Below are 535,178 nucleotides of genomic sequence, written 5' to 3' on the forward strand. Positions count from 1 at the left end.
GTTTCACAGCTACCCAGCTAATCCAGATAACCTCAGAAAGGGAACAAGGCCAGCTTTAAATACTGCCCTATCCAGTCAGGTTTTACATTAAAAGAAATAAGACCACTGAGCTGTTTAGAAATAAAAGCACACATTATTTTTGTCAGAAGTGAGATCAAAATTTTAGTTTTGGTACGGGAAGAATTGGGCTTCCTCATTAAAAAGGAAGACTTGATAAATTCCACAGCACCACACAGAGAAATCAAAAGAAATCTACTTTTCTTTTTTTTTTTTTTTTTTTTTTTTAGCTAGGCTTTTATATGCTAAAATATAACACTGTTTTATAAAGTAGAAGGCTGTAAACATATTCACCTCAAGGTCTGAGTTCTAGGAATATGCTTGAACAAGGTGAGGCTAATCAAGCTAATTGCAGTGAACTGTAAAAATTTTCTCTTTGTTTTAGGGCAAGCAAAACCAAAAAATAAGCTATGTGGATTTCACAGCAGAGATTTATGATTAAGAAGCTTGTTTTGAAGTGATTAATTTTTATTTGTTGATAAATATTTTAATTCACAGATGTTTTTATTTATCAACAAACCTGCTAAAATGAAGTTGCTTAAAAGGCATCTGAATGTACAAAGACTGGACAAAGGACTTTTAAAAGGTTTTAGATTTACTTTTTTATTATTTTTAACAGTTGGTATCACAAGCCAACTAAAAGGTACCTTTCTTAAGAAAGCAACTTGTTTTTAAAAATAAAACTACTCCAAAGAATATATACTGATGAAAGCTTATGTATTCATTTATTCTCTGTGCCATAAAACCAGCTAACTCAATTATCTTGACACAGAAAACTGCTTAGGTGTGACAATCAATAAAATGGTAGTGGGAGCCAAAAGGCATGGTTTTGTGGGAACTGATGTTAGGAATCCTAAATTTTGCAAGTGCAAGGTCCTGCACCTGGGTCAGGGCAAGCCCCAGCATCAACACAATCAGATGGGAGGATGAAGAGATTGGGAGCAGCCCTGCTGAGGAGGACTGAGCTGTACTCGTGGGTGACAAGCTGGGTATGAGCCAGTAATGGGCACTTGTAGCTCACAGGGCCAGTTGTACCCTGGGCTTCATCAAGGAGGGGTGGGCAGCAGATCCAAGGGAGTGACCCTGCCCCTCTACTCTGACCTGCTGAGAACCCACCTGCAGAGCTGCATCCAGCTCTGGGGTCCCAGCACAGGAAAGACATGGACCCATTGCAGTGAGCCCAGAGAGAGCCGTGAATTCAGCCAGGGGGTTGGGACACCTCTCCTGAGACGGCTGAGAGAGCTGAGGCTGCTTAGCCTGGAGAAGAAAAGGCTTGGAGAAGACCTTACAGCAGCCTCCCAGCAGCTAAAAGGGGCCTACAAGAAAGATAGGAGAAATCAAGTAGGGCCTATAGCAGTAGGACTAGGACCGATGGTTTTAACTAACAGGTAGACTCAGACTAGGTTTAAGTAAGAATTTTTTAAAGTGAGGAGGATGAAACACAAGAATGGATTGCCCAAAGAGGCAGTGGGTGCTGCATCCCTGAATACATTCAAGGCCACGTTGGACAGGGCTCTGAGAAACCTGGTCTGGTGCAAGGTGTCCCTGCTCATGGCAGAGGGCTTGGACTAGATAACCTCTAATAGTTCCTCCCAGCCCAAATTATTCCTTGATTCTATGAAATTTTGTCTAGTGATGCATAGGACGCTATAAGCTTAGAAAAGTGATTAATGTATGCACATTTTAATATATGTATTTCTGCTCCTAAATTGTCTCTTATTACAAGGGGATGTAAGTTCCAGATGTTGATTTCCCTGTTTTTCAAATGCCATCCCAAAACTGGCCATTAGGCTCACACAAGGTCAGCAGCATTAGGCAGGAGGATGCTCTGAGATCAGTCGTGTCTCACAGTGCCTCTGCCCTGCCATCTGTCTGGATCCATCTGCTGCCTCTAAATTGCAAACTTGTTAGAATGGGAATGTGACTCTTGTTCTGTGGTTGCAAATTCCTCTTCCTCAGCCTTGCCTGGTCTGCAAGGACAAAAGTAATATTAATGACAATAATAAAAAGTGAAATGTTGCTCCTGTGTGTCTGAGAGCATTCACGGATTTTTGTATCTTCCTAAGGGGAGAAAGAGCACATATTTTAGCAAGTGAAGTCAACTAATCTTCTGTTTTCACAGAACAGTTATTCTTCTTTTGATGCACCTGGAAACTAGCCCATGGCTCCCACTGATGAGGGGAGCCACTTATCTAATTCCCCAGTGAAATGGGTTGTTGGAGTGCTTCATGCTTTATCAAAACCACAAATTTTGACTTCAGTGTCCCCTCCATAACAAACAATGGCTGTCTGCTGGGAGAGGTGCAGCCCCTCCTGTTCCAGTGGGCAGGGACAAGTCAGGGAGCAGAAGAGATAGAGGAGAAAGGAGGTGAGCTCCAGTGTGAGTGGTGGATGTGGCAGAGGCTCTAAAAATGAGAGCTGTAAATTAATTTCACTCGAGGCCATAAAATGATGACTGTTGGTATCCACAGGTATTTCTCTTTTTGGCTTCATTTTGGTCTCAAATAAAGGATAATGCAGAACAGTGATAGAATTGTGATGTGTGTAACTAAGGAAGAATTTTCTTTCCCTGCAAGATCTATGCAGGGTCAGAGACTTTGCATCATTTTACAGTTATGCCTTAATACCTCTAAACTTTACTATAAATTTATTTGTATATGTTTTATACTATACATACATAAGCATAATTGTGTCTGCAAAAATGCAAAAATGAAGATTTTGGTACACATGCTTTGATAATTAGAGCACTTTTATTCTAATTTTGCCTTTGCTTTTCCTAACTGATCAATGTGGGTAGCAAAGGCAGGTCACTAGAGGGGAAGATCACACTGCAAATCAACAAGCCTTGTCCTCCCTTCATTCTGTAGTTTTCCCCAGTAATGATGCTTTCAATCCCATCCAGCCATATACAATTCTTGGCAGGTCTGTGCCTGTTTCCCATGGAAATTTGCAGCCTAAATACAGCTGGGAGGAGACTTTACCATGAGACATGAGCACCATGTTAGGAAGAAATCAAGGGCTAAGTTTCTCTTTGATTTTCAAATGTATTTTACACCAGGAGAAGCATCAGTTACTCTCCAGTCTGAGACAGAGAAGACTGCAAATGCATTTCCTTGCCTGAGAAATTATCATGCCAATCCATTTAGGGGAAAGAGTTATACATTCTATATCTCTTAAAATTAACTGCTACGATTTCAGTTTTTGGCTGTGGATATGTTCAAAGTGTTTAGAAGGTTATGGAATGAATTTGTTGTTAAAAGCTAGCAAATAATTCCAAGTAATGCTGGGTGAAAGAAGCTGTCAAGTACCACCAGCAGAAGAAAAGATTGAGATTAGTTAATTAATTTCTAGTGCAGATTATATGCCAGTCCAGGTACAGTTCTAAAAGTGTAAAACCATTCAGTTTGTAACTCTGCCAAATACAGATAGATAAGTGAAAATAAAATAAACTGTTTAAGCAGAAAATCTCACAGAGCACAAAGTACAGCCTTAGTCTTGGGAGAAGAGAAGCACCCTATTCTTTCATAACTTGTATTATTTTTTTTTTAACAGGTAATTTTTTTCATACTGATTTTACTGTTCTCAAATGTACTGACATGCACAACTGGAAGCTAAACTGAAGGCAAGGAGAATGACTATGTAACTAAAAATAGAAGCCCACCTATTAACTCATCCCTGCTGGGCTGCTAGATTGGGAATGAAATCTCCACAGCAAGAGCTGTCTCATTAAATCCAACTGGCCACAGGAGAGATTGCTGAATCCCTTTCCCTCCACATAAATCCATCTTTGCCTTAAATGTTGATGTTTAACTGAAATCCATGCATTCCCTGCTGCAAGTCCAGGTTTGTCTGGCTCCCTGGGGAAGTTCCTAGATTGTTTCCAGCTCCTGAAGCAAAATGATTTACCTACTGCAGAATGGGAGCTTGAGAGCCCTGAAGCTGTCTGAGACCAGGAGAGGGATTTGAGGTTCTGTGTGCTGTGCGAGCCAGAGTGGGGATGGAGAATGCCATCAGTAACTGGTGCTGCCCAGAGCTTCTGCCCCTCTGTGCTAATGAGCAGCACTGGGTCACCCCAGCGACTCCCGAGCTGCAGGTGTGGAAACCTGTTGTGGTTGGTTCTGCAAACTGGCAGTGCAGGTACAAAGAGAAATGAGAGGAAAAACTGTCCACAGAAGAAAAAAAGAGAGTGGTATTGTTCCTGGAGGGTTCTGGTTATTGATCTGCTAAATTTATTTGTTTAAATCAGATTTATTTGTTTAAATAAACTCCTGTATAATTTTAATTAACTCTTTTTGAATCTTTACAAGCAGTGAAAATTAAATTGCATTAGTGAATGCACCTTCAGGCTGGGAGGCTTCGTCTCATTTGCAGCCTGGTTCACAGAACCTTGGAAAGGAATGTTGACTTCCTCATTCACTTTTTTCCCCCCAGTATTTATGGAAATAAGTATTTTACTTTTCTTAGGGAAGGGAGAAATAATGATAAGTGACATTCCTCATCCTTAACATATCTATCTTTAGGGCTGGTATGGTCCAAATCATTATAGAGAAGCTACCAGGTAGTTTTGGTTTCTAAATACACAAAACCGGCATAGGAGGCAGGAAAGAAAGGTCTGCTACTAACAAGACCTTACAGATATAAAGTAGTTTTAAAAAGCATGTGCTAATTTTATTCCAACTTTAATTGGATTTGGAGTTCTAGAGCAAATTCATTGTACGCATTTCAATTTTACAAAAAAGTTGTCTTATGAACATTCATACATTCCAAAACAATATCTACTGTAAAATGTCTCAAGGTGATATGTTAAGGCTTCACACATCTACTCAGTATGTATCAAAGTTCACATCTTATTTTACAATTTTATGAGGCACAGATCTGTTTTCTACACTGGATGTAGTGTCAAACATGGAAGTAAAAATTTACAGCCACTGGATGTCATTGTTGTTCTTTTAAACTACAAAAAAAAAAATTAAAACAAATTTTAAGAAACATAGAAGTTAAAAGTTTAAAGATTGGGACTTGAGAATAAATATTTTCTGACCATTTCCACATTTCCATATTTTTATTTTAAATGGCATTAAAAATATTCACCTAAAATAGTAAATTGTGTTAATATCAATGCATTTCATGAGGCCAAATGAACTACATGGGCACTTCTTCACAGCAGCTTCACTTCTGTTCTCTCTAGAAGTTCAATCAGTCACTGCAAATTTCAATGTAGCTAGTTAACAGAAAGTGATGATCTGCACTATATAATGAACATGGAAAAGTAGGTGTAGTCTTAATTCTTCAATATTTTTTACGTGACTCATATTAAATCTCACTTGTGAAAGTTTATGTATTGACTGCCAACAACCAAATGCAGATTCAGATCGTTCTTTTCCTACCATTGTCTGAAAACGAAGTACTAATAAAAGTCAGTAACAGCTACCGGGAGACAAATCTATCCCCTTGCTGCTTCTGAGAGTCATTCTGCAAAGAAGTGTCAGAGCCTGACTCAGAGGAAGAGATACACTTGTAGTGGGTAGCTCTGTGCAGGAGAACAAAGGAGCAATGGAATGAGCCCTGGATGGAGACGGGTGTGGAAGGGCTGAGCAGAATTCTCCCATCTCCCATTTTCTGCTGTGGGCTCCCAGGTAAGGCTCAGGGCTCAGTGAGGCTTCTCTGCAGGGGCTCTGCAGCTTCACGGTGGTCTATGAGTAAAGATTTGGTCTCAGTGCTTCCCTACAATCCCTTCACCCCCTCCCTGTACATCTGCCCAGCACCTGGCCCGGAACTTGGAAGGGTTCTTAATTTCATCCTATGTGCACACTTATTACCCCCATAAGAAAGTAAGGCTGAGCGAGACTCTGTGTGCAGCGGGTGGGTTTGAGCACAGCTGTGCAGCAGACCACTTGTTCTCTTTTTGCTTTGTGAGAACGATGCTGTTTAAAATATCCAGTCATCTTTCGGCATCAAGGGGTTTGGGAATGAAATGATATCAAACGAAAAAGGAGGGCAAACATTTGTCTTTGCCTCTCCGGATGTCACCCCTTTTACCTGCAGCACCAGGATTGCTCTGAACTGCTGCCGAGGCCAGCGCCCTCTGCTGCGGCCGTGAACTGAGCACGACTTGTTAGCAGAAATCCAGAGACATGAAACAGTGATGTCACCGGAAAAGAAGCAGCAGGGATCGAGTTTATCAGCTGCGGTCAGGCTTGCTATCAATGGATGGGCTGCCTTCCTCAGCTCGGCGCTGGAGCGGCTGAAGTTGCAGGCTGAGGTGCGGGGAGGACAGACGAAATGCTGCTAATCTCTGTTAATACAGCTCCAGGGTAACATTTGGATTTGAATATCAAGGTGCCATAACTGGAAGCTTCATTGTGCAGCTATAGCAGCTCTGTTGCCAGAGGGTTTTGTTGTTGTGCTTATTCTGTTTTCAGAGTTAGCTGAGGTGCTGTTTGTGCTCCACGCTGTGCTGTGGATGCTTCGGTTGCACTAGAAGTTCAGAAGAAATGCACTGGTGTCACTCTTCTGAAATATTAATAGGAGTGCAGATATGGCAGCATGGACAGACTTGGGCCAGCTCTTGTCACGCAGTACTGTTGTATAGCATAGACAACCCTTCTGAAGCCGCAAGAAGCTCTGAAATGATTGCTCAGGACAGGATGGTTCTCCATCATCCCCAGCACATGACTGATCTCTGATAGCACAAGCCCCCCAAGTCAGTCCAGTGTACACCCATGCTTCAGACACAGTGGGAGAAAGAGTCCATCTGGATCCTATTGCAGGTCCCATATGTCTGCCAGCTTGCAGTGGCAATACCCAAATTGCACTTTTCTTTTTGTCTGGTCTTTGTCTCTCAGTGGGACTTAGGTGCATGGATGCCTTTGAGGATTTGGGGGGGCAAGATCTTATCTCTGTGTATGTGCAGACACTAGAACACTGTCCTCTGGTGTGGACAATGGGAGTAAAATTAAGTCTATAAGAACTGAAAAAGGGCAGTGATTTCCCAGAATTAAAAACCTCTCTGTTGAAAAGTGCAGCATACCACTAAAATTTGGTGGGCAAAAAAAAAAGATATCTGCAATAAAATAATTGACACTCCAGTAACTGATTGTGCTGCCAATCCAATGTGCAGTTGACATGACCTGAACATCCTCAGTCACCCACAGGGAGGTTCAGGACCCAAGCTGGGGTCAGAACAGGAGCCAAACCTTGGTGCTCCTTGTCCCAGGGAAGTGCCCTACCAACCAGCCACTTGAATAAGGATGCTGTGGGCTTGCCTCTTCAGCCTGGTGGGCTTTATCTCTCATCTTCAATAGGTCTTGGGTTCATTCTGAGGCATAATGGGAGAAACGAGATCTCGAAAACTTTCGCGGGACAGGAAAACCACTTCCTACCCAGTTCTATTTCTGCTTCCAAAATTCTGTTTGGCAGTAGTTTCAGTGAACTCATTCTTCCTTTGAGTGCCATATGATCCACAGTTGTTTTCTAAATCACCAAAAGCCATTGACAGGCTGTGTGGTTTTGATTTAGGACAAAGATGTTCTTTTAAAAAAATCATTAGCTCAAAATATAGGGGGGAAAAATCCATGTTTACCTTAGTCTTTGCTTACAAAAAATTTATGAGAGTGAAACCCAATTATATCTGCACTATTTATAGATGTAAAAGAAGACTAAATGGAATTGTGCTTATCTCAAATTAGAAAACCAGCATGGAAGTGAAATGAGATGCATATATACATATATATTAATGAAAAAGTAAAATGCACATCTGAATCATGTGGAAATATTTCAGCAGTGTTCATACATAAACAGGCCTGCAGGTATGTGTAGAAAACAAATACAAACATGTACATATAACTTTTTAATTAAAAGTATTTCTTAGTTCAAATGTTCTGTGAAAAGAACATACAACTCCACTATTGTGTTTTGTAATAACATTGAACTTTCCAAGATTTGGCTCCTCTTTCAATATTTAACCAATTATTTTCCCCCAGAAACTTCTTTTCTCAAGGACTCAAGATACTATATTGCTGAAATACCTGCAACTTCACAGGGCAAAATAAGGAGGAGGATGACATGCTGCAAGCCCTTACTAAAAGATAGTATTTACCCCTGGGTCAAATGACATTACCCAAACATGTGAGGCAGGCAAAAATACAGATCACATCTTCAAACTGATCTCTGCTTTCTTCTGGTAGGAAAAAAAAAAAAAAAAAAAAAAAAAAAAAAAAAAAAAAAAAAAAGAGGCAATTTTGCAGTTGTCTCAAGTGATGACTGGAATTTAGGCAACCTCAAGATGCTGTGTGTTCTCTGACTTGAAAGATCATTCATAAATATCCCGGTGTGAATTCCTGGATATTTAAATGCCACTGGTTGCTAATGGGGAATTCACCATATGTCACTGTCTCTTTAGACAGTAACTTGGGGACAGATACAAAAGATTGCTGTCTGCTTCATCAAGAAAGCAAAAAGGAAGTGAAAACATGGCATGAGATGGCCTGAAAGAGCCTCCTGTGCTCTGGTCACCTGCTGGCAATTGTTCCTGTGGCATTAGTGACAGTTCCTGACCATGGACACTTGGAGGAATTTTTGTTTCCTATAGTAGTAATCACTGTACCCAATTACAATTTGGACTCTCCCAGTAAAGAAAATTGAGATTGTTGCTGCATTTTCAAATAATATAATAGGAAAATAGATTAGGGAAAGATACCATGTATGAAATGCAAAGACATTTATACATCCTGAGAGACATTTGTTCAGATTGTTCTTTGAAGCTCCAGTGGAGTAAGTGCCTCAGCTCCCTCAGGGCTTTCTTCAGTGGTCATGTGGTTGATACAGGCACAGGGAACAGTTGATCTCTCTCCTCTTTGTACCTAGATTTTATGTTTCTACAAGTCTAGCTTAAGTATCTCAAGACTTTCAGTAAATTTCTCTGAGTCTGTTTTCTAAATTAAATGACTCTGACTCCACCAGGAGCAGTTTCTCACAGGCTGCAGTTTTCATATCTCTGACTTTTCCTGTCCCTCAACATTTTCATCAACTGTTCTACACATACAGAGAAGACACTTTTGGTGAATGGGACCTTAGGTACAGATGGGACCCTTGCTGAGATAGAAGGAGCCAAAGAGGACAAAGCAGCAGCACCAGAAATTGTGCAGCTTCTTGCAAATGGCACTCTGTACACATAAATATGATACTTAACTTTTTCTCAGCATCACAAGTTTGGTGACTTGCGTTTGGCTGGTTATCTGCAGTAACCACAAGGTGCTTTTCAGCAGAGCTGTTGCACAGCCAGTCATTCCTCAGTTAGTTTATGGAGCTAATTATTCCTGCATGTGTGAAAAAGCTGGCATTCAAGTTGAATCTGTTTTTTCCCAAATAATTTCCTCAGTTTGCTATATTTAGGTTTAAATCCTATCTTTTTTTTTAACTCGCCCTGTATAAACTGTAATAAGTTTGTTTTTATCATCCACAATGTTGGCCAATATACCTCTAAAACATCCTCCCAGTATAATAGTAAAACGTTGATAAATTAACTTCTAATACCATTTTCCAATTTATTAAAGGAATCTGTAGTGCCTTCCATGTTTCCAAAGTGTTCTCACATGGAATCACTGAGGTGAATGAGTTGTCTGAAAAGTGAAAGTGTGGTGAGGATGTTGGTGATGAGTACATTCATGTATTTCTATTTTAACTAGATCGAAGTGGTTCGATGATGAGCTTGGGTTTTGAACCAGGAGATTTTATTAACATCTCTCATTTTGTTACCAATTTGGGACAAGTTCCTACTAAGCCTTTTTTGGATCAATATCTCAGATTTTATTGGATCCTTCCCTTCCTCCTCTCATATCCTCTAGCAGAAGAAGGTTATATGAGAACTGTCAGTCTTAAATTCAGTCAGTTTTCAGTGGAGGACTCTACTTTCTGTTAGCTGATAGCCCCTTCAAACCACTTAAAATATTACATGAATATATAAATAAAAATAAATAAATAACTATATGCATATATATATATATGTATGATTACCTGAATGCTCAAAGCACTGAATTCAATTTTTTTTCTTTACATTTAAGAATAAAAATAAGAAACTGTCTTGTTGCTGTTTATGTAGAGCAACTAAAATTGAATTTTTCCAGGTTTGAGAGGTTTCAGATGGAGAGATCTTTGATTCTGCAGGATTTGTGTGACTTTATGAGAGATTTTTAGTTACTCATTCAATCCAGGAGTTCTTCCCATCCTTCAGCTCTGATCAAGTGACCACATAATATACAGGCAAGCAATCAGCTTAAAGCAGAGTCAGCATAAAAATATATATATGGAATATATCTGTGCACACAAACCAGACTAGTTGTTTTCCCCATAGATACACCAATACAAAGTGCTGCAATATAATTCTGCATTCCTCACCACATTATAGCCAGTTATTTTGAAGTGAGAAATGGATACAAATATAAACAATTTCCCTCCATACATGTGGAAAAGAATCCAGACTGTCCAGGAAGACATTATTTCCTGGTAAAATACTCTGTGTGGTTTGGTAACATATTGGAAAAAGACTTCAAAAAGCCAGATGGTTCTCCCTGCTATTTTAATGTTATTGTTTAATGAGTGGCCCAAGAAATGCATTTAAGTAAGTGAATAAAATCCAGTTGTTTCATCATTGTGTTATCTCAAGCAAAAACAAATAAATAAAAGCATGCCAGTAATGAAATGTTTTCCCTTAAGAACTTGGTAGAGTAGTAGTGCCAAATTCTGCTGTGATGTAAAATGGATGGATGCAAAGCAGATGTAACTTCATCTGCTGATTGCAATTGAAAGCTTTTAAAATTTGCTTGGAACATATTTATGCCTTGGGATGCATGGAGAAATGAAGTTCAACTGGAGTTTAAGAAGTATTATCATTTCCCTCCACAAAATCTTTTTTTGTGTCACTGAGCTCCTCAGACAAAGGTAGGGGTATGGTGCCAAGTTTCTTTAGAGCTCTATTCTCTTTTTGGACCCAAAGCCTATATGCAGTATAACCAGGTATTTAATACCTTTAACTATCAGTAAATCATTCAGAATACCTCACAGTACTCATAATCTGGAAGAGGAGCGTTTATCTACTCATGCCCTTATCAGCAATGTTCCACTCCTGATAAACATCCTGTAGATCTGTTGCTGTAGGATAATGATGAACTCCTTTTTGAGCCAAGTTAAAGATAAATTTAAGCTAATTATGGTCTCTGTTAATGAAATGTCTGTCTAGGGTGATGAACCTCACCATCCTTGAGAACAAGAAATATGAAATCAGTATATGTGGTTGATCTTATTAATGGGTTTAGACACCAAAGTGGGACTTGATGAGAATTTGAATGCTGAAGTTGAAGAGTGATGCTCCAGCTCCACCAAGTCTCTTCAGCTTCAGGGAGACTGTAGATGCTAACTTTCCATCACTGAAATTTTCTCATCTCTTGAAATGTTCTTCTGCAAGTGTTCCAATCTACTGTCCTTGAGGTCAGAGCAGTTCCTGCCTACTGGTAGCTGAGACAGCAATCTCCAGGCATGAAGCTTCCCTTCACCTTCTTCCCTCTTCACCTTTTCCTCAATCTGGCTTTATCATTGCTCTTAAACCATACCAGACATGGTAACTATTCAATTTCACTCATCACTGCAGTAGGTGCTCTAACAAAAGAGCATTCCCTCTGAAGTAAAACATCTCATTTTTCTAATCAAGTTCAAATTTTTGTCTTTCAGTTATGCAATTAAGCATAGAGAGGGAAGGACCACTCTTCATCTTTGCTGTTGAAATTAACAGGTAAGCTTTCTCATTTCATAATGCCAGAAAAAAAGAGGTGCAAGAGGAACCATTCTCTATCATTCACTCAGGGAAAAGTCCCAGTAGCAAGGCACAAGATGGGTGGCAAGCAGGAAACACTGCATTGGTCCAAATCAAGATAAGGAGGAACCAAAGGTCTTTCTGTTTCCTGAGTGACTGTGGGTGACACTGGGCAACAATATGAAGAGGGTAGTGTCAGCACCATCTCCTCCTTTATCCAAAGGCCTGATCTATCTTCTGTTCTCTAAATGGCAGATGCAGATGCCAAACACAAGAAGTTCCAGACAGAATTCAGGTGTCTCAAAGTAGACTCAGCTCTCAAGAAGGACAGTGTTCCTGATGCCTTTTTTTTTTTTTTTTTTTTTTTTTTTTTAGTAATGACATGTATTTCTTTCTTTCATCAGTACTTTGTGTTATGGATTCCATTCCAAACCTTCTCTTTCCATAGGCACTTAACATCAACCTATGAATTTTTACTGCTGGACAAAGCAAAAAAAAAAATTGGTTGTGGTGAAAATCAGCATTATAGTGACAAAGTTCTGGGAAAAAACACCCTAAACCCTGCAGTTAGATATATCTTGATAAATCTCACAGAACTGTGGATCTGCATTAGTGACTAATGTTGTTTTCTGATTCAGGACTATAGTCTGGGGATTCCTTTGCAGGATATAGTTCCTGTCTCAGCTGGGAACAAACAAAAATATCTTAGACTGAATATTCTAAATCATAGACATTTCATAATTAGAGTGAATTTACTTAAATCCCAGGTCATGTAAATGAGTTTAGTCTTGTCTTGTAACCATGCAAGGTTTCCTTTGAGCTCGTAAGTCCGTCTGTATTTCACATACAGATCTGTTGCTTCTATGTGCCAGTGATACCTAGCATTGCATAGAAAAGCATTCCCACCTTGATTGGTGGATAATGAGAAGTAAAGTTATTTTAAAATCTGTATATAAAAACCTAATCATTAATTTTTCTAAGCTTAAGTTTATAGGTGTTCGTCACAGCATTACTATATTTTCTGGGAAATTTTCTATGAAATAAATATTTTCAATATGCCATTGTTACTTAGTATGTCTTATACATATACAAATGAGAGCACAAACTGTGCCACTAGTATGTGCAATTAATTTTCACTTCTGCTGAGGGACATTCTTCAAGAAAATCCTCGAGGTGGCAGCACTGGCTCAGTGTTTAAGTTCACACACCAGGCTGAAACTACCGGAAAAAAGCCTCCAAAAAACCCCAGCAACCTGAAAATAGTGCATTGCTGAGGTGGGCCTTATTTTAAAATACTTTTTACCCAGTGGTGTACACATGCCTTATTAATCAACCCAGTGATCTTCCCTTTTTGCCTGAAAAATGTCAACTTTAAAGTGTAGGTGCATTCAGACAGCCTTAAAAAAGACAAAAAAATATGATGGTGTAACAAAACACAACTGGTTCTTGCTCTTCTACATAGACATGAGACAAATGGGATTTATAGAATTTTAGCTGGGAACGTGCACCTAAGCTAGTCTTTCAAACCCTTGGAAATATGCTTTTCTTAATCCTGCACTCTCACTGTTATTATCAGTTGCTGCTATTTCTCATATCTCAGGAAAATGGTCTGGTTTGCAAAGTGCAACAGAAAAACCATTGCACTAAACTACACCACACTCCATGTTATTTTATAAATCCATTTTATGCAGTAGCTCTTCATTAATCTAAGTTGTCTGCTACAGTTAATATTGTTTAAATATAATCCTAGCTAATTCAGTTTCAGCCATAATGAATACAGGGACTGAAAGTGTGCAGTATCCTGTATAGAACTAATCCTACAAATTGCTTTGAGTGTTTCAAGAGAGTATTTTTTCATGAATGGTTTTTATTATCACTAACATGACTTCATTTGCAAATAAGAAAAGCTTCTTACAGTACCTGCAGGCACCAGCAATGATGCAAACATTTGGAATCTTTGTTTTACTTTTAACAATATAGCCTTTTATTTTCAAATAATCCAAAGTTATAACTGTATAGTTCTAAATTTCATCTGGCTAACTATAAATGTGGAAGTGATGTGTATGCTAAAAATAATATTATGGTATATATTCTTCTGGATGCTCTACTTTCTCTAGAAACAACTAGGTTACACATTTGGTTACTTTTATGCTAGTAGCAAAATTGTTATTATATTTAATTCTTTTAAACACCAAACAGGTATAATGTTTAGTAGATACTAGTTTTTCATGGCCATATGTGAATAATCTGTCTGAAAACTTGTTTGGCCCAACCATTTTTAGGAAAGCATCATACATATTTCTCATCTCCATATACCTTAAAGAAAATGAAGATGGGAATTCATGCACTTTTAAACTAATCTTTTAATCAGAGAATTCAATTTCAAAAGGGCTTGAAAGTAGCAGATAACATTTAACACTAAAGGCTTCAGTTGGAAACCAATCAGTTTGGTGTGGTAATAATAAAATTTTTATATTTTCCAGTCTTGGCATTCATAAGGGTTGTCTTGAGCAAAGTAGCCACAAATGCAAATTCAGAGCCAGCCTCGTTTGCTACCTTAGAGTTTGTATTTTAACAGAGTTTGTCTCTAGAAACTATCTTAAAGATGGGCAGCAGCTGGGAAGACACAGCTTGATTAAAGATGGGAAGCATAAAATCAGGCAAGGGATCTCATGTTTGAAGACATTACTAACATGGTAGATAAGGAGAAATCAGTAGATGTTAATGCACAGTTTGGTTTCTGAGACACATTTGGCAACCTCACACATGACTTTCCACTTGTTAGTCTTAGAATAATGTGATAGTCTGTGGGGGAAGTTCTAGGTATCAGCAAAATTTTACTGTCCAAATCCAATTTGTTAGCCCATTTATTTTGTGCAAACAAGTGGAAAGGTCCTGCAAACTCTCTGTTTTATGTGCATCTACAATTATTTAGGCTAGAGAAATTTGTTATTTGCTAGTTCATTATGGGGCGTAATTGTGAATTTCTCTTTTTTTCTCCCAGTTCTCTAATGGGTGCTCTGAAAATCACAGTAAATGCTTTCTGTACTTCCTAATACCTGAGTCATACCTTTGCTTTTAAGAAAGGATGCATAATTTTTCAGGTTTATATGGGCTGGGACTATAAGGTCTCTCACCATAGGAAGAGAAAGAACATTTGTAAGTGCAGAACACCAGATCTAGGTAAGGGAAGAACCAAACCAGAAGCAGATGTAGCTTTGTGCCACCCTGGCCCTGAGCACCCAGAGAGGCCCAAAGCAGAGTTGCTTCATCTTTTATTGATTATTTTAGCTGCCAAGGATGATGATGACATGAACATAACTCAGAAATGTGTCTTTGTATGAAAATTCCCTTCATACAACACAGATTGCTTACCTTTCTTAGCATAGTCATGACTGATCAAAAAATGTTTGAGAAAGTATTTGTCTATCTGGAAACACTAATTAATTCAAACTATAAAGCTAATGGACTAATTTCTGAGAAAAAGAATCACCCTTTAAGACAGGCTCAAAAATAGGTTTCTCATATCTGAGACAAATGACCTACCATTGAACCAGCTGGTTTTCTTTTATAGTTTCATTTTGGTAAAGAAACAAATGAAATTCCAACACCTAGAATTCATGATACATTTTATTTTTGCATGGTAAATGGCACCACTCTTTAGTTTCATGCCATTTGACTTAAAATTCCAATTTCTACTGCACAGTACGTTAGAAAAGTCTTGTTTTTCCATACATTACAAGTCTTGATTTTTCCACAAGTGACTGAGGCTGTTTCTTTGTCTACTCTGCTCTGCTGTCCTGATTAGTCTTCCCAGGCATGGTTTCCATGCTTCTCCCCAGACATGCCAACACACCAGAAGAGACAAAATAATCTATACATGGCAGCAATATGGGGTTTTCAGAATCATGCAAATAACTTTTAGTGCATCAATGTACAAACTTTTAAAAAATGCATGTTTAATATCAAATAAAGTTAGCTTTTATTCACAAAATAAGGAACATATGCCCAGCTTCTTATGAAATGTCATCCTGCTTATTCCCCCAGCAGGATTTTCCTGTAACACTTTTTAAAATAGAAATAATTATGGATTTCATCTACTTGTTCTGCGGTGACATTTTTATTTTTCATTTCTCAGCTTTGCCTCCTGTGCAACAGGCGCTTCACCTTCAGCTCCAGAGGATTGCTTAAAGGCTTTTTCATTTAACTGCTGCTACATGCCAGTGCACAAATTACCTGGCAGGGATGATGTGCAGTGTTAAGGCCCACATCCTACAGCAAGAGATTTACCAGCTCCCTGGGTTCTTAGAGCACAGAGAGCCTACTTCCACACTGGATGTGGATCCAGGTGTTTTTGCAGCATGATGTGCTGCTTCAGAGCAGTGGAATTAGTTTAAGATGTCAATAACAACAAATAAGCGATGACGAAAGAAAGAAAGAAAGAAAGAAAGAAAGAAAGAAAGAAAGAAAGAAAGAAAGAAAGAAAGAAAAGAAAGAAAGAAAGAAAGGAAAGAAAGAAAGAAAGGAAAGAAAGAAAGAAAGAAAGAAAGAAAGAAAGAAAGAAAGAAAGAAAGAAAGAAAGAAAGAAAGAAAGAAAGAAAGAAAAAGAAAGAAAGAAAAAGAAAGAAAGAAAGAAAGAAAGAAAGAAAGAAAGAAAGAAAGAAAGAAAGAAAGAAAGAAAGAAAGAAAAAGAAAAGAAAGAAAGATCAAATTACACTGTCTGCTATTTGTGTTTCTATGATCTGGACCCTCCAAAATAATTTATAAAAATAAACCACTATTCTGATGATACAAAGTTTTATCCAGAAAGTTTTCAAATATCACTGTGGCATCCCAAACACAACACTGAGACAATTTGCATGAAATCAGAGAATGCAGCACCACAAAGTCCACTTGCAATCTTGATGATCAAAGATTTCTTTGGATGTAAAAGCTGTGCTACTATGAATGCCCAGAAAACATTTCAGTTGTCTTTCAGTTTGGAATGTTCACAAACAAAACATCTCCACTGCTTGATACCTATGCTGAAGCTCTTGGTTCTGCACAGAACATAGCAAGGTGTGCATTGTGTGGTTCTGCACTCGACCCAGCTTTGGCTACAGCAAACTCTCAGTCTGCAGGCTTCAGGGGTAGGAGAAATCTGACTTCATACTTTGCCCCATAATTAAGAGAGCAATTTTTGGAAACACTGCCACAGTGTCTGAACTTGCATGGTTTCAGACTCACCCACTGCTTATTTTACACTATTTTCTCCTGAACTAATAAAAGCTTGAGCATCTAGTTGTTTTTTTCCCCATTTCCCAGAATAGTATTTTTGCATTGCCACCAAGTCACTCTGCAACTTTTCTTTCAGCATTAATAATGGAGTCTGGTTTGCAGCCAGTAAAATATATCCTAATAACTCTTCTATGTAAGTTCTCCAATAATCCTTAAAACCAGAATTCTATACCAGTTTTCAATAGCATGCCAAACATGGTACTAGTATGTGACAATTTTAATCAAATTAATTTCTAGGTTTTCTTTTGTAAGAGATGAGCAGGCAGGGAAGGGTTTCTGTGCTGATCTCACCTCCAGGAAGTGTTCTTAAATACTCACGTGCAACATTCAGCTCCTTAGAAAGCAGAGGAAGCCTGATTTCTGGCAGACAGTGCTCAAACTTGCAATCCTACAACTGCTTAATTTAAAAATAAAAATGAAGAATCAAACAACAACAACAACAAAACAAAAAAAAGCCACACAACAACCCCAAATAACAAAAAACCACAAAACAAACCAAAACAAAAAAACCCCAAACCAAACAAAAAACCAAACCAACCAACCAACCAAAACCAACAAAATACAAAACAAAATAAAAAAATCCCTAACAACAGCAGCATGTAAACCTGGGATCAGTTTATAGGAATACTTTTTTTACCTTATCTAACAAGCCTCTAGTCAATATGCCATGAAGTAAAGGCATAAATAATCCACTCATGTCCAACCCTGGCCTTCATTTTAGTGTGCCAATGTGGAGGAGAGTTTCTCCTGCACTGAGGAGTTGTGGCAACATCCTGTAACAGAGAATTTTCTGAGCCCATTAACCTAGAGGACACTTGCCTTGACCAAGTCATATTTAGTGTCACTCTTGTATTTGTTAAAGACTCTGGAGGAATGAGCTCCTCCTCACTGTTTATCTTAAGACATTACGTTAATTTTGGGATGGATAGAATTGCCTAATAAATAACAAAAAACAGTTGTGGGAATTCAGGGGAAAAATGAGGGTTCAGGCATTCCTCCTGCCTTCAGCCTGATAGAGGCAGTTGTCTGCATACCATGCCAACTTCCCAAACTTTTGTTTAATAATTCTTCCCAGCTGATAGATTGGGAATTTTCGTCTTTGAATCTATGTCTTCTCTTTGAGGCACTTTCTAATGGAAAGGTATCTTTTGCATATACTGAAATGACATTTCATGCCTTCTTGTATCTTATTCTTAGTTTATATAAGGTAATTTTCTTGTTTTGCCTCAGTATAATGATTTCAAGATTACTGGTCCTTCAAGCAACCACAGATATCTAGTAAATGAATCTGTGATATCTATGTAATGAAATCCAGAGTAGAGTTACTTTAGATGTAGTTATCTGTCTTGTTACATTAGGAAAATACCAGCTCAAACTGACATCCCCCAGACAGATATTTCTAGGTAGTGCAGACAGGTGCTGAAGGAATAAATGGTCCTTTTCTCTGACTTGATTCCATGTCCTCCACCAATGAATGACATTAGTTAATACATGAAGCCACAGGAACACATGAAATGTGTGACAGCATTCTCACAATAAAAGGCCAGCTCAGCACCTCCTTTTATGCATGCTAAACTTCCTGAACAGATTAACTTTTAACTATCCAGGTATGTGAATTGTCCAGTTAGGTTTCAGAAAATGGCAATTGCATCAAAATTCCTTTAATCTGTCAGACCATTTTTTCTTCTTTTCATTTCTCAGATGTCTAGGAGTAATACCAGTCATTACAAAGCTTCTTCATTTTATGCTCTTTTCCAACTCGTGCTCAATTTGTTCACCACATGCTGAGTTAGACTCATGACGGTGTTAGCCTTGTTTTAATGGTTAGTCTGATGCTCTCATGGCTGCTTCTGATAATGTTCCAGTGTGATTAACTATCATTGTGATCACATGCAATCCACACTCTTTGCCTCACCTACTCTTTCCCTGGACTGTGGTTCTGTGGTCCTTTACTGCCATCACAATTGATGCTCATAACTGTCTGGTTTTTTCCTGTCTTTGTACTCATGCAAATCATTGGTTTCTCGATTTCTTTCTCATTATTCTTCAAAAATTCCCACAGTCATCTTTTAACCTTGCAGTTCTTAGTGACAGTAAGGTTCTTAGCCTTTGGTATCAGTGTGTACTGTCATCTGTAGTGGATGACAGCATAACCCCCTCCAGTCCTGCAGTTGCTGTCCATATTTCCATTCCAGTAGATAACATTATGTGGTTACCCTGATTTACACTGCTGATTTTGTGGCTCACTCTTACTATCCTGATAACTAAAGCCAAAGCAAACAATTTTGAGAAGAAGTCAATGTGTTAAAATTTTTCATTTATTTCTTAGTTGTCTACAAATAAAAGTCAAATTTATTGAATAATTTAGTGAGAATGAAGAATATAAATTAAGCCAAAATATGAGTGCCAAAGAAGAAGGAAGGGAGAGACTTCATTCATTGAACTGTGCCTCAGCTGTAAGCACTCTGAACATTTCACTTCCCTTTTACCTGAAGAGATTAGAATTCACATCATGATGCCAAGCATCATCATGCTGTTTAGCATTTTGAATTAAGGTTCCAACAAGAGAGCAACCTCAGAATATCATGCAGCCTGTAGTGGTTACAGCCCTCAGCTGGCTGACGAAAACAGAACTCCAGATTTCCCTCAGAGGCATTTGAATGTCAGTGTCTGACTTCCCACTCATGTGCTCTAACTGCACAGAATTGCAAGATACATTCCTGCCTTATATACTTGTGTGAGTTGTTTATTTCTTATTATAAAGCATTTTTCAACTCATGTTGGAGTTCTGAACTGCTTCAGTTAGCTACTTCCAGGTCTTCTTTACTAGAGCCTCTCCATTGTGTATATATCTTTTTGCTTGAAGTTGTCTCTTCCAAAGATAGAAATGATAACACCTTTTCCTTTAGGTTCAAAAATTTTACACAGAGGAAGCATGCACTTTACAGCATGGAATACATACTATTTTCCTCTTTTCAGACTTGTGCTGGTTGTGCCTTCATAATGGGTAGACAGTAAACTTGAACAGTGCTGTTTTATGTTACCTTGTCATCTGCAGTGAAGTTGTTTGAGTTTTTCTCTTTCCTTGAGCTTCTCCTTTCCTAATTTGAAATTATAAGAATCTTACTTGTTCCCTACAAGCATCTAAAATGTTTTTACAGGACTTGGGATCTGTTTCTCAAGGTCTTTACGCTGCTTTCCGAATACTGAGCCACTGGTTGTCACCATGAGCTTAATCAGGGCAATGTGGATTTCCTACTGCAAGAATACAAGTTTCCACTGCTCAGTGGCCATTTTTTAGCAATGCAGAGAGAGAACGGTGTCAGAGAAGGATGTCAGTAGCTTACTCACATAATAAGCCCTCTCACAAGATGCTGATTTACATATTTTAATTTCTTCACATTTCTTTCTACAGAATCTGGTTGGTTTCATTCCAGCAGAGGAAAGTGCAGGAGAAGAAGGATTGCTTTACCCTGGCAAACACAAACTACTGACAGGTACACAGCAGCTGTTCAATCTTAGCATCAAGATTACAGACACACACACACACGAGGCTCAAGCAGGCACACTTATTTCAATGCTGGTCACAATGCTCTGACAACAATATGTTATAAATCCCTTCACAGTCAGCCCAGATAAGGTGAAGGCACTTTTGCTGTTGATTTCAATTTTTGCTCTGAAAAAAGCAGTGGGAAACCAAGATTTCTAGGTTATTATACTCCTATGTTTAGGTATTTATAAGCCAACACCCCTCCCTCATCATCATCAAATTTTTCCTGTCATTAGAATATTCAAAAACTCATGATTATTATAACAATGTATGCAGCCTTCACATATGACTTCCACATTCCAATGTATTAGGCAAACAGTAATTTAACAATATCACACTTTGACAAATAATATCGTGACCACCAGAGTTGGTGCCTGCTTTTCTGTGCCTTTCTGTCTTGTCACTGACTTCAGTATCTAAGCCATGCAAACACCAAGTTCAACATTTCCCTGCCTGGGGTAATTGGAAGAGCTTTCTCCCATGTGAGCTGTCTTGGCCTTCAATATCACTGGATATGGAGTTCTGGAACTGAAATTCACCCACCAGCCCATTCCTCCATTCTCACTCCCATTCCAGTCCCCTTAATCTAAAAGCCATATTTCCATAAGAAATTTTTAATATTATTTAATCATATTTTGATTGTATTTATCCTTGAATATGTGTAAAAAACCAAAACTACACTTACCATTACCTTCTTGTGGTTAATATTGTGAGAGATCAGTTCTTTGGATCAAGCCAAAATCAAGGTGTTCATGGCATTTGGGAGCCACAGCCAAAGATGTCATTAGCTCCTGTCAAGGCACTGGTTTTGAGAAGCCTTCTGGCCTATCTGTACAGCAAATTCTGTGAACTCTTAACTCATCAATGCCCAGAGAGTCAGAGTGCAGCAGTGAGAGCTAAGAGAGCTATGATGGAAGATACTGAATGAGCAGGGGGTGAAATGGTAGATTAAATTCAGTGTCAGCTCAATGCAGAATAATTACCACTAATGGTAAACTAGCTGTAAACAATCAGCCAGAGAGGAGACAATGGACTATAAATCAGAAGATTTCACTTGTGAAAGGGACCTCATAGTCAGTATAGGTTTCTGACTTTATCACCTCAGTATTCATCAGTGGCCAAAAAGAAAGCAGGGTACTAAGACTTCAAGTTATGAAGACAGAACAGTCAACTAAGCAAAAAAATATCTTGGAGTTGAGGCAGCACCATATCAAACAGGATACTGTAAAAACAGTACAGAGGAGGATGAAAGGGATGACAAGGAGATAAAAAGAAATTAAATAGAGCAGAACAGATCAGTCTGGAAATGAGTCAACTGAACAGGCAATAGATACAAAAGAAGGATATAACATCCTGAATGCCAGAGAGAAGATGAACGGAAAACAATTATTCCATGTTTCACATAGCTCAGGATGTGGAAGACACCAAATGAAATTATAAGATAGCATGTATAAAAAAAAAACCAAAGGAAGTTCTTGTTACTAAGTAAAAATCACAGGCAAAAAGTATAAGTGAGATCAAAAAGATAGACAATATCAAAGAATAAAGCTCTGTTGAGGGCTGTTAAATGACATGAGCCTGATACACTTATGGTTCCAGATATCTTCCAGGTTGGGAACTCGGAGAGACTATCAGGGAAAGGTTGTTTTCTACTTCTGCCTTTCTCTGGTGTGCCCCTTGCTGATCTCTGTCACAAAGCTGCTTGGATTTCTGCTCTTACCCATCAAGTTCATTCCTATGTTCTTCTATACTGCAATAAATGCTTGACTTGAAACAAGAGAGTTTTGCAAGTAGAGAGACAGTGAAATATTTACAAGTCCAATACCTGACTCGATCTCCTTTGGTACAGGAAACCTTCTTCAGACCAGTCCCTATGTCAGGTAGAGAAGGAATTCAGGCAGGGCTATCTCCTACCCAAGGCATGCATATTTTGGGTGTTACAGTGTTTTCCACAGATTGTTTTAAGAAGAAACAGGTTATAGTTTTGTTTTAAAAAGAAACAGGTTATAGCTTTGTCACCCATGTAATAAATGAAAATTTTAACAAGTTCTGTTACAGACTTTGCTGGAAACAATGCATTGCTGACTTAAAAACATAATATTTTGCATTTCAAAGTTAATTGAAAAAATTGCAATATTTTTATTCTATGTTATTGCTTTTTAAAAGCAAATAAAAATGAGTAAAAACAGAAAACCACCTGATATTTTTATGCATTCAAAATTCAAAGATGAGTAACTTTTCTGTTATTTCTTTCTCTCAGTCCCCAATATAATCAAAGTTTTCAAGTTAAAATATGAGAGAAATCATAGAAATAAGAATCTCATTCACCTGACCATGTTATTGAAAATAGGGCTGTACTTATAAACTCAAGAAAAAAAATTATTGGTAGTATGCTTCTGTTCTGAGTTAATTGGGCTACTGTAATTTCTGAGCCAATGGTGTGTGGTTATTTTCTGTCTCTTCATTGCTGGGCTAGAGTGCTGCAAATCATAAAGCTCATATTTAATCCCAATATATTGCTCAACAAAAAGCTCATAAAAGAAATATATTGGAATATGTGTTACTTTTGAACTCCCTCAATAAACAGATATTAATAGAAAAATGCAGTTAAAACTATACATCAGAAACAATTTTATGTATCTGAAGTGATCAGTCATATAAGACTTGAAAGGACTTTAGCACTATGGAAAACAAATTTGAAAAAATTTCCGAAATTATCAACCGAAATTATTTTGGCAAATACTGGAGGAAGTTTGTTTCCAGAGAGCATGGCTGGTATGGAAATTATTCGATAGCCAAATGTTGCTAAGCAAATAATTCAACCAGCTTTGTTTCACCAGTTAATGGCTTCCTTTGAATGTTTTGACAAAGAGTGTTCACAAAGTGTATATTGAATTAAAAGTCCAAAAGATACTTTCCCACAAGAATAAATATTAGTAATAAATTGATCATGCATCAAATTATTTTCATTTTAGCCTAGACATATTACCCATATTTCTAACAATTTCCCTTTTCATAGCTGTGAAAACAATCCATGCAAGCTGAAACACTATCAAAGAATGTGTCATGTTTCTTAATGTGGGTGAAAACTTCTTCCAAAAGTATAGTGGAAAATGTGTGGGCTTTGTTGTTAATTTTGCTAATGCCAATACTAGTTTCCAGTGATGGACAAAAACTTATAAAGAAGAATCTAACTTAATTTTACTTAAATAACCAGGGTGCCTCTGAAAGGTAAACAAATACTCTTCTGTGGCATTGCTTTCACCACAGTATTTCCTAAATTTAGAATGAATGTGTGCCACAGGACTGTATTTATATCAAGTAATGGTAAATTTTTGCTTTAATCTAGTATGTTCACCATGTATTTATAAAAAAGAACTGAAACGTAGAATTAAATATGGATAAATATGTGGGGAGAAACTGAATATGAAAGGAAAATCAAATATACTAGAGAGCAAAAATACAATGTGAATTTAGCTGCAAAAATAGCACAAGTGCCACATGAATATCACCACATGCAAATTATTCCACGGTGGAAGGTAGCACAGTGACTTCCTCTATGAAGCAAGGTAGGTCCCTGCAGAAATAATTCAGATTATAAGTGGGCTTAAGTGAGGGAGAAAGTGTCAAGGAGAGAAACCAGAGCAACTTTACCCTATTTTGAGTATGTATATTTAGCACATGTCAAAACGTCTCCACTGAGTTTTGCAGTCTTGAATATTAGAAGAAAGCAGTCACATGGTGGAAAATATATCACAAAGTCAGTCAGCTGTATCATAAAGACTAATTTAAAATTTAGGGACTGGAAAAATCATAGTTTTTCTTCCTCAAAGCCATCTTTCAGAATGTAACAACTATCTCAACATCTTGGAATTCTTCTGCTCATGCCTTGGAACCAGCTTTTGCAGGCCCTGATCAGAAATCAGACATCATATTCAGTAGAAAATTAAAGGCAAAAAGTAACACTCATCCCCCTAAATCTGGATATAGAAACTCCGTGGTAATTTTCCATTGAGAGAAAAATCCAGACTTACCTAACATTTACATAATCAAAATACTTTGTTATGAAAATGCAGTCTCAGTTATAGTTTTCAGCCCTCCTAGGACAAAGAGGAATTGGCTTCACAGGATGTGAACTAGGATGCTTGGGTACCCAAACACTCAGCTCTTTGATGGAGAGACAAAAATCCCAAATGTCTCAACTAACACTTCAGGTAAGCTGGCTGGACTTCGGGCTCACCTGGTGTTATTTCCATACAACAGCAAGAACAGGAAGAATTTAGTTGTATTAACTTCAGAGGTTTTTAGAGTTACTAAGACTAAGATTTGGGTGCAGGACAGAAGCTGTAACCCTGAAGAATCTTGTGCTAAACATCCCTCTGATCCTGAGAAAGTGAGGACGTGATGTAGGACTTGTAGGACTCTAGTCCTATCCCCCTGCTTCCATAAGAAATAATTATGAAAGACATTGAACTGGGTAAGAGGCAATAACCTGTGTAGGTTTAAATGTTATGTCAGGGCCTGAAAAGCCCATCAGGGTCTTTACTTCATTACTTCATGGTATTCCATTAGAACAAAATGCTCAGGTGGCAAAAATTGATGGCATCCCACTGAAGTCCTGGGAGGTGCTCTCTGCCACATGGCCAGGCCACGTCGCTATTCCTTTCTCCGTCTCAGGAGGAAGGTGTTCAAAGGATGCTTCCCAAGAGTGGAAAGCTGTCTTTTGGGCACATGGCTGTGGCTGGACAGGACAACAGCGGGGCATGTGTTGGGTTTGTGTGGCCCCATTGCCCTGCCTTGGCTGATGGTGACCGTGGCCTCAGCTGGCCCAGGCAGCAGGTGCCACAGCGCTGCTTTTGTTCCTGCCGTGGCAGTCGCTATTTCTGCTGGCTGTGAGAGTGGCATCTGCTCAGCTCGCTGCAGCAGAGGCAGGGGCACAGCTTTGTAGCTTGTCTAGCCTTGCTGACAGCACACAAATCACTGTTAGCAGTAGAGTGCTGCCTCTTTCCTTCTTAGCGCCGTACTAGGTAAAAGGACTCAGAGGCAAAAGTCAAGATGGATCTTTTGCCTATTATTGATCACATCAAATACAAAATTAAGCTGAATGCTCAAATGTCCCATGATATCATTTTTGTTAATTTGTTCTTCTATTTACATGGACTAATGACCTAATGTTCTGTCTTAGTTAGCAAATGGTGTAAATGATATAATATTTGGTAATGATTTATTTTCTCAATCTGGAGTCCTTCTTTAATACACAGATTTTCCCAAGAGGCCATTTACAACCATGATTCAATGGGCTATAATAACAGCTCTAGGAATGCTAACATGAAGTCTTCTCTACTTTATACTGAATATTCACCAGCATCTGCTATGAGATTAAAACAAAAAGATTTTGCCACACATGGCAGACAATTAACAAACAATATGCTGATATAGTTTAGGGCTATCCCTTTATCTTCCCTGCAGGATCTGTTGTGGAGATATCTCCAGGGGTTTAAATTGCAGTCTTCAGCTTCTGAATTTACATATGGCCTTTCATTGACTCTTTCTGCCTTAATAGTATACTTTTTCATTTGTATACAAATATTATATGGAGGTTAACCAGGATTTCCTCTTGTGCTCTTTGAATGTCTAAGTCTACAAGAATGATGGATTGTTTTTTCCAAGTGGGTGTCTTTAAATTGAAATTGTTCTGTTTAGTAAGGTAGCACACAGAGGAATGAGCACTTGGTTATTGGTTATTTTTGGTTTTGAGTTGATTTTTCTTTCTTCCCCATTTATAGTAGAAATAATTTTATATTGTGTTTCAAAGCTCAGTAATGCTGCTGCTTATTTAGATTTCATTTCACACAAATGAAATACCATTATTCTCCACTTCTGAGTTAGTTTGCCTGAAATGTATTTTTTACTATGCCAGTTTTAAGGTTTATTTTAAAATTCCCTATTCTTTACTACCAATAAAAGTAGATTGCTACACAGATGTATTTTTAAACATTGAGGTCAGTATAATTTTCAATTGCCTCCCACTACAACATTGACTGCATCATTTATTCCAGTTTTCAAGACTTTTGATTCCCCATTGGCTTGCCCCCACTTTCCCTCACACACAGTTGGCCTTTTGACTTGTGCAAAAATACAAATATGCAACATATTTTTGTACAGCCAAGATTTAATTTCTCTTATTGCCTCTATCAGGAGTTGAAAATGCCAAGGTTTAGGAGTATCAGATTATTATTTTTAAAAAAAGAGCTAGCTATATTTGATTTAAATGTAAGATTTAAATGTAATCTGTACTCATGGTAATAATGAAAACATTTTTGCTTCCTTTTCAAAAACTGCAAGGTTGGGAATTGTTTATTTGCTATTTAGCTACTTAAAATTTAGGTAATCAATATATTCTATATCTTTAATTAACAACAAAATTAAATTTTTCCATTATAAATGAGTAGTTGAATTTAAAAATTAATCTGGGCTCAATTTAGACATTTTAAAATTTGATATCGGGAAAGAACTCAGTTTTGAAATTCTATTGAGAGCAAAAAGTTGAGAGGCTTTGCTGGAAAGAATTTGAAAAAGTTTATTACCCGAATGGCTCAGCTGACTTGTGCTCTTTTTCCATTGCAAATGGTAGGCAAGAGTAAAGGGAGGAGAAGAAAACATGAAACAAATGGAAGGAGATTAAAAGCAAAAGCTAGCATAAGTAAAAATAAGTAAGTTCCCAAAGGGAAAGACTCAGAATGCATGTGATCTGGATCCAGTTATCAACCTCCAATGAAAATAATGAGGTGTTATTATTTTTATTATACTGGAATGAGTAAAATGAACATCTTTAATACTGTTTATTTATCTCAAAGCTAGGTCTGAGGGGAAATTCTCTATGAAAACAGAGAACCAGAGTAATCTAAAAGCAAAATGTAAAGGCACTCATTGTTGCATGTGACTTTGTTTATGTTTATAGGGACATGGGCTTGGTTATATCAGTTGCTAAACTAAGCAGAATTCAGGAACACACATGAAATGGAAATCTAGACACTAAATATGAACCTTTGAAGAGTTCAGGGAACTTTCATTTTGAAAAACAAAAGTAAAAATAAAGCTCTGTTGCCTTTGGGCAGTTTCATTGCCTTCCTAGATACTCAGTTTTCCTCACTAACCTTTTCCTTTGCAAGCTTTGAAAATGAGGAATTACCAAAGAAATGTTTCCAGCACAGCTTGGGCATTTGCTCAGGAGTCACCTGAAGCCTTACATTCACATTTTTAGAGAGTACAGTGAATTTTGAGCAGCTGTTCTCAAACCCATCTCTGACCAGGTCTGCTCTCACTCTGGAAGGACAGCACACAACATTCAGCATTTCCGCTGAGCTAGGGCCAAAGTCAAGTGAAATTTGTTCCATTTGTTCCAAGGTGTTCCTTTTCTTGTTAAATGTAAAAGGTTGTGCAAAACCATAGTTTTCCTGTGCTGTGAAGCAATGCAGAAAATACTCAGCTGCAACTTCTAATGGAATGTGACAGCAGATGATGAGTGAAATTATACTTCAGTCTCAGGGGAGAAGTCTGTTTGAAAAGGGGGGAAAAAAAAAGCCCTCATATAATTTGTTCAAGACTCTTGAGGAAAAACTGCACATAGAATTATCAACATTGTCTGACAACAGAGAAGAATAAGGAGAATAGTCTAGGTCAGACAGAAGAGCTGAGTAGAAGCCAAGATCCCATTTTAACTTCTTCAGGTTTAAGAACTGAGGGGTGTCAGGGAAGTTTACATGTATCTGTTGCCTATTGTTTTCATTATGCTCAGTAAAACTTAGCTGTGATGGGATTTCCATTTGACCATGTAGGGAATTTAAACTGCAACTTAATATTTACTGTTATAATTCAACATGTCAGATCAATGATGTCAATGAATGCTGACTTGTCCCAGTAGCATTTGTTAATATTACTACAATAATGAAGACAGGTGGAATCATTTGATGATGTCTGTGGGGAAGGAGAGCCTTTGCCAAAGGCTGAGGTGACTTAGAAGAGGATGGCGCACTCAGTTATTCTTATGGTAGTGACAAAAAAGTTTTCAAAATGCTCTCCAGTTAGATAATTTAATTAAAAAAAAAAACAAACCTTAAAATTGTGGGCCAACGACTGTGAATGTTGATAAAACATCTTTACTTTTACTAGGAGCAAGGATGTTACACTATGTTTCCTGAGCTGTAAAATTTAAAGCTTAAAAAAATTTAAATGCTATTTTGTTCTACCTTTGCTAATATAACTCTGCATTTGGCCCTAATTCTTCTGTTAAATTACTATATTTTTCTCAGTGGAAGTTTTTGAGTCTAGACTTATTTCATCCCCTGTTTCTCAGTAAACTTTGAATAAACCTAATATTTAATTTATTTTTGTGATGTTCCTTGTTCAAAGAATCAATATACTCACGCACACACACAAAAAGAGGCATAAATCTATATATAATAATTTAGTATATCAAATAATCATAGACTGAATACAATTTTCTAATTTAAATTTTGATCCCTCACTGTTTTAAATGCAGTCCTATCCCAAATCTTGTAAGCATTTGAAAAATGTTTTCCAAGTGAGGAAACTATTAATTTATTTAATACCCACAGATTATAAAATATTACTTGAAACTGTACACTTTGGCAAAGGTGAAGAGAAATCACACCTTTTATATTATATCCTACTACACTATGACTGACATGGTTTCAAGACTGAAAAATTCTATCCTATTGTAAAAAGGAAAGCTGATGCACCTTTTTTTTTCCAACCCTGTTTTTTCACTTTATTTTTACTTATCCTTCCTTCATTTGATGCCTCCATGATACCTTGTCAGAGAGCACAGGCCCCAGAGGATTTCAAAGATTTCCTGAAACTTCAGAATACAGGAAGAGCCTTGAGGGGTTTTAGTAATGGCAAAAAAAAAAAAAAAAAAAAGAAAAAAAAAAAGAAAAAACCAAAAATTATGGGATCACTAATACAAAATGAAGGATGTGGTTGTATAGTCCTAGACCTTTAGAATTAGTGAAAAAGTAAACATCTGGTTGGAGCTAAACACTGCAGCAAGCTGATGATTTGAACCTAGAAGAGACTTTTTTTACATCTATTTCGCTTCAGGACTCTTCTATAAGAGCTGCTTTGGAGGTTCCTCTTTCCTTCACATCTTGCCTTTCCTGTGTCAGTTTGATGCTGAAAGAATTGAGGCTTCTAAATAACTGATTAATTGTTTTCTCAGCCACAGAATAAACATTAAAGATGAACTGTGTTTTGTTCTATAAATTATAGGTTTGTGTAGAGTGGGTAGGGAAATTTACACTGGTGGGTTCTTCCAATGCTGATACATAGGCATGCATGTGTTCAAAACTTGTTAGGTAGAATAGTACAGATTTTTTCCCAATGTTTGGATGAGCCCCCTAGAGTTTCCAGCACAAACTGCTTCTGCATGTGGATTTAAAGGATTGTTTCTGCCTGGAATTATGCATATCTTTTTGAAATTGGTTTTCCATTTGTGACATTCAAATTCAATTTTTGCAATGTTTGCAGTAAATTAGCATACACACAAAGCATATTCATTCTCATGTAAAATAAATTTTAGACCAAATATTAATGGAAAAGTTTTGTCTCATTTGTCAAGCTCTCCTTATTTTTATTGTTCTAGAAATGCCTTTTCATTTTATTCAGGCTTCTGTTTGCTGGAAGTTAAAAATTTGACTATGTAGCTGATAACCAGCCATTTTCAAACATAACTTTACCTTTTCACCCTGTGAGATAAAGCATCTGTGTATGAAGGCTGAACTAACTTCAAATTAAAGGTTTTCTACACAAAAAAGTATGTTTAAAAAACAAAGAGGAAAAACTTAAAATCTTGCCCTGGGCTTATTAATCAAATTGCTGCAGATTTTCATGTATTTTTTAAACTCTAAAACAAAAACTGTGAACCAAGAAGCTATAGGCAATTTTGTATGGTTACTGCTCCATAAAGAAAGCATTGACTGCAATGCCCAAATCCCCCTACAGCTTTATGAGATAAATTGATGGAAATATTGGTGCAAATATATAGATAAAAAAGGTGTATAGATGTTGAAGACGTGGATGAGTATCTTCAAGTCAAATGAACGCTACTTTATTGAGACTTTAGATTAAGACAGTTCCCATTCTAACAGCAGTTCCTTCTACATGGTGAGCTTCAACCAATCATTTGATCTCAGACTCCACACTGTACATTCTTATCAGCAGCCCTGCCAAACAAACACTGGACATTCTCTGGGTTCTACAGCTGTCCTAGCCATGAGTGTCGGGTACAGTCAAGGGATGAATGGTGCATAAGACCACTGTGACAAGATCCCAGCACTCCATATGCTGTATTGATTCTAGTAGAGTTGCTTGGATCAAACTGAGGTGGGAGCTGTGGCTTTAAAACACGAGTTCTCATATTAGTTGGGAGCAGCTGTAATTTGCTCCACCCTAAACAGTCTATATGTGGTCTTCCGGTTTGCAGCAAAACCCCAGCACATTCCCCAGCTGGAAAAAATATGTGGATACCTCTATCCAAGACAATTTTGAAAGTGTTGCCTCCTAGGTGAAGCAGTAGAGAAAATAAATAGTGATAAGAAAAGCAGAGCATGCTGCTATAGGACACCTCACCGGCTCCCTAAAGCTGCACACAGCTATGGTTACATACTTCAGTGCAATTTTATCTGCATGAAATGACTTGTGTTGGAGCAGCGCAGTGGGCTGCCAGTGCGTAAACAGTCTCTTAACATTTTGCAGCCCATTATATTTTGCTGCCCAAGGCAACCTCCTGCTCTGTGTGGTTATACAGCTCTGTTTTTATTTTCTGTTGTTGTCAGATATGAGCCTATATATCACTCCCTTCAGCAGAGGCTGGGCTCAGCCTCTCCCTGCATAGCTCAGCAGCGACAGCTCTGATGGCAGGCAGCTACTCAAGGATCCTGCTCCACAGTGTAAAGTTACTTTGTGAGAAACAAGAGCAAAATAGCACTAATAAATAGACAAAACAAGTGAATAGTATGCTTTACTAATTATTTTCATTTCTATAAATAAGATGTGTGGGTAATAAAAGCCTATTTCCCATGCCCTGTGCCTGAAGTGCCATTTGCAAAGGACCAGCCCAGAGTTGGCAGTGATTCCAAATATGTTGTTTTCATGTCAGCAAGTCCATCTTGGGGATTAAAATGACCTTCCCAGATGGAGAAGCATTTGGTACTTCCTAAACCTGCAGTCAAAAGGATTCTGAATGCAAACATGAAATCCAAAATGGGCAAGCATTGGTTTGGACAGTAAAATAAGCAGAATAGTCAAAGGACACAGTCCTTGTGCTGAGAAATATTGAAGCCTTTACAGAGAAGCTGCTACTAAAATGAATCATCTGCTAATTGTTAACACATGCTGTGACACCACTGCTATCTACTGTTCTAAATGTGACAAAAACATGGTGTCTGAAGATATATGGGCAAATATTTCATCCTTTTCATCTTGAACCATGCACCAGGAGTATCAAAGCATCCTATGAGTAGCTATTGACATATAAAAAAAAGCAATAGAAAGATTAAAAAAATAAATATTTTAAGGGAGAAATGTTTAATTGCACATTAGGGAAGACATCTAATATATGTGAATAAAAAGCTGAATGGGGCATATTATCATCAAAAAATGTGAATATTAATTAGTTTAAATAGTTTCAGCTAAGCATTTAGCCAATAGTCAGGACTCTGTGGCCTGTATATTGGAAGGAAAAAATGCATCAGCAGTGTCCCAGAAGACATCCTGTTTATTTCCAAAGGATCCCAGACCTATTTCCTCAAGACAGCAAGAATCAAGCAACAGAAAGGAGTTTTCTATTTGCAATTGCAGGCTCCTTTCAAGGCAGTACATGGCATTCAGTGCTCTGTGTTTGTAACTGTGTCTCCACTGCTCTTAGTTTTTCCACATTATTTCTCCTGCTTCTCTCTGGCATGCACAGGCACATCTGTTTCAGTGCAATCAGTTCCCAGCCTGTGGATCAAATGACACAGGCCTGAATCACTGGAGGAGATGCTGTGGGTTACTAGTCCCTGTTTTTACACAGTGTATTCAGTAACAGAACTCAATGTCTTCTTTCACCTAATTAAAGATGCTAAGAGTTACAGTTATGGATAATTCTGTTAACTTAGACTAAAAATCCTCTTTAACAATTGTTTTTCTGGTGAACTTAGGATTTTTGATGTATCTGTTTTCATGTGCCCAAATGGTAATATTTTGAGGTCTATTGCTTGGATGATGCATATTGTTCCATAAAAATCATGGCCACCTTAGACATTAACAAGTTTCATGTTGGCCACACAGGAATTTTAGCACCAATTTTTGGTTTGGAAAGTATTTGTTGTTGTTTTCTAAACTGTTATATTTACACGAAGGACAAGGAAAAATATTTCTTCTAAAGCTGGAAATGTTTTTGAGTTACCAACCTCTACAGAACCATTTAATTTGAGTCTTTTAACTTTTGTCTAATATTTTTAGATTAATAATTACGTGTTAGTCACCTCAAGTCTTCCAGATGGTGAAGCACCCTGAATGATTTTTTATTTGAGTAAAGGATTTTGAAACAATTTCTTAACAATTAAATTCCTACAGATATTTCCAAATCAAATTCTTTCTTCCCTAGAATCAACGTACATTTTTCTGCCACTGACTTCAATGTAAAGAGGACTTGACTGTCTCCTGTAAAGTATGTGTAGGTACATGGAAAAGGAAGGAAGTGGCAGAAGGAAGTCGCGGAAGGAAGGAAGTGGCGGAAGGAAGGAAGTGGCGGAAGGAAGTGGCGGAAGGAAGGAAGTGGCAGAAGGAAGTGGCGGAAGGAAGTGGCGGAAGGAAGTAAGGAAGGAAGGAAGGAAGGAAGGAAGGAAGGACCTCTTTTATGTGAATACTTCCAGTTCCTCAGTGAAACCATACAAACAACTGTTATTAGAATACATACTTAACAGTTATTTTCTTGGTAATTCTCAGAATAAGATGCCACAGAACAGTTGGAAGCACTTCAACTAAAATCTCAAAAGTATTCAGGCATCTAACTCCTTTGGAAATATATTATTTTAAATCCCTGAAAACTCTTAAGGTCTCTTCAACTCCACACCAGGTAAGTTCATGTCAGTGGTGTGCAATTCAGGACAGAAATGTACATCCTCTGAGTTTTCTGACTTTTATCCTTAAAAAGTTTACCTTGAATAAAATCTTCATACCTCCAATAGAGGATTGCACATGCATCTGAGTGTGCATGTCTGTTTTGTTCCATTTTGCTATTCTTGGTATGAATATTCAAGACAGCTTGTGTAAATTTACACTCCTCATCGTAATAGCTGCATTTCTCATTGGAGCACTGGCTTTGGCTTTAAGTACTATAAAAACACAAGTCTACCTATTCAGAGTTAGTGGGGCTGGTTCCAGTAAGGACAAGATTAAGACACTTGTAAGTGTTCTGTCCCTTCTTTATCTCCATGATAATTTTCTTGCTATCCCCATACATTTTCTGCATTCCTTGAAACTAAGCAATATCCAGGAGGTGTGGGTCAAGGCATGGCTGAGAGCTAAGGCTGATGGATCGGTTGTCTGCTGGAGAGATGCTGCAGAACACTTTCCACATGCCTGTGTTTACACACAAGTGATTGAGCTCTTCAAAAGGGACATAGTGAAAACTAGTTTCTCCACATTAATACTTTTCATTGTAAGTAAATTTCAACCTTCAAGATATGATGCAGAGAAGAAAAATGTATAGCATGGGGAAAAAAATCCTTAATTACTATTAATAGCAAATTGAACACTTGTCACTCCATGGGATTTTGTAATGCTGAAGCTGAAGTTAAAGGATAATGCTACATTAACAGACATATGAGGTTAAACTTTATTACAAAGTGAAGAACTCAAGGCACAATCACCTGATCGAAACCCTTTGTTGACACTAATGATGACATCCACAAGTTCTGAAACACAGTTTCTAGACATCCCAAATTAATCTCTTTCTAAACTGCTCACAGTATTTAGTGAAAATACAGACATTGTGAAATGAACAGAGGAGAAAAAATTGTTCCTCAGAATGGCCCTAAAGTTTTTCCTTCACGCATACATTGCCCTTCTACAGAGCTGTCTATACCTTAAATTAGCTGGGGACCAGTGGTACCTTTGTACCTTGCTGTTGGAGGTGAATGCACTCTGGCAAATTTAAGACTTAGGAGGAAAGTGCTTTTTTTATTCTTCAGTCAGTTCTCTCTTTAGAGATGTGTCTAGCATGAATTTTATCACCCTTGTAGCTCTTCTTTTTATTATGCTGAGAAACAGCCAGGCCACAGAGCAAGAGAATGGTTCTCTGATGTGCATTTTCTATCACTTCCTCACTGCCCTTTGTTCATATAACATTATTTTCCTATGACAGTGCTCTGTATCTCTATCATTTCCACACTCACAATTCCACATCTCCTCCATACTACACTTTTCAATTCCCATGTGCTTTTTATAAATGTTATGCTTGAGGCTTTATTACTCATTAACACTATAGGCTGTTATTAATTTCTGTGTTTATAGGATTGAACATAAGTCTTCAACAGGGTACTTAGGAAACCAAATGAGAAATGTCAGAAAGGGCAGCATGGTTACCAAAAACTAATTAATCAATGCACAGAATACTTGCGCAGAGATGAGAGGAAAGATGTTGGGTATGCAGTGCTATCTTCAACATCAAACTCTTTCTGTTTAGAGAAAAACATTCAGCATTAAAATGTGCTGAATTTCTTCTCTCTCTCTTGCCTTTCTTACCACACTGCATTCCTGCCTCTTGAGCCTCCTCACTGCTGGATCCACCTCAAATAGACAGTGTGTAATAACTTTAGCAATAATCCCTGTGATGTTTAGAGCTACATTTCATCCTTCCCTATGAAGGAAAAACAGCCGAAGGTTTTCTTTCATCTCTCCAAATAAGAAGCAAGGCATCCTAGAGCTGACCATTGCACCTGAATCCAGTTTGAAGGAGATTACTAGATTGATGCTCTATGGTTGTTCTTTTCCATTTATTCAATTTCCTTTGTGGGAATAAATGCCAAAATTAAGACTTCTATTTTTAGGGCTCTTCCTTACTAGAGAGAGGGAAAGGCATCTTCAAAAGCAATTCAGCTTCCCTGAGACCTGATCTGTACTTAGTGGTACCCTCAGATCAGACTCCTAATCAGGCAAATGTCCTGAGAGGCATGGGATGAAGAGAGTGTCCAGCTTTGGAAGAGTCCAAAAGAGAAAACAAAAGGTGCTTTCACCAATGTTTTCCATATTGCCTAATATTATAATTTTTTTACGTTACTTTATTGTAGGGACTCAAAATTCTAGGTGTAATTTTGTCTTTCACCTTGTTTTTCTTGTCTCACAGATTTTCTAGGTAAGGACTTTTTTGGTTTAAAGCTTACACAACTCCTAATTTTCAGTATTTCTTTTCAACAATATGAAAAATATGTTACATTTTGTTCCTTTTACTGACCAATATTTGACAAGCCATCTCACCCTCAGGGAAGGCATGTCATGCAGGTACATGAAGCCCCCTGATGTATGTATAAGTATTATTGGCAATTCATCTTGTGTATCACACATTTTCACTGCCACAAAAGTCACTTCAGCTTATTGTCTAAATGAATGGATTAGAAGAAAGGAGAGGAATTCCTGTGAAGCAGTGTAACAATTGTTGGAGTCTTATCTCTTTCACTGAGTGTAGTCTTGAGGACAGCTCTTTTGTGAAGGTATTTCACATCTCCTTTTCTTTGTTCAAGTGCCACTGATAGAGGTGGGTAAGTGGCTCATAATATATCAGGCAAAAATATTTTCGGGTATTAACGTTGCTATTCTGGGAGAGTCTTAGAATTCTTAGAAAGCCTACACCTAGCATAAGAACTGATGTAAAACATACAAATTGATTGTAGTTAATTTCAGATATGTTCTAAGTTACCCACCACATGCCACTTGGAGCAGAATATTCCTCCATTGACTCCTTGAGATTTACCAATTGAAGGGCATTCCAATGTTTCTCATTAATTTCTCATGTTTTCTGTGAATATAGCAACAAATTAAGTGTAATGCCAGGAATATCCTCCAGAAAATAGTTTGGTATTTGGTAGGTTTTTTTTTTTTTTTTTTTTTTCTTTTGTGAGCTCTTTGTTGCACTACTGTAACACCAAGAATCTCCTACTGGCACTAGAGCCCTGCTGGGGAGTGGAAGATGTGAACCCTCGAAAAAGCAGCAAAATATTTAAAACAAACCAGAAAAGTAAAATCTAAAGTTATGTTAATGAGCATACAGATCAGAATTCAACCCTCATATGTTTGCTCACCACTTTAAATTTACATCACAAAAAGAATCTTTTTGGATTTTGACTGTATTAATTCTGTTTATTCAGCAGGTTATGGATTATGCCCAGAACTAATGAATAATTTTGCCAAAGAAGATGTGAAAGTAAAGTTTTTGTTCAAATAACTAGGGGGAGGGGGGCAGGGAACTACAGTTATTTAAATTAATTATTAATTAATTCACTGATTTTCATTCACTGATCTCCATTTTCTATTGAAATGAAATATTCTATTCTATTCTATTCTATTCTATTCTATTCTACTCTATTCCATTCTATCCTATCCTATCCTATTCTATTCCTCTCATTTTTCTGTTTAAGTTTGGCAGCCTTGGGAAAGGGGAGCTGCTGTTAGGTGTCATTTAACATCACAGATGTGGATAGCTGGGCTGTAGGTGTGTATTTAGCACTGTCTCTGCCAGAGCCATTAGGACAGTTGTAAGGAAGGCAGAGAAGAGCTTCGGCACAGCCACAGGAGTGAGCACCAAGCACGCAGGGTCTTTTGCTGATACAGACTTGCACAGCACAGCCTCTGTCATGCTGTCTGGCTATGGATGAAGGAGATCAAGGAAGTGTATCTTTTTTCCTGAATATTCTCCAGGATGCCATGCACACTACAGCTCCTCACATATGAAGCACGTTCCTGTGTGTTTCACATCAGTGGATTAGGGGAAAAATTAGTTTTGTGGTAAAAGACATTTTTCACACGAGCCTCCACTTCTCTGCCTAACTTCCATGCTGAGCAACCACTTCCAAAATAAGCTGTGTTTTACCACCTTTACTGCCTTTACCCAATCCATCTTGTTGTCTATCAGGGATTGTCATAAATGTTGTTAAATATGTGGCAGGTATAGATCCCCTAGAAATATCCAGGAGATCACAAATACTTTTATTATTAATATTATTATATACTAACAATCTGTTATAGCTTAGAGATCTTGTGCCACTGATTAAATGAATAGTCTAGGTTCTGATGCAACTTTCCCAAATATCCATGATAGCAATCAAGAGTTTTAGTAAAATAAAACTAGGCGGATATTAAGGTATCGTATGGAAAAATACAAGCACACTGGCTTATGAAATAAAATAAAATACAAACAACATTTTCAGAATACATTTTCAACATTCAAAAATGTTTTTAAAGTTACTCTGTTGAATGCATCTGTATTTATTATATTCCAGTGGAGAAACAGCAAGAATGATCTATATTCAGGGCAAATGCATGCTTACCTAGGGATCTAGAGGTAGAGCTGAAGTAGTTCCCATCAGGAAACAAGCTCCAATCATACAGGTCAATCATTTCCTGTTTTAAAGTTTTAAATCTCTAGAAAGCACCATGGTCACTGGAGAAATGCAGGCACATGGTCCCCATGAGACTAACTGAATGCAGACTTTGAAGAAAATAAATAGATCTTTATGACAACAGTGAAATTCAACAAGTCATCACTGCTCTGAAAGATCTTTTATTTTATTTTAAAAATACATTGACTATCAGGAAAAAAAAGTCAATAATCATATTATGGTGACAACAGTTTAAAAGTAATGTAAATAATGTCTTTTATACTAAAGAAAAAGCTAAGCTAGGGAAGACTGTTTCAATAAAAACTAGTTTTCAAAAAAATTCTGTGTAGTCACTGAACTGGAAAAACTTTTAAGCAAAGTTGTACTGATCAGGAAAAAATAAATCAACTGGTAGGTTATATGCACTAATAAACAGTCAGCACAATAGCTCACACTCCCTAAAATTGCATGAAAGCACAGTTTAATGACAAACCACAAGCTACTTCAGAATTGAAGAATGGATGGTTTTTCATAATCCTCCCAACTTTCTAATGCACTGTGAAGCTGAAGAATATAGGTCTTTCTCTGAACTGTAGCCAGCCATTACTCATTAATAAACAAATTGTCCTTTATCACTTGTGCTCAGTGAGAGAAATATATAAATCTATATAGTGAGATAAAAAATAATCAAAGTACACCTGGTTATTATTTGTAAAGACTTAACTGTAAGTTTTTAATGATTAATTTATCTGGCATCTAATACCTTAATAGATCATGAGAAACATCAAGGGAGGAATGTGGTACTGCATTTTTAAAGTCTCTTTCACTCTCACTGAATGATAATAGGCATGGAAGCTATCATTAGTCTTGTTAGATGATGGTTCCTTTAGGAATCTCTTATATGTTACCTTTTAGAGGGAAGGTCAGAGAAAATCCCCCTGGGAGTCCCCCTGCAGGATACAGCTAACACAAGCGTAAACTGTATGGAAATGGCTAAATTATCTTTAGAGAGACCTTGGTCTTTCACATCAATCAGACCTTTCTGAACTAGTAAAACAGATAAGCATCCTGCTTGTAAGACTGTTTTTCTCCATATGTTTGTCGTGACTGTCACAACAAATTTGGAATAAAAAGACCATTGTCTTACTTTTCTTGTCTGTTGATAAATACTAAAGGTAAACTGCAATTTATGTTAGTGGGAGCTACATGAACTGTTAGTACAAAACTGTAATATTTTGGGCTATAGTTAAATCCAGAGAGTCAGGAAACATAAAAGTTAATGCTACAAGAGCAACCTTGATGCTACCTCTGCGCATATCTTGTATATTTTATGGTCTAGGTTTTACAGCAAAATCAATTATCTATTAGGCTCCACATTTAACAAGGAAACAGGATTAGGAATGGAGTATTTATGATTGGTAATTTTTGAAAACTTAGTGGATTTCTTGACTTTTCTTGACTTTGGTTATATAAACTTGATGTTCTGCACTCAAGTTTATTTCAGTTTTGAAGATTTTTTTGAGAATAGGCTACTTGCAGTGTTTGGGGATTTTTTAAAATTTTTTTTTTGTTTCTTTGTTTTTAAAATTCTTTGTTTGTTTGTTTGCTTCTTTTTTCTTTTGTCAAATAAAATATTTAACTTCCTGTACCATCAGAAAAAAGGACAGATGAAAGAGGCAAAGCAAACTTTATGATCATTCACTCTTTTTGCCCTACCAGAATAACTTAAGTGGTCTACAAAATAAAAGTAGCAATAGGTCATTTGTATTTGGCCCACAGTGACTGTAAATCTGCTTTGGTGAAGGAATTTCAAGTGATGTTTTAAAATTTTTGCTGTCACAAAATCCAGATGAAACTTCCGAGAGATTCTACCAAATGATTGAAAATGCAATGATAAGTTGTATTTTCAAAGCAATACACTAAAACTGATGGAACAAAGAATAGTTTTCCTATAAATATGACCATTTTGGCAAAGAGAAATTTTCTCTGTAGGGGAATTCTGATTTTGTATTAAAATTTTGTTTTTAAGATTTAAATTTCTCCATTATAGTGTTTTTCAAACAGCAATTTAAAAATTTCACTTGTCTTTTCACTCAATATGTGAGATGCTACCAATCCTTATAATTTGGGCATTCAAGCATTACAGAAGAAATAATGATTAATTTCTTAACCAGATACCTAAGGGCCATACTTGCATCCCATTATGGCTTGCAAGGGGAACCTAGCCATGTGCAACTGAGGGGATGAATATTTTGAGCCAATAAATAACCAGGGCTCCTTGTTGCCTTCTGGGCAATGATGAGGAATGCTGGACAGGCTGCACAGGTTTGTATGAGGAATTCTGCATATGGGGCATAAAGGGCTGCTCTTATGAAATCTTTACTATTAACCCATCTCTTACTTCTAAGAGTAACTTTCATTTACTTCTATTTCAGAAGGAAGCTATCCCTTCTTAAGGGAATTGTGAATTTTTTATGGTGTACCCTACTTCTCTCTGATGACTTTGGTCCTGTGAACTTATTGAGTACCCTCATATTTATTAGGTATTAAGGTTATGTTAGTAATATTGCCAGAATAATTTTATGGCTGGTGCTACTCCAAAAGTATTATGTGAGTAAGGTAATGGCTAATATTATATGCAGGCTATGTTGGAATACATCAGAGAACTGTTATTCTGAGAATCCTACCAACATTTAAACATTAAATGCCCCTGACATGTCTTGCTGTTAGAGCTCAGGAAGTCTTTGTTTGCCTCCAGATACCCTTTCCTCTTACATTTTTATCATTTTTGCAATAAATGAGGTATTTGTAAAAAATATTGGTGTTTCCCAGGAAAGATGAATTTTGAGGGATTTGATTTATTTCTCAGCTGAAGCAGAAGAAAAATTCTAAAACCACATTTTCTGAAATTCTGTGTTTAAAATAGTATAATCTGTGTATGAGTGGCAGTAATAAGCTTTACCAAATCCACTGAACTCAATCCATCTTCCATAATTCTCCATGTCTGTGATTCATTTTAGATTCCTTAATTTAATTCTCACCATGTCCAGATATATTCTCTTTCCCCTTTTCTCATTCAACATTTTAAAGGTATCTGTTCTCTACCACTCCATGAGGTAATGGCTGTTATAAAGCTTTTTTCAATGAACTAGCAAGGCTCACAAAAACATTTAAAAAAATCTCTCATTGCATCCTGTGAGATATGTTATAAGCAAGCTAAAGGACTTCTTCTGCTTTTAGAAGTCTAAAAGCAAACTTAAGCCCAGCACAGTGTTTTACCCAATATTTAAATAAAATTAACTTAATAAATATCCTTCACAACAGTTCTCTGGAATGGAAATATATCCAGGTGTCGAAATGGAAATGAGGATGATAATCTCTTTTTTAGCTTTTTTTCCATTAAGTTTTCTGTCTTCTAGCTGTATGTGATCTGAGAGGGAATTATCATTTATTCTCAGGGTCTTGGCCATTGACTATTTTACCTCTTTCTCCAGCTAAGTAATATGCCATAGCTTAAAAATCAGGAACCAAAGAGACAACAAAAGGAAACATTTTTCCCCATTTCCAGGATACTATTATAATCACCTTAACCAAATGTGGATTAGGTTCCTTTGAATCAGGAGATCATCTCTGGGACATGAGAGTGAAATTACCATCAATGACTAGACCTTGCCCTAACCTAGCACAAACATGGATAAACTCCTGGAGCCAGCAGCTCTCCTTCAGTTTATGGCTCTGGAATAAATTCTGCTGCTTCTTCTTTTCTTCTTTTTTTTCTTCTTTTTTCTTTCTCTCTCTCTTTATTTTTTTTTTTCCTTTGGATAAATCCACACTTTCTCATCTCTTTCCACCTCTTTTCCTTTTTAGGCAATTGCATGACACACTGGGCATGCTCCAGTCACAAAGGACAGTTCTCCACTTCTAGGAAGAAGAGGAGACTTGTTTCTTGCTTTCGTCATAGGAATCTTCATATGACATCAAAAGGAGCACTCTGTCAGAAAATGTTACTGATGATGTGGCAAAGAAAACTAGAAAAAAGAGGAAAAGAGAAGGGAACAAACAGGAAAAAAGAAGGAAATGGAATAAAGGAGGATAGAGAAGGGAAAATGAAGGGAGAAAAGAAGGCAAAAAGGAGGTGAAAGAAAAGAGAGAGGGTGGAAAGAACAGTGAAAAATCACTTGCCATTAAGATCCTAAAAAAAAAAATCTTTCTTAAAAGAACTCCGATACAAAAATTATTTCCTTGTAACTCTGCTTACTTGTCAGTGAACTCAGTGAAAATATTTCTCCATGTCCTTCACTTCAGCTTAAGAGAACACAAACCTGAGACTGAAATAGGATCTCAGGTAGTAATTGGGTATCCTTGGACTCCAATATTGCTATTCAGGGGATATTCCTCAAACTCGATTTCTGTCTCAAGGTACAATAAATGCCATTTATTTGTTGGGTTTGGAGTTCAGTCTGCTCCTGACAATGGCATCTTTCTCCCTGAAGCTTTTTCAGGGGGCTGCATATGGAAACTGAAATAAAGATAAATGTCCTCCAGCAAGACTGGGCTGGAATATTTTGGTTCCAGCACAGATGCCCAGACGTTGCCTCAAGTCAAAATAGGCTACCATCAAGACTGTATTTGTTCAAATAAGGCTCAAGATCTAAAGTAAATACTGCTCCATGAGAAAAAAAAGAGGAAGTCTTTCAATTTTCCTTGTCATTTCATACTGTTGTGTAACAGTAGCTGTTTTGTATATAGTAACAAACATTATTTTTCTGAAAATAACAATTAAAAAAATATTTAGAATGCCATTACCATCTGCTTTGACAACTTAAATTGGGACTGTATTTAATGTAAGAAAAAAAATATTTTCCTTTAATGATGGCAGCCTCTACATTACATTTACATTGTTTTCACTAAGGTTTCATGTTAAAATATTCTCATTTTTTCAATGACAAAATTTAATATCAAACAATAGCTTTCTCACCCGTCATGTAAAAGGCCAGTTATATTTTACTTCTGGATTATTGCATATATAATTGAATTAGAATTGTATCCACATATAACTTAATTGGGAATTATGTTAAATAATCAAATAACCATACTTCCATTAAAGCCCCATTTTTATTAAAATTTTATAGTGAAAATCCTTTTATATATTTGCAAATAACACATAAAAGCTCTTCTTCCTCTAATATTTATAGCATCTTTATATGTCCTACTACAATTTCCCTAAAACTATTTTTAAACGAATGTGTGAAATGCAACCAGAAACTGCAATTTAGCTTCAAGTAAATCAGAATATTCAGTGTAAAGATTTAAGGTGCAGCTGTTTCTGCCACTCATTTGGGTAATCACTGTAAATAAATTTATACACCATGAAAAGCTTTATTCATGTTCATATGGTGTGAAAATTGAAAGGAAAACTCTAAATTAATTACCTTTTTAAGCAAAGCAATTTAGATTTATCACACTCAGCAAGGGAATTTGTTCACATATTATAAAGCTGCTGTGAAATAGTGAAACGAAATAGGAGTTAGGAAAAAAGGTTTACGCTCTGTAGAGACTTTAAGATGTGAAAAGCAAATTAGCTGCCCCTGACTTCAATCAGCATGCTCTTATGAGTTTGGGCAAAGCCTCCCTTCCGCAGCAGCCTGGTGCCGTGTGGAGGCTCCAGAGAAACGCGGAGCAGCACAAGTATTTGTCTAGAACTGCCTGAGGCTTCTCCATCCCCAGCAGCAACTTGGAGAATATGAACTTCAGCTTCTGAGGCACCACATTATTATTTTTCCTTCACACCTTACTAATAAATGTCAGTCTAAAGACATTAGATAGCAATAAGTCTGCCTGAATACAATAAAAAGAACTTTCTTCTGCTAGGAAGTGTCATTTTCTTCCACATGAAATAAGTCGGTGAGTATGTAGAAAGCATTGCTTCTTTAATTTCTGCGAATCATCCATTATTTCTCACTATGGCCCTCAAGTTCCTCATTCTATATGCTTGATTATATCCCAATGTACTACCAGTTATTTATTCAGATGGTGTTTGTCAACATGTATCCACCTTTAATTTACTTGGAAAAGGAAACATCAGTTGGTGAAATAATTTGCAGCCTGAAATTGATCTCCAAGAAAATAAAGTACACTCAAGGTCTTTTGCCATAGGAAAACTATGTCATAAACAGTCACCAAAATGTGGAGAGTGAAAAAATTAGTTTTCCATTTCTTTCAAACACAGCCATGTTTGCTTCATAGAGAATATAAAATTATCAGTGCATATCATTCAGGGAAGGAAAATATTTTAAGACTTAATTCTTCAGCACTGTTGTTCCAACATGCTGACAAAATCAATGCTAACAAAAATAATCTCCTTTTAATCTGTTATTCTTTTGTTCCACTGAAGTAACTCAAGATCAATATGTATTGATTTGCTCCCTAATTATATTAATTTTACTTTAGAAATTAGGAAGGCCATAATGAGAATGTGAAGTTACTTGAAGACAGTACATTATAGGTAGTCTAATTTAGCAGGAGTCTGTGCATGAGATTAATTCATTAAAAGGAGCCAATTACCATACAAACAGGGGAGATAAATAAGATTTTCTCCTTTAATTTGCATTTTATATATTCCTTTGTAATTTTTAAAAACTTAAATGAATTTACAACCTAACTATACTTTTAATGTATATCCATTTTATTCCTGGGGAATATAATTGCATTTAATTTTAACCTTTAGCTTTGTCTTTTAGACAGAGCATTTTAGAAAACGAGATCGTGGCATCTAGGTATAAGACATTTTATGTGACATTTTTATTAAGAAAAATAATGAAACGTTAATGCTTTTACCAGGCCAACTTTTCTTTCCACTAAACTTTTCTCCACTTACAGATGGTAAGATGTTCAGTTGATTGATAATCATACAGAAGATGAAGGTAATTTGGCCTGTTTTGGCTGAGGATTTGGCTCATTAATGTGTCTCTGCCATGAATGACTATCTATAAATGTTATAGAAATCATTATGTCAGTTGGAAAGTCATATATTTTATCAATGCAAATTATTGCTTGATGATATGGTTTTTTTGAAGAACTTTATTTGTTCTTTGATGAGGTTAAAATGGAATTGCTTATTTTTAGAATGACTCTCTCCTTGCCGATTTTGCATTATATACCAACATAACCCAGAGAACTGACATATTTGGTTCTTTGTTGCCTTACAGCTGAAGGACTGGGAGTATCTCCAGTGAAATATCACAAAAGTAATCACACTTGTGTAATTTAGTGTCTGTAAAGACAGAATCAGACCCAAGGGATCTTTAAAAGAAACTTACTCTGATATTAAGACATTTGTAATTCCCTGAAAAACTTTAAAAAAGTCCTTTAGCTAACTGCTAAAGGACTGCTTTTTTCCAAAGAAGATAAGTGGTGTCATTCATTTTTTCGGAGCTAGAAAGCTTACAAAAAGAAAGGAAGAGAAGAGAAGAGAAGAGAAGAGAAGAGAAGAGAAGAGAAGAGAAGAGAAGAAAGAAAAAATAAAGTGTCATTAAACACGAAACAATAATTGAAAGTGTGTACATCTTGAAATCCATCAATTATTGTTTGTGTAATACTGTTTGTTGATACTGGTTGTTGCCATAGACCATACACTCATGCATAGTTTCCGTCCAGTTGGTTTTCTTCCTTATCTCCCTTTTCAACTCCATTGTGTTAAACCTGTAAGGAAATTATGTTTGAAGGCCTCTCTACTCAGGAGCATTTGAGGAATTACTTGCCTCTACATGATGTGGACCTTGGGTTAAATCCATGGAAATCCATGGAAAATACAAGCCTTGGACAAGTGGCAGCAGTCTCTTAAGTGGGAAACTGAAGCTCATATTTGGTTTCAAACATGTATATTCTTGAAAAGATGACATTGAAATGGACACTCAGTGAAACCTCTGACTCTATGCTGCTAAAACTCAATGCAAAATATTTTTCTAAAAGAAAAGACATTTGGTTTTCAAATTTTCCAACTCCTTACCTCAAGCTGAGGTATCCTTTGGTATTTGTCCCACTCAAGGTCGTTCTTAATAATGTAGATACTGGCTGCCATGAATATTTTTAATTGATACCAGTGGACCACAGGGAAGACCTGTATGAAATTTACTGTGTTCCTTGGATATCCATGACATAGACATCAGTGCTAAAACATAACAGAAACATCTGAAGAGATTAGGCTACCAAATTGCTGCAATTTCTCTGTATGCTGCAAGCTCCAGGAAGCAACAAAGAGGAATTTAAAAGCAGTTTTACCAACATCTGGTGCCTTCTTAAATCCAAGCTGCCTTTCTCTGCCATCAGTAATTAGATGCTTCATGGAAAAACACGACCAATATGAAGAATTGTAATTCATATTGCAAGCAGATTGCCAGATAGATAACAAATCATGATAATAATGATGATGATAATGACATATAAATGTTATGCATGCTGCATTGCTATTACATTCCTGCACTGAATGCTGCATGCAGAGCATAAAGGAATCTCCTTATAGAAATGTTCAGCTAAAAACAAGGCTGAGATTTTCAAAAGTAATCACCATCTATTTTTCACAGGCTTTTCTACTGTTGCCCATGAGTGTAACCACTGAACACACGCTCCAGCAGTGGAATGATTCCACTGTATCTGGGTGCAATTTGAGAACAATTAAAAATGTCATCCTATTAAGCTTTTCTTCCTTTTTTGCTCCTGACAGTCTCAATAAGAGACTGGGGGTATATCTTTGCTTGACAGGCCTCAGTTGCAATGTCATAATTATTGTTAAATAAGATACAGGGTAAAATAGCTTGTGCAAACCCTTGGATTAGGACCTCAGCAGTGAGTTAGATAATGCAGAGTTTCAACATTATTCCTTGTTCCATGTCAGGACTCATCTTTATCACAGCCATTTTGTATAAAATTTTCTGTTCCTATGTGCATACTCCAGGGTCGTCACAATACAGGTGACAGCAGCAGTGCATTTCATCCTACTTTAGCCTATTCATCCAAATTTCCAATCCAGTCAGATCATAGACGTTTTTCAAACACGCACTGACCTGGTCCCTTCTTCCAAGTTCTGCTCCTATAAACCAAACAAGACTTGATAAGACATCCATCCATTCAGAAGGAAGGAGTTAGACCCTGCTCAGGGCTTTCAGATTAACTTCCAGGAGTAGCTTCTCCTAAAAGTGAATACAGTTCCCGTAATGTAGCTGTGACTTGCTCACAGTCAAAGATAACTTGAAATTTACAATAACATTGCAGTTTCTTACAAAGTACTGAGGAAAGAAATATAGAAAGCCTATTATTCCAATTTTATATCTTCTGTCTTTACTTATTACCTTCTGAACCATAAACTAATTCTGGCTAGAAGGGGCCCATAAGATGTCATCCAGTCCAAACTTCTACAGAAGTGCACCTTGCTAAGTTTTCTGTAATTTTCATATCAAACAATGGAAAAAAAGTGTGTCAGTCTGGATGGCAGTTCTGAGCAGCCATACTTTGGATCTGTTCTTTCAGCCATCTACATAATTTGAAACCTTTAATAATGCAAGAAACTCATTACAATGCCCTTCATGCTTTTTTTTTCCCAGACAAAACCAAATTAATTTCAAATAACTCAAAATGTATAGGGATTTTTTCATCATATCTAATTTAAGGTATTTAATTAGTCAGTTGGCTAATCAAAATTAGCCGCCATTATTCACTAGTCATATGACTATGTTCTTAGCCATGTCTCAAAAGATATTTGACTTATATGTGGCTATAATGAGTTAGACATGAGTTAGACACTGGCTTATTATCAACTTTGGAAATTTAGAATAGCTAGAGTTTTACTACGCAAATCATAACTTTTTGCCTGGGAAGAAACCAGCAACAGAAAGTTCAGTCCACAAATGTTTTCAAGGCATTCATTTACAAGACAGTGTGAAAGTTACCTATTACATGTTTGGCAAATATTGCTTCTCCTCGAAAACCATACTGAAACAGGAATGTTTGGAAGACCCACCTACAACTGAGTGTGAACAAGCCAAGTAAACCATGGCACAATCCATTATTTTATGGCAATTTGAGCACTCAAGCACTCATGTGACCAGCCTTAACCTCTTTTCTTTTCCAGCAGAACTAGCTCTGGCTTAAACACATCTTAAAAAAAAAAACAAAACCTTTTCCTTGAGATAAGAATTTAAGAGCTCTCCATCTTCCCCAATAGTCAAGGGTTTTTTACAGCAGAACACTGCAGCTCTGGAACTCTGGTGGGCCATGGATGGCTTGCCCTCTGAATGAGACACATTTTCAGTATTTAATGCAGCTGGCTTCATTTGCTGATTTCATCACTGAAGCCCAATATATGCCAATGAATCAGAGAGGTCTTTTTGCAGTATGAAGCACAAAACTGTCTGGGGTTTGAATCTCTAGCTGGCAGTGTAACATATATGCACTGGATTTTGAGGTTCAGCTCTCAGACTGTTTTAAGATTGCTATTGAGGGGTATTTCTTAGTGAGGTGGAAACCTAGCTATCTATGGAACCAAGTTTTTAAGCTATCAGCTAAATTAATGTATGAAACTCAACAGCTACCTCTCAAAATTAGCTTTGTCTGGCCGCTTGTCTACTTGGGTGCCAGACTGGAAACCTCTTGGTCTCTTAAGCAAGGGCCTGATTCTCAGCAGTCTGCTAATTTGTTTAATCTCTACCCAAAAGCAGCAAAAGCAATTTCAGCAAACAAAGGGAAAAAAAATCAGGCTTTCATAGACTGACAAGAGTTAGAAAGGCTGCTTTTAAGCTTTAACATGTAGATACTATGCACAGTTCTTGGATGAAGATCTGTTGCTGGAAATCCTGCTCTTTTACCTCCTGATTCATAGCCCATTCTCTTTATTCAGAACCATCAGGGCACATTTGGGTCTTGGTATAGGAGAAGTGTTTCCATTTTTGTGAGTTCATAACTTGCAAAATTATAGTTCTGAATCCCTCTTCCTCCATGTACTGCCCTGAGTGAGATAAGTCTGACGTATTTTGAATGATCATTCTCTTCCTTTGTGTTCAGACTGCTGTAACCAGAAGATCCCTGATTGCGGAACTTGTACAACTGAAACCTAAAACAAAATGCAATTTAACTCCCACTTGTTCAGCTCCTGGGGCAACAACATTTAAAAGTGCCTAAGATAAAATACACAGGTGCTTCAGGAAAAAGGAACATAAATGCAGTCTGACACCTCTAGCTCTAGCAAATAGGCTACAGAGGCATGGGGCTTGTTTGTTTCCTCCTCTTCTGGCCTTAAGATCCTTGCACTCTTGGCTCTGCTGATGTTCATCTTGAACATCTAATAAAGTAATAGTGAAGCATCTGCCAGTGCAGACTACCCTTTTACCTTGGTAGAAGGTGAAGCATTCCCATGTGAGATGTGGCTTTAAAGCCATTTGGACTGAGGCTGGAGTGGTTAACACAGGTGGAGCTGTCTCTCCAGCTGCATGGATCCTTCATGGAAGCTGCTATGCCAACCACATTTTCTACTGCCTTCCCAATAAAACAGCAATCAAGTTATACACAGGTCTGCAATGCTTGTGCTTCTGTCCAGGGTGTACCCCGAGCTGCTGCCAAACCTTCCTGGTTTTGTGTATAGAGTCTCCATCCCCAGTGCAGTCACAGGGGGCTTTCTAAATCTGTGCCTCATGTGCATGGAATGTGCTTGTGTGATTATGGATAGCAGGGTCTGGGTAAGAGCAAGTAAATGAAAGTGGAGAGTTTTTAAAGGATGTATGGCTTCCTCCATCACTGGACTTTGTGAGTGATCATTTGTTTGGACAATCCCATCATGAAGAATGAAACCAGAGTAGTCTAAGTCACTGCTGGGGGTTGTTTGAAATAACCAGAATAACCTGCTTGACTTTGCTGTGACACATGCTGGAAGAGTTCCTCAGGCTGCTACAGCTGACAGGCAATTAGGAAATTGTTCCTTGCCATTTCACAAGCTGTCAGTTAATGACTCCCAGCTGAAGCACAGACACTGCTGAGGGGAGTGCTAACCCCATCTTGCCAAAGACCACTAAAGGAGCAGAGCTGGAGACAAGGACTCACTTGGAGAGTTGCAGGAAAGCAGGAATGTCACTGTTAAAAACAGTGGCTCCTGGCCCTGACACCTCAGACAGATTGGGCTTGTGTCCATCACCTGCAGCAGCTTGCAGGGGACAGGTTGGGGGAGGAGCATGGATGCAGTTGGTTCAGCTGGAAGCCATTAGTGTGCAGCTGAGAGGCAGCAAGGAGCAGCTTCCAAAACTGCTTCCCAGCAATACCTCTAGGAGCATTTCCTTTTCAAGGCAGAGTCAGGATGATAACATAAGACTAAAACTGAAGTTGAACTTGCCTTGTGCCAGAATCAAACAAGCAGGTTGGAAGTGCTCATGTGTTTGGGAATAAGTGAGAAGGGGATTGTGGACCTGTTTTCTATCATCTCTCAGCTGTTTGATCCTGGCTCCCAGCTAAGACCTCATAACTGACTGTGAGGATGCATGCATTCCCTTTGAAAGCAAAAATCAAACAGGTGAAGACTAAATTGAATGATTTTCAGTGGTTTAAACTTGCATCTTTAACTTTGCTCTGAAATAGAGCAGAATAGATTTTTCAGAAACCAATAATGTAAACTTAAGAAGTAACAAAGACCAACCTGTTATACGTTACTCTCAAAGATGGCACAGAAGTTCCCTCCGGCTGCACTCTAAAGGAAAAATACTGAAGTCCAGTTTCAGAGTGTGAGCACTTGTATTTTTTTCTCCAGATTCTCCTCTGTGCTCCATCCCTGAATAATTTTTTTTGTGTGTGTGGTAAAGATGGTGAACTAATAGAGTAAGCTCAGTGATTTACTGATGTGGTCAGTTAGACAGAACAGACTGCCAGGTGCCTTTTCTTCAAGACTATTTCTAGGGATTCTCAGTGTAGGTGGTTTTGTTTCTGAGCACATTCCCTGTTGTAGTACACATCCTTCTGTTTTACCTTTTCTAATTTTTCTAATTCATAATAATAGAAGGCACTTAATTAGGGCCTTGGGTAACCCACCCCTAATAGCAAAAGCTGTTATAATTGCAACTGATGGCTTTTGAAAGCTGGGCAGAAATCACTCAGCTGGATTTTCAGAATATTTAATTTTTCTGAATGATATCTGACATGCTTGGTACTGCTGTTTAATTTTATCTTTTAAGTACACTGTAAATCAGACACTGTGAGTTTTAGTCTTGCAAAATATCTGTGAATATGAGTGAGAAGTTTTAGGCTCCATATTGATTGGTCTTGACAGTTACATATTTATGACAATTTTAATATATCATGCTCTCTTCCATTTTCAACCATATTAGAAAACTATTTCTCCTATTAGAATGAATGTGTATAGTACTTTGTTCAAACATTCCCAAGCCATAAGACCAAAAACTTCATATTTATTTTACTAAATATTTTAGTACAGTTCATCTGTCACAGAGCATTTCAATTATAGCCCAGGTATACTTTCCAGCAAACTGTAATGTAACAAATTTTTATTTCTTTCTTTTGTGGTAGAAGCTGCATGCATAGAACACTGCATACATATATAAAGAGTGCATATTAGTGTTTAATTAATTGTCTAAACCAGTCAACAAAAGGATTTTCAGGTCTGTTTCTGATTTTTGTAATGACAGTACAACAGTATGAGTAGAAGATTTTATCTACTCACTAGCAAATTTAAGGCTTGTTGTGTGAATCTTAACACTGAATAAATATGAATCCTAACACACTAAACTTTCTTCAATCTTAATTATTTTCTCCAAAAATTTCTTTTTTCTGAAGTGCTATGTAAATTCCCAAAAAGATTTATACAGTAAAACTTATTCCAAACTGGCTTTGATCTGACATATCAGCTTCAAGACATAAGTTTTATAATAAGCAAGTAAAGTTTCCCTACTCTTGTTATGAAAAAAGACAATTCAGCTATAGTTTTGTGCTCTACTGTGATTTCTTAGGAGCTAAGTGCACTATTCTATTTATCTACACTTCCCATATGAACCTAAATTTTTTTTTGAAATGCATTATACCAAGTTTAATAGCTTTTCAGCTTACTTAGCATTTTACACTTTAGCATTTTATACTCAGTCAATGTTTCTGTCAGTAATTCTTGAGACAGAAGTTCTGTTAGACCAAACTACTCTTTGTATATTGAAAGGTCTCCTACTGGTTGGTTCTACAGAATTCCTCCTTCAACCAGACTCACATATCCTATTAAAGAGTTTGGTTAAAATTAGGAAGGTAGTTATACTTAGAGGCTGCTATAAGCAGTATAAACATTAATTAAAAGTACCATTCATTCTTGGTGTCTTGATTATAGTCTCATACATAAAATTATGTTACAGTCTTATAATTATTAATTTAATTTTGCCAAATAATACCTCTGTGGAAATACACTGAATTTCAGTGTGAATGAATTGATATTTGTTGGGCATTTTTCCACACTCAAATGAAGAAGTACTCTTAAGAAATCCAAACTTGGGAATTTAAGGCATGGCTTAAAAACAGTTTTAATCAAAAGGAACATTTGAGAGTGTCAAATAATTTTTAGCTGTTTTGGAATGAAATCTTTTTGGCTTTGAGTCTCAAAATTGTCACTATAAATAATGGTAAAGGAAGAGGCAGTTTTCCTACATATGCAGATGAGATAGCTCCTGAATAGGGGCTCAGGAAAAAGACTGAAGACCAATCTCTCCTTCCCTTTTTAAGATTGTGAATCTCAGCTCAGGACATTGAGGCTGAAAGGCTTTTTCACAGTAAATCCACAGTATTTGAATTCTTCTTTTTTAAAATATTTAAATAAAATCTTAATATTAAAAAACCTTGTTTCAAAATTCTCTTTACAAACATTTGTACAAATATGTCAGTCTTCAAAGATAAGCAATAAAAACTGAGTTCAGAGTATTTCTTTCTCATTCACATGCAATGACAAATTCAGAAGAAGGAATAAACTTCTTTGTCTGTATCTGGAGTGTTTCTAGGTCATAAGAAATCAGCTCATAACCTCTGGCTTCCATTTTGTGAAAACAAATAACAGGGTTGGAAATAACCTCAGAGAGATATGAATCTTCCAAGGTAGAATATCAATAGCAGTACTCAATCGATATTTCAATTATCACCAGAATTTTCTCAGTATTTCTAAGCCATTTTTCAATCAAGTATTGTGAAAATAAATAAAGTAGCTCAGGGATTATGGAATATTGAGGGAGGTAGGTGGAAATGAACACTCCAGTCCTACTGCAACTTTGCTGTGTGAAATCACACACCAGTTAAATCAGTGCCCAAAGCACAGCAATCCCTGACCATAGCAATCCCTGGCTCTGGGCTGTAGCTCAGTGATACCAAACACGGCACCAGCCAGCACCTCTGGATGGCCTGGGCTTTCTTTGGTGAGCCAGAACAACACTGAGACATAGAGAAACCAGGTTGGAAAGTGGAGGCTAAAAGCTGAGAGAAAGGGTTGGGTTTTTGAATTTCCCCACCACCTCCATTGACTTGAGGGAAAGGGGGAGCACTGGACCAAGCAAGGAGCTCTCAGCCAGGTGCCCTCAGGACAGAAGCGAGCAAGCTGAAATAATGCTTAGCTGTTTTCAGCAGTTAGTTTCTGTCCTCTTTAGGGCTTCATGAGATGACTGCTTGAACACAACTGCAGAAGGCCACTAGAAGCCCAGGCTAAGGGTCATCTTGATTAACCAGGAGGATATCAATCAGGCACTGGCACATGCAGGGACCATATTTATTGCAGGCAAAGCCTTAGTAATTCTGAAGAGGGACATAAGAAACCTGTGTGACGTCAGGACTAGATCTTAGTGTCATTCTTACTTGCTGCATCAAGGGCAGAAATTTTACATTGATGCAACAGTAGGGCAACATGATTCTGTCTGAGGAAATGGCAAAAAAAGATCACCAATTAAACATTTTCCAAATTTCCCCAAATGTTAATTAAAACAAGGAGATGAAGGTCTTATCTTCAAAACTATACACAACCAAGATATAAACTGAAAAGTATGAAAAAAACACAACCCTGTATGATATAGCATTGTTAAACTCCACAGAAGGGAAGAGCTTGTCCTTTTGAGTATTGTCTAAGGACTAGGCAGCAATGGGGTCAGGGAAGATGTATTTTATTTGGTAGTACTGATAAATGAAACCAAATGCAGCTTCTTACCACACTCACTGGGATGAGTCATTCTGAAACACAATATCTTAACAACTTCAAGTCAAACCTTAAGCAATCCAACAATGCTATAAAACAATGGCCTGTTTATATCCCCATTCAGTCATTCTGTTCTGACTTACTCATGGGTAGCATGGTACACGAAATTTGGATGGAGTCCTATGAAAACATTATATTTTTACTAAAATAGTAAAATAGGAAATAGAAGAATGCATTAATAAGGTCATCCCTGGGAATATTGTGATTCTCTCAAGTGGTTCTATGCTAGCACCTATTAGCTGTGAGGACTAAAATACTGTTACTGGAGTCAAGTGCTTGTGTTTGAATATACTGAAGGGAGAATATAATTGTGCACTAAAGTCATGCACAATAACCAGCATGTTACATAATCCCCCTCTTCTCCACTTTTATTCTTTAAAAAAATAATTAAAAAGTATAATAGGACAATGTGGAAATGTTTTTCCCATAATAAATTTGGTATAACATGATTCTCTCAAATGAAAACAAGATGATTTCACAAAAAGTAGAGAGGCCATTTGTTGCTCATAGATTTTTCCAAATTAATCTCTTCCGCATCCTCTACAGTTTTGACTTTTTCCATTGTCTGAACACTACTGATCACATCAGATGGATTATTCCTTCAAGAATAAGGCTGACATTTTGCCAAAATTTTGTTCATATTCTTATGAAGGTGACAAGATTTGGTTTGTGTTTATTCATACAGAGTCTACTCATCAAGTTCCAATCCGTTAGTGATACTGGTTCTTCAAGGAATAACAACTTTTCCTGAGATTATATACCTTCCTTTCTGGAAGGATTGTATACCTTCTAACTTCTTATAGTTTGTAACAAATTGTTAGGCAAACAAAAACACAACAGCAAAATAATCTGTCTCATTGGATAAAGGATTTACATCTTCATAATGTAACCACCATATAGCTCTTTAAAAGTACAAACCAATACATTTTTGTCAGTCTTTCACTTGGCAATTTTAAAACAATGTAGAGATTGATAAATCTACAGTTCTCAAGGATTTTGTTGATTTTACCTGATATTTTCCTGGAGTGCAACCACTGTTTATTAATAAAGCAGACTAATGATATGGTTTAGGAAATAATAGTAGCGTTTGGTGTCAAAATCTCAATAACAAAAGGAGCAATGTTGGGTTTCCTCTAAGCACTGTTAAATTAGGTACAAGTTACAGCGAAGCAGCACATATTCTTCCTGGTTTGGTCAATTATTAAAGACTTAATTTAAAATGTGGAACCTGCAGATGGCAGAAATTATTTGCAAAAGTTATTTTCATTACCAGACAGCAAGGGATTGCAGCTGCTGATGTTGTATCTGACCTTCTCTATGGACATTCCTGGATGCTTACTTGTACTTATAGTGAAGAATCAGTGGCTTATCTTTTGCTTTTAGTCTAAGATAATGCATTTGTAACAGGTAAAGACAATAGATTTAGGCAGAGATTGTACAATATAATGGAATTATTTTAGTTTACAGGAAAATTTTAAACAAATATACCCTTGCTGAAAAAGAGGACATAATATGCTGCATTTCATTTTAGTTAAAGAAAGAAGAGATCTCTGAAATCTCCCTCTGTGCTTACTCTACCACCTTCTTAGTCTATTTAATCTATTTCTTTTTATGGCACAGCAAAGAGCATATTTTTTATCCAAAGGAAAAATTAATTTCTGCAAGTTCTGGGTTATATGCATTTACTGTAGTCCATTATCAAATTCACACCCCACAACACTGCAAACAATCAATCACCAAATATCACCAACTCTTCAACTAGTAGAATCTTAGATACATGTGATGGATATGTTCTCATCAAGGCACTCATCTCAATAATAGTAATAATACATGACATGACAGGGAAAGCAGTGGGAATGAAAAGACAGATGCTGATGAGGAGCTTTTGCCACACACTCTGTCATATTATAATTCTAACTATTCGGTACAAAACAGACAACAGGGATGATTGCTATTGTTTTACTGATTAGCCATTCTCTCCCTTTTTTCCCAGAGGGCATCCTGCCCAGCTCTACTTAGTAAATATTGACACCTGTAAACCAAGCTGGCTGATGCCTTTGGCTCTTCAGCTCTCTTCCCATCTGTTGCCTGGGAATTTTAAGTGAAGTATTTTGGGACACTTGCTCTCTTTGCATTGAAAACTGTAAAAAAAAAAAAAAAAATCACTACCCAAAAGCTAATCCTAGAGCCACATGGCTCTAGAGCAGCCTGTAGGAACTGAAGGGAAAACATAGCATATGTAAAATGCATATCCCACTGGCCTCTTCTGACTACTCTTCTTTAGTTAACAGCATGCCAGGGTAATCTGCTTAGTTACCAAGTGGAGCTTTCTTCCCTTTTCCCCATGAGATCACCCTGACCACGATCAAAGTCCAAACACATTCTCGGCTAACTCTATTGTTCCCAAGAGTGGGATTAATGACTAATTATGTCAGGTCACTCATCCAGATGGCCTCTCAGATGTTCCTTTGTCATTGCCTGACCTTCCATATGCCCCTTTGACCTTGAGGTTTATTTCCATGGCAACATGAAGCCTCAGTTTCCTTGCTGAGATTGCCAAGAAATGGCCAAAAGGGGGAATATGGGATAATCTACCCACACTTTGTATTCTGCTTCCATCTCATGCCTTGTTAAATCCAATGAATAGATAAAAAATGCTATCTGATCCCAGCTGAGTGATGACCATGGTCATGATTCTATGTTACATGCTATGTTTTTTAAATTAGCAGACAGCTTTGTACATGGAAACGTGCATTTAATTTGAAGAACATCAATCGCCATAATGTGATCTTTTTATCTCATTAATGTTAAGCAAGGGTAATAGAATGGAATTACAAAATATCACTGTGAAAGGAATACAATTCAGAGAATTATAGATATCCCCCATTAAAGCCCTAGAGATGTTTAGATAAGTCTACTTGTTCAGTTTCATAAATTAAAGATTCTTTTACCTTTCCTGAGATTTAAATTTAGCCTTGGGTGCTGATCTTATTCTAAAGAAGGATTTTAATGTGGTTAATGCAGTGAAGAAATTTTCTAAAACAACCAAATAAGTAAGTAAAAATACAAAAGGCTAGTGGCTGATGAACTCATATAAAAAGGCTGAATGGTAGTTCTATGACTAGAACTGTACTTTCTTCTAGCATTTAAAAATTAATATTCAACAAGATATGAATTTACTACTCTGTGATGTCAAATGGAGCAAAACTGGTTAACCCTCTTACTAGTTGTCCATAAAATGAAATTATATTCTGCTCCTTTATTTTAATCTACTTAAATATTATTCATTAATTGGTTAAAAACAATGTTGCATGTGGAAGGGTGAATATCAGGTTTACTACTCACTGTTCTAAAGCAGCATCTCAGTGGAACACTGTCTTTACTTATGCCACATCCCTAATTGTTGTCACTGATTATGTTTTGGTTTTGCTGTTTTTTTCCTAAAGTACCACTTATGTGAAATAAATGGGACGTGGAATATAGCAGTCAATCTGCAGGGTCATATGAACCCCATTTCTTCCTATTTTTAAGGAGTATCAATGCATACTGTTTCATAAATTGCTTTGCAAATGCACTCCAAAGATATTGATTGATCTTAGTACAAATTATTTTAAGACTCAGAAACATCTACAAAGCTAAACATAATACAGTGCCCTCAAACTGCTTATTTGCTGTTCATTTCTAGTCTTCATTACTGAAAGTATGTAATGCAAAGTTATCTCTATGTATGCATGTCTGCATGAAATTCTATAAAAACTAGACTGAAATAATAGTATGGCTTTTAAAGAAGAATGAAGACATGTTCAGAAACAAAGGTGGCACTTTAATGCTTCCAGCTCTGGCCTCTATATATGTGTGTGTTATCAGCCAGCCTTCATCCAGGTTATAATTTCAGTTTTATAGTGGTATAACTCCATTGTAGAGTCATGATGTTTAACTGAAAAAGATTATTTACATAAAACCGTGGACATTATTCTTCTCGCATGCCCTCATATTCTGTAAGGAGAAGCATGGAACAGTATTCTATCACTAAATTTTTCATTGTTCCATTTAAGAAATCTCATATTTTGTCCCCTGCACATGACCAGCCCCTGATGAAGGGAAATAAAGGATCTCTGAGCTACAACACTCTTGCATAATTTCCCCTGAATTGCAGGGCTGGACAAAACCAAGGACCTGAACAGAGGCTGATACATCATCACAGCTTCAAAGACTTTACCATAATATTTCTGTACAGAGGATAAAGTTAACATTTTATTCAATACCTGCAGTTTGGTCTTTACAAATTTTAAATTCTCCACTTTCCAATCTTTGCACTCTAACTGCTTTTACCTGGGATTATAAATGTTTCTAAGGAGAAATATGGAAATATTTCCATGGAGGAAATTCCATTATATGCTACAATTCTCCAAGTATCAGCAGCATTTCCTGTTCAAGGAAAAAACAACCTTACTGAAGCACAGATGTATAGTTCATTCAGTAGGCAAGAAGCCCATTCTCAAAATTCATAATACTGTGAATAATCTTGTGCCCTGGGGTAATGTACAACAAATACAGATTAGAAATGAAAAATTACTTCATTCTTGTATTCACAAATACACAGACCCTCCACAATCACTACAGCTTTTTCACTGACATGCTTATGCATAAATAAGGGAGGTAGCACAATGGCAGTACATTGTACAATACAAAGAACGAGTTAAAGTTTTCAGAAAATAAAATAACATTTTAAAATACTACAAACAGTACCAAACTGATGCACATATTTGCATACATTTAAAAGCATTGTAAAAACAAACAAATAAATACTGACATACATTGTAAAAAGAGTAACATGGAACAATGGGAATATTTTGGAGGTACTTCATAGTCCTGACTACATGTCTCAGAAGCCAAGTTTGAATTGAGAAAGAAGAAAACCCTATATTTTCCAAAATGGCCTCTAATCATGGGTATGAAAGCTCTTTTGACATCGAAATGAGTTTGAATGTGTGCACATTCTATTGATTTTTCAGGAAGTGACAGGGTGCTGAAAGACCCATAAAAATGATTAGTGTGTAAAACTTTTGTTCATACAAATGCAGGCTCCATCAAGGACCACTGGAAAGTTTGCAGGATGACTAACAGGCTCAGAACAAATTACTTAATCAATTCATCTACTGGCAATAATGAGAATAGTTTGATGATTTACCGTAAGCATTAAGCCAATATATAATGGCATCCAATCTTTTAAAACAAAGAAGTTAACATGAACAAAATGTCTGAAATATAGCAACTAGTTGTTTAGTATTCAGAATATCAAATTCTTTAGAAGTAACTCTCACGCAGAATTGCCTTAGCAAAGAAATTCAGGAATGATACATAGAGAAATCCATATAGCAGATGGGAGAAACAATTCCATCTTTATAACATAATTAGTTACTTACAAAGTAATGGTAGTGGCCAATCATTAATACTTTAAAAGTGTCTGTTTCATCAAAGTTTAATGGTGAGTGTTTTATCACACTCCAAGAAGTAATTACGTAGAATTCAGTATGTCTTTTTCAGGTCTGGCAGGATTATCATGTGTTTTAGGATAGATGTAGGTGTTGTTCATTGCTTTTCCATTTAGCTGAGGTAAGTCTGAACAAATTGCACAGATGTTCAACGTCTGTTTTCCTGCATAAGAAATAGAGCTGATAATTATAATTGCTGATATTATCTAGATATGCAGTGAGATTACATTAAGTAGTTATTATAAAGTACAGTAAAAAATAAAGTTTTATTGCAATTATAGAGTTGTAATTTTCCTATGACATTGTAATCTTCCCATGAAGTAAGGACAGTTTGGGGTGTGCAAGGACTGTAGGACTTTGCTTTCCATTATTACATAACTACATCTTTTACAATCCAACTAGGTTTTGTAGGATACTCTGTGCCATGTAGAAAGAGAGAAAGGAAGGAAGAAATAGAGGTGTGAATGAAAGGCATATGCAGTTGCACATCTAGCTTCACCAAGAAAACCTTGATGTAATGCTGACCAAAATGGAGGGTTCTCATAACACCAGCAAAATAATTTCTGAATGTTAAGTAGGAAAACACTTTCTACAAATTTGCAAAGCTATCAAACTTTTGCCTTAGCAAAATACAATGCCAACAGAAAAAAACAGAGGGAAGTTGTTTTATCTCAGAAATCTGTATGTGATTTTGAACATTAACTGTGCATCAGAATGACCAAGGCATGCTTATTCCAGACTGCCAATGCATTAAGGCATATTTTCCAGGTATTTGATCAAAGGGATACAGGAGTTTAAGTGAGCTGTTTTGAAGTGTATAGAGTTGGTAAATCTCTGCAACGTTTTTTCTGCAGTTAACAACATTGGAAAGCTGTTTGGTATGTTGATATATGCACAAGGATATTCTGTACACTTTGATGTTTACTAATTCCATTAAATTTCTCTTTAATGAAGTACTAATAAGAGTAAGAAATACCACTGACTCTCAGAAATACCCATGCTACAGTACTTGTATTTTTGCAGATGTACACCCCTTAAACTATGTGTATAGAATCATAGAATCATTTAGATCAGAAAAGACTTAACATCAGTAAGTCTGTTAACCCAGAACTGCCATGTCCACAGTGAACCATGTCTCTAAGTGCCCCACCTACACATCTTTTGAAAATTTCCAGGAATGGTGCTTCCTGCACTTCCCTGGGCAGTCTGTTCCAATGCCTGCACACACTTTCAGTGAAGGAATGCTTTCTGATGTTTAATCTAAAGCTCCCCTGGTACAAATCAAGGCCATTTCCTCTCATCCTATTGCTTGCTGCTTGGAAGAAGTGGCCAACCACCACTGCACTACAACCTCTTTTAGTGTATTTGTGGAGTGGTAGGTTCCCTGGACTCTCCTTTTCTGGGCTAAACCCTAAATTGCTCCTCATACAACTTGTGTTCCTTCATAAGGCCCTTCACTAGTGCTGTTGCCCTTCTCTGCCCACTCCAGTGCCTCAACTAAAGTGGGGGGCCTAAAACTGAGGGGAGGATTTAAGGTGCAGCCTTATGCAGCCAAGGATGGAGTGACAATCACTTCCTTGATCCTGTTGGACATGATATTTCTTTTAAAAGTAGGATGCTTTTGGCATTCTTGGCCACCTGGGTATACTGGTGGCTCATGTTCAGCTGGCTGTCAACCAACACACCAGGCACTTTTATTCTAAAACCAGAATACCAACAGCTATGTTGCCCCAGCCCTGTAGTGCTGCATGAGGATGTTGGTACCCAAGGGCAGGACCTGGCATTTTGACTATTTGAGCCTCAAACCATTGACACTGGCCCATTGATCCAGCCTGTCCAGATCCCTCTGCAATGCCTTTCTTCCCTCCAGCTGATCAAGACTCCCACCCAACTTGGTCTCATCTCTACATTGACTGAGGGAGCACTCGACCTACTCGTCACAGTCATTCATAAAGATATTAAATAGAAGCAGCCCCAGTACCAAGCCCACTTGTGACCAGCTGCCAACTGGATGTAACTCCATTTCTCTGGGGTCATCCATCCAGCCAGTTTTTCACCCAGCGAGCAGTGCACTCATCCAAACAACCAGTTTCTCTGTAAGATTGCTGTAGGAAACAACGTTGAAGGTTTTGCTAAAGTCCAGGTAGGCAATACCCAAAGCATTCCCTCATCCACTAATCAGGTCACCTTGCAATGGAAGGAGAGCTGGTCAGTCAAGCAGAACCTACCTTTCATAATAAACCCAAGCTGGCTGGGCACAGATACTTTCACTGAACTGTTTTGTGATGAGCAAGGGAGAAAAGAAAGACACACAGGATACTTGTTTCTCTAATTTTTAGTATGTGTATAGTCAGTTTTCCAAGAATTTTTGAAGTCGCACACATAATCTTACAGACAATAAAGAATAAAACTCATTCTTATGCTAACAGCTATTTATTCTTCTCCTTTTCCTACCCACAACATGTGCAAAATGTTTTTCTAGAAATATTTTTAACATTGTTTACCTATAACTAATTATATGGACAATATAACAACAACACAATATTATCTTCATCACTTTACAACTCAGGGTTCAGATCCAAAAAGATGCCGTAGTGTAGAGGAAAATATTGGAAATCAATTCACTTGGATTGAAAAACTAAAAAACTAAAAAACTAGGAGGACCTATGCTTTAATCTGGGACTGAGAACAACAATATTCCAGATCCTACAGCAATGAAATCATGTTTTTATTCAGAATGAAAGAAAACAGAATGTATCTTGACAACAATAGCACCCCGAGTACTCATCTGGGATGTGGGAGACTTCATTCCTGTGAGCTGGATCACTGGCAAGCTAGAAATTCCTGAGCAAAGGCTCCAACCAGAGCTACAGGAAAGGCAATACAAAAAAGATTGTCTTAGTAACTCAAAGGACTTACAAGATGGTCAATCACATAAGAAAGGTATTGGGGTTTGTTGCCAAAACCCATTTGGATTTGTTGCTAAAATAAACAAACAAACAAAGCACATGGAGAAATCAAATCCCAGTTGCCCATACAAATCTCTTAGCCAGAAGCTCGGTTAGAAGCTAACCTTCTCTTTTTAAAGGAATTTCCTCTGTTCTGGGGGTCCTCTGTGGGGAAGGAGCCAAGAAACAGAAGTGCCTCTCCTGCTGAGGTAGCTGGTTAGGGAAAATTGGATACTGGTGTTGAAGATGTTCCTCTAAACCTGCTTGTTTGAACTAAGCTGTTTGGTAACCAAGGGTCTCAAAGCATCAGAATTACCTTACTGCCAGATCATCAAAGCAGCAGAATTACCATACTGCCAGATCATCAATCTGTCTTGTCTGCAGAGAAACCTGTGTTGCTCTCATGTGGGAAGAAAAGGGTGTTGGAAAAGTGGCCTCTCTCCTGTCCCCTTTACAGGAAGCAAATCTATCAACTGCACAAGTAAGGTACAAACGTCTAAATGTACTGCACATTCTTGTTCAGTCTCAGCATTACTGATTCTCAGTGCCAACAGTTAACTTTTCTAAACATAAATCAACCCTTAATGTGAATGAAACACTGAAATGGTCTCACCAAATGGATAAAATGGTCATAAAGCTAGGCTTAAGGATAGGCCTGATTAAAGCATAGGTACTTTATGCCTAGCCTACAGACTAAATTCCTGACGTCATATCTCAATCTCAGTTTTCATTTCAAAAGAAATTTCATCTTTTCACTCCCTACAGTTTTTAAGGAAGAGTTGAAATTTGAGCCATCTATAACCAACTCAGCAGTGACTATCTGGGTTTTGAAGCAATCCTAGAAAGAAATTCTATGAGAGGCAAGTTATGTTCTGCAGCTTAGTAGGATTTTACTCTCAAGACTGCTTTCTTCTGTATCCCAAAAAGTAATACCCTTGCAGTGAGGAATGACATGGTATCAGGTGGAGAAAAGAAGGCTCTGAACATTCTCATCTAAGGTGTTGAGGTGAACATCAATCTTTGCTTTCCCATCAGAAGAGGACAGAACTACTTCTACAATTTCTCAGGGCACAATGGCTGTTTCTGCTTTTAGAAGGAAGAATATATGCCAATCTTGAGACAAATATTTATTATCACTCTAGATACACACCAAAGCCATGATGCTAGAGTGGACTTATGGGTTTGAAAAGTATATGATTGTAACAACTCTTTTATCTATCCAATTGTCTGAAGCATAATACTTTGTGCTTCAAAGGCTGTCACTGTGTCATTAAATGTATAAACCAGTCAGAAGGTTTCAATGCAATTTCTCTTTTATCTTAGTGGCATTGCTGAAATGGCCTGGCAGTATACTGCTAATCTTCCCCGCCTCCCACATATTATTCTCAGCTTGGCCTATAGTTAAGAAATTGTCAAGCTATTTATTTTCTCTCTGCCTCTCTTTGTCCCATTACAGTTACTCCCTCTTCTCTCTCCCAGCCCAGACTCACCAACCACCAGCCACTGCCAGGCATGAAATAGGGAGCAATACTTTTTCACTGAAGATTTCACCAGATGACCCTCACTAGAGAAGTCAGGGTTCTTCCAGGAAGAAGCATCTCCAGCAGTTTTTCCTAGCACTATTAACTTACAGCTTCACAGGAGGAGCTAATAGCTTTATGGAACTTTGCTAAGATGTAGAATTTTCTGTAACGGCTCATTTTAAGCATTTGATAAACCTGTGGATGAGTTATGGAAGCTTAAGAATTAAATGGGATTTGACTGTTTAGTAAAAAACATTTTTTCTCTACTGAAGACATAATGATTAACTCTACTTTATGGCTTTGTTTTATATTGCAGTTTGTGACATAATTGTTTGGGTTTACAGTTGGCAATGATTTATATGTTGTTGTTGAAAATGCTTTTGATCCGCTCTTGATAAAATTTGTCTCAGGAGCTAAAATCTTCATTTCCACTGTTATTATTGGAAGAGAATCTGTTTGTGAAAACTGGGAGAGAGAATTTTCTAGAGGGGAAAAAAGGTTAATATTTCTTTTAAGATGCTAGAATATGTTTCCAGCTGCATAAAGCAAACAAATATCAGAATTCTTTGTAATAACCTGTGGAAAACCCAGAATACAAGAAGTAAATTATTTTATCAAGTGTAGCAATTAGAATGACTGTGAGAAAATACACGTGCACACACACAAAAACACAAGTAATTCAAATACCCCCCAAGCAAAAAAAGAGAAATACATGTGTGTGTGTGTGTGTGTGTGTGATATATATATATATATATATCTCAAAGGAGTTTAAAACCCCAAGTGTGGGTGAGAGGATAGAGAGGGATTAGCTAAACTACCAGCTAGATGCAAGTATTTTCCTTTCCTAATACCGCAGGTGATAGGATTAATAAAAAATTAATGTTAAAATGGCAGCTTGTTCACTCTCTCAACAGTGTTTGGAAATCGTGGCCATACTTTAACTTCTTTGCTACCCTCAGCTTCAAACTGAGGTCCAAAATTATAAAATGAGGTTTTGGATGTACTTGGTTAGGGATGTGGGTGACAAAATATTCCTTTGAATAATTTGTTCATGGAGAAAAAATATAAAAGACAACTCAAAGACCCATTAACTGAGCTGCTCTGTCACAGACAATTTTACTGAATTCTCTTGGGCCTATATATTTTTGAGGTAAATAAGTTAGAAGTGTAGCTGAAAATAGAAGATATCTAATTTTTAATTCCTCCACCCAAGCTTTAAAATAATGACTGCATATACTTTTTCAAGCCCTAACACGTGTCTTTGAAAAAGAAAGGGATTACTTTGAAGTTGTTTGCAAGGTCGTTGGTTGCTGTGAAAACATTACCTTTCAGATGCTAACTTTGGAATTTTAAAGTGAGAGAGAAAAGAAAGAATTGAAATGGATTTTTGGAGTCAGAGAGACCTGTTTCATCACCTAGCATCTGTGAGGATCTCCGTCTGTAAAATAATAATAATAATAATAATAATAATAATAATAATAATAATAATGGTAGCAGTAGTAGTAGTAGTAAAGACACAGAATGAAGCAAAATAGGCAGACACCTTCATTTTATCTGCATGCACACAAAGAGAACCAGCCCAAGCTGATGCTGCAGGTAACTGCCTGGCCTTCCACGAGCCCAGAAGTCAGAAACAAGTGACAAGCACCCATCAAACGCCTTTGCTGCTCCGTGGGTGATCGAATTTCCCCCTGCAGAGTGCATGTGCATTGATTGACAGCGTTTCCTCTCCCCACAGGCCGGGCCCCGGGGTGCAGCGTGTTTTGTCAGCTGTGGCTGGCTGCTGTCGGCCCGGGCAGGGCCCTGCGCCCCGCGGGGAGCCGGGGCCTGGGCCAGGGCGTCCCTCAGGCCCTGAACCCTATCACAGCACCGACACCCCACAATAACCTCAGAGGGCACGAAAGGCACAGGAGAGAGGGAGGGCAACAGCAAAGCCTTGGGTATCTCAATTTGCAGCTAAAATGACTGTCCAGACAAAGTGAAGCTCAGAACTCCATCCCTGCCTATTGCTTTGAATACTTGTTCAAGGCTTGTGCTTACCTGGCTTACACCTCCTGTGCATCAGGGATAATGCCTATAAAGAACAGATATTAACCCCCTTGGCATTTTGCACTATAAAATAGAAAGAGGAGAACAAACTAAAAACTCAATACAAACATTTGGGGGGGGGGTTATAATTGTTTTTTCTAGTTTTCCATTTAACTCAGAAAATAAGACTGGTCTCCTTTTCTTAAGACCCACAGTGATCTTATCTTTAAATATGCTTATCTACTCTTTACAGAAATCTAAAAGGTACAGCTGGTTTGCTAAAAACCTAGGTAATGGAACTTCAAGAAACAGATGCTTTTTTTCCAATCTCATGGAAGATAAATGAAATCAACATAGATTCTTCAAAAAGTGTAAGAGCTCTGTTTTTGCAATACCTTCTGTATTATTTCTAAATTCAATGCACAGTTTTCAGATATATGTATTTGCACAGAGCTATCTGCAGCTTAGATGCCTTGAAGCAATTCCTTCAGCAGCAGGGCACTGCTTGGCAAAGCTCTCCTGCCCCCCAAGGAGCCACATCCTTCCCCACTCTCCTCTCCAGTTATTTCCCAGCTCTCATGAAAATGTTGCCACTCTAAATTGCCCATGACATGCTGTCACTCATTCTCCTGCTTCCATCTCAGAGGTAGGGATAAAACTGCTCTGAAAATTTTGGAAGAATGCAAAAATACCTGAGCCTCTTTTAAGCACGATTGGGTGCTGGCTAATGGAGGGAAAGGTTTGCTTTCTGAAATAATGCAGCATCACTCAACCTACTTTTAAGCCTTTTACTGTATAAATAACCTTTTGCACTTCAAGGGTCATTAGATCACGATAGTTTGTAATGCAATTATAGTCAGCACTCTGCTCTTATGGGCTGCCTGGTAATTTGCTTGTTAATATATTAGCACAAAGCATTGATCAAGTAGCTAATCCAATCACACGCTTTTTATTGATCTCTTATTGACCATCCTGCCAGTGATCACTTTTTGCTCAGGCCTGGTCAATAGCAAATGCCAAATAGGCTCTCCCACACCTAATGAGCTTACGAAATAAACCAAACATTTTCCTTTGCCCTCAAGGCTAGGATCAATTGAGAGCTTTTAGAGCAGAATTCAGATGATTTTTTCATCAGCTTTCTCCCTTTCTTTCTGCGAGCATTCAGGTTTGCATTAAGATCTCTATCTGAGACTTTCATTCTAATTTGAGGACATCTGAAAAGCAGCTGCCATGTCTGAAATACTCGAACAGCTGTAAACAATAAATCACACGGGTGAGGAATTCTGGGCTGCACGTTGGCATGCGGTCTGTCAAGCCAAAAAAATAGAGACATACAAAAGATCAAGAGGTTAGGGGTACCTGAAGTCTACAAAAAAATGTATTTTTCCCATATTTCATCCCAGAGAGTTGTACTTTGGTGGAAGGCCTACCCAGCATTCTTTAACAGGAGCATCATGCCTCCATACATCAGGGAGGGGGAGGCTTGGGGGTCCTGCAATGAATTAGATGTGAGCCTTTTCATGCTGCTGCTATTGCATTAGGCCATTCCAGTATCAACTAATGGAATTTCACACTACAAACACAGATTCTTGCTGATGAAAAGCACACTCAAATTATGCACGAAGAAACAGTATTTCAGTTACATGCATAATTGCCAAATACTAGTTCTTTAACTTATAGCAGTTCCCAATTTCTTACCATGCAGTACGCAAATGTGACTGTAATGGATTTACAGTCACTCAGGAAAGAAAAGAGAGAGAATAGAGGAGAGAGATTTTTTTGGAAGAGGTAACTTTGACTTATCGCAAGAATTCTGTAACTTTTATCAGATGTCTTTTCAGCTAAAACAGCTTATTAAGTCTCTGTGGAAAGTTCTTTGGAAAGAACATTTTCCATTTACTCAGAGGCCTTATAGCAAAACAATAGTCCTGTAATAGTAGATTCTATTAGATCATAAAAAAAGAATGCAAGATCCTTAGATCTTAAATACCCTTGCTTCAGCTATTACTATTAGCACTATTTTATATAGCTAGGTTGCATTTTCACTTTAATCACTTTTATTCCATGATCTTGTTTTCATTATTTGGCTTAATATTTTCCTCATTACTGTACCACATTTAAATTACAGAGAGGCACAATCTGAATATAAACCAGGTACAGATTTAAAATATTTAAAAGCATTTGTAGCATGTAAGCATGAAATTTAAAGCCATTATAAAAGTCTGATTACTTGCCTGGGGGAAAAAACAGGTCAGTTAGAAACATTGGTGATGATATCTTTTCAGAATTTTTCCTTGAAATTACTCATAATTATGCATTCCAAAAATATTTGTGCGGCAGATCTCTTTGATGTCAAATGAAAAGGAGTGCATCTCATGACTCTGTATTTTGTGAGTTTCCATTATTTTTTCCTGTGCAATCCTCTTAATAACCAGTTGTACAAACCTCCACTGATGAGGCTGGACCCTAGGTAAGAAAATGGATTTTCCTTTATGTGTTGAGACCTCACTCATGCTGTTAGTATGTCCTATGTGGTCAGTCTCCACATAGGACATACTAACAGCATGAGTGGTCTGTGGTTGGCTTCTATTTCTCACCCTCTTCTTGTGTCACTGCCTAAACTTATTCTCAAGCTTTCTTTTGGAGTGACCCAGGTAATTCCCCCAGGATCAAGCTGTACATGGTTCCTGGGATGATTCAACCCTGACATCATTCTTAAAAAGACTGAGAACATAGGCAGCATCCACCTTCAGCCTGGACAGGGTTTACCTCCTCAGACATGTACCTGCAACTTAATGCTGCAAAAACCCCCACTGGTCTTTTTTAAGGTATTTTTGTTGAAAGAAACACATGTCTCCAGAATAACCATGGGAGGACTACAGCAGACCTAGGGGACAGAGTAGGCCATGTGCTTAGTATGTTATCCATTCTGCTCAAGAAAAGAGTAGCTGAGCACAGTCAGGAGTGATTTTGCATCTCCTGGTTTGGAGCGATATCCTTGACTGCACAGGCAGTGCTATCCAAATGATTTGCACCTTTCTTATGCAGCCTTAAACCATGTAAGCCAATTGATTTAGAGCAGTGTAAATGCTTTTTGAACTCAGCCCAAATGAGTAAGAACTATTTGGATTAATTGAGTCAAGTTAGTAGCCTGCAAAATTCAGGGTTTAAGTCTTTATGACAAAGTTCCTGAAAATACCGCATTTGTGAATGAACAGTAATCTAGTGTTGCAACTCTTCTTTCAGCTAAATCTCTTCAGGATCAGCTGTCTGTGTCAGGGATTGTGTTTATATAAATACTGTCATTTTGCAAGCAGCTAAAGGTAGCTGTCAAAGTTAGACAGGTATGACACAAAATGTGAGCACACACCTTATTATCATACTCAAATGAATCCAGAGGAGGGCTCCAAAGCTGGTGACAGAGGCAGAAGATGTGTGTGAAAAGCAGTCCTTGTCTGGTTTGGAGAAAAGAAGGTTGAGGGGCCACCATTTTGCACACTACAGCTTCCTAAGGAGAGGAAGTGGAGAGGGCAGTGCTGAGCTCTTCTCCCTGGAATTCAGTGATAGGATGTCTAGGAACAGTTTAAAGTTTTGCCAGGGAAGGTTTAGATTGGACATTAGGAAGCATTTCTTTACCATGAGGGTGGTAAAACGCTGGAACAGGCTCCCTAGAGAGGTGATCAATGTTCCAAGCCTGTCATTATTTAAGAAGCATTTGGACAATGACCTTTAAAAACACACTTTGACTTGTTCAATCCTCAGACAGTTGGACTGGATGATTGCTGTAGGTCCCTTCCAATTGAAACAGTCCTATTCTATTCTATTCTATTCTGTTCTATTTTATTCAAAATTTAATTGAAAAAATGGCCTCTGATGTACAGCTGGACTACTCAGCTTGGTTTGCTATTTAAACGTTATTTCAAAATTTTTTTGGAAATGCAAACTTTCACCTTTTTTTTTTTTTAATCTTTAGACACATCTCCAAGAAAAAAGTCAGTGCCCAAATACTGTATGATATCATGTGCTTGCATTTTTTTACTCTCAGGTCTGTAAACATTTAGATTTTCAGAGCTACATATTTATGCTTTAGATAACTCTGCTGGTGTAATCAGGCCTTTTGGCCTGCAAAAAGAGATTGCATTTCCCTTGAACTTATATTATTTATTGCTTAAAATGCAGAACATTGTCTACATGGTAGGGGCTGTCATGGTTTAGGAAGGGTGCTCTGCAAGGTAGCACTCCCATTTTAAAACCATGTCACTGCTCACTTCCTCCTGCTCCCAGCTGGAGGCACAAAAGGCAAAGATCCTGTCTGAGAAAAGAACAATTTAGTGGAAACAGCAATGAGATAAGAAGTCAACAAGTAACAGCAACAGTATTAATAACAAAAGGTGTAAGACAAAGAAAATATTTTTGCAGAGAAAACCTGAAACAGTAAACAATACCCTTCCCCCGGCCACATTTTCTCAACCTCCTCCAATGAGGAGGAACCTCTTCTCCTCACTGGAAGAGAGGGACGTCCTTTTCCTTGCTGCCAGGAATGGAGGGAGCTGGTATAGAATAACACTGGAGCTTTAGCCATGCCCCCTCTGTAAAAAGGGAACCCTGTCCTGGATGAAACCAGGGTAGAGGAAAATGGGAGGAATTTCATAGTCTGGAGAGAGAGAGAGTTTGTAAGTCCTAATTCCATGTTTTTATCAAAATCTATAAAGAAAAACTTCCTCTTTTTTTTTTTTCCCCAGAACTTTCCTCATTGATCACTAGAATTTCTTTATCATCAGATAACCAATTTCCTACAATTTTTATAATGCACATTTTCCTGCTTTACAGCTCTCTGAAACAATGATTAAAAAATGGGAAGTGACTATTAATATTTTCCATTTTGAGCTTAAGCTCTTGCAGGCATCTGGCCAAAATACTGTGAATTAATCATAAGTGTATTTATGGCAGCAGTAGCACTCTATCTTTTTCTCTTTACTCAAACTATCATGTTCTAAAGAGGTATTGGAACTAGTCCTATGAAATCATTACTAAGACACTGGGAAAGACAAGTTTCATTGTTCTTTCTTTTCCAAATTATGTTTTGTAACTCCATATTTGTAATTCCAGCTTTGTTTGGATTGCCTTTTATGCTCTCTTGAGCACTTCTGTGCCTTTTGAGGAAAGAAATTTTTAGATACATACTTTTCATACTGCATCTCTTTATCTCTTTTTAAAAAAGCATGTAAATAGTCATTTTCCTGTAACCAGGGAAAGACATATAAGTTTGATTTTGTCTTCTTTTGATCTGTAGTGAAAGACTGTTTTATTCTCCAGCAAGGTCTTTACTTTCAGGTGCACTTCACTAGGCTAAATACAATATATAATTAAGCATTTTAAATTAGAGATGAAAAACAAGCATTAGATGTGCCTTCTACCATAACAATTTCGAAGAAAGGGGCTGAATTGACAAAATTAAAAATGCAACATCTAAAGATGGTGCTTTTCATATGTATTCATTCATTCTTTAACATCTTTAATGTCTGTCTTTAAAGTAGTGAAAGCTTTCTGGTGAAAATGAGAGCCATTCTAAGACAGCTGAAATAAGATTTTGGCATACTATATATGCAGTTATATATTTTAACATTATTTGAACTGGCATTGCTCTCAATTATTTCTTCAGCATTGATGCAGGCTATTCTGAAGTTCTATAGTGGCAGTAAGTAGTTTATTTCTAGGAACACAAAGGCTTATTGGTTACACATTGCAAGGCAAAGTGTTGAAAGTAGTGAAAAATGCAGAAAATCAGTATATTGGCATTTTCATGGTGGAATGGCACAGGCAATGAAACTGGAAGGACAAATTTAATTACATAATATAAATATTTTGTTAGAAGCATAAGCATAAGTGGAAATATTTATTTTTCCTCATTCACCTATGAAAACTGACAACAGTGTTAAGCTTGGTCAATACAGAAAGGTGTGCATGTGTAGGAAGATGCTATGAAAATGCCCTTTTTCCACAAATCACTTAGATGGGTATTTTTCTAAAGCAGTGGAAAAGAAAGAAATTCTTGGTTTTGATTTGAGTAACCACCAACATTTGTTATAGAACACTGCATGTGATCATTATCTATTTCTTTATAGTGTTTCAAGCAGAAAAAAAAATATTACAAAGCCATACTCAGCTTGGTTCCCTTGTGAAACAAAGACATTAGACAATCAGAATTGTACTCCAGGGAAAGCTGATGTCTGTAGAATATCAAGGAGTTTCAGAGAAGCAATGATTTCAAACACAAAGCCTTCCCTTCATGTGATCTGACAGTGGCAAAAATTAGAGGCAAATATGTTTTACACGTGCTGCTTTTGAAGTACATATTTGAAAACATTTTGTGTAAGAAGGAACTGCCTAAAATATTCTGTGTGCTATTTAAATAGCTAGAAATTTAAATAGCTACAAAAATCCCTATCCTTTCCCTATTAATTTCACTAATATTTTGAAAAAATGAGTAAAACATGTAAAATTAGTCTCTACTGTGCTTCTTATCCACTATATTTTAAAAGCATTTATGTCCTTTAAAATATATTTTGAATTTCTCTTTTAATTATAAATAGCAGCAAATTTACAGAATAGAACACTCTTTAAAAACTCTTTTTCAAACACACTACAGCAGATACCAGAACTCTAATTAATGGAGGAAGATTGCAAAGAATGAACGGGATACCTTCAGAAAACAGTGTACTAAATGTCACTAAATAATCCAAAATTTCCACACTGGAATCTGAATTTATATTTTAGGACATTGAAAAATATAGGATTCAGACTTGCTAGGCTGAGTTGGCTGCTACTGTGGTGTCTACTCCAAGGAAAAGTGCTCAAGAAAGCCTGAAGGTATTTTATACAAAGCAATTTCACCACCAGCTTAGTAGTTGTGACACACAAGACATCTTAAAGGATTTCTGATGTGCCTTCCTTCACCTTTGCTTCTGGACCTATGCAGAAATACTCTGCTTTCAAAATTTAGACCTTTATTTGCTATATGGAACTAATTTGAGCTTAATGGAAATTTATTTTTTGTTTAATTACTCCCCATAGAAACAGTACTCAGAGCACAAGCCAGGACTAAGATGTCTTCTGGCTATTCTAAATATCCTAGACATCACACCACCAACAGCTATAGTTCTTGTCCCTCCTTGTTTGTTCTTCTGCCTGTATGACTGATGCATTCCAGGGTGGCCAGTGTCAATCAGATGAGAAGATCTCCCTTGAACTACTGTCTGGGTTGAATGCCAGTATGTAGAACTTTTTTTTATATTGTCAGGCTATGAAAGAAATTGTTACTCATTTTCTGCCTTCCTAGGCAGTCACTAAAATCACTAGGTCAGTGTATAAAAACAAAGTCACACTCTAACCCTCTTCTTTTCCTTTTTAGCTGTGTTCCCTTTGCTGTTAGTCTTTTCTAACCAGTGGGGTTTATTCTCTCTCTGCTAGGCTCAGCATTAATAGTGCAGAGTTTAGCATTTCTCAGAGGTAATATACTCATGATTTTCTGCTTTCCAGGTGGATGAAGTTGAGGAGAATCTAGTCACCCAATTGTTCAAGTCAAAGAATTTATGCATACGTATAAGATAAGATACCTAGCAAAGTTTTGAGACTACCAGACAGATATCTAGAAAGCAGCAGGTGCCTGTGCAGGTGTATAATTCTGGGCATCTCTCTAAGTCCCTTCAATGGGTTAGGTGCTGCATTTCCCTGTCTCAGCTCTGTGGTCATATACAGGGCAATCCCATGGGTTTTCTTCTTTTTATGTGTCCACAATTGCTCTGCCTTGGGAGGGTATGCAATATATAAAATAAATCACGGTTCCAGTATAAAAAAAATATACCTTTCTCCCCACAGCATAGCAAGAAAACAATCATTCCTGCAAAAAAAAAAAAAAAAAAAAGATGCAGGGGGAATCCCCAGTCAGACTCTTTGGTCATTAGCCTTATTTACAAATGACTAATCAGAAACCCTAGATTCTTTGGATCAGGTCCATTTTATGCACTGAATAGAAATTCCAGAGTCAAACCTTCAACTGAAACTGCCTTGCATTATTATTCCCTGCCAAGATCCACCAACACATCACCTGAAGAAAAATCTGTCAGAACATGGAAATACAGAGAGCAAAATGCATATTTTCCAAAGTAAATTCATGAATGATAAAGAACACAAATCACTGCTATAAAATGCTCACTGAAAGAAGTTCTGTTTAGTGAATTCTCACCACATTCTGCTACACCTGAATGTCTGGTCATCTGTGGAGCAGAAACTCCAGAATGGCACATGAGAGTAGGCTTGTCTCACAGAGTTCTCTGTAGGAAGATTAATATCTAATATTTTCAAATATGTCTTGGGAAGAATACATCTGCATTAAGATACCAACAACATTTTCTGAATGTGGTTCCAGAAGGCAGAAAAGCAGAACTTTTTCTGCACACTCATGTGTTAGCAGCTCCACAGATAACATCCACCTTTGACACAGTCACAGTGAATCTTTTATTTAAGAAGGAGATATTCATTAGTGGATCCCTGAAATAAGCAATAACAAATACTGCATGTTCTTGGTTTCCTGCTGGAGTGGTAATGGGCAGCAACTCAGAGAGTTATTGTTGCCATATGTATCAACAGTCATATTGATTTAATTGGTTGTCATAAAAAATCTGACAAGAGGGAAGCCATTTCATAGCTGGGTATGGGCCAGAATTTACTAGTGAATGGACTACTGAGATCTCTCAAGAGTCTCTTTGTCTTTTCCCAATGTCATTGAACTGCTTGTCTTGTTCATAATCTAGAAAGAATCCATTTTATGGATGGAAATGTAGGCCATTTGATTTTGGATCCAGTTTATATTACAGAATTGCAGAAAGCCTTATACTGTGAGGAAACAATCTGTATAAAAATAAACTCCCAGAAACAAAAAGTGTTTTCACTGAGGGCAGCAGATGGGATGCCTCACCATTTGTCTCTGTATCATCCATCCTTAATTCTGTGCTGTATTTAAACTAGTTCAATCTTTGCTTAACATCAAAAGACAACCACAAGCAATAACATCTATATTACATAACAGAATATTTAGCACTTGCATGAGAACTGTCACACAGGAATCTTAATGCACTCTTGCATATCTGTGGTTTATTGTAGGATAGCATTGCTACCCACATTTTATGGAAAGCGAAGGAAAGCAGAGATGCTTGAGAAATGATGTGGCTTGATTTCAGTGTGAAGTAAAACCAGGAGTGGAGCACAGAGCTTCAGTTTCAGGCTATGGGCTTTGCTAAGAAAACAGCCTCTCAATGTTTTTCCTGGCACCCTTGGTCTGAAGTGCTATAAAAACATTCCCCGTTTGGAAGAAGAAAACGAAACTACATTTACCTTCCTCCTTGTTTAAACAGCAAGTACTTTTTTCTGGTGTGTAGCTTGTTGTTTGTATCTTTTAGGTTCATCCATGAGGAATTTGTGCCGAGCCTGTAGGAACCTCCTGGTCTGCCTCTGTGCTCAGTGTCTTCTGGCAGCTCTTTTCCCTGTAAGATAAATATATCTACAAAGAAACACAAATATATTTATGTGTTGAGAGCAACAAAAGATCATGTAAGAATAGAGTTTGAACAAGTTTGAAGCAGTCAGCTGTATTAGTCTAATACTCTACATCTTTATGAATGCTTTCTGATGCACCAGAACTGCTGAAGATTCAATGCAATCTTGTTTCAGTGAAAATGCGACTTTCAATATTCAATGGGCAATATTCTATTCAATAGATTACATTAACCTATGAAAAGGAGGGACATGCACTTAAAGAAAAAGTTCCCCTTTATTTTTATTATGAAATTTTCCTAATGATTATTACTTATTTTGAAACTGAACAAAAAAAGGATGTAAAAATGCTACACTAAAGAGTATGTTGTGGTATTGGTGTTTTCCTGTAGTAAAAGATTCGCCAGACAATATCCCTCAAAACTCACTATCCAAAACATTAACTGAATTTTTGTGGGAGGGCTCAGAGGTTTATGAATATAGAAAATTAAATCTAGGTATTTTTCTCAATAAAATTATACAATGCAATAATCAGATTTGGCAAAGTCATCAGAAAAAATAAAGTGAAATTCTTGACTTTCATGGCCTAGTAGACAGTCATCTAGTTAGGAATGAATTTAAATATGAAAACGAGCATCAACCTGCTCTTGAGAGATGATTACAGAAAACAACATACCACCATGGCAAGAACTGTACAGCAGTGGAAACTTTCCATGCAGCAATTAAGTTGATACCCATTATTAAGGGCAGAGCATCCAAGCCGTGATATTGGTTTGACACAGATTCTGCACAGTAGCTCACTCCTATTTCAAAATACTCAAGTGAACAATCATCTGATCAAATACATTAATAATTTGAAGGGACTGGCTGATTTTGGCTACTATGGCACAAACCTTGAGAAGAACCTGTGCCTTCTATCAGTTTTACTCTGTTTCCACCACAAAACCAGAGACTGAGTGACTTTCCTTAAGGAGAGTGTTTGATGCAGTAGGAAAAGAAAGCTGGTGGTTTCATAATCTTTGGTGAATTGCACCTGTGCAATCCTACTTACTGCTGTTGGCTTGTTTCAGATGGTACAAAGCTGTGTGTTCAACATTTGTATGTTACGTGCCTGATGGGTTTTAAATTCCTAAGACCTTACCACACTCTAGCACAAATATCAACTGCATTAAAGCAATACTAAGCAGCTCATTGAAGAACCTGATTTGCCCCTGTGGAAGGCTTATCTGAAATTGTTTTAGGAGGTGACAACAAAATATTTTCCATGAATGCAGATAAAGAACTTCAGATCCCAGCTATTTTATCCAATAGGCAAGGTAATGCATTTTTTGGCATCTGTGAAAACAGAAAAATCTTTATATTTGTTAAAGCTAAAACAGAAGTTGATGATATTCAAGCAGGAAAAATTTTAAATGTCCCACCTTGCAGATAATGCATAAAATGCTACGTTTGGACACACACAAATAAGTACAGAGCACCTCCGAAGAAGAACTTTTTTACTTTCAATCAAGTGCATAACAGCAGATTTTGATGTTTTCCTCTTCTCTGCAGATGTTATATGATCTCTATGCATTCAAGCGTACATTTCTGATTTGTCTGTTTTTAGATTAAACACATGAAGTTGAGGACCTACACAAAACTTCAGGGATTCAAGTCTATTTCTAAATAGCAGTGAGATGATAAAAGCCAGCAAATAGCCACTTCCTAAAACACCACATGCTTAAAGTACCTACATTTTCCGTTTTCAAATTTAGCTGGTCAGAATTTTTGTTTTGAAACCCAGTAAGCAATCAGTATCTCCCAGGCACTTTGGGTATTTAGCCTCATAAAAGCCCACATGTATCAGAAGTGAATTCAAAGCTGACTGTGTCCAGTGCTTAGTGCTAGAGAATAGTACAAGAACAAGGTCCCAAAATTCATGGGAGCTAGGCAACCTTGTAGGATACCACTGGCTACAATATGTCCCAGGCACTGTCTGCCAGTGATTGCATAAGATTAGTGTCAGCAATTTCCAGACTCATGAATGACCTCAGTTTCTGCTGAGTTCCTCTAAGACCTGGGATATCCCATGCAAGGCAGGAGCTGCCCCATTAGAGAATTTTCTGTTTTCCCTGTAGGTCCAGTTGCCCTGTTTCCCCACCTATATCCATTGCTGAGCTGAAGAGCTGTGAAGCTCAAAGCTGGCCAGTCGCAGTTAAAACTTTTCCATATTGAAAAAAGCCAAGTCAGTTAATGCATTTCATGAACCCAGCTGGAAGATGAACCAAAGTTAATTAGTTAACCAGGTATGACCAAATAAAATATTGCCTTTTCTCATATCACCACACTTTTTCTGCTTTATTTTATCCTTTCCATAAACAAAGGAAATTCATATGATGAGGGGAAAAAAAAAAATCCCACATTATTATTCAGAGTATTATCAATTAACCTTCTGCAGAACTTAATCTCATCCCATGGAGTAACCTTTCAATTGCATTCACTCTATTTTTCCTTCTCAATAGCATGCTTTGTGCTGGTCAGGCTGACAGTGCCGCTCATCTGCACTGCTTTTTGCATTGCTATTCTGAAAAATAACATCAGAAACTGTGCTCTTTCAAAGCATTTTATGCATTTTTAAATTCTTAATGTATTTTGACTCTCTTGGGTTTTACTCCTGCCCCTTTATTTTGTTCACTTTGCTACTTTTAAAAAGGTTAAATCATGGCAGCAATCAAATAAAATGCCCAAAAGCCACATTTTGCAATGTTGAAGCAAATATAAAAGCACACAATAAAGAATTTTTGTGGTGTCTGGATTGGTTTCGAACCAATCTTTATAAAAGGGCAAAATCCCTGAAAACTGTCTAGGGCCTTTGCAATTTATCAGGACTCATTATTTGATTTTGATTGCTACTCCACAATTTTTCCAGCATTTTGTCAACAACAAATTCTATAAAATTAGGTAAGTGCTACTTACCTAAGTCTAGCTCAAAAATACATATAGTAAATGAAAGTTCACAGCAAGAAAGCATTTGACTCTAAGAGAAAAAGCTAAGCAGGGCAGCATTACACTTTATCAGAAGCAATCATCACTCCTCCTGGTCTCCCACCAATGCACTCATGCTGCCAGCTGCCACCCAGATCGGAGAGCTAAGGAAAAAGTTTGGAAAGTAGTCCAGAAGCAAAAGACCACAGCTGGTTTCCAAAGATTTCTTTGTGTCTCTGCCTGCAGGGGGTTGGGTTGTGGGGTAGCAGAACAAAGCAAATGCCTCCACAGGCTTTTTTACCCACATTACCAGAGCCCAGAGTATATGGTGTCCATCTTCCGTTCTACAGGTAGCATGAAGTCTGGAAGCTACACTTTAACAGAGCAACAGATACATCTGATTAAAAACCATGAAAAGTTCAGCCCTGTCTCCTATGGTATAACCATTTTGAGAATTTTATTTGGAAAAAATACAATTCATACCAAACCAACATGAATTATTCTTTCAGATGTGCATGAAGTGTTAGAGGCTCTATAATTATCATCAGTGGTTAGTTCTTTATTTCAGCTGGAACATGTCACCTCCAACAGGAAACAGCTTACTGATTTCATGATAAACCATTGATTCAATGAGATTTTAAAAAAAGATAGAAAATAGAGATAAAAAAAAGCTTAAGTACCACCTACTGAATGTCCAGAACCACTTCCTGAATCCTTCCCTTGGGCCTAGCATCCAGGTATGGATCCTGCTTGCTGCTAATTTGGAATCAAATTCAGGAGCCAAAAATTACATCGGTCCAGAGGTTAAAAAAACCTTAGAATTAAGTGTTAAGCAAAAGAAAATGAAATTTATTTGATTTGGTTTGTTGTTTTATTGGGATTTTTTCCCAATATTCATGCATTTCTTCTCAATATCACCAATACATTTTTCAAATCCTTCTACAGTTATGAAATTATATTTCTGGTACAAAAAAATATTTCTGTTTTACCTCTTTGTTCCAATGAGAATCTGCAAGTACACTGAAATTTAGGTCTCTTGTCTGCAATTATCAAATTTAGAAGTAATTAGCAAACAGCTCAAGTATTTTGACAAATGAGTCAGTCATGTAAGTAAAAGGCAACACTGGAAAAAGAAAATAGGAGTTGCGTTGTCAGCATGAGGGATTTCACTGCAGGAGAGTTGCTGTGGCTTTCATTATTTCAATGGTCAATGGAGGTTGCTATAGAAACTACATAGTTAGCAAGCCATGCAAGCCAAAGAAATATGATAAAACCAAAACTAAAATAGTGGAAGGGTAAAAACCCCAAGGATTTCTCCAACAGCTTAATATAATTTGTTGGTTTTATCTTTCAATCACATCACTGATTGACAAGATTCCTAGTAACAATATCATAAACTCAAATATCACTTTTATGTAAGTCCCGTCAGGTGTCATAACATTTACTAATAAAAATCAGCATCAAACAAAAACCCTTTATATATCAGTTAGAAAATGAAATAACATCAAGTTATTTCAATATGTAAAAATAGTATTTGGCTCCACAAAACCTTCCATAATACTAATAGGTAACAATAGTATCTCTTGTATGACATATTTTCTTTGCTTAGAGGAGAAATAACATTTTAATATCTAAACCAGCTTTTTTGTGTGTGTCAGAAAGTACTTACAAGTAGTTACCTGCCTGAAGGACGTGTGCACTGATGATCACCTGCATAACAGGTTGACTTTGTTCAGTTCATGTCACAGTTTACATTGATTTGAATATTTGCACTTAATGCATGAAGTTCAAGACTCTTCCATTTTGGATAACCAAGTAAATAACCAAACCAAGATTTAAAAACAAGTGGTATTGAATACACTTAGAAATCTAATAATTCTAGAAAAAAGGATGCATATGACAGGTGATTATATATCATTCTGAGTGTGTACAGAATCCCTGGGGTCTATTCTGCAAACATATGGGTTTTTTTATTTCTCCATAGCCACTCTGCTGTCTAAATTAATTTCTGTTGTGTACCCTTCCAATAATAACACAACATGATTTTTTACTTCTAGAAATGACTGCAATAAATATATACAGAAAAACTGGTACACACCAGAAACAGAAAATCCTCTTTTTTAATTTTCTGATTCTGATCAAGGTTGAGTGGCAGAACCTTGAGCTTTTCATTCCAGCTACAGCCTGGCTGAGTTGGTTGTTTTTGCTTTTGTTTTTGGTGTTTTGGGTTTTTGTTTTTAATATAGGAGTCCACAGCATTAATCACCAAAAGAGATGCACTGAGTAGGCAGAAGCCAAGAGAATGAAAAATCTGATAAATCAAGTTTCGAATTGTGCCAAGTAACCAAAACCAACACCACTGTCTTCAGGACAAAGAAAAGTGACTTGACGAACATAGCAAACCCACAAAACATTTACCCTCTATTCAATTGCAGCCTGTTCCTCTAGCTATCACAAATAAATCTTTTACCATCACATTGCTTTCCAGATCTATGAAGAACAAAAAAAGCTAACATACAGAAATTATTGCTTGCATGTCCATTGAAAGCTTTGGCACTTTTAACTCCAAAATCTCTTGAGAAATGTTGATAAGCTCTTGCCATTAGGTCACATTAGGAAAAAGACTACCGAGTGTTTCATAAATGTTTGCACAGGCATTATAGGAAAGTAAGCAAGGATGATTAAACTGAAAGATGTTTTAAAACTTTTTTTTTTCTAATAGAGAAAGCAAAATCCGAAGAATAACAATTTAAATAGGACACTTCTGGCTTGCACTGTTCCATGATTTGGTCAGTTTTGTCATTTTAGCTGGGCTATTAAAAACAATTCTCAGAAAAGGCAATGAGACTTCAAGTGCCTCATTCCCTTATCATCCCAGAGGGCTGAGACTAATGTCTGCTATGGGACTGTGCCAGGAACATGGTCTTTTCTTGTTAGTGCTGCTCCTGGAAAAAGAGAACTATTGTACACCTCTTAAAGCACTTTCCTCTCGCCGTGTCTCTCAAACCTGTCACACAATTTGAAAGAATATTAGAACAGACAGAGAGTGCAGAGTTGAAATCAAACATAAGTCCTTATTTCATGAAACCTTTGCATATCACAGGTTCTGTGTTATGAAATGGTCAACAGTTTGCCCCTGAGTCCTCATCCATTACATCCGCATAAAAAAGACCATCCCGCAGTCAGAGCTGGGCAAACTGTTGGATGCTGCCTCAATCTGGCAGGAGGGAAGAAGTTCACTGCCAAAGCCCACTAGCTCAATACATGCCAGGGGACTCAAGCTGAGCCAAGGCAGCTGAGGGACAAATATAAAATAAATCTTTCCTTTGCAGAAGAAAATGGAGAACTGAGAAACTTAAATCCGAGGCTGTATTTGGTTGTGCTTAAACTTTGGATTAGGGGTTTGTCAGGCAGAGAGAGCTCTGAGATGTACCTGTGAGTGGGGCAGAGGATACTGACATGGCTGGTGATGAAGATCACTTGCCAAGGGACAAATTCCTTAGAAGTAGAGCAACTATGACATACTACTGGAAAAGGAAATGATGTTGTTTAAGAACCTTTGCTTGGTGTAAAAACTTTTTTACAAATAAACAACCCAAGGAACAAATGTCTGGATCTGTGTTACTCAGTTCCTGTTCTTCAGTGAGGAGCCTCACCCCGGACTGCAGCGTAGCCCCTAGAGAAAAGGGATCATCCTGGAGAGAGTTGGCACACTTCACATCCAGGTCAGGTGGGCAGATTCTGGCCCCAGAAAACAGATTAATTTGGTTGCCCAAAGCCACCCACCAGGTTAATGTCAAACCTCAGAGCAGAACACTGTTCTTAGCTCTTTTCCTGGTGCTGTCAGTCAGACAAGAGGACAAGTGGATTCAAAATATAGGGCATTCAAAAGTGGAAAGGGAAAAAAAAAAAGATTTTTTATGTGACTATATTGTCTATCTTTGTCCCAGTAGACTTAGGGTCAGAATATTCCACGTTTAATTTTGACTGTGCTCATTGGCACAGCTTTGCCAGGGCCCCATAGGTGCAAGCAGTCCATTGGCACATTCAGGAAGGGGCACAGGCTGTGATCTGCACCCAATAAGCTTCACAAGGGTTTCTGGGCAGGCTGGTATAGATGAGGTTGTTGTTATGGATGTAACTATCCTGTGCAGCTTGCTGTTGGGGCCAGGAATTAGTCCTGGCCATGTCTGAACTCCAGGTGAAGTTGTATGTCACTATTTCAAAGCTACATTTCAAGTAATTTGAATGGATTTTCAGCTTTGCTGTGTATGGGAGAATGTGAGATATTGAAAAAAAGATTGTGTTAGATTGAATATCAATCCAAGGCCAGAAAGTTTTCCTCTGGTAATTTAATATGTTTTATTTATCCAAGGAAAGGTTAAAAAATGGCTGAGTCAATAATTCTGGTGACTGTTCTAAAATTTCAGTAGCTTTTAAGTTTGTTTTTTGTACAGTGGACTATACAACTTTCAGTAATGCTGCCTGTTGAGCTCTCTTCTAACACTCAGGTGATATTTCTCATTCATTCTTGTGCTGATTCCTTACTGTGGTTCTGGGCTCTTTTTCATGTCACCTAAGTCCAGATCAATGTCTCTCATCTGGTGTGCAAGGCCTACTTTGGGGTCCTATATTAGCAAAATTAATTGGACAAAAAATGATGGCTGATGTTCCTTCTGAATGTGCACTTCCATCATAATAAGGATTTTCCTGTAATTATATTCTGGAAGAGAGATGTTAGAGGTAATGATGAAAATTGCAGCTTGAGAAAAAGATAATTGTTTTTTGGTTTTGGGGGGATTAAAAAAGCCAGCTTGTATTAAAATTAGATATTAAATTAAAGTAAATGTAATTAAATAAATATTTTTTAGGGTTTTTTTGGGTTTTTTTATTGCAGGATAGGTAAGTTCATAGTATAAGTTCTTCAAGCAGATTCTCAGATCTTAGTTAAATCCACATTCCATGCAAAAGAGGTTCATTGTTAGGCGATTTTTCCTCATAGTTTTATTGTTACTCAATTTTTTATCATAATTTCCTAAGCCATAATCTTGCCTTTTAGATTTTCTACTAGATCATGATAGAAAGTGAGCATATGTCAATCATGAATACAACCTGTCAGGACCTAAATAGAATTTTTGCCCCGTTTGGATGCAGACTAGTTTAATTTCTTTCATATGAACTCCATGATATTTTTAATGAAATTATTTTTAATCATAACATGATGTGGTAGTGAGCCTTTACATTGTATAAGATAATACATTTAACTGCATTATCTGACATTGGTTATGTAAATGTACTTTAATTTGTTGTTTGACTACGCACCATATGAGCTTTTCCATGGCTTTGATCAGAATAGTAGTCAGCTCGAACACTCAAAGTACCCTATCTCTTTTCATATCGGGGCTGTGTATGTTTCTTACAACAAAAATTGTGACCGAGAAATTCATGAGTTAACTTTGATTTATGGTAGATGTGGGCTTTTTCAGTTTTGTGCTGATTCAAATTGCCTTTTTACACTAGATTTTGGCTAACATTCTTGTGAATTGATAGTTGTTTTTGTATTGTATTTGATAGCTGTTCTACCCTTGATCTTTCTGAACTATATGAACAGCAGGATTTTCTTTTTTTTTTTGTTATTTTATAAGCATTAATTCTTAAATATCTGATAGTTTCCCTTGCCTGTTATCAGTCACTGGTGACATTTATTGTGGATAAAGCATTTATATATACTTATATGCATAAACACGTTTCTATGTATTTCTATGTCTACATATACTTGATGCACGGCATTCCTATATCTTTTCTGAAATGGAATGACTTTCTAGTCACAGAAAATATTTTGGCTTAGTTCAGAATTACAATTAATTTCTCTAGAAAGCACTGGTCAACAGTTCTCAGTTAACAAGTTTAAACCAGTCCTGACATAATGGATATATAAAGCAAAACAATGAAAACACGAGCAGAGAGTCAGGATTTTGCAGATCAGTTTTCAGTGCCTAACTCACAATATGAGGGCCTTGATTTTCAGTGGTACTTCTTGCTGGCAAATTTACAGTGATTCCAAGAACTAGTAAGATATTCACAAGGGCAGCCTAATATGTTGCATGTTTATCAAATATTAAACCTTAAATGTTTGCATTATAAGGAATGGAACCACAGAAATATGTTTAGATGTCTCCACTTCTAGCAAGGCGGGCTCACAATAGTGTGGAGTTATGTCCAGGTTACTCGTGGGTTAGTGACACTGCACCATGGTTCCTAGATGAAAAAACAGATCCTAACAGAATGAACACAGCTTGAAGGGCAAAAATCTCTTCAGACATCACCCACTTAAAGGGTTGCCACAAAGGCAAGCTGTGTTAAGCACAGACAAGTGTCTGCCAGAGCCGTTGTGTGAAAATATCAGGCTGTCCATCTTTTTCCAAGGCTCAGTGACTGAACCCTACATGCCAGTCAGTCCAAAAGACCCCTGTGAAACAGACATTTGCATGGACTTCTGACTCCATCAATACATTACACACTCAAATCTTATTATTTTAACAAGGTTTCTTGCTGTGCCTATTCCAAATGGGCGCTAAGGCTCAACACCAGAATAAACAGCTGGGGCAATGAACTTCATCACTGCAAACACCTGATGATTACTTCCACCAGCCCTTTCTTTTTCTCTTACACACTGCCCATTATTTTTGTCCTCCTGGCAACAATTAGCTATCATCAGGCTCTCTCTCTCAGCCACCCTTGCTGCTGGAGACTAATCCCCTCAACACAGTCCATTCTTCTGGCTGTTGAAATTCTTTGTTGGTTACACCGTGTGCACAAATTAATTAGGGCTTGGTTTAAGGGCTGACTCAGCCAGTTCACAGCTCAAATGAGAGCATCTGTTTATCTGCCTGAAATTTTCAGCTTCTTTTGGGGGGCTTTTTATTCCCCCCCTTCTTGGTTTAAAAAAATATTATGTGTGCATGTGTGTGTATATGTGTGTATGTGCATACAAATGAAACGTGGTTTTTGGCAGATGCAATTGTCTAGGGAAGTTGACAACATGGATCTGTTTAGCCCATCTGCCCCTGAGGATCCAGCTGAATTTCTTGCAGAGCTGTAGGGTTAGGACTATTGAGTTTCCAGTGTCATAGGGTGCATTCTCTACCTCAGACATGCTGGCATTCTGATCCTGGGAGGTCCCCTGCCACACCTCCCCCTCTCCCCCCAAAATAAAAAGAGAAACATCTGGAATCACAGGGGCAGCTTGTCTGTGAGCTCAGCACTAAGGATCTACATAGGATAGCTACAGCTCCACCCCACTGTTAGGGGACCTAGAAGGCACTTAACAATTACTGTCTTTACTATAGTATTACAAGTGCATTTGATATCATATGTATAGTATGGTCCTTTAGATTTTGCACATAAATATTTTTGGGGTATAGTTCAGAATGAACATATCCACAGAGAGATAAGCATCATGATGTTTTAATTTAATTTAGTGACTAGTCCTGATGTTAAAGGATATTTTACTTAAGTAATCATGTTATGTTTAGATCCTCTTATATTTGTTTGAGCTTTAGAATTCTGAGTGGTGATTCAACACCAGAGCAACAATGCACCTCAGGTGATTGGGAAAAGTACATTCTGAACATGCAGGTATTATTCTTCACTGTTCATTTCAACTGGAAGAATTTAGTGTTTGATCATGAAACTGGAGTATTTGATTTTGCTCTCACTGAAGTCAAATAACAGCATCACTGTTGGATAGATGTCTGTAAAATGTAAGGATATATGTGTTGATGAGACTGCAGCTGAAATAGTTTGCTGCTTTGGGTTTTCTTTCACTGTTACTGGGCTTTAAAGGCAACAACAATATATAAGTGCTGCTATCACTGCCTAGTGTTGGAACAAAAAACACTCTTATTGACTTCTTGGAGTTTGGCATTCCCTGAAGTCAAATGAGGTCTTATTTTACTGAGAGATGTAATTATTTTAGAATCCCATTGTGTAAACACTGCTGAAAAACAATCAAGTACAGGTGTAAACCTTAGACCCTCTGGAATTTTCCACAAGCTAGAACAATTACTTTATATTTTATATCTCTCTCTCTCTCTCTCTGTGTGTGTGTGTGTGTGTATACATGTAGATGTGCACACCTGTTTCTTTTACTTTCAGATTTGTGTACTCATGGGGATAAGCACTGACCAAAGTGTACCCAACATTCAACAGGGACCTAAGGGTGGGCACAGCCCCTCCATACTACCACAATCCAAATAGCAATAAAGGCAACTTGGTGTTTGAAACCAGAGGATTTATATACTTAGAATTAAACAGCTTCTGAAGGTCTTTATTACAGCAGGTTAATCAGCTCCTCACCAGAACATACCATCATTTCAATAATAAAGTTCTGTGCTCACATTCACTGAAGCAGAACTCGTCACTTTCTTCCAATTTTTAACAAAAAGGAAATAAATATATGTTATTTAGTCTGTTCTATCTTTCTTTCATTTTTTTTTTTGGTAAAAAATTAGATACTCAGTTGCCATCAGTTCAGATGTAAACTAGTACCTTCAATGTCGAATACAAATATTACATAAATTATATTTTTGAGTCACTTGTGGAATAGATATGAAATTATTAGACATGCAGAATGTAAACAGTAGGGCAAAAGTCTCTGAATTGACCTTTGAAAGAAAGTTATTTAAATAAGTGGAGTGAAAACAAGAGGTAAAAAGGGTGCAATTCAGAAGAGAAATGTGATTCATAATTTCCTAGAACAAACATGTACATTTAAATTCAGCTGTGCTAAAAAAAAGGGCAAATATTTACGTGATCAGAATCTCACCCAGCCCAGTCCCCACACTTGTACACATGAATAACTTTACACACTTTAGCAGCAAGAGTTTCTTGAATGGCATTGCTCAGGTAAGAAATGTATTGTATCTGTCCATCACCATGTAATTGCTCCACTCTGTGAGAAAAGCTTTACAGTCTAAAGAAAATAATATCACAATCTGAAATAAACATTTTTAGAAATAAAAATAAAAAATAAATAAAAGAAAAATTTTAAAAATTACCTTTATCTGTAGATTGTGCTATTAATAGCCACTGATTTTTAGGTCATACCTCATCAAGCATCTGTACCAACGAAACCTCTTTCTAGATTGACAGGTGGCTGCTTTAACAAAAAAAAATACAAAAAAAATCTTATTTTGAAGGCTTTTTATCATGAAAAAACGTCTCAAGCAGCCCAGTGCATTGTGATTTCCCTGGTTCTTTTCCTTCTGAGCCGTTCAATTAGTTGGAAATCTCTCTCTGATGGACTGAAGCAGCTTGAGTGAACGCCTGAGCGCACAACCAATTAGGCTCATTTGAAGTTGCAGAATTGCCTTCTTTGGTGTTAAAACCCCATGTCAAACACTGGGTCTAAGATCATTTGTAGTACAAAATGAGATTGACAGAGCAGCTGTACCAGGGGGCATGCCTGCTGGACGACTTAATTGTGGGGACTGAAGGGCCATCATGAACTGGCGTGTGGAGATTGTATCACCGCTGCTGCATTACAAACGCTCTTTATTAACAGTGATCTGTAATCAATGAGCTCAGGCTTTTTGCCAGAGCTCCAAAATCAGATAGGCAGCTCTCCTGACAAGGCAGAGGAGGAGTCACCGGGGCAGGAGAGCGGAGCAGGGATGCGCTGGGCGGTGCGGGGAGGGATGCGGACACCCGATGGCGCTGAGCCCGCCGCTGTCCCCATCACTGCCCGCGTCACCTGGGCTGCGCATGGGGCACCGCACCGGCAACCCAGCTCACACCGGCATGAATGAAACACGGCTGCTTCAGCAGAATGGTGTTTTAGGAGTCAAAGAGACTACACCAACTCACGCTGGTGGGTGTGAACAAGTAGTCTTGATGGTGGAATGATGTCTCTAATTTAATGTTAATCCCGTGATGAAATGACACAAAGGAAACACAGTGGGTTTAGTGTCAGCAAATTAACAAACAAACCCCCAGTATACTTTATTGTCTTGATAGAAAACCTTTAGTATTTTAATAAGGCATATTGCTGTTGAAAACAATAATCGCTTTCCACTAATGCTTCCAAGTCAACAGTTTTGTTTATTCCTCCATTATTACAACCAACATCCTCTTAGTGTGACAAAGTGGGTTGTTCTTCTGGGAACAAATAGATGTGTCTGAAAAAATATTCAAAGATTGCTTTATGATGAGACAGATATAAACCCAACCCCTCTAAGCCAACCTTAAAGCCAAAATCAGCAATAGCTGATAGTAATTACCTACCCACTGCCTTTGCTATGAGGACAACTTCCCTTGTTTTTTTCAAAGGTGTTTTACTCTTCTCTCGATCACTTTCTGAAAGAATCCCAGAAAGTAAGAAATTTGAGTGAACAATACAGGAACAGTTCAATTAGTGTGGCAAATCACATGCAGATGAGCTCTAGTATAGTCAAATAGTTTGTGACCCTTCACTATATAGGCTGTTAATTTTTAAGTGCATAATCTAAACTTCTGGCTTCCCATATGAGTCACTGACAGATTTCATGTTTCATTACAAGCATTTTTTTCCTTTGGCTTATTTATTTATTTATTTATTTTATTACAATATATGATTATCTGTTCAGGTGTTTATTACAATTTTTTTTTTCTGAAGGCTTTATTTTGCTATTACCAGTAATTAACTCCCACTTATTTCTAAAGACTGATTTGCTTTGTGTCATTCTGCATCTGTTGTAGCATAAGCAACAGGCAGCTGAAGTCAAATAATTTTAAGAAGTGATTCTGAAGTAAATAGCTGCGCATGCAATCATATCTTAAGTTATGCTTAGGAACTCTCTTTTACCATAATACATACAGGAAACTGAACAGTAAACTTGACATTGTTTAGACTGCAGATTGTATCACTTCTACCTCATGGTTCTCATATGATTCTATCCATCTGCTCACTCTTTTCTTACAACTAGAGAGTGAGCTCTGAGGTGGGAATTGTATTTCTGTTCTCTGTACATTGTCCAGATCAACACCAACATTGCCTATGGCTAGTGCCCCAGGAAACTACAGTGAAATCACTTACTGCTACTGTCACCAGAAATTATAAGAAAAATGCAAGCATCACACTTGTTTAATGTTAGAAACAAAATGTCATTTTATTCTATTATTTATGCAGTGCTTATTTACCTGTTGCTGGATCTCGTTAAATGATCCTTCTGTGTCAGCAATTTCTGAGGAAGGTGGTGAAAGGTACAGAACATGGATATATAGCTGAGAAAAGTTTTAGTATACCAAGATAATAAAAAAATATAAAGAGCTCAATCCTTTTTAAGTAACAGAGTGTTTATTCATTGTATCCGTCAGTACACTTGACCACCACATTTCATATTTGCTAGTATTTTTGCCTTGCTGCTAAGACAAGTTCAGCAAAACCAAGTTCCTAAAGTGATATTCTCTTGTAGCATAAGGAAATAAGTGATCATTAAAAATGTGTCTGAAATTAACTGCCTATATGTTTGCTCATACTAATGTTGTTGCAACTAAACTAATGCTCACCCAGTCATTAAACATATGAAATGTGAGTTTCTTTTTTCCTCTCACAGTTTCTGCGTATTCACCTATCATCTTTACCACATATCTCAGAGTATGGCCTTACATAAACTGGTTGCTGAGCCACTGACATCTGGTTCTATTGTCTTGCTGTAACTTTTCCAGTTCCACAATCTCTTTTTTCTTCTTTTATCTTGTTCACTATATCTTACAAAACTTTACTGCCAGCAAAGATCAGAATATAACACACATTGACTGTGGAAAGGACTGGATGATTACACCCAGGCACAATTATTCTGAAAATTTGCAAGCTATCAGCAGCCTGAGAAAGTTTTTTCCAGCTATGCTGGTGAATAGTTATGTGGCATGCTGTCAGCATCAAGCAGAACTCTGGTTTCAAATACCAGAATGGAGATTGCAGAACTCTGGGAGAAGACTACAGCCTCCTTGAACAAGTGCCTGTCCTACCTCTTGAAGGATGATCTAATAATAAAGAAAAGTTGTGTTTCCTTTCTATATCCCAGGTATTCTGGGGAAAAAGAGAGAAAGTGAGTAGTGTGGAAAGTTGTATGAAACTCCTTGCTACATTTTGAAAGTAAGAACTAGAGTTTCATTAAAAGCATATATGGAAGATTTTTTGTCAGGCTTTGTTTAAGTGAAAGTATTTTCGCCTTCTCCTAGTTACTGCTGTGAAAGATGAGACCATGAATTTATTAAAAACATACCTTACTTCTTTAAATCTCTTAAAATTCTTCCATGCTTATTGTCTTTAAATGATTTCACAGATATAAAAGCAATAAGTGTTGATGCTTTTAAGTTTTCATGCTCATTTGTATGCTAAATGTTTTTGTATAGAGAAATCAAATTGTTCACACCTGTGGAAATGCCACATACTATACTTACCTGTATTTCTTTTTAGGGAAATCAAGGATTTTTCTGCATCCACATTTTCTTAAGAAACAGAAAGAAAATTAAAACAGAATATTTAAATGTATTGGCATTGCTGATCAATAATCTGTGACTTTATATCTGTCTATCAAAAGGAAGTTTCCTGCAGCTGAAAGTGAAGGAGGGAATAGTATCACTGGTATTCTCAAGAAGAATCTTTTGAAGAGGAGTCAAACATTACAAGGTATATTCACCACAGCAAGAACAGATAATACCAATGTACCAGCAATTGTGTCTGTATATAGAAACATATTTTTGAGACTAAAAAACCATTGCCAATCATTAGGTGGATTCAAGACTTCCTAGAAGACGACTTGTTGTTTAACTAGCAGGGATTGGTGTTTTGTACCTTTCTCTGTGGTGACACTGTTAAGCAATCTTTAACTAAACAGACTGCACTTAATTTTATTTTCCAGAGAATGACAAATAATGACAAGTTTCAATCTAGTTTTGAAAGTTTTTTTTGCATTTCTTATCTTTTTTACCTTTTGTTAGTTACCACAATATAAGAGATGTCTTGAATAAAAATATTCAGCTACTGAAGTTACATACAAAAATTCTAAAAATGCAGTATGAAAATAATGCTATTATTTGCAAGGCTCTTTTTTCCCTAATAAAGCTGACAGACTCAAATACCAATTGATTTGTAGCAATACACACAGACTGAGATTCATCTTCCATAATGTAAGGTTCCTCTTTTTAGTAGTCCAAGTCACTGTGGTCTGCTTTAAGATCTTTTTTAAGAAGAAAACAGCTAACTTCAGAAAACAATTCATGTGGCCTATCTTAATACAACCACTTTAAGATTAAACAAATTGTTTCTTTCTTTGACTAGATATGGCCTCTAGAGAGTCTAACCTGAATTTAAGCAACTTTTAACATCTAAATTAGGGAAGATGAATCTTCACCCAATCTATAAATCTGCCTAATGTATAACCAAGCCAGAAAATCTGCTGCTATAGCTGCATGAGACAGCATCAAGGCTACTATGGTGACTTTGAAAGATTTTACCTTCTCAGTTCTGCTCCAGTAGCTGTGAGTGATTAATACACCCCTGATTCTCCACTATCAATTTCTTTTTTCATTGATTACCCTTTTCCATATGTGAGGATATGTTGACGTGCTTCTCTGAATAACATTTAACGTTAGCAACAGCTATTGTGACCAAGCAGAATTTAAAACATAAGGAAGTCTTTGCTCATTTATGGTTTAGTAGTTCTTTTTTTCAGGAGCCAACCTGCTAATCATATAAAAAAATATAAAATGAAGAATGACATCCAGGAGAAACTAATATCCTAAAAGCAGTAGAATGTCCAGAAAGAAAATGTGTAGAACATGAACAGACTATGGATTACTTCAAAGTACCATATTCTGAGCCTATTTTGTTCATTTTATGGTTCTATTATCAATCCTATTTATAGATATTTGCAATGATAAAAGACCCAAAAATAGGAAGTCAAACCAACTTAATGAAAAAACATGAAAGAACAGTAATAGTATATTTCATGAGTAGTCCAAATTAAGTTATCTTCAACTTTGATGTGGGTTTTTGTAAATAATTGCCCATTTGCATTAAATGTGAGGCATTTTAAAACATTTCTTTAGTATTGTTTCTTGAGTGAAAACTGTTGTTACTTCCATTTATATAGAAGTAGAACCTTTCCTACAATAGGAAAGATACCTAAAGAAGCAATGATTTGGTTTATTGCTCCTATTAGGTGCTGTAATCATTTAAGCTGTTAAAACTTTTTACTTATTTACCCAAGTGGAAGCCTGATCTGTCAATATTGTGTATCATCCACCTATGTTGTGTAACATAGTACGAAAAACTTCTATAACACTTTTATTGCACGTACTCATCTTTTGTTTCTTGCCAAACTTCTAGTCACATATAAATGCTGTTTCAAATTTCAGATGCTTCAAGTAGATTTTTCAATGTTAGTGCACAAATTATCATAAGATATAATGGTAGCATGTAATTTGCTGCTGTAGTTTGGAAGCATCCAAACGATTATTCTGTAGTGAAAATAGTTCTCCCTTGTTTCTAATATCAGTGAATGTTTCCACTGTTCTTCCCCACAGTCTTAAGCAGTAACACACTAAATGATTCACATTTAAGGCACTTCTCCATAGACCTTTTAGAAATAGAATGGAAACATCAGGAATCAGAGAATGCAGCTGGGTCTTTTCAGAACCTGAAACTGTAGACATTTGCACTTAATATGCAGAGATATCAGCTAAGTTTTTTTCCTCTTGTTTTTCACATGGCTAATTATTACATTTTTTTCATATTGTCTTCATCCTTTGCTAACCTCTTGTACTTCTTCCTCCTGGCTTGTGTTCATTTGTTTATGTTTGTTTGACTTCGGATCACCTTCCTCCACCCTACGTTCTTTCCTCCTCGTCTACTTTTTTTTATCTTGTCAATATCTCTCTTCCTTTCAAATTTTGCTCATCATACTGAGTAGATTTGTCTCACCATAGAAATGTTAGGTATTTTGTCTTAGGCTATTATCGCAACTTTCTTTATGTTTAGTAGAGAATAAGTAAGTTGACCAAGGTTATTTATAATGCGCACTTTATATATCAGCCTCTGATAGGGTCATGTAACACCTCATAGCAACCTCCACAACTTAAAGACAAAAACAGGCACTAAGAAACTCATTCTTATTACTGTTGTTTTCCTTTATCGTTTTTTTTATTTTAACTTTCTTCATGCATGGTTTCAGCGTGGCAGATTAGACTGTGAATGTTGCAAATATGTTTTTGTCCTGTAAGTCAGCTGGAACATTTTAGATACTCTCTCTTTTTCCTAATGCTCTCCCAGGTGGTGATGGGATGTAGTGTGGACTAGAGACACGGGATTTCACCTGAAACAGAAGACAAACAGCTTTTCCTGGGATGGCTGAGCAGCAATTTGTAGGTTGCTTACCAAGGTAGGCATTCATTCTGATGATGAAAACACAGAACAGCCTTCTAAAGAAATGCCACAGACATATCTTTTCCCCTAGATTCTTTTAGAGTTCTTTTCCCCCCAAGAAAGAAAAATATCAATTTCATCAAATATGCTGCATTTAACCAGAAAAAGGAAAAAAAAGGAAAAAAAAATCTCTGTGACAGTTTTATCTTTCATATGTTTTAATAAATTTCCTACGCAGATGACTGGTAAGTTAAATTCAATTTAGTCAACTGCAAAATGATCAATGATTTAGAGAAATGCTTTTTTAGCAGCAGCACAATTTCTGGCAAGTCATACAGCTTTTCTAGGCAATTAAAATTGACATGCACCCTTGGTTATCCTTTACATCACTTAAAATATAGCCTAACTCCTTCCAGGAAAGTTGCAATTACTTTTTCTGAGACAAAATAGATAAAATAGATAAAACCCCTTAATGCATATTAAGCACCCTTATTTTATTATTTTGCAGTAACTGCAAAACACTGAGGTTCCAAAAGTCTAGTAAGTGGAACACTTCACTCACTAGTAAATACCTCAGAAATGACCATTAAGCATCACATAGTCATGCATGAAACAATCATTGTTCAACTAAGTCTCCTTCGCCGAAATCAGATCAAGAATCTAAAAACTGGATAGAAAAGTTCAAGAACCATTTCATGTGCAGAAGCAGATTAAAAGAAAAGCAGAACATGCAAGCTAGGAGAATGAGGGAAGACAGCAGGTAAGCAGAAAACCCTCCTCACTTGAAATAGCTGGGACACCCCAACTTCAAGACTTGCAGCTGTAAAAAGGCTCTTGGAGCTTTACTGATCTTAAGAGCTCAGTCTCAGTTTTGAAGGAGAAATATATTTCCACTGTTTTCTGCCTTGAATTATACTGTCACAGCTGCACTGATGGTGCTGTAGTATATTTTTTTCCAAAAAGAATATTCATAAGAGAGATCTTGTTTGTTATGTTTGAAGCACTTTCTCTGAATCTTCCTCCAGCCAGGCAAAAGTTATTTCAGAATTTTACATTATTGTGCAATGCAAGTATTAAAGTGTATAAGAGCACCCCTCCTGACTTCTCTAAACTGTCCCACTTCCTCCAAAAAATCAAACCAGATGACAGTTCGATTTCTTTTTTATTAGGAGGAGTGGGAAGAGTCTAGTGTTGTATACATCCTCAGACCATTATTTCTCTGCCAGCTTGAGTTTCATAATTTAATTCAATTCCAGTAGGGCAGAGCACAGCAATACATTTCATAAAAGAGTAAACTATGCAAACATGACATCGACGTTATAATGCAGTATTCATATGCATGCTGAGTTGTCATTTTTATAACACAGCATTTTCACCAGAGGGACACTTAATTAAAAACAGATTCTTTGTATCTGGTATCGAACTAGTACCAACAATTAATTCATTCTAATGCTATTTTTCTATCAGGAGCTAGTCTTTAATTGTGTTGAAAAAAGCAGCATGCACATTTGATTTAAATTAAAGAAACCATACTAAGGCTCAGCTGGAAGCAAAAAGTGGATAACCATTTTGTAACAGTGAAAAAAAATCCCAACCATATACAAACTCCAGGAGACCATTGCTGAAGAGAAATGAGGCTGTCAACATTATACAATGTAGAGGATGGACAGGTGTAAAAGTAATCTCTTAGCATTATTGCCTCTAAGTTATTTAATACTAACAGTATCCTTCATAAGACAATACCCAAATAGAGGTGTTCCCTGCCTCTAATCTCTGATTCAGATACACAGGGGATTGGAGCCAGTGGAAAATGCTAAGGCTAGAAATTTTGGGTTTGAAGATTTTCTTTTCTCACTCTTAAATTCACTTCTGTGCTTTTAAGAGAAGAAGTGCTTTAGCAGGCTTTTGAATAAGGAGAGGGTGATGGATTCTTAAATAAAGGGGTTAAAAATGATCCCTGTATTGTAAGAAATATGAGATACTACAGAGAAAAATATATATGGCTGCTGCTGGTGAAAACACTGGAATGAGTTAAGTAGGGATTGGATGTTTTTAGGAAAGAAGTTACATTCAGAAAATCTTTTCACAGAAAATCTCAGTAAGATTTGGACAAACACTTTTTTGCAGGAGATTTTTGGGAAGATCTGCTGCCAGACATGCCAGCATTCCACAAGCAGATGACTGCCCAGACATGAGCCAGAGCTTTTTACCTGAGAAAGACCCTTTCTTTGTGCCAGTGCCTCCTGCCTCAGGGCCTTATATCACATCCCTGGGGCAACACACGGTGCAAAAAATGTTGGCCTCGGTTTTGGGGAGACTTTCTCTTCCACCCATGTTATGTTTCATTATGAAGGTTCTTAAGATGTTTGTGCCCCCTTTGTGCATAGCTCTCACTGAAGTCAAAAGACTAACAACCAAGTTGGCCTCATTAGCTTTTCCCTCAATCATATTATGGTAAGTTCTCACCTGTCTGTGGCAGTGTCTGTTTATTTCTACACAGCTCTCTTCTGTGAACTGCTACTTTCTTCCACAATTTCTGCTTAGGATTTACTTGCTTTATGACGTTATTCTTAATGCTTCTCAAATATGTTGTCCTTGTGTTCCTACTTTGAACTCTGTGGAAAACTACTTCATCTTTTTCTGGCAAAATGCTGAATAGATTCATGAGTCCAGTGATTTTGCTTTATCTAAACTCTCAACTCATGCTTTAATCTTCACATCTCAGCTTTCAGTTGTGCTTTTGACCAAAACCATAGAGAATATCAAGCTAAAAGTCTGATAGAAAAGTCTGTAGCAGAGACTGCACATCCTATGCATCACTGTTTGTATTAGTCGGCCCTTGGTCAGTAAGTGACATCTTCATCTCAAGAGTTGGCAGGAGTGCAATCAAGATAAAAACCATAATGTTAATTTATTGGGAGAAACAAGGTGTGGCGGATTTATGCTGGCTGGATGCCAGGTACCCACCAAGCCACTCTGTCACTCCCCTCTGCAGCTGGACAGAGGAGAGGAGGTATAAAAATGCATTGAAATAAAGAGAGGGAGAGATCACTCCCCAAATACCATCATGGACAAGACAGACTTGGGTAATTCTTTCCAGATTTGACTTCATCAATGGGTCTCCACCTCCTCCTGCCAGTGGCTCAGGTGGATGGAGAGTGAGGGTTGTGGACAGTTCATCACACACTATCTCTACTGCTCCTTCCTTCTCAGGAGGAGCACTCCTCACACTCTTCCCCTGCTCCAATGCTGTTCCTACTGGAAACAGTTCTCCATGAACTCCTCCAACATAAATCCTTCCTACAGGTTCTTCATGAACTACTGGAATGTGGGTCCCCTCCATGGAGTGCAGCCCTCCAGGAGCAGCTGCTCCACTGGTTCCCCTCACAGGGCTACGGGTCCTGCCAGCAAACCGGCTCCAGTGTGGGCTCCTCTCTCCATGGGAACATGGATCCTGCCAGGAGCTGCTCCAGCACAGGCTTCCCCCAGGGTCACAGTGTCCTTTGGGCATCCAGCTGCTCTGACACAGGCTCCTACACAGGCTGCAGGTGGAATCTGCTCTCCCTGAGCCTCCAGGGCAGCAGGGACACGGCTGCCACACCATGGGCTGCACCAGGGCCTGCAGGGCAATCTCTGCTTCAGCACCTGGAGCACCTCCTCCCCCATCTCTTAGCTTTCTTCTTCTTTTCTTCTCCCCCCTTTCACTCCTCTCTTCTCTGGCTGAAATTGGTCCTGCCCAATAACACTTTTTGTGTCATCCCAGAGATACCACACCATCGCTGATGGATCTGCCATGGCCATGATGGGTCCCTGTAGGAGCCAGCTGGCATTGGCTATATTGGACATGGGGGAAGCTTCTGGCAGCTTCTCACAGAAACCACTCCTGTAATAGCCCCACTACAAAATCAATGCCACACAAACCCAATACACTTCACACATAAAGTGAAGGCAGAATTTAGGTACCTGTATAAAAAAATATGGAGTGAATCTACTCACTCCTTTCTCTGCCATCTTGCTGTTTGTCACCCAGGTTTTTGACAAGAAAGATATTTTGCTAAACAGAAGACATTCCCATTTGGCTGACTTGATGTAAATATGGTTGTGTGACCATAAACCTGAGTGTATTTTGTGTTTCCAAGGTCTGTTCTGAGCATGTCAAAAAATAACAAGTTTTTGGTGCTACCGCATTCTTTAGTTACTGGTACTTTAAATGCTACAGGCATGAGTGCAGCCCATTGCAAGAGCTACCACTGACCCTCAAACAGGTGTCACTTTTGGTCATTATGAATCTGCAATTTTTGAAGGCTCTAAAGACAATGTATCCACCATTCCACACCACACAGTGAGAATTTTCTTTCCATGTTAGAAGTGGCATCTCTCTATCCAAAAGTGAACATCACCGTATGTATCAACTTCCACCTGAAGAAATAAAATATTATGTACTTTAAGCCAGAAAATGAGTCATTTTCTAATACAGACTGAAAGACTTATTGATGCCTCAATTTTTATTTTTATCTATTTTATTTAAGAGGGGAATAAGCAGTCACAGCCTCTCCCTCTGCTGATTATACAGAGAGCCGTGGGGTGCACATCCAATCTCCCCAAAGATGGGTGAGATTAATCTGACTCTTGATTTCTGAAACTCAGGCATAGCAGCAGTAATAGTTGTCACATGCAAGTTCTGGCTATTAGTTGGAACTTATTAAAAAGTTAGTATTTTTCGGACCTAAAAAAAGAAAATAAAGGTAGAGCTACACCAATGTTTTTGAGGGTTTTTTTTGTCATCATAAACCTTTTGGACAACCTGGCATGAAATCACTTTGTAGATGAAATATGAAGAAGATTTGTAACACCAATAATTGTAATTTTTATAGATGTGGTTACACAGAGCAGTATTTTAGTTTCAGTTTCATTTTAATATATTTTTGGATGCCCATACCAGTATATTTGTGCCTGTGGTAAGTTCTGGCCAACACCTCTGGGCAAAGAGACATCTTAGAATAGCATTTGTTAAATAGTCAAAGGAAGCATTGCTCCTCACAGTGCTCTAATAAACACAGGTTGCTAACCAAGCAGGAAACAGCTGTGCAGAGGATCCAGGGACCTGGTTCTGGCCTCCTTGGTACAAGTCCGTCATGACCTTGCTGGAGGCCAACAAAGATGAAGAAATGGATCAAATGCCTATGAGAAAAGGCTGAGAGAGATGGGATTGTACAGCCTGGAGAATGGAAGGCTCTGGGGGATCTGATCAATGTGTTGAAATACCTGATGGGACGTGAGAGATGAGAAGGACAGAGCCAGACTCTTCCCAGTGCAGCCCAGTGCCAGCGGAAGAGACTGTGAGCATAAACTGGAGTTACATGTAAGCACAAATAAGATTTTCTGCAGAGGAGGTGACACAAATTGAACAGAGGGGTTGTAGGGTCTCCATACTTAGAGATACTCAAAATCCAACTGGACACAGCTCAGAGCAACCTGCTGCAATTGAGCTCACTTTGAGCAAGGAACTCAGACTAGAGATCTGTATAGGTACCTTCCAACCTCAGTCCTTCTGTTATTCTGTGATTCTGTTATTTACTTTTCCCATGAGAAACAAACATTGTTATAATAGCCAAAATTTTCATTAAAAATAGGAATACAAATAAACAACTTCACATAAAAATTCTGATAGAAATTTCTGTTTCTGGTGTTCAGGATGATGGCATTTTTAGAAATTTTTTGTTGCTTTGCAGAGGGAATAGATACAAATCTAATCTATTTTTCTTACCCAGGGAACTTAATACAACAAGGTTGAATTTATTATAAGGGAAGGCAAAGAAAATTTACTGTCTGTGTAGGCAAACATGCACAAAAGAGCATAAGAAAGTAATTATGTAATGCTCTGATTTGACATGCAAGTAAGTATAAACTAATACTGACTTGAGCCTCCTAATCATGTTCACACTGATTCAAATGAAAATGTATGTTTTCTATTACAATGATTTTACCACTGATTTAATGGAATTTCTCTCCAGCTAAGAGTGATTATTAGTCACAGAAGTGCTGTAATGTTCTGACCCTTTCAAACTTTTGCTATGAAACAGTTGTTATTGCATTTCTAATGCCCAAATAGTTGCAGTTGGATTCACATAATTTGACAATTACCTTGCAACAGAATGTCCATATGTAATTTAGGGTTTTCTTATGATGTCCATTTTCAGAAATACAGCAGAAAGTACTTAGTCTATTGATTGGAGTAAGCAGTTAACTGGTTTAGAAACATTCCTCTCTGCGGATCTGACAGGATCATTTACAATAGCATTCAGCAAGACAAAACAAACAAAGATAAATCATTTAAAGACTGACTGCTATTCTTAAATATTTTTATACCTTTCATCCAGCTGTAACTCTGATAATATATTTTTCAAACAGATGACATGGTATAACTGTTTCTTGACATTGCATTCCTATTAGGCAGGTAAAGGATTTCCTATTCTCTAATTTTTACAATAGTCTTGTTAGTTTAGGTTGTTTTGTGCTATGCTTTTTTCACAGGGAAAGCCATAGGGCAAACTTGTGATAGCAGACCTACATAGGATGTAATTATTATATATCTTTTTTATAGATATTGGTGCTAAAATACAGAATTGTAGAATCACAGAATATCCTGAATTGGAAGTGGCATATAAAGATCACTGAAGATCATATAAAGATCACTCCTGACCCTGCACAGGACACCCCAAGAGTCACACCAGGTGCCTGAGAACACTGTCCCAACTTTTGTACTCTGTCAGGCTGGTGCTGTGAGCCCTTCCCTGGGGAGCCTGTTCCAGTGCCCAGCCACCCTCCAGGGGAAGAACCTTTTTGTAAAATCCAACCTAAACATCCCTGACACAGCTTCAGGCCATTCCCTTGGGTCCTGCCACTGATCATAAGAGTGAAGACATCAGTGTCTGTCCCTTCACTTCCCCTCATGAGGAAGTTGTCACTGCAGTGTGGTCTGCCCTCAGTCTCCTCTCCAGACTGAACACACCAAGTGTGAGGCACCAAGTGGCTCAAGTGGCTTCCTCACCATCTTTATAGCCTTCCTTCAACCTTTTCTAATAATTTAATATCACTCTTATATTGTGATGGCCAAAACTGCACTCAAGGTGAGCCTGCCCCAGAGCAGAGCAGGACGATCCCCTCCTGCCCGGCTGGTGATGCTGCGCCTGATGCCCCCCAGGACAGGGCTGGCCCTCCTGGCTGCCAGGGCACTGCTGGCTCATGGTCAGCTTGCCCCTGACCAGGACCCCACATCCCTTTCCATGGAGCTGCTTTTCAGCATGACATGTAAGTAGGTTGGAGATGTAAGAGGGTTGGAGATGTAGGTGGGTTGGAGAAACTGGCCCATGGGTTATTGTGTTGCTTTGCATTCACTGGAGCCTTTATACCAGCAGTGAAGAAACTGCAGCTGCAGCACTGCCACAGCAAGTCCCTGTGTTCACAGTGAGAAGAGATTTCACATATTCCTGTAGACTTACGTATGCTGTTAGCAAAATTTTCATGGACAACTTTGTGATGTTCAGCACAACAATGAAATGTGGAGGTACAGTGGTGCTCTGAAGTGACTTAAATGCATTATTATTGTATGTCCAGCAGCAGCTGCTCAGGCATTAGGGCTGTTCATAGATCTTCAGCTTGTTTTAACACTTAGCAAAATAATAATATTTTAGTTTCTTGGACATAATGAAGATAAGTCATATTTTCCTTTATTTTATTTTTTTTTTGGTACAAAGACGTGTTTATGGAACTTGGTCAACTGCCAGTTCAAGAGAAATACTAAATGTGAGAAGTGCTTTAGACATACATTAACTAGATAAATTAGATAGCTTGAAAGCTCCTTTCCTCACTGTAGGATAATCAAGGAACTTGGTCAACCTCCAATTCAAGATATTTATTTGACTTGCTGCAAGCTGCAAAGGGATATAAAATACCCCATAGCATTTGAAAATACAGAATGTAAACAGCCAAGCCTGAAGAAAAAATATGCTTGTGAATACCAGCAGCCAGGGGTAATCCATCACTGATGCAGAACCCCTCAACCCTGACAGCCTGCATTGATTTGGTTTGATATTTGCAGTCAGATCTTGCTCCTGAAAGCAGTGGAACCATCCTCTGTGACACTACAGTTATGACAGCACACCAAATTACTTCATCTTCCAGAGGTGAGACCCTAATTTGGCATGCCAAAGCCTGGAAATACCCTCAAATATTTATTTCTTTTAACCATGGAAAGGATTTAAAATTCACTTAGTCAAATATGTTCAGGACTATACTTTCTGAGTTTTGAGTACTTCATCATAAGGCTTCCCATAATCATTTCCTCAGTTCTACACTGAAATATTTGAGAGTAGGCAACTAAAGAACTGCAAACAACCTGGTATTCACACACAGGGCTGTAAAAAATGAGCCTGAAAGAGTAGTTGGTGCTAGTCTTTAGTTTTCCCACTTGTGTTTTGTGTCTGTTGTCCTTGCCAAGCTTTACTTTCTGTGTCACAACACATAAAATGCCTAGGAAGACTTTCAAGTTCTAAGTCATGTTTGTTTGTGGACTTTATTATCTTGATTCTAGATTAAATTTTATAAGATACAATGAATGACATATGTCTAGTTTTAGGTTCACTAAGCAATATTTTGTCTCTTTCAGTATTATTATATGGTCTCAGAGGATCAGGAGAATATCCTGTCCCTTTTCCCAGTGATTCTCCTCTTGCCGAGAGGGGCATCAAACCCTCTTCTCTGGGAGGGAGCCACAATGCACAGCACCACCTTCTTGGACCTGAACATGAGAGCACCTGAGTGGGCAATCCACACTGCTGAATCCACCTGCTCCTCATTCCAGACATGCACAGACAGCCTTCCCCTGGAAGCATCTTTGGCTGAAGGGAAATCTCAAGGATGGCACTAGACTCAGTCCAATTGTCACAGGATTTGCTGCACATAATGTTTAATTTTGGCTTTTGGTCAGACAGAGTCAGAATATTTCATGGTACCTTCATAAGAACTTTTCATGCTCTCTAAATAGATATTTTCTGCTTTTAAATCTCAGCTGAATTATGTGGATATGGGTTTTGTAACTCAAAAAGGGCCTGTCATGTGGGTGAATAAGGAGGCTAATCATTTTTGCTGTAAAGAAGAAAAATATGGATATTTTCTCATGCTTAGCAGAGTGTAATAGATATCCTAGATGATAAAGGCTCACAATTGTAGAGTAGTTAAAGCAGGGCTGGTCAGTTTAAATGAATTAAAACCCCTTTAATTCCTCGGAGGCCTCTCAATTTCTTTTCAGATTTAAACTGTAGTCACAGCCTCCTGTTAACTAATATGCATGCTGTGGATTTTCCATCCTATTCATCACAAATTCCTGCAGTAGTGGGAATGGGGGAGAGGAAGGACTTCAGTTCAGTTATAAATCACCAAGAAGTGACTGACAAATACCAAGGCAGACCTTTGCACAGCCCTGTGCTGGAGATGGCACATTGCCAGGCAGGCTGCAGATACACATGCTGTTATCTCTGAGCAATTTTAGGGAAATGATATGTTTATTCTAAAGTAAGGGGGGTGGGGGGAAGGGAGGGATGGTTTTTGATGGACCTCTTTCCATTTCAGCTTTAAGACAATGGAAAAACTATTAGAACTGCTGTTTCCTGTTTTATTTCATATGCAAAAAATAAAAATTTTAAAAAAGTCAATATCATACACAGTGAAAGATAAAAGACACAATAAAATTTATTTAGTTTGTTCTAAATATGTTGTGCATTTAATGTTTCATCTCCAAGCTTTGGTCATATTTCCATGTTTTTTCATATTTCTTTGTTATTTCACATGTAATATCTTTGACTTCCAGCATATTTTATGTTTCTCAAGAAAGCATTTTTACTTGAAGTAAAAATCTGATTTCCAAACCACTTTCATCTAATTAATTACATATGTTATATATATACTTAATAATGTCTCTGTAAATATGATCATTTATATGATTTATTCACACATCTGTCTGATCACAGTTTGGTACTTGACTTAAAGCTACAACTATACAACATGAGACTTAAATCATAATTCTTCAAGTCTGTGCCATTTTTTGTTGATTGTTACAAGAGGACAGGTTGATCATACTTCAACATAGACACTAATATATGCAGTCAGTGTGTCTACTTTGCATTGATTTACTTAATGGCCCACAATGATATATAAAACTGCATAGAAGAGGGAAGAATTCAAGAAAAATCCAACAAGAAATAGACTCTGCACATTTTTCTCCTAAGGTGTAATATTATTACTTGTAGGATATGCAACTCACATTTATACCCTACCAAAAGATATCAGGCATATCACACCCCTAGAAAAATTATTTATTGTTTTTTTTCCTCTGATTCAGTATAACTTTTTTGAAATCACTTTCTTTTTGGAAGAAAAATGTAATTTTTTTCAATCAGTTTCATTTATGCTAATAGCAGGAAAATAAGTGAATGAAAATGAATACAGAACTATTTTCAGGGTTCAAAAAAAAATACAGAAAGGAAGCATTCAAATCACAATCCCTTTCATCTTTTGCAGCTTACTGATCACAGGCAGAAGGGAAAAATGTGGAACATATTCCAGATTTCCTACTTGACTGTTGTTTCAGTGCCAAGAGGAAAATAAGTAAAATATTATGTAAAATATTAAACATTATGAGCCAAATATTCTTCAGGGGGTCTGGAGGAAAGACAGCCAAAATAAAATGTTTTTCAATATGGCTAATGATATTGACTTTCTTTCTCAAAGACTTTGGAATACATTGCTCAAAAGTGATGAGTATCTCTAGCAATTAATAAAAAAATAATCCATTCAGCATTCTTACAAAATTGACTACTCAGCACAAATCACAAACATTAACGAAATCACCTTCAGGCAAATTTCCAAAAAATTAAAACCATTGTGTTTCAGAGGTGATGAAAGTGAAGTGTTAATTACTAAGCAGATTGTTCCTTCTCTTCATATCATAAACATGGTTCTTGAAGTTACACGAGCAGACGTTTGCTCTCACTGGGGCTCAGAACAAGCCAAGCACAGGGACCTTGGCTGGCAGGTTTAGTTATGCCAATGCCTAGTTTCCATTGACCCTGCGAATAGGAATTGGACAAGGATAGAAAGCTATCACTGGGATGGAAACAGCTTGCTTGTTCACAGCAAAAAGCAAATATAAGGACTGAAATTTAAGAAGTCAGCAAGCAAAGCAAACTTTAATATTACTTACACAGTTGGTTAAGGCAATTGTTTGTTGTTGTAGTTATATCATATAAATCAAATTGAAAATAGGCATTGTGAGCCCATCTTACTTGATGCCAGGAAAATCTACACGTTCAAGGAAAGAGACAAAGAGAACATAGCAGGGTGTTTGTTTTCGAAAAGAAATGAAAAATCCACAACTGCAGTTCTGCCTGTCTGTCATCCGTGGCCGATTACTTGTAGCGTCCAGCAGAGATGATCAGAAAGGGATTTGAATGAAAGCAGCTTAGCAACTTTGCAGTTTTGTTTAAGGAGAAAAACCTGTCTGAGCAGAGGCATAAGATAAGCCATGAAAGCAATCAAGAACAGAAGTGGACACCTTGACCTTCAGTGTTAGGAAAACTGAAAGTAGATGCATTAAACCCCAAGACTGGGTAAGTGACTTTGAAGAAGGATACAGAAGAGCTGGACTTGCATACTATGGAAATCTTTACAAAGTTTCCAAGGCAGTCATGGTCTCTTCAGGAGAAGGAACAAGGAAAATCACCTTACATGCTCAGATTGGCATGTATTATTTGGACCTGAGAGGAGAAGTGGCAGAAGAAAAGATTTACATCTCTGCAAGACAGGTCAGAAGAAGGCAGTGGTCAAGGAATCACACACCATCCTCCAATATCATTCAAGAGAAAGTGGCTTTGCCACCTCCATGAATAGCCAAACAGACCCTTTTTTGTTTGCTCCTTTTACTCATGAGCAGGCATGGGCAGATACATCAGACTTTGGAACTGTGTTGTGCTTTAAACCATACGCATAGTCCAATACACATGTATCACACAGAGCTGCTGAAGAGTTCGACTAGTCTGGAAGGAGTCAGTGTTTTAATACACATTGCCATAATCTTGGCAGGCCAAGTCCACTCTTTCTAAGAAAGAACAAATTGGATATTTGGACTGTGTATATGCAAATCAACAACTTGCTGAAAGGAGAGCAGCGAGTCTGTAGCCGTGCCACAGCAGAGGCAGACAGAATTCACGAGGCAATGTGAGAGCTCCCTGAGTGCCTGCAGAGTGTTCCCAGGCTGAGCAGGGCAGGCCAAGCTGCAGGAGGTTTTGTGAAGTGGAAAATCCCTCTGTGTTCAAGATCAGGTCAACTGTGTGTCGTCGCTTGTTGACAAACAATGAGCTCTCATTTTGAATCAGGGCTCTTGCAAATGAAATTTGTGCAACACACGACATCTTTATTCACCCAGAAAGCAGAGTCTTGAAGATTCATTTCATTTTACTTTTAATTTACATTCCAAAAAATTGGATCACAGACTGTTGCTATTTGTCTATGCATCAGTGCAGGGACCCAAATGAGCAGAATTTTCTTAATAATTTACTATTATTTAAGCTTGTTTGGGAACAGAAAAAACTGTACCTCAATAATTTTTCAAGTGAATGATTTCTACTTAGGATAGTAAATATGTCTGAAAAAGCAACCTGATCATCTCGGTGATCTATTGACTGTTTATAAGAGATGAGAGAAACTTAAAAGAAGGTTGACTAACATAAGTCAGTTTCATTATTCACACTGAAAAAAGTGAATTCAGAGACATCATTTTATCAAGATGTTTCCAGATAAAAAATGTTTGAAATCACTCTTCTGAATTAATCTGTAATCATATTTCTGTTTGCATTCTTTCCAAAATAAATGATAAAAATCTCACACATTTAGCATGGTACTCATTTAACACAGAGGACTCATCACTTTATGGAATTTTCATTCTTTTTTTTCTTTTGAGTTACAAAAATGGCATTATAATTCAGCATAGAAAAAATGTATTCATGTGAAAAAAGAATTGGGCAAAGAACTAGGAGGTGATACTTTTTTACTTCATTTTATCTTTTTTTTTTTTCCTGGAAAAAGTAGATTTTAAATGGTATTTTAAAAATAATTGTATTCATTATTAGACTTTTTTTATTTAATGTAGTGAATCTGATGGTTTTAAAAGAGTTTTTCTCAGCAAAGTGGCATGGTAGGTAGGTACTGGGAAAATTTATAAATGATAGAAGACAGACAGACAGACAGACAGACAGATAGACAGATAGATAGTTTTCTGCTTCAGTTTGACTAGATCTTTTTTGAAAGAACCACAAAAATATTTTTGAGGTGAAAGACATCTACTTCAGCAAAGGAAGGACAGTGAGGGTGTGTGCAAAACCAGTATGACCCAGCAAAGCAGGGTATCATTATTCATTTTCTTCAGAGCACCTACAGAAAGCATATGTCAACATATGACTTACTGATCTTCAGGATTCGTGGTTCTAACCTGTGCTTTTAGCTTCAGAAAGGCTGACTAATTGCATGTTTGCTATCATGCCAGTTCAGTCTCATTTAATGAGATAAGCAGCACGATTTCACATGCAATGTCTTAGGATGCTTCAAACCCAACCAAATTTTTTGATGTGGTGGTAAGATTTTTTCCCTTTGAGTTCCACTTGTTTGAACCATAATTGCATGCTCAAAACCCTAAAATATCTGTACAAATAATAAAAAAAAGCATCTACCTTTATTTTTGATTCAATTATGTGGAACAGAGCACAGCACCAGAAATGGAGCAAGATTTAGAAATACCTGGAGACTTGCAAGAAAAATGCACACAGCAACAAAAAGGGCCACCATGACACCACACCATGGCTGCACTTGAGCTGGTGCTCATAAAGGACATACGCTTATGTATTTCCTACTGGTCCAACGAAGAATTCAGTTTTGTATGTTAGCAGCTGATAAACGTTTCCATAATGGAAAACACAACAGTCCAGCCTTGGTAATGCAGCAAAACTAAGCAGGCCAACCAATTTCCACCCAATGGCATCTCACCACAGAGGCACAAAGCAGCTACAGAGGAGCACAGTGGAAAAGTGAGATTTCTAGACTGTAGATAATGATCATGGTTGCTGGACTTCAGGATCTTTTCCAAAAAAAAAAATCTCTATGATTCTATAATCTATTTGCAATTAAGAGCTAGCATCCTTCCAAAAATGTGGTTAATCTCTGGAACTTTTTACTAATTTTGGAGTGACACAGTAGGGAGTCTTTATACGAAATCCTATTGCAGAGTGTGACAATGTAAATATATGCAAAATTAATAGATGTTTCCAAAATTAATAGGTGTTTCCAGTGTTTCTACTTCCTTTCCTTACTTTCATGTTGCCCTGGTGAAACATGGAATATTTTCTTATAAAGTTTCATAAATATGAAGAGAGAAAAAAGAAAACATACAGGTAACCCTACAGACTTAACTGGTTGCTTTTTTTGACACCTAGTTCATGTTTATGTAACTAATGTTTCTGTCCTGTATTTGCACAGGGACAATTATGGTTGTTTTTTTTCCTTCAGCAAATAAAAAGCTTTTGTTTTAATCAGAAGAATAGCAATGTGTCACACAGCAGGTAATAATTTACCATGAGAAGAAATCAGATATATACAATTATGTGGGCAGCATTAAATATTTGCTCTAAATTAAGATGGGAATTTTTTTAATTTTTTTTTTTTTTACATTTTATCCCTGTTTTTCATTAGTTTTGTTCTCATCTTCTGTTGAACTTCCAGAAAAAAAAGCCAGAAGAGACTGATGTACTGAAGAAGGGGCAATAGCTCACTCTGGTTTCTTGTTCCTAGACTTCATGTAGAAATTTGAGAGAACTTTTGAGCCAGCTTTGCTCAAATGATAGAAAGACTGACAGCAGCTCCTTTCCCTTGTAAAAACCCTCAGTCAGCATGAAGCCTACTTAGTACAATAAACAACACAGTGTGAACTATTTTTGCAGGTGAGATGTCCTGCTGGTGGCCCACCCATAAATCAAGGACACTGCCTAGCAGCAAGGGAAGCAGCCAGAGCAAAAAGAAGGGGAAATGAAGTGTTGCACATAACCCCCTACTGATTGAAGGTCACAGACCCATTGAGACTGACAATTTATTATAATTTATTGGTCTTGCATTTCTTCTCTAAACCAGCAGGAGCATCAGAATCCAAGCATACGAATTCTGAAAAACTGCAGAAGAATAAAAGGTCTTTTGACAAGGTACAGTGTGTGTGTATGAAGTGAAGGGAAATAAGGCAAATGCAGGTAATTCAATTTGATTTTGACAAATGCAAAGCTTGAATGACTGGTGAAAAGCAGTGTTTGTAAATATTTTGAGATGGGGATAAAATATGTCAGAAATTGTTAATTGAGTGGCCATTGATAGAAATGTGCCAAAATTTTACTTTCCCCAAGGCCTGGTACTTATTAGTTAGACCTGATATGAAAGACCTCCTGGAACTGTTACTGTAAAAAGTAATTAAAACAACCAAGTCTTTTGTTTTTATTAGGAAAGAGATTAATGCCATGTGAAGGCAGTAAAAAACCACGGTTTTGAAAGCCCATATTTGGACCAGTTTTTGTAGTCCTTCATCTAGAAAGAACATGAAGCCCACAGAAATCTGAACTTCTTTGATCACATATTTGCATATTTCAGCTGATGCCAGGTTGCACAGTCCCACAGAAACCGTTCATCTGCCACACAAAGAGACAATCCATGACCTACAGAACATCTGCATTGTTTCTTTAACATTACAGTGGGGAATAATGCACTAGCTTATATCTTTTGTAAAATGTTCCTAACAAATGGAAACCTATTTTCCTACTTTTCTTAGATTTTTCCCAAATTTAGATACTACATTACCTTGTACATACTGCTGCTTTTGAAGTATTTAATATAGGAATTTCCACATTTCTGACCCCAAAATTATAATTTTAGGAGTTATGGTAGACTCTCTGTAGTTACAGAAACATCCAGAATGAAATAACAAACCTAGCCAAGTGAAAATTCACTAGCTTCGCATGGCTGGATTGATGAATCCTAAAGATTTCCTGGGAATGAAACATGAATATCAAAGTCATGTGTTGGGGAACATTTTTTTAATCAGTCATACCATTTAAAAAACTCCTAAACCAGAACAATACAATGCCCCTCAGGAAGAGGAATGATCAAAAGAACAAACCCCTCTGGCAGATATAAATCACCCCACTTAATGCATTACTGGAGGATTCTTATTTTTGGGCAATGAGGGCAGTTTAAAAATAGAGTTTGACCATCTGATCCAATCTCTCATGATTTGGAGGGTGAGATTCCAGCTTCTCTTTCACTACAGATCCCAAATTCAGCATGCTCCCCCTTCCATCAAAGTTCAAATAACCTGTTGTTGTAACTTAAATTGCTTTATAGTGAGCTACCACTTTCTGTCTCTGATCTGTGTTACTGAAATTTGAATATAACAGCTATTTCCCTGCTACAATTTTACTTAACAATGCTCTCTTACCCTACTTGTTTTCCCACTTGAAATGATCAGTTCTGAACTTGGAAATGCTGTTTCCTGCAGCACATGGGTGAAAGCATGCTCCTTTAAGAAGCAGGTACAGATGGCAAGTCCATCAGCTAAGTTCAAACTGGAGGTCAAGAGAGAAAAAGGAAATTACCCCTGGTACTCATCTAAGACTCTGCCCTCTTTTACTGTCTCCTTTGACTGCTGGTAAATTTAGCTCATCCTTTCTCCAACCAGCACCCAGCTTAGCCAGCGACAGTGGGAAATCAATATATCCACCACATTTGACCTTATCACCTTTAAAGCAGTATTTTACAAATCACTCAGGATAAACAGTCATGACCACAGAGTTAGCTAAAGGTAGAATCAACTGCACCTAAACCATCACTGGCAGATATTTGTCTAATTTTTCCTAAAACTTCCAGCAATTGAGACTTCATAACTACCCTCAGAAATCTCTTCCACTGTGTAATTATCCTTACTAATAGAAAATCTTTTCTCTTGTCAAACTTAAATCTTCCTAGCTGCATTTTAACATGCTGTTTCTTGCCCTAAAATTCAATGATCAAAATCCTAAACAATGCCTGCAGAGCATCTTGTCAATCTCACGTTAGCAGCAGCCATTTGGATATTCAAAGATTTACACTGACCCCTCTGTTTTCTATTCCTTGTACCCCACCACCCCAACCCTTTCTTCAAGGCCACATATTCTAGATTTCTGATCAGCTCTTTTGTTCTGCTTTGCTCTCCCCTTCTTTTGGTCACAAACTTCTGGAAATATGGTGCCTCTAATTGGATGCAGTAATGCTCCAGCTGAGGCCAGCATTCAGCAGAGCAGCTGTTTTACATATAATACTCATGTTTATACATCCTGATACAGTGTTCCCTTTTTTAAAAATATTTTTGACAGAAGTTAAACATTGAGAATACATGCTCAGTTTGCTCATTTCTAGCTCTTCTTTCTGTAGAACTACCAGCCAGGTGGAGATCCATCTTCATATTGCAACAGAAAACCAGTGAATCCTTCCCTTCTGTGTTGGAGGACTCTGATATGAGGAAAAACTGGGCTGGTTTGACAATTTATGTTACCTGTTATGTAACAAGTTTTTATCTTTCCATGTGTGTGCATGCAACTTGTTTGATTATTTTTCTCTTGTTTCTCTGGGATTCTATTTATTCCAGCTCTTCAGTAGCTATTTCCTGCCGCAAAATGAAGAAAAAAATTATCTGTCTTTCCAATCTTAGGCCAAGGTTGATGTGTGCATTGTATGGGCATGACTCTTAAGAAAAAAAGTAATTCAGATAGGATGGGTACCTCTCTCCCTCTCATAACTAAAGACAAAGGGAGGTCTTTTCTAAAAGAGGTGTAGGTGGCCTAGGAACTCAAGTTCTTCTAATTATATCTCTGGGCTCAGCAGTAAGTCCTTGTTCAAGTAACTCCATTAATTTAAACCAGTTGTGGTGTAGAACTAAAGGAAGAGGCCCAGAGCTGCTTTATGTGCAAATAATACAGTCTGCAGTAGTAGCTCAAAACCAAAATAATTTACTCAGAGATGCTCCCAAACAGAAACATTAAAGTGTTTCCAATGAATCATGGAGAGTTTTAACCTTCAGATATCCAAAAGGATGCTGTTTGATTAATTTTAATTTTTAGGCTATGTTACCTTTCAGTGCTAGCCAGCACCCAGGAAAAAATATCAAACCCCACATGCAGCACACAGACCCTAGCAAACAAAGAAAAATTTTTTCATGGCTCAGCTAAGAAGCACCTGCAGTCACAGAGCACACTGATTTCAAAGGCTTCACAGTCCATGTATGTGAACCTGTGTTCTTCCTGCTCAGCTTTAATTCATTTTAATTGATACCTTCAGAGTAGGCATGAGCACTCTCAACTTTCTTCTGGAGTCAATAAAGAAAGGGCAAAATATTGTTCAAAGTCCCTAAGATCTGAATCATATCCCAGAGGTGTTAATCTTTATTAATTATGCATCTGCTTAAGAAATTACTAGTCTTTGTGTTATGAATCCCCTGTGTCAGATGATACTGGATTTTCCACATTTTTGTCACCTAACTGTAGAGAGAATGGTAAGCATCAAAATTATGTAGATAATAGTGTGAAAAACTTAATGTGAATGGGAATTTTTTATCTCCCTCAAAATTTGACCCTATCAGCTAAATTTGTATCTTCACCAGAAATGTGCTTCATAGCAGAAAAGACAAGGCTGTCTTGACTAACACATTATTTTAGGGGATTAAAAAGCAGTAATGAAACTCTTCTGATTAGAGCCATAATGTTTTTGAACTAGATTGCTTGCAAAAAGATGCGTATGGGGTTTCTTTTTACAAAAATCACAATAAAAGCTTTGCTCTTTGAATGAAAATCTTCATGCTGAAATATCAAGGTATCTTATAAGACTAAAATAATTAGATTGATTGCATTTGGTTTCTCTTTTTTTTTAATAGGTTTACAGAGATTCTACAGGTTGATCTCTTATCAAGAGTCAAAGTCAGGAAGGTTTTACTTTTGCTGTAAGGATTAGAAAAATTCCATGTTGAACCCAAAACTTTTTTGTGGTCCTTCTGCTTACTTTATTTTACATTCTTTTCCTGATGCTGACTTTTTTTTTCTTTTCCCCAGGACTTATTTCTGTTATTTCATGTGCATTTGTTATTTAAATAGCTATAAATATCTTCACTCCCCTCATCCCTAACTGCTACTTTGAAGGTGCCATTGTCATGAATGTGGCATAATTTGGAATAAGGGAGATAATTCTTTGTGAAGACCAGAGCACTCACCAGAATTTAATACCTAGTGAACTCTAAGGATAAACTTTTGAAGTATTACATATTGGTCTGATTTTTTTACCTTAATTTCAAAGATGAGCATAGTCAGCACAGTGCTGAGTGATTTTGAGAATAACCAGAAATTTTTCCAGTAAAATATATCAGACACGAAAGACTTGTACAGCCATAGGAAATGGAAATGTTTGCATTTTTTGCGGGGTTTTTGCTCAGGAAAAGGCAGTTATGATTAAATTACCCACGTTCATTACTGTATTGGTGAAGAGCTAAATTTACAAACCCACAACTATGGGGATATATCCAAACAAATTCTGCCTCTCTGGAAATGTCACTCAGAAATATGAACAAGCCTGTTCAATTCTCTGTGTGAAAATCCAGCCGCCAAACATTCTGCACAGTAAACTTGGTTTTCACTCATACAAAAGCAAACAAAGCCTGTACTGTAATGGCTTTTGATCCTATAATCCACACCAGAGCTCAGAGGTGAGCCAGCAATTTGCAGAGCTTTTTCCCTGAGCCTTGCTGGCACTTTTCTGCTATTCAAGTACACACTGTCCTGGTGTCTGATCCAAATTACAGATATGGCAGAGAGCAAAGGAGCTTACAGAGCGTACTCTGAAAACTTTAATTGCCAACATTTTTTACGAATTTTTTTACACTATTCTTTTCTTGCTAAGGAAAACTCTTACTCCTAAAATTGTCATGTGATTCAGTTCACCACAACATTATGCCTGCCAACAAGTTAGCATAAATGTGGAACAATGAAAAAATATCTTTTTCACATGTTTTTTTCTTTTTTAATTTCACACACACAAAAAGTTTATTTTCTTCTGTTATAGTTTCCAGTTTCCAAAATCTCAGCATCTACATTATAAGCCAAAACAAACTCATAAATTGCATCCAACTTCTGAGCTACTGTGCAAATCTATTTTCACTGCAATATTCATTTTAAAAAGGAGCATTGTTTGATTTTCATATCTTTGAGACTAAGTTCTCTATAAGCAGAAAGTACTTCTTATGGAAACTTTGGTTATATAAAAGGACATCTTGCACTGGTTGATTTCCTGCTTGTATTACCAAAGAAATGCCAAAAAAGTTATACTAGATATGGAGCAAAAAGAATGTCTTGTTAACCAAAAAATTGTTTAATGCCAGAGGGGAAATATGATCAGTCAGACAGGATTAGAAAAACTTTTTATTTGGCTTATCTGGAATTATTGGTGGAAAAAAAATTAAAAATCCGCAGGAGTAAGGAAAAAAAAGAACTGAAACAATCCAGATTAGCTACTAATCAATTACATTGCATTACAGAGCTACCTGCAGAGCAGGCTAAACCTACTCAGGACCGGGCAGCAGAGAATGCAGATCTCTGCTCAGTTACAGGGTTCTCACATAAAGCAAGTATTTTTTCTACTTTTGGTCTTGGTTCCTCATTAGTGAAAGAGAGAGAGAGCAGCCACTGCTGTCTGGGCCATATATGTTAGCAAATATTTTTTCTGTGCTGCATATTTGTTATTTCCCATAAGAAGGTAGGCCCTAATCAGGCATACACAGAGACTCCTCAAAATATATCAAGGTTTGACAATAACCACAAGGAGTATAATCCTCATTCAGAAATACAGAGAAATACAGAAATTTGGACTGAGTTGCATCCTCAGTTCTGCATCCTGTTCCAGCTGTGGCCAGCGCCAGATATTCCACAAAAGTGCACAAGATCCCCAGAAGTGTGCAAAAGCGGATTAATGGGAGAAAACATCTCATGGGTTCTGAGGAAGCAATCTTTTGGTCTGATACAGAATCTTCAGATTTGATTTTAGTTTCTTTTATTTAATTCTTTTTCTTATTGCTCAAATAAATAAAACATTTTAAATATTATATGGGTATTTTGCAAGTAGCACTATTTTGCAGCAGTTGATTTCAGAAAGAGATTGCACATTGTATAATGGTTTGGGTCACACTTATTACACCTTAAACATTCGTAGCACCTTAGTTTTGCCCTGGATATAACAATGCATGGTACAGTGTTCCCAGTAGGGTGGATGTTGCACCTTTCAGGGTTCACTGAGAAGCTCTTTTCCCAGTGTTCCCAACAACCTTATCCTTCTTCAGTCTGGACCCCAGTGAGCTCTGCTATGTGCAAATCCACAAGTGGGAGAGAAGAACATAGAAAAGCAACAAGTATTCAGCATGGTAGGGGCCACCAAAATGAATAGACCATTGGGGAAAAGCAGAATGATGAACTTGAGTTTCTATCCCCAGAAAACATAATTGACTTGCTACAACAATGCTCACTGCCCTGAACTAGTTCAAGATGTGCACTCCCAGACTAAACCACATGAGTCCTGGGCATCTCTGATATCAAGGCAGTTTTTTCCTTCTGCCACATGCCTGCATTCCCACTGCAGAACTTGGGCTGGGAAAATGGGAAAGCTGAAATAGAAAAAGAGCATTGAGGCAAACAAAGCTTGTATGTTTTACAACCTAACTGCACATTTTGGAGGTAGGAGATGCTGAGACCTGATGAAAATAGCTCTTCTGGTTGTAGGGAGTGTGCAGAGGGCAATCAAACAGCAACCAGGATGGTGTTCAGTAAGTGGCCAAGGCATATAATTGCCATTTAATTGTGATTAGCTCATGTCATCCAGATACAGAAGATAGTACAAAGAACTGAAAGGTGCAAACTATGTAGATCAACTCTTCAGCTGGGGGGATGACCAGAACAGTGGAGATTTCTGGAAGACCTGACAACATTCAAGTGGTCCTTGAGTGTGCTCAGTGATGAGCCCAGAGTCCTCATTCCTCTAGTAGGAAACTGGGGGGAGAGGAGGATTTCCTGAGGCAGATGAAACCACACATAGGAGGCTGCTGCAAAGCCAGATCTGAGGTTCCCACCTCTGCAGGGTTCCCAGCACCCCACTCACAATAAACATGGATCAAGGCCACAACAGAAATCTAGGGAACCTACCCTTGGGGGAACCATGAGGGGCTCATTAATAAGACAATATGATGTCATTTAGAGGAAAAGAGCAAGAGACATCACCATTGCAATATTTTTGAGTGCTAACAGCCAGTGTACACAGCATATTAATCCCTTATGGGGACAGCTGAGGAAGCACCTCAGGAATGAATCTGGTAAATCACAGAGGGGTTTGTCTAGGAATTGAACTCAAGTTTCTCAGTGCTGCTGAGACTAAGATAATCCCAGGTCCACAGAGACTATAAAACTCAGAAATTGTAGTCTCTTCTCATCTTTACACTGCCTCCCACATTAGGCAGTGGCTGAATGGGGCCTTTGCAGCTTTACACAGCTATAAGTAAGCACCTAAAACTTTCATCGTCTTGCAGTATTTTTAAAGTCATTTGGATAGTACAATCTGGTTCTGGTAGTTGCTCCTCCATGAAGCACCCAAATGTTGTAGTACCCTATTTATGTTTCTGTCTATGAAAAAGTCTCTACCTTTCTTTTATTATTATAAAAAGAATCCTCTGATGTTCCTTGCCCTCTGACACAATTAAAAGATAAAAGGACATGTGAGAGTCCTCTTGGTGGTAGTTATGAGTTATGTCTACTCCTGACTTCAATGGGAGAGACCAATAATGAGAGGAATTTGCAAGAAAGAATGGGGCCTTAAAACAAGTTGCTGAACACTGGTATAAAAAGCTAGTATCTCTCTGGATTAAGTTCTAATTTTGAGCACTAAATATTTCCTCATACTGCTTAAAAATCCTTAGAACTTGAAAAAGAAATTTGCAGGCTCTACAAGCATGCTCCATGAAGTCAGTCCTCTCCACCCAAAAGTTATAACACTGTATTTGGGTGAAATATTGTTCTGTTGGCTAGAAATGTTGATTCTGCTCATCAGACATAGTGCTGTCTCATCAATAATCACCAGGCTTATTTTGCCAGATATAGTATCTTCACAGAGGTAAAGGGGTATTTTTAGAAAAAAAAAAAATTTTATCTGAATTTCTGGATTTTTAATGTTCCCTCTTATTGTTACGTTTTGCATTGCCGATTTGTGCTGCTACTGAAGGATTTCATTACTAATCATAATTACTTACTACTTTATTTAAAATATTATATTAAACAACCTTTTCATGTTTTCAATGAAATTTTCCTAGTACTTCCATTGTGTTTGGGATTTAGCTGAAATTTCCCTAATCGTTAGTTTAGTCTACGATCCTAGCAGTTCATAAACCAAGCCTCTTTATTTTCCTTATTTTATTGAAGACACAGGATAAGTAGTGGTTTTAGCCCCTAGAGAATTTGTATGTTGTAGATGCATCATATTTCCTTTCTTAAGAATGTCAGATGAAACATTATAAAACTGATCCCAGCAAAAAACAATTCACTAATATGTTGCTTTTATAACAAGAAGGTGTAAATGAAGCAATATGGTGAATGCTCTGTAATCAATTGACAAAATATAAAAATACGTAACTAATTTTGCAGACAAGATTTGCACTATACATATTGCAAATGGCAGCAACACACACCAATTGTTATTCCAGATGGGTCTTTTGTAATATTAATTGGTTACTTTTGTACAGCTATGAATCTATACACTAATTCAAGTCAGCTGCCTTAACTCTCAAACTCTTATTTATCTATTAACTTCTACTCAGCCATATCAGAGCTGGTAGAGACAAGCCCCAACTACAGAATGCCACAGAAGCTTGGACATGAATATTACAACTGGACTCTGTTAATAAGAGCCTGCCTTAAAAGAATTAACATAATTTTTAACCCACACTGCTGACAATTTTGTTTCTTCAGAGCTTGAGGCATATCAAGCTAATTCTCACTTATTGCTAATACATCATAGGAAGGTTTGGGTTGGAAGGGCCTGTAAAGATCATCTCATTCCAAGCTGCCTGCCACGGGCAGGGACACCTTTCACCAGACCAGGCTGCTCAGAGCCCCACCCAGCCTGGCACTGAACACTTCAGGGATGGGGCAGCCACAACTTCTCTGGGCTAACGATAGAATGAAAATCTTTAAGCAGGAATGAGAGTTGGATCCTTAGCTTTTTCTTTGTTTGATCTCTTACAGCTGTAGTTGCCTTAAAACAGGGTGAAATACAAATTCAAGTAGCTGTTTTCTACTATGAGGTTTTTCCCAATACCAAAATTTTTATATGCACACAGTAAGAATCATTAGCACAAATCCAGTTATAGTTTCAGCTAAATTTTGCTAGGGAGATTTTTTTCTCAGGTCACCATATCTCTCTCTGGAGAAATTGCTGTTCTACACCAATAGCTCAGTCACTGGTTCCTAATGGGACAAAGTTGAAAAGCCATAAAAGGCTTCCCCTTATAAACACTCGTGTGTGGGGATATGAGTATGTGCAGGGAAGGGAGGGTCATTCTGATTCTTACATACCCACATCTGTCTGCAAGGTGTGCAATTCCTCAGGGCGGAAGACCTGAGCCTGACAACTGGTAAAAGCCAAAGAAGCCACCCCAACTGCAAGGGAAAAATAGCTAGCAAGAAAACAGATGGTTATACATTTGAGGTTTCTTCCAGAACTTCTGCTTAAGCCTTATTTGTTTTGTTTTCATAGCGAAATGGAAAAATGTGAATGCATACAGAAAAAGCCGCGGATTTATTTTCTGATTTTGGTCACAGTATTCTTAAAAAAATGAAAACCTTACAGATCTGGAAACAATCTTACTGTCACATAGCTAATTTCAAAAAAGGAGTGTAGACTGTAAAATCAGCGTGCAGTTTCCCACAAATGTTTCCGTGTGCACAAATGGTAAGATTTTATGGGAACTCTATTTACACGTGTGAAATTATGTGGTTACCTAGTGATGCAAATTTGCAGGTGTAAAATAAAATATTGCTACTTCACACAGGCAGCACTCACATGTACCCTGAAGCTACAGCCTAGCATAGAACTTCTAAACCTGCTCAGAAATAAAAATAACTGCAATTTTAAAATTTCTTTTAAAATCAAGTTAGTGGAAAAAATGGCTCAGTCTTCATTCACTGACATGGTTACTGACCATGAGCCATACAGGGTGTGGGGTTCAGGTGAATTACTTAAATAGTATATTACCTCTGTATTCATTCCAATATCCTTGTGCTGACATAAGGCAAACACAGCATGTGACAACTGAACTGAGTGGGGGGAAGGTAGCAAGAAGGAAGCATAAAACTGACATGATTAATAGAGCTGCCACAGTTTGTTTACCAGAATGACTTTGATGAACATGTACTTTTTCCAAGACTGTTAGTTCACTGCCATTTGTCTGTTGATTCACATTAAGAGTAAAATCAGGCCATCAAACTGTCTGGAAAAAGAAAGTCCCACCCTAGCAAGCTGGCTGAAGCAGCCAAAGGTATCACAGGAATGTTTAAATGCTCAGTGATCACTGAATGGTGTATTTGTCTCATCTTTGTATGAAATAATAAAAGCTAAGGACAATATGGGACAATTCTCAGTTTCCTGAACATTCACAAATAATATTCCTCACTGAAAAAAATAACATGGAGCAAAATGAATTGTTTGAATTTAGCAGAAAATGCCTTGTTCTGGTAATTAAAAAGGTTGACAGTAAAGTAACTTTAGATCAAGCATTTAATTCTGTGTACTCTAATCTTATGTAGAGATGAAAAAAAACTGTCTAAATTAAGATGTTCTTCCACTTAAAGCCATTCTCCTGTCTTCCTTTGATGTGAACAACTAGCCAAATTTAACAGCTTCACAACTTGCTGTGATCAGAGAGACTGATTCTGTCAAGGTGATCTTAGATCAAATCCTGTTTACTTATAGAGCACAACTGAAGTCCTAAAAGAGCTCAGATAGGAGACAGTTGATTTGCCCACATATACAAGCTGGCTTTTCAGACAACACTTGACCCAAAGTTACATCTCAGATTTTCTCAAGGTCGTACTTCCCAAAGCTCTTTGCTCTTTCCAGCCATCCTGTTTCTGGCACTTCTTTGCAAACCCTGATCTGTCCATAACCTCTGAAGACATCCAGTTTATCTTACTGAGAAGTTTTACACTTAGAGCATTTTTCAGATGAAACTACAGACCAACCAGCTAACTCCACTGAGAGATTTTTTTTTCCACCAAAATATTCCTCCAAGAACGTTTCTTCCATTTCTTTGCACAGCAATGCATTATGTGAACTTTTGTAATCATTTAAAACCTCCCACATAACTAGTTGTAATCCATGGCCTCAGGTATAAAAAAATGGGAAGGGGGGATTTTTTACTGGTAAGGGCTCAGTAAAGCTGAATTTGTAACTCCCACAGTCTCCCAAGAGGCAGATGTCTGGACTTTTCATGAAATCATTGATTAGGAGAAATGCAGCTAAATGACTACACTTTTTCAATTTTCTCCTGTTGTTTTTTCTTCAGCATGTCTTATAAAATCTGTGAAATTCATTGTGAATGAGTGGTCCTTGTGTGGCCTATGGGTGTTGTCTCTCAAGTATGAATTCAAGTGTGCAGAATAAAGCAATTCTCTTGTGACAGTTCTGGTCAGACTTTTGAAATGTGAGACTTCTGTTTCTCTTGATAGATGACATTATTTCCATGCTCTCAATATCTGTAAATTTGCTAGTGAAAGAAAAAAAAATTAAAGTCCGTTAGCTGTTAAAATGAAAAGAGAGAGAAAATCTTAATCAGTTGTGTTAAAAAACATAGTCACTGTAATCACTTAAAGAGTTTAGAGGCTGAAGTTCATAGCTGATGGCTTCAGTCTCACAAATTTCTCGAGGGTTGTATCACTTGGACCCGTGGATCTTTACTGAGACTTTCAGTCCCTGGACATTTTCCTCCAGAGAAGAACAAATAAATAAGCAGTTCAGTAGAGTAAGTCTTTGTAAATAATACTCTGAGAGCATACTAATTACTTAAATATGGGTCATTGAATGTTTTTATTTTTTGTTGTCATTCAGTTATCAAAATTTAGTTCCAGATTCACATAGTATTTGAAAGATTTTTTCGATTCAATCTAGTTTTCCAGTTTTAGGAGCTAATTTACTCACATATGGCTCTTTTGTACTCTGGAAAAAAATAAAGCTGAGAAATGCAAATGCAAAAATTCAAGTCATTTTAGAATCATTAGAAATAGCAGAAATAATTAAATGCATTTGGTTTGTTTGAAATTATTTAATCGAGATTATTGAAATTCATCACATAATAAAGGACAGAGATTATTGTATGCAACATGCTACTCCTTCTTATTGTACAAGTCCAGAAGCTCAAGGCAATATCTTTTCCTAACAGAAAGGCAGGGTTCCATTTATAATAGTTAATGCTTCATTAAATAGGAAAATTGCTCATAATTTATAGAGAATTGCTTCTAAAATTGTATGATATCATAATTCATCAGGTTAGAATCTCTCTCCCTTTGTAAGCCTTGAAATTCAATCAACACTAAAAAGTTTCTTATACATTATGGTTGAACTGAAGCAGCCCCTAATCTCCTTTTACACACAGTTAACATGGATGAATACAAAACTAAGTAGTCCAGTTCAAAATTTACAGGGTATCATTAGCATTAAACAGAATTTTAGAGTTTTTGAAGATTAGGTGGGGAGGTTGGACAATGGCTTTTCACCTTCAAGAAAAAAGAATTTTGATATAATATTGATTTGCCCTCTTTTAGCCAAGTGTTCTTGGTTATGGGAATATAAATGCACATTTGAAAAGAGAAAAAATAGAAGCCTGTTCTCCAACTGTAGTATCAGAATGTCAGATTGCCATATCCCAGTGATATTCATGGTTAGTCAGCTTTTTCTACTATGCAATGATGGGCAGTGGAATATTAAACTTTCTCCTGCAGAATTTTCACAAAAAATCTGTGAAAGCAAAATGTCTAGATATGTTGACAGTCAATATTTGGGATACATAAAAAATTTGATAGTCATGGATGAAATCTCACACTACAAGCCAATAGTTTTGAATGAGAAACCTATACATAAAATACCCTTTCAGAGAAATTTCAAAGTCCTCAAGCACCATCATACTTTCACAAGAAATTAAAGACTTAAAAATGAAGGAAAAAAATCGTCATTGGTCTCCCTTCACCCAGTTCTTCTTTTCTTCATTGTCTAAGATACAATCCTTACAAGCAACTGAATATCTTATATGTGCAGAAACAGAACAAACTGTGCTTTAAATACAGCAGTGTAAAAATCCAGAAATCGAATATTCTAAAATCCAGTCCAACCAATACATATTTCAAAACAGGACAGAGAAAAGGAAACTATCAAAATATAATTTGAGTGAAATTAGATAATACATAATATTACAGCTCAAAATAATTGTGCATGGACACTTTTTTAAAATACTGTCTAAAAAAACCTACCATGGTCTGCTAAGAGAACTGCTTTTCATTATTTCTTTGCTTTTTAAAGTAAATCATAATGAGCCTCTAAAAATAAGTTTTAAAGCCATATATAGTGACCCCACAGACATATCACAAAAAGTAAATTTGGCAGTGGAGCATTTGGACTCCCCTCTTCTCAAGCCGTTTATGAAATGCAGTACCTTCCCTCATTTAGCCCAAGACACATTTTCTAACTGTAAATGGTAATTCATATTATATCACATTCACTCTAGATCTGAAAAAAAATCTCCTCATCATTTTTTGTAATGAATTTTAATAAGATTTAACATGATAGCTAAGCTAAAACCAGATTTTTTGGGTCATAGAGGATGCAAGTGTAGATACTGGTGGTACTTCATTTGCAATTGTCTTTCTGAGAGTTTCATATATTGTTTAGTTTGGACAGCTGGGGTTGAGATATGTTTTGTGACAGTGTATGCTGATCCCACATGGAGTAAAGATCTGTTACTAGTGAGCAACGAATGAATAAGGCATTCTTACTTGAAAAAGAACTTTTAAAACTCCTTAAAAAACCCCAATAAAAACTGTTTCAACTTTTCAGTAATACAATCTGTAAAAGATACAGTAAATAACAAGATAATATCAAACTGAGGAGATGGGGGGAAGCAACCAAGCTCCTTGTTGTAGCTAATGATCTAATTGTTCTAATATTCCATGTCTGTCAAAAACTCTTGCAGCCAATGTTGGAGAAGCCCAAATGAAACACATCTGCAGAACAGAGACACTGTTACCCACATCCTTCTTCTGTAGGCAGCAGAACTGTAGTAATTTTATTGCTTACAAAGCCTTCCAGAAACAGTAAGTCTGAATAACTTCTCCATTTCAATATTTTGTTTCAGAAAAGAGGGCTGGGGGTGAAATCAGGAATCATTTTCAAGACACAGTACTTAAAGATCTTAGAGGTGGGTGAGGAACACAACAAACCTCTTACAGAATATTTTTTTAAAGTAGTCACTCTAATTTTGTTTTAGTTTTCACTTGTCCATCAGCATACATCTCAAGGAAAATCCTGTTTAAATAATTTCAGGCAACAAGAAGAAATCTGTTTAATAGTCTTTTGGGCTGGTTCTTGTAACAAACAAGGAACATAATCTGAGAATCAGGCATACAGACCATATAGAGTGATTCAGTTAACTCTATGTATCAAATTACTTAAGTAATACTCAATTTTTACATTAAAAATACAATTAAATGTGTACAAATGAAGCAGTCTTTCACCAAAATATTATTAAACTCTTTTGCATTGGAGACTACTTTACCCAGAAACTAAAAAAGATAACCAAGGAAAATCGCTTGCACTGAAAAGATAAATTGCCTCACACTGTATTAATTAGCAAGGTATTGTCTTTGAACTGACTTCCCTACACCTGAGAAACAGCATTAAGAACTCAGATTTTATTTCAAAAACTCTGGTTTGAAAAAGATGTAAGTGCCAAGAGGCAAATTTGTTCCAGAAGATCTTTTGCAGGTAATCGACATACGAAATCCTTCACATGCAATTGCATTGCAGAAAGTGTCCAGGACAAAATAAAAATATTTTGTTTTAAACATTTATGAATAGCACCTTTAACTCAGAATGTCTGAGACAAACGGGACAAGATCAGTTTTTCATTACCTGGAATTACTGTGGAAACTTTCTGCTATTACAAGGTGAGTTATCAAAAGCTATTTATGTCTAACGTAACAGATAAACAAATTGAAAAAAAAGGACAATTCTTTCCCCTCAAATCTACCTTTAGTTGAGTCCAGCTGCAGTTTCAAGAAAGAGCATAATTTTATTTCCAAAGTAAGAAAGAGAAAAAAAACCACTTATGTCTGCCTGATGGATGAGACCTGAGTACTGCCGCAGCATATTCCTTGGCAAGTTCCTGATCACCAACTTTTCACAAACTGATTTTTCTCTGGTCAGCTGCCAGTACTATGTTCATTTCAGTTCTTCTGAGTGTTTTTAATGTGTTTGTATCTAACTTGAGAAGTTCATTCATTAGTGAAAGACCCCACTTTGCTTCAGCAATGTTTCCGACAAAAATATTCCTATTTTTATTCATCAGGAGATATGAAATTTTTTTTAATGCTTCTGTAATGCCACATCCTAAAATTTTCAATTTCTGTTTGTTAGTGTCATTGCTTTCCCATGATTTTCACATATCCCTGAATTGATCCCAGCCCTTTAAAGCACAGCAGAAAGAGAAGTTTATGAATACGTGGAAATTTTAATATATAATATTTTCTCCTTCTCAATAAACTGTTGTATTTGTATAATGTATTGTCATTTTTTTTAAATTACAAAAACTTTCATTGAGGATAATGTAGCACAGAGTGCCTCTGGTTTTCCCCATGCATTTTGTATTTCCATTTTTAAAGTCTCACATGCAATATTCAAACTAGCAAAGAATCTTTTATTCATCTTTACGTTAATGCTTATGCTGTATCCAAATTGTAAGTCATGCTGCTTTTAGGAATTCTAATAGTATGATGCATACTTCATACATTACCTCTATTTTCCTCTTGCTCTTTCAATTTTGTTTATAGTTTTGCATAATTTGTAATCTGTTCAGGAGGGTGAGATAATTGCCTGGTGAAAGTGGAGAATATTGAAGCAGGGCTTGAGCCTGAAAATCCTTTCTTGGGTAAGCAGCCCTTACTCAAATAAGTATTAGCCAATGAATTCAAGAGGGTTTACATAAATGCAGTGTAAGTGTTTAGTGTTTGTAAGTGTCTAGTCTAGGAGGATATTGAATGCCATGTCTGTAGATTCCCTACAAAAATGAGCAATGCCTGTGCTTTCATTTTCAGTACAACTGAAAGAGAATTAGGCCATGATGGATCATACTGCTCTTAGTGTTCTAAGTTACTACAAATTTTTAAGGACAGATAAAACCAGTACATCTCCTGAGACCAGCAGCACTGTAATGCCACTCATGAAAAAACTCCCTTTCCCATTTTACAATAAATCTTATTATAATTTCCATGAAATGTTGTATTCCACAGAAAGAAAAGAAGAGAAAGAAGCATAACACAGTTGAATGAATCATTGCAAAGGCCCAAGAGTACAAAAAGAATGTAAAGAATAGTAAACCATAATAATACGTCACAATTTTTATGTATTATGTATATGTATAATTAGGAAAATTGAAGTTTTTAGAGAAAAATATCTCTTTGATTATGTTTGTTGTTATGCAGTCTTGAAAACGAAAGCAGGCAAGAGACGATAATGTCTAGCAAGTTTTGTTGTGAATAATATAAATCAGCTCCATGCCATTTATTTTTCTTAAAGTCAATGGAAGTGTTTCCATTTAATTTCCAAAGGAAAAGGGGTAGAAAGGCTTTAGTTGGTATTCCACAAACAACTCCAACACTTTCATTAGAGGACAACAAACAAACGACAAAGAATGCAGATCTTCAAAAGTAGCGAAGTGTTTGGAGAAAGTCTGTGGAAGCAGTGGGAACAAAACTAAAAAAGATCCTAATAGATGAGGTATAATCTCTGTAAGAAGAACAAGATGCACAGAGGATAGGCTAGAGCATAGGTTAGTTGGGGTTGTTGGAACTGACACATCTAATCCAAAAAGTAAACTAAACACAGAACATTTGTATTTTGAAACCATTTTAGGTAGCAGACTTTTGTGTGCCTTCCACCTTTTGAGTTTAGAAAGGAAAGTTAAAAAAACCCCACAAACCTTTTGATGGAGAGTAAATGGCATACTTTAGAATCTCACTAAATCACGATTGCTTCGCTGTTTGATTAGAAATGCATTTGAGAGTCTGGACATATTCTTTGAAACTTGTTTGCTTTTCTTCCTCTCTGCTTCTTTTTACTTGACATTGTCTGTCTGTGGTGCCAAGATTTTAGAACTCTCTTTACCCTTTAAACTGTTGCTGTCAAAGACAACAATAAAAGGGAGATTCATACTATGGAGCTCATTCTGCCAAGATGCTTCTCCAATATATATTGCCATTATATATCCTGACAGGCCATCGTGGTTAATACTGTCATGCTAAGCCAATGAAATTGATCCTGTCATCACCTTAGATTAGAAGACAACCAAAAGAAAATATTCTTTTCTAGGATTTACTCAGGAGATGAAAAAAACCCCCAAACTTTTGAATTGTCATCATGCAAAAGGCGAATTCATTCGTTGTAGGTGTTCACCACGGAGCATAGCTGACCCTGCCATACACTCAAAAACACTGTGGACCTTGTCACTCTAAACTGGTGTCCCTGAAACACTTTCGTTAGTTGCGTTTCCAGCAGCACAGGTTTTTTTCACACTGCTTGGAACAAACCAGATATTGCTAGCAATTTATCATTCTTGTCTTAAATCCTTCTGCTCCTATAGACACACAGTAAAATTCTCAGGCCAAGTAGAAAGTGTTGGAGAGCAACACAAATCAATCTAACAAACAGGCAAAGGAACAATTTAATTGATCAAAATGTATTAATAAGAGAACTGATAAAGACATAAATACTAGACCTTTATTAAATTCCTTTCTTCTTTGTCTAGCTCATCTTTTTTTCATTCCTCCTGCTCACAGTACATAAATGTCCAGAGAAACTATATCTTCTTTGTGTGTAGGCAATCTTTTTGATAATAACTTGCTGCTTCCTTCCTTTTCCTTCATTGTTTCTTGAATGAAAAATACCTCAACAAAATTGCATTTTTGGCTGAATCGATTGTCTGAACCTTTAATTCTAATGTTTCAATACATTGGCTCCTGGAGATTATATATGTGTCTTGTATTTCACAGACTTAACTTGTGATAGTCTTAGATTGCTGATAATGCTAGACCGTTAGAGAGTATATATAGTCTGACAGCAGTCATAAAACAGGCATTTGTTACTGCATTGTGTTTTATGTTGGTTAATGGCGTGTCCACAAATGTTTGTGAAACATAAAAGATATCAATATTTTAATGATGCAATACGATGGAATCAAATAAAAAGCCATATCTTTGTGCCAAGAAAATTTATTCCAAAACAATGGCACTAGAATTTAAATGAAAAGTTTTATAGAAAAGAATAGTATGCTTGTCTGAGGTTTATATATGTATGTATTTATTGGTGTGCTAAATTGATTATATACAGTAAATGGCATTGCTGCTATTACACCATATTCTGATCATTTCCATATGCTCTAGGCTTTTATTTTGACTTTGCAATTATGAATGTATAATCATTGTTATTTGAGTAGGTTACATGCTTCAGGGAGAAAAAGTGATTGATTGAATAGCAAAATAACACATGAACACTGCAAAGTTTAGGAAACAATCTGGTCAGAGGGAAAACCAAAGTGCTGACTGTTTGCAGGCTTTGAAATACATGCTGCAAGTTTTTAAACTTGAATTTTACCAGCAGTCAAGGCCAAATAAACAGCCTAGAATAACAAAAGGTCAAGCTATTGAGGTTTGAAAGAATAGCTATATTGACAGCACACTTTCTTTTTTGTTATATTGATGTTTCTCAGGTAAGAAATTGAGATAGGCAAGGGATTTAGCCACTTTCCCCAGATCAAAATTTCATATTCGTAATGACAGGAAAGCAAAGAAGCAAAGAACGGCTGAGTGCTGCCATAGGAGCATTTGCCAGTCTGTGCTGGATAAAGCAATTTCCTTCATCTCTTTGTGGTTTTTCCCCTTGTGTGACTCTGGGGCTGTAGCTCTGGAGCAGGGAACTCTCTAACCTCGCCACAAGGTGCCCCTAAGCAGCAGAGCCCCAAACCAAGAGTGAAGATGGAGACGTGGAGCATGAAAGAAAGCAAAGGAAATTACTCTGACTCATATACACTACACAGCTGGGCATCGTGCTGGTGGGACTGCAGCCATGCAGGGTAATGGGATCCCCAGCTAAGGCAGAAATGCCCGAATTGAAGCACAGATCTCACCATTTTTTACACGTTTTCAAGCTCAGAAATAAACTAAGCGATAGCACAGGGAGGGGAAACAGCAGAGAAACCAACCACATGAGTGCCAAAGTGCAGGGAAACCCCTCTATTTTCACTCAGCCTGCAGTGGGACAGGCATCAGCTGCCATTCCTCACTCAGGAAAGATTGCCTAGAGAATGTGAACGAGTGAACTCTCCTACACAGATCCCATGGGAGCTGGTAGCAATCTTCTGCAAGCAGAGAAGGGCTGAAGGATTTCTTGGTGAAGAAGGCAGTGCAGTGAGAAACAAGTGGCACTAAAGGCCCAGGATAAAAGAAGAAAGATTTTTGGAAATGCACAAGGCATATTAATGTGCATGACAGCATAAGATAAAATGGCATGAGAGACAGGGTTGTTTATTTTCTACCTGAACCGCATTCTCCAAATACTTCTTCCTACATTGGCCTCCTTTTGCTTCATGCTTCTGCAGAGTACTGACATTTACCATTTATGCCAGTACTTTAATAAGTGATAATTTCAGCCTTGCAGTTTATAGAATTATGACAAGACTTTTGGAACAATAATTCCCCTGGTATTTAACTATCTTTTTAAAAAATCTTTTGCATAATCAGTTGCAAAAATCTTAATTTTTGATGCATAATTTCTTGAGGATTTTGCTTACAAGATGTAGAAGCACATTCTGTTTTTCACACTGAAGAGTCGGGGACATATAAATCTATACTGCTTTCAAAGAATAGAAACACTTCTCATGGGATCTTAAAAAAGTACAAAGACCTTAATGGTCCTGTAAGTTTTCTTTTCCTGTGAGTTTTTCATTTACTTATAATTTCAATGGAAAATCTGGATATTTTCTAAGTAAGATTTATCTATTTTGCAGTCTATTTTCTCAAAAATGCATTTGGTTTCTGTGCTGATTGTGTCCTGGTTGTAGCAGGTAAGCAAAGAGGAATTTGGTTGATGGGAAAACCGTAATGGGAGCATAGTTCCCTGAGGGACTTGGACAGACTTTGGACACTTTGGTGATTGATATTTCCCTGAGTCCAAAGTATGTAACTGTGAGAGCAAGGCACATAACATGTAGGCATCAACCATTAAAATCTATAAAAGGGGCTATTATGTGCATTAAAACAGTAAGCAACCAATTTTATTCTTCCAGTTGTATATCCTTAAAGCTAAAAAACATTTCTCTAACCAGACTTTCCTACAGGGCAATAATACTTGACATTAGGCAAAAGGAAAAACACTTTATAAATTCATAGCATGCAAAAATTAAAATTATAATGTAATTAGCATGCAAAATCCTGGTTGTACCAGGAAGTGTTGTTAATCCAATTTTTATAAAGTGAAGAAAATTCTTCTAAATTTCTCTAAGTACAGTAAAGTTGCCCATATTTCATGGGGAGGATACAGCACATCTCTGGTTTATAGGTGAGCTCAAAGAACTATCAGGGTTGAGAGGGAATGTCTGAGTCTCTATATTATGTGCCTCTTAACTAATGGAAGTCAGACAGAGAAACACAAGAAATTCCAAACTTGTATTTTGTGTTACAAGTCTGATCCTATAATTTTAAAGAAATGGAAATTTTTGTGGGACTGGGCCCTGGCAGAGTTATGGTGCATTCAAAAATTGGCATGGTCTACAGCACACCTTCAAGAAAACTTTTGAGAGGAACAGGGGCCTATTTTGCCTCCTTCAGAAACCCAAGAAGCTGACAGAAAATTACCTTTGCTTTTAACACTACTATCCCTCAGAACCACAGCTCTGCAGCTAGTGAAAAGAGATGTAAAGTTTATTTTTAAGGTAATCTTTATTCAACAGTGGTACTCCCCTCCCCAGTTCAGAAAAGCAGCTGTGGTGTCAACAGGCACATTATGTAAAAATAAAACATTTGATAAGTGGATGGAGAAGAGTAGTCTTTGATCAGCAGAATCTACAGACATCCACAAGTGCAGGGGGCACTGGAGGAATGCCTAAGAAGTAATTTCCAGCACGGGTGAATTTTCTGGAAGGGTAATTGCGTGAGAATCTGTCTGGCAGCAAGAAACAACTCCAAGCTTCTGAACCATATGATCCAAACCAAGGAAGGAGAAAAAAACAAAAACGTTTTTCTTTCAAAAGTCTCCCAAAAGGCTAAAAATAGATGATGAAGAGATGAATCAAAATAATAATTTATTCAGAAAACTAACTTGCAGACAGAATACACAATCCTTTGATGCTTGAAAACTATTCAAGAAGGTCAGTCCATTTCAAAATAGCACAATTTGGATGTTTTCTTTCTTCCATCTTATTTCCAAAGTTTGCGATGTGGGTAAACTATGCTGCTGCTGCTGCTACTGTATTTTCAGGCATCAAAAAAAGAGAAACCCATAGTTCTGGGTAGATAATAGATTTCTGTCAGCTGCAAATCCAGCAGAATACACCCACAGCTAAACAATCACCTCTAAGATTCTCAAAGATTACATTTTGTTCAGGCTCTAAGTAAAGGTCAGCTCCTGTAAGTAGCTAATTTTTTCTTTTTCCTGAGGCTGTCAACTTACAAGTTTTCATGTACACTTCAGGAAAAAAATCACATAAGGTTTTATTCTGTAAGATGTCCTACTTGTAATGAAAAGCAAAGGCTTTTAAATGCCTTCCCCTGTATAAACCCTTCACTTTGAGAAGTCAGACTGTGCTTTTAAAAATATGAAATCTGATTGTCCATATTTTCTACAGTAATTTGAAGACAAAATCTTAAGCAGATGAATTGTACTCACTGACAAATATCCAGCAACTGAAATGGTGAAGTTCCATGTTGTTATATTGATTATCTCATCTTGCATTGCAGGATTTGAAATGTGCAATTGAGTTAGCCAATCAAGTGGCAAAAATTTAGTAAGCAATTTTCCCCCCTCTCACTTTTTGGGTATACTTTCATTCTGTCACAATAATTCAGTTTATCAGGAGATAAACTTTCAGGGAAGATAATGGATTGCTGGTTTTAAAGGCTGTCAGCTATTACTGAGGATACCAAACTTCACTGAGAGAGGCAAATCCAACACCTGCAGAAAGATAACAGAGGAACCCAGTGTCTTTTCAGAAACACCAGCAGTATCAGAGCCACAGCTAGATAAATATCACATGACACAAAGAGATAACAAACACACTGCCATAACCTCAAGAAGACCTAAGTTTACAAAGATTAAGGGAAAAAACATGAGGAAATGCAGTTAAACAAAGTGCCTAAAAGATACTTCTATTTCACATCAGTTGTGGAAAAATCAATAGAAAAATACAAAGAATGAACTCAGTATGTTGAGATCCTTATAAAAATAACTCAGAGCAAATGCAAGCAAGCTGGAAAATCAGACCCACATGAGCGATGGCTAAAGTGCTACCAGGAGGATTTAAGCCCTGCACTGTCTTGGCTTTCAGCTGCACAGCTTGCTTTACAAAGGGGTGGATCTGTTGCAGCTCAGTGCATCAGCTTCTGTTAACTGGTGACAAAGTGAGAGGCACACAAGGAACTGCTCAGGTCAGCCTGAAGGACTCCATCCCATATGACAGAAAATGACATCACCCACCCTCCTGTGCATTCCCAGCAATGCTGAGATAAATTATGCTTCCTTTGCTGAAAAGTGCTGCCTTGGCTGCTCAGGAACCTTACCAGACTCCATATTAATACTGACACCTCCACTTCCAGCCAACCTCTATGTAATCTGTAAATTCAGAAAGAGAATTCAAGGGGAAATGTGTCATATTTTTTTGAAATGACTTGCTCCATATTTTGTGTTCTCACTATATTAAAGTTATACTAACCTCTTGCTGCCTGTGTGAAGCAGATATGAAACTAAATCATCTTTCCTAAGTTGTTGAGTGTATGACAAAAAAGAATAACAGTAAAAAAGTTAGTCTCTGAAACAATTAATATAATTTACTTCACATTTTCACCCAAAACTTCTGAGTTGGACTTTTATGTTATGTCTGAATATATTTTTATAGATTTTTATAGATATATTTTTTTCCATAAAAAATTATTCCAGCTTAGCTATCACAGTCCTTGCTATTGTTATTGGATGAAAAAGTTATTTGTTACACATGATGCAGAACTTGTAGAGATGGGCCATCCTTCTGAAAATAATGACACTTTTGGTTTTTTTTAGACTGTCCCCAACAAAGATGGGGGAAATGCAATAACCACTGGGTTTTTTGCTTAGCAAATGGGAACCTGTAAAGCACTGACTGTATGAACCTGGAATTCATTTTTATAAAACAGGATGCTTTGCAGATCCTAAGTATGAACTTATTCATGTTAAGTACGAACATGTAAGCAATCTGGTAGATCTCTAGGGCCTTTCCCAATTTCCTCCCAAACAAATAGTATAAAATCCAAATTTCGAATGAAGAGTCTTTCACAGATTCTTGTAGTCAGGGACATATCCCACAGCAGAGGAGAAATTTTGACTATTTCATTCTCACCATTGTTGAGATTGTGGGATTTTTAGCTGTGTTCCCAGAGGAAAGTGTTGTTTCTTTAGTGCTGCTGGCTGGCCCTCAGCCTTAGCATAAAGCTGAATATATGTTCTCAGCATTTCTTGTTCTCCTTCTTCAGACCAAGGGTTCTTGTTACAGCCCAAAGAATGTTTGTCGTGGACCTGCCATAGCAGAGGAGGCTCCAAATGTCTGCTGGATATGCTCACATGTCGTGTGTGCAGCATTTCCTTTTCTCCTGTATTTCAAAGGCCAGCTGAGAAGGGAAAAAAGGTGTTTCCACTTGTACTTTTCTATCCAGTTATAGCTTCTGGGTATCAACTATAACCTCTGGCACCCAAACAAGGTTAGTGAATGATTTTAAAGATCTCTCTTAACATTGTTTTCAGTTTTTTGAATTAACTGACGAGTCATGAACATCTGTGTACAATCCTGATCAAGACAGGGAAGATATTGCTTGCTGGAGTGATTGTTTTCTAAGGTAACTTCTTTTGAAGATTACCATTACCAGACTCAGAAGTCACTGAGACTGTGACCGGCTGTGTCCAACAGCGCTAGGAACTACTAGGATGAGCAGTAGTTCATCCAAAGTACTTTTATTGTCTTACTGACGAAGCTGATTTGAACACTTTTCTTCTTCCTTCACACAGAATGCACCCCTAGCACTCAGTGGTCCATTGCCCCCAAAGCCACTGAAGCACTCAGAAGTTTCATGACCTGTGTTCCACCAGGAAGTTACTCCCTAACTGAACCTTCAGACATGGGAATCATTCCATTGAAGTTTGTCTCAGATTTCAAGTTTCACACCCATGTGTCTGTAGGATGATGGTGCTTCAGCATCTTCATGCCTCTTGGTTAAAGGTAATTGGAGCCAGCTTCTGGTAGTATGGGTGACATTTTCTTCTGCTGCTCTGAGGGCTCAGAATAAGGCTGGTCCTGTAACAAAAAGCGAAAAAAGGACAGCCCCGGGGAGCCAGACTTACTGCTTCTGACAGGGGTTGTGTCCTGCACTTTGGAACAGCAGCTTTTCTAGGAATCCAGTTCAAGCAAAAGGACAGCTGTGGGCTCTTTGCTCTCCTCCTCTTGTTGCTGCAGCAATTGCTAGGATTTTGTGTCCCTGAGGTTGCAGTAGTCGTTCTCAGCACTGTCACTGGGATGTAGTGAGCTGAGATGCCAGTAAAGAGAAAGATAGCTTGATACCTTGCAAATGCAAGGAACCAAGGCCTACAGAACATCCTGCTGAAGAAACAGACATTTCTCTCTTTTTTCTGGAACCAAACATTGCTTAATATCTTTGAGGCCTTTGAAGAGTTGACTCTTTGAAACCCCTTCCACAGGGCTGGATATGAGGTGTAACTTCTAGCATATTTTCATCTCAGCTTAAACACTGAAAAACTAACAGAAGAGAACACAAAGGGAGTAAAAGACAATGGAAACTTCTGAGTTGGAAGACAAAACCAGAGAAAGTTCAGATATTTGTCATAAATGAGCTTTGGGACTATCTCTATAAAGACAAATTTTATATTTGCTCCATTCTCAGTAGTGAAGACATTTGGAGTGCATCAAACAGCAGAGTGGGAGAGGATTTTAAACAAAATTTTGCCTGCCACAGATTGCATGTAAGGAAAAGAGTAGGCTTGTCATAAAGCTTAATGTTACAACGTTTTCAATTTGTTTAAAAGCTTTTTTATTGATCTTTTTTATTATGCTTCTTCAGTTATTTTGTAACTTTAATTTGGAATAAGTCTCAGTTTATTTGAAACATTTTTTTAAAACTACATAATTTTTTCAAGTGCTATCAAGTGTGAGTACTTTGCAGGCCCCATTTATTGTACCTACTTTCAACAGTCAGTGACTATTTTTGAGGTTTTTTTTTAAGGTTGTATTTGCTTTTAATCTATTGATCTGATTTTGCAGGTCTTTGTGTGAGGTTTAGCTTCAGTTCATATGAGGTGCAGGGCACCTTGCAGAATTTATGTTGTTTTTAATGGAGAATCAACAAATTAAATACTGAATCTTCTGATAGCTCTTTATAAAGGTTCTAAATTCTGTAAACTGATACATTAAGAATAATGTGTGATGATAGCCATGCCACATACACTTTGAATACAGAAGCACCACAGATAAGTCCCTCTGCAAGACCTATGTTGAAGGCTTTTTATGACTGAAGATTTGGTATTAATTGGATACAAAATTTCATAAAAGAATTATCCTAAGTAAGTACTTTCAACTATTTAATATAAGTAACTTGATCTAATTCTAAACCAATTATAAGCTGCAGGGAGTTTGGGAGAGAGAGGGAGATGGCATGGGATCACTGGAAAAGAAGAAAGGAAATGGAGAAAAGGATTCACTGGACATAAACAGATCATTTCACATGTATAAAAGCAAACATATCTATAATGTTATCTAAAAGATCTAAAGGAGACATTGCATCCTACCTGCCATGTTTCATAATAATTTATAACCCAAGATTACTTGTAAATCTCACCACACTACACATGTAAGAAAAGTGTAAACAACACTAATGAAATTACTTCACTGATTCTGATTATCTCTGCTTCACAAAAGAGACGGGAAGAGGCTACAGCTAGATTAATGGGATGTTTCATTCCTAAAGCTGATAGCACCTTTATTTTTTCCTTGCAACTACAGCAATTGTTTCCCTGCAAAGCACTGAGTGACATATCAGACAGATATAAAAAGGGACCACACCATAACAGAATGACATTACGAACCTCATCCCACAGCTGGGGTTATTAGGCTGTCCTTTAGCAGAGAGGAGACATCATGAAGCTGAGATTAGTTTATGCACATGCTCAATAATTTGGCACTTATTCAGGTGTCTAACTTTTCCTCTATAAAGACTATTTGCTTTTTTTTCTTTTCCTTTTTTCCCCCTCTCCTTATTTTCTAACCCTATCTGGCTTTTTTAATGCTAGGCTTATTTAGAATGTTTTGACAGATAATGAGTCTGGGGCATATTCCACTTTTCACACAAATTTCAGGGGGAAGAAGGAAGCAAAGAAAAACAGTTATTAAAGTTTAGTATAGTTTTTCTGAAAAAAACCTACTTATCTCAAATCACCAGAAAAGTAGAAAAGGAAGAATAAGACTGTGATAGGAAATGAGAATCAACTGTTTTAAGTTTGTTTTAGACTATAGAAGTAGCAGTTGTACTCTGAACCTGTTGTCAGAATCCAGCATAGAAGCAGAAGAAAGAGGCTGATGGGAGAAAAGGTAAATTGCCTATGGCCCTCTTTTGACACTCATTTATTAATATGAAAAACTTCTCATTCACCAAAGTATTTGAAAACCTACACTTCCAAGTGACTTAAATTTTTTGCAAGATGCTTCCCACAATTCTATGATTCTTTGTAAGTAGGATAAAAAAAAGTTGAAATGCAATTCCACATGAATAGCATTGCCTTAAAAATACACATTTTCCAAAACTGAAGGATAAAGATTTCAGCAGCACTCAATCTGAAGCAAAAATGCTAAGCTTTTACCTTCAGACAGTTCCCATTTCTGATTAAATTCTGTAGCACTCTGATTTCCTTTCCCAGAATATGAAATCAGATCACAGAAAGGGAAAAAAGAGATTCCAGAGAGGAGACCATTACTGACGGAAGCCATGTGTCATTAATTCAGTTATAAATTATTAGCTGAAAGCAGCCTCTCAGCATTTGTATTTGATGAACAAAAATTGATTGCTTCAAGGGCATTTCAATCCTTTTGATGTTACCATCTTTTAGTCCACCACAAATCTGAATCCTTAACAGAATGATTATAGCATTATAGTAATCCTAAGAGCCAATACTAAAGGATTTGGAAGAGCAACAGAGATCAATAGATTGAAAAAAGCATGTCTTTTTGAGTTGACAGAGCTGTCTAGCCTGATAGTGAACCTGAAAAAAATAAGTGGAGACTAAGTAAACAAGCAATCGTGCAGACTGAGTTAAACTGAGGTGATGAGCCACTTTTCTGAATTGGTGAATGCATTGGGAAGCTCCGAATATTTCCACCGGATTTAAACAAAACTAATGGCAACCAAGGGATATTTTGCCCACAATACAAATAAAAGAAGTTTCATAAATATGTTTGCATGTGTTTTCAGAGCTTTGTGAACTGTTCTGGAGGTTGGGGTGTTCTGCAAGGTCAACATTTGTGTTTTGCAAGGACTTTGAGATTATTTGAACTAGGATTTGAGGGAACATTGTCTTAATGATTGTCTTCCTTTTAGTTGCTTTGAAATCCAGAATCTGGGCCATATTCCAACATAGAGATGAAAGTGCAGTCCTCTCAGCAATTAGATTGTGAGATATACAGTAGACAGGACCATGCATCCTTATCATGTAATCTCTATCAAACTATAAAATAATGTTGAAATCATGGAAGTAATAGGCAATTTGTGGATAGTTCAGGTTGTGCTGGGTTGTAAGTAACAAAGCTTTCCTAGAACAACAAAGCAGAAAATGAGCTGAAAGCTAATGCCCTCTTCAACAGCTCAAGGATTAGCATAAAATTATACTTTGAAGAAGGAAAAAGAACAGCATTGCAACAGTGCAGTATTGTTGAAGATCAGTGGAATGGAGAGAGGACAGAAAGAAAATAAAGGAATCCTTACACCAGAGTACTGCAAACTGGTATAATGTTTAGCAGGTATTTAACAATTCTTTTGGTGTGCTAAACAACAGATTAACTTCATAGTGCTCAAGTGAAAATTCAGAGATATTCAGATGCAACACATCTGGAGAGCATCCCATGGCAAATGGTGAATGGCTAAGTAATCTGTTTCAATAGCAAGGCATGTAGTGATAATTTATTGTTTGTAACTAGGGCTGTGAGTCTATCAATAATTCTAATGCAAAAATGTCTAAAGTTACTTAAAGCATAAATGCAGAACTTCCAACAATCACATTTTTTTGGTGAGACATATGTCACTTATACATACTATTATTAAAAGAAAGAGTCATAAAAGTCATTTGAAGCAGGGTATGTTTTTCAGTTCTGTATGATTGTACATATGAAGACTAGTGAAAAAAAGCCCAGCATGTACCTTTTATGCTACTGCAGCTGATTTTCTTTATGGGCCATAGCTTTTTAGCTTGGTTCATGTTTTCACATTTCTTACATCTGAAAGAGTGGCACAAATTAAATGCACATTAAAGGCATGATTTCGGAACATTGTGTTGAAGCAGATTTAACCCATTATTTTGAAGCTGTGCATGATAACATGTGATCTTTAAGCTTAACCTTTATCTCAAGCTGTTTAAAATGTTTTGTAGCTGTTCTTGTCTAAACGAATAAAGAGGATGATAAGCAGGGACTGGCATAAATAATAGCTGCTTTAAAATGGGCAAAGAAATTGATAGCTCTACAAATGGTAGCCACCTGTATCAGGAAACTAAAGAAAGACTGAATATTTAGGGGAGAGGAAAATACACCAACCTTCATTTTTCCTTTTTATGGGAATGTAGTTTGAACCATGCTCTGTACTCCTTCCAACACAACACGCTCTCTCTTGAGCAGAAATGGAGATTAGGAGGGTGAAAGAGCAGAAAATTCTGCCTGTGTCACAGTTAGTTCTGATGAAAAACCTGCAAGCATTGATGGCTTTCCACAGAGGCACACAGAAGCAGAGGTGATAAGCAAAGTGCAGTTGGTTGACAAAAGACAACGACACTATACATAAACAACAGCAGGTGAGCAGACAAAAGGAGATAACAGCATAACTGCTGTAAATCACAGGATGCTGTGACATGCAGGTAGACTTGTGGGGGGAGGAAAGGAGATTTTGAGAGGCCTGAGGTAAAATCTACACCAGTGCTTTCAGTAGTAAGAGACAAAAAGACAAAGATGTACCATAGGCCATATTACAGGTTCTGGGAAAACATAATATCCTTCTTGCAAGGCTCAGTCCCTGAAAATCATTATGTCTTTTTCTTTCTGTGTGATCCACATTAACAGAAACACAAGACAGTTTCTGCAACAGGACAGGGGCTTCAGCTGTCTTGAAAACCCAGAACTTCTCTGTCCCCATCTGTTCTGAAAAGCCAGAATATCTCTGCCTCTATCTGCATGGCATAAACCCCACATTTATCTTCCAGGCAGGAAAAGTGTTGTCATTCTCAACAAAGCTTTTCTTTGTCTTGCCCCATAATATTTTCTGCTTTGATACAACTTAGAGAAAGTAGTAATTCTTCAAACATGAAGCCACTGTAGAAGTTTTTGCATTTACAGCCCACACTGAACATTTCCAGGGCTGGGACATCATAGCACCTCTGGGAGACTTGTTGGTTCATGGACTTGGGTTATCTAATTTGTATGTTGAGTAAAAAGATTGTTATTCCAGATAATAAATGCAGTTTCATTCCTAAAAATAAATATAGTTAACAAAAAATTTTATACCCTTTCTATCTATCTTTTCTGTACCCCCCACAAATGAAGATCTCTATACAGACTGATGTTTCCAAATGTCCTGCTGATATTGCTGGCAGTTTATACATATACAGTTTGTTCTACTTACAAGTGAAAGTTAACTAGGAATAAGAGAAATTTTTTGCAAATATGAACAGATTTGGTAAAGCTTGAAAAATAAATGAAAAATGTTGAGATTAAATCTTAAAATATTTCAGATGGAAAGGACTTAAGGAGATGAACCTGTCTCTCTCTTTACACAAGTGCTGCCTTTCATCAAGACCAACTTGTTTCTACTGTGATAATCAATGAATAACTCATTCCAGTTAATGTTCTTCACCTGTGATAAGAGAAGGCTCAAAAGCACAGTATGTGACCTGTAAAAGGTGTTACTTCTTGAGGTGTCTGAAGGATTAACCTCCTCAGGTTTAGTCTTCTTGACTTTACTCCATCACTGTCTCAGTCCTTTATATGTCACTATGACCCTCTTCTGCAAGTTTTGGTAGTTGTCTGCTCATATGCAAAGTCTTACAGCACATAATTTATTCCCTCTGTATTCACACAACCTGATAACAACTCTCCTACAGATGACCTTTGCTCTGCAATACTTATGTTGAGTTTTCACAAGTATTTTAAAGGTCTTGTGTGCAGATTTATATATTTCTTTTTTTAGGAGGATTGCTAAACAAAAGAGGTGAGAATTCATGTTGAATTGTGTAAAAGTTATATAACAGGGACTTCAAAAAAAGTAACTCATTTTAAAAACTGTACATCAGGTACCCTAAGGACTTCCCATATCATTTTGTCGAATTGAAAGATAATTAAAAATATATATTTAGGATGTTTACCAATTAAATTTGTAATTAATAGGGGTGAAAAATATCCAGTGAAGGTCACTAAAACTATAGGGATTCATCCACCAAAAAGCAAACCAGAAGTTTTTAGCCAAATGGGAAACACTTTGAGGCCTGGAAAAGAAATAAATCATCACCATGAAAAAATAAACAGTTTCACCTGTGTGATTCTGAGAAACCATGGGGAGATGTCTCATGATTTCTGAGTCAATGCATAAATATATAATAGAATAATTGTCTTTTTTAGAACTCTTTGACAGATTTATGAAGTAGGGTCAGTTGAAGGATTTTGAGGAATCTGTTCTGATATTGTTTTGTCATTTCAATTAAAGGGAAATGGTGATCATAAGAATGAGATCAATTTAACCTATCACTATTGTCTACTACTATTGTCTATCACTATGTCTATCTTAGTGCTGTCACAGACTTTGTTTCTGTTATCCAAGAAAACTGAATCAATATCTTGAGTACTTAATGACTACATGTAATATATACAAACTACATATGGAGTATAAGGCTGGAAAATATCTCAATCACCCAACCTACTCCCCTGCTACTGCAGGCAATCATAACTACTCACAAGTTTCTACACATTTTAATTGTTTCCTCAATTGTCTTTGTTCTAGAACATTGCTGTCTTGTACACTCCTGGATCAAGGTTGTTCTTTACTGTAAATAATTCCTTTCTCTCCTTAGGGCTTGTTCCCATCACACATTTTGAGACAGAATTAACATTTCCTCCAGCTCTTGGTTTGCTATGCGACACAAAGCCAGCTCCTCTAGTTTGTTGTCACACTATAACTCTGGATCTTTTGATCATCCTATTACCCTCACTTTGAATCTTTAGTTGAGTTGTAGATTCGTAGAATATGGATAATCAGATCCATGCACAACATTCTGGAAGAGTACCCAGGATAACTATAAAATTACCTCCTCACTTCTGTTGAAAACCTTTCCATAATAAATCAAGTGATGGAATTTGCCTTTCCCATGGTTGTATCCCACCTGAGGATTACAGCCATTTTCTGAATAACTGATACAAAATCTTTTTTCTCCTCTACTGATGACCTTTTAATTTTTATTAACCCCCAAAGACACAAATTTGTAATTTTCTCTGTTCAGTGCTATTTCTCTGTGATTATAACCCAGGCTGGTAGTTCAATATATATTTTACTTGAATATTTTAAGTTTATTTCTTCATTCCAAAATCTCTTAGTACTCACTCAGCATAATCTTCACTCTAATGTGTTCTGTCTACAAATACCAGTAATTTCTCGCAGAGCACAATATCAGCTTACTCAAGTTGAGATATACTACAGGCACTACATCTAACTTGTAAAAAAAGACTAGTGCATACATTTCCCAAACTTTTTTAAAAGCACTGCAGACCTTTTTATCCTTTATAGAAATGCATCTCACCTCTGATACTATAGTAACAGTGGCTAAATTTATTTTTAAATATCTTGACACTAATCTTACAATTTCATATTCTAGTCCTCTTAGAACTCTGGAAAGAATGTGAAACTCAGAGTTTATTCCCCCATAAACAGAGTAATATCAATCTTTTTATTTCATGTAACTGTCTTGCCCTTTCTCACCTCTAATTCGTGTCACTTATTAAAAATTGAAACTAAGTATTACTTTAGTGGTGGAACATCCTTCCAATCATTCCTGTCCTTTCCGAGTGCAGTTTAGTCTCCCTTCTTCCTTCACCCTCATTTTATTTACAAGTGAAAGAACCTTTTGTTCCTTGTTTTGAGTTCCCTTCTGCTGTCTAACCTGGCTCAGGTTCTCTTTTCTCATAATTTTAACTGCTCACTCTATACCTAATGAAATCTAGAATGTCATTTCCTTTGCTTAATAATCTTTCTATCCACCCATATTCTCTTACTTAAAGCTTAAATCCAATACCTCTTCTCACATTTTGTTCTTATTCTGAAGCTGATTATTTTTCAGGCAGGATGAGGATGGGGTTCTCCCCTTGGATAGAGTTCCAATGAGTTTTTGCCCTCTTGTCCCAAAGTAAAAACAAGTCTTGTCTGTATTCGGCCTTCCTGGCCTGTTAGTCCAGTGACACCACTGCTGGAATTCACTTTGTTTAATCAGTGCAGAAGATTTCTGAGTTAAGCAATCAGAATTCAGAAGATATCTGTTCTAAATGGTTTTTGCAGTTTTACTCCCAAATCTTTTCACATACACATTATAAGACAGTCTCTATGAACTGCATCATTATTTCATTCAACCTCACATGATGCATGATATGGACAGTATTTATTTGGTACATAATTCATCAAACACTGTTTTAAACAAATTCTTTGGGTTTTTCCCATAACAACTCAGTGTTCATCACCCAGATCCTTCTCAGAAAACAGACATATTTGCTTATTTCTCTGCTTGTCTGTTGTGCTCATCACCTGATTTAGTAAAGATATCCACTGCCTTCATTTTCAGTAAGAAGTTAAAGATACTTTATTAACTCAAATTCCAAGACCTTCAGTTGGAACTGTTTAGAAAAAAGGTTTTTTTCAAAAATTGTTTGTAATCAAACATGCTAAACAGTTTTTAATTATTGCCTAGAGGCAATAATTTAAAATAAGAAAGAGTTTTATAAGACAGCATCTAACACATGTAATTGCAGAACACTCCATGTTCATCTACAACTTTTTCCTTTTTCTGTGCCCAAGAAATTCAGGTTCTCTGCCAGGTCCAGGAAGAAGCTCTGTGCATTGGGTGGTGAATTCAGACAGAAGAATAAAAGGTTAATTACAAGAAATAATTTATTTTTAAATTAATGATTTGGCTTTTTCATGATAGAATGAGAAGACTCCTTCCCAGTTCACAGGTCCTGCTGCTAGGTACCTGACTTCAGGTTTCCTCTGGATGACAGACTATCCAGGATTAAGCATTAATCTACCAAAAAATTAAATTGGCATTTTTTAGTGTTTCTTTCTAAAAAGCTACAGGTAAAACTGCAAAGCAGAAAAATCTGTCCCATCCAGTCCCATTGCCTCTCTGCTGCCATTCAGTTACCTCTTAACTAACTTTAATGTAGAAAGGACTGTAATACAGCACAGATTGCCTTCTCTGACCAGGACATTTCTTTATACCTTGAACCAAAACCAAAGAAGAATTATTTCTCAGTAAGACACATAAAACATTAGTAGACATCTCAATGAATCACTGCAAAACTGAGAACAAAATTGCATTGAGTTTCTGTGTTAACTGTTTAGTGGGTCTCATAAACTCTTCACAGGATTTTAGAAAAACCCTTTATTAAATTTTCTTATTGGTGTTTCCTTCTCCCTTAATTGAATGGAAGCAGTATTAAGTCAATCTATTTTTACTGGAAAAGAGAACCCATATAGATCAGGTTTTTTGGTGCAACTGAGATCACTCATTGCTGACTTATACAACGAAGTCAACAGCTATTTTTTCTATTTGGACTTTAGTTGATCCTACTTTATTTCTATTTTGAAGGCTTATTATTTCACTAGAAAAGTATGAAGATCTGATAAGAACTGAGCCCAGGATAGCCAGCCAATTCCATGGAACACCAGGGCAGTATGCCATACTTTTTTTCATTGGAAACCCACGTTAGTACCACAGATGGGAGGCAGGTCAGAGGGAAAAATGCCAATAGAGAAACATAAGATCTTAGAAATAATGTTCATGGACTATGACTAAAAATATTGTATAAAACATAATATTGTTTCAGGGGGCATTAAAAAAAAAAAACCAGTTCAAATGCAGTAGGGCAGTTCCAGTAGGAGCAATAAAGAAAGAGCCACCTTAGATTTTCAATATTTTCTCTATTACTTGGCATACTCCATGAGATATTGGCCTTTTGCCACACCATTCATAAGGTTAAAATCCACTTTATGTTTACCTCTTAGTAGCAGTATCCCAACAAGTTGCCTGTAGGGAACATTCATGAGAACCTACCCCCTTTCTTGCTCTACACAGGGTGAACAGTTCCCAAGACAGAATAATTGGCTCTCCAGCCTAGAGACTAAGACAATTCTTCCAAAGCCCTACAGCCTGCTGATTTCAATATTTCCTTTGTTCCTTGTGGCTCCCAGAGAGACAGGGGAATGGGAACATTAAGTGTGAACCTGGGTCTCTTGCCCCTTTTTGAGTATCCTCTTAATTCACCTATATGTGCTGAGAACCAATAGATCTCAAGAAACCAGGTCTTCTTAAAGAAATAAGGTTTTCAAAGCACTTTACAGAAAAGAATTTAAAAATTCATCAAATGAATACAGAATAAAAAATTATTAAAATATGCATAATTAAATTAGAAAAAAAGAAAATATAATTCAGAAGTTATTATAAATTTTAAGATGTTAGAAAAAACCAAGTGGGCAGCTTGTTAAGGATAAATCCTGCTTAAGCCTTAGGTGATAAGAAACTGAAGTAAATTACATTTCTGCAAAGAAATGGTGGTGTCATTGCACTTTCAGATGGAACTTGGTATGAATATGAGTTCAATGTCAAATAAAAGCTGCCTCAAAAAAGTCTCTCCTGTTACCTAATCCTTAACATTAAGTTGCACTAGTGCAGGTAGGACATATGAATGCACTTAAAATCTCTGAGTGGGCTCAATCTGACTTTTGTCCTAAAGCGTATGAAATAATTTTCAACTAAATGAGTCCAGAGTTATTCTGTAGTCACTTTGGGATCTGTGAATGTGAAGCATTAATTCAGTGACCATGTCTTTTGAGTCTCGTTCCCTGAGATTCGTTTGTGACTAAAAGGCCAGTCAGAATTTGACCAGAGATCTTAATTTATAAATCTTGAGCCTTTAGTATTCTAGGTGAACCCTTCCTGTTTATTTCTGGAAGCAAACTTTTTACTCTATTTACAACACCCCTACTTTTGGTTCTAGAACTGTTAGAAGTTTTACAGGTGAAAAAAATTCTCAGAAGGAAATCCAAATCTCATCCCCTCTCTTCATACTCTTAGTGACTAAAGTTAACTTTTATTTGTTTCATTACAAAGGACAGTAATTTCAAACATTTCAGTGTGGAAAGGAATTTCTTTTTCTCCATTATTTCACTTTCTTCTGCTCCACTGAAAAGAGAAGAAGCCCTGAGAATTCATAAACATGGAAACATTGTCTACTGGATGCTTCAAAACTCAGACTATTGGTCAAGGTACCTAGAGTTTCTGACTTCAACTGGACAAGCAGAGGAATCTGACGGAGTTTGGAGACTGCTGTCTCCGTCAAAAAACATGAAGAAACAAACAAACAAACAAAAAACCTGTGGGCTCATAGGAAGTGTTTGCCAAAAATCTGAGAGAGTAGGCACTGATGACACATTCCCAATAGATGGTATTGCTGGTCCTACATGAGAAACAATTTTATTTACATTAGGTTTAAAAATTGCAACTTGTGCAAAGCTTACATTCTCTTGAACTCCTCAAGGTCAGAATGCATTTTTGATGAAATACTGACTTTCCTTTTTCCTTATTTCTGATTATAATGAGGCTAAAGATAATGCATTAGGTATAATAACATCTGTATTGTCTGCCACTAATTTAAGCTACTAGGAAATTACAAATTCTTGCACCCCACCCCATTATACTCCTAGTAGATGTGTACATTTTACTATCCAGTGAAGAAAGGTCATTTTTGCGGGTATCAGTATTTTAGAACCATATTTCAATAAAATTGTTCCAGAATTTATCCTTAAAAGAACAATAGTGCACCAAAAAATTATTTTATGCTTAACAAAGTGTTGCCTGTATGTGTCTAATCTGAAGCTCATTGCTCACTCTACTAACTATAAAACAGAGTGGTTAGATCAGAAGAACTGAGGGGTGAAAGAAAGGGCAATCTATTTTTCCTCAAATTACTAAAAGGACCATTTAAGTTAGGTATATAAAACCTTTATTACTATACTGAACATTAAACACTCACAAAAACCTGCCCAGTGTCAGGAGTTATAGACAAATATGCAAATTAAAATATTTGGGAAACCCACATCATCTAGATGGAATAAAAATCTCTAAGTAGTGTTTAGACAATTAAAAGATTGTCATTATCATTCTAGTTATGGTCAACCCGTGCTTGTTATCTTATTGCACTTTCCAGAAAAATCCATTAGCAATGTCTTGATTTAAGAAACTCCTCTTTTATACTGACATACTTTTAGGATGTTTACCACAGAAAGGAACATTTTTCATCAGTTCTTGATGGCTGGAACGAATTTGATTTCCACAAACCCTCTTTATAATTCCTTCAAAAGAATTATTTGGACAACAAATTAATTGAACTGAATGCTCTGCCAGATGAGTCAGTTCATCTCCAAACTCAATATCCTGACAAATAATTCTTTTGTCTCACAAAATTGAGAAGAACCTTCACAGTGTTGGTACAAGGTTGGCCATGAGTTTGTGGTGTAAGAAGGGGTTTTATTTGGAGACTGCCATTCAAAAGTGTTTTATATGGAAACACAGATTATTTTGACAGCATTGTCGTTCTGATAGCACTGCTAATGGTGGCAATCTCTGTCCAAGGTGCTTGCTCCTTGCACCACCAGCCTCTCTCTCCTCTACCAGCTTCACAGTGAGCAGGACCAGGGAGCAGATCCAGTAGAAATACAACTTTCTTACATAGGTAATTTCCCAGCCAAATGCCAGCTCTGATTCAGTTCTCTCGGTGGTTTTCCAGCAGAGGGATACCTATGAAAGGACAGGAACAGCTCTTAAGCTGTTTTAAGCATTGGTGCTTGTCAAGTGCCAGATTAATATATTTTTGTTCTTCTTTTTTTTTTTTTTCTTTTTCTGAATTCCTATCAGGGAAGCTAAAGCATTTTATTTCAGAACAGGTTAATGCAACATTACAAACTTGCCCAAATCCCAATAGTGTCATGAACTGTTTATCTGGAGAAGTGACAACTCCATGTGATTACTCTTAGGGACATCAGCATTATGATTGGTTGAGACTGAGAATGAACAGTGAAAAACATGAAAATTCCTTCCCTGCTACCTCAGCTACTGGAATTTGAGATGGGAGCATATGGAAAGTGAAATGTGGTGGAATTGGTTTAAATGGCTTTCCAAGAAAATCAGGTCTCCAGCCTGGATCCTTCTTCCCAGATCAACAAAGAGATGTGAAGCTGAAACAGAAGCAGAAGCTGACATCAAAGATGCTGTGGGTACCTAGAATTTGGTCAGCAAAATCATGAAGAGTGAAAGTAGTACTTGGGAATCCTCCACGAAGCAGATCTACTAGTGGAATTCTTTTCACATTTAGTCACCTGTTTCCATGAATTTTACAAACCCACTAGAGGAATGAGTGATAGAGAGGATGAAAAGAACCTCTGTATTTGCTTTGTGGAAACATTCTGCTGCTCACGACCACTGTCTTCAGTATCCTCAGTAATGAGGTGATGAAGCAAACCCAAGAAATTCCTTGGAACACATGAAATTCTAACTTAGAGGAAGCTCCAGCTCCTTCTACGTGAGGACCTTTTGGAACTGAATTTAAAAATCTCCTATACCACAAGAGCATATAAGTGCTGAAGACGCACAACCCCAGTATGAACAAATAATTTTTTAACAGCAAGTATAAGAATATATATCTAAAGGACATTATAAAAAGAAACAGATATTGAGCTGATGAAACAGTATTGAAACTTTCTGCATAAAAACTATGCTGCCAAGAGAAAAATACATTTAAATCCTTGTTTTAATTTAAGCCAAATGCTTCTAAATATTCAAGCATTGTAGATTAAGTTATTTTGTCTTTTTTTTTTTTTTGGCCAAAGGTTTAAATAAAGTTGTGAACAGTTTCTGCTAATTGCATATCCAATAAAAGGTACAGTTTTTAGACCTCTTAGAAATTTTCTAACCCTGATTTTTCAGAAGAACTTTCTCAGATTCTCCATTGCTTAGTAACTACACTGAACTCAGGGAGTACAGAATGAAAATAATCTATGGAGTCATGGTGAGGTTTATGGTTTTATATAGACCATCATTACATGGTCCCTGGCCTTACAGGAGGAAAGAGAAAAAGTGTTAGAATCTCACCTAAGCTTTTGGAATTCCCTTTTACACAGATGAGTTTAATACCATGCTCTGCTTCTCAAAACCATTATACCTTACTTCAAGGAGGCAGGGAAATTTGAAACAAATGTAGAAACAATAACTAAAAAAAATATATACTAGGCAGCTGGAAAGGAAATGTGAAGCACTTTTATATGCATAACATGCTACTACTGCTTCTTTCACAGAATTAAACACAAAAAAAATTAGAAAGAGGCATATTAGTAAAGGTAAACTTGTATTAATCAAGTCCCTGGGTGGCAAAGGAAAACAGATCATGAAAAAAGGGCTGAAAAAATTACCATTTTGATAACAATACCCAAGACATTTAATAGGGAAGAAACAGAAGGAAGGAAATGCTCATTCCACACTTATCTTTATTTATGTAACTTTCTTCTCCCTGCTATTCATATGAATAATTTTTCTGAAAAGAAATTTAAACAGATCAAATTACATTGCTCTGGAAATTTGATACATTATTAATATTATTAGTATCCATTGTAACAATCCAGTGAGCTTTGTAACTTTAATGAGTATATGATACAGATTTTCTTTTTGCTGTTATTCTGAAGCAAATAGATATGTGGCTTTTGTATTTTCTGTTTACCTAGATGGAACTTTCCCTTATACGTGACAGAGGTTGGTACCATGCATTTCAAAGTCACCTTGCAACATGCAGAATCTCCCATCATCATTCTTACCCTTACCTTGGAATTTAGAGATCTTTGTAGATTGACAATGTGAGAGATTTTTGATCTTCCATTCTGTAGCCTTAAGTTTCATAATTGCCCCCTGTTAATGATATAAAAAGACAGTGTATCTTTCAGCCATGGCAAACAGTTGATCTCTGCCACTTTGTTACAAACCTCTGTGCTTCAGCTCTAGATTGTGTCTCGGTTACTCAAATCACATTCTACACAGAAGCATACAAATTTCCCTGAAAGAGAACTTTGTGCACCTCCTGCCAAAGAAATGCAGAAGTCTGCGCAGCTGTTTGGAAGCATGTGATATTTATCTAACATATATACTAATATATTTTATCACAATTGAATAGAAAATCTATGGGGTAGTTCCTAACTAGATAGAAGTCAAAGCAAATTAATTTAGGGATTTGAACAAAGTATCTCAAGGTAAAACCGCCGGCAAACTTACTCTGCTCTCAGCCTACAGGAAATGCTCATCAAGAGCTCATTGAAAGCAGTTTATCCATTGCTGACCCCAAGTTAAGACCATTCCCACAGACAGCAAGCCCTGTGTGACTGGTCCCTAACACAGCTGAGCTGAGCCAGGCAGGTGGTTCAAGAGCCCAGGCTCATGAGGATCCCTGCACAACTGCAGTTCTTGTGAATTCATCACAGCAGAAGATTCAGCTCCCAAGGAGGTTCTTTCCTTGAGAAGAAAGGATAAAACTAATATTTCACCCTGCAAATGGAGAGTATGCAAAGCTCAAATCCTTTTGTAAGGAAAGCCTTGTGCTTGAAACATGGAAGGGTGCCTGTTAAAAAGCAGGAAATGTACAGTTTGTTCTGGGCTGGAGGCTAAGGTCAATGGAACCTTACTGGTGCTAAGAACATTTTGCACAGAGAGCTGTCAAAGGAGGATGCTCTGATTGCTAGCCAGCTCTGGAGGAAGGTCAAACCAATGTTGTCCTAAATTTTTCTTACATAGCCAGCTTTAAAATGGGGTTTTCTCCTGTTACTCTTAACTAGTGAGAATTTTCTTTCTCATAGGGGACATCAGGCCTGTTGGTGTGGAGAATCAGTTTGGGGAGTATGTATGATGCTCTTGCCAGCAGTCCATGGTGCTGATGGAGAGATTTATACTTGAGTATGGTCAGTGTCCTCGGCCTGCAGCTGCAACGGATTATTTCCAACATTTTTTGAAAGGTCACTTGGTGTGTTTCTGCGTCGGCATTGTCAAGGATTTATGGACAGCAAGTAAAGGTCAATAATGCACACAAAATGGCCTGCCAAAATGAATTGTGATCTACTGGTGGGCTGCTGCCCTCCAAAGTTCCACTAAACTGGAGATTACATACAGAAAATGCACTTGTTAGTTTTCCATGCTGTTTGGTAATTGCTCAGCATAGCTCAGGTCTCCTGCTGAGCCATGAAAAAGTCCACTAAAAGTCACAATAGGAAAAATTTCAGTATATATCATCTTCATAGTCCATTTTTCTTTCATGTATTTCCCCATTATAATGTAGTGGATTTTCATGGGTGTCCAGGTTATGCATGTTAAAAAAGAACTGATTGTATTCAGAGATGAATTTGCTGATTCATGTTACTGTGCTACAGTATCCTTAACTGTGCAATATTTTCATTAAAAAGATGCTGCTGTCTATCTTGTATCAAATTAAAAAATTAAGAAGTATGGCAAGTTGATACTATGAGGTGCTTTTTTCATGGTAATGGTAAAGGCTGGACTGTGTTGTCACATCTTACAACAGTAACAGCCAATGGCTTCATGTGAAGAACAGAGCACAAAGACAAACTCCCCCCCCCCCCCCCCCATCCTCACCATCCAGATTGCATCCAGACCATCACATGTATCAGCAACTGACTGACCTATCCTGCATCAGTTTGGATCCATTTAGCTTTTGGCTTATAGTCAAAATCTATAGCTCTAGGAAATACAGAAGAGGAAGACTGTCTAAGTCTCCTGTCAACACACACAGTGATCCACTGAGCTCAGACCCAGTGCAGCAGCCTTCATCACACACTGCTCAGCCTGCCATGCTCGTGGTAGCACTGTTCCCACAAACTCTGCTATAAACCACCATCCCCACAGCAAAGATGTGTGCTGAGCACCAAGGTACTCCCAGGACAGGGGGTCACCAAGTCTCAGCACAATTACCTCCTCCCAAGTTGTCACTTCCCCTTGTGCAGAGAGACAAAACCCAGACTCCTCTTCTGTAATCCAGCCAAGAGATCCTGAAATAAACAACAGAGTATTGTTCCTCCTAAAACCCCTTACTATTTCCCCAGGAATTTGACTGCCTTTTTGTTCAGACATTTTTTGCCTCTTTGAGACACCAGAAAGGACACCCTGCTCTGACTCCTCTCTTTGGCCTTGGGTGAGATGGCTGAGTGACTGCTTTCTGCTGGTCACCTGTTTAAAGCTATGAAAAGACACAGGCCCCCAAACAGAAAACCCTTTGGGGACACTTCAAGTTGGGTATTTGTGCCCTGCCCCAAACAAGCATGCAGAAGTCAGCACAGTTACCATGTTTGCATCAGATGAAGGTTCCTCCCTCAACCTACTTCTATTTTCTTGCTGTTACTAAAAATGTTATGGAATTACATAAAAGACTAAATGAAAGTAAAAATGCCTTTTTTTTCTTCTGTATAAACCATTTAATACAGAATATTACCCATTTCTGTGTCTATACTTTTTTCAAGGATGTCAGGCAATCAGAAATTTCCTGTTATGCTTTCATTCCTCTGCCATTGTTTGTGCTGTGGTTCTAGCATGCCCTAGTGTGACAGTCCACTAGGCAATAATTATTGTATTATATTTTATATTAATTTTGAAATGTAGCAAGCAGGCTTGCTGTGGTGTTCTCTCCATGAGCTCCTGGAGTGAAATGGAGAGAATTAATACAAAGAGAAACTACTTTTAAATCTCAGAGGGGTACTTCATTTTGAGTTTTGTTCATTGCTGGGATTCATTCCAAGTTTAATGAAACAGAATTTCTCGGTCATATTTCCACATTACATTTCCATCTTTCATTAAAGTAGAGCCAGAAAAGCACTTAAGCACATGCTTAAAACTTCAAAATGCATTCTCAACATATTGCCTAATTCCTGTGATATTTTTGTTCACTGGGGGTCTTCACAAGTTCAGACTAATACTAGAAATTGGCTTTGATTTAGATAAAAGCATTCTTGTCCTAAATGAGGTCAAATACAGCAAGGCCAAAACCTGAAATCTTCACATATGCTGTGGGAGACAGATACTATCATTCTTCCCCAGGCAGCTAAAACTTTGGCCAGTTACACACAATATGAAGAGAAATATCTAACTCCTCTAGCATCCTTGCCACAGACAGCTGGCCCATTTGCTGGCCCATGGGCTGGGCTGGCTCAGACTCTAAAGCCAAGGGCAATGACTATTTCCAGCAGAGTGGCTTGCCAAGCACAGTGCTATCCAAAATGAGCTCGAAAACAAGTAAAAGTGGCAGGTCCCAGTTTGTTTTTTTTTAAGACAGCCCTGAGCTTTTGTTGTTATAACTGGTTTCCCTCTGTCAAAGAAAGGGCATTTTGTACTCGAGGATGTTCTCTCAGTTACGTCCTTAGGGACTCCATGTCCTCATATAAATTGCAGGATTTCCTAAGTGGTTCATGACCAGGCCAAATTTTAATCCAGTTTCAAAATAGTCTTTTATTCAGTAGTCTTTTTGAGGAAGGTTCAGCTCCCAGTGAGCAGGAGTACATTATTTCAATACAGTGGAGCTCAGACCTTTGAAGGGGTTTAGGCTGCTCTTTATATCTTCCAGAAAACCTTGCTCTGAGCTGAATCACATGCTCCCACGTCTGCTCCTTATTCTCACCTATTCTCCCTCTTTCACCTGAGCAGTTAGGTAATGTCTGGCCCAGGTACAATGAGACCCCCGCCCCTTTAAAGACCATCTTATTCTGGAACAACGTTGTTTATGTATTCCATATGGCCTATCATTAGTGTTATCCTTGATTCTCTGTCTCCTACTTTCCTCTTGAGCAATAAAAGAGATGAAGTAACACATTGTAAAAGAATGTGTTTGCAAGATAGGGTAGACATCTGCCTCTCTCTTTCAGAGGCTGCTGCAAGAACCCAGTTGCTACCAGTTTTGCCAATTTGACCCCAACATGTCTAGGGCCTCTCAGAGCAATTGTGTGTGAACACATCAATCTGTTCATGAGCAATAGCTCTGTGCCTGAGGTGGACATTGATTTTTTAATTTTTTTTTCACTGTTACTGGCACGCTTGTCAAAACCTGCACAAGTTATTGTTGATATTGTTAAAGATGTTAAGGAACTTTTGGGGAAGATGTGACCTGATCTTCCTGGAATATTTTATAAATTTTTGTCTTGCTTTTTTCAAAGCCCTGTATGCTCAGGCAAGGCCAAGAAGATGCCTCTACTTGAAATTGAAGACAATTTGAACATTTGAACATTTCCAAGGAAAAAAGCAATCCACTCCAACTAGACCACAATAAATTGCCTTAGATCTGTCTGTGACAGCTTAAAAATTAGTGAGGATAATTTCAATTAAAACCACCTGCTGTTTGTGTATAACAGCATCTAAGAATCCATGAGAACAGTGTATATTGTTGTAAGACAGGCTCATTTTGCCTTCTCTTTCTCTTTCTCTTTCACACCAATATGATTCAAGAATTCTTTCTTTATTTGCCTCTATTAGTCTGCTGTAAAACTGTACAAGGTGGACACCTTCTGACTGCAGTGAAGGCAACCTCCTGTCTTGTGCTGCAATGGCTGGGGTGGGAATCAGGCACAAGGACTTCAAAACTGGTCTTTAACCCCATACTTGGTGCCCTGTCAAGGTTAACAAGTTTGTATGTCCCATTTCACTATTTTCTAGCCACAAGGCCATTGGAGAAAAAAAGTATTGATGGTATGTATTCTCTTATCATTGCATGAAAAAGGATATAGAAACATAAACAGCCCCCAAATATCTGTCTTTCCAGATTGTTTGAGAATAACCTGATTTTAATGAAGATGTAAATGATATCAGAATCTGAATCACAGACTCTGACGGAAAGAGAAATTATTATTTCTCTTCTGTTTCCTTAGTGACCAGACTCACAGGCACTTCTCCTTGTGTTTTGTCCCAGATACAAGAAAAAGACATTTTTAAAAAACCCATATCTATCCTTTTCTCTTCACTGAAGATCTTGTGTGTCACTGATTACTCACAGAAAACCACTGCTGGATTTCCTGAAATATTTTTGGAATAAGGTATGTAGAGGTGGGCAGAATTGTTATAGTGCTAAAGTTATTTTTCTCATGCAAAAGATAGCAAATGAACAAATGCAGATAAACAAAAGCAGATTAGTTGCTAGTAAGTCCTCTCAATCTTTCTTTTAAAGTTGGAGGAAGCTTAGGTAATTATGTTCCTGCCAATTTCAGTTTGTGGTCTTGTGTCTGTGTTCCTTCTACACACATCCATCAGTTTCCAGACAGAAATTTATTCTGTAGATCTGTGTGCCTCTTTGTTATCCTTGTAAGAACCTGAATGACTCTTGCCTTGGCCATTTTTCTTTTTGTCTGCCTTCTGAAATATCTTTTATTTGGATTTTTGTACAAGGATAGAAACAAAATGAATTTAAATCCATGGGAAAACCAAGATGTTTTCTCAGATTGCCAGAGGTTTTGGGAGTAAAACTGACCAAGCCAGTGACTAGATCCTTCACAGCTGCAGCAGCTCAGCAATGGGTAACCACTTTCCAGGGAGTGGAGGTGTACAACTGGCAAATATGGAATATGGTATAGTGGGAGAGACACTAAGGATCTAAACCTGGATACATTCATATAAACATTGAAAAACCCCAGGTCAACTCAGGTGCTTGTTATTTTAATATTATTGCCTCTGACTGACAGTAAAAGGGAATTGGAAGAGTGTTTTTGAAAAACCTGTATGTACAATACACTTACACCAAGACGTAGTTGGACCTCTACACTTCTCTATTTCACACTATTTAATTTAAATTACATACTGCCAAAGTCTTCTTTCCTCCAGCATGTAATTTATAGTGTCACGAATCTCCATTCTGTTACACATAAATTACATGTTTGTGGCAAATAAAAAGATAAGTGCAATCCATATTGCAAATGCATTGTACCACTAAATTTGCCTGCTTTCTCCTTGTCCTTCTTCACCTAATGGAATTTATGTGTTCGTTGTAGCAATGTCTGATAGCACAATGCATTTCCTTTTATCAGTTATATTTTGATTTTAAAACTAGCTGTTTACTGTTTATGACAATGAACTGTATATGACAATGTAATACAATTTTATAGCAGTCTTCACTATCTTCCCAAATAATTTCCAAGACATGGTAACAAAAATCAGCTGAACGGAAATATTACAGTAAAAGTAAGGACACTGCTTGAAAATACACATTTTTTTTTTCCTCTAACTTTATTAATATTCAAGAAAGCAGTCCTAAATGAGGTTATTATTTTTAAAATATTAAATCGTTTTACAGATTCAAATCTACTTGTGATAGGACATTTTTTAATCTTAGTTTATCTCCTGATGCTGTAGACCATCTAACCTTTTTGAGGCACATGAAGTGATCTACAAACTAGACTTGAGTGGATAGTAATGAGGTAACTTTAAATACAATAAAGTAAGCAGTTTTGTGAGAAGATAACCCACAGAATTTCACTCTCTAAGGTCTGGAGTCTTGCACCTAGAATTCCATCTTCTGGTGTTGTGAAAAAGAAAACTTATGCCTCACTTTATTTGAGCTGTGGCACAGATGGTCTCTTGCTTCTCTGCAGCATCCTATTTTTACAAAACTGGTTGCATGAGCTTCATTCTATCACAACTAGAAAGAGAGATTTTGAGATTTTTTGCTGGAACCAGTCTGTACAGCCTCACTTATCTCAGTGAACTGAAGTGACTTGCTGAGAAGCTGAATGCTAAAAATAGATAGTAATTAAAATGGAAATATTGGGCTGGGCAAACTCCACCTGAATGCTGTCTCTCCTCTGCACCTCCTTGAAATACAAATACAGTGTAATTGAATTTGAGTGAATTATTCATGTGTTCATAAAGTAGCATGTTTTTAAGTGAGCATTAAAAGCAGCACTTTAAAACAGCCATTGTACATGCACCCTGTAATCAAAATGCAGCTAATTCCTTTAAGGCAAAAACAAAAAGTTCAGTTCTCATTCTTGATTTTTTGATAATATTTCTGTAACAGTGCCATTCTGGTGCAGGAAAAACAATGCCATGAAAAAAATGGAAATGCAGTTTCTCTGTTTATTTCCATCACCTTCTGATAAACTACCAGGATATGCTCACAGTAATTTGCAATTTTATGGAGTATCTGTATTTTGCCCATCCCTGTGAAGCCATTACCTAATCAAGTCTTACATAATCAGTAAATAAACTCAAACCAAAATGGTCTATTGATATTGTTTGAAAATGATAATGTTGAATAAGGTCTGCTTAAAAATGTTTCCTGTGATAAATCACAATTTGTTAAAAATTCAAATGAATGAATGTTTTCAAAAAACAGAAGCAGAAAACAGAGAACTTCAGTTCTTTTTGTCTCCATAAATAGTAACTTCTTCAATTAATCTGATTCAGTGCATTAATCAAACATTATTGATTGGTATACAGAAAACGTGACGTGGTGATGTGGCTGGTGAGGGAGTTGTTTAAGCTATAGAAGTCTTTAAAAAATCCCCTCCCCCAGCAGGGTGATCTCAGGTGGGATGTTAAATGTATGCTCAGCCGCTGGTTGCAAGAAGTCACTAAAGCAAACACTGAAGCACCTTGGTGAAGGCAATTGCAGCCTCAATACTCTCAACTGACAGTTCTGCTCAGTGACCCTCTCAGATCTCAGAAAAGGTCTTTTCAGATTCTGGGTCTTGCTGTATTGATTTCAATCAGCAGCTTTTCCTAAGAGCCCCACTTCAAGACAGCCCTGACAGAATTTCTACTCTCTAACCCAAGTTTTATCTCAGGGTTTTTGTTCACATTTGACATTGTTCAGACAAATTACAGGAGAGGATTTTTTTGTGTGTACTTGTTTCCCTACCCGCATTTTTTTTTAATTATGTTTGTTCCCAACACAAGTAAATCTTTCTGTTTACTTACGCTTTCAGTCGCTCTATTGAGGGAGGTACACTGAGCTGCCTCAAGTGTTGTTTTCAAAATGTTTTTACATTTTTGGCCATGCTTCAGTGGGACCAAAGTATTTCTGTCAACAGCTTCATTAATGCCAGGATTTTACCGCTGGCTCTCGAGCACTGGGGGCAGCCCACAGAGACTCTCGCCGCTCAAACCCCGTGCTTCCCTCTCATCCCTAACAGAGCAGCAGAGGCTTTGGAGGCCCACACACTACAGTGGCACAGAGACCAGGCAGCTGCTGCCCTGCACCAGGGCACAGAAATCAGGGCAGAAGGGCAGAAATTCAGCCCCATCCTGCTTCTCCCCCATGGGAGGCTGCACCGCATCGCCAGCGGCGCGGAGCAAAGTGCGCGGGGAAGGCAAAGTCACTTGAGCCGTGTTTGCACCTCCTAACTTCCATAGCTCTTGGCATAAATTAGAGCAGCCTAAAGGGCGTTTTGATGGTTAATGTTCAGGGAGAGGGGAACGAGTATTTCAGACAGCAAAAGAGTTTCAAAGTTTTTCTCGTTTGCTGTTGTTTTTTTTGTTGATGCTTTTTTTAAATTAAGAAAGCGATCAGGAAATCCTCAGCAGAAACTGAGAATAGGTTCCTGATGGCTGGCTGAATTTTGCCAAAATCCGTTTCAAGGTTTACTTAGAGTAAGCTCAAATCAGGTTTCCATATGGAATTACTCCGTGCAGCAATCTGACCTAGAGCAAAACTGAACAAAGCTGAGATTATTTACTAAACTCCTAAACCACTGGCTGCTTTGCATCTCTCCCACACTGGATCTAATTCCGTAAGTAAATAAGCACATATTAAGTTAAAACCCCAAGTCAACGAATAGACCAAATAGTTGTACACAAGGTAGGCTATTTCATGACACACAAAACACAGCCATGGGTCAACATTCAAGCCTGAGACTGTCTCAAAGCTTGTTGGCACCTGCAGTTTAGCATATTTACTGCTGTAGCCAAGAAGATTGATCACAGGAAGCCAAAGCTGTTCAGTAAAAGAAATAAAAATAAGAATCAGCTGTTTTCTATGAGCAGCCTGTCAGATAACCAGCCTAATGAAACCATGAGCATTTCTCTTAAGCTCAAGAAACATTCATGCTGAAGAGGGTACTAGAGTCATTCTAATACTTTGCAGTTGTTTTGGAGGTTAAATAGAAAGCAGCACAAAAGAAAGGCTCTGCCTTTATGATTAGAGAGAAGTCAGAAACATAACATCAAAATGCACAGTTGTGCCCTTGATGAAAATAGACTTAACACTCAGGCTGTATTTTTCACCTCACTAGTGTTCTCCAAATTGAAAACACAAAGGATGCCTTTCGCTGGTATTCTTTAAAAAAAATGGCACAACTGTCCCACAGAGAAACCAGACAGACAAAACACCGTTCTGTTTTTGTTAAAATAATTCATAACCTGATGAAATGTCCTGTGTCAGAATCAAGAAGCTTCAAATGAAAAATGCATCTAACTCCTGTCAAAACTGTATAAGCTGTTTGCAGTCTCGGCTCTCCCCATCCTGGGCTTCAAATGGATGCAATAGTAAAAGAAAAGGAGCAAAAGGCTCTGCAGACAGCAATCCTAATGTCTTTTGGCAGGACACATCACCAATTTCGAAAACACTGACATTCATGCATGGAGTTTTGGCTAGCTTGTACACACCAGCACAGTGTCACCAGCTCTGGCAGAGCAAAAAGGCATTCCCAACCAAGTTGCCTTACCTGGTGAACAGGCAGGACTCCACTGGGCAAGCATTTACCCTGTGTGATGACAATAAACTCTTGCATCTTCACTGAGTTTTGCTAGACAATATAGGAGAAAACGTATATTTTCACATCTTCTGATACCTTCTTCCTTGGTTTTCTTACCACCTGTGAAGATAATAGCACAGAAGAAAGGTGGCAGCCTAATGTGCTTTACCTCATAAAATAGACAATGCTAATGTAAAAAAGTGGTTTTATATGGTGGTGAGGTGCTCACTGTTAATTCAGCTCTCTTGCCCTTGATAACCCTCTACAAGCTAGAGAGCCACCTCCTTTTCCATGGGATGAACAGGCAGGCAGGCAATCATGGAGGGTAGCAGAAATCAGTATAGCATCAAGGCTGCTCTAGCAGATCCCAAGTGAACAGACAGTTCAGAACTACCTCAAGCTTCAAGGGACATGGAAGAAGCTATAGAAAGATTACAGCTTGCCCTTTGAAAGTGAGTGGGATTGTCTCTGGAAATATATCTTGAGGGGAAATTGAAAGCATCCAGCTTGAAAAAGTACCTTAAACTCTTATCACCATATTCTCACATTTCCTTGTCAGAAAAAGTAAAAAAAAAGATTAAAAAATGTAATACATTTGATAATGTACAAATTTATCTGCTTGGAACAGACCATTGACATAGCTTTGAAATATGTCATACTAACAATTCCTAGCAATATTGCTCGATGTGAAAAGTGGCTCCCATGTGAAATTTACCACCTGATACACTGGTACAAAATCATGGAGCTTAAAGTCAGTTGAAGGCTTGAAATATGCTGACACTTTCTGGGTTCTATTTTCCAGGTGTCAGTTTCTGCTCTGTATTTTATATTAATACTTTTATTATAGAACACTTTTATTTATAGATTTAAAAATAGTGTAGATCAAAAAGGAAAAATATAGATAACATGACAAAAATGACGACACTGATGATAGTTCATGATAATAATGTATAAATGAAAAATAGTGATGAGATGAACAGCAATTATCAATGTTTAATTATTTGCATGTAATTTAATGCGCATTTAGAAAATGACCGAATTTTTAAGTTTCCCTTTCAGATGCACCTGGTTGTAGCTTTTGTTGTTATTTTCAAATACATGTCTATGTTCTCTGGTCTCAGTTTTCATCTTTACCTTCTGTTTGCAGGCCAGAAATGACAACATTTTGCAGTGCAGTAAAATAGCTTGCATATTTTATTTTAGATGCTGAAGGCATCTATCATCTTTTGTCTGTAGATTTTCTGAAAAGTTCGTCACCTCCATTCCCTCAACCAGTAGCTTTCTTGTAGCAGAACTAATGCCTTAGAGAAAAGGATTGCAGGGTCCTCAGAATGACATTGACACCAGCTGCATAAAGGAGGAAAATGGAAAAGGGAAAGCAAGTAATGGAAACTGCTGCTATATAGCCATTTTCCTCATCAAAAGCAACACACAATTTTCAGGATCAAGAGAATAAGGTAGAGCTGAGCAAGCTAGATCACAGACCAGGGCTTGGGGTAGAAGAGAGGAAAGGGAAATAGAACAGATAATTTCTATGAAAGACAAAATCAAGGTGACAGACTGTGGGAGAAAGGCAATGACAGACTGTGGCAGAGAGAGGTGTCTGCAAGGAAGAGAAATCTTGGTAATTGTGAGGCCAAGCTCTTTCCACGTGTACCCAGCCTCGCCCCTGGCCTGGGGACCACAGTCCAGAATGCTGCATGCATGCCTTAGCCATGTAGTCCGTCAGGCTTTGTGGTGTGGTGGACAGCCCCTTTCGCTCACACAGGCACACAGCAGGCTACCTGTGACCTTCTGGCAGTCAGAGGAGCTGTATCAAATGAAATTGCTGGTGCTGGAGCCTCTGATGGCCACCATATGTGGATAGAGGAAGTTCCTGAAGGTATTGCACACTTTTATTACAATGGCCATGACAGCAGATTTCCTCAGTGCAAAACAATTTGCCAATGAGCATGGAAATCAAGAGCGAATGGACACCAGTGGGCAATAGCCACCTTCAGGCACCAGAAAAGAGACTGAGGAGCAGGCATGGAAGAGGCAGGACTTGAAGTACTCAGAGATGAGGATGACACTCAGATTTGTTGCAGTGCTCTATATGAAGAAACTAGGACTACTCTTGTCCTAGGGAGGACAATGTGGTCTCATGACTGCCTGTGGATCTTAGTGTGGGCTTCAGAGAGAGAGAGGTAGGCCAAAAAAGGACATTTCTGAAACCCCTCACCTATGAGGAGAGACAGAGAGAAAAGAAAAGAAAAGAAAAGAAAAGAAAAGAAAAGAAAAGAAAAGAAAAGAAAAGAAAAGAAAAGAAAAGAAAAGAAAAGAAAAAGGGAAGGGAAGGGAAGGGAAGGGAAGGGAAGGGAAGGGAAGGGAAGGGAAGGGAAGGGAAGGGGAAAAAAGAAAAGAAAAAAGAAAAGAAAAGAAAAGAAAAGAAAAGAAAAGAAAAGAAAAGAAAAGAAAAGAAAAGAAAAGAAAAGAAAAGAAAAGAAAAGAAAAGAAAAGAAAAGAAAAGAAAGACACTCGGCATGTGTTGCACTGCTGAACAGCATAGTTTGGTGAAAAGATAACGCCATTTCCTACCTGCATGACAACCAGGACCAAAATCTAAGCCAAAGAGAGGGGAAGTGCCTAAATTAGCCCAAAGGAAATGCCAACATCATGAATGCAGTTTAAACTTCTAACTTAATGCTGCAGGGTATTTCCTGAGACTCAAAACTGACTCTTCTGTGCATCACACCCCTGATGCTCATATATTTTTTTTGTCTTGTGAGTGGGAAATACATGGACAACCCCTTTCTCTCCAGAGAAAGCTGCTCTCTCACCTGCTCATAGCACCAGTGTCACTCTCTGGGACCATCTGTCTTGCACTTGTTCCTGACAGGCAAGAGACTCAGCGACAGTGTCAGAAAGGACAGGGTTTGAGGCTCAGAAACTGCCCTAGAAAGTAAGAGCTGTGACTTGGAACTCGAGCCAGGAAGGACCTAAAGCCCAGACCAGGCAAGGGTTACAGCAGCTCAGGTGCTGCAGGCTGGCTCCTGTTACTCTGGGTCGATTGAGATATCCAAGCACAAACCCTCAGGTCACAGCCAGCTCTCAGGCCTGAGGGCAATTTAACAAATCCTGACCTGTTCCTGGGTCAGAACACTGCTCTCTGAGCACACTGCCTCAAGCACCTAATGGGCATCGTGCTCCAAGTCAGCAAGTGACTTAGCTGAGGAACGGGGGTACTCGGGATGCCTTCAAAAAACAAGGCTGATAATCTTAATTAAGTTCTTCCTTAAAGAATAGTATTTGAGCAGATTGAGGCATCTTGAATGAGGTAGCAGTATCTTATCAGTGTCTCTTCATAGCTGATAAACTCCATTCAAAATTCAGGGAGCATTTAGGATTCACAGGAACCAAAATAAATTACCCTGTCCCCTCCCAATGCTAAGAAATACTCTCATTAATTAAAATAAATTCCTGAAAATTTATGCTATATAGGACAATCTTTAGTTTAAAAATCTAGAAAAACAGACAAAAATTGCATATTGGTAGCTATATTTTAAACAAACAAAAAAAATCTTCACATAATAAATACATCTTATGCACATTAACTTCAAATTTACTTCAGAAAGCTATTTACAATATAAATAATTATAAATGGGAACACTTTGCAAGATATTGTTGACATAACTAAATTATATTTTCTACATTACATTCCAAAGGAAAACTACAGATGTTATGCTACAATGTCACTAGACCCTTTACATTGCAAAGCATGGTATTTGAAACACTGGCAATCTGAGTCTTTTTGCCCTTAAATGTAACCATTGGTTTAAAGCAAACATTAAATTCTTCATCATGTCTCAAGTGCTTTCTTTTTATTAGATTAGTATATTTTATGCATGGAAATATTTACCCTGGGAAAAAGTTGCAGTGCCCTAAACATACTTTTTCTCATGGACTTTATTTCCTTAGAATGTAAAGGTGCCAACATTTTGTATTGTGTGAAAAAGATTGTTTCTTGCACTTTGAAACTTCCCAATGTATCAGTAGCTGAAAAGGAAAATAATAAATGCAGTCCAAATTGCAATAAATAAAAATGTTTAAAATGATATTTGGAATCCTAGAACAATAGGAAAGATTGAGAAATTTGTGTGAGAGGGGAGTTAAACAGGGAATGCAACCAGGAAAAAAAAATCTTTTTTCATCCAGTATTTGATCTTTCCTTTCAAATACAGCTTTATAGGCGGAGTCATAAATTTACTCTTTTCAAAAAAGGATATCTTCCTAAAAACTTAGAGCCAGATTTATCTACAGAACTCTTGTATTCATAAGCTAAATGCTGCAGTGAAGTTTACTCTCACAGCATTTTGGTTTTTTTAATTAATAAATGCCGTAAGGAAATGTGAAATTGAATCACACTAGTAGTCTCACTGTTTTGAACAGAGGACTATTTCATTTTTCTGGTCTTCAAAATGACAGCTAAATCCTCAGCTATACCACTAGAAGACTTTCAAAACACCAAACTGAAGGGTTACAGAAATCTGAGGTATTTTTTATTTGCTTTTTTTTTGTTGTCGTTGTTGGTTTGGGGGTTTTTTTTGCTTCTCAGTGCACACAGCTGAAATATTTAACCATCAATACTAACTGCAAATAAAATAGTTTATGCTCCACACTGTGGAGCTCTCTGGAGTTAAGCCAGTATACCTACAGGAAAGCATGTGCATCCACCATTGTTCCTAATGACAAAGCCTGTACTGCCTTAAGGCTCTTAGGTGCTTTAAGTAAACTTGCAACTCAAGCAAAGAGCAGGGCCTGAATCCATTTGCTGCCAGACATTAACAACAGCCACCTTAAAATAGACATAGCCAGGTCTGATCCTGGAACAGTGTGCTGTAATCCCCATTACATACAGGTTTGTATGCAGAGGGTCTGAAACCAACACATCTGCCACAGCTTTGTTCCCTGGCTGAAAGGTTGTCTGACCTTTGGAACATCCAGGCTGATTTTCTGGGGTTGCTGTGCCTTTCCCAGAAATTATATGCCACATTTTATTTTTTCCAACTCACTCAGCATGCTCACATAAATGAACATATGGTGGTTAACATACTTACGGACATTAATGAATAAATGCTGCATGTGTAAAGACAAAAATGAGGTTCAGATAACAGTGATTAAAGGACTTTGAAAGAGCAGAATTTCACTGTGTAACCCACGGCAAAATTGCAGACAGATCAACAAAAGCCAATTTTAAAGCTTAAGAAATACTTTTGGAGCTCTTCAGCTAGGAGAGATGCACTTATTTTTTCAGAACATAAATAACCTCTTTTATAGAAACACAGCCATTAGAGTTATTATCTTCCATAGTTCCATACTCACATCTTGAGGTTTAAGGAAAAAAGAATTACAAAACAGCCCTCAAACCTATTATAAAAGTCAACTTTCCTCCCCTTGCACATGCTAAGTAGTACCTTAATCCACAAATATTCCCATTTGAATAAATGGGACAAATTGCTGAGTAAGGTTCTTCTTTCAGTTTAAGAATTGCTTTGCAAATTTGTCCAGAACCACAAACTCTATGCCCATGGGGTGAGATTTCATGTAAAGAGTAGGGGGTTTTTTATTTCATTAAACAAAAGAGATGTACTAAGTTTGTAATGCACAAAAACCATTATGTACCATCCACTGACGTCAATAAGAAATTGTTTGAAAGAGCTGTGGTCACTCTGTATTTGCAGTAGTTGCAAAATATTAATTTCGTGTTAATAGCAAACCAGTATAATATTAGAGAAATAATGCAATACAGCAATTTATATTGTTTCTATTCCAAAACACAACATATATACCTTATTTAAAATTATAACCTTTAGCTAATGTGATACATTTGACTTATTTGCTTCAAATGCCGTGCATTTTTCAATTTTGCAAGATATTTCTTCCCATCTGATTTGGAAAAGGGAGGAAGATAAAAAAAGAGATGATATCCTTGAAGGATACTAAATAAAAATTTGAATTACATAAATATGTAATGGAAAAAATAAGCTTTATATCATATTGAAAAGCACATGTAATATGAGCTGCAGAGATATTAAATGCTATAATTAAGATTGCAGACTTGCTTTCATGTAGCATGAAGCATGCAGAGTCTATGTTTGCAAAACTCAATGCTCTCTGTCAATTAAGAAGAAATTCCTGGCTATCTAAAGAAGCAGGTTAGCAAACAAGCTGACAAAAGACATCCATCTCCAGCATACTGCACTGAAGTGCTAAAGACTGCCAGTTGCTGGAATCCCATGAGGAGAGAGAGCTTCAGCCTTTGCTTGTAGCACAACATGGCTGCATGTAGAGACATCTCTACTGATTTATTCCATTCATTACAGTGCATTTCTTGCCTTTGTAGTGGACTAGAGCTATTGAAAATATGAATAAATAACTACAGTCTTGGGATCACTGTAAATAAGGATGGGAGACTTTTACTGCATAGCAAACAGGCCTCTTTTCCAGGGTGAAGTCCTGCAGCATCTTATGCTGTGCCTGTTGGTCTTATAAGTCTTCTGTTTTTCAAAGGTGCCTGTCAAATGCAAATGCAGCAGTCACCAAAGTGTGGTTTCTTGGCCACTTGTGGCCATTAGACCGCAGCCAGGAAACTGCAGCTGGTCTGCAGAACTCCGTTGCCTTCTAACTAAAAACTTGATAGCAAGCTTTGTGATCCCAAGAAATTTGAGTGCTGAGAAAACTCCATTCATTCAAACAGTTTAGGAGACTCTTTTGAAGTACAAATTAATATTGACACTTAGGTGTGGCTTTATATGTACTTGTAGGGATAGTGTGATACCATGTACCTCTATTCTAATTTGCTTTGCAAATTGTATTTTAATACTGTAAAATGAGACTCCAAGTACAAGTTTATTCATATCATTCATAGGAACAAGTGAAATAAATATGTATTCATAACTAAATTTATCAAAAATACTTTCTTATTCCTATGCTTAAGGAATATATACAATTGTTGGGCTGAAAGAAGTCCATTTTGGTCCATTTCTTCCGCTGAGTTAACAGTTGTCAACGTTTTTCTTCCCCTCAATTATTTGCCTTGTTGTTATCTTAAAACAAACAAATCTCTATCTGCTTCTCTTTTTGACCTTCATTGTCTATTTGGCAATGAGTCAAATAAACTTCTTGCCAAATAATTTTGTTCTCATTTTGCCTTTGCTGTCATTCAGTGCCCTGTCCCTCATTTCTGCCGCTAGTTCAAAAAGTTTTAGACCATTATTTATCTCTCCTCTGTGCAGTTTGGTGCACATCAGTGACATTACCCCTTACTCCTTTCCCTTACAAAGATGACAGACCCAGTTTATTTAAAGCTTTTATTAGATCTTTCAGTCTCTTTATCTTTTGCTGAGCTCTGCTCCACCTTTTTTGTTACGAGGTTTAGATAATAAAGACCAGACTGTGTTGCTCTCCCTTGTGTCCAACGTGCATTTCACCAGGAGCGATCACACTGCAGTCAACAAAGGTTGCTTATGGAGTAAGGTACTACTCAATTCAAGATTCACAATCTGCTTTGGAGTGATCAGGACTCTACACAGTATTCCAGGTTCAGAGAGGTAATTTCCTCTGCTTTCAAGTACGTCTCTACTTACGTGGTTTATAATGTTATTATTTAGCTTTTGCTTCTGATTAGTTTTATTTGGAAACAGTATTTTTAACCCACTCATAGCATGCTGGTTTATATTTAGTCCCATTGATGACTCAGTCCCATATGTTGAGCTTCTGAATGTTACAAATTAAGCTAGTCTTAGAGCTAATCTCATTTTAGTAACCACCTCAGGTCCCCTTTCCTCCACATTGGCATAAGAGGGAGCAGTGGACCCTCCTGTTGCACTCAACTTTGGGACCATATAAATGCCATACAAAAAGGACGGGTCTAGCAATTGTGACTACAAATGCCCTATTTTACATTTTTAGCATATGTTTGCATTTATTCTTTTCCAATTAATCAGTCTCTTTGTTCATGAGGTTATTAAAAATTTAAAAAAAGTTCCTCTGCCTCTTTTGATGTCTTGTATAACTCCAGGACAGGCCTTGATAATACCAGCATTCTTAATGCAATTTAATTCCTTGGAACACTGATTTCCCTCTATTTTTTTAATGTACATATGGCTGATTTTAATATCCAGAATATTTTCTGATATTCATTAAATTATCTGCTGCAATCAAGAAGAGAATTTATATTTCTTTATCAAGGTCATGCCTGTTACTTCACTGAGTTTCAGACAGAGTAGTTATGATACACTATACTCTCTTAATTTACTCCAAAACTTTATCAGAAGTTAGACAAACTGCCAAAGAGTTTTTACCTATTCTTGACTCATGTATTTTTACATTTATGCAACTGCATTTGTATTTTACAGCAATATTTCTATGATTCTATTGAGTTCCTTCTGTGTTTTAAATTAATTCTTAATTATTCAACCACTTTTCCTTATTTTATAATTATTACTAAATGGCATACTTAGCTACAGTGTTAAGTGTTTACCTTGGACCACTCCTAATTCCAGTCTATTCTCCCTGTTTCTCCAAGCAATTTTTTTCCATTTCACTCCACTAGCCACCATGGGCAACCTTACAAAAACATGAGAACCATCTCCCATCTCTACAGCAAGACAAGCAAGCCCTTTGCGTTTCTCAAAACTACAGTGAGAACACCCCTTTCTTTTTAATACAGTAGAGGTAAACATTTGACCATACTAATCATAAGGACTCTTTTCAAACCAAGCATATGTAAATAGCTATGTTTGTGAGTACACAAGGACACAACAATTCGAGGAGTTCTCTCTTCTTTCTCCCTTTTTTGATCTTATATTGGTCAGCCATGGATGTTTTATACCATACAGCAGCATAACATACTTGGCCTTTGGGGAGTAAACAAATCACCAGAAGTACACATTTTGTTGTGTATTTTGAAGGAACACATCCCAGCTTCCTATGTAAAAAGAGTGCATAGCAGTTCTGTTGCCTGGTACCTATGCAGTTCAGAAGATCTGCCCTTGGCAGTGTTTCCAAACAACACCTCTTACACAATGTGGATAAACTGCTCTGCCACAGGGACTCCCTGCCTGAACCTCTTCTATCCTTCTCAGCATGCATGGCACCAACTTTGCATTGAACTCCATTTACTCTAACCCTGCATGCCAGTGCATTTGTTTTTTTTCCTTAAGTAATGTGTTTTAATTAACTTATCCCCCCAAACCTTAGGTTCTTCTTTCTAGTGCACTGTTGTATGGGAAATGCTGGTAAGGACAAGGGCGTGAAAACATAGAATATCTTCCAATCAGATCTCAAAAGTTATTTTTTAAAGCGCAAAAGTTTTTAGAAAAAAAAGTGTCAGCTTCCATTGGTTATTATAACAGATGTTCCCTTGTGTCCTTGTGCTGGATCTTGCTGCATCCTTAAGTGAGAAGTCACATCAAAGTGGGATCCATTACAGCCTAGTGAATAGTTTCTAATTGTTTCAGTGTCATATAGATGCTCCAGGGCATATCCAGTTAGTGTGTAAGCATGCTTATCAAAGTACTGCCTGTGGGAGCTGTAATAATTTGGAGAGGCTGCAGGGTGGTCTCCTTGGGTTTGTTGAGGAGACATGTCTGAATGCAGGTAGTCCTTAGCAAGTACCAAACTAGATTTTGATATTCGGTCAGAACTGGGGCTGCTTATCCTAGACAGTGCTGTGGGGCTGTTGTCATAGTCATTTTCATGTGGGCTCATGATCTTCCCATCCCGCTGCTGGATGTGTTCACAGGGAGGAGTGTTGGCAACTGTTGGCACGCGGCAAATGTCCGCCGCCAGCTGCTGCTGAGGGTAGCTTGCAAAACAGATAGCGTGCTTCTTCCCTGTGCCATTAATGGACACCAGTGGGTCAGGAGTGGTTTTCCGCAGCTGTAGCCTGCTTTCTTCTTCTTTAATCATTTGCTGGGTGGCTCTAATGAGAGTTTCAATTTTGCTGGGCTCATGCGGACTGTTCTGGTACTGCTCGGTACGGTATCGGTCTCCTGACTCGCTGGCAGAGCCAGGATCGGGTGAGCTAACAACACTGTCCTCATCCCAGTGTCCTCTTCCTAGGAAAGAGAGAAAGGAGACAAGCACTGAGGTTTAAGTGATCTTGGAGAACATGAATCTGAACCTAATTCCACACACAGAAAATCAAGTCAGAGGCAGGTCATAACAGTCAGCAAAAAAGACCCCTTGCTTTTCAGTGACAAACTTTAGTTTCCAGTGTCTCCACTTGAAACAAGCAACACAGCTGATAATATGCAAAGAGACCTAAGCACCTCAGCACAGGTATCTGGCGTCGCCTGATACACTCTTGGGTACCCAAGTACCTGGATAATCCCTGCAGGTATGGAAGCAACTCAAAAGCAACTCTTTTGGAGCAGCTGGAGGCCAGGCAGGATATCCTAGGACATGCCAAAGTGCCTTCAATGCCAGTGTTCAGGCCCCTGGCCCCTTACTACCTCTTTGCATCAACAAGGTCTGAGTGGATTGGGTCCATAGTAAAAATAAAAATCTCAGAGAATTACAAATGTACAACATTCCAGCCCTACCAGGAGTTAAAACAGAGACAGCATTGAGAAATATCTTGTGGTTATGTTGGGACTTGATGCAGGATACACAGCAATAAATAACCACAAGTGGTAAGGGAACTCTTCTTCAAAAGCTCAAGAACCCATAGCTGTTAGACAGAGACCCTGTAAAAATGTGATGTCATATCCCCATGCATAAATATTTGCTTTTGAAATGGGAAATATTATGGCATTCTTACCACTCTTTAAAAAGTAAGGCCCATATACATACCAAACAAGGTGTTCAGCTTGCAAGTAGCTGAAAGGACAGAATCATACCTGTCAGTGCTCACCAGAAAGAAAGAGAGTGGCCCCAAAACCTGAATGGTCAACATTATGATAAAGGGCTTGATTTGCTGAGATGCTTTCCTGCAGGAGGGCCTGTGTGTGACTTGCACGTGTTACTTATTGACGCCTCTGCCTTGGCACACACAAAGTCCTCTTTGGGAGCGAACACTTTGGGTTGGCTGACCGTACTCCTCAAAGCAAACCCATTTTCAGACTACCACATGAAGTTTCCCCTGTTTTGTGTTGGGTCAAGGCATACAGATCTGTTTGGGTTGCAGACCAATACCATTGCATTGCAGAGTACGCTAGAAAAATCAGTGATGGGCTTTTGCAAGAAAAATATCCTGCCACTGCTGGGGAAGTACTGCACTGTGGGCTATCATGGACATGAATTTATCCTTCACATCCTCATTTGGACCCAAAATGCCAGGGCTAGTCAGATTTTTTCCCCAAAGCTACGCACAGATTGAAGACCTACTGAAAAATGTAACACTTGACATATAAAAAACCCAACAAAACAAACCTGCAGCATCTGAAATTACAGCAAAGCCAAACAACACACTATGACCAAATTATGTTACCCATTTGGGTTAATTATTCTTGATAGAGATATGGAATTAATATCTAACACTTTTCCATTTGTACCTCACTATGATATTTCCATGTTCAGCAAGAATTATCATGCATAAAATTTGCCAACAGATTATCATAATTTGCTAGATTCTCTTTTTTTGAGAAGAAAAAGCTAGAAAAACACAAACAGGGCAGAAGAACAGAACAGACACAAGGAAGGAGGCATGTTCTCACAGGAAAAGGGGACAACAGTTCTCATCAGCAAAATTTTCTGGTTTTTCCTCTGGTTGTATTTCCTGAAACTTGCTATTTAATAATTTTTTCTAATCTCAACATAATTTTCCTCCGATTGGAGCAAAACAGAACAGCTCTTTTTGTTAACAAAGCCTCGTTCCGCAGATCAATGGAATAGTACTCATGTAATCTGCTTTATGCATTCTTTAGAGGCAACATTTGTTTTGAAGGACCCTTTTGTGGAAAAACTTTTTTTTATCTTGCAGCCATTCTTAAAACCTTGAATTCTGACTTTAGGGCCTGCTACTGTCTTCCAAGACTAAGCCCATAATTTTGAAACCAAGGATCTTTTGGACTTTTCCAAACTCAGTATCAGGCTTTCACTGTGGTTTTTTTATTAGCTTCAGCCTCTGAAAATGTTTTAATGCACTGAGTTGCAACCTGCCAGAAACTAAACAAAATTTCAGGCTTTGTGCTGAAAGGATGGAGAGGTTTAAACTGGCTAAAAATTATCACTGAGGATAAATGTCTGAAGCCAAAAACAACTGTCAATTTCAATAGCCAACTTTAAATAAATATCAAATCATACAGAATCTAGTAATAACCAGTAGGGAAAAAAGTCACTCGGAGAACAATTTCTCCAACAGCTTTCAAGACTTTTTAATTTCTAGCTTGGATTTACCTATAATTTTTTGCTAAATATATTTCATCTGAAGTATCTTGATCCTAAGTCCAACAAAAACCACTTTTCTATCAAGTGGATAATTTTGTTTATACTTTTAAGATCACACTTAAAATCTCCTCAGTCGCATTTTTCCACCTAATTTCACAATGAAAATACAACAAAACTATATTTTTCTTCATATAAACCAGACTATAAAATTCTGCTCAGCTTGAATTTTAAGTATCATCTCTGCAGATGTGATCGCTGAGCCAAGCACATACACCAAAAGCATCTTATTTTCCATCTTTCACATAAACAGCTGTGTCTCTGTCGTACTGCTTTAGCCGAGATGATGTCGCTTCTGCAAATCCTTGTTATGTCTTACCATGAATCCTGTGCACTGACGTGATATGGGGCATACTGTTCTCATACGCTTCTCTGCTCTCGGGGGACGACTTAGTCAGAGGCAAGGCTGAGCGAGAGCCCCACCAGCTCTCCCTTCCCGGCTGCGGCGTGCCAAGGAAATACCGGCCAGCTTCGCATCTGCCTCCCTCACAGGCCTGGCTGTGGAAATGCCTGTCATCAGCCAGCCTGGAGTGGTCCAGGGCAAAACCATAGCAGAGCGCGCTGCGGTCTGAGTACTGTCTGTAGGCACAGGAGACGTCGTGGTGCTGGGAGCTCGCTCTGTCCGCAGGCTCCAGGAGCTGTGGGGAGGCCGTGTCGGTCAGGGGGCTCCCACCCCACTGGCTCTCGTGGTCAGACTCGGATCTCTCCGTGTGAAACCCGGAATACTGCAAAACAGGAGAAGCAGCATGGGAATTACCACACCTGGGTGAAATCTGCACGTACCTGCACTGGGGAGGCAGGGTGTGTATGTGACAGTGTGTTTTTTGTGAGCGTGTCTGCACCTTCTGATTGGGCTCCTGGTCGTTTCCTGTACAACACTCTGTAATGAGCTCGCAGATGACAGGACAGACCTCATGAAAATCTAAAACATCCCATGTCGGCCCTTAACAGCCATCTCCTTTATGATGTGTAATATTAGGCTCAGAAACATCAATGTTGCAATTCAATATATTTTTAGTATGTCCAGGTTTTTCTTGTTGCTTTGAAAGCTGTGCTTATGCTCAGCCAAGGTGCTCCAACTCACTTCAGCAAAACACTTCCAAAAGGAACTGAAATAACACTGCTCCTGGAGCATTCTCACATGTCAAATTGAAACCGAATGTATTTGAAGGATTTTTTCTAAGGGTTCACTCTCTTTTTCTCATATTTTGTTTGTTGATATTTTTTTCTTACTTGGAGTTGCATCTTTGAACTTATTTCCTCTTATTAGGAAGGAAAAGTTGGCACCACCAACAATTTTGAAAGCTCTAAAGTGATGGCAGATAGGTAGGAAGATAAAAATCCCAGCTCTGTTGCAGTATGGGAACAAGGGAAATCCAGAAACTATTTGCCAGTAATGGTGAGTGCTGACCAAAGCAGACAGAATGAGCATTGTTCACCCTCACTAAAGCAGGGCCCTCCCAACACAGAAAAGCATCTAGTAGATTGTTTGAAAATTAGTCAGGACAGGAACATAAGAATTTGCTTAGAGAGAAGTAAGGGTTAAGTTAAATGTCACAGATTTCTAGATATTCATATTCATATGCTTCCAACTTTTAGATACCTTTTGGGAAAGGAAAAGAATGTTTATTAAACCCCCTAGGATTTAGCTATCTCATTTTTAAATCTTTTTATTTATTGGAACTGTCAAACTTCACGGAACATTTTTAAATCAATTTCACCCATGATTATGGGCTGGGATGAGACCAAAGCTGTACATGCTCACCTCTTCAGCGCTGCACACTCATGTCACAAATCAATGTATTACAACATGAAACCTTGGAATTCTCCCATTCCATCACTCACCTTCCATATGCCCACTCTGCCTTTTCTTTTAATAGGCCTAACATAAGGTTACCTTCCTTTTCATTAGATTAAGTTGCTATGAAACTCCTCATTATCAGCCAGGATCAAGGTTTTATGCACTTACCAATCGAAAGTACTTACCAGATGTTTGACTTAGAGAAACCTAAACCATGTGTGCAACATCAGTGGAGTTTTTTGGCATTTAATTGGGCATTGCTTCAGTATTCCAGTTTATATTTGTGAATACTGTTTAGGTTGTGAACATGATAGATTTTTTAAAGGAAACAAAGAAAGGGTCATGGCTTTGAAGAAGTCAATTATATTTTGTTATTAGTTGTCAGAAGAGTATCCATAGGCAACAAGCCTACCAGTAGACATGGAGGAGGTCAGAAAGTTAGTGCCACCATACTCATCACAAAGGTTTAGAGGTGAAAGGCAAAAAAACCCATGAATTTTCATGAAGGTTAGATAGTTACAGAGCCACAAAAGAGCTCTTTTAAATGCCAGCAACTCAACATACACTAACTAGGAACTTTGTTCCGTCACCACAGTGTTATTTTCATCAAATGGAGCATCTGTCTTTTCTATTACCCTTTCAGACCTAACATTTACAAACTGCTTAATCACAAAGACACCTTCTCAAATAACAGCTGAATTATTGTAAGCTTTTTTACAAAAATGTATTGTAAGCTTTTTTACAAAACAAAAATTACTGTAAGCTTGTTTACAAAAAAATGTGATAAAATTAAGTTTCCAATTTAAAAAATTTGAAATTATTAACAAGATTAATAGTTACTAAATTTTATTTAGGAAGAAAAAATCAAAAAAGAAGAAAATACATTTTAATCTGTTTTTAATTTCAGAACTGTTTTTAATGCTCTGTTTGAATTTGACTTGTATAAACCAGATTTTTTTAATTTTAAAAGTTAAGCAGAAATATTATACAGCATAAGCCTAAAAGCAAATATAGAAAAGTCAAGAGTTCATTTGTTTTCTTATTAAAAATAAAACTCCTAGTATGTATTTCTTTCATGACAAGGACAAGGAAAATTAATTTCCAATAATATTATAATGAAATTTCTTTTTGGACTATTTATGATGATAATAAATGCCAGAAAATCTTTCAAACTGAAAACTCCTAATTTCCTGCCCTATCTCTACTAGATATTCTTCTATTAGTTCTCTTTTTCTAAGGACACTTCAGTGTCCAACATAGCTTCTCTTGAAGGGAATATCTTCCTTTAACTGAAAAGTTGTGCAATTTCTGCTTTTATCTTGAACCTAATCACAAAAGGCCTTTGTGCACTTCTCCTAGAGAAAGGGAAATGATCTCATATGTTTTATATCTAGTATCTCAGAAATGCACTGTGTGATGTCATACAACCATGTATCAAGACCAACGACACTTGACTCATCTTCTTCCTCCTTGATGCGAACGAAGATTATTTGAGATCTGACCCGTGGCAGGTGTTAGGCCATGGACAGAATTAAATTAACACAGTCAATTGCTTGTGGTCCACATTTTCTGCCAAGGTTTGATATGAGTATTTACTCCTAAGGTGCAACATAAGCAGACAGAGGGCAAAAATATGTCTAATTTCCTTTAAAGCCAGTCACATCTCTATTTGGCATCCTCAGGCTGCCTCCACTGCTGCAGTGCAGCCACTGCCTCTTCTGGGAATCTGATGTTGACAGGTGGAGACTTCAAATATGGGCATGTGTGACATGTTGATGGGGGAGAAATGAAAGGGTGATCAAAGATATTGCTTTACTGAAATGGGAGTGGAAACACTATCTCTCAAGTCAGAATTAGGCTCCCATATGTCAAGTGATGAAAGACCCATAAAAATTAAATACGATTTAATGAAAATTATGGTAAATTAAAATCAGTTGGGTTTTTTTTCAATCTCAGTCATGTCTCAGCAGAAACACTTTATTGTCTGCTAATTTCTGCTCTCTGACTACTATCAGGAGTCAGAAGGCAAAATTAATTTATTACTTTTGAGTTTTTGACAAAATTTAATCAGTAGATAATGATAAAGAACTTCAAACTGGCAACATCTGAATTCCCTTCAGGTGATTTCTGAATTGTCATCTGGCATAAAAAATAACAAAATATAAGTTAAATGGTGCTCCAGCTGGTCCCTGGAACCTGAATTGTCACCTCTGAAAATTAGAAATGTCTTCCAGAGTGGTAATCCAGCATACAATCAAAGTGAGAGTGCACCAGCAGGATTAGCACCGACAAAGAAAAGGTCTGTGGGCCATCATTGATGCATTTTCATTTGAGGAAAAACTTCAGGAGGGTTAAAGAGATAAGGAAATAGGAAGATATAAATTCCATGTCTAAGGAAACTTACTTTATGAGAGTCCAGGGAAGGGAAGTGTATTAGGCCAGTAGACAATTTAATATTTCTCGTGTGATTTTCTTTTGCCTGCCCTTCTATTCCTACAGGTGTCTCACTGGCCTGAGGACTTGTCCTGTCATACAGAGCAACATCAGCCTGCTCTACATGCCACCCCAGATGTTCAAACAGCACACATTATAGATATATAATTTTCTGGCAGCCTACTCAGGCTTTTATCATTATAAACATTAAATATATGGTGAAACCCTCGCAGAGCCCTCTTTTCCATGAAAAACTTTCACTACATCAGCATTAACAGCTTTTCTCTTGATTTGTGTCTGAACCACGAGGAAAAAGAACATCACAGATGCAGGCTGCATTGTACTAAGAACATATGCATGATTTAAATCACTTTTATCTTACATTTTACTAATGTAATCCTGAAATGAAAAATATGCTCTTTTCGCATTCACTATTATAGGCACAACAGATGGTGAAAGGCTTAGATTAAAGTAATACAGCATGTCCATTAAAATAACCCCCACTGCTGGTGACTCTTCACCAGACCAGGAGTTATGTTTACTATAAAAAGAGGGGTTTGCTTTGCTTTTGAACACACTAAAAGTTGCCAAAGCTTTAGGCTACAGGAAGAAATTGAAAAAAAACAAAAGCCAGACTGGCTAGAATTCTTCCTGATTCTGTTATCTTTACTCCATTCGGTGATATGTCCAAATAGTGATGAATTGCAGAATTAATCCAAATTATCCATCTAAGGGAGATATAAAATTAATATATCTCTGAGAGCTGATGCATTAATATATACACCTATGTACCTACCCATTAATATATACCTATACCTCCATCCAACAGCTCTTGGGTACATCCTTACTTGTATGTGTGTTTTCATTTTATATATATATATGTATATATAAAATCTTTATCCAAGAACTAAGATGAGATATGAAGGAATAAACATTTATCCAGATCTCACCATGAAACATTTCCACTGCAGGGGCAGACAACAAGCAAGTTAAACATTTTTTTATACAACCATCATTAATGGGACATTTAACTCCAAAGCAGTTCAGATGATCATAATTAAAATGCATAATTAAATAGCTTGCTGCTATTGCCTGTGTATGGAATTAATGAGGTCCTGGGCTAGTTTTTGGGAGTACAAAGGTACAGGGCTAGATTTTGGGAGGCCTTCACAATGATGATAATGATGATGATGATGTTGTGGGGAAAGACTGCAGGCATCTTTTCACCAACTCATTATTTCCTTTTTCTGCAAATATCTATCAAATCTTCATCTGCCTTTTTGGTTTTTTCCCCACCATCTCTTTCAGCTCTGCATGCCTCTGGTGGGACAGGACTAGAAAAGCACTCTTCAGACTCTGAGAAAATTCTGCAGCTGGGCCATGAATTTTGGGTTGCTCTCCTCTCTGCTGAGGAGGTTGCTCCCCTTCCCCTGCCTGAGGCTGGTTTCACAGAACCCACTAGCCCAGTGTACAAACAGCACACTGTGTTAATCAGACGATGACCAATGCCTCCAGTTCAATGAATTCAGTTTCACTCAAGAGTCTGCAAGATGCACATTATGCTATATTTACTTTTGCATAAGAATTGAAGGAAAAACATCAACACTGTCTTAGATGACTGAAACACGCACTTTTTGCCCTAGTAGTAAAGATTCAGCTGAGATTGATTAGTAAAATTTTCATACTCTTCACATCTCATGTACCTATCTTAGGGACACAAGCTGGCAAGGTGAAGGATTCTCAGTCAGCATCCAATAAAGCATATGATTTCTTTTTCTCTTCAAGAGAGAAGCAAAGTAAATTATAAGAAAACAAGAGAAAAGGGGAAAATGGGAAAGAAATTATGTACTTTTAAAATCTCATAGGTGTCCTTGACCTTAAGAAGTATTTTCCCTACTGCCATTATTTTACTAATAAACTTTCTGCTTCCTTTCCTCACTACAACTCAGGCTCCTGTGTAAGCCAAAACCCGTGACCTCGCTCTTCAGCTGTGACTTTTAAGTCACACTCTAATTCTCCTCTACTGTCTGGCAAATTACATGGGCAGGAGACTGAGGGACACAGGCTGTACCACCTGCTGCATGTTCTTCACAGCAGCCTCTCTTAGTCTTTCAACAGTTTATTCAGTGGTGGAGAAGGATGACAGAGGGGCAAAGCCAAGCTGCCAGCATTACTTGTGGTGATGGGCTGCAATGAATGGCATGACCATTTTTCAAGATACTGGCAACTAACATGGCTGCTTCTTTTTGAATGATGAAATATGTGACTTTAATATCAGGCAGCTGGTAATGAGGATGCAAAATGAAAGTGGAGACTAAGCACCCTGGACTTTCATACAATAATCCCTGATAAACCAAAAGCATACAGCAATCCCTGATAAACCACAATGTTGCATTGCTCATTCAGTATTTTTCTCTGGTGACAGAAAGAATAAGGAGGTCATACTTTTAGAAATCAGATAGATGTGGAAGGATAACAAGCCTTCAGCTCGGATTGTCCTGCTAGCAAACGAATACTTTGGAAGGGACTGCATAAGGAAAGATGAGCTGTAATTACAATATATCAAAGACAGTCATAAAAATTGAATTTAGAATTATTTGTATGTATCTTCCGCAGTTCTTTTAAACTGATTACAATTGTTACAATGATGTAGTGCATTCAGGAAAAAGGCTTTTTTTAAAAACTCACAGAGACAAGCATGAACAAGTGAGCTATAATAACCTCTGACAAATGTTAGATTCTTAAAATTAGGAATTCATATTATCTAGGTGCTCAGTTAATACTTCCTGTGCCAAAAGCAGATGTCATTTAACTGAAATTCTTATGCTTGGTACTTTTGAGAGGAAAAAGAAAGAAAACAAGGAAGTGATGTACATATTCGGGATCACATTGGGCCTCTCTTAGAGGTCCATTCAGAAAACATTGCACCTGCAAAGAAACTGTAGTTATTAAGGTCATTATCAGTGAAATATTGAGATTCTTTAAATATTCTACTAAATATTGGGCTCTTTAAAAATACATAGCTCTTCAGTCTTACATCTTGAATTCATACATTTATATCCAGTTTGTTTATATGTCCATTTATATCCTGTTATGTAGAGGCATAAGAGCAGTAGGACTTGTGTCATTAGTAAAGATCACAGTTATTTAAACAAACATGTTTTTTGAGCTAAAAGTTTGATTGTGTAAGGATAGAAGTACTATGACATTGCCTGCAGAAATCAGTTGCATAAACGTATTGGGTAAATTTCAATTCAAAGACCCAATTGATTCTGGTCCATTCTCCAAGCTGGGACATGTTCCTTACAACTTAGACTTGAAAATGAAATCTGGGAAATTAAAATCTACTGATGCCAATGACCACCTCCTACTGCTTTCTTCCTTTCAAAGGTTTACACACAGAAAAGTACACATTTTCTTGTTCCAATTCACCGAGTTAGTTGACTGCATTCCCTCATCAAAACTCATTCCTCTTGACTACAATTTCAGTATTAACTGCTATCGAATATCTGGCAGCTTTCTAGATTTCTTGGAATTAGTAAAGACCAAGTAAGAAAAAGCGAGATTTCTCAAATGGCAAAACTCACAGTCTTCTCAAACCAAGGATTTCAAAACCAACATTTTCACTTCTCCTTCTGTCGGCTTCTCGTTAACTCATAGCCCTGTGCTGCTATTGTTGTTGATAATGATTTATTATGCATGCTGAAACATAAATGTTTCCAGCTTTTTAGAAGCAGTTTAAAGAAACATATTCCTGTCTCAAGCTCATATAACCTGCTGTCCTTTATTCCCTTCAAGTAACATGTTCTTTGGCCCATTCTAGTTATTTGGGTAAAGTAGCAGCCAAAATCAAGATATTCAAAGATATTTGATTTAGTTTTCCAAAGACAGCTACCTGTGGGTACGGTGATGTCCTGGATTTTGACTTTGTGCTCGAGAGGCGAGATTTGCTTCCCTTTCTATTATCCGTAATGGTCGGAGCTGAATTTGCATATGAGAATGCTGGCTTGGTAGCAGTGACCTGATCCAGGGAGAGCTGTAGTCCTTTATATTCTGTGTCCCTATATGAAAGGCAAAAGTGAAAAACAAACTCACTTCATGTCTTTATGGGAAACATTCCTTTATTCTTAGTGGGGGGTGAAAACGGAAGATATTTTTAAGAAAAAAGAGTAAAAACCATCCAGGGCATGCCAGTATATCCCCCTAATACATTTATGGAGTATAGCTTACTAAGCAATAGCAGTATTTTTTCACTGAAAATATGATTGCTTTTTGCATCCAGCTGTTATCACCCTGATCTGCTTTCTTCAGTAATAAAAAGCGATGGGATGGATATTTCTGAGATTTGTGTTACAGTTCTACATTGGTCACATAGCTAAGCAGTAAATAGGATACATTTTCCTCACAACTCTTTTAACCATATGACTACAAACTTTCCATGTGTGTATTATGTGTGTTTGTGTGTGTTCACATGTGTGTATGTGGGGTGCACATAACAGCTTAGACAGATGACTAAATAAATTGAACAAAATAATTTTTAATGGGAAACATTTGATCTCTAAGGTTGTATTTTTCATTGCTTAAGAAGTTTCAGGCAATTGCGTAAATTTTGTTGGGTTTTTTTTTCTTCTATGGGTCTTATGAGTGTTTATTCATCCATTTTTAGTTTCTTGTACCAGTTTACCAGTCAGGGAAAACAGCTAAATAAATATAAATCTTGTGATTTAAATAGCCTGTCCCTCACCCACAAAATAATAGAGATTTTCTATGGGGAGCTATATATAATGACAGTTTTGGAAGTTTGGCATTAGTTTCTTCAAACTAATGAATACATAAAAGTAAGGAAAACTGGCATTGTTCACAATGTCTTACTAAGCATAATGAGGGCATATGCATTGGACTGCACTCCTCTGCACACATCTGCATGTCTGCTGATACCCGGGGGAGTAACAAATGAGCTCTCCAGCTTTCATGTAGTCATACGGAACCGATTCTGACAATGATTTATTAAAAGAGAGCAAAGCAAGAGCTTCTTCCTGACCTACCTACCTGGAGGAAAAGAGGAAGGGTTCATTTTTTTTTTCCTTTGTATTATCAGCAGAGAAATAAGGGATAAGGGAGGAAAAATGCTTCTCTTAAGCAGTCAAGGAAGCAACATATTCATTCACACATTATCCCATACCCCACCCAAACCTAAAGATTAAATATAAATATAAATGACTTATAGTTAAAATAAATTGTTTACCCAGCTTTAGCAACAATATCTTGGTCTATAATCACACAAATATTGATGTGCAAGCCATAAGAGTCTAACTTTTTTAGAAAGAAACTGCATCACAGTCTAAGCATATTACAGCTTAGTAGACTGAAATGATTTCTTATGAAAGTCAGGAGTAGAAGAATAAACTTGCTAAGTCACTGAAAAAAGTGAAATAAGATGAACCATTGAGCAACCACTGATAAACCTGCATAACCAACAGATTAATTCATCACAGTTCTACAATTTTTTTTTTCTTCTGATAAAAGAAGAGGTTTAGGTTTTTTGACCATGCAGACAATGTATATATGTCTGTGTATATAGAACACATGAAAGTAAATCCCTAACATTAGAACTGCACTGACTGTGCTGTTTCCAGTCCACAGCAGACAGAGATTTGTCAAGCATAAATAGTGCTTTGTAATGCAAAATTAGTTCTTTAGGTAAGTTCTTGGGGTAGTTCTAGTGAGGTAGTTCTCGAGGTAATTTCTTCAAATTTTGGCTTTAATAGAGATAGGTCTCTGCAAGAACACATGTATTTCAAATATCCTGTCTGCAGTGAAAGTGTCTGAGTGTGGGGATTTGCTTTGCCCTCTTTGGAAGGTATGGTTCATCTACATATTTTGAAAGCATTAATTTTTCCCATGGTTACCCTCAAAATTGTCATCCAGACACCTTGACTTGACATGCAAATCATCTGTCTCCATGACTGATTCCTAGGAAATTATCTCCATGTTATATGAAACACAAGAGATGTCAAACAGTCTTAATAACTGCTACAATGCATGAGATTCTATCAATAGCCCTGAAAAAAAATATTAGTCTCATCCTGATATACACACTCCCCCTGACTAATTATAAGAAGAGGAAGGGTCTTGTGTTCTCAGTGTCAGATGCAGAAAATATTACCACCAGAAACTAAAAATAATCAAAACTAGGTAGGCACATTTTCAGAGCCTTAGGGGGTTGTATTTTGGTTTTCAGCCTACCAACCCTTTTACCTTTGGTTTTGCTGAAGAACCCACAGCTCTGTGCTCCTGCCATTAGCTCCCTATCTCTGTTTTTTCCACCCTCTAAACATCTGCTGCTCTCTTGTGTCACTGAAAAAGTTTTAAAACCCTGGGAGAAATGCTACCCTGCTATTCAGACCACACTGTGATTCCAACACTGCTTGTCTGCTGTTATATGTGTAAGGGCCAACCACTCAAGAATACAGAGACTACTCTCTACAATGTTTCTAGGTTGTGGGAGCCAGAAAAAAAAACCCAACAAAACAGTCAAACCAGACTTACCAAAACCTTGCATGCCATTCTGTGTTACTTTTCTACATCCTTTGTATTGTTATGGTGAGGGGTCACCCTCCCAGAACACCACACCTTAGAATAAACAAGACAAGCTTGTATTTGCAGCCAGTTGCTTAAACAGTAACTTCATCCAAAAAATTATAATAAAAAACTACCTGAAGTTCTTGCTGCCAGATGCAAAGTTTTCCCTTAGAAAAAGAAGACTCCTGTGCTCTTTTTGCAGATGAAATACTGGACTTTTTTCGTCACTGAGTGATGATTCAATACCATCTCAACCCTGTCCTAGAGGAGCTACCCTTCAGAGCAACCAAGAGAGATACCAGAACACTATCAGCAGCTGCACAAGATAAGTACCAGAAGTTAAAAAAGAAAGAAAACGTGGAGGAAGGGTCCAATGGCCTCAATATCAGATGCAAAAGATGTTCCACTAAGAAATGAAAACATTTTTGAGTATATACATATGCATTGTGAGACAAAAGACTAGGGAAAGCAGGGCTCCTAGTGATATACAAACTACAGATGGAAATTCCAACAGCTTCCTAGAAGAATTTATAAAGCTTTCGCCAACATGGAACTATAATCTCCACATTCTTATTCTCAGACTCCTGAATCCTCTATTACACAGTCACAGCCACACACTAGTACAGCATCTTGTGTTCTATGCATAATTAAAAAAAAGGTGGTGGATACAAGCCTCTTCCTCCAAGGTCCTCACCTTCAGGATCCCACAGGGATCCATACAATCTACATCTATCTACATGAGACTGCTGAGAGAGAGTGATATGGCATGTGTTCAATTGCTAACAGTATGTTGCTGACAATCTACTATTTATCTCATTTTCTGATGCAACTATCATCACTATAAAACATCAGAATAACTACAGGAAATTAGCTCTTAAATGAAGAACAGATGGATCAAACTGAATCCAGACAAGACCAAAGTGATGCTTCTTTGCAAAGGGAAACACATTGAAGACCTCCACCTTTTCATGATGGGAAACAGCCATTCTTTCCACAGTTGGATGGAAATTCTAGGTCCTCTTTGACTCTTCAGAGGACATGAATGCTTATGCTTTTGGTAGCACGTGGTTCAAAAATTGTATTATTTTTCCTCTATCTTGTCGTTCCTCCCCATATGAGAATCTGGCTGGTATGGTCAATGAATCAGGCACCTACAGACTGGATTGCCAGGCTTCACTGTAAGCAAATTCAGAAGGCAAAGCATAAAATTTCCTTGCTGCAATATGCTGTTTGCCATTGTCTTCTCAGATCTAACTCCCAGAAGCATTTCCACTCTATGCCATGTCTCTGGCACTTTCAGTGCTCTTTATAAAGCTTGAACCTGATTTTGAAAGTATTTATAGGTATACTACATGTACACCATGAAAAACTGAGGATCAAAGACTGCACCAACTGCATTTCTCTGCAATGAAGCATCTGAAAGCTGAGTACAAAACATTCTTCACTAAAGACATCTAGCTACAGCAAACTGCAAAGATGGTGAAGGACAAGGGATGAAAGAGCAGAATGTTTGGAAGAGGAAGCCAATCTGTTTGTACATGACTTGAATGCCAAGTGAATCTCCAACGCTTATGTGAAATCTCAAAATTCAGCTTTAGAACTTTTTCCCTACTACTATGGCCAAAATGTACTATATGAAAAAGGTAGCAATAGTCTAGCTAACCAAAGTCTGAGTAAAAGATAATGAATCACTAGCAAACAGACACACAAAAAAAAAAAGTCAGTAAGGGAGTATCAGAGGACCACAAAACTTGAATTCTTAGCAAACAGGAGAGTTTGCACAAATACAGTGACTAAGCGTGTGGTTAGAGCTCACCATCAAAATGAAGAGAAAATGGGAGGGTTTTTTTAATGTGGGCTTTTTGAAGGAAAAAATATGAGGAAAGGGTGAGTCAGCATGACAGAAATAATGTTGGGGAGACAGAGGTCCAGAGTGGCTCACAACAAACTAAAACTACAGACAAGCTGGGCTTTCATTGTAATTGTGTTTCTTCAGTTAATATGAAGATGTTTGGAACTACTATAGCTCACCATGGAAATGAGATTAGACACTAGCATTAGACAGCTAAAGGCACAAATAGTTTTCAAGATATTATTACTCCCTACTTAAAGACAGTGTTGGCTATGGAACAGAAGAGAACTTAAGCCCTGAAAAATGCTTCTCCAACAGAAAGAGCAGATAAATAGGATGTATCCAGAAGAAGTGAAAGCATGACACTCATTAGTAAATAATAAATAACCAGATTCATCCAAAAGTACTTCAGAAGGGCAATCAGACTGAAGAATACAGATCTTATGTATCCAGAGCTATAAGCAGCATAACCTTCAAAATAAGAAGAAAATCTTCAGAAAATAAGAGAAAATGCTCAGTTCAAGGAAAATTCTGCAAAACTGTGAGGAAAAGCATCTTTTACATTAATAACACTACATGCCAGAAAGGTACACATACAGTAACTGAGAATACACAGATAACCAACAAAGAGTCAGACATTTACTGTGCATTTAATTCCTTCAAAAGACACTGAATTTAGATACCTTCAAGGAAATTCAGTATAAATTTCATATAACTCATATATGGAGTTACAGCATTGGATGAAAAGGTGTGATGGGAGCATCAAGACCTGACAAACACTGGATAACCTACATCCACATGATTCCTTACACATATTAAATGACTCATGAAGTACAAGTTGAGAGTAAATGCATTATGTGATCTTAGTCCAGCAGACTCTTACATCATTGATACAATCATTCACCTGACTGAAGCAAAGCAGAAAATACTGTTCATGACAATGAAAAAGGTTTAATTACAATTGGTTGCACTATTCTTTCTATTGAATACAGGATAAATGTTCTTAATTTCCTCTAGTTTTACTTGAAAAATCTAAGGATAGGGTCATACACACTCTTCATTTCTTTTAGTTAAAAATCAGAAAAATTGTATTTGTCAGATGTTCTGCCAGTCTTGCAATAAAAACTGTGAGATTAACTAGAGGTGCTAACGTCATTAATGTTCAGTCTATTTTTCTGAGTTACTGCAGTTTGGCTAAAATCAGACATGAAGGTGGTAAAAATCAGACACTTTCTCGTGAATGTCTGACCACAATACTGCAATATATCACTTTTCTACTTTTACACATTGCCTGCGACTTTTAACATTTCCACACTCCAGCTCATGCAATGCTAACAGAGCACTCACTATTCAGCAGATGAGTGAAAAGAGAACAGATTCTGGTTGTTTGTCATCTTCATGGCTTCCTAAATCAGCAGATGGTACAACAAAACAGACAATTTCCTCATCTGCTGTGTCCTCAGTTCATGTACAATGTGTCTCAGAAATGTTTACAAAGGCCTCGGTCTGCTCACGCGATTTGTGAGGAGGAGCATATGCAATCCCTTCAGGGATTTATCCTGTCAGAATAAGGTTTCACTGAGGTTGTACAGGAAGCCAAATTTCAGGACAAAGTAAGGAAAAAGCTACTGAAGCTCACTGCTTGTCATGAAATTAAGCTGACTTTCAGTTGTGAAACCTCAAAGTTATTCCCCCCCTCAGTTGTTCCATCAGTAATAGGGATAATGTTAGCAAATCTCCTTCCTAAAACTTCTTGAGTGAATAGTCCCATATAGGCCAGACCTACTGCTCACCAAAGTAATTGGAAAAACTCTCCAGAAATCTTTCAAGTGGTTGCTTATTATTAGTACACCTAATGTCTACTCAGAGAAGTGTGAGTTCTGTATATCAGATCCCTTCACGAAGTTCCAGGCACCCATTTATCTCCATAAATAGCACAAACAACAGTGGCTGTTTACATCTTGTTGAGTCAAAGTTTACAACTTGTCCAGCCATGAGATTCACTTACACAATATCATATTTCCATATTTGCTTTTAAAGAAAAAGCAATCCAACCCAGGAAGTCTAATTAAATTATTTTATACATTCAGAAAAACTGAAGCACAAATTTTACTGTATAGGTCACTTAACACAAATGTCTGAGGATTTTCTCTAGACAACTACTGGGAGAGAAATTTTATGTATACTCAATGATTGGTTTCTCATCTCATAATGCACTCATTTAACTGCCAGTTGAAGTTATATAAAACATCCTGGCCTCTAGACAATCATGATGGGCAGGTTTTTCAGCAGTCTGAATGTAGAGTTTGTCATTCTAAACTACATGCCTCACCATCTTTGGCTCCAAAAAGGAGACCTGTATTTGCCTTTATTTACTAGTCTATTAAATCAGTGTCACCCCAGTGCATCAGCAAGTGCAATTAGGCAGCACATCTTTAGTGCCACATGAATCTCAGTTTTCTCATATCTCTGTAGAATTATTCCCATTTTACATAAGGCCAGACTGATGACAACACTGCAACACTGCAACATTGCAACAGACTGCTCTTATACAGACTAGATTTTCATATCTCAGAATTCTTAATATTCTTATGTGCTAAAAAAATATACCTTGAATACCAATGACACCCACCAGACACTGATCCAACAGCCATATGATCTGGATCAATTCTCAACCCTCTCACGGGCTACTGGTGCTGCACTGGATGAATTACATATCCTGGGACTTCAGCACTTGGCACTTCCCTGAGTTTACCATCAAGGCTGCCAAGGGAACTTCTTGTTTTGATAGAGTCACATTTAGCCCAGCACTGATTGCTTCTGAGAATCCCTACCTTAACTTTGCTGAATATTAGCTCTGAAGATGAGGATAACAATATGCTATTGTAACTAACACATATTTGATAATATATCTTTTTCTGTCTCACCTGTTAAATTTAATCTTTTTGTTGGAAGAACAACCTCCTTCTATCAATGCACAATAGCTAACATTACTAAGCTAACTCTCAGCTTCAGCCCCTAGCTGCTCTTCACCACAGATAACAGGAAATACATTTCCCAAGAGTACCCATGTCACTATTGGAGCAAAACATTCTTTTATTATTTCAGAATCTCCATGTATGCAATGTAAATGTTTTTAACAATGCCTTATACCATTTATCCTTGATTAAACCTCTTCTAGATAGTTAATCATTAATGATTTCTTTACAGTTGCTGTGCAAACAGCTCATTCATGCCTATGACATATCACATTTCACAGACGTGTTCTTTAATTGGATTAATTTATTTCTAATCTACTGAAGTCCTCACTATAGTAATGCTTGACTAAATAGACATAAAACTTTCATATTTAAACTGCTAAAATAAATTTGATATGTATTCTATGAATGAAAATATTTGACTGAATACATGTAATACCATTGTTATTGTGCACCTAACTAAGCAGAAATTATTTGAAATAGCACATTAGATGTATGATATGCTTGTGAGGAGGGATTTCAGAGGATGCTGATGATTTTTTGGCAGAGATTATATATTAACAGTTTTCAAATGCTAATAATTTCTACATCCCATTAAGGGATGTAATAAGAAGGACCAGTAGGAACTCCTCTTGATTTTCATGAAGGTTGTTGGATGTTGTCATTTTCAATCCAAGGACTTTTTTAGAGCTAAGTGCTTCATACCAGTCCTGTCCCCTCATGGCAAGGGAGACCACATAAAATGTTTTTTGAAGATTAGCTGCTCTATGTTTTGTAACACTAACTGAAAAGCTGGCACAGAAGTGGATACAAGTCCTATATCTGGGTGTTTAGCAGCCACAAAATACAATTATGTAGCTACAGACTATGAGTTATTAGGGGCATATATAACATTAAGCTCTAACTATAGGGCTTAACTATAGTTAGAAAACTCCACTCTCACATTTTTCTTTCTAAAACTAGTAATTTTGTTGAATAATCCTCTGATCTATATGATTCACCACATAAACTGTGTGGGAGCTTCATTAAAAAAAAGGCATCACATTGCAGAGAGGTCACTGATATAACAGAGGCTGTCCTGTGTGTAAGAAAATGCACATCATGGCATAATTATACCATACATAAACCCCTCATGCACTGACATTTCAAACATTGTATGCTCTGACCATCTTATCTGGAAACTTGAAAAAGCACAGAATGGGAAAGAAAGTATGATGATGAGCTTGGAACAGCCTTTTTATGAGAAAAAATTAAGGACTCTCCTCAGGTTAAAAAAGAGGTGACCAGGAGAACAAAATAAGATCAGTAAATTGTGAGTGGCAAAGAGAAGGAAGATACGAGTAGGAAGCAGTTTTTCACTTCTTTTTCCAAGGTAAGAATTATGGGCTATGAAATGAATGAAGAAAAAGGAGGCTTTTATTACCCCATTTACTTAACCTTGGCAAAAACCAATATGGTGTCAAAAAGCAAACCAGTGAATTTATGGGGGGAAAAACCCCACAAAACATTGACAATGAATACATTCAAAGATCTCATATGTTTCTTGGAAGACATTTGAATTTCTTGGAGACTGGGAGAAAGTGCTAGGGAAACATGGATACATGGACTGCATGTTTGTCCTATTTTTAATCTCTTTCCAAAGTATTTCCCATGGTCACTATCAACATGTGTCTGATTCTGTGTCACTGTTCTTATGTTACACTCTATACCACACTAGTTAAGCAGTTTCATACCCCAGTTCCTCTGAAACTGTGAAGAGAGGTCCTGAAAATTTGCTGTCATTACTTTTAATAATTTATTCTAAAACTTTGTGATGTTTCAGGTTTTCTAATCTCCTCTGTTTTCCCCATAATTAAAGCTTTTGTTGTGACAACCTTCCTAAGATCCTAAGGTGAACACTTAAAAAATTAGCTAGCTTTTCTGTGATGACATTCTGGATAAGCTTCTGTGATCTGGGAATAAATTATCTTAGGGAAAAAAAAATGAGCTTGAAAAATTATTTACTGTTCACTCTATTTATTCCTCTTTGGGAAATTTTCTATCTGCATGCAGCATAATGAACTTCCCCATCATTCCACACTGCTTTTTCTGATCAGCTACACCCCATAGTGAAGAGGCGTGTTGAGTGCAAAAGGATTCATGAACTCCATCTGGTAGGGTGTCCCATTTACAATAGATCCCTTCCTCTTCCATCAGATTAGTCCTTTCTTGTTGTAAGACTCTCACCTTCCTCAGGAGAACCAGTATTTTTCTACAACAAAAATCTTTCTGCTTCACTAGTCACGAGTTCCTCAGGTTTGGCCAAGGGAGGGCACTTTGCCTCTGACGGCTGTCACTTGCCATCAAGAAAAAAAGTGTGCTATAATACTTAATAACTACTTTTCAACTGGAAACTACTTTTCACCCTTCTTTTGCTAAAATTTTAAGATAGGTAAGGGGAGGAAGACAGGCAAGGATTTGCATTGGAATTTTGGCTTTTGGGGAGAATGTTTTTTTTGTTTTTCTTTTTGTTTTTTTTTTTCAAATTAAACCTGTTTTCTCATTTCATTTTTTGGACCAGAGTCAGACCATTTTTAAAGTCCTTCCTATCCACAGCCAAACCTCTACTGGAGCCAGATCCCACACACATTATTTGCCACTTGGGTCTAAGTCTCTGCTCTTATTGGACTCAGCTTGGTCATCCAGCTTTGATAGACATACAATGCAGACTTTTATGCTGATTAAACAGGAGGCAAATAACAAGAAAATATAATGAGGTTATAATGTAATGCATAAGTCTCCATTTTATTTGATAATTTCCTAATAATCACTGAGCCTATCTCCTCAAAGTCTTCATAATACGTGGTTATATTTGTTAAGTGGGTCCATTAAACATTTAAATTTGTATTGGATAACCTGTTTGACTCCCTGGACTCTCTGGACCACAGAACAAGTTAAACCATCATCTCTTGCTCTACTGCTGTTACCCCACATTTTCTAGGAAATTCAGAAGACTTTTTTAGTGGCAATTATTGCTTTTTGACAATTATAACAAAAACTCTACATTAACATGTGCAGTTCAAGAAATGCATGCCCATGTAAAAATCCAGCTTATCTAAGTCTCCAGTGGGTTGAGTGTTTATGGGTAGTCAAATACTTAATAGGAAGATATAAAATTTCTCAAAAATAAATTAAAATAATTTAATAAAACACAATAATATCTACCTATGGTCCTCTTTAGAAATCTTAATCTGCCTAGTACCTTGTCCTCTTGGTCATAGTTTGACTGAGCAGTCAGGGCCTTAGTTGGCTTTAGCCATTCTGTTGTCACTGCTCCACATGCATATTCATCAAAGGTTTTGGGATGCTTAGGACTGTCTCTGACTAAGCAGAGACACTCTTATTGTTCCCATAATACTGTCCACAGCAACATTCACGCAGATCAACTCCACTGCCAACCTACAACCATCCTCCAACCAACGCTACAGCCAATCTGCAGCTGAAGGAACTCAACCCTTGATTTTGTTAGTGCAGAGTGCAGCACACAGCACTGTATGAGATTTGCTGTGCTTGTGGTGGCCACTGCTGTAGCCCACATAGAGTGACTCAAGAGTGTCACACTGTGCAAACTGTGCTGTGCACCTTCTCTCCTACTGCGTTCCTGAACTAGATAGCACCATGGAAGCCCCATTTGCATGCTCTCATGTAACACCATTGCAGTCACACTGACAGGCAGTTTTCTTTGGTGTGAAGCCACGTCCATACACCCGCTGCTGTTTTTCACAGACCAGAGAGCTGATTATCTTTCTATTATATTTTCACAGACTAAAGAGGCTGATTATCTTTTGAAAGATAACTGTTTAATTATCCTGCCAGAAGCTTGGGATCAACAGAATTATTTTGCAGCCAAATACCATTCAGAAGTTTGGCTGCAAAGGGGAGGATGCTATCAGGTTATTTATCCCCAAATCCAGTGTTTCTGTGAGCAAATACTCCATTGAGATAGGCCTCACAAAGCAGTCATTAAAGGTTATTATTTTGTTCTGTGTGCAAAACAATCTTTGGAAACTGCAAGTGAAAAATAGCATGCAATGCCTTTGGATGGATTTCAGCAATCCACAGCCTAAGTCAGAGAGTTTTCTACACCAGCAGCCCAGGCTACCAGCTGCCAAACATAGTACAGAGACAATCAAAGCTACAGGCTACTTGGGAACAGTGAGCCTTCAGGGCATGTTCTCTTTGTCCCTGACAGCACACATGTAAGAGCATTGAATGCTGGATGGTTTTAAAGGTCTTCACTCTAGGTTATGTCAAAATATCTGCACAATGCTATGGGTATAGCCAGACTTTGGCTAGCCAGGCATTTGAGTTTCCATAGCTGCGCTGAAGCTTCTGCAGATAATAGCTGTTATTTTCAACATTGCTGTCTCCAAGATTTATACACAGTGGTTTGTAGCTGAAAAACTACGGCTGTTCTCTATTAGGCCCCAATTCAACACAGTAACAAAATGCACCCTTCAAGCCATCTCTATTTGGCAAAGCCAAGGAATATTCTTATTTCCACTCATGTGCCTAAGGGGCTTTTTATTTCAGAACTGAATTCACCAGGATATAATTGTGCACTGAAAGTTATATCTAAGAACTTTTAAAGCCTGACATGTGCTCAAGTGCTTTAGTAAATCAGGACTTCTGCGATTTAATTGCACTAAGTGGATGATAACAAAAGACAACAACAGGAATAAATCATCTAACTGTGTTAAAGATCATGAGATTGACTCCAGACTCCAGCCATCCCAAGCCTTCCGAAGGGTCAGACGCTGTACCCTTGTTCACACAGAGCAGTGCCTGCCTCCATAAATAGTGTCATCAAAGTGAAAGGGGCTGCCTCTGAAGTAACCCACTGAGTACGAACATATGTGCTGGAGCCTGGCCCACACTGTAAAGTACAAAAGAGAGGTGAGGGAAGGAGAATTAGATTTCAAACAGATACTTGCCACTGTTGAACGGACAAAGGAGATTTATTTGTTAACACTTAATTTAGGCTGTGTCAAAATGCCACATTTGTGTACGAATTAAAACCTAGCAAGAACAACATAATATAGCAAGAAGATCTTGCCTCAAAGTTTAGTAACTTATCACACCTGTTGCACCTCATGGTAATTACAGTGAAGCAACATGGGAATGGCAGCAGTGCTAAGATGCAGCACAGAGCAATAAGAGCAAACATGCAACAGATTAAGGAAACAGAAGCAGAGCTAGTAAAATTGTAAGCCTACTTAAGGAACATACTGCAGTTGTTATGAGAGCAGGAGCCAGTTCTGCATCCGGTTTTATGCAGAGTATTAAGAGGGTGGGAGCATGGAAGGGATTCCTTTGATAGCAGTGGACTGCTTGGCGTGTCTCTCCTGCACATCCACTAACACAGTCCACAGACAAGCTACAAACGTGGTGTATTAAAACCAGCAGACACTCCTCCAGCTGCCTCTTCAGTTCTCTGGACTATCACAGAGCAGTGAATATAACCCTTAACTCCATGGTTTGCTATCTTCACTGCTCTGCCACATAGAAGGACCACTGAGACACCCCCAAAAAGAACTGCAGCACCCAGCTGCTGGTGTGATGTTCACAAGCCACATTTAAGCCATTCAGACTGCAGAAGGGCAGAGTTAGGATAAAGTGTGAACAACCTCTCTAGCAAGAACAGCTGTGCCACAGTGTACAGTCCAATGCTTCCATGTAAAGTAAAATCTGTGGCAGTTTACCTTAAACCATAAACCATGGCATTTTAGGAAAAAGAGTCCCTGGAGCAAGCCCTGTACCTTTCGTCAGTAGAGTGAGGCAGACAGCTGGAGATAGTAATTGTTTCAGCCATTGAATGTGTCTCAGACCCAGACAAACATTTTACAAGATCTGTAACTCAGTACTTGGGAGGAGGGTATTTCCAAAGGCCTGGAGCAGCCTACACTGAATGGGGAAATGATGAAGTGGAAAGCATTTGAAGTCATTCTTCTTCTTTGGAATAAAGACACTTTTTTGCAACCTTGAATTTCATGCCATGTGAGACTCTCAGCATGCATGCATTTAAACTAACAACTGGGGGGATTTTTTCCATAGGTCTGAGCTGCAATCCTTTAATCCTTACTCTACCAAATAAAACTCTTCATATGAACGATGACTCTCGGCTCTGACCCACACTTTTAGTGCCTTGGCCATTACAGTCACCTGGTTTAAATACAAGCATAGAAATTTGGAGTGAATTAAACAAATGGTAGCTGAGAAAGCCCCTACGTGAACAAAGAAGAGCTGCGGAAAGGTATTGTGGACACCTGGAAAAGCCTGTCTCCTATTTGAAGAAATATATAAACAATGTTCCAGGGAGACAAGTCTGTAATAAAAACTAATGGTGAACAAACAGAACACTGCTCTGAGTAGCTCAAGAGGAGTCCATTTATTTTTTTTTTTCCTTTGAGACATATGCTCCCCAAACATTTTGATTTATTAAAACAATTTGTCTATGTTTTTACATTGCTATTCAAATAATGGGAATGATGGTAGGCTTTCCAGTCTTAGGAAAAGCACATTGCAGATTAAACAGAAAAAATAGGACCCAGCTCTGTGCACTACTAGGCAAGTGGCAAAAGTTCCCATTAATACAGACAAATACAAAGGAAAAGCAGCAGGTCAATTTGTTGCTACCCTTTACAACTGTTTAAGAAAGAACCCTGAATATTATCCAGGTGAAGTCACTAAGTCATATCTCTAGTATTTAAGCATGACTAAGCTTACTCATGCAAGTGATAACACTAATAATATGAAGGAAGGGTAACTTTCCCAGGGTATTCCCTGTCCTACCTACTCCATCACCCACTTGAGAGGTACAAGAGAACAAGTGTCTCGCTATGACCGAGGAAACAACTCTGTGGCAGTTCCAAACAGGTCAGTTTGAGAGAAACATTCAAGAAGGGGAGGCCCACACTGTGGATGTGGAAAAACAGTTTCTGGATTCTCCCATTGACTAGGAAGAGACAGAGGTGAGACCTGATGTACCAAAAAGAGGATTTCTATGAAAAATGATGAAAAGATATAACTGTAACTGTCCACAAATACAGGGAAAGCTTTTTCACATGAAACACAAAATTCCCTAAAGCCCACTTAATATGCCAGGAAGGACATATGCCAGGACATTTTTGAAGTCTGAGCCATCACACATAAAGATAGCACCTTTCTTATACCATCATTTCAAATCTGGTAGTACACAAAGCTATGAATAGTATTAATAACAACTTAAAGATTAAGTGTGTAGACACAATTAATGGTTAATTTATTCTAAATTGTATTTATCACATTGTTTGGTAAAACATTTGTTAATAAGACAGTTATTTGTGAAAAAATTGTTCAAATAAATTGCATTCAATTTGTGTTTCTAATCAGCCAGTTACACAATGTAACATGAAGAGGTCAACTGGAACTATATCAAATACATGATGTATCATTAGAACAGAGATTAGTCACAATTATGTACCTAATCCATTTTATCTGTATATGACATCACCATTGCTATTATTTAAATGCTAAAGGACAACAAAATATATGTAGGAAAGCTTCTCTAGCTTTCTCTGGGGACAAATTATTATAATATTTGCTCATGCTCAGAAAGTCAAAGGATTTGGACTTTGCATTAGCCATTTGTTTAAAGGAAGGTTGTTTGCAATCTAAATATAAACTTAACTTCAGCACTTTCCATCTCTATTCATTGACTCATACTCGAGTACATTTATGTGATAAACATGCACAGCTAATAATCAATGCTATGGTGGCTGTGTGTACAGAACAAATAAGAGAAGAAACAAATATTCCATGTCTGTACTCACATATCCAAAACAGAATGTAATGATGATCAAATATACGTGCTTTAAGGAAGAGTCCTTAAAGGTCATTTATATTAACTTTTTATACACTTCTATTAGACAAAAAAATCACCTTCCATTGCCACCATGCTTATTTATTTCAGCGTATATACTTACTGCAAGCATTTGTTTTTCAAACCTTGCATTCATTCATCTCAAAACTTAAGATTTATGGAAGATTAAAATCACCTCTTTTTAATTTTCTTAACTGGGATATGCGTGGGCCTTCTTTCCATAAAATCTTTCTCATCCTTTTTTTCTTTTTCATCATCACTCTTACCCAGGGGAGCTGGGTACATAGCACTCAGTATCTGCTCTTTTCCAAAACAGAGAATGCAGGTTCCTCTCAATAGTGAGAAAAATCTCCTTATCCCATGGCCAAGCAAAACAAAAAACAAAAAAAAAAAACAAACCTGGGGTTTTACCTAAGTGAAGAATTATTGTGTGAGAGGTCCAGAGACTTAGCAGGCCAAAAACTTGCACTGCATCTTCCAAAACTTATGACTCCTTCTGTGATTTGCCCTCCAAAAAGACCAAAATTTCCTATATTCAAATGATTTTTCAGCAGCAGCCATCTCACCTTTCAAGTTCTACCCTGCAACCCCAAATGTGTGGGATTGCGAATCGATTATTTCAAAACTCAAAAGCACTAATTTGCACCTCTTTTGCTTTCTCCTCATCTTAAACATGAAAGAGTTTGTATGGAAAGGTTCGTATTTCTCTTTTGGAAGCATGTTTTTGTCTCCTGGGTTTATAAGACAACCTGGCTGCAGTGGGTACACCCACTCCTGTCCCTCTGCCAGGAGCTGCACCAGGGGCTCTGCCACGCACCTGCTGCCAGGTGGGAAAAGCACAGCAGGGCACACACAGACTGCTCATCTCAGACTCTCTTGATTTGCTGGAAAAATACAATGTCATCCTTAAAGAACAGCAGTTTCTATGAGATTCATACTGGCATAAAATATATTAAACACTTGGAGATTTTGAGCGCTACAGGACCTCCATCCAGCCCTCCTGCAGTAGAGCCTACCTCATACCAGAGGAAAACCACAAGTCCCTGTAACCTCACATTTTCCTCTATATCTTCCCCACCTGCCTTCCTCATTTGAGTGATACTGCTGACTCTGAATAGCTCATTAAGACAATTAAGCGTGCTCTAGGTGGGAGTTCAGCATCCCCCTGGCCAACTCTGCCATCATCAGCCTACCCCTAACACTTCCCTCCTCCTCAAGTTATCTGCTTCAGAGGCTGACTTCATCTCAGTTTTTCAAAACCAGACCTTTCTGTGCTTACAGTCACCTGGCAAATGGCAGGGCCTGGTCTTCACATATATTTTCTGAATGGCTGGCTAGCCCAAGAAGAATAAGGATGATAATGATGATAATAATAATCTAATTATTCAATGGAAGCTACACCCATCTCTTGGAGGCAGGGCAGCAATTTCAGCAGTGGCAGTCCTGCTGCAGAAGTAAGCAGAATGCAATCTCTTCTGCAGAGCCCTAGTGAAGAGCCAGCCAGGCTCAATGAGACCTTGAGGACCTGAGCACATCAAAATTAGATTTTTATGCAGTGGCAGTGTCTACATTGCAGCTGTCAGCAGCACACAGCAGTTGCTGCAGCCAGTGGTGGACCTCCCAACTTTAAGCATCCCTACTTTAGCCAGCCTGGCTCCCTCTCTGCCCTCCTGCCATCCTTCACACTCGAGGCAATTCAGCCAAGAGTGCAAGGGGAGACTTGGAGATTTACACCAAGGCATAAGGAAGTTGCCCTGTGGTGTAATTTCATTCTCTAAGGGAAATCTTGAAAGCACAACTATAGCCCTCCCACACGTCAATTTGGCTGCAAGCAGGTTCTGAAAATCCATATACATGCACCAAAGCGTAAAGACTCTGCCTCCTCCGATAAATCAACTGGAGAGGAGGGGTCACCCTGTTAGGGTACCGCTCCTGAGAGGGAAATCGTCCTCCCTGAGGGGCCGTTTTGGGAGGCGGGGAGGAGAGCGATGGGGCACTCCGAGTGCAGGTCCCGGACTGCCGGGGATTCCCGCCGGGACGCCGAGCCGCGAATGCTCAGGGCCTGTCAGGGTACTCGGGGGCTGTCAGGACACTCGGGGCCTGTCCGGACGCTCAGGGGCTGTCAGGGTACTCGGGGGCTCTCAGAACGCTCGGGGCCTGTCGGGACACTCGGGGCCTGTCGGGACACTCAGGGGCTGTCAGGACACTCAGGGGCTGTCAGGACACTCGGGGCCTGTCGGGACACTCAGGGGCTGTCAGGACACTCAGGGGCTGTCAGGACACTCGGGGCCTGTCGGGACACTCAGAGCCTGTCGGGACACTCAGGGGCTGTCCGGACACTCGGGGCCTGTCCAGACGCTCGGGGCCTGTCCAGGGGCCGCCCCCGCGGGTGAAGGAACAGCGGGGCTGCGGAGGTGCGCGAACAGCCGGGGGCTGAGAGGACACCGGCACATGGTACAACCTGTCACGCTGCTGGGGCACAGCTCTGACGAGTTTGTCTGAGCCCCCACCGCAAACCAGGGCATTCCCTGCTTGCCGTGCCAGCCTGAAATTCCCGTGCCATGGCAAGACAGGGACAGATCCTGCCAGATGCCCAGCTGTGCTTTCAGCAGGTCCGCTGGGGTGCTTCGTTTCGACTCGGATCATTTGAGGTGGAATTCCGTGATTGATGTTCACGCTTTGGGGATTAAAGAAGAGGGAAACGACTGGTAATCTCAAATGGTCATAGAAAACCGTAGCGTTTCTGGAGCTAAAACCACTCCAACATGCTAGTTGCCTTAGGGTTCCTTTTTTCATAGCATTACAACATTACAATGCACAAACTTCTGTCTTTGTTGCTCCCCGTTCACCCAAAGCAGGTGCTTGGACTTAACTGGAAAGCATAAACCGCAAAAAATACAGAGAGGGACTGGTATGGGGAAAATGGACATAAAAATGTGCAGAATAGTTAGAACAAAAGTGATAACATCTCTGCTGATACTCATCCTTACTGAGGAAATGACACCCCATATTAAATAGAGTAAAATAAATTTTCTTTAAAGGGGAATTGCAGTTTACTGACTATAGCAGGGTGCTGACCAAAATGTCTATTTTTTCATGCAGGCGCAATGTCCCATCTTAGAGCACAACGCCCGTTATCACCTTACATACCAAAGGGATTATGCCCTAGAAAGTGCAGGTGCTGTGACCTGCAGCACCTTCCCACTCCACCAGCAGCCCCTCCACACATGACCAGAGCCATGGTCGAGTCACTTCATTTTGGGAAGCACTCCTTAAACTGGGCTACCAAACCACTTGCCACCTGTGCACGCACCAAAGCCATGACGGCAAGATCATGATGCTGCCATCATTTCTCTTAGGAAAGGGGAGAGTTGTGCCTCTCAGATGCTTCCAATATCTACATTTGTCGCCAGGGAGAGGAAAAAAAAAAAGGCAGAATTGAGGAATATTCAGTCCCAAGGATCAAAGAAGTACCACAGGCCCCACTGGTCCTACGATCCTAATGAAGCATCAGTGCTGCTGGCAACAGCTACTGCCGTGTCCAGAGGGGATAGTAATAACTACCATGAAAACACTTTAAAACAGTCCAGCCGAGCTTCCCTTCCCTCACAGGGCCTCTGTGTTTCAGTACAAGCAGGATAGCTAGGGCACAACCCAGCCATTCCAAAATGCAGGGAGATGTATTGAGATATATGGTATCTCAGCACTTACTCTGATTTTTTTTTTCTATTTAATTTTAATATTTTTTTAAGTTCAACTGACCCTTCTGGTCACCAACTTTCTTTGTGGTTCACTGTAAGGATCGCTCTCCAAGAACAAAAAAGAAATCTCCGAGCTTTGATAGAGACTCTGGATGAAATTAAGAACTTCAAACCCCAGATTTTTGAAAAGAAAAACAGATGTCCTGTTTGTTGAGTATAAATAACTCCGTACGTGGAAGCCTTTTCTTTTACGCCGCATTAAATTTTATTTAATGCTGGGTGCATTTAACCTAAAAAAAAAAAAAAAAAAAAAAAAAAAAAAGGAGGGGGGTGCAGCAAAATACGTGGGTGACAAACCTCTAAATCTTTCCCTCTCTCGAAAGAGAAAGAAACAGGCAGACGGGAAATCCTTCATCTGGATGAAAGCGCACAATGTGCTTCCTAGCAGACCTGGCGAGCCTGCCCTGGTCAGTGCGGCGGCGAGGGGAGGGGGAGAGGAGGCGGCGGCAGGGAGGGAGGAAGGGAGGGAGGGAGGGAAGGCAGGGAGGGAGGAGCGGCCCCGGCCAGGCAGAGCGGGGCGCGCCCGCAGGTGCCCGCCCGGTGCTCGGTCCCGGCCGGTCCCCGCCGCAGGAGCGGCCCCGGGCTGACTTACGTGAGCACGTAGTTAACGCTGACGATGCAGTGCGGGCGGGAGGAGCGGCTGTTGTGCACGATGGTGGCGTAGCTCTGCACCCACACCCAGCCGCCGTGCTTGGCCAGGAAGCGGTAGTACTTGGTGGTCACTTGGCCCTTCACCAGCACTGCGGGGACAAAGCGAGGAGAGCCTCAGCGTGGCTCCCGCCTGCGGTTTGATCAGCCCCGGGAAGAGGCGCACACTCCCCCCGGAGCCCTGTAGGCGACCAGAGGGGTTAGGAACCTCTTAGCCAGAGGGGTTAGGAACCTCTCAGCGGTACATGCGGACAAGGGTGGTGGAGCCCCCAGGCAGGGCTTATCTCAGTGCCTGAGATGGTTATCACAGGCTAATAGGGAGATTGGTAGGGCCGGGGGGAGCGTGTGTGTGTGGTCCTCTACGGCAACCGAACCCCGCACACTCCCATCCTGAAGTATCATCATGGAGATTTTGTTCTATAAATCTGTCTTTGGGTTTTATCTCTTCTCGTTACGTTCTCTGTAAGGAAACTTACCGGAAATTGGTATCCTTTCTATTCATCTATCCGTTATTAATGTCATCGTGATATCAAAATAGAATAAAGTACATCTCGCCGGATCAGGCTCACTACTGCAGTCGAAATTAGATATACAGATAAGGTTTGTGAGACTTGGTGGAAGTGAAATAAAAGTATTGATATTTCACTGGTATGGCTTTTTAGAGCAGGAAAAAAAGGGTTTTCCTAACACGATATCCTTTCATTCCCAATGCCCTCCGTTTGCCACCTGAGTCCAGAGTTCAGTCTCTATGTAACCTTGTTTCACTAAAACCTGAAGAATATTTTGCTTATTCTGCCCCCCAGAGAGCTGGATTTTCACGTGCCGACCTAGAGGTAAATCCCAGCACCCCCAAAGTCCTTCTGCAAAGGGACAGGATGGGGGCGGGGTTTTAAACAAGAAGACCATCTCCTTACACAAGTGATGTGCACAACGCAGGTGAAAGGTGTCACAGCCATGGACGTGGTGGTAAAGGGTCTTCTCTATCAGATCCTGGGGCTCATAACCTGTTAGCTCAGCTACCCTGCAAGAGACATAAGCAGCAAATCTAAGTGGGTAAGAGGACAGGAGAGGAGGCCTGGGGAAGAAGGGGCGGGCTAGGGGAATAGATTTGGAAATAACCCAAGCTCTACCTGGAATCTAAGAATATGAGCTTCATGTCTAGGCTGGCCCGAAACATGAACATATTGCTGTGGAGCTTGATCTCCGTCACGGCGCTGGGGGGCAGCGAGTGGCCCACGGCGACCAAGCCAACGTTTTGGTAGCAGCCGTCGAAGGGGGACATGTCCAGGCTGTACTGGCGGATCTTCAGGTACCCGCTGCAGTGAATCACCTGCCGGAGACACAGGAAAGCTTGGCGGCGGCTCAGCAGCGGGGAAGGGTGTGCTGAGTCCCTCCCCACGAAGAGGGCCCGGACAATTCCCCCCATCCCGGTGAGGTGCGGGACTCGCGGGAGCCGCTGACCTGCGTCTCCACCCTGGCAAAGCGGCACCGTCTAGGAGTTTTCTGCGGTTCTATTGGGGTTGAATTTACTTTTTTTTCCCCATAGTAGAGTTCAGCATCGATCTAAGGCCCATTAGAGCCAACAAGATTTTTTTTTCCCACTGGCTTAAGTGGTTTTTGGCCCACCTCCTAACTGCGCTATTATTATTCTTCTGAAAAGGAAAGACGCGGAACTGCCAATCCAGTTACGACTTTGTAATGAAGAGTGTATGCGAGAAAGGGCTTACATGTGTGCATCTGTCACATGTGTAAGATGCGCCTGTTATATGGATGGAGCAGGCGCAATCCACCGCCAAAAAGCACCTTTGATTTAAGTATATCTCCTAAACGTATCCTTGCAGACAACTGCTGTCCACTTCTACTCTTACTTCTCTGTTACTAAGATGGTTCTTCTTGGGGTTCAGCAGGTGTTCTTGGTCTATGGTATATCGTGACACGACATCTCCTTGGGTTATGGGTGCAACCCCCTCCTCGGCGTTGTGTGGCTGACACAAAGCAGCGAGGAGTTGAGAGACAGCGCAGGGCTCTCCTTACTGAGGAGCCCCGAGCAGAACCGTGTGAAGCACCTGGTCAAAACCCTTGACTGGGAGAGCTGCCTCTGCAGCTGACGGATCACCTGATTAAGAAATAAATTAACCAGGGCTCCGTTTTTATCACCTGAAAGTTGTCGCTGTGAACATCAGAGGTTGTGCGAGGTTCAGTTCAAACAGTAAAATAATAATTAAAAAAAAAAAAAGATAAAAAAAGCCCACAAACAAACACCAAGGGGAGATCGATTGCTTGGCTTTGGTTTTGTGGTTTGTGCTCTTCAACCTGAAACTCTGAGAGAAATGGACCACATGAAAGAGCCCTGGGCTGGGAAAACCCCCGCAAGAAGAGGTCTCACCCCCTCTTCTCTCCCCATTTTCGCAGCCTTCCCGGCACAGGGACACGGGCAGGCTGGTGCGGGGGGAAGGGGGAATCTGGCCGCGGGCACGCACCTTGTAGCCACCGCAGGTGAGGCCCGCGTTCCTCTTGGCCAGGACGCACTTCATCCTCAGGAAAAAGGATCTCTCGATCTCGTACTCTGGGAAGGGGGAAAGGCAGAGGAGGGGTGAGCCAGGGGCTCCGCGGGCTCTGCGCGGTTCCCTACGCGGCCGCGGGGGCTGTGGGCTTTACCCTGCACGAAGTGCGAGTGGTAAGGCTGGTGCGCCGTCAGCACCGCCGTCATCTCGTCGTGGTCGGCGGGGTGGATGTACTCGTAAATGCTGTTGCCGGTCAGCTCTACCTGTGAGAGAGGAGGAGGAGGAGTAGGGGGGCTCACGGCCGGCACCGCGCACCCTCTCCTGTCAGTCGCGGGGGTGGCTCAGGCAGCACAGGGGCCAGCAGGCCCCCCAGCGTACCTGCGACAAGCCCAGGTGCACCGAGGCAGTCTCCGAGATGTACATGATCTTGCCATCCGGAGCCACAACAAATATGAAACCGTCCAAAGTCTGCAGAAAAGGGTTGGGAATATAATTAAATTATTGGAAAGACCCATTATATACCTGAACCTCTGATTTATTTTAGCAAACAGGCATCGATGTTCAGGCTCTGATTATTCAAAAAGTTGGAAGGAAATGGGCAAATCTTAGACAAGAATCCCTCTAAAGCTCCTGGACCCCTGAGATACAACCCACTTCTCAGAGGGGCCGAGCTCAAAAGTAACGCCTTGAAAGTGCCTTGAAAGTATCTAAGAAGAGGTCCTGGCTATCTGGTGATTAATATGTGGGTCCCAGAAATCCCAAATTCTTCTATCCTATTTCAAATGTCACGGAGGTTTAGTACTTGCCAATTTTATATGGAGAATTTAGGCGATCAAAGAGAATTTAAAACTCTCCACAGTGTAAATAAGACAACTGGTCAGGTACATTTCAGCAGACACAGACGGGACTTCTGGGTGTAGCAAGAGCAGAATAGCTACTCCAAAGGCCACACGATTCCACCAGAAATACGTGGTGGTGGTCATCACTAATATTCCTTACTATTTCAGAGCGTTGTGAGTTTTCAGATCTGTCCTCCCTGATTTGTGTCTTTGCTAATGTCGGTGCCCGCTGAGCCCTTCTGTCCCAGACAGCCGTCCCTAACCTGTCACTACAGCCTCTCCCTGCCACACCCCTCTGGGCTTACAACATTGATGAGATGTGTCACCTTGTTAATAAATTTGGTAAAAGTCGTGCTCCTGTGTCTCTGGCAGCCTGGGACACACTGTGAATCCCTCTCTGTGGACGCAGTGTTAGGTGATTCTGAGGCACCCAGAGGGACCAAGCCACCAATAAAACACACGACACTGAATCACAGTGGTTCACATTTCTGAAGTGGTTCCCCTCCTGCCTACCTTTCTATTAAACACTTGAACGGTTAAAAATTAGTCAAGGTGGCAATTGAAAGCTCAGAAGAGGGAATTATTTCTTTAATCATTAATAACATATGCCTGTCGTTTCTAGACCAGTACCTGCAAAAGGTGGGATCCCAGTTCCCGTCCAACATTATCCAGTGGGCTGGTTCGACTGGAGTGGCCCCAGGCTTCTCCGAGTCCTATTATTTAAAAAAGACAAATAAAAAAGGAAAGTAAGGTCAGGAGATGAAAAATTGGCTCGTGTGGGCCTGATGGGGCGGCGGGGGGGGAACATTTTTACCGTGTGTACACTCTAAAACATATATACATACAATCTTTGGAAAACTAGATGTGACTACATTGCAGATAAAAGCCTCATTTGTGCTTTTTCTTTTTTTTTTTTTTTTTTTTCAGTATCTAATTCCTCAGAGAGAAAAATTCCTGAATACTTATTTTGAGTTAAGGGTGAAGTTAATTTTTAAGACCTAAGTGTAACAGCATGCCAGATCCAAGTGCTTTTCAGTGCTGCTTTCGGCTCCTGGGAACTGTCCCCCTTGAACTTCAGGGGAAGCATCCTAACCTCGCAGTTTTTCGTCACTGTCCAACGGCACGGACCAACCTCCGCCTGCCCCACCAAGTCTGCCTCCAGGATTCACCTCCATCCCTTCCATCTCTCCTCCTGCTGCTCCGGTGGGCGGGATGGCTCCCGCTGCAGGGAGGGGTGATGTGCCTCCATAGAGCCCATTCCAGAAATTAATCTTTCCGGGTTTGCCTTATGTTTTACACGCGTCTTGTTTTCTCCTATGCAAAGTGAGTAGTAATAAAAACCACGTGGAAGTTACTTCAGGGGAGTAAAGCTATTCATGGACGATGTCTTTTCACGGTGTTGTTGCTGAAATAATTTAAACGGGTCACTTAAAACTTTTCAGGCTTGTGCCGTGAAATAAGTCTCACTCCGACACGCACTAGCAGTAAGATAGAGCAAAACGGAGGGGAAACCTACAAATCCGGATCGATGGCTGGGGTGCAGGTAGCAAGGGGACCCGAGCCGGCGGGATGTGCTCACTCCCGCAGTGCGGGTTCGGGCAAGGCAAGACCTCGTTTTCCAGTTATTTCGAGACAAACAGACGAGGTGCTGGCAGCAGGCAGCCGCGGGCATCCCTCGCTATTGACCGGCCTCACCCGGGTGTTTGCCGGCCCGAGCGGAGCGAACGATTTCCCCCTCGCTCTTTGAACGGGGCATCCCAGCGCGGCCCCTGCGCGCCCTCCCCACCGCCCGCGCCGCGCGCCCCGCTCGTCCGCGCCTTTCGCTTCCTTCTCCCCCTTCCTCCTCTGCCTCTTCACAACAACTTCACCACCCCTACACTTTTCTCCTTCTTCCTTAACTTCACAGCCCTACAGAGGCAGGAGATTCTCCCTGGCCCGTCCCTCATCCTGCAGCCTCAGCATGTAGCAGGTCGCCAGTCAGAAACAGGCTCCTTCCCATTAATTCCTCCACGCCAACTAAGAGGGAGCCAGCCGCCAGGATGGAGGATCACCTCCGCCCCCTGTATTCAGGAAGGAGCTGGCAAATTTTACACAGCTTCCAGGAAAAGAGAGAAAACCCCACGGTTTATTTGTTTTTCCCGAACTCCTCGAAGGTTTCTTTGCTGGGGAGCCAGGATGGCCAGTTAGCGCTGAGCTGGCTCCTTGCCACGTCCCCCACCCGGAGGGAAATCTGAGTGACAGGTTTCTTTATTCAAGACTAAATCTGCACTGCCCGCCTATGATTTAAGTTGCTTATTAATCTAAGTTTACGGTTCTAATTATTCTTCTCCTAAAAGGGAAAATAACCCGACCCCAGCGGGTTAATGAACAGCTCAAGGGAATTGCAGGTTAACCTCCCTCGGGAAGGCGGTTCTTCACGGCGCGCTGAGCTCCTCTGTATGTTTCAGGTGGAAACCCCGCGCTGCTGGGCTCTGTCTGCTCGTGGTTTATAATTAAACGTTTTCACTTGTCTACCTGAACCGGCTTTTTCAAATCCTGTCACATGAGAAGATCCTTTGTGCTGCCCAGATGTTTTCAGTACTTTCAAGTCGGAGACTCTTTCTAAACGTTGCCCAATCCCAGCCTCTCCCAAATCGACGGCCTCTCCTGATGCCCCTTAAATACTGTTTTCAAAGATTATAAGAGAAAGCCCCCTCCACTAATTTTCCCTTCCCCCCCCGCCCCATCTATTCCCTTTAACATCCAATTTCCTTTTATCGAGGAGGCAAACTGTGATTTCTTGCACTTGACCTACCGCAGAAAATTCTGCAAATCCTTTGATTGTCTATTTAAAACAAAACAAGGAAATCAGCTCTCCCTTTTGCTCCAGGATTACGCTTGGAAACAAGATCTAAAGATTCTCTTGTAATTTGGAGAGCCAACAGCATAATAGCTTTGGAATAGAAACAAGCAGCTTTGTGAGAAGAAGGATAACTAAATCGTTTTTAGGCAAAGGATTTTCCCAGCTAAAGTGGCCGAAGACAAAGCAAAACATAATCTATTTTGGAAGATTTCCAAGTTATGCCACATTAACCTTAGCAGATAAAATTTGCTTTCTTCCCTGAGGCCCCTCCCCCACGGCGGTCTGGTTTATCATATTTACATAAGTAGCCTTAGAAGGGATGTATTTATTATGGATCTAAGGAGCTAGCGAGATCACATTTCATTTGGAAATAGAGGGGAAGTTTTACTCTTGCTTAATACTTGATGCATTGTAGAACCATTTCCATTTAAATACCCCCGACCCACGGATTACCTCCATGGACTGGCTGCATGGGTTTTGTAATTTCCTGAAAATGAGATTTCGATTTTTAAAACAAGAAACCAATTAGTAACCAAATGAGGCGAAGTAGATCCACTAAAATTGACCTAATCCCACAGGCACCGTTTAGGTCAGTTCTTGGCGAATGAATGATGAGCAACCGTCTAACATAAGCTCAAGGCATCATCCAGCTGGGTTATTCAAGCAGAAAAATAATTTTTTTTTAATGGATCGAGCTTTTATTTCAGAATGAATTTGATACTCTTGCCAAAATATGGATTATATGCTCCTGCCTAACAAACTCTTCCTCCTATTTAACAATCTCTTTCACTCGATGAACTTTTTTCCTGAGAAGAGAAACTATTTGTGCCACGAGATATTGTCTGCTGTTGTGAGGGGGGAAGGGAAAGGCAAAAAAGAAAATAAGCAAAAAAGACTTTTTTTTTTTTTTAAAGAAGAGAAAAGAAAAGTATTTTATGCAGACTATCACTCATCGTTACCCAACAGCCTTCACCTATAGTGCGCGGAACCTGCGCGGAGCGAGCGTGCTGATTCATCGTTTCTCTCAGCACTCTCCAGTGGAAAGCCACTGTGCTTTCCACATCAAAAAGCATGTCCATCGGTTTCATGGGCTCCTACAAAGGCGGGTCCCTGTGAAATGCCTTCTCCCACCCAGCCGCGCCCACCGCCGGCACTGAGAGCCGCTCCGCACCGCCAGCCTGCGCCCCAGGCCGGGCGCGCAGCCAGACCTGCCGCGCTGCACTGCCCCGCTCCTGTCCTGCCTTCCCCTCATCTTTTGATTGATGCAAGCCTTGATGTCGACAGCCAATGGAACCAGGGGCTGGGTGGGCACCTTCCCTATCCAGTGGCGATACTATTTCAAGAAGCTCCCCTGTCCTGCAGAAGGGGGAAGAGATTCCTGAATCGTTTCTAATTTGATCTAGGCAAAGACGGAGGAAGGCAGGCGCAGGGAAATGAGACTCCGAGAAGCCAGGGCAGCTCCTTGGCCCCTTGGTCTCCGGGTTACTTGTCCCTCTGTGAGCATCTGCAGTGCAGAGCCCATCTCGACCCCGTCCTTTGTCTGGCAATAGCAAAGGGGGGCGGGGGTGGCCGTGGGGGTGGGGTGGCCAGAAGATGCAAGCCCTTGTCTACTTTGCGCTGATTTGCCGGCTTTTAAAAGCAGTTACGGCGATTTCCCCAGCGGGCTCGCAGTCATGAAACCGCAGCGCAATCCGGATTCACTGTAGCAGGGGACTTGAAGCCCTCGTTTGAAAACACCTAGTGGAGAGCCCGCCCTGAGCTCCAGAGCCGCTTCTTTGGGGGCCAGACCCTGAGGCCGGCTCCCTCGGAACCCTTGGGTACCCCTCCGGGGTTTGCCCTGTCTGGCGCACGGCCCCGCACGGCCGGGCGAGGCCCAGGGAAACTGGCTCGGAGACGAAGCCCCGGAGGCAGGGAGTTCTCTCCTGCTGCTGTGGATGGGCAGAGGGAGAGGCTTGGGGGGCTCTCCCGGGGGCAGCCCGCTGCTGTGGGGCAGCGCTGGGAGCCCACCCGACGGGGCAGCCGCAGGGAGTCTTCCCTAAGTCGGGTCCCAGCAGGGCCATCACGGGTTTCTCTTCCAGGAGTTGCTCAAAACTCCCTCTCTGGGCAGCGGCCCCCGCCGCCGCTTTCCCGGGTCTCTCCGCCGCCTCCCGGGGGCCGCGGCCCGGGGACGTCTCCGCACGCTTTGGTTTCGCTGCGTTTTCTTTGCCCTTTCAAGGGCCGCTGTATGGTTATTAAAAAAGGAGCAGCAGCTCACCCATCGCCGGCCTCGAGGGGATGCTGAACCCACAAAGGGCGCGGGGTGCGGGACCCCCGCTCACCTCCGCCCCGGGGCTCGCCCCTTCCGTGCTGGGCAGGACGGCGACGAAGCTCGGCCCGGGCACGGGCAGCGGCTTCGTTCAACCTGCCCAGCAAAGCCTCTCTACAGGGAGGACGAGAACGTCACCTTGTGAGCGGCTCCTCAGGCAGCGCCTTTCCTGCCTCCCACCGCCCCTCGGCACTGCTGCCTCCCTAATACCAAGGGACAAGAGGGGCACGGGAGTTGTTTGGGAAGAGGGAGACAGGACAGCTCAGACCCCATCGCCCACGCGGTCATTCTCCCTCTCTGTCCAGGGGAAATGACAAACAACAGCTCCGGGAGTCGCGGGAGCAGAACCGGCACGTCCTAGTCACCGGCAAGCCAAAAGGCAACTGGATGTTGTATCGAGGAATTAACTTGATTCGATTAACCATTTAATTAAATCGTCTGCCGCCAGCGCTCCGTTCTGCCATCGCCTAACGCCAGACAGAGCTTATTTCCCAGTTAATTTAATAGGCAGTGGTTAATGATAACTCAAAATCTCGGCCAAATGAGGCTTCTGTGAAGGACTGGGTCGCCGTCGGAGGGTTCAGATGGAATAGAATAAGCTATGCTTAAAAAAAAAAAAAAGAAAGAAAGAAAAAGCTGCTCATTTCCACTGCCTGCGGATGCCATTAGCAAGGTTTTGTAAAGACTTATTATCTCGGTAAATCACACGTATTCATTTGAAGCAGAGATAAATTAGCATCCCTATTTCTTTATAAAAATAATAATAACAGGGAGGAAAAGCCCTGTTGACTAAACAAACATCCCTGCTAAGAAAATGGTAGTGGAAATAATGCTGAGGCTGTTTCACTATAGAAAGAAAAACCAGGATTTTGGCAAACACGAGGTACCGGAATTGCGCTTTGAAATGCAAACAAACGGAACCATATCCAAATTGGAGAGAGGGGGAAAAAATCAGGGCATTTTCGAGTACCAACTACTTATTCATTTCTCCAGAAGACTCAAATTCAAGTAGCCCTTATTTCGAAGAAATAGGGGAAGGAAGGATTTGCGCCAACGCACACGCGGTTTATATGCAAGTTGAAAAATATTCTCCAACGTGAAAACGGTTGTATGTTTCCAAAGGAAATATGATTTTTCCCCCTCTCTTCTCATTAAATATTCCTTCTAAAACATAAATCTGTGGGGTTTTTTTTCAACGATCCTGCTAGTAGTTTAGTTCTGCTCTTCACACTTTAAGTTCACATCAAAACTGGAATTAAACAGATATTCAGCGTGGAGAGTAAACTGCTGCTTAAATGAGAAAAACTTCTGTAAGAAAATAAACATTGAAACCTAATGCTCAGTCATTTCCCTTTGCAGCAAGAAAAACAGCATTAAATCACCTATCCACGTGGGAAACGGATTTTTTTTTCCTGTTGATCTCTTCCCCCTTTAAAATAAAACAAGGTTAAGGGTTTCAATATTGAAATGTTGAACCATCCTGATTCGGCGAAAGTTTATGTAAACGGGGTCTCTGCTTTTGTCTCGAAAAGCAAATGCCTCTCTGCCCCGAAACGATCCCTTCCCACTAGGACAGACTGCAAACCCTCCTTTTACATCTCTGGGCGCGAACGGAGAATAGGACCTTTAAAATATTCCTAACTAAAAAATAAAAACAAAACCCAAACAAAAATTATTTATTGTGCCACCTCGGTTTTTTGTTTGGGTTTTACTATTTTTTTTTCTCCCTTCCTTTCTGGATACTGCCGAAGGTCAGTGAAGAATTACCCCGCTATAGTAACAGTGATCGCATCGTTTTTGGTGGAAAAGTCTTTTAGTCCTTTGACATCCTGGAGATTTTTCTACCTATTTTTTGTGTCCACGTTACTTACATTAGGGATTTAAATTAAAATATTTGTATTTATTTATAATGAACGTTAAATCAAGAGTTAATTAATTAATTCTGCTTTTAAAAAAACAAACAAACAAACAACCCTTAAATCTCTTCCTTAATGTCCTCAGAAAATTAGCAGATATTCACTCTTTCCAAAGCTGTCTGATCACCGAAAAGCAGTATAGGTCTTATACGCTTTCTCCTCCTGAAAAGAAGTGTTTTAATAATGAAACGATGCAAGAAACCTTCGTCTTGCACTTTCGTCCTTGGCAGGTTTAATCTGCTGAAGACCTAATGAAGTGAAATTAGGGGCAGAAAGAACAACCCTAGCGTTTCAATAACTTGTGAGAATTGCACAACCATTACGAGAGAAAGTGCATAGAAAAATTTCTGTCCGGTTTGTCAAGTTTGTCCAGTGCCACTGCCTTATGTTTAGATGTCTGGGGGTGAGAAGGAAACCTCACGTGCTCATTTAGTGTGTGACTCTCCTGGCGTTTCACTCCCAGAAAACTCTTGTTTCCAAAATGAACCCGAAATCTACCCACCTTCTTTCTCTATAGGGACCTCTCAGACACAAAAATATGCAGACAAGCGCACACCGATTCTCTCCGCCCTGTCCCCTGCCCCGCGTATGCGCGGCAATGAGGAGTGTATATCTTTCTGTACGTGATTATTTACAACCAACTCTATGCAAGCACTCCATGGGCAGATGGAAATTCGCTCTTGTACCGGGGAGAGGGGATATGAGTTACTCTGAAAGTGCAGCTCGCTCTTACGGACACAACGTTTCTCTACCCTGACTCCTCCAAGATCTCTTTAAATGTACATGACATTCCGCCGGGCTCCCGAGCATCCCACCACCCATCTCCAGTGTTCCGGCCAACTCATCGGGTCTGTCCCTATGCATGTATCGCTTTCCTCCCCAGGGAAATACAAGCGAAAGGAACCCCAGCACATCCATCCAACATCCCTGCCCTGCCTCCTCCGTTCAGAAAGAATTGCCCCTTCCGTGCGTCATTTCCCTGGCTGCTACTACCTGTTCTCCTTTCCCAGAGAAGCGATGGTTTTGTTGTTGGTTTTTTTTTTTTTTTTCCTCTGGGTGGAGGCACTGGAAAACCAGAATAGCCCCTCGCTTCCTTGCCTCCCTACACTCATACCAGCCGGACAAGCACAAGCGCACCCGCAGCGGGAGCCCAAGCTGCTCCGTCGCGTTCCCGGAGCTCACTGCGTCCCCCCGAGTCCCGGGAAAAATCACCCGGGCTCGGCTCCGGCCCGGCCAGGCACAGGCGCAGCTCCGGGGCCGCTCGTGGGCGCCTCGCTCGTGTTTAATAGCGGCGCGGGCGAGCGCAGGGAAACCCGCAGGGTCGGGGCCGAGCCGGGCCCCGCTCTCCGCTCCCCGCCTCCTCGGAAGTACGTGAGAGGGAGAGGGAGCCGGCGTGGGACGGCGGGGAAGCCTCCCGGCTCCGCGCCACGTTGCGGCTCCCGCTCTCGGGCCTTTGTGCCCCGCTCGCAGCGCTGCCCTGCGAGGGATGCGCGGCCCTGGGGATGCGGGCGCGGCCGTCCCCCGTGGGTCTGCAGCCCTCTCGGCCCCGGGCCTCCCGCGGCAGCGCCTCGGAGGGGCGAGCCCTTCCTAGCCTGCTCCCGGCCTGTCTTTATAATGCGCAGTTTGCCTTTAATGAGGCTGCGAAGGCTCCGCTGCCCCCCGAGCCCCGCTCAGCCGCCCCCGCTGCCTCCGCACTCAAATTAGCATCTGCTGCGGCCGGCGGCGGCCCCGGCCCCGGCGCGCTTCGCCGCACGGTTCCCCAGGGCATTCAGGCATCCTGCGCTGCCACCGAGGGACGGGGATCAGCTATTCTTCTCTTCCCGTGATTACTCACAGCCTACAAGCAACACCATATGCTTCTTCTGATCAAACAACCCGCTACATAGGCACCAGTAATTGACGAGACCTGCTCGAAATCACGCAGAAAGGTAGCCTACTGAGACCGCAGGAGTTGACAAATCATTGCTAATAATCCTTTTAGGAACATCATGGGCATCAGGGCTTGCAATAGCTTTATTTTTATAAAGTATGCGCTGACAGCATAAAGGACAACTCCGTCTCCTTTGGAACAGGGGATTGTCCCGCATAATGATCTTCAAGGTGGCAGAGCAAATAGAAGAAGAAAGTGGATGGATGAAGACTTTAATTATTATTTTTAAAGGTTTCATTTAACCCTTTCTTTGGTTATAAGTGACTCGATGATGTGGAAATTTATTTCAAGAAATCCTTGTAAAATGCTCTGGATTGAAAATTACTGCAGTGGTATATATACTGTACACTTTAGGTATAAAGGTTCATCTGTAACCTGGGGCGGGGAAGGGGGTGTGAGATTACCTCCCCCATCCAAATGACTGCCACATTGCATATTTATTTTAAAAAGTAGAATTAGTACCAGTAGTCCACATATTTAACTGGGGGAAAAAAATTATAAACCTCTCAAATCACCAAATCAGACAAAACTAGAGCAAAACAAAACTAGGCCATATATATGCTCATAATTTTTAAAAAAATATGGGCCAACCGAGTAGAGATACAGCTACAGAAAACTCATGGGGACATATTAAGTTGTTTTCTATGTACACTCACTTTTCAACAAAACATGCAGCGAATTATGTATTAGGTCAGGGGAAAAAAACCCCAAAAACCTCTTGATACCTTTTCTTTCACGCAGACCATAACTTCATCGAGTTGATCTAAATAAAAGATTCGTGATTTTTTTTTTTTTCAGTTTTTTTCCCCTACGTCTTATAAAATCGACAGAGCGAGAACACAGAAGAACTTTATTCTGACTCTCTTAACTTTGCTCTGTTTGTTTTTCTTGGCAGCCGATCTAGAAGACCAAAGACGATCGCTTTAGATCCTGATACTATTTAAAAGCAAGAGACACTTCAGGACGCTAAAGTTTTCTTTTGCTAGACAGGCGGGCTGTTGCTGCCGTGGGAGTCAACGTGAAGTTTACTGTTGCCTGTCGAGGAGAGTCATGTCTAGGCTGGGCCGCTGGTTTTGCAGCACTGGGTGGTCAGCGGCATTGAATACATCTGGGTGCAAAACTCCTGCTAAAATTTTCCGAGGTCGATTAACGCCCTCAAAGTGCCCTGGTGATCCTCAGAACGAGACACAACGCACTCACACACGATGTGACTCACTGTGCTCGACTTATTTATTTAGCCTGGGTGTGAGCACGCCTGCACGCGTGTCCTGTACCTGTACACCGCACCTTTCCTCGAGAGCCGAACTAAGGCTTTAGGACTTTGCATAAACTTATGTAAATATTTACCCATATACTAACTCACCCTCACAGAATTACTATAAATAGGGGTGAATCATGCCCTCTTAGGCCTTGCGTGAGCTTGGTGGGGGATGAACATTTGACTGGAAGACTGGGGGGAAAGGAAACCCGGGTTTGCTGTAGCAGAACACGCAGCAGAGCTCAGTGCCTTCAGGTGTTGACAAAAGCACCATAAGTCTCCAACCAAACCTGTCATAGGAGCTAAAGGGAAAGTATTTACAACAGAGGAAAGTGACAGCGGAGGGCACCCTGTCTCTAAGCACACTCCGAAGGATTGACCTTTTCCTTTTTTTTTAATTTTCTTTTTTTTCCTTTTTCTTTTCTTTTCTTTTTTTTTCACCGCAAAAGTGATAAATGACATCTGGATCAGAACGAAAATAGAGACGAATAGGCATTCTCACCTACCTTCTGGAAAAACCACTCTCATTTTTAAATAGCTGGTAGTGAGTCTGATTATGGATGCTTTGTCCAGCTGAGAGGTGATAGCGGAGGGCAGGGGTAGTAATTTAGCCAGTTCATAAAATTCACTGTTTTCTTTCTCCCGTCTAGTCCGGGCAGCATTTTTGGACTTCTCTTTCATCCTGTTTTTTTCCCACTTCCTTGCTACAATTTAAACTCCAGAGATTCATCCAAAGGTAGAAGGGAAACTCATCTGCAATTCATCTCTTCGGAGCATCAGGCTGTGATTCTGAGTGCGGCCATTACTCAGAAAAACCGTTCTGTTGTGTAAATGCAAACAAGCATTGAAGAGTAAATATGTTCTTAAAAAAATAATAAAAATAAAAAAAAAAGGAAAAAAAGTAAATATACTCTGAAAAGCAGAGTCAATTAGATGGGGAAGGCATTTATCCAATGCAGTTCAGCACTCCAAGCAACTGCATTAAAAAAAAAAAAAAAAAAGAAAAAAAAAGCTAGAAGATTGAGGCACCAGACAGCAACCAAACGATGTATTTCTGGCCTTTTTTCCTACTCATGGCGGGCAGCATAGCTCCTCGGAAGAGGGTCATAGTAATCCCTTTTTTTCCCGTGATCCGTTGTCAATCCGAGGGCCGAAGCGCCCGGCCGCGGGCTGCCTCCCAGGACGCTGGGTGACTTCCCCGGAGCCTCTCTCTGTGAAGACAAGAGCAGTCCTGGAGTGAGAGAGTCGGTACACGGCGCCGCAGCGGAGCCGCGAGAAATAATAATCAACAACCAGCCGCCGGCGGGTGTAGTATTTTCTCCCACCAGAGGGGAAAGAAAAAAAAAAGTGTATTTTCCCATCTAGCGCTCCCGTGGAGAAGCCTGCCCCGCACTCTCCTCCCACAGCCCTCTCACTTCCCAGCCCAGGTGTGCGCTGCATGGCCGGAACGAAAGCGCAGCGGAGAGCAGCCCCGGCTCCCGGCGTGAGCGGCTTTGGGGCTGCGCCGGCCCCTCCGCGCTCCCGCGGCCAGAGCTCCCCGCCTTCCGCGCTGCCAGACCCTCGGTGAAGGACGCATTTCCAACCACGGAGTATTTCTGCTTGTTTTCCCTTTTCTTTTTCCTTTTGTTTTTTTTTTTTTTTCTTTTTTTTTTTTTCTTTCTTTCTTTTGAATTTCTCCTCGGCTACTGTCCTCATTCCTCAGCTGGGATCGGGGGTGTCTACCTCAGCTGCACCCCAGCCAGGGGAGGCACGCTTTGCCCAGCCCTGCCCCGAGCCGGAATCCACCCAAACATCACATTTTTCCAACCAAATTATCTTTTTTTTTTTTTTTCTCCGCATTTTTCACCGTGGGGAAGCGACCCACAGCCTAGCACCGCACATCACTGCGGTTCTTCGCTGAGGCTGCAGATTGTGGTGGGTTGTGATCTTCTTTTCACCTACCTTGAATCCCTGAGCCCGGCAGCCTGCAGAGAGCTCTCCCGGGGTGAGGAGCCCAACTCTTTAATTGGCTCATTAATGGCAGGGGGAAAAGTTTGCGCCTGTCACTGCTCCTCGCACCGATGGGCAGACAGACATTGCCGCCTCCCCATCCCCTTTATCGGCTCCCAGGCTCTCCGTCTCACATAACGAGGGGTGGGGTGGGGTAGGGTGGGGTGGGGGGGCGAGGTTGGTATTAATGAAGAATCCCTAATTTGCGGCTGAGAAATGCCTAATAACTTCTTGATGGCTAAAAGCCTTTTAGCACAACTTCATTTCTCTCCAACTCCCCCCTTGGCCCCCCTCGCTCCCACCCGGCCGAGCCCGCCCCTAACGCCACTCACGGACCCGCCTCGCGTCCCGTTGGCCGCCGCCGCCCCTGGGCCGGCCCCACTGACGGAGGGGGTGGCGGCGTCAGGCGGGCACATCCCCGCCCCTCTCCCGCCTCCCCTCTTCCCTGTGTCCGCCCTCTGACCTGGCGGCGCCGCCGGGGGCAGTGGGGACACACAGACCCCCACGGGCACGCACAGACACACAGACATCTTCTCCCCGCGTACCTGTTGGGGGATTATTGGCGTTGGGGTGGGTACATTGTGGCCATCGCCTCTCCGCAGGGCAGCGGGGGTGAGCGGCCGAGCTCCCGCAGGACTGCGGGTGGTGAGGATCGCCGCAGTTTTACACACCCACGCACGTTTCCCCACCCCAAAGCCCACCGAAGTGGTCGCGCTTGGGAGAAATAAGCTGCGGTCACGTCCCCTGCTGCCCCCTCCCTGACACCCCCAACTTTAACCATGCACGGTTTGCCCCTGGGCTGATGCGCTGCGAGACAGCGTGAATCGGGTCCCGCGGCGGAGGGGAGAAGGATGGAGAAAGATTCTAATTAATTTTCTTGATACACCCTGGAAAAAAAAGCCCAAACCAAACTAAAACAATAGACAATCCCACGAACAGGGAAGAGGAAAAAAAAAAGGAAAGGGAGAAACTCAAACTCAAATCCTCCTACATTAGGAGAGAGAGCTGCTTTAAAACTGCCTGCAAAGTGGACATGAGGTCTTTTTTTTCTCGGGGAGCGGGACTACTCCTAATCTCGTGTGTCCCCTGGGGAAAATAACCCTAAAAACATGACGCTGTTCCTTAAACTGCTGGCTCCTGAACAGAGTAGATAGAGCAGGGAGAGAGTGCCTGGAGTGGTGGTAGAAAGGTTGTAGAGTAATTTCAAAATCATAGCAAACTCTCAAAAGCCTGACATAATTGCCAAAACAGTCGGTGCGAGACTTCGGCTAAAATAACTGTTTAAAATGAGATTGCACTGGCAGGCAACGGTCGGAGTATTTCGAGGAAAAAGAAACGGTCTCAGTTTTCTAAAGAAAAACATGAACAACAACAACAACAAAAAAATTAAAAAATTAGCCCTTGAAGCATCTAATCCCTTTTGCCCCTTGGCCGGCTCTAGTTCGAAACGCAGGCTTGCAGCGCAGACCGTCTGTTCGATGCTTATCACCTTAAATCTCCCCTCGGTTAAAAGCTTTCCCTGAGTTCATTTGGGTAAATAAAGGAAAGACGGAAAGAGAGGCATTCAACAACTCCTCTGGGTGTCCAGGCGTCTACAAGCATCAGAGAAATGTATCCACGTAGTCTCAAATGTTCTTTTGATTGTCTTGTTTACCGAAGCGACTCGTCGTTAAACAAACACGAACGGAAGGCATTTAGTGAAGGTAAGGGTAAAAAAAAAAAAAAAAAAGGAAAAGAGAGCACCCTTCCCCACACCCTGTCATGTTGAAAAGCGATCGCTGCTGTGGGGGAAGGTGATACTGATTTTACAAAAATCATCCCTGTATGTTACAGCCCTCAGGTGTAACGTGGCTTTGGGGGACAAGAAAAGGATTAAAAAAAAAAAAAATCTTCCTTCTGGTTTTCATTTGAGGGAATTCTCTTCCTAAACGGCGCTGACGTCTCTAGGAGGGTATTTAGACATATGGCCAACAACTGGACTAACACTGTCAGGTAGCTCACGACTTATTTGTCAACAAGAGCCAGAGAGAATGTCTTCTGTAACACCCTGGGAAAAATAAATAAATCAGTAGGATTCACTTCTGCTAATTTATTCCAGGGAAAGTGAGCATCCACCTTACCAACCCCGCACAGCCCCATCGAAGCCCGTAGCTCACCGAGGATTCTTTCCCAGTGTACCGGGACTCGGTTTCTTCCCTCCAGCCCGGGTGGGTGACAGCGACCGCGCCGGTTCTCCCCGCGGCCGGGGCCCGAGGGCTCGGGCTCGACGAGCCCCTGTGTAGATTTTGAATGTGTAAATGCTACGGTAGATAAAGTACAAGATGTGAAAGGACTAGCGGCTGAAGGGCAGTCACTCAGATCTGGAAGTTACAGCAATCGTGGACAAAGTCACCTCTCCACTGAGCCACCAGCGCGGGGTCAGTACGCTGGGGATATTTCCCAGCAGATTTCAAGAGGCAGCTCGCGAATGATGGGAGAATTTGGCCGTTTCAGAGATATTAACCTTGTTTTCCTTCGTCAAAAACAACTGACTACTGCAAGCGAAGATCAGACTTGGCACTGCCCCGTTCCAGGTGTGCAGGCAAAGGCAGCCCGCAGCAGCTAAATTAGTGGTTTTCATATCAGCCGACAGCCCGCTGTCACCGAGCCCGGAGAAGCCCGTCTACCCTGAAAGAAGGGTGCATGTTGCTGCTGAGTAAACGAAGCGGAGGCAGCCCTGGGCAGCACAAGCCGTGGGAGCGGAGCTGAGGGCACCGGCGGCGCGGACACCTGCGGGCCGAGGGGCCGCGCCCGGGGCGCACGGCAGCTCCAGGCGGGAGAGCCACTCCGGCAGCCTGGAGCTGCGGGGCTGTGCCGGGCTCTGCTCAGCTCGCATGCAGGTATTCTCGGGCGAGAATCGCCTGAAAAAAGTGATAATACTGGAAAATTGAATAAACAGGTACTGCAGTGCAATTTGATTTTAAAAGGCGTATAATAAAATGGTGTATCTGAAGAAACGCTGAGCGAAAACAAAGCGTTTCAGAGACAGGTTTCCAGCTATAGCAGAAAACTTGTGTAGGCAGACACAATATACAGCGTGTATTGCAGCATGTGTGCGTGAGCGTGTGTATGTGTGTGCAGAGGGGGAGGGGGGAAAACTGTACAAATCAAAGCAAGGGGAAAAAAAAAAGAAAAACCCTACTGGACCATTTCCCTATAGGACAGATCAGATCCAGTTTCTTCTTCAGCATATTCGGGCGTACTCTGATGTATTTATTAGATTATGAATTCGGACGGGTTTATTAATCTCCCCTAAAGAATAAAGTGGCCATTTCTCATACAGGGAGAAAAATCTCTTCGAACGTAAGCCATCACTTACACACCGCTTTCGTTGGTGAATTAACGATGAGGATCGTTCTCCCGATTTCTTAAAAAAAAAAAAATACAAACCAAACCAAACAAATGAAAATTCGGCCTGGTATTAGTTACGGGCAGATTTCTACATGCCAAGCCTCCCTCATTTTTGCCCCGGCGAGAAGCGGGATCCCACCTCGCAAGGAGCCTCACGGCCGAAGGGAGCGCCCCGCCGAGCGTCGCCTCTGCCTGAGCTGCGGCTCAGCCCCGGGGTGCCTGAGGGAGTGCGGGCGCTGGGAGACCGAGACTGCCTTTTCAGAACCCATAACTTCAGATACACGCACTGGGGACCCTGGTGAATTGGAGTGTGATGTGAATTTTCATCCATGCCCTCATCAAGGCTTTATTGACATAAATATACACGGCAAATGCTCTTTGAGACCATTCAGAAGTAATTAATATGTTTTAACTGATCTAGATCTTAACCTTCAAGATTCAAACCATGCTCTAGGTACTTTATTCCTGCTCTTTTGCTAATATTATTAGGATGTTCAGGGCAGCAGGACAAGGAGAAAGCAGATTCTCCAACACAGGAAATAGTTAACAGACCCTTGGATACCAGTTCTCAGATATAAGCGTTTCTGAATGCATTTATTAAAAATAATTACGGAAACATTGCAAAATTTGAGTAACTGACCACTAGTGATTGTTAGTTATTTTAGGCAACTCATTCAAACAATTTTTGGCGATATATCCGTGTTAAAAGATATTTTGCAGGGAGGAGAGACACTTCTCTTGACTACGCACTCCTTTCAATTTTATTGTTTTTGGCATAAATGTAACGAGATGATTTATATTCATTTTTCCAGGGGAGGCAGAGGTCAGTACCTTTTAGCCCTTATCTTATTGAACACACTCTTGCTAATGATTGGAAGTCAAGCTATCTTACTGTGGCACGGAGCAGCGAATGAAAACATAAACTAAATATAAAGAAACACTAAAAAAATCTACTTCATGGCTAGTAACAGTTATCCCAAGGGACATTTTTTCTTATCTTCTGCATTTCCAAAGGAGCCTGGTACACTGAACGCCCGAACCGAGCTGAAAGAGGTTCGGTAACGACCCGGGACTGGAACTCCGATGAAATGACAAACTTCAGAAAGTGCTTCCTGCCCTCCCTGCGCCTTCACAGACATCCTGCCCAGCTCTGGTAGTGCTTTCTGCTGCACCGGTGTGCTTTATTTCCCTCCTGCTCCGGGACGGTACCGGTGGTCGGGGCGGTCCCGGCCCCTCCTCACCTGCTCCGGACTCCCCGCGGCCGGAGGCGGAGCCGAGGCCGCACCGCGCTCCCTCACAGCGCCCCTCGGGGCCCGCCGCACCCTGCCGGCGCCGCCTGGAGCCCACCCCCGCGCAGGGCTCGCCTCCCCTGAGATCCCGCTCCCCTCCAGATCCCCACGGCGCTATTCCTCTCCCTCCTCCTGGAGGAGGCGGGGGCCCGAGGGTCGGTGGAGGCAGCAGCTGGGGACGCAGCCGGCCGGGCCCCGGGTCCGCCGCCGCTCCCTCGCGGAGGGTAGGGCCGGGGTGCCCGTGCGCTCCCGCCCCGCCGAGCGTTTCGGGGAAGGCTTCCCGGCTGCCGAGGGCTTTGTTCGGCTGCGGGCTCTCTGGGGACTCGGCAGCGGCCTCCCCGCGCTCCGCTCCCCTTCGCTTCCCCTGTCCTCCGCCCCTGCCCTCCCGCGGCCGCGGGACCCGCAGCGCCCCACGCGCCAGCCCCGGCACGAGCGCGCTCCCCGCGGCGCTCCCCGCCCGCCGCCCCTCACGGCGGGCACGCGCCGCGCTGCAGCGACTCGGCCTGTCCCTGTGCCGCCACAGGCACCGTCCCTGTACCGCCACGGGCACTGTCCCTGTACCGCCACGGGCACTGTCCCTGTGCCGCCACAGGCACCGTCCCACCGCCACAGGCACTGTCACACCGCCACAGGCACTGTCCTTGTGCTACCACGGGCACTGTCCCTGCGCCTCCACGGGCACTGTCCCTGTACCGCCACAGGCACCGTCCCACCGCCACGGGCACTGTCCTTTTGCTACCACAGGCAGTGTCCCTGTACCGCCACGGGCACTGTCCTGCCGCCACAGACACTGTCCCACTGCCACAGGCACGGTCCCTGTGCCGCCACCGGCACTGTCCCTGTGCCGCCACGGGCACTGTCCCTGTGCCGCCACCAGGCACTGTCCTGCCGCCACGGGCACTGTCCCCTCACCTGCGAGGGAGCCCGGCGAGGCCAGGGGAGGGACCCGCACATTGCCGAGCACCGGTGCTCGTCCCCCCCTCCCTCATGTTTGTGGTTTCACCTGCCTGGGGTCGAACCAGCCCTCCTCACGTCCAAAGGAGAGGCGGTCTGAGTTTTGCAGGGGGCGACGGGGAGGAAACATCCTTTTCGCCTTGTTTTATCTGTTTTGGTGTGCCACGTTGGATTTCAGTGAGGAGAGTCCTTGTGGGGGCTTTGCCCAGGTACTGGCTGACGGCAGGCAGGCCAGGGGAGCTGCCTCATGGCAGGGGGGACCATCATGGGGAGGGTGGGCTGCCCCAGGCCTCTGGTACAGCGTGGGACCTGCACTTGTTTGTGTATGCTGATGGAGCTGGAGCTGTGTCAGGCTTCCTCTGCACCCTGGCTATCACTGAATCCTCCTTTCCCAAGGCCTGGCTTTGATTAGCAAAGAAGTTATTTCATTAGTCGGGGGGGAATCTGTCAGCAGAAGCCTGTTTAAATTTCAGCACCCCAAAGAATAATGCTTAAAATAGTGGGATCCGTTCCACAGTCTGTTCTTACTATCAACCTGATAATTAACAGGTCACAAATAGACTTGTATCACTGCTTTGTTTCAGTGGAGGAGAGCAGCTTAACCCGCCTTGAGGACACACTTCGCTTTGAAATAACACATGCCCGTTTCAGATGAAATCAATAGCAAGAGGAACCACCCCCTCCTGTTGCTCTGAAACTCTTGTCTTCAGCCTCCTATTGCTTCAGAGAATAGGCTTGATCAGACCAAAAAAGGAGGGATGCAGAGTGAGGCTGCCTGACAGCTCTGGAGCTGGTGCCTGTTCCGCTTGGTGTATATCCTAATCATTGTGGTGCTTATAGCTTTGTTGAAAGGCAAGGTGGGGAGCATTCCCTGCATGGGTTTTAACAGGATCTTTTCTTGTTTTAGTCTCATACCCATTTGTGGTTGCAAGTTTAATTGTTTTTATGAGCATTGCATGCTAAGCTGAGAACAACCTCTCTTTTCTGAATTATTTGGTCATTTTGCAAGCCTGTCACTACTCTCCTCTGCGTTCCCCACGTGGTGAATAGATGCCTTCAGAAATAATGTGCAGGAGATGATGTCTTTGAGTAAAACACTGTGAGATCAATTGCTTATATTGGGTGGGGGCATAGGGAAACTGTACCAGACCTGTAAGCATGAGTCCAGCTTGCAGACTGTTTCAGACTATGCTAAATCTGTTGCTGAGGGAAAGGGTGTTCCCAAAGCTTGGCATATGCCTGTGATTAATATTTTTTTATTTAGGTTTTGCCTCATTGTTGAAATGTTTTGTCTAAACCCTGATTTCTGACTATTATTCACTGATAGTGGGACTCCATTTACATGTGATGGCTGGATGTACCCAGCTGAAGCAAGAGCCTATTCAAAGGAGTTTCCCCACAGCACCTCTCCTGAGGAGTGTCCACTACTTGCAGCTGGAGGAAGTTTCAGGACTTGCTTGCTCTGTGTAAATACTATAAGACTTAGCTGGTAGATAAAAAAGGAATTAGTATTTCTTTGCTCTGGCAGTAGCTTAGTGATGTCAATGACATATATTTGCAATGTGCCAAAGCCTTAGGATATTCTGGAGTCAAGTTTTAATTTTGGCTTCACCTCAAAGTGCTCCTGGTGCATGGCACAGCCCAACCACTGGTCAGAGGAGAGTGAGGAGAATACCCTGGGTGTGAGGCCCCTGAGTGCAGCCCTGACCAGCTTCACCTGGCAGCTCCCTGCTGCACCCTCAGTGCTTGCCTGAGCCGGGCCAGAGGGGTTTTTGTGCCAGTGCCCCTGCAGCCATGCCTGTACCTCGCTGGGCACTGTGCTGCTCTAAACCCTGACCCACAGACTGACTTCCCACCTTGACCTTGGCCCTGCCTTGCTGCCATGGACTCACCTGGTGACTTTGGCTCTGGCCTCAGCCTGGCTGCCACCCCTGTGCCAGCCCTGTTCTCCTCATTCAGGTAATGTGGAGTGGGCCCTGGCTAGTGAGGAATGTCCTGGCTGTCACACTTGGCTTGTGGTTCCCTCTCCCAGCCCCACAGCCCAGCCCTTGTTGTTTACTGACATTGGGCTGTGTCTATTCACTAGGGGGTTGCAATGGCCCTTCTGCTTTCCCTCTAGGGCAAAGGATTTTCTGTCTCTAATGGGCTTGTCTATATTTTGCTTTTCTAAGAGTAGTGCCTGTCTAAGAAACTGTCACTCACTTGGGGACCTTCCTGAGAGATGCCACAGTCCTCTCCAAGAACTTGCCTGCAGTTCTGGGACCTTAGAAAACACAGGGTTGGAGAAGGAGGGCTGTTGCCTGGTACAGAGCTTCCTTTGACTCCCTAGAAGGAGCACATTCTTTGAGTTGGAGAGATGTGAATAAGGGCCCAAAGCTGCATGAGATGTTTGACTTGCCCAAGTTCAGGTATAGTTCAGCTGCTAAAGGCTGGGAGTGGAACAGATTGTAAGGTAAAGGCTCCCTGCACCCAGAGCTTGCTGGCCATTTTCCATATGGGAAGATTGTGCAGGAAGCTCTGACTGCCTTGGAGGGCTGGGGGGCTCCACAGGGGTGCAAGAATGGTTCTGCCCAGATCAGTTTACAAGGCTGGGACCATACAATATAAGCTCTTGGAGGCAAGGGCTGTGTGTATCTCCATACAGTGCCGATCACAATAGGGTCTTATTTCTGTTTAGGGCTTCCAGATGCAATGTTAGTCAATGTCTATAGTAAACAATAATATTAATAATAAGTATTAACATGCCAAGCTACAAATCACTGGCATAGTTTTCCAATATTGCTGGTTGCTTTCCAGTATTGTCCTCCAGCCTCACTGCAGTATATTGTATACAAAAGAATTGAAACCCAATAATTGGCGTGTCAAGGGTTTGAAGGCATGATCACATTTTTGCTTTTGAAATCTGTCTATTGAAACAGACATCACAACAAGTAAGTTCATTGGCCTAATAAACCCTGTGTCCAGCATGCACACACTGTTCTGTATCCCAGGACATCAGTAATTAAGCTGGTAATGAAGCTGCTGTTGTGTAGAATAACCAGTATGAAAATGTTAAAAGTCAAGCATAATGGGAGAATAATGTAGGAAAAATGTAAACAGTGGACTTCAGATATGACACATTTTCACTTATGGGAAGACAGCTGAAAGGAAAGCTTTAGCTAAAATTTGCTTTTGCTGCTTTACTACACCTATAAAAAGTCTACCATGACTTAGTTCTTCTGACCACAGTAATGTAGCTTTACACTTGAAACAGAAATACAGATTTAAATTTAGATTTTAATTTCATGTCTTATTGCAGTCACAGTAGAAACTTTACACTTAAGTAACATTTCTGCTATAAGCCAGCTCCTTTTGTGCTACTGAAAGAAATAATAATGAGAAAGTATTCCAGCAGGAGGAGCTGGTTTAGAAGCAAATGGATTCCATGGCAACTCCTGACTCTACATGACACCTAATAAGTAGCATTTATGTTCGAAATTGTCTGTGTTATCTTGTACCCCAGATCGGATCTTTTTATAGGGTTTTCCCCTTATTTTAAAGCAAAATACCAGTAGGATGGTGTTTTTTAAATATAGATCCAAAAATAAGCATGAAATGAGTTTGTCTTCCTCAAATGTGTGCTCAGGCAAGTTGTTTTGAAATGGATTTAATTTTTTAAGAAATTATTTCAGAAATAACATACTTGCTGGGAAAGGTATTGATCTGTCAAGGGAAGAGCTTTATAGGAACAGAATAATGGAACTGTGCATGCTTTAATGCCATGAGATATCCATATTCAACAGTTTGAGGCATAATACAAGAAGATCCAATTGAATCAGACCAGCATCTTGGTTCTCACAGTGCTGAATGCACCAGGGGAATCTCGTCATGGGGCAGCTGGAGAGTAACCCAGTCCTATGGGCATCCTGTCAGGCAGTCTGACTGATTTATGATCTGAAGAATGTGGATTTATTTCCTTCTCTGCCATGATCCAATCTAGTGCATGTGTGGGGCCTGACAACTGCTGTTGTTTGAGTGTGGAATATTTGTACCTGCTATTTTATACCTAAATTGAAAGAAATCTATTCTTAAACTGTTGCGTGATAAGCAACCTTTGCCTGTGACTGTTTCAGTACTACTTCACGACTGAGAGAACATTAGCTGAAATTAACCCTGGAGATGAAGAATTCTGTGGATGCTTTGTGGCCTGGCTGTTTTCTTAGCCAGCTGTTGCTTGAGGGTCTCAGATGGTAGAAGAGCATAGTCTAGGCTTGGAAAAAAGTATGTGTCTCCTCTGGTCAAATAAAAGCTGATTGAAGTTTGTGTTGTTTATCCCTTTTTGGTATGAGTGAAAGAACAAAGAAAATGTGGCTGAAAAAAGCCCTGTTTTTGTGATTGGCCAGGGACAAGTGCAATCACAGAGGGTGTTCTAATGTGCAGAAGTAAATGGTGGCCAAAATGAGAAAGATGAAAGTGTCTGGAGTAGTCTAATCCTATTGCTGAGTGTTATTGGTAGTATTTATATTTAAATATTGCTGCCTTTTGAAGGTGTCTAAGACCATTTAATTTTTGCCCAAGGAAAGGAGTGCTTTTTACCCCTTCCTGTCCATAGAGATAAGATAGGTCTAAAACACAGAGTAATCATTCAAAACAGGGAATATTGGTCAGCAAATATACTAAATGCATTCGTAGAAAATTTGTCTTGGTATAGCTAATCTTTTAGTGTAACTTAAAATTAGATGCTGGCATAGACTTGCTTGAATAGACACCCTGATCTGGCACAAAGGTATTTGTGACTAGCACCTGGGATCAAAACCAAACTACTCTCAGAAGGGTTATAACTGATCATACAGTAAATGTGATTAAAAAAAAAAAAAGAGGTAAGGCTACAGTCATACTTTGGGAATCAATTTGATGATAAAGGCATAGAAATGGGAAATACAGAAAGCCTAGAGAAAGGTGCTCTGAGTAGTGACAGCAGTAAGAAAATAATTTTTTTTTAATTGTGTAGCTGTATGTCTTTATTTTTACCTACAAGAGAGAAATAAGTACACAACAGGCAAAAGAAAGGATATAAATAAAATAAAAGCAGTACTAGACAGATGGGGAAATTGAAATGGAGGTGAGGTGAAGGCTAAAACAGAAGAGAGGCCACAGTTATGGGAAAGGAAGAACAACTAGTAAAAATAGAAATTTCATACAGGGAATTACTTTATTTATCCTTCTTTTTGTACCTCCTTACATTGATGTTTCTCAGGATCTTAAGATTTGTGGTTTGGAGAGGGCAGAACAATTTTGCATGGCTGATCTGAGCTGGACCAGTATTCTTACATGAAAATAAAAGTGGTAGATAAAAGAATCAAATCATGATTGCGGACAAATATTGTTATTTGTCTTATTTATTATTGACTCTTGAATAGCAGGAAAAGAAAAGAATGTAAGTAAAGAAATGAAGCAGTAGAAGTTAATTTTAAATTAGTTTGTCTTCTCCAGTTATGCATAAACCTGATGCATAGGCAGGGATCTGACTCCAGGCATTAATCTTTTTTGCTCTTTCAAAAGATCAAAGCAATATTTCTTTTCTGAAAGTTATTTTTGATGGGTTCTTGCCCTCCTTCAGTAGCAGTGGCATCAGTAACTGCTAACTACAATGGCTTGCTATTTTCATATTAGTAAATAACACGTTGATGTTGCTAAAATATTTTGTATATTATATAGACACATACAAAATCCTACCATGAATCTATTCTTCCTTCCCGGAGAAATGTTGACATAACTGACTATTTTATTAATGTCACATGCCATACTTCCAAATGCAAGGAAATGGAGCATTTTTAAACGCAGACCAGTTAACATCAAGTTGGTGTAATATAACATGAGAGTTCCAACTGCAGTTGTGTAAAATGGAAGAAGAGCATACGCAGTTTATAAAATTGAGACTATACACTTTCAGGGATATAACTCAGAAGGGCTTTTGAAACAGCAAGAGTCTTGCCCCAAATGCACCTAGAACAGAATTCAAGATATGAAGTGCTTAAATACCCCTAACTGGTGAATATGTAAAATTTGGTGTTTCAAAATAGATGGGATAACTCCACACAAAGAGGGAAGCATAGCACAGAGATGGAACACAGAAATGTAACTTACCTTTGGTATGTTGCCTAAGACTAATAGACATATGCTTGTCTGTTTAGAATGTTACTTGGAACCTTCCCCTGAACATAAAGGCTTGCTATCTTTCAGAATGAGGCATAGGGCTTGTGCTTTCTTGTTTAAAAATTGGCTGCATTCCACCATCCCATCTGTTCCTATACAGAATTCTTTCCATCGGTTCTTTCTTCTCTTTTCTGAACACATTTCCCCCTAGTGTGCCCCCATCACCAGGTAAATACTACAGGATGCTTTTGTGGAAGCTGTGCCATCATGCAAAATTATTGTCAGTAATGAAAGCAGATGAGATAATAGAATAAAACCAAACAGGACTGTTGCCTCACTGCAGGACTCAAAGCTCTGTCCCTCCTTGGAAAGGAGATTCTTATCCTGTTTTCCTCATCAGGGGTATTTTTTTCATCTAATTTCATCTTTTAATGGTCATAAGTTCTTAGTCTCTTCCAGTAAAGTCAATGGTTCCTAAGAATTAAATAACTTTAGGACATTACCTACCTATCCAATTCAAGAAAATACAATTTATCCCTGAATTAGAAATGTTATAAAATTTGCAGCTGTTAATCTTTGAGTCCTAGGTTTGAGTGAAGGATTAGATAATTCTAATGCTGCTGTCTATTCACCAAATCCTTTGAAAGTAATAGCAGAAACTAAATTTAATCTACTAATAATATATGTTGGGAATGTATTTCATCCTACAGTCTCTCAAGCAAAAGGGAAATGCACCAAGAGAAAAGAAACTTCCTTGTGCTTTTTGGTCACTTACTGTTGGAATTTCTTTCCAGGTTCTGTTCATTTTGTGAGAAGAACCCAAATGTCCCAAAAGGTTTTCACTGATAGAATTAAATTAATCCAGCTGTTTTCGCAAGACTTTTAGACAACTAGGTAGGAACTACATGTTGTTAAAATGAAGAAACAAAGCAATTGGATTTCTTGTGAGTATCCTCATGCTGAGATTTCTCCTCCTTTTTTCATGTTTATGAATAACAGAATATTCTAGCAATCCATTTGGACCCATTCTAAAATAACACCCTTATTTATTAAAGGGATTGGTCCTTTATGGTCAGCATTCCCTGAAGACCCTTGTCCTAAGAAAAGCTGGGGCATGGTTCAGTTATTTGAAGTGCCTTTAAGTTTGGAATAGAAACGTCAGCTCCCATTCCCAAAGCAGTGCATCAGAGCACCACTCTGGGCATACTGTCTTGCCAGTGAAGGAAGCTGAAGCATGACCTGGAAGGCTGACACTCCTCTCCTTCTGTAGGATCTGTAGGCTCAGGAAGGGACATGAACTTCCTCTGTAAATTCTGCAGTGGCTGTGCAATGCCCAGGACCTGCCACCTGACTGATCACCTCCTGTAAAGCACATAGAGAACCGAACGTGTAGTGCCAGCCTCTCAGAGTGTTCCTGAGGTTCAGAGGCTTTACCTAGCTGTGATTTCTTCTGCATTGCTGGGGAGTATTGCAAAAGATGGCACTGCAATTATACATAACTGGGGGAAAGCAAAGTCCTAATGCTGTAGGAATGTGTCTTGCAACTTCTAAACCTTTCCCTGAGATGTCTGCAGAGCCTCCTGATATGTATTCTGTTGTATGTAAACAATGGAGACCATCCTCTCTTGAGGAGAGCATGTATTTTCCCAATATCTGCAAGGAGGAGGCTGCAAGATATTGTCAGTGTTTGCACATAGGAGTAAAATAACCATGTATGAGAGGCACAAAGGCAGGACTTTTACTTGACCAGATCTGTATCACATGTATGGATACAATCTACAACTATTTCACTTTCATCAGCTGTGAACATTTCACTAACAAGGAGAACTGAGAAATCTCCACATCCCTCTTTTCCCCAATTAGCTCATTCCCTCTTTGAATAAAGTCACATAAAATTAAAATCTAAAATTAAATTGTCATTTGCCTCAGTCATACGGCAAACTGTGATGCATATTTTGCACCTGTCTTATTTGCTCAATACATTCTTCAAGTAACATGGCATCAAACTTTGAGTTTAGCACAGTAGGGCCTTATGAGGTTATTTATAGCTTGTATCTTTCAGGAACCAGGCACCAGCACTTCCTCTCTGCTGTGTCCTATAACCAGAGAAACTTCCATGAAGGTCCTATCCCATAATAGTGCAAGGCCAACAGTGGGAGACTGTGAGGAGGGAAGTGGAGGGTGGGATGGGACACAGCAGGAGCATGTTAAGGAAATAGCAACATCTCATAACTGGGCTAAACTGTTAAATAGTCACTCAGTTTAGCTTTGTAGAATTTTACTTTACATAGGGTGAAAAAGAAAAAAAAAGAAGAAAAAAAAAGGGGATTAATCTTGTTTTGGCATGGGTGAATGCAAATGTCTTTTTATGGAGGTGACAGAATCATCTTGATGTTTTTCCCAGCTCTTCCTTTAGACATTGTTAGCATTTGAGAAAATAAGGCTTAATTGCAGAATCTTCACAGCTACAAAGGTGAAAGTTTATCAGAACCTGATCTTACTGTGCTACCACAATCAGTAATTAGTTCCTAATTAGTTGGATTTGCTGAAAAATACATGATGGGGACTCACCATGTGTTACTGGCATCTGAAACAATTTCATCCTGTTAGCTAGAAGAAAGTACTGCTGTCAAGAATCTAAGCCTAATTTTCCCACATTAGCACTGCCTGAGATAAACTGAGTTATTTCCAATCCAAGGTGCAAATTTGCTACTGTGTGAAGAATGTGGTTCATCACATTTCACATAGAGATTTGAGTGCAGAAGAAAAGGGTTGTGATATGTCTAGACTCCCTTTTCTACCAGTAGTTAACAGCATCTAGTTAATAGCTCTGTAACTATTTGTACATGTATCATGTTATTGAGAGTGTGATTTTCAAAAATGCCCAATTCACCTCTGCTGTCATTACAATCAGTGGGAATATTATGACTTGGAATGATAATATTCATCCCAGAACACTCTTCATTCTTTATTTCATGCGTTTTCTAGCAGATGAATACTAGGAAAAGTCTTTTACTTTCCTTTCCCCTCCATATTCAAATGCACATTTTTATTGACAGTCTTGGTAGGACGAGACGAAGCTGGAGGAGAAGAGCAGCAGTGAAGGCTAATGCATGGTCTTAGTGAAGCTTTAATGCTCCAAATTTTTGAGGAGGCATATTAATAGAGAAGGTTGTGGTTTTCTAGAAATAAAGATGCAGAAGAAAGACTTGGAGAGCCATGGATACAAATTCCATTGAGGCAGTATGGAGCTCATTAGCAGATCTAAGGAAAAAACATATTGTAAACATATTTAATTGCAGGATGGTGTAATCACTGTGGAGGATCCCTTTACCATAGAGCTAGGAATTATTTATGAAGAGACTCATTTAGTCCAACTTAATGAAGTTCTTTTAATGTAGAATTTCCTTTCATACCCTACATGTGAAAGCAGCTTAACCTCTTACCACTACCAATGTATGACATCAGTAACAAACTTGTTCACTGCTGAAGTGCAGTGCAGGCTGAGAAGGCATGACATTTAACAAGATATACATTTTTAGAAAGGCAGGTGGGAGTCAGACATAACTGATAGAAAAGACATGGTATATAAGTAGAAATAGTAGAAGAAGCCCTCTCAGCAGAAGCCCTGCTAACCTTTCTGTAGCTCACCTGTGTCTTTGGGCATCCTATGGCATCCAAACCTTTTGTCAGAAAATATTTTTTCTCATAAGTGGAGAATTGTCCTCATAAAATTGCTTGGAAGAGAGAATTTAGAACACTTGCAAAATAGCATGGGCTTGATTAGCTAATTAAAATTGAATCCATCCACCTCATACTACTGGGTCCCTGTGACATGGGGATGACAGAAGTGACACATGACCTATGAAAGACTTCCTGTCTTCTGCAGTGGCAATCAAAATACTTTTGTTTATTTTAAATTTAATTAGATGCAGTTAAGCAACTGAATTGCAAACCTGACTAATGTGACAGGGAGTCAATGTGGTTACCTGAATGTAGATATCAAATGGCTTACCTGAGGCATCCACAGAAGGTGAAGATACAACAGCACTACATTTCACACTCTCTGCAGCTGGGGTATGTTCTTCTGGAGCTGAATGTAGAAGCCAGAGGAGATATTTCATATAAATGGCACTAGATCTTTGCATGTAAGCAACTAAATCAAGGCCAAAATGTGCAATTTACCTGGAGACCTTTAGGGTGTGAAAAAAATATATACACTTTGCTTGTATTGCCTTACTTTTCTCTGTTTCAGTACTTACTACATAGGCTACAATAGTGTCCATGGCACATCACAGAAAGATGATCTTAATTACTTCTGTGATAATTTACTGCCACTAATACGGATAACGTCTCTGAACAGGGTGAGGTTGTAGGGTTTACAGGTAGAGGAAGGAGCTAAAGAGAAGTTTGCCTTACATGGGAGGGGTGGAGGCAAGACAGGAGAGTGATGATTCAAAACCCATTATTCATAAATAAGCGTCTTAGAGAACTGATGCCTCCTGGAGTAGTAACCAAACTGTCTTAAAAATACCATTGACTCTTTTTCTTGACTGAGGGAGGAACATAGGAATTTGGATTCAGGCTGTGATGAGTAAGGGCAGTTGCACATGGGATGCTTCTCTTTAGGTGTGTACCCCAGAACTAGAAAATTTGAATTACATAACTTACATTACTTTTTGAATGCATCCTATTCTGTGAGGGTTGAAGTCTTATACTAGGCTCCAGGGTGAAGGCTGATAAGAGACTTCCTGAAATTATCTCCAGGATGACCATCTGGAGGTGATCTCTAGAAGCAATGACAAGAGGAATTTTGGGTCATCAGCATAAACTCCTGAATTCATCTGGGTAAGATTTAGTCCTTCAAAGATTCAATTTACAACAGAAAAAGACCTGCAGTAGTGAGGATGGCTTCACATTGCCACTGACACATTCAGTACCTGGGCTATAACAGAAATCTTAAGTAAGGTTCTAAACAACAAACTGTGTTATAGGAGCTCCTTCGGAAGAGATGGGGCATGGTGGTACATACCCAAACCTCCTCCAGCTCCTGCTGGGCACTGCTGTGATGCCATTATCAGACTAGGACAGGAATGATGGGAAAAGATGAAGTCACAGAGGCAGACTTAAATATGTCTTGATGTACAAGATGTGCCTATTTTTTGTGGCTTTCCAAGTTTTGGAAGAAGTGTCATACCAGAACAGACATGCACTGACTGCAGCTGCTCCTAGAAGGGGAAGAGGAGAGTAAAAATAAAAACCTACTTGCAAACCAGAATGACCAACTCAACATTAAAAATTTCTCTATGTGCTGTTTCTTTCATTTATCCATAAAGGTGATTATTACATCACTGAAATATTTTTTATTTATTATTATTATTATTATTATTATTATTATTATTATTATTATTATTTTTTATTCTGTTTGGTACTCATACTTTTGTTAGACAGCTATTCTCACTTTTCACCATGAGATATCACTGGATTGAACACATTCATTGTTCCTTCTAAGCAGCTGTTACAAATGTATCAGAATTCTTTCTCTCGGATTTTTCAGCTAAATACTGATCCTAATCAATTTGCTTAAATCAATTCTGTATTACTTTAGACTTTGTCATCATGAATCCAATACTTTCATAGAAAAAACCAAAAATTATTCAAATATGTTATTTAGAAATGCCACCAAACTATTTCTAAAAACAATTAATACACTAGGAAATACAGTATTTCCAAACCAAAGCACAGATGGCACAAATGACATTACAGAAACTTTTTAACTGATTAATACTGAATACTAAAGCTATTGTCTGCTACTCTGCAGTTAGACTTTCTGTGATGTGCATTTACAAAGCAACAAGAGCTAGCATCATTATGTTGGTATGTTTGACTGTGGCATAGTTCTTTTGCCTAATTAATTAAAATTGTTGAGGGACAATGTATTGTTTCAGCCAAGTTTTCCAAAGAAATGACTTAATTTCTCTGAAAATTTAAACTTCCAAATTAGATGAAACAATTCTCTTTAAAATAGTCTAACACAATGTGTGAGTAACAAACTATTGCCAAACTATTGCCTAACAATTTGAAAAAAATCTGTTTCTTCTGTGACACAACACCATATTACACTGATGTAGTGTAAGTGGCAAAGGCAGCTTTTGTATTATCTATCCATCTCTAAATTTAGTGACAACTTTTTCTATCATCGTCCCATGTTTTCAGGGTAATATATTTCCTATAATTTCTATAGGTAATATATTACCTATAATAATGAAATATAACATTTTTAATATGATCAGAGCATGCATACACTCAAGTAAAGAATTGCTCTTTTAAAAATTGCTTCCCACAATTTAAAGGTGCCAGATATGAAATAAATTACTGGTAAACTATTGAACCTTTGAAATCAGCCAGCCTTCTGCTTGCTGCAGTGTGGTGCTGCCAGCAGGTCAAGAGGTGATCAGCACTGGTAAGGCCTCACTAGTGGGGGAGCACCATGTCTGGTTTGAGGCAGAGACTTGGAATTGTTAGAGAGAGTCCAGCAAAAGGCCACAAAATTGATGATGAAGGGGCTGGACCATCTCTCACATGAAGAAAGGATGAGAGAGCTGGGATTGTTCAGCCTGGAGAAGGCTCAGGGAAATCTTGTTAGTGGGTATCTGAATGGAGGATGTTGATAAGGACACAGCCAGGGTCTTTCCAGTGGTGCCTGGTGACAGGACCAGAGGCAACAGGCACACCTGTTGGTGACACAGAAGCGTCCCTCTTGAACTGCAAGAAATACCTTTTTTTAACTGTGAGGCTGACCAAACCCTGGCACAGGTGGTCCCGGGAGGTGGTGGAGTCTCCATATTTGGAGATGTGGTCCTGGCCTCTAGCTGGCCCTGCCTGAGGAAAGGTGTTAGAGACCAGATGACCTCTAGAGGCCCCTCCCAAAATCAGCCATGCTGTGATTCTGTGTAGGTGCAGCATCAGCAGTGCCATTTTTTCCTGGAAAGCTTCTAGTAACAACTCTGCTGTATCCTTTCATCTGGTGAAATACAACGGAAATGACAGCAAAATGATCCCTTGGAGAGGTAATGCTTATCAGCTCAGTGCAAAGCTGAGCAAGTGCAAATATTAATATTCAGTTTAAGGTCTAGTCTATCTGAATGAAGATGCACTGATGTTTCTTTAAGTATGTTGGCTCCAAGTACTTGCTCAGCATCTTGAATCTTCTTGAGGACTGGCCTCAGAATGTGAGCACAAGATAGATGCTGCTGCCTTCTGCCTTCAGATTTATGCCTTGCAGGTACTGTCACAGAGCTGGCCATCTCTTAAAATTTCTTTTGCTTAGCGGAACCATTCATTGCTCATCATGCCTCCTGTCGCAACCCCCCTTACTGGAGCCTCATGCCCCCTTATTTACAGAAGTTAGTCACCCACTTTAGCACTGAGCCCTAGAACAGGACACCCAATTTTATATTCCTTAGTCCTACAAAATTCAAGAAAAAACGGTAAGGAAATTGCAAGTATGTAATATATGTGCATATGTATGTACGTAAAGAGTAAACTTTAATAATTATCTACATAAATTGCATCATTGCTATACTGGAAATATTTTTTATGATTTAGCTTGCCCTTATAACTACATTTACTGCTCATATAATTAATATAAATTTGTGACATTTTTCTTTAGAGTATCATTTTCAAAATGTACTATGCATGAAAAGGATTTTTTAACTACATCTTCCCATATTTTACACCTACAAATACAGTGCAAAACATTCTGGGAATATTTTTATTAAACATGAAATATAACACATCCATCAATATTTTCAGCAGCTGTTAGATCAAATTTTGTATTTTCCCCTATAAATTAAAAAAGTTGACTATTTAAATGCTATTAATAGACAGGCTATATAACACTTTTCAAAATGAAGATGATAGCCCTGAATTTGCACAAATTACAGTACTGTTCAGTCTTTTATTTTGATGTTTTAAAATTCAACTAACAATCTGACTTCTGAGAGAAGCAAGATAAAACAAGAAAAGACAAATCTTCATAAAGGAGTAAGGCCACTGTGGCTAACTCGGTGTCATCAGAGTTAATACAGCAGTCACTTTCGGTGTCCCCGTTGTCTTGAGGTTTGAGGTTGGTTCCAGTAAGGCAGATGCATTTTTGGATGTCCCAGAATGACCAGATGTCTTAGTTGCAGGACCAGTTCTTTTGGCTGAGTGGACTGTGCAGAGAGCCTTACTTCAGGGCCAGGTGGCTCCTGGCCTCAGTCCCCTCCGTGGTGCCTTGTGCTGGTACAATGTTCAGGTAAATGTCGTACTGTTGGTCCATGCCAAGGTAGCTGTCGCTCATGAGATACAGGGTGTAGATACACCTGAAAAGTAAAAGCATCATTGTTAGTTTGGGAATTGGGTCTTGAATTGCTTGGAAAACATAATAACTAGGAGAATTTGAGAGTTTGTCATACTTTCCAGGAGTTTCTGGAGTATAAAAAGCAACGGAAACAGTATTTCGATTTCTGACATATCCTGTTCTTTTCAGGGCGATGAGTTCTTTTTTATCAACTTCTCCCAATATCAAAAACCATCCTTCATCCTTAACTTTGGGGAATCGAGGAGCCATTGCTTTACTGTCCTGCTTTCCCTGTTGAGGAGAAGAAAAAGTTTAGGAAAACTAGAAATCACCTTTCCAAAATGACAGTTTTCCTTGAATGAGAAACACCTCACAACCATATTGCTGTCAATTGTTAGGTAAGGCTATAATTTAGCCAGACTAAAATAGTGTTACTTCTTTCCAGAAGAAGGGTTAAAAAGTAAAATAAAAAATCGCAATTCACAGAGAAAAATCCAGAATAGAAGATATTATTCTATTTATTTTGTAAACTACTAAAACTTCAATGGAAATACTATTCCCTTTCTGTAATTTTATCTAATATATTCCAAACACAGAAACATGAATTGTAAATCTAGCATCTTTAAATAAAGCTAATACATTTTATTCAAGATTAACATAAAGACAAAAACAACACTTAGCATTTATTTGAGTTTGGTATAGAAAAAGGAAAGATTATTTTAGTGATTCTTTAAGACAGTGACTTTACTGCTGGAAGCTGAAGACAGAATGAGGCACACTCAATCAACATTCATTTCGTGTTTTTAGAGGGAAAGGTTTTACTGAAGATTTATATGGAAGCAGAAACACCACCACACCAATGAAGCTTTAGGAACAGTTTGATCCAGCTGTTTTTTACAAAAGAGGGATCAAATTCTAGGACAGGTTTATAAAAAAGTGATCACTGCATGAAATGATTCTGCTCCTTTCACTTCCATGGCCTCTGCTTAGGAAAAGTCTCTGCCCGTAACTGGCACAGCAAAAAGAATGATGTATGGATAATTTTGGCCCTTTGTTCTTCCTAAAATAAGACAGTTTCCCCTTGTAACTACAGTGAATCTGCTGTAGTAATGAAAAAAAGTCTTTTGAGAAACAAGACTACTTTTCAAATATAATTCTTAACTAATGTAAGATAACTTCAGGATTTTCAACAGCACACATGTATCTCCACTATTATTAAAATGGAATTGTCTTAAGAGTCTCAGAACTAACACCTAAAACTGTTCTTTACTTTTATCTTTGTCTCTTTGCATCTTACCAAAATGCTGGTAATTATAATTCTTAATTATTTGAAATGTTAGAGAAATTAATTTCCAAAATTATAACCATGGCGGTCCATACGTCATTCATGGCAAGCAAATGAGAGAGAAAGGTCTGGATAAATGAGTGACAGCTCCAGTGTCAGCAGCGCCTGACATGAAGGTAGGTCCAGCTCTCTTCAGATCTGACACACAGGTACAGCCAGGTATTGCTGCTGGGGCAGAGCAGCTGGAAAACAGTGCAGCTCCTGGAGTTTCTGACTTGGCACAGCAAGATTTACTGAGGGCCCAGCGAGCTGACCAGCCCAGAGGGCAATGAGATGTGCTTTAAATGGGCAAAGGGCTGGGACTCAAATGTACTGGGAAAGAATTGTACATGGAATTTGTTCTAGGAGCTGTTCAAAAAAGCATCGAATGTAAAATATAAGGCAAATATTCTCAGTAAAGGCCTGAGGACATGTTACAAATAGAAACATATTCATAGGTGTGAGTCTGTATGCAGTTCGGAAGCACCTGTGAACATAACTGGAAAACTTATAAATTAGTTTGATTTTTTTTCATTGGCTTGGTCTAGGATTTTACCTTAAAAGCCTACTTACTATCCCTTTGCAACCTGAAAAAAACCATTTTCTTCAGTATGAATACAGAAAAGGCTTAGAAAGTGCTTATAACTTACATAATACTTAAACCATAAAGAAACTTATTATAGTGCATAAAGCATCATTGACAATGTAAATGAATTATTGGACACTTGTGCAGGGAAGGAAATGATAAATAAGTGTACCTGGTAGCCCATCTGGGTTCTGTGCAGGTTTATTTGGAGCACATACTCTTGATCAGCATGCAGTTTGATCCATCTCTTGTCATCTCGTGTGTCTGTTGTCCAAGAAGGAACAGGTACCTCATTCTGAGACTGAACTGCATCATCCCAACTGCCCTTAATGCTCATACTGACGTTCAGAATTGGCAAACGGCACAAAAAATTCCAAGCCTGTAGAAAAAACAGATCCCTATGGATTATGAGATAATCTATACAATCATTGCCACTCTAATAATAACAATTCAATGTGCAGTTTACATATTTATTCTATAATAACTATTTTATTGTGTATTAGAATATACATAATTGTACAACTCTCAATCATAAGCATAAAATACTTTTCATTAACCTCTTATGCTACTTTCTTCCTAGCAAATAAAACAAATGTGAAACTCCTCAAGCACGTTACACATGCCTTGCTAAGATTACTGATGTCTGAACACAGAAAAAATTCCTTACTGCTCCCGATTAAAGTATTTTTTCCTCATAAGCCACTTAAAAACTAGTATAATTAAGTTTTAAATTAAACTTCCTTAGCATAATCCATAAAGAACAAGTCACTGCAGTGCTAATTAGCAATAGGCAAACCTCAGAGAGTTCAGAGGATCAGTTCAGATAATTAACCAAAAGTTCAACTGCATATCCAAAGTTATCCCTATTTTTTTTGAGGTTTTCTTGCATCAGTCCTCATGAACTCTCCTTCTTAGAGACTTCCTGAGGAATTTTAAGTCTCTGCAGTCTCCCTTGAACTGCAACAGGTCCTCAACTTTCTCATCCTTGTGCAGAGAACTGTTGTTAGAGGATACAATCTGTGTAGCTCAACATGACACTCTTAATCTTAAAAAGGCATCCTGAATATGCAGCCCTATGTTTCTCTCATTTTGGTCTCTATCAGACAAGGAAAAGTAGCTCTGAGAAGCTGTGACAAAAATGGAAAGGAGCAATGTAGGCTTTCATTTAGTAAAAAAGAAAATCAGCACGTTCATGCAATGAAATTTGTTAGGAAAAAGAAATGGTATTGGCTGTGGAATGGAGGCAGTGATTTGTGGCCTTTCTATGACTGACAAAGATAGATGAGGATGGCGCTGGAAGAAAAAAAACTAAAGACCAAGAATCATCCTCTGCCCTGCCATCTTTCCCCTCCATCCCCAGAAAAGAACAGGAATCAGCATATATGAAAAGCTAGAGGGTGGGAAGGAGAAGAAGGAAATAAGAATATTGGTCTTGGAAAAGAGCCATCAGATGCCAAAATGGGAACTTGTGGGAACAAAGAGGGTAAGCATAGTTACATGGGCAATAGCATGGAGCAGAAATGTTTTATCTGGAAAGAGACTAAAGCGTATTTTATTTTTCAAGTATGGGTTTGACCATGCAGTGTTGCAACAAAATGTATTTTCATTTAGATTGTGTCTGATGTGTCTGATTGTCTCGATGTGTCTGATTACTTTTTCTGTGCTGGAAGGCCTAGAGGCCTAATGAAAGCTCAGTTTTCTTTTTGCAGACATCATTGCCACGAGTCATACTGACAATAATAGCACATGGAGTCATACTGACAATAATAGTGTATGCCAGTGCATGATTAGGGATACAGCAGCCAGGGAAAGCAGACCTAAGGTTGTGCTGCCCTAGGAAAGGTGGTGCTGTCTCTCTCTCTCACTGTGCCTGTCTCCATCCCTGGCATGTTGGCATTGCCATGCTGGGATTGTGCAGCTAGATGGATCAGCTTGCTGATCATTTTGGTGACAGCATGAACTTAGATCAGCTTAAAGCTGATTGTGGCAACATATTCTCTAATCCTGCAACTCTGAATAAGCATGAGCCTTCAGTGCCACTGAAAGAAGTGGTCCAGCCTCCTCCCCTGCTGGCACAAGCATTCATGCAGTCACTTGGCTACGGGCCACTTTGACTGTCAGTGAGAGGGCTGATAGGATTCCTCCTCCTCCCCTTGTCCCCAGATGCTCATTCCCACCTCCTTGCCCGAGGCAGACACAGCGTTTGTGCAGCTGTGGGTGAGCTGGGTCAGGGGAGGTGACAGCGGCACGGGGAGGGCAGCACTGCCCATTTCGGCTGCAGCACAGGCTGATTTGGATTAAAATGGCTGCATTACCACAGCCTGGCTGAACTAAATGAGAAAACTGCCTTCAGCTACAAACTAATCTCTCTCTCTCTCTCTCTCTCTCTCCTCTTCTGTGTACTGCATGAACAGCTGTGTCTGTTCAGTGCAGAAGGTGGGGAGGGCCAGCTGTGAGTGCTCAGGAACTGCAGTGTAAAAGCAGGGGACACAGATGAATTGCACCAATGTTCTTAGTGGTGTCTTAGCTGCGAAATGACAAGAAAATTGTAACAGAAACTGAAGAGGTAGGACTTTAAGGAATTATTACATCTCTCTTTTTCCCAACTCTGAAAGAAAATGGGGAAAAAAGGACAGCACTTTGAAGAAGGTGAAAAAAATACTGCTGACATTCTTAACTAAGTAATTGTTGCTAGGATTTTGATACATATAATAACAAGACCACTAAACCTGCTTCCAGCAGATCAAAGAGAATGATAACTTGAGTAGGAACATCTCTGGAAAATGATTTTATGTTCAATGTAAAGGTTTTGAAGAAGAAACTTAGGGTAGGAACTCTATAGACCCATTGTGTCTCTCTGTGTGTAAGCAGGGTATTTCTGCTGAGATCAGGACAGGCACCCTGATAGTAACCTACCTGGCAATCACCTCTTTGGTTGTACTTCAGATATCATTTGTATCAAAAGTACATAAAAGCTTGAAAGCTTTTATGCATCTCAAAGGACAAGACCTGTTACAAATATGTTAGAATAAAGTTTAATTTCAGCAGAGATCATAATGTAATAACTCCTTTAGTGGCGTTACCTGTTAGCTTCACCATAGTCTGGTGAAGATTATGATTTGGGCTGGTTTATACCATACAATCCCAACACAATCTATTTGTCAAAGGCTGTCATGTCATCATGCAGTTTTCATAACACAAACAAACTAAAGTAACTCAGTAACTTTTTAATGAGGTAAGAAAGCAGATTTAATGTCATCCTATGAGGGCTAGTGACAGTTGTATTTGATGATCTTAAGGGTCTTTACCAACCCAAAGGATTCTATGATTCCTTGATTTATCATGTCTTGTGTATTTGAAAATTATAGGCAAAATTAGTTCTGCTTGATCATTGATAGAATATGCACAGCAGGCTGCCTTTTTATCATGCATGCAATGTGGGAGAAATGAAGAAATGCTTTTCTCACTAAGGAAAAAAGTCAAGTAGTAGCAGGTGAAAATGAAAAAAAGATTACAGGAACACAGATACTTCCAGAGTAAAAGTAGATTATACTAAAGTAGAGATAATATTTATTTATTTTCAATTTTGAAGTTTCTTTTTTCTCTTTCAAAATATCAATATCAACTCAATATTTTAAAAGATGCTTAATGCCTAAGTGACTTAGAAACTGAAAGAGATTTGTTAAAGAAATATGATTCACAATGAATCACTGAAACATAGAGCTTTCACCAAAGAGTGGGGTTAGTCTAACTAGTTTGAATTTCGGTTGTCAGCTTTTAAAGCTCCCCTGACTTTCAGTGAGGTTTGGAATTATAATATTAAATTCTGTAAAATTAAACTCAGGCTCCCATGTGGCTTAGGTATTTTTTGACAATTTTGATGGGTTTTTTTGCTGTATAGGAAGACACAAGCACATATCACCTCCTTTTAAATCTATCAACATATCCAATAAATACATGCCCATACATACTATAAATATACATTTATCTACCAATCCCATAGATTCAAATTATAATCAATTGAAAAATTCTTCACAAACCTTTGGGAACATCATTAGTATTTTTGCCAATAATCTGTCTCCCCAGGACCTAGCCTAATATTCCAAACCCATGAGCAGCTTCAAGAGCTGCTATTTAAAAATTAATTACCAATCTGCTTAAAAGGCATTTTCTTCTTTCCAAATGTAAAACTTATTCCTTTTCCCATCTGCCTGAAATTTATGCAAAGCTTAAGCTGTTTTTACCAGTGTCTTGCTAGTAATTTTTAGCTTTAAGGTATGGGTTCAATATACTTTGAGTGAGAAGTAAAAGGTTTTTCAGGAAAAGAATAGTTTTGGCAATTTAGTGTCATATTTACCACTTTATTTGGCTCTGTTCATGTTTGGTGCCAGAAGGCTAAGCTTAAACTCTCTAGTCTGATATTCTTTCTTTATAGAAAACATAGAATATAGATGATGAAGAATTTTTCTCTTGGTTGGCCCCTCTCTACATGAGCACTGAAAGACTTTACATGTGAAGACACTCAACAGGCAGTCTCAATATGAATTTTAATTCTCTGCAAGGTATTACAATAGTTTTAAACTTTTTTTTAAAAAAAAAAATACTGCAAGGAATATAACATATTGGTATAAAACTTTCACATTTGTAATGCCCTGCACAACACAGTCATGGCTTCGCTGTACCCAATACAGCCATTCCCAGCTCATGGAACTGAAAGTTTCTCCTCACATGATGGGAAGACATTATGTTTTTCCCTCTTATATGCATCTGTATTTACAAACATAGATATATAGAGGCACAGAGTCACTCACAGTGTGAACGTACACACCACATACACGCAAGCTATTTCTGAAGAAACTGCTAAGACATTTCAATACCAGCCAAACATATTTATCTGAGGATTAATCTTCATCTATTGAATCAGACGAGAACACTGCCATGCATACAATTATTTAATTAGCAGCCAAATCCTCTGCCAGTCAGCAGCCGTTCCAGGCATACTGATGGGGCAGTAGATGCAAATCTCACAGTAGTACTGCTTTTTCTCATTACTACTGCAATTAGCACTTAAATTGATGCTTTAAACATACTAATTTCTGGAATAATTCAGGATTTGTATGTTACCTGGGATCGCCTCACTGCAGAGACGACACCAGATTGCTACGCAAATTGAAGCACTTTTGAGCCAAATAACCATCATCATATCAGACAGAGCCAATTTGCATTTGCTTTTAAAGATAACAGAATGGCAATTTATGCAAATAAATTAAGTAAGTTTACTTCTGAGTTCTCCCTGAACTAATTATAACAATGTTCTAATTTTTTATCACATCTGAAAGTTGGACTGAAATCAATGTGTATTATGTTAGAAATCTGTTGTTAAAGGAAGCCTTTTTTTGATGTCAATACATTTTCTTAATTCAAAATTTTGATGTTAATTTGGTTACAAATGCAGATGTCTGTTACAGACATTTAAGTACTTTTCTTCTTGTTTGCATATCAGTAAAAGGTTTAACTGAAGCTGAACAGTCAAACTGTCCTTTTAAACATTCAAATAAAAAACATTTAAAGTATTGTTTTTGAAGTTTTCATCTTTCCTACATTTATTTGAAATCAATAGGCTTAGAATGTGATGAATGCTATGGAATATAGCTATCCTTTGCTGCAAATGCCTTGAAAACAAGACTGCTGCTAAAGCTCAACATTTTGGAACAGTATTTTTTTCCCTCCCCTGTGAAGTATGAAATTTTCATCTTCTTTTTCTGTTTCAAACATAAAATGAGTGCTAGATATTTTACTAATAATATTCTCAGAAAAATGGTGTTTGACAGACCACTTCAGAAGCCAGCTATGATGACATTTGCAATGCATGTATTCCTAGTGCAGAGCTATGAAAAGGTGGATAACACTCAGCAGATTGAATGACCTACAGAAGCATCTTTAGAGCAGAGAGATGTGGTAATATCATCCATAAACTAGAGTCTGTTACTGCTTAGCAGGGAATAAGTGAGAATAATATTAAGAAAACAGGCAGAGAAGAACTTCTGTAAAGCCAGCAGTACCCTGAAATTAGAGCAATGAATGTGTTGCACTTTTATACAGAACATCACATGGTATTTACTGAAGGAGAGAGAATATTTCTTTGCCCAACTACTCTTCCTTTCCAATCACAATGATAATGGTCACAGTGAGAAAGTGTTACCTGTGAAATGTGTGCTGCTGGCAACTCACTGTCCACAATGGAAGCAAAAACATTCTCTTTTCCTTCGCAGGCAGCCATTAGTTCGGGAAGACACTCAATAGGTCCTTGGTAACCTCCATGCACACTCTTCCTTTGGCCTTGGCTCCATTTCCTGATACAGACAGCAAAACATATGCCCAGGGAGGGAAAGCAAACATTTGTACTCAGTTGTTTTGGTGGTAAAACTCAATACTGTGTTCTGTTTTTAAAGGGTGGTCATTTATTTTTGGTTAGCATTAATTACTGCATCATCTAAGCATCTATAGAGCTTTGCATTATCTATGATGTTAAGATGGATACTAATGTAGTTTTATAATGGATTAAAATAAAGAGATAATTAACATACAGAGTTAGATTTGTTAGGACTTGGAACCCTTCCAGTGGTCTCTTGTTAATTTGTCTGGAATCACGGTTCTCAAAATAATCTGTGGGGGTTAATTAATCAATGAATATTGAAAACAGAAACAGAAAATCCATTTGTGAAAGCATCACTGTGAAAGACAGAGCTCTGCTTCTGATTTGTTAACGAAGATTCTCGGGCACAACAATGCCATTCAAACCATCAGCAGCAGAAAGTGGAAATAAATTGGAAACCTGCTAATGCTTAAAAGAATTACATACCGAAAAAGATAAAGATGCTGGAGCTCTACATTTGGCAAAGTAAGCAGGGATGAGTCATGTATCCATCTACCCTGAACCACCATCTGCACCAGGTTGGTTATGTTCAGAGCAGTCACCAGCCAGCCATGATGTGCTGCTACATCCAGCATTGCCTAAGCAAAGGAGACACATAATAAAAAAACCCCCCGCAAATATAATTGCATACCTGGTTCATACAATGTGATTAATGTTTAACATACAGTGATTTCTAGGCCTTAACGTAAGAATTTACTTCAACCACTATTGATGGCAGTTAGGCACTTTTGGAATTAACCTTGGAAAAAGATGAATTAATTCCTCTATCATTGTCATCAGTTCTTACTCTCAAAAAGGTAATTTACACAATGGTTTTGGGGGTGAGAACTGAAGGTAGACTCTTTTCCTTACAAATAACTGCTCTTTGGCACAACTCAGCTCAGAATGAAGGGAAAAAAAATCTCAACATTTACTGTAAAAGAAAAGGTTACAATTAATTGCAGTATTTATTTATTTTTTGACATGAGAGCTTTCTCAGAATTACATAACTATTCAAAAATCCTTGAACTATTTAAGAACAATACCGATATATTTACATTTGTTCAAAAATTAATACTAATGTCATTTACCAGTAGCAATTATTATTTCCATTTCAACTAAGTACTTAAAAACCCCCCTGGAATTGGACTAGATAAAAGCACTAAAATTTAGCTTAATAGCATATTAGAGGTTTTGTTCAACACAGACACATAAGTTGAAATCTTGAAGAAAGCTTAAAAAATAGCTTATATTTTACCTATGGTGTGTAAAACAATTTGAAACAAAATGGATTTCACCCTTTGCACTGTGAACAGTTGACTGTCTTGAGAATGAAGGATATTTGGCTGTCTCTTTGGCATCTCGATCCTGATCCTGAAAAGCTTCCCCAAATTACACAGAAAACACAAGCAAACAAAAACCCTCTGTGCAGCTATACATCAAATTTCAAAGTGTTAAAAATCATCCTGCCTTCCATGCCTCATGAGTTTCTGCTCCATTTCTATTTCCTGTGTTTTGGCAGTACAAATAAGAGGTACACTGTTTACTAACAGTGTACCTCTTATTTGTATAAAGATCTAAAGCTAATTCAGTATGGATTTTGCACTGCAAATGGCCCTATGGACATGAAAAAATGGTTCCGCTTGCTTTTTCCTTGACTGGACTTATACTCTGTTTGGTTAGTCTGAAAGTGAATTTAAGAGTTCTTCCAAGGGAAAAAGGATGAAACATGAATTTTTGGTTTCAGCTTTTTAAAATAGTAAATGCAGCTATTTGGATATGTAATAACATACTTTCCACTCTGTCTATAGTACATTGAATGAATTATGATTTATGAAAGCATTTCAGCAGGTGAAAAAATAATGCTACAATGTATTAGTTGTCTTGCTTATTTTGTTGTTCAATAACATCATGATCACAATAAAGTGTGGGTCCTCATATTAAAACACTCTAATTCACATTGGAGTAGAAAGTCATATATTTAACAGTAGTTCGCTATGGAGGGAATTTAATATTTGATTGAAATACCAGAAAATAGATTTTTTAAGAAAGCAAGGAACACTGATATATTGAATCTGGTATACTGAACAGTTTCAACACCTTTTTAAATATCATCTTGGTGTTAGGAGGGTTGCAGTTTGATTTTATGACTAGGCTTCACATGTTTCCAAGGGTTTTTCTTGTAAACACAAATGATAGTGTTTGATACTTACTTAGGCAGCAGATACCTGCACCATTTTAACTTATTTTCCATCCACTACTGTAATGAGGAGAAGCTGTCTGTGTAAGTCTTTACATTTAATCAAATGTTTTACAGACAAACAAAAGGCAGCATTTACTTAAGGCAAACTAAACAGTGAAATCTTCTTTAAACAAAGGAGTTGTTTACACACGCAGAGCTATTTCAATTAAATTACACTGATTCTGGAGAAATACTGACGTTAAAGACACAAGTTAGTTTCACTCCTGGCCGAGTCACACAGTTTATTTTAGCAGTTTACAATGCAATTTCAACAGGTTTTTTTTCCCAGATCGGGGTGATAAGATCAGTGACACTTAGAAAAATATTTGAAGTGTTACCCTGAATTGCCCAAATGTTGTCTCATTTCTCATGAATTGTGGATAAAGGGCCTTTCAGCTAATAAAGATCTAGATTTAATATTTAATTTTTTGGAGGAAGAGTCATAGCATCCTGAAAGTCTCTAACATTCCTAATGACCCTAAAACTAGTACCTCACAGCACAATCTTGCTGGTTTCCATTCTCTGTTTCCACTTGGCTTGCCAAAGTGATTTCCATGTAGGATTGTTTTCACCAAATAGAAAATAAAATTATGTTAGAAATCACATTTGAAAGGAGAAGCTTTGTGGCCTGCAGATTTATATGTTGGTTCACATGACATTTACTTGCATAAGGAGGGAATTGTTCTCAGCATCAGACTGGAGTCAGTCTTTGAAACCTACAAGGTGAGTTGCTCTTTACCCGATTTCACATTTTAAAGCATATTGAAGACTATCCTTACAGTACAGTCTGTGTTTCTGAGCAGTCTGTGTTGCTGAGACAGTCTGGTATCTGCCTCCTGTTCTCCACTACCTGATTCTTGTTCTTTTCTGCTATTCTGACAGCCTGAAACATCATATTCCCCAGCGATGATGCTGCTGTACGCATGTGAAGAAGAATCAGCGAACAAATAGCTTGTATTTTCCATGAGCAACAAGAAGAATACAGCAAGTTGTATTTTTAGTCAGCATGAAGCAGTGGTATTTCATAGAATGCTTCTGGAGATGCACACATAACACTGTATGCATTGTTTTGGTGTGTGGTTTTTTTTTTTTTTTTTTTAAATCTATCCCTCTCCCCCCTTTTAAACAGAGGTTTGAAAAGAGGAAAAGAAGAGTGAAGATATAAGAGAAAGATAAATCTAAAACAAGCTATAGTTTGAAATTAACTGGAGGATCCTTTCACATAGAAAATCTCCTAGAAATTGATAGAGGCCTACAGACAGATATCCCGTAGGGAGTAAGGAAAGCCTGTGTGTGTGAGACTCTGTGTTCCACATTGTTATAATGAATCCACACGGCAAATCCTCTTTTCCTCCTTATTTTCTGCTTCTTTACCCATAGAATTTATTCACAGCATCTCTATCTGGATGTGAAACCCAAGACAGTGACATTGTGAAAAAGTCAGAACAATGGTAAAGTTGGCTTGTTTCATCTGCTGCCTTGGAAACCTCCACACATTTTGTTCTCCTCTAAGTGTAAAACACGGAGATGCTTGATACTTAAATGGTTACTGAAATTCCTATAAATGCTCAAGGTAACAAATTGAGTTATTCCCCTATCTCCGAATGTAAATATAAGCAACTAAACAAATAACATAATACAAACCACAAAATTTTAAAGTATTTAATATTTATATTATCTGATGAATAATATATTTAGTTTCTCTGGTTTATCTAGTTGCTATCTGTTTAGCTGGTTGTATAACCAGTATAATTTTAAAGAAACTTATGGCTTTTTAAGCTCTTATTCTGCAAAATAGTAAATAAATTCTAAATATCTTAGAGTGGGTAAGATTGGAACAGATTAAGAGTATTATTCTAAATTGGGAAATGGCACAAAGTGGTTACCAGCCTTTCTAGCCTTAAGAATTTAAAGCAATACAGGATAATTTCATCACAGACAGAAATTTAAAAGAAGAAGACAGTGAGTGCAACAAGTGAAACAGGAAACAGTAAAGATACTTTAACTACAGAAAAAAAAACCATGTCTTTTTTTGTAAACCAACAAATTAAATAAAAAAAACCAAACCAAAAACCACCCCTCTAAGCCTACCACTTTTTAACTTGAAGTAGAATAAATGGGGGAAAAAAGATGGAGTCAAGGGAATTATTGGTTTTTATAATAGAAAATATGTTTACCATCCTCTTATTTGGGGCTCCTTCTGCACTTAGGAGAATTAAAAGCAGATGCCTGCACTGAGATGGGTTTTCATGAAAGATTCAGGCAATAGCTCTTAAGCCTTCCCAATGTCATACTTGGACAGTTACAAAGTAGTAACAGCAATTAGTGACACCTCGTTTACATTTTGACTGTTACTATCAAAACCAGCTTGGCTTGTGCCAATGTGGGAAGAAACGACCTATTAACCATGGCTGGGGCAGCACAAAAATGCCAGTGATCAGCAGCTCACTGATGTTGTCAGGTATGGCAAAACCTTTCATTCTGATGGTATTCGGAATTGAGTGTCAAAATGTTTGTATCAAAATCTTGCTATTGCTGTCATCATCCCAGGAGTGCATTAAGACAACACCATCAGCATCCACAATCAGGTTTTCATCTTCTGTTTTTCAGGAGCAGCAGCTGCTTATCCTTAGGTATGGAATGATTTAAACTGCTCAAACTGTACCTTTCTGGTCTGACATGAAGCTGAAATTTAACAGTCTGTCTCTTTCTAGCCAAAGTTATTACTGATGGATGGAATTTAAATGATGGTTTATAGCTCCCTAGTTTGAGGGGAAGCAAAGATGGAGGCAGGATGTGGAAGAGGTGAGTGTGTGGCACTCTCACTGACAGCAAAACATTGCTTTTCTCTGGTGTTATTAAGCACTCTTTATATGTGCTCAAAATAAACTGGAACGCTAAATTGTTCCATAATGAACATACCCCCCCACTCATTCCCACTCATTTAGGAGATTTTTCAGGCTACTAAAAAATCCTGATTGCTAAATTCTTTCTTCTAGAGACTTTTTAACAAAGTTTTTATAAACACTGGTTTTGGTATTAGTTTCACATCCTTCATTTGAAAGTCAGATACTCTGGATCACTCTTGTACGTCTGGGTAGGTGGCAGGGGACCAGAATAAAACTAGCAGAATTTCTGATCTACCCAAATGACTTAAATAGCTTTTTCCTTTAAGATAAGCTATTGAAGTGTTAAAAGTGATAGAGCTTGCATCTCATTAACAGAGCCTGCATACTGCTTAGAATAATTTCTTCTTCTTTTTGAAGTCACCTGTCCTATAACTCTGAATATATTAAGCATTTTGATTTAAATCCTGTAAACATAAATGTTAATATTTTGTGGATAAATTATATTTAAGCTAAGTGTCAATGAAGCTATAATGATAACTGCTCTGGATACAGAGGGAAGGTAAAGAACTGTAAAAAATGCCATTTCAGTGAAGAATTACACCTGTGACTACTCAGTTAGAAGCTGAGTGCCTACAGTGATGCCATTGGTGGAAATGACTTTGTGGATAGGGACTAAAACTTCAGATGTACTCAGGGTGAGTTACATGGCTCAAATTTATCTACTCTTAAAAGATTAGTCTTAGCTTCAAAGTTTATGACACTTTCTTTAGTGCTTTTATTAATGAATTTGAAGTTTAGTCTAGGACTACATTTCAGTTACATGTAGGAGTTTAAATCCACAGGTCTATTAAAATTACTAGAATTGTGCCTACTTACAGCTGTTTAAGACTACAGCATTTATGTGAGATATTTATAGATAATAGACAAAAGGGTATGCATTTTACATATTTTTTAAAAACTATGAATTCAGAATAATAACAAATTTCTTTGTTATTATTTTTTTGTAATTATTTTCCTACATTTTGCTTCAAATGTAGGAAACCTTCCAATACATAAGATTATATTATGATCCATGTGTGACTTGATATTCTGCTAATAGAAGTAAGATATTTTTTCAGATGTTAAAGCATGCCATGTACTTTAAGTTTCATGTTTTTATATAAATGATGATGATGATGCTTCAATTACATAGCTCAGAAATAGCAACTGACTTGAAAAGTTGGAATTCATTTGAAGAAGTATTACAGAGAGTTTAAGGTCACTACCTTTGGTATGTATATGTCAGTAAAACAGGTATCTACAGAACCTTTGAAATTCAGAGGTCTAGTTCAAAATTACTTTTTAGAAATGTTTTAATCTGGGGAGAGGGGGTAGTTCTTTCAGGTCAATTAAATCACCCTTGCACAGCTGCGTGGTTTCAGCCTACAGAACATCCCCCCTGTACTTCATCAGAGATATAGTGAATAAGTTGTAATTAATCCTATTCAGGAGGCACTCCTTTTATACTGCCCTCTCTCTGTATCCTACATCTCTTCACATTTCTTTTACAAGCATATTCAGTCTTCTCTTCCATATGCTCTGCTACCCCCTATGAGAGACTAATTCTTCATTCTCCCATCATCATAAAGGTCTCACTGATGTATGCAAATTACAACCTTCCTAGTTGCTTCACAAGATTCCTATCCTTGTATTCATCCTTTAGCCTCCAAAGTAACATTATTAGTATTTTCAGAACTGTAGAAAGGACAAACCATTTACTGTCTACATTTAGTGGAGTGCAACCCTTGGGTTCTTACTGATTTCTTTTAATGGTATTACAGAAATAAAAGCAGCTACAGAGTGTGATATCAGCAATGTAAACTTGGTAGGGCAGAACCCATCACTCAGAACTCATTGAGTCCCAATAGTAAATTTATTTTCAAACTGCTAATTAATAAATTGATATTTTTTACTATACCAGCGAACCGTAAAAAGAAAAAATGTTTTTGATAAGAATCACTTTGCAATAAATCCCAATTTCCTAACATAAACAATGTCTTAATGTCAGCACTTGTTTCAAATATTACACAAATCTATCAAAACCATGAAAGATACACAGCATCTTTCCCATATTAAATCTGTTCTCTTTACAGTTTAGAGTCAGTTTCAAAGTAGGTATGTAATATTTTGCCAATAATCAAAATTTTTTGAGTACATTCACAAGAATCCTTTTCAACAGCAACAGTTATTCCCAGTAACTTTCTCCTGAACTTTTAGCCCCTTAAGGTTAGCATTCAGGAAGCTCAGCTGCTGTCTAACAAACTTAATTAATCAAAAAGTCATTTCCGAGCTGTAACTATGAGTAAAAGTGCTTCAAGTGTGCTAGCAAGCCTACAAGTTAATCAAAATGCTAATGCAGTACAAATTAAAGTTGTGATTAACATTTCACAGTAGCTGCTTAAGTGAATTGATCACACAAATGGGTTAAGCATTACTCATTTCCTCCAGCCCCAACTGGGAAAAGGTTTGTCATGGGTGGGGGAGGGATGAGGCACAAGCAGCACCAAATCATCATTAAACCGTCACCAAGGTGCTTCCATTCACCACATCACTGATTATCCACAGCAAGCAAAGCTCCAGAACCACAAAGGTAACCCTCCCTTCTCCCACAGATATACCTACACAGCACAAGCAGGAAGCATTTCCAGCCCATCATGTCCAGCTACTTTCCCTACAAAGTGATCTATTTATGTTTAGTATCTATAAGTGAGCGTTGCTCAGTAAAAGCATGACAAGATTTTTTTATTATTCTATTATTTCCACACTCCTAATGTGCAATAATAGCCATACAGCTATGAAAGCAGCCAGTATTTAAGTAAAATTGCAAACATTGTGCTATCACTGGAATATTACTGCATACACAAAGAATATGTGTAGCAGCTGAAGAGATGTGGCCTCTGCTCTTCACTTGTTCCTGAGTAATCCTCTGCATTCTCAAGTTAATTTGATTCTCTTCCCTTCGTTCAGTGAAGCTGCCCATTTATTTATAGCTGCCAGTGCAACCATTACACAAAAGCTCCTTCCCTGGACACTTCTGGACAAGTCTTACTTACACAGCTGTAAAATAGGCTTTTTCTCTAACTCCCACCACCTGCCAGCAAGCAGTTGGCACACCTGCACTACCAACAAGCAATACATGAGCCCAAACCACTCTTAGGACCTTTAAAAACTTCTTCACTTCCTCATAAGCAGAGAAACAAAAGATCCAAGGGACTTGGCTCTCAAAATAAATAGTTTTAGTGGCTGTTATGAGCTGAGGAGATTTTGGGATGATGAGAAGTGCAGAGACAAAGGATATTTTCTTTCCTTGAGTCTCAAAATGGCAACAGGGGCTCCTTTGCCTTTGCATGGCCAGAAGTACTTTTGTGTTCTCCTTCTCCTTCTGAGGAGCCACCACCACCACCCAGCACAGCTGCAGTTTAGTACAGTAAGTATTTTGTACATAAGCCAGCTCTTAGCTGAATTGAGCAGCATATTTGTGCAATATTTGACAGCTCTGAACACGTACCACAAAGATGATCCTCATAAGAACTATAGCAAAAGTTGCAGTTCAAATGACCAGAAACAACTTCAACTGGTTTAGAATGGGTAAAGCAGTATTATACACATCACCATCTAGCTAAGGAAATACAGTGCTTAACATAAAGAGTATTTTTCTTTCCTGCCAAAATCAGATTCTGCAGAGAACTAACATGATGGGGAATGACAGGGTATTAGTGATAGCATTGCAAGGTCCTTGTTACAGGGATAGGCACACTTCCCATGCAAAGTACTCTTTCTTCTGCAGTTTGGAATCTGTTTCCATGTCCACCTTCTCTCAATGCCCAGCTACCCTACTGAGATGTGTTTAACACATCCAAAGGTAAACACTTCTCAAAGGTTAGGGCTGAGCTCCATGGCAGTTCTACTCCTGGCAATTTTAAAATATTTTATCAACGATTATAGTACAAGTGGAGGCTTGTGGCCAATTCCAATGCAAAGCCAACAACTGTCACATTATTTCTGAGAAGAGACTGCCCTGTTGAATCTGAGAGTGACGGTATTACTGCCTCAATTATCCATTTCAATTAATGCAAATATAGGCAATAGTCTCGGAACAGCAGAATAAGAACTGATCGCTGAATACACAGTCACAAAATATAAGGCCTGACAAAGGAAGCAAAAAAAGAGATTAGATTTAGTTTCATGTATTCTTAAATAAGATAGGAAAAAAAGGTGGAGTATAGTCTTTACAATAATAATTATATCTTATAAAAATGTTAGAAAAATATTTTCATTAGAATTTTTATTATTTAATGTACATTCTCCTGAAAGAAATGAAGAAATGTTTGATTTTGAGAAGCTACTGGAGTGTTCAGCACAATCTTAATCACACCTCTAGCTTTTCTCAGTAAAAAAAAAACAGAGAGTGCTAGGCTTGAAGAGAATATATTGTCTATTGTAACTGCACTAATGGTATCTGAGGTAAATAAAAATTAAATGAGTTGGCCAAGGTCACACAGGAAGTTTAGGCAGTTTTTTTGAGCCATGGGAACCTCCTGCACTTTATCTGTGAGAGCCTGTCACTGATAACAAACTAGATTTTAACTTGAGGTTTTCAGTGCAGAGAAGGGGTCTTTAGCCTAGTCAATGCCTCAGTGGCCATTCATTACAGAGGTGGGAGTGGGAGCAGATAGGCATTCACATTCCAAAAGGCTACATACTGCTATTCCCCATATTTCTGCAATAAAATGAAAAAATTCTGCATTTCATCCTAGATATATAAATACTAAATTTTATCTTGCTGTAATGAACTCCACCTATAGCTAACAAAGGCTAACCATAGGAAAACTGTAACAAAATACACTTCTTTTTTCTTTATGCTAAAAATTATATTCCCCTATTAAGCCAGCATTGTAAGTCCTCAAATTCTGTTAAATGCTAAAGACTTGAATATTTCGCCATAATTAGAAACAAGAAAATTCTAATGTAGAGCCAAAACTTTTAAGACATCCATGAAAAAGAGTTGTTCATAATTTTTTCATTAAAGTTTAGTGGAATCTTACCTGGAATCCAGCAGCTACATTTACCTATGTAATGCTGTTAACATGGTTTTCTGCTGGACCAGTAACAATACTCAGCCTGAAGTTGCAAGCAATGAAAAAACCCAGAAGATGTTGGAGGAATGAAAGAGAGAATGAAAGATGTGGATAGGAAAGGAGTCATGAGAGGGAAGGCTGATTCAGGTAAAAGACACCACAGAAAATTGGAGAAGTTTAATAGTCTGTGGTGGAAAGAGGCTTGCTTACATATCATGGCAAATCTGCACGGCAGGGGACCTGCTGTATAACCACCTATAAAAGCTCTTTGAAACATCTTTCTTTCGTGTAATAGAAAAGTAATGCTGATATGAAAAGTCCCCCCTGATATTCCTGTATCTACCAGCAAAAAGAACAGTTTATGTTCAGGTCACAATCTGAAGGCTAGCTATACAACCTCAACACTAAAATAATTTATAAGTAAAAAAAAAAAATTCAACGTAACTCAAAAACCAATTCCCGCCTCACTGCTGCGTTTAACGTCTGACGATGCGCGAGCGCGTGTTCACAGAGAGAGCAGCACCCGCTGAATCTGCTCATCACGGGATCCTTCCAGGCTTCACTTCCCCTCCTCATAACTAACATTTCTTTTTTCTACCTCTGCTGACCCAGAGTTCATCAGCAGGTCAGTGCTAAGGAAAAAGGTAACAACCGGTATTGAAAGTGTAACCCTGTCTATTGCTTGGATTCTGGGAACTTTAACCTCCCGTTGGAAAGCGTGACTAATAAGATGGAACCAATAATCTCCTGAGAGATGTAAACCATGTGCCAACTTTAAAATACAAAACTGCTCGTATTTTTTTTTTTTTTTTGCTTTTTTTTTTTAAGATGACTGTATATAACATGATATAGTAGTTAACTGAAGGTTGGAGTGCCAAGGCATATTATGGAATGGCATTTTTCTGAACTCTACTTCAGTTTAAAGGAACTCTTGAATACTTTGGATTTTTTTTTTCTAAGTGACTACTGTTTCTGAAATACATATGATGCAGTAGCAGGATTAAGAAAATACATTTCTTAGCAAAACAGAACAAAATAATTACAGAAAATTTTATTTAATTTAAATTTGCCCCAAATATGTAATTAACTCCCTAGTGCTTACTTCACAAACATCTAAATGAACTTGAAGTATGTGATTGCTTTGAAACAAAGGTGAATTTTTTAACCTGAGCAAGTGATGCTTTTCTCTGTTAATAACTGAATATATGGCATAGCTGTTTCTACATTTTCAGCACCATAATTTTATTGATTTGAAATACTTGAAACAGAGTAGCATCCAAGCACTGCTGGTTACCAAGATTAGGACTATGTAGTGGTAACATCTGTGGTGTTATTGCTCCTTACATTCCCTAATTTCAGTTTTGCTTAATTTGATATTAGTATTTTAAGCTTGTTTTTATTAGTGTAAGGATGAGCCTTACCCAAATTGCTGGACTGAACTGCATACAGTATTTTCTCTGTCTAGAGCACTGATTAATAGTTTCTCATAGAGCAGTTTTACAAACTGCCAGGCTTGACACAATGATGTTTGCAGCTACCGTATTGCCAACAGGCTTCAAACAAGAGCAAAGCTTCTGATAGTTGACAAACAGATCACTGAGGATATTAAAATTTGAGCAAACAAAAACTGTAGGAAGAAAGAAGTACCGGCTCTATTTTGCAGATATTAAACTCAGAAACATAAAAACAGCAGTTTGTTGAAGGCTGCCTGATCTTCAAGAACCTGTGAATGAGTCCTTGTGCAGTTTAGCTAAAGAGCAGAATTATTCCCGGGAGACTGAGAGGGTCAGTTGTTTCCTGTGACAGCTAGAGCTCTCCTTTCCTGCTGTAACTGTAACTGAGCTTTTCAGATATGGCTGTCCTCTATCCCAAACTCCAATTGCTGCTTTAAAATTCTTCTGAGATGGCAGCCGTGCATGTGATTGCTTGTTGCCAGTACTCTCCATGGTCGGTTTAGTTTCTGTGGGCTGCAACTGCAGTACAACTGCAGTTTTCACAACTGTAAAAACTCACAAGTCTCCAGGGTGAGTTTAAAATCTGCGTTTAAAAACATGCTCTTCGACTCTGTGATCATTGGGATATAGAAGATGTGTCTTTACACTAGCTAGATGAGCTTAGGAAAAACCACTGCATCTCATCCTGAATCAGATTTCAAAACACATTATATTTGTGCTTGGGAGTGGCTATAGTGCTTTTGGGTGCTAGAAAAGTAGAAGTACCCTGGGGAGAGAAGTTCTTGGGCGTCAGTGTAACAATCTGCAGGGACCCCAGCCATGGCAGAATGATTCTCATACAACATTCCACAATACAGAGGTAAAAAGCTGTTGCAAAGAAAGCAGAGGCCATTACATGGCAGTAGATGCCCCCAGTCAGAGCACGACTGTTGTTTACTCTAAGTTTGTTCACCTCCAGCTCTGTAAAGAGGAAACCATTTAGGGCATCCAGTTCCTCCCTAAACAAGGTGCTATAATATCCTGTGGTACCAGCTCTCCACAAGATTGCAAGAAATCTCCAGATTCTTCTATATTCAAAATATGAGAACACTAACAATAAACAGTAAGCCAACAAGCTTATATATGTTATATGTATATATATATATATGTATACTGAAATGCATCAGGATACCTGGCATATTCTGATTGCTTGGTCCAGCACCGTCTTTGTATCAGTAGCATAATCTGGGCAAGGCAGCATGGCATGACTGAAGTGGGCTTGCAGCAAGAGGTGTGTTTTTGTGTGTGAACTGTCAAATGAATGGGGATTGACTTCAATTGGAAGGTGTTTGGCCAGTTCGCTGTTCATCTGATCTTCATTGTGTCTCACAGGCAGATCTGTGTACTCATCAGCATTCTTTAAAAAAAATAAAAATAAAAATTAATCATTGTAATTAACTTCAGAATAACTATTACTGCTTACTGAGGCATTCAAACTATATGCATTTAATTTACTACAGTTAGATTTCAACACAAAAATAGCAGCATTTAAATATTTAAAAAGTGTACTTATTTATCAAAATCACACATGGGAAAACAATAACTAATATAATATTTTCAAACACTGACACACTTACAGATTTTAAATATTTTTCCTTCCATATAGCTGATACTAACATTAGAGAAGAGAAAAATAAATGCAATGAAATAAATACATTCATTGGATGGATTGAGTAGTAGAAGATGACCCACAGGTATCCTACCTCATTGGATCAAAACAAAACAAAAACATTTTAACGTTAGCTATAAAGAAGTCAAAACCTCATATTTTCTGTTTTCAGGTTTTGAGTTTTTCTCTTAGTATGAAAAACCCAGTAGCCTTGGAATAGCTCTTATATGCTTCTTTTCAAATATTTCTTCAATATTTTGAGCAGTCAGTGTCTAAGCAACTAATGATGAGTGATCAAAACAAAGTGAAAAATTTTAAGCAGGTGGTGAAAACATTCTCTGTGTTCCAGAGTGATACTAATGCTATTCATTCCAAAATGAAAGCTGTGTAAGAGCTTTCTCACTGTTGCAAAAAGGAGCTGCCCACCAACATGTAAGCTAAATGCAGTTATAAGCAGCAGCATCATAGCGGCCGAGAGGAGAAAGTACAACTGTTTTGGTATCCCAGGCAGAGATGCCAATTCTCCTCTTGGAAAATCCACTGTCTTTGAATAAAGGTTCAACAGAAACATCCTAAGAATGGAATCCTAAGAAAAGAATCAGTTTTGTGACTGACTTAATCTGCAATCTTTCCCTCCACAAAATCCTCTTGTGCATGTACGTGTGTACATATCTCTTGGAGTGAGAACTATCTTTCTGAATTATAAAACTTGCAAGTAAGGTAAGAGTTTTATAATATGTGATGTCTTTTCCATCTGTAATTTATGAGAGTATTTCTTTCGTCATAAAATAAAAAGTCATTTGGGGAGCCTGAAGGGCAATGTCTTCGAAACTACAGGCTTAGCAGAGACCATTAATTTAAAGTGTTCAGGGTTTTATATTCCTCTTAAACTATAGAACCAGTATTTTGCACTTTAGTCTTCAATTTCATCAGACTTGTGCAAATCCATATTAATGAAATATTCACAACAGTAACCAGTGAAGAGTGAGGCAAAGAAAAATGGCAATTTTAGAACACGTAATTGAGCTACCTAATTGACTTACAAAGAACCATATCCCCTCATTAATATCCTAAGACGTAGAACCTTTTCTGACAATTCCTAAAAGCATTTAGATAGCTGGTTTTACTCCTTGGCAACTGACAGCACAAAATTTTCTATTTTTTTTAATGGTGCAAAGAAACTATGTCTAAACTGTGATATCAATGTAACAGGAATGGTAACCATTAGACAATTTAGGGTTTGGAAAGAAAACCAGAATGTCATTAACTTATTTCATATCTCAACTGCAGATTAGAAGTGAAGACTGAATAAAGACAACTGCCGCTTAATCCTGGATGTCTCTGCTAGATCTCTTGTGAAAACTGTGGTCATTTATTCTCTGAACCTAAGGTCACAATCTTTTTAAGCCCTATAGAGGCTGCATGTTTGCTTCACTCTTTTTATTTAACTGGCTTCTCCTTCAAAGATATTTTAAAGAATATTTACCAAGGAGATTTTTTACTTAGTTTTGCTTTGCAGTGTAAAGTAGCAGAAAGAAGGAGGATCAGCCAAGTCAGTCCAGACCAACTGGTACCCCTGAAAATGCATTTTCCCTAATTCTTCCCCAGCACATGTTTTATTTACATCCAAAACACTCCTCTTATTTTAAACAACTTGCCTACTTAATTTCCTGTTTGTGATCATTGACTGTAAGTAAGTGAGGTTCATTTTCTTATCTGCATCATGTAGGTAATTAAAGGAAATTGAGAATGGGTAGTGAAGCTTTTATACAACTGAGAATGAAGCTGAATGGAGGGCACTGAGGTCAGCAGAGTCCATTATATTTTTATGTGAGAGGCTGGTATGTCTGCCCTGTCCTTGTTTGCTTAGTGTAGGCTGGACAGACTACTAACTGCAAATCTGTTTCTCTGATTTGCCCAGCTGTCCTTGAATAAAGACATCTTCCATTGCAAAACGTTAAATGACAGTGATTGACAACTTTGTGATGAACTCTGCTTGTAACCCCCTGCTACTGTTTTCAGGTTGCATAAGAAAAGACAGAATAAAGAAACATCCTTTGTAATCACCTCAAATGGGCCCTGCTGTTCACTCAATATTTTTTCATTTTAGTTTTCCTTTTCATTGCAAATCTCAATCTGTTCTGTAAAGGCTGTAGCTTCAACTATTCCACACAACATATAATATATTTTGTTTTAGTACATCATATCTGAATGCCATTCTTATTTCCATGGGTGAGGAAACAGATCAAACTACATATCAATCATTAATCTTCATTCTAAAGTCAAGAAACTTAATACAAGCTTCACAGTTAAACCACAAAGCACTTCTGTGCATTTTTCACTTTCCTTCCTTCTCCTCTTAAACCAGAGCTGTTGCAGGCTATGTACAATAATAGGTTTACAAGCACCTACACAGTTAAGCATAACTTGGTGTATACCAGGAGATAACCAGGAATTTTAGCTACAGATTCTGCAATTATGCATTTGGTAGTCATGTCACATCTCTCTCTCCTACATTTCTGTGATGGACTTTCCCAATAATGTCTCCTTTTGGGCATTAGAGACTGCTGCATCATTTCAAGGGTGTGGGACTCATCTCAGACTTACATTTCAACCTGCATGCGACACAAGGTGCTCATATAGGAGACAGTAACTTGCACTGCCAGTGAGAAATGTCACACACAGACCTGCATAATCTCAACAGTTACATTTTACAAGGCCAAAGGGCTATTCTGGTAATTGAATTCTGTTTCCTGCATAACAGCAGCCACAGAATCATCCTAAAGTCCTGTCTACAACATCATGCTCCAAATATGCAGCTTGCCATCACCCTTTATTTGAGCTGTTAGAATAGCCCTAAAAGGAAACAACTCATACTATTTTAAAAGATATCTTTTGCAGTTTTGTGGTACTATCAGGCATTTGAGGAGCCAGACCAAACTAAAATTTAAATAAAGTATCCAATATTGTGAGTACTGTGCTCCGCAGAGTCCACAGGGTTAAACCGCTCCAAGATTTTCTTTCTACCTACAAAAAGTGGAAATTCGGCTGAAAATACTAATTTATAATGAGAGCTGAGCTATAAACTTATACCACATTTAGATCTTCTAAAATATTTTAAATCTCAAGTAAGTATATCTGGCCACTTTGTCTACAGGAGAGGATACTTGTGGACCACAGACAGAAATGGAATCAAGGTGAGCTACTAAAGCAAACTGGAATATTTTAAGTGAAGCTCAGTCATGGGAACAGTAAAACTTACAAAGTTAATGAGTTCTAGACTTTAAAGAGCAGTTGATTAATTTGTAACAATGAGGGTCTAAACCAAACCAAAAATAGTTTCTCACATTCCAGAGTTGAACCAGCAGTCTTTTCTTTAGCAATGTTATTGAAACTGCCTTAGAATTGACTGTCTGTGTGTTCCTTTCCTTTATATAGACACTGTGAACCCAATCAGTATATTGGGTTCTCACCATATTTTCAATTTTAATAAACTTGCAACATATTTTGCTCTCCTTCAAGTTTCTGATGTGAAAAGAAACAAAAGAACTCTTAGAACATTTGGTATAAAATAAACAGTTTTTCAACTAAAGTATAAAAAAATACTGCAGCAGACTAGTACTAAAATTAAATACTAACATAAAAAGAGAAAAGACAAGGATCATTTTTAGCTAGTTCAGTAATTCCATTCTCTTTACCTGAAACTTGATTTAAATTACATAAACTTCTCTAATAGTCTAAGTATATGCTGAAGTACTGCAAAAATGATACTTTTGTGAATAGAATTAATAAGCTACAATAAATAAATGTGGGTGATTTTTTACAGCTGTTCTGCAATTAACACTGATAATGCATTATGAATTTTAGTTTTCTGCTACCAGAAGTCCAATGGCATGCCAATATCCAACTTATTTTCCCAAGTGAAAACAGCACTTTTTGATCTTTGGAAAACTGGATAGGTGAATATAAGCTCAACAGTAATATTATAATTGGCTTTTGTCTTTTGATCCATTGTACAAAGTGACACAGAGTACTCTAGTGCAGCATCCTGACCTGTCACATTGTGCCACTCTGTATAGGAAGATGCTGGAATACAAAATTTGAGGCAGCCTGTACTTGTCCTCATTCAGGTGATACCACTTACTCCTAATGTAGGATGGAGAAAAGAAGCATGGTCAAAATAGACCAAGGACTAATCATTTGGAATAGCTAGGTAACATCTGACTTATAAATGATTCAAAAATTCCAAATTTTACTTTGAGGATACTTGAACTTCTGTACTTAAAACCATTTAAAATTATTTCCAATTTTATATATATACACATATGTATCTCCACTCATGTGCTGACAGAAATCTCATTTGATTCTGTTACCTATATCATAAGGAAAATTTAAGAAATTGGTTGACTAAAGCTCTCAAGCTAATCTGCCTTTGCCCATGATTTTCCCAAGAGAAAAAGACCAAATTATGTGACAAAGGAGTGGAACAAGTGTATACTGTGAACATTATTTAAATTAACCAACATATCTACAGTATATTTTATTGTCACATTTTTGAGTGTGAGTTTGATTTATAAGAAAAGGCATTACATTTACACAGATGTATCCTGACTGGCAGCTAGAAGATAATCAAGCTTACATTTATATTCAGAAAACTAATAAAAGTAAGGAAATGTGCTTTAAAAAAGAGGGGAAAAAGCTAAAATAACAAAACCAAACCTAACTTACAAGTGGTTTTTCAGCTCATACAAGAAAGTAATGTAGATTCAGAAACAGAATCAGAGAAGCACTTGCTAGAATTACTGCTCTGAAAAGTTTATCTTTGTAAGTGATGCCATTATAAACTCCTATTTTAAGGAATTTATTGGTAGCCTCTGAATGTATGCATTTTGGTCTCAGTTTTACGGGACATAATTTAAACTTCCAAATGCTTGGGTGTTTTTTTTTTTTTTTACAGATATAAAAGGTCTATGACAATATTCCAGTTAAAAGACACTTACAACCATATGTTACTAGTTATAAGTTTTAAGAACAAGCACGACATGTGTTTTCAAAATTCATATTATAGACTAAAAGGGAAAGAAAATTCATTTCTGCCAGTTCACTCTGTTTTATGCATGTAAAAATAAACTTTTAAGACAAACTTTTCAGAAGAAATGCTCCAGATTTTCAGGGCAGGCTGGCAGCCTCTGCTAAACCACGGGGCAGGCTGAGGCTTTGTAGAGATCTTAAAAATTGGCAAACATGGTTCAAAGGAAGACAACAACACTTTTCAGGCAAGACTAAAATATATTTGCTACATGATACTGTCACTCATCACAGACACCATGTTTACAAATAAAATCCTTGTCTTCATATATTGTACAACATCTCCCCATAAACAGCATGTGTATGCGGCAGCGCCATCAAACTGCATCCAGCACTTTAGAGCCAACCCCGCAGTGCAGCTCCTTCCCCTTGGGGCCCTCCCGTGGCTCCCTTTCCAGGGCTGGGGGCTGCCAGGGAGGACAGGCAGGAGGCAGAGCCCAGTGCCAGCCCCGAGGCACAGGGGAGCCATGGCCACAGCCTGGGGCAGCGCTGTCCCTGCCTGGGGAAAGGGGGTCCCCTGTGGGGCACTCACTGGGGGCTCTCTCTGCCCTCACCCTCCACGCCAGCTCAGGTTATAGGAAAATGCTCCAGGCACTTTTTAAAGAGCATTTTTAAAATGCTCCAGTCACTTTTTAGGCACCCCATCAGACCACTCTTCACCCTCTGGAAAAGGAGGGAAACAGTTTCATTTAATGGAGAGCATTGTCCAAGGAAAAAGACCTGCTCCGTATCTTCTAAAATAAATAGACACTTTAAAAAAAATTTATTCAATTAGTGTTTAACGCACTTTTAGAGATAATAGATATACATTAAAAAAAAAAAAATGGTATGAATTCAAAGTGTAACATTAACCCAATTAACAGGGTAAGAGCAAAACAGTGAGGCTGGGCTGCTTTGGGCTCTGTCTCTAGATTTAAGACTCAACAGAACAAACACTGGAAATTTCCAGCTGGACACGAGAAGTTAAAGAGAGGAAGTTGTAAAACCCATCAACATGCAATTATGCAAATCTGTTATATTTTCAACATTAATTTGTAACTATCCTTCATGATTTGAAATGGGCCCATTTCCACCACGAGACCCATGAACGTATTTTATAAGAACATACAAGTTAGAAGCTTTTATAATTCTTAGTCCTCATGTTAGTGGTCAGAAAAATTAATTATTAATTAATCTATGGTTATGTTAATATGCAATACATTAATTGTATTCTCATACTTTAAATAGACAAGTGCTTGATTTTTGCTTTTAAATAGCTGTGTATGATAAACACCACAAATTTTACAATTACAGACATCATAAAAAGCACAACCTAGGGCAATGAAACAGTTGAGTGATCACTTAAAAACACCCTAAAGGGTTTAGATTTCACAAGTTCACCTCTTACTTAAAACATCCAAACTACAAACTACTGATGACATTCCTGATGACCAGGGGTCAGGAGTCTCAAAGACCTTTGCCACTGCGCACAGAGCAGGAGGAGGTCAGCAATATTAGCTACCAGTAGCAGAGAGTGACCTGGCAGATCTGGGAACTTCTAAACCACAAAGTTAAATTACAGACCTCTGCTTCAGCATGGAGTTGATAAAAGAATATGCAAGCATGCTAACATACAGGAGGGGGAGGATTATTATAAAGTAACCGTGATTTGACATGGGAAAGAAGCTCTTAGAACTTCTATATTAACTTGAAAGTTGGTTTTCCTTTTTTTTTTCTCTAGCTTCCTAAGCATACTAGAGAAGCTGAGTTTCAGTGTAGGGGAAGATACCGCAATAGATAATACAATCACTGTAATTTTCTTACTAATAATATCCTTATAGAACCATTCTATTTCAGGAAATTTTCCTATTTAAGTTACATACTTTACTAAAACATTACAACAAGGAATGAATTCATGATTTTAAGTCCTACCTCTCACATTCCTTATTTCATAAAGGTTATGGTCACAGTCATAATTCAGTCCTACTTTTTCTGGCCAGTCCTAATAAAACCAGTCCTAAAAATACATTTTCCTTGACTGTATAGGTACTTTCATAGTATTAAGCCTGTACAACTTCCATAGATGTGGCCTTAGTTCGCTCTTAGGTTTTCAAGTGAAATTATTGCTCATAAGCATCCCTGTAATACTTGCACAGTTTACGAAAAAATAAATGCAGAAGAGAACTAAATTAGGACAAAAATAAGAGCAAACATCTGGTACTGAATACACATTATTCTCCTAGAATAAGATACTTTGACCACAGCAAATAAATATAAATGGAATGGTATAAATTCCATTTATAAAGTGAATTTTCATAATGTGAGAGAATTACATTTTATTGCTGTAAATGGTATATTAGAGATTTTGCCTCTCCAAAATGCCTGATTTTTCTGATTATTTCTCATGAGAATGCTTCAAACCTGCACATTTTGAATGTGCTACCATGCTCTATTTTTTTCATCTTAAAACCTAGATGGGGCAGTAAGCCACAGCTTACTTTCCCTGCAATCTCAAGTCATATTATAGAAAAGATTTAAAATTGACTGGTTTTGGCTGTACTGAAACGAATTGTATTGCACTACTACAGAACAGCTTTTCATTGCATGAACTCAGTAATCTGCTAACAGGAAACTGGGAAAATCTCTCTGAGTATACATTCAAAAGTCTCATTGTCACAAGAACTCCACTTGAGATCTGTTTGGATGTCTGTCCGCATTTTGAAATTGAGCTTGGCTGCATCAGCTGGCCCAACTGCTGGCTGAGATGATGATAGCAATAAAAACTGGAATAGCAAATCCTGGCACACAGCTTTCCCTGGGAAAGCGATCAGTCATTTTCCATCTTTGGCTTTGATCCTCCATTGGGATCTTTCAGTGCAGAGCCCAGAGCCAGGGAAGAAGTTAACAGATCCCTGCACTGAGTTAATGCCACTCCGCATAGGGACAGGAGCGAGTGCTACTAATTCTTTATGTGAAACGGGGCCCCTACTTACTGTATATGTTAATGGCAAGTTGTAAAAGCTCTGTGTGCTGAAAACCAGATTTCAAATCTGCTGACCTGCGGCAGGTCCCCTAGTGGGGAGCCACAAATGCACACTGCTGCATTCTTGTACTGGATTAAATTCCGGATCTAGACTACTATGTGACCAGAGACAAAAGGGAATAAAAAGTTCACAGGCGTGAATACCTGTCATCATGTGGTGAAATGAGTAGCAGCCTGTGCTCAAGAGAGGCTCGAGCCCAGAATAACAGAAGAACAATACAAACTGGCAGAAATATATGAGAAACTTGGAAGGTGTCTACATGCACAATGTCTTTTTAGCAAGCCAATGCTACTGGTCTCACTCTGAGCACTTTTAAATGAAAATAGTTTAATATAATAATAAAAACCCACAACTCTAAGAGGAAATGACAGCTGTTGCAAGTAAATTTCAATAAGGGTAGTTCCCTGCTGATAAAAACTGGCACATCTCCATTCATTTCAGTGTAACTATGTGAATTAACATTGCCTGAAAATCTAACCCAATGTTTTGAACAACTCAAGAGCTACAAGGAAATACATAGATGGAAACCACTGGTAATTACAAGGGTGAGAAAGAATGGTAATTACTGAGGAAACAAAAAAGTCAGTAAAGGAAAAATATGTGAAGTCTATTATATAAATAGACAACTTGTGATTTTTTTGGGATGCTTAATTTGAGTTCCATCAACATTTCTGTTACAAATGACAACAGGTCTGATACCAAGAATAACATGGGAAAAATGCCCTTGTACCACAGCGGACCTTAACAGGACATGCCATTACCAAAATAGGATGCACCATGCATTACTAAGGCAAATCTAATCCTTTTTGCGATGGCAAGTGGTAATTTTTCTTGGTGATTGTCACTGCACACAAATTTGTGAAAACACTGTAAACTCAGTGTTCCTACACAGTGTTCCTACACTTGCCTACATGTAAATAAAGACAGCCATGTAAAATACACTGTAAGATCTGTATTAAAAAAAAAGTGGAATGATAAATGATGATTAAGAGAGTTGAAGATATTTTGCCTCTGGCATAAAGTTTTAAGAACTTCTTTTAAAAGACAAAGAAAACAGAGATTTTCAGGACCAGATGTCTAGGAAGATCCCATTTGGATTTGAGCTACTTAAATTTGCAATCATGTATTTATACATCTAACAGAGCTTCTGTTTCCCCTAGAATCTGAAAATTAACTAGCTTTGTAGCATCTTCCTTGATCTGCCACCCGTGCCCTGAGGATTAGAGACTCCACCTGAGCTTGTTTTACAAGCATAACAGAAAAAATTAATCTCTGCTGGCAGCGATCCCACTGGGATACTGATGAATAATGATATCCCTCTCTTGCTGCCCTCTCAGTCCACTAGAAAAGCCACTCTAACCCAGCAACGTGGAAACCGCTGAAACCATTCCAGCTGTGGATTAGCAGGCAGTCAAGCATCCATCTGTTCTGTGTGAATCAAGAGAGAGCAAACATGCATTCTTATAGCTAAAGAAGTATTAAAAATTAGCATCTTATATGACTGCATATAGTAAATTAAGACAATAATATATAAAAGAAAAAATAATCTGTTATCTGCACATCATGTTGTTTATAATTGCTTGTTGCCTAAAGTGAATGATAAACCAGTTGAAATTAATCTCCTTAACCTACAAAATACTGTGCATTCAATGATTTAATATGTTTAAAATAAAATTTCCTAATACTGTATGCCTCAGTTGTATCTAAAAACCTTTTGTCAAGAGACATCTATGCACCCATTTTGTAAGCAAGCATGGCGACATCCTGACAGGAGAAACATTTCAGAGGCCTGTTGTGAGAGGAATTTTAGCTATTTTCTCACCCTATAAAAGACTTGAGATATTTTCTCTTTCTGAAAACAAGTAGTTCAAGTAATCTCTGCTGGCTTGCTACTCTTTTTGACCGGATGATAGAAAGGAAAGCAGGTGGAAGTGGAAATTGGAACGTGGGCAACCCAATCAAATTGGTGATGTCTGATTTGACTCTTCCATGGAAAGAGGACAATGGCCTACTGTAAATTAAGGACAGCTGAATTTGAGCACTATCCCAGTAAAAAGTAGTAATAAAAATGCATACATTGACAATTTTCCCATACATAAATTCTAGTATTTTCTTGATGCCTGTCTTACATTTATTAAGTTGCAGAGGTGAAGAAAATGTGCAACCTTTTGTTCTCTAGAAGCAACCTTCCCATCATACAAGAAATTTCCAAATATACATAAAATGTTTTTCAAATGCTTTCAAATTTTTTCAAATTCTAAGGCCTTTTGGTATGAAAAATCCCTCTGCAATTTCTTCTAACATTACAGGCAGCCTCCCAAAGTAGCTGTGAAATAAAACATCTTGTAAATATTAGGCAATAGGAGAGGCCTATTTCTTAAATATTTCTAAATAGGAGAGGTTGATTTCTTAAAAGTTCAGCTCTGATAATACATAACATCAAGATTTAAAGTAAAATTCAATTTCTGCAGCTAGACAGACCCCCATCAGGAACAAAAATAAAAAGAAAATGAGACAAAGAAAGAATCTAAATGCAAATAGGAAAATACAAGTGTCAGATACTTCATTAATGACTGATCAGTAATCCTCTTATGTTCTTTTTTTCCCCTTTAACTACTATGCTAAAAGAACAATATATGCTGGATATCAATCTTGTATGATGTAATCATTTCAGCCAAACCAATCCTTATCCTAAAATTTCTGTTCAAATCAGAGAACAAGCTACAATGTCATCCTTTCTTAAGAGTTTTACAAGCAATATTTTCTATGCTGACAGAGAAAAGCATTTCTGTGCCTTTAAACAGCAGTGTCTATGGCCCAGTTGGTGTCACTAAGCGAACTGCATTCTATGAAAACAAAGTTATCAATATGATTGTTAACTATTACAACTTGTAGTACAATTGTATAAATTTATCAAAGGCAAAGGCATTCTCTAGAAGCCAATTTTGACAAAAGAACTACAGAGTGCAGAAAGCCTGAATTTGCCTATCCTGCCTCAATTACAAACTGGGAGGAATAAAGCAGGTAGAACTTGAACTGACTTGCTAAATGCAAACTGAGCTTGTAAGGCTTCTTGCTGGAGCATTTGGGACCTGAGAACACACAGCCATTGCTCAAAGCAGCCTTACAGATGATAAACCATTCAGCTTTACCATAATAAAGATGCTGTTGAGAACTTCAGTTCTGCTCCAACAAACACAAACAGTATTTCAACAAATATATTGCCTATTTGAAAATATACAGCCACATGACATGACTGCTGAAAAAAGACATTCCATTTCCTGTATGAACACTTTGGATGCACACAACTCTGCATATTTTAAAACCTTGCATGATGGTGGCTACAATCTGTCAAGCAGTAAGTAAAGCCTGTTTGTGCTAAAAGAGACAAACAAATAAGTGCTCCATGGCTGAACGGCAGCTTTGAGCAGTCAGCTAAGCCAAGCCTGCTATCACTGAACTTGCTTCTACCATGGGCAAACACTGATTTGCCACAGATGGCAGCCAATGTTCACCTTCACCAGACCAGGACAGCACTTCTGCCTGCCTGGCTCTCAGAATACTTTCCATTGTTATACATGAGTGCTTTGCTGCTATAACTGCATCCTGGTAAAGGAATTTATTTCCTCATTTTTCTGACAGAAATGGTTACTGAAGCAGGTGTTTGAAATGGGGATATAGCCTGAGGCTACTGCTTTCTACTACCACAGCTATATACACTTTCAAAAGTTTTTCCCTTGGATGCTGCACTGCAATCACAGCAAATAAAACAAAAAACCTGAAAAAAACCCCCCATATTATATTCAAGATAACAGCTCTTGTTTTATGACTTTTTATGACTTTTGTTTTTCAAAAACATTTAGCTGCCACTTTAAAATAGGTTTTAATTTAGCTTTTGTGAGTATGTCTTCAGTTTGGTGTGGTTTTTTGGGGTTTTTTTGTGTGTGTGTGTGTGCATGTTTTTTTTTTTTTTTTAACAGGCATATGATGACAGAAATTAAATAAGAAGATTGGATGGGGAAAAAAGGAGACCTATAAATTGGAGGTTAGAAATTCATACTGGAGATGGAAAGGATTTGTATATTCTGGTATTGACTGTAATTCCTTCTTATTGATGCCATAAAAATGGAAGACTCAGGCCATGTTGAGTTAGCTGTCACTGGTGGGCATTGTTACCTTGATTTACTAATGGACTGTGCTTTCCTGGAAAGGAAGCCAGCATTTTATGCCTTCAAACTAAAGCTCAAACAATAATTTGGAAACAGAAGACCAGGAAACAGTTGCGTCATGATGTTAGGAAAAAATGACTAAATTCAAGTACTACTCAACATTAAAAACTGCTCCATCTACTGGAACTAGAGAAAAATCAAGACTAATTAAATGTGTGAGTATCCATATAAGTACTTTTTCTGCTAAGTACAAGATATTTTTGAATATACTGGATATAGATGATGAAATTTGGATGCTATTGAAATGTAGTCGTATTTTGTTTAATTTTCATGAACCCCTACATCATTAAAAAATTTAAACTATTAAACACACTGTGATACCATCTAGATGATTCAAGTGGGAGCTGAAGTACAAATGCTTTAACATGTTAAAATCCAGATAATATGGACTGTTCAAAAATTAAGTCAATTATCCAGGAAATGTCTGTGTTTAGGATGAACTTTATGTATTGAACAGTCCTGGGTACAGATTTATTGTAAAGAAAAGATTTAATTGTCAGAGGTAACAGTTTTCTTCTGTTAAAAATATACAAAAATATTTCTTCTACAACTAAAATATGAATAATGGCTGAGGCCACAGCATTGATGTTCACATTGTTGAGTGTACCATAGATATGAAATCAGACATGGAAGTTCTTTAAAGGGTAGCATATAATAAATTGCTTTCCATCTGACATAAATTTTTAAACTTTATATTACAAAATACTTCAATTATTGACACTGAAATGCCATATTAAAAAATAATAACTTAATGAATATAGTTTTGCTGTGCTTTTATGCCTGGAAGAAAATTATAGTAGCACCTTTACTTTCTTCTAAATTAAATGCAAATGTAATTTTACACTAACTGTAAACACTGACTGACTTAGGAAGAGTGATCTGATTTTCTTCTGAAATGACTAAAGAACAGAGACCCAGTTTTATATAGTATCTTAAAAATTCCTAAAAGCAATGTTTCTGCTATGGCTTGCAGGGAAAATACTAAATGAAACAGATCACATCAGCTTCTTTTTCTGACAGTACTTTTGTCAGGCATTAATTCCTCCTTCCCTGGTGTTTGACTGGAGACCTGTTGAAAAGATGGTTTATCACTGAGTCAAAAACCTTTGCGGCCCCTTCACAGGAGACCAAATCAGCAACAGAATCCCCATACAGAAATAAAATTATTTTAGACTGAGAGTGTAAATACTCTCAAAGAATTGCATATTTCCCTGGTTGGAAGAGAAATTGCCAACAATGATGAAGAGGAAATAAAGCTACAGGTTAATTGAGTTATCTGGGTTCTCATAGTACAAATACCTACCAGATAATGAAAGACAGATAAGGCATTAATAACTCTACTCATTTGCTATCTATGTATTTGAATGGGGAGTGCCTGTTTCACGAACTTCCTCCTTCTACCTTCCAGGTCTGTGACTCCAACAATGACAGATTTTCTGCTGAGTTCCAAATTGCTCAGTCTAATACAAGCCAGTGTCACCATATCTATTTTCAGAAAGAAATAAAGGGAAGAGGCACGTGGAAAACTTCTGTGTCCATGTTTGTATCACAAAAAGACAGACACAGATGCTCCACTATAACAAAAATATCAAATTCTCTCTCTAAGCTCCCTTTTCTAAGAAAAACCCCTCTTTCTTATTAACAGTTTACATGAAAGACAGCAGTAGGCACATGAAAACCAACCAGTTCTCTTTTATAGGCAGAATACAAAAAAGTAATCAGGGACAACATGAAGCTAAAACAAGGGATGAAAGATGAGAATGATGTTCTCCCTTTCACTGTCTGGTATGGACAGGTATGACAAATTATTTTCTCTGTAAATATTAACTAGATAACAAGATAAGTTAAAAATCACCAAAAATCATGAAACTAGTGGATCTAAGTGTCACAGCCCCGATCAATCAGAAGGACAGACTTTCCTTCCTCAAGGTACAACAAACTGCTATTTGATTTTAAAAACATTTGTGCAGAAAAAGACAAGAATTACCCCAAAGTATCTATCATTGCTTTTTACCTAGACCTCTTCTTTTATCTCTGCACCTAACTCTCAGAATTAAAGGAAACAGTCTTTAGGCACCTCAGGGAAATCCAGCCTGTCAGTAATAATTCATGAACACTTTCTCATCAATAATACTTAATGCAAGAAGCACCATAACTCAACAGTGATTAAGCTCATTTGGATTACCACTGCCTAAGCACGGTTAGGAAAGGTTTAAAGAAAGCTCTATGGAAAAACATCAAACATTTTCTCTCAGAAAAAAAAATACCAGTCTACTAGCACAAGGCAGTGACAAAAATAACTGAATGTGAAGTTCCACCTGCTAACTGCAAACCCAACAGAGCTCAAACATCTCAGGTACAGATTTACTGAGAGGAGCAGGGAAACCATGAGGGGATTTTTGCCCACCTATCTGAATCACTTATTACTGCATATTTCCAACATTACCGTTGGGCTGTTCCCATGTGCCATGCTCCTGTTCATGCTATGAATACTCTACCCCTACACCAGAATGGGAAAAAAATTCATTTGATCTTGTAAAATTCTGGCAGATGATCAAAATGAATAGGTAAAATAAAAACAGAGAAAAGAAGAGATACTGGAGAAGACTATGAGTGGTCTTCCACTAAGTGAAAACAAATCCTACTATTATGTGACTTTTTTGAGAGATCCACTAACACTAGAAACTGGATGACTCACAACTACTTTTTCACATGAGTTATAAAGATTCCTTGATCAACCCTGAATTTTAACCACTTCCATTTGGCATGCAAAAATATCAATCTGAAACTCAAAATCCCTTAATAAAACTCAGATTTAATCCCCTTAATACAATCCTAAATGTCTGAATTCTTGAACAAAATCTTGCTTTTTTTTCCACGGTTTGTTTTGAACAAAGTTTTGCTGCTCTCCAAGTAAATTATATATTTGGTATAAATATCCCACGTGAAAAATCAAAATCAGGATTTGCTTTCTTCTAATTGTTCACTTCTGCCTTCCTTAGGTACATCAGGAACTTGTAAATATCTAAAGGTTTGCAAGCTTAGTTAAAACTCCAACTAATAATCTATGAAATCCTGCCACTGCATGAGAAATGGTTGGATGATTATTCTCAAAAAACACAGTCCAAAATTTGAAACTTTAACACACTGATCAGCAGAATAATCACAATTATAATTATTTTTGTAATGGTAACAGGCCTTTTTGTGCTATAGCTACAGCTTTCAGTTTCAGCATCATTAAGAGATTCTTCAAATTACTTTTTAAACATCCTTTTCCCTCAGGGTTTTCACTTATACCTAATTAGACTACTTACCCCATGCCATGCAATTCCCTATTGCCAAAACCGCTAAATGCTTCAATAAGAAGGAGGAGGGCAGCAGTGGAGTGAGGCAGATGTAATGTCATTGGTTAACAATAGAGGTGTGAAGCAACTGCTGTAATTACAAAACTCATTAATGTGCAGTGTTTAGGGGGGAAAAACATCCCTGGCAGTAACTGTTGAAATGGCATTTCTTTTCAGCACTACATCAGATTGAAAAAACCTTTCATTTTGCACCTTCAATGAGGCAGAATAGCGGTTCCACTAGTAATTATGAGAATCAACATCCACATAAAAAGTAAGCAAGAGCTGTCAGCTCTAATGGCATCCAGCACTCATAAATCCTTTTCATCTTTAAAACTGATACATATGGCTCATTTTGACCCCTAAGCAATTTCATTTTTAGTCTCATTCCTCTTGAGATTGTAAATGGATAACTTCCAGAACTTTATTATCAGGAAATAAAAAATATAAAAAAAATTAAAGCAAGATTAATGAATTTACAATTTTACAATCTCTACCAACATTAGGGTCTTAAGTTTTATCTACAATAGAATATTTGCCAGTTACTTTTGCAATTCATGAATGCACACAGTTCAAATAGACAAATTCAAACAGGCAGCACGATGTTCTTCTTCCATCATTCCTGTTCCTTATCCTGCTAATCAGCTAAGGCAGTGTTATGAAATGCCATCTCTGCTAATATTCTCAAACTTTCTTTACCAAATTTGTAAGGAAAAAAAAATCCTGACATGTCTAGATGCAGAAAATTTTCACTGGAGAGACATTTTAAAGAGACAGCAGCTGGAGTAAAGCACTCTTCTTGAATACTCAACATTTTATTAGTTAACTTCTGTTCACATGTGGGTATTTCTTCTTAAAATTTCAGTTATTTTACACACAGCATATCTAGATATTGCAGATTACCATTTTGAATTCACCTGAACACACTGAATTTCATCTAGTGTAATTGCAATGTTTTCTGGCAGCAGAACAACAGATACCTCAGGGTCAGGGATAGCAATTCCCCTGTTTAGGCTGTCTAACAGTTTCCATTACAAAAGATTATTGTGGCCTTTATTTCTGAGCTGTAACACTCTGAATGTTTGCAGCAGGTGCTTTAAATTTATCAGGAAGAAAAGTCTCTGTACTAGAAAAGTGGTTTTCCTAGTCCTATAAAATGCTGATCAGGTTTTGTTCAGTTTCAAACTGTTGAATAGCAGTATTTTAACTTCCTGTATTTCTCCTCAGAGAAGTTTTGGCAGCATGCCGAAACAATAATTAATACAAAAGTAAGATATATAAATACTGTAAGACAGGACTTCAAATTTGGAAGGTAACACTTAGAAATCAAAATATTACTGAACTTAGGCCACTTGTATAATGTATTTAATGTAACAGAGACTATAATCATATAGAGGTAGAAATAAGTTCTCCTGGATAATATTCAGGCACTTCTTGTTTTGAAATATATCTGCAGAAGTAGAATTACACCATGTTGAAAAAAGAAAATCTGTAGTTGTAACTATGTGAGTACTTAAAAAGGAAAATGGAGTAAACTTGATTTTTTTATGGTGAGAATGTAATACTAACACAGTGCATCATACACGGTGTCTTTGGCCTTGCATTGCACTTCTCTGTTAAACAGCCTCTAGACTAACTGTGGGGATGCTGTTATTGCAGGTTATCAGCTCAGGGACTGGGAGGTGGCTGGGAAAAGGGAAAGAAGACATTTTAGGAAAAGGTGTTTCCCACAGGTTTCCCCTGCCCCTTAAAGCTGCTGTATCTTCCAGATTGTCCCAGGACAAAGTGATGGTTCTGCTACAGATTTAGGGTAGGCAGTCATTCCTATGGCATTTAATAATACACTCAACTTAGGAAAGACAAATATCAGATTTGTATAGATCCTGCACATTATAAAGGGATATTAGAAGAGAAGGAAGTGTATAAAGTAATTTTGATGTACCGATAAGATGAAACATTTTAAACATAAAAAATTATTCAGGTATGTTTCTCAAAACAACAAAAAAACAAGTTAGAGATTGGGGAGAAAGGTTCTTCTTTATTTTGCGCGTTTCTTTCATATAGTTGTGTTTCTAAGAGTAAAAAAATGTATTTTTAAGAAATATCAGCACTTACCGTCAGAATTAAGAGCAGTTCTTCAATACTGCTTTCAGGTTTCAACTGGTCCTTGAACATCCCAATAGTTGGATGCTTCAAGTAGTAATAGGAGGCAATACGGCCGTACACCAGCGGCTCGATGCTGCGATTGTCCTGGTACAAGAGGAGAGGAATCAAACACAGAGCTCCCAAGTGGTTCAGTGTAACATGCTCCTACAAAACTGTGAAACATGTTCAGACTACTTTTGAGAGAACACAAAAAACAATTTAGAATTATAATTTAGCCACAAGAGTTTTCAACCTAAGTCTGACAGACAAACTCTAACATCTCCCATCAAGGAGTGTGATGAACAGCATCTTGCTGTTCACAGCTCCTAGGAGTTTGTATCTCACTGAATCCTGTAAGGCACAGATTAGTCTTACCTCCCCAACTTCAATGCAGTAGGAGCCTTCCAAATCAAACAGGGATTTCTCAACAAGGCTTGAGAGGTACTTATTCATAGTGTCGTGGCTCACATCATCCAAGTTATAGTAACTAGATAGAATGAGAGCAGATGCATTGCATGAATATTTTTTACAGTCTGAAGATTTTTAACAACAGTGTCTTCTAGGAAAACTTACAAGGCTTCTCTATCATACACATGAAACAGCAAATATCCATATTAAAAAATTAAACACAGTCCTTTATAAAGATCAACAAGAAATCCACGATTCTTAAATGTTTGTGGGAGTAACCAACATAAGACAAGCATGTACATATGAAAGATGGCAATTGGTCCATCTATTAATAGAAACGTTGATACAAACAGAACTGGACTGACTCTATTTTATTAGTGGGAAAATTCTCCTGCTTTCACAGGTACACTTTCCTGATAAGTGTGAAAGTAAACAAGCAATGCTGACACAAGTCACACTATTTTAACTTCAAGATGAAGGAAGAACACCCACCCAGGACAGCAACTGTCCTTACATCCTGCAACTCTGAAAGTAAAACTAGGCATACAGTGACATCTCCTGAAAAAGTAAACTTATACCAATCCAAATGTTGGTGTTTGTTGTTATATTTCTGTGACATTTTTTTTCAAAGTTAGAATTGCTAAAAAAAGGAACAGGGTATTTGTTAATGTGTTCCTTCTCATACTTACCATCAGACAAAATGCTTAGGTAAACTATATCATCACAATGGCTTAGTTCTCTGTATGAAGGGAAAATGCTTATAAAGTGGGCCAAAATATATTTTCTTTCTATGTTAGCATATAAAAAAGACACAGTGACTGAAGTTTGCACTCCTTAACTGTAGAGTTGGAGGTGTATGATTAGATTTTACTCATATAAACCAACATGATTTCAGTGAGAACTTTTACTCCAGATAAAAATGCAGTAAGGGCTTGTGTCCCTAGATTCAGCAAAGGCACCAGATCTGAAAGCAACAATTAAGTTCAATTAGTAATGAGCATGCTTAGAAAGTTTTAAAATTTTGAATTTAAGCAGAGTAATTAAACCACGCAATATCAAAGCAGAATTAAAACAAACATAAAATCTGATTATTTATTGAATTGTTAAAAAGCAGGACAAAAAAGGTAGTCATTGCTCATTTAATTCTGTCAAATACTGTGACAGAAATAGACTACTGAGATTGTGCAATGATGAAAGATGCTCCTTTGTTCTACCTGCCTTGCTTTACTAAAATTTGCCATTGTCAGGATCTTGTACTCAGCATTCCCACTTGAAATAACCCCACTGTAATCGAGAGTGGGTTCTTTCAATGCTATTTTGTGCAGGTGAACAACAGGCTGCAAAAGAGCATGCTGAGATTCATTTTAGCCAATTTTACAAAGTTACTGCTGCACCTGAGTTCATTTTTTTAAACTCCTTTCACTGTCACTGGAAAGAAATGTGCACCTGCAGAATGCTATTCATCTCAAGTATTTTAAATATCTACTTCAGGATGAGGTGAAGTGTAATCACTGATTAAAAAAAGAAAACTTTAGACAATCAGTTCAGTTGTGGATGTTATATTTGGGCAGATGAATCCCATTCTCTGAGTTAAATTCTACATAATTTACTGTAATGCTGCTGTTTGCAAATTTCAAAAGATGGAATCAAATTTTATAAGCAACAAATATCCTTATGTAACTGTTTAATTTACATAATCTGATTTGCATGATTATTTTCTTAAACAAAGTTTTTACCATACATCTCTTTAAATAGCAGCAGCATAACTGAAAAAGCCTGAATGCTAAATAGCAGTATTACACTGTCCAGATATTTTCCTCTTGCTATTAACTCCAAATTATGGGATTAATTCTCTGAAGCTTTGAATGTTCACTTATAATTGGGTAAAGTTGGAGTAAACCACTACTATCATACGAAAAAGTTTTAAAAATGTGTTCTGATACCAGCCAGCTACATGAGACAACAGCAAAGCACAGATACATGGCAATGGAATATTCAACTCTGTGACTTTTTATATGGTTCATGCTGAGATGATCTGAAAAACTTACACCACACCTACTGTCCAAAACCAAACCAAACTATTTGTATTGACTTACACATTTTAAGTAGTAGCCAGCCATATATTATCAGCCTCATGCAAAGAAAACTCATTTGTTGAAAAATTATTCTAATAGTGTTTTTGATGCAACCTGAATTTCATGAGTGTCCTTTTAAATTAAGTGATACAGGGATAATACAAAATGGTCAAAATTTCTACCCACCCATTTTATTTGCCTGACATCACCAATCATATTTATTTTCTGGTTATTAGCAGGAATTACTTTGTCAAGTTTTTTTTACCTTCTGAAAATAATTGAGCAAATTAGCTAAATAAGTTGTTTAAGGAGGTGAAAAAGAATTTCTACTTTATACTCCTAAACCACTAATGATTCATTATTAGTTCTCTAAATTGAATAGAATACTTCTGAAATGCTAATAATTAAGGCACTTTGTTGTCATGGTATTCAGACTACCACCATATAATTTCAGCACCTTTATTTGCAGTACCATGACACTCATGATGAATACTGATAAAACAAAAAAAAGGAACATGGGCAATACACTGAAATTCTTTCCTGAGAATGTAATCTAAGACACCAATTCAAACAGGTTTGTGCTCTTATTCTCTGCCTAATTTGCAGTATTTCACTGCAGTTAACTGAAGTTATCGTCACAGAAGAATTTATATTATATTTTGAATTTTTTTGTGAATTTTAAATGTACTGCTTTGTAACTTGAAGTTAAAGGAATGAGTAGCTAGCTAGTGGAAATAAAACAATGTAAAGAAAAATCTTAAATGGTTTCTAATCTTGAGTGAAGTGGTACCAGTATGTTTTAACTACTGTCTGTAATGAGGCAGATATAATTTTGAGCACACCCACAGGAGCTTCTTGGTCATTCAGCACATTTTCCCCTAATAAAAATCAAAGCCATTCATCTTGAAAGACTGTTAAAATTATTAGTGAAAACAGAGGTATCATGACATTAGATTTCAATGCTCAGGAATAAATGCAAGTTGAATTCTGCATGTTGGTATGTTCCAAGTATAAAAACTGCATAATACGTGAGTTCCTCTATGAAGCAATATTGCCTAACTATTTAATTACAGATAAAGAATAAAAACAATGCAGTTTCATGCTCACTGCATTGAATCATCTAGTCATTAGTTCCCCTTTGCTATAAACAGACAGCCTACCTTTTTATCAGCACACCATTTCATTTATTTCACAGTGAAGCCCAGTTTCACAATAATTGACTTGTCAGAAGCTCTAATTTATGAGGCTGGGCTCTGTAAGCCTTCTCCTATATTGGACTCAACCTGCACACAAGCAGGGTTGAATATTTACAATGCTGTTAACAGGTGCTGAGTTGTTTAATGATTCTAATAGCCAGAAGCGTACTGAGAAAGCCAGCGGGATCACAATTACAGGCTGTTTGAACACAACAATTACTCGTCCCCTGAGAGGTGTGAAAGTCAAAGGCAGTTTTATCCTAACAGCATCTAGCACATGGGCTAGACAGGCTAACTTCCATTAGTGGTCCATAGGGAAAAAGCAGTAACAAACCTCTAGGTATCATAAAAATTTACAAAGTATGTAAAATTTAAACAATCAAAAGCTGAAGGAACTTTTTATTGTCTATTAAATAACATATTTTAAATCCAAAAAACTTGTAGAGCTTAGCAAGAACAACAAACTGTGAAACATGAAATTATTTCTCTAATCTAAGGAAGTGTGGAATTTCATCAGCTGAGAGACAGAGAGACGTGCAGGAACATAAAATGTAGATGAAGTTACACAAAACATTTAGGATTTAATGTGAATGGTGGCAATCATTTCCTGTTTAGCTTATGTAAACCTGACCTGAGATCTCTCTGGGAAATTTTTCATCAGCCTTGAAATGGTCCTGCTATAACTGTCAATGCTGTGGAGTCATTTGTTACAGCACCATGTTTTTTATGTTCAGATTATACGGTGGTAATAGTGACACACATAATGAAAATCGGTGACAAGAGTCAGCCAAAAAATATTAAAGAAGAACCTTGCTAGTCAGTGGGTCAAATGCAATGAACAAATGCACAAAACAGCAAATCCACAGCATACACCGGATAGCAAGAAAGTGTGCTTTCTGAGATTTTACAGTTCTGAAAGCAAAATTTTGTTATTAACAAGTATGGGGCAGCACAGATAGTAATCTGGGTCCCTTTACTGCAGTCATCATTTATATTTACTTTCATCAGCTCCAGCAGCTGCCATCTCCAAACAGCACCATGGAAATGGTACAGAGTATATGGCACAACTGATGAATCTTCATAGCCAGAGAGAGATATGACCTTAAGTACCAACTCACTTCTGTTGTTAAGGCATTACTGACTGACTCTGGAGTCCGTGACTGGCCTGCAAAAAGGCATTGCAGAGTGCACAAATGCTGCAGACAGTAATGCCACCCTGTATTTTACCTCTGTCATGTTTTCCTGTATCCATATCTTTGAGTATGCCAGGTGGGAGAAACAGATACATTGCTACCTTTAATCAGCTTTTAGTATACGGCACATTGTGGTCATTTAAAAGGAACAAAACCAAGTTCAATTTCTCTGATATCAGCAAAGTATTTGCCCCCACATCAGTGCTTCTAATTATTTGTAAGACAGTTTATCTCCCAAGATGCATTTATGAGAGATGAGAGGTCATAGACAAACATAAAATTGCTCACATATTGACAAGATTTTTCTTTTTCCTATCATATATTCCAACAGATAATTTTACAGGTAAATCATATCCAAGAGTAGGAAGAAAATGATGTGAATTTTCTTTCTGGATGGAGAGATGTGGAGTCTTCAGCTTTGTATTCTCACCTAAGATTGCAGCAGACAGGGAAGCAGGAGGCAGCTCAAATATTCAGCAGCCTGGGGCTTCCCTGTCTGACAGATTCAGCAAACCTTTATTTGCCTGAATATTTGGTAAAACTATACTGTGAACTACAATCCTCTACTTTTCACATCACTGTGACCCTAATAATTCCAAAGAAGAAACTCTTGTTATTACATTCATAGTAATGCCTATAGCTGTCATTTATTAAATATATATACATGCATATATATCAGTACATGCATATAGGTCTAAATGTCACTGTAAAAGGAAGAGTCCTTTGTGAAATATCTGTTTACCAATTGAAAATAAGGTTTTTAGTAATCACTGCAGTACAATATACTTGCACATTCTAGCTTCTGTTAGTTTAGGTACTGTAAAAATTTTCCATTTTATTTTTTAATCTAAGCTAATTTAACTTCAGTAATCTCCTTTCTGACACACTTCCAAATTAACCCCAAAATTCTGAATAACTGTGATTATGTCACCGAAATACATAGATATTTCATTCTGACTGACTTCTACCATGATATTACCTGTCATCATAATAGCAGAAAATATACTGGACCAGCATATAACCATAATTTGTACTCAAATGTTTTATTCACATGCTCAGCTAATCATAATGAGAAAATTAAATTTAAAGTAAAACATAAATGTATGATAAGGGCATCATCAGTCTGAGACTATAATTTATGCTGTATTATTCATTCACTCCAAAAAACTGCAAAACTGATATCAAGGGAAAAAAAACCCTTAATAATAATAATAATATTTCTCAGAATGAAATAATAAAATATCTTTTTTCAGGTTTTCACAAGGAATTTACATATAAACTGGTTTTGTAAGTGTGTACATGTACACAGATGCACTCTCAGATATAAATGCATAAATAGCCACATACATTTTAATAGTGATGTGATGTGTGCTCTTAGGATATCTAAAAATTAACTTTCCAAATGAAAGCTGATTCTGCTTAACTTTACATGTGTTGTAAATTTCTATTTCTCTTTTACTGCACATGTATCTGGAAAACATCATAACCTGATTTACAGAAAATGTTTCTCATAGACATTCTTTTATAGAAAGTCACAATGATAATCTTTTATAAGGGTAAAAGAATGAAATACCCAAGGCATTTCAGCCAAGGAATGGAGATGGATGAGCCTGTCAAAGCAGCCCCTTGCAAAGAACAGAGTCTTTGCTGATCTGTGTGATATGACCTTGCCCAAGTAAAGAACACAGTGACTGCAGCTCCATGTGGAAAGGAGTACATGCTGCACTCCTTGGCTGAAGTAGTACAGAAACTGTGAAAAGGCTCTGCACTTAGGATTAACTGTTTTCAGGGAAGGGAAGAACAGGGAAGAAACTCTGGATATGGAGACTGAAACACTTTGATAATCGTTTCATTAGGACCACCCCTGTCATTCATGTGTGATCTCCCAAACAGGACAAGTGTGACTAGTTGTCATGCATCTGTAAAAATCTAGCACTCAGCTACCCTCCTTCCCCAAAGCAACACCTCCATTACACCTCTTATCTAGACAGTTATAACCCATTCCACAGAGCTTGAGAGGCAGGGGTTTATCAAACAAGAAAATTACAATGGTTGATGAAAAGGAGTATTTTAACATGCAATGATTTTCCACACCATTAAAACAACTATCATTAGAAGTTTAACAAATTATCTCAAGTTTGCCAGGAAAACTTTCAGGATGACTTCATGTTTAGAAGAAACCTGGATACTTAGAGGAAAATGATACTTGGATCTCTATCCCACAACAAAGGTAGATTACCATTACTTCAATAGTACAAATTGCAGGCATTCAGTAAGGTATTTTATGATACTGGATTGGAATAGGATGGGACGATCCTACGTTTGTTTATGCAGCTTTAATATACAAGTAGCTAAAACTGGCAATAAATGAGAATATAAATCTTCTGCATATGATCTAAGCCCATTATTTTGGGGATTTACAGCATCACATGCAAGGACTTTTATGCCAATGAATCCCAAGGCATTTTACTAATCATGCATATGAGAATTACTTATTCACCACTAAGGTACAATCACCTGCTGTCTAGAAAATAGGTCTTGTTTCACAGTGGAGAGAAAGTCAACAAAATTGCTTTAGGGCAGGACACAATAAAGAGCACTTCTGTCAAGTGACAAGGAATGAGTATTGCATAACCATCTAGACCAAAAACCTGAAATTGTGCTCCAATTCTTTTGAAAAAAAAAAATAAAACCATAACAAAACCCAAATGCTAAAATCTTTGGATTATTAAGAGCCACAAACATTTTTTTGTTTGATAATATCAATCATTTCATATGCTCTTTTATGGAGTAAAACTCCATTACCATAATGCAACTTATTCAGAGTCATCTCAAGAATTACTGACTTCTGTTTGTAAATCTCTTCAATTTTCCTTGGATGTATCTCATTCAAACAGTGACCACGCTTGAACTGCTTGCTTGGTTTTCAGAAGGTCTGAAAATACCACAGATAGCAGGTCCAGGAAAACTTCTAACTAAGTTTAGTAACTTTGGATGAAACTTAAGACTGTAATCATGTCAAAGAATGGAATTCATGCACATCCATTACATTTGTGCTTGGCATCTAGAAATGATATGACAAACTGTTTGACAGAGTAAATAATATCCTTATTTTTTTTTCCCTGCATGACCTAGTACAGAAGGAATGCTGAGTACCTGTGTGGATAAAGAGCTCAACTTGTCAACTGCTCCAACCTGTGTGTGTGGTGTTCCAATGCAAGACTCCAATTTCATTAGAAACTTCATTATTCATTCCTACCCTGCCATTATGGGCATAACTAGTCAAGATCTGTTCATCTTGGTTCTCCCTACAAAGACTCTACATTTCATTATGAAGCTCCTTTTTTTTCATCCCACATCCCTCCAGCTTTCTTCCCCCCTCAGAATAGCAGAATTTTTGCTTTGAAGTTGAAATTGTGATAACTCCAGATTTATCTGTCCATAACAATAAAGAAACTGCTGAGAAAAACTGACCAGTAGTCAACATGCCAACCTCATACTAAAGTGGAAATCTTCTTTTATATTGGGAAGAGATTGCCTACGAAATCAAACAACATTTCTATATTCCACACTTACCTTTGGCCTACATACTGTGTCTTAAAAAAATGTACCTACCACAGATACCACATGATCAAAGCTTACCAAAACCAAATCAACTACAGCACTTTACCAAAGCAATTCAAGAGCAAGACATCTTAAAGGAATAGTACTCACACTGCAACACTTATTCTTTACACTAAAAAAGTAGAAAATATAACATTTTAAAAAATCATAATTTAACTTTCAGAAATACCCTTCCCATAACTGTATGCATTGTATCACTTACGAAGTAACAAAATTTAAAATGCTTTCTTTAGTTTACAGCTCTAACGCTCTGCATTTTTTGTTTCTCAAAAAGGCTAGATGGAAATTCTGTTTGTTTTGTGGGAGATTCTCAGCGTAGGACTAGATACAGAACTAAAAACTAATAAAAGACTTAAGAAGGATTAAAGGAAATTATTTTATCACCTGCAGGGTCCCAGCAGCACTTACCCATAAAGTACCTGGCAGAAAATCTGGCCAAATGCTATGGACATTAACATGACTTCAGAAATACAACACACTGGAGTACATCTAGAAATATTTCGTGATCTAAACGGTTAATTCTTTATTTGCCACATTATTTCAGTGGGTGAATGATCACATGACAGGTAATACACCATTTACCCAAAACAGCCTTGTGGCAAAGGCAGGCTATACTGGTGGAACAGCTCAGAATGATCTGCATACCAGCTGGAGCTAGGCAGGATGATAGCAATCACTGAAAATATTGCACACATGGTTTCACCAGGGTACCCTAATGAAAGCAAACGTTATCACAGAGAAACAGCTGATAGTTATTCTCTCATTTATTAGGAAAGTTCAAGTCTTAATAAATTTTCTAAAGAAAACTGAGCAGAACATATCAATGTGGTAGCTAAAAAAAAGGTATTGCATTATAAATACAATATCTGAAGGAATGTGATAATCTGGAATTTTATTTTAGGGATGCTGATGTAGCCCTCTCAATAAGGTTGTTTTATTGCTGTAACTAAGTTGAAAAGTTATCTGCCAAAAAATGCATTTATATTTAGAGTAAAATTTATAAAAAATATGTGCTCACAAGTTTTAATCCACACGTGGGCCAGCAATGCTCCTGCACTGGAGACTGTTAAGTATTTCTAGGCTCCAACAGCAGACAGATCACCTTTGGATCAACTCTAACCTCAAGTTACCTTGCGATGAAATTGCCTTTATATTGTGTACTCACGTTGGGTTCATTATAAGTCGACGGAAGAAGTAAGTCCAGGTGATGTAATCCATTGCATCCTGCTTAGATGTAATAGTCCCAGCAGCAATTTCAGCATTCAAGTGGTCAGCCAGCACCTCTAACAAGCTGAAGAACAGTTAACAAAAGGATTTAGCTGACTTTACAATCACAAAGACAGGTAATATATTTTGTAGAGTTGCCCATTAAAAGGTTTATTACTTTTAATCTGAAAATATTATATATTTATCTTCCAGTAAAAGGGAAGAGGGGAAGAAGGAGGAATGTAATTGCAAGGTCAGTCATCTTCTTTACATGATAGTGGAATGAAGCTCAAATTATTTTTTGATTGGACCAAGAATGCACAAGTTTAAATCATTCATGGAACATATTCAGATGGAGCTACTCAGTGGTAACTTCTGAATATTGTATGTTGACCATATGATCATGCTGATTTAATCCAATTGAGAATCATATGGAAAGACAAACAGGAAATGAAACAGTGGCAAAAGCTTAGCTAATACTTGACAAATACTTCAGGGCTATTAAAATTACATCAAAACTGCTTCCCCCGGATTTTGCCTCATCTTCATCCAAAAAAAACCCAAAAAAAACCAATAAGAGCAGCTACTTTTACCCAGAAACTGAATTAAAAAAAACCAGATTAAAATGATTCTTAAAAAATAAAATAGTCAGTCATTAAACAGAACAAAGACCTCCATTAGAGTATCTAATGAGATCATGCCTGGCTAGAGTTCAATCAGAGAATAGCAAATATCCTTAAGGTTCAACTTAATTTTTCTTGTATTATATCCTTTTTCTTCTCCCAGTGTTCTTTTCCTGTTGCTAAAAGTAAAGAATAATCTGGCATGAGTAGCTGTTTTACTGCTCTGTACTGGTGACTGCATGCTTCCAAGGGTCAGAACTGCAGGCATTCTGCACAGATTGTCCAACAGAAGCTGGACAGATGATTCAACTGCTATTCCACAGAAATGGATTTCTGGATTTACTTTTGTTTCTAATTTGCTGTGTTTCAGGCCCATAATCAGGGAGAGCACAAAGACTCTTATGTGTTCAGTGATCAAGTCTTACAATTAAATATGTAAACAATGGCTTTTAGAAAAAATGTTAATTAAAAAAACTATGAAGTTTACTTTTACAAATTGGAAATACTACACAAAGCTAATAAATCTGCTCTTTGGTAAGACAGATGGGAAATCATTCCAAAACTAAAAACCCCCCAAAAATCCCAACCAGTATCCCTTTGAAGATATGAAATACTTGATCATTAAAGAGGCCAAGACAAACCTAAGTTACGTGGTTTACAACGTACAGAGAACTTAACAAGATTGATATTAACATGTGACTCTTCATATGAAAATTTATCAAATATTCTTTTTTTATAATGAAAGATGGAATATATCAGAATTACAAGGTAAATACAAAAGCAAAAATGGAGTTATTAGTAATTTAGAGTATTTATAGTCTTCCAAACATGAACAAAGGTGTGATTACTACTCTTACATGGAAGATATGATTTCTTTAGAAACACCACATCCCAAGGAATAGAGATATTTTTTAGCTTATGCTAATGCCATGCAGTCTGGATAGATCATCAACATTTTATTCACGCCACTCTTTTCACTCATTAACTATTATTTTGAAGAAGTTCAACTCCTAGACTTATGTGCTAAATGTAACTTCTGTGTTAAAAAATGTGTGGTTTCCTAAGGAAATGAAGTGTATGTTTCCACATTCCTTGTTTGCAAAAATTGCATGTCTGTCTGTGCACCACAGAAATTAAGTTCCAAATAAACCAGCCCATTTCAACTACAGTTCAAAGGTGGATTGCACTCTCAAACTCCAACAAGTTTCCTGAGCAGAAACTCCAGATAATTGGACCAGATAGAGGTCCCATTATCACTTATGCTGAGGGATAAATTTTCCTTAGGAGAACAACACTGTGAATTCTTTGCCACTGAGAAAAGCCTTCAGTAATGTTCATGCTTTATTAGATCTATTAGATTTATCAGAGCATTGCTCCATGAAGCATTCCTCTACAGGAGACCAATGTAACCAGTTTAGTTTCTCATTGAACAACTAAGTTAAAATATCAAAATCAAGGCACAAATTAGATTATGCTGGACAGCAAACTTTGCATCAGCTAGGTTCCAAGAGGCTACAAAAAGGACAAAAAGGTGCTGTTTCTACACGTCTCACAAAAATATTGCAATTTTATAGGGAAAGATATGTTAAAACTGTATTAGTAAGAGTTTACACCATGTAAACTTGAACTTAGAACTTTTAGAACTTTTGAGATTTTTAAGAATGTGTTATCTATAATGATAAAATATTCTAGGTTTAAAAGTGCTATAAACTCACCTTTTTTTTCTACTAGTAACTTGCCACAGAATTTTGAAGAGGATTTTGAGGATCATGGATAGTTGTCCTAAACACTGCATTTGCAAAACACTTTGTGCTTTCACATGTCTGAGACAACACCCCTAAATGGACAGGCACTTGTGGTATGATATGGGAATGGACTGACGAGCTCAGCAGTGCTTCAAAACTCATGGAAGAAAGAATTTTTCTACATAAAGATGGATAATTTCTTTCTTTGAATTATCTTCCTCTTGACCCCAGTATTTAGGACTTATCCAGCACAGGAATTTTGTTGTCGTGTCCTCTATTCCTCATTTATAGTACTGCTCATAGTTTGATCAGCTTTTCTGATTGCTTTATCTTTACCTTGATTCCACTGGGAAAGGTTCATAAAGGAATTTTTTGTAGAAGTCTTTCTTAATATCATGAACCAGAATGACAGCTTTTCCTTGGTCATCAAACTGTGGTCTGCCAGCACGGCCCATCATCTGAAGCACATCTGCCAGAGAGACAATAATACGTAAACCAAATATTTGTTTGGATGTATAAAAAAATGTATTTAGGTCTGCATAATGTACAATATAGGTTTTTTGCATTACTTTGGCTTTGTATGCCCTATTGGCTTTGACGCTTGTAGGTTTCTTTGCCATCTCAGATAGTTATGATGAACTTCTTTCTGTCAGAGACAATCTTCTTGTATACTTAAAGATTACCCATTGCAATGGAATCTAGGATTATATCTAATATAAATTATCTTTACACTCCTTCCATTTCACATCCATCCCTCATTTTATTACATGCAATTAAGGATGATGAGTAAGAGAACTCATGAAGGCTACAATGACAATTGTCTATCATTTCCTAATTTTCAAATACTTGACTTCATACTTACACAAGTTCCTCATGTAGGCTTTTCTGCTAGATACGATTTCCTAGGTTTTGACTACTTTAGAGATAAAATGGCATAGGAAACTTCTAATTACTGAGCACAGTTTTATATTTACCACTTAAACAAGTTATATTAGTTATTAGCACTGGAGTCGAGATGGTTTCATATTGCATGTTGTCCTTACATCACATCATAATATACAGATTGAAAAGCTGGTTCAGACATATTACCTACACACCATTACTTGTAAATACTAATTAAGGACTTGTGTAAACATTGAAAATACTAGTTTATGCAAAACATTGCTACCTGCCCCCAAGGATAAGCATGCTTATCATGTATTTGTTAGTTTTCTCTTCATTTGAGAAGTGCATCTGCATAGGTAGCTCTGTGCCTCATTCACCATGGCTCTGAATCCTTCTGGTACCTACCACTGCTATTTAACTTAGAAGAAACAGTGGAAAGCAATATATAAGTTTTACATCTTTATTTTACAAGTTTTAATGTTTTGTGTATTTTGTATGAGCTCTTTTATACCTGCCCAGTATGTGGCTTGCAGCACCTGGCATTTTGAAGTGATTTATTTGAGTTAATAATCAGGAAGCTTTTGGCCCAAAGCTCTGTTGAGGAAGGAAAATCCAGAAAGTAAAGAATGGGCTACATCAACTGACCATAACAGGAGAAACAGACAGCCCAATTCTGAGTTTTTAGTAACACATTTTCACTTGTGTACTGGCTTGTGTATAGGAAACAATGTTTTTTATCAGTTTATTCCTTTTGTTAGCTTAGGAGTGACATTAAGATGTAAAATGAAACTAGTTTAAATCTGCCGCTTCTGAATAGGTGTGTGCACAGGAGGGTGATGGAACAACCTCTTGTGTGGTGGTGAATTAAATTGTGCATAATACCATATAGGAAATGGACTTACCAAAAAGTGTCAGGAAATTATTTTTGCCAACATTCACTATGTAATTATCCAAACTCAATATTTTCTTTACTGACTATATGTTGCTTGGCTGCTTTTAACCACTGGACTAAAGTCCTGAAATATTAAATACGATACAACTGGCTGACTAAATAAATGACTGTTAACTGAGAAAAAGTCCTCCCCAAAACCTCTGACTTCACTCAAAGAAGCATTCTTGCTTATTTTGAAATTGCTGTACACTCCAGAATGATTCATTCTGCCCTCAGCTGTTTTCTTGGAGCCAAACGCATTCCTGACACAGAAAGGTAACTTTAGTAGGGAGAAGCCAAGTAATATCATGATGGAACATTGAAGGCATAACTTGAGGGCAGCATTAAAGACAGTACTGTGAAACTTTTGGAAGTATTTCAGAAAGAAATTAATTACATTTTCATTTTATTGCTGCAGCAAAACTGTACAACCTATCCACGGAAGTTCCAGATGCATAAATACTCTCTAGAAAGTTAAAAATAAAAATGCTTTAGGCAAACCACACCACATGTTTCTTCATAAAATAAGGAATCTGCATTTTCTGTTGCAGTGCAGACAACAAAATCTGAATGCTTCCATCACAGATGGTGGTATTCCATCCACCCCCTCCCCTGCCCTGAGTCCTACTGAAGATTAGGAATTGAATGACACCCAGTGTTGAAGTTACCTGAATTAAAAATGGTAATAAAGAGTGAAAGTACCAGCATTCCCTGAAGCCTTTGTGTGAACTTGTGCAAGATTCCTACAACAGCATAGTAAGTCTGCACTGTTTATTGAGTCTCTGATTTCTTCTAAATAGATTATTTTCTCTATTACTGATTTCTGACAGTGCCATGGATCTAACACAAAATTTAAAGCTTCCCTTGATTTCTTCCCTTGCCGCTTTTCCCCATTCAGCAATGAACGATCGCTGCCGCTCCCCGGTCGGCACGAGCGCGACTCGACCTCGCTGCAGGCTCTGCTCTCAGTGAGTTTACATCAGCCAAGGGCTGTCACAAAGTACAAGTGTGCATGGCTGAGATCCCAGGTCAGACCAGAACCTTTGAAAAAGAGAGTTTGGTCTGGAAATTGATCCCAAGTTTCCTGCAGAGCACCAACCACTAAATTAAGCTCTATGATGGGTTACTTGAAGAAGTAACCCCTGTAGTATTTTCAGTTTGAGCTTTTTTTGTGTTACTAAACTTCTCTCAGTGAAAAGACAGCGCATGGCTAAAAAGATGCAAGCTCTGTATTTACCTAACAAGTACTATTTAGATTGTCCTTAGGTGTACACATCGCTAGCGTAGAATAGGAGTATTTAATAATAAACTTTCTCTTCAGAAAAGAGAAAGGGAAAACAGAACAGGAAACCTGGAATAAATTTAGCTTGTCCTCATTCTTCAAACTTAGTACCATCCAGACAAATATTCTCCCTGCCTGAACTCTAAAAAAAGTTCTCCCATGGTTCACTTTCTTCAGCTTGTTAAAAACACTGCAGAACTGTTTATGAAAACTGGAGTTTACTGGAGCCAGAAAGCAACGAAAGTCTGTATCAAGCCAGAAATTCAAATATTTAATTTAGCTGCTTATTTCTGAAGTATCCCTTATATCACTTAAGATACCAGGCCAGTTAAGGTTTTGCATTTACTACTAAGTGACTATATAATTTTATTTTCTCATACGTGTGTGATTCAACTGATGCATTTCAAACCATGGCTAAGTTTACTGTTAAAGATTTGTTTCTATTTAGAAAAGGTTTAAGAAACGAAAAAACCTCAATGCTTGAAAAGTTCCTTTTATACAATTACCTAGTTAACTAGATATAAAGCCTAGAGACAAGGCTTTATACTGTCCCTTTAATTGTTTAATGTCTATTTTGGGTGATACACATTAAAGGAGTTTAGCATCAAAAAAGATTCACGAAGCAGAAACACTTTCATTACAGCAGAAAATCTTAAGAGTTCTCTTACAACTTGCATTAAACAAAGAAAAAAACCCTTACCTCATTCTCTTAGTCTTAATCAAAATTCAGTTACTAAATAATTGAGGTCGTTTGCATATGGTTGAAATACATTTTAGGGTTTGAGCATTTCCGTAATTTAAGTGAGTACCTGTAATGGGATAATCCACGTAACGCCTTGTTTTTCCATCGTAGTATTCTGTTCCTTTAACAATTACTAAATGAGCTGGAAAATTTACACCCCAAGCTAATGTGCTTGTGGCAATAAGAACCTAAGACAAAAAAGAAAGATTAATGAGGTATATGTAACAAAAAGCCAACTTTTAAAATTCCATGTAAAACTCATTACAGCAGGATTCAAAAAGAACATGTGTACCTGGATTTTGCAGTTCACAAACAATTCTTCCACAGTTTTCCTGTCCCTTTCATGCAGACCTGCATGGTGCATGCCTATTCCAAAAGCAAGTGTCAGCTTCAGATTCGAATCTCTAACTGTGACTATAATGTCATTCATCTGTAACAGAAATAATAATTGCATGCTTTAAAACAGATTACTAAGAAATTTTAAACTTTTTGGTTTTTTATCTTTATTTTTTTGTTTTTGTAGCAATGATAATTTGCTTTATGCTGTTTATACAAGCAGGAAATCAGAGCCTTCTTCAGTGTCTGAAAAGACTGGATTTGTCTAAAAAAATGCTATATTAACAATGGGGGTGGAATACAAAATGCACATGACTTTATTGACATGCTAAGTAACACAGACAAGGAAATGAAAATGCTGAAAATATCTTGACAGGTCTGGCAAATACTGTACATTCTGTTCTGTGTTTGTTTAATGCAATCCCTAGTATCAAAGGGGTTAGGACTGGTATAAAAACATAGCAAATCCCTGCAACCAGTAACATAATAACAGTCATGAAAAATAAATTTGGCTCTCTCTAATGCCTTTGAACATTAGAACATTGAACATTATTCCTCAGTTTGATAATTTTGCAATTATTATCCATCAAAATGAAAAATAAGAAAGCTTTCTATTTAAAGGCTGAAATGCAAATTAATTTGAAAAATTCTTTTGAGTGTGAGTTTGTAACTTATAGACTCAAACTCAGTGAAATCCAACATCTATTAAGTGTGTTCATTTAAAACTTTCAGAAGTCCAGATAAAAAGCTATTTTTATTATTATTACTAATTATTTCAAATCTGATGTCAATGACTCTTGGGATTCTTTTTACTACTGTAATTTTAACTATCTTTTTTGCCTACATTTTCAAGTCATAACTTTGATAATAAACTTATTTATTTTTGTAGATGACCTCTGTGGAAATCCTCTTAGTAAAAACAAATGAAACTGTCTTGTTAATTGATTCTGCCCTTCAAAATTATTTGTATTGTTTTATTTCTAAGGCCATTTATTATTTTATGTGATTTTAATATAATTATAGCCAGGAACTTTAAAATTTATGCTCTTATTAGTGGTTTCCTGGTGCCACCAGCAGTGGCATCATGATATTGCATACATAGGGCAGAATCATTCGTGGTCATGGGAGGTATAGCCAAGGTTAGAGAAAAAACATTAGTGCAGAACAAATTAGTCAGGACAACTGAGTAATTGGACACAGTGTTCAGCCTCATCTCAGACTGAGTTCTCCAAAGGACTGAGACATGATAGCACCACATGACCACAGTGATATTTTCATTTCTGTGTAGGACTCTGAGGTGTTTCACTTCTGATGTTCAAGATTGGAACCTCTCTAAATATTTCCTGTGTTTTATAATTCCCAGACCTTAATGTAAATAAAATGCTTCACATCTCTAGACTCAAGTAACATGTTGCTACTATTAGAAAAAGAATCCTTAAAAGGCACCAAAATATCTACAGAATATAACAGCCCATATTGAAGATTTTAAAACAAACAAACAAGATTTTGTAAATCAATCAATTTTGTCAGGAAGAGTAAATTGCAAAGCATTTAAAAAGTTTGTTTGTTGAAGTAATCTTGACTAATAGAACCATAACTGATGGCAGTAACGGGGAAACGAATTAAAACAAGAAATTGTTCAACTTTTGACAGATCAATCAATTTCATCTGTCAATAGAAGCTCCTAAACTTTATTTCCCCTCACAATGCAGTTGCCTGGATGTTCCTGAGAGTTTCCTGTACTGTAAGATGTGGAAGATTTGTTGTATAAACTGATCTAGCACATATAAAATAAAAGGGTGCTTACAAGAGTGTAAGGGTCCATGAAATACTGAAAAGAAAGGGAGCAGAAAGAAAAAAGCCCAATGAATTGAGAAGTGAGAAGGGGATAAGTCCATTTAGGAAAGGGAAGCACAAAGCGGGGTAGATAAGTTGAAGAGAATAAAGAGATGAATGAAAGGAGGATATGTTAAAGGATAAAGTTTATCTATCTAGATACAATCACCAAACCTTTGATTTCTCTAGTCAACATGTAGACATGTGACTTCAGTGTAGACAACATGAATTATGACCCATCTTAGGGAGTTTTTCTTTAAGACTAAAAAATATCTGGGTAAATGGGAACACACATGCTGTTTTCTCTACAATTATGACCATCAACATGCAATACTAAAAATATTATCAAACCTATTAATGATTTTTTTACTGCAGGTTTATTAATAGGTACTAGTACTGCATAGGCTCCTTTTGCCTATGTACACACTTTAAGAAATAATAACTATATGTATACATTGAACAGGAAATTAGGATGAAAAAAATAGAAAATAAAATTGGTAAATATGTGAAAAACAAAAAAAATGCATTTAGATTTTAGTCAGTTTCTGCATTAAAGAATAGACAAAAGATACTACATGGCTGAATTGATTTTTCTTCTCCCCACCACGAATCAGCACCTTATGATATTTATGTCTTTAATGTAAGGGAACGAGCAAATTCCAAAGACATTAATTTCATTATTCACATCAAAAGAATGTAATATTGGGAAAATAATGAATCTAAACACCCTTTTCCTCTAGAACAGTACAGGGATCAAACTAGCTGATTTGGCTTGGTCTATAGTGATTAGACTGTTCCTTCAGCACACGCGGTTTTACACTGGGAGCTATTTCCAGCACACAACCTGAGCTAAACCTTTCTGCCATGGAGTTGCCAGCACAAAACATCCTAAATTCACACTGCTGGGAATTTATTCAAAGATGTTCTTCTTGCTTTTACAATCAGTGGTGGTTATTTCTTTTCCCCTCTGACTCGTATTACAGCGGCGGCCTGCGGTGCTGTTAGTCATACCTGCAAAGCAGTGTAATTTACCACAGGAAAACTAAAGAACCCTTAGCAGGAGCACTGGCACATGCACTGCTATCCTGTCATTTTAGCAGCAGGGAATCCTAGTCATTTTTAGCTGACCCCTTACTTTCACATAAATCACTGTAATAAACATAACTGTTTTACCCATAGGCACAATCCAAGGCTTAAAATTCTCATGTCAATTTATTTAAAAATGTAACTCCTTTATGTCAGTGTAGTGTAAGAATATTATAAATTTCTGTTAAGAAATAATGGCACAATTAATAGGTTCATTAACCAGAAACAGACACAGCACTGTGACTATAAAGCAAATCTAACATTTCTGAATTGTTATGACTCAATTACTATTTATCTTTCTGAAAACAACTGTCATGTAGTTTTGCTCACAGAAGGATAAATGAAATCTATGTTATCTTAAGAACAGAAAAAAAATTAAAATAATATAAGGAAATACAAATTGTACTGGCATTAAAAAAAAGCCCTGTACAACACCAATGCAGGGAACCTAATGCCAGGAAGTGATTTTTCCCTGGACTCATACACCACCAGGATCAGGCACAGGCTGAAAGGTTTGGTTCTCTTACATAGCTTTTTTTTTTGCTTTTTTTTTTTTTTTTTTTTTTTTGATGAACAAATAAAAATATCTCCTGAAAACCAATTTAGGAACCTGGTAGCACTGCAAAATATTTTCAAATAAACTTTACTTCTACATTTTCTCTTCTAATTTCTAAACAAACCAGATTTTTGTAAAACTACTAAGTAGTCATTTTCTTTGTTCCTGCACATATGTAAACTGTTGAACCATTTACTTTAAGCTAATAGAACTTTTTTTTATATTTTAAATTTATTATACTTAAAAAGCTTTTGTAGAAAGATAGGATTCCATTTAAGCAGATACATTACCCTGTGCCTGAAATACATTCCAGTCAGAGTATAATTCAGCAAGTTGATGACAATGCTGGCTCCAAAAGAAAGGAGGAGACCAGATTGGACAAGAATGAGCTAACAGATTGTGCAGCCCAATTCTGTCCCTTTGAGTGTGATATATTGTTTCAAGATGCTAAAACCCCATACTTTCTCAAAGCATATCTGTTGTGCTGGTTTTCCCATTTTCACAGAATCCTCATTATTAGTACTCTCTACTCTTTTCAAAGCACGTCAGACTCAGACCATATGCCACTGAATAATGCTTATCAATTGTCTGAAATGCCCAACAGAAGAAAGATCTGCCAAACAAAAGAATCGTGAAAGTTATGAAGTCTTTTACAAAAATAATTACATATTTCACATCTGCTACAGATGTTAAGTGAAATAAAAACATCTCCTTGTTATAACTTAATGTTAATTTTTATGACACACTTTTGTGTCATAAAACCAACATCTTGTAGAAGGAAGTTGAACTTCTAGAATGACTGAAACACTTAGAAATCATTCTTGGGTACCCTCCTGATCTTTAAAGTCAGGAAAAAAAAATCTCACAAAATTATTTTTGATGAAGAATTGGCTTATACTACAGAGCTATCCCACACAGAACAAGCTGCCTAAAAAAACTCAAATAATATTCAAGGAACATTTTAAAATGTTTTAAGCAGCTGAGATATATCATTAAATAATATTTAATAATATATAATAATACATTAAAGAATAATAATATAATAAAACATTTAACACTAAAAGACACATTTAAATGACAGCAATATACCTGTTCATGACACAGACCAGATTCTTCTATTCCTATTTTATAGCACAACATTACCTCAAAACATTAACACGGAGATAATAGGTTGTTTGATTTAAAGGTTAGAGAAGGAAAAGCCATCTTTTGTCTTTCCAAGAATTTTTAGGATTTTTTTTGTTGGTTTTTTTTTTGGGTTTTTTCTTTGTTTGTTTTTATTAACAATGCAAACTGACTATTGGTAAAATTTAATTCCCTTTCACACATACAGCTATGTGTATTTCCACACAGTGCATAAATACACACATACTAATCCATAATTATTGCACACATGTTTATACACTCACATGTCTAAAATAGCAAAATCAGGATTGGTCTGATTCATTCCTCTGGAGTCAATGAATGTCCTTCATTCAAGGGCCCTTGAATTCTGTGGAAGCAAACTATTGCCTGATATGGATGCTATTGAATATTACTGTAGGTATCTTTGTCTAAAAGATATTAGCTATTTCTAGAGGTTTCATAAAGAACAGTCTTAACAAGATGCAGATGGTCAAAGGATGCACAAAGCAGAATGCAAAAAACATTGTGGTTAAAGCTAAAACTATGTACACTGGTACATTTCTTCTCCCTCCTTGCACTGTAAATATTACAGAAAAATAAATCCAAGTATCTGGACAGGGAATAAATTTTTAAAGAAACTCCACCAAACAAATAAGAAAACACCCTGCTTGTCTGCTGGTGAGAACTGCATTCTAACTTCAAACAATAAACCATAAATACTACTTTTGTACTTTTGTTTTAGGTTAAAAAAAAAAAGGCTGTAAAAACATTAGAGAAAAATAAATAAACTGAAAACTTGATTCTAATAAATTATGTTGTAAAAAGATTGCAACATTTTCTGCCACCACAGATGTAGATGCAATTTGTGACAGAGAAGGACTTGTTCCTCTTTAGTCAGCTCCTAACGCAGAACAGCATAACTGATGTTACCCAAGCTGACCATCAGGAACTGGTGGCACTGTCTGTCTCCAAAACCTTAATCTGAGCTATTGTCCCTTTTAACAAGATAAGTAATGGCTCACAAGCTTGAACATGACAGTCCTGGCTGACAAGTCCAAATTAGAATTTTAGCTTGTAAGTGTATAATTAAAAACCCTCTAATGATTATACAAAAAAAGGGTAAGCAAAACATTTTCTTTTTCCACGGGCATGTTGGCATCAAAGAACAAGAGAAAGAAATGAAGAACCACTCTATTTACAGATGCAGTCTCCTCTTTGAGATGCACTGCCCATTCACATTTCTTGTCATGACACACCTGTGCCTCAAAGCATGACCAGGACAAACTTTACAGATTGATGTCTAATGAAGAGTCCTTGCTCTTACTGCAGATGGCAAGGAAAACAGCTTCTGCTGCTGCTTCTTCAGTCTTTGCTGAAAAATAAACTCAGTCTTGGGGCACATTGTAAGAGAGAGAAATTTTGGAATCCATACGGACAATGCAACTTACAGAAGAATTAAAAAACATCATGAAGGCTCTAAAGGGAAGTATTCTTTTTATCCTAGAGACTGCCCAGTCATACTCTGGATGAACTGTGGCACTGTTGCTTAAATCCTGAAGAATGTCTGCATGTGCAGTTGGAAAATGTAGGGGTAAGCTTTAAAACATCAGCTACAAATCCTGGTAAGTATGGTATTTCAAGCATCATTGGAGACTTCCCTGGCAAGACTAAAGTATATGTAATGCATCAGGTCTCTGAGTGGCCATTTCTTCACAAAAAAGCACACACAGAGCCTGAAGATTAGTTGCATAGAATCTATGAAACAAATTTAACTATTTTAATCCAGCAACAGGCCCAGCAGAACTGCAAAACTGAGCAATACTAGAAACAACAATTTTCATTAAGTACTGGCCAGTTGATGAAGATTGACTGCTGTCTCAACTTTCTGAATGCCTTTCAACTTTCTGAATATTGTAATGGGTATGAGCCAAAACCTGCATATCAGACATGAAATTCAAGGAAAATGTCCAGGAAGAACCATTCCCAAAACCTAATGAAGCTGCCTATAAGATATCTATTTTTCAGTAGATGCCTGTGTAACAAAATTCCTTCTTGACAATAATTCAGTTGCACCTGTTAGATAATGACTCCTTTGAGGGAAAGAACATCTTGCATGATTCCTCCCTGATCCAGGCAAGTTGTTATCTACTTTGGTGGCAACAGTTGAAGGGTTGTTTCTATATGTCACTTCTACATACAAATATGTTTTCCAGAAGGTTCATGCAAGTTCATGCCATTTGAAATATAATTGATTGATATGCTGCCTGAATTTGATATTTGGAGCTGGAAGGGGATTTGCCTGCTATCTGAGAGAACTGTGAAAAGCAGCCTGGAAGTTTGTGAACAGAATCATTCATCACAAGCTTCAAACAAGAGCCTGGTTTACCACCACAGAGAGAATCTCTACAGAGAAGATGAGTGAAGCTAACATGATGGCAGATAAACAAAGATCTAGTATTGCTAACAACACATTAACAAAGAGTCAGTACTGGTCTCTGCTGCATTCCAGTCTCTTCCCCACAAGGCCTGAATCTCTCTGATACCATCACAAAGAAGAACAAAGAAAAAACGTATTTAATGGCTGTAAGAATCTGTCTCTACCTCAACATCAGTCCTTTAGAAGTTATTATGGATGGCATTGTTTGAGAACATTTCAAGAAGCCTTAAGAAATCTGCTGGGAAGGTCACATAAACAGATGAACTTTTAGCCATCATGTAGCAAACCCAATTACACCATTAAACAAAACTTACTAACGAGTTCTCAAAGGAATCTTATGCCAGCCAAAATTAACATTATGTATAATATGCATTATGTATAATAAGGCTGACTGAAGAAAAAGGTCTGATATACAGCTTGCTTACTTTCTTATACCCATGAAAAATCTCTTATATCTCAAAATACTTCACAGTTAAGAATTACAAATATTTTGAAAATAAAGTAATTTATCTGTAAGTCTCCCTAAAGGAATAGTGGTTGGCAAACAAAAACCAACTCCAAATATGAAAAACTGACAGGAAAAAAAATTGTTGTTTAAAAGGCAACAAAATTTAATTCTTCTGACTGGTCCATTTTAATCCCATATGGAATTGACAAACTTTCCAAAATTGAGAAAATTTCCAAAATTGAAAAAGGGCTTAAGACATGGAATGCCTGCTATGAAGTATTTGCTAGTTCTACTTTTCAAACTTAAAAATTTTATAGTGGTCTGGAGAGAATTTTGTCTATTTCCTGTCTAATTCTGACTTTAATATTACTTGCGATTAAATTTTCAAAATTTAACCCCCCTAAATTATGGTTAGTTTTTATTATTATTAGAATATTATTAAAAAATTGGGTAGGATATATACTATGTATGTAGCACTACTAGAGCTTTGTCCTTTGCTTCAATGACAAATGAAACTCAGGCTAATCATGCTCATTTAAAACACAAAACTACAAACTAGTCCCATAATTGCCCAAAGAAATGTCCACTCGAAATTGTGGGTACTTCAAACAGAATTGTGTTCTGCATAATAGTGATAAGATATAACAACTTAGAACTTAATCCTCAGTCTTTTACATTTACGTAATCAGAACTGAGTAACTTGGTAGGTATCTCATGCTCCAAACATTCAGCTTATTAATTCAAATACAAATCATATGCAAATGTTATTAAACTAATAAATGCAAAGTCTGCTTGTCCTTGTTGGCTCCTATTTCAAAACCTTCAGAGGCTTATTCTGAAGCATGAAATTCAAAGACTCCTAATAGAAAACCCTTTTCCAGAAAGTGAAGAAGCTTCAGTTACAGTTCTTTTCAGAACAGCAGTGGCTCCCAGGACATGGGGAAACTATTTATAATAATGCAAGTCATTTAGGGCAAGCTGCACAGTGCATATTCTAATTCTAGGTGAAATTACTGCAGTAAACCAGCACAAGGTACTAGAGTACTCTACCAAGTAATAATTACAACTTGTAATGTTTCTATTAGGTTCAAGAAAACATTAAATAGAGGCTATACAGCTAGAAAAGCACCATCAAGTTGAGATATGCTTTAGTAATAGTGGTTTATTAGCCAAGATGGCCATTTTCTATTTTAAATCTGTCCAAAACAGAAAGGATGATGATGTTATGCTTTATCTCCGGGAAATCCCATTTTATTTTTTGGCAAAGAGCAAACAAACATAAATAATATAATCGAGAAACTTATGCTTTTAGATATATAATATTCATAATTTTATAATATTATATATAAAAGATTTATTTATATTATATATTTATATTCATATTTATATGACATAAAAATATCCATACAGTATTCAACTTGGATTTTATATTTATGATTCCTGCATTTTGCTGTGTTTTGGTCCTAAATGATCACAGAAATTCCTAGTAGAAGATTTGCAATAAATCCAAAATCTAGTTAACCTGGGTATTGATCAGAAAAATCTGTTTTGCAGCAATGATATACTATAATCAGGACCATTAGTGCAGAGTAAAATAAATAATACTGCATTCAGAGCAGGTGCTGAACTGAGTGAATTAAATATAATCTGGTATACAGTTTGAAGAATACAGATAAAAGAGAATATTGAAAGGTTGTTTATTATTTAGCCATCATTCACATTTTGCAGTAAACGAAGGAAGATTAAAAAAAAAGAAAATGTAATTAAATATTATATTTTTTGAAAAAGAGTAAAAAATAAGTCTTTCTGCTAGCATGGTTTAACATCTAAGTGTTTGACTTTGCAATGTTTATATTTAAAAAATCTTGGCAGAAGGTTTCTTTACTTTTTTATATCATTGATTTATTTCATTGATATGCAAGACTGAAGCATTGCTAAATGATTGGTTCTGCAGTATATCTATCTATCTAGGAATATAGATGGATGCATGTATGTACATAGGTACATATATTCACACAGATATATATGCAAATACATATACCTAATGCATCTTATGAGAAGGATGATTTTTCTCCTAAAACACCAAAAGAGATTTGGTTTAGATTTCAGCTTAACATCTATAAGTCACAGATGTCCAGCTGTAAACTTTAGAGAGCACTAGCCCTCTTTCTTTTAGTCTTTGTCTTATCTTGGTATCAAAGACTTGCACCATGTGATATATGTTGTCTGGGACCATGGAACTAGCATTAATAAGATATGCAGGAAAAAACAAAGATAAAAGAGTTTGTGTTCTGAAGTTCAGCTCTTGCACAGACACTTCCACAGCCTTAATGCTGTCACTACTTTTAATACATAGGGAAATTTAGCATATGCACAACTCTTTCAAGATCTACCCTCAAACGACTCTTTTGTTTCAGATGAATTTTTTTTTTCAAACAAACATCAGTAAGATAGAAGCAAAGCACAAATGAGGAAGGTAAAATGATTTTACCTCTCTTTCATCCATCTTCAGCCATTGTTTGGGATCATCCTCTGTGGCCAGGAAAGCTATGAGATCTAAGGCAGTAAGCCTTGTCTGACGTCTGGATGACACAAAAATAAGAACAGGCTTGGCTGGAGAATGACTCCGAATTGCTGTTGAGCAAAACAGAATTTGAGAATTAGACCCTTTAATGACAAAAATGAGAGTTCCTCTTTGCAATCCCATGGCAGCTGATAGACCTCCCTGCAGATGACATTCAGGTATGTCTACTGAGCCTTTATTCTGCTGGACAGATTCAAGTGAGGTGAGAGTACACCACCTCTGAACCAAAGGCCATAAAACTACATGTAGCTGAGTCTTCAGCTACTTCAGTGAACACTGTAAGCTAATTAAGAGAAGCAGTTATCAAAAAAACCCAACAAAGCACCACAAAATCTAGACAGGCTTCCGAGACTTCAAGCTCGTGAATTTTGCTATCTCAGCCTAAAAAGTAAGCTAATGTTTTTTCTATACTGCTGGGGTATGTTGTCTCAGACTCAGTGCCATGAAGGTCTAAAATTTGCTTTCTGCCTGACCCAGAGCTCGAGCTGCATAAACTCATGCCAGCCTACAGAGGATCACTTCAATCTACCAATACCAGAAAAGGTAAAAAAAGCAGAAAGTGACTTTTCAATAGCTGCTGTGAAAGTGGGCATTACAGTACAAGAGAACTTGGTTTCTGTGCCAACTTACTAGTCCAATATATTTAAACCAATTATGATATATTGAAACCAATTAGGTTTTAGGATTTTTTTAAATAGCATTTTCTTGCTCAGCCCATCTTTGAAAAGTTTCAGGTTGCAGGGAAATTTTTATGGTCTCAGGAATAAGTATTGCCATGAAAATGCTAAAATAACCTTGACTGTATCATGTCAAACAAGTCGGGAACAGAGCGTGCAATAAATCATATTTATACAGATTTTCTAACATCAACAAGCACTAGAAGTATAAACAGGTGTACCTAGAATTTCAAATACTCTCTCTAAACCACTTATAAATCCATTTGTGTGTTTTCTCATGTAATTCTCATTCAAGCAATTAAATTTATGTATTGTTAATTTCTGAACACTATTTCATACTGTCCACCAGCACATATTATTCTGCAGTTCATGAACACTACCCAGCATGTGCTCCTGCATACACACACGCAGTGCAGTTGTGAAATTATTGAAATGGGAAAATTCATGTGCATTTATATCTTACAACTATATACGCCAATATATCTAAATATTTTAAAAGACCAACATCTAATGGATTTTTGTTGCTCCAGGAACAGGTGTAGCAGAACAGCCCAAGACAGATTTATTGTTCATTAGTGTTTTTGTACAACGCTCTTGTGGAGGTGTAAATAATCCGAGCTGTCAAGATTGGTCTCTAGTCCACAATCAATACTTTGCTTCTGTCATAAGGCTAATTAAAGCAGCTAAAAAGTCCCCTCACAAATGTCACCTCACAATCAACAGCAGTTCACACCACAAAATTTATTTTGGAGGTTATTTTTAATTGATATAATAAATATTCCTTATGTAACCAAAACAAAACATGTTCAAATAAAATACAAGAGAGCTTTTCTTAAATCTATACTGCTTGCCAGCTTGGTTAAGAATAAAAAATTGGAAACAGAAGCATATCTGGATGCACTACAAATTTTGAATTTTATGGTTATTGCTTTGAAACTAGAATTATAGGAGGTTAGCCTGACTTGCAACTTCTGTTCACAATTTTTTTAATGCTAACATGCAGTGGTCCATATGAAAATACCTCAGCAGATTAATAATATGAATGATTTTATTGCTTTCTAAATTTCCAATATTTTTACACGAATATTTCTTTCTGGTGTCAAACACTAAGAGAAAGCACATTTTATTTCCCCTTCACTAACACTAATTTTATTCTTCTGTTCTAAATACATGACATTCCTCTTTCACATGTTGCATTTGCAGCACACTTTATGTTTCAGACAAATATCTTCGGGCCATTAGCAGAGCGGATTCTCCCAATACACACCCAGAGTACATACACTAACACATGTTGCAAATGTGCTGCAAATGAACTGTGCAAAGTCCCTTTTTCTTTTAGAGAAAGGAAGAAAAGGTCTAGGAGCTGGCTGCTTACCCTGAAAAGCAGGTTTGTTCATGCTGGCCATGCGAGGACAGTAATGCTGGCCAGGGAAGCCCTGGATGTGCACCTCCAGAGGAACTGGGCGCACCGATGGTCGGAAGTTGAACAGACCCATCTACAAGAGAAGATTTTGTTCAAGTTTAATCTTATTATCTTACCAATTGCTATTTTGTTTTCCTGCATGAAAACATTTTTCATACCTGATTAATGTTTAGCCAGTCAGCAAGGTCTCTGGCATTTGCTAAAGCAGTGGACAAACCAACCACTCTCACTGGCTTCTCAGTGTGAGATGAGATAAAGTTTGTTCGAGACACAATGACTTCCAACACTGGGCCTCTCTCATCCCCTAGGAAATGAAAAGTAAATGGAAAAACAGAGACAAAGGAAAGGTTCAGATGTCAAGAAGTATATTCACATCATAAGTACCAGCACACTTCAAATTTAGCAGTGATTTTGATCAAAAGCAGTGAAACATGCTCACCTAGAAGATGGATCTCATCTATGATGAGAATGGCAACTTTTTGAACATAGCTTCTGTTCTGCCAGCTTCTGCTGACACCATCCCATTTCTCTGGGGTAGTAACAATCAGGTCAGCTTGGGCAATAGCTCTCATATCAGGAGTCACATCTCCTGTCAATTCTACAACCCTGTAATCAAGAAGGACAGTGGCTTGGCTTCACAAAGCTTTACAACATCTTAATGTTAAAATATTTACACTTTAACTTAAATTCTTAAAAGAAGGAAGAAACAAAATTAAGCAAAGTAATTTTCCTTTTTGTCAAATACATTTAATAGGATTTTCAAAATTATTTTAAGTAAATAAACCTGCCTCTTTGTTTTCCTAGTAAATACTGTATAAATACCAAATATTGTTCTTTAGCAAAACCATATAGAAAGAAGAGGAAGAATATGAGTCCCAACCAACAGTTAGTTCTTCAAAATGAAGATAACATAATACTGGTATGATGTAATGTGAACCATAACATCCTGTCACAGACAGGATGAAAGCTTTCATGGAGGCTACCAAGTTGCTGCCTGCTGTTCTGCATAGATCTCTGGTTTGAATAATAAGGCTAAACCGCAGTGTGTATTGCATTTGTTGGTGAAGGTCCATTAAGACTGGTGCAGAGATTAGCCTCAGATTACTTTTTGAAGAAGATTAGCAGATTTTTTCCAATTGTTTGCAGCATTTGTGATGACCCATCATTTTAGATGGATCCATTATAATGGGTTTTAGACATTTCAATGACACATTCCAAACCCGGCTGAACATCAAACAAAAATTCCTAAAAGTAATGTGTATATTCTGTTAAAGATTATAAGTAACTGTAAATTTCAAAAAAAGAAATAGTGCCATAAAACATTTTATCTCATTTCTGTGATAACAACAGGAATATTACTGATAATTTCATGGACACAGAGGAGCATCTCTTTCTCTTGTGGTGTGCTTTGAGCTTAACTTAGGAAAAATACTATATTTGGAGAAGGTGAAGGCCCTAAATAATGCAGTCTATGCATAAAATTTTTAATTCAGGACACTATAATTTTGGAAAGCATCAACATGACTGATATACCTTATAGATCATAAAGTAATGGCTGAACTCCAACACCTGGGAAGATCAGCAAGAAATTAATGTTACCAAGGAATAAAATTATATTAATTTATATATGAAGGACATATACTACTATTATACAGTTCATGCAAGTCCTGTATGTTCCTTGCAGCTGAGGTTTCCAAGGAGAGCTTAGTTTGACTTACATTTTCAATTTCCAAGGATATTGTGGAGTGAAATCTGAGCTTTGTATTTTTTATACTGACAAGGAAGGAGAACGAAAATAGCTGGGTATCAAAGTGTATCCCTTTCTTAGTTCTGATTTTGATTTATCACTTTTGATCTATCATGTTTGATCTCAGTTTTGATCTATCAGTGACTATTGATAGAGCTTTTCAAGTACTAGAAATTTGAAGGACATTATAAAACCAAAACCCTTTTAGAAAAACTCATAAGTATTGTGAGATTTTACTCATATGAGATGAGCTGCTCTTTTGTTTCTCATTTCTCTGATTAGGTAAGGAGAAACATACTTTTTACCAAGCTTTTCTTCAATCCTGACTTTCCAGTCCTCAATCCTCTCACGGACGAGTGCTTTCAAGGGTGCAATGTACACTGCCTGCAAAAGAAAAGGCACAGAACTAGAAGTAAAACAAGACACCTTTATTAAAGTGCACCTACAACACATGGCATTTGTGAGATTTGAACATACTTATAATCCATAAAATAAATAAGGTCTGAGTTCCTGAAATGACCTACAACAGGATTATATTTAAAACAGACACAATGCCTGAAAATAATGGTTTCTTTCCTGAGCAATTAAGAATATTTAGATAAGGAATAATTTCTTGAAATTGAAGTATTTATCACACCTTTTAAAATCCAAAACCCACTTATGTAAATAATGGCTTTTGTTGCCATGACTATAAAATCTGCATGTTAACATTCCAGAACAGAAATAATCTGAATTTCTGACAAGCAATATCCTACCTGATTTCTAGTTATGTCATTAAATTAATAAAAAATACCAATTAAGTAAAAAAGCTGATTATCTTAAGCAAAATGTCACAATATTTTTCTCAAAGAAGCCTGCAGTGCAGAGGGGAATATGCTTACATGTACAAAACATATTTACTTATAGATTTATGGTTAAAAATTCTAAAGCTCTTGAACAATGAAGAAACTGCTACATGAAGAGTTCACATACATTCTTTCAAATATATAGCCAGGCTTCCAGCTTTATTAAAACCTAAAAGATGCATTCCTTTGAGAACTGGCTATTTTGTATGTCTCACAGATAAGTTGAAAGTGTATGAGTGACTTATTTACCTCAACTGGACTAAGAAATTACATGAAGATATTTAAATTCAAAGATGATTAAGGAATTTATGCACAGAATTTCTGTTAATGGAAAGGTTATACTTTTTAAAAAAATCTCCTAGCCAGATACAAAGATTTTTTAAAGACTTTAAATCTAAAATGTGGTTAACTAAGACAATATGGCTAAGTTGAGAAGCAGATATATATTCACTTTGAAAAGAAAGCTCCAAAGGCTGAGTTGTTCAGCTTTTAGACAATTTAAAACACAGGGGGGAGCTGGAACAGAAAATTGGCTTGTAGTAATTAATTGCAACTTATTTGTTTAAATAATAGAGAGACTGGGCTAGCTGTAGTCCCATGGAAGGGAACTGAAAGCTATAAAACAATACCACTACTAGTATAAGGAGATTAAAGCAGGAAATGCTGTTAAGTAGGGAAGAAAAGGAAATCCAGCATGCCTGCATGTCATTTTTGTAGATTTAACTCTGGCTGTCAACTGATTAAAATAAATAGTTAAAATAAAAGCATAATGCACATAATGCACTACCATTGTATGCACACACATACAAACTGGAGAAAGTAAAATTCAGTTCCCCATAGTCCTTCTAGACTCTTTTATTACTGAGATGCTCATAACAAAATGATTCCAGTAAACCTGTTTTACAAACCTTTGATGTGGGATACTTGTTAAAAACTCTAAAGATGGCTAATTCAGCTGCAACCGTTTTTCCAGAACCTGTAGGAGCTCCAAGAAGAACATTGCAGTCTGTGTGATAGAGGGTATGGAATATCTGTGTCTGAATGGGGTTGAAGTGTGTGAATTTGTACAGGGCTTCATATTCAGGATGTCCCAAGGCTGTGATAGGCAGAGGCTGAAGATCCAGAAGCTCTAAAACCACAAAATAATAGTGAGTGGATGACAAGAGATGCCATGACATGACATAGCTTGTTATGGAGATAAATATATTAAACAGCAATTTAGTGAAAAACAGTTTAGATTGAACAATGTTTTACTTAGTGTCTCATAGGACAGAGTACACATTTGGGTAATTGCTCACTTTGATGAAGAAAAATGAAAAGTTGTTTTATAGCTCTGAAATAATTCTGCAAGTAATTTTGAAAATCTGATTTGAAAATCTGATAGCTGTGAACCAGCTATTTGCACATTAATCTTTTTCTTATACCTGTTTTCTTTTTTTCCACTTGTATTGAGTTCTAAACTCACTGTGTTAGATCACATGTATGTCCAGCTTCTTATCATAACAGAATGTGGAGTATTTCAAGTTCAAGGGAAAAATCTTTTTAAGAAGGAAGGATTCTTTGGAGTTTCCAAGTTGATGGGGTAATACAAATCAGATGAGTACAGCATCTTATCCTTTAAATGTATAATTAAAGACATAATCTTAATAAATAAACAAACATCTTTTCAATATATGATTCTCAATATATCTTGAGGGCATCTGCTATCCAAAGAATTAGAGATCGTGGAATTTGGAAGATGATATATATAACCAGATTGGATTTGGAATCCTACCAAATTAAGGAGACTGCAGTGATTCTGCTATGCAGATGCTTGCTTTGAAGTTTGGGTTTGGTTTTTTTTTTGTGGCTGGAGGTCTCCTTGTCTTTTCAGGGTGCTTAACATTAAGGTATGATATGGGAGTCATAAAACCTACTGAGGCAATGATGCCTAATATTCTTCACATGCTTTTCACTGATACCTTATGGCTGTTTATCATTCCCACAGAAACAGTGATTTCTTGGGCTCTGTTGAGGAGAAAGAAGGGTTTTTTTGCCTAGCAGAGCCTCTACGTACTTCGTTGTTGAGTGGGAACCAGATGGGAATTGAAATCAATTACCATAAATCCTGGAGTCTCCATAACTGGTGATGTGTAAATATCTTTCTGTTTCTTCTGAATAGTAGTCAGTGATCAGTCAATTAGATAAAAAGGTTACACATGCTTTTCCAGACAGTGTAGGTACAGTATAACAATAGCTAAACACTTCACAAACACATGTGAATTTATGCACGCCAAAGGACAACACCGTATGAGAACTGTGCATTTCTGAAGGCACTCAGCAGACTGCTAGATGAGCCAAATGTAATTACAGAGGAAAGGTTTTACAATGACATCAGCCCCAATGAATGTATAAAGCAATTTATGTATCCAGAAAAAAGAAGCAAAACACAAACATATGCTTCTGTGCCAAGTGTTAAAAAAGGAGGGGGAGGGGAGGGACACAACTTGATGAGATGAAATGTACATTCAGTGCTGCAACAGTTCTTGCTATGATAAACATTTCTTAGCAAAAGTAGAAAAATGTTTCATATTTTCAAAATTTTCATTGTTTTTTCTTTGCTAAAAGCCATTTATTAGACAGTCTAAGATTATTTTTAGCCAGTCCAGAAGAAAAGTATTGCTTGCAAGCATTAAGCTAAGACATATCAACACAGAGATTTGCTTAGTTTTGTATGACAGGTTCAGTTTTCTTATGGTTTATAGAGAATCTGGAATAACTAAGATGAAACCAAAATTCTTTCATTTTGTTCAGGAATTGAAAACTTAGAAAGCTGGAGAAGAAATACCACAAAGTGAAATTCCAGACATTTTTCTCCAATGAAGCAGAAGTAAGAGTCTTATTGCACTACAATAAAAAAACCAATATGAGCAATACCCATTAAAACAAAATTATCAAATTTGAAGTTACCTGTATGGGGTGGATGTCTCTCTGGAAGAATCAAATGTTGAAAATTTATGATACATACTGCCTCTGCTCCTAACCATCTATCAGACACAGCTCGAATGTAATATTGAGAAGGAAGAGGTTCAAAAATTGGGATTGTGAACACCAGCAGCTGAGGCTCTTTAGTAATGACCTAGTGCAAACATGTAGAGAATAATTACTGCACAGAAAAATCAGTAACTTGAAAAATCACAGTTTGCCTCACTTCCATAAGCATTGCTAACACAAAACAATAGAGTATGTGTGCAAATATTTACATCTTTATAAAATATTTTACTGTCCGGAATGAATTTTTTTTCCATAGTCTTCCAAAGATGAAAAATAATGCTGGCTTTTCATCTTGTTCTTTAACAGACAAAACCATTATAGTCTTTCTAGATCACTTGAAAATAACTGTCCCAGCAAAGGAGGAAGAGAAAAAGGGACACTTGAGCTTAGAAAACGTTGTGGAAGTCCAAGCTGATCAGGTACATCTGAATTTGAAATCTGTACTGCTGATTTGAAAATCTGCTTAGGCCAAAATACTGTTTGACCTGACAAATCCACATTTCACTAACTTTGTTTTTGTTTTGCTGTGAGATTCTGGATGAAGTCCATTACCTGTTTCTTTTGAATGATGAAGTACTCTGAATGATAAATGTGATCATTAGTAGGGTCTTCTACCCAAATCCACCAGGGCTCTCCAACACTGCCATGTACCTTTATGAGTAGAAAAGATAGCTTTCTTTTAGTTCTCTGGGTTTAGATTCTCTGGATTTGTTACAAATAGTGGATGTATTTCTAAATGACACAGGCTCATAAAGGAATACAGAAGTACACAAATCAGAGGTAACAGAAAAATAACATTTTTAATCAGATGAGTCTGCCTAAAGATTATGCTTCAATTAGAGTTTGCTTAAGGTACGTACAATAAAAATGGACATGATACAAATTCAACTGAAGGTAGTGCCTCAGCTGTTTATAAATTCACTTAATCCCAAGAGTTCCCTCTAGGCTCCTATGAAGGAACATGTTCTCTTTATTCCTCCCTGTACTTTTGCCTTTAGGTTCTGTACAGAAGATTGTTGTTTGCAGCTGTCTGCTCATTTTTCAGTCACAAACAATCTCTCAGGAAAAAACTGGACAAGGAATTGTGATATTGCTCTCCTCTCTCTCATCCCTCTCCTCTAAAGAGATACAGCAAGTGCATTCAGAAGGCTGTAATGTAGCCTTTGTTACAGGTGAAGTGAGAAGAACATAAATAGAGCCATCACTTGATGATTTCCCTGCCACCTGGCAACGTCTTTTTAAACCTAGACTTTTGTTTGCTTTGTTGTGTACTTCATTTTGCAATGCCAGAAATCATAGCTAGTTATGATGCTAAATTAAAACTTTTTTTGTTTTTTTTTTGCCAATGTACAGGTATTTTACATAAATATTTCAGAAAATAAGAAAAATGCATGGTAAAGGAGTACGGAAGACATAGCACTAAATGAATGCAGATTTCTGATGTTTCTGATGAGGTCTGTGATAAGTTGCAAAACCAGGAGATGAAAAAAAAGTTGAAATTTTTCCTAAACTTAATAGAAAAAAAGTCAAAGTGCATAGTTGCTTCTAATGGCAATTTTAATGCTCCAGGAATCTGGTATTGATTCACACAGTACACATTATTTTCAGCATAATTCATTACTGTGTCTGTGTCAGAAAACAGTCTGTACTAGTTTGTGAAGACAAAACTATGCACAAAGAATAAAATTAAGGTGCTTTTCTTTCTTTTTTACCACAGTTGCACAATAGACAAATAGATGGACTGTAATTTATTTTTATTACATTTGAATTTCACTTGCAGCTTCATTAGGAACTGAAGCAGTGAAACTGAAATGACACACAGGTGACATCTTGAAAAGTGAAAGTGAGACTATTATTTCATCTGGGTTTAGGAGCATTTAAGAGAGATAAGAAGAACTAAGGGAGGCAATCAAGTCCAAAGCTCAGAAATTTTATTATTGACTGTAATAGCAACCTAATTTTGGAAAGTCCCATGAAAAAACTGCATGGGGTAAGCAGGACAATCTGGGAACAGGAAACAACATCTTCTCCAGTAATGATTCTCAAGGACTGGGGAGCTCTTAAAACTGGCACATACCTGCGCCTGTATTTTGGGCAACCATCACCCTAAAAGTACATGTCTGATATTTGACTCAGCTAATTCATACTATTTGCATTATTCTGCATTTCTGCTGGACTCCTCCTGGACGCATTAAGGCTTAATTGCTCTGTCTGGGTATGTTTATAGTCCTTTGCTTCTAACAATAGAATAAAAATCTGGGATTTGGCTCACATGATTTTGCTGAACTTAAGGGTTCCCTGTACTGAAAACTAAAGATAAGCTGATGTCATATCTCACAAAAACATCTTTCTCTTCTAACGTCATGCACAGTTTGTGATGAGATCATAATAGAATTAATTATCTGGGTAAAGGATCAATCTTAAAAGCATGAAATGTTAGCCAAGCAGGGTATTTCAACTAAGCATGGTATTTAAGGTTTTCATAACTGGTTTTATTTGATTACTGCAATTCTTTAGACGAGATTTTTTAGCAACTCACTTTTGTACCAAGTACAGGTATACTGGTAAGTTTCTATAGCCATCTTCTGAGAAGCTTGTTAAAATAATGTGGTGATAGAGAAGCAGTTTCAGAGTGTCTATGCTTGAATTTGAGAAAGCTATTCATTTTCAGAAACTATTAAAATTTAACAGCTTTAGTTATTTATTGTGATAAAAGCTTCATTTACTGAAGAAACAGGAAAATCAACACCACATTACAGAAATAAAAAAAAGAAAAAAAACCACTTTTCCAAGTTTTTATGATCACCCATAAACAAATTCACATAAAAACATCTCCATAAGCTTAATTGATACAACAATCATAATATATCTAAAGCAATCATCAGAAAAACTGTATAAAGGGGTCATGGCAGAAAACAGACTTGTGACAAACTTTTGCTCTAAATTTAGAAGTTCAGAATCAAAGCAACAGTATAATTTTGTGTGGATTCCTAACGTGTAAAGATATAGAACCTAGGTTTTCTAGAAAAACCTAACAATGGATTGGGAAATTACTTTGTATTAAGATAAAGTTCACTATGAAGAACAGTAATTTTTTTGTCTTTAGCAGATTACAGGTAAAGTGGATGAACTGAACAATAAAAACTTGTTTCAATCCTAAAAAGTAATGCTTTCTTTTCCTTCTGAAGTATTGCCCATAAATAAGGTTAAAAAAATATTCATGTTATAATTCACATTAGAAATCCATTCAAATATTTATTCAACAAACCTAGGTGGCAAGCAGAATCAAACTTTCTATGTTTTGATTGATCAAACTCTGTATTTTGATTGCTAATATCCCATTTATAAGGTAACCCGATGAAACTTCTACAAGAAATTAAAAAACCTTTCATCAGGGAAAATAAATTCTAAAGTAATTTAAATATTTGTGGAATAAACCTCTCATTTAATTATAATTAAGGTAAAAATTGTAATCTAAGAGATTTTAAAATTAATTTTTAATAAAAGAACAGATACTTAATATCCACATTTCAAAATAATTTATCTTAAGCATAAATTTCATGAGTCTAAAAGAAGAAAATTATGTTTGCCTATGGAGGTATCTTTTTTTCCTGTAGAAAGTTTCAGAAGTAACAGCAACAGTACAACGCCCCCATGTGGACATTTATGTTTCAATTAGATTTATCTTAAATGCATTTCTAATGAACAGATTCTGAATCAAAGGATGTGTGTATAGCTAAATGTGAAACTGGTACAACTGCTTTCATATAAATCTGCACTATAAAATACAGATGAACATAATTCCAAACATATCTCAGGGTTTTTTTGGTTCAGACAAGTCCCAGTAGAAAAAGGCACTGATATTGTGAATGTATATTTGTGAAGCCAAGAGGAACAGGAGAACCTGGCATACATGAACTGCATTTCAAAGCTTTTCTGTGTTTGATGTTTGTTCATATTCAGAGAGCCATTCATGTCTCCCTTTCTCTTGCTTCTCCCTTCTGGGCACATAACTCTAATCTGTGTGTGACTACTGTAAATATCCAGTGTTAAGCATTTGCCTCAATGTGTTATATACACAGCCCAATCTTACATGGCTTAACAGAAATGAAAAGATGATCCTTGCTTGCTTTCTTCAACAAAAGTCATAAAAATCATCCCATTCCTATTATCAAATTTGCTTTTTAGTTAAAATAAATGCTTTTTAAAAAATCCCAAAAGCTCTGGACAATCAGTGATCATCTCCTTTAGTGAAACTAAACTAATGCTTCCCTTCCTGCCTCCTGCTCCCCCAGTTTGTACCTGGTCACTCCAGGTGAAGTCGGGCGCGATGCTCAGCCGCACGCGGAGCACCGTGCGGGTGATTGGCTGGATCGTTGCTTCCATGATGATGGAGGGGATTTGATGGACACACTGTTTTACCTTCAACCCAATTTTCACATGATGCAGCATATGACCTGCCAAGAAAACATCAGGTGTAACGAATTTGCATTGCCAGGAAAAAGCGTACAACTCTGACTTTCAAATAGGCTTTCAGAGAGCAGTATTATTGCTTGCTTGTTTTGCTCCTGGCTACGTAAATGTCTGACTCTCTTGACCTAGCATGTCTGAATATTTTGTAATACTTAACTTGAATTAGCAATTTAGAGCCTTGAAAAATCAGTCTTAACCCCCTCGTTGGCTATAACTAAGGGGTTAAAATAACAATTAAGAATTCACACTGAAAATATTATGTCAAGCTAGTTCTCTCTCCTTCACTTACTTTTAGACCAGGCTCTAATCAAGCCATAGAATTCTTTTTCAGAGCACAAATACCAATTTTTTACTTAATTCAACTTCTACAATTTCTGTGTAGTGATTCAAAGCAGACAGAATGCTTTTCATAAAATTGAAAAAAGGTACTTAATAGGTTAAAAATGCACATAAGTAAACACCTCACAGCAGCTCTGATCTGTGAGAATATACCAGTGTGTAACTGAGACAAAGGAAAAATTAAATGTTGCAATATTTTTTAATTTTCTATTGTAATCATGGTAACTAGGGCAATAAAGTGATTTTATTTATTTAGAAAAATGTCCTACTTGTATTTTGCAGCTCAAATCTCTCTTCCCTTGCTCTTCATTTTGAATATAAAAGAAAGTATGCAGCAGTAATTTCTTTTTTTTTGCTGAAATTATTCCACCTTCTGGCTTATTTACTACATTTTCACTGGAATTGTAATGTAATTATGTGGAGCATATTTTAGATTTTAATTGTGATGATCATAAATGCTCCCTGTTAGAATCTACCTTACCAATTGCTACTGATATTTTCTGGTATCGTTATGTGGTTCTGTGCATACTTACCCATTTAAAAAAACAAAAAAAATTCAAAAAAGGAGAAGTCCTATTATTTGCATTATGTGCAAAGTGACAAGGTGATCCAAACCTTTCCTTGCAATTACAAGACATCTATGAGCACAGCATCTTGAAACTGGTATTTTTAAATTGATACTGACTTTCCGTTTTCAGTTTTTCTTATTTAACAAATTGGCAGATAGATTTTTCTCACACAGGTCTTTACATTCTGAAGCAATGAATGGTGACCTTGCTTTAAAAATCAAACCCCTAACCAGAAGTTTGAACACCTATTTAATCAGTTTAATTTGCAGTTGGTAAAACAATTGCATCTCCAACAAGTGGGTTATTAAAAACCAAAACCCTTATGTTGGTACACTGGGATGATACATGCAGCATTTCAGCATATTTGCACAGGGACTAGCTTTTGCAATTAGAGGTAAAACTTCAGAAATCATGTTAAATAAAGGCAGATGACAAAGATTCAAAGATATGACTATGTAGGCAGGTATATTTTTCATGGCAAAAATCACTTTCTTTTTCTAAACGTGTGAGGTTTGTATAGGATAGCACTGAGATCCTTTTACAGTTATGAGCTAGGGGAAAATAAGGCTCCTCTTCCAACTTCTACAAAACGTGATAAAACTCTCTCCTCCCTAAGCTCTCTCTTTTTTCTTTCTAATAAGAATTCTTTTTAATATGTTATATTATGAGACACCATCAATGGCATTTAAAAAATACTAAAACCCTCTGAACAAAAGCTGACAAAGAAAATAGGCATGTCTAAAAAAAAATTTGCTTATTCTAAAATGTTTGTCATCTGCATTGTGAAAAAAAAAAAAAAGGGACTGTTTATCTCAGCTAACACAGTGATTTCCTGGCTATCTGGAAACTCCATGGTTACATTGCAATAGCTCATAGATTGGTGTTGATCCATTCATGGTACCCTGGAATCCAGGATCTGTGCACACAACATGCTCTCCACCCACCTGAGGCTTTGATCTCCCCCTAAGCCATGGGCTGAGTTAGCCAGCCAGTTCCTGTCTTTGTCACTCTATCTCCAAGGTCTCCACAACATTTAAAAAGCAAAAAACACCAAGACTGAAACCAGCCCTGTGGGGTAAGAAAACAAGGCAGTAGCTGGAAGTTGTGCCTTCCCTCATTTGAACACAGCTTAGAATTTGAAATAAAAATACAGTGACTTCCTTAGCACACCTCAGAAATCAAGGCTGGACAGGAGGAAATGTGCCAAGCAACTACTTCACAGAGATACACACACATCAACCTTTGATATTTATAAGGCTGAAGAACATGAAATATCATTATGTATGGTCAGCAGTGCCCTATTTTTACAGTCAAATCCCATGTCTCATCTACTTTCAAACTAAGGTAATACAAACCAGAACCAGACAAATTGCCGGCATACATAGGCACATTTCCATCTTGTCAATACTGCTTCCAATACATTGAAGGAAGCAAAATTTGCTTTGTATTTTTACACAAAATTTCCTGCTTCTCAAGCGAAGGTATGGGGAGAAAGAACAATTAAAAAATACCAAACCCAAACAAAACAAAAAAAAAACCCAAAAAAAGGTCCTGATCCCCCAAAGTTCAGTGTTACTTCTCATTATTTTACATATAAAAATTTGAGTTTTTAGTGTAATGTTTCAAACAAATTATTAATCAAAATGGATCTTCACTTGGACTGTTTAGAAAATTAAAAACATACAGAGCCTTACTTAGTCTCATCTGTGGGGTGATCTCCGTTCCCCCTCTCTGTTGAAACAGCTCCACAAAACCAGCTCCACAAAACCAAACAACAACCACAAAATAAAAAAAAAACACTAATACAATGAATGGAAAAGAACACTTAGCACTTAAAGGCATCACAAATACACAAAAAATTAACAGTGAGTTAAAAAGTGCTATAACACTTCTGAATAAAAAAACCTATAATGTTAGCATTTCAAATAAAATGCAATGGTTTTAATACATTTAACATTATATTAAAATGCAGGTAAAGTCAGCATCTCAAATTTTGTCATAGTCTTTTGGTTTAACTCATTAAATGAAAATGTAACATCTAATTCTGCAAACTTTTACATATTTATTTAACTTTTTTCAGCCTAGATTAGGCACATAACAAAGTTCTCCAAGCTAGCAATGTAGTGCTCCTGCATATGAAAGAAATATTAAGTTAGATGTGATAGCTTCTAAGCAGTGAGTATGAACGGTATTTTTATTCTAAAATTAGATTTTTCAAAAAATGGCAGTTTGTTTAGCAACAGGTTGGTAATAGCAGGTGCAAACGAAGTCCAAATAAAAAAAAAATACACTAAGGAAAAAGAAATGCATTACAAGTGATTTTTTTTTTTTTACTTCAGCCAGATGGTGGGCAGTTTATGCATAACAGTTTATACAGACTTACTGGAAATTGTCATTATGTCTATCGGTAGGCTTGTGGATTTTCTCATTATTGGACTGTCAAATCCTTTAAAAAATTCCATTAAGGTTTTGTTGCAGTGACACCAGTGACAATGAATTCTCCATGTTCAATGAAAATTAATGCAGTCTTTCAGAAGAAGGCCATTTACTGATAGCATACCTGGATGTAATAATCTGGTTTTATTCTTTTCCATATTAATAGTTAAAGAAATAAGGCCACATTGTGCCAACTGGCAAAAGTAAACAGATGCCTTTTATAGTAGTGTGTTATGTAAGGTGGGCAGAAAGGGAAGCACACAGGTCAACATAAATATGTATATCTACACGTATCCACCTAAATACTTATCAATAGACATCTCCTTTCCATCTGTGTTCTGTGACCACCAGGACATGGGCTGGCCTTATCCTCAGAGCTGTGCCATTTTACAAGCTGTGGAGACTGGAAAAAACCTTCTTTATTGGACAAACCATATTAATGTGTGGTATGTGGCTTCCAGAGCAGAGAGGGAATATTGATGCATGGCTCAGATTCAGCTCTTACTTGCCCATTGTTTTCTATAGTTTAAGCACATCAGCCTTGCTGGTTTCTCACCTATTTCATCTTTCCTCATGTCCTTCATCTTGTCGATGGTGAGATTCTTCTCTTCCAGCTTGGAGAGGACGGAGGGGGGTAGCACTGAGAACTGCCTCAGAGGGCTCACCCAGCCCCAGAGCCGCTTGTCAATGACCTTGCTGAGGTTCAGGAGCCGGTAAGTCATGGCAGGCCAACGCTTCCTCAGGGCAATCTCAAAGAGAGCCCGAACAATGCGGGCTGCATTCTGGAAAGTGAAAAGCGGGGGGGAAAAAAAGCAAAACTGTTGTAATTCTCTCAATACTCTTTGTAAAATGAAAAGGATCCCATAGACTCATCTTTGACAAACCATAACAATAGATTTTAGATTTTTCTTTTCGAACTGATTTCAAACATTTTTGAAAACCATTTTTTCCATCCCTGTCTAGTGACAAAACTACCTCATGGCTGCATTCTGAAATTATGAAAAGAAACATGTGCAACCAATTAAAATTGTAGTGTCAGGTCTGCCATAGAACTTTGATCACAGTTATGCTAACATTATGGAGTTCTAAGTTTATTGTGTATCAATCACTTCTGAAGCAAATTCACTTAATATACCCCTCCATAACAGACACCTGCAAATTCACTTTATATGGAAATTCAATTTTTGTTATTTTCTAGTTTATGCTTCTATAATAGCATTGCATCTCACACTGGATTTCATAACATTTGCACAGAAGCTTAACCGTAGTGAATGTTTAAAAACATTTACTATATTCTGAAAATAGTGTACAACCAAACTGTACAAATATGCTTTGGACTTGGAAAAATAATTATTAACATAAGTTTGAATGAGGTCAGTCTTATCCTGAAAACCTAAGTTATGATATTCCTTTTATAAACTTTTCAAGCTGCATTATGAAGCTATACTTTTTTTTTTCTTTTTTTTTTCCTCTACCAGTACTATGTCTGGATTAGGAATTATGTTCTTGATTCATTGAATAGAATATAATCATTCCCTACTGGCTCTGCTATGCCAACAGGAATAAAAAATAGAAAATTATTTGGTTATGATAGGAAGCATATGTTACTACAGAAGCACATTCCTCTTATTTAGAAAGGATGAAAAATTTTCTTAATACTCACTATCCAAATTAAAAAAAAAAAAAAACCCACACTTTGTAGCACTGGTTCCACAACTATATGAAGATCTAAGAAGAAGACCATGTTGCCTCACTAAAGATGCTATAAATGAGACAGACAAATAAAAGGAATTGCCTTGAAAGCAAAGATTAAAAGGATTCTACTGAAAATGATTTTGCTATGCAAGTGCACAATTTTTATGGTGTGTACAATCAATTCAGCATTTTCTCATTTATACTCATATGTGCTACAAAATACAAACACTTCTGAAAAAGATTTTGTTACTATGAAAATGTTGCTAAAGACTATGTATAATTTTGAATATTTAAATCTCATCTTTAGCACCAACCAACTAAATGCAACTTTTAGATTAACTCTTTCCAAAGCAGTTTTGTAAGGATGAGACAAAAATAACTCCATGCAACATCTCTGCTGACTATTAAATTTAGAATAGAAGAGTGAGAGTGAGACTGAGATGGGCTAAAAGGGACCATTTTTTGGGTTCACAATTGTCTACATAGATCTCTGTGTCATGTTCCCCTCTGTACCTGCCTATGTGTGGTAACTAAACATGCTGTGTTACAATCAACCCTTTAGGTGTCAAATGAAACCAACAAACAAATACATAGACTGGTATGTCAATCTGCACATTTTTTGCTGGATTACATCCAGCAACAGAATTACAACAGCACATCTTTCATGAGAAAACCAAGGTATGCGAATCAAACACAAAATATGTTTTGCAAAATGAAGTATAAAAACACATAAAGCATAAGAAAAGATTACAACAGTTTTTCACATTCAAAAGAAAACCCTGAAATTTAGAGAATATAATTTCTGTGCAATCACAGTTAGAGGAACTAAATAGAATAAGATTACATGGGTACTACAAACAAAAAAGGACATTCATAATTAACAAAAACTGCCATAGTTTCCCAAGGCAGCCTTTTGCAAAACTTTTCTACTCAAGTTTTATAGCTTACATGCATGCATAAACACAAGGCTCTGATTTTCAAAGAAATTTGCACAAAAATGTACAAAAAAGATGTAGATTGGGGCCTACTTGTATAATTGTAAATATTTGGGAGAATTAAAACAGCAGAAGTCAGCAACAAATACATAGAAAATACTATTTTTACCTGTGCAACATATGCAGAATCCGAAATAAGGGAGAAGCTGTCCATCTCCCCTCTGCTAATGTATGTTTGAAGGAGGATATTAATTTTTCCATAATTGTTTTCCACACCTCCTGGAGCAGGGAGTTCACAGAAATCATTTAGTAAGGTATCTAGCTCTTCTATTTCTTCTTCTCTTACCTACAACACAATTATATATTATGAAGAGGCTGAAGCAATTTGATGAAAATTTTTACACTGAAATCAAATTTTCTTTATAACATGGTTATATTACTTTTAAATGGAGCCTCTAGTTTTAAGGAGAAAAAAAAAGAAGAAAAAAAGCAGTAAACCCACATCTTCCACAATGTAGCTAATAGACCATAATTGAAACTATCTTAATAGGGACACAATTACATTTTGTTATTCATCACCATCTATTAAGGTTGCCATTGACATACAAAAATTTGATATGCCACAAAAATTGAATCTTGTGACCTTGTCATCCTTCATCTGATGAGATTTTATTTTTTATTTGACCAGAGTAAAACTTCTGTCCATCTGGATTAGGGCAATCTTGAATTAACATTAAATGTACTCATTATAGTTACACAGTTTGCATGTGATATAATACATTTTTAAACTCAAAACTGTGAAGTACTATGATTCTTCATATTAAAATTTCCACTGTTAATAAGATTAAGTCTTAATATGAGTAAAGAAATATTAATATCTATGGTTTGAATAATGCATAACATTTCACATTCTAACTGATGACCCTTACATGGCAAAACTAGCATAAATCTACATATTCTTTGACTTACTGATAGTCTGTTAGTGTAAAACTTATTTGAAGAGGGTAAATGTTTGGTCCCTGCAGGGAACCATCTGAAAGTAATTTTCATTTGGACCTGACTACCTGACATACAAAAGACCCTAAGACAATTGGGTTAAAATCCCCAACTTTCTAGTGACTAGTCCCACAGGAAAGAAAGACATGAAGTACAGAACCATCATAAATGAATCCACTTTCAGGGGAATACTATGCTCTGCTAACAACAGCATTTTGGATAATTTTTTCTGCTCTTGCACAGCACAAGTACACGCCTTATCCAGATCTGTATTTCAGCTACTGGTGAGTTACATATCTCAAAATTCAGAATTTTTAAAGGCATTATGGAAACGTGATTAATTTATCAAAAGTCGCAATTTCTATCACACAGAGGGGCAAATCCTGAGCTATTCTTGTGAAAACCAGTTATTCATTTTAACATTCAGAGCTGCACAGCAAATGAATCACAAAAATCTGGAAATGACAGTGCACTGATGCCATACCATATAAATCTGCGAAAGTAAACTAGAAAAACTGTGCTCTAGTCAAGAAGCATCACTACTAACTTTATTAAAAATACAGAAACATATCACATGATATTTTCCATATGCTTTCCTTTTAAATATTAAATTACGCTAAATTTAGACCTAGTCAAGCATTATCACTGTCATAAAAAAAACCCTCTAGCTTGGAAAATGTTCCATGTATGACTGTGAAACCTCACTGCTTATTATCTTCTATAATAGAAGAGATTACAGCAAAATAGAATTTCTCCATTAGATAAAGAGATGGTAATACCCAGACAATGTGTGCAAATATGTAAATATGTAGATGGTGAGGGATTCAGGCTGTCAGCTCGCAGAGCCAGGTGAATGAGAGCCAGCTCTGATCTGCAAGTTGTATAATTGTGGTAAAATGGCAATGAGCCCAAGCTAACAAACCCTGTGGAGTCTGGCTCGTCCCTCTGTGAGATGGAAGCATGGGCAAACAAGCTCATGCCAGCTTGGAATGTGCTGCCTTGTGTCCTGCCCACACGGGAGGCAAAAAAGGGAAGTTGGAACTGAACTGAGTACAATACAGCAGTAATCTTCTAACCTGTGCAAAATCTTATGACAACTTTCTAGATTTCAGATTTGAATTTATGAGAATTTATTGTTCCGCCAATCTAATATTGTTCCCTGCAGAAAATATATCAGAATTCACTTCCGTGAGTCCTGCCTCATTCCTGATAAAGCAAACTGTTCAGGGAGACATCCAATAATGCCTTGAACTTCAAACAGAGAAACTATCTCATCCCTCGGCACACTATTCAGATGGACACTTAGCTTCACCTGTTAATAACTGAGGAGCTGAAAAGTTGTTAAAAGCATTTTAAAGAATTACTCAAAGATCCATAACTAGCTATTAAATGCGCATTACAGTTCAAGCTGAACTACATACAAATTTGAGTGAGAGCATATTATGTTTACTCAGAAAACATTTTATAATGGTGCTTAGCATTTAACAAAACTTGTGTCTGTAGACAGTATTTATGGAGTAAGTACTACAGAAGTGTCTAGCTTCAAGAAATTCTTTAACCTTACCTTTATCTGTTCAAACTCTTCAGCTTTTGATACTATAGCAAGAATATCACCTTCGGTTTTATGAGCATCAAACAATTCATTGAAAGTCTATTAAAAATAAAAAGAATTGATTTGTCACTGGAAATAAAAATACACATATAGTAGGAAACAAAGAAACCTTATCCAAGAGTTTAAAAGGCATACAAGGCTAAAACGCAAGTTATTGGAAGACCAGGGTGATGCAATTTAAACAGGAACAAATTCCATAATGACCTTTTGTCAGTTTAAAAAAACCAATTCCTCCCAGTGCCTTGGCCACTCCAACAACAAGAGACATGCAATGTGGCCACTTAAGAAAAAAAGTCTAGGACATATCTGACTGAATAAATATATGAGACTAATTATATACAGTGACAGTACACAGTTAAAAATTATTAACGTTGAGTCTTTTCTTTCTTTTATTCAAGAAAAACACTTATTCGCTAAGAACGAAAATGTTTTAAGATGAATGTGTACATCAAATCAAGTTTCCAATACTACAAAATTTTGAACATGTTTACAACACAATCTGATTACAGTGCCAGAAGTTGTTCAAGGTTGTCAACAGGACAGGACTTTCTGCCAGAGAAGGTCATCTGTTATCAGACACTACAGTACAACGTGCTATCAAGTCCTAATGGTTGCACATACCATGAATATCAAAATGTTTCTTATAATTCTTCTACAACAAGTAAAAAAGACTACAGAAATTTAAATCTCATCTCACACTGAGTCTAAATTTTCAGTATTGCTTGATATTTAGTTTCTTTCTTTTTCCTATTTTCTCTCCCACCATTTCAGTAAATATGATTTGAAAATACAGTGAACAAATCAGCTACATGTTCTGTAATACCTTACAACTATTTTAGGCACAAGTTAAAAAAAAAAAAAGGAAAAAAACCCTCCAGAAACAGGACATCATCTTTTACCTCTATAGTATTGTATTTAATATAGTAGTGGCTGGCAGTTCTGCCTAAATCTGTTGAAGAAAAAAAGCCAGTCCGTTCTTCAAAGCGAATCATGCGGGCTTTGTCCAGTTTTCTGCCAACTTCAATCACCAACTGTTCTCTGTGCTTTTCTAGACCTGGATCCATCTAAACATGAAACACACACATTTATTTGCATAAAAGAAGTATTTAATATATAATTTTCTTGAGGTAATTCAGTAACACAAAGTCAAAAGTCTGATAAAATGAAGGTACAGTTATTAAGTCATAATTTTCTTGCGATCTCACTAATAACAATTATATTGACATTACTGACCAAAACCTGTATGTACAGGACAAAATAATCAGAATAAAATTTCTTTTACAATTATTTGGGACTATCATTACAACAGAGACCAATACTATTTATGAAAAAAATCTAGTATGATTATGAAACAAATTTACATTGAAAACTTTGAAAGATGCTTTAATGATAACATATTCTTTATTAAATTATCATTACTGTATCACTTCAAAAAATCATGTCATCTTTTGGCACCTTCTGTTCATAAAAATGGCTGAAGATATACCTTCCTGTGTAGCTGACATGAGGCTGGCTTTAATTGCATAGATAATAGATTAAGCTTCAAATTGCATGGCTTAAATGTTTCCTAGGAAAAAACCTTTAATATCCCCAAAAGCTTTTGGTGGGTTAATTGGGATATTCTAATTAGTGAGTTACAGATGTACAGTAACATTCATGTTAAAGGCACACAAAGGAGCTTCCTCTGCCCAACATCACTTCTATTCATACCAAAGTTCAGGAACTTGGACATTTTGTCCTACTAATAGTGCACATTGTCTCACTAGTACATAAAAGGCTGGACAAAACTCCCATCTGAGAAGAACTGCTGTATAATTGTGTGTTTCCACACCAGGCACCTGGGATACCCACACTGACAGGGATGAGTGAAATGATTCATAGTTATGTTAACCTTCTGCAGCACGTGCACCTGAGATATGGCTCTAATTACAAGCAATAATTAGTTTTAAGGACTGAAACACTGTTCTAGTCCACAGGCAGTATTCTTATTTCAGGGCTCGTGTATAGTTCAGATTTCCTACAGAATAAGTCATACCAGCTCTCTGGGTAAAACTGAAACAGAGATACACGGCCAAGACAGCACGAAGGAGCAGGCTATAAGAATTGTTGTGCCTTGGTCTGCTCTGGTTTTCCCTGGGCCAGGATTCAGTTTCACCTTTGTGCAGAAGGACATCATCCCACGGTCGGTGAAGCTGCAGACAAACACAGTCATCTCCACAAAGCAGCTGGAGACTCGTTCCTAATATTCCATGTTTGCCAGTTGCCCTGAAGCTGTTTCTCCTTAGTTATGGCTTGCCTTAGTTTCAAGTCCAAAGCTAAGATGGCAAAGGTCTAGACTTCTTTTCTAAATAGTAAGTCATGCATTGAGGTCAGATTTCAGAGCAGAGTTGGTAAAAAAAAGTGATCTAGTTGCCAGATGTTCAATATTTCTTAAAACTATCGTGGGGAAAAAATTAATGAAAAATCAAAATAACTCCCTATTCCTTTGGCAGTCCAAAGTACCCACCAATCTTTTGCCTTCCAAAAAGCTGAGGCTGCAACAGCACACTAACATTTTTTACGAAGTTTTAACTTTAAAGGAAAGATCACCAACTTGAAAAAACTGTGAAACAATATTTGAGTTTAGACAATCCATGGTTAGCGCCCTTCTTGTTGAACTTGCATAATTAGAAATCCTCAGAATAAAGGATCCAGCCTGGAACAGCTTTAAGCCATTCTCTTTAACATGAACCTTGGCATGTCCACAGTAAGAAACTGAGCAGGTCTGGAGTATACATATGGAAATTTAAGAATGCGTGATAAAGTACATTACTGTCCATTATAAAGTACATTATTATCCACACTGTTTTCGTGTAACTTACTGAGAGAAATGTTGGGCACAAGCTCCTCTAATTTTTATATCTAGACATAAATTTCATGGTGGTAAAAAGCTCTGCTTAACTGTAGGAACACCAAAGAATGAAACAAAATAGAGGAGAAAATAGACAAAAAAGGTTTTTTAATCCAGGCACCTTTTCATTGGAACTCCAGAAGTATGAGAAAATGCCTGTAATTCATACTACTGGCTTCACTAATACATTTCCATTTGCTCCACTTTTTCACTTTTTCACTTTTTCCTTCCACTCTTTTTTTTTTTTTTTGGTCTTGCTGCTCGTCATTAATTTTGGCCATTTTCATGAATCAGTAAGAGGCATTATTGGCATTTCTGGCAAACAACTTGAAAAATCACAAATCAAAGCAGTGGACTGCAGTAGCCAGCTCCTGGGTGTAGCCCAGAAAGATCCTGGAGACATGTGGGGTTCCAAAGATGTGCACCCTATTGTGTGGGTGCCCTGAAGTACAATCACTGGATGTGGTGAGCACCAGTGGAAAGGGAATGGGGAATGAGTTTGCATGATCTCAGTCTCCACAAACAGCTAGGAAGTGTGATCCACAAGGGATACAGGGATTCTGAATGGATAACACTGACTGCCAGTGAAAACAGAGACAGAAATTGGCATACTGCAATTACTAAAATACACTAAGACACCGGTTATGAAAATTGGATACCTATACCTAGAATGGTCTAACTGACCAAAGCTTTGCTTATACCTGCACTAGAGCATTCATATACTCTCTATCATATCATAAGCTTTGATGTTTAAAGCTGGTTTATCTAGGAAACAAGAGGATTTGCATTGGTTTTGCTCCTACATGAATGGGTAACACTTCACAGTGATATAATTTGTTACTGCCTTAACTCAAAAATATGAATGTCTAACACTAGCACATCAAATCCAAAGGAGTAGAAAGAAGGTTAGTGGAACAATCCTCACTTTCTCAGCAGCTGAACAGAAACACTAGAGCAGGGGGAAGGAGAGAAACTCCTGCTCATTATTTTTAAATTTTTTAAAAGATATTTCTGTTACTGATATTTTCCCCACTTATTATCACCACGGTTACATTTCTTTTAATCTTGAATTTGATAGTGAAACAAAAAACCGAATTTTTATTAGTGGGACAACAACATTCTTCTCACTAGCAAATCAATTTTTGATTCTCACTTATCTATTACTTTGTGGTGTATGTTATTATTGTTATATTAACATATGGCAATGCACTATACAGCTTTTTATAGAAAATAAATTTGAGATGACCAGAGGTCTAAAGGTGTCTGCAGAAGCTTCCTTAAGGAACAGCACACCTATTTCCACTGCAGTTTCCACTACCAGAGACAAAAAATTATCAAAAAACTGTCTGCTGACATATGCCTCTGCATGTCACCATGACCTAACAAACTGCTGCTCACAATGTCAAAATAAATTACAAAGTCACAAACCAGATACTTGACGTGAAATAAACTGCAGGTACCACACACTTGTGAGTTTGCCCTGCATTAGGCTCAATTAACTGTGTCTAACCATGCTTACATTAAATGCTATAAACAACTGTACAAAGGAAAAGGTAATAATATTTAGATTACCTGTAAAAATCTTCATAAAATTATTAATTTTTAATTTATCTTTCTTAAAAATTATTAATCTTCCTAAAAATTACAGATAATGGAAAAACTTGAAAAAACCCCCTTTTGTAAATGTGCACTGATTCATATCACAGCACAGAATGCTTGTAAATATGACAAAAAAATCCAAACAAATTAATTAAAAATCTTATAATTAATAAATCATATGATAGAAAATATCATCCAATTAAAATGTTTATTTTCTAGTTTATAAATTATTATACCAGGAAACATTCTAAAACAAAAACTGATGGGGTGAGTGGGAATCAAGCAACTCAAAAATGCTTTCTTTTATCATTTCTATGTAGTCTACAAAACTGAAACACTGAAAACAGCCTAACTTACAGTAACTGTGTGATAAAAATGAGTGGTGTCCTTTGGAGCATAACTTGACCAGTTAAAATGTATTTTTATGTGAACAGAAGAGGCCTCATAATTCAGTGTTAAAAACACTCTGCTACAGAAAATATCTTCCTTTTTCTAAGCACTTTAAAAGAATTGCTGATGTCAGGTTAAGTAGAAATAGCAAATATTTATCCTCACATCAGGGAAGGATTAGAAACTCAGAACAGGTTACAGATTTTTTTAAAATGCATTTTATACCTGATAAGCTTTGTGACTGATGCCATATACTAATGGATTTGCTCTCATCCGTACATAAAGATAAGTGTAACTTATCCACTTTACTGCTTCTTCCACATTAGTTACCGTGCCAAGAGCAATCTGGAAATAGGAGAAGAGACAAAATTAAGTATATAGGTTACAGCTGTACATAAGTACTTGCCTGAAAACACATGGAATTAAGAGTATTAGCACAATATTAAAGAAAGTGTTGGGATATATTGAATGCATATAATTTTGAAATAGTCCTAAAGCAATAACTTGACTAATTTATGCAACTTTATCTCGTGAACATGTAATAACATGGGCTGCTTTGACCTAATACTATACATGCAGTGACCATAAATGATCTTTCATACATCACTTACAATTTTTACAACTAAAAGATATTATTGAGCTAGAATGTTATAAAAATAAAAAGACAAACAAACCAAAATTATTCTGTGGTGGATATGGTCAAGGTAATTGAAAGATGAGTACTTGAAAAGAAAAGAATCTACATTTAAAAGATTAATTTAATCATGCCAATGTGAAAGCACCATTGGGTCCTAAGCAAAATGATACCAAGAATCTTTAGGTTTTTTCTTCCTCATACTTGGAAATACTTTTATACACAGTCTTTATAAATAGTTTTCTCCTTTTGTATCTGCAAGTCAAACATACAGGTATCTGCTAGATTTTTGGTGTATCAAAATATAACAAAATTGAATAGACTTTATATTTATATATCCATATATAACTATCTATATATATCTATATATATATTAATCTATATCTGTCTCTCTCCATATATATACATATATACATACATACACACATATATATGTTTATTTATATTTCAAGGCTAAATCAGCTGTACCAAACAATTTTTTATACTGAGTGCTTTTTTTTTCCTGAAAATTGAATACTTTTATCACCAAATTGTTGACCATATACATATTTTTACTTGATAACTTCAGCTCTATTTTGTACTGATTACACTCACAAGAAACATTTTACTGCTTAATTCCAGTTAACCTGATTTTACCAGAAGAATTTAATATTTCCTGCATGTCCCATGAACAAACCTTTTTTGGTTGTTGTTGGTTGTTAAAACAAGCAAAAGTCCCTCTTTCCTAAGTTTTGTGATTCATTGCTGCATTTTTAAGGCTATATTTGTTTTATTGGTGTTTGGATTTAATATAAATCTTCCACGTGACTTGGCAGAAATAATAATTTAAAAAAACCTATAGAACTGAGTACATGTGCATGTTCAAACTGAAGTACCTAGACCTACACAATAATTCTGACATTATTTTGCAAATAACATAAATATCTGTTATTAAAAATAACAATGAAAGGCATATCTGCCTTGAGTAAACTTGAATCCGGTAAAACCTTGTTAATATCAATGTCTAATAGCATGGAGTAACCCTAGGCTTTGCTTAACACAGTTTTCAAGTGGTGTTTTGTTGTTCAAAAGCATAAGGAGATTGGGGGAATCCCATAGTACTGCTTTTTAAGGCAATAGCCACATAATGCACTGAAGTAGCTAAAAAACCATTCAGTTCTTCACAGACTACTACAGGGATAACATGGAATAGAACCCACAGGTTACTAATACTTGATTTGTACACAGGTTATTTGGAGCATTTGTTTCTTTGCATGACTCAAATATCTTTCAGCGCAGAACTTGAAAGAGCTTATAACATAGCCCACTAGTAGCATTTTCAAGAACCACTTTCATAATCATGAAAACATAATATTCTTGTTACTGAAGACAATGAAGTCTGACAAAAACCAAAACAAAACATGCCTTACTTTTTATTTGCCTCATTTGTTCAAACATCTGATTCTATTGCTATTCTATTCTATTCTAGTAAATAATTTTAATAAGTTAAAAGCAAAACTGAGGAAAAAAGCAATTGTGAAATACAGTTGGGTTTCAGATATGGCACTGAAATCTAATACTGTGTTTTCCTTCTTCCCACAAATTCAATAATACGCAGTCAAAAAAAACCAGAGTAATTTCTAAATATTTGCTGCCATCTAGTGCTCAAGTGAAGTTCTTAGGGACTGAAAATTTATCCTACATTAAACAGTATGAATGATCCAAGTTTCCAGCACTTCCTCAACGGTGTATTAGGCATTTAGTTACAGATGGAATAATTGGTGAGCAGAAATATTTCCTATCTTGACATTGTATTGTCCAATTGCACCAGTTTTCATTAAGCAATTTTGATTTTTCATAGCTCAAATATAATAATGGTGTTTCATCACTCACAGAATGCAGTTTTAAGTACTATTTTTATCCAACTCACTGTGTAATTTTAAATTACAGCAATAATCAGCATCACACAATTTTAACTAATTTTGCAGTGACTGACGTTGCCATCACTGAGCAACGTGCCTAGTAGCATTTATTGCCATTTATTTTCTTTTTGCCAACCTTTTTTCTTACAAATGCTACACCACAAATTTTATCAAGTTGAATGATATTTCAGAGGAGGTGGTTTTGATTTGCAAAAAAGGCTAAACAGATATAAGTAGCACGGCTTTTGGGGGGCAGCTCTTGAAAAATGAGGGGTTTTTTCTCTGATATTTCTGATTATTAGAAAATGGCATAAAAATATTACCCATCAGATATACTGAACTTATTATATAGCATAATACATTCTTTTTTACATACACGTGCCTTTTTTACAAATATACTACCTGTTATTGTTATATAATTGAGTCTGAATACACAAAGAAAAATTTCAATGTTTATATAAAGTATTTGTTGGTAAGGTAAGAGAGCAAGGAACCTTTCTTACAACCGAATAAGCAATTTTCTGTTTCCTTTGGAAACCAATGGATTTTAAATTACTATTTCAGCCCCATAGGACTATGGTCTTAGTCTGTGAAGCTTTTGAAATAATTAATGCTAGTAGAACTGTCCCAAGTCAGACAGAACCTCCTGTGCTTTGCCCCATACTCAGATCTGCCATTCAGTCATCCAGCTCCTGAGTGATTTTTTTTTTTAGGAAGGACTCTGAAGGAATTTTTCTTCTCTTCTGAGAACCCTTTCTTTCAAGGCAGAAGATGAAGAGGTTTGTCCAGATTTAAAAAGCCACCAGGTTCTACATTCCTGCCTTCAGGGGAAAATGGCAAGCACATGCAAGTGAAGGCACACACCCTGGGGAAGGTATGCCCACTGTCCAGCACTGCAAATCATTTCCTAAGCTCTCTGGGGAAAGGAGTCAGCCCAGCAAACAAGCTGGAGTCCAGCTGTGGTTGTCAGGGAGGGCTCTTTCAGGTGGAAACCATTAGGGAAGGAATGGTGGCCTGCATTGTATGAGCTATTGATGATAGTTCCCAGATAAGTTAAAGTTTATGGTCTAATTAAACCATATCCCCTGCATCTTATCTTTCTTCCTGTATTTCCAGAAAAGACAGCCATAGGTATTTTCTGTTTGCCAGCTGGTCAACTGCCCCAGGACTTGTTCTTCTCAACTAAGTACCTTAGCTAGCTGTTTTATTCCTTTTTACATCCTATTTTGCCCACTGGCAAAATCTCAGTAAAAAAAAGGAAAAGGGCATCTCCATGCCTTCGTTGATCATCACTTATTTACTATTCTGCTAATTTTTAGGAGGAAAAAACCCCACAAAACCAAAGCAAACCTCAGATCTGCAGAAGTGAATTAACAGCAGACTGACATGCTGATATACTCATTCAAAGCCTTAATTTTGTTTCAGCTCAATGTAGTAGGATATATTTCAGGTTTCCCCTTCTCCTAAGAACAAAAGCACTGAAGCATCAAGATCAGCTCTCTCTGAGGTCAGGTAACAGCAAGTGCTGAAGGGCAAAATGCAGCAATGAGGAAGAAGCATCATAGACATTTCTCCCAAACTCTTTAACTATTGCATCTCCAGGTCTTTAGTTAAAGGTATTGGCTTTGTACTTGATATCTTTAAATGGATTTCTATTCCATCTGTGGACAGTTTTTCAAGTACTTTTCTGTTTAGAAATAGACCCCTGTAGAGAGTTCCACTACCTAAACACCCAGTTGACATCATTTTGTTTTCTGAACCTGCCACTGGCTCATTGCAGCCAAAACATCCTGGTTCTTGTCCCAGGAAAGATGCAGTCTTTTGCCATATTACTTCATGTATTACTTCACAAAACTCTGTCATATAATCTGGATTTGTTTTGTTCTCTCCTGAAGCATACAGAAAAACTGGTGGGCTCCTTTCACTGAAACAGATTTATTCCTTTGCTCATCCTCTCTGAAAATTTCTTGATTCTAGAGGATTATCTTTTATATGGATATATACTGCAAGTTTTTGCAGTATTGCCCAAATTTTCTCTCCTGCACCACATAAGCCTAGGTACAAAATTCAAGGCCCTGGATTCCACTTAGCAATTCTGTGGCCAGGATTATATGTTATATTACCATAAATATCTGAATCATTCTTAACATCCACCTATTTCTGCCAAGATACCTGGTCTAGATAAAAGCAATTTCACATTATTGTGGAAACATGAAGTCTTTCCATACTTCCAACTGCTGCCTTCATTTTATCAGCCCTTCTTTCAGCTATTGGTGTTTCCATAACAAATTGAGAATTTAAACAATTCAGAAGTGCTTGTGGCCTTTAATTTATTTCTCTTTACAACTAGAGAATAAGCATTTGGATTTCCTGAACTACTTGTAATGAGAGCAGATTCTGCTCCTACAATATGTTGTTTTATTATCCATCAGTGCAGATTTCCTGGTGCTACCAACAGGCTCTGTTATGGAGAAGTTGTCAGTGGTCATCAACACACTTGTCTTGATTTCTGCAACACATCAGTCAAAACCCATATATTTTGTATCCATACAGTGCTTTGTCACTACCAAAGGGCAGAAGATGACAAAAATTGAATGTGCTTCTTAAGACTACATACTTTATCATATGATGGCATATATTTTAAAATGTGGTTTTTTTCCAGACTGGTGCAGCATATTGGAATAGTCATCTCCACATAAACTTAATTTCTTCTAAATCATCTCTATCTTTCTCAGAGAATTCTACTACCTTAGATCAAATCAGCATACACAGAAGTTTAGACTGACTCCAATTATAAGGAAATGTTATGAAGTTATTTTCCAAAAAATGCTGGCACAATAGCTCCTTGCCAGTGCTCATAGATTTGGCTACCTGTAATGTGGCAGGTACCAATTTTTCCTGCATGTTATGACAGGAGGATAAGTAATGTCACATATGTTGCTTTCATGCCCTTGCTATACTACTGTGCTTCATTGCTATTTCTACTAACAATTATTTATCACTGTAATTAACAAAATTCTGCTTGCATCTTCAGCTTCTGTACTGTATCACTTAATGGAATCTGGGGTAATTTTAAAGCCATGAGTACACCGTTCTTTTCAGATTACTATCATTACACAAAATCAGAAAAAAAGACTAAGTTCCTAATATTTTATAAAATGTAGCAGACTCCTCTGCTGTGAAGGAAAGCCCACCCAACCCTTGTTTCACTGTCTGCTTCCTGTGTCTCAAAATAAGAACAAAGCTCTTCTATGAAATCTGGCTGGATTTTTGTCTAGTGAAAAGGCACATGGTATCCCAAAACCAGACCACTCTCTCCTGACTTATTGTGGTGCTGAACAATAACCACAAATATTCCTGACTTACACAACCAACTTCAGGAAGTAAAGTTTTACTGCTAATGTGTAAGCTGCTACTATGCAATTTTAAATAACTGAATATCCATCCAGTTCCACTTAGAGAATATTCAGAGGTGTCTATTTCCAGGACCATTAAGTATTGTCAAAAGGAAATGGTTGAGAGCAATATATCTGCTCAATGCAAGTATGCCTTCCATTTATTTTTTCGTTTTTTTTTTTTTGTGGTAGAAGAAGAGATGGGAAAATGGCAAAAGTGATGAAAAGATAAAATAAGTAAATATGTAAGAATTGTGTAGATAAAATAACAAACATCTTTAAAAGGCTATTCTCAATAGACCAAATAAACCTCACATCTTTCAAAATGATAAGCAGTTTTATGTCACTGGACATTTAAGTTTAGCTAAAATGCTTGACTTCAACTGAAAAAATGTCTTGTGCCCTTGAAAAAAAAAGTTAAAGCCAAGTCCATTATTCTTCTTATGCTGCAGTCAAATATGTGAATTTGATTACATACAGAAAGACAGACTTTTTTTTTGCAGATTTTACTTCTCAGTTACACAGAACACCTACTAAATTCTAAAAAATCGCTTCTGATTAAAAGGTAAATGCTGCATTGCTACAGTTTTATCTTAATGGTATTTTGACCCTCCATCCTACTTTGAATACCTACTATATTTTGTAAAAGACCCCTCCTTTTCACATATGTAGCAGTTCACTTAAACATACACACCTACACACTAACAGTAATAAAATATGGATGACGAAAATTTAATAAAGTGTGAGAATATTGCATTTTTGTTTCAAATAATGTCAATCCTTTAAAGTTTGCTAGTTTCTCTAAACAAATCAAAGGTTACCTCTGCATTTAAGTTGTCTGCAAGGCTTTCAAGAAACTGGCTTTCAATTGGGTTCTGCTGTGTAAGAAGAGTCAGGTAATGACTGAGTTTATCATGAGTTGTAATAATGATGCCTTCTCCGAATTTGTCAAACTGAGGCCGTCCAGCTCGACCAAATATCTGCATGACATCTAAAATTCCAAGGTCAACAAAGGAGCCTCTTTTTGCAGCATATATTTGTGTTCCCTGGTTGAGGAAAAGTTAATAAAAATTAACATAAATACACATGAATATAATCCTGATGAGCTGAATACTGAAATTAGGCAAATATGGTATGATTTCAGAAGTGTACTTTAACTAATCCTTTCATAATCTTTGATATATTTAAATCTTTACTACACAAACTAGACTCCCACTGGAGAGAATCAGTTTAATGAGATATAAATAACATTTCAAGTCAATCAGATATTTCCCCTCCAGGCCCAAAACTCACAAGAAATCTTGCTATCTATACTTCTTCACAGGTTTCTTTTAAGACAGATAACCCCTTGCAGAGTATGGAAGCTCTTACCTTAATAACAACAGCATGAGCAGGCAGATTGACACCCCAAGCAAGTGTAGCTGTACAAACCAAGACTTTGATATGTCCATTAGAAAACAAGTTCTCAACCAAACTTCTGTCCTGCCGCAGCATTCCCGCGTGGTGAATGCTAAATCCATCTGGAAACAGCTCACGCAGCTGCTTATTTCTGGATCTCTGCACCTGGAGTGGGCAAGAATAACAATTAAATTCACTTCTAATTACAGCACAAGAAGTATGGTATTAAAAAAATACAGGAAAAATTTTGAATATTATTACGAGTCATAAGAAAGAAACTATTTCTATTAAGATTGGACTTTCCATCAAGGCCAGTTTGTGACAATTTTCTATAAATTAGTATTTCTATACTTATTTTCTGAATACCCTTAATTCTATAAAAGACTGCAAGAAGTTTAATCTGTGTACAAAAGTGTAGTTTCACTTAAATGGAGATTCAAGGTAATCAACAGTGAGTACACAGAAACTGAGAATTCTCCTATCATTTTTCCTTAAAATAAACTCTTTCAGACTGTGGAGGCAGCTTGGGCAGGCTTGAGGCATTGGGCCACACACTATACATACCATGAAGGAGGGGACACCCCTCCCCATCACCAGCCATTGTATGGGTGCAGCACAGCCTGAATCAATAAATTCATGGTACAGAATCAAATGCTTCATCTACCCCTCATTTTCCTTTTCCCATAGGCAGGAGGCTGAGATCTCAGTCTGCAAAACCTCCAGCCTCCTGCAGGGTATGAGCTCTGTGAGCATTATTTCTGGGTGCTGGCCTTTATCATGCTTCATCTACACTGAACACTGACTCCAAGTTATGAAAAACTAATATACTTCCCTAATTTGCCCCAAACACTCCTGATTTTCTGCCTGTCTCTTCCACATTCCTATCTGCTGCACTAACTGCCTTCCACAACCAGCTACTGCTAAATGTGATACCAAAAGGGTTGTGGTAATGACAATTCTAATATTTTTCCAAACCAGATTTCTTTATCTTTGTCCATGGAGAATTTCCACTTTTCCAAATCATATGAAGGTTAAGTAGTATTTAACTCTCACTTTCAGCCATGTGTATTATAGTGAATTAATTCTAGATAAAATTAGATTTTTATTGGTTTTATTGTTGATGTTATCTCTTCACATTTACCATTTCCTGACACACAGCCACCGAAAAGTTGATTTATGGGATACAGAGTGGGTAAAGCAAAGCAAAACATGGTTCGCAGTACTGGCAAACTGCCAAACATGAACAATAAATCTCTGCAAACACAGAAATAAATAGGGAGATGGCAATGCAATTATAAAAGGAGGACATGAAAAGAAAAATATTGTAGGAAAACCACATTTCTCAGTTTCTCAATTATCCAGCTTTTCAATATCTGATCTTTCCCGCTTTAGCAGTAATTATTTACTATTCGTTTAAAGGAAATCAAATTCAGCTTTTAAACTACACATGACTTTTTGGCAAATTTAATTAACTGCTGTAGTGCCTAAAAATGAATAAATAATAAATTGATAAAGTGGCCCTGCAGTTCAGGAAGCTTATTCTTCATGAGCTAACAAATAGAACCAAATATTTCATAAAGAGCACAGATGCACCAAGGTTTGCCTTTATTGACTATCAACAACAAAATTCATAGAAGGTTGTGGAAAATTCACTTCATCTGCTTCTGTGACACAGAAATTTGGATTGCTCTTGATTATATCTGGAACTTGGTGTAAGCATTCAAGTATGAATTAGCTCTTTTCTTAAATAAGTGATTAAACAACCATGAAAAAATTCACTTTTTTAGAAGAACTTTCTGTGTTGGTGTCACATGTCTATTTTATATGCATTAAGGTATCTACTTTTCAAAAACAATTATTCAATATAAAAAACATTACACTTTAAATATTATAATCTTAGCTAAAAAAGCAGAATCTTGCTCTGAAATCCTCACAATTTAAAAATTTCATACCTTTGTAATTTGATTGCTTATGTCATTTAATGTAACGAAAGACAGGGCAATATAAAAATGGAAAGGTAAGAATAGTAGGATTTTGTAGTAGATCTAGAAGAAAACTATTTGTTTATGGTTTTAGGAAGTACAATTTTATCAATTTATAAGAAAGGAACTTGTGAATACAATAAAAAGAAAAAGGAAGGAGAAAGATTTGTGACAGAAAACATATAAAGATATAGCAATGCTAGTCTGACAATAATTCAATACTGACAAGCTTAAGCTTAATCTAAACTGTTCAAAAATACATAGGTACACTTACATGTTGCATTTACCAAGAATAAAAACCTAGTTCTAAAATCTACCACACATTCTAAAACAACATCTTTGAAATATTTAAAATGTACAGGTTCATTTATTGAATCTGTGAAGTGCTAGACTTCCAGTCTACACAGCTAACAGGTTTAGAAATACATGATTTTTTTTTTTCCATGACAGAAGATGATAAACTTTTTTAAATGAAAAAAATCACAGCTCACTTTTGACATAGGGAAAAACCAAATGCTGAGGAAATAAAATTGCTAGTTATTCTGGATGATTCTATTAACTACACAGAAATGGAAATTATTTTCTTCCCATACATCTGTGTTCACTTTAGTTTACAAAGATACAAGGCAACTTAGTTCAAGAACAATGATATAATCCAATTTTATAAAATTCACTTGAGAAAATAAAAAAATGATTCCCATATTGCAGCAATGCCTAGAAAAATTGCTCACACAATGTATCATTTAAGCATATTTGCTTTTGAACAAACCTTTTAAACTCTTGTGAAGATGAAGTGCATGGCTCTTGTATTTAATCTGAATTTTAATGGTTACAGAGACAACAAAACCAAGAACTACTAAATAAAGGACCTGAACCTATAAAAAGTTATATTGCTTCCACCTTGTTGTATTACAGAATAAAACTAAGAGGTTTTACTTAAAATTTAAACAAAATGTTACTAAGTGCCTCAGGTGTATGGAGAAGTTGTTACTATGAGGTCTAGCACTGGTCTCCTGATTAGAATTGATTTTCTTTCCCCTCCCTTATTGCTCAAGAGGGCTGTAGATTTATGACCTTTGCTTACATGTGTGTGTGCATCTAAAACAGTATGTGTTAAATAAATTCCCAGTTTAGCTTGCTGCCGCCTATATTTCTCCTTTAAATGTCTTGAATTTCATGCTATTCTTGATTAATACACATGAAAAATGCCACAATTAGACATAGAAAAATGTCCTGCTTAATTTTAATGAGAAATGATGCATACATATCAGGAAAAAAGAAATCCAATGTTTCTACTTAAGACTTATGAAAGGTAACACTCTTCCTTACCCCTTTCATGCATCTGGTATCACAAAGGAATCACCATTCATAACAACTATAAGGTGTACACTCTTTGAAATACTCATACAGTGAACCAAAGAATGAAAATTTTAGGAGGCCTATAGATAGCTTTTTCTCTTACTTTATATCGAAGGAAGGTGAAAAAGAGCAATAAGGCTTGATTATGAGAAGCAGCTGCCAATAAATTGCTTCTCGATACATGAAACATGAATTTATGGTTTGTTTTGTTGGTTTTTTTTTAATCTCCAATTGCTATCCTCATCTAGGACAAAGAAAGTAGATCATCACTACTTGCTATGAGAATTTTTTTTCTTTCTGTAGATTACTCATTTTTCTTTTATGCATGCTCCTTTTAAGATATTGCTTGAAATTCTGAATTTGGGTGTTTTTCCCACTAATAATGCAGTTTTTGACTCTAACTGTATATAAAGGAGGCTCATGTTTTTCCCTGTAACAAAAAATTACTATTACTATATTCTCTTTTCTCCCACTAATAATGCAGTTTTTGACTTGTGTATTCTCTTTCAATAACAAAAATGGCACAGGCTATTCCAGCATTTTTCTCACGATCCCCTTACTACAGCAAACTTCATGCTCATGACCATAGGACTCAATCTTTGTAATTTCCTTTCTGTGGAGTTCACTATAGGGCAGCACTTGCACTTGGTTCAGAATGCACCATTATATTTGTTCACTGGTTTGAGCAATCCTGAGCAATTTATTGCCACTCTCCATTCTCTGCACTGTCCTGACACCCTGCAAAGTAGCAGCTCTTAATTTTGAGGCCTCATTAGCCTCCCTTGATGAGTATTGGAGCTCAGATAGCACAGACATCACAGACACCAAACAAAGTAAGGAATCTTTTGCTGCAGCCTTCAATGAACAGCAATTATCATTAGTACTCCTACTGTGTGATGAATACAGGTCAAATACACCCAAGTAACTATTTTGTAACTTTGCTCAAGACATCCAAAAATGTAATTTGTAGGCTGACCTAAATTGTTTAAGTTGCAACAAGACAAAAGTCTCCTCTGCCTCATTCATATTACTAAAACTGCTGAATCTGCTCTGCTGGTTCATTTTAAGAACACTGACTGTCTTTCAAAATTTATGAGATCAGGGTAGAATGTAAAAAGTGTCCATCTACTCCAGAAGTAAAGGTCAGCTGACAGAAGCAGAATGAAAAAAGGGAATTTGAAGAGTCCATCCATGGGCTTATTGCTGTTTCATAAATATAAAAGAACTAAGTATGAGAGAAACAGAAAAAAATGATCAAAGGATTGCATGATCATTCACCATTTTTGCTCTTCAGAATTTACTACATCCATGTTGCATATTAATTTACCCATATATATGCAAAACTTTTATTTTCAACTTCTGTTTCAAAGGAGAGATCTTTGATGGTGTAAATAAAACCATCAGAGGTTTTTTTTTTTATATGACTTCAGAATATAGTAATTTTTTGTTATAGGGAAAAACATGAGACTCTCTCATTGAATCTCTCCTGAAGAGTCAATAATCTAATTGTCTTCCTCTGGCAATTTAAGTTCACTGTATAAAACTTAGGATTTTTTAAAGCTATGAGTTACTGTCTGATCAATTTACTGATATCACCTCAGTTAATTCTGTAAAGTGCTTTAAAAACACCTCTGAACGAGAAGGAAAGAGAGTAGTGGGACTGCTCCAATCAGAACAGCTTAGAAAGAATTCCTGCAAATTATACTTTGATTCTCTTTTTGATTCACAAAGGAAGGAAGTATAAGGCAGAATTTCTGGCAGATTTTTTTCTATTGCCCTGGCCTTACCACTGATCCTAAATCATTTATTGCATAAGGCTGTGTTTCATCCAGTTGGTACCTTAGGGAGTGATGATTAGCAGTGAAAGAAGGGATTGGCATGGTGTCCAGAAATGTCTTGCTTTTTTCAGTGTGTTCTTTTTACAGTACACTGTGACATCATAGCAGCCCCATTTTTTTCCACTGGAAAAGTTTAATGGTTCATAGAGAATGAATTATTCCGTGGGAAAAGGAGGAACAGCCTTCAGAGTTTAAAACTTGTGCAAGAGCATTTAATGTAATCTTTGATTCCTCAGGTCTATAATCTATAATGCATTAGACAGAAGTGTTTACAGACCTCAATGATCAGAGAAGCTAAGGAAATGTAGTATAATGTTTAAAATGTTGCATTTTTGTGCCAGCCAGGCAAGTCAATAATGAAAGAAATGTGAATGCAAGTCTGACCATGCACAAATGATGGATTTTGGATGGACAAGTCACTGAGGGTGTAGGCATAGTTTCCAATTACCTCACTTACTGCCTAAAAAAACACCCATCAAGCAAAAAAAGGAACTATTTGTATAGACAATACACTACTTCAACCTCAGCCAGAATTTTATAACATGGACCAAAGTAACCTAATGTTTTACTTCAAGCCAAACTGCAATGTCTGTCTTAAAAGTGAGTAAATTAATAATTCTCAAATAAAAAGGTTTCAGAACTTAGACTGAAAAACAATTCCAGCAGTAGATTTAGACAGAAAGGAAACGTTCATTATAATCACCCAGTTTAAGCACCACCTCTCAGTGAAGATAACAACATTTTTCATATATTTTACAATGAAAAGCATATTTATCATAGCAAGTAAAATAAAATTATATAGAGAAATTTTTATACTGCTTCAGTGTGTTGAAAGTCTGGACTTCCTCAAATCTGTGACACCAATCTGTGACTAAATAATCTCAAATCTTATTAAGACAAGTGTCAAAACAGTTTAAGAACAACATGAAAATGCACATCAATTAATACTGAATGAATGATATAACATCACAATTTTAAATTGCATGCAAAATAATTCTAGTCAAAATCTTTCTTTCTTTCTCATCAATTTAGAATTCAACCACTCTCATTCTGGGAACAGAAGTATGAAACGTGTGAAATACAGCAAAGTATCTATTTTTCTCCAGTCTTTGAGACAATAAGTCCTGTTGCCATATTTGATAACCACTTGGAGTACACAGATGAACAAAAACATCAATCTTGGTCTGTTTTGCTGACAGCAGAAGTTTTCAGTATGGTGTTATAAAACTAGCTGGTGGGGAAGATACACAGCATGGAAAGAAATTGATAGAGAGTTTGATGACATGCAAGGATGAATTTTTACTGGTTTCACTTTGAATACTGACAACCTCTGGAGACCTAGTTAAACCTTTTGTTGCTGTGCTTAACTGTGCAAAGATTTCAATATTTCTGCCTCAACAGGAAAGTGATACTGCATGGTGTCTATAAAAACATTTGTTATATTTGAGAACACAACTTTTGCTTAGCAATACTCAAAACTGCCACTCTGCTGAGCCATGACAAGACTGAATGCATTTTCAGTGAGAAACGACAAAAGCAGAAAGTCTTTTAAAGTTCTTTCCAATACAGCTGCACCTTACTTAATACATATCATAACTATTTTTACTGCAGCTGCTCCTCAAAGGCTATACTGACGGAGACATTATTAAACCTGCAAGAAAAATATTTTGTGAACATTAAGCATATTTCTCATGCCATAATTAAATCACAAATGTCCACTAAACTTCACAGCTATGTAAAGTGACAGACTGATGATTCTCTGGAAGAATGGAATTTTTCTCACAATTCTTAAAGGTAATGGGAAATGTGCAGTATGGATTAATAGTTTACATGGTTTTCAAATATCTGTAGACTGGCATCATTACACATCACCATGAAAAGCTGAACCTTATTTTAAACAGGAAAGTAATTTTTAGAGAGATGAACACTATTAAATATTAAATGTCTTGATTATGCATTGTGGCTTGGTTTCTCCACTCTTTTAACTTCTGTCCTGCACAGTATGGAAGACAAGCATAACAATACTATGAAGGCACAATAAAAAAACCTGGAAGTCAGTAAAAGTGACAGAAATTCCTGCACTAAAAAATTTCACAATTATATTCGCCACTCATTAACCAACTTGAACTATGTAACTTGAATTTTAACAAGAAAAAAAAAAAACAAACTGGAACATCAGACCATCTGCAGCACTGTAAACCCAAGCTTTTTTCACTGCTACCAGTGTAATATGAAAAGGAAATTCATGATGTAACTAGCATTACTTAAAGGTTTTTTTTTTTTTTTTAAATTGGTATGCTAATATTAAACAAGTCTCAGAACTAAAGACATTTTATTCCTCCTGTGCCTTTGTCATTACAGAAGAATTTCAGGGATTCCTTAATAACCTTTGTAGTTCAGGGTTGCTGAATGTTGAATCTCACAAGAAAAGCAGTTTTGAGAACTCTCTAAAGGATTTGAAGGATCACACATGTTTATGTATTTTCATATTGCAATGTTTATATAGTAACACCCGATTAATTATATTAAGTGGTAATTAGTTACTTTATTTGATACAGAACTAACAAACAAAAAAATCTATTAAGAAACTGATAGACTTTTAAGGGGTGAGACCAGTAAAACCTGATTTCCTATGAATTTTATATTCCTTGTGCCTCTGGCCCAACTCAAATGCTAGCTCCATCCGGTTTCCCTAACCTCATCTCTCCCAGAATTATTTCACTGCATTGCTGTTTCATAAACTTTTCCACTGCACCCTCAGGACAAAAAAATACATCTTAAAAATGGCATCTGTAAGGCTTACGCTGATTTTTAACACAGACATCCAGTTCTTACTAACACCTTTGACAACGGTGTTGTCCTTTTTACTGGTTTAATTCCAAATTACTTGCAGACTACTCTCAAGTTCTGCAAATTCAGTGCACAACTGTGAAGACTGTTGACTATTGAACATCATTCAAAATCAGTTTTAAAGGTAATGAAGTCTTTATGCAAGTGAGAGGGCGCAAAAGCAGCACCTAATAAGTGACAGAACAAGAAGGATTCTATTACTATGCTCTTATGGCCAGCAGAGTTGGGAATTTGGAGTCAGTTTGTCAGCTAAACTGAGGCAGCTTTAGGCTTGCTGCCAGAGGAAACCAGCGGATGCAATAAATGAGCATTGTTCAGTCACCTCCAAACAGCTTAATTTTACCCCCAGATCCCGTTCAAATGCAGGGTATTTTCCCACAGACCTCTGCTAAGTTAAAAGATCCCTTATAGTTTCAAACTCTACTGAAAAAAAATCAGGTTTTTTTACTCACCTCTCTTAAAAAAACCCTCCCCTCAAATTCAGCCATTATAGTACCGGTATTTTATGCTACCTACTAACATTTTATTTGATATTTCATGAAGCCTGCAAGATAATTGCTTTGTAAAGTTTAGAAACCACAGAGATGAACATATTTATGTATAATTAAATATGGCTTTGAAAGACTATTTTCTACATCTACAGTTCTTTAAGCATTTACATAATCTAGCACGTATACCTCCCACCCAAGGCTGATATTTTGAGCAAAGGAATACTTCATTTTCTTGTTCAAGTAATTTTTATAACATATTTACAGAGATTTGGGGAGAAAAAAAAATACTGCATTGATCTTAATTTATCCATCTGCCTTGGGGTTTATAAATAAGATTAGAAACCCTCTGCAAAACTGAGGAGCTTGCAATTGTTAAGCTATTGTAATTTATTTACTGTTCTTTTAAAGCAGGATATACAGTTTCTTCATCAAACTAACTTTAATTGTCTTACATAGCAGGTAAAACTCCAGGGAAATATAGGAAAATATCTCACATATCAAACACACCATGGAGACCAAATTATCTGGCATGGGAAGAGGTAAGGAGATTGTTACTTTCTCACTTGACACAGTACATAGCAGCACAAAACAGGTGAGAGGAGAGCTGCTGTGCTGATTGCTTGCACAGTCCCTCTCCAACCCTCATTAATTTCCATTTTTCACACTCTGTTTACTTATCTTGCATACATTAGTGCTAATGACTGTTGTACAGTGTCAGATGCCACACTATGAGCTTCATTTTCTTTAATATTTTAATTATATTAACATTCTTCTGTAAAATTAGTAGTCATATCTGTTAAAATCATTACATCCTTCATGCATTTAATCTTCTTAAAAGAGCTTTTCATTTCACAACTCTACCTTCTTTTAAGAGCAGCCTGTGAGAGACTGAAATGTGAAAGGCTGGCGATTCAAAGCAATTGGCCATTTGTGGAGCTGGCAGGGGGCTTTGCTCTGGCCAGGTTTGCATCCCTGCTCTCTCAGCCAAGGGCAGGAGCATTTTGTGTTTGTGGTGGGGAAACCTCCAATCCCCATAAGGCAAATAGCAGACAATGCCAACCCTTGCCTTAAGGAAGTGTTGTGTACGTATTTATTAGTACATATATTAGCCCAAATAATTTATAACTTGAAGTAATAACATTTTAGAACAAACTACCTTTTTTATTGTTTTAAGTTGAAAAAATAACCGAGACTGAAGTAAAAGCACATTAAAAAAAAAAGTGATTTTCCTACTTTAAGACTGAAAGCTAATGCTACTTACGTAAACTACTTCTGTAGATATCACTGCAAACACATTCAAAACACATCAGTAGCTTTCCTAGATAAAGACAACCACTTGATCTATACAGAACTGAACCACACACCATGGTTCAGTGCCAAGACAAATATAATGTTTGAGGCATTATGTAAAACATGCATACTACAGGGTTATCATCAGGATATCAGTCCTCGGTGGTTTCAAGATGGTAATACTGAATTATGAATTAAAATCAAAATAAAAAGAGTGAAGAATCTTTGACTCCTGCCCTCTGAACAAACTTTTAATTAGAATCACTGCGACACATAGTTTTAAGACTTGTAGTTGCACTTGATTTTCTCATTTTACACTTTGAAAACATAAAATATGCTATATTGTATATAAAATGGATGTAAACAACATAATGTACAAGTAATATTATAAAATACAGAGTCAGAAAGGATGAAGAAGACCTTCAAGATCATTGTTGAACCTTTGACCTAATATGACTATACCCACTAAACCACATTGTGAAGTGCCACATCCAATTATTTTTTCAATAATTCCAGGGACGGTAAGACCACCATTTCCCTGGGCAGCCTGCTCCAGCCCTTGGCAACCTTGGTGAAGAAATTTTTTGGCAACTTGTGGCCACTTTCCTTTGTCCTATCACTGGTTGTCTGGGAGAAGAGGCTGATTCTCACCCAGCCACAATCTCCTTCCAGGCAGCTGTGGAGAGCAATAATGCCCTCCCAAGTCTCCATTTCTCCAGACTGAACACCCCCAGCTTCCTCAGCCGCTCCTTATAGGACCTGTGCTCCAGACCCTTCACTGTTGTCCTTCTCTGGACTCGCTCCAGCCCCTCAGTGTCCTGCCTGGAATGAGGGGCCCAAAGCTGAACGTGGGATCTGAGGTGTGGCCTCACCATGCTGAGTACAGGGGAGCAATCACTGCCCTGGCCCTGCTGGCCACACTGTTGCTGACACAGGCCAGGGTGCCTTCTTGGCCACCTGGGCACACTGCTGGCTTGTATTCATGCTGCAAAGCAAGGCTAGATATCATATCATCACTTATCTTTAGGAACTGGTTTACATATCTAAGAATATTTTACTTTGTGAATTCCAGTCTAAATGTCAGAAGTTATTCAACAAAGGTATCATCTCCTTCTGTTCATTTTATGTTTGCATATCAGCTATTTTTTAAAATTGATTTTTGAGCGCCAAATACAGAATTGCCAATTCTGTTGTCAAAGAAATTTTACACGGAATGGAAAGAGAGGGGCCACACTGACCTGTAACACTGGTTCTATCTCTGCTAACCCCAGTGACCACTTGCTAGAGGGAAATTTGCTGAGCCTGTTTTCTATAATATTATCAGACAGTCTTTCTGATAGTACCTGTAGAAATGGATGACTTGTAATTCTTGGCATAGCCTTTTCATTCATGAGATCAACCTAGAACATCCTCCCTACTCTATTTCTTCTTTGAGAAGGCATCATTTAAGATAAGAAGTTTGCTTCATCATACTTGTTTAATTTGCAGGCTGCTAGTATGGAAGCCAAGAGGGCTGGCTAGTGCTGTCTGGTGCAGAGAAATCTCTAAGCAAAAGCTAAGCAACTGAGTGACCCTTTGAGACAGGCCCCTTGACATCAGCTTGGTATGGCAGGGCTCAGTTTGAGATTGAAACTCGGCAGATGTCTACACAGAGATCTGCACATCTGCAGGAGTCTGAGCACCCAGTTTGTCAGCTACAACACAGCCAGTGGGAGCCAGGCAGCAGAGCTGTGCAGTGCTGCTGCTCCCTGCCATGTCTGCTCATGGATGAGCTCAGGCTCCAGTGCCTGAAGCCCTCTGAACTTCACCCACTGCGACAGCAGCTCAGACACATCACACATTTGTAGTTTGCAGTTACCATGTTCAGTCTCCTAAAACCCCCGTGCTATAATTTCAGCTGGAAAAGCACTCCATGTTTCAAATTTAGGCTAATGAACAAGAATTATCCTGGAAAGAATAAAAGACAAATTAGACCTTCAAATAACTTTCCATTGCAACAAATTTCTATTGTAACTGACTCAGGTGGCATTTTCCCAACTCTCCCAGATGGCACATATCACTAATAGCTCTTAATTATCACTCAATATTCCAAGTAAATTGGAACTTAAATTATCTGCCTTCACACTAATCTCTGCTTATTCTAATACTCATACATTAAAATTAATCAGATCATCCTATGTTTTAAATGCTGAACACAACAGAACTAAGGAACATCACAGTAAAAGCAGGAATGGAGACTTTACATCCTTTCTATTGATGACAATGGCAACTTAATCAGGGGACATTATTTATCACAAACTCACTTCAGACTTGTTAGATCCCCTAAATGTAATTATGCAACCCCAAAATAACATTCCTACAGCCCTTCCTTTGTGATAGACAATCAGATGCACAAATTCACAGTCTGGCATCACCAGACTCAGTACAGGTCATAGTGCTACTTGAAAGTATGACAAAAGCCAGGTTTTCTCCATGTGACAAAGCTGATAAGAACATACTCCAACCAAAATGTTCCCAAACTGTGGTCAGATAAATAATGGGATTAAATGCATACTTAATCTCAATTTTTCCCTAAGAAAAAGGATAAGAGTTGCTAAGAGATTTTTTTCTTATCTGTCCAATTTTCTACAGTTATTGGTTTAATTTTTAATTTGAGAGCAAAATTTCAGACTATTTTGTATTTGATAAAATGAGTTGACTGTGAAGTCCCAAAGTTGTCTGAGATTCCTGAGTATAAATTCAGTCATGGAGGAAGAGGGATTTCCATTAATACCAGAAATAAATAAAAGTTTTATGAGGAATTTCACTCCTACCCCCTCAAAATCCCAAAAGAAAATGCTTTGTAGAGTATTGGCCCTCTTTCAACCTCTACCATTACACACAGTATATACTTTATAGAACAGAAAACTGAACTCAAGGAAATCTATATTATGGCTTTAACTCATGAACTCCCATATTTACATCAGCCCCTTTACAGTCCCAAAAAAAGCTGATATTTTTTCCTCAAAAAAAGACGGAAACTCATAGAACCCTTTGACAAATCTGTGTTCAGGTGTAATCAATTAATCCTCATGTGTTTTCTCCATCTAACCCCTGTTCTGATGCCAGAAGCTAATTTCATACATATCTTTTATAAGGGGAAATACAAATTTGAAAAATACAAATATTGACTTTTCCTATTTGCTATTAAGTGTTATTCTGGTAATCAAAACAATGACTAAAAGACATAGAGAAAGAAATGGTTAAAACTGTCAATTTTTTAAGCTTCCTAAAATATGTGTTGGTCAAGAATTTTTATATCTTTTAAGAAAAAGTGAATGCAGCCTGTATTACATTACTATACAGAAATATGTATATGTACTATGTAAGTAAATTATGCATTATAATTATTTCACTTATACCTTATCTGTTCTGTGTTTATAATATCATCTATTAATGGATGCCAGAGGAGAAAAAGGAAAGACTAAAGAAGGGGAATAAGAAAAAAATTATCTTAGGAATTTCATACAAAGGTTAAGAATCCATCTTCCAAGTCAAGAAGAGTGCTGCACCTCAGGCAGATGCCTGGAAGTCGAACGCATTTTAATTCTCAGCCATCAAAATGCTCAGAGAAGTGAAACAAGGATCAAGGGCCTTTGCCGACCACAAAGCAGCGGCATTTATCAGCATTAAAAGGTACTGCCACAAGGTGGCTCTCAATACTCAGGATTGAAAACTATGACTCAAAAGATGAAATAAAAATCTCCATTTGCTTTGTTTTCTTAAAATTGTAACTGATATGTTTCACCTCCCTTATTCCAGAACACATTTATTTCCACACTAGGAAAATACTTTGAAAATATTTTAAATTCCAGCCAAGAGGTTTCTAGGCTCAATCCATAACAGAATAATTTTCCTCTAGTCTCTTATTTCTCCCCAAACCAAAGCCTTTGTTATAGTTGGAATTCATATACACATTACTGAAATAACCTTATATACTTCTTTTGATTAAATTAGTTCTCAACTATTTACTAACACTAGTTCTATTTCATGATGAAAACTATGAAGCTTCTACCTAGAACATTAATTTGTGCATGGACAGCATCTTATAGAGCTTGGTTTTTTTTTTTTTCTGAAATGCTCTAGCTATATTATTTAGGTTGTTAAATATCACTTTATCACGTATCATTTTTACAGGATTATTAATAGTCTTGGGTATTTCTGGCTATCTTTCACCTTTTAATTATTTTTGTTATGAAAATATCTGTCTTCATTCAATATCACTTTTCTTCACAAGTGTGAAAATCTGAAATTTAAAGAAACTGGAACAGGTAGGAAAAATTAATGAATAGGGCTATGACTGCCAACTCAGTAAATCTGACAGTACTCAATAAATATGTGATGCAGAATCAAAGAACTGTAGACCTGTACAGCACTCTGAAAAGTACAGGAGTCTCTTAGGACAATCATCTTGGATATTTTCCTCAGACAAGAGATCTTGGTAGTTAGTTCAAGGAATATGCCCCTTCAGAGGAACAAAATCTAAGGGAATACCTGAAAATAACTCTTGCAGCTGTTTTGTAACTACAGGCCAATGGAGGAAGAAACTGGGTATGTTTTCAATGTTACAAAGCAGTAAAAACACTTTTAAACTAAGCTATAACAATCGAACAAAAGCCCAGAAAATAATTTCTGAGTGTAAGGGATCATTAAAAGAATTAAAAGCAATACTGGTGTGTCTATATAACGGTGTATCTATATAAGTGTTTTAAATCCTTGAATCACTGGGACAAATTTGCATTTTCTTATTGCTTTCAGTTCCAGAAGCTTGCAGAATATCCACACCTGCAAAAAGTTAAACACTCTGCTGTGTTTTCTCTATGAAACACTATTTTGTGCTGTATTAAGTTGTGTCCTCAGGGCTTACTCCAAAGCCAACAGTCTATTTTCCATTAGTTTTAGTATGTTTTCCAATGAGATCCTTCAACTGTAAACCAGCTAGGGCTCTGCTCCATTATTCAGCAATACCACAGTTTAAATGGAAGCAGGGAAATACAATATTAACAGTTTCAAACACTTTAGATTTCTGAATGTTGTCCTTGATAAACATACAGAGCACAATACTTGGAAAAAGTGATCGCTAGAATCAAAGACTTTGCCATAGAATTCTACATTTGATTACAAAATTCATGCATATCAAAGCCAGAGGTACCCTCACAGAAAGAAAATTTGCAGCATTTTTCATCCTTGATGCAATGGCCTTTGATTCCCCAGCTTTTGTTATTATTATTACAAAGAATTTTGAAAGGCTTTTGCAATGCTTTTGATACTCCAAATTCAAGAACCTCAGGGTTTGCCCTCCAGTACTAGGTTTTTAGCATTTTGTCAACAGTTCTCAATATTTTAGAACTTCTAAATATGCAAGTCATGGTTTTTGTCTTAGAAAACAAAAAAAAAAAAGACAGAGAGGAGTCCCTAGCACATTAATTACTAACTAGAGGTCATAACTTTAAATACAGCAATAAGACAGCAAATTCAAGCTTCATCTCTTGAGGACAGATCCTCAGAGTAGTTAGCAGAGATCAAGAAGGCATCTTAAAAATGCTGGCAAGATCTTTATTCAAAGAGATAAGATCTTCCATTTCCTCATTTGGGGAAAAAAACCCCATTATAAGTGAAAACTGAGCAGCAACCAGCAAACATCAGCCCTCAAAGAACCAAGATGCTGCAAGCTCTGCTGGTCACAAGGATTTTGCTGCTGTGCAGGGTGGATTATTTCAGCTCTTGCTGAGTTCAGGCAATCAGCAGATGTACACATAACATCTTTCCACAGGCAACAAGTTTTTTTTTCTTGTCTGAAGATATTTTTTGATTGTTAGGGAAAAATATATTTTTTCCTTGGTTTTAGCTATGAAAATTTTACTTTAGTTTTAGTCCTGTTGTATCTACTGGAGAACATGGACAATTTGCTAATTTTTTTTTTTAGAACCCCTTTCTAAGCTTCATCAAAGCCTCCCCATATTTAAGGAATTTTCTGGCTGGCCTATGTTGACATCCATTGACTCAAATTTTCACAATTTCTACCTTCTGTCACTGAAAAGACTCACCAGATGACTTGTACAAAAAACTGTGAAGTCCCTTCCATAGTTTTCTTCCAGAAGTGGCAAACCACTACAATACAGCAAAACTTACATAAAAATAACTATTTTCAGTAATGCTTCAAATATGTTTCAATATTCTAATGTTTCTCAAGTTGTAAAAATTTAAAAATTTTTCACTTTTTAGCTTTGCTGGCTAAAATTAATTCTTTATCTACTTGCATTGGTATTGTCCAGAGGTGAAGGTCTGATAGGTGGAATGGGGAACATTAATTTGTTTAAGAATTCATAATTCAGCACTGAAATTCACAAGTCCCCTAATACTGACACCTGCCTATCTGCACTCTTCCAGCATCTTCTCACAAACTCCATACTTGCAAACTTGCCTTCCATATTTTTAGCAATTTTATTTTCATTTCACAATACACAGTAAGCTTAATTTTGTCAACTACCAGTTTTCATTATAGTTCATGCCCAGCTTGTGTATACTCTACACTTGTCAAAAACATGATGCTGTTACTCTAGTTCCCATTAGCATAATACATAATTTCCAGTTCTAGTTTTTTACTCAAATAAGCCAAAAATTACAACATGGTACATTTAGAAAGATTTATCCAAATGCATATTTATATGATGTTCATTCAAAAAAATCTTAGTTGTGGGAAAAAAATACTGGTTTTCAGATTTTTATGTGTTTTGGGAAACACTCTATAATCAGGTTCTGTTGGTTTTGATGCAGCAATAAAAAGATTTCTGAAATAACTGAGTTATTCAAAATAGATTTGGCAAATTTAGGCAAAATCCTAACTGGACTTTGATAAAGGTGACATGCAATGGTATCTGTACATTCTAAAGAGTAGCAGTTTGTGGCTTTATACAACAAAATGCTTTCCTACAACAATATGATTCCCAGCAAGCAGGGATTCTTCTGATTCTTGTCTGACTTTTGAAATTCCAGTTCAAAGGATCTTAAGATGAATTCAAAACAACTAAAGATAAAAGAAGATACAACTAATCTTGCAGATACCGAGGCTTCCATAAAAATATAACAGATATTCTAAAAACCAGAGACCGACTATACACCTAATCAAACTTAGACTGCAGAAAGAAATATATGGCAATAAATATTTGGCAGTTCTCTAAAAATGAATCTCCACAACTTTTCAGAAGTATGCTTAATTACTTTTTAACTTATTTTGTTTTCTCCAAAGCACTTCTGGCTCTCAGTATGTGGAATTACTGGAATGTGGATCAAATTGAAATCACTCCGTCTTTATGTTTTCCTCTAATTACTCTTTCATTTAAAAGTCTTAAAAGTGTGTGCCCATTTTCCAGTTCATCTTAATTTAATGTCATTGCCAGCTTCAATGGAAAACCACTTCTGTCCAGTTCTGAGCTACTCTATATCTTGTGCAAATAAACTAAAGGAATAGTTATAAAGCCCAATGAAATTTGCCTACACAATGGTATTTGGAGGAGCTGGAAGTAGAAAGTGAATGACAACTGAAATAGTCAACATACAGACCTAAACAATTCCACCAAACCATAATGAAACTAATATTTGAAAAACTTTATTATTTTGAAAATAAATGAAATCAAGAACATTAACTGAAGTCTAATATTGTTTTCCACTTGTTAATAAAATGGTTTTAAAATGAAAACCTGAATCAAGCATCTAAACGTACCCTGGTCAATCTATTTACTTGCACTGATTCTAATAATGTTTTTAAAGAGACAGTGTGAGACAGTTTCCAATATTGCAGTGATGTTTTCTGTCATTTTAGGTGCTTATGAAAATGTATTTTTCAATTATAATGGGTCAGACCCTTAAATTTTTTTAAAAATAACAATTAAAAACATCCTATACCTTCATTGTTTTATAATACAAAAGAAAATTACATGAATCCTCAGGGAGCAAAGGGGACACAGTCAGTTAACAGTGATACTCTGAAGGAAAAACATCAAGCAATTCCAGAAGAAAGCACATATATTTATTCTACAGGATAGCTGTGAACTACAGGATTTGTTCTGAATTTTAGCTCAGTAAAGACAACTACAAAGGGTGTTCTCTGATGGCCTGAATCTTTAAAGCAATCTCCAACCACTTAAAAAAACCAAGACACTGCATCCTTCATTTACAACCCTGAAGAACAGTACTTTGTGATGAACTTTTTAAAGTCAAGCGTGATTGCTAGAAAAAACCCACTAAAATAAAATACAATTCACCGGACCTTGCAAAATTTACTTTTTTTATTTACTGTAGAAGAAATCAAACATGTTTTCTAAAAGAATGTCAATCACTGAACAGCATCAAGCCTGTTGGAGAACAATATAATCACCATGAAATACAAAGTACAACTGATCAACAAGAGGCATTGACTGTCAGCGTGCAAGGCAGAAACCCTTCCAATTGTTATTGACTTTTCAGTTATTACTCTTCATTGCTAATAATTACTGTAGCTACACTATTTCCTGACAAATGAATTGCTAAGTAGATAGGATCTCTTTAAACACTAATCTTTAGTCAGCATAAGATTTCCATAGAAAGGTACTAAAACTGCATGTGATCAGAATCATTTGTCAGCATGGTTTGGTGCATCTTACAAGAAAAGGTGCCTGAAAATTGTCCACAGTCTTACTGTGAACATATTGCATAAGGTCACACACTGCAAACTAGAACTAACGGGCACATTTTGGAAAAGCAAGCAAGACCTAGGGGTCTAGGGGTTGAAAGCAGCTGAAACATGGCTGAAGCAACCAAGCTCTTTGGGCTGAAAAGGGGCTAGGGCAGGGGCTATGCTGACTTGACTGTTTATAATTTCTTCTTGCTGGAGTGCCCACCTCTAACCAGGTATTGTCTGCCTTTTAGCCTTAAATCACAGAACAAAATGAAGAAAAGGGAGCTTTATCCATTCAAGATAACTCACATGTTTTTAATATCCACCTGACCTGATTACACATGGTGAAAACAAGTGCTGGCAGAAATGAAAAGCGAGTAGTAGGCTGTGCTACTGAAGTACAAAAAATGCAGTCCTGGTCCCCAGACTTGTGAAAATTAAAACAGTCATACTGGTTTTGTTTTTGCTTTTCCCTCCCAAATGTCTCAGAAGTTGATCATTTGTTTCTTTATGATTAGCACAGCTATTCAATATCCAAATACACTTGATACAATGAATGAGATTTCAAGTTGAAATCCTCTTATCCAGGGAAGCTGTTGATTAATAACTACTGGGAAAAGATATAGCAAACTTTTTGATCTGGATTACATGTTAAAGCACCCTAATAGCAAACTGAAGGAGATTTTCTCAGTCCAGGGAAAAAGGAATGTTGCGTGGCTTTTCTCTCTCAGTGCCCAGAATGAAGTTAAAACTTCAGGAAAGACAAAGAGATCACAATTGCTGATGCAAAAAATAAGAAATAGCTAAGAATGCATAGGAAAATAGGAAGAGATATTAAAGCTTTAATAAATTCATTTTTTAAATCAGTTAGTTTTACAGTAACATCAACATTTATGCTGATTTTAAAAGAAATACATATATGCTGCTACTGACTGTGCAAACCCCTGTAACTGCAACATCAACTTGTTAGAACTACTCATTACAGCAAGCAATGTCATAACCTGACATCACGGAACCTCTATTAGCCTAATATTCTTCTCATATCCCACAGAGAAAGAAGTTTCAGTATATTTTAAAAGTCTTAGATTTAAAGAGAATTACCTATTAAAGACATTCTTTTAAACAGTATAACTTTGAATTTCAGTTTCTATATTTTGAAGCACTAATAAAAAATTTAAACAAATTTATTTTCCTTGAGGTCTGAATTTACTGAATGCAAAGACTGCACTACCTTGCAGAAGACTGCAGTAGACTTAATTTAAGGAGAGACGTTTAATCATGTTATGAATATGACAACAGTTTCAAATGATCTTACTAAGCACATTTAGTATTTAATAGGAATTTTGTCAACAATGAAAGGGGATGCTATAGGCAACACATTATCCCAGAGTTTATCAGAGCATTTCCATGGAGGATTAGTAGGAAAAGGCATTAAATCTTATATTTACAGTGGTTAAATCCATTACTGATTTTAACCTGAATAACTCTGAAATAGCTGAGAAGCTCTGTACAAAAGCATAAAACCTCTTTCAGTAGTTCCCTGAAGAAAAACATCAGCACCCCTGTCAGCTGTATTTGCAACCTCAGAGATCATTCTAGAAAAAGGTTTGCTAACCCATTTTTCTTGTAGGAGATCCATTACTAATGCAGCGCAGCTTCTGGAAGTAGAACAAATATTCATGAGGTGGCTTTCCAGTGATAAACAGGATGAAACTAAGCACTGTTGCATATCAAGCTGACACTCATGATAGATAAAACAGAATATACAATCAAGCCCATAGATTAGTGGGGGGGAAAGTCCATTTTATTTTTTCACAGGATAGCAGAAGACTGTTGCTTGTTACATCAGTGCTGTACCATCAGAGCCTGAGAGACAAGAAGTCTGAAATCCTTGGATAAGAGACTGGTTTTCAGAAATACAGCTGATAACAGAATTCAGTCTATACCATACAGTTTATACCTTCTGATTCATAATAAAAACACTAGAAAATTCCAGCAAGCTGTAAACAATACACAGGACTACACAGAGCATCAAGCTGAAAGTAGAACTACAAACTTAAAGCTGTGCAAATACAATTTCTAGAATGACACATAAAAAAGTAAGCTATTATAATAACAAAAATATACATCAAACTTCAAGCAGTTTTCCTTTTTAAAGGTCAGGAAAAGCAAAAGCAAAAAGAAATTTATTGTTTCTGTCAACTTTTTATTTCAGTTTACAACAGCTAACACTTAACTTTAATATCTAGGAATACTATTAAAAAACTGAAGGCAATATTTTTCTATTGCTCACAATATATCCCTCTGCAAAAAGGCCTCCCCAAAATCGAAGTGTCCATCTGAATAACAATGCTAAATTCCACAGCTCAGGATTCATTAAAACAGTGGAATTGTTGTATACAGAGCACATTTTTCTTTAACACCTGAATTTTTAGGATCACGTCTTATTGTGAATTTTGTCTCTGACCTTCAAGCAGGACTACTGAATAAAATATCCCATGAAAGAAATACAGAGCACTTCGCTTCCTTCTCTGAGAGACAATTAGCAAATATTTTTCACAAATTAAAAAACATAGTAATTATAAAACAAATAGGAAACTTCAATATATGTTTGACATTTATTATAGCTAATGTATTTGAATACATATCCTCATTTTATTTTTATAGTTTTTTTAATGGCATATCAAATATTAGATATGTTATTAGTAAAACAAAAATAAAATTAGGATTGCTCTGAAATAATTAAATGTCAGGCAAATGATTACACATTAAATATTTGATGAATACTCTCTAAAAATTAATTTCTAATAGTTTAAAAATGTTTGACAGATAATTAAGAGAATTAGTAATTGCTTGGGTTTTTAAGGCCAGTAAAGAATACAATGCTATTAACTATTCTACTTTTTCAGTTCATCCTGTGAAGTAGCCTTTACTTCCATTTGCTGTGTCTAGACTAGAACTGTTTGAGTATTACTTATTCTTGTAAGTCATATACTGGATTTCAGATTATTCTAAGTATGTTATTTATCCATTACAGCAAAAACTACATACAGAATACAAAATAAGGACTCTATTACATTATCAAGATTATTCTCTGCCAGGTATAGCTAAATTTCATGTCAAATGAAATGGCAAGACTGAATGGCCTGTAGTCTGCTAAATTTGGGAACAGTGCCAATAAACATCCATTTATACAAGATAGCTCTTGTCAGACAAACATGATATTATCATTATGAAGCTTAGATTAATCACTCTGCATCACACAGCAGTGATATAATACAGTTAAACTTCTGTCAGAAATTTCATTTATATGATGCAGCATTGGGAATTAAGTACTATATAAAATTAATTTCATTTATTAAAGAGATTAAAGTCAGGCAATGATGACTGAAGAAATTAATTGTATACAGGAACTTTCACATGACAGAATGTCAATGTCTTCAGAGATCCAATTTGACCTATGGATATTTAATATTTGTACCAGTGATCAAAAATTTAAAACATGAACATGCTGATTAAAGATACAGTTTGGAGATAGAAACATTCTGAAATAATGGTAAGTGCTGGCAAGGACAGATCAGTTCCTCACCACCCCTTGGCCCACCTACAGATGACCTTGGAGGTTTCAGGAACAAAGAAACCAGGCCATGTTTGGAGAACAGATTTTAAAAAGAACCTAGAAGAGCTCTTAAAAGTCGTGTTTTATCGTGTTAATACTCAACTTATTGCATAAAATGTATCTGATTTATGGTGTAAGGTGTAAGAACTGGTGTGCCAGGTCAGACACACAGTGTGTCTAGAGCAATAGCTGCTGTGAACAGCAAATGCCTAAGGAAGAGGAGTGTGAATGCTCTTCCCAGCATTATCTCTTGGCCCCTCTAACTTTGCCACTGAAAGACTTCCTGAGTAGCTTCATCTACCTCTAACAACAATAATTTGCTATTTCAATTAATAAAAAATTTAAGTCAATGAAGAGAACTAGCATGAGATCCTGGGTCCAGAGCACTAGGCAGGCCAATTCAGACATGAAGAATTACACATGTCAAGGCTATAAACATTTTAGAAATTGTTACTGGAGCTCAAACAAAATTTTGTGCCTTGCTCAATTCCCTACATCACATTATAAACATTTCACAACAGCTGGTCCTTCTTGTACACAAAAACTATGAATCCATTAGTATGTCCCTGCAGTATTTCTGCAGCTCTGATTTGTTCTGTTTAGAACCACAGTTGTCTGCAATAACATTCTCTTTTTTTTTTTTCCCTAACAGTTGTAATGGTAGAAAACTGTACAGATACAATTCCTGATGACAGTCACTTAAGCCTGTAAATGTGTGTACCCCTATGTGGTACTGAAGTTTGTAGCTTAGCCAGTAAACCTCTCCAGCATTAGAATTACCATTGAAGGAGAAAACTTCTGCACTTTAAGGATACCTGACTGCAACATTGCACTTGATTCAGGCACTGCTATTCCAGGCTCTGGTGTCTAATTCCAGGATGGGTTATTGGAAAGAAAGCAGAAAGTTAAGGAAAATAACAAACTTCTTTATATCCAACTTGACTTCACTGTGCCTTGTGTCTTTCTTTATCTGTTACACTGAAATTGTTAAAAATACTGGCACTGAAAGCTCCTATGACAAAATACATGATGATAAAACCCTTTGGTGAGATGCACATACATTACTGCTCTTAATATAGCTACTTCTGTTGGAAATATTTACTGCTAAGAAAGAAAAAGAAAATTTAGATTGAACAGTAATAGTTTTAATAACAACCCACCACATGCTCTAATCACTGAAATCTTTGGTGTACTCATAAGTCTTCATATGTAAGAGCCTTAATTGCTCAGAGAAATATTGCTGGCATATTACTCATTTTATGATTATTGATGGCTGTTTATGCACAGTTGCTGCTTTGGCAGACTATATATCTTATTTGATTAGTATCTTTATTGTGCTAATTGTATATAAATAAAAATATGTCTCAAAGATACATGCTGTGACATAATTATTTCAATACAGTATATTCATATTAGTTTAAACAGCAAGTTTCTGATGAACAGAGAACATAAAACCACAAATTCCCTCAATATCTTGAAAACTCCTTTTGTAGACAATAGTTATTAGGTAACAGAGCCGGAATCAACAAAGTAATTAATTTTTATTGTAAATGAAATTAATATAATTTAGCTTTGTTTGTTGAATGGATCCTGAAAGAGGACAAATGGAAGTATGTTGGGAAAAGTTACTGGGGGTGTTTTGCTACTGATTTCAGTATGACTAGGCCTTCACTCTATTTTTAGTATTCCCATTACTGATTTATTTATATGTGACAGTGAAGGGAACCTTAAGTACACTGCAGTATCTAATTTGTGTAAAATACTAACAACAGTATTAAAAAATAATATTTTTCCCCAATATCTAGATCACACTTACATGCACAAGAAGTAAAATAATCCAAATTTACACTCATGTAATATGTGCATATGACATGTGCTGATCACTGGAAGAATTTCAAGTTTTTCTGTCTCTTCATAGCCATTGCAAGACTCAAGACAGACACAAGAAGGTTATGTAATCCTTGCTTGAGAACACAATTCCCTCTCATTCATTGCTATATGTTGTGGTTTAGGGATGATACTCCCCAATTTACTGCTCCCCACTGAGAGTCTCCAAACCATGCACTGCTTGCTTGCTTCTCCCCCTCCCACTGCCTCCCCTTGCAGCTGGAGAGGAGAATTGGAGGCAAAAAGGTGAAGATCATGGGTTGGGATAAGAACAATTTACTGGAAACAGCAGTAAGGGAAGAAAGCAAACAGTAATAGGAACAACACTGATGACACAGGGCACAGGACAGAGGGGAACCATTCACGTGTGACTGCAGGAACTGGCGTTACCAGACTGCTCTGCTGCTCCTACATGACCAGAGGGACCCCCTCCTGCCCAGAGGACACCCCCTTCCCTCTGCCCCCAGACCCAGCAATGATGTGAGCTGGTACAGAATAACCTCCAGGTCCTCTATTGGCTACTGAAAAAATTAACCCAATCCTGGCTGGAACCAGGACACTCTGGTCTTCATGCCTTTTCCTTCTTATCTGGTTATAAATTTGTTCTGTTATAGACAGTCACACTTCTTGTTCTTGCTTTTCCAGACAATCATCACCAGCCTGGTCTGTAAGTGCATTTTGCCTCATCTTCCACACTCTTCCTAGGTACTGATTTATAAGAATTTTTAAAATTCTGTTGGGAAAGATTCCATAATTTTGCACATTACATTTTCATGCCTCAAGTTTCTCTGTAAGAACACTTGGAAGTGTGTACCATTAGTACTGATCTTGTCTACAGCTTTTCCTGAAAAAGGGATGATGCTTATATTTTCATATTAAAAGAGTAGTATTCCCACACAAGAATTCAAATTCTCTTGGGAGTTTGGTTAGAATAACAAGTACATTTCACATGAACCTATATAGTGACAATATTTTACTTGCATTTTTTATGAATAGCATGTAAAGCTTACAATTTAAGTACTCACTTTCATTTACCTCTCTCTTTCCCAGTTCCTTCCTCACTTCCTCAATCATGATGCCAAGTCATCACTCTTTTCAGTTATGTTTTCAGCCTCTCTATTCAAGCCATTTCCTCAGTGTAAAAGCAGAGATTTGTCTGATTCATGGCAGCTTCCCAGAAGATTCTACTGTGTAATTCTCTAAATAAGCCAAAGACTGCTCTCCCAAAGTCCTAAGTCTCACCGTCTACCATCACAACCTTCCTCTGAACACTGAACTCAGTCACTACAATGAAATTTGCCATTCATGGAAATGGCTTTCACCAATTCTTGAGCAGCAAAGTAGGGGCCTGGTTGGACTCAAAAGCAGTCCCTAAGTGCAGCTTATGAACCTCATGGGGGGCCTGAATAATGTCACTATCCCAGATAATGGTGGAAAATGAAGTGGGGAGACTTCTGCCAGTATCCACTAGAGTAAGTCACAACCACTACATCTGCCTGGACAGATGATCCACAACAGATCTCAACCAGAACCTCTCTGTCCTTTCCTTCCTGCTCCCACCTAGAAGCAGACAGGAGCTGCACATGTCCAGTTTCAGTGTGGGGCTCTGCACAGTCAAAGATCAACCTAAAGAGAACACAACTCCCTCTCCTCCACCTGCCTGTCTGTGCTTTCCAGCTCGGTGCATTGGACGCACTGCCTCAGAGATGGAATCTGCTGCTATTTCCACAAGTAATAAGCATTACAGCACATCAAACCACATTCATATCACACATATTCCAAACAGGTTTAGAACTTTCCTCTGTGACACTTTTGTGGTTTCCATTGACACAGGAATATGCTTTCTAATTAATTTAATCTAATTTAATTAATTAATTAAAAGTAAAACTAATGAAAAGTATCTTTACAGGACCTGTTTTCACTGACACACACACAGTGAGTTGGATGAATACTTCTTTGACAGATATCTCAAAAAATATGCACTGCTGAAATAAGCATAAATTTTTTCTTAATTTCTTTGGCAATAATTTTGACTGTCTAAATAAATACTAGTATTTTCAATAGCTTATTTTTTTCTTGTATTAACATTAAAAAACTAACATTATTTTTAATAAATGAAGAGTTTCAGTTTTTTTTCCTAAGAAATCTAATGAAAAAAGGTTCAGCATTAATTAGTGCTATAGTAGAAACATGGGGTCTTCAAGTTCAAGTTTGATGTTTTTTATAATATAGCAGATACTAGAAAAAGAGGAGCTTTTAAATATGCTGTTATGAAATATAATGATATCAACTTATATGAGCATAGTTTTAAAATATTTATTATAGCTCTCAGAAGCATCTTGCCAAAGAGAACATAATTTATCCTGATTTCTCCACGTTTCAGAAATCTGATTCTGCCAGCTGTAACATCTATGATCCATTCATAATTACTAAAACTGAATGAATCTTTTCATATTCTCTTCAGAGGTATATAATAAAGTAACATTTTTTATTATAACTAACAACAGATACAAAAACCTAAAACCCTCAGAAGATTGTAATTCACAGGTCTAAAATACTGAAGAGTTTATAGATATTTGCCAGTGCAAGAAAGTATCTCCCATATGTATTAAAACTTTTACAGTAAGTATCTTCTCTAAGTTCATGGGGAGAAATCAATTGTGGAAAGAGAGAGAACCTTATTTTTCATGGGATCTTAAAAAGACACTGCTAAATCTAATCTTTAGACTTAAGTTGATATCACCAAATATAAATGCCACACACAGCACAGAATTAAGAATTGTTATGGAAATATTCTTTCAGCAGATATAATGGCATATTCCTTGAAACTGGTGGTTTAGAGACTTCCTTAGCTGCAAACATGAAAGTTACTGTCAAGTAGTACAAGCTGCATGAAACACAATTATAAGCTTTATCTTAACAAACTGAAAATAACAAGACTTTGCTCCTCCTTTACTATTACTCCTTCCGCTCCCCTATTCAATTCAGCAACCTCACATGACTTTTCAAAGCAAAATCTTCCCAGAAGCTCAAAAATGCTGCATCTATTCCCATGCTGGGACTGTCTTGTAAAAAATATCAATTCCAAGACTGAAAAGACTACCAGCGTAAATGATTCACTTACCTGTTTTTCAGCTTGCCCATATTCTGACCCTTGGGGTGACAAGAAGTGACAAATATGACCATTATTCTTTGCTTTTTCTCGAAGAGCCATAGCAGTTCGTACTGTTGCATTTCTAGCATGAACAAACACCATCACCTTTAGGCAGAAAGAAACAGGGCCAATGAGAAATAATAAAAAGGTTTAATCAAATAATGAAAACTTTAATTACAAAATATTGCCTATGGGAATGACCAAAACTAGGTAATACATGACATACTGATGAAAACTAATGCTGTTCAAAGGCAATTAAAGGATGATCCTGCCTACATTGTTATTCAATATTTTCAAAGAGCTTTTGAGGAGATTGTATCTTTTAAAAATTCTTAAGTCCTTAAAAATAGAGAACAATTGTTGGCCATAAATAGTTCATGTTCACACAGTACTAAGATTAACATTGATGTAAAGAGTTGTGTTATTTGACACATCCTAAATGATCTGGAAACAAATACTGGGCTGATAAACATTCTGATGCTACAACTTGGCTATGTGAGTAAAGAACGACCAATCAAACAGAAGAGAACTGCTCTGCAATGCTCACAGTTAAAAGCCCGCAAGAATATGTCCACTGTTAACAGCAGGACCACTAATGCAATAGTCAAAAGCCATGAAAACCAACTGTTTGAGAGAAATATTTTTACTTTTTTTTTCTTGCTGTTGAGAGTGTCAAGAGATCTCAAAAAAGAGTTGGAGTCTTTTACCTAAAAACAACTAAAATATTCTTTCTTTCTTTCTGATTACTGCCTGCTATAATGCATGTCTAGAAACAACCCTGTGGGCTTTAGAAACTTTGATGGTTGGAGGCACTCAGTATAGATGCTTCAAGAACTGGAATGGGACAGATGGATTGGGACCACATTGAGTTCCCTTTCTCTTCTGCCAATTATACTCAATAAGTTTCAATAAATTCATCAAGTATAAACAAAAAAAACCTGCACATGTTTCTGCTTTTAGTTAGCAGAGGCTTGGAATAAAACTTCAGTTATGATTTCTAAAGCTTCTGCCTACATGTATGGCAATCTCTGACACCACAGCAATCATTCATTCAGTAAGACCTTAGTATGCAGACAAGAACTAAGAAACAAGCATTGTGCAACTGTCCTCTACCCAGAAGCCTTTCTACAGTTCTTATAGACAATTTTCAGATGTGCAGCACTTTTCTTTGATATTTATCTGCCATTGATTTAATAGTGTACAGCTGGATTCATTGGCTTTTATGTGTTAAATGATGACGTCTCAACACCTGAAAAAATTTACAGTGATTGCAAAATTGTTGACTAAAAAACCAGAACTTTTCAGACAGACAACAATCTCAGTACATCTTGTTACATCTTGTAATCTCTGTACATCACAACATGTTTTTAAAGAACCAGCACTAGCTAAAAATTGACATATAACATTTTGTTGGATGTTTTTTTCCCAAATGAAGTCAGTAAACATTCAAATATACTGTAAGACAGCAATATACTCTTAGGAGGGTTAATTTATCCTGTCCTAACTGTGTCAGAGAATATTATATTTCAGTGGCAAAATCTCTGTGCATTACATTATGCAAATAAGTTAGGAAAAGTAATTTAGAATAGAGAGAAGTGGTTCCACAGTTACAAGCTGTGTAATTAGATCTGTACTTTGCAGTTCAAAGCCAGCTCTGGTGTATATAGCCCTAGTGCTGAAAGTGTCTGCTGCTGCTCTCCTGAAACCAAAGCTTTTAAATAATAAAAAATATACAAGAAAGGAGAAAGCAAATGTCCCTAGCTAGGTTACCTCCTCAGAATTTTTGCAAAGTATAAAACAAATCAAACCTTTTACTGAAGACTTTGTTTAAAATTCACAGCAGGAATTGCTTGCGTTCCCCAAAGAGTTGCATATCCCAGGTTTTAATCTTTATGAAAGATGCTAGTGCATCACCAAAGTGCAGAGAAGTGTGCCATTATTACTGAAAATGTATAATCAGGTACTTGAAATACCTTAAAATACATTTCTTTTGCCTTGGACAGCAAAGATGCTTGGATTAACTTTTCCTACTGGAAAATACATATCTCAAACTGACATTCTCTATGATAGCCTTAAAATGTTGCATCATTTTTCTGGGGAAACATGCTGACTCTTTCAGTTATCTTTCCATCTTCCTATTAAAAGCGCTGGTCACTTGAATGCTTGAGTTCAGCAATTCTCTTACTGAACACCTCTCCTCGATGAGAGAAGGCCTAGGTTTTGCCGGCCACTTTCCATCATACCTTTCAAAGAAACTAAGACTAAAGAATGAATTTATTTAATTCAATGTTGATATTAATTATGTGGTAAAGAAACAAGCATCTATATTTTAGCCTCAAGACTGTTTGGCTTCACACAGCTAAATCCTTATAGCACGTTTTTTTATGTGGTTCTTGATCTGGGTATTACTTCTACTGAAAATGAACAGTTAGGGATATTGATCAACAGATTAATCTGTCCAAACATCTTCTGCCTTGAGGTCAGCATGAAACCTTCCCCAAGTATTTTACAAAACTCAATTCCTAAAAAACTTTCAATGCTTTTCCCCAAGGACTGCTAATGACACCTATTTATGTTAAAAACATTTCCCTCCACATCATTAAATGGAACCACCTTACAGACTAAGTAAAACTCTAACATGTAGCCTAATTCTAAAGATTAATAGAACTCTTTTCTCTCATGCTGGGATTTCTCCCTAACTGCCAAGATACAGTTCAAAATTGCAATGCCCAACATTTACAGAACGAAAGTATATTACATCCAAAATATACATGAAAACAACACACAGAGCTCACTAATGGCTCTTGATCAACAATGATGCTAAATCAGGATATTTTAGATTAGCAGATCTAACTGATAGCATAGCAGTGTATAAATGTGATTTCCCATTCCTCTCCCCAGTTCATCCAGTAACTCATGAAGAACTATCCAGAAATTATAACTAAAAAACCAGCAATAAATAAGAAATTTCATAAGTTGACCTATACTAAAGCTTAAAAAGTTCAACTTCGAAATCTTATTTTTGCTTTAGCAGATTTTTGTATTTTGTATATTAAAGTCTTTCTGCACATTAAACAACACCATGGGAATGGAAAGAGCTGAACAGGCTGTCACTTACTAAGGCAACAAGAGAATTTGAATTTATTCTCTAATTATTTTAATTAATGTTAGTACATCTTGTATTTAAAAGAAATATTGATATAATTTGCATGTGTACTATGATCTTTTACTACAGAAAACTGAAGGATTACTAAGCTGCCTACAAACTAGTGCTAATGAGACGTTTTTTATATCCTTCCTTGTCTACAAAAAAAAAATCACAATTTAAAGGCAGACTGCATTTACTCATCACATGACATTAAATAATGTGGATTGGAATACATGAATTTTCATTCAAGGTTGAGAAGTTAAATAAAATTAAAGAGAAATATTCAGTAAACTGTGCTGTAAAACAAAGCTGCACAATACCATACAATATTTTAACAGAAAATATTAATTAATAACAAAGAAATATATAATGTTTCATCAGCTAATCAAAACAGCAAGGTGATACACTTTGAAGTCTTGATAGGTTGCCATTAATCGCTCTCTAAATTTTGATTTATTCACTCAAATAAATTACTTCTGATCATCCCTGTTAAAACAAAACCTAGGATTTTTCAAAACACTCTATATAATCTCATAAAAATCTATTTATCATCACTATTTATGTATCTACCTTTCTATTTTGAAATACTAGGTTTTAAGGGGTAATTACTCCACTGTAGAGATATTTTAACTATTGCATTGTGCACTTATTTATTTATCTGCAATAATAGTACTGTTTAGACATGTGCCCTATAATTTCAATTTCTGTATTTTTTTTAAATGTGGAATTTTTTTTAATGTATATTTACTCAAAAAGTGACTACCCTAGTGAATGCTTTATTGCACAGTCCCATCTAATCTTTTCATTATTTATGAATCACAGAATTTTTTGAGTTGGAAAAGAACTACAAGGATTATCAAAGTCCTTCTCCTGGCTTGGCACAGGACAACCCCAAGAATCCCATGTGCCCAAGAGCATTGTCCAAATTCTTTTTGAATTCTGTCAGACTGGTGCTGTGACCCCTTCCCTGGGGAGCCTGTTCCAGCACCCAAACACCCTCTGGGTGAAAAATATTTTCCTAATGTCCAACCAAAACCTCCCCCAGCACATCTTCATGCCACTCATGAAACTATGTAAAGGGTTCTGGTAGGAACATTATATTGGAAGTTCTTTATTTTCTTCCTATTGGCCCTTCTTTCATTTTGCCTTGTGTGTTTTACATCTATCCATAAAAAAATGCTCTATTACACAAATTTTGAAATACTATCACATTTCTTATTCTTAATTTTTATTTCTCTTACAGTAAGGGTATGACTAAGGATAAGGTTTGTTATGATTTTTCCCATTTGCCCCAGGGACTCTGCGATTCCTAGGCAAATCTTGCCATCAAGACCAAGGCAAAGTGACATTGAATAGCTCAGTGTTACAGATGTTTTATGTCACAAGGTTTGCTGCCCCATTCAATAAAGAGCCATCATTTTCCTCAGCTGCCTTCCTGCTGCTGCTGCTGTACTTGTGGAATCCCCTCTTGCTGCCCTTCACACACCCTGACAGATTCACTTTCAAACAGAGTTTGGCTTTCCTAATCCTATCTCTGCATGCTTGGACAGTGGTTTTATATTACTCCTGGGTCTTCTGTCCCTGCTTCACCCTCCTGTCTGCTTCCTTATCATGTTTGTCAGGAGTTTCTTTCTCATCCACACTTGCCTTGGGCCATTTGCCTGATTTTCTGCACATCAGGATGGACTGTTCTTGAGCTTGGAAGATTTGATACCTGAAAATCCCATAGCTATTCCAGACCACCTGTCACAGGATTCTTTCAAGATTTCTGAAAAGGACAAAGTGTTCTCATGCAGCCCAGGACAGTGCAGCTTTTTGCCTTGTTCCCTCCATTTAAATCTTGAACTCCACCATCTCTTGGTCACTGCAGCCAAAACATTCCCAGCATTCAGATCCCCAACCTGTCTTTCCCTTTTTGTAAATACAAGGTACAGCACAGCATCAACCTTCACCAGCTCCTCAATCATCTATGCTAGGAAATTGCCATCAACACACTCCAGAAACTTACTGGATTGTTTTTGCTCTGCTGTGCTGTCTCTCTAGCAGACATTGCAGTGGTAAAGTCTCCCCAGAAGACCAGGGACTACAAACATGAGGCTTCTTCTAGCTGTCCTCATTTACTTTATTCCTGAGCAGTGTCTGTAGCAAAATCAACGTTGCTTATGTCTATCTACTGGCTAATCCTCCTCCTGAGCTCTCAGCTGGCCCATCATCCGTCCCTAGGCAGAGCTCCAGGTATCCCTGCTGTGCTCACACACAAGCTCCTTGCTGCCCTAACCTCGACCTTGCTCAAGATTCTGTCTCCATCCATTGCAGCACTCAGTCATGTGAGGCACCACATCACATCTCTGATCTCAATAACATCTTAGCTCAGCAATTAGGAATGCAAATCCCTAATTTCTCCCTTTTGTTCTGTATGCCGTCTGTAGCAATACAGAGGCATTTCAGAGAGGCACTCAGCTATGCCCCTGTAAAATGTGACAGTGCATCCTCTACCACTATGTAGAACTGAAGGGATTTGCTGTCATTTCCAGGCTATGGATATATGGATGTATTTCAAGGCTATGGATAAAACAGTTGTGGACTTTAAGTGACACTAAGCCTCCAGCATTAAAATAGGAAACTCCCATGACATCAAACTTTTACATTGGAAAACAGCCAGTGTTCACACAGCAGTACTTATAGGAGGATGATTCAAGTGAAAATTACTTGCCCACATGAAACTTGACAACTCTGCCTTTAAACAACAGCTATATACATTTTCTGCTAAAGAAAACCTGTTTCAGAACACTATAATGGGATCTGTGCTATCTTCCATTTGTAGCGTTAGCCAAATATATCACAAACTGCAGAGGAAAAATGAATAGAGTGAAAATTAAAGCAGAGGGTGAATTAAAAATAAGACAAACAAACAATACTTTACTGACTTCTACAGGTAGTAGAAATTATTCTGAATTTTAATTGACAGGATAGAAATAGAAATAGCAATAACTATTCTTGTATAGAAAATTAAGCAAGAATAGCTAGTCTATTACTATGCAAATATATGTCATTAGGCAGTTAACAATTGCATTTTTGCAGATGCCAGTGGACTTGAATGACAATTATTATTCAAAATTATAAGCAGCTTTTCAATGTATCTTTTTTTAGAAAAACAAGATCATGCAATAATTTGTTTCAAGCATTTCCCTTTGTCCTGTTTTGACACTAACTATTTTGACTTTGTATAACAAAATATGTTTCTGTGGTATAATAAACTATATTTTCAACAAATATCACTCTAGATTAAGAGTTCTCATGTTCACCATGTCTCCTCTTATGTTTTCAAACCTATACTCACATCTCTAACATTCATAATATGCAAAAATGACCCAGGAGTCAGTAGTCATAAGCAGATTCCATTCAGCTTTACTGAAGGAAAGGAACATAGAAGATACTGGAGAAATCTTTATATCTATTTCTGTTACTTTTACTTAAGCAAAAAAAGATTAAGAAAGTTGCCATGTTGCCAGTTGCCACCTCTATCTTCTGGTTTTGGTAACATAAACCTACTAAACAACTAAAAGAACATGACTAAAAGTCATGATTTCTAACTTATTTTTTATCAACACTGATTTAAAGACAGACCTTTATCCATATTTTTGCTCCTAATCAACAGGTTTTCTATATTATCAGAAAAATATAGAACTGCTTTCAAGGACAAGCAGTGTTTTTCACATGAAACTTACTAAGTTATGAAGAGCTTAAATGATGCATTTACTGTTAAGGGTAATAAACTGTGCTTGAACAAATCAAATCTTGTTCCTAAACCCACATGCTACATACCTAGTCCTTCTCAAAATATCCTAGCCTAAATAAGAATATCACAAATACCTCATGATTAAAAGGCATACTATTATCCAAATGTAATATATTCTGAAATCACCTTTTCAGTAGCCACAAAGAAAACTCTCAACACCACATGATTACAAAAATGAGAAACTTCATAGTCTGGAAAGTGATTAGAAGTATAAAGCAAATTTCCTGATGCAACTTAGTGAAAATTTATTTACCATCCTCATGGGTTCCTCAAAATGCTTTATTTTCTACAACCTATGTTTTTGTGTATTTCTAATTGAAACCCATCAAAGACATCACCATTGGATTCTCAGGTTACATCTGTTAAAAGACTGTGACAGGCATAAGGTCTTGGTGGACAGTAGTTGCCTTGGTAATAAATTTACAGATGTTTTGACAAAAAATCAGATATTTTATTTACATAGTTGATACTATGATGATAAATTAAGCATACAGATCCATTTCTTTCAGAGCTATAGGGCAATAATTTTCAAAAGCTTTGAACCACTGCAAATGCCTAACGTATCTTCTGGAGTATCATTTAACCTTGCCATTGAATTCTTAGAGAAAAATAATGTGCAGCTGACAGAAAAGCACCAACTTAACTTCCCCCAATCTTCTAGACTGCTAATGGTCTGCAGTGTCATATCTGAAAAGCAGCTTTTAGCACAGAGCTACTAAAACTCATCATACATGGCTGCAAGATTGTTTAACATGCCTTTGCCACACTTGCATGCAATAAATCTGCAACTCAACCCTTAGGTCATCTACAAGAGGCCAACTGGCTTAGGATGCAACTATCAATTACTTAATTTAAACAAAATTTTAGGCTATGAGAAGTTGCTCATCTGGATTTTTTTGTTTTTTGTTTTAATGATTCAATGCAAATTCATAATATCAGAAGAAGAATAATTCTAAACAGTAGACATTGCTACCTCAGATAGCTGTAATTACCAATACTGACAACACTGTGTAGCTGTGTAGGACTGCAGACATAAACTGAACACATCATGTACTCATAAGTAACAAGAAAATATTAAATTGGTGTTTCTGGTCTACATAAATTCATTGTGAACACCTGAGTGCACATATACAGACAAACTGTTATATAAATACAAGCATATATGCAGAAATTAGCATACTGCATAGAGACATTGCACATAAACATTTAGAAGGCTCCCTAATTGAAGAATAATGGGGTTTTATACACATAACTTGTTATGGCATCCATTTCCAGCAATTTCCTCAGTGATTCATAAAGGCAGCTGACAAGGTATATGTTGAAAGTCAAATGAATTTGGCCAGAAAATATAGAGAAAAATAATACATACATATCATTTGACAAAAATATGAAACATCTGGTATACAGCACTTTTTGAAGTGTACAGCACATCAATATACTATTTTCAATTAAAGTAAGAAACAAAATTTCATTTAAAGAGGCAGAAGATTATATTAACTATAATATCCTTAAAGTTGAAAAGGCAGTTATTGTGGAAATGAAGAGCATAAATAAATGATGAAGAGGCAGAACATAAAAATAGTGCACCATCACTGAATTACTTTGTGATTCTGTTAAAGTAACCACACCTAAAAATGGGCCCTAATTGTGCAAAAACTGCAAAAGAAAATGATCCAAAACCTTAATTCTTCATTTGATAGAGATATAATATTTAACATTGACAGAGAAATAACATATAAAATCAGTCATAATTTAGTTATCCTGCCAGGTCACTTTACCTTCTGTATTTGTCTATTTTTATTCATACATGTGCACACATATAAATGTAGAAGCAATATATACATATATCTATGCAAATAAGCTACACCTGATGATGAAAGAGAAACAATCTGTGCAGATACAGAGGTACAAAAACTCAGGCTGAAATAAAACTTTTAAGCTCTAAAATGAAAATCTAGAAAAACAGCCCAATCTAGAGGAAGAATACATGTTAATAAACTCTGCAAATTCTCAGACTCATTTGTCCAAAGCATGCTATAAACACTATTTCACCAAGGAAAAAAGTACTAGAACAAGTTAAATTCTCAAGGTAATAAGTCCCAGAAAGACCTCTGAAGAAAATAATGTTTTATTAAATCTTATCTCAAGACATGGCTATAAAAGCATTGTCAACAGCTCCAGTAACTAAGCTTATTAAACTTTTATCTTCACACGGCTTCTGCAGCCAAATAACAGCTGGAAAACTGATAATAAAGAAATTTAATCCATCATTTTTACGGATGAAATTAATACCTGTCAAATTCACTGCTGACAATTTAATATAATAGATTTAAATTAACTACTCTGTTTCTTTTTTAGTTTAAGATAGCTCAGAAAAACAAGATGACACTTCTAAGTACTGCAAAGTTCAAGTCAATTGTTGTACACAGAGAACAATTACAGACAAAGTGAATGCTTTAAGTACAATATACATCACAGAACCAGTTCTGACTATATAAGTTTGAGTACAATTTGTTTCTGACCTGAGACAACAACAATCCTGATTTGAAAGAGTAAACTATTAAAAATCTGTGCAAGGTGACACTTAAAAATTATTCCAAAACATTTAAAAAAATTATTGCACCTCAAAATTATTTCTAATGAACTAAATGTGGACCAGTAGTGTAAGACAACATTTTAATTAAGAACATAAATTCTAATTGATAAAACAATCTTGATCTCCAGACAACTGCACAGTAACCACCCAATGCATAGACTAATTAAAAATGTTACAACTATACATGGCTCTATTCTGCACATTCATTTAATTTTAATAGATAGAAGGTAAAAGCTCATGACAGGTAAATCAGATGCAGTTGAGACAACACTGCAAAAGCAGAAGAGAACACAGTCCAGCCAAACCTAAAAAAGTAGCTCAAAGGAGAAGAGTAAAAGTTCAGAAACTAACAATGTACATCAAAAAGCACTTTCTTCAAAAGGTTAAAAAAACTGAATGGAATTAAGCACAAAATGGGCAGTTTAAAATCACTACTCCCAGTGCCTCAACAAGAACAGATGGTTTGTATTAAGCTGTCCATTGTTACTTTTCATCCACATTTTTCATCCCAGTAGTGAGATTTCTAGCATGTTAATTCAAAAAAGGGTTGTTGTATCTCTACTGGCTTGAAGTTATTTGCTTTAGTTAAGTGGAGTTGTTGCTAATTTTGTACAATTACTACTACTGCATTCCCTTTGTGATCTTGTGTTGAGGCTTTCAATACCATACAGCATTTCAAAAATCTAAGTTCTTTGCAACAGACATCTTTCCCCACTAGAAAAGCTGTTCCTTGCATAGTGAAACCACTTCTTGTAAAGCCATGATGTCTCCTCAGTATTTATGTACTGACACCTTGAACCTCAGTGTACCTATGTACTGACACCTTGAACCATAAACAGATAGGGAATGAGAACCTCAGAAAGGTGTCAGAGCTCCTACAGAACAGCCAGTTTTTGCTATGAACTGAAAACACCAAGCTCAGTGAGAAAATGAACTTTCAAGGAATTACAGAAAAAGCTGAGCCAGAAGGCACAGCCATGGATCGTCGGGTTCAGCTCCTGGAGTTTCCCTGAGCACCAGAGCTAGGCAAAGAAAAGATACTGTCATGTCAGACTTACACAGAAAAGTCCCAAAAGCAATGGGAAAACAGGAATTGTTGTCTTGAAAAGGAAAAGAGGTTTCAGAAGATAAGAGAAAGCCAAAGGCACTCCAAGTTAAAAACTGTCATAAACAGACAAAATGGCAAAGGAGCAAAGTGCATTGGACATGGAACCAGGACCTTAGATACCTGTGAGTGAAGATGAGTAACAGTAACAGAGTATTGAGAGACAGCAAAGAAAGCCATACAAGGAGAATAAGGTGCAGAGAGAAAATCTAAGAGACCTGCTAAAACAACACCAAGGGCAGACAAAACACAGGACTTTTGAAGGTTTAAGTAACATCAAAGAGAATCACTTATAAGAAAAAAAATAACAAGAAAATGGAAAAACAAAAGAGGTGCATAGTCTGAGGAGACTGGTAAAAGAAGAGTTTTATGACTGCAGTTTGAGGAAGAACCTACTTCAAAAGCTTTCAAGGACTTCAGCAACAACTCTTTTAATTGATAATACAAGAAATTTATGGGATTTTTTGCTTGAAAGAATTTCAGACCAAAAAAAAAGAAAGAAAAAAAGAAAAGATAGCAAAGAGTAAGGTTCTGACAAACTCATAACAGCAAAAATATTTAAGAGGTGATGGGGGCAATGGGAGAAATGTGAGATCGTCTCCTGGTAATCAAGGTAATGAGATAAACCAGCAAAAGCTCTGTAACAGCAGGAGACATAATGGATGTGAATTTATGAGTCAAAGTGAAAAATAGTTAACTGCCTAGGATACTAACTTAAACAACTTAAACAACTGAACCTTGACAAAGAGAGCAGCAGTTCAATATATTAGATAAAGGAATTTAACATTGAAATGAAATCAAAATTTACATGACATATTTTAGAGGAATACCCACAATCTCAAACATACTATGTTATTTCTCACAACTCCTAAAAATTTCTCAAATCATAACATGACATGGGTGTCGTGTTATTGTCATAAATTGTTGATAAATACAGTATGATATGCATTGTCCTAAACTGTTATTGGAAGGAAAAGACTGAAAGCAGAAGAATGGTGAGGAGGATGGTAGATTCACTCAAGTGACCTTGCAGCTGGGATTGCCTAGGCCTGCAGATTAACAGTATGGGAAATCTCATATATTTTGTCTACTGTTGTTCATCCTCTGGCTCGAGAAGTAGAATATCTGTGTTGAGATAACATAGGTGTCCACATAGACTTGGACGCACTCTCATGGACAAGCCTGAGACTGCTGTCCTGAGAGAGATCAAAGCTCAGAAATCATGAAAAGCGCACGAAGAGCACAGCAGGGTGGTACAATAAGTGGGAAATGGGTGCAAACAGCAGCCCCACTGCCCATCAGAAGGGCTGAGCCTGGCAGTGCCTGTGCTGCCCCTCCTGTGTCTCTGCTGCACAGGTGCTGCCTCAGGGTCCTCCAGTTAGCGAGATAATGAAAAAAATTAACTCTTCCCATTTCAGCCTGGGTTTGTGATTGTTCTGGCCGCCTGCCTGTGTCAACACACACCTGGCAGTAATGCAATGTTTCAGTTAATTATAGAAATTATGCTGGCATGTGCAGTCTTCAGTCACTGCCTTTGCTGATCTCGTGAGATTCTCCACAGGCCGTCTGAGAAAAGTGCTACTTGCACCCCTGAACTTGTTGCCATTAGATGCCCTTCTCACAGGGCTGTAAAATGTGAATTTTTTTCAGCTTTATAGCTGAAATAATTCTTTTGGTTGATGTGGCCCACTACTGGTGACTATCTGAAAAAAATACAGCTGTAATAACACTGAGGAATGATAATTTTCAGTCACCTAGCCTTGACCTAGATTTAAGTGAAGAGCATCCTGGAAGAGCAATGCTGGAAAAGTACTCCACCTGCAACTGAGCATGGAGTCATATTTTCTGAAAAAGGGCACACATTTTTTTTTTCTTAATTTAAAGTATCTTTGGTTTATTAAGCGGTAGAAATAAAACTCTGACAGTGTAAATCAGTCCAGGAAGATCTGACATCTTTTTAGATTATATCAGAACGTAGCAAATTTAAAGTATGACATGAAAAAAAATATTCACCAACTAATATCAACCATGGAAGGACAGCCCCAGAAAAGCAGACTTAACAGCACCAGAGGTCTCACTTAAAGCTGTCTTAGGAGGTAGGATCTGCCAAAGAAAACTTCCAACAGATTTCCATATTGTTAGCAATCCTTCCAAATGAGCACACTGATTTGAAAAGTACTTGGAAACCTTTGGGACATTTTCTGATCTTTTTTAGTCACAACAGGAAGTTTCTGTAACAAAAACCCCAGAAAAGTCAGTAGGGCAAGCCATTTATCAAACTTCCTCAATTTAAACAAGAGGGGAATTGTGCTATAAGACAAATGTTATTGTTTCAGTTGCATTTGGTAATTCAAAGTGAAGCCTACAAATGAGATATCTCATTAGTTTGAGCAGATGGATCAAAATTAAAGACTGAATCACCAATTCTTAATTTCCCAGTAGCCAGGAAGAGCTGGAAGTCTTGCAGAGGATGAATGTTGAAAAATCAACATAAAAAGCTTCTCTCCATCTGTCAAAACACATGCCTATAGAATGCAACTACTCCTACCAACCTCAGCCTTAAAAAATGAAAATACACATATATCTAATAAAAACACATGGACATGTAACTCTAGCCAAACATCACACTGCAACCTACAATATGACAGTGACATATCAGCATGAATTCCATAAGAGTAAATTATTTAGTTCTGCCATGGTAGAATTCTTTGAGAATGAACAGAACAATAGACAAACAATGCTGAATTTAATTCATTAAGACATTTCAAAGACTCTGGTCAAGAATCTTAAAAGACACAACATGGTGAAAACTTGATGGCCATAGGAAGATCTATATTAACTCAAGCAACTTTAGTGAGGTAAAGTGCTTTTCTCTGGTTCTGGTATTTCTTTCTTGCATTTCAGCATGAAACAGAAGTTTTAGGCTCTCTGGAGCATTGTTAATGAGATCTGTGTCTGTCATACATTATTGCCTGAATAGGTATAAAATCTCAACTGTGTTCTGAATGTCATACAGATACGCAACACCTATGGAAATTTTTTCTTAAGTATCTGGGGAGAAGAGATGAAAACATCTTTTTAAGAAATGTATTTAGAAGCAACCACAGTTTTGTTAAAAAGTATATGAAGTTTGCACATATGTAATGTTAATAAATACAAGTTTTTCAGATAACATAAGCTAAGAAAGGTAACAGAGCATGATGATAACAGCCTATGGCGAACGTGGACACAAGGTGATGGGTTTCTTGAAAGCTAGAAAATCAAAGGGCATACTCAAAATAGTGAAAAGACATTAAAGAAAACCTTTCTAGAGCAGTATTAATCATATTTGCTCACAATATTCATCTTCCACTATGGGGTAGGCATCTCAATGTAAATATATCCACATGACCTTTTTTTTTCTTTCCACTTTTTAAACATCTGCAGTTGGTCTAGTGATTAGATGAATCATTTGTCATAGCAGACTCATTAAATGGAAAACCTGAATTTTTCATCTGGTACAGTACTACATATTATAATTAGACAATGAGCTGATGTGCTTGATTCTGCATGGTCAAAGCCTGTATACTGGCACTTGTATATAATTAATCTCAGGTTATGATATTTTGTTTAATAAATATCAAGACCAATATGAATTAAAGAGTCCCAAGAAAAGTCCAGTGTAACTGGCTGCTATTTCCATGCTCTAAATGAGAGTTCTGCAACACAGCAGAATGAACACTTGCAAACACAGAAAATTTACAACCATATGAATCAAATTAACCAGTGTTCTTAAATCAAATCAGCATTTATATAGCAAGAGAAACCACACTTCTGCTTTGTCCAAAATTACACTTATATGGTTGTTGGTTTGAAACACAATTTTCAGAAATTGAGATCAGCAACAGTGTCCTTTACTGAAACTGTAACATTAAGTAGACTACAGTTCTCTTCACCTCTTCAAACTGCAGCTCATGCCTTAAAACAAAGCACTCATGCATTCAGCTGCTAGCACAAAAATCAAAACTATTCTCAAGAAAAGCTACAAAAACATCTCCCACTAGAATTGAACAACTTACTGTATTTGAATCTTTTCAAATAATATCATATATGTTTGCAGTCACTTTTTTCCTCCGTATGAAGAAAAGAGAGGGGAAGAAAGGTGCAGTAAATATGCCAAAGCAGCCCACAGACTCCCTGCTGGGAATCCAAGCTACAGTACTTAGATACAACTGATTTAAAGACTCTGCCACTTGCACTTCAGCAAGTGAAAATAAACAAAATCAAAACAAGAAATGAAAGATAAGAAAATGAATGCACTTCAGTGTAAGGAATTTGGTAATGTTTTTGCATAATCGACAATGAGGAGAACCCGAACAAAAGTTCCCTTGGTGCTGCTAAAAAATTTAATTAACAGTCTTCACTCAGGAAAATAACAATATTTCCATAAGTAGTCTTCATGAAAGTTTTCTGAATGTAACAACAATAACTGATATCAACAAGAGAAGATAAGTGGAAGAATAGAGTTAAAGCAAGGCAGTGGGGCAGGAGGACTAGGAAGCTGTTGCTTAAGTATTTTTTCCCTTCCCTAGTCATAAACTAACTGTTCACCTTTAAAAAACACAATAAATTTTTTTGTAAAAAGCAAAAAATGTGCACTTCTTAGTGCAACTGTAGAGGACAGAGTTTCCCTCTTTTATATAAATGTTATTTACTGAAAGGCCCTTCAAGCATCATAGAGCACTAGCATTTGTTCTTGCTTTGAAGAGGTGCCATACCTGCTTTACGTGCAAAGTTCTAACAAAAATGAGACATTGTGTGGGAGTAATTCAGGACCACAATCATAACAGAATGAGAAACTAATCAGGCAAATGAATTAGGCCCATATTCTTAGTTGTATTCTTAGTTGAGGGGAATGTCAGACTTGAAAATTCACTGTAGAAACCTCCATTGTAAAGCAAAATGAAGGATTACTTCCTTTAAAAAGAAAACAAAACACGAACCCCAGGATATTTCAAATGACTTATGCTGAGCCCTTACAACCAGGTCTTGAACACTGAGTAATTCTCATCTCTCATCTCTAACACAAAAGACAAGAATTTGAAAGATATAGGAAGAGCTAAGAAGAATTATTAAGGGCTTCATTTTTGATTTTTTAATCTTTACATGTACCTGTTGTAAGGTCTCTAAAGTAGTGACCTAAATTGCCTTGGAATTTTTAAAAAAGAGACATAAATACACAATAATTACTTTACAGATATATAAAGAACTGGGAATTTTGACCTCTGTTAGAAGCTAACCCTATTTAGTCAGTTTACATTTTTTTGCATGCTGATTCTATGAAGTGTTTGTAGGGTTAGAGGCTACCTCTGAAGTGACATATTATAAAAGAATAATTCTCAGTACGTCACTGTGATGATTTAACTTTTTTACATATGTTCTGAATGGAAAGTAAACTAAAAGACAGGTACCTGGTGTCCAGCCATTATTTGCTTCAGCACACTTTCATAACATACTTCATCCATGTGATTCAGCTGCTGCACCTGAAAAAGAAACATCACATCCATATTAAAATAATTTATATCTTTACAGATTATCTAGTATGTATCAAGCAGTTTAGAGTGATCTGTGAAAGATAAATTTGATTATGCAATTAAATTTACAGTATATCAATTCCCATGCCAACAACAGCATTTTGCTTTTAAACTCAGAAATAAAACATGAAAATACATAGATAAAGTATGAGTAAGGGCAGTTAATACAAATTTATAAAGTGACTTTGCTAGTGTTTTTTTAATGACCAAAGAGAAGTAACCCAGCTCTTTAATTTATCTGTTTCATATTAAGCAACCTTACTTCTACAAGATTTTGAGGAAATATCAATTTAATATACCTTATCTAGAATTAAGGGTTACTATTTGGCATATAAAAATAGTTTTTCCATTGCATACATATGTATGTTTTTATCTCCAGGAAATTACTGATAGTTTTTTTGCCATATGAGATTTCTTCATGGTTGGGTCATGCAAAGACACCATTGTGAGTACCATGTAGACAGCTTCCAATTACAGATAAATAAAATGTTTAAGAAAGATTCCAGTCAAAATAAAGAGTATTCTTCAACCTACTCTAAAGATTTTTTTTCTATTTCTAAAATGTATTAAAATATAAATAGCATAAATCCACTTGAATGCACCTCAGTATTAACATTGTGACAAATCAAAATAAATAAATAAACTCCAATATCATAGCAATAATTCCATTCTTCATTTTTGCATTTGTGTCTTACAACCAAATTGGTTTGGCACAAGAAATGTTCTACATAAGCAAAGCAGGTACATATTTCAAAATGGGAATTTAATACTTGGACTTAATATTAGAATAGATGAAAGTTGAAAAACAAAGCTTTAAAATAGCTTTATAGGTAAGAGACCATTTGTCTTCCAAATTGTACAAATATAGTAATAAAAAGATGAGAAAATATGGGCATGTGTACTGAAGACAAGTACTCCGTCTAATCATTCTTAAATTGAGAAGTCAGCATTTTACCAAGTATGTTTTTTCATGTAACAGCAAGTGAAAATCATTAAGGAGAAACTGACAAGAGCAGTGCATGAAGACACATGAACATATATACATACATACACATACTATAAAATTAACTTTACCTATTATTTGCATTTATACCTAAAGACAAAAACATAAACATGCCTGAAGAAAGAAGGCTGATATTAAAGAAAAATATCTGACATTAACAGACCTTGACTGAAGAAGTCAAACCTTAGTCTTGGTGCCATATGCTCCAAGAATTTCAACACAGAGAGTTTTAAGAGCTTTTCTGGATAACTTCTATGCATAATAAATACATCAGGCTGTCCTTGCCTTTGAAAGCTTGCCTACAGTTTGCACGTGGCTCTGTAAATTGATAATCAGCTCCAAAATTTGGGGGAGTCTTTTTTTTTGGATGCAGGATTTCAGCAAACTGTGGCAAAGCCTTTACCTAAAGTAAGTAAAAGTGAGTCTTCTACCTCCTTGCAACTGATTAGTGCCTCTGGACACAGCACTGACTGCACTTGCTGATGGTCTGCAACAACAGCTTTTGATCCTGGACTTCCTTACATTGCTTTCCTCCTCTCATGAAGACCACAAGGATGTTGATATTGGCAATAATTAGGCAGCTTTAGTATTAGTATTATCCTGAATACAATCCTTTTTCAAAGAGGCTTAATACTTCTACTGTCTGCTTGCTGTAAAGTGTATTATCTTCATTGTAAAATATATTTTGGTCTGTGAAATTGTAATGACAATCTTCTGAAAAATAAAAGAAGATCCCCTGGCTGTGGTATTATCAAAACAGTCTGCCAGGTATTTACATTTCAGAATAACTACTACCTCCTAATATTTCCTCATCTCTTTATGCTTCTTTGGAAAATTACTGGTTTTTAATAATTTCAAATTTTAGAAGATTTATTTATATTTTTGATTTTTTGAATCCTAGATGCATTCTAAAGTGAGTTGGAAGAAAAGGAGTATTTTCTCTTTTCTTACTATATAGCGAAGATAAACTAAATATTAGAATCAAGTAGCAGTGAAAGATGAATTGAAAGTAACAGCAAGTAAGAGCGAAGGTATTAAAAGCAATTAATGAAGACTAAAATATGCAAATAATGGTAAGCACCATATGGTAAATTAGTCTTATGCATATAGATTTGAAACATATCCCCACAGTTGTAAAATAAATTCCTCTCCTGCACTGCAGATGGAATGACTACTGAAATAACCTAGTAAGAAAGGCAATGTCCATTTTTACAAAAACTAAATAAAATGCTATGATTGATTAAGCCACGAAATTAACTTTTGATTGAAAATGTCTTGATTTCTATTAATTTAAATCACATGTGAACAATATTTTTTGAAAAGTTTAACTACATAAACTTTAATTATAAGATAATGAGAAGCATGGGAAATCTATGTAAAGTGTTTGCATAAAGTGTCTGTATTTAAAGAACTACAATTTACACGTCAAGTGTCACTGCACTAACGATTTTTAATAAGAATATTATACCTGACGATTGTCTTAATGCTTCCCGAAATGGGCAATAGCACAAAGAGTAAAGAAGCTTATTTAGGGATTACTTTAAATACAGTTTCTATCAAGTATGTACATATGATAATTAATGGCTTAGCATGATAAGGTTGTCATCAGTAACTTTAGTATTAATGCATGTTGTGTTTACAAATTTACATATATATATATATATATATATATATATCTCGATTAAAAAAATTATTATTTTTCTAATAGCACTCCTCACGACCCTTACAGCCAAACAAGATGCATCACATGGAAACCTGAAATGAAAGAGGCAGAATAATCAGCTGCTAATGTGACTCTGCAGTTGAAGGTGATGATTTCTCTTCTTCACCAAGCAAAATTTCTTCTTCACCAAGCAAAATTTAGCAAGTGAAGAAGAGGTAATGCAAAGTTAAATAACTTTCTATACAACTGCAACAAGGCCTGCTTGCAAATATGGCAAACTGAAGAAAGAAGATTCTTAAAGCACCTCTCAATTATGTATATCTTTATACAAAAGAAAATATGTAGTAAAATAAACAAGTGGCCCATACACATACATGCGTGAAGCATGATCAAAGAGAGACCACAAACAGCAACCCTTTCTTCACAATTCCTTACCTTATTGGTTGTCTTGATCCCTATGAAGGTTTGTCCCAGAGGTACAGGTCGGAAACGGCCATCAAAGTAGAATAATCCAATGTAGGGATTGACATGTAGAAATGTAGCAACATCAAGATAATTGGGTAATGTAGCTGAAAGGCCCAAAATCCTAATCATGCTTTGTGTAGATTCAACCTATTTAAAAAAATCAGAAAACCTGTAAATTTTCCAAGTGTTGTAAGCCAAGGAATCAAGCACAGAGTTTTAAAGCATCCCTTATAAAACATTAATGTGAAAGAAACAGATAACATTTCCCACAAAAGGTGAACAATACATGTGAGTTGGTGATTATCCTGCATTGAAGAAACCGGTTCATTCTGCAATTCCATCAAATCTTGCTTATTCATCTTTCCATTTTATTGTACTTTTGCCCTCCAAAAGGTGAGCTAGTCATTAAATGACATAGAGGAACAATAGTAGAAAACTGGCTTTGTTAAGAAGTCCAATTGATAAGCAAAACTGTGACACATGATTTGGTGTCTTTTCTTCCTTACTCCACATCAGACCACTGTTCTGGAAAGAAAAAGGAACTTAATTTGTGCCACTCCTCCGTCTTAGGTTTTTGCTTCCACTACTCTCTTAGACAATGTATTCTAGTTCTCTGTAACTGGCATTTTATTCTAATTTCTTCTTTTTAAAAATCTTTAATTCCTCAAATGTTTGGTTTACACGCCTTCCCATTTAATAAGGGAAGGGACAGAAATTGTGCTTTACAACTTAATGTTCTGTTCCATACAAGAGCCTGCATATTATATGTATTTTCAGGTAATTTTCAAAAGGAATGAAAGCACACAGAAGACCTGAATGAACAAAGTACACAAAAATTTTCCCATTTCCTTCTGGAACATTAGGAGCTGCGTAGGCTGGCTCACAACTAGCATAATTATTTAAAACCAGAGTTCACAGTAATTTTATTATAAAGTCTTTTTAGACACTGTAACTGAAGCCATATATAACATTCTCAACTAGTCTCAAATGGGTGAATGTCTCAAGATGAGTAAGGCTGGTAAATTCCACCTGGCTAAATCCTATTCAAAAAATATGAGGCTTAGATTTTGATTTACCCACCTGTTTTGAGTTCAAGTTAAAGGAATGCAATTAAAACAGTTAAATTAAAAGTTTTCAAAATAGATGATTAAAAACTAAATGGAGAGCATTCTCAAGGAAGACAAAATAATACCACACCATAACCCAGACCTGAAGAATAGGAAGCACACCAAAATATTAAACGAAATCTCAAAATGAACCACGGACTCAAACACCACAGACAATGAGCAGACCAAGTAAACCACTACATTGCCTGGTAACAGACATGTTCTAGGGCAAAATTCTGGACACTAAAACTGTGGCTGCAAACAACTAAATGACACAGAAAAGCTGCAGACCAATTCTGCACTTGCACAAGAGCAGTTTTCCAAAGGAAACCTCCATGTACAATAAAATATGATACGTAAATGCAAACTAGGACAAATAAGATTTCATTTTCTGAAGTCTTCCATCTCCAGGGAACAAAAGCAGTGTTCAAGAGCGCAAGGAAGTTTTCTCACTTCTTACACAACTTTTTGTGGCTGGATTATGTGATCACCTAAGGGCTACACTCATCATCAAGCACACAGATTTGAGGTGTTTGAGGTTTGGGGCTTTTTTGAGAGGTGGGGGAGGTTTGCAGGGTGAGTTGTTTCCTCCTTTGTCTGTTTGGGTTTTTCTGGTTTTGGCATGGTCCCATGGAGTATCACATCCTTCTGCACCGACCTTAGTGTCTGCAGGGCTGTTTCTCATGTTGGTTTTTTTTTTTCCCTCCCAATGGCTGCACACTGTTTTTACCCTTTGTGAACCATGCTTTACCAGAGGTGCCACCCCTCTGGCTGCTTGGAGCACACTGTAAGTGGCCACATGTGGCTCACTGAGCCCCAGCCATCCCTCCCCACAGCCACACTGCAGCCACCCCACACTGCAGCCAACACCTGGGCATCTGTGGTGCAAAGCTTTTCATTCACTCACTGCTTATACGCTCTGTTTTTAAGCTTGGAGCTGTAAGCACAATTACCACTTGCTGATATATGTACCCTGTAGATTGTTCACAATTGCCTAATAAGTACAGCAATCTTAAAGTGTAACTGAGCTCCCATCTGGAAAACATTACTTGATTTTGCTAAATTCAATAACAATATTTTTTTTTTCAAATCTCCTAAGAGCCTGAAAGCACTAGTTTGAAAGTATGCTTGCTTCCATTTGAAGGCAAGAAAGCATTTAAAGTATTTAAAGTATTTAAACAATTAAGAAGAATATTGCTTAATAACCATGGACATATGTATTTTTACAGCAATTAAATGTAAGATGTTTTTTCAAAGATTTATTTTAAAATAACAACAGTGCCTAGAGAACAGTTACAATTTCCTGAGAGCTGCCACTTTCAAAACTTTAGTAAAACAAAGAAGCCACTTAATGCCACTGACCTGGCAGGTGACCCTGGAGCTAAAGGTCTTTCTGAAAACCCTGAATTAACACTCCACATGACAACTGAAGCTGACAGTTTACACAAGCAAGTAATTAAGACTACTAACATATTTAGAGCACATTTTTAAACCCCTTCCACTAGACCAGGTTGTTCAGAGCTCCAGCACTTCAAGAGATAGGACATCCACATCTCTGGGAAACTTATTCCAATGCCTCACCACCTTCACAGTCAAGAACATCTTCCTAATATCCAAACACAACCTACTCTTAGTTTCAAGCCATTCCCCCTTGCCTTATCACTACATGCCCTTGTCAAAAGTCCCTCTTCACCTTTAAGTGCCCTCAGGTACTGAAAGGCAGTAAGATGACCCAGGTGCCTTCGCTTCTCGAGGCTGAACACTCCCAGGTCTCACCACCTTTTCCCAAGGGGAAGGTACTCCATCCCTCTAATCATCTTAATAAGACTTTAATCATTCCATGCACTTCCTTAAGTTCTTTTGAGGCCATGAAAACAAAAAAATCTTTATTTTTTTACCATCTACTTTTGTATTTGCTCATCAAAAATATAAATAATTTATATACATATATAAAATAATCAAGATACAAAAAGAGGGACATTACACTAAAATAAAAAATGTATCATAACAATCCTTCAAATTATTTAAGTCCAGATCAAATTCAAACCTATGTGTTTAGTTTATGCACATCATCGCATGCTGATAGAGAACAAGGGCTTTTATTCTTTTAATTATACATGGCAATATAAAAACAGCAGCGACTACAACTTTGCTAAACTTAAAAAACAAAAAACCAAGACTACCTGAATATGCGACCATAACACGATTTATTTTTTGCATTTTCTCTGTGATTATAATTCAGTTTCAACTATGTATCTATTATTCATCTATCCAAGCACTATAGAAACTTGATTTTCCTTAATGGTTTATAGAATTCTAGCACATTTTCATAACAGAGTTCTCTGCATACATTTTTTGACTACTTTTCTGACTTCCTCTTGAAGAGCAAGCACTAACATCTTTTACTCTCTCAGGTGCTTCTAAAAACACTAAACCTTGAAAGTGTACAGATGTCTTTTGTAAATACAGATCATTCAAAAATTAGTATTTTTCAACTAGTGGATCACTTATTATTTGATCCTAGAAGTCTCAACTAGAGGTTATAGCTTCAGATACAAGAAACCATGAACCCACAGCCTTTTCCTGAAATGGCAGCAGAAATTACTGATAACACAATTAGGATGACAAAATTTTCTGTTTACATTGCATATTGGAAGTGGTGGTAGGCAGCTAAGTGCCTTTTCTTCACTACTGAAACTCAGCCTCTAATATTTCATTCTTTATTTGTATTTAATTATCCCAGTAAAATAATAAGCACCATTTGAAACTTAGGAGGCTTTCTATGCAAACCTGAACTGACACAGTATTTGCACACCAGGTTCTTTAAAAGCCTCACTATGTTTTACTGGCTTGATGTCACACTGGAAGTGAGAAATAAAACTGACATTGCTATATTAATTGACATGTCTAACTAGTATATCTAATTCAGAAATATTCTTGATGGCATGTGGAGAATTGACAGCATTCACAGAACACAATTACCACACCATGAAATTCCATGTATGCAGAGAAAATAATCAGGAGATAGTTATCCCAGTATCGATTTCCACGCAAGCATCATCTGCGTTTTCGCTGTAAATGATAAAGGATCAGGTATGGGAAGTGCTTCTCTGGACTGTAAATTGATCACAGCAGGATCATTTCCTTCTAGTAGGTTTTTAGATTTGCATATCGTTGCATTACAGCCACCACTTGAGAGCATACAGTGTGTGCATAGAGATACTCTTTTATCTGACTTCTAAAGTTCTTCCTGAACTTTGTCATCTTGGCAGCCTTCCCATTTCCATATATTAAAATATCACATTCACAGAATGAATTACAATCAAGCTGGAAATCGTACCTCTGATTGTTCAACTTGAGCACAGAATTAAGCGCAGCAGACAAGTTTACACATTTTAATCTTTGAAGAATTGTCTGCTGGTTAGAAATTAATCTGATATTCAGATGACCCAGGATCAGTTCAACACACCCTCTGCAGTCAGTCTTTATGCCCTTCAGATATACACTACAGACAAGATACTCGGAAAATTAGACACAAGCATGTCTTAGCTTTTAGTGCAGATGTGCAAGAAGATGAACCTTAAATTAGGTCCCCTATTCAGTGGTAGTAATATTGAAGTACTACATATATGGGTTCACATTAGTTATTAGTTGGATACTATCCTACCCACAGAATGGCTCACAGGATCTGTGCTCTTGATCCAAAAAAAATGAGAAAAAGAAATGGAAAAACAATTGAGTTGGGCTCAGAACATTAAAAAAAAAAATTAATGCTTCCAAATTACTAAGCAGGAAGTTTGTTAGAATGCTTCACCAGTGTTTATTTGTTTGTTGTTTGCTAGTAATGAAAGAGTTAAATTGTCAATAAGTCCTCATAGGTGCAGTTGTCTAGTTTTAAGAACAGAAATGGAAAAAAACAGTGAAATTGCAAAACCTAAGTACATAGTAAAAATGCAATTACTAATACAGTTTTGAAGATTCTATATAGGACGTTATCTACAACTCACTCTGCACAGAATGCATTTGTTACTAGGCAACCCTCTAGTTAAGTAATTTTATTAGTTTTACTCTGCATCCAATGAACCCTGAAAATACTGTGATCTCAGTCCTCCATTTAGAATACACTTTAAAATCTAGAGGTACTGAAAAAATGTAACCACACAGAAAGCACCATTAGAAGCCATATTATTCTCCCTCAGCAAAATATTAGGAATGCATTACTTTGTTTTAAGAAATGACATTTTGCATATATTTATTAAGAGATTTCTATACCTGGCACAGTGTCGGTTTTTCCTGATTGACAGAATGACTTTTCATGCTCTGCTTACTGTTTTGTTTCCTAAACTAAGAAACAAAAAATATCTCTGAACCTTTCTACAAATTAGTTTCACTGCTTTACCATAATATGGAACACCACAAAATGTACAACAATCACTATTACATTTTAAACTCCACAGGTGTGTCACTAAATTGGAAACCAGTAACCTATCAGTAATAAAAAACGAGATGCAGAATGACTTCCTGACATCCCTTCCATGCACAGTAAGAGAAAAGCTTCTGAAGATTAATCAAAATGTCTGATACATAACTATTTTCCAAACAAAGGAGATTAGGTTTTGTTTCAAATAAGTAGTTTTTAAAAAATAATTTTTTACACAACAAAAGATAAGATAGACTCATGTAAGACTCCTTAGACATACAGCTGCACGACATACTGCCTAAAAATAGCATCACAGAATAGCAAGAAAACATGTATTAAATGTATCACAAGCTGATGAACTGACAGATTTTCAAAGAACTTATAATTAAAAAATAGCCATTAAAAAGGGATTCCTCTAATTGCTTTTTAAGCCCAACTATTGAATAATTTTATTGATGATATGCAGTACAAAACAGAGAGTGTTAGCGACAAGAAAGGCAGGTGATTGGCAGAATTAATATAACTGATGTGTGTCTCAGCCATACAGATAAATCTAGGCTGATAGCCCCATTCAAACTAAATTTCTTTTCACTTAGCTCATTCTATAACAGGCCATAGCTGCAAAATGAAACACTATTCTCAGGAAACATTCCTGTATCAATGAGCTAATCCTGCAGCAGCTATTAAGAAGTTTGTCTGAGGATTTAACAAACAAGTACCTGAATGCAAGCTCTGAAGATGTGTGAACAAATTAAATACATGCAGTCCTTAAAGGTATAAAAGGGATAGAAATGCATAATTGAAGGGAATACCTCTACCTCTCTATCTGCCAGAACCAAACGAACACAAAAGTTTTATCTATATCCAGTTCTGCTGACATGTTTTACAAATACAATTGTGAATATAGGAAAGTCCAGTAACAAAAAAGCCCCACAACACTATAGTTTGAAATGGATAAATTATTGCAGGAGGCTTCAGTAACCTTGTTTGGTTTATCCTTTAATAAAATATGCTAGGTAACTTGGTTAGTTTATATGTGGAATATCAAAGAGACAAAAGACTAACAGAAGTCACTTAAGACAGAACTGAAGAACCCAATGAAATGCCACGGTCATTCTAGTCCCAAAAAGACCCTTATAGGAACTACAGTGGGTCACCATCTGATAAAAGATAGACAGATCTAAGCAGCTGGTTTTTTGTCATTAGCTATCAATCTTGACCTTTTTTTTAAACTGATCAAATTATCAAAGCCAAGAATGGGATTCTAAGCACATAAAAATTCCTAATTTGATAACAATTAGACATTTGGCTTCGGGTGAGAAACATCTGAACTTGTTTGCCAATGATCTCTAGTAAGAGGTAAAAGAGTGAACAAAAGGGACAGAAAAAAAATAGGTAGAGGAAATAATAAGGCATTACAGATATTGAAAATGCAAAGAAAAACCAAAGAAAATTATATCATAACTGAAGAGAAAAGCTCCTTAAATAGGGGAGCATGAGGAAAGAAAGCTCAGAAAGGAAATATGAGAATTTCCAGAGGAAGAAGAGCTCAAACATCTTGTGACCACTGCAGTCAAAGCTGCCTTTGATCTTCACTTCCCCAACAAGCTCCTCCTTTCCTGATGAGTAAAAGGTGCAGCACAGCAGCTCTGCTTGTGGAGTCCTCTATTGCCTGGAGGAGGCCTTTCCCATCAATGTTTTCCAGGAATCTCCTCTATTCCTTGTACTGCTGTGTTAGCCCATCTATACTAAATTTGTTGATCTGATAGAAAGACATAAAGCAACTGAAACTTTAACTTGAAAAATGAGCCAGTTCTGAGAAACAATATTTGTCTGTCTAAGATGGCAGCTTTGGTATCCCCAAATCTGGGAAAGTTTTTAATGAGTTTTTAATAAACCCACACATGGATTTTATTTTATTTAATTTATCATTCACATATTGAGAACAGGTATCAAAACTTGTGTATAATTGAAGCATAATATTCAGTATGCTTTTTTTGTGAAAAATACCCATAAGCAGCAAGGAAGTAATCAAAATCTCTGAATAATTATAACAAAATACTTCAGTGGCCTGTAAAAACTGTAAATTTTTCTCTTTCAAGCTAATAACCTTAGTATATTACAGTAGTGTGGAAAGTTTGATTAAAAAGTTTAAGCATTTCAGTTTTACATCTGCATTATGCTCTGGACTAAAACTTTAAACATCAAAGCTATAAATTGGATTCAAATAAGTTGTTTGATGTTATACCTACAGTATATAACAGAGCTCAGAGCAATTTTCCCACCAAAATGTTTAGCAAAGTCAATTTAAATCACTTGCAAAAACATTCTCTAAAATTTGAAAAGTGCAAACATGCACAAATATGCCCTTCATTCTGCTATGAGTAAAACTGTCAGCAATTCCAATATATATGCTCCTTCCAGGTTTAAATAAAACCTAATTCTAAAAAATGCCATAAGTTAAAATGAGCGTGTTGAAGTCTTACAGTAAGTGGTGTGACTCAGTGTTCATCTGGGGGAAACTACATCAATCATTCAAGTATTTTGAGGTACAAATTAGGACAGACCTGTGAATGCATCAGGATATTCCTGCTTTAAGAATGCATTTGGATAGCTGTATTTTTACCTCATATCAATACAGATCTCAAAATATTCTTTTCTGGCACAGTTGTAGGCCCAAGTATCTAGATGAATACTAATTCTTAAAAAGACAAAACCCCAATCCACTGTCTCTTTTTTCTGTTGTACACCATCTTATCAAAATATTCCTCATACCTCCAACAAAACAAGAGAGATGCTTTGTCTCTAAGACAGGATAACAAACCCTGCAAAGATAAAAGGCACTACACTGCACATGCTGACCTGCACAGCAATCATGACAATCATATACAAGCTAGGCAAGTATGATTCAGATGGAACTACAGGTACATGCATTATTAGAGTTGTTATTAGTGATTTATGGAAAAGGCTGAAGTAGTATTCAAGAAATTTATCATGGTTTATCGTGGAAGTGATAAAAGAAATGACTGTTTCAGGTCAGATCAAAATTGTACTGTTTGAATGCACTGTCTCCTGCAGGAGCCAAAAGTGACAGCACAGAAAGTGGGAAAATGTCAACGATATTTACCAGAACAGATCTCAGTTACTACAGCCTCCAGTTCTGATCTAGTGACTACTGCTCTGCAATGGAGCTTCTTTTGAATTACTTGTCCCTCTACTACACATGAAGAGAAAATAGTCAATATTTTGGATGTCTGAAACCAGTATACAAATTGGGTAATTGATTTCAGCAACTACAACAGTGCTGTAATTGACATAAGGACATTTGAGATTAATTTTGTCCTTGGGGTATTTTTTGTTTTTCAAGAAGTGAACAATTACTCTTACTTCCTGTGTGCATGAATACTGAACAAGTATGATATTGCTATAGATATCAATGAAAAGTAAGTTCTATAACTACTTTCAGGGAGGTTGGAGAGGAGATTGAAATCATTGAAGACAGAAGGACATTCTCCAGGGATGGGCTAAATATCCCGGCTTTTTTTCATGCTCCAGGGGCATTTATGAATTTCTATCAAAATACATAAAATGGAATTATGGGCAAGGAACAAAACCAAGGAAACGCAACAATATATCTATTTTCCTCACAAAGTAATATTAAAGCATTAGGTGTGATTTTTTTTACACTTTGAGCATATATAACAGTATTTTCACTAAACTCCAGGCAAATTCTTCTGAAATCAGACACATTATGTTATCTTTCTTTATTTACTGCATAAAAGTTCCAGTAACTTCATAGCTGTGGATGTATACTGCAAACTTCATAGAACTATGCCTGCAAGCTCAGATGCTGAAGTATAACATTTCAGTGTAATTTAAAAAAGTAATCCTCTTATTATTTGTTTTCATATTAAAAAACCAAAACAATTGTACAAAACATCTCCTGTTTCTTTGTCCCTGGGCTCTCTGGGAAGCTTGCCATTTGAAATATTTTTGTCAGCAATTGTTTTCTACAGCACAATTCCAAAAAAATTCTACAAGTAATTTTGCTTTCTTTTTAACTGTGAGTTTTTTCAGTGTACCTTTATACTGTAAATTTTCCCTCTCCTAAGGTACCTACTTGTAAAGATACATATAGGTCTCCATTACTGTCTTTCTTATCAAATTAGAATAAATAAGGTGGTGAGATGGTCAGTTTCAAAACTTGTATATTGCTTTATTTCCCAACTGTTTCCCTTAAGGAAGGGTTACAACTGGGTAGCTTCAGCTCCAGATGAATTAAATTCCAACTCAGTAGTTAAAACAAACCTTGAAATCCTAGGAGATTAAAACATCCTTTTTTAAAAGAGCTAATTTTTTAAATGAGTGCTGAAGCAAGATACTGCTGCATTACATTAAATGCATATAGATAGGATTCAGCACCCAAACCATAATTGCCTCAGATTTTATGTCCCCTAAGTTACCTACACAGGCTTGACAGACACAAAAGGGAAGGATCTAAGGGAGATTTGTGTCCAAACAAAGCAGAAATGGAATGCCAAGCTGAGTAGTGTAGGACGGATAAAATGGCTCTCAACATCTGTTTTGGACAGCTGAAGCCTATCTTACAAGTCTCACAAAATTTCACACTAAGAAATGAATAAATCTTGCAATCTGATGTGAAGAAAATGATTATCATCATCACAGCTAAAACCTGAGAGGGCTTAAAATGATTATCATCATCACAGCTAAAACCTGAGAGGGCTTACTATAAAGACACCTAAGGAAAAACAAGGTTATCAAAACCATTTAAGAAAGAAAATATAACATCAAACACCTCAAGTTTAGCATCTTTGAGGTACTCTAAACTTAGATTCTTCTAAAGAATTGTTACTTATATTGTTCTTTACGCAGGAACTTTACACTTGCTGTACCAGATTAGAGCAGACATTAATTTCATTCTCTTCTTAGCAGAGTTGGAATCAGATGATTCAAAAAGCCTTAACAAGGTCAGTGCAGCCTTACCAAGGAAAAAAAGCATCTTGAAAACTAAAATGCTTCAAACACTTAATATGCTACAAATAGAGCCATAAAAACACTCATTTCATTTTAATTTGCTACAGGTTATTTGTATGGATAGAGTTTTGCTCTTCATAAAAAAAATAAAAATGCACTCAAATCCTCCCTCTTCCCATTATTTATTTTTCCAAAATCCTTCCTTTTTATTCATTCTCAAATTCCATATTTTACTTTACTTGTAGAAGCACATCCCACTATTGACGCCAACCTTATTTATTGCCTAACTTCGAATTCTTCTTTTGTACAAGATTCAAGAAAAAAATCCCTTTTCTTCTTTTTTCAATTTCTAATCTCAGTATTTAGAAAATATCACTAAATCATAGAGAAAAACAAAAGGACCATTTATGCTAGACTAAAAATTATGTAGTATTTTTCTAGCAGTGCTGAAAGTTTTACCTTGATTTAAGACACTATTCTTAATTAAAACAAAAAAAGAAATTCTACTAGGAAAACTGCTAATTGAAAATAAGCATTCCTGGCAAGAAAATAATTTCAATTCTGATTGTGTTAAAACATTAGCCTGATTATTATTTGCTTAAAAATGTTTAATTTTCTTGTTACTTGTACAGTAGAATAAATTAGGCAAATAAATTATAAGGAACAGAACTATAATAAATTATGCATCTTAGGAATCTGACAGTTGTTATAACACAGAAAGAAAAGTAGAAGACAAAAAAATCCATTCTTCATACACAGCTTTAAAACAGAACAGCTGTAAAATAAATTGCAAACTGCCTAAGCATTTCTCTTTAATTGTCTAAGCATGTTACCTTTTACAGTGACATCTACCTACTCTTGACCAAAACAAAATTATTTTAAGGATTTTTTCACTCTTACCTGTCGTAAAGTACGTGCTACTATACTTTCAAGTACTGGTCCTCTGTCTTCATGCAGTAGATGAACTTCATCAAGAATCAAGAGTTTTACCAGCTGAGAGAGGGCTACATCACCAACACTTTTCCTTGTCACCACATCCCATTTCTCTGGAGTAGTCACCAGCATCTAGTAGAGCAGGGAAAAAAAAAAAAGAAATATTAAGCATATGCAAATTTATAAAAATATAGTAATTTAACATACAGCAGAGTAAATGCAATGTAGAACTTGAAGTTATCTGAAGTTTTACCCATTTTATATATGAGACAGTTGGCTGCACCTACATGTGTTGGATAGCGATTAGCAGAATTCAGTATGGAAAACTATATGGAAATATCAAATAATAACTTCAAGTTGTGCCCCATTTGTATACATTTTCCACATGAAAACACTGAAACGGCTATCCAGAAGGAACTACTTATATAATCATTCAATGGTTGTGTTTCACTAAAATAATCTGTGATAAAATATTTCTAACCCTCTTCACAGCACAGTAAACAACTAAGACCCTCCCCTCATACCTAAGCTTGACTTGATAGCTCCCAGTTGCCTATGAAATGCCTCCTCCCTAAGGCATACTTTCAAATTGTACCTTTTGCTAGCTTAATCCTTGCACTGATAAAACAGATTGAACAAGTTCCACCAGTCCTGGATATGGTAATTTCCAAACTTCATTGTTTCATGTAGATATGTCAGGCCATTTCTCCAGCCTGTCAATGTCCCTCTACATGAGAGCACAGTCCCCTGGTGCATCAGCCTCTCCTGCCTGCTCAGTCAACCCACACATCAGCAAGCTTCTTTATGAGGATCTTACAGAAAACACCATCAACAGCTTCGCCAAAATCTAGGTAGACAATATACACAGCTTTTCCCACATCTACCCGATCAGCCACTTTTTGATAAAAATTTATCAAGCAGGCCAAGCATGTCTTCCCCTTGCTGAAGGGGAAGCACGCTATTCATTACGGGATTTTCTTGTCTTTCATGTACCTGCAAACTGTTTTATGATTAGATGTTCCATCACTTTCCCACATGAGGCTGACCAGCCAGGCATTCCATGGGTCCTACTTCTTGCCCTTGCTGAAGACAGGAGTGACATTTGCCTTTCTCCAGTCTTTGGTCCCTTCTCCCAGTTACAATGGCTGATCAAAGATTATCAAGAGTGACACTGCAATGACAGGAGCTTCCTCAGCACTTGTGGATGCAAATCAATCAATCAGACTACGGACATATGTGACCCCTGTTCTCTTAAGACCTGATCTTCTTTCACCAAGGGTACACTTTACTTTCCCCCAGTTGCTGGAACTCAGGATTCCTGAAGGCTGGCCTTGCTGGTAAAGACTGTGCAAAGGAGGCATTCATCACCTCAGCCTCTTCTGTGTCCTGTGCCATTCACAGGCCCCCTGTCTCATTCAGCAACGGGCCCAGATTCTCCTTAGTCTTCCTCTTGTTGCCTATCTTGTTTTCTTTGATATTCCTGAGTAGATTCTGTCTGGACTTCAGCTTTCCTAACTTAAATCCTGGATGGCCAGGCAATGTCCCTGTATTCTTCCCAGACTGCATGTCCTTGCTCTACCTCTCTCTTTGCAGGCTTCGTTTTGTGTATAACCTGGAGCAACTTGTTCATTGCTGCAGGCAAAGCTCCTATTATTCATTTTTGCCCAAGTTCCTATTCACTGGGATGGGTCTTAAACTTGTAAGAATATTAACAGCTTTCTTGGTTTCTTGAGCTCTCTCTTCCCTCCAGGACCTTATCACATGGGACTTTTCCAAGCAGTTCTCTGAAGTGGCCAAACTCTGCTCTCCTGAAGCCCAGGGTTGTGAGCTTCCTTTCTGACCTGTTCCGGCTCCTCCTCAGGATGCTGAACTCCAACATCTCATTGTTGCTATGGTCAAGCCTGTCTTCAATTTTGACACCTCAAACAAGTTCCTCCTTCTTTATGAGGTGCAGCAAAAGCACCTCTCCTCCAAGTCCTATCTACACAGGGAGAAGTTCTCATCAGAGCACTCCAGGACCCTCCCAGATTGCTTGGGCTGATGTATCTTTCAAAATATTAAAAAAAAAAAATCTTTCTTACAAAACACATTTATGAATACTTTTTATTCTCTTGGTCTTCTCCACAAGATATATTCTGATAGTGTTTATTTATTCCCCTCAGAAAAATATTTTTCCCTGCACTGTCACACAATATTTTTCCAGTCCAATTATTTTACCATCAGAATATATCAGTCTTTACTAATTACCAAGAGCTACTCCTGAAGACACTTTGTGATATTACAGAAAAAAGATGTTCATTTCCTGCAACATTTAAAACTTTACACATGAAAGACTCACTGAGTCACTATTATCTCAGGGAGTGGTGGTATCCGGGGGGGTATTTTCATGGCTTGTTTAAATATTACTGGGTGCATTTTGTTAGCAAATAGAGATTTTTCAAATGCTTGTACAAAATAGTATGTGTAAAAATGTATGTCCATAATTTATGAACTGAAATGTAACACTACTACAGATGCAGCTGTTAGCACTTTAAAATGAGCCATATCAACCACAAAATATTAGCAGCTGTACTTCCACAGAACATTAATTAGCAAACAGTGAGGAAATATATTTAGCAATGCATATTAAGGCTTTAAGGTGTGAAATACTACAAATGCAAGCTACTTAGCTAATTTGCTAAATCTAAATTGACAACATTCAGATCACAGCTTTTTTTTTTTAAATGTCAGTCATGTTATCAGGACACATATTTAAAATTGTATCATTAATTCTTCTGTTTCTGAGTGAGGACTAAATATCCGTTATAACGGTGTTTTACTTTGATCTTATTTTAAAATAGCAATGTATGCAAAGCAATGACCTGAATTAAAAGCTATACCAAATGAGACAGTATATCAAGTAAGAAAAGAGATCTCCAGAAAATGTTTTGCTAGAGAATATTACATTTATTTTTCAGACAGAAATAACAGCTGGGGAAAAAAATTCTCAAAAAAACCCACCCAAACAGATAAGCTTTGTAGTTGCAAATTATAAATTTAATTCAAATATATAAAATGTTATTTAAAAATATCAGCTAAAATAAATTGCTATCAGCAAAGACTAACAAAGATTTTTTTTTCAATTAAAATAATAAGACAGCATTATGAGTCATCTCATTATTAGTTTTAAATGCAGTAGTGGCATTTCTTTTTATAATTAATTTTCAGAGACAATATATTTTATCCTTTAGAATCAAAACTCAGATTCCGGAAATGGATTCTGCTTTTTGTTTAGGGGCAAGAGAAGGACACAGAAAACAAATATTAAAAAACCTTTTTAATTTTTTTTTCTTTTACATGGACTTGAGTTCTCAGCACACTGAGAAGTGTGTTCATTTATATTGCTATTTCACCACTTCACCTCTTTCGGTATTGAAACAGCTAGAAAATAAAGTGTCACATTTGTTTAATGAACTGCAACTCATGCAAGATATTTCAATCTGGTTTTTGTATTAGGATATGGCTGAATAGAAATGGGTTAACTGTCAATATTTTTACTGTCATGTTAAGGTTCTCTACGCACAGACTTCTCTTTTCCCAATGTATTTATGATTATCGTTTGTTCTTCTACACTGACTTTTTCTGTTAGGGAAATAAGGGCTTTTTACAAGTCTTCAGTCTTAAGCGAGCATTGCCAATCAATTTCACTGTTACACCAAAGGAGTTACTTGTTTAAAAGAAATAATCCAAGTATTTAAACTCAAAATTAGGTCATTTAGCTTTGGGGTTATTTAACATAACTCTAGATGGTTTTACATAATTTTCAGGTAAGAACTCAAACAAAAAATTTTAATTATTTCACTTTGAAAAATTATGTCAAGAGAGACAACACTAACTGATAACTTCAACACCAATTTCAAAATTTCAAGAGACAGTGAAAATGCATTTTTCTACAATTGCATGATTTGTTAATTATTTTTGTCAGCTTCTCTTCAGTCCCCTGTGAAGCCAGATTTCATGGTAAAAGGAAGTTACATTTTCACCACAGCTTCAGAAGATCAACATGTTGAAAATGCTGGGATTTGTCATTGTTTGAGGGTTTTGTTAATCTGAAAAGGCCAATTGTCTTACTTAAATCAAATGATCTTCCCTTGACTTCTATGGGGCCACCATTTATTTCTAGCAGTTGGCACACCCTGGAGGTTTATGTTTTCAATAACTTACTCTCAATTATTTTAATTTCTTTGCTACTTTTAAGTTCTCCCAAATATATTTTGCCCATGAGTAGTATCTGTTTTCTGCTTGAATAATTAGGACATTCATTCTGAGCCTAGAAAAACTATTGTTAATTCCCTCGAATTTACACTCCCACAGGTCCAAACCACATATGTAAAGATTTCAGAACAAACTACATAAAAAACTTAGTTATAGCATGCCATACTACAAAATTGGCTGCTTTTAAGTTCTTCAAGACCATTTTAAGAATAGTTTTTAGCCATTTCAGCCTTCGTCTGTCACTCATCTGACCTGTCATCCCTTTCATATACACAACAATAACTCAAAACTCAGATCATCTACCTACCTCATCCCCAATTTTTTGATTACTCCAGTTGCCATAAAAAAATCAGAAAAGGCTTGGGTCACTCTTCCTATGTGCTAAATAATCCTCAAACCAGGTAAAAAGTACTGGTTGACTCAGATCTCAGCTTAAACAGCAATTAGGATGATGGGTAAAAGCCCCATGCCCTGTGCTTGAGGATGTTTAGTTAATTATGGGATTACACAGATTTCTGTAACATAAAAAGTAGAAAAGTACCTTGTAATGAGACTGGGTATTCTGAGTATCAGCACCATGACAAAAATAAGCCTGCATGCTGCCATGCTGAAAACAGAGCAGCAGCAGTACAGTGCCTTCACTGGGCACAAGATGGAAATATGGGTTCCTTTACTATATCAAAACAGTGAAAACATAGAATAAAATGGTACCTACACACACACACACACACACTTTCAAACATTTGACATATAAGTTTGAATTCATATTATTATTCATGCTGAGCATTAGAATCTATCATTCTTTCTAGAAAGAAACTGTAGAAGAACAAACTCATGAACAAATCCAGAGGCCTATGCATCAGAAAATATTGTGGATGCCAAATGACCACAATAATAAAGGTTGTATGTTATGGGAAGTTTCCAAAATGAAATTATCTTCCCAAAGCTGGATCAAGATCCAGAAACGTATCATAACCATATGCCATCTCACCTGCAGCACCATAAAGATATTTTCAAATTTAAGATACCTAAAGAAAAACACTATTTCCTCTTTGAAATCATCCAAATTCTGATAAATAAACAGCAAAAATTTAATTTATTTTATATTTCTCTGTGAAGTTCACAATATTGCTTCTCAAAACATGGATTAAATTTGCAAGAAATACAAGTTTCTACTGTAATTTCATCCTTTATTTGCTTTATCCTCTTAATAGCTGCCTCTTATTCATTTTGCATTACCATTTCTTTGTACCTTTCCCACTTTCTATTAAGTAACTCTCAATATACCAGTATCCTTAGGAAAGAAAAAAGGAAACTGAATCTTATTACACAAAAAACCACTCTGATGCCTGCGGCTACGTGAGCATCTGTTCTCTAAAGGCCTCCTCCTGTGCTCCTCCTGCTCAGTGACCAATGATGCTGGAGTTACTCACTTTGTTATTAGCACAAAGAAGTCTCATTAAAGACATGACAGCCAAAACTAGGGGGAGGCAGAGACAGAAACAGCTGAAATATAACCTGGAATTAACTGAAATATTTATTATGCACTGGAAAATGCTTGCCAGGTATTTCAGGAATTTGCCTTTTAACAACATGCAACAGTGATTAGATACAACTGGGAAGAATTTTATCACGTGCAGATTAGAAGGAATTCTCTTGCTAAAATTAAATGTGATGAAATCAAGCATAATTCAAAGTAGGGGAATTTCAAACAGAACTGTTTTCTGAAGTGTCTCAATGATGCTGGAGAAGAAACAATTTTAGGGGCCAATTCATTAGTATATACAGGTAAAGAAAAAACATAGCATAGGTATGAAATACAAGCCCTATGGATCTAACAGCTTTGGAAGGCATGGAGCCAGCCCCTTTCTATGCTCACCTGCAGTAAATTTGTCTCCAGCACAGTGATTCACCATGAATGGATAGCAATAAAGAATTCTGCTCTAGCCACTGCTGCTTTATTGTTACTATTCAAAGACACTTTCTCAAAGATCTACTTCTGTTGATTTCTATTAGTAGAACTTCCTCGTCTTTATTGTTTTCACCTTGCTACTGGTCTTCCCTACGCTCCTGCTCCTCTACACACATCTACAACTTCCCCTTACCTCATCCTAGGGGAAGCTTCGCTCAGTCACAGCCAGCACTCCTCATCTTCTGACAGCTTTTTGGCAAGGGGGCATGGGCAACCTACACAGTTTACTCAATTCATGCTGTAACTATTTATCTTGGTGGTTTGTTCTGGCAGGGAATTCAATGCCAGATCTTAACTTCTGCAAAAATGAAGACACGTAAAAAACTGCATACAACTACACCCAGAGCAGACACTCATTGGAATGCAGCATGTTCTGCAATTCTGTAGGCAGAGCTGCTATTCTGGGGCTTCATAAATTTGAAAATGTTTCCCTTCTAATAAGTGATACTTTGGAGTTTCTCACAATTTTTAATATTAGATAGCTGATATCACACCCCATGAGGGACTCATTACCAGTTTGGCACTCTTTGAGGTAAAACTCCATCAAAACATGTTACAAGAGCAGCAACCTGCAAGTCATTTTCATAATGTTGGTTTTATTCCTCTTTTATTGCACTCTTACTCTGTGATTTATTCAAGCATTTAAAAAACCTCATGTGAGCTGGAGCTCAGGCAGGGAGTTGAATAAACATACAGAAAGTAAAGCAGAGGGCAGCAATTCAAAACAAGAATCTGAGGTAGGAAGTAATAAATAATGAATGCAAGTATTTTGCTCTTCATAGATCAGAAACAACCATCTGATGATGTGTTTAACACAATTAAAACAGAATCATGTTTCTAGTAAAGCAGATTCCTTGCCATACAAAGATATGCAGATGAGCAGTATGCCCATTTAGTTAAAGAGGATGTTCTAACAAATCTGAATATGTATTTGTGGTCTAAAGTAATGTCAATACAAGACCATATATACACAAATGAATATTTATATATGTATATGCATCTTAGAAACATTTAATAATAGGGCTACACTTACAAGAAGTATTAACATGAAAGACTTGAGTTCAGCATGCTAGGAAGACTTACAAAAGAGGTGCATTATATTGACGCATATTAGAAGCAATTAGTAAGTCACCAAAGCTAACAGCAATTGTCAATCAACAACAGAAATCAACAAGGGATTGTAACTGCTGTCACTCAGAACTCAAAATATCCAATGAGTTTTTAACTGAAGCAACATAACTCTGTTCAGCATGTTTTATTTCATAATGAGTCCTAGGAAGGCATAATGCTTTCGTTCCTTTACAGAACCCAGCTATTCCACCTAATGAAAAGGCAAGTGATTGTCAATGCACCAGCACATTGACTTAGCAGAGCAAGATACTTATGACACATTCTGTTGAATTGATTTTTTTCAATATTAGTTTATTTGTTGCATACTCAGTTTCACAATTATGACTAACAGATTTAAGTTTGTATGTGAAGATTTAAAATTTTATGCTTTCAGCACAATCCTGGATGTCCCAGAGATTACAAAATTAATTTACAAGCTCCAGTACTTTTAGACCTCAATACAACAGACCCTGACACAGTAAAAATAAACTAGATAAAACAGAACGACTAGTAATTTCCTTTTGTTGTTGATGTGGAAGCCCTTACCTTAAGTTTTTTATAGTCTTAGTAAAAGAATATGGAGTCGTTTACATGCGGAGTAGTTACATTAGTCTGAGATTAAACTACAGAAAACAATGTATATTAGAATCACAATAGTTGTAGTGAGTAATAGAATATGAGCACCTGTTCTCTCTATTCTTTTTTCCCCAGATAAAACAGTCTATTTAAAGTCAGTACAAACCTTATTTTAAAAACCATAGCGAGGAAGAACAGTTTGCATGATTTTGTGAAATTCATCTCTTATATTCTAAGATATATAATTAGCTACTCAGACTTCAAGTTTAAATAATGATCTAAATATTTTAAAGGAGTTTGATCCAAAGCATTACCCTCTTTTCCTGTTTGCTGTTAATCAGTTCAGCAATTATAGTTTTACTAACCTCTGATATGCTACTGTCAGGTCTGATTGATGCCAAAAGCTCCCTTAATCGAATCTGACAACTCTGAGCAAGTGCCTGTCTCTTGAGACACTGCATCCAGCCTGCTTGTTTTCAAATCTGCACAGTGTTATTTTGCATTTCCTTCTCCCCTTGCCCCTTTTTCATATCTAACAGGGATACAACAGAATAACAACAAAACATGACTGTAGAATACATTGGCGCATGTTTTTATATATCATTATAGCAATACTTGGGATAAAATTGTTAGTTTAAGAATTTACAAGGAAAAAGTAAGAACAAGGAGATTTCTTGGAAATTGAAGTTTCTGAGAAACCCAGTATTGTTGCTTGCTTGGTGGTTTTGTCTGATAATTGTGGGTTTTTAAAGTTTTTTCTTTTCCTTTTTCTTTTTTTTCATAGCTGCAAGGAAAAGGGTTTCAAAGCCATTATTCCTCTGTTCTGCAAGGAAAGTTTAGGCTCTGGTTGCACAGCTTCAGGAGACAAAGATAAAAGACTAGCTCAGCTCCCAGTTTTTTCAATTTATTTATACTGGTATGCTTTTAAGATTCATCACAGGGGTCCTTAATATCTCATTAACTGTAAATATTAAAAGGTTCAGAATAACTTTTGTTGACATAATGATAATTTATTTATTTATTTATTTATTTATATTTTAAGACTACCAAGACTTCCCCCCCTGTTCCGCTCCTGTCAAGCCTTACCCCAAGATGTGGATTAACCCAACTTTATGTGAAAAAGGACCAAAAGGCAACATTGACATTTTGTTCCAAATATCCTTTTTCACACACCTTTACTCAACAGTTTTATTTTCTATCACAGATTTGTATACAACAGGGAGCAAGGTCATGTTTTTGTCACCAATCAGGTTTTTTCAAGAATCAATGCAAACTGATCACTGCAATCACTGATATGGAAGCCTACTAAGTGTAAGACGAAGAAAAAAAGGCCTTGGTTCAGCTGAGATGCTGATATTAAACAGAACTGCATTAGAAGTCAATTTTGTGACACTAGTTTACAAAATGACAACTCAAACACCAATTCATTTGCTTGCGTGCAAATGTGATTTCACAAAATTTTCCTTTCGAGTTTACACTCCAGAGAAAATTATGTCTTCTAATTTAATGATGACCAATGTTGAAGGTTATTGTAACAGACAGCAAGATTGTCAGATTTATATTCTTTGGTTACATTAACTAAGAACTAGAATCCCCTTTGGATTTCAGCAGCATTCTTCAAGCACCAAGAGGAAATATAAACAGTTTGCTGTTGTAAGGAAAGGATCAAATCCCACAGAGTTCCACAGGAGTCTATGCACTTCAAAATCACTGCATATTTTCATGAGTAATCCTAGTAACAGACTACAGATTATATTCACTAAACATTACATTGATATTATGCTGGACAGTGCTACAAACACATTGCATGATGGTATATGAATTTTAAAATGTCTTAATAAGTTAAAGAACAGATGCATTAATGCATGAGTCAGTAAAATAATTTCAAGATTCTACACAGAGGATAGGATTTATCTTGCCTATCTTACCTGCTAACTTACAAAATCACCCTCAAATTAGATGTCTAGGCTCCCTCTAGCTGGTTCATTTCATCCATCCAAGTATGAACCAGCCTTAGAAGTCTTTCCTCTACTGTGCTCTCCCTACGAGTCTGTGCAACCAGTTTAGGCCAGTTGCCTAACTCTTACACGGCTAAAGCCAAAGCAGATGAATCTGATCCTTAGGAATAATTATCCAACAAATGCAGGATGTAAAACAACTGGCAAGGCAGTAGCTGGACAGCATAAAGAGAAAGAGCAGATCAGTCTGCCCATAAACCAAAAATGCTCTGCTAATGCAAAAATTGAAACCTTGGAGCAGAAATGCTGCTATTTGGATGTGCTAAATAAAGCTTCCACTCTGCTCAGCAGCAGTATGATCTTGGGGCAATACATTATGTTCTGGGCAACTTATTTCAAGAAGTGCAAACCAACTGAGAGTCCAGAAGTGAAAAATGAGAATGACTAAACATAAATGAAGCATGACCTTTACAAAAAGTTTAAATAAACTGATGCGTAGGCTAAATAAACGTGTCTGAACAGAGATAACTACAACTGCAAGAGATTTCCTAAAGCAAATAGTGGTGACTGGGGAAGACACACATTCAGGTAAAGAGAGTGGTAATAAAATTTGATTAGGATTTAGGTTGAAAATAGGTTTCCATCTAAAAAAAACCAAACCTTTTTTAAAAATGAAGAGGGGTAAGCCCTGAAGGAGATTTAACGGGAAGTTTAAGAAAGCTCCATGATCAAGGTGTTGCAAAATTATATTTGAGCAATATTTATCAACAGTGAAATATATATATATATTACATTTGTGTTCTCAGAAGGACAAATTAGATTAATCCTCAAACTACTTTATAGTACAGTTTTAAGATCAGTTTACAAGGTAAACAAAAACTTAAATTAAAAAACTCATTTCAAATTTCAATTATAGGTAACTTAGGTAACTATGTATAACATATAACCTAGAAAATATATTCTGCTCTATATTAGTAATTTAATATGCTACTAATACATTTCCTGCTAGTACTGCATGCTACAATATAAACCAATAGGAACTTCATGAAAACAACATATTTTTTGTTATAATAAGAATTCTTTATACTACTATTACATATATTCTACTTTTATTCTAAATTACACGACATTTTATTATAGTTATTGCATGTAAACTGATTCTTCAGTGTCGGAGGTGCTTAAAATTTTTCTTTGCTGTAGTATAGAAAAAGCTGTGTTCTAAATGCCATCAAATTTAGCATTATTATCTGCAATTATTTGCAAGCATTAATTTGAAATATAATCTCTGGGGTTTGTTCCACAAATAAATCACAATAAATGCTTGACAATCAAGATAAATAAATTGTAATAAATACTAGACAAATTAAAGATATTCTGTTATGTGCAAAATGACAACTTAGGGGACATAAACTCTCCATTGCCCTGACACTCTTTTGTAATTTACTTGTATTTTCTACTGACCAGAAGCAGTTAAATTTGAAAAAGATCCAAAAGAGGCAAACATTCCCTGAGCAACCTGTCCTCAACTCTGCTCAAATAAGCTATCTTTTTGCGGAGGAATATTCACTCAGCAGGCACAGCTGTTATTCTGCAATTTTTACATCTAAATCAAAGATAATTGGACTTCTGAGTACATTTAAATTGTACTCTGGGAAAAGGGTCTAACTTAATGCATCATTTGCATTAACTATAAAAGACTGCGTTTTCACCCTGTAAAATTTACTGTGCTTAAAAAAGTATTTGGAAGTGCAAAACAGTTACTAAGTAATTTTAAAGACGTGTAGACACCTTTTCCACAGAATCTTTTCAGCTATAAAAGGCCATTAAACCAAACAGAAGTAAATCATTCTTCTAAATTCTTCACAGATAAAATATTAATGGTAATAGAGACTCCTGAAAATTACTTTCCTCCAACTTTTACTGAAGATATTCAGTGACAAAAAAGCCTGAGACAAAACCTATAATATTTTATTTAGTGTTTTTAATAAGTTCATTAGTTAATCATATGCAGATGAGCAGTTAGTTCATACCACAAAGTACTTCAATTTCAGTTCTCTGGTATTAGTTTAAGAACTTAAATTGAGGCATTCTTTGTTTTTACTTATTGAGATTCATTGTACTTCATAATTTAACATTCAGACAATGTATTTTAAGGAATTTTAGTCTAAATGTTACATAGAAAAATATGAAAAGAAAAATGCTTATTAGCATTTCATCACTAGGAAAGAAAATCTGAACTTTTTCTGACAAAATGTCATCTTCAATGATTACACAGGTACATTTTAACAGGCAAAATAGTGTCTAAAATGTTCCTTGCTCATCTTTTACTGATACATGCAGTAAATATCAGATAGGCAATTCCATCAAAATAGACTAGTTTTGGTTTTCATAGAATTACAGCAAGGACAAAGTTGGAAGTCACCTCTGGAGATCCACCAACACAACCCACTGCTCAGATCAGGGTCACCTAGAGGAGTCTGCTGAACACTGCACACAGACATGGATCCAGTACCTCTCAGGTGATAATCAAAGTCTTTGAAGACTCCACAGCTTGTCTAGAAAAACTTTCAGTGTCTGACCACCCTCACCGGAAAAAACCCAAAGTCTCACATTTACAGAGAATTGCCTGTATTGCAGTGTGTGCCCACTGCCTCTTTTGCACCCACTGGAAACTGCTGAGGTCTGGCTCAGTATTCTTTATGCATAAATACACAATGTACTCAGATCACATCTATCTGAGCTTTTCCATATTCAGACTGAATGACTCCAACTTGCTTTCCCATTCCTCATGTGACTGATGTCCTATCCCTCAATAACCTCCATGCCTTTTTGCCAGCTTGCCCTAGAATGTCCCTGTTCCTCCCATAAAGGGGAGCCCAGAACTGGACCCAGCACCACAGATGTGTGTCACCAGGGCTGAGCAGAGAGGAACAGCCACCTCCCTTGAGCTGCTGGCAACACCCTTCCGAAATGCAGCCCAGAATGAAGGGGATGTTGCTTGCTCATATCAATTTTGTTTTCCACCAGAATATGTGTTATCATTCCTGGGAAGTTGCTTTCCATCTGACCAGCCCCCAGCCTGGATGGGTTCATAAAATTACTCCCTCACTCCTGCACAGGACATGGCATGAACACTGGAACTCCATGAGATCTCTGTTGGCCCATTTCTCCAGCCTGCCAAAGTTACTCTAAATTACTGTGCAATCATCTGATCTGTCAACCACTCCTTCCAGCTTTGTACCATCTGCAAAACTGCTTTGTTTCCACACAGAGGATCAACCTGACTTTTCAAAGGTAATCAAAAATGACCTCATGGTAATTTTGACTAGGTCTGTCAGGACTTGTGGGAAAATATAATCAGATTGCATTAACTTGTATCATACTCAGTTTGTCTGCACATTCCCTAACCTGAATTTATTCCAAGTGTTGCATTTTCCTTCTTTAGATTTTCCCATTTGTCTCTGGGGCTTGGGATTGCTGAAAACCAGGCCTAACACAAAGGAGAAAGCAAAGAAAGCATTAGGCACCTCAGCCATTTACATGCCTTTTGTCATCAGGCACTCTGCTCCATTTAGCAGAGGTTTTCTCCAATTTTTCTTTTGCTGTATAGAAGCCTTTCTTGCCGTCCTTCACATGTGCTCCTGTGCTTTTTCTTACCTAATCCTGTCCCTTCATGCTCAACATGCACAACTACAATCCTTCCAGGTCAGCTGCTCCTGCATCCACCTCTTGCATGCTTCCTTTTTTATATTTGGTTTACATCCTGTAGGTCTCCTGACAATCTTGTCTAACTTGCTGATCATCAGGATGAGCCACTCCTGAGTTTGGAGGCATTGAGCAGGAATACAATGTACAAAGGATTGCTAGAGAGTTTTAAAGTCTGAAAGACTTTGAGTTTCCATCTAGATTAAAAAAATACTGAAGTAGCTTATTGAATTCATTCACTTGCAAGGCCATTTACAATGGAGTGCAGAAAATACTGCTGTAATGTGCTACATTACATATAATATCCTCACACACAATGCAGTTTCTGAAGGACATTAAGCGAAGACTCCAACTCAAGAATCATGCTGCATGACACAAAGGTATTGAGCTAACTGAACATATTATAGCTATAAAACTGGATCTATAATTTTTGTATATCAGCACACAACTGAATTAAAAGTCTTTGAAACTTTCTACTACACTATGAATTCTTCCCTCCCTCCCCCACCCCAAAACAAGGTTGCCCAATCAGTGTTACACTTATCTGTTTTGAGAGATGTAGCAGCAAATACAACTTGGCAAGTATAAGATGGGCTGTCCAAAACATAGTAAAGAAAGACAAAGTAAATGGAAGGAGCAGTAAGGAGACCTTGGGCTTAGCATTGCGCCTTTGACATGAAGAAGTAACATTTGGTTTTCACTGTCACTGTCTTAAGTGTTTTCTTAAATGACAAAAAGCCACAGTAAAACCAGCACACATCAAAACTGGTGCCTATGAAGGCACAGGAAACAGTCTCAAATCTGTTACTGAATCTTATGTAAGGTAACCACCGAACACTAGGGTCTCTAGAAGCAACAGCTGACATGAGAATCTACACAAAAGCATTCAAATCTCTTTAAACTCAGACCATAAGACTGTGATATACATACATACATGTATATATACATACATACATATATATATACACATACATATATATGTATAGACAGATACATATATACATATATGGAAATAAATAAATATATAAATATATATTTATATAAATATATATATCTATAAGGAAATAAATAATTTAATAGGAATAGAAAGCATAGAAAGCTCAAAGGCAGCCTCCCATTAGGAGCTTTATTCATTCTGATGCAGAAGTGGGAGCAACTTACCAGCTCCAACCAGTCTTTCTTCTTCTCACAGTCACACATCCTCATTACACAGCAGCCTCTCTGATGATGAAAATATGCTTAATCTAGCTTAAAACATTACAAATACTTTGCAACTCATGTGATTCAGTGTCACTGGATGGTCACATCACTACAGCAATACACCTAAAAATCCATCAAGTCAGGACAGAATTTGATTCAACTAGTCCCAGTCATGCAAAAGTAAAGAAGGGTCCTTTAAAAAGTAATAATTTAATTACAAACCTGACAACAGAGAAAGGAAGATGCTGAACCCCTAAAAAAAGGCTGAAGAACAAGAGTCCTCTCTCTTAACATACATTAATTTTGTATGGTCTATTTTCAGAAAAACTTCAGCATTGTTAATATCTGTTGTACTGAAGAAACAGATGCAATAATCTAAGAGCAATCTTTTGCAGATTTAAATAATGTTTACTAATTTGATATTTTCAATGCCATATGTTATGGTTTAGGCCTGGCAAAGCCAGAGCCCCCATAAATATACCTTTTACCTGATATCTGCTGTGAGATGTGGCCAGGAAATAAGCAAAGCAGGCTCCAACTTAAACATAAAGAGAAGTTTATTAACTAAACTACACACACAATTACTAAACTACACACACAATTACTAAACTACACACACACTGGAAAAAAAAAACACAAGGAGAATGAAAACTACACAGAAACACTTCCTTATCCTCCTCCCACCAAATTCCCAAACACATTTACATTTCCCAAAAATTATCCACACTCGGTCTGGCACCACCCTTTGGAAAAAAAATCAAATCTTCAGCTCATAAGGGATAGACGGAGTCCTTCCTTGTGCCACGGACTTCTTGTCACAATCAGCAATCCGCCCGGTATCTTGCTATCTCGTGACATCTCCTTTCCATGCCAAGGTGCTCTCACCACCTGGCATGGGATGGGGCAGGGGCCTGCCTTCAGGGCCTTTTAAGAATGCCTCGTCTCGTTCCAAGCAGAGCACAGTCACAATCCTGGGACCTTTGTCCCCCCCATGTCTTCTATACCCCCTGGGGCCGAGGGGTCTCAAAACCAAACTCTCTTGATGCCGAGCCTCCGCTTCCCCCTGCAATACAGCCTCTGCCTCACCAGGAAACAGTCCATGGAAATACAACAAAAAAGAGTCCAGCAAAAACTGCCACTCCATCTTCCTCCATTCCTTCAACATCTCTCTTCTCCCTTTGCCAGATCCCCCTTACTGGCCTGGTTTCTTCCTGCATCTTCCACTCCTATCCCTTTCCCGGGAAAGGCAATGTTCCGGGTAAGTTCTCACTATCAACAAAAGTTAAAAGCTCATCCAGACGGCAGGGCTACTAGCTGCCCCTCCCCCCCACTTCTCCTCCCAGCCGTGCTGCCGGCACATGATATCGAGTTTCAAGGTAACAGTTCCAATTCCAGCACGGCTGCATTCTCTCCGTATCCAAAAAAAAGGGGGGGGGGGGGGGGGGGGATGATAAACAGGTCGCTTGATGCTCCCTCCACCCTTCCACCACATCCGGGCCTACCGTAGATGGGCCACATGGCTTTCCCCTCCCCCAGCCCAGCCAGCAACTGGGCCGGGGGAGGGAGGCCCAGCTCCTTCACGCCGGAAACCCCAAGAGGGCTCCGAAGGACAAGAGCCCTGCTTTTAACCCCTTGGGTTCGTAGTCTCAAGAGGCGGATCCAAATGTCCCACTGGTCAAACTAGGTGCCCATCTTAAATTCCAATTACCCATTGGTAACCACAGCAAAACAACATATCCCAGATGTCCCATTTCCGGTCAAACCACGACACCATATCTTTAACATTTTATTTCATATTCACTTCAGCAACATTCTGCCACAATGAATGGAGATAAATCATTGACAAACAATGAATTTTGACCTCTGTAAAAACAGACACTAAATGTACTTTAATGTCATAAATTTCATGTATTTTCAGCGTAATTTGACTTTAAATAGCAAATAGGCAGAATATTACTAATAATCATTTCTATACACATTAAAATATAATTTCAAAATTTTTTAGCTAGTACTGCTTATAAAAATATTTTGAATTATGTATTTGCACTTAATTTCATAACAATAATAAGTAGAAAAATTTATTCAAGATATTAAATGAAAAACTATTAAATCAGAACTTCCCATTTTCAATAACTAACTTATCTTGAGTGTCTGATATCTCCGCTTGAAAAATTAAGAAATCTACTTGATTCACCTGTAGGTGACACTCTTGGTCTTAGCCATAGAACCAAAGAGCAACAGCATTCCTGCAGTCTGGAACAATGGCGTTTCCAAAGCATAAATCTTTTTTTTTGTTTGTTTTTTATATTTTTATGCTAGTCCTTTTCAGTTCCATTGTGTCTTGGTTTAATCCCAGCCAGCAACTGAGCTCCACACAGCCACTTGTGCAGTCCCCTCTGGTGGGATTGGGTAAAAGTGAGGCCTGAGATACAGGGTAGAGACAGGTAAAGGTGCACACGAGGCATTCAAAGCAGAACAAGGAATTCATTCACCACTTCCCATCGGCAGCAGGTGATCAGGGGACCCCAAGGTGTAACAGTGACTTGGGGATACAAACGGTCCCTTTGAATGCCCCCCCCTTCCTTCCTCCAGCTCTGTGGAGGAAGCCCTGTGGTATGGGATATTGGGATATCCCTGTGGTCAGCTGGGATCAGCTGTCCCAGCTGTGTCCCCCTCTCAATTCCCTGTGCACCCCCAGTACCCTTCCTGGTGGGGTGAGGAAAAAGGCAGAAAAGGCCTTGACTCTCTCAAAGTGCTGCTCAGCAATAACAAAAACCCTGTGTCATTGACACTGCATCCAGCAAAAAAGCAAACCACAGTCCACACTATCTGTTATGAAGAAAATTAACTCTATCCCAGCCAAACCAGCACAAATTTTAATATCAAACCGCTTCAGAGACAGTGATTTATGAAAGCGCATAAAGTACAGATATATTAAAACTGAATATGCTTTGATAAAGCCTAAAGTAATGAAAAAATGTGCCCACTGCAGAGGAAAAGGAAAAAACCAAAAGTATATACTTGTAGCAAGGGCTCTTCATCCAAATCGAGTATTTGTATTTGTACATTTAAGTGCTGAAGTACAATGCCAAATAGTTTATTACTTATAGAGGAAAAAAAAAGAAAAACACTCAAAAATTCTGGTTTTAAAGCAGTTTAAAAAAACTTCTAGTAGCCAAGTCAGGCATGAATATAATTATTTCCAATTAAAGGGAACACACTACCAAGAATGCAATTACAAAGCAACTCCACCTTATATCCTTTAGCTACAGAATACATAAACCAATTTTTTTCCTGTTGTTCAAAATGTCTGTAATTTTATCTGGCCTTGTTTCAACTAGGTTTTTACTGCTAAACCAAAAATTAACTCCCACCTTTCCGCCCAGTCAAAAGAGATTTTAGCCAAGTGAGTCATAGCAAAGAATGCCAGTCAATTACACACTTTATCATTGTATGTGACATTTGATTGTTAATCACAAAGTAGGTTAGTCAAACCATGCACTAAAATTCTACAGATTATGCAATTACAACAAGCAAATAGGCATGTTAGCAAAATAAACAACTGTGTCTGTCTATTTCAAAAGTAAATTATTTCAAATAAAATGTAAATGCATGTGTGAAGAGCAGTGATTCTAATTTCTGAAGCATGGGAAGACTGATTTTAGTAAAATCTGTCATAAATGAAGAAACTAATTTAGGTCACAGACAGAACCTTCAGTTCCTTATAAAGGACTACTATTTTTTATTCAAACTGCTACTGTTTGATGATGTATAAGTACTTTGCCCCACTGGCAAAATCTCAGCTGTCATAGGCACATATATTAATGGAAGGGTCATAAATCAGAAGGACTTCCAACAATTTCACTAGAATACTGGAAGACTGATGCCAAAAAAAAAAGGAAGTACAGTGCTGAAAGCATAGACTGATAACATCAGCCTGAGAAAGCAATGTAGCTGTTCCAGCAACAAAACAACAGAAACAATGCAGACAACATTTCAACCAAACAACAAGCTTACTAACTGAACCCACTGGAAAAATATCCAGCAATTTCTTATACAAACTTCATTTCTTATTCAAACTTCATTTATTTCCTAATAGGTTTCATCAGCAGAGACAATCAAGAATCCTACACTGATGTCACAGAGTTTACTGCCTTTATTTTTGAGGATTAAAGGGTGAGTTCAGTCACCCTTTAGAATTAATATCAGAGGCCCGAAGTTACCTCTCTGCTGTTTAACATGAAAATTTTTCACCTGCTTTACTATTTACCCAAGTTGGTGTAAGGAAGTAAGAAAACTGGGAAAACCATAGACTTCATAAAAATGGCACCTACAGAAAATTTCCTTCCTTGTTTTTAAAGGTCAGGAAATAACACTACAGTGCTAAAAACCTGGAAACTCATTTGTGAGCTGAGGTAGATGGGCATATCAGCATTACAGTAATGAGCCCAACCTGCAAGGAAGTGGGCTTCAAATACAAGGATTTGCCTCAGCTGCAAGTAAGTAAGTGCAGATTCATCTAATCCAGGTTATGTCTTCATTTCCTTTTTGTTATTTCCTATTTTGGATCTCTGAAGAGAGTAACCTTAACTTTTCTTCCTTCTGCTTATCCATTGAAATACTTTTAGGATTCTATTTTCTCCCTCCAAAATCTGAAGAGAATTAATTCAGCCCAGCTGAGGACTTGAGTGTTGCTGGTCACAAACCTGAGTGTGACTGCTATCAACTGGGAGTGCACACTGCTTACTGGTGCAGAGACTGCCACAGTCAGAACTTTAAAACACCCCACAGCATTTTAAATCTTGCAGATGTACAAAGACACATCTCTTCTGATAATATTTTAATAATCTTGCTTTCAGAACTAATCACTAATTCAGAATTACAATTAACATTTAGAGAAAAAAATTTAAAAGTGAGACAGAAAAAAAATGTAACAGTCTGTGGCATGTCATCAAGCCTCCTTGCCTCAAAGAGATCCTGGATAGTAGGTTTTTTTAAACACACTTTTGCCTGAAGATAGAATGATCAATGAATCAGGTAGCAAAATTTTATTTTGCACACTATGAGAACTTCTAAAACAACGGAAATACATATGGAAACAACAGTGTGAAGTGGAGATGACTTTGGGACACAGAAATCCTACACTATAAAAAAGATTTTGATCCTTCTTGACTCAGACATCCACTTTAGCACGGACTTCTGTTCTAAGTATTTCAGTTTTTTTTTTCATTTGAAACCTCACTTAGAGAAAGAAAGACTTATTTTAGATTGTGCATATCTTTGAAAATCCAGAAGAAAGAAAGTTTTCTTTCAGCAAGGTTGTACTAAGGAATATTCAGGAAGTTGAATTGCTCAAAATAGAGACTTTCTTTCTTTCTTTTAAATTAGATTTTGATATCTTCCTGTCCCAGTCCAAATTTTGATCAAAAGAGGATATTCTGCTATTGAAACCAGGGGTGTGCTTAGAATCCAGCACTACTTTACATTCTAGGCATACTGGAAGAGAGATTATTAACCAGGTTAAACTCTGGTTTTGAAATGAACAACTTGAAAAGCAGAAGGTTTTTCAGTCTGTGAGCTTTCTAATCACTGGATCACTTCTGAAGGCCACTTCATGAAAGTTTAACTCCTCAGACCAAAAGAAATTTCTAGATTTTATTCATCTAACACATCCAAAGCATAATTTTGTTTCTGGAAGGAAATAGACTGGCATCTAAAGTCAAGAGTAATACAGGTGTTTGCAACAGCTCCAAGTAAAAAGCCAATGGCATGCAATAGGAGATGAAGGCCATTTGGAGAAGACTAACATCAGAGTAAGTGCTTACAGGGATGGGCAAAATATACAGAATAAGCAAAAAGGAGATTAGATAGGGACAAAGCACCAAGAGACAAGAAAATGAAATAGCACTATCTTCCTTCAAAGACACTTTAGACTGTACATTCTACACCATTTTTCAGTGAAGTTCTTAATATAATTTTCACAAAATGCTGTGGTAAAACAAATGGGATAGCAACTGACAAATCAACCTTTAAAAAAAATGTGTTCTACAGTTGATTTCTGTTAAAATGCAGTACAATACAATATCCTGTGAATTATTATTATGGGAGAAGAGCTGTCAATATTCTGAATTAAAAGCATTCATAATTCTTGCTCATAAACTGAAACATTTTTGAATGAGTGTGATATGCATGTCAAGATAACATCATCTTTATTACTGTAAAGAATCATTATCTCATGTACTTACTATAGGAATAAGAAAAGTCACAGTTTATGCATATTCAGCCTCTAACAGTGGGCTTTGTATATCTGTGAAGTGTGAAGCACATACCTTGCAGAATATCACAGAATATAATGCTCTAAAATTTAATAAAATGTACACAGGAAAAGTAGCAGGAATCAACTTCACTATTTGCTTTTACTTAGAAGCATCTCTATACCCTATTAAAGTGCAGGAAATGAGAAACAGTATATGAGAAAAATAAAGCTGCAGATGAAACATCAGGCACCTCAGCTTTATAGCCCTCTTTTGCTTCAAATAGTTTTGGACTTGATTAGTTTTATATTGCAGTTAAGAACTTGAGAAAAAAGCATTATTCCATTTTATTAGTATCAGATTCCAATAGGGAATAAAGCCTTCATGACTTAATATCAGAGTCTATTGGCTGACAGAATCTATCAGAGTGACCATCCATATCACTCAGAGGTCCTGATGCCATTTGTTGTTCTCAGAACTACTTGCCCTATTCAGCTCTGATGCTTTTGTGGTCTCTGCTTCACTTCTCACTTCTGCCTTGCCATCCAAAGTACGATTAATCAGCTAATCTTTGAGATGTCAAAATACACTTGGTCCTTCAGGCTATTTCCCCTCTTCAAGAAAAGCATTATTTTCAGTAATCAGACAAATGTATTTGCCAATGCAAATGCAGCTTACACAAATTCTCTTTTCATTTACAACACTACTGTTTACAATGACACCACCAATGCTGTTGTATTACTTGCGCTCTTCAATAAGAATTGCCCTTTTGCTCTAAATTACTCTTATTTCAAGTATAAACATCTGGGTAAAGTTAAATAGAAAAATAACCAGCTAATCACATTTGCAATAAACTAAACAAAATGCACTTGGATTTTAAATACCAAAATTAAATCACCAGTGAAAGCAGAAAATTTATTTAAAAAAACTCCCAAACTATAACTAACTGAGCTAGAAGTAACTGTGGCAGGTTAACCACTGCAGCTGGCAGATGCCCACCCAAGCACTCACTTCCCCTCCTTTCCTGGACAGGGGGAGAAAGTAAGATAGAAAAGTGTATGGGTCAAGATAAAAGACTGGGAGGTCATGTACCAATTACTGTCATGGGCAAAACAGACTTGGAAAAAATTATTGCAAACTAAAAATAGAGTACAATAGTGAGGAAATAAAGACAAAACCTAAAACCCTCTTCCTGCTGGTCCCCCTTCTCCCCAGGCTCAACTTCACTGCTTTGTTCCAAAGTTCTCTACAACTCAGGGATGGGGGTTATAGTCAGTCCATAACTTCATCTCACACATTCCTTCCCCACACTTTTCCCCACTCTGCTGAGTATCCCTACCACAGGATACAGGAACAGGCTCCTTTCCATGGGCACAATTCCTGCCAGGAGCTGTTCCTGCACCAGCTCTCCATGGGCCACCTTTTCCTTTACTGCACCATGGACCTGCTGCAGTGTGGGGTCCTCCAAGAGCTGCAGGGTGGACCTGGATCAGCTCCACCACGGCCTTCAAAGGGCTGTGAGGGCATCCCTGCCACTGGGCCTGGAGCATCTCCTCCCCTCCTTCTGCTCCAACCCAGGTGCCTGGAAATCATTCACAGTTTTGAACTGCTCAACATGTTTGCAAATTAAAGTGGTATCTTTTCTAAACCTATGGTTTAGATACTTTCTTAGCAAAATGTGAAGATAGCTCTCATATAAACTGTGAGCAATGTTAAGAATCAGCTCTAAAAGCAACGTGACTTACATTTATACAGGTTGATGGGAAGAGAACAAATATGACAGCCAGCTGCCCATTTTCTAAATGATGGTACAAGTCATATTTAGCAGGACTTTCTTCACTACCCAGAAATGACAGCAAAAATGTAAACTTTGAATTCAAATTCTTGGAATTTTTTAGAGATCCTAAAGAATTAAGGAGTTTTTTTTTGTTTGTTTGTTTGCTCTTATGTGTTTGGCGTTTTTTTAGTTGTTTTTTTTTTTTTTAATGGGTGAATGCTCCTATAGTTTTCCCATTTTGTGCCTTCATTAAGAAAGAATGTTTTAGAAGCACATTAGGTTGAAAGCAGACTAAGGTGATATAGAGCTTCTGAATTGCTTCTGACACCCCCTTCTTTAATCAGACATGAAATTAATGTTTATCAAATCTGTGACAGAAAAAGACAGAGGTGTGTGGAGTCCAGCAGAAGCCCATCAGTCTTAGAGATGTCTGTTTCTGTGATGTCCTTCAGGCCCATGTTGACAGACACAACCTTGCAGTTCAGTAAATTATAAACAACTCTTTCTGTGGACCTCTAAGTACCTGAGTACTATTTAAACATTACAGAAAATCCAAAACATGTTTTAAATGAATGACCTTGCTTTTTGTATAACTAATTTTTTGATCAAGAAGTACCATAACAAAAATAGAAATGCTTTTGTTTAAAAAAAAATGATATCCCTATAGAATTAAAAAAAATATTCCATAGTTCAGAAGTGGCAGAATCAGGATTATTCACACAATTACAGTTTGATTCATTTTCTCATAATATTTATTTAAAAGACAGTAAATTTCTTTTTCCTGCTGTCTGAATCCCTTTGACTCCAACAATATGAGAATGAAGGAACAGAGATATGTAGAGGTTTATAGGCTGAGGAAATTAGCCCGCTTTCAAAATTTGACCAGATTTGTTTCCAACTACTACATAATTTTAGCAACACAGGAAGCACTTATGATCTGGCCTTAACACTAACACGTATCTGTAACAAGTAAGGCTCATGACAGTCAGGCACTTCTCAAAACAAAAGAAGAGATCTAAGACCAATAAAAGTAATTTTGATTGTAACTGCAGGCCTGAGGCACAAAATAAAGCAAAAACATTATAGAAAACTTGTTCCAACTTCAAAATGTCAGTCTCACTTACATGTACTTATTTGAATGCAAATGCAGACTGTTGACAATGATTATACCAAAATGCATCTAATACAAAACTGCTGAGGTACCAGTTGAAAGGTGAGAAACATTCACACTAACTAAAGATGCAATAAAACATCAAAATAATTTTCTTTAAAAAGAAAATAAAATATATTTAACAGTGTAATTTTCAAAAACTATATTTAAAGTTTATAAAGGTGGAAGAAACTTTAAAAAGCTTTTACTATGTTATGCTAAGGATCTTAACTTTGTTTTATGCTATGTTCAAATAAAACATTAAAAAGAAATTATCTTCTACATTTTTCGATGCCCACTAACTTTGTATTAAGGCCAGAAGGCATTTCTGCACTCTGTACCACTGTTTTGCACAAGCTAAGGAATGATGCCACTCATCCATCAGCTCACAATACACTGTGCCCAAGGCAAGGCACTGCTTTCAGACCTGGTGATTACCTTATAAATCTATACTGCTCCAATTCCAGATGTATTCTCCAAACTTTCAAAAGATAACTACAACTACATTGTATTTGTTGCAAATGCAAGGTCAAACCATTCTATGTTTCTATGAATGGCAATTGTCTCAGAATTTTAACACACATCCCACATTAAACTTGTAACTGTGGCTTTCAAGGCATAAGATGTGGGGAGCAGGTTGGAAAACTGACTGAAGAGTCAATAAAACTATTTCCTTTTTCTTTTTAAATCAATTTCATTATTGGTTAAGTCAGAAATAACTTATTTTAAAAGCTTATGAAGTGTGTTGGAAATATAGTAACGTTAATAAATATTCAATAATAGTATTATAAAATCATATATTGTATAATACCATATAAGTATGGAGCAGCAAGAAACATGGCTGCCTTCTGGATGGGTATAAATGACAGCATGGAAAGCATAGAGAGAGTTATTGCTGGAAAAATGTGCTATAGACCTTTTTAATTGGAAGTTTCCAAAAATATTTAAAAGATTTTATTCTACCACAAAGGGAATGAAAATTTAAATTCCTTGTTACTTTTTATTTTTTGCTAGCATTTATATCCTTTAAAAATATTTGTAGAAAAAAATAATGGTGGTACCTCCCACTGTACATTAAGGATGCATTTCTGAGAAGGGAGACAGTTATCAATTTGTCAGATAAAGCAATTTTTCCTCATGAGGATAAGCAGTAGAGCTACATGTAATAACTTACAAAAGATATATCTTTAAATATACACAGGCAAAGTATGAAGGATGAAGCAAGCAGGATGGAAAGGAAGCAGAAAATGATCAGGATTGTCACTTAAGCACTACTTCTAACTAATACCTGACAATCACCTTATTTTTACATCTTTCATCGTGACTGATTTGATTCACCTGAGGACAAAAATAAAGGTAGTGAAAGTGCAACTGCTCAGAAAACAGGCAGAAGACAACTGTCACAGGAGATATTTATCAGGCCTTCAGTTGCCTAGAAGTACCAGCTGAGATCTTGTGAAAATGTTATCCAGCCTTAAATACCAGCATCTACTTCAGCTGATGATCCTGCTCTCTGCCTTTTACTGCCTCATATGTATGCACATATATGATACATACATAAATTGTGTGTGTGCATCTACCTGCTGTAGCATTAATTCTTACAGGAAAATCTGCTTTTCTGTTAAACAAAGGTACTTCATTACTTACACTACTAAAGGCTAGAAAATAGAGCAATGACTGGCAAAGCAAATCTGAAACTATAAAGAAAGCAGCAACACCTATCAGAGTATTCCTCTCTGAGAAATGTGTGCATTAGAGAGGCTGACAAGTAAAATGAAATTTTGAAGCAAGAATCAATTTAATACAGGGTAAAAAATGGTGAAAGAAACCTGCTTGGATGAAGTGGTTTAAAGTGCCTAGTGGAGCACAGAAAGCTCATGAGTTTTGATAGAAAACAGTATATGTGCAGAACAATAAGCAAGAGCCAGCACAAGCAATGCCCTTTCCTCAGTTTCTAACATGCCACATATTTGCTTTGTTCTGCAGCAATGAAACATTGCACACTGCTGGGCTCCAGAATCTTAAAGAACAGTAGCAGCAATTACACTGGAAACTCTTGGATTGGTATCATCTCTCATCCTCACCTTCCACATTTCTGATTAATCATAAAACTGACTAGATACGACAAACAAGAGAAAACATAAAATTGTTATTTCACTGTCCCAGAATTTTAGCCTTTATATTTTTTTCCTTTTAACCTTCCCAATGTTTTGAAGACCAAAGACATCTGAGTTTTAGGTCACAAATACAATGGCTTCCAAATTTTTCCTTTTCTGGACACCATTTTTCTTTCATCTCCACTCATCCCAAAGGTTTCTAAACTACAAATATACTTCAGATTAGTGTTTCTATACTATGACATACATAGGAAACTGTAGAAATCCCTTGAAGGTAAGTTTCAGGCAAAAAAAGCTAATTTCAAAGCAATGAAATGAGTCCATGGCAGGGAAAAAATATTTTACCCACATCCTCCCTTTTCTATTTCTCCTTGATTTTTTTAAATAAATCTACTTTAGCCTCTTCTCCACAACAAAACTCAGAATTATGCTTAATATTAGTAGTGGCATGCTGGATGAAATAAAAGAGCATGATGAACCAGATAGTCCTCCTACACTCAAGTTAGTAAGTTTCTCTAAGTTAATACTCTTGTATATATGAATAAGTTCTCATCACAAGAATAATAAATTTCAGCTTTGTAAACTATTTCCCATACACATTTTTTAATAAATCCTGAAATATTTTTTGTTTCTTTTGTCCCCTTACTTTTTTTGCTGGATATAAGCAGAGTACTAATAATGAGATGAGATGAGATTGTAGGAATTATATTGCTATCTAGAAGAGGAAGCATAAATAGCACTTTTCCATTCTACATTCATTCTGTTCATCCAGCTTTGTCCTTACATTCAGAGCAGGCTTTTCTACTGTCACTTTCAGTTTCAGCAGTGATTACACATTATCTCTCTCTCTATTAAAACCATGATCTACTTGATTATGTGCCCTAGCTGAAAAGTACTGTGAAAACAGGAAGCAATTTAATAATTTCAATTACTAAAAGTTCCTACCAAACTTTTCTAATTTTGTAAACTCGGATTTTAGGTAGATGGTGTTGCAAAGTCACTCTGATAAAGTACCAGAGATTTTACTGTCACTCATTGATACTGGTTTGCTATTTATTGGTTACCACATTATTGTGACTGTATGCACCAAGATGTGTGCATGTACATCTCCTAATTGCTATTCACAGCCTCATACTGGATAACCACTGCAGTGGTCCTCATAATCATTGATTACATACTTACACATATTCTTGTCATGTGAAGGGTTTTTCTCTCCACTCACCATAAAATTGTTAAATATCTCAAAGCTGAGACTGCTAAAATATCACTCATCTGGATCAACAATTACTATACTTATAAATGTTCATATTGATAATACAACCAGTTCTTTTTTCTGTTTTTTGGACCAGGCAGAATGAGAAAAGGTAATCACATGGAACCATATGCAGTAACAGGTATACAAGTATCGTAAGATTTTAGAAAAATGATATTTCACTGACACAAACAGCATGAAATAAATATGCCAAAAAGTGTCTGCTAAAACAAAATCATCTCCATTTATACAATCCTATTTAAAAGGCCAAAAACCCACAAATTTTATTCATTTCTATGAATGTTCAAATTTTTAGCCTAGTAATATCTTTACTTTTTAAGGACAAATGAGGAACAGTAAGGTCAACCATTAGCAGGAACCTACAGTTTTTGTTTGTTGCTGTTTTTTTTGTTTGGTTGGTTTTCTTCGGTTGTTTTTTTAAAGGAAAAAGAAGGTAAGTGTTATTTTAATATATTAGCAACAATGTTGTTGTTCTGGATTTATTTGGAACTTAAAATAACATTCTGGATTTATTTGGAACTTATAATTCGCAGACCAAACTTTAAACTTCATAAAGATGGTTTTTATTGAAGAATTCTGAACTTATATCAGTGTACATAATCACTGTAATTACAGGATTAGTAATAATGCTTCAGCTGATTAACCAATACTGCTACAAGGAGTTTGAAGAGCAGTGTACCTATGAAAAGGTACAAATACACACACACAGAGAACAGTATTTGGAAGGAGTAAGCATACCTGTGTTCGCAGAATTTCGCCTTTTGACAGCTGCATATCACCAGTCAGCTCTTTCACAGTAATGCCAAGTGGCTCCAGACGCTTGCTGAAGTAATTTGTCATTTCGGCTGCCAAAGCCTTCATAGGAGCAACATACACAATCTGCACCAAAAAAACACTCATTTGATAAATGAGCAAACCCCACAATGTCGTTTGTTTCATGGCAACCATTACAAATCACAATTTATTGTGAAATATGATGCCAGGCACTTACAGTGAAAAATCTTAATAGTGATATATGAAAAGTAGTTATCTTTGTTGGATAACTGTGCAGCTGTTTAAAGGACAATGGATTTTGTTTATACAGCCTCATCGCTTTGAAAATTGGTTCTGCATGAAAGCTAAATGCATTTTCATAGCTTTTTATTCACATTATAAGATTTTTAGAACACAAATAAGAATAGCTTTAATAACAATGAAGTAAATCAAAACTAGCCTTATCTTTAACTTGGAAAAGTCTAATATCCTTGAGAACTTCCTGGTTTCATATTCCATGTACAGCATATAATAGATTTTACCTTACAAGTTTAAAAGCTGTTATTTGCTTCATTAAACTTCTACCTTAAACTCATCCTTTTTGATAACACCATGCTGGACATGCTGGCGAATTTCATGCAGGATTGTCAGCATGGCAATGTTAGTCTTCCCAGCTCCAGTGGGGGCACAGATCAGCATGTTCTCGTTTGTGTTGTAGGCAGTCTCAAAAACTATTGACTGGATTCTGTTCAGCCTTTTCATGCCTTTAAAAGCAAGTTGTCCAATCTGTTGAAACAAAAACCACACATATCTTGTCACAGATGTTTGTACATGTGTTTGTGTAGCTATGCATATTAAAAGAACACATGGAAACATACCTACGGATACCTGTTGTAATATATTTATTATTCCAGGCTGTTTTTTGTTTATTCTGAGGGTATCACTTCTACTCAACCCTCAAACAGGGAATCAATAAAGAAAACAAATCATAGCAGGATAACATCTGCTAAAATTAATCAAAATCTTTAGCCTCACACTATTTCACCACCTAATTTTTTTACTGAAGAGTGGCACCAAAACTAATACTAAAACAGGGAACTTTTAGTAACTAAACATCAGTAAAACAACATTAACAGGAAAAGACCAATATACACCTCAAAATCTAAGATGAAAAACTACTGGAAGAGGAGGCAGCAAAACAACAGAACTCAATAAAGTTCAATTTTGCAAACACAGGCACACAAATTCAGTAAAAGCTTTCTCTTGCATCTCAAAAGATCTCCATCTTGCAATTGTCCCTGTTCAGACCTTTCTCCAACAATATTCACAACAAGCTGCAGTACCAAAAGGAACATAAAATTTGTATGTGTAGTCCAAAAAAAACCTTAGAGAATGTTTTGAAAAACTAAATTTTATACTTGATACAGGAAATTATGCTTATAAGAATTTAATGCATGTTTAAATCTTATAAAGTACAAATCATCAGTTACAGTAATACTTTGGTCCCATTGGTCTCTCTGAAAAATTACATTTTTACTAGGAAAGAACCACTGTACAGAGACAGTGGCAATTCTTGCATTTGAAGATTATAAAACCTTCGCAAATGAGGAACAGCCCTTAAAATATGAAATTAATTTTCCAATAAACTTACTTTTTCTTAGTTACTTTTCACAGATGTTTAAAATAGACTGCAGAGTACATAATTATTTTCTTTCTACAGATTTAATTACCTGCACTGCTTCTATTACAAAGAATGAAAAGTATCTTACTGATATATTTGAAGATTCTAATTTTTGCTTTACTTGTAGGAACAGAAGTACAGTAAAGAATAGACCTCAAAGAATCTTCTGAAGTTCTTTTCCATTATTCTAGGTGCTTGAATTAATGTACAGTGGTTTTCTATGGTAAAAGCCTCTCCAATACAAAATATTCTTCCCAATTCATTCCAATACTAACCAATTATTTGAGCAGGGCTTCCCCAAGTAATGCAAGCTTAGGAATGAGGGCCTCAACAGCTATTTACATCAAATACTTCACTTAATTTTGCAACATACAAAATTAGGTCTATCATTATGGTGCAGCTTCCTTCTTCTAGCCTCATGTGAGGGCCCATGATACAAATTACAAATTTAGATTAATAGACCATTTTCACAAAAAATGAAAATGCTCTACTTTTAAATCTATAGGAATGATGTACTTAATGACTAAACAACTGTAGTTTTATTTTAGATGGCTTTGAACATGAATGAACAACATTCACTGATATAGAAGTCAATGCAAATGCTATGCAATCAACACACTTATTTTTTGAAAAATGTCCTTTTCAATTTAACAATGCCTTTGTCTTAGAGCTTTTGGCTTGACAACTTCCTATGCCCCACTGAAAGAGCAAGTACCATTGAAATCATGACGTTCATTTCTATTTGTTGGATTTAAAAAAATCTCAAATATATCCAAACATCTATTTTAAACCATTGTCTTTGGTGAAGAAAAATAAAGAATCTAACACAACTAATTTGAGAACTTTTCATCAAGTTTCTTCAGATTTTTAGTGGCTGAATTTCAAGATCACAACAATTTTCACTGTTACTGTTTTTGCACTGTTTGCTCTGCTTGCAACACCACAGGAAGAAAGCTTATTTCTTTGGCACCAAGTTTCATATACATAATGTGTACTTTGTATGTCATCTTCAAAATTCATTTCATCTTCCTGAATGACACTCAAAATATTAAAGGTTTCTGGGAGACCTGTTGAATATCTCAGTGCTGTCAGGGTTTAATCAGCTACTTGTATAGCCTCCTTAGTCATTTTAGGTTTATAACTTGCCTGTTACTTCATTTTGAGATTTCTTGACAGGTATTTGTAATTGGTTGTGTTTTTCCTGTGCCCTCCCATTCCATCGAGTTGCTTTTAGAAGCTATTGTAAACACTGCATAAAGTTCACACTGATGAAACCATTTAGAGTGTTTATAACAAAGGATCTACAGAGAGAAACTCACAAATACAACTGGTAATTACAGAATTGAACTAATAAAATACTACATCACACAATATTACATTATTTAAAGAAGCAGTTTTTAAAAAAAGCAGAAACATTGCTGTCTAAATGAAGCCCAGCCTAAGTATCTTTAGAAATGGATGACAGGAATTTTTCACAGTCACCCAGCTGAATTTCTGTGGCTTTACACATACAGATCACCTTACAGCAGTGTGATTGTTGATACCCTTAAATATATCTTAAGTTTTTTTAAACTACTGCCCATAAAAATATGCTGTTCCAGCTTCTCTTAAACTTTAAGTGCGCAGCATAAAACATCTTTTTCCTTTCCTCTACATTTGGCAGAAATTACATATACTATATCCCTAGGACATGCAATTGTAAGCAAAAATAAAAACATATTTAGAAAAATAAAAATAATTTCCTGCCTCTCTTCCTGTTGGAAAATTTTAACACCATGGATTAAGACTGTCTTGGTAAGCAGCAATAAAAAACCAGATGTTCCAGGAAAAAATAGAGGAAGCTGCATAGCAAGTTAGAAAAATTAACTTCAGCTTGTTTTCTAGAAAGGTGCTAAGCCTATTGAAACACGGATACTAATAGCAGAATAAAGATTAACCAAAAAAAAAACCAAAACCAAAACCAAACAAAAACAACACACACACAAACACACACAAAACCCCCAAAAAAACAACCCAAAATCAAAAAAAAAGCCTGGTTAAGAAATAGAAGTACTTTTTTAAAATAATGGTGTTCTGAACTAGAACCTAATTTTTTATTCAACACACCAATTAATTTTCAAGCCAACACTCACAAATCAATATACAACATTTAGAATCACAAAACAGTCAATGAATGATCTTTGAAAGTTCACTCTGCAGGAATATACTAAGGATTAAAAAAGCTACAAGAGAAAGTACCTCCAGAGGAAAAAATATCTTAAGACATCTTCAAACTAATTCCCCATTACCTTAAAAAATATTGTCTTTCCTCTAATTTCCATTTTATTCCATGCAGTAAGTACAAATGCATAATTTGAAACCAGTAGTTTTGCCCTTATAAAATAGTAAGGCAGCATACAGAAATGTAACAGTATGCATGGAAGTCCACACTTTGACAAAGGTACTAGAAGATTTGCTTTTTTAAATTGTCATTTGCACATACTACATATTTTTAAAATGGAAAACAATTTTTTCCCCTCTGGCACATAAACATCAGCCATGGTTTCTACAGACCAACTCCTTTTCAGATATCCAGTGAAACCTCTTCTTGCTTAAAGGACTGGTAGCCACTGGATGGCAGAAAGTGATTTTTACCGAAAATGAATGAGATGCAACATTTTTAGCCTTGCACAGCTGATTTATCCCTAGAATTCAACACAAACCATAGGAAGTTTGAGTAGAATACAATCTGAATGTTACTCTCAACTAACAGGATTTCAAGCCTGAGATGATGCCATTTTTACACAAGTATGAATCAATATGAAAAGCCACCGAGAAGCAACGCTTTCCACAAACCAGATGATACTCAAAGCAGCTGTGACGTGAATGAATAAATCCTCTGATTTTACTTCAGTAAGCTTTCCAATCCTTTCCCACTGAATTTATTGTTACAACTAATGCATTTATGAATAAATAAGATTACACTTAATCAAGATATTCTAAACCAGAAATTTCATCAGAAAGATATTTGTGTGTTGGTGTTCTGACAGCAATTTAAAAATAGGACAAATTTGTTTAAGTCATTAAAGTAATATTCATGAACTAATCCATACAGTTCAGTCTGCAGGCAGGCTTCAGCTCAGAAACACAACTGCTTTAGCAACTCAGTAGTGGCAGCATCTGCTCTGAATAGCACAGACCATCAGCACTTAAGATAGAGTTTTAGTCATGCAATTCATCACCAAGACCTTGTAGAAATGCTCTGTAATGATGACTTCTTCTGTCATATTATAACAAAGTAATAAGATTACAACCCATTTATCTTAGAGATAATCCATTGCACCCATAAGCCAAGGCTGAGCTTTCAGTATTTTCCCTACTCATTGGCTTAATTTTAATGTAGAACTATTTTATGCAAAGTACCTTAAGTATCTCAGGTGAAACAAATCCCATTTTGCAGTCAGCTGTTCTACTACACTTTCAGTTATAAAGCTAATTGGTCTAACTGGTAATAGTATGACTAATCCATGCTTTTTCACATAAAACCCATGAAATTCAGGATGTGAAGCTCTGATGTTCCTTGTTCTGACACAAAAATAATCTCTAGGTCATCCTTCCCCTCCACTGTCCCCTAAAATGTTGTTAGTTAAAACACATATCTATGCATATACACTCATATGCACACACAAACACGTGCTTTTATATGTATGTATATACACATACACATTTTAATACATCCCCCCATCCTTCTGAATTATGAATAATTAGTTGTTCCCCTCTGCTTTCTAATTATGCATCTATACACTTAAAGCACTTTTGTGCCAGTGTAAATCCTATTTTGTTATTGAAGGTACACCCAGAAATTAACATAGATGTTATACCTGGGGACTTCCACAGCTTCCCTCTCCTGATGATACTTTTCATATTCTGCTACTTCCATGAAAAAGTGGTAGCTCGTGAGATTTAGGAAGAGAAATAAACAAACATGTAACTATGTAAATAACATAAAAGTAAAATTATTTTTTCTATTATCTTAGGAGAACTATTTGAGAATCTAATTTCCTGCCTGCCCCAAAGACTGAAATGTTGTCTTTCAAAGTGTGCATATACATTTTAAGCAAAGGCTCATAACACGTAAAAGAAAAACTGCATGATGTTTGGATCTGCTCCATTTAGCACCAAATCATATCAGTGAGATTTCATTGGACTTAGGGGAACAATTTTTGCAGGAACAAGTAGCCTACACAGAGATATGAAAATTATACAAGCGTACCAAATAGAGCTTACAACTGGCTTTGGGCCATAATCAGCATTACAATTTCTTCAAGGAAGTACAAATTATACCTCATCCAGAGTGTAGTACCTGAAGAGTTATGTGCTATAAAGGAAGCTTGGAGTAAAACACTTTAGACAGATGCAAACAACAAAGGGCACCAGAGAGCCAGCAGCTTATTTCAACACCATACCTGCTATACCTGACTAGCCTAGAACTGAGAGCAACTCTTGCATGGTGTGGGCTATTGGGGTCACTGTTAGCAGTAACCACAGATCAGAGAATCATTTAAGTTAGGAGCATCCAGTTCAGCCCCTCTGCTCAAAGCAGGGTCATTTACACCTACGCAGTTACATTTCAACTATCAGCCAGGATGGAGACCCCACAGCCTTTCTCAGCAAAGTGTTCCAGTATCCCCCCACCTCACAGTAAAAAATTACTCTCCTCTGTGTCTAATTTGTACCTATTTCCTCTGGTGCTGCCACTGGGCACCACTGATGAGAGTCTGGCTCCCTCTTTGTTAATCATTCTCACTTCAGGTATTTTTATACACTTGTCAGATTCCCCCTGAGCCTCCTCTTCAGCTCTCTCACACTCTGCTCACCCAAAAGATCCTCCAGTCCTTTCATAAGATTAAGAAGTCAGAAGAATTCCTAGAAACAACAACATGAACCACAAGGGTAAAATTATACTCTGATATTTTAGAACAGAGGAGCTCATATAAGACTTCTTTAAATATGTTCTTAATTGGAATTAAACATCATCTTTTAGAGTCTTTATTTTAAAATTATCACCACATTCACTGGTTAATGCAGTAAGTATTTAAGTAGCAGTGGCCATCAGAAACCAGGGGAATTTCCATACTTTCAAGCTATATTAGGATCTTTCAACTCAAAATGAACACAGCAAAATTCTCCTGGATTCTAACAGAGGTCACTAGAGTAAAAGGAAGTATCCTGAGAGGAAAAAAAAGTTATATATTCATTCTATATTACAGGATCACCCCAGCTCAAAGTCACCATAACACAAAAACTATGAAAATTATAACGATTTTGTTTTTTTGGAATGCTACTTCTAAATCATTATTAAACATTGCCTCTCCAGAGCTTTTATACTTTTGCCAAACACTCAGAGTTTTATTGAATTACTCAATTCTCAGAAGTGTCAAAATTCTGGGCAGTTAATAACAGTGAGTGCTGTTCAAGAAACAAACTTTCACTAAAGAAGATCCAGACTCCATCCAGAGAAGTCCAGAACAGTTCCATTAAAAAACAAATTGCAGCAGAACTTAGAAGTATAATATTCTCCTACCAGCTATGGAAACAGGTCCTCCTTGAAAAAAAGAGCAAGTGAAAACCAAAACAAGTCAAAGAATAAAAAGCCTCAATCTCTTGTTTTGTGTGTTTGTAGTTTTGTTTGGTTCTTTGATTTTTATTTTGTTTTTTGTTGTTTCTGTTTGTTTGCTTTGTCATCAGTCCTGTCTTCTGCATTATTGAAGAAAGAAATACTATCTATTCAAAATCAAGAGGTTTTAGGGGAAATATTTACCTTCATATATGACAGCTAAGAGTTTACATGCCTGAAGCAATTTCAACAAAAATCCCTGTAATTCTACAGTTACATTGTCACCAACTTTATTATATATAAACTATTCTATAAACTGATGAACAACACTATACAAACAACTGCAGCAGTCACACCTTTTCTACAGACTTCTGAATTATTCAACCACTTACTCTGTAAAAAGACATCACTGCGAAATATTCTTGGGTTCAATTCTATAGATTAAATCCAAAGACATCTGCATGTGTATATTCCAAATAATTTTGAAGGACATGACAGAACCCCACTATGGCACTACAAGGATTTCACTGCTCTGAGTTAAAAAACTGGAACAGCTTGGGGGATCACCTCCCCTCGCTGGGAGAACCGTGTTATGTTTATCAACCTAGTTATAATATGACAAAAGATTATAGACAGAGTGATTGTACCCTCTGGTGATTTCATTTGAGGAATTGGATAACAAAGTGTTTCAGAAAGATTTTGCCAAAAAAGCAACTCTTTCTACAGAAAATGTGCATAAGTTTTGGCATCCAAACAGACACACAGGAGAGATTCTGATTTCAGTGACACTGCTGCAAACTCCAAAGTATCCAATGTCAAGAGAATTATTCCAGATTATAGCAATGAAATGGAGATCAGAACACAGCCTCCTCTTGGAGCCTTCTGATGCCATTTGTGAATTACACACAAAAATTACCTTGAACTAATGCAGCTGAAGGAAAATCGGCAACAGTTGTGGCACTTCCTAATAACCTCAGAAGTTAGTCTTATGAGGATAGAAGGATTTGGGTTGAATTTGATCACATTTCATTCATATTAAATGTAACCAAATAAAGGTTTTCTTCCTCATAAAATTAAAAAATATACTGTGCAAAGCTAAAACTATGGGAGAGTGAAACACAAAAAGCTGTACACATTTAAAAAATATTTAAAATTTACATTCAAAATATCTACAATTTTTAAAGAAACATTTTAGATGTCCTGGCCTGCTATGTATTGAGTTGTATCTATCTCCACTATCTCCCTGGCTTTTCTACATGGAGCAACAAGGAAACTGATGATGTTCATATGCTACAGTTTATTATTCAGGTTTTGTTGGGGCTTTTTCCAATTCAGAGAACACTCTCATTATTTCTTATACTTAAATACAACTAAAAGAGACTCCTGGCTCTGTTGATGGCATATTGCTCTCATAATTTATTCAGCTGGGAAAACACAAGGCATCTCTAAGAGGAAAAAAACATCACTATTAGATGCACACTGAATCAAAAGCAAGTGCAATCAAAGAGTTAATATAGAAAAACCTTTCCTAGTTCAAGAATATAGACACTGCAAGGCAAAGGGAGAAACCCAGCAAATAATAAGGAAAGACACCAAAGCATTGAGAAAGTAGCTACATACATTCTGGCTATTGCTGAAAAAAAAGGCTACTAACATGCAGCATAGGAACTGAAGTATTTTCTTCTAACCAATATAAAATTATTTCAGCTAACATTTCCCAAGTAAAGAGATTATGATATGCTATGAAACTACATAAAAATTACTTTTTGGTAATTGAATTCCTCTATGAATCGCCATTTATGAACTAGCTGGAAGAATTTTGTAACAACTGCATCATATCAAGAGAAATTTATCCTTTCTCGTCTTGTTGCAGTTTTGAAAGAATGTCACTACTTACATAGCACATCAGTTACAAAGTCAATCTTCTAGTTATATAGCTCCCCTACCCCAAAATCTTTCAAAAAAATTTAAAATTAATTGGTGATTTCTAAGTAAATCCCTTGATGAACCATCTCAGTCCCATTTCTATCATTGAAAGACACAGCCTATCCTCATCTAAGATAAAAGATTCATTTCTTAAGGAGCATACAGAAATTTGTGCTAATTAAAGACAACATTAAAATCATACAAACTATAACTTGTCTAAAATAATTTGAGTGAGAGTTAATCTTTTAAATGTTGCAGTGTTTAAGAACTAGCATATACCTCCCTCGACTTTCAAAAGTCTCACTTTGAGATTACATTGCTTAAAAATTAAAACCAATTTTGGTCTTTGGGATAATTTGAATTAGAATTTAAGATACTATCCTGTATTTCACCTTAAATGAAGACTGAATACTCCTAAGAATGAAAGTCTGCCTTTGGGGATGCTATCAAAGTAAAGCAGACTCCTGCATTCTTCCATACTCACACTGTGAAATTCCACTGAGAAGTGGCTATTCCCTAAACAGGATGCAGCAGAACACATTATTCATTCTCCAGTCTTAATTACCACAACGACTGAAACTACTTTGAGTTGTTTTAATTCAAAACTTTTCAGATTTCTGCATGTGCTTTATACCAAAGTCCACATTCGAGTCAATGACTAAAGAATGAAAAATTAACTTAAAAAGTTGCTTTCTCAATTTAAATATTTCACTTGTTATGATCATTTAATGAGGCCAAAAAAAAAACCATAACAGCTGCAAAGTCACCAGGTAGACATAATTGGATTTCAAATATTACAGTGACTAAGTACAAGGGGAAAAGAATGCTGTGAACCAGAAAGCTGCATTTCTTTCGAGCTACATGCAGCTGCACTGTGTAAGAACATGTCCACCTGAAATGCTTCTTGAATTTTTACTGGTCATTGGTTTTATTCTACAAAATTCAATCCACATAATTATCTTCCTTGAAAGCAAGGAACCCTATTTTTAAGAGCAGGGTAAGAACATTTAATATTACCGTATAGTTTTGAAGCACAGATCTCTTTCTGTATTTTATTTTTAAATGACCCCTAATTAATTCAATACTATTTTATGCATGCAAAGGCATTAGTTCTAAATGTTCATGTAGAAGTGAATATTTAATCTGTTAATGTAGAATGCACTTCAGAATAACATTTTCGAATTATTTACTTTAGCTTATGTTAACACAACAAACTATTTCTTCCTACAAAACCTAACAAAGCCCAGAAAAACTATCAGAATGCTTTGGAAGGTAATTTTAGCTGAAATTACTAATAATTTTAACACATCACGTAAAAATGAAAGAATGGCAAACAGAAGAATATTCCCCAAGGATTAACTATTGCTGTCATAATCTTTCTTCAGCTCAATTTTCTTCCCCATTTCACTTAAATTGACACTTTTGCTATGCAAGATGGCAGCCCTGTTTTACAGTATACATATTAGAAGACTTTTTCCTAAATTTTACAAGAAAAGACTATAAGCATAGTCAGTATTCTACAAGAACACAGCTATTTTGTTTTCATGAATTGCAGCTAAACTTAGCAGCGTTCACAGAAGTTTTCCTACCACAGGAAAATAAAAAATAGGTGAGGGATGACGACCTTGGGTGATAGGGTCACCAACATGTGGGAACAATAAAAGTTTAAGTACCAAAAGACAAAAAGTACAACAGTTTTAAAAGCTATTTGGAAAATTTGTCTAATTAGTTCTGATTGCAAAATTTCTCTTTGTTTTCTCACTCATCAACAGTGAATGAAATATGCTACAATGAAAAAGAAAACATATACTCTCACAAATCCCCCTGAGATACATCTCTCAAACGAAGCCAAACAAAAACTGAAAACCTCATCTTTGGTAGCATAATCTCCTCCAGACTGGCTGTATCCTGTAATAGCACACTGCACTGCCAAATCTGGGTTTGTATTTTATTAAAAGAAGAACTTGAACTAGTTATAAGAATGAGAAAATTGCTCAGAAGTGGTGCTCTTCTGCACAAAACAAACAAAAACAAAACAAAAAAACCAGCCTTATTTTTTTCTTTATTTAAGTATTCAGAACCAGTTTTACTGAATGAATCTTTACACAAATTAAAATCCTGACAGGTAAAAGCGGGTACTTTGTTAGATTACTTCTAGGTACAGGCAGATGCATCTACTCCCACAGTGGCTCAGCAGGTGTTTCTCAGCAGCTGCTGCCCTTTACTGGTTTGCCTTTGTAAGTGTTCCCATCAGATTTTCAACTATTTCAGAGGCACCTCTACACAATATAAACACACTTGGCAGCTGTGTAGAAAATGAAACAGGCTTAACATTGTATTCAAATCAGATGCAGTCAATTTTATTTCATGTTAATATTAAAAAGTCCATTTCCCTATTCATATTTACTACTTGCATGAAAAGGAGCAACCTAAACAACTATAAGAATATATGAAACTCTTACAAGACAGTAGCTAATAAATATTTTAAAGCAATTTTTGCTTTGTGTATTATACATAGCCATGCTAGTTTAAAGAACAGACTAAAAGAAATGAAGTTCTCTATTTTCACCAGTACAGATGCCCCTATTAGACTTTGACCCATATTATCAGTTAATTGCTCTTCTCTTTGAACTTCTCTGTCCAAGAAAAGGTAACTCCAGATTTTACAGAGCTCTTTAAAAAAAAAGGTTGTACACAAAATAAACAAAATCTCTCTAAATGAGAGGGTCTGTTAAAGTTTCAGTTACAACCTCACTAATGAAAGGACATTTGAAAATATTATTTTTTATTCACGAGGATTTTTTTTCTTGCTTTATCTACACTTACTAGTGGGTTTTGTCTGTTGTCATTAGTATCAAGCCCTTGAAAATAAAAGTGTACATAAAAGCACAGCCCAGACGGATACAACAAAGAGCATATTTACCAGTTTTTCAATAGCATCCTTGCCCCTCTCAACATCTCCAGTGTCTTAAATGTAGTATGTTCATGTAACACCATCAAACTTACAAAATGTTAAAAGGGTCTTATTATGAGTATGTAAATAAATAAGCTAACACAAAAAAAAAAAAAAGTGTTTGTTGGAACAAAAGGGTTCAAACCAGAAGATTAGACAAGGATGTAACAGTTTTGCTCAAGTGACATAAATGCCTTGGTAATCTTAAAAGGATTAAAAGCACAAGATTACAAAAGGTCTTGAACGAAACTGCACATGAGACTAGGACAAATGCAATTGAAAGATTATATTTTAAGCACTCCATTTTAGGACACTACAAGGTAGGTAAGGGCATTATAGTACAGCTGAAAACAAGGAGAAGTCTATTGGCCAAAAAAAAAATAGTCTTACACTGAAGTCTTCTGAAAAATTTGTGTAGATAAGCTAAGACAGCACATGCTGCAAAGGAAATCTTCATTCAGTCTGATTCTAAAAGGATCCAACTTGCCCAGTGTCAAAGCAAAGCAAATAAATCTGCTGTCAGTCTACCAAATGACAGGTTTATGGCAGAAGTAGAAAAGAGAACACTATTTTGGAATAAGAAAAGAGTTACATTGCTAACTGCTGTGCTGACTGCTTTTTTAAATCAGAGACATATTGTACAATCTGGAAAGACCTGTGGGTGCAAGACCTGTGGTTATTTATCAATTTAATCAGTAATCCTGGTAAACCAAAATGATAAGAAAGTATCTATAGTACTTCCCCATTCTTATGGGACAATAATAAAAGCCTGTTTTCATTATACTTTGCTGGTGAAAATCCTTCCAGTTTGTATAAATATAGTCTGTTTTAAAATGGCCACATTACAGTGATTTGATCCACATCATCATACCAAAAATAAAAGCCACATCGTATAAATAGGCCAAGGAGGATGTAGTTTGAGCAAATACAGGCTTACATCTGATCAATTATATAATGCCTAGCTCCAAAACTTATGTGAGATGTGACATATTTGCTTCCTTTACCTTCATTTCTCCCTGTCCCAAAAGAGGTGAACTGTTTATTGCTTCCACAATGGTGGATAGACACATATTGTTCCAGTAAGTGCAGGCTGCTGCTCAGTGAAAGCCGTCTTTTGCTTTTCATAGAATCTGACATCAGATCATGCTTCAGTTCTCATCTATCTCCAATTATTCATCATTCCCTATTTTTTTTGCATCCTACATACATCTCTTATAAAGACAGAGATTGGCTTGACTATCTCCTTTGCATACAGATCTTTCTTAAAAATAAAATAGTAGAAATCTGGCAAGCTGAGGGAGGCATAGAGAAAGACATATAAAGTAGTGGTCTATTTAAAAGCCTCTGCTACTTTAATAATCAACTCTTAATGGGAAATATATATATACACATACCCCATACGCATGTTGTACATATGTGTTTTATATATATAGATGTAGTTTAAAAAGATATTTTGAACTATGTAAAATGTATATATTACTGTCTTTTTTAAGTCTGTGATAACGTTGGACTAAGAATGGATGACAGACTCCAGAGAAGTCACACCTGCCAAACATGGAGAGGCTTCAGAGAAAATATTTTCAATTTCTTATCCTGCATTAAGAGACAGGTCCTCTCAAAGACTGTAATAGTATCAAACAGCTTTTTGGTGAGTCAAAAATCACAGTTTTCAAATTCTAAAGGCAAACTACCGTCCTTACTGACAAGCATTTCAAAATATGATTTTAAAACAATAACTATGAAAAATATAAAACTATTAAATTTTTTTGGTCTTTTACTATCATTACTCTAAAAGAGAAAATCTTTATGGTCAGTACAGCTCTTTTGAGACAGCTCATCCTTTTGTCTCTTGTTTCAGCACTAGCTCAAGATCTTATTCTGATATTCTAGGAAAACTGCTTTATATATTTTGATACAAACTACAGATTAAAAAAATATTCTCCTATTAGGAGAAAGTAGACATAGGTGAAACTACATTTGAAACAAGGTATTTCTTAATCACGTATTTATTAATCACGTATTTATTCCTTTATATCTGCCCTACTTCATTACTAATCTTCTCCACTGGTGTTAAGTTTTCAACTTGCCAAACTCCTGGTTATTGGAGAGTGGTCATAACTGTTGATCCTCCAAGCTGTGATCCTAAGAACTCTGCCTCACTGAAGCTGAGACATCCTCTTGTCATGTTAAATCAAGGAGCCCAGACTTTCACATTTCATTATGCAATTAATTCAAAGTTGTACTCTAACATTCATAAAGCCTTGCTATCTCTGCAATGTACCTGTATTTTGCAATGTACCTGTATTTCAAATACAGCATCAGATCTATTTGACATGACCATATCAGGTTTCTTTTCCTCTAAACTATTTAAATAACTTTTTTTGTTTTAAAGGTGTTACACAAAATAAAGTTAGTGATCTGGCACTCGTTAAAATCAGTGATCCTATTGCACAAAAAACTCATCTTACTGTCAAAGGCATATTAGAATAGTAGAAAGGTTTTATGAGTCCAGAAAAATGTTATAGTAGCATTTCCAGTATTAAAAGCTATATCAATAAAGTAAGACTTTTTTTTTTCAAAATACTTTTTGATTTATCATAATGGGAAGATGTTCTCCACTGCTGAAAGAAAAAAGAACTTCTTAGCATTTAGGAAATCATATAGTCACATCTATCTGCAGTGAAAGCTGCAGTCAAGTAAGGCACATGTTTAAAAATATTACATTCAATGAATTATATTCAAGCACAGCAACTGTCTTTCAAAGGTGAATCAGTAGCAAGTCACAGCATGTTTGCATTTCTGCAACATGAGATTACAGGTAAATTTTAAAATCAGAATATCACTTTACAGCTTGCACATCATAGCAACAGATCTTTTTGATGAAGAGATAATAAACTGTTTCTACTAAGAAACAGAATTTTCTTAATGGAAAATATAATAATTTTGTACAAGATGGACAATAAACTGCTGGCTCAGCATGAAGCACAGTTTTTGCTTGCTTTAAGCCAAAGCAATAATATTTATTATTAGATTTTTAATGAGACAATGCCTAAAAGCTTCATTTAAGAGTAAGCGAAATAATCAAACAATTTGAGGCAGAAATTTTACATATAGTATCTGAAATTCTAAAAAAAATGAGAAAATACCATTAACACGTATATTGGAGAAAATTAAGCCAGAATTTGTAGGCTTTAAGATCATCATCAGTGTTGAATCTTAACTCTAATATTTTTGTTCACTTTGTATTGCACATATTCAACCCTCTTTGAACACCCCCTCCCTGAAATATGAAGACCAAGTGCAATCTCTAATATGCACTACCAGCCATTAAAGCCATTGTACCTTGACATACATGCTTTTCCTTGTCTTAAGCTGGGGCTAATGATTACAGAACTTTTAAACTCTCCTCAGAGCAATTTCTGATTATAATTCATTGGATAAATGACAAGATTTCAATAAGTGCAAAACATTTTTTTAAATTATTCCGTATGGTTCAACCATCAATTGCTGTTTGGAAAATAAGCAACTGAAATATGCACTAAGATCAACTTTGGAATTAATGATCCAATATTCTGGATGTGAAAAATGTAATTTATCCAAAAACACGCATACTTTAATTCAGTAGACTTACCTTGTACAATTCTAAAAACAAGAAAACATTACAGGAAAAGAGAGCATATTGATTTTGTAATAATTCCTTCACATAATGCAGAGAGAAAAAAAATACCTTTCTTTAGATCATTAAGCAGTGCTAGTAAAAGGAAATGGAAATAACATGAAGAAAAGAAATAAATCCTACCTTGAACACCCACTTTAGGTAAAAAGCTGAAGTAACTTTTCTCGATCAGCAATTTTTTAGATAAAACTTCTTTTCACAATCTTGAAGAGTAACTTTCCCTGGCCTGACTTCATGACTTTAAAGGTACATTTATTTGGCAAAAAGCCTGGCACAAAACCACCTTTATAATAAATACAAAAAGTATATTTCACTAATGGTCAAGCTGCATGTCAACTGAGCAAAGATAATAAAGCTAAGCTTGTGCTTTCCCAATTTTTAAAATTCTCATTATTGAAACAACGTAGCTGGCACATCACTTGTACAATAGTAGAACCATAATACTTTAGATTAAACTGGAGTGACCAAGCAGCTACTTATGAACCACCTGTGCTTGAACAGTGGTAAAATCACAGTTCTCTGAGAAATAATAAATGTGAAGACAAACAGATATCCACAAAGTGGGCTGGGGGTGGGATTTGTGGGCTTTCTGTAAGAGCCCTTTGCAACTCCTTTCACAGGACACAGGCACCCTTCCACCTCTGAGCACCAGTGACATTCCCGAGCAGCAGCTCAGCTCCCTCCGTGCCACCAGCTCCTGCTCCCAACCCAGCACAGGCAGGAAACAAAATGAGATGGCACAGGTGGAGTGAGATTGCTGGGGGAAGTGACACAGCAGTTCAGATCACAATGGAGAAAGAAAGGTAGGAGGCAAAGCTGAAAAAGGAACACCACAGAAAGCGGGAGAGTGTTGAAGCCAGCTGTTTATGACAGCCTATGGAATGTTTTTATGGCTGCCAAATTGTGCAGGGTCAGTCACTCCTGGTCTCATATTTGCAGTGCATAATGGGATTAAGTAGGAATGGAAGCTGTAAAAATCTGGACCTTTATCAGTTCATCTGAGTTCCATCTTAGCACCTATGTTCTTTCAGGCAGTTATTTCACTAATCATGAAGTCATAAACTTTTTAGGAAAACTGTGACCCTTTGCAAAGAGGCCCTCACTAAACTAAATACTTACCTTGAAAACACCAGCCATAAGATTTCAGATAACATAGTACTAAAACTAACTTAAATGTGTTATTTCTTCACTGTGGAGTGCAGTGGCAGATGCACCCTGGCTACGCTGCCAATCCTTACAAAAAAGAACCCTGTGTTAATATATGTCCTGGTTTAAGGCATTGCTGCTGCCTTTGGTGCTGGTTCGTAGAGGTTTTGCCATTTTGCCTTATGCTTTCACATAAGCAACTATTAAAAAAGGAAGCATATATATGCTTAAAATGTGTTTTGTTAGTGTCTAGAGGAATACATTTCTCTCATCTCTTCTCAACCTGGGTTTACAGGAAATAAGAAAATCTAAACCTTAACTAATACTTTAAATAATTTTAAACACAAGATTACTTCCAGCTGATATGATGCAGAGCTTTAACTTCTGATCAACAGTCCAAAATACGAATGAATTCCTTATGGACTCAGTTCTGACCTTAGGAGTTTCAAAGCTGAAATGCAATAGTGTATGCTGCAATACATGTTACACAAATACTCTACTGCTGACAATGTGATCAAAATCACATACCTCATGAGAAATAGATAGAGAGATCTTAAACTTATTTTTGTGCAAATGAAAACACACAGACTAAAAAGAAAGGGAAGGAGAATATTTATAATTTTTAATACCATCAAGATTTCCTCAGAGAATAGCAAGTGCTTATAAAGCTCAATATACAATACTCAAAACCCCAGCAACAATACATGGCTTGGTTGTTCTGTGCCTTTTCACCCCTGGGGTTATGGGTGGCATGTATATTGACTTGTCAAACAGGCTGAGTACTTTTATGTCTAGACTAAATGTCTTACATCAAAACTCTACCACTAATGGCACCTCATAGTAGTCAACAGCAGCAGAACTGTCAGGATGCCTTTAGAAGTTCCTAGTTATGAATTATTTAGTTATATTTACTGTCATCTCTACTCCTTGACCACCTATTCAAATTTTAGATAATCCTGCAAAAATATCCATACAGAGATACAATACAGCTATTTTATGAGCACCTATACATGCTAGGAAATACTTGAAAATCATTATTTTTCTGCTTTTGCTTACACTGCTTAATCCAAAATAAAACATATTGACAGAAAATCTTCATGCTGTCTTAACTGACTCCAGTTAATCGGCAAAAATTTGAAACACCAACCAAGGTGTTTCTGAGCTTAGAGTTTTAAAACAGTCATGCAGAGAAAACAAAAATAAAATAATTTTGCCCTAAAAAAGATACATCTTGACAAAGGATGTCTTAACTTACTCATTGGGAGTTCCAGACTCATTTAGCTCCTTGATAAAAAATTTCTATTTAACAAATTTCAAATCTATGAGTCTCATTGGTGAAATCAAGAAGTTGAGAAGTCCTACAGCTGGAGAAACTTCATAAAATTGACATCTGTTGTCACAAATCAATACTAAAGTTAGGAGCAAGAATTACATACATGTGTGTTCAAACAATCAAAACTGGTTTTGTTGTTGACATTTCTATTTGATCTCATGTAATAAGAATCATATCAAAGAATAAAGGTCTGAAGAAGATGGTTTCTGTTTCAAAATTTCACTGTAAAACTGAAAAGCAGACCTCTTGATGATACACAATCTACAAAAGACAATTACTGATTAAATGTGTATAACTGATGAATTTTTTAACATTTATTTTAAAAATTGCATGTGCAAAAATCAGCAAACTATTCATTTTAGATAGGTATTTTTCTGTCTGAACCATATTTTTTCTGAAACCACTTACTGCCTTTTGAAATATTGGTATTTCTTCCAAAAAGTTTACAGATTAGTAGGTAGTATTTAACTTAGGAAAAAGACATTTTATTGCCGAAAGCTGTCATGCTGAATACTGTCATATAAAATGACAATAGCTGTAGTTTCTGTATTTTTCAATCTGGTTAAGGGCTGTCAGTCAATTCATAAACACAACACTGTCACCTAAGCAGAAAAGAATAGATTCAGATTCTAAAACTGTCTTCTGTTTTGAAAGAGTTAAATCTTTATTCATAATCACAATAAAGTGCCTTGCATATATTCTCATTTCCTGCTTTCCCAGAGAGAAAAAGGTGGAAAAAACGTATCCATGTTATATGCTGCAGAACTAAGAGACATAAAACCCTCTCTGTACACAGAGCTTGCTTTTTATGTTTCTGTTCAAATCAATACCAAATCTTCCCCTTTTCAATAGATTTGACATATACAACAAGGAGTAAAAAGGTACCTGTGATGGAGTACTGCAAGTTCTAGACTGTAAATAACAAACAAGAAATTTAGTTCCCTTATCTCAGCTTTTTCACCATTTTAAATCACTAGAAGTTGAAATGTTAACATTTGTTTTATCCGCTTTTTTCCTCTCTGCTCTTTACTTTCTATCAGCAAAGCACTTTTTGAGATGACACTGCACCCCACACAGTCCATAACACCATATCCAACACCCCTGAACTGCATCACACAGTAACACTGGTGCAGAATAGTGCTGTGCAGTCAGAAGCCAACCTGTACAGGTCAAGGTACAGAAGCTCAGGCTCACTTTCTCCTGTGATCTTCAGAAGAGAACAGAATCACTGTAATGCTTTCATTTCACTGATTCAGATCACAGCTCAAAACCATAAATAACTGAAAATGTAATGCCTAAGGAATGGAGAACTGCAACTCATGAACAATTCCTTGAATCTGAGTCAACATGAAAGGGATTGTATCACTGAACTACGTTCCCCAATAAATATTCTTCAAATTAATAGTGAAGAAATTAACTGCCTGCATTTACCTATCACATATCACTGGAAAAACTGGCAATATTTCCTGTTAAATTTTGGTAATACAAAGTAAAAACTAATTTAATATCTTTGAAATGGTATACTCACCTCATCTAAGTCTTTAATATAAACAATTTTCTCCTCAATACCAATAGGCATTGGTTCACTATGGGGGATCTTCACCTCTTCATACATTTTATTATTTTCTCGCTGCACTGACTCTGGTAAGAACACCTGAAAGTGTATTACAGGAAAATTAATTAAAAGTATGAAAACAGAAAGTGTCATTATGCATAACACACTTTGAACAATGCTTTATCACTTTCCTCCAAAAAATGGATCCAAACCAAAAGCAAATCTCACTTACCCTTTTTATAGACAGAATTGAACCCCTCAAATGGAAAAGAATCAGTTTTACTACTCAGAAAATAGTCCCAAAACCCCCAAAAAGATAATTCTGTTTTATTAAATTTCAGAATCCATTAGGTCTAGAATTTCATAAAGCATTTATTTTGTTAAAGTCAATGCAAAGGTATCCAAAAGAAAGAAAAATAATATCTTAAGAATTTAAATGACCCTAGAAATAAAAGCAAATACATCAGTTGAAAATGATATTATTTCTTTCAGAATCAAAGTAAAAATAGAATTTATCAAAGCCTTTAAAACCCTCTGCAAAGAAGCACTGCTTCATACGTTGGATTCCGAGAAGGAGGAGGAAGGAAACAAAGGGAACCCTGCTGCACATTACTCATGGGGAAAGATGCACTGTTCAAGAAGGGTCATGCACCAACATACCTTTGCACCCCCAATGAACGCTGATGTTTTCATAGCTTCAGCTCGGGAGTCATAGACATGTGGATAATGAATTTTTTCGACGCTCAGCTCTCTCTGTCTACCTAGGACTGGCATACTCCGAGCATTCAGAAGCGCTAGTTCTCTGTGGGCAGAAAAATACCTGCAGTAATTCTGCCCATTTCAGGCTGCCATCACAAAAACTGAGCATGGTACATTAAAGTCAGAGCAAGATTTGAGGAAATGAAATTTAAAAAAATAAATTACAGTATTATTCTCTGGCACTAGTTAGGCCAACACCTTAAAACATACGGTTTAGATAAAATTCAGAAATGCAATTCAACAAGTGCAAGACTTTCCTAAAAGCAGTTTTGACTCTTTTTAAGCAACACAGCAACATGATTTCACAGTTAGATACCATTCTCACTATATTTTTCTCAATACAAAATACAACAGCTTATTTGCTCCTTATTCTCTCCCTCCTCTACTCCTCCCACTACCTTCTAGCTGTCAACTTGGAAAATAGTACCCATTAATCTTGAGAGAGAAAAAGAAAGATAGTTCTGATAGATTTAGTACAGACTTCATAAATCCTAAGCAAGCAGTGTGCATACAGGAACTAAGAAAGATAGCCTACCCCACTAATCTGCAATTCCAGCCCACAGAGATGAGCTCAAGAAGATTCTCATTAAGCAAATCACTGCTTTCTTTCCTGAAAATTAAGTTTTCATATAAAAAAAAATTCTACGCTTGTAATAAAACGTGACTTGAAGTCAGAATCACCTAATCACCAAAGCAAGCTAAAAGAAAATAAACTCTTATGATATGTTGAAGTAGCAATTACAATAGAGGCATTTCTCAACTTTTGGGATTTATTACCTTTGCATCCGCAGCTCTTTGGGATCAAAGCACATTTGTCCTTCTCCAGAACCTTCTCCATCTTCCACAGCTTGTTTTTCTTTTCTGGCATTTCGTTTTTCTTCCCGACGATATTGCTTCATTAACAACTTTTCTTGTTCAGACTGAATTGTCACTTGACAACCATAATTTGGTTTAGCGTTTTCTCCTATAAACTTCTTGCACTGTTCTGCAATATGATAACAGACATGCATCTCCATAAGTACTGGATTCCATTTCCCCCCCCCCCCCCCAGTTTCATTCTAAAGGTTTGGGGGTTTCATGCTTGTTTGGGGGGTTTGTGTGTGCATGTATGAGTGTATTGTGTGTTTAAAAATAGTTGAACTTTACGTAGACTATGCAGCAGTTGGGCTCAAGACATCTAGAAGTAGCACCAGGTCATGTCCCAAAAGCAGGACATCTAAAATACACTTAATCCCAAAGCAAGGGGATGGACTAGCAGCAAAAGGAAGGACATTTTTTGTTTTCTGTATTTGTAACAACTTCATCTACAGTGGAAGTGCCACTTTGCCTCTTATCACTGCTCTTACATACATGCACTGATAAGCAGGATGGGTGACAACAGATTAAACAGGGTGGTTTTTTTTAAACAGCCTCTTGACATAACAATTAGTGTATATAAACTAGATAACATGACTGTATTGAAAGCATACTCTCAATGCAATTTCCCTGAACAAGTGAGGAAATCTATCCTACTCTATACAATCACAAGGACTCCTTTCTTTTACATCAATAAGCAGCAGGATTATCAAGAAGAAATCAGAACCACAGAACAATTACAGTAAACAATAAATCCAGGGGAGCAGGGGACCCAAAAAAGCTGTTACATTCATGTTTTTGAGATCAGTACTGGCTAAAACTGAAGACACAACCAAGTCTTTTATACATGACAGGCTGGGAGAGATTTATTTTGTTTTCATTTTAACAATATTGGTAGTTTTAAATGTCATTTTTCGAAGTTCTGCAAAACAGATTATTAGTTCATATAGGTTTGACTGTATATTAAATACTTAACTCGGTTAGGTATCATATGAACTTCTGCAGCCAAACTCTGAAGCGAAAAACTTGAAAACCTTTTTTCATCAAATAAACCCACTTGACTGACATTTTGAACAATTTGTGCTGCTTAGTTTTCACCTACAGCAACAGTGAAACTCCTACATCTCACAGCATGCATACTGGATAAGGCAACAATAACTCGTTGAAGAGCATTAAAAAAATTATAATAAACTGTCAGAATGTCCACATTAATACCATCATGTCTGCAGCTTTTAACTCTCTCTCTCTCTCCCTCTCTCTTGTATTAAAAGGGGACAACAATGGACACAATTTTCTGACCAAATTTAATTCAGACTGAACACACCAGGGCACAGAAATGTTACTTCATTTGTCTCATAAACACCACAATCACCTTTACTGTCATGAAATTAAATTACATAAGAATTAGTCAAATAATACAGCATGGTACAAAAAAGCAGTACAGGTACAGTTTCTTGACTTGTGCTAATTTTTTAAAGGCACAAATTACTCAGAATTTATTAAATTTCTGCAGACAGAAATTAGTCTCTTCCCCAAGTGAAATTTTGGAAAGATAAGACTTCTCCATTAGAAATAACATTTTGATCAACTTAAAAAGAATAAAACCTTATTAAAATTAAAATACTGAACTCAGGGCCAAGAGCATCTTCAGTCTCAGAGCAAATACCCTTAATATCACTGACTTTTTTAACACAGTTAAAGAAAGGATTCTCTCATCAGTGAAAAAAAGCATTAAATCAGTTAATGCTTTTCTATTGTCTGAAAAACATAACATTGAAAATATTCTTCCTCCACATTCTAGCTGAAATTACTGTGATTGATTTTACTGATGGCATAATGAAGAGTAATTTCATAAAAGCTTCCAAAATACTAATTCTGCTAAGTGAGAAGAAAATACTCCTGTAACTAAACTCTGTACACAGGAGAAAAATGTATTAATTCAATTTATACTGAATGTATATTAATTTTTTATTTGATGACCTAAGAAAGGAAAGCTATCAGGATAGAAAACCTTGTCATACAGCAAGACATTCATCTTTGAAATAATGAAAGGTAAAACTAACAGTTGTTCTGATGAGTTTAGACTAACCATTAGCACAGCAAGAGATGAACTTCTGAACGCTTGCTTATGTAATGTTTCATTGAAGACAAACATTAAAAAGGGGTCAGTTGCATTTTAAAGTTATTGTGGAGATACACAAGTCCACCATTACTGGCTCTATTCACATTTTTCCAACTCCATATGCTGCCAACACACAGTGGGCTGCACGGTGCTATGTCCATGTAAGATTTATCCCAAGTCACAACCCATATGCTATCAGATTTATTTTTGTCAAAGAAACTTATAAGACTTGTTTTAAACCAATGATCTGTAAAACTTATTTTAAAATAATTACTTGGTGCAGATATATTAACCTATAAACAAAACCTGAATTCCTTTTTTTCACCCTCTCGCTTATCCATGCTTAAGTTTGACTCTATTATTTTCAGAAGTTGTAACTGTGCTTTTCTTCCCCAAGGCCTACATTAGATGATAGTACAAAGTAGAGAGGAAGCGGGAAAGCAAATGAGGAATAATAGAAGATCAGATTATTTCCAGAGTAATCCATTAAAACAGGAAAAGTGCAACTGTTAATACATTCAAAATTTGCACATGCCCACAGGCAGTGCAGAAAAGTAAACAAATATATGCAATCTATATTTGTTTCTTCTGTATAATCAGACTTTCTTTGCTTAAGCCCAGAAATACATTCCTTCATTGTCTCCTGGGATTTTTTGTTTCTTTTTAAATTACTCATGGACAGTACTACTGTTGGAAATAAAACAGAACAGTTAGAAATCTACTTTTTATCTGGTTTGGAACAAAAATTTTGTAGTCACTTACCTTGGAGAGCCTGGAACCTGTTATCATTTGGACAAGTCAAAGATCTTTCCAGTATCAGAGATCTGTTCTGTAGAAGTTTCTCTATGAGTTCAAAACCTTCAGGGCCAAGCAGCTCAAATAACTACAAAAAAAATAAAGTCATAAGTCATATCCTAATGTACATAAATTTTTAAATAGGACTGCAATATTTCTATCCTTGGCAACATCATATCTGTTGACAATATCTAAAAAATAAATGAATTTCACTTCCCAGTAATTTAATCCAAAAGAAAATTATAATTTCTAATACCAGGTTCTCTATTACAAAAAGGGAGAATTACAGAAAGTTTTCAGCTGGAAATATTTAAAAATCTGTGAATTTTGTCTATTAAGTAAAACTCACTTTCTCTTGGGGATTCTTATATAAAATTTAACTCTTCTTAAGGCTAAACTTTACATGTCTTAGTGGTTATTTACATATGCTGTAAATTTACTTCTCCATAATCCATGCAGATGAATCAAGAAAACCAATGCTTTCTCATGCAAGTCAGGAATGTAGGAAGTTATTCCCTTTATAGTCAACAGGAGGTGCAGCCTACTGTACTTTCACAGGCTTGTCCTACCAAAAAAAAATCATAGATGTGGAGTACAGCAGGAATATGCAGAAATATTTAAGATGACACTACTACTGACTTCAGTACCTGTACATATAATCCTGTGTGCAATTTGAACACATAAGGTAAATGATGTACATCAGAAAAGAGTTCTGTACCAGTAAGTGGTATTTTGGCCCAATGATACTCTTACTCAAATGATTCTCTTGTAGCAGGTTAGACAAATACAGTTCCCTATTTAAAGTTCCATTTTCCACATAATACTGTATTTTAATGGAAAAAAAACCCCCAAAACATTAAAAGTACTTTCATCTCTATCTTATCTATAATTATTTTGTCAAAAATCAAAGCATTACAGTAAGCAGTAAGTTACTCAAAATGCATTTTTGATTTTTAATACTGCTCAAAACAATTTTTTCTCAATTTTTTTTCTATTTCTAAAAAGGAAAATAGACCAGTTTCTCCTTAGTGCTTTTTGAATTTGCTGCTAATATTATCCATATAACTTCAGGAATCTGGTAAGAATAAAATGTATAATGTACTTTGATGTGATGTTCTATGAAAGAGTAAGACTTTGGCACAGTAGGATTCAAGCATTTCTGTTCCAACTATAAAAGGAGAGAGAGGTCTCTTACTGTCCTGTATTTAATTTGCCAACTCCTTAACAAAGAATTTTTCTGTGGCTCTCTATGACTACTGTCCTTGGGGAACACCTTGAGAAAACTTTATGTTACCTCTTCACATATTTGCAAAATTCTGAACAGTGCCAATGGCATCAAATCAATGATCCCTTTTTTCAGGTCAATCTGTACTTCATAAGACAAGCTGTCATTAAAAATAAGGGAGGGGAAAAAAAAGAAAAAGTGTTACTCCAGACCCTCAGGGTTTCTAGGAAAACATAAGGTTTCTGCAAATTAGTACAGGGATGGTGCAGTTTGCAGAGACCATGAACTAACAGCTGAAAGGTATAAAGGCTTGTATTTCTTCAATTAGACTAACCAGTGATGGCAAGCTGGAGAAGCAGTCTCCAGAAAATAAAAGAATTCAATAAATGTGGACAAATAGAAGATTTTCAAAATTAACATACCACAAAAATATAGAACAGAGAACTGCTGGTCAGACATCAATTCTGCTGTCAGGGATCTCAAGCTATGATGGATTTCCCTTTATCCAGCCTTCGCTTAATGATCTAGCACTGATCATTAATTCTTCTATTTTGCATAGCTCTTTACTGTCACTTTACAGACACATTTTAACTAATATTATCTGAAGCTATTGGTAAGTTTGAGGAGGTATTAAGACAGGGAGAGAAAAATAATCACTGAAGCAGCAAAAAACCAAATGTATTTGAAATAGCTTAATTGTATAAAGAACTGAACACAAACTTGTCATGACTTATCTAATGATTTCTTGAATGTGAAATACCAGCAACACAGGGAAATTAAATTCTTTCAATGCAACCAGATCTGGGCTCAAACACGAATTTTTCATCGAGGCAGCGGACACAACGTAAGCACATTCTGACTTAGCATGTTACTCCCCCAAAACGCCCAAACTCAAACTCACACCACCACCATCACCATCAGAAGACAAATAGCACACTAGCTCTAAAACATCTAATGTAGATCTCTATCTCTGCACAGGACACCAAAACATCTCTCTCACTTGAAGTTGTTAAGAACAATCTAGAACAATCAGTCAGAAAAGATGGCATTTGCTGCGGAAATAGATAACATCCTTTTTTTTTAAACAGGACAGTGTTTTCCCTCTCCTGTTTTCCCAATCTATTCTGAAACAAAAACCATTCATGTCCTACTCCTCACCCAGTAAGAACAGCAGAACCTCAAAAAGAAGCAGCAACATTACACAATTCATTCTGCTTCATGGTCAGACATCATGAAACAAAAACTCCAGCCCTGTTGAGACAGGGGCTCGAAGGAAGAGCACCAAGGTGAAATTGGACATCCCCCTCTCCAGCCATCCTACCAGTCAGAGAGAGCAAAAGCCATACAATACTTGCCAGACTCTGCAACACCTGCGTGGTGAAGTCACTCCATTTTGCCATCTTGATGGGTGGACAGATATTCATTTTCTACCAGCAGTTTGAGAGCTGGCTTGGTCACCTAATTAACCTTGCTGTTCCTGAATATAAAGGAGGCTTTCAGGACATTTTAAACAGCTAAGACAGAGTAAGCTCATTGCCCAAGAATGAGGGGAAAAGCAAAAGGATATAGAAGATCAGAAGCAATGACCCGTTCTTATTGACAAGATGTCTCCCACACTCACCAGAAGCCTGCCAGAGCTCTTGGGTGGAAAACAACGATTGAGAGCTAAACCAAGCAGAAGTCCTGAGAGACAAAGTCACACAGCAAGATCTCTCACCACCTACCACTGATGGCAGCAATACTGACAATGCTAGAAAAAGTTTGCAAAGACCAGAAATAACTAAACTTGAGAACTTGCAAGACTAAAATATTATTAATATTCATATTTGTTCATACTGTAGGAGTAATCTGTTGCTTTCTAATTAAGGTATTAATAACTATCACAGAATGCTGCTGTTTTAAAGTACAATTCTTTACCTTATCATTTTTTGATGCTTATGAAAACACATCCATGCAGGAGGCTTATTACTATCAAAATCAGAGCAGGATAATGAGAAGTAAAAGAAGCCCATAAAAATACCTTCTCCCCACCCCTCTCTCCTTCCCAGCTGTACTTCCTCCCCCAGTGGTGTAGGGAGACAAGGAATGGGGGTTATGGTCAGTTCATCACTGGCAGTTTCTCCCACTGTTCAGGGAGAGGAGTCCTTTTCCTGCTGCACTGCGCGGTCCCTGCAAAGGGAGACAGCTCTCCAAGAGTCTGTGAGTCCATCCCACAGGCAACAGATCCCCTCAAACTGCTGCCATGTGGGTCTTCCACAAAGTGCAGTCCTTCAAGGACAGGCTGCTCTGGCATGGGTTCCCCATGGGGTCACAAGTCCTACCAGGAATCCTGCTCCAGCATGGGCTTCTCTCTCCATGGGTCTGCAGGTCCCTGCCAGGAGTCAACTGCATGATAAATTTTCATCCTCTTAGATATGTTATCACAGAGACATAACCACCATTTCTATCTGGCCCAGCCTTGATCCATAGCACATCCATCTTTGGCTCTGCCAGACATGGGAGAAGCTTCTAGGAGCTTCTCACATAAGCCATCCTTGAAGCAGCCTCCACTAGCAAGGCTTGGCCAATCCACCAGGGTAGGCACTAACATTTCACATTTGATATGTTATTATATATTCTGGTCTGAATAATCAACACCAAAGACCCTGAGAGCAGGCAAAAGAATCTGGTAAATATTCATAGTTGATTAAGTTATAATGAGATAAACTAGACAGTGGCCAACAGATGGAGAGGCTGTGTGTCAATCTGCAGTTTCTTGAATCCCAGCCAAATTATTACACTCCTTGAAGTCAGTAATAGATTATGCCCAAAAGGCAACCCTGATTGCCTTCACTAACAAAGGTCCCACATGACTTCAGCTACTGCTCTGTAACCATGAAGACATAGATGAGTGAGATATATGTTACTGATATTTTTTGAGTGATTGTTGCATTTCATTTTATGTGCTTAATAACTGGAAGAAAGCATATTGAGTAATCAATGTAGGAACAAAAGGACAAGATGTGTCATATTGCATTAGAAAGGTGAGGCAAGGTCCCCATGCAAATGATTTCTCCTGAATATATGCCAGCTTTATGGAAAAGGCAAGGAGGCAAACAAGAGTCTTACATATAGACAGCAGCCTATCTGCTAGAATTAGAAGAAAGGAGTTGAACCCCAATGAGATGACATAGCAAATTTTTTCAAGTAAGGCTCAGACATAAAAAAGTACATCTTTATGTTCAAGACTGGAACAAGATTTTACTCTGAATGTTAAATAGGTACTATTCTCTTTTCAATTCTATAAAGTATAATTTACAAGGAGCTTTGGAGGTCCTCAAATATGAGGCACAGAACTGTGAGTAATACTTTGACATCATAAACTATCTGCCATGACAAGGGCATTTTCCTGACTTCTACATCTTCCCTGAGGTGGGAAAGTGCCCTATAAATCTCAGAAAATGTTTTGTTTTACAAGTGCGCACAAAAATAGACTATGAACAGTCCTTGTACCTCACTTGAGTCTTAGTACTGTTCCACACCAATAAATGAAACAGAAACCCAAATTCAACCAACCAGTGGTTGTCCTCTGTACTTTTATAGCCCAACAGCAGATTTTGGTTACAGAGTCCCACCTACACAGTTAACTGCTACCCCTGCATTTTTGGCTTGTTTGCAGATGATATTGCTTTACAAGGCACAGTTTTCAAACAGCTGTGGAAGAATAACCACCATAGCAAGATCTCAAGTTTCTTCTGTCCTAGTAGCTCTGAAGCTACTGAAACGATTGCTTCATTAAAAAAAAAAAAATTATAGGGTAAATAGAACATTTTTCTTGGGCTACAAGTTTATTGGAAAACCTATCTGGATACAGCACCTTGTATATTGCTTAAAAAGATTCAGTAAAAAAAACCAAGGACATTGAAGATAGAGGGTTTTCTAAACATAAAAAAATCAACACAAACTTTATGGATATCATATATACACTGATTGCTAATTACTGCTGTGCTGAAGAGACTATTATCCCCTCTAACAACTACAGACTATAGAAGAACACTTGGTTTAAAACCAAGTCTCAGATGTTTTGTCTTTTCATGTTTCTTACAGGCTGATTAAAATGAGATAAGCTAGATATAGCATGATTTCTTACCATTCTTGTTAGTAACAGGTATTAAGTGTGTTAGAAAGTAATTCAGTTCATAGATCTGCTTTTCTTTTTTTAAAGCCTGGCTTTTTTGAATAAAACACCTATTACATTTAGTCCATCTACACAGAAATGATCTTCCAACCCTACAAACCACCTAGGAGACTTGGCAGAATCTAAGCAAGCTCAGCTTAATTGCAGTGGTCTCACAACAAACAAAACAGTAACCAGACACTTCAAGCCCTCTTAAGAAGTTGTTGATAACCCACATATATGCCCAATGCTTTTCTGATGGCTATTCCTGGAGGCTGGAGGACTCTCACATGGCAATCTCACTGAGCACAGGAATCAGATAAGGCAGAATAAGCCTTATTCTAATTCCAAGGAACCAGGAGCATCTGGCTCTCAGGCAGCCTCCAGTGGGGTCAAACACCAGCTCCAAGAGGAAGAATGAAGTTATTCCTTCTTATCAGAGAAGTCTTGAAGATCTGTCTGTTAGCTTTAAATTTTTAGATTTTACTACCAGTTGTCAATCAGAAGAAAATAATTAACTAAATAAAAATTTAGAAATAGGCAGATTTTAAAAAAGCAGCAAAATTGCAGGAATTCCCCCAACACATTTAGAAGCATATGATAGAAGGCTGAGTAAGGAAGCTGATGGAAAAGTTTTCATTGAAGAAGACATCTGCACAAAGATAATGAAGTTGAAACAAATTCTTACTCAACATTCAGCTTTTGTTTACTTCTTCCATTGCAGTCCAACAAAAACTGATGGAAATCTGGTCTTCAGTATGGGACACATTTTTAGTCCAGAAGTACAGGCACAACAAAGACATGGCCAATTACTCTTTTAAATACCATCTCTCCTCAGCATATTGGATTATGCTCTATTTTTATGTATTTCTGTATCCACAGATGACTATGCAATTTTACTCCAACTAGTTTACACTAGTAAAAAGATAAGAATCACAGCAAGGAAAACTTTAAAAATAGTATTGCAATATCAAAACAAATGTCTTAGAAGACTCAGCCTACAGGTTCCAGGCTTCTTTTAAATCAAATTGAAATCTATAGTTAAAACATTGAAATTGATCAGTTAGAGGAAAAAAAAATGTTTTTCTTATAACAAGACTTAAAAACCAGACTATCAGATTGAAAGTGTGTGTAAATATTGCTTAATAGGCCTAAACCTATTTATTTCACTATCAGTTTTGATTGCATCTAATTCTTTACTATTTGTCTTATAATAAAAAAGCATGATCTGTCACAGCATAATTTGAATTTGATGAAAATCTTCCACCAGCTCCTTGTGCAAATCCTAAAACCACCTACTATATCTGAAAAAGAGACAAGCACAAAATCACAAATCATAGCAAATTTTCTCAATATTTTTATGTGAAAATAAATAGACTGGAGAGATCATTGTCACTATTATCAATATTTTAACAGAGACTAATTAGAAACTTAGACAGATACACTGATTTTGAAAATTTCAAATACATAGCTACAAGGCAACTTCCACCAGCTTGTTCAGCCTGAAGACTTTGGCAATTAGAAATAATGTCAAACAGCAGCTACAAACAGCAGAGTACTGACTTGCCTTATGAAAAGAAAGCCCTGAAGACAAATTGAAATGTAGAAAACCTCACTGTAACGTGATTCCTTAAACTAGTGTTTATCTTCAGAAGTATTCTGGGATAAGCTCTAAAGGATTTTTGACATTAAAAAAAGTCCTGAAACTGGATGTTTCAGGACTTGCAACTTTTCCTACTTGTAGATACAAGGGCAAGGAATTCTGACAGTACCCAGCAGAAAACATACATTTATGGAAGTGATTTCTGTAGCAGAATCAATTTGATTTAATTATTTTTTTAGGGATAAGGGTTTAAGAAACTTCTAAAATGGCAGTGGTTAGCACAGAATTCTATTCTGCAAGAGGCAAAAATCTGCAGGTTATCTCAAAGGACAGCAATTCCCAAACCTGCCCATTTCAGAAGGAGGACTTGGCTGAGGGTGGATCCGCTACCCCCATGTGTACTGACAGAGTAAAGCAAAATACCAATAAGTCAAGGAGTTGGTTTATGCTGCTTAACAGCAGTGAATGATGAAGAGTAGCACAGGATCCTGATACTAGAAGCTAGTTTTACCCCAATTAGGATAGTCAAGCCAGAATTTTAATATTCTCTGCTGGACCCAACGGGGTTACCCAGGAAAACAGACTATGACCAATCCTAGGCTGTGAACTCCAGCACCCTGGGCTGACATACACGAGTGGGTGAGAAGAAAACAAGGCAAGCTTTGGCCTGAAAAAGGATTTCAGAAAATGGAAGATTTTAAAGCCTAGCTTTCCCAGGTAACCAGGGCTACCACATCACTGTGCATTTAGTAGCGTGTGAACCAACAAGTGTTAAGCCTCCTCAGTAATTCCTAGCTTTGACAGAGACAGAAGAGTCCAGGACCAGCAGTGGAGACAGATCGAATGACTGCTCTTTGTGCTTCCTGCCTTTGTTCCCTGGGAGGCTGCAGCAGGAGCACGGTGGCACTGGCACACACCAGTGAGCACCAGCCCAGCCCCAGTGAGCACCAGCACAGCCCCAGCCCGGCCCCAGTGAGCACCAGTGAGCACCAGCCCAGCCCCAGTGAGCACCAGCACAGCCCCAGTGAGCACCAGCTCAGTACCAGTGAGGACCAGTGAGCACCAGCGCAGCACCAGCCCCGCACCAGCCCAGCCCCAGTGGGCACCAGCCCAGCACCAGCTCAGCACCAGCCCAGCCCCAGTGGGCACCAGCCCAGCACCAGTGAGCACCAGTGAGCACCAGCGCACCACCAGTGGGCACCAGCCCAGCCCCAGTGGGCACCAGCCCAGCACCAGCCCAGCACCAGCCCAGCCCCAGTGGGCACCAGCCCAGCACCAGCCCAGCACAAACTCGGCTCAGCCAGCAGAGCTGCAGCGCTCGCACTGCGGCAGGCGCGGCGTGACAGAAACCAGCCCTGCAGCAACCCTGGCCCTGCCACTTCCACAGATCAGGCAGCTGTGGGCTAGGGATTTCTGTGTGGGATTTTCCCCTGCCCACCTTCCATAAAATGATTTGGAGGAAAGCGATTTTGTGCCCAGTTAATTAGAGAGCCCTAATGTTTCAGGTGCCATCTGGCTGCGTTTCTGACAGAATCCGTATTTCCTTATGTCTCCGTGTGGATGTGAGAAGAACTCGGCATCAAAAAAAATCAAAAGGGAAAAGTTCCATTCGCTACAGACTCGCTTTCTCTAAAAAAAGATCTCATTAAGTTTAATAATATATTGAAAGTTATTCAAAAGGTATCATTAATAGATCAAGCCTCATACTGGCTCAAAGATACAACAAACTTTGTCTCGGTACAAAACTGAAGTCAAGAGTTGACAGGAAAGAGGAAAAGTTATTGACAGGAAGGACAGTGAACAGCTCTCAGCACCAGGATTAAGCCTACCATTTCTTGTCCCTCTCTGTGGCTCTTTCATCTTTTCTTAAGTCCCATCCCTAAAAAACAGCACTCAAATGCCATTCATTTGAGTTTTTTATGAAGGGAGACAGCATGGTTCTGTTTTCATAAAAAGAAAAAGTTTCCTATCGTCTGTGGGGTTTCAACAGTCCTTGGACAACAACAAAGCTGTATACTTCTGGATTTAAAAAAAGAAGTCCAAACTGAAAAAAGGGGAAAATGCATCCAAAATAAGGATTATTTTCTCTACATGAAAGGGGAGCAGATAAGCTCTATGGTAAAGAGTAATGAGACACAAGCTTTCTATTGTCTGAATATAAAACTCTTGGTAATTTTAATAAAATTACAAAGAAACTATGAGCTTGAAAAGCCAGTCTCATGCCAAGTTGGAAGCTTTGATGATAAGATAAAGATAAAACACCACAGGGGTGATCCACATATGCCTGTACTTTCCCTAAATGGATACTCTTTTATGGACGAGGCAATGGGGAATAAGCTTTGTGATATGTTAATTTGTTAGGGCTAGAAAGTCATTATACTGAACAAAAGGAAGTGCCACTTTGACACTTAAAACCAAACATGTTTTATGAGACAAGTTGCTTTGACATCAAAATATCATATGTCATGCGAGGCTACACACACACAAAACTAAAAGCTAATGTCATAATTTCATGGTACATTAAGAAAAATGAAGATTAAGGTAAATCAATATATTATCATATGCAAAGTTTTCATGTGGTGCTGCATACACATAAAAATGAACATTTAAATTAGCTGGTTTTAAGTGAAAAGGAATGTTAAACTGTAGCTTTTGGAAATGTTCTCTCAAAGGAGCCTCACAACAAGAGCTATTCCACTTCCTTATTGATTTTAATTAAGAAATATTTATAAGAACAGCATGACTTTTCTACTGTGTATCAATTTCTATAGTAATCTTGTGTGTGAAGAGTTATTAAGAGATAAACCTCACAAATTAGTAAACAGTTATATGAAAGGAATACAATTGCAACAGAAATTTAGTCTGACCTCAAGATTGTTCCTTGGCAAAAACCTAAATTGTCTTAAGACAAAAGGGAAGCCACATTGTTTTCAAAGAGGTTTGAAGATGAAATTCTAGATGAGTTCAGGAAGAACACAGACAAACAATGACAGAATAGAAAGTATTAAATATTACGATTAAAAAAGTTGCCATGTCTATGAACACTTCCTCTTCTTCATTATGTTTCAGATATTTAACAAACTTACTACATATTGCTCTTCCATGTTTTCTCATAAGTCTCTTATCTCTGATACCTAAGCTAGAGATTCACAACCACTTGTAAACATTCAGACAAGGATTCTAGATAAGTTTCCTTAACTTACAGCTAACTTTATGGTCGTGGGTAGATTAGTAACAACCACAATAAGGGCTAGCTGAAGAGTTCTTCTTCAGAAGGAAATGATGAACATTTCTGGAAATCAGATAAGTACTTCCATTTCTTTCCAAAAATAAGCTATTTATAAACTTGAAGTGCCTTATATGATTTTTAGATAACATTTTAACTATCACTTCAGACTTCCTTCAATACTGCAAAAACAAGGTACCCAGTGAACAGCGGTTCAATAATAATGAAAAAATAGTATCAGCAGCAGAAAGTATGTAACAGATATCTATATGACTTGTGAAAATTACCATTACTAAAGAGGGCTAGTAGTCTAGCCATGGCCTACACAAAACTGGCAATTGAATATTTATTGAAAAAATACTAATCAACTTCTAATTGTCAGTGGCTGCTTAAAGCCCTTACAGAAAACTGAACAGCCATGTCCAAATGGAGCAATTAGGTATCTCAAAGCATCCTGAAGGACATCTCACAAGGAGTAGACAATTGCTTTGTGTTTAAGACTTCTGAGAGATGATTCTCATGCGCATTTTTTTGGCTACTGCAAAAGTTGTGACAGAAGTGGAAATCAGCTTCCCTGGAATCTGAACGTTAACTGAAACTCTTGGCGAGGGTGTTCTTGGTAAGATGAACAGACAATATTCATGAAACGTTTGTTTTATGCTGCCAGCCTATTGCTTTCTCCCTCCCTCCTTCTGAGTGCCTTTTCCTGCAAGCCACAGTCCACTGATGCACTCCTCCCACACTAAATATGTTTGTATTACTGCTACTTCTTCACATCAAACCAGACTGGAAATTATTTTTTTCATATTTCATTTCATCAGTTTTCACGCTTTATTTCATATGCTTTATTTCCATGCTTTATTTCACATTTCCTCAGTTTTCCATGCTTTATTTCACACATGATGTACCTCCTGTGAACCCTTTTCCAATTATTTCAGCACCTTCTATATACAGTAATGATGAAGTCATCTCCTGAAACTGCTTTCTCTACCAGCAAGCTTTCTGTATTAACACATTCTCCACTTAAAATCAACTAAAAATGTAGTTGTAATACTGAAAGTATCTGGCAGTGCTTACAATGAAGACCTTTAAAGTCTTTACAATGCAATATAAACATACAAATGTTGATGTCTTTAAAATATGTTCTGTCACAATAGAACTGCGTTTCTCATTTTGAGGGGCTTTTAATGTAAGTATCTACATAGCTGGATGAATATTTTTATGTTTTCAGCATCTGCATTTTTTTAAAGAATGACAATTTAAGTAGCATGTCAAGCTATTTTAACATTTAATTTGATTACTTAGAACAAGGAGAGTCAGTAGACTCATTCTAGAATTCCACTTGCAAATTCCACTCAGCTCATCTCCACAGTTTTATTTTGTCCTCTAATGAACTTAACATGAGTACAGAAAGGTTAAATCATTACTTCTACTGACAAAATCAAGTACCACAATTTTTCGCCATTCTTACAGAAAGTATCCACAAATCTAATCTTCACAAAGTAAGATTAGTCTTCCAGAAACACTGATGATTAATACAAGATAGTAATATATACCTACTTATACAGTGTGCAGCATTCATACTGTATTTAATAGAACTAATAGAACAAGTAATAGAAGATTCTGAAGCATGGAATGATTGCATTTGTTGCATTTCTGCAGAGCTCATGCCTAACTCCAGCACAGCATTAACATGCTAAGCTCAGAGGTCTACAGCACTTCTGCAACACGACAGAAATACACACATGAGACACTCAGTTTTAACATCAAATATCCAAAATTTTCCCTGTATTAATGAATATTGGAAAGCTGTTTCACAATGCCTTTTATATTTCCATAATAAATGCAAAAGCTTATTTAAAAAAATTGGTTTATGCTCCAAACCAAAGGCGAAGTTTTTTTACAAACCCCCCAAATCTATTTTGCTTTTCGAACAAAACTTGCTGTATGACTATTCTCTGTTCACACGAGTATTCAGGGTTTGTTAAATGGCTTATGTCATTATTACACCTGCTTACATCAGTTTTTCAAGACTATTTTTTTAACAGTGTAAAATTCAGCAGATTAACTACTATTTACCAGTTTAAGCAGTTTAACCAGATACCCAGTTCCTCTGTGGGAAAGTCTCATAAAATTGCCACAGCACCATAACATCTTCTAAGTGGCAAAATTTTCCCAAGCAATGCAGAAACACATGTTAGTGCAATCCTATTTTGTAACACTGCTATTTTGTTGGCTGTGGGTGTATAATATCAGCTGGGTTCAGAAATCATCTCTGTGAAATAAGTTAAAACATATGCACAGACTAGTACAAGTAGTAAAAAAAAATCCTTCTGAAATCAAGGGAAAAAAATCTCCAACTGATTTTAATGATGCTCATATTTTATCCCAGAGGTTTTGCCTTTGCACTTATATGCAAATAATTATTATTTTAAAAGTGATTAAATTTTTCTATTTCTTACACTTCGGACAACCTCAACAGCTATTTCACCACTGACTTCAGTTTCTGGTTAATTTAAATGTCTCATTCCCTAACAAACTGTACTGTTTATTTATGCTTCAGTACATAATGCTATTTATTATATTTCAGACAGTGCATCCCCCTAAATTTTTTAAAAACTGTGTATTAACGCTTATACTATATATATATATATATATATATAAAGTTTATATATATTAACTTATATTTTCCTCAAGTTCTTTCAAATTGCATTTTTACATCAAAGTTGACTTTTTCCCCCTAATAGTGGCTTAATGCAAACTGTGCAGGGAAAATAGCAGCCTTGTGCTGGGGTCTCAGAGCACTTTGGTTCTGCTTCAGATGAGCTAGAGAGGCTGTGGCTGGAGCCATGTGCCAGAAGAGAAGAGCAGCAGAAAAGCCAAGCTCTGGCTTTGACAGGGAACAGGTGACCCTCTAGGAGCAATGGAGCATACACAATTACACTGATGTGCCGAGCTAGTGACAGGTAAAACCGAGTTTCTCATATCAGAGCATTTGGAGGATCCAAGCCTTTGCAAAATCCAAAACTTGGCATTCTATTAAGCAGCAAGAAAGTGACACTTCAGGTCCTATTTTGCTTGAGAAAAGCAAAGTAAACATCCACTTTCACACCTGCACACCGCACAGTTCCGATGGTGAAGGTTAGCCTGTAGCTAGGGAAATGGCTGCACAGAACATGCAAACAAGCTCCACTTGCCCTCTGAGCCAAGCAATGGCATTAGGCAAGTATTGAGTCAGAGCCAATTGCATTGTGCACAGACAGTGAAGCCTGTTTCTTGAAAGCACTTTTGCCCGGGTCTGCACAGCAAGTCAGATGAATGATCTCAAAACTAGCACCTGAAGAAAAAACTTGTCTGCAAAAATATGAAATGTTGAAGTACTTTGCACAGTCTATGCTATAAGATGATCTGTGAATTTATGTAAGAGTTCAGAGCTCTTAACATAAATTACATATTCAGACTGCTCAGGGAATCGCTCTCAATACAGACCTGAGAATTATTGAACTGAATTCAGGTTTAGAAATGTAAGCTAAGTATTTCCCAGGTCAACAGATTTTTGGATACTTACAGTTAGAACATACAGTTTTTATGTGCAAAGGTTACACTGGAAAGCAATAAGCAAGATATAAAAAGAGAACAGCATCTGCAGTGTTTGCTACTGACAAGCCCCCTAAGTCACTAGCATGAAACAAAATCTACACACACTTTCCAAGTTTCATTCTAAAACAAAATGCTTGTGATGTTGTGCAATGCTGTATGTAAGCTCTTCCATTCATTTACCTGAGGGAGTGAATAAGTGTGTAGGAACTAAAAAAATATTTTGTAGCTGGTTTGCCTTATGAGCTCTAAAATACACTCTTTCTTATTGAACTGTATTTCAGTGTTATCTCAGAGTCTTTAATTTGTCTTAGCTTACACATAGAAAAAAATTTAAATGTTCACATAAATAATGTCAGGCTTTTAAAGGGTATTAGAAATTTAGTCATGTGAATTAAGACTTTATATAATATTCTCTTACAAGAATAATGACCATTACAGATTCCTGTTTAATGCAACAAACTAAATGAATGATTTTTCTGGACAACAAATGTCTGTTATTTAGATAGAGACTTAATTTAGGAGACCAAATTAACACATCTGAAATTGAGGTCACTTTAAAACCTAATTGAGATTGCTTGCAACACAAGGACTATTTATTTCCTGTATACCATAATTCATTAATTAAGTTACACATAAGGTTAAAATATAAATACTTAAAGAGGCACACTCCATTCGTTTATTATGAGATTCTACTGGCAACAAACTTATTACAAAACAACAAGCTTTTAATTTTAACATACCCAAACACGTCAGGGTAAGGGATTGAGATGTTGATAAGAAATTAATCAGGGAAAGTGAAGATTTAAATTAATATGGAATTAGGTATAAATATAACACACAAATTTTCTCCAATTACCTCTATTTTATCATTTGAGATGACAGAATCACGGAATGGCTGAGGTTAGAAGAAACCTCTGGAAATGATCTCGTCTCCTGGGCTGGAGATTCTACAACCTCTTGAGCAAACTGCTCCTGTGTCTGACCATCCTCACAGGGACAAAAAGGTTATGTCTACATGGAATATCCTGTAATACAATTCATGTCCACTGTCTCTAGTTCTGCCATTGGACATCACCAAGAGAAGCCTGGCTCCATTTTCACCACACCTTCACTACCGGGTCTGATCAGAATCTCAAGACTTCCTTTCTCCAAGCTAAGCAAAGCAACCCCAGCATCCTCAGTCTCTGCTTATACATCAGACGCTCCAGTCCCTTCATCATCCCAGTGGGCCTTTGCTGGCCTCAGTCCAGTGTGCCCACACTGGGCACCGCTCTACACCTTTCAGATTTTATTTGTTCATCCTACTACTCAAAGCCAAGCCAATAAAATGCATAGCAGTGTAATGTTAATTAACAAAGTCTAATATTTAAGTATTAACTACAGACAGTTTTCAGAGCTTTTCCTTTGTGTTTGTTCTCCATTTTATTAGCAAACCAAACCAAGTATACCTCTGAATAAAATACTATAAATAATAATGTGAAAAGATATGGGAATCCACATATTCTCCAGATTAAGAGGCAAATACTGACCAAAGCCTAGACACACATTTTGTCATGATCGACTGCCATTTGAGATGAAACATCAACATTTTTTTAATTAAAATCTTTTCAGATTCAAGGTGTGCATGTGTATTGTTCAAATAAGAAAAGACAGCATCAGATAAAGTAAGTAATAGTAATCTAAGAACTGTGGGGCTTTTTGAAAGACAATTATGACAGGGGAAGGTACTATTTACCCAGCTTTACCACATACAATTTTTCTTGCAAGCACTGTGAAATACCAAGTAGAGTTTTCCCTGCAAAATATCCAGCAAACATAACAGTGAACCTTATGCAGAAAAATTTAAGGCTCTTACTATCTTTAACAACTCATCAGTTTCTAGAGTACCATGCTCAATATTAAAAGATAAAAAGCTTCCTGGAAAAAAAAAGGTCAACTGTACCTGAAGGGCCATAACGATATTATTCATTGTCAAGCTCTTTAGGTACCATTCTGATCAGAACTAACAACACAGACCAGTCCCAGTTTACTGTGACTGATATGCCCTATGATTTGCAAGCTGCAGTGGAAGGCTGCTGCTCCTATTGCCAAATCTGTCCATTACTTTTGGGTTTAGACAGGAAGAATTTTTAAAAACAAAATATCATTGCTGCAGGCTGAAGGATATACAGTTTAAGAAATGCAACTTAGCTTTCAAGTATCAAGAAAACACATTGAAATCCATAAATCTTATTAGGATCAACAAGGACAAGTATAGCCCAGGCATGCAGCACAGGCTGGGGTCAATCCATCTGGGGAGCAGAGCTGTACAAGTGTAGCTGGGGACTCCTGGTGAACAACAAGCCCAGTGAGTGAACATTGCTGCTGTGGCAAAAAAGCCAACAGGATGATGGGCGGCATCACCAGGGCATTACCAGCACAGAAAATGAAGTGAATTTCCCACTCTGCTTGGGACTTGGCAGGCCACACCAATGCAGTGCTCAGATTCGGTCCCTTCTATATTAAAAGATGTGGGCAGGCTAGAGACAGTCAGGAGAAAAGCCACAAATACGATCCAAGGACTGGGAAGCCTGCCATGTGAGGAAAGGCTGGGAGAACCGGATTGTACAGCCTTGAGCAATGAAAGCTGAGGGGACACCTCATCACGGTGTTCCAGCACTGAAAGGGTGCCTGGCACAGAAGAGGCAAGAATCCTCTTCAGAAGGATCCCCGTGGAAAGGACAGGGCAACAGGTACAAGTTAGTGATGGAAAGATTTTTATTGGACAAAAGAGGTAGACTTTTCACCATAAGAAAAATCAGTCACTGGAATATTCTTTCCAGACATGTGGTGGATTCCCCAGCATTGGGCACTTTTAAGATTCAGGTGGGCAGGCTGCAGAGCCATCCTGCCTAGACCACACCTTTGCCATGAATGGTTGGACCAAATGATCCATGAGGTTCCTTCCAAGCAGCGTTCTATGATTCTATTTATTGGCTCATGTCCACACATCAGGAAATAATTTTAGTGTATTTTCCTTTGCAGGTTTCCAGGCATGTTTTCCATTTTGAGTTCCATGGACCAGCTGACTTCACTATCTAGGTCCCTTAATACAGTACAAATTTCCCTTTAGAAAGGAAAATTTTGACTCTTCAAAGTTACTAACAATACTTTAATTCAGTTCAATTTTAAAATTAAAATTCAATTTTTTTTCTACAGTTAAAATATTATTTTAGATATAAGGATAAATTGGTTAAAGATAAGAGTGTGTATATAAAAATGATTGCAGTGAAGCTAGGAATGAAATTCAGAGTTTACTGTTAAAACAACTAGAGTACAATGTAATCTTTCATATATCTTCAGAAACTGACATGAAATTGTAGGCCAGGGATCATACATCTACAAGGGCAGTAACACACTTCATAAGAAAATATGATTGGAGATAAGTTAAAGGTATTTGGGAAAGAATCAAAAATACATTCAGGTAACCGGCAAATGGCATAAACATAGCATGGGCATACTCATGATACATCATGAATAGAATGATGAATTATAGAAAATGAATAAATAGCAGTTGTCTCACATCTCGACTTCATTTAAAACATTGCAATTTTCCACATGAGGATTTGTTAAACTTGTGAAGATGAGTGTTGATAGAAGAATTAAAAGTTGGCAAGGAACTGCCTGAAGGCTAAATGAAAGGAAAGGAAGTGTTTACAAGGCATAAGAACACCTGGAAAGGAAGTTATATGCGCAGTTTTTTGGTGCTTATTTTTAAAACTGCTTTAAGAAAAAAAAGGGACAATTGTATAACAGCACAGGAAAAGTGATCATAAAACCAGCCCTGAATAAAGTCAAAAAGCAAAAAACAAGGGTTCTGTTTAAACAGGCTGGCAACAAGACTCTGGAGTACTCTTCAGGGAAGAAGTTGGGATGAATTTTCCCACATTCTTTTGTTAATGAGTCTTCCTCAGGTGAAGATACTGTATCAGCGAGAGAAAAGATGCCTGCTAGAGTCTGTGAAAGTTTAAACAACAGATTTTGCTTTCCTTTACTCTCCTGTACTTTTGCAAAAAGGCTGGTGGCAGACTCAGAGGAGCTTCCTGTCAGTTCACTGAATTGATAAATTAGTTAAGCTCCCCTTGTTCTTGATCCCATGAGCATCTACAGGTTCAACCAACAAAGCATGTTGGCAGACATTTGTGGTGGGATTAACGGGAGGCAACAGAAGCAATGTAGGTGAACTCACGTGGAGAAAAAAAAATCATTATCTTGCTACCAGTGACAAAGGCAGCTAAAGAAAACTTACATGCAGAAGCCTGAGAGACAACAGGGGTCCACTTAGAAGAGACTGGGGAAAACTGCCTAAAAATCTGCTGCTACATCAAGCATTCAGAGGCACACAAACACCACACTGAAAAAAAATTCCTACTTAATGAAACAATAACAATAATCTATTAACTTCTATTCTGAAATAAGTATGAAAAAAACTCAATTCCAGTAATAAAGCAATAACCTTTTAGCTCCAAGGAAGAGCACATTATTGGACTGACCTAACAAGGAATACATACAGGAAGATGTGCTGCCCAACTCATGACCTCTTTTTATTCGTCATATAAAACCTATATTACACTACTCATACTTTTCTGATTTCAGATCTATTTTGATTTGAAATTAATGTTTTTCAGTCTTGAAGGAAGGATTGAGAACCTTCAAACTCCACATTATTACCTTCTGGCCTCTTACTGTAGTTTTTACTACCTGGCTATTCGCAGGTGGGTGCTTATGACAACAAGGAAGAAAACTTATCTCACATTTTTGCTAGGAGTGATGAATACTGAATTATTTTTAGGAATGAAACAAAAAAAACCCAGTGTTTTCTTCCCACCATGACAATTTGCAATGCAGCTGGATTGTATTTACTGACAGAAGCCCTGGATGCCATAGTATGTGTACATGCTAACCTTTTCATGCAGAGAGCTGGAAACAGCCACAACCATAAAGCAGATGAAAGAAGCCTTGTGCATGGCCTTTTAAGTAGGCAATTAAATGCATTATATATAGAGATAAGTAAATATAACTACTATTACATAATACTCAAACTACTGCTTACAATGTAGTTTTCTTGAAACAGTTCTGCTGTTTCATATCTTAGCCTAGTGTTCTTCTGGCCATTTATACAGTATTTAAAGTGATTTTGTCTGGGAAACACCATTTAATCTAATTTGCTAAGTGACATTAATATTCTTAATTTTATTTGGGCAAAGCTCTTGCCTTGTCCCAAGAAGAATAAAATGCACAGTTTTTCATAATAGATGCTGTATTAATAAGATCTTAACACAATTCTGATTACATCTCCTTTTTTTCTCCTAGTTATTTTATTCTTTACAGGAAATATCTCCTTGTTTTGTTATGATTAAAAGATAATGTACCTCTGCCTTACTGTAAAAATAAAGACAATTATTTCCAAAACAAAATTCTGAAAAATTTTGCGGATAAACTAGGCAAGAGTTCACAAAAGAAAGACACATGTTCTCTAAGAATACCATGGTCTAATCAGAGGGACTAAACTCTTCCAACTTTTTTCTAGTTACCCTGGAAGGTACTAGGTGGCAAAGCTGCTAAAATGCTCTCAGATGGCTCCAGTCTTCATTTATCATACACTGGAAACTGAGGGCCCTGAGAAATTCAGGAATGCACTGAATACTAAGTTTTAATCAAATATAAAAATAAAAACCCATGACAGTTATTGGCCAAACTCTGTAGCAGGTTATCAGCTTTTTCTTCTTTTTAAATAACGATGTTGTTACCGCATCATTACCATCAACAAAATACATATGCTCATCAACAGAACCTGACACACGGTGAAAAGAGTGTAGCTGTCATTTAGCTCTACTACACTTTATGTCCCCAATGAAAAGCATGTCCCAAACACTTAGAAAATAACTCCCATATCACTCCAATTATAAGAATCAATTTTCCTCTAATTAAGAGTCACCAGTGATATGCCAGATAAACAAACTGTCCCAATGGAAGAGTGGAATGTTCTCAAACAGTGAAAACAAAAAATAAAATATTTCTTCTACCTCACCAACCATTTTAAACATCAACTATACACTGCTGGAGAAAGCAACTAATTTCAATTCCTTGTAGAGCTCATTAAGTAGATAAAAACCTAACTAGTGTATATGTGTGCCTATACATACACTACAAAAAAAAAAAAACCAAACCAGAATGCCACCTCATAAATTATCTAAACTGCTCATATTCTTAATGTGATCTGGCACCTCAATAACATTTGTTTAGGGATCAAATGATATTGTCTTACAGAAGTCCACTTGCCAATAGCATCACCACAATTATGTTATTTTCTTGTTTAATAACAAACAGACAGTGGTATCTTCCCATTTTAAAACATAAAAATGTGGTTTATAGATGTGGATTTTTATTTATGAAGACTTATCCTTTCATATCAATAGGTAAATTTTTTGGTTTGGGGTTTTTTGGTTGGTTTTTTTTTTTGTTTTGGTTTTTGGTGGGTTTTTGTTTTGTTTTGTTTTTGTTTTTAGGGTTTTTTTTAATTTATTAAGAAAAAACATATTTTGTAGCTCACAGAGTTTAGCCTGTATTCATTCCACCAAGAAATGTCAGATGTTCAGAATTCATGATCAATCAACTTGTTATGCCATCTCACAAGGCAAGCCTCTGACATAGCTCTAGAAATGGGTTATCTTCAGGTCTAAAAGCACCATCTGCTCTTACTGATGGCACTAACAAAATTACTGTAATAAGAAAAAAAAATCCCTAAGTGATAGTAAAATCCAAAGCCCAGAAGATATTTTCAAGTCATGACTACGCCTACAGAGAGCACAATTCAAATGCCAGCTAGCTTTTAACAAAAGGTGATCAGGTTCAAGTTTGTTGTACTCCCTCCTTGACCCTCACATTGTGCAATGAACAATAAAATACCAGTGTTGCAAGAAAAGGCAACAAAGGGGCCAAAATAATGAGAATGTGGAGATCTTTCTTTCATTACTTGGAGTTTTTAAAAACCCTAAATAAAATGCAGTTTTCAGACGCTTCAGAGAAGAAATTCTTTTCCTCTCTAATGTTGCAAACTGAAGAAACTATTCTTGCTAAGTTAGTTTTCAGTTCACTGGCAAACAATTTTTTCATATTATCAAATTAAAACTTCTGTAAAGCCATCAAATCAGATATTTTGCCAAGAATTCTTTGTCCCAGTAACTAATGGAAAGGAAGTCTTTATTGGTGACCTATATAAAAACTGATAGCTTGAACTTTCTGCCAAATGATTTAGCAATCCATTATGATCATAAATTTGCAAAAAAAAAGTTATTTCTTCTTGCTTCAAGCCGAAGGTTTAGAGCTTTTCCTTTAACATTTTACAAATTAAACTTAGGCATTAAGTAGGCATTATGCAGAAGTATGGAATTATTTCTGCATACTCAATAATCACATTGGAAATGTCTTCAGTCACTGATCTAGAAAAAAAAAATTGAAATCTTTACCACTGTATAATTAATAAACTACAGGTCCCCTTGACAAATATACTTTTTTCATGTTTCATATGACATGCAAGTATTTTATCCCATCTTCCTGTCCGAGACCTGTTTAGTCTTCCATTTTCACATGTCTTCACTCAATATTACCAGCCAAAGTATGAAACTGTTTGCAGACATGTATTAAGGTATTATTTTTCAAATATACTTCAATGCAGAAGAAATTAGATCAACTTCCATTTATATTTGGGATCTGTAACAAAACATACATGTCCAGAAAGCTCAAAGGACAGTCAAAATGTGGTCCACTGATTAGATATCCATACATAGTTATCTAAACCTAAAATGAAGTACACAGGTTCTCTTATCTAATTCCTACTGTTTTTATTAAGAAGAATAAAATCTGAAACTGCAATGGCAAAATTCCTGAAAACTTTCACTATCTTGTCTTTCATGGGATTGTCTATTCCTACTATCAGTTGCATTTTGGTAGCAAATTTAGAGTCTTTCTGAAAATTCAGTTTGAGAATTTAAGTACTGGATGTTTTCAGGGAAGGAAAGCAAGGCAAGGTAGGAAAAATAAGGTAAACAAAACAGAAAAGTGCAGAGAGAAAAAAAATTACCAAATTGCAGGAATTCTTCCCTAGATTAATCCAATCATCTCTTGCACACACACCTGGGAAACATCTTCTCCCGGATTTAATCATGCTTTTACCCCTTTCTATTGCTATGCTTATCTTTCAACTCCAGCAACTGTTCCCTCTCCTTTACATTTTCTCCGTCCTTCTTGTAACAAACCCAGCCACCTCCTTTGCTCATCAAAAGGAACAGACGTGATATGACAAAATTTTAAAGTAGCACCACCTGCTCAGCCTTCCAGCAACAGGGAGGCTCTGAAACTGGAGATGAAACCTGTCCAAAAAGGTTCAGCTTGTCCTTGCAATTTCCTCACGCTTTTATAGGCAGCTTAAACTGGGTTCTGCTTAAAAAGAATGAATGGAGACTCTGAGCAAATGGCCGCAAAAAAATATTCTGTCCTTTGTGGGGGAAAGAGATTATTCAGATCAAACTTATGCTGTAGCCTTCTCCGTGGTAAATGATGATGCTGCCATGAGATTTTTCTCAAGATAGATTTTTTTCAAAAAAGCATGGGCAACAGTTGGAAAAAATATAATGGCATAAACTAAAATGAAATTATTGTATATTTCTGTGGCATTCAAACATAAGCAGTACAGTTAATGTGCTAGTGTACCTCATTTTGAAGTTCATCGGCACTTTTGGTAGAAGCAAGGATCTCATACAAAGTGCAGCAAAGGTCTTCTGTTGTTGGCCCTCCAGGGTTGCCTCCTTGAGACTCCTTCAGGTACTTTCCAACTTCACACCATAAAAAAGAATCATCTATTTTTTCCAAAGATTTGATATTAGATTTCTCATCACAATAGTTCTGTAAGTGATTCAGCTGGTTATTCAAAAACTTGTTATAGTCTAAGCTTATATTTTTCTGCACATCAGTCTCACCATTCACAGGCAGCTCTTCAGAGTGATCCAAATCATGCATGTCAAATGAAAACACTATATTTTTACCAAACAGCACTCTGTTATCACCATTTTGCTCTTCAGCCAACTGTATGAGGGCTCTGAGCTGTTCTTCAGGGAAGTGAGAAGCAATCCGAGACGTGGCACTACAGGCTGCAGTAGCAGACGATGATGGAAATGGCCCAAACATCTGCTTGATCACCTTTGTCTCATCATGGCCAACACATTCCTTCCCATGAAATGTCTTAAAAAGAAAAACAGCTCCACTTTCAATCGCCTCTTGTCCATTTTCAGCTCCAACTGTTAACAAAAACAAATGCAACTGAATACACTTAATACTAAGAGTGTTTCATTACCTGTAACATAACTGTATTCAAATTCTTGCCACAAGTCTCATCAGCAGGGATATCAAAAGAAGATCACAACAAGTAAGAATTGTTGCAAGGTACTGAATTACAAAAGGTATATGATAATAAAGCATCTGTCTTCATTATCCTTCTACATGCTAAAAATTTATAGTAAGAATTACCAAAGCTTTCTTATCATCCTGAGCTGGAGAAATAAACATGCTAGAGGTCTTAAACACACAATTATATATTTATAAGCTATTTAATGTTAACAAATTTCCACTTTGTCTCACTATTTATTCACTGCCTAATCTGAATATTCATAACAGAATAAATATAAAGGACTCAGCTGGGGATTACTGAATCCTTGTAGTATTTCCCAGTAGAATTACTTCTAAGTATGTGCTAAGTTAGAAAAACTGCTTAAAAATGTAAAGCAAATAAATGTATGAATTTGGATTTCTATCTACAAAATATCATGTTATGCAAATAAACAATATATTATTAGATAAAAATATTAATTTACTTCTCACACAAATATTCACAAAGGTAGTTGAGGGAAACATAAGGAAAACTCCATGTGATGAACCAGTATGTCACTACTACAACATTTTTAAAGTCACCAAGCCTAACCTAAACAAAACCAGCCAGCATACTGGGGCTTTTGTTCATTTTAAATGAGGGCAACTTACAAATGTTTTTTACTTATGATTGATTCAACTCAGATTAGGTTTAGCACCAGAAAAAACAAGGGGTTTCTTCCCCACAATCTAACAGGAAAGAGCAAAAAATTCTAGCATAAGCAGATAGAACAAGGCTAAGTAGCTAGAAATTCAATATATAAATAAATTGAGGTGGCTACAAATTCACTGTTTAGCTTGAATTTTCCTGTGGTGTACTTTGAAAATCTGAGAAGTTCAAGGAGAGGATTGGAGGTTGTAATTACAAGATAATTACATACCTACATATGGAAGATACATGACATAGACACACACATATACAACAGACATGTAAACAGGTCTCAGAGGAAAAAGGTGGTTCAGCCCCTCCCTTTTAGCATTAGCTATAGAGGAAGCACAAAAAAACCTTACATCTAAAAACTTGCAGTTTGTCTGCATGAAGCTCAATTATATATTCCTAACATAAAAATGCATGTTATTATTTAGAGTCAATTGTCTCAGAACAGAAGTAAAGATTACTAAACTGAAAGAGAAATTGAAGCATTTGAGAAAAATCTCTTAGGTTTACTATGTGGTTTTCTCCTTTATTATCGACATCTCCTATTTGTCAAAGTATCTCTTGAAAAAATACTACTCCTTCCATCTCAACAAAATAAACCAGACAAGATGGCAAAGAGATGCACTACTAGAAGCTACTCTTTTTGGTATTTTGTTTTGTTTGCCAGCCAACATTTTAGTCCAGTACCACTTGTGATTAAATTATACACAGTGGATATTTAAAACAGCTCTCTCAATCAATATCATTTATCAATAAAGATGGATAATAGATACTTCTCCTACTAACTCTATGGACTGGCAGCTGGTACAAACTCAATCCCCATCTTGCATGACTTTTCCTCAAGCCCTGTGTGTTGCAAGTGCCAGCTGAAATCTGTGCACTGTAGGAGAGGTACCTGAGTTAGGGCAGAGAGTGGCCCTGCCCAGGGGCCTGTCTCAGAAAGACAGCAGCCACATGCTTAAATTGCAGCCCAAAGAGGTTAAAAGTCTACCAAAGGTACTAACCAGAGTTTAAAACTGCCAGTAGTTTGAGAAATACTCAAAAATGTACTTCTGATGACTGAAAAAAGCAATACTCATTTACAACCATTAACAGCTTTAATAGGCATCTTCTGCAATTGTACAGCACAATTGACTACCACCACATGTTGGACATGAATAACTTGCCTAGCCCATTTTGAAAGCCTGTGTTTAGACATTGGTTTCTTTCTCAGTTTACTAGGTATTTCCAAATAAATGGTCAAGAAATAGAAGTACAAGAGGGGCAGGTTAACATTTGTATTGTAATAAAAATCTCTGGTCTATAGTACCAAAACCAGGCAAATACATTTATTTTCATTCATTCTCTCTGTCTTTTTACTAATGTTTCTATTAAAGATATTTGAAAAAACAATCAGAAAAGGAGAAAATATATCTACAAGATTGAAAGGAAAAATCCTTAAATATGTGACCGCAAGAGCTTGAGCCATGCGCTCAGTTTATGACCTGATAAAGTTAAATTTTGCTAAAAGCAAAAGCTGCATTAGCTTTAGTCTGTCAACCAAAAACTAAATTTCCAATCAAAACTAAGTTTTCACACTTTCTTTGTCATAGTGTATTTCAGTATTAGAAGTTTAATTCCAGATGAGTGCAATATATTTTTATTTCTCTCCTCAACACCAAACACTTCAAGGAGAAAATATTTCTTTCATTTTTATCTGCCTGCACAGCAGTCCAATTTTTCATTATACCAATTATGTAGAATTAAAGCAGACAACATCAGGATTGTTCTTTTCTTAGAGTACTGCTGTTCCAAAAGAAACAGTTGGTTTTGCTTAATAACTGTCAATCACAAACCATACCACACTCTACAAAACAATACTATCAAACAAGTAAGAATATCCATATAACAATGGAATCTTAAAATAAAACAGAGGGCCAAATTGTGCATATGTGTATCAGATTAAATGGAGTTTCAAAATTATTATAGGGCAAAACTGGCATCAAGGTAGAACCAAAACTAAACTGTACCAGTGAAGTATGCAGGCAGAAAGCAACTTGAACCTGCTCCCACCCCCACATAAAACAATGTATGATTAGACTACTAAAGAACAAAAACATACCTATTTGTTTTGCAGCTTGTAAGATAGTTTTTAAATCACCATTTACAGTTTGGTATTCTTTTTTGTCTAAATTGTCATCAACAAACTTTATTATCTTCTTCCAAGTAAGATCGGACTTCAGCAACTGGGCATGTAGTTTTGATCTTTTAGTCTGAAAATGCAAAATATTTGGGTTTTTAAATTTATTTCAAATTAATACATGAGGGTTGCTTTAAAATTAAACACCAGATAAAATCAATTCTTTCCAATTGCATTTAGTCGGTGTATAGTACTGACTGGAAGCACTTTTCCTTTTATCTGATCTTTAGACTCTTTCCTGAGTGTATGAAAGAAAGATACACAAAAGCAAACACACTCTCTCACTAATTTACTCTTTCCAGAGCAAAATCCTCTATAAAGCCAAACTCTTGCAACTTCAAGAGACTTACAGTTCTCAAGATTCCAAAGTCATTTCACAGGTTTCCACAAGGCATCTATTGCTTTAATGCATTATTTCTCAGGAAGCAAAAGAAGTACCTAAATTCAGTGAACTTAATATTAGAAGGGAAATGTTTGGCTTCCCAGCTTTACATAAGTTCAGAGCTAAAAGCAGCCCTGTCCAACTTCTTGAAAGACAAATTAACACAACCAAGCAAGCTTTGCCATATGATTGTAAGGGCTAAATACAAATCACAAATCTACAGCAAATTTGACTTTGAGTGAGGACACTATGAAGGAATGTACAGGAAATTTTACACACTCTGCCCTTCTTGCTCGCCTACTTTTATAAAATATCAATGCAAATGAAGAAAACAAATGATTCTTACTATAGCTATGCTTTGTAAAGGAAAAAAAAAGCTTTACCATTAAGTCAGATAATTCTTCACTGTAATCCTCATGTTTAGTGACATTTGAAAAGGAGCGTAAAGCGCCTGTCAGACGAGGCAAGGCCATCTGTTACTCATTCAGTGATCCATAGGATGAGAAATCAAATCCCAGTTCAAGCACCTAGATGAGAACAAAACATGGCTTTATTAATGTTATAAATACAAACTTGCATCATAAACTTGAAAGACCTTTTCGAGCTAGCAGCACTTGGCTCAAACTTCAATTAAGCCAGTTAAAAAAAGATCTCTTAAAATGATGATAATCAAAATTAAATAAAATGAGGTGAAAGGCACAGAGCAGAGGCAAGATATGGGAACATGCAGAGGTCACTCAGCAGGTAGTTCTTTTCTGTGCTCCCTAAATAAAAGTTACCAGCAATGAGGCAAAGTGGCAATTATTTCTTTAGCACCCCTAACACTGAGTATTACAGTGAAATCTATGTAACTGAACTTTAGCTCCCAATAGCAGTAAGTGATTACAACCTACGGGAAGATTTCCTCTGAGCCAGCCCATGCTGGGAGCTCTCAGGTCATTAACAGCCTCTGGCACTGATGCAGAGAGAGGCATCTTTCTTGACAAGTGCTTAGCCATTTTTAACCAGCAACACAGGGAAAGAAAATTATGACAGGAAATAAAGACCGTCAAAGGCATAGCATTGAACTATTATAAGAAATAAAGGGAATAAAAAAGGCTACCAGAAAACTGAACACACTATGCCTTGGGATGTTTTCATCTCACAACTGGGAGTGCACACACACTTAGAGCAGGCCTCTCTTCAGAACTACAGCTTATTTCCGCGCAGTTTTATTTCCTCTGTGGAACACGCTCATATCTATGCACCAAAACACAGCTGTTCTCCATCTGAAACTGTACTTCTTCCAAGCCTTTTACTGAAATTATTCTCAAAGTTATTTAATTTCAAAAGGTGCCCACAGCTGAATTGTTTAATGAACCCTAACACACAGCTACAGTTCCTGATGGTACTAGATAAGATACAGATTTAGATTATTTTTGAAACAATTAATGATACCATTACAAAGCTAATGATCTGCATCATTCTTAGCATGCCTGAAGATCAACGTCCATCCAGAATTTAAAGAACTCATAACAGAGTTAATAGAATTACTTCCCCCCCAGTCATACAGTACAGAACTCTCTGCTTTCATCCAATTATCCTTAACACTTTTCCTTATTTAATGACTGCATTTGTATTTTAGCTATCAGCTTTGCAATACAGCGCAAAAGAAATCCAGATGCAGCATTCCAGTCACAAACAGAGAAATGTCACTGACTTGTTAGGTCTGCTTGTTTTCCCACCTTGCCTTAAGATGCTTTTTGAGAATGATTTTACAGCAGCTGATATTTTGGAGACAAATGTTATACCAATGAAGCTACAAAATTTGGAAATACAAAATCTTTAACAGTGAAGGGCAATGAGAGCATGTATTCAAGCCTAGAAGCAGAGAGAGCCAAACATCACTGCAGCTCTTTTGATATATTCAGTGAATATATGACATGTAACTCATACCAGCATAGCTCCTAGTGAAAATGGTCTCTAAACATTTTAGCAACCATTATTAGAAGGGAAGTAATGTGTCCAGACTTTGAGGGTACATCACTCTCACGCTGTTCTAATGACAGAACTGCCATTAGCTATTAGAGCTATTGGGTCCATTTTACCTATTTATTTTATACCTACATTTAAATACCCTTTTCTGTAGCATTATGTGCCTCTATAAAAAAAATGTAAAAATATAACTCTAATATTACTTTAATTGTCCTTTCTGAAATACCATGCATAGCAATTTATGAAAGTCAGAACATACTTATAAAAAGTTCACTTTTCACACACACTTATAAATTTCAACGCATCTCCAGCAGGCGCATTTATTAGGAAACTGAATTGTAAATGGATATTTCTTTCTCCTTTATTCAATTTCTTTATTAGCAGCTCCTGAAATAGAAAACCTGAAACACCAGAGAACAAGAAAGGGCACATTGTCCTGACCACAGGCATGGCCAAAAGCCAAATCCAGCCCTGTAACCCTAATCTTGTACTAGTAAATGCTGCTCCACACTTGCCTGTGTGCTTTCAGAACTTGCAGGTGTCTGAGGAGGCTGGTTTTGCAGAACTTCTGCCTCCCATTTATAGTCAAATACCACACAACCCCCTTCACTTCTGGTACACACCCACTCTCAGCAGGGCATCAACAAAAAACAAAACCAGCTAGTAAACAGAATGCAGGGGACAAGTGCAATTAATTACTCCTCTGTTAAAACTTAGAAACTTTGGCTATTATTCTGCAGCATATTAAAGCCAGCTCTGAACACTAAATCCAAAATCATGTGGTCCTATAAGATGCACTCTAAATTTATATTTGTTTTTAAAAAAATATGCTACCTGCCTTCACATAAAGCTTCCTTATGTAGATACCTGCCCGCATCACACTGCCTTAAGAGTGGATCAGCTACTCCTCATCGTTCCACAGCCATCATAAGGGTAACATTCCTTCTGGTTTGAAAGAAATATATCTGTTTCCTCACAGGTGGATGTGAAACAACTGAACTACCAAATGATCCTGCAAAAATCTGCTAGTTTTGAAACAAGGACCTAAAAGGCAGTGGCAATTAAATCGTCTTTTCCACAGCCCACATACAGAAGATGAATTTTTGCCATCCTTCTGGCCATTCCCCCTAAAGAAAAGTATGAGAAAGGTACCATCTTAAATCATTTCTGTAGGACAAATGGAATGGGAATTTAACCCTCATATCAGTGTGACTTTACATGGTAAAAAGATTTCTTCTCCTCCTCCACCCCCAATCAAGTAAGGACATTTTGGGTACATTCTGCTAATGATTCCTAGAACTATCTCAGATTTCCTGCCTCTTTTAGAAAACACTTAAATTCCACCAAGCCAGTTTGTAAATTAGAAAGAGCAATATTCACCCTTCTAAAGCTTCGTGAAGATGAGAGAAGGTAACTTTTAAAGTCTATTTTGTATCTTTTACAAACAAGTGTGATTTTAACACTGAAACTTTGTATAGAAGAAAATAAAACATAAAGACAGATTATACTCAGAGTTCAGGTAAACAACAATTCAAAGTTTATTGTTAAATGTAAACATGAATCATAACCTCAGCAGGTTTTTACTCATTAAAGTGAAACATGAAAAAAATTTCTAACAATACCACAAAGGTAACAAAAATTCTAGAGAAGTTTTCCACTTTGTATTTTCACCAGCTACTTAGGTTTTTGTCCAAGTCCTGGCCTTCCTATGTTTCTAATACAAGCAAATAACAGAACCATTTCTTTTTCTTCTTTGCTGAAATATTAAAGAGATTACTGTAAAAGACACCTCCTTTTGAAATTTACTGAATCCCTATGCCCTCTAACAGATCAAGCCAGCTGCCCAGTAGGGCTAAGAGAAGGTGAATGCTCAGATCAGGCACGTCAATGTTCAAGCTGAACGGAAATCTTTCCTTCCTTACAAAGGATGGAATAACATAGCATCAACACAGCTAAAAATCACAGGTAAAATCCACAGTTACAAGATCCTAAAGTACCAGTTTCTGTAGTCTATAATATTTTACTTTTTATTTGTCCTTTAAGACTTCACAGCAGTGATTCTGTTTAAAGTATTTAAGGAATACTAAGCCATGTTCCCAGATTTTGCCTATATTACCTATAATTCTTCCAGCTATTAATAAGTTTCTTGCTGTCTATGTAAACCTGCAATTTATAAAACCTAAAGAAATTATTACTAGTAACTAATCTAATCAAAGAACATTATAAAGAAAAAGAGGCTTTTAGGCATTGGCAGTGAATAGCAGGTTGCTATTGACCACAAAGTATTTCAAACAGCATTTCCTCTTTCACTTGAAAAAGTGGAAACATTTCAAATGAAAAGGAAACTGAAAGGGCAAAAGATATCCCACCCACAAGGCCATACAAAAGCTAAAGGGACACTGCAGCTTTTTTCACATTTTAAATACATAATTCAAACAGTGAGACCATTTATCAATACATACAATATTTTACTTTACGCTACTGTGTAAGAAGACTAAAAATAAATCCCCAAACATTAAATTTTACTGATATGAACACATTTTAGAATAGTTACAATTAACTTCAACAACTTCCTTAACACAAAGGTAAACTTGATATTTTATTTACAAATAAGACTCAATATTTTAAAAAACCAAACAACACATTCTACTCCGTATATATCCTTTCTAAATCATATACACCAAAGGAAAAATGTTTTAAAGAAAACACTTAAAGAAAAAAAATTAAATCATTAGATAAAAAAGCTATTTTGGATCTCTGGGAACATTTTTATTAGATTTAATAAAATTTCTTATCCAAGCATGTTTGATGTCAACAGTACAAATACACCTAACATCAAAGTTGTTAGCCAGGGATAATAGTGGTTTAAGAATGTCTGGGACATTAATCAGAAATAACATGACACTAAAACAACAGTATTTTCAGACTTTGTATTTTGCACCTTTACAAACACTGCTGCCCCATGTAGTACCAACTGTACGCTTTCAGACATCTGACTTTCTACAAAAGGCCCAGACATCACCCTGGAATTCTCTCAAGTTGTCTGGGTCAAATATTACTGATCTCCAGACAAGACTGGGTCAATCTTTAAAAGGGTGATGGCAAGATTAAGGAATATGTACTCAGGAAGAAACAGTGGCTTCCTGACACACAATATTCTCCTCAGTGAATACCAAAATTCAGACAAGTGTCTTAGCATAACAAGAAGGCACAACAGTGCCTCTGTGTGCCACTGTTCACATAAAAGACAATTTCAGCATCTTAATTACAGAAGTCACTAAACAAAAACCCTAGAAAATCAAATAATGAAATTACAAGTCATTCATTCAATACAGTATTAACCCTTTCCACATTTTTTCATAATCTTAACCATGCACATGTGATCGCCAGCTGCCTAACACTGTATCTGCTTGCATCAGCTGGAGAACCATTTCTTGTGATTATGCCTGATACTGTTCTGGGATGATGCCAAACATGTGGCTTGGCTCAATAATGTGTTCATTTTACATGTACTTTGAGATAGTTACTGAGGATTGCTATTGTTAAAAAAGAAAAAAAAATGAAAACAACCCTTTCTTCAGAATAACTCATCTTCCTTTTCCAAGAACATAAATTGTAATTCAGTTGTTAAACCAAAAAATGTCTGTAGTTCTAAACCTCATGGCCTTAACTTTTAACTTCCCTGCAGCGAGAGATAAACTGTATCCCAAGCTACAGAAACTTCCAGACTTGCCTTACATGTGGAGATGTACTATAAGCAAATTTCCAACTTCAACATACGTAACATGAATATTCACGTAAAAACTAGGCATAAGCCGCAAATACAAGATGGGGATGGTCTAGATGTCACTTGTTTAGTTTTAATTTAAGTTTAATAGGGGGCACTCTGTGTCTCTGTTACACACCATGCCATCAACAGAGGCTGAAAACAACCTCAGGGGTTTCGTCTTGCTCTGTTCTAGAAAGGCTTGTTACTAAAGGAAGAGATGTATGGGAAATAAACAGGGATGTAGCTGGTCAAAGGAAGGAAAGGGAAGAAGAAAAATAATAGGTAAGTGAAAGAAAAAAGTTTTCAGCTAATGACAGCTAGGTAACACACTGCATCTCACTGAAGATGGCTGCGAGGCTGTGGGATACACTTCAGCAAATATAAGTGCTAAAACAATACATGTATAACACATAACTGCAGAACTGCTGGGCTGCTGGGCTAAGAGCATGCTGGAGAAGTTGCTCAGATGGTAGTAAAAAAAAGTCTCTGTAACATGCTCCTGCAGTGAACAGCAAGTGCATACAAGGATAAAGCCCCCAGAGTGAACTACTCACCATTACAAGGTTTTTAAGTCTCACAGAGATGTGTTCAAGCACTCAAATCACTTACCATATTTACAGACAACTAAACAAATGCCTCAAATACTGAATTATCCCCAAGTTCTAAATAACTGGATGCTTATTAGCCACTCAACACCATATTATCCTTCATAATTAACCTGATTTCCTTCAAAATAGGGCTTCAATAAGCCTCAAGTTGGGTATTGGATCATTTTGTATCTGGAGCATTCTCCCAAATGATTCTGAAGGAAACACTTAACACCTCTGTGAGAAAAACATTACATATTTCAGCATTTACAAAGGATCTCAAGTGTAATATAATAAAAGACTAAGCCAGGTACACTAATCTTTAAGACCCTGCCTTTACATTATTACTCAAATCAAAAAAGAGAGGTGGTATGAGTAGGATTGCTGTCTTACTTCTTATTAACCACTAAGTCATACGCTTTCGTTACAGCAAAGTCATTAGCAATGTTCATACTACCTGCAAAGACAGGAGGATGTCAGTTCTGAATTAATTATCTTGCCAAACATTGAGATTCCTTCTTGAGGATTTCTTTAGTAATTAATTATAGGTAATAAAGTCTTTGCATCTTGCAGACAACGCACAGTAGCTGTGTAAGCACAGTGCAACTTATGCCAAGATTCACATTTAATCTTACAGAACAATTATTCTATGAAAGCACTGAAGCAGGATTTCTCATTTAGAGAAAATAATAAATTTTTTTTCGTGTTAAGCAATTTTATCAATACAACTGGTAATAATAATGGTAATGCTGCAATCTGAAACAGAAAACCTGCAAGTATCTAAACTACAGAATTATTTTTCAGAACCGAAACATGCTGAGTTTTAGACCAGTTAAGAAAGAAGCTGCAGATTCTACAGCCCTTCTAGTAATAGAAAAGAAAATTAATTTAATTGTCATGCACTAAAATTATGAAAATGGCCTTCAAAAGAAACACAGATTCTGGACAACTCTGCCTATCACTAAACAAACTGTTTCCCAAACTATAAAGTCATCCTATTTCCAGCAGCTTTTGAGTCAGACTTTTTACCAGTGGTTGCAGTAAATAATACAGGAATACGTAGAAAATGACTCATTACATAAAATAAGAACCAGATGTCAATATTCACACAAATGCATCAATTTAATTAAAATAATGCAAGTGTATTGTGCAATTTTAAGTGTTTGCTACATTTTGTAATATTTGGATTTTTTGCATTCTTTTAATTTTTATATAATGTTTGCAAGCTTTTCTGTAAGATGTCCTTTATGCTTTTTTCTATCATTCAGTATGTTATTTGATACCTGTCATAATTTTTGAGGTGGGAAGGAGTCAGAAAGTCATGACGGAGTTTGCAGAAAGCTCTCTAGTTTATATCTTTCCAATAATACACAGGGACCCAAAAGCTGTGCATTTTATCCATAATTCCTCTAAAAAGTGTTTTAATTCTGAATACACTACACTACCGCTCAATCTTTCTAACACTCCTCCTAAAAGTCTCTGTTGGCATATACAACAACTTTTCCAAAGGTATGTCCATACAAATGAACCACTCATGGTCTAGCAGTCCTTTTATCCCTACTGGATCCTTGTCACAGCACACTAAAGGCTCAGTCCAGCTCAGTGGTTAAAAAGTTACAAGTTGGTATTTCCTATCAGAAAATCAGACAGAGGCACATTCATAAGGCAGCTCACTGACCTCATGCAGTGGAGATGCACAGAGAGTCCCAAAAATCAGCCTACCAAGACAAGCTTTTCAGTCCAAATCACACCAGCCTTTTGGGGATGCCTTTCCCTTCAGAACTTCCTCCTGCTGCCTGGAGGCACTACCACCCCCTCCTCCACAAAGAGAATTGTAAAGAAACCCAAGGTTGTAACAAACACACAATAACCTGTCCCAAGCCAGACCACTGTCCACTTGATTTAGCTTAAATATTACTTAACATTGGTAGGATACAGGGGTGAAAGAAGTCAAAATTTCAGCTTAAAATTTATGCAAAAAAATTAATTCAAGGTCTGCCCTGCATTATAAGTATACCCCTACAGCCTGAAAACATGCCTACTTCAAGGCAGAGACTCTTCTGCAAAGAAAAAAAATAAGTTAATTAAAAATACATTTAAGCAGGACTCAACTATTGGATAGATACATAGTCACATAAAGTAATTTTATTAAAGGCAGGATCCCTTGTCTTCTCTTCAGAGCTCACATGCCACACAGGCACTTCAAACAGCACACCAGCTATTTGATGACTAGCAAGTAACAGCTTTCTAATTGATAATTCATCATTACTGCAATTGAGAATTAGAACTTAAAAAAAGGCAGCTGCAATGTTAAAAGTGCAAATTAGAATTAAAACTAACAAATGCTGCTGGATCCTTCTTGGGCTGTCTATAATGCTGGTCATATATATGCAAGAGGATATTTTGAGAAGAACACCTGTACAATTTCCTACAGGGAGGAAATCCCAAACCATCTTTCCAGAGCTTGCAAACGTGTCTGCTTATCACATAAGAAAATGAGGGGAACATCAATTGAGGCATAATATTATTCCTGGCAGATATAATAAAAAGGAAAATGGCCCCATTATGTCTCTAGTGATTTGAGGAGGTTAAAACAGGGTTTTTCCAGCTGTACATTTTTTAAATGGCTGCATTTCTCGAGTAATAGTCATATTCTGCGAGAATGTATGTAAAATATTTTAGAAAATTGTACTGTAAGCTGATACATACGTACATATTATACAAAAATCTCCCATTGAACAGTTAAAAGCCTTTGAATAATTATTATGAGTATTTAGCATGGCACATAGGATGCCTGCTCAGACTTACAGAATCAACTTTTAAAGAAACCTCAGAAACAAAAATGCTACCCTAAAGTGAAAATTATATAACCAAGCATTTTATTTATACCATGTTTTGGAAGCAACATAGATGTGTACCATATGATGTCACACTCAGCAGTAAAAGCTGTGGGAAAGGAGAAGCAAGGGGTGTGGGGAATGAAGACACACATCCACACTCATGGGGTTTGTCTTCCCAAGCAACTGTTGGACATCTGATGTTTTCTGCCCATTTCACAGCCAAAGGGAATGAGTTAGTGAGAGGTGAGGGGGGCATTTGGCTACTGGCTGGGGTCAACTCACTACAAGTAATAAATTTATTATAAGAAACAGAAGAGACAATTTTCAGAGATCCTCTTTACTCTTCCTGAATCCTTCAAGGAGAGGACACATTAGAATAATGGAATCATTAAGGTTGGAAATACTTCCAGGATCATTAAGTCCAACCTTTGACCAAATACCACCATGCATGATACTAAAATGTATCATGAAGTGCCATGTCTACTCATTTTCTGAACACTTGCTCCCCCTCAGAGCAGCAGCTAAGACGAATGTCTTCCTATTTCTTGAACAAATTCATCAGAATCCAGTTTCCAAACAGAAACTCCTTAAGTGGCACAGTTCAGCAGTCCTCAGTAGTTTCAAAGAAAGAGCAATTGTTTAAATGGCTGTATGGTTTACAGAGTATTTGAATGCAGACAAGGATGTCACAACTGTACAAAGTCATCTACTTAATCTGACAACGTCTCAGAAGCAAGTTTACAACTGGAAAACTGAAATTTGCTCCACAATTCACCTGACAAATGCTTCAATCACCAACCTGTCATTCCACAATCATCTATTCTTGCTGTAAGACCTATTTATGTTTAAGATGCAGGCCTGTAATATCAGATTCAGTCTATGTTTTAGGCCAAACATCCAACATGCCTTTGGGCAAAAAAGAGTAACAGATGGCTCAGAGTAAGCTCATGCTTTAGAACAGTAAAGTCGAAGGAAGAATATAATTTATACCCATAAATTCCACATACAATGAAAGGGGAGAGACAGCAACTCTTCCATCCCTAAAATATCAACTAGGTAAAACATTCTGCACCTTCCTTTTAAAGTTATTTCCCTCTAGCACCCACTAGATTTAATGACACAGAAAAAGAACAAGTTTTATTTCACATCTCAGAGCTGCACTCAGCAACAGGTTGGCCACCAAACTCAAGCCCACATGTTTATGTAGTGAATAGAAGACTGAGAATACCAACTGCCCTTTCTGCAATACTCAAACAGTCCACATTGCTACAGAAGCCTAACTCTTTCTTGGCTTCAGAACTGTCTCATGGATTTTCCTTGAACTACACACAGTCACGTACAACTTCAAGAGGAATATCTATATCTGGAATAAGCTCAAGAAACACCCAGAATAGGGATCTTTCACAACACTGGTTAATTCAGTGAGCACGATTACCACAGAACCATAGGATGCTGCTATTCCTATTGTTTCCTTCAATCACATTTTTATGTGTTTGTGCAATGTTGGGGTGGCTAGACCCTGGTCAGCAGCCATGCTGCTGCTTGTTCACCCCCCACAGTGGGACAGGGGAGAAAATAGGAAGAAGAAAGGGGAAAAAAACTTACAGGGTTGAGATACAGTTTAACAGATGAAGAAAAAGAAAAATAACCCCCAAGTGAAGGAAAGAAATGCTCACCACATCCCACAGGGTGACCAATGCTACAAGCTCCAGTTTACTAATCTCCAAAAACCAGACATCCTGAAAGCAAAAACGCACCCTTTCTTCTTCCTCGACCTGTGCTTTTATTTCTGAGCATGACAATACACAGTACAGCACATCCCACTGGCCAGTCTGGGTCTACTGTCCGAGCTGTGTCCCTACACAGCCTCTTGCCCACCCCCTCCCTACTTCTGGGCAGGGAGGGTGGAAGAAAGCTTTGATGTTGTGCACGCCAGGAGCAGCCAAAACATTGCAGTGCTATCAACCCACAAATCTCAAGCACTTCTACTGTGACAAAAGTTAACTCCTAAACCCAGTATAGGAATGTGCTCACATTGGCATTGCTCAAACAGAGGCAATCAGATTCCTCAGAGAGAGATGAGCATAAAGAATGCCCTGACTGTGCATTTTCTTATGGGTTGTGCTTGCAATAAACACAAAATTGCTCCTTTCTGTGATGTGATGAGGTATTTAAAAAGCCAGAAGGGCTAAATACACAATGACTGACTATTGCTTATAATGTAAGAATAAGGAGGTACATGACAAAACTTAATAGTTTAAGGTGAGAATAATCCCAAGTACAATGCCTTTCCTGCAAAGAACAAAATTGAATTTGGGAATTCATTGCCACAAGATGCCAAAAAGTTCAGGTATGTCTAGATGAATTAAGGGACATCAAACACCTTGGCAGCCTCTGAACTCAACAGCTTAGAAGGTGATAATCAGTCATTTAAATAGTGGATTACAAAAGATAATATGAAAGTGAAGGTATAATTGGATTCGTCTTCCCTTTTTTTTCAGTAGATCACCTAAGCACCTCCCACTGGCTGCTACAGGAGAGAGACACTAGACAAACATCTTTGGATACAGAGCTACAGGGTGAAATAACAGAGATTCTGAGGATTACAATTTGGGATTTAGGAGTCTAATGTCTCTCAGTCTGTTTCTGGGTCTTACCCTTGTTTCTTTCTCTTTTTAGTTCAGACATCAGCTGTTATATTTCTAACATCCAGCTACACATTATAGATAATTTGCTAAATTGCTTTTGATTAGATAAGTTTATCTGAACTACAGAGTAGATTTTGGTCTCAGTTCTCTCTTCAAACATTAAAGCATAATTCAGTATAAGAAAATGTGTAGGCTACTAAGTGCTCAACACTAACTTCAACAATTGTTACTACAAACAATTTACCAGGAAAACAGTAAGCTGTTATTTAGAGTAATGAGGACTTCAATTTTCCATGGGGAAATTTTGTAGGAGGGAGAAAAGAAACCTGTTCAGCACTCAAAACACCCATATGAGCTGGTATTAATCCCATCTCTAACAGCTTCCAAATAAACTTAACTTTATAACTAACCAGAGAAAGACAACATGTGTCTTCCCTTCCCACAACCACCTCCACACCCCATTAGCAGCTCCTGTAACTATTTGTAACTAGCTCCTGTAACAGAAGAGGAATGAAACATGCACGAATAACATGGATCAGCCTGAGCTCAGTTTAGTATTTATAAAGGATAACTTTTTCAGAGAAAATACTGTAGGTAAATAGGACCTGCAGAAATATACACCAGCCTTTTAAGAAGGATGATTTTTCTATTAACTCTGTAAAAAAATATTTTTCAACTATAAATGTTCTTCCTGAAAACAGAACTAACACTACACAATAGAAAACTGAAAATTATACTGAAAAGAAAGGGACTGCAACTACTTTATAGAGGCCAAATTACAATTGTCTTGATCACATAATCATAGAATGGGTAAGGCTACAAGGGACCATGGTGGATCATCTGGTTCAACCTCTCTGCTCAAGCAGGCCCATCCTAAAGCACAAGGCACAGTGCAGACAGTTCCTGAGTATCTCCAGTGAAGGAGACTCCACAACCTCTCAGGGCAACTCGTTCCAGTGGTCAGTCATCTATACAATGAAGTTCTTCCTTATGTACCAGCAGAACTTCCTGTGCATGAACATCTCCCCATTGTCTCTGGTCCTAGTGTTTGGCACCACCAAAAGAGCCTTGATCCATCCTCTTGACACCCTCTCTTCAGACAGTTATACACATTTATGAGGTCTCCTCTCACTTGTCTCTTCTTGACGTTGAACAGGCCCAACTCTCCCAGCCACTCTTCGTAAGAGAGACGTGTCAGTCCTTTAATCATCTTCACAGCTTCCACCAGACCTGCTCCAGGAGCTTCAGGTTTAGCTTCAAAGCAAGTTCTGTAAACACAGAACTATCAGAATAAAACACTGCTGTTTGACAATTTCTTGCCTTCTCTCTGATTCAGTGGAAGTTGTGACATAACCTCTTCCAAAGGCCAAGCTACCTTTTAGAGAAAACTGAGGTCTAACATGTAAACTACACATACAATAGTATATACAGGCCTTTATACAGTGCATAAAGTCCACAGCTGGGAGTTGGTCTGTACTCCCATACAAATGTGACGAGAGTTCTTCCAAAATCTACACATATAATTCCAAGATGATGCATGTTTACTCTCCTCTGGCCAGAAGCAAGTCAGATCCAAAGGAAATCATTTTACTACAGCACCTGCTGAAAAGCAGCATGTGTTTAATCAGACACACCACCTCACCATTGTGTAAAGATGGCATTGTTATCATCAATGCCATCTTTAGATGAAGGACAGTTTGCATCTGACCTGACAGCTGGATTGGTTTTCTTCCTCTTAAAAACTTAGCTCTGCAACCTACCATGTGAACATACAGAACTCTTGCTGCACTGTCTCTGAAACTTCCAATATTTTTTTCCTAGTCATTGGCTAGACTCAAATCAAGTCTATCTTCTGGAAAGTAACTAAGCATGACTATTAGATTTCTACACAAATTACATTTACTGGTTTCACTTCAACAGAACTACCTTACAGTCAATTGTTCAAAAAGCCGTAAGACTTAGAGTCTACACCAATGTTAGTATTTTAAGAACAACAACAAAACCTACACTCACAAATCACATAAGTTTTTAAGCAAAAGTATTATTTGAATTCCAATACGATACACACTCCTGACGCACCGGACTTGTAAGCCTTAGGTCGCTACAAGACTGTCAAGGGTTTTATAAGCAAAGCTGTCACTACCAAACAAAATGAAGCAGCACCCGAAAGGAAAAAACACTCTACGTGACCACATGCTTTTTTCATTCTTCACTTCTGGGTCTCTAAATTTATTAATACCACTAATAAGTACTGAAAGCACATTCGACAGCGGTGCGTTTCCCACTTGACCACTCCCACCAGCAAAGCCGTTCCGAGAAGCAAAGCCCGGCACGGAGGGGGGAGCGCACGGCACCCGGGCCTTCAGGAGGGGCCTGGCATCACCGGCCGCGGTGCGCGCCGGGGCTGGGGCACGCCGAGCGCTCCGCCAGCCCCGGCCCCGCTGCTGCCAGCCCCGGGCACGCTGCCTGCCCTGCCCGCCGGAGGCAACGCGTGGTACCGGCCAGCGGCCCGACTATCCCGAGCCCCGCGGCCCGGCTGCCCCGAACCCCGCGCCCCGCCAGCAGCGCAGCGACGCCCCTGCCCCGGGGGCTGCGGGCAGAGACCCGCGCAGCGGCGGCGGGACGCTCCTCCGCGCCTGGGCAGGCCGGTCCCGGCGGTCCCATTCCCCACCGGGCTGCGGGACCGCGGCTCCGCACCGGCGTTGGCGCAGAGCAGCGCCCGCCCGGAGCCTCCCCGCGGCCCCCACGCCGCGCCCGCCCGACCCCCGCCCGCCGCGCACCTGCCTTACGGCCCGCCGGTTCCGCTGCCGCCAAGAGCCGGCGCGGCGCGACACTGCCGTACGGCGAGCGGGCGGGGCCCGAGTTCGGCCCGTGGGGCTCCGCCGGTGCCCGCGGCGGGGCTGTCCCGGTCCCCCCGCGAGGCTGTCCCGGTGCCCCCGGCCTCCGCTGGTGCCTGCCCGGGTCTCCGCGCTCCGCCGAGCCGGCGCCGCGCTCAGGCCTACGTCGGCTGCAGGCCGCGCCTCCGCCGCGTTCTCGGTGCAGACGAACGCGTCCCGCCGAGGTGCCGCCGCTGCTGAGCCCGGCCGCCCGCCCCGGTTATGCCCGGCGTGGAACACGCCGTGGGGGCAGCGCCCAGCAGTATTTCACAGAATCACAGAATGAATTACGTTGATAAAGACGCAGTCTGTACCGAGTTCAACGTATGACCGAACACCAACCACCGTGTAACCTAAACCATGCCGCCCGGTGACGTGTCCAGTCTTGCACCTCCATGGTCGGTGCCTCTTCACTTCCCTGAGCAGCCCATTCCAGTGTCTAATCACCGTTTCTGCGTAGAATTTTTTCCTGTTGTCCAAACTAAACCTCCCCGGCACAGCTTAAGACTGTCGTCTTGTCCTGTGGCTGGTTGCGTGGGAGAAGAAGCTGATCCCCACCTGGCTACACCCTCCTTTCAGGCAGTCGTAGAGAGCAGTAAGATTCCTCCTAAGCCTCCTTTTCTCCAGGCTCAACAACCCCAGCTCCCTCAGCCTCTCCCCATAAGACTTTGCCCTCCTGTGTCAGTGCCTGGGGCTTCCCTGGATGTGGGTGTCGTGGCCTTCAGCCTCAGTGCTCTTTAGCAGCTCATCCATCCCCTGCACAAGTAATTCTTGCCAAACCATGTGTCTACCTCGGTGTCGGCCTCTAGAGCTTTTCCACTTATTCAGTTTTATAATTTTTGAAGCAAGCTCTTCAAATAAGTGGCCTATGTCCTCAGTTGTATATGTGTGTATATATATATATATATACACTCTATATATGTGTAATGTGATGCTTTTCAATAAAGATATTATCTGCTAGATATTTAGTGGACTAAAAATGCCAGACATTGCATGGAATTAATTTTGTCAAATGCAGATTTCATAACGTAGACTTAATATGTGCCTCAGGAAAAAATTGTTCTCCTTTCCTTCAGTATGTATGAATTTTTTTGGAAGACATGTGACGTTTGATGTCCACATCTTAAACAATCCTTTGCTTACCTGTGTTATACCAGATTTTTGGCAGCATTTCAATATTAATTACTATGTAAATCTACTGTTCACTGTCTTGTCCTTTATTTGACTCCTATGCTTCTTGCATGTCCAATAAAAAGGTGTAAATAGTATTTCTCCATCTTTTGCATGAAATCCTTCTGGCAAAGCCACATGACAAGTTGTAATTCAAATTTGAGAAAAAAGGTTTCAGTCAAGTAGGCTCAATATTGTAGAATCTGAGAAGCGAGAATGCAAAACACCCTGGAAATTTATAGGAGTTAATTCACCACTGTACTCCTCGCTTCACGTGTTTGTTAACCAAGCAATATTACATTTGGAGTCAAACCAGTGTTGTTCACCTGGAGAACAATGGGCACTCACAAGACCCAATCCCAGTTTATGGTCACTGAGTACTGCCAGGTGGTATTATTTTCTTGAATTACTGTCTGGTATTATTGACTTGAATTATTGTCTGCAAATGCATTACAGTTTGTGGACTATTGAATTGACTCTTTTTGTTTCTTTTTAACAACTAAATATTAATGCTAATATATGACCCATGAATTTTAGTTACTTGAAGAGTACTTCAGATTCAGAAAAGAAATAGATTAGTAATTAAAATAATCTTGTCTTTACTTTGACAATGGAAAACTTATTAAATCACCATCTTACAAAAAAAACCATCAACAAATTCATTTTCTGTTGAGATTGTAAAATGAACCTGGCAGATGCCCTTGTATCAGTATTAATCTTTGCTGTGATGAGAGTATCAAGCATTCAAAACTAACTGCTCTCTGCAGATGTCACTGTAACCAACACAGGGAGAAAAATCTTAAATCAATGTTATTATGTGACAATAATGCAGGTTCCTCAGAAAACATTCGAAATCTCTATTGCCCGTGATTATGAAGTAATCATATCATGCTGCAACTGCAATGCTAGCAAAAGTCAGTGCGTTGGAGGTGCTGTTATTCAAATGAGCTGTAATTCTTTACAGTCATCTTGTTCCCATAGATTTTAATACTTCATTTAAAAGTCACCGGGAGGAGGGACTGACCTTGGCTTGATATCAGGTGCCCACTGAAGCCACTCTGTCAGTCCTCTTCTTGGACGGACAGGGCAGAGAAAATGTAACAAAAGGATTGTCAGTTGAGATAAGGACAGGGAGAGATCACTCAGCAATTACTGTCACAGGCAAATCAGACTCAACTTGGGGAAAAATAAGTTCAACTTATTACCTGTCAAAATCAGAGTAGAATAATGAGCTATAAAACCAAATCCTAAACACCTTCCCCTCATTGCTGCCTTCGTTCTGAGCTGAACTTGATTCCCTCCTCCTGCCAGTTGTGCAGGGGAACAGGGAATGTGGGCTGCAGCCAGTTCATCACACATTGTCTCTGCTGCTGCTTCCTTCTCTGGGGTTGGATTCCTCACACCCATCATCTTCTCCATCATGAGGTCCCTCCCACATGAGACAGAGCTCCATAAACTTCTACAAGGTGAGACCTTCCCAGGTCTGTAGTTCTTCATTAAATGCTCCAGCCTGTGTGCCTTGTACACTGCTTCAGTGTGGGACCCCCAATGAGAGCACAAGTCCTTCCAGCTAATCTGCTCCAGTTGGGCTTCCCACAGGGTCACAGGTTCCTTTTGGACCTCCAGCTGCTCTGGTGTGGGTTCCTCCTTGTGCTGCTCCACTTTTTGGGTTGCAGGGGGATAGCTGGTCTCACCACAGTCTGCATCATGGGCTGCCAGGCAATCTCTGTTCTAGTGCGTGGAGCGCTTCCTCTCCTTCCTTCTTCACTGATGTTGGCATCTTCAGAGCTTTTCCCTTCATGTTCTCAGTCCTCTCTCCAGCTGCAGTTGCTTTTGCTCAGGTTTTTTCTGTCTTCTTAAGTCTGTTATCACAGAGGTGCTGCCATCAACACTGACAGGCTCAGCCTTGGCCAGGGGTGGGTCTGCCTTGGCTGGCACAGGATCTGTCAGACACAGGGGAAGCTTCTGGCAGCTTCTCACAGAAGCCTAATCCTGTACTCCCCCCCCATTACCAAACTCGGGCCGCACAATACAGTTGCACAGATATTGTGAGTGGTCTGTAAGTTCTTAAAACTGAATACACAGTGTATTATAAGAAGATATTGCTGAGGAAGATATGAATAAGAAAATAGGTATCTACCGCTGCAAAAAAATTCATAATTCAAATTTGTTCCTTGAGACCTGAGCCTTTTATAATGTCATGCAGGCTACATGAAGGGGATGTATCATCTCCATTATTACTGGTTCTTATGCACTACTCTCTGACTTCAATCTACTTCTGTTATCTTCTACTGGATATGAATGCACCTGGATTTAACCCCCAGCTGCTTTTCTTTAGCGCAGTGAGTTTTCAAAGCAGTCTTAAATTTTTTCCGTGGTTTTTCAAATTAATTAAGCAGTCTGATACTTCTTTGCTGGTGAATAGCTATGTAGCTAGAATGGAAAACATGTTTCTTGTTAATCTTCATTTATTATTTCTTAAGTGTATTTATAAGTTCAACAGGATTGTTTGCTTCACAGTATGGATAAAGGATGTAAAAATACACATTATCATAATTTGACAGAATTCTTGAGTGGTAGTGGACAAGTCTTCTTTGTTTTCTTTTTTTCTTTATTTCAGTTGCTGAGCCTAAGTTTAAACAGTTACAAGTTTGCTAGTAATCCCCACCACTACAATTTTAATTCTTGCTTATAGAATTAATAATTAATGACTTTAAATGTATAGCAGTTAAATAAGGAAAACATTATAATTTTGCTCTTTTTTCTTTCAGAAAAGAAAAAAAAAGCACCTTTCATTGAGAAAAGTGATTTATTTTCTTTTTTAAATAAACACATCATAATCTAATAGAAAATGCATGCTATTATATCCAAGAAGAATCCCGTACTTCGAAAATGTCATAGATATTTTAAAAATATTTCCCAGTATTGATTTAGAGAATAATTTTGAGAGTCTTCTTTAGCCGTCATGTTTCTGTACCTTGGTCATATGTTGAATCTGATTGATGCTTGCATAATTTCAAGACAAATGCTCTATGTGTCATGTTCTGTGAATTTGCATTGACATATTTGCCAGCTCTTTATCAGAGGAAAATGAAAAAATAAAGTAAACCAAATAAAAATGTCTATTCATTTGGAACATGAAACAAGTAACATTTCTTTTTTGAAAATCACCATATGCAGCAGTTTAAAAATAGAATAGAAATAGATAGACAAGATTAGACTAGAATAGTTTTAATTGGAAAGGAACTACGATGGTCATCCAGTCCAACTGTCTGAACAATTCAGGGCTGGCCAAATTAAGTCATGTTATTAAGGGCATTGTCCAAATGCCTCTTAAACCCTAACAAGACTGGAACATTGACCACTTCTCTAAGGAGCCTGTTCCAGTGTTTGACCACCCTCATGGTAAAGAAATGCTTCCCAATGTCCAGTCTAAACCTCCCCTGGCACATCTTTGAACTCTTCCCACATATTCCGTCACTGAATCCCAGGGAAAAGATCTCAGCACCTTTTTCTCCACTTCCCCTCCTCAGTAAGCTGAAGTAGGGAGCAGTGAGGTCACCCCTCAGCAGCCTCTTTTGTCTCCAATACAGGCAAACCTGGCATCCTCAGCTACTCCTCACAGGATATGACATCCAGCCCTTGCTCCAGCTTTGTTACCCACCTCTGGGCACATTCAAGGACATTCATATCCTTCTTAAATTATGAGGCCCAGAGGTGCACACAGCACACCAGGTGAGGCTGCACCAATGCTGAATACAGTGGAACACTCACCTTTTCTGACTCTCTGTGCTGTGTTTGATGCATCCCAGGATGTGGCTTGCTGTCTTGGCTGCCAGGACACACAGCTGCCTCATACTGGATCTGCTGCCAGCCTGAACCCCCAGGCCCTCTTCAGGGCTCCCCATCTATTCCTCTCCCAATTTACACTTCTACAAATGGATAGAGTAAAACTTTGAAGACAATTACTACTGATGTTTGTGGCAGACATATTATTTCCAGATTTTAGTCTTTCTGAGAGATATTAATAGGTTTGAAAACTCATAACTTATCTAATGTTGATATGACACTATATTACAGAGAGCTGATATGTTGGATAATATTCTTAGGAAAGAGTCATGAAGTATAGAACTAAAAACAGTTAAACCCAGAGAGAAGTCTAGAACTGAATTCCATGTTTTATTATTTGTTAATTTATTTTAAAAATTATTTATAAACTGAGAAAAAACTATGTGTGTGTCATGAAAATGGGACCTGCTCATAAATACAAATCCAAAATATAGACAGTGTCTTATTTCTTGCTTCTTTTTCATTTCTTCATTTGTGTTTTCGAAAGAATGCACTTTAAATAATTCTTTCACATTGAAAATTTCAATGTGGTGCTGAAGTGAATTGAGCTGAAAAGTTAAATCATCATGGCCAACAGGCTTCATACCCATTTAGGCTGATATTAATTACTAATACTGTAGAATCACGTTTGGAACCTGGTGGGTAAACCTTACCTGTTTCTCTGTATCCTGGTAGCATATAGAAAAACTGGTAGAACTGGTTCTCCCTCTCAGTTCTATTTCTACAATGATTCATGCTATTTGTGTTTCCTTTAATAAAGGGTTAAAGAAGAGCTGCTGCTGTGTAGGTGCACAGCAGCTGTGCTAATTGGGTAATTGGGTATGTGGGGGGGGGGGGGGGGGGTTGTGCTGTGAGAAGCAGGTGAGCAGCATTGAAGGAAATGAGACACAGAGTGCCCAGGGGCACTGACCAACCACCAAAGGGAACAGAGGCACACAGGTGCAGTGCATGAACACTCAGGGCTATAAAAGGCTGGGCTAAAGCACAACAAGGGTAGCTGCTTGAAGCTTTCTGAAGTACTGTGGTGTTACCCTGCATGGGCAGATGCTTGAAGCCTTCTGAAATGGTGTGGTGTTACTCTGTATGGGTTGTAGCCATCTTAAATTGTATGATGGTACTCTGTATTGTGGCTGTCTCAACTGTGACACTGAAGGAGGCAATTTGTTGATGAGAGTATCAATATCTTATCTCTACATACTGGATAATGCTGAAGAAAGGCAAATGTAAGCGATTAACTCATGTGGTTTGGGGGAAAATACCACAAAAAGCAATATCATTATGTGCCTGTTGTGCCTCCCTAGGCCTCTCTCCCCTTCTTCCTTATGTCAATGAAAGTTTGTACTCTCAAGCCAAGGATGCTGAGGTTTATTCTTCTATATTACTTATCTCAAAATATTATGCCCTCTATGTTTCCAGTGTGATACATTCCTCAAAAGCAAGGTGGTTGTGTTGTAAGTTATGCAGTCTGATGGTGATATTTACTTAGACCTGACCAAATTAATCTAGAATCACCTCAGAATAGTGCACCTTCCCAAGGAAGTAAGAAAAGGTTTCTCTTCTAGCTAGAAACTGACTGAAACATCCCTTTCGCATTGTAACTGATAACTGATCCTCTTAAGGCAAGTCCTGAGCGATCAAATCTGGAGAAAGACAACAGTATTCTTGCCAGATTCTGAAAGTGGGACATAATCAGAATTTGTTCTGTCAGCTACAGTTGCAAATGCCATCTGAACTCTGTTTTCTGCTTACCTCTTCAAAGTACCACAGCCTCACAGCAGGATATCCCTGTGAGTTCTGCTGAAAGTGGAGCATCTTTTGCAATGCCAGGTGCTAGGCTGTTGTCTGTTCTGCTGCTATGTGTTTGCCATTCTGACTCGTATCACTGAGCATAGTGCCCTGAAAAAGAGGTTGATTAAAGGGTTTGTTTCAGAAATGAATATGTGAGAGGGATTGGTAGCTGTTAGAAAGTGGCAAGGATTTGCTGTAGCTTGAAGGTTCACTCTTTACACAAACTGCTGACTTCTTTATGTGTTTGTATAAGTAGACAGAGGGGGGAAAAAAACCTCTGGATTTTGTACAAGTTTCTTTCAGATATCTAGATTATTGTAGTGTCTTTTTCTAATATATACTAGGAGGCTTCTCAGAGGCTTAAGTATCAAAAGAAATGCAGAGTGTTATTGAAAGTTCTGCTGACACAAGATGGGCTAGTGCTGTAGGGATTCATGTCACATACACTGCAGGGTAGGAGGAGATCATTCCTACCAACAGCAAAGCAGAAGCACCAGAGACATGATAATTTCTAGCAAGGACATTTTAAGTCCTGCTTAGTCACTAACTTGGAGAATGACTTCAGGCAAATAATTTCAAAAGATGCTAAAAAAATAGAGAATATTTCAACATATCAAATCAGACACAGATGTCAACGTTGCCCTGTTTGGTAATGGATTTGTCAATGAAAAGGAAAAACAGTGAAGTTGAGAGACAGAAAACTGCTGCCTGAGGACACTAAACAACAGAGCTGTCCTAGTACAAGATGATTAATATCTTGTGCTTTGTAAATTGTTGAAGCTGGTGTGTTCACTTCTGACAAAGGATGGTTGGCAGAAAGAAATCAATAAACAGAATTTTGAATGGTAAGTCTTTTGTTATGGACACCAGAATTTTTCATGTATTTTTTCCTGGGGAATTCTATTAGCCAAAAGACTTTTCAAAGTACTTCTATTAAAAAAGATGTTGAGATGTTCCTGCTGAGGTTATTTCTTTGTTCCTCATAAAGGATATATAAGGATTGTCCAAGTGTCCTTTAGTACAGATAAAAAGTATGATTTTTGATGTGATCATTGTGTCCCTTCCCCCTTTTGAAGACTCTTCAGGGAACCAATTACTTGTATTGGAGAGGACAATTGTGTGAACTGAACATTGAAACCCTTTGACAGAATGGTCCTATTTAAAATATTACCAGTTAGTTTGACTGGAGGGATGTGATGGTGTTTTTTGTCACATGCTCACGTTTCTGTTAGATTATTTGGTAAAAAGCTGGTTTGCGCACACAGAAGGGAGCATAGAGAGACAGTAGCTGCCAAAGGTACCAGAATTATGGACTTGGAAGTTATCTTGCCTAGACTCCTTCCAGGGCATCCCAGGTAAGTTTCAGCCAGGGTGACACCCATCAAGATGAGTCTCAGAGCACCTTGCAGATGGAGGCAGTCACTGCATAAGGGTATGGGACATGTTATGGGGTGCATGGGAAGAAACATTTTGTTACTGCAGGAAATTTATAATGGGACACTTGAGGAAGGAAAGAAGGCAGGGAAGGAAATTAATCTAGGTAATTTGGGGAGGAGCAATGACAGAGAAATAGAAGGGTAAGGGGATTGGAGGGGCCACTTGCAGGTAAACAAGATAAGTACACTTGTCTGGCCGTGCCCTACCTGCTCAGTCTGTCCTATATTCTTACCAAAATCCATTTTCCAACCCTTTTCCTAGGTTCTGAGGTGTGTGTGTTTGTGTCTGTGGTGCCTGTGAATGTGTTAATAGTGAAGACCAAGCTGGACTAGCCAGCACATAGACCAAGCTGGATGAGCCAGCAATGGCCAGCGTGCCATTTGTGTCTCTCAGTGCGAGTCCAAGGGAGAGTTAAATACTGAGGACTGTGGGAGTCCCAACCATGTGTGTCTGTGTGAGTACAGGGCTCTGTGAGTACAGCTAAAGTGGGCCTAGGGCATCAGGTGCCAGCAGCTGGGGAGACTGGGACCTCAGAACAGCTCCTAGGTGTAATTCCTTAACTACAATCTTGTATTACTCACAAGTAAACTACACATTTTTACAAGAATGCATTCCTTGAATGATGAATAAGATTTTTGAAGTAATTTGCATTGTAATATAAGATATGGTAGTGTAATACTTTTTTTACTTTGAAGGTCGTCACTTTCCTTTATAAGTGCCAGATCGTCAGGTGATCAACAACTTGTCCTTTTTTTTTTCTGGCAGAATAGAACAAAAGCCTATTGAATATTTTGAGTTCTATTCTTTTTTAATGAAGCAAGTAGCTACAGAAGAGCTCAGGTACCCCAGAAAGGCAAGCAGTCATCACTGCTGACAGTGTTGAAACCAGAAGGCAGAGAATCCACCAGGCATTAGGGGGGTATTTGTGAGGAAGGATGTACATTGAAATTAGTTACCTGACGCTCACGGGGATCTATGCACTTTAGGAACCTTCAATTACCTTGAAGTGAGGCAGAAGACAAAAGCCAACATAATCTTCTTAGAGTAATTCCAGTAGCCCTGAAAAGGCAGAAGATACCAGACAGAACCACCGTTTGCATAACTGGTATGAAAGAGAAGGTTTCAGTTTGTCAAACATTTATCCTGAGATGGCTGGATAATGAACACTACAGCTTCTCACAAAAAAAATAGTGGTGATAAGCTCCTCCACTGGAGATTAGCTGGAGCAACTATGAGGCTGTTAACACAAAAGCAAAAGAGAAAACCTTATAAGAATGCAAATGTGGTATAAACACAAACTCAGGATGTTGTGATCAAGGTCAACTGATGTGGAAAGAATATATATTTCATTTGCTATATGGTGCTGCTAGAAGACAGGCAGAAGGAATTGAAAATTCTCACTGATTAGAAGGAATTTGATATAACTAGTATTGCTAAAAGCTGATGAGTTGATTTGCATGATTAGAACATTAAAATCAGCGGCTATTACCTACTTAAGGAGAACAAAATAGTCAAAAGAGGTAACAGAGTACACTGAAGAAACTTTGTGATGATAACTAGCACAGTCCCGAAGAGTGAAGAAAAATTAGTAATTGTCAGTTAATGTTGTAATCTTTAGAGATAGATGACTGTTGTCTACCATGAAAAATTGCGTTCCCAGTTGTTATTTCTCTATTTTGGTCACCATTATAGCAGATAAAGATGCTTTAGTGACCTGAGCTGAATCAAGACTAGTTGTTAGGTTTGTATGCAGTCTGGCAAACAAATGAGCTAGAATTTGGTCTTGATCCTTGTGGGCCCCTTTCAATTCAGGACATTCTGTGATTCTACAAGTGTTTTCCATTAATCAGAAAGGACTGATGAAAATTTACTAGGGGACCAAAATTACTTCTTCCCACAGTGCAGGCAAGCCCCCTCTGCCTCACCAGTAAAGTGAAATTTAGATATAAATCACAATATGCAGTGTATGAAATACTAAATAGATACCAAGAACTGCCTGGTAGAATTATTGTAAGAAAGAAGATGAAGGAAAAGATCCATGAAAGAAGATTGGGAAAAGATCCATGATGTTAGCTGTGCTAACATTAATAGAGTGGTTTTTTTTAAGGGTATGGAAAACCAATCAAGGAGTATGAGTGCAATGCATGGCTCACTGGTGATTGTCACTGAACATGTCTGTCCTGCATTCTGCAGGAAGTGCAATAAAGGACTTATTTCATAGGAGGACCATAAAGTTTTTCCATTAGTAACTAAGAAGATGATAAACACATGTTGGGACAGAAAATTCTGAATTTAAGTGGTTTGGATGGAATTTCAGAAGATATGGTTGAAGGAATGTTTGACCAGCTGATGTGTACTCTCAAGAAATCTTGGAATAGTTGATACGTTGCAGATGACTAAACAAGTGGATATTTTGTGTCATAACTAAATAAGAGACTTTGTTCTTGAAAGAAAAATGAATAAGGAGGCTCTTTAATAGTCAATTATTAAAAAAATTAAGGAATGGATATCACTATGGATTTATTGAATCTAAGTCATGTCAAATAAACCTGATTTACTTCATTAAGATTACAGATTTGGTTGCTAAAAGGAGCTGCTTGTAACATACTTTTATTTTTATAAATTATTTGACTTTGTCTTGCATCCTATCTTGATTGCAAAATCAGTACTACACAACTATGCATTTAATGAACTTGTGAACTGGCTAATGAATAACCTATGAACAAGTAGTTATCAAAAGGAAATCAACCCCTGTGAGGTGTTCTGCAAGGGTTGAGAGTGGGTCTGACACTACTGGATGTTTCATCACTTTTTTGAAACTGAAAATTTGTCAGTGTTAAATAAAGATAGCTTAGAATTATCCTGTATTACTTAAATTTCTTGGTAAGTTACATTCCATCAAACAAAAGATATTTTAATGCAACCAGCAATGAAAGCTATAAATATGTAAGACACTTATAGTTCAAATTACACACAGTTAAAATATCCACAAATTTTCAAGTATCTACCCCATTCTGTCATGTTATGCTCAACCTTCTGGTGTGCCTCTGGGTCTTAGAGCTTCACAAGTCTCTCACTGGGAGAAGTATGATGATGAAGTCTTCTGCATCACTCTAGAATCCACTTAGTGTTATTTTTATGTTTGCTAAAGCAGTCACCACTTTGCTCTTTCTCCGTTGGTCCTCAAGGCAATTTTGGAACCAAATTCATTGTGTTTGATGTAATTTATATGTCTTAGATACTTTTTCTTTACTCTCACACCTGAAACTGGTTTTGCCCAGTTCTGAATGTTGCATTACTTTGAAAACCTGTAATTGATGACCATTGCTACTGATGTCTTTTCAGGCACACCTAGAGACAGAGGCCAGACAAAATGAAGAGAATAAAAAGCAGTTATATTTACTGAAGGTCTTCAGCTGCACTTATGGCAGACAAAGTCCCCCCAGGGGCTACACTCAAAATGAACACAGGTCCTGGATTTTCACACTTTTATAAGTTTGGTCCATTTGCATATTGGGGATTAATCTTCCACTTACAGTTTCAGGTAATGAAGTCATTTTACCCCAAGTTTGTTCCCCCGAACTCACTTTTGTTTACTTCTCTCAGAGCCTGAGACAGTGAAGTGTCCTTGATTCCCAGGCTTAGAGAGGAATTGTTTTGTCTGATCAAAATGTAAAGATGGTAGCTAGCACTGTGTATGGAGTCTAGAGTAATACACTAAAGAATTACAGGCTTACAAATACATGAAAAATATGAAAGCTAAAATCCTAAGACGACATTCCTTATTGCAAGTGGCCTCTGCTGTCTCCTATGCCTGTCATTTTAAGGTTCCCACTATCATTAGCTGTCCATTCTCCTCAACACAGCATTTCACACTAGGGTCATGGATAAGGTATTAGATAAGCATAAAGTGCTCTTACAATGTATTAGTTTCAAAATGTATCAAACAATAGGAGCCATTTGTACAATTGTAGGAAGCTCAGTAGAAATTAAAAAAAGCAAACTACGTGGTACTGCCATGGTCATTGGGCAATTTCTGTTATCTGGTAAAGCCAACCTCCAGGCAGGCCAGGACGAGCCTGCACAAAGATTGACCTGTCCTGGCCCCTGTGTTGTTAACCCTGTGCCTGTGGTCTGGTGTAAGCAATGCTACAAGACCTTGCTAGGCTACAATATTGTGCTAGAAATTACAAGGGAAAGCTACTTACAAGTCAATGTTAGGGGTGATCAGACTTGGGGTTATTCGGCCCAGAGAAGATTCAGGGGAGACCTTACAGCAACCTTCCAGTACCCAAAGGGAGCTTACAAGAGAACTTTACTGTGGGGGGAGTGAGACACTGGAACAGGCTGCCCAGAGAAGTTGCCCAGATGATTCCCCATCCCTGGAAGTGCTCAAGGTCAGATTGGGTTGGGCTTAGGGTTCAGGTTAGGTTGGATGGGGCTTGGAGCAACCTGGCCTAGAAAGTGTCCCTGTCCATGACAGGAGAGATGGAACCAGATGATCTTTAAGGTCCTTCCAACCTGAACCATTCTATGATGATTGTGTATTAGGTTCTGTTTGACTGACTCTAATAGTGGTGATTTTAAAGTAATGTAACGGAGAGGATTTCTTCTTGGTAGATTGAGATATTGTTGCCTTTTGTCTCAGAATGCTTTCTTCTACTAAGAGCAAGCAAGCAAATAAAATTACTTTTTGAATGCACTATCTAATATTTCCATGGCAACATTAAAAACTCTCAGTTTAGTACTGTGAAAACAGAAAAAACCACAATGTTGTTACCTAATGACTTGGTTCAAGTTAGTATGCCACAGTTTTAAATCATCTAAAGAGAAATTTACCGTGAAACATCTTCAAGTCAGTTGTTAGTAGTTACATGGGTGCTGCTGAAACAGATAAGTTCCAAACACCAACTTCTTTTGACTGTTTTAGTAGTGTGTTCTCTGGTTTGTGTCTGTGTTTGGCTATTACTTCTCTAGTTCTTTGGGGAGTTGTAGCCACAGCTGTCACAGTTTTTATTCTGCGTTATTTTGGTACATGAGAAATATCAGGCTTTAGTGGTGGAAAAACAGTATCTGAAAATGCTCCTTAATTCTGGATGCCACTTTCTCTTCTGGTGTCAGTTGAAAGAACTTGATTTATTTCAAGAAATATATATATCACTGGGTGAAAAGGCAGTATGTCTGTTACTGAATTGTATACCTGTATAGGCTGGGGAAAGAAGGAAGGAGCAGACATTGAGGGTGATGGTGTTTGTCTTCCCAAGTCACTATTGCACATGATGGAGCACTGCCCTCTGGGAATGACTGAACACCTGCCTACCCATGGGAAGTGGAGAATTAATTAGTTCTTTTGCTTTGCTTGTGTATGTGGATTTTGCTTTACCTGTTAATCTATCTTTATCCCAACCCGTGAGTTTTCTCACTTTTTATCTTCCAGTTTTCTCCTGGATTCTGCTGGAGGGCAGTGAGCAAGTTGCTGCATGGTACTGAGGTGTTGGCTGGGGTTGAAGCATGACAACTAGCCAAATTAAAAAAAAAAAACAAAAAAACAACAAAATTAACAAAACCCTCCCTAAGCAAACAAAACAAATATCAAAAAGCAACACCCCTCCAAAGATTTTATTAAAATATATTTTGAGAAGTTAAGGAAAACAATAAAAAAAACCAACATAGATTTAGCATTCTTCTGTTCATCCATCTGTCTTGAAAGAAGAAATGTTCTTTTGGTTTTATTACGCATTCAGATTCTATGCACCTAAATTTTTACAGCTTGCTTTATTCATCACAGAACAAGAAAAAAATGCTTAAGAAGCCAATTTTCATGCAGGTTTTTTTTGAAGAATAAGGTCATTAAGCTGAGATGACATCCCTATCATTCTTTAAATGTCTCTAAATATTCTGTTTGGAGTTTTTAATTGTTTTATTTTTCTCAAATCCCTGTCATACAATAAATCAAGCCATGATAATTTTTTCTTGTCATTCAGAAACATTTTCTTCAGTATGTGTATAAAATTCTTATCTGTGGTTACCTTTTGTTCTCTCTTTTTTGCTGTTGGCGGAACAGTAAAAAAGAGAGAACAAGAAAAGAACTCTCTTCTTTTTTTACAGCTCACATTCTATTTCATTGGTAATATTAATCAGAAATACCCAGGGACAAAGTTCTCTTTATCTGTTACCGTGGTCATGGAGATTAAATGGCTGCATGCATTTTCACATTCAGTAGCAGCACTGTCATCATCAGAATCCCAGATCTTCATCATGAGACTTCTTGGTTTAACAGATAGAAGTGTTCATTATCCTTGCTTTGTTTCTGTCATAGTGTTCGACCTCGTTTTCCTGAGCTGTTGGCATAAACTTTTACACATGGCAAAACTCAGTGTAGTAATATCTATGAAAAAGATTGTTGACAACTAAGTAACAAAACACCTTCCTGTAGGCTGGTACTTGTCAGTCAGAAGGACTGGAAGTACTACCATCACTGAGAATTCACATTTGCTTGCTGCTGACTCCACACAGGGATTTGTGAAACCAAGCACAACTTCAAAATCAACAGGTTCTGACTTTTGCTGTCACTGGTGCAGTAGATCAGTTTAACTAATGTAATTGACTTTAACCAAATGACCATCTACAGCCACTGAGGAATAGAAGTGCAAATTTAGCACTATTGATTTTTGCCAGGTCACATCAGTGACTATTTGGATCAGCTTTTTCAGCTTTCCAAATACAAACTGTGCTATTTGATTTGCTTCATTATAAATGTAACGAGCACTCCTGAGGTGATCAGCTAATCAGTGTGGGTTTTTATGCTCATCAGGTCATAAAACTCATTAATGGATACATTTAGCTTTCTACTGCTGTTGACAGGATTAACTGTTTCTTCTTGGTGCCTTATGTAGCCAAACACTAAAAAGAGAAGTTTCTGCAGATCAGATATAAAAATAAATAAGTTGCTTCATATTTAAGGAGAGGGCTGTAGATAATTAACTTACACTTGAGTTCTATAAGATAAATTCAAATTTCCGTTGTTAAAAAAAAGTGTTTTCATTATTGTAAATAGCCTTTTCTTTTTAATTCTGTAAAATAAATAGGGTCATTTTGTGTAGTTTCGAGTACTGCTCTGCAGTTTGTCCTTCAGACACTGGCACTGGAGCACCTACTCATTTGCTGTTTTTCAGCTTTAGGAACACCTGAAGACCTGACAGTAGTTCTGGGAAGCCTGGCAAAATGACAAGATTTGGTAACAAATGAAGGTACCGATACCCAGAGTATATCTGGGGCCCTCAAAGGGCAAAATTCTCCCTCTCCTGTTCTCATCTCAGGAGCCCAAGCCGCCCATGTGCAACTGCCCCATTTAAATTTCCACTTAAATGAAGTCATTACATTCTAATGGGGATGGATCTTTTCTGAAAAAAAAAAGGAGGGCACTGAACTCACCCTTTGTGGCAGGAATATAAAAAGCACGAAGCAAGGCATTGCAGAATTATGCTTCCAAGTTTTCAAACCCTCCCAGTTGAATATTTGAAACAACTGAGTAGTACTGTGTGCATGTAGGAAAGACAGTTTTTCTTTCAGATTTAGGGCAAGTTTCTTGGAATAATGGAGGCACTTTTCTCTTCAGACCAATAAATATACTTGTTTTAATTACTCTCTCAATGTATGAACATGCCAATGGAAAAGAAAAAAAAGGGAGGGGGGAAGGATTCAGTTATCAAAGCTCCACTATGTTTCATGATTAAAAGAGCATAATATTTTTTGGTTTTATTGTTATTTTCACAGAAATAAAACCCATGAAATGGAGTTGAAAAGTGTAACTGCTGCTGGGCAATTAATATTGGCTGTACCTGTACTATCTTTTTTAGGCTTACTAGGTATCCCTTTTTTCTTTTAATCCACTGAAATAATATCTTCTGGCAAGCCTGCTTTGTCTGCATCACTCCTGCCTACTTTGTCTCCTCAGCATCTACAGTTCCATCCTGGGCACTGCCTTCAGAAGTGGCCTCATGCTGTGAGTTGGGCTGTAGCCCCTCAAGCTTTACTTTAGAATGTCTCTTACAGACAGCAGTGAGGGCTCCTGGTACCTGATGTAGCTCTGGATGCTTTTGTGGCCCAGGGCTTGCCTGGGGCTTATATGCTTTTCTGCAATTGAACTGGACTTACCAAGAACACCGGTGATCAGAGACTGTTCAGCATAGAAACTCCCTTACACAGATTTTATAAGACTATACCTTTTCTGCCCATGTTGGGATTCTCCTTTATTGGGATACAGAGACATAGCACCTTCCAGTTTAGTCCTGTAGCCTGACTGGGTTAAGATTTTAAAGACCATCTGAGCAAATTGCATTGCAGCATTTTAGTTTTCTTTATTGGATCACTTGTGTCAGGCTTTAGGGATCATCCATGTTACAAATAAATTCCCCATGGATTTTTGTGTACATTCTTCACTCAAAATTTTATTTATATATCTTCTTCCATGTTTTTTTTAGCTATGATGTCTGGCTCTCTTTTTAGTTTTTGGAGAATTTAAAATACAGATGTTTACAAAAGGTTATGGAAAATGTGGGGGCAATATGGCATTTCTGCCTCCAATTTTGTTATTCATGTCTGAACCTGAAAACCAACAGCAGCACAATTTTCTGATGTTGCCAGAGGAACTACAATTATTTCAAAGTACCTAGAAGTGACAATATCAATTGTCCTACCCTTTTCCAAACTACAAATGCAAGTGTCTTATGTATCTTCTGCAACGCAAAAAGCTATTGTAGATATGGGCTTAGACAAAGTCCCTAGGAACCACAGCAAGCCAGACAGATGCTCCTTAGCAAAAATCTGGTGTTCTTAGGTGCTCTAAACAACTGTCTGCTGATTCTAATGGAACTTCTATATGTAAACTAAAATCTGTATATTCACGGAGCTAATATGTAAATAATAGCTAAAATTGACTGCTATGCATATTAGTAATAAAATCACTTGAAATAATTTTCAATCTCCGTTGAACATGTAGTATTCAAATATATGTTTTTATTATAACATCATTTGTGTGCATAGTCTTTTAATTTTAGAGAGTTTTTATGTAAAGGAAAATGTTTAAAATTATTTCAAACTTTTCTATAAGGGGCTTTCCAGCAATTTGATCCCAGCCTTGCAGATTTCAATAAGAATTGAAGCTAAAAACGTAAGAATTTTTTACAGAACAACTCGTTGTTCCCCATTCCTCCTCTACTGTCTATTGATTTTCATTTCATCCCACATCTTCTTCAGAAAGTTTCCTTTTCTCAAATGCATGAAATGCAAAATCAGATGTCTGAACAGAAGTTTTCTTTGAGAAAGAAGGGAAAGCACAGAAAAATGACCTTTTTAATATTTTGGTTTTATTTAGATTGTTCTGTTTTCCTTGTAAGTGAAAATAGCAATCAATCTAAGTTTAAATTTTGATTTCTATGGTCAGAGTGATATATTATTACCCTCATGTCATTTAGTCTTTGCTGTCACGATCCCAGCTCACAGGTCTTGAGGGATTGAAGAGTTATAGTCAATACAATTTAAATAACAAAAAAAAAAAAAAAAACAACAACAAAAAAAACCCCAAAAACAAACCAAAAAAACTAGAACTAATTTTCTGTCCCTAATAATATCTCAATTTCAAGCACAAGTGTCTCCTATCTCAAGAGGAGACTAGAGGTGAGACTGGAGACCCATGGCTTTGCATGTCACTGGAATGTGAAGATTTTGCTTTTCCAATAGAATAAAATGAGTAAGATGCAAGATAAAAAAAATGTATTTAAAGATTAAAGCTGCTTGCAAATGTAAAACTAAACTGCATCCTGGCACTATTTACTAAGGGAGTAGAATATTTATATTTGGTAAAAGTATTTTAGTCAGGGAGGAATTAATGAGTGAGTGTAAATGACAAAGTGATACACTTCTTTTTGAACCTCTTTTTGAACATCTTTGTGCACACACCCACACAGACACACGCAGAGTTTTACAGGTGCTGAAAATATTTTTCCTATTTACTTTTTTTTGGTGAAGACTGAACTATAAAATTGAGTATGAAATGAAGAATTCATACAGTTATTTTGAAGGAATATCTATGTATTCCTGCATCTCCCTGGGGTAACAATGAACTTGCTAAAAATTCAGTGATATTGAACATTTCAGAATAACTAAGAATTATTACCTCTGTTTCTGACTTGGAGGAGTTCAGCTCCCACAGTGGAGAGTGCTGCCCCTGTGGAGTCTCCTGATATCTATCCAGAATACTGGCAGGTGACAGGAGACAATGATTGCTTGTTTCTTTATTAGCTTGCTTACAGAAGATTAGGTGCTGGCAGTAGTTGATGAAGTTGCTAGTGTCTGCTAAAGATTTATTTGGTCCTAGACAGATTCCTGCATGTTTTGGGATGAGTAATCAATTTTCTGTCAAAAGAGGTGTTGGTCATCTGCCTAGAGAGAGGCTCAACTCCTCATTCTTGTATTACCCTGAAGATGACTGAGGTCATAAGGGGTGCTCTTGGCAATTTCTGTGACTGTCAGTTTGAATGAGCTGGATATTTGCAAAGGTGGTACAGTTTCTCAAACCACACCCAGATTTAATTTTTTTGGATGAGCAGTCATATACCTATACTATATTTCAATTTTTCAATCTCAGGATGAGATTTAATAGTCATATTAATATAATAAAATAATACAGATAGTACTTCACTGAAACGTTCATGGTTTCAGCATTCATCCCTCAGTGTGATACAGAATTGATCATTATTGCCAGATAGTATTCTGACCAAATGTTAATAGGCAAAACAGTTCAAAGACAATATGGTTACTGAAGATACAGACTATTTTCCAGCAGTATAAACTCTATCATTTAACTGTTATCAAGCTCTTCAGCAATGCTATGTGATAATATCTTGCTTGTGAGGTGATTTAATATTTACTTGAAATTATAAATATTGCTGGTTAACATATCTAGTAATTTATGCATAGAGGGGGCTTGTGTAAACCTAAGGTTTAAAGATACCGAGTTGGCTCTATCCATGACAAGTATACAGAAAAAACCCCATGTTACCTCAACAGGAGGTTGTAGGATGTCACTTGGTCTGGAATGTCCCGTTGGTCCGTTTGGGTCACCTGTCCTGGCTGTGTCTCCTCCCAGCCTCCCAAGCACCCCCAGCCCCCTCCCCAGTGTGGCACTACGAGAAGCAGAAAAGGCCTTGGCTCTGTGTAAGCCCTGCTCAGCAGTAACAAAAACATCTCTGTATTATCAACCCTGTGTTCAGCACAAATCCAAAACACAGCCCCATACCTGCCACTGTGAAAAAAATGAACACTACCCCAGACAAAACTAGCACAAGGTATCACTTGAGAGGATTTAATTTGTATTTAAAATCTAGATGGCTAGCAATGGCCATATTCCAGTAAGTCAGTGAAGATATATTCAATATCATCAATGAAACTCAGAAAAGAATTTGGCCCTGTATAGGGCAGTCACCTAGTGGCTCATCACCTGAATCACACTCACAATCTATATTTTCTCAATATCTATTAATTGTAACAGGGGCTTAGACAGCTCACATGCTTTCAGAAAATTTACTAGAGTTTTTAAAATTATAAACTGAATCTTATTCTTTACATTGAGGACCTGTTATCTTTGCCACGGTCCTCAAAACAGAAAAATATAAACTCATACAATTACTCTTGTAGATACTGTGGTTAGCTGTCATATATTTCTTGAAGGGTAATTCTCTAAAATTTAAATTTCCTTCTAAGTGTACATCTCTTCTTGGAGTGGGACCCCAGATGACCTTGGTTCCTGTTTCCAGAAGTCAGATGTAGTTTACTGCATTTACTGCATTCCTTATATAGGGAGAATCACAGCCTCAAGTTCTACTTTCCAGCCTCTGGGAACTCTTGAGTGTTCATACATAGATTGTTTCATACTGACAAGTTTTAGCAGGACTGGTTACATGCTGGGGACAAACAGCTTCATCCCACGTGATTTAAGGCAGTGATACTTTCTTTCATGTTATTGGAAAACATTTTGTCAGTATGTGGGTTATCACCTATGTGTTACAAGTGTTACTTTTCCCCTTTACAGTTTGGCCTACATCAACAACCTCTACTAGTTTTAATTTGCATCTTTGCCAGAATAATAACTGGGAAGTGCTACAGCATCAGTCTGGGGGCATTTGGAAAATTTCCAAGTGTTTGAGCCACATTTGCTGATACTCAACCTTTGAATCTCCAATACTGAGGCATCCCTCAGTATTTTCCTCAGTGATACCATCAGCCACATCACTTTGTCCTCTCTGCACTGCAGTGCTGCAGTGAGCTGACACACAGTACACGTTTAAAGATTTGCAGAGCTGCCTTGATGGGAAGCTCTCAAGTGCAGACTTGTGCTTCAGTAGCTGTGTGGCACACGCCTGCAGCAGACACACAGCCCAGAGGCAACTCAAACACAAGCTAATGTGGAAGCCAGAGATGCTCATAACTCTGTATTTCAAGCCACAGAAGCTTTGCAAATGCAAAAGCAAAATTAAGTCTCTGAACAGATGTAGAGAGAGATTTTTCTGAGTTTGTACTTCTAATGTTCGAGACCAAGTAGCTGGTGTAACAAGTATAAAAGCCATTCCCCAAGCTGCTTTTGGAATTAATCACTGCTGCTTTGGTTCAGATAACATTTACACATTCAAAATTTACATTGCACCCGTCACTTTTATAAGGAATTCTATTTTAGATTAGAATTTCTTATGTTCAAATGATTTATGTCTTCTGTAATTTTTCCTCTTATTTTTTGGACGAACCTGTTTCAACAAAAAATATGAATGTAGGGAAAGTTATTCCTCAGAAAATACTTAAATTATCCGTTCACCATGTGAGACAAATGTAGTGCCCACTGTTTTATTTATTAGAATGGTATTTAAGTCTAGCTTATTTCAATCATGTCATAGCAATCATCTATAACAAAAGGTTTAGTACTATTTCCCTATAAAGATCTTCTCAATCAACAGAACTTTACTTCTTCTCTCTGTAGACTTCTGTTCACGCTTAGTTTATGACTTCAGTGTCAAACTTCACTGTGGTTTTTTTTCACTTGCTTCATTCAAGTAATATATAATCTATTTCACTTCATCTCATCTTCAGTATCTCTATCTATGCAGGGAGTAGATGTCACAGCTGCTTCTGTCAACATTTCCTTTGTGCAGGTGAAACAATGTGGTTGCTATCCCAGATGAGCTGGTGGCCCTGAAGTGCCAAGACCTTAGATTTGATAGTCATTGACTAATGGGATAGTCATGTAAATAATTGATGTTCTTTGTTCCATAGCTGAGCCTCTCTTCCAAAAATATTTTTGAAAGCAAAGACTAGAGTAGGAACCTGTCAAATTTAAACCATCGCACTATTTGTGTAAATAAAGTGGTGTTTACATGAAACCCTGAAACATTATGATCAGTTTTGTGGACACCATGATTCAGGAAAGCTGCTGGTTAACAGAAGAAATATGCTCAAGCAAAGGACAGACAAGAGAAACTGACTCAAGGAAGGACTAACGAGTTGCATATTTGTATTTGAAGTGTCACTTTCAAAATTTCCTTGCAGTAAAAAATAAGGTAATTTTGCATTATCTATTTAGTACTTACATGTGAAACATATCCCCACATTTTAGATCTCTAAAGCACTAAGACAGAAACCAATATAGTTGTAGTCAGATATTTTATTTTCTTTAATTTTTGTTGTGTGCAACAACAAATTAAAGGGCTTTGTGCAATTAAAGGGCTTTGTCATTTGCTCATTGCTCACAAAGTTTTACCTCATGGCAAGAAATTTTTTGGGCCTGGTCTACATAATTAACATTTTGGGATAAAAGTAATGAACAAAGTAGAGAATAAAATATATGGTTTCTTTAGGAACAGATTGTATGTTCTGAGAAAATTCTATAGGAAGGTGGATTGCATGAGTAGATCTTTAATATCCAAGACCGATGATGTATACTGAAAGAAGTGCATCTCTGCTGGATTTAGCACTGCTTCATTCACTGCATACTGACTGAATAATGTATGACTGTGGTATTAAACCTCTGGGAAGAAAGCATGTTTTCACACCTGAAGGGTTGCATGTGAATGCAAATGTCGCTCAGGAAAAAATATTGATTAACTTTAGCCTTTCAGACGGAAGGAATTAGTTACAGAACTTGAAAGTAGAATATATATCTTATCTTTAATTTGTTTGCTTACAGTTTACTCTAAAATTTAGATAGGACAGGATGAAAAAAATCTCTTGCAAGAAATTTTCACAAAATCACAGAATGTTTAAGATGGTAAGGAGGTCATCTGGTTCAACACATTTCATCAAGCAGGGGTACCCAGAACCTGTTGCCCAGCATCATGTTGAGATGGCTTTTGAAAATCTCCCAGGATGGACACTCCTCCTTTCTGGACAACTTGTGCCAGTGCCTGGTCACCCTTACAGTAAAAAAATAAGTGTTTCCTGAAGTTCAGAGGGAACCTCCTATGTCTCATTTGTGCCATTGCCACTTGTGCACTACTTTCAGAGCCTTGGCTCTCTTTGCATCTTCCCTTCAGGTATTTATAACATTCTCCCTGAGTCTTCTCATCTCTAGGCTGAAAAATCCCAGCTCTCAGTCTTTCTGTGCATGAGAGATGCTCTGGTCCCCTCATCATCCTTTTGGCCCTTCACTGGACTTGCTCCACTAGATCTATAGCTCTTAAATACTTATCTATTTTCATCTATCTCTGTATCTATCAATTTTTGTCATTTTATTCAGGGTATGTTTCTTCCATGTTGCAGAAGGTTGCAATGAACTCTTATATCAATATTTTTTTACACTCACATAGAGAAAGCAAGCTGTAACTGGAAGATGTTGTTCTGGTGTTCCTTTATTGATAGTCCTACCATGTTTTTTCTGCTCCTCTGTCAACTTCAGTGCTATAGTTTGGTCTATGTATTGTTATGTTTGAGCACAGGGTTTGCTGACAGATGGGAAGATGAAATTATCCTTGCATTCTTCTCTCAAATATACCAGTGTGATCCTAGACTAATATGGGCTCTGTGGGACTACAGTAGACTTTTTATGTTAGATAGAATTTGGTATAAATTTTAATTAGCTGTATATTTGCCTTATACAAGACTCCACAGTATTTTAACTGTAATCTCCTGTATTAAAAAATCTTCATACAGAACATTTAAAGATTATAATATTTATATGTGGGCATGTCTTACAAGTGATTTTGACAAATCAAAATCAATCCACCAGTCTATTTCACTAGAACTTTTGCTCTAAAAATATGAATAAATATCTCTACAAATACAACGATTTATAGGAATGAATAAGAGGAATCTTATAGGAAGGTAAGTTGTTATTTTTAAGGGATAAAGGCAGCATCAGTAAATATTTTTCTAAAATAAAATATAAAAGATGGAGTTGTTATAGGATCTGGCAAGCAAATATGCTTACAGTTTTTGTTAGCAGGCTGTTCTCTACTCCTGCAATCATTTCCAAAAGTTTTTGCAGCTAGCAAAAGAATTATGAGACTGCTCTCCATTGACCACATAAATGATCATAATTTTGATCAAGAAATGAACATGTGCCACATGATGAAGTTTGTCCTTCCTAGATATCTTTATCAGAGCATGCACATGGCTTCCCCCTCCTTTCCCTCTGTTGAAACCAACTACAGTTTTGGCAGGGAAATGATACACTGCGTTCAGAGAGTGCATCCTACACCCTGTGTATTATCTGAAACAGCTCTGTCAGGCCTGCACTTTATCATCCTTGCATGGCATGAAGCTGGGAAAACACCAGCTGCAGACTCTCCCCTTCTTTTCTTTCCACTCTGCTGCAATAGCACATTGTTTTTGGGGCTTTCTCTTGACCTTGGGCCATGATCAAGGTGTGGGGTACACGCAAGGCACTGAAAAACAATTCATGTCTGGTCATGGTTCTGAGCTTCTCCCACCCACAGACCCATTCACCAGGCATGCTCTGTATGGGTGGGAGAAGAGCTGGCAATAGTACAGCTGGTGTGCCTGGCTACCCTTCAGGAAAAAACAGGATACTGGGTTCTTTTCTGTGTGACATACTCTGGGCCAGTAAGGAGCAGGACAATTTGTGTGATCGGGTGAAGAACCTTCTGTGAAAGCTCCCCAGGACTTTGGGCTGAGCAGTGCCTTACAAGCCTGCCTGCATTACCTGCAGGACCAGGCACACAGTACTGGAGGAATATTCCACATTTGAGATTCTGGGCAGGACACTGCCTCTAAACCTATACTTCTGGTATCACTCAGCATGCCTTCAAATGTTCTACATCTTCCCTGTCACACCAAAACATGCAAGAATTCCCCAAGTCCCATGAATATCTTCCTCTATTGTATTATGGGTCTGCTAGAACATTTCAGATGACCATGGGTGTGGAAACCCAGGGCACCAGCAATATTTCTCTGCTGCTCTGGGGTGCCCTGACCCTCAGGGGAGCACTGACTTTGCCCCTCATTCATGGAGAAAGTTTCCTAGACTTCAGGATAGACTAGAATCCACAAAAGTGTGAAATAGATAATAGAGAGTTGTGTAGGTGTATCACTTGGTGAGAAATTTAGGTTTTGGGATTTTTAGTATGTTGTGAATGAAAGCAAGATGGAAGGCACAGGGTATTGTCCTGGGTTTCATCTTCATGCTGCTTCTTCCTTCTTCTTCATGGGTTTGGGTGGCATTTTGTAATTGGGCAGAAAATTCCGAATTGAAGCTCTTTGGGATCAGTTATTGGGTTAAAAGGGAAAATAATCCAGGTGTCAGTTCTTAGTTTAGTCTTAAAAGACCTTGTAACAAGAGATTGTTGGCCATTTTGTGCTTTGCTATTGAAAAGCTGCCGAACTCACAGTAGTGAGACTGATTTACTGATAAGAAATAATAAACACTTGAGTGCAAACATGAACTACTGTCTCAAGTGCCTTCAATCCAGACCCAGAGGAACCAACATGTGGGCACATGTGTTTCTTAATTGTGTTTCTGCCCTTGGGCCCTCCTGATGCTCAAATGTTTGCACAGAGTAGATCCACATTCATGATAAAGGAAGCATAGACACTTCACAGGTCAACACCTACATTTGAGATACCTGAAGTTTCATGTACAGTATCTGTAAAGAACATGTGTAATTTTGTAGCAATTATGTAATTTTTGAGTAGTTGACTTTGAAAACTGCTCAGTTGAATAAAGTACTTTTCACATTGCCAGATTTACCAGGCCTATTTATATCATATGAACTTTGCAGTTGAAACTTTTTGTCAGTTGCTCAGTATTCTTGCAAAAGTCAGCTTTCTTGGAGGATGGCCTTAGTAAGTAAACCTAATAACCTACTGGGAAGTAATAAACACATCACTTTTTTCAGAGGGAAAAAACTGTACAAGTAAGGCTCAGACATGTTTATTATGAAATAATGCTTGCATTTTTGCTTGCATTGTCTGTTTTTAAGTGTATCAGGCTATGATTATCACATTGGAAGGAAAGTTTTGATTTTTATCAAAATAAAAATCAAAAGGAAAAACTTCTATCAGTCCTAACTAGCTAAACAGAATAATTATTCCTTCATTTAGCTACCTTTAGGAACTACGAAGTGTGATTATCTTATTTCATATAGGGGTCCAATATTAAGAAATCTTTGATTAAAATATATAACACCATTAAAACAACAAAAATAATCCTTCATTTATAATCAATTTTTCTACCTGTCAATGATATTTTATTTGCTTCTTTTTTCTAAAAATGTAAATTTCTTCAATACAAAATCACCTTTGAGAATAAAAGCTTAGCTTGCAAAAATAGGATTTGTATTTTTTGTTTTGAATCTGTCCATATTTCTCACCAAGACTTCCTTCAAAATCTTAAAATAGTGAACCTTTAATCTTCCCTGATTTCATCTCCCCTTTCTGGTCTAGATCTGTGTTTCTGAGAGACCAGGAAAACACACCATTAATTTGTGGTAATGTATCCCATCCAGGGCATGCTTCCCTCCATTTCACCTTAAAGGAGGTCTTCCTAGGGCATATTCAATGATTTTACCACAGCTTTGAAGTTTAAAATATAGAAAACATTAAATCCAGCAAAGAAAGGGGGAACAGGCATCTAACCAATAACTTAAGAAAAACTTGTGGGGATAAATTTCTTTGCAGAGTAATGTTTTGATAATATGATCATTTATTGTCTCCTGATTACTGCTGGGCATCCTCTCTAACAGGAGACCACTTGAATTTAGGTGAAAGAAGTTTGGACAGCTCTAGTTTTTACATGTAGGGTGCTGGGCGAAAAACCCCCAAAAGAACACAACAGCAGCAAAGGACATCTGTGATTCCTGGGTCTGCTTCCCAATGCCCAAATGTCCTTTCTGGGGCATCTGCTGCTAATGGTCCAAACCAGCCATCACGTTCTCAAGTTGCCTGATTTATCAGATTGCAGGAATGAGGCTTTATCTGTTTGATTTGTTTAGTGGACTTTTTCCTCAGTGAACATATTTAAAAGTCTACACTTGTATTAATATGACTTACATACAGCACAAGCAGCTAATGAAACCACCAGATCTGTAATTTATCATTCTCTGCTTGAATTGCTTTGAGATTTGCTGCCTGTATTGTACCTTTTTTTATTGTTTTGCCTCTGAGCTTATGTTGAATATCTGTCTGACCACTACCATTTAATGAAAATTACACATAAAAGAGCTATCTTAGTAAAGAAGAAACAGCTTCAGAATTCGGTAGCTCTTTTCCTCAAATGAACTTGTATGTGATAAAATTATTTTTAGACAGTTTTTCCTAAATATTATGAAATGATCTGAAATAATTACAAAATCAGTGATGGCAATCCAGTGGCATTTCAAAGTTATGGAATTGCTTTTTAAATGGATGTTCAATGTAGTATCTTTGTTCCTACAGGCTGTAAGCACTGAGCTGAAACTAATGGCAGTCAGTTACCAATGGCTTTACCTGACAAGTGAAGATTTACTTAATAGTGTAATAGAACTGGAGCCAGTGATATTTATCATTTTATCTTTCCCTTTGCAATCAGCACTTGGTTTTATTCAGTCTAGAAGATAGGATGTTTGTAGAGGGTAGATAACAGACTTATTTTCAGTTCAGCCAATAACTTCTGCTTGGTAAGTCACTTAACCTCTGTGTCTGAGTCTCACTAGCTGTTAAACAAAGATAATGATATTTTTCTTCTTTTGTAAATGGCCCTTCTGGGCATACAACAGAGCAAAGTTGCACTAATATAAACAGGGGTAGAAGGTATAAAAATTACAGAAAACAATGGCTTTCAAATGAAAAGCAGTTTTGGGAATAAATCCAAGTGGATGACAGAGACGTGAATGCACATAAGCACATAGAAAATGAAACTAATGATTACTAGGAGAAAAATCAGTGTGATGTAGGCTTATTAGAACTGATCTGAACAGTGTGTGCAGTTATGGGAGGAAAAATCAGAGTTAACTGATTTAACTGCTTAAGGCAGTTGGGCTGCTGACTAGGGTGGCAATATGCAGAGAGTAATGAACTGCCTGTCCTTCAGATGGGGATTGCAAGAGCTGATCCATCCCCTTCTGCTACCATCACAGGCTGCACCCTGCTAAGGGAGGGGTTGAAAAGTATGGGAAGGGACTGCTCCTCCCTCAGCAGTACCTTGGGTTTGTTCCCCCATATGGACAAAGGCATTCCCTCCAGTGTATCCCACAGCCTTTGGCATGGCTCTGGGAGCCTTAGCAGGGTGATGCAAGTGGTATATATAAATTGGTAGAGGGAAGTGGCTGCAGGAGGAAGGAAACAGCTGGGAAGATGAAGTCAGTGGAGCAGGGGAGGAAAGGGAATCCTACAGGGGTTGGTCTTGACTCACCTTTCCTTGCTTTCCTTCATTTCTTCTGTTTACTCCCATGTCACCTAATCTGCTGTTGTAAGATTTTCTGACTAGCTGAAAAAGCCATCCTTGAGACATCTCCAGGATAGTTAATGTGGGGATTAGTAATTAGTATGTAGAAATTTTAAAAATAGATTTTATAAAACCATGTGATGAAACAGAAAAATCAAGGATTATATTGTCCCTTAGGAACAGAATATACACTGCTGTTTTCTCAGTAGAAACTTCTTTACAAATATTAGTCAGACTTTGGAGTATTTTGCATTATTGATTGTAGTTGTCAGAGGAATAATGAACAGTAATTCACATTGTTTTATGTGTTGCACATTGATGAGATTCAACAGGAATTTTATTATTTAAGTTAGATCGGAGAGCATCTGCACAGTTCCCATCTGTGCTGTGAGTGAATGACTTGCCAGCTGGATTAGCTACATCTTTGGAGAAATGTGAGCCTGCCCTCAAGGACTATCTGAATTTCACAAGATGAACAAAAACTAGCACATATGTAGGAGAAGCAGAATATATACCAACATCAGTGCTGAATATCCTTTTTCTCCAGCCTGTCAGAGCTTGCCAGCTGAAATGACTAACCTCAATAGGTTTTAAGGACCATGATGGTTAGTGATTACCTGGTCTGCCTTCCTGAATAACACAGCCTACAGAATCTCCTCACAGTGATTTCTGCCTCAAGCTCGTAACTTCTGTTTGTGCTACATACACAGCATAAGGAAAAATAAGATCCCTCCCAAACATCATCCCCCCACTTCAGAGTTACTGGTGGGGGATTTCCCATAAATTCAACGAGGAACTACAGTGTGGTAATAGTGACTCACTAGGTGGCACTCTTACTTCTAAATCTAAAATAAATCCCAGGCTTCTATTTTAAGGCTTTTTAAGGCTTTTGTATTAAGTAAAACACTGGGTTCGGGGGAAGATATTATTCATAGTCCTCAAATTCCTTAGTGCTTAAAATTTCAAAGTATTATTTAGAAGAACTTGGTAATCTGGAAGTCCATTATCCTTTCATTCTTACGTCTTTTTTTTTGCCACATTCTATAGCTTTTTTCAAACCTTTAATCATTTCCACTGAGTTTAAAGTGTAGAACTCAGCTAGATTAAATTAGGCACATTTGGGCTGGGTAGTAGGCTTAAAAGAAAGGAGTCTTGATTACCAAATGTTGCATAACCTTGGAAGCACTTTGCATGTGGGAAGTCTGGCCTAATTGCTAAGATGAATTAGATATGGCCTAAATAATTCCTTACTGTTCTCTTCCAAAGTGAGAGACGTGTGGGCTATAGCAATTGGCTTCTCTGTTACTGAGTGGGTTAAAATCTCTGCTGGGCCAAAGTCTCAATCAAAGACTTTAGTTTGGACCAAGTGTACATTGTCCATCTGAAGAAGACTGCAACACCTAAAGCAGAGGGATATTCCTATTTCTAGTGAACTCTGCAGGAAAACTGAAGCATGGTGAGAGCATTGCAGAATGTCCTCTGTGAGCATGTGTAGTCAAATGGCATCAGTATACAAAAATCCTCCCCAGGTTTAGTGTGTGAAAGCAAACTGATTGGTTCTCTTAGTCTGTAAAACACTTTAGCAAATCTAAGGTATGAGAAATACTGCAACTCCAACTTTGTAAGGAGCTGACTGTATTAAACAGGTCATTCCAGTAGTATCATCAGCATTATTTGCAAAAGTGAGCACAAAAAGAGATAGGCTTTCTATCCTATCATGTTACTAATGTTAGTTTTTAAATTTGCAGTGTACCAGCATTTCTTACAGAACTACTTAAATGTACATGTACAAGGTTGCACTTGTGATTTTATTGTTATAGAGATTACTGTGACACAGTTTTAGGGCCATGCAAGCATATAAGACAATAAATATGTAAGTCTGTGTACTTCCATTTTGGTTGAGAGTACATCCACATGAGCAAATGGTGTAATTGGAGCAGATCAGAAAGAAAACCAGATAAAGGCAAGGCCTCAATGCCCACATCAGAATCATCTGCAGGCTGTTGTGTTACTTCAGACTATCTCTGTACTGCACTGAACACCAGTTCCTGTTTGAATGCACTCTGTCTGTCACTTTTGGGCACAGCTTCTGTTTCAGTTTCACATGAAAGCAGTACAATTTCTATGCTCCAAGGCTTTTCCACAATATGAATGTAAGTAAGGATGATCAGAAATTGGCAATAAAAGACACTCATGTTCTGAACTAAAATAGTGGTGCAAGAACACCCGGGGTATCTTCATTTTTAGTCCAGTGGTAGCATCCACAGGACAGCACTATAGGCCAATGGAACAGTAGGTAGCCAATATCTTTAGACTGAGGTGGTTCTTTTTCCTGTAAAAATCCTTTTTGACAGGAATAATCTGGTCTTCTAAAGGTTAGTAGATTTGTTTTCAAGTTTTCAATAATTTACTCTTATCTTAAAAGAAAACTTGTGATGATGGAACAACATCTTGTAATTCCAGTGCTTAAAAATATTGTTTCTTATTAGAGGGTAATGTGCATCATTTTGCTTAAGTTATAGTTGGTTACAAGATTCCAGATCCCACTGTGTTTTCTAGTTTGACATATATTTTTTATATATATAAATAGTTGCATATTCCCAATGACTGGCATTAGCTTCATGTATTTTTGCTGCCAGTTTTTTGCTTAATAAATGTCAGTAAGTGACAACCATGTTTTGTAGATGTGCTTCTGTATTACAGTGATTTATTTGTTCAGATACAGCTGAACCTGCAGTGTGGCAGGACAGGAGCTTTGTTATAACAAGCCTGGTGCTGCAGGGATTCAAGGTGACAGATACAACTTAATACCACATACCCTGAGTCTTCCTAGAAATGTCTAAAACTTGTAACTGGTCATTTATTGCCCATGAATTAAATATATGGGGACACATTGAATATATTATTTTTCTTTCACCAAAAAAATAGATTTGCTATAGCATACTTGAGCAGAATTGCAGTATCTTCTGGCAAAGTCATCTAAGAATAGCCAAACCACTAATACAGGAGAATTTAAATGGTCTTCCAGTTAGAGCAACAAAATAAATACAACACCTCCTTGACAGATACAAGACCCCATTTATAGATAAGTTGCTATTACTGGCCTCTGCCTTAATTTCTTCTTTCCTTAAAGGTAACTGATGGAACCCACTGAGACAGTGAAGAAGAATTTACTTTCTATTTTTTGGGTTTTGTGCTTGGCACTATAGCAGATTTTGTGCTTGGCAATATAGCAGATTTTTGGGTTTTGTGCTTGGCAATATAGCAGATTTTTGGGTTTTGTGCTTGGCAACATAGCAGATTTAGTTTTATATTTTCTTTTATAAGAGAGGGTGTTAGAGGTCTTACTTGGGTCCTATGTTTACTACAAAGCTTGTGCACTTTTAAACTTTTTCACTGTAAAAACTTTGATGTTCTGTTAATAGAACGATAATGAAAAGCTTGCAGGATACAGAATTATTTCATGCAAATTTTGTGCCTGTTTCATCCATTGTCACATTCAGTTCATAGAGTCTTGTGGATAATTTTGCCCCAATGAGGTTGAGACCTCATAGTCTGCCTTCTTCAATTTTTCTTTCAAGAAGATCTTTTCAGAACAAAATTCTGATTAAAAGAAAAAAATATACAATGAAGACAGGAACCTGTACAATGAAACAAAAACATTCAGCTGGTATAATTTAAGTAATTTCCTTGGAATACTGAAACTAAATGAAACCTTCTTTCGTCTGTGCTCTATGCCTGCCTTCAAAACAATATAAGATATTAGATGAAACTCTCCCAGGCAGCCATTGTTTTATTCTATTGCAGAGTTCCTTGCATATCTGGGCCATAGGGATGTCTCTAGTGAATGTTACTAGGATAGTAAGTCTTGAACTCAAAGAAACTGTAGGAATTGTAAATTAGGTTTCACACATATGAGACACTAAAATGAGAACCTGTTCAGAGCCTTGAACAAGATTTTATCTTGTGTCTTTGACTCCTTGGGCTCACCAGCAAGTTTTAAATACAGCATGGGCTCAGACTACCTCTGCTTGGAATAGTGTTCCACATATGGGCTCAACCTGAGTTTCACAATTGTTTGTTGGTTTTTGGGGTTTTTTTCCCCTCAGTAACCTATTAGGGAGTAACAATATTCCTGTGCCTAAGTGAAATTCTCCCAGAAAATTATTCTGACCTTCACATTATCTCCCTCATCCTCTTATAGTGCTTTGATCAGTGGCCAAATAAGTAATGTTGACAAGTTGATCTTTCAGTTATTATCAATGCACATCTGAGTTAACAACCCATTAAGCAATTCACACATCCCAGAGCCCTGAGTGCTAACTCATACAGATGTTACAACTGTCCATGCTCTGACCTTGTTTTATCTGCAAGGATTGGAGAGGCGTGCTTGTTCTAATAAAAGTTTATTATACTGAAGAACACAATAACAGTACCAGGAAGCAAAAAAAACCAGATCTCACTTAATTAAAGTATTTGCTATTAGTAACTAGTTCCTTTTTTTAACTGGATCTCAAACTGTCCCTTGAGCCATCCTGCTGTAAAAAAAAACTTCATTATGAAGAACACTTTAAGCCATGTTTTGAACTCAGCTGGGAAAAAAGAGAATTATCTAAGAGTTATAATGAACTGCGATAATTGAGATGTCATTTGTGCTAGGATTTATTAGGAATAAAGAACTAAGCAGAGATAATTATTATATTATGTCATTGTTTAAGACTGCAATTTGCTCATAAATGTTTTGTGCAGGTCTGCTATAGTAGGGATCACTCTGTGTCAGATGAAAGCCACTCATGCTCAGCTGTCCTGCCTCCAGCAGTGGTCAGCAGTGGCTGTTCACACCAAGGAGAGAAGAGGGAAAGCATATCTGATGCTTTCTTGGAGTTCTGTCCCATTACTCAGCAATTTCTACCACTAGAAATGGCTGGTAGATATTTAAAGCCTCTGATGGCTCCCTCATGAACTTGTCCAGCTCATGACACCACCATTTTCAGCATTCTGTGACATAGATTCTACATATTATATGGTACTGGTTTTTGAAGATAGTTCATTTTCTTTGTAGGGTATAATATGCTGTTGTATTTTGGATTTGTCACCAAAACAGCATTGATCAGTGTTAAGGCCTTTTCTACTTCTCACACTGCCCCATCAGCGAGTAGGGTAGGAGTGGGCAGGAGGTTGGGAGGGGACATAGCCAGGGTAGCTGACCCCAACTGAATAAAATAATATCCCATACCATATGGTGGTGTGCTTAGCACTAAATGCTGTGAGGAGGAAGAAAGAGGAAGTGGGGATGTTTGGAGTTATGGCATTTGTCTTTCCAACTTACTGCTATGTGTGATGAAACCCTACAAATGTCTGAACATCCGCCTGCCTGCCCATGGCAGCGAGTGAATTCTTCATCTTTCTTCATTAATACACACCTCTTTTATGTATTAATCTGTATTTACATCAATTCATGGATTTTCTCACTTTTAGTCTTCTGATATTCTTCCCCATCCCAATGAGGAGGTGTGAGTAAGCAGCTGTGTGGTGCTTAGCTGCCTTCTGGGGTTTAACCATGACATATACCATATAGCTACACATTGAGTGAATAAATGCTTTTTGATTTGCCTTAGCCTACTGTCTGATGGAGTAATTTGTTGCCCCTGGTTCTTAAATTGGAAGAAGGAGTGAATAATTGATTAAAATTATTTTCTTTTTTGAATGCTGAGTACTTACATCATAAGCCTTTATAGGAGACTTTGTAGGCCTTGGATCATCTTTTTTCCCTTGAAATTTTTGCAGATCTACTAAATCCATCTGGCTATGAGGTATTTTCATTCAACATTACAGATATGGGTACCCTGTGAAGTTGGTAATGGCATAATGTTATATTGTCTCTCTTCATCTCAACTTTCTCAGTCCTTTTTCCAATGACACTCACTGGACAGAGCAGTGTTTGAAGTCTTAATGCAGGCCATGCATTAATGCAGGCCATGCACACTGGGATTGAAGACTGGCAGGGATGTCTGCTTGGGTCTAGGGTGTTGCTTGAGTAATCAAGTATGCAGATTCATAAAATTATACAGATCATCTGTTTTACATGATGCTAGCCAGCCAAGGCCATGCAATCCTCTCCAGCAATATTTAACCAACATACGGCTGAAAATAAAACAAAAATTCCATAACTATGTGTTGCCATCGAAAGAAAAACAGAAAAGAACAAAACTGATACATCCTACTACAATGTGTTTTGAGAAGGGTTATGGGTGACCCTAGTCAGGCTGAATCAACCTATAAACATAATTACTTTACTAATTAGCTTAATTTGCTCTTTCTTGTAATTCCAATTTTGTCACACAATCATTTCTATATGCCACCCAAGCATAATTCTAAAACATTTTAGCTTCATTTCTCATGCTATCTTGGAAACTGCCCTGGAAATTAATTTCTTAGTGGCCAGAAGCTTTATACCAATTTTCTGTCATAGATATGTTTTCTACTAATTATTATTGCTCCTTAATTTAATCTGGGAGACATTTAATTATTTTTTCAATATACTTGGCAGGACCTATGGTGAAAACTTAACCTCACACAATTTAAAATGTTAAAAATACTCTATATGTTTTCTCCATTTCAGGTTGTTTGTATTGTTGGGTAAGTATTTTAACAATCTGGTTAGCTGTGAAGCTTCATGTTTAAGCACATTAAATGAACTAAAAAATATATCTTTTATGGTACATATAAACAATGGAAAATGTGTTTTATAGAAAAATTCCCAAACCCAAATCAATTTGACCAAATGCTAAGGCCAAATATGTGGAAAATCCACTGCTAAAATATTTTCAGCAAATTGAGTGATAGAAACACGTTGTTTAGACCTCTTAAACGAATTACTAGCTACTGACAAACCAGATAATATGGACAGTATTACAGTTTTCCTATTCAAAATCTCTGTGATTTTGATAGCTATGATTTCTTAAAGAAAAAAAAGTCTTTTTTGAATCAAGAGGATGCTTTAAAAAAGTCTAAATTTTTAACACTGCAGAGGACTAATGAATGCACTGAAAAAACAAAAAGATTGGTCTGAATATTTTACAAGCTTAGGTTGAGAAATTCTTTGATCAAAGACTCTCAACTATGTCATAGCATTAAGTCAAAGCTTCTCAAGTGTTATATGAATCTAAAGAATTTCTATTGTTTTCAAAGGATAAGTTTTGCAGGCTGGCTTTGAAGTGAGGAAAACACAATTGGGCTTATAAGTAGGTAATCTGTAGAAAACACATCAGTTATAAAATCACATAAAGTCACTTTTGTTCATTGATTACCATATGAATATATGATTTTACACTGAATAGAGTATTTGTATATTAAAATATATGCAAAAGTGTTTAGTTTTACAGCATTAATCAGGAAGTAAATGAGTGAAAGTATAGTGCTTCAAAATAGAAATCAGTGTTGCCTTTTCCTGGGGTAGACAACTGTTGGTAACGGCAGTTCCAGTGTCAATATGACCTGATACAGCATCAAATTGAACTGACAAAAGATCTGTTACGTCAGTTCATAATAAAATTTAAAAACCTGTTCAGAGATTTTCAGGTTTGGTTTCAATATAATCAATAATTTTGGTCTCAGTTTGTCAGAGTATGCTGTATTCAAAATCTCACTCAAGTATATAATATTGAAATCACTGTACAAAGAATTCATTCACTTTCCATATGGATAGTGCAGCTAGATATGAAATACAGTAGTAGATGTACACAAATTAGTAAAGGCTAACACAGATTTATTCTAAGATAAATATAATGAATTGTTGTGGAACTGTACAGTAATTACTATACTGTAACTTTTTCTGTCACTTAGAGGAAGTTAGCTATTGCTTGGACTACACCTAAATTTCAGCATATTGTATGATAGTTAGAAATAAAGTTTGCACATGAAAGTGAATTTAACTATAACTTACTCTATTTTAACTTTAACTAACACTGAAACACAGAATTTAATTTAATATGTTAATATAGTCCCATTTGGCTGGCTAGCAAGCAAAATAAAAAGAGGGTACTACTGTTAAGTTAAAATGTCTGATCTGTTTTTCAGAAATAGGTTTTTTTCTTGGAGTAAGAAAAGAAGCTCCACAGAACAAGATGTCCCTAATCTGCTAAGATATGTTATAAAAAATAAGGCGTGATTGATCCATCTCAGGAATTGGATTCTAGCTTCCAAAGAGAGGGGTTTGCAATATGTGTCCCACTTGACCAAATAATGTTAATGGTAAACTAATGCTTTGATAGAAGACAGGCTTGAATCTTGTAGTAAGAAAAGGTTCAGCCTGTTCCTTATCTCTCCTGAAATAAGTCCTTTACTGCATCATAGCTTTAACAAGAAAGAACAAAATATCTGTGTTTTGTGCTCTCCTGCATTTTTACCTCTGTGCTATTTGGAGCTCTTCTGTCTACCCCTCTCCCATTCCTCAAGTAATCCACCCAGTCTACCTTATTTTTGGTTTGAGAACTGAGAAATAGGAATGGATTGTCTTAAGTAAGCAGCAAATGAACTGTCCAGAAGAAGTGAGAGATGTCCTTGTCTCTGCCAAAAATGTTCCCTGGAAGCTCTGCCCCTGCTGGCCCTCACATGGTCTCCTATAAAAATGTCCCTCCCCTCTTCCAGTGATGAGCTTTGTTTATGCCATGGCCTTCTATCAGGGTGTCTCCATTTGCTGTGACCTCCCTCCTGTAGGCCCTATGCCCTACCACTGGTAGGACGAGCTGCTCCATCCTGCACACCCAGAGATACCTCACATCAGGCCCCTTCCTGTGGCACACGTGGGGCCGCCATTTTGTTCAGCTGCCATTTGACAGCAGAGAGCGGCCATTTTGTACAATGTGTAACGCATTACGTGTTCGCATGGCCTTGCCACTTGCTGATGGCTTTTTGTGACAGTGTGATACCCCCTGTAATCTCAGACAGGGCCAAGATTCTTCATCAGGACAAACTTCCTTGTCGGTCTGCACTGGAATTATGCTGTGCCATCACCATTCTCCTTTCACAAAATACACTGGGCTGCAATGTTGTTCCAGCTGATGTTTTATGACAGGGAGGAGACATTTCTGGAAAGGTCATGACCTGTGACTGGCTGCCTATCTGGGCCACAAATGCCTATAAAGAGAAAAATGCACATTTATAAATAGTTTATTTCTCTATAAGAGCGCGGAGATATGCATAAATATACATACAATTTCTTTATACTTACACTTAATGTGCAGATTTGTAGTACATATACATACACATGAAGTTACATACATTAAAAAATACGTACCTGAAATTGTAGGTACATTTTCTCCAAAGACACTCTCACACCATTCTCTATGCATGCATCATGTGCAAAACCTCCTTTCATAATAGCTAATGAAATTAACAAGTGGCATTTTGTTGTCATTGTACTGCAAAGTTCCCATACCTTCTCGGTGATTTCTCATGAGCATCTTTTTGCAGCACTGACTCCTTCACAGCACAGACAACAATCTTCAACACTCTCTTACCACCAGCTAACCCACTCTTTTGTAGCACTCTTCTTCTTATTGGACACAGCTGTGGCCTATTAAAGGCAGGCCTGTTCCTAATCTTTGGTGATTAGTACAGCTGCAAATCCTCAGGGGTGAGTACCTTCTGCACTATTTTCTTACATTCTATCCCTCCACAGCATTTTAATGTGAATGGAAAAAAAAATATAAAATTAATCAGGCAAGTGTGACACCTCTCATTTTATAAGGCTGGTGAACAAGCTCTGACATGTTGGGATGGGGGAAAGTTCATGAGGGGGATTGGGGGGGTGACATCAGAAGGGTGGATAGCCACAAGCACTTTGGCATGCACCAAAAGTTATGGAGCCATAATTCAGCAAGTTCCTGTTACGTGCAGAGCAGAGATATGCAGTAAACTGGTCCAAGACACCCTGCATCCAGCCCCAGACCACTTTTAGGATGGCCATGCACTAAGGTAGAGTTTGGGGCTTTGCATCTTTCTGCAAGACACAAGCAACACTACCTGAGCAAATGGAAATTCTCAGCTTCAGGAGAGAATGTAAATGAGGACAATAAGGAAAAAATGCAAAGTGATTCCTGAAATTCCCAAGTGAACTAGGAAAATAGTAGCCACTGATAAATTTCTGAATAAGAAATTCCCGAAACTGGTATTTTGAGGTAGGTTTCACACAGAAAAGGCAGGTGGTGGTGGTGGGGTGAGCTCCCTTTCCCCTGTGGGCTGTAGGGAGTTTACATCTACCGTAGAACCATTACAGAGTGCAGGTTGGTACCATATGTGTTTCCTTATCTTTAAGAAATTTAGCTTCTAGAGAGTTTAAAGAACTCCAGCTAATTGACTGAGGTGTGCCACAGTCTATTCACCTTCCTGTCTGGGCCAAAGGCAATCAAAGGAAGGAGAACAGACACAGAAGAAAGACCAATCTTTGAGAAAATAAAAGGAAAAAAGGTGGAGAAGCCTAAGAAGAAACCAACTGCCTTCATACCCTCTTTGTTCATGACTTAAATTTCTGGTTCAGTGTTTCATTTCTTACACATGCATGCTAGCTGCTGGTTGGTAAACATGTTTGTGCCACTACTTCTGTTAAAAGTTCAAAATGCCCCTGTGAAAGTGGGAAGTTTTAGGAACATAAATGCTGTGTTAGAAGATGCTAAAAGCCAAACAGAAATAGCCTGAACCAAAGGCAAGAAGAAACCTGAATGCTTACAGCTTACACAAGGCTGCATAATCACACTTTAAAAGAGAAAAGGATTAGAAGGGAATAAAACATTGAGTTCTTCTTGTAAATATTGATGTTTTTCATATATTTAGAACTACTGAAACTGTGTGCTTTAATAATATGATTATTTTTCATTTTGTTTCTTCACATTTTAATGATCACCAAAAAAACCCCACTGTTTACATCTCTACACATTTCCAGTGAATATTTTTATCATTTTATAAGATTTATTTGAGGTGATTTTGGTCTGGAAGACTGATGGTAAAACCCAAACATAATTATAACTTCACTATTCTGATGAAAGCAGTTATTAGAACACATGCTACTCCAGCACTGTGGGAAGATGACAGAGGATAAAAAGATAATGGTCTGGGAATTATGGGAGAAAATACTGTTGCTAGTCTCTGGATGGCATGTGGTCACCATGTGTGACCTCCCACACACAATGCAATCTCAGGGGTCTAAACGAAGGGTGGAGTGGAGCGGAGACACTATGGCCAGGCTCTGTCAAAACCCTTGCAGAAGAGGGAATTCAGTGGCACTTTCTAGCTGCTAAGCCCCACACCAGCTGAAGAGCAAGGGAGGTAAGGTAAAATGTCCTGTTCTTGAACCAGCAACCATGGTCGAATCACTCTCTTTGGACTGACACGTCTCCATCCCAAGGTTATCTCCGGTACTTTCCTGAGACGCTCACCCCCAAGGTAAAAGGTGTGACCAAAACCCCTCAAGCTCCAACTAAACATAAAGAAATAGTATAAAAGTGAGTTAAAAATGTGGAGAAATGAGAGGGAGGACTCTACCGTAATTTCTGGGATCACCTGATGGGCTGAACCTGCCTTCTCCTCCATAAGGAGGCCTATTGTATAAGAACTATTCTCTATGCTCAATGGTTATCAAGAACTAGCTTTTATTGTTGATTAGAGCTTGTTAGTACATTGCTTTGATTTAATATATTGCTTTAAATATATTTTTGCAGTCTGATACTATTATTGACAATTCTCAAACCTTAACCTGTCACAATTTTATTAATAAAGAGTGCTATTCTATAAACTGTTGGTGAGTCCTTCAGGGGCACTGGCAGTTGCCAGCAGTGGGTAGAGGTGTGGAGACGCAAGAAGAGGTTTCTCTCCTAGGTCTGTGACCCTGAACAAGTCAGTGGAGCCACCCTCAGATCTAGTGAACTGCTCAGTGAAGGGTGCCCACAACAGGACACTGACAGACTGGTCAGGCACAAGGGTCACAGCTTTCCTGGGGTGCTGACAGACTCATCAGCACTAAGGGTTTGAGTAAATCTCCCCTCTTCACACAAAAATTGCGTACAGGTTATTCTTTACTTTCATTCATACTCTTGACTTCGGAAGAAATATGAATGAATAAACTTTCAAGCTATTCAACACTTTAAACTTCCTGTGTGTGATTTCAGTTGCTTTGCAATTTACCATTCAGTGCTTTTTCCTTCCTTAGTGTTTTATGTTCTAAGACAAGTAATGAAGTACTAATTTCTTCCTCAGCAAATACGGAAATCCTGTCTGGAGAAAACTGTCACCAAAGACAAGATGGAAATAAGAAGTTTACATTCATTCTGTTACACTGGTGTGTCTGCCTGGGAACAAGGTTTTCCTTTACCTGGGTATCTGATTCAAAAGATTCTATTAAGATGTAGCAATTCTGAAAACTGGATTTTCCTTTTGTCTGACAAATATTTCTGCTATTAAGCTTTCTTCTAGGCTGTAAAGGTACAAGAGATATTCTAGAGATTTTCAGAAGCCTATTGAACACCTTTTAACTGTATATTTATTTTACCTTTGTAAAAGTGGACTTCTTTATTTTACCTTTGTGTGGACCATGGTTCCTGGAATTGGATGACATTTTAGTACTGCTATGAAAAACAATAATCTTAATCAATACAAAGGCATGGAGAGATTGCTCCATCACTCTTCAGTGATGCAATTTAGGTATCTTTCAATGCTTACAGTCTTACATTTTTACCACCACCATTTTTATGACCATACTCATAGTTTGGAAACAACTTTCCAAATTATTTTGCCTGATGTTTAAATATTTGAATAGGCTTTTTTCCTATTATGAAACATTTTTTCTTCCAGCTGAATAGTACTACCAGAATGTAAGGCAAAAGATACAAGCCCTGCATGAATTGTGAAGTTGTTTCCATGTATGCTATGATATGAAATACTCTGTGGTAGAGTCATGTGGGAAAAGCATTCTACTTATTCATATGAACTAATTTAAAATACCTGCCTGATTCTTGCAAAGTTTTCCCTTTGACATCCTGAATTTCTCATTAAAAGGATCTGTGATCTAAACTTTGTATTTACTATATGCCAGTGTTTAATATGCTGCTAACCTGAGGAAAGAGGCCGCTGCCACTCCTGACTAGAAATGTTGCATATGGAACTTGTGTTGAGATCTTTATCTGAGGTCAGGTGGCATCTCTATTGAAACCAATAAAGTTATGATGAGCCAGTAAGGCAGACCTTGACAAATATGTAGGAGGACTGTCAGTGAAAGGGTACTATGACAACTCACAGGGGGAACACTTAGAATATTATTAAAAAATTAAAGAAATACTTATTTTATTATGCAACAGACTTGTTTCAGTCTGTTCTATCAATGATAAACTTTTTCTCCATTTGTCTTGCATAAAGAAGAATGATATTATATGGGTAACAGAAACTGATAAACCAAAGTGGAAGGCCCACCATAAAGCTTAACAGAATCAAAAAAAAATAGGGATAAAATATGGATCAGATTAGAACTTATAGAAAAAAGAACTGCATAGAAAGATGCGAATTGCTATCTTCTTTTGAAATTCTGAGACAGAAAAGTGGAAAATTTACTACAGCTAAAGAACTTCAGTGGGAAAAAAGAATGCGCAAAATTTACTAATGCTGAAATAATGAGGGGCTAATACTAAACCAGAAGTTTAGAGCTTCAGAGGAAATCTCACGAATCATAATAGACAACTGTCATTTTATTGTGAGCAGTACCAAAGTGCTTACAATTTATTAGAAAACAGCACCCAGGAATCTCCAGGCCTGTGGAAAAAATAATCGAAAACATTTACATTGTTATGAAGTGTGAATGAATATGAAGAGGTGGGTGATAATGCTCCCAGACATGGTCCTCTCCTGGCCATGAGGGACATGTGGGGACTGTGGGACATGAAAGCACAATGGCTGACACAGTTTACAAATGGTGCGCACAACCATAAACTGGCACCTGTGTGCATATAGGGAAGGGGCTTCCCACGCTGGCCCTCCTCCTGGATAAATGGAAAGGGGCAGCTGGTCCTGATGGACAAATGAGATGAAACTCTGATCACATGGGGTAGGAGATTTCACACAACAGAGACCCTCAAAGACAGAAACAGGTGGAGTTCCATGGGACACTGTAATTTAGAAATGGTAAGGACTTCTGGGACAAGGGAGGGGCCGTGCAATAGCAAGAGGGGCAGGGCTTTCCCAGGAAGTTGGCTGTGAGATGTCCATCACTGAATCTCTGGAAGCAGTGTTACTCTGCTGAAGCTGCCCATGTGCCATTTGGCAGGCCTGCCTTTGGGAAATTACCGCCAGTAGCTGGCTAACAGGCATAAAGACTGAGTTTTTCTTCTCTCTGGTGCTTGTGAGTTTTGTTCTCTCTCTTCACCTATGGATTTTCATAAACCTTGTACTAATTTGCTGGTCTGGTTACTTCTAAAATTCAACCTTTAGATTTGGCTGAAAGTGACAGATTTCCTCACACCCTTTCCTGGCAGATGGGCACAGTGAGATAGACAGAACAACTGTTTTGTTTGGCGCTGGGGCTAGCAGAAGTTTAGATATGAAGAGACAAAAGTGAATACCTTCTGAGTGTCACCTGATTGTGTGAATGGGTCAAATATAAACTAATGTGGGAAACAGTGCAGAGACAGTGAAAATGGATGAAAACACACAGCTGGACTGAATTCAATTTATAATTTCTGTTAACATTGGATGAATAGATATTTTGCAGGACTTACCTAAGGTTTATCCTTCTCTAGCTCTAGATCCATCAGAAGCTGGCTCATGGAGGTGGGATAAATCATAGAATCACTTAGGTTAGAAAAGACCTTTAAGACCATCATATCCATTAACCCAGCACTGCCACATCCACCACTCAGCCTTGTGACTAAGAGCCATATCTGCATGTCTTTTTAATACCTCCCAGGCATGGTGACTCTGCCACTTCCCTGGGCAACCTGCTATGGTGCTTGATATCCATTCTGACATGCTCCAAGTGAAATCTTAACAATTGCTGCACTCAGTAATAATGTTTCAGGACGTTCCCTTACCACTCCAGTAAACATTTTCACAGTTGCTGCTCCCTGTACACGTTTTTTGTGGATCTCCAGACAGGTTACAAACTGCAGGAACTACACATAAAACTGACTTCTTACGTGATAGATTATGGGGAGTTAAGTAGGTCACTGGTGTGTTGTAAGGAAAAACTGCAGCAGAGAAGCTTGTTCATACTTGGAGTCTTCCTTCAATAAAGTATAAGGAATGTCAGAAATGGAAAGAAGGAGAGAACCTCCTGACTGCCAGCCCTATGCATGTTTCTCTGATTGGAATATAAAATTATTTTTTCTTTTCAGAGACACATTAAATAATGTATTGTGCTATCTTTTAGCACAGCTCTTGTATTGACATTGTTTCATTTCACTTTGCAACTAAATATTGTGACAGTCAGTTATTTCTGTCAGCATTGCATAATTGCAAGTGAAATGCATAGACTCATATGTCATAGATCATTGAATGGATAACTGTCCTGGAGGATTGTAATAAGACCTTAGGAATAAGATAGCATAAAGTGCAGTGAGGTTGGCGAAGATGAAAGATGCAGCCTCTGCTTTTTGCTCACCACATCCATGTAGCTTGCACCAGCTTCTTCCACTGTATGTAGGGCACATCATATGTACTGCTCTCCAGCAGAACTGCCATGGGTTTTTGTTTCCTACTTTGAGGGATTCACATTTTATCTCTCTGATAGACTGGAGACAGAGGTAGAGTAGTGAAGTTATCATGCTAGAAAACATGAGCAGGGTCCTCAGCTTTGGTCCAGACTTTTGAAAACAGAAGCCTGCCCTAAAGTGGCATAACCATTGTTATCCACCAGGTTGCTAATGCCAAGAGGTAATCACATGTTACTTTGAAACCTGTGGTTGAAGTAGACTTTCAATATCCTTTCTTTCTTGTCTAACCATTCAGAGGTAATAGAGTCCCGATTGTCCAAGAGGGAGACATGCATATCCATATTTTGGAAATAATGGGCTATAGATTAAGTCCTTCTGACCTTTTTGCCTTCTTTTGTGCTATTGGGGCAGTTGCAGTAGAAAGGACTTAGCTTTGTGCTTCTGAGTTCCAAAGTTCTCCAGGGGTGAACACCAGAGTGAAGAGAAGTTCTCAGCCATCAGCAGCAAGCCACAGGCAGCCGAATGCCTGCAGCTGCTCAGCTGCTGCTCCACCTGTCAGCTTCTCTATGGATGGAGGAAAAGTTGTCAGTTCAGCATGAAAGAAAAAGAAAAGGCAGAGCTGGCAGTATACTAAACTGATTGCTTTTGAACACTGATGAGCTGTGCTGGAATCAATTTTTGTTTCTAATAAGACACAGAGGTTCCCTGTTTGCCTTATTCCCTGTGACTGAAAACGAAGACTTCATTAGGATAGAAGATTCACTGATTCCTTGCAGGTGTGAGAGCAGATTTTGTGATTCATTTTGTGTGTTGCTGCACCTATTCAATCTGTCTTTCATTTGCCTGGATACTTAAGTGATACTGCATTTGTCACTACAGTCTGAACAAACCCCAGGAAAAAGCAATCAAAGTAAAGACTTAAGAATACTAGGAGAGAGAATGGAAAATGTCTCTTTCATGCAGAAGTTAGTGTACTGACAGTAACAATTTTGTAATCTTTTCTGAAGTCATTGCCATCTGTCATTTATTATTTTCTTTACAGACTCTTGTCATCGTGACATAAGGATACCTTTGCTGTGTAGTGAAGAGATATGCAACATAAGCCTATTAGGACGCTTGAAGAATTTTGTCATATAAAACTCTCCAGATCAGATTATCTCTTATGGAGATCTATGCTGCCAGGATTAGACTTTTTTCAGTAAGTTGTCTTTTTATTGTAATTTGCTAAACTTTGTTTTTCAACATTTTTTAAAGCCTTAGTTGCTGTGGGAAAAAGATTAAACAGAAATGCTACAGATCAACACATACACACAAAAACAGATACAAGAAATTTACATTTTAAGCCAATTCTGTTGAACTTATTGAGATCAAATTCATGAGTTTTCTAGCTGAAGTTGATAATTACTGAGCATAAAACGGGGCAAGCTCAAAATTGACTCTATATTTATGCAATGTGTGTAAATAAGACACTCAGAAATGCAGTACTGTGTGTGCTGTAGTTGAGATTACCCAGCATGTGGAATATGTATGTACATATATTATGTAGTAGTATGTCTGTTTTGTGGTTGTGTTACAGCTCTGGTGTACTGAGGCTCTCAGTGCACAGATGTACAACATGCTGTTGCCTTCTGTCAAACAGATGTTAGTGATGTGGAGGTAAATGTGGTAACAAATGCAAGATTCTTTGTCACTTGATCAAAAAAGCAAGATCTACAGGAGGGAAAAATGAAGATAAGGAATCTAGGAGTTAATCCTCTGAATCTGACAGGATGGCATAACCCAAATGCAAAATACTGTCTCTGATCTGAATAGCTGGGAAATTCTACATTGCTAAATTTTGGAAGACAGAAAAAACTAAAATTATTGTACATGTTGTGAGCTTGAACTCTTCAAATGTTTCAATTCCATTTTTTCTACCAAGTAAGCATCAAGTGAGTATCATTTGTGCATCAAATTGGCCCTCATGACACTTACTACACAAAAACCAATTTTGCAATGTCAATACTAATGTTAGCCACCACTTCTTTTCCTCAAATAATGTGTGAAAAGAGACACAAAAGCAAGGAAATGTGGTTGTCATCCACTATGACACAGTGTGCTAACAAGCAGCATGCTACCTTTAAACAATGCTGTAGGGTTGCCATTAACCGGCTTAACTTAAAAAGACAATGTACTCTTTAAAGATTGGGTCAGTGTACAGTGAAATAATGAAAATAAATGGTGCACTTCACAACTATCCAGTGTGGAAGAAGTGCTGACAAAAAACAATCTCTCTAAATTAACAACACCCAGTAATGAAGCATGTGCTAGTGGAGTGTCTGAAATAATTACGGACATTGATATGCATGAAATTATTCAAAATGGTTCAACATCCTAGCATAAATATGATGTGGCAGAGGATACTGGAAATTGTGCAAGTGTTATGAACAGCTTAGTGTCACTGTGCAGAACTGTAAAACACATTTGGAGAAATTACTATTAAGCATATTCGCATTTACCCCTATTGCATATTGATTAACTTTTAATTCATATGCTCTGGAGCACTGACATATAGTTCCTTTTTTCCTATTTTATTTTATGCATAGCATTTTCTTTATCCTGTGGAAATAACTAGAATATGTGGTCACTAAAATAAAACAAAAGGCAGATGTGTATATGAAAAAATGTGATTTTTTTTCAGGCTGTTCATTAACTACACAATGTTCACATCAGAAGTAGCACTCTTCCCTCACTCTTCCAAGATTCCATACCATATTTCAGTGCTTGTAAGAAATTTCTGTGAAATTTCAATCAGCTATTCCTGTAAAAACTGTACCAGGAAGAAAATTCCTGGTACAGTTCAAAGGAAAATGCTATTATTGCTGAATGTCTCTTTCTGAGGAAATTATATTGGCTGGATACATGTCCTTTTGTATCAGCTGCTTTGTGTAAGTCAGAACAAAAGTCCCCTATCTCTCCAAAACTGACATAATTTAAAGCACCACTGTAAAAGAAATTGCTAGTGCTTGAAGTTTCTCTCTGGACCACGTCAGGATAGTGATTTTGTAGCTGGATTTCATTGCTCATCCTGGAATTTTACTTTCTTTTTATGCATCTTTTTTCCAAGCAGTTTACTTTTTCTGCCCTTTATTATGTTTTGGGTCTGAAAGCCTCTTTTGAAACTTTCAACCAAAAAGTGAACTTTCTATCATTGCCCCTGGAAATAGTTTGCCAGTTTGGGTCCAATGCTGTAGATCAATGACCTCAGTCAATTTTCCCAGTGATGACATTATTTCTATTCAGGGGCCCTGATGTTTTCTTGCTAGCCTCCATACTTGTCAGTCATCTTGACACACTCCTCTAAAATGGGCTCAGTGTAGATTTAAGCTCCCCATTCCTTCAAATGAAACATAGCATGTGTTCTCCCTACAGCTTGTATATCTGAACTTCAAACAAAACCAGATTCTAGGAGAAGAAGGGATTACTTTACTGTGTTACTCTGTCCTGGAGGCTTCACTTCAAGTTACCTGAGGAAAGAGATTCATTTTATAACTCCTGAGCTCTGTGAACAAACTTTTTCTGGAGTTGGGCTATTCTCTGTTTGTGGTATCTGCAAGGTGCTCTTTCAAAGCAGATACCGATGTCAATCTAAAATTGCACTCTTATATCTCTACCTGAAAAAAAAAGTGTGAAAAACAGATTTTAGGACTTGAATGGTAACACATCCATCCCTCAGACTAGTTCTCTTTCAGCCAGGGTAAAACCAGCCCACTGGTACTTCTCTTAAGGCTGGTTTCAGAGCAGGGCTGCAAAATCACAGTGGCAATTTAGATAATGTCATGAATATAGTTGAAATAGTAGTGTTTGAATCCTTAAATTGCTTCTAAAATGGAAACCATGGGGCATGATATGTGTTCTGTTATGGTGGATACTACAAGAGCTGTGCAAGTGAAAATGATTTTAATAAGAAGGAAGGGAAGGGAAATAGGGATAAACTTGCTAGGGGAAAGAGGCACTAAACATTAGTCAAGCTGTGGCTTTCATCTTGCTGCAGAAGGCATGTTTTAGGACATGAGATAAATTATGGTATAATCTACAAATAGTGCTCTATAAAGATGTAATATAAACTATAGTGTATAGAACTATGGGACAATTTCTTGTGGAGCTAAAATAGATCCACTTTTCACTTCATTTTGTGGAGTATAATTTTCTGCTAAGATCCAAGAATAGTAAAGATATTTTGAAATAATGAATGGAGTCAATATGAATTAGGTAGTTATCTACAATAAAACTAGAATTTGCCCCTAGATTACCTTGTTTATGTTTTCTTTGTAATGCAAATAGGGAAGATGAAAAATTATGAAGGTGCAATTGTTCCTAAGTATCATTTTGTAATAATGCTAGCTATAGTCCTAAATCTGTAACCATTATTCCATATGATTTCTTGCGAAGAAAAGAGAGTAGTCTTTTACCTTAAAAGAAAAGATGTGCCTGTGAAAACTGATTGGTGTGTAAAAAAAGACTTTATGGTTTTTAACTTTACAAGATCTGGCTGTATTTTAGACACTAAGTGATTTGGTCCCATTATTAATTTACTTACCAATTGAAACTTCAACTTTTGCTTGCTTTGATAGACTTCTTTAGTTAGGATTTATAATTGGAGAGACAGATGATTCCTTAGACCAAATAAGGATTGATTATTATTGGTGGCTAATTTGATTTATAACCAATTCAATACTGAGAGTCACTGCCCTGATGTATTTCTAGTTTAATTTAATATTTATAGAGAATAAGGATGTAAGGAACTTCAAAAGGTCATGTAGTTCAACACTGTACCGAAGCAGGAACACTATATCCATGTCATTAGTATTAATAGTAACTTAGCTTTCATTTAATATTTTCTTTATTTCTCATCATTGTGCTAAAAAATGTACAACTTTCATTTAATCATAGTATTTGCAATAAGCCACATCTCTTCAATCTTTTGTTTTTCAGGTAGTCAGTCTAAAACCTGAACTGCTCTCCTGCCCTTCTGATCTTCATATGGGGTCCTGCATTCTCCAGCCAGTTAAAAGAGAGGTTTGGGGGAGGGAGGGGGAACCAAAACCAAAACTGTTCATAATTCTGCATGTTTTTAGAAAAATAGAATCATCAAAATAAATCAGATATCCTAATCTTCTCTACCTTTAGAACAGAGATATGGATAGCATCCTGCTTAGAATAATCTGTCAGGGCATCTTTGCTCAAAGTATCCCATTTTGTTATCAAGGCCAGTGATT

At 37.4% G+C, this 535,178-nt stretch overlaps 2 protein-coding genes across 2 annotated transcripts; both read right to left on the reverse strand.

Moving 5' to 3' along the window:
• Positions 1-168,929: 168,929 nt before the first annotated feature.
• Positions 168,930-214,219, reverse strand: SIM1 (SIM bHLH transcription factor 1). Its single transcript, XM_054280244.1, has 11 exons — positions 214,045-214,219; positions 203,918-204,000; positions 202,827-202,916; positions 202,603-202,711; positions 202,425-202,510; positions 201,075-201,274; positions 200,859-200,965; positions 199,889-200,036; positions 180,119-180,284; positions 172,309-172,714; positions 168,930-169,660 (listed from the first exon to the last, which is right to left on the reverse strand). Exons 1-11 carry the CDS (start codon positions 214,217-214,219, stop codon positions 168,930-168,932), a joined length of 2,301 nt encoding a protein of 766 aa, XP_054136219.1.
• Positions 214,220-234,957: 20,738 nt separating this feature from the next.
• ASCC3 (activating signal cointegrator 1 complex subunit 3) lies at positions 234,958-486,004 on the reverse strand. The gene is made up of 42 exons (XM_054279359.1): positions 485,965-486,004; positions 471,750-471,893; positions 470,907-471,057; positions 467,437-468,020; positions 444,843-444,963; positions 441,881-442,088; positions 441,005-441,146; positions 440,318-440,443; positions 421,064-421,264; positions 420,464-420,604; positions 392,347-392,511; positions 380,896-381,072; positions 377,672-377,743; positions 361,544-361,678; positions 334,382-334,573; positions 333,832-334,056; positions 327,306-327,425; positions 323,101-323,265; positions 322,149-322,240; positions 319,763-319,934; positions 317,520-317,745; positions 313,449-313,603; positions 309,699-309,797; positions 309,063-309,231; positions 307,022-307,242; positions 305,567-305,652; positions 303,961-304,127; positions 303,680-303,825; positions 303,474-303,594; positions 301,329-301,471; positions 291,306-291,443; positions 291,081-291,201; positions 287,510-287,642; positions 284,765-284,890; positions 275,479-275,590; positions 275,074-275,208; positions 256,798-257,022; positions 244,412-244,563; positions 243,752-243,902; positions 237,722-237,928; positions 235,755-235,930; positions 234,958-235,661 (listed from the first exon to the last, which is right to left on the reverse strand). Exons 2-42 carry the CDS (start codon positions 471,837-471,839, stop codon positions 235,526-235,528), a joined length of 6,624 nt encoding a protein of 2,207 aa, XP_054135334.1. The 5' UTR covers positions 471,840-471,893; positions 485,965-486,004; the 3' UTR covers positions 234,958-235,525.
• Between the last annotated feature and the right edge of the window lie 49,174 nt (positions 486,005-535,178).

Source organism: Melozone crissalis, unplaced genomic scaffold (genome assembly GCF_028551555.1).
Source record: "Melozone crissalis strain CALT ecotype California unplaced genomic scaffold, PUWL_Pcris_2 ptg000027l_1, whole genome shotgun sequence".
Lineage (NCBI taxonomy): Eukaryota > Metazoa > Chordata > Aves > Passeriformes > Passerellidae > Melozone > Melozone crissalis.

Coding starts and splice junctions, on each gene's coding strand:
- SIM1 (XM_054280244.1), bottom strand. CDS start 214,219: ATGAAAGAGAAGTCCAAAAATGCTGCCCGGACTAGACGGGAGAAAGAA. Junction 201,275..202,424: donor TCACCTGCGGTGGCTACAAG/GTGCGTGCCCGC, acceptor TGTCTCCGGCAG/GTGATTCACTGCAGCGGGTA. Junction 169,661..172,308: donor GTCAGTGCACAGGATTCATG/GTAAGACATAAC, acceptor TCTCTTTCCTAG/GAAGAGGACACTGGGATGAG.
- ASCC3 (XM_054279359.1), bottom strand. CDS start 471,839: ATGGCCTTGCCTCGTCTGACAGGCGCTTTACGCTCCTTTTCAAATGTC. Junction 319,935..322,148: donor TTTGAACAGATAAAGGTAAG/GTTAAAGAATTT, acceptor GTTGTAGGTAAG/AGAAGAAGAAATAGAAGAGC. Junction 303,826..303,960: donor AGATGAGATCCATCTTCTAG/GTGAGCATGTTT, acceptor TTCATTTCCTAG/GGGATGAGAGAGGCCCAGTG.